Source organism: Watersipora subatra, chromosome 2, assembly GCF_963576615.1.
Source record: "Watersipora subatra chromosome 2, tzWatSuba1.1, whole genome shotgun sequence".
Lineage (NCBI taxonomy): Eukaryota > Metazoa > Bryozoa > Gymnolaemata > Cheilostomatida > Watersiporidae > Watersipora > Watersipora subatra.
Genome location: NC_088709.1, coordinates 23962779 through 24539494, shown reverse-complemented (window position 1 = coordinate 24539494; position 576716 = coordinate 23962779). Strand labels below are relative to the sequence as shown.

Genomic DNA, 576716 nt, shown 5'->3' with positions numbered 1-576716 from the left:
AACAGTATTTTAGGCTTAACATGACACACTAAATGTAAGCCATACAAAATAGAAATCAACAAGTAAAATTTAATATGTGTTTGCTGTATGACATGCTTGCTGTATGACACGCTTTTTGTTTTAGCCAGGTTTGCTGTTTTGTCTGTGTGGAGTTGCCTTCTCTGTAAAAGAAACGATTTCTAAAGCACATTTAGTTGAGCGTTTCAGTATATCTTTAAAAGATATTAACGCTGAAGCTCATCAACAAAGGATTAGAAGTGTAAGCACTTTACGTAAACTATGTAATAAATTAAGTGTTAGGGTTTTGGAGCAAAATATTCTTGCTAATCCTTCAGTGACATCTATTGAACTTTATATTGATCAAAATCCAATATCTCTGTTAATCAGAAGAGATTTTCATTATTAAGTTTCTTTGCTAATTTTGCAAAGCTTTTATTCAAACTCAATTTGGTCTCAGCTGTAAAATTTCATTTAGTTATCTACATTACTCTTTTAGCATGGTATATACTGCTGTAATGTCAAATATGCAACGTGATAATAACTTGTCATATTTCATTATACAGCCAGCCTTTGGAAACAACTTGACTATCTTCAGCTACCTTGGAAATGGTTTCTTGAATGTCAGAAATGGAAATAATGGAGTTCGTCTTTTAAGGATAAAAAGCAGACAGACCACTGCTGATAGTAAGTAAAGTTACATTACCCTTATTTGGCTAGCCTAACCATAAAATCATGATATATTCTATAAACCTTGGATTGTCCCTTTTTAGCAATTACTAAATTTAGCATAACTAAAGAAAGAGGTTTTATTGCTTGTTGATGGCTTTCTTTCCAGATCTTGTGGTTCGCACTATGTCTGAATATGACTCTCTTGTAACTTTTATTACTCGTCGTGGAATCAAAACTCCTTCTGAAGTCTGGAATCTTTTGGTAGAGACTGAAAGACTGGTTCGTGATGATGATGAACTTGTAGCAAAGGTAAGAAAACGCTGCAGCTATTTATGCCCAGCAAGTAAAATTTCCATATACCCATCGATTTTGTGTTCCTAACTTGGTGTCAATAAAAATTTTGGGTATCAAACAGAATTCTATATTTCAGGTGGTTGATGAGAAAACTGCCTCGCATTTCATGCTTAAACGTTATCCCCCATTGTGTGGAAATGTTGAGATGGCAGAGAAATCACAGTTTGTACAGATGATGCTTGTTGAGAGAAATGGAGGAAGCTACCATAAATCTCTTCTTCATGCTGTTCATAACCATAAAGGTCAAATAGAAATCAAACTTCTGAAGACGTCTTCTGAAGTTGGTGATGAGTGTAAGAACCCTGAAAGTCCATCTGTTTTACCAGGAACTCTTTTCATGCTGAGTTATAACTAACTTTCCTGTGTAATGACTCATTAGTTGACAGCTACTCTATTATATTATATTGTTTTTATGTACTCTCTGTATGAGTCATGTATGTGACTGATCACTGAGCTAATTTGTTGAAGGTTTTATTATAGAGAACTAGATACTTGTAACTTTTACAGAACTATAATCATTACTCTCCCTTTACTAAAGTGATGATTTTTTATTAATGTTTTGCTTGTTTATTTTTCTGTTTAGATAGTATTAAAAGTAAGAGCATGTATTTTGATTGCCAATAAAGAGTTATATATTTTTATAGCTATATGTCCATTGCTATTAAAACTTTACTACAAACGAGCAAGTTATTCTTTGTGATTCTCTTTTGTAGAGATTGAATCTAGTTTGTTTTGTTGAGCCTAAAATACTGTACTTTATCTACCAACTAAAATAGTCAACAGAGATTATGAATACAAAGGTTTAGGCCTACTGTGTATTAACTTATACAAAACTTAAAATAGTTGGTGCACTTTCGACTGTCAGGTTTGAACAGCAAACACCAATAGTGTAACTGCAGCAATACTTTTTCGTTAGACTTGTAAAACTTGCACCAAGGGTTTTCTACATTATCAACACAATTCAGCCATAGCAAAATATGTAGTTAGAAGGACCTCAAAAGATTTCCGAATTCTCAGGCTGGTTTCTTGTCCTTAGAAACTATTTTATGAAAAAAGAATCAACTAGTACAATTTGGTTACCTAGTTGTCCCACAATATACATAGCAGTTGTGTGAACATTCTTTTTCACACTATTAATTCATTAGTAGTACACCCGCTTTAGTGAACATGAAAAGCTGACACATGCTACAAGCATTCTAAAAAGATTTCTCACATCCATTTCACCCTCAGTTCTTGCGTCACTTTTACCAAGCTGTGGGAGTTCCGTGTAACAATAGCAAAATTTCTATATAAACTATTGCAGTCTTTATCAACAAGTTTTACAGTTTGATAAGCATATATTAAAGGCTAATATTTACCATATTCAGTATTGTGAGTGTGTATAGAAATCACACAATTATCTGATGTCACTTTGAGTGTTTACATAGCAAAGTTAGTGTATACCTTAAGATAAGTGACAAAAGAAAGGTATTGATAAGTTTATTTGAATACAGTGGTACATTTTACATTGACGCTTTAGCGCTTTCTCATTTGCTGCCTGCTAAAGGACTGAACATTTCATGAGTCATTGTAAAAAAATAAACTTGCTGTCATATTTACTTGTATTTCAAGTTTAATTAAATTTAAATGCAGCTCTGGTCAAAAAAATGGCAGATATGAGGTATTATAGTGTCACATGCAGCATTGAAAGCTTCATGATTAAAATTGGATTAAAGTGAAATGCTGTAGATTTATCTGAGCAACAGCCTCAAGTTTCCAAGGCAGTAATATTGAGTTAATCATGTTCATCTATCTCACAGCGCTCAAGTCAGAGACCTACCTACTCTATTATATTATTTTGTTTTTATGTACTCTCTGTATGAGTCATGTATGTGACTGATCACTGAGCTGATTTGTTGAATGTTTTATTATAGAGAACTAGATACTTGTAACTTTTACAGAACTATAATCATTACTCTCCCTTTACTAAAGAGATGATTTTTTATTAATGTTTTGCTTGTTTATTTTTTTGTTTAGATAGTATTAAAAGTAAGAGCATGTATTTTGATTGCCAATAAAGAGTTATATATTTTTATAGTTGTATGTCCATTGCTATTAAAACTTTATAGCAAACGAACAAGTTTTTCTTTGTGGTTCTCCTTTGTAGAGATTGAATCTAGTTTGTTTTGTTGAGCCTAAAATACTGTACTTTATCTACCAACTAAAATAGTCAACAGAGATTATGAATACAAAGGTTTAGTTAGGCCTACTGTGTACTTATAGGTCTACTTATACAAAACTTAAAAGAGAATGAATATCGAGTTTTACTTAATGATTATTTATTACTTTGACTGCTTGATTTTGGATAGGAATAAATATATATAATTCTCAGTTTTTATTAGATCAATCTGGAAAAAAATGAAAAGAGAGATTCCAATATTTTATGCTACTATACACATTGACAGGAATTATTATAACTGTAACAGGGAAAGACTCAACTGTAAATCAGAGGGACTTGATCTAATGATAAGGGGCTAATACTAGAACCCATGATGTCTAAACACAGGTATTATGCCTAACTTAGTGATAAACTGATAAACTTTAATTATGAAGAAAATGAGCACCAACATAAACCACCCAGCTTACGAATAAGATTAGTCTAGAGACATCGGTTACCTACACTATCATACATATATGTATAATAATAAAACAGTATAGACTCGTCTACCTTGAAACCCATCTCACATAACAGGGTTATATGAGACATACATGTATAACATATTGTCCATGACAGGAAGCTTTGAATACACAATCATCAAAACAGTAAGAAATCTGATGCAAAGGAAACTTTTGACATTAAGCTATCATTCATGTCTGATAAAATAAACTGCAAGTTATTTGCTAAAATGCAGTTAGTTGATTTCTTGTAATAGCAAAAAATCTAGAAGGTCATGGCCATAGTCAACCGCTTAGTCATATTTGGGAAACCAGTGACCTGGCTGCTCCTTGGCACAATCAGCAGGATCTTCTTTCTCACCACAAACTCTATTATAAGGTGAATCTGGAGAAAAATCTAGCAATGACCTCTTTTCATGTATTCGAAAAGAGAATGTAGAGACACTTGTGCCAGCAAAATACCTAAAGAAATGTCAACAAATACAAGTACAAAACTTAAAAGCAAACAAATATTAAGTTTTTCTCAATGATTTTCCTTTTGTGGAGCTTAGATTTGGTTTGTTCTTTTAAACCTAAAAATATGATTCATTTATTTTACACAGTTGACGCTTTACTCCCCTGATTTCTTAAAACAAAATGTTATCTAAAACCTTTGGCTAACTACCAAAAAGTACATAACGTGTAACATCATTGTTTATGATTATTTCAAGTAAGTTCAGCAATTAATGCTAGACTTGATAACTCAAGTAGGATGTATAGCATGCAGAAAATATTTAGGGACTAACAAGTGCTCATTGCTGCATCATTCAGAGTATCTTCTATTTTTGCTCAGTTAAGACTTGTTTCAAATTTTTAACCTTACTTTGATTACTAAAGTGTAAAGATATCAAAAATAGTTTTTGTTGTATTCCAACAGACTTTTCATTGATGAATCATTTTTATCTGTGCCTCTTGAGAAATTTGAAAGTGTTGATGCTGAATAGGTTCTGATATCACAGTTGAAATTGAGATGAGAAAGACTTAAGCTCAACTATAGACTAAAAAAATTCATTCAAAGTTTAACATAGAAGTTATATTGTAAAGGTTTAATAGAAATCAGTCAAAAGTTGTAATTTTATGATTACAAAATTTTTGCATAAATAAAAACATCGTCTTAAAATGTATTGTTTATAAAAATTTGAAAAGGCTTCCTAGTTAAGCAAAAATCCGTGCAAATAAAATTTCACTGTAAACCCTAAAGTGAAATATCAAGTTTTAAGTTTAGCTATGTACTTTTCTACAAATGATGATAAAAGTTTAGTCTAAACGAATTCCTTTAATGCGAGATGGTTTATGGATATAATTTGGCTATAAATAACGCTTTCATGGCTCATATAAAAGTGATAAAAATTGAGGTACACAAATAAATGTTGACATCCTACAATATTCGCAAGTATTAACAGTGGAATGTTAAACAATACCCACTTCATGTAAAGAACTCTCAAATCAAAGGGCCTACAAGAATTCGAAAATAAATTCCTTTAGTGCATTTAAATTACAAGTCCTAAAAATGTTTTTAGACAAATAAAACTTTTATTTGCAGCTGAAAATATAAGATTAAATAGACTGAATATTTACCATAACCTAAAATATTTCTAATATAGTTAATTTCACATATTCGCTTATAGATTCAGTTTCAACAACTCTATCTAACCAATTTTAATTCTAGATTGATCGCCATTTTCCAAGAAAAGGCTAACTTCAATTCTGTATTTTAAATAACTAGTTTGCGGCTACTCTTCACTTACAGAGATCTTTGCGGGTACTCTGTGCTGTAACTGATATCTACAGGTACTCTGTAACTTAGAAGATTTTCACAAGTACTTTTTACTTTAACATACTCTTACAGCTATTCTGCACTTCCACAGACCTCTACAGGTACTGTTTATTTTACAGATCTCAACAGTTATTCTGTACTGCAACAGATCTTTGCAGGTACTATGTACTGTAACAGACATTGACAGGTACTCTGTACTTCAACACATCTCTACAGGTACTGTGTACTTTAACAGATCTCTACAAGTACTTTGTAGTTTAACATGACTCTATATGTACTGTACTTTAACAAATTTCATTGGGTATTCTGTATTTTATTAAAGTATCTACAGGTGTTCTATGCATATATGATTTAAACAACTAGTTAGAAAACTTACTAAACAGGAATGATATTCTCCCTTAAAAATTGCCTACTGCCTTTTACAACTTTTTATCAGTCAATTTTGAGGACTTCGCTGAAAACTTTACTCTTGCAGACAAATGACCTCCTTTTAGTGTGGTAGATTATTTTTAGTGTGGTTATGTCATGTGACTAACTTATGTAAGCATTACGTAACTAAAAACCAATCATAAAAGGAAAATAATCTACCAAAGTCTCTCATGTGTACACAGTCTTTAGTATCAATGCATTCTTAACATCGGTGGATTTAGAGTAGTGCTTCTTCAATAGTGGAGCGCAACCCAACTTCCCACTGATCTGCAAGGTTTCGTTGAGAGAAGAATTTGACCAAGAGCATCATATCTTTGTTACCTTTTTTTCATGTTTCTACTGTCCTACAATAAAGTGTATATGCACCTTCCTTAAATTCCGGAGCCGGAGCATTCTCATTGTCAAAGATTGGGCAGGCAACCTTCTCTCTGGGGTGTTTGGGTTTTGCCAGCTCTAAGCGTGTGCACTGAGCAAGAGTATGATGTGTTAAATACTTTCTTTTACAGTTAATCAATTTGTTATTGTTTGCAAGTTGAACCATTTTTTCTTTTTTTTTCAGTTTAACAATCATAAGTATACAGTTTTATGCATAGATGTACTTATAACAGTTTTAGAGATAAATGATATTATTCATATTCGTGTTGGGCCTGAGATTTTATCTTTTTAGGGAGGCTGGGAGTGAGCGGAAATAATTGAAAAGCCTTGATCTAAGGTTAAACCAGGTTTTTGAAATGCTATGGCTATTAAACCCCTAACTTTGATTTAGTTGGATCAGAAGAGTACACCAATATCGACTGCTGTAGGTAGTCGTATTGTTATATACATATATATTATATATCAAATTTATTGTATATAGCAGATGTGACAGTAGGAGCTGTCTGCCAACAGTTGTTGGGAGTTTGTTTTTCCTATTGGCTATAGAATAACAAAACACCCTGTTGAAAGAATGACCAAGAGCCATGAAGAGCTTTTAGATGCTAATCAACTCAGTCTAGTACATTTAGCTGTAACTTATGACAATTTGGAGACCCAATCACGTTGATACAACTGGCGTCAATCTATTCATATATATTCCTTTGTTAATGCTGTGGTGAAATTTGAAACTCAGGAAGTTGAGCTCTACTAAAGCAAATATTTTAAAGCAAAAGTCTTAAGGCAGATTCCGTAAATGCTGCAGTCAATATACAGAGCTATATTGAAAGAAATATGAGATTCTCCTTTCGGCTAAGAATACATTCAGTCAGTTATAAATAGATGAATATAATCTGCATTATACGTAGAGGTAGTCAATTGAGGTGAGCAAAAGAATTGAATGGAAGATTTGTTGTATTCATTTTTAGTGTTACTCGACTACTATATGTAATTTGTGAGAAAAATTTATTTGGTTCAAGAACTGTTGAAAGTAAAAACATTTAAATGCTTTAAGCCTAACCTGCCAGGAGCTTTGTATGTTTTATTTATGTTAATTTATACAACTATTTGCTAAGTTTGCCAGGGAGTTGTAAACAACTAAGGTTATTAAAAAGTTATTTATTTCAACTTTTTACAACTTATTGTCCGGTGACATCTAATTTTAGTTGGTTGGAAATATTAGGACAAGAATGAGCAAGAACTATGTTATTTCTGTACAGAATCTATATTAACTAGTCTTAATCTGTCAATATATGTTATAGTGTGTCAGTGTAGATGTTTTAGAGTGGATTTGTCAGCGTGGATGCGTCAGGGTAGATGTGTCAGTGTGAATGTGTCAGCGTTAATGCGACAGTATGCATTTATGTGGGTGGCTGGTTAGGTGGGTGGCTTGGCCTGCGTGTGCGCATGTGTACTTGTGTTTTAGTACGTTTGTGTGTCTGCGTGTTTGTGCATTCATGTGTCTGCGTGCCCGCACTTCCACGTGCCTGCGTGTCTCCATGTCTGCATGTGTGCGCGTATGTTTGTCTGTTTACCGTGTTCGTGTGCACATGCGTATGCAGTTGTGTGCGTGTTTGTATCTGTTAGTCGGCGTAAAAGCTACACATTTCCTCATCTTTAGCTGAGGTCATGTAAACTTAATAAGCATATTATACTCCATGCCTTTATTCAAATCACAAACGTACTTTATTTCAAAAATCTGTCTGGCTCATGAAAACCAGATCTTTAAACACCATCCCGCAAGACTCTCTGAATAAAAAATTTAAAAAAATTCTAGGCATTCATGTGCTTACTGTTAGTCCTTAGTAAATGTATGTATAAGACAGCAATAACACTATTTGTGCCCATGCTTTCATATCTACATGTACGTGTAAATGTTTCTGACATATCATATACCGTGTGTTTGTGGCTTTTTGTTTTGACTTCATTACCATGAGGTAGCCTATATACTAAAACGAAATGTGGTTGCATTGATACCAACTTGAATAAATAAACATGAACACCAAGTAGGTTAAAATACAGTGATGAATTGCTAAATTAATATTTATAGTAATGGTTTGGTGCTAGTAGTGAAGACAAAGACAGTAACGTCAGCAGCTATATGGCTGCATGACTGCGTTCTATGTTATAATTCCAACATGCGTTTTATTCTTATTATGTCTTCATGTCATTCATTACTATAATAACAGCCTGGTTAGTTCTAAGTAAAGGTAAAAGGTAGAGGTTAAGGTTGAAACAAAGAATGACTTTTAGGTTAGTAGACCAATAATTTAATGGTTGTGTGAATCAACTACCTTCTAAGTTTCAAAATAACTTTACGGTTACCCACTAACCAAAACCTACGACATAACAGAAAAGATGATTGTGGCCATTTTACATTCACCGGGTATGTACAACAGGCTCATGTAACAGATCAACAAGGTGGTTTTTAAATCAACTTTTGTTAACTAATTAAAAAAATTTGTAAAGTTCAAGACAAATAAAAAAGGGAAAGAACTATTGTGGATAATATCTTAAATATCTTCGTAGTTGAATGTACAGCTATTACTAAACTGTGCTAGTGTTTTCAGTGGTTTTAAAATCAATCTTTTCGAAGTCATTCACAATATTTGCTTTGAAGTTTATAGACTCTGATCATACAATAATTATATTAACATTTACTGAATTTAATCAGACCTTCTCATGTCTTCTTATCTTCAAAAGCAAAAAAAGCTATTTAGTTTATGTTATGCCAAGAAGATTTATGTAGACTAATGAAATTTTTTTATACTTCTATAGCATAGGTTCCGAGTATCTTTAAATACATCTGAAAAAAATTCTATTACTCTGAACAACTCTGCTCAACAAAATGCTTTGCTTCACACAATTTAAATTCATTTTAATTGAAGGTTTATATTTTAGACAAAGCTTTAAGTCAATGAATGAATGCTTCAGATATGTTTAATAATGGAGAAACCATCTTGCATACATGAATTTATTGTACAGGAGTTATGCTACCATAGCTTACACTGTTCTACGACAAACAGTATTTAGCTAAAAGATCATAAATCCCTAACCATTATTAACTTTTACTGATTACCTAATCCTAAAATCAACTCTTAAGCTATAGATTGTATGCGGTGTTGAAAATTTCTCCCAGAAATGAAATAAATGAGCAACCGTAGTAATGACTAAATTCTTAAAATTCTCCTTGACTGTTGAATTGAACTCTCACCTGATTGGTCAGTTCAGAGACAAACTAATTCATAATGCCCTAAGAATTTCAGCAGTTTCACTTTGTGTCTTTCATTCACAAATATTTGGAACTTTGACATCAAAAAGCCCTGTTCAAGTACTTCCCTGCTCAGGATGTTTAAAAATAGACAAGTGATAAGACATACATCGCAGCTGTATATCGACTCGTAGATTATCAGAATGTTCTATTGAGAAATACTATAACAACTCTAATCCAAAAATAGTGAAACAATCTATATCAGAGGTAGTCGTCGACTTACGGCCCGTGCGACATACGTCTACCCGACGTTTTAAAATTAACATTAGATAAGACAGACATCGCAACTGTATATCAACTCTCAGATTATCAGAATGTTTTATTGAGAATTACTATAACAACTTTTTTCCAAAAAAAGAGAAGCTAACTATATTATAGTGTATAGTATAATTATAGTTTATTTGTGTTATACTCATGTTGATTATAATGACTCTATGGTATTTTTCAACAGTGTAAATTGGAGTCAGCCTACTGAAAATATTAGTGATATAAATAAATTATAATGGGTTTATACATGGCAAAATTCATTTTTTATGAAAGAACTGCCTTTAATAATATGGGTTCTTTGTTTTTTCTCAACATCACTGAACCTTCTGTGTAGAGTTGTCTTTCCATGTTTGAGACTGCACCTAGACAACCTTTATTTAGCAGTTGTGATAATTCTATAAAAGACAGCAATGATAATAAAATTAGTGAATAAATATAGTGAATTGAATAATAGCAGTGTTTATTTAGTGATATTTTATTTTTCAACTCAAGTAAATAGTTTTATCTCTTCATATTTATATGGAGTTATTATACATCTAAGGTGATAACTTGAAGCAAATTAATCCTTTTATTTTTTTATGCAATGAATAGCATTAAGTCAGGCATCACCCTTGTTGTCTTTTATTGTGTGATTATTTTATATTATTATACTATTATACTAGTAGACTGCCAGTCCCGCGCTCGATGAGAGATCATCATGTATAATAGGTATGTACACAAGTATTCCAGAAATCTCAGCATTCTTATGAAGTGCAGTTTTTTTCTAACACTCTCAGCGTAGCTTTAGACAGACACACATAGCTTTTATTATAGCAAAGAGTACAGCACTATTGGCTCTTTGTGTTTTTAATCAGATATCTTGCAGCACTTGAGTACATGTTAACCCAATTTAGTACACTGCTTTTACAATGAAATTTCACAGATGCCTTCATTGAGGGAAATGCTCTCAATGCATATCGAAGTACATTTTTGAAATTCTAATCAGATGAGTGTTTAGGAGACTGGTTTCAGAGAAACCTTTTTGAAAAGATAAGAGCATTTTCTTGGAGTTTTGGAACCTGTTAGTTTCAATGACGTGGCAGAAGGCACAGACACATAATAGGCACACACATGCATTAGCACGGACAAACTCACACTCACACATACACATTCAAACACACACACATGCACACCCACGCACGCGCATGTGCACATGCACATACACATGCACGCACTCATACACTCATACACACAAGCACACACACACACATACAGACACACGCAGTCTTGTAAACGCATGCAATTGGGGACGCGATATTTTTACCATCACTTTGAGGACAATTTTCATCTATCATTGAGAGCTTTAAAAAACAACATATTAAAACATTTTTTGTTGGGTTTACAAATGCACTGATTTTTGGAGCTGTCATCTTATCCGTTTTTCAGTTATAGCCCGTGAGAATTTAACACTAACTTTGGGGACTTCACCTCACACACATGTATGAATTTTTTATCTAATAAACGGGGACTTTTGCATAGAGAAGATAACTCTGGCTTATTTTTGTTTTTTTCAACCATTTTGGAGTTGTCGGTATGTGATATTCTTCCCACACTTTCGTAAATGTGCTTGTAAAAGTTATCCATCACTTAATTTTGTCCTCAAATATCAACTTAGAAGTTTAATAGTTCTTTATTAAACCTATTTAAAGTACTAATTCTACACATGTATGGTGCGCAAAGGTTGAATCGACCTGAGACTTTTATGTTTATTAATAAATTCAGTGTAATCAATTGCTTCTCAGAATTTATGGTGATCCGTTCAAGTTAAGGTTTTGAATTGCAAACAGCCAGGCCAAGGTTGCAGGCTGATGTCTATCTAGATTTACGACTTTTCAACATTTAACGCGAGTATGTTCAAGGTAAACATTTTAACATAGTTTTCATAGAACTCTTAAGCCCTGAGATCTGGGCAACAAATTTAATTACTATAATCGATAAAGTATTTTGCTACATCTCATTTTTATCGCTACCAAGAGCAGCCATCAGAAAATTTACATTGCGCGATCATGAGTTAACTTTTTTAAACAAAAGTAAAAATAACCAGGCCAGCAAATGTGAGTAATTTTTTTAAAATCAGGAAGCCAAATAAATTTGGATATAGTTAATTTTAGTCCTACTTTTCTGTTTGGTTGCACATGATGATTATCACTTTTAATTTAAATTTTTGCGCAATTCCTTTGTTTGTAAGCCATGCATAAAAAGCCAAGCATAGACGGAGACATATTAGAATCAAGCTTTGGAAATGAAGCATTGGTATCTCCAATATGCCTAATGTAAGCCCAAAAACCTTTACCTTATAAAAATATCTTTATGTTTAATAAATCGTGTTATCCGTACCAAAAATTTGCCTTCTATTACATTTTCCTAAAAATATATTGAATTGCCCATCTTTGCAAAAGCCATACATTTAACTGTAATCTATTCAAATGTTTAATAACAAGATTGACTCAATTTTTAGTGCAGATATGATCAAAAGTTTGCTAAATATTTTAACCATTAGCTTGGGAGTGTTAAATAAATACTATCACTGCACACACTGATTTGAGCTATCTCGGTACTATTGAAATAAACTTTGTTCAATTTGAAGGCGTGTACGTCATCCACATAACGTATGATACTACAGTCAATGTTTTTTGAAGTAATTGGCCAGTTATTGGAACTGCAAACCATCAAAAATAGTCTCAAATATGTTGTCATACAATTTTTCTGATGTATGATGTAAACATAAAACAAAAGTGTCTTTGTATTAGTATACAAGTATATTCATTATTTAGGTACAATTGACCAACTATTATAAGTGCACACGATATCATAAATTCTCTCAATGCTAGTCTAATAGGGAATCTGTACTTTTCACCCTCAACTATTTAGAGGGCAATTTGAGCACAAGGGAATGTTTGGTACTTTAATCAGCAAGTTTGTAACCATTAGTTTAACAAATTAGTAGAAATATTATTGAGAAAAGATATCCCTATATTGGTTGTAGAAAAATTATCGCAGGTGTGTATGATATTTTTACCATTGATTTGGGGACACTGACTGATTATTTTATTTCATATCACAGTCATCATCATTCCTAATACCATTGCTGCAAGATGTTCCAAATTTAATGCCAGAGTATAAACCCCAATGAATATACTTCTTATTAAGCAGTTTCCTGAGCACATTGAACAATTATAACAAAATAACTCAGTCAGTCATAGAATATGTCAACCTCATTGCAACGATATGTCCCAATTTGATGGTAAAATTATTCTCACAAGTGTGTATGATCTTTTAACGATTCATTTGGAGACATTGACTGATTATCTTATTTGATATCACAGTCATGAATATTTCTAATACCATTGCTGCAAGATGTTCCAAATTTAATGCCAAAATACCAACCTCAAAAATATGCTTCTAAAGCAGTTTCCCGAGCACATTGACCAATTATAACAAAACAACACAGTCAGTCATAGAATATGTCAACACCATTGCAACGATATGTCCCCAATTTGATGGTAAAATTATTCTCACACGTGTGTATGATATTTTAACCATTGATTTGGGGACATTGACTGATTATTTTATTTGAAATCACAGTCATCATCATTCATAATACCATTGCTGCTAGATGTTCCAATTTTAATGTCAAAATATCAACCCCAGTAAATATGCTTCTAAAGCAGTTTCCCGAGTACATTGACCAATTATAATAAAACAACACAGTCAGTCAAAGAATATGTCAACACCATTGCAACGAAATGTCCCCAATTTGATGGTAAAATTATTCTCACGCGTGTGTATGATATTTTAACCATTGATTTGGGGACATTGACTGATTATTTTATTTGAAATCACAGTCATCATCATTCATAATACCATTGCTGCTAGATGTTCCAATTTTAATGCCAAAATATCAACCCCAGTAAATATGCTTCTAAAGCAGTTTCCCGAGTACATTGACCAATTATAATAAAACAACACAGTCAGTCATAGAATATGTCAACACCATTGCAACGAAATGTCCCCAATTTGATGGTAAAATTATTCTCACACGTGTGTATGATATTTTAACCATTGATTTGGGGACATTGACTGATTATTTTATTTGAAATCACAGTCATCATCATTCATAATACCATTGCTGCAAGATGTTCCAATTTTAATGCCAAAATATCAACCCCAATAAATATGCTTTTTAAACAGTTTTCTGAGCACATTGACCAATTAGAACAAAACAACACAGTCAGTCATAGAATATGTCAACACCATTGCAACAATATGTCCCCAATTTGATGGTAAAATTATTCTCACACGTGTGTATGATATTTTAACCATTGATTTGGGGACATTGACTGGTTATCTTATTTGATATCACAGTCATCATCATTCATACTACCATTGCTGCTAGATGTTCCAATTTTAATGCCAAAATATCAACCCCAGTAAATATGCTTCTAAAGCAGTTTCCCGAGTACATTGACCAATTATAATAAAACAACACAGTCAGTCATAGAATATGTCAACACCATTGCAACGAAATGTCCCCAATTTGATGGTAAAATTATTCTCACACGTGTGTATGATATTTTAACCATTGATTTGGGGACATTGACTGGTTATCTTATTTGATATCACAGTCATCATCATTCATACTACCATTGCTGCTAGATGTTCAAATTTTAATGCCAAAATATCAACCCCAATAAATATGCTTTTTAAACAGTTTTCTGACCACATGGACCAATTATAACAAAACAACACAGTCAGTCATAGAATATGTCAACACCATTGCAACGATATGTCCCCAATTTGATGGTAAAATTATTCTCACACGTGTGTATGATATTTTAACCATAAATTTGGGGACATTGACTGGTTATCTTATTTGATATCACAGTCATGAATATTCCTAATACCAAAATGCTGCTAGATGTTCCAAATCTAATGCCAAAATATCAACCCCAGTAAATATGCTTCTAAAGCAGTTTTCCGAGTACATTGACCAATTATAATAAAACAACACAGTCAGTCATAGAATATGTCAACACCATTGCAACGAAATGTCCCCAATTTGATGGTAAAATTATTCTCACAGGTGTGTATGATATTTTAACCATTGATTTGGGGACATTGACTGATTATTTTATTTGAAATCACAGTCATCATCATTCATAATACCATTGCTGCTAGATGTTCCAATTTTAATGCCAAAATATCAACCCCAGTAAATATGCTTCTAAAGCAGTTTCCCGAGTACATTGACCAATTATAATAAAACAACACAGTCAGTCATAGAATATGTCAACACCATTGCAACGAAATGTCCCCAATTTGATGGTAAAATTATTCTCACACGTGTGTATGATATTTTAACCATTGATTTGGGGACATTGACTGATTATTTTATTTGAAATCACAGTCATCATCATTCATAATACCATTGCTGCAAGATGTTCCAATTTTAATGCCAAAATAACAACCCCAATAAATATGCTTTTTAAACAGTTTTCTGAGCACATGGACCAATTATAACAAAACAACACAGTCAGTCATAGAATATGTCAACACCATTGCAACGATATGTCCCCAATTTGATGGTAAAATTATTCTCACACGTGTGTATGATATTTTAACCATTGATTTGGGGACATTGACTGGTTATCTTATTTGATATCACAGTCATCATCATTCATAATACCATTGCTGCTAGATGTTCCAATTTTAATGCCAAAATATCAACCCCAGTAAATATGCTTCTAAAGCAGTTTCCCGAGTACATTGACCAATTATAATAAAACAACACAGTCAGTCATAGAATATGTCAACACCATTGCAACGAAATGTCCCCAATTTGATGGTAAAATTATTCTCACAGGTGTGTATGATATTTTAACCATTGATTTGGGGACGTTGACAGATTATTTTATTTGAAATCACAGTCATCATCATTATTAATACCATTGCTGCTAGATGTTCCAATTTTAATGCCAAAATATCAACCCCAATAAATATGCTTTTTTAAACAGTTTTCTGAGCACATTGACCAATTAGAACAAAAGAACACAGTCAGTCATAGACAATGTCAACACCATTGCAACAATATGTCCCCAATTTGATGGTAAAATTATTCTCACAGGTGTGTATGATATTTTAGTCATTAATTTGGTGACATGGAACAATTATTATGTGTGAACTCACAGTCATGAACAATCTAAAAACCGTTGCTGTAAGATGGCCGTTATTTGACAGCCAAATATCTCAGACATGTTTACGCTATTTTAAACATTTGTATGGTCGCATTAACCAATTCTGATAAAAGAATGTACAGTTTTAAGCCATGTAAATTCATCATGCCAAGATGTCTCAATTTGATGATAGAACTATTATCACATGTGCATATGACTTTACAATTTTTTGTAAGTTCACTTACAGTCACTAATCATTTCAAAGCATTTAGACTGTGGTAAAATCTCTCTAATTTAATGGCACAAATATCACAGCAAGTTTTTGTTATATTTGAAACATTAGCTTGAAAAAATTGATCTATAATTGTAAGTGCACACTTATTCGTTAACCATCTTAAAGCGAATGTGTGAGAAGATTTCAACAATTTTGTGGCAAAACTATTATTGCAACTGTGAATGATATTGCTTCCATTAGTTTGAAACATTGACCAATTATTACCAATCTACACGCAGTTATCAAGCATCTCATAGCTATTGTGACAATATGTCCTTAAATAGATGCTAAGATACCATCACCAGTGTTTATAATTATGTAACTATTCTGGGAAGTTGGCCAATTGATGCAACTCCGCTCACAGTCATACAAATAGGTATAAACAAATATGTAGAAGTCATATGTAATAAAATGTCCCTAATGCCTGCTCCATTATCTCCACAAAGCGTGTATGATTTTTTAACCATTTGCTCGGGGATATTGAGCAATTATTACAAAAGCAGTTTGAGTGATATAGCATATCAACGCCATTGTGATATGTTGTTGCTAATTTGAGGGTTCCAATATAACCACGAGTTTGCATAACCTTTTAACCATTGGTTTGAAATAATTGTCAAAATTTACTGGTGCATGCATAGTATTAATTCATATGAAGGATGTTATAAAAAGTTTCCTTCAGTTTGTTGTTACATTTGATGACAAAGAATAAAATATTTCTAATTTGGAAAGACGAATACCCCAACAAATACTTATTATATTACAACCATTAGTTTCGAACATTACACAATGATTATAAGAGCAGAATTAGTCGCCACCAATCTCAAAACATTTGTAATAAGATCTTCCCAAATCGATGGTAAAAATATCAGTGCATGAACATTTGCTTGTATGGCCATTGGTTTGAAAACATAAAGCAAATATCATAACTGTACATACAGTCATAAAATTTCTCAATGCTATTTCAATAACTACGAATATTATCAAAACCATTCATTAAAATACAACCATTACTTTTAGAATATTGATGAATTAATTAATTATACTTTCATCCGTAAAAAATTCATTGAACACATATCCTCATTTCGGTTTCGGAATTATTATCATGGGTGTGTATGCCATATAACCTATTAGTTTGGGATTTTTACTAAATCTTGTACGAAAATTATTGGGTGTAATAAAATATATTTATTTGTTTCAAATATTAGCATGATAGAAACTATTGAGCCTATAATTGGCACACGTAAACAAGACAACAACACTAATGCAATACAAATATAATATAATTTGTGTACAGCTAAAAGACAATATTGCAACTAAAGGTGAATTGCTGTCTACTAAGTAGATATTTGCCAGATTATTTTCAGAACCTGTGAAACAGAATACAACCTTTCAAACACATTTCACTTGCTATGCCTGTTTGGCTTTTAATTCATATTGAAGTTTTTAAAAATAAAAATAGACAGTAACTATCAAATTCTTTAAGTATTTAATAAAATTTTAAGTATAACATTTCAGTGTGAAACCTTCGGCCATGTTTTACTAAGTCAGTATTGTTTATGATGATAATCATCTATGTGAGCAACAACTAATAATATGAAATATTTTGAAAAGGTGATTCGTCGTTACCGTTAACTGTTGTTCACTTTACTTTTTCGATTCAAGACGCGTGGCATAACTCTTTGGCAATTGTGCAGTAAGTTGATGGATCGTGAAAGCTGTTTAGATTGGCAAATATGTACGCATGTCTTTAAAAAATGGGCATAGTGGAAACCATGTGATATAAAATAGAAGTGAGCATGACTATCTGATGTTGCAAATAAAGTTTAAAATCTTGCGCCTAGGTAGAATCTTGACAAATTATTTGCAGTGTATGTGAGATTTACAAGCAACCATTTTATTAACAACATGTCTTACTCACTGAATCTGCTTTGTTTCTAGCTAACCATAAATCCTTGCACAGAATAGGATATTATAGAATGGAATAGACAGAAAATATTAAATTCATTGAATATTTGAAAAGTGTATACGCTATTGAGCACAAACTTTATGAGAGTTTAGGATCTTATTTGTCTTTGATGTAGTGTACAAGCATAAAATGTTATAATCTTGTTATTGTGCATGAGCGGTACTGAATTTTACTGATTGCAGTATTGAATAAGTTTCTTTGTTCTCGGAGTTTAATTGGTGCTACTTCAATATTACATAATCATAAGCAGAACACGACATGTTCAATGTATGACAGGCAAAGTTTCAACAGTGATAAACATGTTGGCTCAGAAAAATCTCAAACAGCGCAGAAAGTTTATCAATACTGCGAGACTTTTTCAAAGCAATTATTAATAAAAAGGGGTGGCTATATACATGTATGAGCTACGCAAAGTAAAGTGAGATGAGTTTTCCAATCTTTAAAACTATATGTAAGCTTTCCAACAAAAGTAGTCAACGGCCAGCTATAGAATATTTCTAAAAAAAAAGGTTAGTTCAAATTAGCGATCCCAATAGAACAATAAGCAGGTTATTGCACTATTGCTATTGCTATCTAAAATTATTTTGTTACAATGCAATTTCTAAAAAGACTTGTGTAGTTTTTTAAACAAAATTACAAATTGACAAAACAGGAATTTTGGCTCGTGAGCTTCCTTGAGTAAAAGACCAAAAGTAATAACTTTGTCAGCAGTAATAAAAACAGTTGACAAGGATCTTCAGGCAATTTTGCAAGTGTGCTTTTGCGAATTTTCAACAAGGGATCTACCAGTTGGTAATTATTGGTGCTCAACACAAGTTTTTGTTTAATTTTGTATCTAAATTTTCCGAAATATTTTTGCAAATTGGTATCATTCCTGCAGACCTTTTATTATTGTGAATTTTATAAGCAATTATCAGCCTCTCTTGCTTCATATAAAATTAGCATTGTAATTAAAACTGTTAAATATTTTTCAGTGTAGTATGTTATGGAGAGCATATCTTAAGAGAACAAATTTCTTCTCTGGATGAGAGACTGTGTAAAAGTCGCAAACCATATAATCTTATTATTGCCTGCGAGTAACCGTATTGCATAACTTGCTTTGTTCTATTAATAGATCTTGTTGCTGTTTGATGTTGCATCATGATTACCCGGGCCCTTGCTGCTTAATTTTTAGCAGAAAATAAGTGGAAAGTAATAATATTTACTTGGTTCAGGAGATTCTCTAACAACACTGAAAGTATACCAAAACGACAGATATTAAACAAAAATTATTAGAAAAACAACGGCACTAGAAAACAACTTAGCAATAATCGCTCACTATTAGAGTTCTTGCTGTGCAAGCCGTTACATCAACCGAACTATCTAATGTGATGCAAAAGAAAAAAACTTTGTGAGTGTGATATTCCAACAATCAACCTTGAGAATCATGCATTTTGAGTTTAAAAGATTTTTCCAATTGCGATTTAAATTAAAAACTAAAGCAAATCAGTAAATACATGACTTCAAGCCTTCCATAGTTGGGGGTGATATAATTATATTGTCTATCATAATTTTCTTCTGGTATAAGTTGCTTATGGTTAAATTGCATATAAATTGTCAAAATAATAAATTTCTCTTGAGAAATTGAAAAAGGTTTCATAAGAAAGATCCTTCATATTTGTTTTAAAATATAACTGTTCAACTCTTTTTAAATTCGATAGTCTGATTAAAGAATTAATTTGTGTTCCATATTACAGGTTGTTTTTCATAATGTTATCAAATAAATCATTTGACAATATTGCCCTATGTCAGTATAGCATATGATAATAGTAGTCTATGGGAACAACATCAATTTAGATGAAACATTTTAAAAATATGATTTGTGTTGATTGTTAGCTTTTGTTCATTTTATTTTTTCTATTTAAGACGCATGTGATAACTCTTTGGAAACTATGCAGTGATTTGATGCACTGCGAAAGCTGTTTAGATAGGCAAATATGTACGCATTTCCTTAAAAAATGGGCTTAGTGAAAATCATGTGATCTGAAATGAACGTGAGCATGACTATCATTAATCCAAAACAAATGTAATATTTCCTGTTTGAGGCTAGCTAGGTGATGTTGCAAATAAAGTTTAAAACCTGGCACCTGGGTAGATTCTTAAAAACTATTTGCAGTGTCTGGAGATTTTGAAACCACCATAGCATTTACAACATGTCTCACTTGCTGAGTCTGCTTGCATTTTAGCTAACCATAAAGCTTTGCGCAGAATAAAATACTGTAGAGCAAAGTAGACAGAAAATACTAAATTCATCGAATATTTGTAAATTGTATATGCTAGCAAGAGCAAACTTTATGAGAGTAAACATTTGATTTGTCTTTGATTGGTGTATAAAGCATCGAATGTTATAATCTTGTTATTGTATATGACCAGCAGTACTGAATAAGTTTCTTTGTTCTCCAGATTTAACTCCTGCTTCTTTGATATTACATAATCATAAGCGAGACACTACAGGCTCAAGGTATGACAGGCAAAGATTGAGAAGCGATAACATGTTGGGTCAGACAAATCGCAAACAGCATCAAAATTTCACTAATGCCGTGAGACATTTTCAGAGTAATTATGGAAAAAAGAGCAACTATCAGTAACACAAAGTACAATTAGATGGGTTTTCCAAACATTGAAACTGTAGATAAAATTTACAACCCAAGTTGTCAATGACCAGTTATAAAATAATTCTCATAAAACTGATTAGTTCAAATTAGCAATCACAATAATAATAGAACAATAAGTAAATTATTGCACTATTGATATCTAAAATTAGTTTGCTACACTGCAATCTATAAAAAATTCTTGCGAATGTCAAATAGGATGTTTCCATGGGAAATATTTGACAACATTGATCTATGTCTGTATAGTTTATGACAACAGTGATCTTTGTGTGCAACATCAATTCAGATGTAATATTTTGCAAATATGATCCGGCTTGATTATTACAGGTGGTTCACTTTATTTTCTCTATTTAAAACATATAACATTACTCTTTGGCGCCTGAGCAGTAATTTGATGCATTTTGAAAGCTATTTATATTGGCAAATAAGTACGCATTTTCTTAAAAAGATTGGCATAGTAAAAACCATGTGATTTAAAGTGAACGTGAACATGAGTATCAATAATACAAAACAAATACAATTTGTTCTGTTTGAGGCTAACTGGGTGATATTGCAAAGGAAGTTCAAAATCCCGCGCCTAGGTAAATTATTGACAAATTATTTGCAGTGTCTGTGAAATTTACAAGCTACTATTTTATTAAAAACATGTCTCACTCACTGCATCTGCTTGGTTTTTGATTAACAATAAAGCCTTGTGCCAATAGAATATTATAAAATGGATTAAATGGAAAATAATAAACTCATTGAATATTTGTAAATTGTATATGCTATTGAGCACAAATTTTATGGAAGTAAACATCTTATTTGTCTTTGATTTGGTGTGTAAAGCATCCAATGTTATAATCTTGTTATTACAGATGACCAGCAGTACTGAATAAGTTTCTTTGTTCTCTATATTTAACTTGTGGTTCTGCGATGTTACATAATCATAAGCAAGACACTACAGGCTCAAGGTATGACAGGCAAAGGTTGAGAAGCGATATCACGTTGGCTCAAATAAATCTCAGATAGCACGAAAATTTTACCAATGCTGTGAGAGTTTTTTAAAGTAACTATTAAAAAAACAATCAACTGTGACCAACAAAAAGTTAAAAAGTCAGTTTTTCAAACATTAAAATGTAGGTAAGCTTTCTAACAGAAGTAGTCAATGGCCAGCTATAGAATAATTCTCATAATACTGTTTACTTCAAATTAGGAATCACAATAACAATAGCACCATAATTAAATTATTGCCCTATCGCTATTGATATTTAAAATTAGTTTGTTACAATGCAATCTATAAAAAATAATTGCAAAGTTTTAGGAACAAAATTAAAAATAGCATCTACTATAGATTTACAAATACTACAAATAGATCTACTATTTGGTATTTTCTGGTGATCAACAGAATTTTTGGTTTCATTTTGTGTTTTAATTATAAAAAATGTTTTTTTTTATATTGGTCTAACTTCTTTAGATTTTTTATTGTTGTGAATTTTTACAAATAGGTAGCAGCCTCTCTTGCTTTATATAAAACAAGCAGATTGCCCGATTTTGCATGGGTAATAAAAATGACGTTTTTAAATAAAGCTTTGTTTTATTTCTGCGTACTGCATTTATTTCTGTGTACTGTTTATATATTTGTGTAATTCATACTGTGCCTGTTTCAGTCCTACTACAGCTCTCTACTGATTGCAATATTCTTGCTTAGCATATCAATCAAGCTTATGCGAGAGTCATGTAAGTTATGCATTGTTATGTTAAAACAATGCATACTTGTTATAAATAAACATACAATAAAAGACAAAAAGACGCTGATATTTATATATAGATTTTCAGTATGCATTGCTTATTTGCTGAGACGTTAGCTAAGCGCATTTGGCTTTGTATCGTATAACAAACAAAGTTTCATGCATTCACTGAACCCTATTAGGCTCTTACATATATACATTACTGAAATCCAGCTAAAATTATATATGATGAATACTACAATAAAATTAAAAAATTTTTTATCTTTTGCATTCCCATGAACGAAGTAGTAATAAACATTAAAAAAATCATTCATGTCGACGATTTTTTGCGTTCAGTATTTCATACCCATTTAACACCCCAAAAAATCTTTTTATTGTTTGCGAGTATATAAAAAAACTTTGTATACTTAACTTTTTGCCAATTTCATGTGCTCGGTGGACAATTTCATGTGCAGTCTCATGTGCACACTTTCATAATTATGCTATTAAAAGTTATGCATGACTTCATTTCTACTTCAAACTCAGTTCAAAAGTTCCATAGTTGTCTATGAAATCTTTGTTGAGTAATAAATATACATATTATGAGACTTTTTTAATTTACTTTTAGGAACTATTAATTCTACACATGTATGATGTACAAAGGATAACTCAGCATTAGGCCATTAGCGATTGGCATAGACAGACAACAAATTTAATTACGTTACTGAATTAATTTTGTTGCCGTATCTCGTTTTATACTGCTAGCAATGCCAGTCATCAACATATTTACATTGCGTCAGCATGAGTTAACTATTATAAACAAAAGTAAAAAGAACAAGTGAGGTGATGACAAGCACTTTTTCAAAAATCCAAAAGCCAAAAATAATTAAATATATTCATTAAATGTTGGCACTGCTGCTTAGTTTTGCACATTGATAACCGCAATTGATTAAACTTGAAACTTGTATAATTCCATTGTTTTCAAGCCATACATAAAAAGCAAGCATAGGGACATAGGAGTTAAATTACAATCAAGCTTTAGATAAAAAGATTGGTATTGTCAACATACTCAATATAAACTTGATGAAATATATATATTTTCTAAAACAACTATAAGTATTTTCAATGAGGAGCGATAAATGTATGGCAGAATTTTCCATCTAGCTATTTCATTCTCAAAAGATATACTACCTTGTCAATCTTTGTAATTGACTCTGATCTTTTAGTAGCAACGAAAGTTTTTTAAGACTATGTGAAATTAACCTGAGATTTTATGCAGCTATAACTTATGTAAGAAGTGTACGTAATGAATTCAAACAAATCTTTTGAATAATAAAGCGCAATTTTTTTTAATTGCGTATAAACTACAACCATACTAAAATGAAAGCTAATAAGTGAAGAAGGATGCATATGTGAGAATATTTGAAAAAGTACAAGAGCTCTCAAGGATTATTAAAGGCCTGAACTATTGAAGGAAGCAAACGAGACCCACTTTCAAATGTCTGCTGAGCGTGTATAACTGCTGACCAAATACATTATAATGTAAAAAAAACTTTGCAAATGCTAAACTACAAAATACATTTGTAATGCAGAAGAGCAAATATAGCCTTTAGCTAAACATAAGTTCAAAAATAGTGTAAACGCTCAATTTGCTTCCGAAGCTACATTAAAAAAAACTCACAAATATTGTGACTTTTCACTCACAAATATTGTGAGTTTTCATCTCTTGTAATTTCATTCTTGTAGAAACTCGCAAATATTGTGAGTTTTTACAAGGTAGAAATTAGCTCCCCAATAAGATATAATGTCCCCAATTGTTAGGTAAAAAGTTTCTATGAGAAGAAAACTCCGAAAATATTTGCCTACTAACAAATGGAAACAAGTCAAATGTGTGTGAGAATTTAACAAACTTTATGGGGACTTACATATTTTTTCACACACCCACACTCACAGATGTTCTCGTACAAATGCAGGCAATTGGGGACAGTGCTCAGATTTTGTCGGGAGTTGGATTAAACTATATATTTTTTAGTTTTTTATAAGAAAAAAGGGTTTAAAAGATTGGGGACGTCCCCAATTTCCGAACGTCCCCAATTTGTCTGTTAAATTCCGGTGTGAGTCCCCAATTGCATGCATTTACAAGTTCACACCCACATGCACACGCATACACACATGCATGCGCTCACACATGGACACGCACACACTCAAAAATGCACACACAATGGCAAAATGAGGTTTGTTAATAGATATTACATATTTTCAAACCAAAATACTTTGTAAATAATTCTGCTGTTTTTAGCAAGCACATGTTGACACTTGCAATTACTGTCTATTAGTAACTTTACTCATCCAGAGCTCATTTAGCTGCGCTCTTCTACACACAAGTACATCTGCTCATATAATAAAACTTTTACTGGCAACAGGGCAACTTACAAATCCTTTAATAATCCTCTCATAATCCTTCAATAATCCTTAATAATTTTCCTTCAACAAATCCTTTAATAATAGGCCATGATATTGACATCTTGAGTTAAAAAGAAGAATGACAAAACATAAAAATATTATAGAACATTGCAAAACTACTAGACATCTTAACAGAACTATTAATTATAAGTGGCACAACTGTCAATCGCAATGAAATATTAACTGCGGGCTGTTTGATATTTTAACCGGCACTAGTTTCAACCATATTTCTACCTATTTCACCTATTTGTGAGGGATCAATGTATATAAAGATTGTTGAATTGTTAAAATATATACAATTTTTTCAACTTAGATTATCTCAAAATAGACACTTTGATTGATTTTTAGGTATTTTTGAATGCTCTGAGTCACTGTTCAAACAGGATGATACTGAAAGATCACAGGCTTCATTTGATTTCAAAGTATTTATAAACAACTATTTCTCTCCCCATCCACACCTGTTTAGTGTAACAAGGAAGAATCTATAGAAATGAAGGATCTAGATTTTTAAGTTTCCATTGAGTTCCTGATTACACTATGAGGCTCTGAGTCATCCTTAAATAGAGCATTGAGTCATCATCACATGCCTGGCTGATGAGTGTGAACCAATCACAACAGCTGTTGAAGGTTGACTTGCAACAAAATTCACATTACAGTTATTTGGTATCAAAAGATTCAGCATGTCTTACTCTGTTGTGTTGTAGGTGCAAAATATGTGGAAATGTGATTACAAGCTTTTAAAAGCTAGAAAACGAACAGTTAATCGCAGCCACACGAGACCGCCGTAGTTTGAATTCTCTTTCCAAAACGGCTCAAATGTGACGTAATTGTAGGAGATGGCTTCTGTTTACACTTTCAAGCAACCTCATTCGTCAAAATATTTTCACGAATATACTTTACGCATTCAATAAAACCATGTCTATTGTTCGTATCAGTCAATTTTGTTGTCGTTGTAATGATGTCACTTTCAGCACCGATATCCTATAACCTACCGTGAAAATTTGTTTAATTTTTAAACTTAGTTTGAAGGAGTACATACCTGTACGTACCATACATGTTTGATAAACATGACGAGCCTGTTGGTCACTGGTGATAATCGAAAAGTGCCGCAGAAATTATTTTCGAAGTGTTGGATCGCATGATCAGATTACGACTTGCCGATTAGATCAAGCCAAAACAAAACTGTAAAGTAGCGAGCATTTATGTTTAATACGGGGTCTTCAGCAAAACCCGAAGTGTTTGTCATAAACTAGTGCTACGAGAAGTTTTATATTAAGCCTTTTATTGGTCTTTCAATTCACATGAGAACATCACGTGACAAAACAATAATCAACTGTAATAACTACGTCAGAAAAATAAACTGATTCAGATCTACGGCGGCTTTTCGTTCTTTAGCTTTTAAGAGCTTGTAATCACATTTTTACATATTTTGGACCTATAATACATCAGAGTAAGACTTGGTGAATCTTTTGATACCAAATAACTGTAATGTGAATTTTGTTGCAAGTCAACCTTTAAGAAACTCAACTCCCCTATTGGTTTCTGTATCTTATAGGCATTTCATGTGATTATTAAGTTTTTTGAATATTATTATATATCATATTATTACGAGTTTTAAATGTGATCATCTATTTTTAAGTCAATGACTAGAGAAGCTGGTTCTATTTTGAGTAAAAATTTTAGACAGTAAAGTCATTCTTTGGTCCTGCATTACCTCATATGATTTTCTGTGAGAACCTACACATATATAACTTAATGATATAAATGGCTAGATGTAGCATACATCTGTTAATTTAGCTGTAAAACCTTTATAAAAGTTGCTGCCTCAAAGTCAGCAATACAAAAGCTAATAAAATATTTTTTGAGTAGTTAAAAGTTCCACATGACACTTTAGATTCAAAAATCTAACAAGCTTTTCACAAAGTTGTATATGCACTTTAACATTACCATATAGACTTTCATATTTTTATCATCAAAATTTATGCAAAAAACAATTGAAACATCACTGCATATTTGAAAATGTAACAAGAGAAGTTTTAGGTTAAATATTTTTTCTGTTATGTAATTTATGTTCAAAATGAAGCGGTTTACATAGCTATTTGATAAAGTGTGAAATCTTTGTCAGAGCGACAAATAAAATGAACAAGGTGAAATTTCAAGAAAAACTAAAAAAATAAAACAGTAGCTTAATGTGGTACAGTAGCTATTTACCTTATGTCTGATCATAATAAAAAAGTGTCTTCGAAGGTATAGCAACATGTTATATTGCTATACCTTTATTGGTATAAGTGTTAATTCTTTCTTATTTTTATGTTTGTGTGTCAATGTAGAAAAGAGAGCTCTTATTATTCTAAAACTTTTTTCTTGATTAAGTTAGTTTAGGTTAAATTAATTTGAAAATTTTCATTATCATAACATTTTCTCATTTCCATTCATCAAGTATGTTTAATGTACCAATGTGAACCGCTGGAGCGCTTTAGATACAGCTGTTCAAAATGTTAGTGAGCTGCTGGAAACATACTTACTCTGCAGATGTAGCCTACAATTGCTGTAGATATTACAAAGGGATATCTTTTAATATCATTAGTTACCTACAACATATATCTTCTATCACAGCATGCTTTCTTTATAATAGATATCAGATACATATTTTACTATAGCTTCTGACTACTAAGATTTCATCTCAATATTTCTAGTAGCCCTTCCGGTCTATTAACTTCTAACTATGCTTATATTCTCTTCAGGCTTTCCCTCACTATTACGGTTTAAACTCAACACGGTTACTGACTTAGTTCTTTTAACGATTTTCCCCCATTCACATCAGTGAATGGATTGATGAAGTCTTTAGTTATAAGATGGGGAAGTCCCGTTTGCAACTGAGAAATCAAACTATTCTTTCAAAGTTCACTTAAGGGTTATTGTTCAGCCTCAATAGGAATGAGTAAAGATGTTTTCATAACCACAGGATCTCTGTGTGTGAAAATGTTCTGCTTTAGAATACATAGTTTTAAGGATTGCAACAGAGCATTCCTAGCTAAGGATTATTATAAAAAAATTCATCAGAAAATTTGTGAGATATTAGTGAGCTAAAGAATTGATTCTATGCAGAATGCTAAATAAGTCTTTTATGCACATACATTATAAAAAGGGCTTGATACTTATGTTTGCATATTGTAACAAAGTATACGCAGCACTAACTGCATGCACATTATAAAAAGGCTTGATACTTATGTTTGCATATTGTAACAAAGTATACGCAGCACTAACTGCATGCACATTACAAAAAGGCTTGATACTTATGTTTGCATATCGTAACATACAATGTAGTATACGCATAACTAACTTTTCCTAATTGCTGTCGAAAAGAGCCAAGGTAGCCAAGGTTTGACACCATGTATGTTGTTCAAAAGTTTCTAGCGAGATTGCATTGAACCTTTTTCAGCTAAACATGTTCTATTGATATTTAAGAAACTATACATTTTAACCCAATACTTTTTCTGACACACATTGCTTGTAGGGATGAAGAATAACTTTGCGTGATTGTGAAGTTCAAAGTGAAAGTCAAATATATCATTTATTTCTTTATAGGTTTAACAAAGTAAAATTCCTTTTGTAAAGAACAACATGAAAGCTGCACAAAGCACAATTTTGTTAAAATATACTTTTCAATTTTAATTCTTACAGATATAAGCTACCTAGTTTTTTTCATTGTTTTTGAATCTGGAAAATCGTGGAATAAATTTCACTTTTTCCTACAGTTTTGATTTATTGTTTATTTTGTTGTTCAGATACATAAAATAGTAGCAAGAAGTTAAAAATTTACAGTATACCCCTTTAAAGTTGTAATGCTCATTGAGTTGCAGATATTATATATCATGGATCAAAGATCATTTTAATGCACTTGTATAAAGCTGACACATTTTTGACTGTTGGGTTTCAACAGCGAGCACCACAACTAACAAAATTGAATGAGATTCAAAGACCGTAGCAATAATTTTACTTTTTTGTTTGAGTTGTGGAACTTGCATCAAATGTTTTTTAGTCATGTTTAAATGTCCAACTCAACAACACCACAATATTTATTTAGAAGTACCTCAAGGAAATTCAGAAGTCATAGGCTGGTTTCCTGTCCTATTTTAGGACTAAAAATACATTAATACAATTGTGGTTACCTAGTTGTCTCCCAATTCCCTTGACATTGGTGTGTACTATTTTTTTACATAATTAAGCCACTAGTAGTCTACCAATTTTGGTGCACATAAAAAGCTGACACATGCTACAAGCATTTTTAAAAAGAATTCCCACGTTCGATTTACCCTCAGTTTTTGCGTCACTTTTACAAAGCTGTGGGAGTTCTGTGTAACAATAGAATATTTTTTATGTAAACAACTGCAGTCTTTGTCGATAAGTTTTACAGATTGAACAGCATCTATTAAAGGCTAATCTTCACCCTATTTAGTATTGTGAGTGTCTATATAAATCACATGATTATCTGATGTCACTGTGAGTATTTACATAGCAAAGTTATTGTTTATCTTAAAACAAGTGACAAAAGAAAGGTATTGATAAGTTTATTTGAATACAGTTATACATTTTACATGTACACTTTATCACTTTCTCATTTGCTGCCTGCTAATGCACTGAACATTCCATGAGTCATTGTAAAGAAATGAACTTGCTGTCATATTTACTTGTATTTCAAGTTTAATTAAATTTAAATGCAGCTCTGGCCAAAAAGCCGGCAGATTTGAGGTATTATAGTGTCACATGCAGCATTGAAAGCCTCATGATTAGAAGTGAATTAAAGTGAAATGCTGTAGATTTCTCTGAGCAACAGCCTCAAGTTTCCAAGGCAGTAATATTAAGTTAATCATGTTCATCTATCTCACAGCGCTTATGTCAGAGACGATGTAAATCTTGTATCATTGTTTACAAAATACACCAATGTTTCATTTTGCAGTTTTCATGCATAGATTCTTTATAACATATTTAGCGTACAGTGTATTGTCACACTTTCGGCAGGATATAGTGAAATTCGTATCATAAACTATTTATTTTTTATATTAACTATTATTATAGTTTGAGAAAAGTGGAAGGAATCCTTCAAGTGATGCGTTTGAAACCACTATACTGAGTTGTTTGTTTTGTTTTACTATAAACTTTCTTTTCAGTTCTCTCACTTTTTACTTGTCTATTCCCTTTTGACTCTTATCATGGTGAACATTTCTTGAATCACAAAACTAAAAGTTGTAAACAATTTTAAAACGTATTTTCTAGTCATTTGTCATTTCAGATACAAAAATTATTGATTTGCTTTTTTTCTCTCTTTCAACCTGTTTGATAGTAATAGTAATAGTAATAGTAATAGTAATAGCAATAGTAAATACTTTAATAAATATACTTAATGTTCTATTAATTATGTCGGAAACTTCTTAGGGTTTGAGTCATACTTCAGAGTGAGTGGCACAAAAGAGTCGCATGTGATGTTTAGTCACCTCATAACTAATGAGTAGAAATCATACGGAGCCATTGTTAACAAACAAAACTCCCCCTATAATGTTTGCTTTCTTTTTCTATTGTACGGTTTTGAAGAGCGCGGTTTAGTTCACAGTTAAATAGAATTTCAAAGATCTAAGAACATCTAAGAACATTGGAAATAAGAAAGTTTTTACTGTGATTTTAGGTAAATTTTAATTTTATCCTAAAAACAGAACCTACTGTATTATAAAGAATAAATTAATTGCGATTTCACTTCATGCAATAGTTGGAGTGAAATTTTTTAAACAAAGCAAGTTAGCCAACAACCAGGTTTAGCTAAAAGTTAGTGCAGCTATTTTTTTTTTTATTTAGCTAATACTTTTTTCTGGAATATTTTGGTATATAAATAAAATTCTATTCTTTTTGATTAGTTCTCTAACAAAAAGTTTTAGCTATCATTCAAAATAATATGAAATTACAATGAAAACTTTAATTTCAAAAATATGTATGCTGAATCAAATACAAGTAAAGATAAAAAACACAACAAACATCGTTTTAGGTCTAACTATAGCCTAGAAGAATAAAATCAAATTTACTATTTTAATATATTATATTAAAAATAGTAAATTTGATTTTGCAATTTTCATTGCACAGTCCTTTATCATATTGGTACCCAATATACGGGTATTCACTGTGAGCAAACTAAATACAGGCTCACCAGTGCCTCCCACACTCATGTTTACCCCCATGATTACCATAGATATATAAACCATAGATACATAAAGATTTATATATCTATGATAATTACCCACTTTCAGTTAGAAAGGATATTTTACATGACTTGTGAAAGTGTTCCTCTACCTTAACAGCGGTATGTCTCGTGTAAATACAAATACATGATATAGCATCATCAAATTTTAAAATTTAGTTTTGCAGAACTTCAAAGCATTACTTTATTAAACTCTGTTTTGTTTTTCCATTGCGCATCTATTTAGCACAATAAAAGAGTTTTTGATACTGTAGATACAATGCTCACACTTTATTTATCTGTGGCAAAATCTCTTAAGCTGTTAGTTATTCTCTAAACAGGATATTAAGTCTTCACATCAGGATTAGAACAAAACAACTCAGAGCAGATGGTGTGACCAATGATATTCATTCCACACACGGGGAGGGGGGGCTGTATATCATTGGTGTGACCTATATAGTGCAACCTATTACTAAAACGCTAGTTAGGGAATGTTTGTATCACACATGAGAAGGTTTATTCTTGATTCAACAACAAATTTAACATCGAGCTTACGAAATTGTAAAACGCTGACATTGATGTCCTCAACTTGTACAAACATACCAATCAGAAGAAAATTGATTTGAACAAGAAAAATATAAATATGCAACTTCAACAGTTGTTATAGGATGTAACGATTCAAACATTTATTTAGCTGATTAATATATACTTATGTACCTAAAATGTTTAAATGTTGATATCAAATTACCAATAATCTACAGCTCAGACTTCCTGTTTTATGGATTTTGCTTGGGTAATTCCTTAATGACATCATAGAACTTGACTTTCATCTGATTGGTCAGTCCAGGGTCAAACTGACTCATAGTTTCTTAGATGCATTATGCAGTTTCATTTCATGGGCTTTTATGAATAAATAAATTCAACAAATAAAATCCAATTCAAGAATTCTTTTGTGACAAATGTATAAAAGAAGAAGGTTTGCGAGGAAGGTATCACATCCATTTTCAAACTAGTAAACGAACATAACATTTTATTGAGACAAAAGCTAACAATCATCTCTTCAAATGGCAGATCTAAAGGTTTGTAAAAATGTTTAAGTTATTTTGTTTAAGCTATAGAAGGCAGCTCGACAGTCTTCAGCTTTGATCACTTATAGAATGTACATCAGTTGGTGTGAATATGAGACACTCTTTGGAGAATGCATCCTGTAAAAATTTACAAAGAGAATAAACTGTTTTAAACTTTATGAAGTTTGGTTTTTCTGTAGTTGGTGATGAACTAGAAAACATGCCTCACCAATTACAGCTGTATAGTATATTTTTGTTTTAGTCAGATAAATAAAAGTACAGTATTTTAGGCTTAACAGATTAAACTAAATGTAAGCCCTACAAAATGAAAATCAAACTAAAACTTAATATATGTTTGCTGTACGATATGCTTTTGTTTTAGTCAAGATTGCTGTTCCTTTTATGTGGAGTTGCCCTTTCTATAGAAGAAACAACTCCTAAAGCACATTTAGTTGAGAGTTTCGATATCTCTCTAAAAGATATCAATGCTGAAGCTTATCAACAGAGGATTAGAAGTGTAAGTACTTTGGATGATAAATTAGGTTATAGAGTTTCGAAGCAAAATACCCATGCTATTCATTCAGCTACCACTACTGAATTTTATTTTCAAATCAAGCGCTCTGTTAAGAAGAGATTTTCATTATTAATTTTCATTTCGAATTTTGGAAATTTTTTATTCAAACTCAATTTGGTCTCATGCTGTAAGAGCTCATCTAGTCAGCTACCTTAATCTTTTAGTATGGTCTATACTGCTATAACTCAAATATACGGCTTGATAATAACTTGTCATATTTCATTTTACAGCCAGCCTATGGAGACAACTTGACTATCTTCAGCTACCTTGGAAATGGTTTCTTGAATGTCAGAAATGGAAATAATGGAGTCAGTCTTCTGAGGATTAGCAGCAGACAAACCGCTTTTGATAGTAAGTAAAGTCTCTTTACCCTTACTTGACTATGCTAACCATAAACTCATGATATATTTTATTAACATTGAGTTGTTTCCTTTTAGCGACTACCAAGTTTTGCATAACTAAAGAAATAAGTTTTATTGCTTGTTGACGGTTTTCTTTTTCAGATTTTCTGATTCGCTCTATGTCTGATTATGACTCTCTTGTAACCTTTATTACTCGTCGTGGAATCAAAACTCACTTTGAAGTCTGGAATCCTTTGGTAGAGACTGAAAGACTGGTTCGTGAAGATGATGAGCTCGTGGCAAAGGTAGGAAAGCTGCAGATATTGATGGCCAGCACATCAAATTTTCACATATCCATCGATTTTGTGTTCTTAACTTGGTGTTAATAAAACTTTGGGTATCAAACATCATTCTATATTTCAGGTGGTTGATGAGAAAACTGCCTCTCATTTCATGCTTAAACGTTATCCTCCTTTGTGTGGAAACGTTGAGATGGCAGAGAAACCCCAGTTTGTACAAATGATGCTTGTTGAGAGAAATGGAGGAAGCTACCATAGATCTCTTCTTCATGCTGTTCATAACCATAAAGGTCAAATAGAGATCAAACTTCTGAAGACGTCATCTGAAGTTGGTGATGAGTGTAAGAACCCTGAAAGTCCATCTGTTTTACCAGGAACTCTCTTCATGCTGAGTTATAACTAACTTTCCTGCTTAATGGCTCATTAGTTGACAGTTATTCTATTACATTATACTGTTTTATGTACTCTCTGTATGAGTCACCTAGGTGACTAATCAGTGAGCTGATTTGTTAAATGTTTTATTATAGAGAACTAGATACTTGTAACTTTTACAGAACTATAATCATTCCTCTCCCTTTACTAAAGAGATTATTTTTATTAATGTTTTGCTTGTTTATTTTTATATTTAGATCATATTAGAAATAATAGCATGTATTTTGATTGCCAATAAAGAGTTATATATTTCTATAAATATAATTTATGTTTATTGCTATTAAAACTTTACAGCAAATGAACAAGTTATTCTTTGTGATTCTCTTTTGTAGAGCTCGAGTCTAGTTTGTTCTGTTGAGCCTAAAATACTGTATTTTTATCTACCAACTAAAATAGTCTACAGAGAGTCCACAGTTTACTGTGCATTAGCTTATACAAAACTTAAAAGCAAATGAATATCAAGTTTTACTTATTATTTTCATTAGTTTTCACTACTTGATTTTGGATAAGAATAAATATGTATAATCTTCTCAATTTTTATTAAAACAATCATCTGGAGGACATAAAAACTAAAAGAGCGATTTCAATATTGTATGCTACTAGACACATTGACAGGAATTCTTATAACTGTAACAGGGAAAGACGCAGCTGTAAATCAGAAGGACTTGGTCTAATGATAAGTGGCTAATACTAGAACCCATGATGTCTAAACACAGATATTATGTTTAACTTAGTGATAAACTGATAAACTTTAAATATGAACAAAAAGGAGCACCAACATAAACCACCCAGCTTAAGGATAAGATTAGTCTAGAGACATCGGTTACCTACACTATCATACATATAATAATAAAACATAGACTCGTCTACCTTCTATCTCACATAACAGGGTTGTATGAGACATACATGTTAAACATTGTATCGCATACAACAGTAATTGCATGAGGAAAAATTCACATCTTATAGAACATATGTCTAGACAGGAAGCTTGAATACACGAGCACCAAAACAGTAAGAAATCTAACGTAAAGGAAACTTTTGATATTAAGCTATCATTCATGTTTGATAAAATAAACTGCAAGTTATTTGCTAAAATGCAGTAAGTTGATTTCTTAGAATAGCAAAAAATCTAGAAGGTAATGGCCATAGTCAACCGCTTAGTCATATTTGGGAAACCAGCGACCTGGCTGCTCCTTAGCACAATCAGCAGGATCCTCTTTCTCACCACAGAGTCTATTATAAGTTGAATCTGGAGGAAAACCTAGCAATGATCTCTCCTCGTGTATTCGAAAAGAGAATGTAGAGACACTTGTGCCAGCAAAATACCTAAAGAAATATCAAAAAATACAAAATCGATATAACGGCCACAGAAATACTGGAGTTGAAAAAAAATACACAAAGCGATCTATCAGTAAGTTGACATGGTACAACAAGTTATTTAGTATTTAACCATGAAACCTAATTACAAGCGTTAAGTCATCAACCCATTTACAACATTGTACACTCAGCGGTTCAGTGCTATGTATTATAGGTCACAACCTCTCACCAGAATAGTGAGAGGTTGTTTGTGAAAAGGATTCTTTTAACAGAAAACTTAATTTGAAACAACAGTAATTTCCTTGTGTAAAATTTATAATAAGTCGGTACATTTGCGCATGAGCAGTAGCGCAGGTCAATGAGCAGTAGCGCGGGTCAATGAGCAGTAGCGCGGGTCAATGAGCAGTAGCGCGGGTCAATGAGCAGTAGCGCGGGTCAATGAGCAGTAGCGCGGGTCAATGAGCAGTAGCGCGGGTCAATGAGCCGTAGCGCGGGTCAATGAGCCGTAGCGCGGGTCAATGAGCAGTAGCGCGGGTCAATGAGCAGTAGCGCGGGTCAATGAGCAGTAGCGCGGGTCAATGAGCAGTAGCGCGGGTCAATGAGCAGTAGCGCGGGTCAATGAGCAGTAGCGCGGGTCAATGAGCAGTAGCGCAGGTCAATGAGCCGTAGCGCAAGTCAATGAAAATCACAAAGTCTCAACAACCTAGTTACAGTTAAGTAGCTGACTATTTACACAGATCTTTACTAAAATACGACCTGTGTATGTCTATCGCGAAGATCTTTTTAACGCTAACAGCGTTAGCAAGAAAATTTGTCTCACACGGGCATCGAAGCCGGGGTGTCAGATTCAAAAGCAAGCGGGCTACCGCCCCACACCTTTCGTTCGCCTTACCGCTTCACTGGAAAATTATGCACATACTGAGTATTCATGACGATCTCTCACAGTGCACATAACTGGCAAGCGTACTAGCGTAAATTTATGGCTAACAGAGCCAAAGCTAGCCATACTAGTAATAAAAAAATTTAATTCTCTCTTTTTGCCGACATATCATTCAGTTGTCTGAGGCTTTCCAAAAGCTTGGTTTTAAATAGTCTAATATTTGTTTCAAAAACTAATATAATTACGGGTGCGTTGAAATTACATCTTTATTTTCTAGTAAGCATTACTAAGGAATTCTATTCTATTGTATGTTACTGCCTATCTATATATGTAATATTACATCACTATTGCAACAGTCTGAGAGTCAGCGAAACTTATTATTAGTTGAATAGTTGATTCACTCTTAGTTACTTACAAGGTGAATGCCCGGCATTGCCCGGGTAATAACAAAGTCTGCACAGAGAGCTTATTTTTATTTAACATATACAACATTTACCATCATAAATTTTAAACTTCGTATCATGAGTAAAACGTTTTGTGCACTTCAAATAAATTAAAAGAAAAACTAAAACAGCTGTAAAGACTTATTTAAATGTGAAATAATTAGCAAGTAATGGCTAGACAAAGTATAACTTGTTACAATGAAAAGTGAATTGATACAATTAAAGGGAACTGAAAAAGAAGTAAAAATCCCGAATATGTTGAATTAATAATAACAAAGCGTACATAGAAGTGTGTATATAGAAAAGGTTACTATTGCTACAGAAGTTATCCATCAAAATTTGGAATACGACTATACTGGCACCTCTCGATTGTCAATACTGGCACAAATGTAAAAATGAGATATCGAAATTAAATACGTCAGTGAAGCGCAACAGGGTACTTTGTCTGACCGAGCTGAGAGAGAATCTAGAGGTGATTTCTACTCAGAAATGTCCAAGTGAAAATTTTTTAGTTTTACAATTTCTAGCGATTGCCTTTTGCAATATCCGGAAATTGAAGATTACAGCAATCGTGCCGTTACAGTTACACTGTAGTGGAACATTTGAAATGGCACAATTGAAAAATGGATTTTCAAAAAGCTTTTAAAAAAATTCAAACAAGCAAATGCAGAAGCTAATATTAATTCATAATAAAACGTACATGCTTAATTTTATAAGCGATAAGGATACCGTAGATGAGCTAAATCAGAAAAGAATGGTTTACCTTTGAGGTTAACTACGCATCTTTGCGTACATACAATTGCAATCGTCGCAAGTTCAATTCCAGTACAGTAGGATATTTCTTATTGCTAGATTTAATCGCTATAGCTAGACACAGCGACGACAAAAGACAAACATTAATATCCATATAGATTTAGGTATTACAAAAAACAGCACATATACATTCTCCCATTTATAACTGTGTTTAAATATGAAAACTGAACCACTCTTCAACATTTTGCTATGTATGTATAAATATATATAGTCAGCAATTATTATGTGGAGTTATCAGCACTTTAGCACAAAAGGACAAACTGATAAAAGCCTAGAATCAGTTTTGGCATTAATCTAAGCCTAAAAATGTTATTTCTGTATATAGCTGTTGAAATCCCTTTTCTGATGTGATTATATATTGAACGGGTAAACGCTCTTAAAGCCATTTTGCACTTTGCACAATGAATAAGCGACCCTTACCTAGCATGCGCAGCTATCCACTGATCCACAATAGCGACCCCGCCATCTCCTATCTCGTTAATCTGTTCACTGGTTGGCACATATCTGTACACCTGGTACTCGCCGAGGGATTGCGTGAGCACCTGAAACTCTGCAATAATATCTGGATACCAGAACAGCGTAGAGTGGGGAGCTAGGTTCTCAGGTTAGTTGAATTATAGGAAAACAAACAAAGATAGGTAAGCTTTCATGAATGACTGAACATTGAAAATATAAGCCATGTTGACTTTGGCGGAGATCCCGTCAAGTCTTCAAGACCAATGAAGTACGGGTGGGTCAATGAGAGAAGCTTACCACTTTCAGGAGCGTCCGTGGCTATAAACACTTTGCTCAACTTTGCTCAGGCTCTTCTCCACCAACAGCTTCTCTATTTGTTCCGCTGCAAAGCCTAATGAGGGAACCTCTTTCCTGGATCCTCGCAAGAAATATTTTCTCCTCAGGTGTATTGCCAGATACGGACCGCCTAAGGCGGAACCTAGTGCCTTCTAAATTCAAAAGCTCATGTTTAGTTTCTCAAATAGGTCTCTATAACCCATATATATTCATGCTCGCTATAGATATGGCTAAGCATTACCTGTGGCTTCGTCCAATCAGAATCCATCAGAGTCAAGTCAGCCTCATCAGTAGATTCTAGATGCTTTTCCCTAAACTCATCACCGATGTCCATCAGTTTCTTGCTAAACCTTATGCTCCACCTTCCCTATGAGTAACAATAAACCTATTCTAATGCTTTCATCTAACACACCAACTATCAACTCAATGCTCAGTCAGTGCTTAGAAGGATATTCCACTGAATAAAAGATAAGAGGCAACAAATTTTATTCCATCACTGCATGTATGTACTGCTGATGGGAATCTGGTTTCTGTTCTAATTCAAGTTTATGCATTGAGACATTCGAGTGAAAACAGATAGAAACAATGAAAAAAAGTTGATCGAGATGATGAAGTATTTTAGTACCGCGATACACCGAGGGGAAAAGGCTGTTGTATTGCTGCCTCCCCAAATTTGCAGCAGCATATTTATCTACATAGATTGAAGACAACTATTAGTAACTATTAGTAACAAACGGGTACAAAGTCAACATGTAAACATAATTGGACAGTTTGGTACTAAATAAAAATTTGATGCAAAATTGTGCATATCCCTTGTCCTATAACTTGGTGTCATAATATGACAATAGCCTACTAATCATTGGTTTAAGATATGCAGAATATGATGCGTGACATGGAACTGTTTACACATTCTACATCTACAACAATTACTACAATCGCACACTGGCTGACCTAGCAACCACAGACTAACAGAAAATACAGAGCGACTCACCAACCACCAGTCCTTACTCCACTCGGAGTACCTCCCGTGTGTGAGAGTCTCTCCTCTGTCAATTAAGATACTTTGACCTTTCACCTCGTCTCTCAAGAAGTCTGTGAAAGTTTTGATCTCATTTTGCACGGAGAGACACTCGAAGCTTTTACCTTTTATGGCTTTAGTATAGCCCAAAAAATGCCCTTCCACTTCACCATCTACCTGCAAAAGATGTCATAATCTGCATAAAATACCTGCATGATACACCGGTATATGCGTATGGAGTATTCAGAGTCAAGTCAGCGCAGCGGATCATGATTACAGAGATCTAAAGTCAGACACTTGATATCTCAGAACAATGTACAAAGCTCAGGATTGTCTGTGAGAACTTCAAGTCAACGTGTGACAAGGAGAAGGTGTACACCTGAATTCCATCTAACATTAGCGTTACGCGTCTCTATTCTGTTGGTCTCTTAGCAACTATAGATGCTATAATCGCACTTTCGTTTGATCTGAACTTTTTAACCGCAATCAAATTTGCCAATTTGAATATTGAAATGTCTTGACAGTCAGATCACCTCAAACATCAAAAACAATCGCAAATGATAATAAAATGTCGATACTTTCTGATAAAATCCACTGAAATTTTGTGTAAGTTCATCTTTAAATGGTCACATCAAATTCTAGAAGATTCTATTAGAAAGTATTGACATTTTTCTATCATTTACGATTTGGTTTGTTGTTTTAGGTGATCTGACTGCAGGGATGTTGCAGGATTAAAACCATCAAAACTTGACCTCAGTTAAACCGCTCAGAAGAAAATGATGTACGCAGACTTTCCCAACAATGACATTAATAGTAGTGATTCTTGTTTATAAGTGATAAACATACCATCTCATAAGCGTAGGGTACACATGTTTACACCGTGTCTACAGCATAGCAATGGGACAAATTCTAGCCAACCTTTCCTTAAATCACTTGAAGCATCTGCAGCAATGTATCTGAGGCTATATTTGAAGTTGTATTCCAACAATGATGAGCAAATACCAAATAAAATATAAGTCAATAGAGACGTGTGACGCTGCAACATGAACACAATAGCTGATTTTATAATGAAAAGGACAAACAGGAAGTACGACTATTGACGCAATTTTTGTGGAATGCTTTTTCTTCTGAGAGTTTTAAATGCAATCAAATTTTGATAATTTTAATCTTGAAACATCCTGGCCATCAGATCACCTAACATAACAAACAAAATATCAAATGATAAAAAATATCTATTTTTTCTGCAAATGATAAAAAATATCTATTCTTTCTGATAAAATGTACTAGATTTTGATGTGAGAGACCCTTTAACCTTTGATGATGACATAGAATGAAAAATGAAGCAACAGAAATAGAATGCTGAAAAATGACTCAGGCGAGGTATGTTATATATACATTGATGCTTAGTCAATAGAATTAAAAATAACCATCTAATAGCCTAAATAGCTTCACTTTTGTTGACAGATAATGGAATATCAAAACTGCTGCCAGTTTAGACCAGACTAACGTTTGAAGTTTGCAAAGGTCAGATCAACAGACTGATGCTTGTATCCAGCTTTTCATATGGACAAGCCTTCAACTAGGAAGGTTAAAAAAGGTCAACTGTAGAACAGACAACTCCTGTAACTGGTCTAAAACAAGGAGAATTAGGTAAGATACCTTCTTATAGTAACTCGGATCATTGCAAGGTCTGATATCTCGTCTCTCTGTCCACTGTCCATCTACCCAACCTTCGGAGTATGTCTGTAGGTAGTATATCTCATCTATGACAGCAGGCGTTCCAACCACTGCATAATGCACCAAACGAAAACAGTGTAAACTAGTTTACGCTTAGCAACTGAGGTTGATCTTGCTAACTAAAGCTAACTGACTGGGGGGTCATATTGAGGTTACAAAGGCACACTCAAATGCAGCTGTGAGCACGCAAGCTAATTTGTTTGAAGCTTGATATGCGTTCCACACATTAGGTAAAGCCAAAGACAATCTCGAGTACAAAGGGATTCTTGTAACTAAAAGCTATCGAGAATATGTCAAGGCTGCCGATCGATGTATGCAATGTTATATCACTATTGCAACAGTCTGAGAGTCAGCAAAACTTAGCATTAGTTGAATAGTTGATTCACGTTTATTTACTTACTACGTGAATGCGCGGCATTGCCCGAGTAATAAAAAAGTCTTTGCCCAAAAAAGTTACTTTTATTTAACATATAACAAAACTCACCATCATAACTTTTAAACTTCATATCATGCGTGAAGTATTTTGTGCAGTTCAAATAGATTTAAAAAAAACTAAAACAACTGAAAAGGTGTTTGAATGGGAAAAAACTAGTGAGTAATGGCTAAATAAAGTATGAATTGTTACAGTGAAAAATGAATTGATACTGATACAATTAAAACGAACTGAAAAAAATAAAAACCATGAGTATGCTGAATTAAGAATAACAAAATTTCATAGAAATATGTCTATAAAAAAGGTTATTGTTGCTGCAGAAGCTACCCATCAAAATTTTGAATGCGACTATACTGGTACCTCTTGATAGCTGATACTGACACAAACGTTCATATTGTTAGTCGCCTAATTTTTTATCAATATGTATGACAGTTTCTGACTCTCATAGCTTGTTTGTGGTGATAATATGGTACAGAGTTTAACTATATGTTAGTCTGAAGCTCATACAAGGAGAGTCTCATGCGAGTAAAAGATAATGCAACCAATTCAGTAACAGAAAATGCATCCTCGGATGAGTTGGCATTTCTATGACACCCGGCCCTAAACGGCTGCCGCAGCCGCTGTTAAACCGATCATCAATTGATAACTTATAATCGTTTAGTATAGTTACCATAGTTACTGCGCTAGCCATTTGACCAGTGAGTTTTAATACAGCAACAGGTAATACACTGGTTATTCTATCAAAAAGTTCCAGCATAGTAACTGGCACTGAACAGCACATCCAACAAGTCCAATACAGTAGCTGAGGCATACCTGCCATCCAATCGGTGAGCTCCATTACAGGAATATGACGTCTAAAACTGTCTAGATCAAAAAACCTGCTCCATGGAATCTTAGTTTGTTTTATTGGAGACTGCCAGTGGTAGATATTCCCCCATGGCCGCAGCACGAGAACCCACTGCTGTCCATCCTCCTCGTTCAAAAACTTAACCTATTAAATGATAGGGACTGCTGCAGTAATTTTAAGGATTGTTGTTTCCTGTGAACAACTGAGCAGGCTGTTACATCAACTGAACAGGCTGTTACATACAATCTAATTAATTCAACAGGTTAAAGCAAATACCGCCTATATGGACCTCACATAATTGTAATATATTATAAACAGTTACAAATTATTAACATCTAAACGTCTGTAGCAATGTTACAAATTTAAAATTATGGTGCTATCTTTGAGGTAACTAAATATATGCAGCTCACAAAGTAAAGGAAAGAGTTAAAGAAATGGATACTTTAAAACCGTAAAAATGGATTAGGATAAATGTGCCTATGAGTCCTAAATATATTTTAGACTTTAGGCAACAATTCTATGAATGCCTGACTATATTGTTCAGAATCAATTTAAACAGTCTCAAATGTAAGCATAGATACCGGGTAAGTTGATTCATTCGCATGAACTTTGCATTAGGTTTACAATAAACTTCCATTTTTAACTAGATACAATGTGTAAAAATAGTAGAGAAGTGTACAATTATTAACAATAATGTTCACATAATGCTTACAATAGTGTAATAGTGTAGACATCTAATGTAGAATTGCCAAAACGCCTAAAAAGTAAAGCCTTTTAGAAGGGCCATGTTGGATATTCCAAAAACAACTTGTATTTGTTGTCAGATACCATTCATACGCATGACCGCTGACTTGTTTAGAACCTTGTGTCATGCAGGATGGTATCCAATATTTAAACAGCATTGATAATATTTCCCACAATCCCGGTTCTTCTATTCAGAATGTAGTTAACAATATTCACTACATCTACAACCTTCTTCAGTTCAGGGTCTAATTCCCCAGTTATTGAACAAAGCATTTAGTATGATTATTAGTTTGTTCTCACCATGTTTGCCATACGGATATAAACATCCCTCCTCAGGTTGAACCCTTCACCATAGTTCACTTCAAACAAGAGATACCTGTCAGCGAGTAAGCATCAAATAACAATGAATCAACACTTAGAAATGCTTGTGGAAATAGTTGTTGGGCACGTCGCAATTGTAACTTTAAAGATAAACTTCCACAACATTTTACTAGATTTTATCCAAAAGTATTCGTAATTTCCTATCATTTCTTTCGATGTTTGAGGTGATCCGATTGCCAGAATGTTTCAAGATTAAAATCGACAAAACTTGATCACAATTAAGACGCTCAGACTGAGTGAAAGTGTGATTACGTCTATAGTTGCAAAGAAACCGACAAAATGGAGACGCGCAACTAGAACGCAACAGCCGGTGTCAACTATAGCACCGATAACAGTTAGTGACGTGCATTTCTCACATGTTTCTTCTGAGCGTTTTAACCCCGACCAAGGTTTGTCAATTTTAATCTTAAAACATCCTGGCAGTCAGATTACCTCAAACATCAAAAGTGATAGCAAATGACAGAAAATTACTGATACTTTATGATAAAATCTATGAAAATTTTGTGCAAGTATATCTTTTAATTTACTTGTATGAAAAACGAAATGCACAGACCTGACAGGCAATGCAGCTTTCATCTCATTTTGCGATGCGACAGTTTCTCCGGGGGAGGATTCATCTTCAGCCAAAGCGAGGCAAACGAGTGCAAGAATGAAGTATCTGATAATCATCTCTCGTATCCAAAGGTTTATATTTCCAGATGAAACCGATTTTAAAGCATATGGGCTGACAATTGTTACCTAAAACATAGATATGGATACGCTAAGGGAAATCTTGAACAGCAAATGTATGCTCACTTTATTTTGTGGGTTGTAGAAGCCGAGTAAGACAACCATTATGAGGTCTATGTACATGTATATAGATTTTAAAACAAACGTGAGCAGCTGGTGTCTATGCATAGGAAGTGAATGGCTTCAAAAATTACTCTTCTTGATGAACACCGGTATAATATTCATTAAAAAAAGGAAGATACTGTTGTATTTCATTTTGGGAGCAGCCGTGGTTTCATGGTTAGTATATTGGTTTACGATCAGTAGATCGATGGTTTAAATCAAACAAGGTGTGCTAAGGCTGGTTCACATCATACTGCCATAGGTCAGCATTGTCCTTTCCGCGTTCATCATCGACTACATGCACCATAAATCGATGGCATCAACGAGGCAACGCGGATACATCGAGAAAGAGTGCAGCTGTCAAACTTTCCTGATATTTTGGCGAGATTGACGAACGCCTGTACAATGTGAACCATTTCGGCAATAGTGACTCGCCGTTGCAAATAGTGTGATTTATTTATTTCCGTTTATGATGGTTGCTGCGACTAGTATTTGATTAAAGCACGCGAAAACGAAGAGGTTTCTTCACACAAAAATTAAAAAGAAAACTGAAAACATTACGCCATGGAGTATTTGCTGATGCAAAGTCACATGGGTTTGTGATAGTGTGAACATCGGTATCATCATCGGTGACCAAAGCATTGTAGCTTAGCATCAGCGCCAAGTTACCCCTATATACTGTGAACCAGCCTATAGGAAGAGCATCCCACCACAATTGCTCCTGCTCTTCAGCTAGCTATCATGTCAGTACTACTACAATATACGGCTGGCAGCAATGACCTTACAATGAGTAGGAAAAGCTAGTGAAAGTGTGTGAAGTGGTATCATACAAGTAATCTATTCATAATATCATAAAATTAAACTATCTTTTAAATTTCCTGCTTGAGCTTCACATGATCTACAAGTTTGCAAAATTTAATAATGCTACCGCAAAATTATTTTGATTTTGTGAAAAGATTTAACAGCACTGCTTTATTGACACGGTATTAACATTGTGATACGCATGTGACCTTGTTCCTGCTTAGACAGTTAAGTCCTTGCAGCTCGAACTATGTATGTTATAATGCCGTACAAAAGAATTAGAAAGACTGAGAAAAACTTTACATGCACCAGAGGTGAGGTTTTGTTATGGAAGTTCACACTATCAGCTTATATGTAAGTGTTTTAAAGTGAGCGATACGCTTATATGATCTTGTGCATTTTGCTGGTTATGCTGATTATATCTATTTTTTAACAACTTTTTTGTTCCTACCACATAAAAAAATTATAGTAAAATGCATTTAGTAGTTATTTTTACATCTTTATTTTACCTATTATTTAAAACCACAGCTTTGCCTTTTTATCAATTATATTTATATATAATACATTTATTATATGTAGTATATATAATATATATATATATAAGTCTGATTTAAAGAAAAGGTGCAATCTCTCCGGATTTTCTTTTTAAATTTGTCGGACTGCTAGGCTTTGTAGCTGGCTTTGGCCAGAATTAGCAAAAGAGAAGCAGTCCAAACTTGTTCATAGAACCTAGTCATTCAGCTTTACAGTTCACAGGCTGCCACAAAATCTCACAACCATTTCTGTCATTGAGTGGATAAACTTCATAGATGCAACAGTAATAGTCAATGTTTGCAACCTCCCTTCTGCAGCATAGTTGTCTGCAGTAGCGGTAGTAAAGGGAAAACCATAGATAATTATAGTAAACCCTAGATATGCAAATAATCAAAACAAGTGAGGCCTATAATTGGCATGATGCAACGGCATGGTGATATGTTAAGTGAATCAGCTGACCTATGAACTTCCATTGACTTAACACTAAAAAATGCTCAATTTTTCCATAGTTTGTGCATGTGAGGCTGCATATTTTATTGATAATATATAAAACTGACTTTGGATGAGAAAGGCAAAAATCTTAGACAAATGGTAATAAATAATACCAATGATTTAGAAGCTTTTATATCATTGATAATACAAAGAGTGATCAAATAGAAATTAAACTAATAACTCTCTGATGTAGAGTTTTAATTCTTCTTTTTGATATTGGAATACATGTGACAGCAGGCCGTTTAGGTCTCCCACCACATCGGCAGCTCGTTGTCGAGGCTGTAGATGTGTCCTGTTCGTCAGAAGCTGCAGGTTGCTTATCACCATGGATAGTAGTAACACCAGGTGTAGTATTTTTAGGGTCAGGGATTATGGTGCTGGCTGCTGTCTGACATGTTCTTCCACGTTTCGGCAGGCTTTCTGTTCTTATGGTTGGTGTTCATTTTTTCACAGCCTTTGGCTGAAGGTAGGTTGGATAAGCTGTAAATATTGTAGGTATTGCGCCAGATTTTAGCATTGGTTTGCTTCCAATACCTGGTGGAACATTGTAGCAGTCTTTCTGAAAATGTCCACTGCATAATACAGAGCTTGATGTTGGAGTTCAATCCTGTCTTAGTTTGTTATAGAAAATAATAGCAAAGGTAAAATAATTTTGAGTAGTTAAAAGTTCCACATGAAACTTTAGATTAAAAAATCTAACAAGCTTTCCACAAAATTTAATATGCATTTTAACATTACCATAAAGACTTTTATATTTTTTACATCATCAAAATTTATGCAAAAAACAATTAAAATATCACTGCATATTTGAAAGTGTAACAAGAAAAGTTTTAGGTTAATCCTTTTTTTCTCTTGTGTAATTTATGTTCAAAATGAAGCGGTTTACATAGCTATACATAAAATGTGAAATCTGTGTCAGAGCAACAATTGAAATGAACATGGTGAAATTTCAAAGAAAACTCAAAAATATAAAACAGCAGCTTAATGTGGTACAGCAGCTATTCACCTTATAAGTCTGATCATAATAAAAAAAGTGTTTTCAAATGTATAGCAGCATTTTACATGTATATTGCTATACCTTTATTGGTATACGCGTTAATTCTATCTTTTTTTTATGTTCGGGTGTCAACGTAGAAAAGAGCTTATTATTCTAAAACTTTTTTCTTGATAAGTTAGTTTAGATTAAATAAATTTGAAAATTTTCATTATCATAACATTTTCTTATTTCCATTTGTCAAATATGTTTAATGTACCAATGTGAACCGCTGGAGCACTGTCGATACAGTAGTTCAAAATGCTAGTGAGCTGTTGGAAACATACTTACTCCGCAGATGTAGCCTACAAATGCTGTAGATATTACTAAGGGATAGCTTTTAATATCATTTGCTACCTACAACATATATCTTCTATTATCAGACATGTTCATTTTATAGATATCAGATACATACATCACTATAGCTGCTGACAACTAAAATTTCATCTCAATATTTCTAGTAGCTCTTCCTGTCTATTAACTTCTAACTATGGTTTAAACTCATTGCAATTACTGATTTCGTTCTTGCAATGATTTTCTCCTCCCCCATTCACATCAGTGAATGGATTGATGAAGTCTTCAGCTATAAGATGGGGAAGTCCCGTTTGCAACTGAGAAATCAAACCATTCATTCAAAGTTCTCTTAAGGGGTTATTGTTCAGCTTCAATAGGAATGAGTAAAGATGTTTTCATAACCACAGGATCTCTGTGTGTGAAAATTTTCTGCTTTAGAATACATAGTTTTAAGGATTGCAACAGAGCATTCCTAGCTAAACATAATTATAAAAAAATTCATCAGGAAATTTGTGGGATATTAATGAGCTAAAGAATTGATTCTATGTAGAATGCTAAATAAGCCTATTACGCATGCACATTATAAAAAATGCTTGATACTTACGTTTGCATATCATAACATAGTATATGCACAACTAACTTTTCCTAATTGCTGTAGAACAGAAAACATAGCCAAGGTTTGACATCATGCATGTTGTTCAAAGGTTTTTGGTGAGATTGCATAGAATTTTTTTCAGCTAGACATGCTCTATTGATATTTAGGAAGCTATATATTTCAACCCATAACTTTTTCTGACACAGATTTCTTGTAGTCATAAAGAATACTTTGTGTGATTGTGAGGCTCAAAGTGAAAGTCAATCATATATTTTATTTCTTTATAGGTTTAACAAAGTAAAATTCCTTCTGTAAGGAACAACATGAAAGCTGCACAAAGCACAATTCTGCTAAAATATACCTTTCAAATCTAATACTTATAGATATAAGCTACATACTTTTCTTTCATTATACTTGAATCTAAAAAATTGTAGAATAAATTTCACTTTTTTTTCAAATTTTTATTTAGTGTTTATTTTTTTGTTCAGATGGGTAAAATAGTAGCAAGAGGGTTAAAAGTTAACAGTATTCTCTTTTAAATTTTTATTTTCCATTGAGTTGCAGATATTGCATATCACGGATCAAAGATCATTTCAATGCACTTGTATATAGCTAGCACATTTTTTACTGCTAGGTTTCAACAGCAAGCACCACGACTAACAAAAATGAATGAGATTCAAAGACGGTAGCAATAATTTTACTTTTTTGTTTGAGTTGTGGAACTTGCACCAATTGTTTCTCAGTTATGTTTGACTTCCAACAAAGTTCAACAATAGCACAATATTTATTCTGAAGTTCCTCAAGGAAATCCAAAATGCATAGACTGGTTTCCTGTCCTCAAAAACTACTTTATGACTGAAAATACAGTAGTACAATTGTGGTTACCTAGTTGTCTCCCAATTCACATGAAATTGGTGTATACTATTTTCTAAGCCGCTAGTAGTCCACCAATTTTGGTGCACATAAAAAGCTGACACATGCTACAAGCATTCTAAAAATATTTCCCACATTTGTTTCACCCTCAGTTCTTGTGTCACGCTTACAAAGCTGTGGGAGTTCCGTGTAACAATAGAATATTTTTATCTAAACAACTACAGTCTTTATCGATAGGTATTACAGATTGAACAGCATCTATTAAAGACTAATCTTTCCCACATTTAGTATTATGAGTGTGTATAGAAATCACATGATTATCTGATGTCACTGTGAGTGTTTACATAGCAAAGTTATTGTTTATCTTAAAACAAGTGACAAAAGAAAATCATCGATAAGTTTATTTCAATAAAGTTGTAAATTGCACATGTATACTTTAGCACTCTTTTATTGGCTGCCTGCTAATGTGTTGTACATTCTATAAGTCATTTCAAAGTACTGAATTTGCTGTCATATTTCCTGGTTAGTCAAGTGTAATTAACTTTAAATCCAGCTCTGATCAATGAAACTGCAGATAAGAGGCAATATAGTGTCAGGATTTACTGATGTTATCACATGCAGAATTGAAAGGTTCATTTTTAAAAATGGATTAAATTGAAATGTTGTAGATTTTTCTGAGCAAAAGTCTCAAGTTAACAAGCACAACAACAAAAAGTTGATCGTGCCCATCTATCTCGCAGCACTCAAGTCAGAGACGATGTAAACGTTGTATCAATATTTACAAAATACATCAATGTTTCATTTTCCAGTTTTCATGCATAGATTCTTTGTAACATATGTAGCGACAGTAGCGTACAGTGTATTGTCACATTTTCTGCATGAGATAATGAAATTCGTATCAAAAACTATTCCTTTTTATATTAACTATTATCTTAGTTAGAGAAAAGTTTTAGAACTCCTTCAAGTGTTGCGTTAAAAACCACTATATTGAGTTGTTTGTTTTGTTTTACTATAAACTTTCTGTTCAGTTCTCTCACTTTTTACTTGTATGTTCTTTTTTTATTCTTATCATTGTGAACATTTCATGATGCACAAAACACTAAATTGTAAAGATTTTCAACATGATGTTTTCTAGCCATTTGTCATTTCTGATACAAAAATTATTCGTTTGCTTTTTTCCTCTCTTTTAACCTGCTTACTACACGAATAATGAGTAGTTTAAAAAATATACTTAACATTTTGTTAATTATGTCAGAAACTTCTTAGGCTCTGAGTCATACTTTAAAGTTGTCTCACAATATACATAGCAGTTGTGTGAACATTCTTTTTCACACAATTAAGTCACTAGTATTACACCTGTTTTAGTGAACATGAAAAGCTGACACATGCTACAAGCATTCTAAAAAGATTTACCACATCCATTTCACCCTCAGTTTTTGCGTCACTTTTACCAACCTGTGGGAGTTCTGTGTAACAATAGCATAATTTCTATATAAACTCTTGCAGTCTTTATCAATAAGTTTTACAGTTTGATAAGTATATATTAAAGGCTAATATTTACCATATTCAGTATTGTGAGTGTATATAGAAATCACATGATTATCTGATGTCGCTGTGAGTATTTACATAGCAAAGTTAGTGTATACCTTAAGATAAGTGACAAAAGAAATGTATTGATAAGTTTATTTGAATACAGTTGTACATTTTACATTGAAACTTTAGCACTTTCTCATTTGCTGCCTGCTAAAGCGCTGAACATTCCATGAGTCATTGTAAAAAAAGGAATTCGCTGTCATATTTACTTGTATTTCAAGTTTAATTAAATCTAAATGCAGCTCTGGTGAAAAAAACGGCAAATATGAGGTATTATAGTGTCACATGCAGCATTGAAAGCCTCATGATTAGAAGTGAATTAAAGTGAAATGCTGTAGATTTATCTGAGCAACAGCCTCAAGTTTCCAAGGCAGTAATATTAAGTTAATCATGTTCATCTATCTCACAGCGCTCAAGTCAGAGGCGATGTAAATGTTGTATCATTGTTTACAAAATACACCAATGTTTCATTTCGCAGTTTTTATGCATTGATTATTTGTAACGTATGTAGCGTACAGTGTATTGTCACATTTTCTGCATGATATAATGAAATTCGTATCAAAAACTATTCCTTTTTATATTAACTATTATCTTAGTTAGAGAAAAGTTGAAGGACTCCTTCAAGTGATGCGTTAGAAACCACTATACTGAGTTGTTTGTTTTGTTTTACTATAAACTTTCTTTTTAGTTCTCTCACTTTTTACTTGTCTATTCCCTTTTGACTCTTATCATGGTGAACATTTCTTGAATCACAAAACCAAAAATTGTAAACAATTTTAAAACGTATTTTCTAGTCATTTGTCATTTCAGATACAAAAATTATTCATTTGCTTTTTTCCTCTCTTTCAACCTGTTTGATAGTAACAGCAATAGTAAATACTTTAATAAATATACTTAATGTTCTATTAATTATGTCGGAAACATCTTAGGGTTTGAGTCATACTTCAGAGTGAGTGGCACAAAAGAGTCGCATGTGATGTTTAGTCACCTCATAACTAATGAGTAGAAATCATACGGAGCCATTGTTAACAAACAAAACTCCCCCTATAATGTTTGCTTTCTTTTTGTATTGTACGGTTTTAAAGAGCGCGGTTTAGTTCACAGCTAAATAGAATTTCAAAGATCTAAGAACATCTAAGAACATTGGAAATAAGAAAGTTTTTACTGTGATTTTAGGTAAATTTTAATTTTATCCTAAAAACAGAACCTACTGTATTATAAAGAATAAATTAATTGCGATTTCACTTCATGCAAATGTCGGAGTGAAATTTTTTAAACAAAGCAAGTTAGCCAACAACCAGGTTTAGCTAAAAGCTAGTGCAGCTATTTTTTTTTTTATTTAGCTAATACTCTTTTCTGGAATATTTTGGTATATAAATAAAATTCTATCCTTTTTGATTAGTTCTCTAACAAAAAGTTTTAGCTATCCTTCAAAATAATATGAAATTACAATGAAAACTTTAGTTTCAAAAATATGTATGCTGAATCAAATACAAGTAAAGATAAAAAACACCACAAACATTGTTTTAGGTCTAACTATAGCCTAGAAGAATAAAATCAAATTTGCTATTTTAATATATTATATTAAAAATAGTAAATTTGATTTTGCAATTTTCATTGCACAGTCCTTTATCATATTGGTACCCAATATATGGGTATTTACTGTGAGCAAACTAAATACAGGCTCACCAGTGCCTCCCACACTCAGGTTTACCTCCATGATTACCATAGATATATAAACCATAGATACATAAAGATTTATATATCTATGATAATTACCCACATTCAGTTAGAAAGGATATCTTACATGACTTGTGAAAGTGTGCCTCTACCTTAACAACGGTAAGTTTCATGTAAATACAAATACATGATATAGCATCATCAAGTTGTAAAATTTAGTTTTGCAGAACTTCAAAGCATTACTTTATTAAACTCTGTTTTGTTTTTCCATTGCGCATCTATTTAGCACAATAAAAGAGTTTTTGATACTGTAGATACAATGCTCACACTTTATTTATCTGTGGCAAAATCTCTTAAGCTGTTAGTTAATCTCTAAACAGGATATTAAGTCTTCACATCAGGATTAGAACAAAACAACTCAGAGCAGATGGTGTGACCAATGATATTCATTCCACACACGGGGAGGGGGGGCTGTATATCAATGGTGTGACCTATATAGTGCAGCCTATTACTAAAAACGTTAGTTAGGGAATGTTTGTATCAAACATGAGAAGGTTTATTCTTGATTCAACAACAAATTTAACATCGAGCTTACGAAATTGTAAAACGCTGACATTGATTTGTCCTCAACTTGTACAAACGTACCAATCAGAAGAAAATTGATTTGAACAAGAAAAATATAAATATGCAACTTCAACAGTTGTTATAGGATGTAACGATTCAAACGGTTAATTAGCTGATTAATATATACTTATGTACCTAAAATGTTTAAATGTTGATATTAAATTACCAATAATCTACAGCTCAGACTTCCTGTTTTATGGATTTTGCTTGGGTAATTCCTTAATGACATCATTGAACTTGACTTTCATCTGATTGGTCAGTCCAGAGTGAGACTGACTCATAGTCTCTTAGATGCATTATGCAGTTTCATTTCATGGGCTTTTATGAATAAATAAATTCAACAAATAAAATCCAATTCAAGATTTCTTTTGTGACAAATGTATAAAAGAAGAAGGTTTGTGAGGAAGGTATCACATCCATTTTCAAACTAGTAAACGAACATAACATTTTATTGAGACAAAAGCTAACAATCATCTCTTCAAATGGCAGATCTAAAGGTTTGTAAAAATGTTTAAGTTATCATGTTTAAGCTATAGAAGGCAGCTCGACAGTCTTCAGCTTTGGTCACTCATAGAATGTACATCAGTTGGTGTGAATATGAGACACTCTTTAGGGAATGCATTCTGTAGAAATTTACAAAAATAATAAACTGTTTTAAGCTTTATGAAGTTTGGTTTTTCTGTAGTTGGTGGTGTACTGAAAAACATGTCTCACCAATTACAGCTGTATAATATCTTTTTGTTTTAGCCAGATAAATAAAAGTACAGTATTTTAGGCTTAACCGAATAAACTAAATGTGCGCCCTGCAAAATGAAAATCAAACGAAAACTTAATATATGTTTGCTGTACGATATGCTTTTGTTTTAGTCAAGATTGCTGTTTCTTCTGTGTGGAGTTGCCCTTTCTATAGAAGAAACAACTCCTAAAGCACATTTAGTTGAGAGTTTCGATATTTCTCTAAAAGATATCAATGCTGAAGCTTATCAACAGAGGATTAGAAGTGTAAGCACTTTGTGTGATAAATTAAGTTTTAGAGTTTCGAAGCAAAATACCCATGCTGTTCATTCGGTGACCACTACTGAATTTTATTTTCAAATCAAGCTCTCTGTCAATAAGAGAAGATTTTCATTATTAATTTTCATTCCGAATTTCAAAATTTTTTATTCAAACTTAATTTGGTCTCATGCTGTAAGAGCTCATCTAGTCAGCTACCTTAATCTTTTAGTATGGTCTATACTGCTATAACTCAAATATACGGCTTGATAATAACTTGTCATATTTCATTATACAGCCAGCCTATGGAGACAACTTGACTATCTTCAGCTACCTTGGAAATGGTTTCTTGAATGTCAGAAATGAAAATAATGGAGTCAGTCTTCTGAGGATTAGCAGCAGACAAACCGCTTTTGATAGTAAGTAAAGTCTCTTTACCCTTACTTGACTATGCTAACCGTAAACTCATGATATATTTTATAAACATTGAGTTGTCTCTTTTTCGCGATTACCAACTTTTGCATAACTAAAGAAATAAGTTTTATTGCTTGTTGACGGTTTTCTTTTTCAGATTTTCTGATTCGCTCTATGTCTGATTATGACTCTCTTGTAACCTTTATTACTCGTCGTGGAATCAAAACTCACTTTGAAGTCTGGAATCCTTTGGTAGAGACTGAAAGACTGGTTCGTGAAGATGATGAGCTCGTGGCAAAGGTAGGAAAGCTGCAGATATTGATGGCCAGCACATCAAATTTTCACATATCCATCGATTTTGTGTTCTTAACTTGGTGTTAATAAAACTTTGGGTATCAAACATCATTCTATATTTCAGGTGGTTGATGAGAAAACTGCCTCTCATTTCATGCTTAAACGTTATCCTCCTTTGTGTGGAAACGTTGAGATGGCAGAGAAACCCCAGTTTGTACAAATGATGCTTGTTGAGAGAAATGGAGGAAGCTACCATAGATCTCTTCTTCATGCTGTTCATAACCATAAAGGTCAAATAGAGATCAAACTTCTGAAGACGTCATCTGAAGTTGGTGATGAGTGTAAGAACCCTGAAAGTCCATCTGTTTTACCAGGAACTCTCTTCATGCTGAGTTATAACTAACTTTCCTGCTTAATGGCTCATTAGTTGACAGTTATTCTATTACATTATACTGTTTTATGTACTCTCTGTATGAGTCACCTAGGTGACTAATCAGTGAGCTGATTTGTTAAATGTTTTATTATAGAGAACTAGATACTTGTAACTTTTACAGAACTGTAATCATTCCTCTTCCTTTACTAAAGAGATTACTTTTATTAATGTTTTGCTTGTTTATTTTTCTATTTAGATCATATTAGAAATAATAGAATGTATTTTGATTGCCAATAAAGAGTTATATATTTATATAAATATAATTTATGTCTATTGCTATTAAAACTTTACTGCAAACAAACAAGTTATTCTTTGTGATTCTCTTTTGTAGAGATTGAATCTAGTTTGTTCTGTTGAGCCTAAAATACTGTACTTTTATCTACCAACTAAAATAGTCTACACAGAGTCTACAGTTTACTGTGCATTAGCTTATACAAAACTTAAAAGCAAATGAATATCAAGTTTTACTTATTATTTTCATTAGTTTTCACTACTTGATTTTGGATAAGAATAAATATGTAGAATCTCAGTTTTTATTAAAACAATAATCTGGAGAACATAAAAATGAAAAGAGAGATTCCAATATTGTATGCTACTAGACACATTGACAGGAATTCTTACAACTGTAACAGGGAAAGACGCAGCTGTAAATCAGAAGGACTTGATCTAATGATAAGTGGCTAACACTAGAACCCATGATGTCTAAACACAGATATTATGTTTAACTTAGTGATAAACTGATAAACTTTAAATATGAACAAAAAGGAGCACCAACATAAACCACCCAGCTTAAGGATAAGATTAGTCTAGAGACATCGCTTACCTACACTATCATACATATAATAATAAAACATAGACTCGTCTACCTTCTACCTCACATAACAGGGTTATATGAGACATACGTGTTGAACATTGTATCGCATACAACAATAATTGCATGAGGAAAAATTCACATCTCATAAAACATATGTCTAGACAGGAAGCTTTAATACACGAGCACCAAAACAGTAAGAAATCTGACGCAAAGGAAACTGACTTTAACCTATATTTTATGTCTGATAAAATAAACTGCAAGTTATTTATTAAGATGCAGTAAGTTGATTTCATGTGATAGAAAAAAGGCTAGAAGGTTATGGCGAGTCAACAGTTTAGTCATATTTGGGAAACCAGCGACCTGGCTGCTCCTTGGCGCAGTCAGCAGGATCCTCTTTCTCACCACAGAGTCTATTATAAGTTGAATCTGGAGGAAAACCTAGCAATGACCTCTCCTCGTGTATTCGAAATGAGAATGTAGAGACACTTGTGCCAGCAAAATACCTAAAAATATATCAAAAAGTACAAAATTGATACAGCGACCACAGAAATACTGGAGTTGAAAATAAATACACAAAGTAATCCACCAGTAAGTTGACAATGCATGGCGAGTTATTTAGCCATGAAGACTAATTACAAGCGTTAAGTCAGCAATCTATTTACAATATTGAACACTCAGAGGTTCAGTGCTATGTATCATAGGTCACAACTTCACCAGAATAGTGAGAGATTGTTTGCGAAAAGGATTTTTTAACAGAAAACTACAGTTGAAACAACAGTAATTTCCTTGTGTAAAATTTATAATAAGTCGGTACATTTGCGCATGAGCAGTAGCGCAGGTCAATGAGCAGTAGCGCAGGTCAATGACAATCACAAAGTCTCAACATCCTAGTTACAGTTAAGTAGCTGACTATCTAAACGAATCTTTACTATAATAAGACCTGTGTTTGTCTGTCGCGAAGATTCTGGCTAACAACGTTAGCAAGAAAACTTGCCTCACACGGGCATCAAACCCGGGTGTCAGATTCAAAAGCAATCGGGCAACCGCTACACCTCTCGGTCGCCTTACCGCTTCACTGGATAATCATGCACATACTGAGTATTCATGATGATCTCTCACAGTGCACGGAACTGGCAAGCGTACTAGCAATTAATAAATTAATTCTTTTTTCTCGCCAACAAATCGGTCAGCTGTCTGAGGCTTTCCAAGAGCTTGGTTTTAAATAGCCTAATATTTGTCTCAAGAACTAATATAATTATGAGTGCGTTGAAATTACATCTTTATTTTCTAGTAAGCATTACTAAGGAATTCTATTCTATTGTATGTTACTGTCTATCTATATATGTAATATTACATCACTATTGCAACAGTTTGAGAGTCAGCGAAACTTATTATTAGTTGAATAGTTGATTCACTTTTAGTTACTTACAAGGTGAATGCCCGGCATTGCCCATGTAATAAAAACGTCATTGCGCAGAACATTTATTTTTATTTACCATATACAACATTTACCATTATAACTTATAAACTTCATACCAAGAGTAAAGCGTATTGTGCAGTTCAAATAAATTAGAAAAACTAAAACAACCGTAAAAGTGTTTAAATGTGAAATAATTAGCAAGTGATGGCTAAATAAAGTATGATTTGTTACAATGATTACAATGAAAAGTGAATTAATACAATTAAAAAGAACTGAAAATGAAGTAAAAATCACGAATAAGTTGAATTAATAATAACAAAGAGTACACAGAAGCGTGTATTTAGAAAAGGTTATTGTTGCTGCAGAAGTTATCCATCAAAATTTTGAATATGACTATACTGGTACCTCTCGATAGCTGATACTGGCACAAATGTAAATATGAGATATCGAAATTAAATACGTCCGTGAAGCGCAAGTGGTTACTTTGTCTGACCGAACCGAGAGAGAAAGTACAAAAAATTCCTATCGGGAATGTCCAAGTGAACATTTTTTAGTTTTACAATTTCTAGCAATTGCCTTTTGCAATAACCGGAAATTGAAAATTGAAATCGTGCCGTTACAGTTAAACTGTAGTGGAACATTTGAAATGGCACAATTGAATAATGGATTTTAAAAAAGCTTTTCAAAAAATTCAAACAAGCAAATGCAGAAGGCAATATTAATTCATAATAAAACATACTTAATTTTATAAGCGATAAGGATACTGTAAATGAGCTAAATCAGAAAAAAAATGACTTACACTTGAGGTTAGGTGTGCATCTTTGCATACATGCAATTGCAATCGTCGCAAGTTCAACTCGAGTACGGTAGGAAATTTCATTGCTAGGATTTAATCGCTATAGCTAGACACAGCGACGACAAAAGACAAACATTAATATCCATATAGATTTAGGTACTACAAAAAACAGCACATATACATTCTCCCATTTATAACTGTGTTTAAATATGAAAACTGAACCACTCTTCAACATTTTGCTATGTATGTATGAATATATATAGTCAGCAATTATTATGTGGAGTTATCAGCACTTTAGCACAAAAGGACACAAACTCATAAAAGCCTAGAATCAGTTTTGGCATTAATCTAAGCCTAAAAATGTTATTTCTGTATATAGCTGTTGAAATCCCTTTTCTGATGTGATTATATATTGAACGGGTAAACGCTCTTAAAGCTATTTTGCACTTTGCGCAATGAATAAGCGACCCTTACCTAGCATGCGCAGCTATCCACTGATCCACAATAGCGACCCCGCCATCTCCTATCTCGTTAAGCTGTTCACTAGTTGGCACATATCTGTACACCTGGTACTCGCCGAGGGATTGCGTGAGCACCTGAAACTCTGCAATAATATCTGGATACCAGAACAGCGTAGAGTGAGAAGCCAGGTTCTCAGGCTAGTTGAATTATAGGAAAACAAACAAAGATAGGTAAGCTTTCATGAATGACTGAAAATTGAGAATATAAGCCATGTTGACTTTGGCGGAGATCCTGTCAAGTCTTCAAGACCAATGAAGTACGGGTGGGTCAATGAGAGAAGCTTACCACTTTCAGGAGCGTCTGTGGCTATAAACACTTTGCTCAGGCTCTTCTCCACCAACAGCTTCTCTATTTGTTCTGCTGCAAAGCTTAATGAGGGAACCTCCTTCCTGGATCCTCGTAAGAAATCTTTTCTCCTCAGATGTATTGCCAGATACGGACCGCCTAAGGCGGAACCTAGTGCCTTCTAAATTCAAAAGCTCATGTTTAGCTTGTCAAATAGGTTTCTATAACCTATATATATTCATGCTCGCTATGGATATGGTGAAGCATTACCTGTTGCTTCGTCCAATCAGAATCCATCAGAGTCAAGTCAGCCTCATCAGTAGATTCTAGATGCTTTTTTCTAAACTCATCACCGATGTTCATCAGTTTCTTGCTAAACCTTATGCTCCGCCTTCCCTTTGAGTAACGATAAACCAATACTAATGCTTTCATCTAACACACCAACTCTCAACTCAATGCTCAGTCAGTGCTTAGAAGGATATTTCACCGAATAGAAGACAAGAGGGAACAACTCTTAATTCATCACTGCCTGCATGTATTGCTGATGGGAATTTGGTTTCTGATCTAATTCAAATTTATGCATTGAGACATTAAAAGGAAAAGAGATAGAAACAACGAAAAAAAATGATGAAAATGAGCAAAGTATTTTAGTAGCGTGATACATGAGGGGAAAACAGCATTTGCAGCAGCATATTTATCTACATAGATTGAAGACAACTATTAGTAACTATTAGTAACAAACAGGTACATAGTCAACGTATAAACATAATCGGACCGATTGGTACTAAATAAAAATCTGAAGCAAAACTGTGCATATCCCTTGTCCTATAACTTGGTGTCATAATGTGACAATAAACTACTAATAGTTGGTTTAAGATATGCAGAACATGATGCGTGACATGGAACTGTTTACACATTCTACAACTACAACAATTACTACAACCACACACTGGCTAACCTAGCAACCACAGACTAACAGGAAATAAAGAGAGACTTACCAACCACCAGTCCTTACTCCACTCAGAGTACCTCCCGTGTGTGAGAGTTTCTCCTCTGTCAATTAAGATACTTTGACCTTTTGCCTCGTCTCTCAAGAAGTCCGTGAAAGTTTTGATCTCATTTTGCACGGAGAGACACTCGAAGCTTTTACCTTTTATGGTTTTAGTATAGCCCCAAAAATGCCCTTCCACTTCACCATCTACCTGCAAAAGATGTCATAATCTGCATAAAATACCTAACATACCTGCATGATACACCGGTATATGCGTATGGAGTATTCAGAGACAAGTCAGTGCAGTGGATCATGATTACAGAGATCTAAAGTCAGACACTTTAGATCTCAGAACAGTGTACAGAGCTCAGAACTGTCTGTGAGAACTTCAAGTCAACATGTGACAAAGAGAAGGTGTACACCTGGAGTCCATCTAACATAAGCATTACGCGTCTCTATTCTGTTGGTCTCTCAGCAACTGTAGATGTTATAATCGCACTTTCACTTGATCTGGACGTTTTAACCGCGATCAAGTTTGGCCAATTTTAATCTTGAAACATTCTGGCAATCAGATCACCTAACATAAAAAATTACCAAATGATAAAAAATATCTATTCTTTCTGATAACATTTACTAGATTTTTATGTGAGAGACCCTTTAACCTTTGATGACATAGAATGAAAAATGAAACAACAGAAATAGAATGCTGAAAATGAAACAGATGGGGTATGTTATATATATATATATATATATATATATATAACATACCCCATACTAAATATCAATGTATATATATATATATATATATATATATATATATATATATATATATATATATATATATATATATATATATATATATATATATACATATATATATATACATTGATATTTAGTCTATAGATTAAAAATAACCATATAATAGCCCAAATGGCTTCACTTTTGTTGACAGATAATGGCAGAGAAAAATGGCTGCCAGTTTAGACCAGACTAAAGTTTAAAGTTGGAAAAAGTCAGATCAACAGACTGATGCTTGTATCCAGCTTTTACTATTTATATGGACAAGCCTTCAACTAGGAAGGTTAAAAAAGGTCAACTGTAGAACAGACAACTCCTGTAACTAGTCTAAAACAAGGAGAATTGGGTAAGATACCTTCTTATAGTAACTCGGATCATTGCAAGGTCTGATATCTCGTCTCTCTGTCCACTGTTCATCTACCCAACCTTCGGAGTATGTCTGTAGGTAGTATATCTCATCTATGACAGCAGGTGTTCCAACCACTGCATAATGCACCAAACGAAAACAGTGTAAACTAGGTCTTACTAACTAAAGCTAACCAACTAGGGGTCATATTGAGGTTACAAAAGCACACACAAATGCAGCTGTGAGCAAGCAATCACGGTGCCGACTGAAGCTAATTTGTTTAAAGCTTGAGATGCGTTCCACACATCAGATAAAGCCAAATACAATCTCGAGTACAAAGAGATTCTTGTAACTAAAAGCTATCGAAAATATGTCAGGGCTGCCGATCGATGTATGCATTATTATATCATTATTGCAACAGTCTGAGAGTCAGCAAAACTTAGCATTAGTTGAATAGTTGATTCACGTTTATTTACTTACTACGTGAATGCGCGGCATTGCCCGAGTAATAAAAAAGTCTTTGCACAAAAAAGTTACTTTTATTTAACATATACAACATTTACCATCATAACTTTTAAACTTCATATCATGCGTAAAGTGTTTTGTGCAGTTCAAATAGATTAAGAAAAAACTAAAACAACTGAAAAGGTGTTTGAATGGGAACAAACTAGCGAGTAATGGCTAAATAAAGTATGATTTGTACAATGAAAAATGAATTGATACTGATACAATTAAAACAAACAGAAAAAAATAAAAACCATGATATGTTGAACTAAAATAACAAAGAATACATAGAAATGTGTCTATAAAAAAGGTTATTGTTGCTGCAGAAGCCACCCATCAAAATTTTGAATACGACTATACTGGTACCTCTTGATAGTCGATACTGACACAAACGCTCATATTGTTGGTCATCTAACTTTTTATTAATATGTATGACAGTTTCTGACTCTCATAGGTTGTTTGTGGTGATAATATGGTACAGAGTTGAACTATATGTTAGTCTGAAGCTCATACAAGCAGAATCTCACACGACTAGAAGATAATGCAACCAATTTAGTAGCAGGAAATGCATCCTTGGATGAGTTGGCATTTCTAGTACTACACCAGGCCCTAAACTGCTGCCACAGTCGCTGTTAAACCAATCATTAATAGATTACTTATTTAGTATATTTACCATAGTTACTGCGCTAGCCATTTGACCAGTGAGTTTTAATACGGCAACTGGTAATACACTGGTTATTCTAACAAAAAGTTTCAGTATAGTAACTGGCACTGAACAGCACATCCAACAAGCCTAATACAGCAACTCAGGCATACCTGCCATCCAATCTGCGAGCTCCATTACAGGAATATGACGTCTAAAACTGTCTAGATCAAAAAACCTGCTCCATGGAATCTTAGTTTGTTTTATTGGAGACTGCCAGTGGTAGATATTCCCCCATGGCGGCAGCACGAGAACCCACTGCTGTCCACCTTCGTCGTTCAAAAACTTAACCTATTAAATGATAGGGACTGCTGCAGTAATTTTAAGGATTGTTGTTTCCTGTGAACAACTGAGCAGGCTGTTACATCAACTGAACAGGCTGTTACATGCAATCTAATTAATTCAACAGGTTAAAGCAAAAACCGCCTATATGGACCTTATATGATTCTAATATATTATAAACAGTTACAAATTATTAACATCTAAACGTCTGTAGCAATGTTACAAATTTAAAATTATGGTGCTATCTTTGAGGTAACTAAATATATGCAACTCACAAAGTAAAGGAAAGAGTTAAAGAATTGAATACTTTAAAACCGTAAAAAAGGATTAGGATAAATGTGCCTATGAGTCCACAATATATTTTAGACTTTAAACAACAATTCTATGAATGCCTGACTATATTGTTCAGAATCAATTTAAACAGTCTGAAACATAAGCAGGGATACCGGGTAAGTGGATTCATTCGCATGAACTTTGCATTAGGAGGTTTATAATAAACTTTCATTTTTAACTAGACACACTGTGTACAATTGTAGAGAGGTTTACAAAAAGGATAATGTTAATGATAATACAAAAAACAATAATGTTCACATAATACTCACAATAGTGTAACCATTTAATGCAAAATTGACAAAAAATCTAAAACCTAACAAGCAAAGTTTTTTTTAGAATGGCCATGTTGGATATTCCAAAAACAACTTGTAACAGTTGTCAGATACCATTCATACGCATGACCGCTGACTTGTTTGGAACCTTGTGTCATGCAGAATGGTATCCAATATTTAAACAGCATTGATAATATTTCCCACAATCCCGGTTCTTCTATTCAGAATGTAATTAAGATTATTCACTACGTCTACAACCTTCTTCAGTTCTGGGTCTAATTCACCAGTTATTGAACAAAGCATTTAGTATGATTATTAGTTTGTTCTCACCATGTTTGCCATGCGGATATAAACATCCCTCCTCAGGTTGAACCCTTCACCATAGTTCACTTCAAACAAGAGATACCTGTCAGCGAGTAAGCACCAAATAACAACGAATCAACACTTAGAAATGCTTGTGGAAATAGTTGCTTGTGGAAATACTTGTGGAAATAACAGTGACATGCATTTCGCACATATGTTTCATCTGACCATTTTAACCCAACCAAGGTTTGTCAATTTTAATATTGAAACATCCTGGCAGTCAGATTACCTCAAACATCAAAAACGATACAAAATGACAGAAAATTACTGATACTTTATAATAAAATCTATGAAAATTTTGTGCAAGTATGTCTTTTAATTTACTTGTATGAAAAACGAAATGAACAGACCTGACAGGTAATGCAGCTTTCATCTCATTTGGCGATGTGGCAGTTTCCCCGGGAGAGAATTCGTCTTCAGCCAAAGTGAGGCAAACAAGTGCAAGAATAAAGTATCTGATAATCATCTCTCGTATCCAGAGGTTTATATTTCCAGCTGAAACCGATTTTAAAGCATATGGGCTGACAATTGTTTCCTAAAACATAGATATGGATATGCTAAGGGAAATCTTGAACAGCATATGTATGCTCAAGTCTATTTTGTGGGTTGTAGAAGCCGAGTAAGAGGACCATTATGAAGTCAATGTATATAAATTTTAAAGCAAACGTGAGCAGCTGGTGTCTATGCATAGGAGGTGAATGGCTTCAAAAATTACTCTTCTTGATGAACACCGGTATAACATTCATTGAAAAAAGGAAGATACTATTGTATTCCATTTTGGGAGCAGCTGTGGTTTCATGGTTAGTATATTGGTTTACGATCAGTAGATCGATGGTTTAAATCAAACAAGGTGTGCTAAGGCTGGTTCATACCATACTGCCATAGGTCAGCATTGTCCTTTCGGCGTTCATCATCGACTATGTGCACCATAAATCGATGACATCAACGAGGCAACGCGGATACATCGAGACAGATTGCAGCTGTCAAACTTTCCTGATATTTTGCTGAGATTGACGACAGCCTGTACAATGTAAACCATTTCGGCAATAGTGACTCGCCGTTGCAAATAGTGTGATTTATTTATTTCCGTTTATGATAGTTGCTGCGACTAGTATTTGATTCAAGCACGCGAAAACGAAGAGGTTTCTTCACACAAAAATTAAAAAGAAAGCTGAAAACATTACGCCATGGAGTATTTGCTGATGCAAAGTCACATGGGTTTGTGATAGTGTGAACATCGGTATCATCATCGGTGACCAAAGCATTGTAGCGTAGCATCAGCGCCAAGTTACCCCTATATCCTGTGAACCAGCCTATAGGAAGAGCATCCCACCACAAATGCTCCTGCTATTCAACCAGCTATCATGTCAGTACTACTACAATATACGGCTGGCAGCAATGAGCTTACAATGCGTAGGAAAAGCTAGTAAAAGTGTGTGACGTGGTAGCATGTGAGTAATCTATTCATAACGTCATAAAATGAAACTATCTTTTAAATTTCCTGCTTGAGCTTCACATGATCTACAAGTTTGCAAAATTTAATAATGCTACTGCAAAATTATTTTGATTTTGTGAAGAGATTTAACAGCACTGCCTTATTGACACGGTATTAGTATTATGATACTCATGTGACCTTGTTCCTGTTTAGACAGTTTAGTCCTTGCAGCTCGAACTATGTATGTTATAATGCCCTAGAAAAACTTTACATGCACCAGAGGTGAGGTTTTGTTATGGAAGTTCACACTATCAGCTTATATGTAAGTGTTTTAAAGTGAGCGATACGCTTATATGATCTTGTGCATTTTGCTGGTTATGCTGGTTATATCTATTTTTTAACAACTTTTTTGTTCTTACCACATAAATTTTTTTTAGTAAAGTGCATTTAGTGGTCATTTTTACATCTTTATTTCACTTCTTATTTAAAACCACAGCTTTGCCTTTTTATCAATTATATTTATATATAATACATTTATTATATGTATAATATATAATATATTGTATATATTAAAGTCTGATTTAAAGAGAAGGTGCAATCTCTCCGGATTTTCTTTTTAAACTTGTCATCGGACTGCTAGGCTTTGTAGCTGGGCTCTGGCCAGAATTAGCAAAAGAGAAGCAGTCCAAACTTGTTCATAGAACCTAGTCATTCAGCTTTACAGTTCACAGGCTGCCACAAAATCTGACAACCATTTCTGTCGTTAAGTGGATAAACTTCATAGGTGCAACAGTAATAGCCAATGTTTGCAACCTCCCTTCTGCAGCATAGTTGTCTGCAGTAGCGGTAGTAAAGGGACAACCATAGATATAGTAAACCCTATATATGCAAATAATCAAAACAAGTGAGGCCTATAATTGGCATGACGCAACGTCATGATGATATGTAAAGTGAATCAGCTGATCTATGAACTTCCATCGACTTAACACTAAAGATTGCTCAATTTTTCCATAGTTTGTGCATGTGAGGCTGCATATTTTATTGATAATATATAAAACTGACTTTGGATGAGAAAGGCAAGAATCTTAGACACATAGTAATGAATAATACCAATGATTTAGAAGCTTTTATATCATTGATAATACAAAGAATGACCAAATAGAAATTAAACTAATAACTCTCTGATGTAGAGTTTTGATTCTTCTTTTTAATATTGAGATACGTGGGACAGCAGGCCGTTTAGGTCTACCACCACATCCGCAGCTCGTTGTCGAGGCTGTAGGTGTGTCCTGTTTGTCAGAAGCTGCAGGTTGCTTATCATCATGGATAGGAGTAACACCAGGTGTAGTATTTTTAGGGTCAGGGATTATGGTGCTGGCTGCTGTCTGATATGTTGTTCCACGTTTCGGCAGGCTTTTTTTCTTATGGTTGGTGTTCGTTTTTTCACAGCTTTTGGCTGAAGGTAGGTTGGATAAGCTGTAAATATTGTAGGTATTGCGCCAGATTTTAGCATTGGTTTGCTTCCAATACCTGGTGGAACCTTGTAGCAGTCTTTCTGAAAATGTCCACTGCTTAATACAGAGCTTGTTGTCGGGGTCCAATCCTGTCTTAGTTTGTTATAGAAAATAATAGCAAAGGTAAAATAATTTTGAGTAGTTAAAAGTTCCACATGACACTTTAGATTCAAAAATCGAACAAGCTTTCCACAAAATTTAATATGCATTTTAACATTATCATATAGACTTTTATATTTTTAACATCTTCAAAATTTATGCAAAAACAATTGAAATATCACTGCATATTTGAAAATGTAACAAGAAAAGTTTTAGGTTAAACATTTTTTCTCTTGTGTAATTTATGTTCAAAATAAAGCGGTTTACATAGCTATTTGATAAAATGTGAAATCTGTGTCAGAGCGACAATTGAAATGATTATGGTGAAATTTCAAAGAAAACTAAAAAAATAAAACAGTAGCTTAGTGTGGTACAGCAGCTATTCCCTCATAAGTCTGATCATAATAAAAAAGTGTCTTCAAATGTATAGCAACATTTTATATTGCTATACCTTTAACGGTATACACGTTAATTCTATCTTATTTTTATGTTCGAGTGTCAACGTAGAAAAGAGCTTATTATTCTAAAAAAATTTTCTTGATTAGTTAGTTAAGATTAAATTAATTTGAAAATTTTCATTATCATAACATTTTCTTATTTCCATTTGTCAAATATGTTTAATGTACCAATGTGAACCGCTGGAGCACTGTCGATACAGCTGTTCAAAATGTTAGTGAGCTGCGGGAAACATACTTACTCCGCAGATGTAGCCTACAAATGCTGTAGATATTACTAAGGGATAGCTTTTAATATCATTTGCTACCTACAACATACATGTATATCTTCTATTATCAGACATGCTTTCTTTATAGATATCAGATACATACATCACTATAGCTTCAGACAACTAAAATTTCATCTCAATATTTCTAGTAGCTCTTCCTGTCTATTAACTTCTAACTATGCTTATATTCTCTTCAGGCTTTCCCTCACTATGACAGTTTAAACTCAACACGGTTGCTGATTTCGTTCTTTCAATGATTCTCTCCTTCCCCATTCGCTTCAATGAATGGATTGATGAAATCTTCAGTTATAAGATGGGGAAGTCCCGTTTGCAACTGAGAAAGCAAACTATTCATTCAAAGTTCTCTTAAGGGGTTATTGTTCAGCTTCAATAGGAATGAGTAAAGATGTTTTCATAACCTCAGGATCTCTGTGTGTGAAAATGTTCTGCTTTAGAATACATAGTTTTAATGATTGCAACCAAGGATTCCTAGCTAAACAATATTATAAAAATATTCATCAGAAAATTTGTGAGATATTAGTGAACTAAAGAATTGATTCTATGTAGAATGCTAAATAAGTCTATTACGCACGCACATTATAAAAAGGGCTTGATACTTACGTTTGCATATCATAACATAGTATATGCACAACTAACTTTTCCTAATTGCTGTGGAACAGAAAACATAGCCATGGTTTGACATCATGCATTTGGTTTAAAGGTTTTAGGTGAGATTGCATAGAAATTCTTTAGCTAAACATGTTCTATTGATATTTAGGAAGCTATATATTTCAACCCATAACTTTTTCTGACACAGATTTCTTGTAGTCATAAAGAATACTTTGTGTGATTGTGAAGCTCAAAGTGAAAGTCAATCATATATTTTATTTATTTATAGGTTTAACAAAGTAAAATTCCTTCTGTAAAGAACAACATGAAAGCTGCACAAAGCACAATTCTGCTAAAATATTCCTTTCAAATTTAATACTTATAGATATAAGCTACATACTTTTCTTTCATTATACTTGAATCTAAAAAATTGTAGAATAAATTTCACTTTTTTTTCAAATTTTTATTTAGTGTTTATTTTTTTGTTCAGATGGGTAAAATAGTAGCAAGAGGGTTAAAAGTTAACAGTATTCTCTTTTAAATTTTTATTTTCCATTGAGTTGCAGATATTGCATATCACGGATCAAAGATCATTTCAATGCACTTGTATATAGCTAGCACATTTTTTACTGCTAGGTTTCAACAGCAAGCACCACGACTAACAAAAATGAATGAGATTCAAAGACAGTAGCAATAATTTTACTTTTTTGTTTGAGTTGTGGAACTTGCACCAATTGTTTCTCAGTTATGTTTGACTTCCAACAAAGTTCAACAATAGCACAATATTTATTCTGAAGTTCCTCAAGGAAATCCAAAATGCATAGACTGGTTTCCTGTCCTCAAAAACTACTTTATGACTGAAAATACAGTAGTACAATTGTGGTTACCTAGTTGTCTCCCAATTCACATGAAATTGGTGTATACTATTTTCTAAGCCGCTAGTAGTCCACCAATTTTGGTGCACATAAAAAGCTGACACATGCTACAAGCATTCTAAAAATATTTCCCACATTTGTTTCACCCTCAGTTCTTGTGTCACGCTTACAAAGCTGTGGGAGTTCCGTGTAACAATAGAATATTTTTATGTAAACGACTGCAGTCTTTGTCGATAGGTATTACAGATTGAACAGCATCTATTAAAGACTAATCTTTCCCACATTTAGTATTATGTGTGTGTATAGAAATCACATGATTATCTGATGTCAATGTGAGTGTTTACATAGCAAAGTTATTGTTTATCTTAAAACAAGTGACAAAAGAAAATCATCGACAAGTTTATTTCAATAAAGTTGTAAATTGTACATGTATACTTTAGCACTATTTTATTGGCTGCCTGCTAATGTGTTGTACATTCTATGAGTCATTTCAATGTACTGAATTTGCTGTCATATTTCCTGGTTAGTCAAGTGTAATTAACTTTAAATCCAGCTCTGATCAATGAAACTGCAGATAAGAGGCAATATAGTGTCAGGATTTACTGATGTTATCACATGCAGAATTGAAAGGTTTAATTTTTAAAATGGATTAAATTGAAATGTAGATTTTTCTGAGCAAAAGTCTCAAGTTAACAAGCACAACAACAAAAAGTTGATCGTGCCCATCTATCTCGCAGCACTCAAGTCAGAGACGATGTAAACGTTGTATCAATATTTACAAAATACATCAATGTTTCATTTTCCAGTTTTCATGCATAGATTCTTTGTAACATATGTAGCGTACAGTGTATTGTCACATTTTCTGCATGAGATAATAAAATTCATATCAAAACTATTCCTATTTATATTAACTATTATCTTAGTTAGAGAAAAGTTTTAGAACTCCTTCAAGTGTTGCGTTAAAAACCACTATATTGAGTTGTTTGTTTTGTTTTACTATAAACTTTCTGTTCAGTTCTCTCACTTTTTACTTGTATGTTCTTTTTTGATTCCTATCATTGTGAACATTTCATGATGCACAAAACACTAAATTGTAAAGATTTTCAACATGATGTTTTCTAGCCATTTGTCATTTCTGATACAAAAATTATTCATTTGCTCTATTCCTCTCTTTTAACCTGCTCATTACACGAATAATGAGTAGTTTAAAAAATATACTTAACATTTTGTTAATTATGTCAGAAACTTCTTAGGCTCTGAGTCATACTTTAAAGTTGTCTCACAATATATATAGCAGTTGTGTGAACATTCTTTTTCACATAATTAAGTCACTAGTATTACACCTGTTTTAGTGAACATGAAAAGCTGACACATGCTACAAGCATTCTAAAAAGATTTACCACATCCATTTCACCCTCAGTTCTTGCGTCACTTTTACCAACCTGTGGGAGTTCTGTGTAACAATAGCATAATTTCTATATAAACTCTTGCAGTCTTTATCAATAAGTTTTACAGTTTGATAAGTATATATTAAAGGCTAATATTTACCATATTCAGTATTGTGAGTGTATATAGAAATCACATGATTATCTGATGTCGCTGTGAGTATTTACATAGCAAAGTTAGTGTATACCTTAAAATAAGTGACAAAAGAAAGGTATTGATAAGTTTATTTGAATACAGTTGTACATTTTACATTGACGCTTTAGCGCTTTCTCATTTGCTGCTTGCTAAAGCGCTGAACATTTCATGAGTCATTGTAAAAAAATTAACTTGCTGTCATATTTACTTGTATTTCAAGTTTAATTAAATTTAAATGCAGCTCTGGTGAAAAAAACGGCAGATATGAGGTATTATAGTGTCACATGCAGCATTGAAAGCCTCATGATTAGAAGTGGATTAAAGTGAAATGCTGTAGATTTCTCTGAGCAACAGCCTCAAGTTTCCAAGGCAGTAATATTAAGGTAATCATGTTCATCTATCTCACAGCGCTCAAGTCAGAGACGATGTAAATGTTGTATCATTGTTGACAAAATACACCAATGTTTCATTTTCCAGTTTTCATGCATAGATTCTTTATAACATATTTAGCGTACAGTGTATTGTCACATTTTCTGCATGATATAGTGAAATTCGTATCATAAACTATTTCTTTTTATATTAACTATTATCTTAGTTAGAGAAAAGTTTTAGAACTCCTTCAAGTGTTGCGTTAAAAACCACTATATTGAGTTGTTTGTTTTGTTTTACTATAAACTTTCTGTTCAGTTCTCTCACTTTTTACTTGTCTATTCCCTTTTGACTCTTATCATGGTGAACATTTCTTGAATCACAAAACCAAAAATTGTAAACAATTTTAAAACGTATTTTCTAGTCATTTGTCATTTCAGATACAAAAATTATTCATTTGCTTTTTTCCTCTCTTTCAACCTGTTTGATAGTAACAGCAATAGTAAATACTTTAATAAATATACTTAATGTTCTATTAATTATGTCGGAAACTTCTTAGGGTTTGAGACATACTTCAGAGTGAGTGACACAAAAGAGTCGCATGTGATGTTTAGTCACCTCATAACTAATGAGTAGATATCACATGGAACCATTGTTAACAAACAAAACTCCCCCTATAATGTTTGCTTTCTTTTTGTATTGTTCGGTTTTGAAGAGCGCGGTTTAGTTCACAGCTAAATAGAATTTCAAAGATCTAAGAACATCTAAGAACATTGGAAATAAGAAAGTTTTTACTGTGATTTTAGGTAAATTTCAATTTTATCCTAAAAACAGAACCTACTGTATTATAAAGAATAAATTAATTGCGATTTCACTTCATGCAAATGTTGGAGTGAAATTTTTTAAACAAAGCAAGTTAGCCAACAACCAGGTTCAGCTAAAAGTTATTGCAGCTATTTTTTTTTATTTAGCTAATACTTTTTTCTGGAATATTTTGGTATATAAATAAAATTCTATCCTTTTTATTAGTTGTCTAACAAAAAGTTTTAGCTACCATTCAAAATAATATGAAATTACAATGAAAACTTTAGTTTCAAAAATATGTATGCTGAATAAAATACCAGTAAAGATAAAAAACACAACAAACATTGTTTTAGGTCTAACTATAGCCTAGAAGAATAAAATCAAATTTACTATTTTAATATATTATATTAAAAATAGTAAATTTGATTTTGCAATTTTCATTGCACAGTCCTTTATCGTATTGGTACCCAATATATGGGTATTTACTCTGAGCAAACTAAATACAGGCTCACCAGTGCCTCCCACACTCATGTTTACCTCCACGATTACCATAGATATATAAACCATAGATACATAAAGATTTATATATCTATGATAATTACCCACATTCAGTTAGAAAGGATATTTTACATGACTTGTGAAAGTGTGCCTCTACCTTAACAACGGTATGTCTCGTGTAAATACAAATACATGATATAGCATCAAGTTGTGAAATTTAGTTTTGCAGAACTTCAAAGCATTACTTTATTAAACTCTGTTTTGTTTTTTCCTTGCGCATCTATTTAGCACAATAAAAGAACTTTTGATACTGTAGATACAATGCTCACACTTTATTTATCTGTGGCAAAATCTCTTAAGCTGTTAGTTATTCTCTAAACAGGATATTAAGTTTTCACATCATGATTAGAACAAAACAACTCAGAGCAGATGGTGTGACCAATGATATACAGCTACCACATGGGGGCTGTATATCATTGGTGTGACCTATATTGTGCAGTCTATTACCAAAAACCTAAGTTAGTGAATGTTTATATCAAACATGAGAAGGTTTAATCTTGATTCAACAACAAAATTAACATCGAGCTTCTAATATTGTAAGATGATGACATTGATTTGTCCTCAACTTGCACAAACATCCCATTCAGCAGAAAATTGATTTGAACAAGAAAAATATAAATATGCAACTTCAACAGTTGTTTTAGGATGTAACCATTCAAACATTTATTTAGCTGATTAAGATATTCTTATGTACCTAAAATGCTTAAATGTTGATATCAAATTACCAATAATCTACAGCTCAGACTTCCTGTTTCATGGAGTTTGCTTGGGTAAATCCTCAATGACATCATTGAACTTGACTTTCATCTGATTGGTCAGTCCAGAGTCAGACTGACTCATAGTCTCTTAGATGCATTATGCAGTTTCATTTCATGGGCTTTTATGTATAAATAAATTCAACAAATAAAATCCAATTCAAGATTTCTTTTGTGACAAATGTATAAAAGAAGAAGGTTTGTGAGGAAGGTATCACATCCATTTTCAAACTAGTAACAGAACATAACATTTTATTGAGGAAAAAGCTAACAATCATCTCTTCAAATGGCAGATCTACAGGTTTGTAAAAATGTTTAAGTTATCATGTTTAAGCTATAGAAGGCAGCTCGACAGTCTTCAGCTTTGGTCACTTATAGAATGTACATCAGTTGGTGTGAATATGAGACACTCTTTGGAGAATGCATCCTGTAGAAATTTACAAAGAGAATAAACTGTTTTAAACTTTATGTAGTTTGGTTTTTCTGTAGTTGGTGATGAACTAGAAAACATGCCTCACCAATTACAGCTGTATAATATCTTTTTGTTTTAGTCAGATAAATAAAAGTACAGTATTTTAGGCTTAACAGATTAAACTAAATGTAAGCCCTAAAAAATGAAAATCAAACTAAAACTTAATATATGTTTGCTGTACGATATGCTTTTGTTTTAGTCAGGATTGCTGTTCCTTCTGTGTGGAGTTGCCCTTTCTATAGAGGAAACAACTCCTAAAGCACATTTAGTTGAGAGTTTCGATATCTCTCTAAAAGATATCAATGCTGAAGCTTATCAACAGAGGATTAGAAGTGTAAGCACTTTGTGTGATAAATTTAGTTTTAGGGTTTCGAAGCAAGATACCCAGGCTATTCATTCAGTGACCACTACTGAATTTTATTTTCAAATCAAGCTCTCTGTCAATAAGAGAAGATTTTCATTATTAATCTTCATTCCGAATTTCAAAATTTTTTATTCAAAGTTAATTTGGTCTCATGCTGTACAATCTCCTCTAGTTAGCTACCTTAATCTTTTAGCATGGTGTATACTGCTATAACTCAAATATACGGCTTGATAATAACTTGTTATATTTCATTATACAGCCAGCCTATGGAGACAACTTGACTATCTTCAGCTACCTTGGAAATGGTTTCTTGAATGTCGGAAATGGAAATAATGGAGTCAGTCTTCTGAGGATTAGCAGCAGACAAACCGCTTTTGATAGTAAGTAAAGTCTCTTTACCCTTACTTGACTATGCTAACCGTAAACTCATGATATATTTTATAAACATTGAGTTGTCTCTTTTTAGCGATTACCAACTTTCGCATAACTAAAGAAATAAGTTTTATTGCTTGTTGGCGGTTTTCTTTTTCAGATTTTCTGATTCGCTCTATGTCTGATTATGACTCTCTTGTAACCTTTATTACTCGTCGTGGAATCAAAACTCACTTTGAAGTCTGGAATCCTTTGGTAGAGACTGAAAGACTGGTTCGTGAAGATGATGAGCTCGTGGCAAAGGTAGGAAAGCTGCAGATATTGATGGCCAGCACATCAAATTTTCACATATCCATCGATTTTGTGTTCTTAACTTGGTGTTAATAAAACTTTGGGTATCAAACATAATTCTATATTTCAGGTGGTTGATGAGAAAACTGCCTCGCATTTCATGCTTAAACGTTATCCTCCTTTGTGTGGAAACGTTGAGATGGTAGAGAAACCCCAGTTTGTACAAATGATGCTTGTTGAGAGAAATGGAGGAAGCTACCATAGATCTCTTCTTCATGCTGTTCATAACCATAAAGGTCAAATAGATATAAAACTTCTGAAGACGTCATCTGAAGTTGGTGATGAGTGTAAGAACCCTGAAAGTCCATCTGTTTTACCAGGAACTCTTTTCATGCTGAGTTATAACTAACTTTCCTGCTTAATGACTCATTAGTTGACAGTTATTCTATTACATTATACTGTTTTATGTACTCTCTGTATGAGTCACCTAGGTGACTAATCAGTGAGCTGATTTGTTAAATGTTTTATTATAGAGAACTAGATACTTGTAACTTTTACAGAACTATAATCATTCCTCTCCCTTTACTAAAGAGATTATTTTTATTAATGTTTTGCTTGTTTATTTCTATATTTAGATCATATTAGAAATAATAGGATGTATTTTGATTGCCAATAAAGAGTTATATATTTATATAAATATAATTTATGTCTATTGCTATTAAAACTTTACTGCAAACAAACAAGTTATTCTTTGTGATTCTCTTTTGTAGAGATTGAATCTAGTTTGTTCTGTTGAGCCTAAAATACTGTACTTTTATCTACCAACTAAAATAATCTACACAGAGTCTACAGTTTACTGTGCATTAGCTTATACAAAACTTAAAAGCAAATGAATATCAAGTTTTACTTATGATTTTCATTAGTTTTCACTACTTGATTTTGGATAAGAATAAATATGTAGAATCTCAGTTTTTATTAAAACAATAATCTGGAGAACATAAAAATGAAAAGAGAGATTCCAATATTGTATGCTACTAGACACATTGACAGGAATTCTTACAACTGTAACAGGAAAAGACTCAACTGTAAATCAGAAGAACTTGGTCTAATGATAAGTGGCTAATACTAGAACCCATGATGTCTAAACACAGGTATTATGTTTAACTTAGTGATAAACTGATAAACTTTAAATATGAACAAAAAGGAGCACCAACATAAACCACCCTGCTTAAGGATAAAATTAGTCTAGAGACATCGGTTACCTACACTATCATACATATAATAATAAAACATAGACTCATCTACCTTCTACCTCACATAACAGGGTTATATGAGACATACGTGTTGAACATTGTATCGCATACAACAATAATTGCATGAGGAACAATTCACATCTCATAAAACATATGTCTAGACAGGAAGCTTTAATACACGAGCACCAAAACAGTAAGAAATCTGACGCATAGGAAACTGACTTTAACCTATATTTTATGTCTGATAAAATAAACTGCAAGTTATTTATTATGATGCAGTAAGTTGATTTCATGTGATAGAAAAAAGGCTAGAAGGTTATGGCGAGTCAACAGGTTAGTCATATTTGGGAAACCAGCGACCTGGCTGCTCCTTGGCGCAGTCAGCAGGATCCTCTTTCTCACCACAGAGTCTATTATAAGTTGAATCTGGAGGAAAACCTAGCAATGACCTCTCCTCGTGTATTCGAAATGAGAATGTAGAGACACTTGTGCCAGCAAAATACCTAAAAATATATCAAAAAGTACAAAATTGATACAACGACCACAGAAATACTGGAGTTGAAAATAAATACACAAAGTAATCCACCAGTAAGTTGACAATGCATGGCGAGTTATTTAGCCATGAAGACTAATTACAAGCATTAAGTCAGCAATCTATTTACAATATTGAACACTCAGAGGTTCAGTGCTATGTATCATAGGTCACAACTTCACCAGAATAGTGAGAGATTGTTTGCGAAAAGGATTTTTTAACAGAAAACTACAGTTGAAACAACAGTAATTTCCTTGTGTAAAATTTATAATAAGTCGGTACATTTGCGCATGAGCAGTAGCGCAGGTCAATGAGCAGTAGCGCAGGTCAATGAGCAGTAGCGCAGGTCAATGACAATCACAAAGTCTCAACATCCTAGTTGCAGTTAAGTAGCTGACTATCTAAACAAATCTTTACTATAATAAGACCTGTGTTTGTCTGTCGCGAAGATTCTGGCTAACAACGTTAGCAAGAAAACTTGCCTCACACGGGCATCGAACCCGGGTGTCAGATTCAAAAGCAATCGGGCAACCGCTACACCTCTCGGTCGCCTTACCGCTTCACTGGATAATCATGCACATACTGAGTATTCATGATGATCTCTCACAGTGCACGGAACTGGCAAGCGTACTAGCACTTAATAAATTAATTCTCTTTTCTCTCTGACATATCGTTCAGCTGTCTGAGGCTTTCCAAGAGCTTGGTTTTAAATAGCCTAATATTTGTCTCAAGAACTAATATAATTATGAGTGCGTTGAAATTACATCTTTATTTTCTAGTAAACATTACTAAGGAATTCTATTCTATTGTATGTTACTGTCTATCTATATATGTAATATTATATCCCTATTGCAACAGTTTGAGAGTCAGCAAAACTTATTATTAGTTGAATAGTTGATTCACTTTTAGTTACTTACAAGGTGAATGCCCGGCATTGCCCGGATAATAAAAACGTCTTTGCGCAGAACATTTATTTTTATTTACCATATACAACATTTACCATTATAACTTATAAACTTCATATCAAGAGTAAAGCGTATTGTGCAGTTCAAATAAATTAGAAAAACTAAAACAACCGTAAAAGTGTTTAAATGTGAAATAATTAGCAAGTGATGGCTAAATAAAGTATGATTTGTTACAATGATTACAATGAAAAGTGAATTAATACAATTAAAAAGAACTGAAAATGAAGTAAAAATCATGAATAAGTTGAATTAATAATAACAAAGAGTACACAGAAGCGTGTATTTAGAAAAGGTTATTGTTGCTGCAGAAGTTATCCATCAAAATTTTGAATATGACTATACTGGTACCTCTCGATAGCTGATACTGGCACAAATGTAAATATGAGATATCGAAATTAAATACATCCGTGAAGCGCAAGTGGTTACTTTGTCTGACCGAACCGAGAGAGAAAGTACAAAAAATTCCTATCGGGAATGTCCAAGTGAACATTTTTTAGTTTTACAATGTCTAGCGATTGCCTTTTGCAATAACCGGAAATTGAAGATTGAAATCGTGCCGTTAGAGTTGCACTGTGGTGGAACATTTGAAATGGCACAATTGAAAAATGGATTTTAAAAAAAGCTTTTCAAACCATTCAAACAAGCAAATGCAGAAGGCAATATTAATTCATAATAAAACATACTTAATTTTATAAGCGATAAGGATACTGTAAATGAGCTAAATCAGAAAAAAATGACTTACACTTGAGGTTAGGTACGCATCTTTGCGTACATGCAATTGAAATCGTCACAAGTTCAACTCGAGTACGGTAGGAAATTTCATTACTAGGATTTAATCGCTATAGCTGGACACAACGACGACAAAAGACAAACATTAATATCCATATAGATTTAGGTATTACAAAAACAGCACATATAAATTCTCCCATTTATAACTGTGTTAAAATAAGAAAACTGAACCACTCTTCAACATTTTGCTATGTATGTATGAATATATATAGTCAGCAATTATTATGTGGAGTTATCAGCACTTTAGCACAAAAGGACACAAACTCATAAAAGCCTAGAATCAGTTTTGGCATTAATCTAAGCCTAAAAATGTTATTTCTGTAAATAGCTGTTGAAATCCCTTTTCTGATGTGATTATATATTGAACGGGTAAATGCCCTTAAAGCCATTTTGTACTTTGCACAATGAATAGGCGACCCTTACCTAGCATGCGCAGCTATCCACTGATCCACAATAGCGACCCCGCCATCTCCTATCTCATTAAGCTGTTCACTAGTTGGCACATATCTGTACACCTGGTACTCGCCGAGGGATTGCGTGAGCACCTGAAACTCTGCAATATTATCTGGATACCAGAACAGCGTAAAGTGAGAAGCCAGGTTCTCAGGCTAGTTGAATTATAGGAAAACAAACAAAGATAGGTAAGCTTTGATGAATGACTGAACATTGAGAATATAAGCCATGTTGACTTTGGCGGAGATCCTGCCAAGTCTTCAAGACCAATGAAGTACGGGTGGGTCAATGAGAGAAGCTTACCACTTTCAGGAGCGTCTGTGGCTATAAACACTTTGCTCAGGCTCTTCTCCACCAACAGCTTCTCTATTTGTTCCGCTGCAAAGCTTAATGAGGGAACCTCCTTCCTGGATCCTCGTAAGAAATCTTTTCTCCTCAGATGTATTGCCAGATACGGACCGCCTAAGGCGGAACCTAGTGCCTTCTAAATTCAAAAGCTCATGTTTAGCTTGTCAAATAGGTTTCTATAACCTATATATATTCATGCTCGCTATGGATATGGTGAAGCATTACCTGTTGCTTCGTCCAATCAGAATCCATCAGAGTCAAGTCAGCCTCATCAGTAGATTCTAGATGCTTTTTTCTAAACTCATCACCGATGTCCATCAGTTTCTTGCTAAACCTTATGCTCCGCCTTCCCTTTGAGTAACGATAAACCAATACTAATGCTTTCATCTAACACACCAACTCTCAACTCAATGCTCAGTCAGTGCTTGGAAGGATATTTTACTGAATAGAAGACAAGAGGGAACAACTCTTAATTCATCACTGCCTGCATGTACTGCTGATGGGAATTTGGTTTCTGATCTAATTCAAATTTATGCATTGAGACATTCGAGTGAAAAGAGATAGAAACAACGAAAAAAGATGATGAAAATGAGCAAAGTATTTTAGTAGCGTGATACATGAGGGGAAAACAGCATTTGCAGCAGCATATTTATCTACATAGATTAAAGACAACTATTAGTAACAAATGGGTACAAAGTCAACATGTAAACATAATTGGACCGATTGGTACTAAATAAAAATTTGATGCAAAACTGTGCATATCCCTTGTCCTATAACTTGGTGTCATAATGTGACAATAAACTACTAATAGTTGGTTTAAGATATGCAGTAGATGATGCGTGACATGGAACTGTTTACACATTCTACATCTACAACAATTACTACAATCACACACTGGCTAACCTAGCAACCACAGACTAACAGGAAATAAAGAGAGACTCACCAACCACCACTCCTTACTCCACTCGGAGTACCTCCCGTGTGTGAGAGTTTCTCCTCTGTCAATTAAGATACTTTGACCTTTCGCCTCGTCTCTCAAGAAGTCCGTGAAAGTTTTGATCTCATTTTGCACGGAGAGACACTCGAAGCTTTTACCTTTTATGGTTTTAGTATAGCCCCAAAAATGCCCTTCCACTTCACCATCTACCTGCAAAAGATGTCATAATCTGCATAAAATACCTAACATAACTGCATTATACACCGGTATATGCGTATGGAGTATTCAGAGACAAGTCAGTGAGGTGGATCATGATTACAGAGATCTAGAGTCAGACACTTGATATCTCAGAACAGTGTACAGAGCTCAGAACTGTCTGTGAGAACTTCAAGTCAACGTGTGACAAGGAGAAGGTGTACACCTGGAGTCCATCTAACATTAGCATTACGCGTCTCTATTCTGCTGGTCTCTCAGCAACTGTAGATGTTATAATCGCACTTTCACTTGATCTGGACATTTTAACCGCAATCAAGTTTGGCCAATTTTAATCTTGAAACATTTTGGCAATCAGATCACCTAACATAACAAATTACCTAATGATAAAAAATATCTATTCTTTCTGATAACATTTACTAGATTTTTATGTGAGAAACCCTTTAACCTTTGATGACATAGAATGAAAAATGAAACAACAGAAATAGAATGCTGAAAATGAAACAGATGGGGTATGTTATATATATATATATTATTATATATATATATATATATTATGTATATATATATATACATATATATACATATATATATATATACATACATATATAAAAAAAAAAAAAAATTGTTTCCTCACCCCGGATACCCCGTATGGGTGGTAAATTCTGCTCTAACTCGGGTCTCCTACCAGAGACCTGGGAGTTTGAGCACTCGTCTCAAGATCTTAGCTGTTCCCAATAGCGCACTTTTCTGCAACTCACCTGAGTTGATTGTTGTTGGTATTTGGGCAAGCCACATTTTATGCGCCGGTGTTATTGCGCCCAGTGCCCCAATCACTACTGGGATTACGGTTGTTCTTACATTCCAGCATTTTTCAATTTCTTCTCCAAGAGGGAGATATTTCTCTACCTTTTCTTTTTCTTTGCTGGCTATATTGTAGTCATTGGGTACTGCTATATCTATTATAGTAGCCCTCTTGTTCTCCTTGTCTACCACCACTATATCTGGTTGGTTTGCTAGGACATGCTTGTCAGTTTGGATGTAGAAGTCCCAGAGGATCTTAGCGCGGTCATTTTCATTGACCTTACCAGGAGCTTCCCACCAGTGTTGTGGTTTATTAAGGCCATACTCATCACATAGACTTCTATACACAATACCTGCGACATGATTATGCCGCTCAGTGTATGCGTTCCCTGCTAGCTGTCTGCATCCACTGATGATGTGTTGGATGGTCTCAGGTGCATCTTTGCACAGTCTGCATCTAGGATCGTCTCTAGTGTGATAGATTTTCGTTTGGAGTTGCCTTGTTGGGAGCACTTGCTCCTGGGCTGCCATGATTAGCGACTCTGTATTGGCCGTTAGGTTTCCTTTGTTCAGCCACATATATGTCTGGTGAAGATCGCCAACCTTAGATATTTGTTGGTGGTAAGCACCATGAAGAGGTTTCGTATGCCAGTCAATTTCCTCATCATCAGGGCATAGGTCCGTTGTGAGAGCAGCCGATTGAAATTCAGCTAGCAAATTATCTGAGATGGCCATGGAGGCTGCATATGCTTTGATGCTTCGCTCCTCCTCTTTCACTGTCTGCTGTACACTTTTGAGTCCCCTACCGCCATCTTTCCTATCAAGATACAATCTAATAGTATCAGATTTTGGGTGGAGTGCTCCATGCATGGTCAGCAGTTTACGAGTTGCTATATCTGTTTCTTTGATGGCTTCCTCAGTCCACTTTATTATGCCTGCTGGATATCTTATTACTGGCAGTGCGTAGGTATTTATTGCCATGATTTGGTTCTTGGCATTGAGCTGGCTCCGTAAGACCTGCCGAAGGCGTTTCTTGTATTCGGAAATGGCTTTGTGACGTACCTCGGCTTCGTGGTTGATGTTGCTTTGCATAATCCCCAAGTACTTGGGGATTATGCAAAATATATATATACTATATATACATATATATATATATATATACATATATATGTATATATATATATATATATATATATATATATATATATGTATATATATATATATAACATATATATATATACATTGATATTTAGTCTATAGATTAAAAATAACCATCTAATAGCCCAAATGGCTTCACTTTTGTTGACAGATAATGGCAGAGAAAAATGGCTGCCAGTTTAGACCAGACTAAAGTTTAAAGTTGGAAAAAGTCAGATCAACAGACTGATGCTTGTATCCAGCTTTTACTATTTATATGGACAAGCCTTCAACTAGGAAGGTTAAAAAAGGTCAACTGTAGAACAGACAACTCCTGTAACTAGTCTAAAACAAGGAGAATTGGGTAAGATACCTTTTTATAGTAACTCGGATCATTGCAAGGTCTGATATCTCGTCTCTCTGTCCACTGTCCATCTACCCAACCTTCGGAGTAAGTCTGTAGGTAGTATATCTCATCTATGACAGCAGGTGTTCCAACCACTGCATAATGCACCAAACGAAAACAGTGTAAACTAGGTCTTACTAACTAAAGCTAACCAACTAGGGGTCATATTGAGGTTACAAAAGCACACACAAATGCAGCTGTGAGCAAGCAATCACGGTGCCGACTGAAGCTAATTTGTTTAAAGCTCGAGATGCGTTCCACACATCAGGTAAAGCCAAAGACAATCTCGAGTACAAAGGGATTCTTGTAACTAAAAGCTATCGAAAATATGTCAAGGTTGCCGATCGAACTATGCAATATTACATCACTATTGCAACAGTTTGAGAGTCAGCGAAACTTATTATTAGTTGAATAGTTGATTCACTTTTAGTTACTTACAAGGTGAATGCCCGGCGTTGCAAAAAGTCATTGCACAAAAAAGTTACTTTTATTTAACATAAACAACATTTACCATCATAACTTTTAAACTTCATATCATGCGTAAAGTGTTTTGTGCAGTTCAAATAGATTAAGAAAAAACTAAAACAACTGAAAAGGTGTTTGAATGGGAACAAACTAGCGAGTAATGGCTAAATAAAGTATGATTTGTACAATGAAAAATTAATTGATACTGATATAATTAAAACAAACAGAAAAAAATAAAAACCATGATATGTTGAACTAAAATAACAAAGAATACATAGAAATGTGTCTATAAAAAAGGTTATTGTTGCTGCAGAAGCCACCCATCAAAATTTTGAATACAACTACATGTATACTGGTACCTCTTGATAGTCGATACTGACACAAACGCTCATATTGTTGGTCATCTAACTTTTTATTAAAATGTATGACAGCTTCTGACTCTTATAGGTTGTTTGTGGTGATAATATGGTACAGAGTTGAACTATATGTTAGTCTGAAGCTCATACAAGCAGAATCTCACACGAGTAGAAGATAATGCAACCAATTTAGTAGCAGGAAATGCATCCTTGGATGAGTTGGCATTTCTAGTACTACACCAGGCCCTAAACTGCTGCCACAGTCGCTGTTAAACCAATCATTAATAGATTACTTATTTAGTATATTTACCATAGTTACTGCGCTAGCCATTTGACCAGTGAGTTTTAATACGGCAACTGGTAATACACTGGTTATTCTAACAAAAAGTTCCAGTATAGTAACTGGCACTGAACAGCATATCCAACAAGCCTAATACAGCAACTCAGGCATACCTGCCATCCAATCTGCGAGCTCCATTACAGGAATATGACGTCTAAAACTGTCTAGATCAAAAAACCTGCTCCATGGAATCTTAGTTTGTTTTATTGGAGACTGCCAGTGGTAGATATTCCCCCATGGCGGTAGCACGAGAACCCACTGCTGTCCACCTTCCTCATTCAGAAACTTAACCTATTAAATGATAGAGACCTGCTGCAGTAATTTTAAGGATTGTTGTTTCCTGTGAACAACTGAGCAGGCTGTTACATCAACTGAACAGACTGTTACATTAACTGAACAGGCTGTTGCATACAATCTAATTAATTCAACAGGTTACAGCAAAAACCGCCTATATGGACCTCATATAATTGTAATATATTATAAACAGTTACAAATTATTAACATCTAAACATCTGTAGCAATGTTACACATGTAATATTATGCTGCTAATTTTGAGGTAACTAAATATATGCAGCTCACAAAGTAAAGGAAAGAGTTAAAGAATTGAATACTTTAAAACCGTAAAAAAGGATTAGGATAAATGTGCCTATGAGTCCAAAATATAATTTACACTTTAAGCAACAATTCTATGAATGCCTGACTCTATGGGTCAGAATCAATTTATACAGTCTCAAACATAAGCAGAGATACCGGGTAAGTGGATTCATTCGCATGCACTTTACATTAGGAGGTTTATAATAAACTTTCATTTTTAACTAGACACACTGTGTACAATTGTAAAGAGGTTTACAAAAAGGATAATGTTAATGATAATACAAAAAACAATAATGTTCACATAATACTCACAATAGTGTAACCATTTAATGCAAAATTGACGAAAAATCTAAAACCTAACAAGCAAAGTTTTTTTAGAATGGCCATGTTGGATATTCCAAAAACAACTTGTAACAGTTGTCAGATACCATTCATACGCATGACCGCTGACTTGTTTAGAACCTTGTGTCATGCAGGATGGTTTCAAATATTTAAACAGCATTGATAATATTTCCCACAATCCCGGTTCTTCTATTCAGAATGTAATTAAGATTATTCACTACGTCTACAACCTTCTTCAGTTCTGGGTCTAATTCACCAGTTATTGAACAAAGCATTTAGTATGATTATTAGTTTGTTCTCACCATGTTTGCCATGCGGATATAAACATCCCTCCTCAGGTTGAACCCTTCACCATAATTCACTTCAAACAAGAGATACCTGTCAGCGAGTAAGCACCAATTAACAACGAATCAACACTTAGAAATGCTTTTGGAAATAGTTGTTGGGCACGTCGCAATTGTCACTTTAAAGATGAACTTCCACAAATACTTTACTAGATTTTATCAGAAAGTATGCGTAATTTTCTATCATTTGCAACTATTTTTGATGTTTGAGGTAATCCGACTGCCAGAATGTTTCATGTTTAAAACCGACAAAGCTTGATCACAATTAAGACGCTCAGACCAAGTAAAAGTGTGATTACGTCTATAGTTGTAAAGAAACCGACAAAATGGAGACGCGCAACACTGCAACTTGAACGCAACAGCTGATGTCAACTATAGCACCGATAACAGTTAGTGACATGCATTTTGCACATATGTTTCTTCTGACCGTTTTAACTCGACCAAGGTTTGTCAATTTTAATATTGAAACATCCTGGCAGTCAGATTACCTCAAACATCAAAAACGATACCAAATGACAGAAAATTACTGATACTTTATAATAAAATCTATGAAAATTTTGTGCAAGTATGTCTTTTAATTTACTTGTATGAAAAACGAAATGAACAGACCTGACAGGTAATGCAGCTTTCATCTCATTTGGCGATGTGGCAGTTTCCCCGGGAGAGAATTCGTCTTCAGCCAAAGTGAGGCAAACGAGTGCAAGAATAAAGTATCTGATAATCATCTCTCGTATCCAGAGGTTTATATTTCCAGCTGAAACCGATTTTAAAGCATATGGGCTGACAATTGTTTCCTAAAACATAGATATGGATATGCTAAGGGAAATCTTGAACAGCATATGTATGCTCAAGTCTATTTTGTGGGTTGTAGAAGCCGAGTAAGAGGACCATTATGAATTCAATGTATATAAATTTTAAAGCAATTGTGAGCAGCTGGTGTCTATGCATAGGAGGTGAATGGCTTCAAAAATTACTCTTCTTGATGAACACCGGTATAGCATTCATTGAAAAAAGGAAGATACTATTGTATTCCATTTTGGGAGCAGCTGTGGTTTCGTGGTTAGTATATTGGTTTACGATCAGTAGATCGATAGTTTAAATCAAACAAGGTGTGCTAAGGCTGGTTCACACCATACTGCCATAGGTCAGCATTGTCCTTTCGGCGTTCATCATCGACTATGTGCACCATAAATCGATGACATCAACGAGGCAACGCGGATACATCGAGACAGATTGCAGCTGTCAAACTTTCCTGATATTTTGCTGAGATTGACGACAGCCTGTACAATGTAAACCATTTCGGCAATAGTGACTCGCCGTTGCAAATAGTGTGATTTATTTATTTCCGTTTATGATAGTTGCTGCGACTAGTATTTGATTCAAGCACGCGAAAACGAAGAGGTTTCTTCACACAAAAATTAAAAAGAAAGCTGAAAACATTACGCCATGGAGTATTTGCTGATGCAAAGTCACATGGGTTTGTGATAGTGTGAACATCGGTATCATCATCGGTGACCAAAGCATTGTAGCGTAGCATCAGCGCCAAGTTACCCCTATATCCTGTGAACCAGCCTATAGGAAGAGCATCCCACCACAAATGCTCCTGCTATTCAACCAGCTATCATGTCAGTACTACTACAATATACGGCTGGCAGCAATGAGCTTACAATGCGTAGGAAAAGCTAGTAAAAGTGTGTGACGTGGTAGCATGTGAGTAATCTATTCATAACGTCATAAAATGAAACTATCTTTTAAATTTCCTGCTTGAGCTTCACATGATCTACAAGTTTGCAAATTTAATAATGCTACTGCAAAATTATTTTGATTTTGTGAAGAGATTTAACAGCACTGCCTTATTGACACGGTATTAACATTGTAATACTCATGTGACCTTGTTCCTGCTTAGACAGTTTAGTCCTTGCAGCTCGAACTATGTATGTTATAATGCCCTAGAAAAACTTTACATGCACCAGAGGTGAGGTTTTGTTATGGAAGTTCACACTATCAGCTTATATGTGAGTGTTTTAAAGTGAGCGATACGCTTATATGATCTTGTGCATTTTGTTGGTTATGCTGATTATATCTATTTTTTAACAACTTTTTTGTTCTTACCACATAAAATTTTTTTAGTAAAGTGCATTTAGTAGTTATTTTTACATCTTTATTTTACCTATTATTTAAAACCACAGCTTTGCCTTTTTATCAATTATATTTATATATAATACATTTATTATATGTATTATATATAATATTTTGTATATATTAAAGTCTAATTTAAAGAAAAGGTGCAATCTCTCCGGATTTTCTTTTTAAACTTGTCATCGGACTGCTAGGCTTTGTAGCTGGGCTCTGGCCAGAATTAGCAAAAGAGAAGTAGTCCAAACTTGTTCATAGAACCTAGTCATTCAGCTTTACAGTTCACAGGCTGCCACCAAATCTCACAAGCATTTCAGTCGTTGAGTGGATAAACTTCATAGATGCAACAGTAATAGTCAATGTTTGCAACCTCCCTTCTGCAGCATAGTTGTCTGCAGTAGCGGTAGTAAAGGGACTACTCAATCATACACATGATAGCAGAACACAGTGATCAGCACTGAGTACTTATTAGACCCATAGGATGGCAAGCTGAAGTTGTATCTTCTCATGGAAGTATGAAATATTACATCAGCATTTGCTTACCCTCCTAGCCACAGAGAAGTATATTAATTGTTACCTAGTTTCAAAATATTCAAATATCAAAAGCCTGATAAATGTCATGGTGACAATCCTCTAACAAACGAAACAGAGAGCTGTGTATATCGCACATAAATTTACGATAAAACATACTTTTCAAATAAGATATAAAAATTGTTAAGTTAATTTATTTAATTTAGGTTTTCCGAATTTGGTATGGTCACAATAAACGTGAAACATATGAATGCAAATACAACACAGCACTGCGGAGCGCGCTTCATATTAAATATCTAAGATTAATCATATTGCATTGATACTTCGCAAATAAACACTGGTTATTGTATTATTACATATGTAATGTGTCACACTGGTAACGCATGCTTTACAAAATTTTTAGTTTTATAACAGATAATTCATGTGTACCCTAACTGTATGGGTGAAGAACTGATGGATGACACCGACCAATCAGATACTAAAAAATGAGATTGCTTACCGCCTGCATGCGCAGAAAATGAAAGTCTTCTGCTTGTTGTATTATGGGATTTGTGGGGCTTAGGCTATATTCCCTCTGAGCTCAAATCAGTTGCATTTGTTTGCGGCAATTACGGTGGGTGGATAGAGCTGGTGGATAAGGCTAGCGGATTAGGTAGTATTAGTCAGTATTGGGTAGCATATAAGGAAGTGTAAAAAACGATGGAATCTCCATGTTCTTTGCAACTTCCTCACGCGACTACATTTATTTATACAACACTAGCTGCATTACCCGTCTACAGGAACAGATTCACGGGCAGCATAAGGTTTATTGAGAGTTGGCTTTCATACCGTGAAACAAATATGCAGTTACATCTCCCTCTCTCCATCTCTCCCTCCCCTCTCCCTCCTCTCTCCCCTCTCTCTCCCCTCTCTCTTCTCCCTCTTTCCTCCTCGCTCTCCCTCTCCTCTCCTTCTCTCCCCTCTCCCTCTCTCCCTCTTCTCCCTCTTTCTCTCCCTCTCTCTTCCCCCCCCCTCTCCTCCTCGCTCTCCCTCTCTCTCTCCTTCTCTCCCCTCTCTCCCTCCCTCTTCCCCCTCTCTCCCCTCTCCTCCTCGCTCTCCCCCCTCTCCTCCTCGCTCTCCCCTTCTCTCCCTTTCTCTCTCCTTCTCTCCCTTTTTCCCCTCTCTTCCTCTCTCCGTCTCTCCCCTCTCTCTCCCTCCCTCTTCTCCCTCTTTCTCTCCCTCTCTCTCTCCCCCCTCTCCTCCTCGCTCTCCCTCTCTCTCTCCTTCTCTCCCTCTTTCCCCTCTCTCCCTCCCTTTTCCCCCTCTCCCTCTCTCTCTCCCCCCCTCTCCTCCTCGCTCTCTCTCTCTCTCCCCTTCTCTCTCCCCCCTCTCCTCCTCGCTCTCCCTCCCTCTCTCTCTCTCCCTTTCCCTCTCTCCCTTAGTTCAACGCAACACATGCGGATAGACAACATTTTTGGTTTTTCTGTCGGGCGTATGAAGAAACAGTTTTCGGCGTATGCCTACTTTTGAGCAGGCGACATATAGCTGGTCATGGCTGATGCAGGGTGACAGTAAGTCGATAGCAGCTGCTCTCTTTCTTTTCACAATAGCGTATTGCAACCCTCGGAGTACTCATGAAAGTTCTGTAATAGTAAGTTACAGTAGGCTTACTCGTAGCTGGAAAAAAATTAGTAACTCAGCTGCTGAAGGAAATGAACATGACCCACTATCACGAACAGCGGCAAATCCAACGTTATTAAGTAGTGGAGATGTGGCAATTCATAGACAATACAACATCGTATAAGAAACACTTACCTTTTTGATGTGGAAATTTAGTAGGTGAGAAATGCGTTTTTCCAGTGGCTCCAAGAAACAAACGTTTACGTGACCTTCTCGGTACACGTTGGCAGTAAATATTAATTGCATGTAAATAACTACTCGTTAATTTATTTCATTTAATGAATGGTACATTTGTATAGCTGTATAGACACCTTTGTATAGGCCGCAGAACTCAGGAAAGGTGTTTTTTAACACGGCAGAAAATTTGCCGTGTAAAAAGCGTGCTAACCGGGGATTTCGGTTAATGCGCTCGAGCGGTGAAAGAAAAACAACAGAATCGCCACACCTTTATATAAGCCGCTTGGCTCAAATCGTCAGAGAAAAGTAGCGGCTAATAGTCCATATTACGAAATTACGATAATTAGTACTCATATTAATTCGGTTGGCTTCTTTCGACCGAATGGAAAAAGAAAGACCGCTCTATAATTTATTTACTGTTACTACACATATTAATTCAGTTCGCTTCGTACGACCGAAATTCGTACGACGATAAAAGGAAAGACCGCTCTATAAGGCGGACAATCAATCAATCAGACAGACAACGATTGCCGTTTATATAGTAGATGGCACGGCTGACAAAGCCATAATTTCTTTTGTTAGCAAGAACTTATTGGTGGTGTAGTGAGGTTAACGACTGATGGTATCCTTTTACGGGTGTGCTGGTGAGGTGACCTGTGGTGGTGGAGTGTTGTGGAGAAGAGTTGTCATAACTGTGAAGTGTCGAAGCTGTTCAGTGTCGTGTTTAAAAATATGAGGGTGAGAAGTTTACATTTATTATTAGTAAAAGTGTGAATTAAAAATAAAAAGGAGAGGTGTAGAATGAATTGCATTGGTGAAGAATAAATTGTGTTGCGACAAGATAGAGTCCAGTTATCCAAAGCTGGTGTTCGGTGAGCATGGTGATGGTTCGTGAGATAGATTTGTAGAGATGAATTGATGTCTCCATACAGCAGTTGAGATAAGAGATTATAAAAGCAAACGTAGTAATATATAACCTTATGAGAGATAGAGCTAAGTGGATGCCACCATTGAGAGCTATAGAGCACGGTGGTAGAGAAGCATTAAAAGATGCAGGGTTAGCAGTAGATGGTGTAGATTCCACTTAGGAAGAGGCAGTGGAGATTTTGCAGGAATATGACGGTGGACAAGAGAGCATGTTTGTGAAGGGTATAAGTTTGTGATGGCTAGACAGGCACTTGGTTGCAACGAAATGAGAGCTTGAGCAGATAAGCCAAGGCAGCAAATAATGATGATAGAGTCAGGTTTGCTCTAATGGTGGCAGTTAACAGGTTGAGAGATAGAGAAGTGAGTAGAGACTTGATGAATGCCAATTTGACTTGGGAGATGTTGAATGAGGCATTGAGGGCTTGAAGATGGCAAATAATTCGAACAGGTTTTTGAGGATGGAGAGTCGAGGTAGTGACCTGCAAAGCAAGATTAAAGAAGTAGCAAAGGTATCAGATTATGACAGACAGTATCGAAGTGGTAGTGGTAGATGATACGATTCGGGGGGAGGGGGGCAGATATTCTCCTAGAAGTAGTCCTAGCAGTAGTAAAAATAGTCTTGGAGGTGATAGAGAGCATTATAGTGAAAGCAGGGATGAGCTTGATGTTAGTAGGTATGAGACAAGGAATCGAAAGAATAGCAAAGACAGGAACAGTACGAGGTATAAAGACAATAGTAGGGGGAGGTGTGTCTCGAGATATGAAGAAAAATAGTAGAGAAGGTACTAGAGATAGAGTTTGCTGTGATTGTGAGTGTAGGGACCATGGGATGTAGACTTGTCCCTCAGTTAAATGTTTTTTTTCTTGTAGGCAATGAGGTAATGTATCCCAATATTACAGGGATAAAGGTAGATAAGAGAGGTATGATAGAAAGGGAGCAGCAGTAGGTTGGGACGCAGCCGTAACTGCAGCTATGAGAGGCAAAGTAGTTGCAATAGTAGTAGGACGAGGTATAAAGACAGAGAAAGCCCTCACAAGATGAGAAATAAGTGAAGTAGATATAGGGATAACAGTATGGACAGATATGAGAAACCGTCTATATGAAAAGTGAGAGATGGATAGGCATGATGAAAGGTAGTGGCAGCAGCAGGGGTAGAAGTGTAAAATTGCCTGGCTCTAGGGATAAATAAACTAAAGAACAATGACTAGGCAAGATAATTGTACAGTTTTTGAAACTCGATAGAGTGCTTGTTGAGGTTACGTTTGACACTGAGGCTGAAGTGTCGATAGTAACCAAGGCAACAGCCTATAAGTTAAACCTACGGTTAAAGAACCCATCAACAGCTTTAGAATATGCTGATGGCAGTGAGTTCAACATGGTTGGAAGTGTAGTAGGTCATTTAAAAAGTAAACACAGGCCTATGGATGCTGAGGTTTATGTGGCAAAAGGATTGAGTACAAACCTTTTGGGCATAACTAATTCGAAGCTGCTAAAACTATTGGCTGTGTAAATGTGTTATGCGGGAGCAGGTTTTAGCCTGTTAAGGAGTGTGGAGGTATTAAACCAGTTGAGTAGTTTTTGTCGAGAGCCATTACTGCTGGATTAGGTTGGCATGTTTCGGATATCATGTTGAAAAACTTGACAAATAAGTTTGGCTGGAGAAGGATGGTTAAAAAGGCTGCACAGGTCAAGATTTGCGAAGACTTCAAGAAGTGACAAATAGTGGATGGGCACTAATAGAAAGATATAATGGAAACCAGCACAAGGACAGTGGTGGAAGGGTTAGTTGTCCAAGGGGACAACCCATGGCACCAGAGTGGTGATAGTGTTTAAAGGGCATATTAGGTAACACAGTCATGTTGAGGTGAGTGAAGGTGCTAAGGAAGTAGCTGGACCAGTATCTGCAATAGAGAAGGTGTGTTTTTTTAGTTGTGGTGTCCGGCGATGGAATGTTGGACAGAGAGGGCTATTAGAGAAAAGTAGTGGAAATTGAAAGGGACAGGAAGTACAGAGGAAGTTTTAAGAGAAAATGGCAAGGCTAAAAGCCAAGTGCAGAGCAGCAGTCGGGGAGTTGGAGAATGCTGAGGAATTCAGGGTGAAAACTGAGCAGTTAGCTGAGGTCTAGAGAATTACTGATAGTAGACCTGCACCAGTCGAGGGTCAGGCTGAGTTTGATAAGCCTGGGCCTATGACAACTTCTAGTTTTGATGTGCTATCCTTTGTGCAGTCAGTTACAAACTAGGTAGAGCCCTTCCACAGGATGCCTGTCGAGTCTGCCTCTATTAGGAGAGCGTGGTAAAGACGGAAGATGAAGTTGAGGAATCTTTACTGACCCAACCAAGTCTTCGGGCTAGTTGGGTTGGTGAAAGTAGTGTTGGAGATGTTGGTGGTCATTGTGGTAATGAATTGGTAGACATGGTGGAAGAATTGATAGTTGCGGAGGTCAGGATGATGAGAAAGTGAGTACTCACTGGCAATGGGGCTGGTAGTGAAGAGTAGAGTATCTTTGAAAGTGGTCCTGTGTCAGAAAAAGTTAAAGGCATAGCCTATAGAGACTACCTAAAGACTGCTTAACAGAGTCAGGTGACAAGCGTCACAAGTAAGGTGAGTTACTATGTGAGCTCGTTAGTAGTTATGATGTGGCTCGAAAAAAAGAAAGGTAATGTTGTATTACGAGATTGGTGGGGCTCAAGCTATATTGGTGTCTGAACTCAGAGCAGTGGTAAGTAATCGCAGAAATTACGGTGAGTGAAGAAAGCTGGTGGGTAAAGCTAGTGAATAAAGCTAGTGGATTAGGTAGTATTGGGTATGTTGTATAAATCGATGTACTCACATGTCCTGATGTGAAGATGAAGAAGAACCTCTGTCTTTCGTTATACTTCCTTATATCCTCCCCCATACTGCCTTACACTAGCTAATCTCATAGCTTTACCCACTAGCTTTATCCAGCTTTATGCACTCACCGTAATTACCAAGACCACCTGTACTGCCTTGAGCTCAGACACCAATATAGCCTGAGCCTAACAAATCCCATAATACAACAGGGTAGGATATAAGAAACTGGAAAGAACGACGGAGTTTCCTTCTGTGCAACAACCTCGTGTAAGTACAATTAGTTATACAACACTGCTAACGGTCATTAGGTGTAGTCATCTTATTGTTGTACTAGTCAGTTAAAATATAATTGTGCTGTGTTGTTTACACATGTGCGAGTAGATATAGCACTTCATCGAAATACGAAGCTGCACAGGCAACGAAGTTTGGTACGTCAAAACAGACATCCAAAAAAATAGTTATAGTAATAGCAGCACTCCAAGATATGTCATTAGGCAAATAAGAATTAATTGAATGAATGGCTATTTTCTGATACCTTTTTGAAACGCTGGACGGAAACTGGAATAGTTAAAGTTAACCTCGCTACAATTTCTCGTCGTTATCATAATTGGTTGAAATGACCAAAACGCGCCTTTTATTGGCTAAGGTTTTTTCAATGAAGTATTACTGTGCAACGTTGATACACGATCTCTTCAGTGTCGTCAGTGATAGACAATTTTAATACGGTGAGCTCTAGATATCGTTGCACCGGTACCACGTGATCACCCATTGTTGAAAAGAAAGTTTTTCAAGGTGGGATAAGTTAGCCACTGTAATAAACCTAGCAGCATATATATGATATATCTTTCAACAAAAACTTTAGTATTTGGACATAAAATTGTTTTTCTGTCATAATAATAGGTTTTGAAGGTTTTTGTGCCTTTGTGAATATTTCGTAAACGCTCGTACCGCGTGTCAGTTACTATTCATAGTAAGTCGCGCGATATCTTCGACTTGCGTTTAGCGATTTGTCTCGCGCGAAGTAGGGCATCAAATATTTACACTGCAAATAGATTATTGTACGCAATCAATTTTTTTACATTAGTAATTTGATTTAGATTGAATTATAGCCTATCAGGCCCATTGAGTGATTCAATGCTTATTAAGTCGTCGTTACGTAATGTTCTCACCAAAGCTGTACTTATGAGCTCTTTAATGCGATTAGCTAAAAGTTACTCGGCTGCCCCACTGTAAATATTGTAAGCTATTCTCACAATCACGATTTATACTTTTGAGTTTGATAGTTCTGATTGATTGCAATAAATGTGACTGGTAACTCATCCTATATTATGCAAACTGTTAAAAATATGGCGAGCGTTGTACTTTCCTGTTTGTCCAATAACAATGAACGCTGGTTGGTGTTGTACAACCAAAAAGAATACTGCATTTCAAACAATTTGAAGTTGCTCACCGTTAGCTGTATGTAGTTGTATTACTCCATAAGCTTGATTAGGCCGTTGGGAATTTTCGGGCTGTTCCAGAAGTGACTTTCTATAGGTGTACCGCGTTTTTGTCTTACAACTCACAGCTACTAATTAGTCGAAGCTGCTAGTGAAATTAAAGCAGAAGTCGACTTCAATTGCTTTGCCATCATTGAACTTATCTGTCAACTCTTAAGATTTTTTAACCAAATAATACTGGTTACGTTAATACACTGAGGTATCGGTTAAATCATTTAGCTTGTACGCGTGCCATGCAAACTTTCCATTTTTCTTCAACATTGAAAATTTGTTGTAATATTCTCATCTGATATGTAGATTTTCTTACCAGAAAATTGTGATGCTGAACATATATTTGTAGCTAGCTTTTTGGAACTTTACAATTATTTTCAAGTCGTTTAGTAGTCAAAGTTATATGTCAATTGTGCCTCCACATTCTCATAGCAAATTATAACTGAAATCATCTTCAATTTTAATTATACCTACATTTTTTAGTCTTTCAGGTCGTTTGACAATAAAAATTGTGACATAATTGTCTGCTAGTATTTTAAAAAGAGGTCTTGGTTTTATGTTGTGTTGAGTTAGCGTCTATCATTCCATACTTTATTGAAGGATTCCATCAGTGAAAGTATTAAACATGGAATGTTTATTGAAAGCGAATTTTCACCGAAATGTATCATTTTTGTGTAACCAATGATATACAGCCCCCAAGAATAGCCGACGGCTATCATAAGGACGGGGTTTAATGATGGAGCTCTGTCAGGATTGTGCTACCCTGGGTTTCGGAGCAAACACAACTCTCGTGGGGCGATCGCGTTGCCTTGTTAGGTTTTGGAAAACACGACTCGCTGTTATCGTTTCATTAGCTCATTCAGTCGGTAGACCCCGCGGTTGACAATAGCAAACCTTAACTTTCTACAATGTAGGGGTGATACCTAATCAAAATAATGGATCCATGCAAAATAAAACATTTCAAATTACCTACTTTTAGTAATTTTAAAATTGGTAAAAGTCGTAGTATATGCTTAAAGTTGAATATAATTTACCCGAAATTACCCGAACAACGGCCTTTTTCTCCTAGTTTTTGATTAATATTTTGCCACCCCTAATATAAAATGACAAAGTCTTTCATCGTTGTCACATTATTTTACCTGGCCAATAATATGGGACAGCAGGGAAAGTTGTGCAGTGTAGTTTTCATACTCAAAATCTAAATACAAAACCAAATTTGGGCTATTTTACAAATGTGACTATTAATATCACGAATGCTTGCGAATGGCAACTGACTGGTCATAATGGTGACAATATTGGGATACTATATTTATTTGACAACAAAATGAATTCAACAGCTAATTCAAATAATCACTACAGTTCATAATATTTGGAAATTTACAAGGGTCTTTATTCAGCATATTTGTTTGTTCGGGTGCCGTGTTCGGGTTCATCCCAACAGAGCTCCATCATTAAACCCCGCCCATATTAGAGCCGTCGGCTATCCTTGGGGGCTGTATATCATTGGTGTAACTAACACAAAAATTTTTTCAATTTCACCTGCATCAATTTAGCTCGTTAGAAAGAGATTTTTAACTGGATGTTGTTAGGAAATTATGGCTGACGTTGATTTTGCAAACTTCAAAAATGACGCTATTGGCTGTCTTTTAAAAAATTGGGACTGGCATCGGCTTAGCTGTACTTGATTGAAAATGTTAAGGCATTACCTCTGAAATCAACTGTAGGTGTTCAAAAAATTTTATTATTTTGATTCTTCTGACAGTAGTCAATAGAAATAAGAGATATGACTACTCTGCCCATGTCTGGCAAAACACTGTATCTCAAAAATTTTCAATTTTCACTTTTTTACATATTTCACATCTAAATAGTGTTCCCTATCTTGTCCTAAAATATTTTGGCTCAAAAATCATTCATTAGGGTAGTTTCAACCCTGGTGAAACAATGCATCACTGTTGCGTCAAGACGTTATGTCTGACAAAACAATGCATCTTAATGCATCTTAATCTTATGATTGTGTTAACTGCTTTCAGTTAGAACTATCATGTTAGGGACTGATGAGATTACCCGTGCTGGTTCTATACAAGACTCCAGACACCAATCCTAGTGATGAAGAGATTTTTAGGTGTCAATTTGAAGCTTGTTAGAAACACACAATACTAATATTTAATGTTTTCCTCTACTATGTCAGTTGGTAAATGTGACTCGAGTAGTCAACTACACAGCTTCATGAACATGGCAAATTCAAATATATCTGTAAACCACAAACGATCTTTGAGTGATACAGCCCAAAGTGGTGTCTCTTCCGCTGATGGTAAGTTTACTCAAATTACACTGCGAGGGTTTTTCTTACTATTATTTAAAGTCTACCATACGTACAATTAAGTTGAATCTTCTTTACTTCAGCTGATTATATGTTGGTTTGTGTTACAGCAGTCGATTCTCAAGATGCAAATTCAACGAAGAAAATCCGTTCCGAGCAAGACAAATATGAACGAAACATCCGAAAATACCCACTCCGACCTCCCTGTGCTTGTAAAGACAAATGTGGTGAAAAACTAAATCAGCGGCGCCGCATTGCAGTGTGGATGGAATTTTGGAAAAAATGCTACAATGACCGAAAAGGAGTGTTGTGGAGCTTGCTAGATCGTCAACCTACAAAAGGTTCAGGTACCTCCAGATCTTGGTATGTGAAGTACAACCTAATAGCCGACGATGGAAGTAAAGTCCAAGTTTGCAAAGCTTTTTTCTTAGCTACTTTCGGTTATCCTACATCCAGCTCTATCATACAAGAGCTCCTAAAATCAGATCCATACCTGTTGGCCCCAACACCCGACAAGCGAGGCAAGACCACTCCTCATCATGCTTTGACTGATAGCGATGTTGAGCGCATAAAATCGCATATACGGTCATACAATCCTTGCATATCGCACTACCGTCGATCACATGCACCAAATAGGTTGTATCTGCCTAATGAACTAACAGAGAAAGAAATGCATTCAAATTTCATTCAACGCTATCCACGCAACCAATGTTCGTACGAAACATATTGCCGACATATACGAAAGCTCAACATCTCATTTGTGAAATTAGGAGAGGAGCAATGTGAGTTGTGCCTGGAATTGGATGTTGGGATACATGACACTGACGAGAGCTCCGGTATCTGTAGAACTGACTGTAGCTTGTGCGAGAGAAAAACCAAACATAAAGCAGAATACACACTGGCCAGGAGTGAATACGAAAATGAGAGTAGTAAATTAAAGGAAGGCAAAATTGTTCGAAGCATTGACTTACAAAAGGTCATAATGCTGCCAAGATTGCCCGGTGTTAAAACGGTTTGCTTCACAAAACGCATCATTGCTTTCAATGAAACGTTTGCACCAGTAAAAGCATATTTGTCGAGAGCCAAAAACATTTGTGTTGTCTGGCATGAAGGTCTGGCTGGACGAAGATGTGAAGAGATAACATCTATGTACATGAAAGCACTGGAAGTCGATCGAGATTATGATGATATTGTTTATTTTATGGACAATTGTGCTGCGCAGAACAAAAATTGGAACTTAATAACTGCGATGGTAAGTCTCATGAATTCTGGAAAGATGCAGGCTGACACAGTCACCTTCAAGTACCTTGAGGCTGGGCACACCTTCATGTCAGCAGACACAGTGCATGCTGGTGTAGAAAGAGAAATGAAGGCAATGAAAAATTTATACGACTTTAATGACTTCATAGAGTGTGCGAGCAGGGTTTCGAAAACATCAGTGCTGGTTCCTGTCAATGAAGATTTTCGTCGCTTTGTTGGAGGACAAAGTCAAGCAAAGCTAAGTAAAGATCGCCCCCGCCTAGCTGAATGCAGAGTGATTCAGTTTCGAAAGAACAGGTCATCAGTTTGGCTCAAGAAATCGCACGATCAATCGCAGTTTCAAGAGTTGGATTTCTTGAAAAAAAAGCACAGTCTAACTGACGAACCACTAATGATGAGAGAGAGGCCAAGGGGCATTACTGCTGAGAAGAAAACTGACATTGTTGCGAAACTCTGCCCACTGATGCCAACAAATAGACATATATTTTGGTCCAACCTTAATGCTTCAGATGTACCCGATCTTATCTCACAGGATGACTAATTGCTGACACACCGTGATCTACATGCATTAGATGATTGTTGAAAACATAGTTTAAAAAAGTGCACAACGTGGCATGACAAACTGTAGATTATGTACCACATTGTATGACAAACTGCAGAACTAGAATTGCAAGTTATTTTTTGTGTTTTATTATTATTTTTATTACAAGTTATTTCATGTTACATCGCAATTGTTGAAAATAAATAGTTGTACATCAATTTGGTCTGTAGTAAGCTGTATCAAACCATTAAATGTAAATATAGAGTGTTGTGTCAGTTATGTTCATCATCTAATAAATAGCTAATTGTCTGGAGAAACACTGCATCGGAGTGATGCGTTGTTATGTCAGACAATGGGGATAAGGTACAGCAATTAGTGTTTGTCGGGCAAAACACTTTATCATAATTTTTTTGCAAAAAAAGAGTTTGAACAAAATTTTAAGAATGCTCAGTGAGTAGAGTGCACTTTTCTGGATAGAATGGTATATAACTTTACTAGGCTCGAGCAACCGTAGGCCGTGGCTGATGCTAAACACGTTTTGCTCATTTACCGAAAGTTTGCAATTTATGAGATACAGTGTTTTGTCAGACATGGGCAGTACTTGTATCAGATCTACATATTCATATATATATATGGGCTTTCTCTCCTTCAGATGTCAGTAACTGATTCTACAGAAGTTGATGTAACTGAAGATCATAGCGCAGAAATCTCAGAAGTGAAGGCTCCTCTAGCAGTAAAGCACCCTCTACAGAACACTTGGGCGCTCTGGTACTTCAAAAATGATCGAAGCAAAGATTGGAGTGAAAATTTAAAAATAGTTGCAAAGTTTCAATTCGTAGAAGACTTTTGGGCGTAAGTGAATTTTAGTTGGTGTATCTAGTTATTAGGAAAAAGATCTGACTGTTTGCTGAGCTTTAGGCTAACCTATAGAGTCAAAGCTACATTGTTAGTAATCTTTTTTGTGATAGCCGAAATAAACTGCTGAACTTAAATTTAAGGCTATGGATTTTCTGCATGAAACAGAATACGTTGATAAATAGTTGTAGTTGTTACTCAAAGATCTTTTACAACATTAATACATGGTGAGTGTTGAGATGCCAGGCAGTAGCTCATATCACTTCACTTATGTAAATTTCGGTGTATGTCTGTTTTCTGTCTGTTCAGTTATAGTGAGAAAAATTCCGGGATTCAAAGTCTGTTGCGCACTGGATTTGAACTTGGAACCTCCAGTTCAGCAGAAAGGCATTTATCTAATGCACTACACTGTCTAACTGGCTGTACCATAGAATACACTGTGCACATACTTATTACTCTTGCCAATATTACATGGGTTAACTCTTAACGCTTCAGCTAGCATTATGCTTGAAGCCATACTAGAAGGAAAATATCTGCTTATACATGAAGAAAAATGTTCAAATTCTAATAGCCAACAAGACTATTGCAATCAGCATAAAGCTATAGTAGGCAATGCAGCCAGTACGGCATGAATTACCCAGAAATAAACCCGGTACGCAGAAATAAACCTAGTATGGAGAAATAAACACTACACGGAAACAAGTACAGTACAGAGAAATAAACAAATACCTTCATTTAAAAGTTAAAATGGTGAGCGTTGTAGGTATATGATTAAAATACATTTTCTGTGCAAAACCTTAGTTTATAACCCATGCAACACCGGACATTCACCTAGATTTTTATTATAAAAGCCATTTTTATTCTCAAAAGGTTATTAATTATGAAAAATATAAAACCTTTGTGGAGGTCTTGTTGAATTTTTGTATAAAGATGAAATTCGTAATTACCTGTATTGCCACATACGTTCATAGGGTTTAAATCTTGGTTGCTGATGTTAAACCATCTGGGAGTAGGACTTGTTTGTTGTTAGAGCCAATATCTAAGGCTTGTCTTAAAGTTTCATCGAAATGCTCTCCGTGCCTTATTCTGTAAAAGACTGACTACATTACCGATATTCAATTGGATTTATGTGAAGTCTTACTTCATGCTTTTACAAGGTCCTCAAATGTTTTCAGAATACTGTTTGTTCCTGGGCTTCTTTAGGGACCTCTTTATAAACTATGGCATGCTTTAGCTTATAGATCATCTTTTGTAGGCTATATAACCACATACAGCCAGCTAGCAGGCTTGCTAATGGTTGCGATTATTCATTATTCAAAGTAAGTATCAGGGTCCTAATTACCTTCGATTCATTACATCTAACTTTCTGTATAATATTTACATCAAAACATCCTGCTACTTCTTGTTTACAATCTTATGGTGTGCTTTGTCTCGCTATCCACCTTGTTTCCTTTATCAGCTTTTGTCTCTAGCATTTCCCATTGGTTACTTCTATTGCCACTGTCTGCCAATTTCTGTTCTAACGATATTTTCTGCGTGTACTGCATGTCGTATTTTGGTCCTTCATCTTAAGCAATCCTGAATCGGCAGATGTAGAAAATGTAATTTGGTTTCACCATTGATGCACTTTGAACGAAATAAAGGTTTAGTTGAAGCATTTGCTTTGACTGATCGAATTAAAACCTGAAGAGACAAACTGTTCGTGTATGTTGAACTTATAGTCCACTGTTTTGTAAGACAGATTTGTGAGATTACACATGTATATCATTTTATTGGTTTAAATACCAGTTGGCAACGTTAATACTTCTTTGATGGTTGTCTTCTGTTATATCAACCACTGAAGGTGTAAACAGTAATAAATACTTGGTCTTGCTGAGATATAAAAAGCAAACTCAAAACCACTGCGCAGTGTGTACAGCTTTAGATATTACATGCGTATTTAGTTCTATAACTGAATTTATGTAGCTTCATGAAACTGACCCTAAGACGAGGTTTAATGTCTACTTACTGTTAGGAAAATTTTATATTCTTCAGATCGGTACTCTTGCTACATTGTATTATATAATCGTATTACCTAGTGGATCATTTTAGGATTTATATAGTCAGAAATAGTCATCTGCTTGCTCTCCCGACTATTTATTTTGTGTGGTGCCCTTCATAAAAATATTTGTGGATACAGCGAATAGCTTCAAATTTTTCTCTTGCTAATGAAATTACAATGTAGATGTAATAATTGGTCTCTTGTCATTAGATTTTCTATATGCTCTATTATTCAATTAGGATGGAATTAAACCGGAGTGGGAGGACCCGAGGAACTGTAAAGGCGGTCGATGGCTCATCAGTCTCAACAAAGGTCAGAGGGCAACCGAGCTGGACCATTCCTGGATGGAGATTGTATGTGATTTAATGGCTGTAATCCGTGTTGTCCGGCATCTTGCACCTTCTTTTTTCTTTTTTAGACGTAAAACCTAATGGTTATGAATGTATTAAGCTAATTACATCTCAGTGTATATATCATCTTACATAGCTCACGTCAATCCATAGTATCAGCCTGTGATACTTGTTGGAAATGTTGGATATGAAGTTTGTGTAGTTGTGTGTGCTTGTTATTTGGAATTAAATCTGAAGACCACAAAAAGCTCAAGGACCATAAAAGAGTTAATGAATAGCCACTCATTACTTCCCACAATGACTCTCTTTTGTCCCTCTTAGCAACCAAGATCGCTGCTTGTTTTATCCAGAGTGAATAAACCAAGTCTGCATAGAAAGTTTCAACAATACTCCCTAGATTCGCTTCCAACTTTGTGAAAGTCTCGAAAAAACAAGCCATTCATTTTTCTCTATTTTCGGCTGTTCAATTTTCTAGCTCTTTTTGGCTCTGATCTTTGCCTGGGATGATTTCAACATCTCAGTTTTCTTGGAAAGACTGAGGACAATTTTGTTTCCTTATATTAACAGCTGCTCTGTCTAATTGGAGAGGCTTTTGAAGACAACTCGGACGAGATTTGTGGTGCTACTGTTAATATTAGACCTAAGGTAGACAAGCTCTCATTATGGACAGCCAATGCGGGAAAGAAAGACGCCACTTGCGCTATAGGGTAAGGTGACAGAATACATTCGGCTGATTGTCTTTTGTGCTTGGCAGTTTTTTTACATGGTAGGGCCCTGAAATGATGATTGACTTCATTTTTTCACCTCAAAATTAATTTTTGATCGAAACTCCTACATTCCATTTTAGGCTGCAGGATGTCACACCAGGTTTGTAATTATATTAAACATTCATAATTACAGTTAAACATCAATGTATGAAGTTGGTGCATTTCACTATTTGCCTCATACATCAAGATCATGATATGTTGGAACAATTATTTTCTAAGAATACATTGAATTTCATATGTTCCACGCCCATAAAAGGGTAATGGTACTTACTTCAGGTAATTAAGTATAGCATTAAAGCCATTTTTATTGTGTAAAACTATTGCAAAACTATATTACATGCGAGAAACTAAATGCATAGTTTTAATCAAGAAAAAGAGGTGTCTATTGATCACATCTCCTTTGGATAAAAAATGAATAGTTGAGGTGTAGCCTTGGTGATAGAAGACGGATGGGTACGTAGGTAAAGGTCGTAGTCATAGGTAAAGGTCATGCTAGTGATACAGAGCTGCTCAAATTAAGACTTGGAGCTTTATAAATTAAGAAATATTAATTTGAGTTTTTTTTTATAATTAATATTCTTTTTTAATTTTATCTTTAACTGTCACAGCTAGCCTAACCACTTTTACTCGCTTCCAAATGGATTTTCTTATAACTTTCACTATTATCCTTTTGATATTACGAGACGGCTTCAAAGATGATTCCATGAACTGTTGGTAGAGTAGCTACTACCAGCTTTAACTATTACCTGTGTACAGTTGGCACTCTAAATGTCAAACAGTACCATGCTCATGCTACTTTTACATACAGTCAAGCTCGGATAACTCGCCCTCGGATAGCTCGAACACATGGTTAACTCGAACGGATTTGTTTGGTCCATTCCCACGCAATGACAAATTTGTTTTAGATAACTCGACCTCAGCATCATTAACTCGAACGGTTTTGGCCAATGGCTACCGAGACGGTTGTTATCACTTTACAATATCACTTTATTCGAAGCCATAGAGATAAACATCAACTTTTAGTAGTTCTTAGGCGTCGTTATTACCATCATCAGCCAAATATTTTCAATAATGACTTTTGTAAAAGTTTGCAAAAATAAAATTTTACCAAACATCTGCTTTGCAATGACTCTTCGAAAGCAAGGAAAAGCGAGGTAACCTTCGAATAAACTTAAACTAAAATTGGCAAAACTGATCTTGGTTAAAGACGCTCAAGAGATAAAGATGTCTTTTTTTCTGAGCGTTTTAGCTGCGATCAAGTTTTGCCCGTGTTAACCTGTAAACGTCCTGGCAGTCACATCACCTAAAGCAACAAACAAATCTCAAGTGATAGAAAAATACATTATCTTTACTTGCTGATAAAAAATTTTAAAACATTACATGAGATGCCCTTTAACTTGCAACAAGCAATCTATGCTTTTGATTATGTACATGTATCTACTGATAAGTACATGCACTTGTGACAGTGCTCTGGTAACTCGAACACTTTCACTCGGTCCCGTGAAGTTCAAGTTATCCAAGTTTCACTGTATTTAGTGTTTCATCTTACTTTACAGCTGATGTCACCATATTCTAATGCTTGTCATCATGCATGTCTTATTTGTAGGAAAAAATTAAAAGAGAGACTCGGAGTACCTAATCATATTGTGGTAGGTTATGAGGTACATGAAGATACAAAGTCTAGGAAGGGAAGTATGGCGAAAAACAGATATACTGTATGACACGGTGCAATCCTAGACCAATCATATTTAAATGTCGCCATCTGCTGTCAATCCCTTATGTAATAACCAGCATCACCTTTGCATTACGCTTATTTAAACGAATCAGGTGTTCCCCACACCAGATATATCCCCAACCATGTTTTAGCCCACTGCCGACCAAGTTTATAAACGAAGGGCTTCGAAGGGCTTCCGTCCATCCAGCCTTACAAGAAAGTCACAAGCACTTAATTATGGTGCTACAATTATCATTAGGCAAGCTCTTATGTAATATGTTTTGTTTCCTGCCCCGTAGTACTCAGGCTACATATATACATTGCTCTTATGGCTCGCTGACATGTTGCTGCAGCATGAGCCACTGCTCAGGACTTTCGTGTAAATTTGTTCTCAAGATAGACGGCTAAACGGACTTGTGTGTATCTCTACTTTCCATTAAGAACAGCGGTCAATTGGTGCTTTAGATGTGGTGTCAATTGGTGCTGCTGGCAATGTTAGATCTTATCCTGTTATTTTAGATAAATTACTCACATTTAACCTGTTAAGAATATACTCTGGTTTATTGTTGCATTATTCGATAGACAATGTTGAGTATCTATGTTTTTGGCCATATGCATCTCTCTTTGCTGTCGAGTGGTCGCAATAAAGTTTATCAGTATCATATGCTTGCTCCGCTCATAGACGGAATGTGAGAAACTAGCTATACTAGCTATGGTATCTATAAACTTGAGTTACATGGAGAATATGGCATTGCATCATCCCCTCTTCAATAGTCCAAAACTCTCCATTTCTGATACAAGGCACCTGCAAAAAACGCATGCTGAAATGAGTCACCCAAATCTTTAGGATAAATAATGAGCTGCTAGATGATAGAAATGTATAGTTATAAAGATATATCCTACTTCAGTATATTGCAATTCTTTCGCAATCTTCATACTTTCATGATGACACAAAACTACATGCTATCAAAAATCCTCAGTTTTATAGATGGCCTTGTAGTTGGGCTGTTGCTAGTTTTTAGAGTTTGACAAGTAGTGGAGTAATGTTCAGTGATGTCCGTAGGAAATACTTGACACCCGTCGCTGCAGTTTCTAATTCCTTAAACCTGACAAACCGAGTATGTATTTATTTATCCTTAATAGTGTGAAATAATATTCTGTTGATAGTTTTTTCTTTAACTTAGATTGCAATATTTTAAGGAATAAGGAAATGAGCCTGCTGTTAACCTTGGTTTTCAGGTATCATCTATAAAAATACATACCAAATTTGGCTGTCAAATGCATTTTGTGTGACTGAAAATTTTATGGGAATCTTTGCTTGAGTATTCTGAAGAGATCATAGATTTATTCTATGTGAAGATTTAACTTTTATTGAAATATTGATGAAATTTACAATAGCAATGAAAATGACTAGGCTTGATATAGTTTCTATATGCTTGATTTTGACTAAACTTGACATGAATGTCATTTGAAGCGGAGTACAATAACTCGGTGAGGAGAGGTTTTTCAGCTCCACATTGTCAGCTCATGCAACTGACAGAAACTTTCAAAAAGCGAATGCTTAGGAAGCTTTTCATAAAATAATTCAGTACATTCATATTTAATTACTTCCACGTAGGTAGGTTTCAGACATACAGTTGAGGCAAAACATTTGTTTCGAGCCCAACACTGCCTCCTACCTCCAGAAATTTGACCCTACTTCAGCAATATTATTGCAGAACAAAAGCCATGTCTGTTCACCCATATCAAGCTAAGGGTCAGGGTTGGAATAAAAGCCATGTCTGTTCAGCCATATCAAGCTAAGGTTCAGGGTTGGAATAAAAGATAGCATCATACAGAACTATAACCTATGAAATTTGGCATAGGAGCTCGTAACTCCAACACTGGCACTAATCGACCACCTTCCAGTATTTCTAAATAATTGTGCAGTTACTTATTCTCTGTGCTTTATCAGCACAGCTGGTGATATCTCACGGTACACTATACTGCCATGGTACTAGCCCTTATATAGAGCGACTTACTAGCCAAAACATAGCTGATCCTATTCCTGCATAGGAATAGAGGATCGTCTCCCCTCTGTATCAACTGGCAGCAGGTTGAGGGTTGATGTCTCTTCCAGGCTTGCGTGATTGCGTCGCTTGATGAATGAATATATAATGATCATAGCTACTATTGTGAACATCACTGAGCTTGTGGTTAAAAGACGTCTGCAGACCTTTTCCTTATCTGCCTGTGAATAGCGGAAGGACTTTCATTTAGAAAACTGATAACTAACAACTACCTGAAGAGAACAAAATTATGTAGACTTATCATGAAACATTTGAGCTTAGAAACTGCATTTACACCAGTCGCTGCCGTTCAAAGCAAATTAGACCATAAGACAAAAAATAGTAAATTATGTGTAGAGAAAGAAAAGGTTATTTTTGCACAATGGTGTACTATAGTATGGATTGGCGAGGTGTTGGTGTCCTAAATAAGGTGTGGTGGTTTTGCTGGGGAAAGTAAGAGTGTAATGAATGATTAGGCAGATTAGAGATATGATTAGAGTATTTTAAACAGCAAATATCTAAAAACACATCTAGCTCCTCAGCATTCCAAGCTCAGCATTCAAACATGAATTTTTGCAGGCAAGCAGGAGCCCACACTCAGCAATAAAACATGTATTGATGGAGATTTTATGATGATTGCACTCCCGTAATGTTGGGACTCTGCCACACTTGAACAATGTCTAAAAGTAACCTAATCATAAATGTATAAGATAACAAATAGGCCTACTAATCACCGCAAATATGACAAACCATCTATAGAAAATTTGCACAGAAAGAAACTCCCCAAGCATGTTTGCAGGGATGACTTGCGACTAGAGATAACGTCTGCCAGTAAAATCAATCCGGATATAAACTTACATGGTCGAGGTACATTTCCAAATGTTGGCTGGAGTTTGTATAGGATGTATGGAAGTTAGAAGATGGAGTCTTATCACAGGCATAGATTTTCACAATTTCACCTGATGAAGGGATGCAAAGATCTGGTAGTCTGTAATGTAGTCACATAGTGGTAATGTCCTGAACTGTGCTCAAGACTCCCTACTAACAATGCAGCATTAGGAGCTGATTGCTTCATAGATTCATTAGCTGTATTAAGGGGCTAGCTGTACTAGGTGACTAGCTGTACTAGGTGACTAGCTGTACTAGGCGACTAGCTGCACTAGGCGACTAGCTGTACTAGGCGACTAGCTGCACTAAGCGACTAGCTGTACTAGGTGACTAGCTGTACTACATGACTAGCTGTACTAGGTGACTAGCTGCATTAGGTGACTAGCTGTACTAGGTGTCTAGCTGTACTAGGTGACTAGCTGTACTGAGTGACTAAATGACTAGCTGCACTGGGTGACTAGCTGTACTGGGTGACTAGCTGTACTAGGTGACTCGCTGTACTAGGCGACTAGCTGTACTAGGTGACTAGCTGTACTAGGCGACTAGCTGTACTAGGTGACTAGCTGTACTAGGCGACTAGCTGTACTACATGACTAGCTGTATTAGGTGACTAGCTGAACTAGGTGACTAGCTGTACTAGGTGACTAGCTGTACTGAGTGACTAAATGACTAGCTGCACTGGGTGACTAGCTGTACTGGGTGACTAGCTGTACTACGTGACTCGCTGTACTGGGTGACTAGCTGTAATGGGTGACTCGCTGTCCAGCAAAACCATTAACCAGCAAAACCATTAACCAGCAAAACCATTAACCAGCAAAACATTGGAGAGAAAATCCAATGGTTCTATGTATTCCACGCAAGATAAGACATGATACATAGGATGCCAGCAATAAATTTTACATCACTTAACAATTGAATTTTTTTACACATTTACATGTACATTTAGTACCTAATATAGGATTTTAATGTCAAAAGTATTACTTGAGCCGTGGGGAGAGGAACTCCGTATCTGAAGATATGTTGAGACAGAGGGCCATCTGACCAGTATTACTTCCGGTTGCCACCACCGAACACCCTGATTGGTTGTTGGTGATACAGCTGAAGGAAACTGTTACATTATGTTTCCTTTTTTCTAGAAGCTCTAAAGTATACAAGTACTGATTATAATAAATATTATGTTATATTATAATAAATATTATGTTATATTATAATAAATATTCTGTTATATTATAATAAATATTCTGCTGATCCCTCAAATACGCTTTTATAATCTACATCAAAGCCTACTGCCAGATGAAAAGCTGGTGCTCTGAAATGAATGTGGTTAAGAACTCGAGTGATGCAGCAAATAGTTTTGAAAATTTGAACTGCAATCCAAAATACACAGTCGTTAGTTGAAACGACAACCATTTTCTTTGTACGCACATGTGCAAGTAGACCAACTTAACAGATGGGAATTATATTGAGTCGCTGTGAAGCAACATAGTGTCTGAACTTCTACCAAAAATTGAGGAGATCAAGTAAAACTTGGGTATACAAAATTGAGCAAAATCCTGATGACTTTTCAAATTGTAAAAATTACAAATTTGGCTATTCACTGCCATAATCACCACATGAACTTGGTGTGAATAAAAAATGGTTTTGGGAAACGCTTAAGTTTATACTGTTAGCTAGCATAAACACAAACAAAATTAAACTCTGGCCAAGCTACAAGAAATAAGGCTCTGAATATGATATGAAGAATATGAAAATAGAAAAAGAAGAAAAAATAAAAATGCTCACCAAATAAGTGAAAGTCAGGGTAAATGAGCACATCCTGACCAAACCAACTAAAATGAGGCGATCACACTTGAGCTTTAACATCAGTTCTCCTAAGGCTTGGAAACTTCAACATTCTTTCCCAAAAATTTCAATTGGCCAATAGTTGTCAAGTTTGGAACAAGCAGAAAGTTTTTCTAAACAACCGCAATATGATGGCGCTGAAATATATTTTTATTTAAACAATATGTAATAGTTGTTCACAACAGACACTTTAGTTCGATTGTCAAAAAACCTTTTATAGGAAAATGACGATAAAGCTAACAAATGAGCATGGAATAATAAGAAATGCAAAATGGAAAAGTTAAACTAAGAGAGTATCTGAGCACCTTTTGGCAGAATCCTTTCCTTCCAGATGGTGCTCTGATATACCACACCTGGTTTAATCTCAAACTCTGGATTATCGACGTTCACAGAAATGTAGACCCTGTGATCAGAGAGTATAGCGATAGAAATGTACACCCTGTGATAAGAGAGCATTACAATAGAAATATAGAACCTGTGATCAGAGAGCATTACGATAGAAATATAGAACCTGTGATCAGAGAGCATTATGATAGAAATGTAGACCCTGTGATCAGAAAGCATTACGATAGAATTGTAGACCCTGTAATCAGAGAGCATAACGATAGAAATGTAGACCCTGTGATCAGAGAGCATTACGATAGAAATATAGAACCTGTGATCAGAGAGCATTATGATAGAAATGTAGACCCTGTAATCGGAGAGCATTACGATAGAAATGTAGACCCTGTGATCAGAGAGCATTACGATAGAAATATAGAACCTGTGATCAGAGAGCATTACGATAGAAATATAGAACCTGTGATCAGAGAGCATTATGATAGAAATGTACACCCTGTAATCGGAGAGCATTATGATAGAAATATAGAACCTGTAATCAGAGAGCATTACGATAGAAATGTAGACCCTGTGATCAGAGAGCATTACGATAGAAATGTAGACCCTGTAATCAGAGAGCATAACGATAGAAATGTAGACCTATTTTATCTTTTTAATAGTGGTTCTCTGGCCCTGTGTCCAGATCACGACTATTAAAAAGATAATAGGAAGATTCATGTTCAACTGTTTGGTTGACAAATTGTTGAAGGTTGTGCATCTCTGTCAATGATAAGAACCAAATCTATGGTAAATTGCACCTTGCAATTTTATTTATCAACTGTGATCGTCGATAGATAAAATTGCAAGTTGCAATTTATCAAGTCTTTATCAATTTATCAAGTCAATTATTCAAGTTTTCGAATAATAACCTATTCAAAGACGAATTTCTAACAATTCCTTCTTCATCAGTCATGTAATAATTTTCAAAGGTGCAAATAATAAAATTACGATAAAATAATCGTTTGAGAAAGAAGAGCGAGGCAAAAAGAGTAGGGGCAAAGGAAGAGGAGGGAAAGGAACTGAGAAAAGGAGGGAGAGAAATTGAGAAGAGGAGAGAGAGGAACCGCAAAGAGAAGAGAGAGGAACAGAGAAAGAGAGGAACAGAAAGAGAAATGGGAAAGAAGAACGGAGAGAGGGAGAGAGGAACGGAGAGAGGGAGAGAGGAACGGAGAAAGGGAGAGAGGAACGGAGAGAGGGACAGAGAGGAACGGAGAGAGGGACGGAGAGAGAAACGGAGAGAGGGAGAGAGGAACGGAGAGAAGAACGGAGAGAGGGAGAGAAGAATGGAGAGAGGGAGAGAGGAACGGACAGAGAGGGAGAGAGAGGGAGGAAAAGAGAGAAGAGAGGAACAGAAACGAGGAGGAAGAGAAGAAAAGAGAGGTGAAAAGCAAGAAAGAGGGAAGGAATGGAGAGGTAGAGAGGAAGAGTGGAGAGAAGGAGAAAGAGTGGGGGAACAAGTGAGAAGAGAAAAGAGAGACGGGAGAGAAAGAGAGAAAAATGAGAGGAAGAGAAAGGGGGAATGACTGCAGAAAAAGGGGAAAAAAGAGGGGGAAGGGAAGGAAAAAGGATAGAGGAAAGAGAGGAACCAGTGTAAAACATGGCAATGGGCACAAAAATAGGCAAGTATGTTGCTGAGTATACTATTTATCTATGATGATCCTAGATACGCACAAGTGTACAATGAGTCACTCGTAGAAAAACTACTGACTACTTACTCATTTTTAAGATTTCTGAAGGGAGGCTCAGGAAGGCTGCTGACTTTTTTAACACATTGGCTATCTGGAGACCATGAAATAGCTGTGAGGCTGGTCAAAAACTCACCCCAATTCTGCAAACAGACAGAAGAACAGCCCATGCTAACCATATAATAAAAATCATTGTTTTAACAACTTCTTGGTAAAAAGTCATTTAATGAACAGCCTATATAAAGCATAGACAACAATAAATGTTAAGGTAGAATGAAACAAGCGATCTCCTGAATCATTTCTACCTACACAGTTTAAAGATGAATGGAAACTTTATTACAAGTATAATTAAATGAAGCAACGATTTGAGAAATACGAATAATACTCACTGTTCGAAAATTGTAGTCACGGATCAATGTGTTGTCTCGTATGAATCCATATATGCCGACAAATGAAAAAGAGAGTATAAGGAGTCCTACAGTAAATAAAATCAGAGGGGGCTTGTGCTTTAAGCAGTGTTGAAAATCCCGAAAGGCCGTTAAGCAGGATTTCAGCCGCATGTTTCAAATATTGAGACCTACAGAAGTCACAATAACACTAATAATAGTGTATTAATATCATTTATTTATTTCTAACACCAAAAAAGACAGAAATACGGAAACGATATTCTTAAACATATCTTGCACTCATATATTCACTATATAGAATAGGAATACATTCTTATCTCTAACAGAAATTGAGTCACAACTGAAAGAGAATAACTCTAAAAACTTTATTCTTACTAATTTACCATTGGATCATTTCTCAATTAGTAAGCTATGTCTATGTGATCTATGGTTCCATCTATCTATGATTATACTCCACTTACATTTTTTCAAATTCAAGCAAAATGAAAAGAAATTTTTCCTTTTGCATGAGGCATCATAAATTTAACATTATAACTAACAAAAGAATAAGCATTTCGGTTTCACCGCTTTGTTAAATGACGCAGGTAAACGATGGAGCTAACACTGTAAGATAATGCAAAAACAATGGCAATAAAATTTACACAGCTAACAAGGTATATTTGATAACGCTTTGTTATGTTATTTCTGTTTATCATTTTCAGTTAAAATTATGTCAAAGTTATGTTATTTCAGTTAAAATAACATTATTTGAAGCCACAAGAAAATTACATTTGTCTGTAAATCATGGCTTGTTTAAATTTCTAAATTATAGCATTTTATTCCTTCATTTCAGTAGTTTTATTTAATCGTTAGTATTGGTAGCGGAAGTTCAATAGGCACATTTATTTGTATTTTGCCAAATTATTAGTGCTTTGCATAACTATCAGGAAAGTCCGGCTTCTACTGTTATTGGTTATAAGAGAAAAAACTACAGTTTGTTGGAGCTAGATGTTAAACCTTTCCGACAGCTTCTGGCAAAAACAAATTTGTACCTTCCAACGAATGTTCCAGCAATGTTACAGGAAAGTTACTTTGTAATATTGTAGTGTGAGCATCCAAATAACACTGACTTGCAATGTAACTGAAAGACAATTGTGCGACATATTTTTCACTTGCTGGACATTCATTCGAAGGTAAAAACTAAGTTGTACCATAATGTTCCAGTTAAAATGCAGTGATATGAGAAAGCAATATTTTGCCTTAATAATAATTACCAATGCTAAAACTGGCTTACATGAATGCTAGAGAAACTCTACATCAATAATCTTACCCTTTTAATATAAATATTTCTTGGTTCTTTTTCTAAGTAGACACAAATATGTGGCTCGCTCTCAACATACTAACAATATTTTTTACAAACAATTTTAAAACATAGGATGGTCTCCTTACGCTGCAACGATCAAACCTGAAACATAAATATTTATTTGTTAAACAGATATAAAAATGAAAAAATTACGTAAGACAACGTAATGAAATGTACATTTCTTCCAGCAAACCAATGATAATGAGCAACTGGTATGTACACCAAGGTGCAAATTTGGCAAACGCTTGCATATTACCCAGTAGATGTTACGGATAATTTATTTTAATAATTTTATATGCATGCCAAATTAGTCGACTATGTTTGATTTGATAGCCAATTTTATACATACACAAGGTAGATCAGCTCTGTAAGTACGCTGGCACTTGCAGAGCTGCAAGTACGCTCTGTAAGTCGATACTGTAAGTGCGCTCGCACTTACAGTATCGACAATACGTCTGCCTAAATTCCACTTGATAGAAACAGTCAGTATCTGTCTAAATACAGTTGAAAGCTATATATGACAAGTTGGTAGTCATCAGAACGCCTAAAAACTGTGAATTCTTAGATGACTCTACATGGTGACCCTCTGGTCACCATGTAGTGCCAAAACAATGCCATGTTTGCATGCATTATAAAGCTTAAAGCCATTGTGTTCATATGCTATTTGGTATGATTACCTGCGCATATAGCCCCATCAATGCATCACATAAACTTTGGTTTAAATCATTTCTGGCTTAGCATAATAACACTGCTAGTGTCATTCTAGAGTTTTGTGTTATAAGCTATAACACAAAACTTACAACAGAAAATAACTTTATAACTTATTACAGTTTTCTGTTACAAATTATAACAAAAACCTATAACAAAAAATAACTCTATAACTTATAACAATTTACTGTTATAAGTTATAGAGTTATTCTGCAAATAAGTTCTCAATCCCTGAGATTACGTGTTGTGCAGGTGTCATAAGCTTTACCTTGTATGACAATATATCCTTCAAATGTTGGCAACCTATTAGTGATCTGATAGTACTATGCTTTGAGAACTCAATGTCAGGTATTATCTGACAGCCATGTAGTAGGCTAGTAAATTCTTCATTCAATTACATAACTTAAAAGAAAACACCAAAATACTTTCTTAGATTTTTTGTAGACCAGAGGTGATAAAAAGATTTAACAGATAGCATAAGACAAAGTGAGTTTTCCAATTTTAGCTATCTCAGAGAGAGATATATTTTCCCTAGAAGTAGGTAGCAATTGACTGCTGCCTTATGTGAGGTATTCAGTGCATCATGTAAACTAGAGAGTGAATGTGCTAACATGTCTTACTATGTTGTAAGCATAACCTATGGTACCACTGGTGTATGTCTTAATACAAAGTGTAATTTTGTTCATCAGGAAGCTCATCAGATATTGAAGGATGGTTTGTCGTAAACTCATAGTGTTCTAATTAATACGACCGAATTGATTGTCTGCGGGTATCTAATATCATTGTAAATTCATAGTTGTTGATATACTAAATGTATTGCAAGTCTTGCTTAGTTATCAATTCCAGGATTCATGAGAAACAAGATTGACAATAAATATGAACTAAGTTAAGAATGTAATATATTGCCTGGACACACCATGAGTTTAATCGCTTCCGTTATTACTCTGACATTTATTAGAGCATAGAATCAAACGCCGTAGATTAAAAAAGACCAATCTTATGATATGGGATATTTTATGATACGATATCTTACGATATGGCATGGACCAACTGAAAAATACGGCGACTTTACATTCGACAAACATTAATTTGTTATAATATTAATCAACCTTTGGCCATGTACAGTGGCTATATAAAAGCAGCACAATGAATTCTTCTGTTAACAGCATCATCAGTTACCGATGAAGGTGTCTCACAAAGCAGGTCCTTGTTTGCATTAAAAATATGCGTTTAGATTGGAGCTGATTGCTAACAATCTTATTTGCATCTCTGTTGCTGGCGACCTTTGTTTTCTATGTCATTGTTGTTATGTTGTTGTTATGTTTGATCAACGCGCACAAAATATTACTGAAAGCCACATAATATGGGAGTGTGATGCACTGAGGGTAATTTTCAAACATGCCTAACCCTTGAATAAGATTATACTTGAAAACTTGAATAATGAACACAACATTTCAATTAGTGGACACATTGCATTTGCAAAATCCTTGAAGTTACAATCAAGCCTAAACACATGAATTTAATCCATTTCAATCTTTGTTTTATGCATTGAAGCCATCATCTCCTGTAGCGAAGTAGTTTTAGAAAAATTCATTGTATTGTTTCAATTCATTGATATGTCTAAAAAAAACGAACAATGACGTCATCAGTACACCGTAAATATTTGTAGCAATAATATAAATGGATCGTCTAAAACTACAAAAGGAACTAAAAATAAAAAATTAAATTGGATGTAAAAACTAAATCAATAAACAGTAAAACAATTATCATTTTTCATCATAGAAAACCGTGAAAAAAATTGTAGGCATGGCCGATTCATTTTGGGGTAATTACGAGCAAACATGCCAGAAAAAATTCATTTTATCTTACACTAGATATAGTTTAAATAAACTTTATTTCTATATTTCTGTGTTTTACTTTTAATTTTGATCAGTTCTTTTACTTACAAAATTGTTAGAGATTTAATTACTTTGAGACTTCATACGTTGAAAATTACTACACATGTCACTACAAATATTTGCTTTGACTTTGCAGGTCAAAAAATTGTACATTGAGGTTATCATAAGACAAGGTTTGACTGTACCTCGAACAACTGAACAGATTTTATTCAGCTATAAAACCCTACATCTTCATGAAGCTGGGAGAACTGGACACAAACAGAAGGTGTAAAAGAGAAGGTGGAAAGCAGAGCTGTATGGAAAGCAGAGCTGCATGGAAGTCAGCAATAAAGCCTAAACCGTGAGACAGTCATTGTCAAAACGACTGACTGTAAGAGAGAGAAGATAAGATCCGGTGATATTTATGGTTTCCAAAATTTATCTTTGATAATTTATAGCTTGCAAAATTAAATACGGCAGTAACAGTTCCATCTACTGTAAATGAACAGTAAGCCTCGCAATAAACAAAGATGAGGTAAATCCAACTACATGTATTAACAAGTATCTAGTAAAAAATATGACACAGTTGGCAAGCAACAACTAGCTGTTCAGACACCTTTGGTAGCGAGGGTGCCAAAGGTGTTGGAACTATGCAGAACAATATGGCAGCCAATGACTTTGTACCGGCTCCTCATGAAGTAGCTCGCAAATTCGGTCTGCCAATCTAATGACAATTTTATGTTGAACACTTTTTACGATTAATCAACAATAAGTGCAGAAGAGAGTGCTAAAGGCAATTCAAAAGTTGATTGAAGATTCCATTCAATTATATGTTGGTAAGCAAGGTGTTCATGTTGAATCACCAAACTTTAGGTCATTTCAAGCATAAGATTCCTTGTAACTGGTCGAAACGAACATCGCCCTTGGCCATGGCTAGAAAAGCAGTTACGGCTTTGGCCAATTATTTGGTCATGTATATAAAGATTTGTAAATTGTCGTTTCGAACAGCTGACCAATAAATTAATGGTGTTCAAACCTTACATAACGACCAATAGTGCCAAAAATCATCACTGAATTTCCCGTAATTCTACTGAATAAAGCTAAAAAAATTGCCAAAGCAGACAAATGACTACCTTCACTAGCATCTCTTTTGATCATTGCTAAGAATATTCTAGCAATGTGGAAATGGATTTCGTATTTAAGGTCAAATCTTATGGTTGTTCCACTAGATTTCATAGGCACTGTATGAATGCACCACTGAAATTGAATTGCTGAATGAAATATGCACAATTATATTTCATCAGTCAACCAGTATTTGGGCAAATTGGTACTGTGAATTTCTGGTTTCGTAAACTGACGGCGTATCGGCAAACTGGAAGATTCCTTAGCTTATTTGAGCAAGTGATAAAAGGACATAAAGAGTGCCGGTAATCAAAATACATGTGAACAAATTAGTATCACCATGAAGCAAGAAAGAAATAAAAGACTAACTGCAAAACATTTGTCTAAATATTACTAATTATTGCAGGTCAAAATATATATAATTGTTTCAAACAAATGGTGTTTACGATAAACTTCTTTCATCGATTGATATGTTTACGCTTTGGGAAAGAGGTTACCCAAAAGTTCTGTCTACCAGAAGGTTTTGCCACCACTAGAGAAAAAGACACACTCACACAATCAGAAACTGTGCAAACAGTCAGCACAATAATCGGATCTCATATCTTGCCATAGACCTATTAACTATACTATCAACTATTAGTACTTATAGTCAATAGGTCTATGTATCTTGCTATGTAAAAAAAACCAATGCAACACTTTCCAACTAGAAGACTTTTCAGTTGAGACTAACTGTGAACAGTCAACACTTAGCCCTATTGGTGAGTTGACTTTCGCATCAAATGTACAGCATGAGTGGTCATTCTGTGTCATAGTCTGGATTTCTTTGTTATTGCATCGTTGTTATCATTAATCACATGCGTATTCTAAATGCTTCATAATGATATTGAATGTTTCAAGACCATGGACTGCAAATGAGATATTTTGTACAGCGAGTGATGGAATCCGTTTGAAGTATAAAAATTTTGATGCTGTCATGTAACAGACCAACTGCTTTACCAATTTATGTATTTCAAAAGCTAAAAAATGTAAATGGGCTTTACAGGTACAGCCATCCCCTCCGCAACTTCAAATTGGCCATACTTTTACAGTCGAGAAATGTTAGCTGGCCTTTAGTACCCATCTCTTGCATCCACGATGAATATCAAGTAAACCCTTAAAACAAAGAATATTTCAACTGATAATTGCCTCTAGTTTATAAACGTTCGTACTACAGTATAGACCACTAGAGTAATGAGGGTCTTCACTGTTCTTTAAACCCGTCAGTAAATGAATCTTTTGTACTGGCAGTATTATAATTTCCCACCACTGTCAAACCTGCATCTGTAAAATATCTGTTATATATCAATGACCTGCCTTCGCAAATTACCTCCGAATGTCGATTGTTTGCGGATGACGTTTTGCTGTACACTACTAGAAAAAAACTGTTAGTCTTACAAAATGAGCTCAATAAACTGCAATCTTGGGCCTGCGATTGGAAGTTGCCTTTCAATTCCTCAAATGTTCAGTGTTTTTTGTGGGTGAAACAAATTCTCAATAGGAATTTCACCTACATAATGTAAGGCTCAAAAATGTAAATTCACATCTATATCTAAGCATTGAACTTAGTTGTAACCTTAAATGGGATAGACACATGAACAACATAGTGGCCATAGCCTCTAGACTATTAGGCATGTCGCGCAGAGTGCTAAAAACTGCAGACACAAAATGTACATATTTGTGACTTTTGTTATAGAATAATCGGTAAATATACATAAATATGTGTATAAAAAATAATAATAAAAAATAAATGAACAACTAAAAGAAAAAGTTACGACATATTAATAAATGAGTTCTCACGCTTTTTGCTTCCTATTGAGGATCTTAGTGAAAAAACTTCTTTCTGATTCGGAAAAGTATTTGTGCCTAGCTAGGACTATCCGTTTATATTCTTATTTCGTATAAAACAATGTTAATTGTCTGTAATGGCCCTTCGGAAGAGACGTTTGATAGCATTAAACTTACAACGTTTACAACTTTATAAGCAACCTATTTTTAGGAAAAAATAGTAAGCATGGCAAATACAAGCAATTATTGAACAACTACGCTTTACGGCATTTTTTATGTTTGTAATCCGCTCAGGCGTCTGACAGTGCCAGCTCAAAACAGCTAATGTCCTAGCCCGCAATGGTAATCTTTTAATAATATAAGCAACGGGAAACGTGAGCACCTCCATAACAAGTTTTAAAAAATGGCTATGTCGAGGTTTACTATAAAAATAATGTCATATACTTGACTCGTCAAAGTTTACCATCGCATCGAAATGTTCAACCTTGGTTGGACCCACGGTTACGCGGGAGAAATGGCGATCGTTCACTAACTATTACGCCAGTGTGCTAATTCAAAGCATAATCTGAGTTTAGCAAGTAATAAAAATGTACGTATATACGTAACCTTTATATCTGAAATAATACAATGTAATCGTAAAGCAAGCACTTTGTAAGATCTTACCTATATCGACTGCAGTAGTTGGTATGGAGAAGTGTTTTACTTATTCGTTAAGCATTTCAGGTTGCGTGTCGGATGTTAGAGGTTCCTTGTAAGCTATGAAGCTCATAGTTGAAATTACAAGTTCACGTTGCATGAAGCTGTGAGAATGAGCTATATTGAAGCTACGGCAACGTTCTGCGTAATGTTGCAGAGGCACCTTAAAAGCACTAATTTGTTTTCCGCGTAGAAGTTTGCCGGTGTCATGGATAAATTTTGAAAAGCTATCATTGCGCGCAAGGTAAATTTTGTGATGAACAGCTCGTATAGCACTTTAATGGCATAAACTGTGTAGCTAAAGAACAATAAACTATCTAACTAAAGAACTTTCATTCCCAAACAATTTCACTCATTTCAGGTCATATCAAGATGCATATCACTTCACGTTTTAAACTTTCTGATTAGCACAAATATGCTATATTTGCTTTAATGAGATGAGGAAGAGTTCAATACGTAAACAGTAGCCTATGCCTTGAAAGTTGTCTTGTAAAAAGAACATAAACTGTTAAATGTTGTATGTAGGATGTTTAACAGTAAACAATCTCACGTAATTTTCTTAACCTATGGTTTTTAATTAATGCTGGTTAGGCACCCTGTGATTGTTATAGATCGTTTTCCCACTATTTGAGCATGGAAAACTAAGAAATGGGGGAAAAACAGGATAAGAAGGTATTCTGTATCAGAGGTTACACTCACAATGCTAAGTTGAATACCAAGGCAAGTATCAGTTTCTTTTTCCCATTCTATGCACCTGTCCCAGCCATCTTAGGTATTTTTCTATGGTTTGGCCTTAGTTGTGGTATCTTAGGTGCATCTACACTGTATTCAGAAGTAAAGGAACTGTCTGAAGGTCATCTTTGTAGTATGAGATTGCAATGAGACTCTGCTTACACTGCTAGCAGAAGCTAGCTTATCTATTTGACTATCGAATTCGCAGTTGTGCTACTAAGCTTGAAATCCAACCTCAAACCTATCTGGAACTTGAATAGTATTCCTCAAGCCTAGCTTTGATGTCTCCAGAGTTTCCTTGTCTGTCATTATTTTATCAACAAATTATTAATGGTTGTAGGTTCAGGTTGTAAGACTCGTCAATGAGTCGGAGGTAGATGCGGCGAAAGGATCTCTTGATTCAGTAACAGACTGTGTCCTCTATGGAACCTATTCAAGTCTTAACGTTATCGTAAGTGATTGTCTGCTCTTTCTCATACAGCCTCAAGTCTAGTTGGGCTTTTTTTAAGACTCCAGCTTATTATGAATCTTGCCTGGGAGTTTACAGAAAGCCTGTTGAGGAAATCCATTCTAAATGAATATATAAATGAGTTGTGGAACACATAGCATTTTGGTATCAAAATATTTTGCTTCACATATAATCTATATTTATATATAAATCTCAGTGTTTGCTGTTCCGTTGGGCTGTCGTTGGTGTGTCCAATTATAGCCATAGTTATAGGAACGAAAAATTCACTCCACACTGGAATTGAACTCGGAACCTCTAGGTTTGCAGACGGGGATGTTTAACCACGAGACCAAGTGGCTACACTGCTGTACAATGGAATAATTGTACTCATAGTTATTACATCGGTTAAAATATGCATGCTTGAAGCGCTGTTTGGGGTGGGTGAGTCGGGTGTGTGTAGTTCGGCATGTTTAGCTATAGCTATTAAAATCTGGGAATTGAAAGCTCACGTTCTGCTGCATTCGAAGATTAGTAATCCAATTGTCTAACATCGAGTCTATGAAGGCCCTTACGATTCATAGCTCTTACTATGAACTGTATACAGCCTTTTCTCGATTGCACACGCTAAATGTCATATTAATTGAAATTCTATTAACTCTATGAAATACAATGCTTTTTCGTCCTCGCCGTTCTTGGGCTAATTTGTTTTCTGCAAAACGATATCAACAATAATTTCTCTCAAAATTAAAATTTTGCGACTATATCTCAGTTCAGTGCCATCCGTTACGGTAAGAACGGGTTCACAAACATATAAATGATAAATTTTTGTTAAAATTTTACTAAAACGCATACTAAAAAACTCCCTTGAAGTATGTTTTTAATAAGCTAAATTCCTATAAGTTTGATTCTGCGTTTATGTTACACGTCTGTCTTGAAGGTAAGAACTCTGCACGTAGTACATGGTAATGTTACATTTTCTTGCAGATCATAACCACAAAATGCGCTCAAAGTTATTGTAGGTAACTATAGTTACTAAGGTTAACATACTGTTTTTTTACCAATTTTTAATGATGATTTTGATGGTTTTTACCAGGTGTTTGCATTAGATAATTACTATGGGTTTCTATATTTTTATTGGGTTCTTACGATATTTTCGCCTTATCATGCCAGCGTTGAAACAAATTAAAATCATATAACTGTATACCAGATAATTTGTCGTTGTAATTGTAGCGAAACAGACTACATTTAGCCGTCACTTGCTAATCATTTTACATTACACCTTTACAGCTTTATTTTTCCTCCTAATTTATTTCAACAAAACAACTCTTTCACATTATGAAATTTCAAAATTACAGTTTGAAAACCTTTACAGTTGTTTTCTTTTTTTCTTTCAATTCATTTGAACTGGGCAAAAAGCAATTTTCATGATAAGAAGTGTAAAAGTTAGAATGGGAAATGATGTATATGTTAAATAAAAATTAACTTTTTCTCCAAAGACTTTTTATCACCCGGGCAACGTCGGGCATTGAGCTAGTTAGATATAAAACTGATCTTGATGGAAACCATCTGAATATATAATGTGTGGTTAAAGTGCTTCATAAAAGATTGCTTTGTATGGGTCTCGGTCTTATGACATTTGGTTTGGTAGACCATCACCGCATAAAGCGCTTGTCTACCACCTTCCAAATTTTTTTAATAATCTTGGCTGTATTTAAGAACGGCGTTTCGTTATGTTGAAAAATTCTCATGTGAGGAAACAGTTAGAAGAGCAGACTACCAGAGCTCCATGCGCTACCTATTGCTACCGTGAAAAAGCAGGTCCACTGCAAGTGATGTCGGGCTCAATCGATGCCGAGCTCAACTGGCAATCTTTGAAATTTTGTTCTCTATATGAATTCGAGGCGATATATCTAAATGGAAGCTCAAGAATATGCCTTTGCTTGCAGTTAGGGCAACTGTCTTCAATGACCGTGTTCACATATTTTTGTCGTGAAAGCAAAATTGCAATTTTAATGATTTCTTTCATTAAAATGCAAAAAATCCTAAGCAGCAACAAGCTCACTACTAGTATATTATATTAGCTTGTTAAAGTAGTAATTTAATTCTCATTTTGTCATCTTAGACTTTTGAGTAATGTGTATTCTACATTTGACCAGAAAAGGTCGTAAGAATAACAGCTACAATAGCCAGCATTTTGTGACCTAGATGACTGTAGTTTGGGAACAACAGTCATCTAGGTCAGAACTCCTCATCCAACAGAACTCGTACATGCATAAAGATAAGATTTTGTTCAATTTATCTCTGAAATCAATTAATCATCTCACAAACTTCGATTTTAGCTCTGAAAAATCACAAAACATGGCCAAACTAAACATATACCGTGCATTGTAAATCTCAGCAACAACCTTCAATTAGATGTATGCACTAACTATTGCTAGTAGTTTTTAGGTATATGTGCCTAATATTATGGATCATGTTTTACACATGTAAATTTTACAAATGCTAGTGGGAAAGGCCAGGCATAGTGTCACACACATGGGCAATTTTTTTTTCACCTTTTGTCATCATAATTTTCTGTCAGTTAGTGAGTAAACATGTTCGGACATGCAGAAACATGAACATTTTTATAATGAAATCTTCTCATGATGATATAGAGCATGCAAGTAAATTTTTCTGGTACAGTGTATGGCGTGCGGGACAATAGGTCATCTCTCAAACTTTCCTATTCATTCTGAAATAAATTTTGCTTTTTCTTGTATAATCAATACAAGAGTAGATTTTTTAGCCCCGGTGTTTTTTCCTAACAAATGCAATTTTTTCTTACCATGCAGACGAGCAAAACAATAGTTTGTCCAGCGCCTCACAATTTTAGTGCATTTAGTTGCAGCCTGTTCTTCCTAAGCTATATGAGGTAAAAACCTTTTATCTATAATTCGATTTTGGGCTGCTATGCCTCAGTCAAACTCGCCAATTCGCTGAAAATATGGCGAGCTTCTGTTTTATAGGCTAGCGGAAGTATTTGTGACGCGCCGGACATTTTCAATAGTATGATGTCTGCCTTTGTTTGAGATTTAATTTTGATACCCTGGCATGTGAAAGCAATGCTGAATATTCTAAACTCAAAAATCTAGTTTCTTTGAGAGAATTTCAAAATGAGAGTTAATTTGCAATGTTTTTTAATTCAGAACATGTCGTTTGTCAAGATTATCCTACTGATACACACACTTGGCATGATGCCGTCAATTCATGAGATAATCTTTGGACCAAATGTGTATTTTTAAAGTATGATTACAAAATGTAGCCAAACCTCAATGACAAAAGAACCACCCAGAGGAACTTTCCTTTTAAACTATCTCCAGTTATTGCCCCAGCGAGAGCTATCAGGTCACTGAGATACTTTTTACTAGAAAATGAGGAAATAATGGCAGAATATGACGATTTTAAGAAAAAATAGTTTACTGTATAAAAGTCTGATAATCTTTGAATTGTATGTGTTTTATGTTTCGTGTTTAAATAAAATCGGTATATTATACCATAAAACCTCTAATTGAACACCATGGCCCTCTATTTCTCAACCTTTCATCTATCGTGGTTGTCAATTGGAGGCGGCGTTCAAATAGAGGCTGGCAGTCTATTTTTTAAATGGCTTGTCAGAATTTTTTGAAGATAAATATAGCTCCGATATGGGTGAAGCGAATGTCGCCTATATTTGCTCTCTTTTCTCGGTGGAGCGATATTAAACCATTACTGACACGAACAGCTTTCATCGTTTGTTCTAGGTAAATCAGATATTTTACAGATAAAACCACAATCATGCTAAAGTATGAATGGAACCCAGTTCCTCTCCATGAATGCACAGGGTTTGTCTACCACCCAGTTTTAAATATATTGGCTCACTATGCCTGGTAGCAGTTCTCAACATGGCTTACAGAATCGATCAAAGCGATCACTATTTTTTAAATGTATCAAAACTGGATGAGGAGGTATTGAACAGACACCAACATAGCTAAACCTTGCGTTATGTGAGAAAGTTGTTACATGTTTCCTTGTAAAAGTATAATCTCATTACCGGTTGACATGAGTTAGCCATTATAACTGAGTTATAATGGCCACTAATGATTGGTCCACTAATTTTCAAAGTCACGAAGGCTTTTTCACAGCGTTTCAATGTCGGCCTCGCAAATGACACAATCAACACAACAAGCTTCGCTCATAAATATGTGACGTATACTAGCTTTTTGGGAACGGAAGTTGAAGATGTTTAGTCCGATCTAAAATTATAGGAATGAGTGTATTAAAGCTCATTATTATCTAAATTCAGCCTTCAAAATAATCTCAGTTTTTTATGAAAGGTAGATAAGCTATTTAACATTGCTCGTAGCTTGGTACATAATGTTTAATAGGCTGAACATTGAGAAAAATGAGCTCAAACAAGCGCGATTTTATCACAAGCTAGCGTTGTTATCAAATGGCGTCACAATCAGACCAAAAATAGCCTTGCCCTAGTAGCAAATGTCATAGATGTCAAATATCATTGACGAATAACATTTAAGGTTTTTTATCGCATCTTTGAATTCTTTGATCTTGATAGAAAAATTTTATCACATGTATATGTGTCATTATGGTGGCTTCCTTTTATGTTTGCTCTTATCATAGATGTTTACACACCTGTGTTTGCAATATTTTACAAGCAAATTCATCCTATATTTAGATCATTTGATATTGCTTATTCACTGGTCATTGTCTTTCAAAAGATGAACCAAGTGTAAGAAGTGCTGAACCAGTCTCGTTTGCTATACATTCCTTTTCACAGATGAATATTTGGTATTAATGGAAATTGGAACCAAATGATTTTGAAATACTGGTCGATTTTGCATTGAAATGTGTCAAACAATAATTATTGTCTCAGTTGGCTGTAAACATGTGACTAAATCTTATCGTACTATGCTGTAGTTTGCAATACAATAGAGTCTTGGGATATGGCATTTATCCCTTCCAGGGTTGGGATCACACGGCGAAATCACCTTTTAACATTTGTGCTTTTCAGCGTTGCTCTATTGGAGAAATAACTTTTACAGAGAACCCCGTTTCCTGAGACTTCTCAAAATGTTTCTGAAATGACTCATGCGTCTGTCATTAACCCAGTCCATAAGACGACTTAAGATAATTTTTTCTGTGTGTTTTGTGCAATAAATCTGGTAAGGTTTTCAATCCAGCCAATAGCTTCCCATAATTCTGCCAGTTAAGTTTGTTGTTTCCCCATTTTTCAAATTTCTTTTTTAGTTCCAGCTTCTTTTCCATAGTAACCTTCTTGCATTCCCCTTTATCACACTTAACATCTTTGGGACCCATGGCTAACGGATTAAAGTTTGATATAAGCACTAAAAAGCACAATGTAAATTATACGATTTATCGTGATCACTTACAAGAGATAAACATGATGCAACCCTCCCCTAATTTTTCATTTAGCTAGCATTAAACAACAGATAGTCTCAAATTTCTCTCTCAAGCATTGTGGGATAATTTTGACCAATGGCATATCGTCATCTTAGTATTTTTGGCCACACCGAAAGGTGGGGTAACATCGTATTCCTCATCATAACCTAAAGAACCGTATCATAGTTCACTGTATCCTAGGCTGTTACTGTATAACGATATACTTTCAGTCTAGCTATCGATTTTGCCTATTTTCTTTCATGGAATATATGCACCAACCTTGATTTTATTTTGAATGTCTAGTCTCCCCTGAGTTCAATGTACAGCCATCACTCACTAATTTGTGGTTCACGTTTAGCGGCTTCAGTACATCGTGGGGTGACAAAATATTCATTAGGAACTTGAAAAAAAGTACAGCAAATGAATAAAAATAAAATACTCAAATCTCTCTCATACTCTTGTCCTACATCCCCCCCCCCCCCCCCCCCCCCCCGATATCCCACGAACATTATATTGTGATCGTAGTCATCATGGTTAAGTTATCATCTTAAGTTTTGTGAAGTGTAACAATGCAAAGCGCCTTGTGACATCTTTCCCTATGTTTCTTAAACGCCCTCTATTCTCAAATTCGTCTTATTATTAATTATTGAACTTAAGAAAAAGAGGAAAATGCTTACGATTGATAAAACAGAGTTTATTAGAGATGAGTTTGTTAGTTTGTATTTTGTTTATCGCAGGAGGTGCCAGTTCGATTGCTTGCGAAAAATGAGGTATTGCTATATATTCGATCTCAGATGTAATGGGAAACATTCACACTGCAATTTACTCTACTGTTTCATCATTACCCGCGACACTTATTGAGAACGTAATTTACATTTTATTCAATCAAATATGTATAATAATATATGTATTATACATATTTGATTAAATATTATTATTAAATACACATTATTTTACATTAATCAATTAAAATCTCATATCATATTATTATGTACAATATGAGATTATTATATACATATATTATTCAAAATAATATATTATTATAATCTTTATTACACATAGATTCAATCAAAATCTCAGATGTTATGAGAAACATTTACACCGCAATTTACTCTACTGTTTCATCATTACCTATGACACTTGTTGAGAATCAATACCCTGTCACTGATTCTATACCAAGTTACTTAAAGGCCTATTGATAGTTAAGGTTCTTAGTTACAGGCCTCTATATACAGGCTAGCATTGCTGTATCGACTCTACATTTTAGAACACAGCCCGATTAAGACCGGATATGCTGACTGTAGCAGCGCGCAACAAAACCATCACACTTCCTGCAAAGTATCAACCAGATGGCAACTGTAAGCCTCGTGATACACCTGTAGTCCACAGTTCTGCTGGTACAACCTCCGGTTCCAGTACACAATCGACGGTAATCGCTGTAATATAACACTATTTGTTATCGTAGTCGCTGTAGGTATATATGAGCATAGATCAGGTTACAAGCGACTCTCCATTAGATAAACTTGATTAACAACAAGTCTATAGATTAGAAGATCGATAAAAGGTGTAACTATTAACCGACTGGGTGATAGCATTAGATTGACAAGTTAATCTATAAAATTTTTATTATCAATCTGGCTAAGAGAACATCATTCGTGGAGGGGTATTTATTAGCTAAAAAATCAACCTAACTGCCAGGGACAGACTAAGTGTAACAAAAAGAATTTAAAAATAAATAGTAAATTAACTAAATTAGTTTGAAGTTTCTTTCATATATGCTATATGCTCCATTTTTACCTTGGAACCTATAACTGAGTCTACACTCGTTGCTTCATGTCTCACATCTGGCTTTGATCTTTTGTCTGCAAGTTTGACTGTATCGCGATGACGTCATTAATTTGTTTCAACCTGCAACTCTTGCAATTTCCTTTCCAATCTTTTGTTATAGAATACAAAATGGCTGAACTGTTAAATTACAGCAAAATTCTGTAAAGCTTACAACTACTAGTGGATTATTAATAGTATAAATAGATGTTTTTAAGGGTCTACGTGACAGACATATGGTTGTATGTCAAGCAGCTATGCAGAAGCTATAGCCATTTTTTTCTCTAGCTATGAATGGAACGTTATATCTTGTTAACACCCAATGTATTTCACTCTTATTGCCATTCTAAGACCTTCCAATTGCTAAGGCAGTTCATTAAGGTGATAGCAGTGCTGAAAATGGCTGTGACCGTTGTTTTAAAATTTTAGTTTGTTATGGTGAAATGTGACTTTCTGATTTCTATCATTTCTGTATGGATATGTATACCTTGCAGGGGGAGATGATTCTTTTGTTCATCCCAATTAGTGTCCTAGTTTGGATGCTGCGGTCGCTCATTCATATTCTTGTTTAATCATGCCTAGGATTTACTAAAATATTTTACATTAACTCGTAGTAGCTCTATATGTAGATTAACTCTATTAGTACTAGTAGTAGCTCTATGTGTAAGTTAATTCAATTAGTACTAGTAGTAGCTTTATGTGTAGGTTAGCTCTATTAGTGCTGGTAGTAGCTCTATCTGTAGATTAACTCTATTAGTACTAGTAGTAGCTCTATGTGTAGGTTAACTCTATTAGTACTGGTAGTAGCTCTATCTGTAGATTAACTCTATTAGTGCTAGTAGTAACTTTATGTGTAAGTTAATTCAATTAGTACTAGTAGTAGCTCTATGTGTAAGTTAATTCAATTAGTACTAGTAGTAGCTTTATGTGTAGGTTAGCTCTATTAGTGCTGGTAGTAGCTCTATCTGTAGATTAACTCTATTAGTACTAGTAGTAGCTCTATGTGTAAGTTAATTCAATTAGTACTAGTAGTAGCTCTATGTGTAGATTAACTCTATTAGTACTGGTAGTAGCTCTATCTGTAGATTAACTCTATTAGTACTAGTAGTAGCTCTATGTGTAGGTTAACTCTATTAGTACTGGTAGTAGCTCTATCTGTAGATTAACTCTATTAGTACTAGTAGTAACTTTATGTGTAATTTAATTCAATTAGTACTAGTAGTAGCTTTATGTGTAGGTTAGCTCTATTAGTGCTGGTAGTAGCTCTATCTGTAGATTAACTCTATTAGTACTGGTAGTAGCTCTATCTGTAGATTAACTCTATTAGTACTAGTAGTAGCTCTATGTGTAGGTTAACTCTATTAGTACTGGTAGTAGCTCTATCTGTAGATTAACTCTATTAGTACTAGTAGTAACTTTGTGTAAGTTAATTCAATTAGTACTAGTAGTAGCTCTATGTGTAAGTTAATTCAATTAGTACTAGTAGTAGCTCTATGTGTAAGTTAATTCAATTAGTACTAGTAGTAGCTCTATATGTAGATTAACTCTATTAGTAGTAGCAGTAGCTCTATGTGTAAGTTAATTCAATTAGTACTAGTAGTAACTTTATGTGCAGATTAACTCTATTAGTTCTAGTAGTAACTTTATGTGTAGATAAACTCTATTAGTAATACTAGTAGTAGCTCTATGTGTAGATTAACTCTGTTAGCACTAGTAGTAACTCTATCTGTAAGTTAACTCTATTAGAATTCCTAGTAACCCTACCTTGCCTATATAATGTGTTGCAGGTTGCGGCTCCCAGCACAAGTACCAGCCATATATCTCATGCGCAGACTAAAAAACCCTCTAGCAACAGTTTGCATAGCAAGAAATCTAACTCGAAATCTCAGGTTTGTTTGTTCAAACTGATATGCAAGTGAATTATGTTTACATAATTGCATCGCTTTATGTCACTCTATTTACCACTCGTTTATGTGTCACTCTATTTTGCGAACTACCACTTTCAAGGGTTTAATGCTAACCAAGGATGTTCAAACATGCAACTGCAAAGGTAGTACTGCCTGTGTAACCAAGGAAACCTGCTGAACTAGGCTCTAGTGATGTCATCACTACACCTCTCTAGCCTGTTTATAGTTCCCTCTATCGCATGCTACTTGTTAACTACTGGTACATGTATGTTTGTTAGAGGAAAATAGAAAATGCTCCAAGTTTGATCGGCGTCCAAATTCTATCGTGCTTTCACATTTCGCTTCTCCATGTTTCATTCATCCGTTTTTGTTTTGTGGCGGGGTTTCGGTTTTTACAAGCTATTCACCTCGCCACGTATACACAACATTTCTGTATGGCACACCAATGAGCAGGTGTTTGGCCGAGACAGTAATTAGAAAAATCTTACAAAGTGTGAACCAATCATTTCTGTTGAGCCGTGTCAAGGACAATTTTACTCTTTAATTCTCTTTTTTTTGTGTCCCTCCTTTTTCTTACATTGAGCAGAGCATCCACTAGAGATGTGTGTGGGCATGTCAGGTGGTGGCTCACTGCAATAACGCTTCTAAAAAAACTCGTTTCACATGACACACTCAGTGTCTCAGGCCAACCTACATGTATCTCACCAAAAGCAGGTCGTGTAACATTCAGAATAGAAGAATCATGTCTAGTAAGAGTATATTTTTGGTTTTTCAGCCCAAGCTATTCTTTTCACAAGCGACTACCTCATCAAAGAAATCTGCTGAAACTACATCATCTGCTAACTCTAAATCCTCAGTAGAGTCGAACAGTAGAGATGTTGGTGTTGACTCGAAACAAGCCTCCGAAGGTGAATTGAGCCCCAATAAGTCATCGGACAAGGAGAATAAATCCAAGTGAGTTCTTGCTGTGGTATGTCAGTGTTGGCCAAAATAGCATCACAATGGAACAAACTTGCTTGATAGACAACTAGTAGTATCGCATGGCCCACAATGCCAACGTCGGTGAAAATAGATTAGAAGCTTTCTTAAGAAATGTTCAAGTAGTGAAAATTCGGCTCCATAACAAAGCACCTGCTGCTTGATGACAACAAAAAGCTATTTGTTGCTATTCATCAACCTTTCATGATTACAATGCATGTGAAGAAGATATTATTTCCTAGTGAAAGGCATGCTGGGAATGAAATTGAATACAGTAATACTTCAACTTACGAGTGCTCCAACGCATGAGAAACTTGAGATACGAGCCAGCTTTTAAGCACATTTTAGCACTAACATACGAGCCATGTTTGAGATACGAGCACGTGAGTCAGTTGCCAAGTATGCCGGAGGTGTTTTATGAGAACAGCATCACTCTGTATTTTTCAACTGCTCAGGTTATACTTTTGTACTGTGTTTTTTTGTGTGCGATTTTCAGTGCAGAATTATGTGAATTAAAAGTACTCTGCGTTGACCGAAAGTTTGCCAGTAAAATGAAAGATAATGCAAAGAAAATGCGAATGATAACAGTTGATATTAAACGGAAAATTATTGAAAAATATGCAGAATGTGTATGCGTGATTGAGCTAGCTCAGCAATATGACAGAAATACATTCACAATTATCAAACAGAAGGATTATATTCAGGGCATTTAGTTCGCAAAAGGACTGGCCATAGTTTCTAAACGGCGCAGCGATCTTCACGACCGCTGATGGAGAGACTGCTCAGGCATTGGATAAACAATTGGCCGGTGACAGCGTAACTGAAACGATGCTATATGAAAAGGCCGGTACTATCTAGCAAAACTATAAAAATAGACATTCGGACAAGTTGGCTAGTGGTCGTGCATTAACCTTTTGTGACAACACCTGCGTTCATCCTAATCGCAACATGTTGAAAGCGCGACAAAGGCAAATGTCTTTAGATAGGATTATCTTAAAACGGCCGGCTAGTCGTGAAAGCGAAACAAAGGAAAAATTAGCTAACCAGCGAGAAACTTCAAACTACGGACGCCGAAGAAATTTTAATTACGTTAAGTTAAAAATGAAAGTTTGCTTTTAGGTTTGCTTCTACGTTTGTCTTTAGAGACATTGATAAAATCCAAATTTATCAAAGTCAACTGTTGTAATGAAGGATAGCTTATATCTCCCTCTCTGGCAAATGCTAGCGTTAGCTGCTATTGTATGTATTTAATTTTACATTTTAATTAATCACATTTCCTTGCATTATTTTTTAATTGTTGCTTTTTGAAAGCATTTGGTAAATTAGGACAATAACCAACATGTTCTTTCTGTTACAATATCTTGTTTTGAGTGTTTTATTTGCATTTTTTAGAGAATGGAAACCAATCAATATATATTTAATGGTTCTATATATAAATAAATTACACCAACATGTGAGTAAATTAACATACGAGCTCAGTCTCGGAACGCATTAAGCTCGTAAGTCGAAGTATGACTGTATAATGTTGCCTCATTTTATCATTATGGTTTTAGTTTGATCAAAGACTTCTTGCATCAATAATCATAACCAGTAGTCCCTAAATATTTAGTTTATGGGGCTGGATTAGTTCTTTGGCTAGTATTCCTTCTTGAACGTTCATCTTTGATTGCTTAGTAGAATTAATTCAAAGCACAATGCTTCAATGTAAGTAATTGTTGATATCGGAGTGACCTAGTTTTCATTAATGGCATGAAATGGGACTTCTTCTATTTTGTGTTTTAATTTTTTGTGGTCAGTGGAGAGCAAGTTGAACTTTTTTATGGTTACAAAAGAGTAAATTGAATCATTTTCTTTGTAAAACTTTAAATTCATTACCTTGCAGTTGTTCTGGTTTTGTCTAAAGATTGTCTTATATAGATTAAGACAATCTTTAGACAAAACATTAAGACTACAAGATTAAGATGTCTTGTTCTTGTAGAAATGACTCTCGACTTAAAAGAAACCGAGTTCGAATGTTCAGCTCTTCTGAATCTGATTCAGAGCCTGACCTTCTTGATGACAGGAAGCTGTCTAAGGCTGAGAAACATAATCAAAACACAAAGGCGGAAGGTCAGAATCCTTGTGTCTATTTTTGCATACATATCTCCCCTTTTATTATCTGACCTTGACTTGGCACGACCTCTGACCTTCTCTTATTGTTTCATTAGAATCCTCGTCAACTCTTCAAACCTCTAATGGACGGTCAGCGACAGCAGTAGCCTGTAGAATAGGCTCAGTCTTAGATCCTGAAGATCTGCAGAATGAAAGTGATGAAGACATTGGAGAATCTCTATCTAATAATGAGGTGTGCCATTCTAGTTTTTATCAGTTATATCTTGCCTGGTTGCTTATCAGATGGAAGCAGGGAATATCTTAAGTTAGGTACTTTGGTTGGTTTGGCACGATCAAACGATACAGTCATACCTTGACACACGAGTGTCCCAACATATGAGACATTTGAGATATGAGAAAAATTCCAAGGAAATTTTTGTTTGCCCTGTGAGGCTGCTCACAAGAACATCTTCGCTCTATTTTATTCGTCAGATCAGCTTGAGCCAAGCCGAAAAAAGAGGAAAATAGAAAAAATTAAAACAAAATTAGAATTGAGTTTGGTATAATGTAAGATTAAAATTTTTTTCATGTGTTTGTATAAAGTAAGCTAAGTTCATTTAAATTTATGGTGATTTCACCCTTCTCCGAACGCAGTGCCTTTAGACGCTACTGTCTGTCTTGAAAGTGAAAGCTCCATTTAGTACATTTGTTATTTTGTGAGCATAAATGGTGAATTGAAGCAATTAAAACGTTTTTTAATTTGGATTAATAATGGATTTGGATTCTAATGGACTAATTTGTATTTAGTTTTCTTATGTGGGAAAGATTGCTTTGAGTGAGTTAAAGCAGATTAACCCATTAAGCTTGTATTTCAAGGTATCTCTGTATTAAGGTATTTTTAAATGCAGGCATAGGGGAAGTCTAAAAGTTTAAAATTTGTTATGAAATGAAAAATTGTTCACATAACAATTTGCCGTTGTAGCATCAGAGTTCTCTGTTGCTTTCTTCACCAAATTTGTCTCCATCTATTCTAAGCAATCCCTTTTTCAATGGCTTCTCATAATTAGTTTAGCCTCCTTTAAATGACTAACTATTCTATCGTATCTATAAATCTCAAAGACTTGTAGTTTGTAGTGTGTCGGTGTATATCCAGCTATAGCGAATAAAATCTAGCAACAAAAAATCCGCATTGCACTGGATTAGAACTTGGAACTACAGATCAGAAGGTGGCAGTCTAACCCATTAAGCCACGCGAGATACATTGAATATATTGGGCAGGTAGTCATTACACAAGTTAAAATGCGCGTATCCATTTTGGTAACTTCAATTGAAATTTGATTTTAGTCAGCTCTAGTTTTACTATTGAGCACTTTTTCAAACAATACGATAATCTTTCGTATACATGTATATATATAATATTGTACTGACTCTGCAGAAATCAGAAGTTATCGATAGCAAGAAATCCAGGAAGAAGAGAAGGAAAAAGGAACCGGATGCTGAGAGTGAAGATAGCCATAAATCTAAAAAATCTAAAGAAATTAGTGAGTCATTGGGGGCATCAGTATGCCGTCCCATCGTTTAAGCTAAGCTGTCAGTTACATGTCATGGTTTCCATTTTACAAAGATGCCCTGTTACATCAGAGGTGTATTGCTATCTGTTTATATCTGGCTCGTAGTCTTGTTTACCTTGTTTCCTGTCAGTCTTGCATTGTATTCAGTATTGAGACACTGTAACGAATCCCTCATCTACCCAGTCACTTCCTGTTTAGCTATAAAATATAAGAGTTGCCTTTTTAGTGCTGCTTGGAAAACCCAAGTAGATACTTGTAATGTTAATATGACTGCTGATTTTAATTATTTGTGTGTCACTGATAGCCTCTGGTTATCTGAATATGGCAGATTGTTGATCATCTATGTGTCACTGTTAGTCTCTGATTATCTGAATATGGCAGGTTGTTGATCATCTTTGTGTCACTGGTAGCCTCTGGTTATCTGAATATGGCAGATTGTTGATCATCTGTGTGTCACTGTTAGCCTCTGATCATCTGAATATGGCAGGTTGTTGATCATCTATGTGTCACTGTTAGCCTCTGATCATCTGAATTTGGCAGGTTGTTGATCATCTATGTGTCACTGTTAGCCTCTGATCATCTGAATATGGCAGGTTTTTGATCATCTATGTGTCACTGTTAGCCTCTGATCATCCGAATATGGCATTCCATGATCACCTATGTGTCGTGCTAGCTTTTGGTCACCTGAATACCTGTCTTACAAGGTCACAAGCACTTGCATGTGCGCTTCAGTCTCTTTTCTCATTTACAGGTTTTGGATCTGTGAAAGTTGGTGAGGCCTGCTCATCCATGAAGTACGTAGACAAGACATACCTAGACGATGAAGGTTTTCTTGGTAAATATTTCACTTTTATCAAATTCGTACCTGCATATCAGTCTTTTTCTTATTTTGTGTGCTGTATTTTGATGTGGTTATGTTCCATTTAATGGTATTGCAATACCATTTTTGTTGACAATACAATCAAATTTCGGCCGCATCTGACTCCTGAATATGACCTAATTTTTAGAGCACTTAATAAATTTCATTTTCACATTCAGGGCAAAACGTAATAGTATGAATAAATTTGAACAAGTTAGGGGCTGGGCAGTATTTAGTTGAAAGCTCCTGACCCACAACTACATCATTTATGGTGTGAAGTTTTATTTTTAGTTGTATAGACAACTCCTGTCATTCATGTGGAAGTAATATTTTACAAGTTTCTGGCTTGCCCAAGTTCTGATGTAATGTACTCCTCTGAGTTATCCATATAACAAACATACATGAAAGTGATTTTCTTTTGTCATGGTAATCACGGCGGTGAGTCTTTTTTTCTTAGCCTTAAAGCAAGCCGTAATTTTAGCTACAACTTTCGTCTTCGATGCAAGTTGGTCAAATTCTTTGTCAAAAAGAAATTGAAACACAGCCAAAATTTCTTCCAGGTGATTTGAAAATATCTTGTTCACTTGGTATGAAGAATTTGTTGCTATGCCGATCAGCTCAAGTGTTAGGCGCTCTCGGAGCTAGGAACAATTGGGATTCATGCACACCTGGTTTCAGTTAGTTTATATAGTGATACAATGGATGAACCATGGCTTGTCGATGCTTACTTCCAGTGGTTCCATTTACAGTTACTGAGAAAGTTCTGGAAGAGGTTCCAGTTACAGATACAGAAAAGGTAGAGAAGAAGACCGCTGCCAAAAAGAAGGTAAAATTTTAGCTTTAAGCTCAATTATTGCTTCCATTTTTCTCCTTTTTCTTTTATCTTCTTGGAAACGACAAGCTGAGCCTTATAAAAGGTTTGAGAAGTGCTACTTAAGTTCTTTGAATCATCAAAAACTCTCCTATTCCCCCAACTTCTCTTGTTCTTCGCTCTTACAGCTCTCTTCTGTTTTAATATTTCTTTTAACTTCGAATCATTCTTCTTTGCCTATTTTAGCTGCTTGGTCAGTGTTAATGCTGCTACAGTAAGCACACATCAATGAGCTTTCCTCAGTGTAGTTGAAGGCGTTCTTTTTGTGGTATGAACTTCATGAAGGAGTTGTGTTCTGTTGTGCAGTGATGCTTGCGGTGCATAGTTGTTAGGGCCTGGCTACCCAAACTAACAGAATGCATAGCTGATGCGTAGTGCACTTATTTACTGTAGCTACACACTCTGATTACTGTGACTACACACCCTGATTACTGTGACTACACACTGATTACTGTAACTACACACTCTGATTACTGTGACTGCACACTCTGATTACTGTGACTGCACACTCTGATTACTGTGACTACACACTCTGATTACTGTGACTACACACCCTGATTACTGTGACTGCACACTCTGATTACTGTGACTACACACTCTGATTACTGTGACTACACACTCTGATTACTGTAACTACACACTCTGATTACTGTGACTGCACACTCTGATTACTGTGACTGCACACTCTGATTACTGTGACTGCACACTTTGATTACTGTGACTACACACTCTGATTACTGTGACTACACACTCTGATTACTGTGACTGCACACTCTGATTACTGTGACTACATACTCTGATTACTGTGACTACACACTCTGATTACTGTGACTACACACTCTGATTACTGTGACTACACACTCTGATTACTGTGACTACACACTCTGATTACTGTGACTGCACACTCTAATTACTGTGACTACACACTCTGATTACTGTGACTGCATACTCTGATTACTGTGACTACACACTCTGATTACTGTGACTGCATACTCTGATTACTGTGACTACACACTCTGATTACTGTAACTACACACTCTGATTACTGTGACTACACACTCTGATTACAGTAACTGCATATTCTGACGCAAATAAACGAAACATGATGTTGACAAATAGATTGACCAATGAAAATCGGCCTCAGGTCATGACATCCTTGCTGGTTCTTTTATTACCAAGAGTTGAAGTACTATCAGCACTTTGTCTATCGTCAATAATCTTTGGCAGTAATAGAGTGTGTGACAGCAATATGTGAGTTTGCTATTTCCAATATTTGCTCAAGAAAAGATTGCTAGACGCTAATGATGAAAATCAGTGAGCACAAAATAATTCTGGTTCATGCGGCAAATCAAACTAAAAAAGTTAGTTTCAGCCGATTTAAATACCTTGAGAGTTATCTGATTGGTTGCTTGGACAGCCCTAATTTACACTAGTGGCCTTGAGATATCTTTTACAAGTGGGGACGTCTTTGGCTATATATAAATGATTGCTTGTGCGAAGCCCTACCACCATCATTTGGAAGTGAATCCAGCTTCTGCTGCAATTTAATGAAGTGTTATTGAGATTATGTTTAATGGAGTCAACTATCAATGTAAACCAGCATCTCAACACACTTTTTACACAATGCCTTGACGACACATTGGCTACTCAAATGATGCATTTCTCGTGGTGTGTTTATCCACTTCTTTACCCTGATTTAATTTCATTTCGTCTCTGTGCATTCTTAAACTTGACCAAAGCACTTTATAACACTACACATAGGTAATATATTTTTGGGAACTCTGGGATCAGTCTGCACTCCACTGCTTTGGAGTTGCATTTTCTTTGTAATTATCAGATTTTTCCAAAACGGCAGTTATTGTTTAAGGAAAGCCTAGTTTTGTATTTCATTTTGTATTTACAGTTTCACAATGACCGATCGAGAAGGTCTACAAAGGTTGCCACCAATGTTTTTATTTTGTTCCTGCTTTGGAACAACACATAAAAAAGTCATATCGTTACAACATTATATAAGTGACCTTATGTTGGTAACGAAAGTAGACATCATGATGGACTGAAACTCCAAATTTTCATCGTCTCAGTCACCTAGCAAACAGGAATCATAGTTTGTTGTGCCAAGATCTCTCTCTTGCAGTCAGTCGTTTCAACAATGACTATCTTACGGTTTAGGCGTATCTCTGACTTCCAAGCAGCTCTGTTTTCCACCTTCTCTTGTTTATGTTAGTGCTGCACTGTAAAACGATATCATTCGATGTGACGATATATTTCAGTGGATGATTTTAAATTGGGTCAGTTTTCAAATTGATATGAATATTGAAGCCGATATTTTATCGAAATATCAGCTTATTTAATTTTGCAAAATTGGAGTTGTCTATTATTTTTAACGTAAAAAGGGGACAACTCCTGTTTTTCAACCAATATTGACTAATATCCTCTCATATCGTTCATGTTAAAGCCTAACACTATATATTGAAAGGAGACAACTCCAATGTTCGATATTTTTTGATATCCGATATATTTAGAGACCAAATAATCAAATGTACATGCAAAGATATCGTGCAGCACTAGTTTATGGGCAGTTTCCTCAACTTTATTTTACACCTATCTACATGTTTGCGTCTCAGCCTGGGTCTGCCATCTTTCCTTTTTCCTTTGTAGAGTTGTGAATATAATAGTTGTCAAGATCTGTAAGATAGCCAATGCTCTTTGTGTTGCCCTTCATGAACGTCTTCAGTGTGCAGCAACTCTGTTTCACTCGGCTCTTACAAACTTCACTGTATGACCCTTTTAGGAACCAAGTGCTGCCAAGCCCTCCAAACCTATTCCAAAGCAGCAGAGCTCTCTTTTCTCTTATTTCAAGAAAAAATGAGTGTAAAATATTTGCAAGCTGTCTGGAGAAAAGTTACAACGATCAAAGTTGAAGGAGACTTCAGCGGAGAGATCAATGGAGTGTGCACACTTTTTCTGTTCGATCAAAGCTTATTTCTCTATGTGTTTATCACAGTATATATTATACTGTACTTTTGTAGCGATTACTTCTCGGTATAGAACTGGACCTTTAATTGGCTAGTTTAGTTTTTCCGACACTCTAGTCCAGCCATATTGTCATTTCATTGTTGTTTGCATCCATATTCTTTGCCAGCTGAAGATTGTCTCACTTTATGTTCAAGGATAGCATACATTGTGAACCCACAAATTCAGATATCTTTAAAGAAACGGTGGAATTATGTGCATTTTATTTTCTATATTAACTAGTGTTGTTATAATTTTTTAAACAAAATTTTGTAAACATGAGCTTTTGTGCTATCAATTTTATCATTCAATAAGACAAATTTCAACTAAAATGGATGTTCTATAAATATACAGCTTCATTTCATGGTTTCAATGTTTCTATAGCTACCTACATGCATGCAAACCAAGTTCTTCAGGCGAGAAATCCAGATTAAAAATTACAAAGATTGTAAATGCAGTCATCCACACCGTCTCAGGGATTTATTCACATAAGTAAGATGTCTAAACAGGAGATAAATACGATCTCTAATATTCAGATAATTGCGGTTTTAATATTCTGATAACTCAAATAATCGGGTAACACTAGCTCAGGAAAACTCAATAAATAACCCTGATCGCTCATCGATCTTAATATCGCTGAAGTAAAAACTATTCAGGTTCTCTTAGAATTTCAATCAGCTGTCGATAGCAACTGATAAGTTTGCCATGAAGGTTACTGATAGTTTTCTTCACATAATAACTACATGTCATGGGTCATAAATAAATGTGATATACCTCATGTGAAGTACCAGATGCCATTCAAATTATGGTTTTCATTAAAATTATGTAATAGCTTTAGCTACGTTTCCGTACTGTCTGATAAGCTTTTATGTACTTGATGCTTCAGCGGATAGAAATTTGACTTTTGTTACATTGACATTTACAAAAATTGGTACATATTAGTGAAATATACTTCATGATGGTCTCTTTATTTTCTATAATTTTGTTAGTAAATATTTCCCTGCTATTATGATTCCGTATATAAGCATGGTGCTTCATCAAGCAACACAAACAATTCAGTCTAGTCAGAAGTGCCTGCGTGAGTAACAGGCAAAAGTAAATGATGTGAATATCTGCTTGATCGACAAAAGTTTTTCATTATTTTTTAAGAAACAAAACCTTTTTCAATCTTATAAAAATAGAACAGTGTAAACCACTTGCTTTAAACAAAAAAAATATTAATGCATTGATTGCGGCCAATAACAACGCTAATTATAACCTTTTAAAGTGAAAATATCGTTGAGAAAGTACATGCGAAACACTTCTGTCAAGACCTTGAAAATTTGCTCAGCTTCTTGTGGAGTTATCCTCTCTCTCATGGCTCTAGATCTCACACTGATCTATCAACTCTGGCCAAGGAAAATATGGATGTCTGAAGCTGCAATGAAATAAACCATTGAGGCAAGATAGGTTAGCAAAGGTGTGAGTAACTTTTAAAGCATTATTACTAAATTATTCCAAATTTGAATAAGCAAATGTAACTAAATATCTGGCACCACTACAACTAAAATTTTATTCAACCATGCTCACTACAATAAGGCCTTTGTTCATCCGTCTGATGCCATGATTAGAGGTTAAACAAACTGCTGCATCATACAGGGCCGTATTCTCTGGGGCGGCTGGCCGGCTGAGCCGCTCCAACTTTTTAGGAACTTTCCGCAGCTAAGTACAGTCAAACTCGGATAACTCGCCCTCGGATAAAATGTAACATTTCATCTCAAACACAAGGTTAACTTGAATGGATTTGTTTAGTTCGTTCCCACGCAATGATAAATTGCTTCAGATAACTCGACCTCAACAGCATTTATTCAAAAAGTTACTTGCCCAACGGCTATGGAGACGGTTTTTATCGCTGTAGAATATCACTTTATTCGAAGCCATAGAGGCAAACATCAACTTTTAGTAGTTCTTAGGCATCATTATTATCATCATCAGTGGCAAAATATTCTTGTTAACGACCTTTATAAAGGTTTGCAAAATATCAAGTTTTACCAAACATCCGCTTGGCCATGTCCCTTCGAAAGCGTGGAAACCTCCGTATGAACTTAAAATAAAATCAGCAAAATTAATTTAAAAACGTCTCGTCAGTCACATTACCTAAAACAAAACAAATCTCAAAAAATAGAAAAATGTCAATACTTTCCGATAAAAAATTTGTAAAACTTCACACGAGAGGCCCGGCTGAGGCCCTACATAAGAAAAATCTGTTGGGGGCTTACACCACCCCTCTCAACACCCCCAGGTGTTCATAACTAGTCGCCTAACATTAGCCGCCCCAACTTGCAACCAGTGAATACAGGCCTGGTGTCAAATGGAATTTCAACCCACATCATTCAGGTTTGCTGCGCTGCCCGCTACAACCTGTGCCAATTATTCACCTTCTGTTTTCTAGAATTATTGTGCAAATAGGTATTCACTGTGCTTTTTACTGGCACAGCTGATGATCTCCCATAGTTTAATCAATAAAATGTACTACTAGGAAGGGTTAAACTTGGGTATTTCTTGATGAACAGTAGAAGTACTTCATACATGTATCGAACTATGACAAAAAGAGTAAACAAGATAAGAGAATGTAGACATGAATAAGTAATATTCAGCAGAATTCGTGTTGACTTAATATTATATTCTGTCAATTTCCATTAGGTTTATTATATGATCACATGCGAGTTAGCACTAGTAGAATATCACAGTTCAGTGAGATATTGTTACATTAATAAGGGAATCATAAAATTACAGCAACTAAACTGCTGTTAGTGGAAAGTTTTGTGAGAATCGTCAGTATGTATTCAATATCGTCCAACTGTGTAGCTTATCTTTGTAGTCTATGCTACACGAAGTTGAATTGCTTTCGGAGTACACCGCTAATAATTTATATGAAAACTTTTGGATTTCCACTGCATACCTGTAGGTTCGTTGGACATACTGAACCTCACCAGTTTCATAGGCGCTTTCACCAAATCCTTTATTGAAAATTAAATATGATTTTTTATTTATTTAAGACATAGCTACATGTACATTGTTTTCTGGTACGCAAAATGAACTGTGCGTTAACATTACTGTGTTCAGAGAAAAAATCAATAGGCCTACAATACATGAACTCACTAAAATTGCAAATCTGTCCATAAAGACACGACCTTGCAAATCAGTGTGATTTCTGCTATTGCGTTTGAGAGACCACTGAACACCTAGGGTTTAGTTGAGCCTAGGTTAAGAACCACTGCCCTAAAAGTTGAAGGGCAAGATGGAGGGTGTAGGTGATGAGCTACCATTGCGGTCAATACGAAGCATGAAGATTAAATATAGAGTTATCTTTTTAATGCCGCTATTAGCGATGAGCTACTGATACAGCAATATAGCAACGCAGCAATGTAGCTTCACTAACAAATTAATCTGATAGCAACAGTTTTACTATTTACCACACACTTGCTATACAGTAAATGGTTGGGTTTCACAGCCTACAAACATTAAATATTAACATAGCTCTAGGGCTACAGTTTTCAGTTACGCGTAATGTTACTAATCAATATTATGCCTCATAACATTAGTCAAATATATTCATGTCAATGAGATTTATACAATCAGTTCTCATTTACCGTCGCATACTGCAGTTCTCACAACAATTATCGTAATGCTGCAAATGTGAGGGCTACATGAGTTAAACCTGAATGCCTTGCACATACTTCTCTCACACACCCACATGGTCTGGTTACACACCAACAAAATGCATGTAGATTTTTGTTGCGGCTGTACATTACCATATAGTGGGTCGTGTTGATGAATACATTGATTAATAAGATTTAGCCTCATTCATGAGAAGCGCATCGCGCTTTTGCTGAATTTTCTTGTCAATTGCCAATAGGTTTATTATATGATCACACACAAGTAGAATATCACAGTTCAGTGAGATATTATTAAGGGAATCATAAAGTTACAGCTACTAAACTGCTGTTAGTAGAGAGTTTTGCGAGACTCGTCAGCATCTACCCAATATCGTCCAACACTGAGGCTTATCTTCCTAGTCCGTGTTACAGGTAATGGACTGCGCAGCTAACAAGTTGCATGGGAACTTTTTACTTTTTCTGAATGTTCCAAAACACTCGAATCATCAAGGTAATTATTCACTACTACGGATCATCAAGATGTGTGATATTAATAACGCTTGCGCATCTATTTGTATTGCTCTATTAGTATTTTGTTCAAAGGAAAAAATTCTATAATGTTGACTACCATTTTGAAGTTTAACCTTGTACACATAAGTAGGTCCCCTGGCCCAAGACAATATTTGCAACATTTCATTGACTATAAATACAATTGGAGCAGCGAAATTCCTTTTGAACTAAATATCGTTTTGAAGCTTGTAGAATTCTACGGGGAAAAAAATTAAATAGAGTAAATAGTCTATTTTTCAAAGTCTTTCAAGGAAGTGGTGTTTTAGAGGTAACTGAGGAACCATAATGATTACAGTACACTGAGTCTGATAGAGAGTGTATATTTGTTATGAATAGAAAAACAATTAGTTTCAGTGTAAAACTTTTGTTTTTGAGAAGTTTTCAAGCTTTGTCCATATTTGAGTTTCCACTACCAAGATTTCCAATTCGGATGTCAGTAGAAGTTATTGTTCTGTCAATAGCCATTTTTTGTGTCTCATTTGGTTAGACGTACCTTCAGTATTATGACAATATCTTACAAAACTAATAATTCAATCAACTTTAAATTCTGGAATTCTGCTGAAGACATATTATGCAAAATTTGATAAAAATTTTGGAACTCTACATAATCTGAGAGTATGAAAAAAGAACTACACAGCCAAGTTTAATCGGGCAAACGATCAGGTGGGAAAACAATTCTCCAAACTATCTCAGCTCCAGGCTTCGACAAGTTAACAACAAAAATGTCTAAGTACAAAGATACTAAAGTTCATGACATGCATTAAACTCAAAAAAGGTTCTTGACACATTTATTGTTAAAAGGACTATATGAATTGTTTCATGAAATATTCTAATTTGTGATAAAAAACTGTTATTACAAATGAAAATCTTACGGCTGTTATACAGCTGTTTGTTGAACTATTTTGAATGTAACAGCTGTATAACCGCTGTTTGTTAAACATAGTTCAGCCTTCATCTTTATAAATCTCAGGGTCTGTCTGTCATCTGTCACTCATCTGCCTAATTATAGCAATAAAGTCTTCGTAAGGAAAAATCCATCTCGCTGCGAATCTGAGCTCGCGACATTCAAATTTCAAGTCAACAAAAAAGCGCCATAACCACTAGGCTTTGCCTTTCTTAGCATTCTCAACTCTTTACCTATCCTTATTGCAATTGCACAAGCTAAACATGCACTTTTTATTATTAATTAATATAACTTTTTGCATTTATTTTTCTTTAGAAAACTGTTTTGGAAAGCTATTTTTACCATTACTCATTACCTGTTTTTTTAATTTGTAGTTTTTAAATGTGCCATTTCAATTTCAAATGTGCTGTTACATTCCTATTTCCAGTTTTTCCTAAGGCTTGATCACTAAATCTAAGGTTAAATACTCTTTACTTAGATAGTTGTATTATTTCGAGTGGGAATTGCCTCTGCATTTTCTCTCCGTTCGGTCAGACAAAACATCAGACAAAGACAGTTCTACATCTCATTTTACGTTTGTACCAGTATTAAGAGGTGCCAGTATCATCGTACTCAAAGTTTTGTTAGGTAGCTTCTGCTGAAACAGTAACCTTTTTATACACACTTCTTTGCAAGAATTGTTATTATTAATTCAGCATAGTCATGATTTTTATTTTGTTTTTCAGTTCGTATTAATTGTATCATTACCAAATCATTTTTCATTGTAATCGTAGCAAAACAGACTTATGTTGCCAATACTTGCTAATTATTTCACATTTAAAATTCATAAATACATGTACCTTTATAGTTGTTTTATTTTTTCTCTTGATTAATTTGAACTGCACAAAACACATTTCTTATGGTATAAAGTTGGAAAGTTAGAGTGGTAATTGTTGTTACATGTTAAATAAATAAAAAAAATTTTGCAAAGGCCTTTTCATTACCTGGGCAATGTTGGGCATTCAGCTTAAAAGATTAAAACACCCATAACAACATTGCGTCACGCGTAATGATTATCAGCTGGCCTCACTGCTTTACTAGGTGAATACCCGGGTTGCATGGTTATTAAACTTAGCTGATAAACAGTTGCAGGTAATGTAGTAGGTAAGGTACTGTTTATAAGCTGTTTTATTACCCGTGCATCACAGGACATTCAGCTAGTCTGTCAATAATCTAAAAGTTTACTAAGACTTACTTTTGCTTTCCAAACATTTTGAACACAAATATCCTCAGTTCCTTATTCAGTCCTTTAATCTCCAACATTTCATCTTCAGTCAGCTGAAAGTCAAAGACCTGCAAGTGAACCACAACAGACTATAACAATTAGCAATGATTCAAGTGAACGACAAAGGAATATCTTTTATTCTGTTTTAACAATTGGTTGCTATGGTTGGCTTCTCCCCACTAAGTGGGTTATTAGGCATTAGGTAATTATAAATTTTGCATAGCTTTTTGGATACAGAAGTTGATCAAATATTTCTTCATATTGAGCAATTAAAGCAGGTGTGATAGTGAAAGCTAATCATCTAATGGAAATGATTGCAGGCCAGTCAACTTATTTGACTCAGGAGTAGTTTGCCCCGAGAGACAGCTCACAATCATTAAACACTCTTGGACTTGAGCAGTAATGTATGACGACGATAAATAAAAAATATCATCACATTGGTTATGTAGCCAACAAAGTATTTCTCCAATTAAAAAGTTATTTTGTTGAACTTTATGTAATGCTGTATGTATAAATAGGTCAAGGTCATAAATACTGCGTCTCCATGCGGCGGATAATTCACAAGTATGAGTCATCTACAACTCATCCACAAATGGAAACAGCAAAAATTTCACATGTCAAGCAAGTTTTGTTACTCGCAAACTTTTATTAAATTTTTCGTGTTTGCAAATGATGGAAACGGCACTTGCGAATGATGGGCATGAAAATTTCACCCAAGCTAATTCATTTGAAATATTTTTCACACTTCGAATCATTCCGAATATATCACTATGCATATTTTATGTCATGCTATGACGTCTGGCGTGGGAACCGTTAACTTTTTTAACAAAGTGCCCTCATTAATCTGCATCATGGGCCTGACCACTGAAACACTTATCAGGCAAGAACTCAACGTGCACACAACTCCAAATCTGCATCATCCGTGCTATAATAGGAACATAGTGCATTTGTTATTAGCTTTCATCAATTTTAGTAGCAGACTTTACTTAATCTTTACTATAATAAGAATTGTGTCCATTCGTTTGTCTGAAGCCACTATTGGAGGTTGAAAAAAAGATTACATCCTACAGGGTTTGAACTCATTGATATTATGCGCACCGATACGTTTGCCATTTTTCGTGCATATCAATGCATGTTAACTTGCATTTGTGAGCAGAAATAAAGCTGCCCTAGTTTTGCTTTGACTGGTTGTCTTTACTGAGCAACTGTCTGCCAATTGCATGAATTCAACTGCAGATTAGCTGAATTTTTAGCATTTTTAGTCAAACAAAATTACACATTTTTGAGACTTAGCAGTCAATAATATTTTAGCGATATTTGCTCTAAACTTTAATAGAACTTTTGTGTAAAATAGGCTTAATATTCAGTAGACAAAAAATCTTACAACTAATATAATTATGGGTGTGTTCTTGTTACCTTTAAATTTACACATTTATGCTGCTGTCGATCATATAGACTTAGCTCTATATACTGTCTAATTAGCACTATACACTGTCAGTACTAAAGATTGCTTTTTATGGGACTCATACCATTCGGTGTCTAATAGACTAACACTCTAACACCTGCTCCAATCGACCACCTTCTACCGTAATTTTGAAATGTTCTCTGTGTTTTATCGACACAGCTGTCGATGTCTCACGGCACATTAGACTGCTGGGTACTAGTATATACAATGTATAATAAAGATAACTCTATACACCCTTTTCTCTCTCAAGTGCAAATAGGGTGCGGCTAAAAATGATATTTTCAAGGATAATCCAAATTGATTTTGAGAACTTACAGCCATTTGACGCATTATATTATGTGGAATTTTTTACATTATACAAAGCAAAACTTTACATACATGTAGATTCTTTACGTTAGATGGAATTTACGTTATAGCAGCGTCTACTGTATACTATATTTGTTAGATGATTTTAGCGTATAAAATTTTGTATTTGATCTGCCACAAAAACTTCGGTAAAAATTGTTAAAGTCGTGATAAATAGAAAACCTTTTGCTACAAAAATATGATCACTACTTTTTGAAAAAGTTATTAACCTTTTATATAGCTTATTATAGAGACCTTATTTAGCTTGATTGGTAGAAATGGATACGAACTTGTAAATTTTGCATCATTTCCTCTTCGGCAACACACTTTGGTATAACTGCTATACCCCGTTGTATGAGGTTGCGCAGTAAAACCTGGCTAGGTGTCTTCTTGTGCCTCCCAGCTATTTCCTTTAGCAAAGGTTCATTCAGCAAGGGAGGGACGGGCGGTCCCATTTTTATGCAACTGTGCAAAGAAAAGAAGATTGCAATAACAGTATAACAGTTTCTATGGTTTTTAGTTGAACTTATTATTTAAAACTGTTAATAATTCTTAATACTAAGAAATGATCATGTGACATGGACGATGTCCTAAAATTGATATTTAACTAACAAGGTAAAACTGTAAATACGAAAACTGACTTGCTTGTAGAACTACACCTTTTCTGAAGGCGGTGTTTACTGTAGGTTCTACAGAATAAAGACACATGTGTTAGATATCACTTACTATCTTTACCCATTTTTTCACAAACAATATACGCTTAGCTTTTGCTTTTATCAAAACTGAAAGTATTTGAGTCTATTTTGAGCATTGCTTCATACCTTTAAACAAGTATGATTGTACTTGAAATAAAACACATCACACTGACAGCATAGCATGATATGATTATTATGGTATGCACACCATTATTTATAATAGCCAATTAGAAGTTCAGAATGGGATCCTGGTATAAATCTGAGCCTAATAGTGTTACATAGTGCAAAAAATTAAGGAGAAGAGGTTGCTCATATAAGACAGAAGAGACAAATAGTGAACAAGGCTTTTTGGCTACTAGTTTTTTTCATAGATGCATGATGACATCACTATGCAGATCACAAACTGACAGTTACCAAACGATAGCCTCGCTAGTTTGAAGGTAGTCGTTACTATAATTAGAGTTGTGTCCTTTTGTCTGTCCAAAGCCATGGTTGAAGGTTGAAAAGAGATTACATCCTACAGGGTTTTAACTCGTTGATATTATGCGCTCCAATGCATTTGCCATTCTTGGTGGATATCAGTTTATGTTAGCTTGCATTTGTGGGCAGAGATAGAGCTGCAATAGTTCTGCTTTGATTGGTTGTTTTTACTGAGCAACGGTCCGCCAATTGCACAAATTCAACTGCAGTTTAGCTGAATCTTTAGCATTTTTAGTTAAACAAAAATACACATTTTTGAGACTGAGCAGTCAATGAGAATTTTAGTGACATTTGTTCTAAACATTAATAAAACTTCTGTGTGAAATATTTCTAATATTCAGAGGACAACAAATTTTACAACTAATATAATTATGGGTAGGAATTGTAGAATTTTAGAATTTTATGCATATATACATATATATATTAAATGAATGTCCAGCGTTGCCCGGGTAATAATAGTCTTTGCAGAGAAATTATATTTGTATGTAACATATAACAACAGTTACCATTCTAACTTTCAAACTACATTTCATGAAAAAAATGTTTTGTGCAGTTTAAATGAATTAGGAGATAAAATAAAACAGCTGTAAAAGTGTTTAAAATTTAAATTTGAAATAACTAATAAGTAATGGCTACATAAAGTCTGTTTTTCCACGATTACAATAAAAATGATTTGGTTATGATGCAAATAATACGAACTAAAAAACAAAATAAAAATCATGAATATGTTGAATTAATAATAACAATGTTTGCATAGAAGTGTGTATAAAAAAGGTTACTGTTGCAGCAGAAGCTATCCGTCAAAACTCTGAATACGATGATAATGGTACTTCTCGATACTGGTACAAACATAAAAATGAGATATCGGACTGTCTATGTCTGATACTTTGACTGACCAAACGGAGAGAGTGTACAGACAATTAATACTCAAGATAAGACATTTGTCTACATGAAAAGTATTTAGCCTTTACAGGTGTAGCGATCAAACCTTAGGACAAACCGGAAGTAGGAGTGTAACTGCACATTTAAAATTGAAATGGCACATCTGATAATTACAGATATAAAAATAGGTGATGAGTAATAGTACAAATGGCTTTAAAAAGATTTTCTAAAGAAAAAAACCTAAAAGGTAATATTAATTAACAATATAACTTACATGTTTGTATACATTATTTGCATAAAATATATATTATATATTGTGTATATTTATATAATATATATAATATATGCATATTACATATATACTAGTGCGCTTGACAATCTTGTGCACTGTGACAGATCGTAATGAAGAATCAGTATATGCGTATTTAATTCAATAATTGTAAATCGAAGTACCTGAGTTCAATTCCCATGTGAGGTAAAAATCTTTTTTACGTATCAGCATGATTTTGGACAAACGGAAGGATGGGCACTGCTCTTATTATAGTAAAAATTATATATATTATATAGTATATTATATATATCATATATAATATAACATAATATGTTATATTGTAATATATATAATATATTATATATATGCAATTACATATTTTGGAAAAATTTTAATACTGTTAATGTATAGATACGAATCTTACTCTGGTATGTCAGGTGAACCAGTCGGACCATATGCAGTGACACTTATCCCTCTTTTCAAGCAGAACTCAACTAAATCGTACTGTGGAAACCAGGCATGGATCTCAATCTAAAACATCGTGTGTAGCATTACATTTGCCGAAACATGAATAAAGAGTTGTCATCTTTCTGCTATTACCAAGTAGCAACAGCTATAGAGAGAGGTTTAGCATGTACAAGCTCAGGGACAGGTATGATGGTGTAATACCACTGACTGACACGGAACCACACTGCAGCTGACTCTCGGGGAAGACTTGCAAGATAATTACAGCACATTTAAATGACTTGTCTAAAAGTTTCTTTAAGGCTATTGCTAGACCTCGTCTAATGCATTTGTGAAGAACTTCTCTAAGACTATTGATAGACCCCAAACTAAGGCACTTGTCTAAGAGCTTCTCTAAGGCTACTGATAGACCTTGTCAAAGGCACTTGTCTGTGAACCTCTTCATGCTTTTCTTTGTGTAACATATATGTAGCTAATACGAGGGATGTGAGGCATGGCAACTTGGACATACCAACATAGCAGCAATGCTTACCCTCTTGCACGGTCAACATAAAAGAGTTTGTTATTAATTTCAGCATAATAACAATACAACTTTACAGAGTTCAGAGATCATTTCAATTACAGTTTCAAAGCACAAGTCTCATGATATAAGTAGTTTAAAGGCTCCTAATAGTACCAGTAAAGCTATAGCCTGATCGGCTCGATTGCTAGACCACTCTGGTGCTATAGTACCAGTAAGGCTATAGTTTGGTTGGCTCAATCATAGATCATTCTTGAAAGGTTAGAGAAAGAACAGATATTCAGCTATTTAGTAGGGTTCTACTTAAAAAGCTGTACACTCTTGATTTGTAAGTCTATAAAAAGCATTGTCAGCATCCAGTAGACTACCTACAAGTACAAGTGTTTAATTAAGGTAACATATGAGCTGCCGGTAGAACATACGCTCGATTAAACTTCTATCCTTGTGATGATCTCAATAGTTTAAATAATACAAATACTTACATGTTAATTTAACACAAAGCCTTATAATGCAATATTCTAAGTTCAGATTGTCTTAATTTGTTTACAATCATTTTGTGAGAAAACAGGGAATTAATAAGAACTTTTTGACACACATTTAAATTAATTTGCACTCTCTTCCAGCAAATATGCCGATCATTTGTTTGATCAGCATTATTATTTCTCTGTGAATGAAACACAAACTCATAAAACAAAAAAAAAGATTCAGTTGTTTTTTAGGTTTGAAAACTGGTATTTTTTTATAAAAAAAGGGCAGTAAAACATCATCTGCAATAGAAACAGTTGTTTCCCAAATTAATTGATGGTTAATGGCAGTTATGAACCTTACCTGCACATTCGCTGGTTTGATCCTAGCCTCAGTATATATCCTTTGAGTTTGCTTCATGGTAAAGTTGGTTAATCCTATCGCTTTAACAAGCCCATCATCCACAAGTTTCTCCATTTCCTGTCAACAACAGTCAAATCTTTTACTCTAACTGTTGGAACCAAATTGGCTGATCTATGACAAAATACTCCAAAACACTATCACTCGACAAACACTCGAGTTAGGCTTCCTTCAATAAAATAAGTCAAGCGTTTCAACCAATTGAAGTTGTAACATTGGGTATCTATTTGACAACTTCTGTAAGTACTGATGTTTATATTACAGCAGCAAATGCTTTGAAAAATCCTTCATGTACATTTCACCCATCATAGCCTAGTTCTCGAACACTCGAGTTAGGCTGTGTTCTAATTTTTAAAGTTCTAATAAGCTTTCAACCGCCAAAAATCTTTATTATAATAAAAGCCGTGTTTGTCCATTTGTCTGTTGAAAGCCACAATAACAGCGTTAGCAAAAGAATTGCCTTGTACAGGATTTGAACTCCAAGATTTCATCTTACAGACCTGCAAGCTAACCGCTACACTACTCAGCCGCCTTACCTCTTCATGGAATAATTATTTACGTACTTATTACTTATGGTGATCTTTCTTGGTGCGTGAGACTGTCAAGTGCACCAGTGTAAATAATATATTTGCTAATGAATTTTTTAAATATATTTAAAGATACACTTTATTTAAAATATACCCTAAATAATAAAACTTTCTAGTTCTAATCTGGCTGTGATCATGAAATTACCTTTATACTAAGTTTTGTTCCATGCAGCCAAAGAGCAGCGTATAGTGAAAAAATTGCACGTAGTTTTCATAGGTGCATGCTTATGAGTAACAGCTATAACTACTTAATAACATATAATATAATGTTATACTTGTACATGAAAGACTTAAATGTGTAAAGTTAATGAGTAAACAGTCAGGCTGTGTGTTTGCTTTCTCATAATACCTTTGAAAGAATTGTGTGAAGCAAAGAAAAACAAATAAATTATTTTGTAAACTCCATTATATTCTGCTTTATTTAGTTAATTTAATCAATGCACTCCAAACTAGTTCGTTTTGCCAAAACTGTCTCTTTTTTACGGAAGCATTTTTTATAAGAATATGTTTATTTTCATTAATTCATTGCACAAGTTATAAACTTAACAATACATACTTCTAGTAATTATATATAGCATTAAAATGAACGCTACATATAAAATTATGTAGGAGAAATAATTTCTAAAAAACAATATTATACATCAAGGTAATAAATAAATTCAAGTATTAGTCAATTTGTAACATATAACATAATAAAAGCGAACGTATCGTACTAAAAATTAAATGAAGAAAATTATATGATGTAAAATTCAGAGGTGCTTACTGAGCATACCTTCCAAGTAAGCATGTGGTCTACAAATGTTGTTTTTAATGTTCCATTTTCATAGGTTGGAAATCTGGTTGGTGGATCATTGTCTATACCTTCATCCTGTAATAAAACATAAAGGACAGCGAGCAAGCTGATAGCTAATAAGTCAGTAATTTCATTGAAATCTTAACAAAAAATTAAGCAACCTCTAGCAATTATTTTAAATATATTATCACTGGCTCCTTGTACAATGTTTTACCTAGTATTTGTTCTCTTTACATAGAAAAGTATTTTAAATGTTTCATGTCAAACTGTTTATTTAATTTTATTGGCCAACTGTTACTCTTTTTTATGTTTATTTGTTTACAGTTCGCGTAAGGTGTAATTTAGAGGAAGTTTCTGTTTGCAATGATTTTATTGTCAATGAAGTAATAAAATAAAAATGATGAGAAGTAAATCACTTTATACTCTTTTACATTTTCTAAGAGTGCACTGTTTGTTTTTCAGTTTACTTTTTTTAAGCTTACGGCTTTTTGCTTCATTTCCTTTCTAGTTTCATAGGCCTATTTTAAGGCCAATTCTAATGAGAGAGGAAATTCTAGGATCAATTGAGTCTTTTTGCGCCAACACCAAAGCAGAGGCAAGTATTTGAAGATGACTGAACATGAATAACAAGATGATTGTATCAACATTATTTCTGCTTTCATATCCCCTCATCAATCAACAATCAATCAATCCCTGATCAATCAATCAATGATCAATCAATTGATAATCAATCGATGGTTAATCAATGATCAACCAATTAATGACCAGCCAATGATCAATCAATCAATGATCAATCAGTTGATGATCAATCAATGATCAATCAATCACCTCCTTGCATCAACGATAAAAACAATTTTAATTATAAACAAATGCAATAATACTAATAAATACACCTTAGCAATAATACATACAAATAACTAATACAAATAAAATGCCAAACATAGTCTGACTATGCAAGACTCTGATGGTGTTTAAAAGTTTAAAAGCCAGCGTGATGTTACTATTCAATGGCTAAAACTATGATAGAGTCATTCATCTGCAATAGCGAAGTACTGGGAGATTATTTTAAGGGAAAGTGTGACTAGCAGTTCTCAGGTAGGTCATTAGGGTCAAGATGACCCTCTGCTGGGTTAGTCGTTGTTACACTAGTTAGAGTTACCCGCTCTTGCAACTGAGGTAAAAGTTTAACTCTCATGCTTGCTGTTGCTACTATTAGCAGGTAGGCTAAAGGCGAATGGTACACATGGTATTGCAGTATATCAGTGTAGTCTTCTTGGCAATTATTTTTAGATGATGTGTACCGTAGACTGATAGCACTGCCGATGCAACACAAATATGTTGAGAAACATTGCAGCTGTCAAACTTGACAGTCCACGACAGTCTGTGCAATGTGCACCACTTCAGTGATGGGGATTGGCTATCGCAGGTTGCTTGATCTATTATCTCCTTTATGATAGTTTATGTGAGACTAGTATCTCTTTGTTTCAACAACCACATGATATAATGGGAACACGATGTCACAGACGAATTTCTGAAGGAACCGCGGATGGGTTTGTGACAGTGTGAGCAATGTTTTCACAGTCATCGATGTTGTGCGAAATTATTGATGATATACTGTGGTATAGTGTGAAACAGACTTCAATTGCTCTAGCTGCTATGGTTGTACAATATGTGTTGTGAAGTTTACACTGCAGACCACAGCTAGACTAAAAACTTCAGCTAGGCAAATATTGCCAAAAATATAGTCTAAACATTGGATTTACATTCTCCTGACAAGCTGCACACATTGAACAGTTTTACCATAAAATGTCCATATTACTATTATCCAGTTTTCACCAAGTGTGTCTGTCAAATTACAGCCGGAATACAATAATAGTTTTATCTATTCTACTAACCGAAAGTGAAACTGGGAAGTGCATGAGGTAGAGGTCAATATAGTCTGTTCTCAGCCTTTTTAGTGATTTCTCTGTTTCTCTCCGCACATGCTCAGGAGCATAGGCTATAGGACTGAGCTGCAATATCAAAGACTATCATAAGAATTGAAATGAACTTTTTATTTCTTTGTTTTTGTTCAAGGATCGATACTCCTTATGCACACAGAGTAAGAACATCTGTGACAGGCTGAGACAGGTGAGTTGAATATGAAGTCAGATGACACAAAATTTATTCCAGAGAATGTAACTGAATATATGCCAGCTGAGTGAGTGTAATGAGTCTTACTGGTGTGAATAGTGAGTAGCAAGTGACTAGCCTTTTTACAGTTTAAACTTAACTGAAACCTTCATACATGCGATACAATAGAAAAATTATAGAATTATAAGACCTCAAAAGCAGACAACTTCAAATTATAATTTATCAACTTCATTATTCAATGGTTGTCATCAATTGTCTTAAATCCTTTTGAAAAGCAATTGTTTGCTATAAAAATATGAAATGACTAGTCAATAATATAATTTATCAACTAAATGAATAAACAACAATGGTATGTATTTAGTTATACTTGTACTATATTTCAGCATGAAACACTGCAGTTTATGTGCTAAATGTGTACATCTTTAAATTTTACTAAAATGTTTACATTAAGAACCGATTTATGTAATTCCAGCCTCTTATATAAAGCTTGGCATAAATGACAGTTTTATAAGTTTGTCAAAGTCCTTTTTTGACGCATGATGAATCTACGTATCTTTTTACATTAAGATTTATGGAGCAGAAAATTGTACCTTTAATTGAGTTAAAACATGACCTTGGTAGATATCAACCTGCGGAGTTTCATAACAAGTGAAGTTTTTATTTCGTTTTAAATCATTATTTAGTATAAATTGTCAAGTTTTGAGGTTTCATGAGTTATTTATTATTTATTTATGTTTATAATATTTTATTACAAATTATTATGTGTTCAAAACTTTCTCTAGAGGCAGGAAGCAGTCGTAGCCTAGTATTATAGAACTGCCAACTTGTAAACAACGAGGGAATGTTCTTTACACCAGAAAAAGCTACAGGAACTGACAAAAAGGGCATTACACTTTATCTTAATTTCTCTGTCAAATCAACAATGTAGATAGATCAGCTTGCATAACTACTTAGATGCATGGCTAATGCTGTCTAGATGAAAAAGCTCTTGAAAGAGGTCGAAGGTTGAAACCTTGTTGAGCCCTTAAATAAATAAATTTCTTTAGCTTGTTCAAGTTAGCTTCATATCTAGACATACACCAGCTATAATTTTTGTAAACTGGAAGAAAGGAACTATAAAATCATATTGCCACTAATAAGCCACTTGGGTGACAACTCTTTAAAGCTTATGAAAGAATGGCATACACAACTAATCAAACAACAATATACAGCTTATAATTCGATGTGTATTATTAGGATATATATTATTAGGATATATATTATTGAGATATATATCATTAGAATATATATTATTAGGATACATACTATTAAGATGTATACTATTGGAATATGCATTATTAAAATATATATTATTAGGATATATATTATTAGGATATGTATTATAAAAATACATATAATTAAGGTATATATTATAGGATTATTAGGATACCCTACACAGCTTTTAAGATTTGCAAAAATCGTGCATTGCAACTGGCGTACACCATAAAATAATAAAAGTTGCAATTAAATACACCCTCCAACTTAATTTTTAATGCTGCAAAACAAATTATACACTGTATGATTTTGTTTAGTTAGTTGGGTAAACTATTCTTCTGCAAACTAAAAATAAGAAACTGCTGCTTGCGTCAGCCATGCTTGCAGGTCTTTAAGCCTGGTTATTATATCCTAATTATACTGTAATATGTATCCTAATAATATAAATCCAATAATATATTCAATAACATATAATATCCTAATATACATGTATTTTAACTAGTTTATAAAAGCTCTCAGAAAACAATCTCTTATAAAGTGAGCCCAATAATCAATGGCTAGTAACGCTCCTCCCTACAATGTTTATCAAGCCATTAGGGCATGGCACAAGGTCCTGTAAGTAGTTAGTTTTATTTTCATTCATTAAATATCTGGAATGATAAAATCTCTTATTCAACCACAGAACGTGTTATCAGAGATAAGTAGGAAGGAAGTAATACTGCCAATATCATAACTGCAGTAATTTTAGCAACTTCATAATTCACTCAAAAAGCATCAAAGTTAATATTCATAAGTATTTATAGAGAGCGTTCATTTCATGAGGCTGCTAATCTCTGAATGTGACATGATTCATTTTGCACCAATCAAGCACCACTTTAGGTTTGTGCACAAGTTTTGGTTCACTCAGGTTACGATATCAAATATAAAATATCATCTTAATCAAACCATGATATTTGGTACTTTGTAAGCATCTTTCTACCTATAATTATCCTGTTTTATCAAAAATGGAATATCATAAATTAAATTTTTTTTTCAATTTCTCTACTAAAAAGTTTAATTTTATTTGCAGCAACTTATTCATCGATTTACATATTTCAGTACAACTTGACAAAAATTGAGATCCTGAAGTTTTAATGATATTTAGGTTTTTGATATTTTATAGCCTTTGCTCCAAGCAGAATCTTAGAAGCCAATGAGCTAAACATAAACAATAATTGTTTATGTTTAGCTCATTGGCTGTTCATTGGCCCGCTGGTTCTAATCAATAATTATTATTGATTAGAACCAGTTGAAACTTCAGCATAGTCATATAAATTCTATGTGGGCTGTAAACAATAACTCTTGGTTGTCTTCCAGCCTAGTAAAAGGGATAACAGAAGATATACAGACACAATCTTAGGCTGGGCACTTCACGTGTTCTTTGTAACATCATAGAAAACTTTCCATTTTTGACGAACTTGTTACCAGGAATGGTTGAGCAAAACTCATCTATCTAGTGACAGATATAATTTGCTCATAAATTAGTAGTCAAGCATAGACCATATGATGTTTATAAAATCTGTGAGGAAAAGAAATATAACTGCAAGCATTAGAAGCAAGTGAAATATGCTAGATGTTTTACCTTGGTGGTGATGAACACATCTTTTCTGCTGAGTTTGCCAGCTTCTATCTGCTCTTCTAGTACCTGCCCCAACTTGTCTTCATTGTCATAATTTTGTGCTATGTCAATGTGTCTGTATCCGATATCTATAGCTGTCCTCATTGTTTCTGCTGTTAACTAGACAGAAAATAAAAACAAATTTAGCTTTTGAAATTCATTGACCATTTTTGCCACAAGTTGGTGATTTACTTGTTACTTTGGCCTCTAGGACTTCCTTGTTATGGCCAAGGTTGAGTATCTACATCAAGAGCAGCCATGACCTAGTTGTCTAGAACGCCTGACCTACATTATAAACCAGCCACAGAACTTTATAGAAAGAGAATGTCTGGTTGGAATTCAATTCCCAAAAAAGACAACTGATGGTGACAGGAACGAAATTAAATCTTAAATGTTTTGCTGCAACTGGCATGTCTCCAGGCGTTTAGGTTCCTTGTCACTGGACATATTCAACCAAGATCACAGAGCCTATGCTTGCGCAATAATGCTTTTAAAAAACAGAAATGGCCTCTGTGTGCAGTAAGCAAAGCAGAAATGCTCAATCTTGAAGGAATTACTCACACACACAGTATGTAAGCCCTACATGTGTTGTACATACTGTGTGTACATGTACATGTACATACTGTGTATACACGTACATGGACATACAGTATGTACATACTGTATGTCCATGTACGTGTACATACAGTATGTACACGTACATACATTGTGTACATGTAAATACAGTATGTACATGTACATACAGTGTGTACATGTACATACAGTATGTACATGTACACACAGTATGTACATGCCAAAATTGAAAAAGTAGATCACTGAGAAAAAAACCCTCATGAAGCTGAGTACAAGTATTTCATTGGAGATGCACAGAGATGCATGGATGACCTGGCAGCTGGAACAAACATTGGTAGAATAGATAATTAATAAACCAGATATTAATAAACCTTAGTATAGGCTGTGAGTTTTCTGAGGACACACAGACAGTAACAGTGTTCTTGAACCAACTGCATAACTTTGTAAGAATAATTAGAAAAAAGAAAAAAGTTGACAAGTTGAAGCATTGATTCCAAAAAGGAAGTTGTTATCTCTCATTTATAGAAATAAGATCTTTTCATTTTTAGATGTAAATATTCTTTAAGAGTATAATATCAAAATTCAGCTAGTAAATGTATAACGTAGAGCCTAAACATTTATATAGCTAAAAGAGATCTTAACGAGCGGTAAAGCCAACCTAATGAATTCACTTGCTAAAGAACTTACCAGCCATGCCCTCATTGCAACAGTCGGCATCTGCTGTCCCGTGCAAAGTCTAATATTCCCTGAACTCGCCATGTTGGTCTAGCTACTTACCAGCAACTAACTAGTGATTGAATGGCAAGTGAGTAAAGCAGATGAGTGAAGTGTAGATGTTGACCTATTGACACGTGTGGCTTTCCAATGAATTCATAGATGATTAAACACGAGAATGTATCTGTAGTGTTTAAACAGGCTGGTTCTGCATATGACAATACGTTTGAGCTCTGCTGCAACAGCTTCTAACGCAACAATCGTGTCAATATGTTGTGTTCTCTAACCCTATTAGACACATGAAACCTTTTTACCAATCTCTCACTCTTCCTCTCCTTTCCTTTTTCTCATCTCTTCCCCTTTTTCTCTTCTCTCTCCCTTTTTATTGCTCTCTCTTTCCTCTTCCTCCTTTTTACTCATTTTCTTTCTCATTGATGTTTCTCTTTCTTTCCATTTTGTCTCTCATCTTTTTGTATTTTTATTTCTTCCTCACCCTCTCTCTCTTCTTTTATTTCTTCTCTCTTTCTCTTTTTCTCCTCTCTCTCGCAATCTCTTTTGTTCTCTCAACCTTTTCTCTTTCTCTATCTCCCTTAATTTATTCTCTGCTTCATTTTCCCTTTTTACCTCTTCTTCATTTTTCATTTTTGACCACTTCTTTTTTTTCTGTCTTTCCCTTTCCTCATTTCCTTCCTCCTTCTTGTTTTTTTCACCATAATTATCTCTCTTCTTACCCTTTCCTATTTCTCTCTTTCCTTCTCACCCTCTGTGTACAACTTATTGAGTTACAGTTTGACTGTATGAAAAAGCAAGCTTAAAACAGATGGTTCAAAATATGATAAGTAATAGTGTTAACATCTGCAAAAATTGTTGTAGCAGTTAAAAATAATTTGATCCTAAAGTTTTGTGTATTGCAAAAGGTCTTCGATATAGAATAGTAACATAAACATAAAACAATCCTCAATTGTTGCCAACTAAGTAAGGAGCTGTTTAGTCTGTCGCTATTAACTTTTTTGCATGTTTAAACTCTGCTCATTCACCGTAATATTGAAACAAATGCTAAGTGTTTAAATTGGATGTCTGCCTCATGATAGCGAGCTCCTCAAGCTTTATCGCCTCACGGCTGTCTACCCAACAGTATTAATTGACATTTACAAGCGAGACTCTTTTCTTCTCTCAATAAGACAGCACATTAAAGTCTTTCAGCAGTTCCATCCTAATTGCCTTTAATTTGGTCATCAATCTTGCAAAATCTATTTAGGCTTAAATTAATTTAATTGATGCTTTAAATTTATTATTACAGCATTTATTATTAGGGAAGCACTCTGTGTGTAAAGCAGTTTTACTACAATTTTTGACTTTTCTATAACTTTTTCGCCATTCTGTTCACTGCAGAAACACTGCAAAATTAGTTCTTTAGGATTAAAGAACTTCAGGTTTTTGACTAAATATATATTTTTGAATCTTTGCACCAGTTCAACAGGCAAGTGATATAATTACTCAGTTAGTACTCTCTATTGTCTCTTCTTGACTAATGCAGATGACACTTTATACGTAACATGTGGGATGGTTTACTCCCACTTATGATTTAATCCACTACAAATCAAGCGAATGTTATATGTTTAACTACGCTCCTGTTTTAATATACCACTAACAGTCATATCTTCCTGCTTTTTTCTATTCTTTTTGTGTGTAAGACAGTAGCGTACCTATTATTTTTAACAATTGTGTGTTATACTTACCGCAATTAACCATTATATCCTTTGCTGTAGATTCATATAAAAAGGCCAAGTTGGCAGTAATGAAGCAGATATCACTAGTATATCAACTGGTAATATCTCACTTTGCATGTGAGGGCAAGGCATTGGAAAAGATACAAGTCAGTATAAATAACTCATATTGCATGCTGGAGGACGCATCCAGGGCATTAGCCTATCATACAATCAGGCTATTGAAGACCTGGGCTTTTGCATTGAAACCTCAGGAATGAGCAAGCATTAAGGTAAGTTTACACTATATTGCCGTATCTCGGCATTGATGCCACAATACTTCGGTGATCTTCGATGATAATGATGTGATGTTCACACTATCACAAACCTATCCTGTTTTTCTCAGGAAATACTCCGTGACATAGTGTTCCTTTTCTCCTTTTAAATCTTTGACAAAAAACCTCTTTGTTTTCGTGGGCTGGAATTAAATACTAGTCTCGCAGCGAAAATCATAAATGGATATGAATAAATCACGCTATATGCGACTGCGAGGTACCATCACCGAAATGGTTTACATTTTAAAGGCGGTCGTCGATCCTCAGCAAAATATCGAGAAAATGAGACAGCTGCAAACTTTCCCGACGTGTCTGCATTACTTCATCGATGCCATCGGTTTATGGTTTACATAATCGACGATGAATGCTGAGAGGAAAACGCTGACCTACGGTGATATAGTGTGAATCAGGCTTAAGCTAGATCTATGTTGGCTTCCTTTGTTGTTATACATTGATTCCTATGAGTTGTAATATATCCACATTACCGGGTGCTAAACCCGTCAACAACGCATGACTGTGTATTATTTACACCTTCACATGTGCTATGCCAGAGCACTGCTTTACATTTCCATCTTGTTTCGCAACTGCACTTGAAAGTCAACTCGTGCACGACTCTAAGTGCGCATCATGCGCGTGATGAGAACATAGTCAATGCAGTAGCAGATGTTTTTGGTGGCTCACAACATTCCTTTCTGGTGATTTTTAACCAAACTGGTCTTGTTTGTTATTTAAATAAAGTTTTTGAGACAATACTATTATTAAATTAAAGCCTGGTATTAAATTTGTATCATTTTACAATGTGAACTGCTTTTTGTGTTTTCGGACCGCTTTTTTCTTTTGACTATTTTATGTTGATCTGAATACATGTTCGCAGTTGTTGGTCTAGGCGATATTTAAAATGAGGTTTGCCATAAACATTCACTATATCGATATATTCAGGATACAGTGCACTTACGGGTGATGACCTCCCTGTTTTACAGTTTTTTCGACTTATAGTGGGGAACTCAATGTTTCTATGCGGCATTTTTTTCCTCATGTCACATCAACAAAAATAACTATCTGCTCTCATCAGGTGATAACTTAAAGAAATATAGAATTCCATTTCTCTTAAATTATCACTTTATAAAAGCAGACCTACATCTGCTTGAAATGTACTTATAACTATATGCTTTTACATACAACCGCGCTTTTCAGGTGACATGTAGCAAATGATTCAATATTCTTTCTTGTCATAATTGTGTGAAATGCACTCAAGGATAGATTTGTATTTGTATGTGCAAAAAAATACCTTAACTTTTCAAGAGTGTGCACCAAAAATTTTTTTTTGATTATGTATGCTTGTGGCATTTTATTCTTGATATATCAGCAAAATGTACATACAACTTTACATAATACCAGAACTCCGGTGTCCTAGATTTATCAAACAGTATCCTTTTACCACAAACTAGCTTTTTCAGATTACCTGGTGCTTAATTAATATATTCAACATATGACAATTTACTAGTAGTTAGTAAGCTAATAGTTTATAGCTCAGCTCAGGCTATAAAACTACAACTGTCTGTGATGACTATCAGTTACTGGTATCTTCTCGTCCGCTGTATTTGATTGGTTCATTTGGTGTTGGATTGACCTTGCATTGATCTGCCAACTCAGGCCATGGAAAGAAGGGGTGACTAAAACTGCAATAGATATTCACATAAGAGTCGGCTCAGATTATCACTAATTAAATTTACTTAAACTGATAGGAGTTAGTTTAGCTTTATTGTGTTGAAATCTTTTAAGGCTATCACTGTGATCCTTCATTATTCACGGTTAATCAGGACCGGCACCCCACAAAAAGTGAAAATCCTCAAAAATAGCAACTAACAAACTCATATAGAATAAAACCACACTTTCATCAACCATAAGCATTCCTCTGTTCTTTAAGTTTGTTAAAGTTATGAAGGTCAAAGGTATTTGGGAGGCATGATGAAGGCATGACACAAGCACTTTGCCCTTTTACACTTCGCAAATCGTAGCAGGAATAGCAGTGAACAGCAACAACCGCTATCACAATGATGCTCTCTAAAAGAGGATCTTAGCTAGAGTATGAGAAAGATTTATGTATTTTAGTTTTTCTCTTTATTTATTTTGTTTGATTCGAATTTTAATGAATATTCTTTTTCCCTGCAAAGTACTGAAACCACATAAGGTGAACCTCACACTGGAGACAGATTACTGTATTTTTTATGCTTAGCTGTCTTTTAAAGGCTGAAGCACAATGGGAAAGTATCGAATGAATTTATGGGCATTAACACAGCAGCTGGCAGGAGAGTTGAACGCTAAAAATATGCATGTGTAAGAAGTGCTTGATATCACTGCCCACCACTTGGTCATATTTAGCTTGTTGACCCTTAGACAATACGCTTTAAACAAAGTACCGAATGCACCAAAAGAACGCAGCTTGATTCGCCCTGAAACTTGGTCACTCTAAAATGAAATATTGTATTCAATTACACCATTATGAATTAAAAATGTGTTGTAAATAAAACTATTAAAAATAGATGCAAAAAAATGTACAATTCATATTACAAAGCTAGTAATAAATTTGGTTTCTATAAATTTTTAAGGTAAACAATTTAGCATATGTTTTACACCTTTAGTGGGTTTTGCAATATATAATTTATTTAAAAATTTTTAAAAAGGATTGCAAGAAAATTTCAAACTTATATTACAAAGGTAGTAATAAAAATTTGTTTGTATAAATGTCTAAGGTAAAAGATTTAGCTTACGTTTTACGCCTTTAGTGTGTTTCAACATATAAAATTATATTTTAAATAAAATTCCTAAAAATAAATGCAAGGAAAAGTCCAATTTATATTACAAAAGTATTAATAAAAATTAGTTTCTATAAATGTCTAAGGTAAAAGACTTAGCTTGTGTTCTGCAATATGATCATCTCAAGGTTGACATTAGTGTTAGTGTTTAACAAGGTCTCTTTTTCGCTTCCAACATCTTGCAGCTTTAAAATTTGTGAGCTCAGGCATTTTCTGTGTACAATTGTGCTGGCTTATGAGTCATTTATAAGTTGATTTTTAGAAGATCAAATATTTGACCTATTGGCATTATGCGCATTTATTATGGATTGAGATTTCAAGGTCTGATGATGAAGTATGAAGCAATGTTGTACTGGTTTGAAATATAGCAAATTCAAATATAAACCTTTCAAAACTACGGATTGTCACAGATTAAAAATGGTTATAGATTTTATATTGCAACAGAATTAATTATTACAATGGTCTCAAAATTACCTCAACGTTACTAACCATTTTTCATGTATTCATATAAGTAATTTGTGTGCAGAGGAAAGTTTATACGATTTTTCGGTATTATGCTAGATGTCGGCCAACTTGACCCAAGAGATCCTCACTTAGCCCGGCATCTGAAGTACTAGCCAGCCACTAACTAGGTCACTAACTCGGTTTTTGAATCGGGGCGAGTGAGAACCCCAGACATAGCCACAGGCCAGAAGCCGGCCAGAAGTTAAAAGGACCTGCTGGCTCCCAGACCGGAGGGGCCCAAAGAGCCCGAACAATAAAAGTGCCTAAAGAAGCTCCCTCAGCGCACTAGACTCATGCTGAATGATGTTGTGTCTACATATTTGCTGTACTTGCATGCTTTTACTGTAAATATTTATTATGGAGAAATATATTATTACGCTCAAACCATGTCTGTTGCTAATAAGGGTGGAAACAAAAGCGTAACAAAATCGTTTACCGTATAACATACCTATGCGACTTCCACTTCTTTTTTACATTCCTGTTGTAACCTATTGACATGTTCCAATATTTTAATTCTTGTTGTCACTCTTCACGCTACCTGTATAACTTCAAGGCACAAAAGTTGGATTCTTACTTGTGTTTTCCGAGCATCCAGAATGCAAACAGTCTTAACTCTTTGTTTAAGCTTTTGATTTCTTCCATCTCTTCCTGGTTCAGTTCAAAGTCCCAAACCTGCAAACACGCTGTGTTCATTTAAATATGAGCTAAAAACTTATAGCTTTCTCATATTCTATGTCTATTTTAACAACAGTTTTAGATTTGTTTTTTTTTTCTGGTCGGTGTGATGGGATTAAAATAGTATTGCCTGCTCTATCATCATACACTCAAAGGGAGTTAACTTTATCGGTGACTGTTGACTTGCATATTTTAAAACTGTATTTGCATCTTAAAGACCTATTCACATGAATTGACACAGACTGTATAATGGAAGCCAGCCGCCCTAGAGCCAGGACCTGTGGGTCAGTTCCTGAGACAGACTAACGGAGGACCAACCCAGCACTCAGTTAAAAGTATTGGAGCCTACTCTGCCAGCTACCTATAAATATATATAAATATAGGAGCCGCACAGCGAAAAAGAGCAAAGCACCTTTACGCCTTCTCTTGATATATTTGATTGGGAACTTCATTCCCGCAAATATATACTTATTAACTTCAACTTGAAGTATACCGAGACAAATTCTGAGATTAGTCTAGTGAAGTGAAGGAGTCGATCAAGTTCCTTTAAAATTATTCAGCAAGCCAAATTGTAGCGAGCAATATATTAGTAACAAGTGGTAAATCAATTCTACCAATTACGCTGATGTAAGGAATAGTGATAAGAAATAGGTAACAATAGAAATGACCCTTTTAACGAAATGTTTTTAAAAAATAAGGGTGTGAGGGCATTGACTATTGAATTATTTTGTATACTGAATTCTAAACAACATACTGTAACAGCTCACCTTTAAGTTTTCCCTCAATCTTTCTGGAGTGACACTTTTAGGTACAACTATCAGGCCTCTCTGTATGAGATTACGGAGAACAACCTGAGCAGGTGTCTTGTCATGCCTATCAGCTATTTCCTTCAGCAAAGGCTCATCTAGCAAGGCTGGAGTTACAGGGCCCATATTTATAAACCTGCCAGGAGAGGAAACAGGGCTATGTTGTAGGATTTAGTAGGGTACTATAGTCATCCGCAGAATTTCGTTGAGGCTCACTACCAGATTTCTTATATCACATATGATTACTCATATTAATCTATATTATATTATACAGTAATACTAATTTTCTATACTACAACATGTTTGGAAGTTATTAAGTACTGAAGAAAATACTAATTTTAGTTTTTTTTATAGGCATTGAAATCAGCAATATTTGCTTAAAAATTTAGTTTAGGAAGCAAATATTCATATTGTATTAACCAAAATCCTAGACCACAATCAATATTTCTAAGTAATATTAGTTTATCCGTCATATTTTTTGCTATGATGAAACGCTGTTCTATAAATATACAAGTTGTTTTCAAACTAGCCAATCTATGAGAATCTATTAGATTCAACTCTTTTGAATCTTGATAGCAGTATCTCTAGAAATGGTTTGCCCTCTCATTTAGCAGATCAGCTAATAGTTTCGTCATAAAACACATGTTACTACCATGATTTAGTTTTAGCCTTTGCCTCAGTAGGCTGTTTTATCACGCGGCAAGTCTAGAAGAGTTCCTGTATACAGATTACTTGAGATTGTATTTATTGATAAGGACTAATTAGTTGCTGGGCTGTGCAGTAAGTGTGAATGGTTTCATAGTGTAGTGGTTATCACGTCTGCTTCACACGCAGAAGGTCCTGGGTTTGAACCCCAGTGAAACCATAGATTTTAATAAAATTATTTGTAAGAAGATTTAATCTTGCACTATTGTTTGAAGGAGTTCTACAAAAGGAGAGAAATTAAAAACTGCAAAACAAATTCACTTTCAAAACTGCTGACATGTTTAAGGAGATTGATGTGAATAAAGTGGCATTTTATATCAATTTCTCAGTTCTGTGAGCCTTTATGCTAAGATTTGCCTGTTATATAGCATTACGTGTTCATATAATCAGTGCTCGGTGATAAAAAGATAGCAAAGGAATTAGACATACACGGCTTATTTGTAGCAACATTTTTAAAGTTACAGATCTTTTTCGGGTTATTGCGGTTTTATGCATTAATATCCATTTTTTCTGTCACGCCACTACTACTCCATGCCATTAGCCTTTGATATACGGTAGCAATTATACCAGAATCTATTTGTGCATTGGTTACAAGTAGTATAGCTCTTGGGAATACTGGCTATCCATAATAATATTACACCTAGTAGTGTCTGGGCATTTAGTTGGCCAAATTATGCTACTTCAGTTGTCTTTCATTCACCTTTAATCATCGTATGTTATCGTATTTATGTTATAGTATGATCTTCTTCTCATCTTGATCTTATCGATGACCTTGTCTTTCATACATTGTTAGTACTAGAGTCTATTTTGTTAATAATAAAAAGAGCAGTGAGAACTGTTTTTAATTTCATTGTACAAACTTATCAATTCAATGAAGGATCCGAACGGGCTAAATATTTTTATACAGTTTCGAGTATTTTCCAGCTAAAGTCAGCAGTGGGATAAGTTTGTTAATTATATTACTTCTGAACAAATGCTATATATGCTATCATCTTCTGGTATGGCAAGATTGTCCTAATCTATATATATAAATCTCAAAGTTTGTCATCTGTTCGGATGTCTGTCTGTTCAGCTACAGTTATTAAAATTTTAAAATCATCAATCCGTATCACAGAAGATTTGATCACGGAACCTCCCATTCACCAGAAACTATGCTAAACCATTGAGCTACGCGAGATTGATGGATTCATCCGGCGATATATGTCGCTATGCGGGCGAAAATATGCATACCGCTTGGAGTGAGGGCGCAACATCATTTTATGCTTGCTCTCATGACTCTTATTAGTACGTTTAGCAATACTAGTTTACTCAAATTAGCCATTGGCAATGCACCAGGCTAATGGCAAGTAGGAGGCAACTACATTACCTGTCACTGTTTATAAGTTGATTTTTAATACTCGTGCAACGCCGGGCATTAACCTAGTACATTATATTCTCAACTAGAATAACTTAACCTATATTAATTCCTAAACACCCTTTAGTAACATTATTGAAATACAAATTTTATCGTTCAGTTCAAAACAAGTGACTTCTATAGTTTTTGGCTAGTTGATCAGCTGCCTTAAATTGGTAATGTTTTTCCAAGTTTGTCAAGTTTGTCTTTTGGATATTGATCACAGTATTTCTATAAATGACTTAGCCAATCAGCTAACAGTTTCATCATAAGATACACGTTAATACCATGACTATGTTAGGTTTGACAATTCTAGATGGTCTAAGAGCATCATGGAGGACTCTAGAACATTCTCATCCTTGCCAAAATCAGAGCTAAATCTTAAAATCATCTGATATAAATTAATTCCTAAATACCTTTACTAACATTATTGTCATATAAATTTTATTGTGGAGTTAAGAGTAAGCAACTCCTACAGTGTTTGGCTAGTTAAACAACTGTCTTAAATTGATAAACTTACGCTGGTCTTCCAGGTGAGCCAAGAGGAGAATACGCTGTTACAGATATTCCTCTTTTTAAACAGAATTCCACCAAATCGTACTGCGGCAGCCAAACATGTATTTCTATCTAAAATATAAATAGCTCAAAAACATTATTGAAACCTTATTGTTTATTTTTTGCTGAAAACAATAGCAACTATTTTTCTTCTGGAACAATAACATATTTCAGCAGAAAATCAGCATAAAACGTTTCCAATTAATTTTCAGACTGACAAGTCAGCCTAATGTAAGTTTTTCAGGAGAAAAAACTTTTTTCATATTCAACAGACTAAGGAGAAAGCTTAAGGGTCCTGTATGAAAAGGGGGCTCAGGCAGTGATGGACTAGTGCGCCATGAACTAAAAAGGATGGAAATCAACAATATGCTGTGACAACCTTTAATATGAAAGGTGCCTAAAGAAGAAGAAATATTCTCAACTTTTAGCGAGATTGCAAAGTAAGATCTCCAGTGACTTAGTCACAGCGCAACCAAACTTTTGTTATAAAGAAAGTAATGTCTTCAAGTTAAAGCTGTAGTTTTAGCTCCAAAACAGTGTCGCTTTTAGGGGAACTTCTAAGTATTAACACAACCTACCTGTACATTTGCAGGCTTGATTCTAGCTTCATTGTATATTCTGAGGGTCTGCTCTTCAGTGAAGTTGGATAGCCCAAGTGCTTTAACGAGCCCATCATCCACAAGTTTCTCCATTTCCTGTTGGCATAGTTTAAACGTTATCCTGCTAGTGTGTGATAACAACACTAGTGTTGAAAAAATGGTGTAAAAGAGGAAGTGGCCAATTCGTTAGAAAACTAAAAATCTTTTATTTCTTGAGGAATTTTTACAACGAGTGAATGTGTATTTTAAGGTTGATCTGTTTATGTAAACTGATTTTTTCTGATTGTATCCTTTGGCATTATCTAAATTATCCGTAGGTCATTGCATGGTTGCCTGACTCTTCATTGGTTCAATGGCAAAATATTATTGAGCTTAATAAGCTAATATGTATATTTATCGTTTTTATCTACAGATATAAATGCATATATATACTATACTAGCTATAACTACTAACTATACTAGCTAAAAGATATATATTTATATATAAATATATATATATACATATATATATATATATATTTATATATTTATATATATATATATATATATATGTATATATATATACATATATATATTTAATTATATGTATAATTAAATATATATATATTTAATTATATGTATAATTAAATATATATATATTTAATTGTATATATATGTATATACATATATATATTTATATATTTATATATATATCTATATATATATATATATATATATATATATATATATATATATATATATATATATATATATATATATATATATATATATATATATATATATATATATATATATATATATATATACTCATGTTACAGATTACAGGCTGTACTAAATAGTATGTGTATATATACTATACAGTATAAAAGCCTAAAAACTATACAATTTATATATGTATTGATATTAAGGTTTTGGTGGTTTACATTTTGTGGTCGTTGTGCCTTCCATTTTTCATTTTTCATTCAATTTCGGTAGTTGCAGTTAGTGTGAAGGCCATTACTCAGTCTAGTGGAACGTTCATGTTAGCGCCTTTTTTGATGTTCAATCATGAATTCATATCTTTCTAATGTTTTTATTACTGAGTCACCTAAAGAGGCTGTTCACAACACTATTTCATAGCACCAAGTTTTTTTTGTTCAGAGTGATGGCTATTCATCCTTCTAATCAAAATTTTATAAATATAAGCCTAGTTTCTCAAACTGACCCTTATTTTTGTGTTAGCCATATAGTCGATATCATAAAACTTTTTTTATAAAACTGCAAAAAAGATTCATGCAAACACACTTGAAATGCAAGTAATTTTATTTAGAACTGGTACATGATGCTTTGATCAGCATTTGACCCATCAAAGGAATATAGTTGTATTGCCTACCCTCCAAGGAATATAGTTGTATTGTCTACCCTCCAAGGAATATAGTTGTATTGTCTACCCTCCAAGGAATATAGTTGTATTGTCTACCCTCTAAGGAATATAGTTGTATTGCCTACCCTCCAAGAGAATATAAGGACCCATTAAAGGAATATAGTTGTATTGCCTACCCTCCAAGAGAATATAAGGACCCATTAAAGGAATATAGTTGTATTGCCTACCCGCCAAGTAGCCATGTGATCAATAAAAGTGGCTTTTAGGGTTCCATCTCTGTATGCTGGCCATCTCAGGGGTGGATCTGCCTCTAAACCCTCATTCTTAAAAACAAACACAACTAAAAAAACAGTTGTTAGTGACAGTTAAAAGCACATATCCATTTGACATTCATTTGACCTTCACCTATAATTTAAGCAAATTAAACTACTTAGACTTCTATGGGTCTTTAAAAACCTGCTGAGCTTAGAATGAGTCTCATACAATTTTAGAGGTTTATCTTGATAAAGTTACTATATTTATCCTGATAAAGTTATTGTATTTATTCTGATAAAGTTATTATATTCGTCCTGATAAAGTTACTATAATTATAACAACTATCTACTTTTAATGCCCGTCAATAAAGAAGATCGTATACACAAAATTGAAAGTGGAACAAGTAGTTTTCGTTTCCCTTAATGTGACAAAAACATCCTAAACAGCTTCAGTTACCAACAAAATCAACCTGATAACCATTTTTATGTTTTCAGATCATCTTTTTCAAGACCACAATTGTTGTATTATGCAGCTATCTAATTGTATCAAGGAACTAGCTGTACTACCCGGCATTGTCCAGGTAATAAAAAAAGTATTTGGTCAGTAAATTGATTTGTATTTAACATATAACAAATTTTCCATTCTAACTTTCAAACTACATATCATGAGAAAAGTGTTAGTTGAAATAATATAATAAAAAATAAAAACATCTGTAAAGGTTTTTAAACTTTGTCAAACAACTTTTAAATTTATATTTCCCCATATCATGAAGAAAATGTTTTGTGCAGGTCAAATAAATTGCAAAAATAAAACGAATATAAAAAGGTTTAGATGTAAATGGGAAATAATTAGCAAGTAATAGCTAAATTAAGTCGGTTTTCTACAATTAAAATAAAATATGATTCGGCAATTTGGTAATGATACAATTAATACGAACTGAGAAAACAAAATAAAAATCCTGAACATGTAGAATTGTTAATAACAATTCTTGCATAGAAGTGTGTGTATAAAAAGGTTACCGTGCCACCAGAAGCTATCCATCAAAACTTTGAATACGGGCACACTCCTAATCTACGGAGACTATTTCCGCAGAGACAATGTAATTGTCCGCGCAAGAAGAATTGGCCTTGACCCTGGATATAGTAATTGAACCTTACCAAAAATATTTCTTAACAGGGGCGTCGTAACGCGTGGCCGCATTGGTAAAATAAACAGCGAGCGCTATGGCTATATCTATAGCCGGAATGCAGACAGATGACATACAACATACATACTTTGAGAAATATATAGATGTTGCTAGCAACTAACAACTTTAGATGGCATAATGACTTACAGACAGTGAAACAGGGAAGTGCATTAGAAAGAGGTCAATGTAGACTGTTCTCAGCCTTTTTAAAGATTTTTCGGTTTCCTTTCGAACGTCTTCAGGAGCAAAGGCGACAGGGCTGAGCTGTAAAACAGAAGTATAAGCAAAAATGTTCGGCTGCTATACAACATTATTGCATAGAAGCCTTTAAAGACTTCAATTCTATAGGCAAGATGAACTCACAAAGAGCTGCCGGCTCTTTGTGAGTTCATTTTGGACAGTTTGGTATTGAATAAAAATTTGATGCAAAATTGTGCATATTCCTTTTACTATAACTTGGTGTCATAATTTGACAATAGCCTACTAATAGTTTAGCCTTTTATTGGCCTTTCAATTCACGTGAGAACATCACGTGACAAAACAATAACTAAATGTAACGACTACGTCAGAGAAATAAATTGATTCCAATCTACGGCAGCATTTTGTTTTTGATCTTTCAAGAGCTTGTAATCACATTTCCACATATTTTGCACCTACAACACAACAGAGTAAGACATCGTGAATCTTTTGATACCAAATAACTGTAATGTGAATTTTGTTGCAAGTCAACCTTTAAGCTGGCCCAAAACACAAGTATTACCTTAGTAGATTTTAGTAAAGGTCTAGATTTTCAGGTGAGTTACTCAAATTCATTAAGTAATTACTCTATTACACCCGCAATGCCGAACATTTGGCTGGTGCATTTGTAAAGCCCAAAAATGGTTCGAATTCAAAATACTAAAAAAATTCATAGCTGCAAAAAACTGCTACACAAATTGTAAGATTTTCATAAGTCGACCGCAAGCAAAAAATATCTTCTTGTAAAAAAATTTATCATTTTCCCAATGCATATTTATTTGGGAATCTACCACAACTGAAAGATAGTCATAGCAGGTTTTTTGCAGTTATATCTTACACTGAATTTCCTACTAATTGGCTCTGTACCCTGAACACCTCAGGAACACCTCGGTAGGCAAGGGGCTAAATGGCATTTGCAAATATGTAGCAGTCTTGCACAGCTTGTCAAATGAAGCTTACAGGTATAACCATTGTGCAATAGGTGAGAATTCTTACAGCTCAATAGGTTTCCTTCTATTGGTCTAATGTATTGTTCCATTCCTCCTATTGGTCTACTGTATTGTTCCATTCCTCCTATTGGTCTACTGTATTGTTCCATGAACCAGCTACAACTAGTTTAGATATTTTCAAACCAAAACAAAAAATTCAAACATCCAACATGTTCAAAATGTAGTAATAGAGAGTTGGAATTACTTATTAGCTCCAAAGGCAATTACTATAGAAAGAGACGCTGTCGGGGTCATTTTATACTCAATGCCACAGGTTTGTGTGTAACGCAATCATTGGATACACATGTTAACAGTCGAGAAGGATAAAATCGTCTTTTTAATCGTAATATACTGTTATATGGCTGAGAATGGAAACCTTTTTGTCACTTGAAGTGTTCAAGTATAGACCTAAAGAAATACTAAAAGAGTTTATTACAGTTGTTGGGAATTATGTGGCCTGAGACTCCAGATTTGTAGACATTAGTAGCAGTTGATTAGACATCAGAGCAGCAATTCCACGCCTCATAAGCTACAATCATTTGTTATCAATATTCTATTAACACAGCACTTACAGTGATACATACTTCCCCTAACTATTGCCTCTGTTAGCTGCTAAAGGGTCACTCATATCAAAATTTAAAATATTCACTCAAAAATTATAAATATATTTCTAGAATTTAAGATTTTCTTTGCTGTGTTAGGTGATCTGACTGCCAGAATGTTCCAGAACTTGATCGCGGTCACATCGCTCACAAGAAAAGAGTGCTTCAAAACTATTGCAAGATAAGGGAATAGTTTTTTAGAAGTCACTGTAGATTGATGTTAGGTTTTTCTTTCTCACTCATTTCTCGAATTACTGCTCAACTATCTTCCTTCACAGCATCATCACTAACCTGGCACACAAGTACTGTACATGCTTATTTACTTGCCCAGCAGATGCATGATCCTTCGATTTTGTTTACATGCTACTGAGCCCATGTGGTATACTTGAAGTGCCTGGACAGGATCAAGAAGTAAGGCCAATGACAAACGCTTGGTGACATAGCAACTAAAACATGACCAGTGTCTGTTGCTTAACACATGAAGTAGTGAGAATGAAAAAACCTTTCTTTTTAGAAAATTAATTTTTACAATTTCATGCTTTTGTATTCCATTACATATGTGTATTTGCATGGCTTTGCTAGCTAGATGTTGTCTTCAATGAAACTATGTTTTACCGTTAGAGTTTCATAACAACTCAACCATAATAAAGATTACTGCAAGAAATGAATGCAAAGTTATATTGGCGGGCAGCTACAATGAGGGTGTGCAACATCTTTAGTCAAAGCAAAAAATATTATGGATATAAAGTGAAGGCAGTCAATGCAATAGCAAATGTTTTTTTGACCCACAACCATTTCTTTCTGGTAATTTTAACTAAACTAGTCTTGTTTGTTAGTTAAATTACATATTTGGACAATACTATTAATACCTGACACTAAACCTGTTTCATTTTCAATGTGAATTTCGAGAGAAATTATTTGAATAAGTTCTCGGTGTTATTACTCAATATCTATCCATGTTATTACGTGCTCCTTTCAGCAACTCTTTACAATTAGGTGCTCCTGTCTGATGCTTCTTTACAACTAGATTCTTCTTTCAGAGGCCCCTTTACAATTAGGCACTCCTCTCAGAGTCCCATCACATTAGGGGTTCTTTTCAGAGGACCCTCTACGATTAAGTACTCCTTTCAGAGGCCTGTTTACAATAATAACTGAGCTTCTATTAGGTATCATAAAGCCTGGTTCCCATATATGTTGTAAAGCACCGGCGACAGCACCGCAGGCTATTGTGGTGAAATTTGAACCTACACGCCGGGTACCGCCGAGTACCACCGGTAGTTGCCGGCGGTCAATGCAAGAGTTTAGCGCTGTTCAAATTTTGCATAAAGCCGCAGGCAAAACCTTCCCGAAATGCACTGTACAGGTGAAGGTCAACGTTATCAAAACGGCGAGTAAACATTTTCAGGCGGTTATTAGCAATAAAGTTTAATGTTAACAGAAGTCGTCGAGCCTATAGCGTCGCAAACGTTTTGCTGCGCCAGATTACCGCCAGGGTCTCGCAATCAATATGGGAACCACGCTTAATATATGAAGAAACTGAGGTTTCTACAATGTACTAAGTAAACCTCCATGTCTGTGATTTGATACTTGCAGCTAATACTATGACAGGAAGCTCTATCCGTCTAGTTTTACTACTATGAGATTTAAAAAAAAACATGCATTGATAGCTTTTGATCAATTTCAGCATAATCTTTTCATAAGCTTTAAGAAATCTAATACCTTAGATGTAATGAACATTTCTTCTCTGGTGATTTTTCCTTCACTAATCTCCTGTTCGAGTACTTCTCCTAGCTCATCTTCATTTTCATAGTTCTGAGCGCAGTCTATATGTCTGTATCCAATATCTATGCCAGCCTTCATGGCTGCTCCGTTTGACTGCAAACAGACAGAACAAGACTATATGTCTGTAGCCCATATCTATCCCAGCCTTCATGGCTGCTCCGTTTGACTGCAAACAGACAGAACAAGACTATATGTCTGTAGCCCATATCTATCCCAGCCTTCATGGCTGCTCAGTTTGACTGCAAACAGACAGAACAAGACTATATGTCTGTAGCCCATATCTATCCCAGCCTTCATGGCTGCTCAGTTTGACTGCAAACAGACAGAATAAGTTCTTGTTGTCGTCTATTGTACAATGCACCTTCGAGTTACGTTGTCCCTGATTTACGTTTTTTGCCTTACGATATGGAGCACAATGTTTTTTTGTCTCCCTCCATATTGCATTTGTTCCGCAATACGACATCAACAAAAATGTTTTTAAAAATTAAAATTTGGCAGTCGGTGTGCCGAATATGTCGGAATAACAAAAATTCCCATAAGCTATTTGCCGAATTCTTTCCCACAACACTTGAAAAAGGTATGATGATCGCTCTCTCCCCTCTCTGCCCCTCTTCCCATCCTCTCCCTCCTCACTCCCTCACCCCCTCACCCGTTCACCCCCTCCTCCTACTTCCCCTCACCCCCTTTCCCCTCTCCCTCCCCACCAACTTCCCCTTCCCCCTCCCTTCCCCCTCTCCTCTCCCCCTCCCTCTCTCCCCCTCCCCCTCTCCCCCTCCCCCTCTCCCCCTCTCCCTCCCCCTCTCTCCCTCCCTCTACCACTTTACCCCTTCATCCCTCCTCTCCATCCCTCCCCCTCTACCTCTTCTTTTCCCTTTTCCTTTCCCTCTCCCCCTCCCCCTCCCCCTCCCCCTCTCCCTAGTAACATAGTAATGTTACACTTTATTGCAGATCATAACTAAAAAATGCACTAAAGTTACGGTAAATAACTATAGTTACTAAGGTTAATATCCTATGTTGTTAATAATTTTTAATATTTACAGCGAGTAAATGAAATTTTGACGTTTTCATCAAAAGGTGTTTGCAGTAGATGATTTCTATGAGTTTCTATACACCTCTATACAACATTCACGCCTTGCGATGGCTGACACCGGTAACAAATTAATGCCATATGGTGATGGTTCAATGTATATGGTTCATTTACCTGTAAGGATATGTTTACTGTTTTAGCAAAACATATCCTTACTTAAACATCGTAAAACATCTTAAACTTAAACATCCAAATAAATAACTCGGAATGACCCAAATTAGAATATAATGATTTTTAAGAGTAACAAAGTAAAATTAGAAGACAAACAGACAGAAGCTAGTCGTTTCCATAGCTACCAAAATCTATTTTACAAGCTTTGATCACTGTAAAATTATGTTTTTACGCTAACGCTTCCAAAATTGTTATGTATCTACCAAGTTTATAACGCTGTGTAATGCTTTGTCTATTTTTAACCATCTTTAATATCTTTAACTCTATAAATATCCTGTCTGTGACTTAAAAAATCATTTGTTAAAAACTAGCAGAAGCTTGCAATTTATTTTTATGTAAATGGTTTTGTAGAAATAAAACTGTAATGATTTAATGAAGTTCACGATGCAATTATAGTATTAATTTTTTTTCTTGTAATGATCTTACAAAGAATAGTTTTTTGGCTCTAGGTAATCAATAATAGGTAATCAATGATAGATAATCAATGATAGGTAATCAAATGACAGAAAATCAATGGTAGGTAATAATTTATAGGTAATCAACAATAAGTAATCAATGATAGGTAATCAATGATAAGTAATCAACTATACATAATCAATAATAGATACTCAAAGATAGGTAATCAATGATAAGTGAAAGATTCACATACAGCTGCAATCATCACGGGTACTATGTGCTACCTCATTTCGTAACAACAAAATTAATACAAATCCATGATTGCCATTGGTACTACATGCGTTGCGAAATGGCAATCGTGGATTTGTATTAACTTTGTCATGCTTGAGCATGAAGGCTTTCATATATTAAAGCCAACTAAACAAAAGAGAAGCTTTGAATACCTAACATTTTAATGATTTTTATAGCTAAATCTAACACATTTGTTAAAATTATTAGTAAACTTCAAAAATTCTTTAGAATTAAAAATATTTTTGAACTACCACACCCACCAACAGCCATATTGGCCATGCTGCCTAATTTTAGGCAAAATATTTTGACATGAGTTCACAATAATTGTAAGTACAGGCTGTATATGATGACATGAGTTCACTATAATTGTAAGTACAGGCTATATATGATGAGATGAGTTCACTATAATTGTAAGTACAGGCTATATATGATGAGATGAGTTCACTATAATTGTAAGTACAGGCTATATATGATGAGTTGAGTTCACTATAATTGTAAGTACAGGCTGTATATGATGACATGAGTTCACTATAATTGTAAGTACAGGCTGTATATGATGACATGAGTTCACTATAATTGTAAGTACAGGCTATATATGATGAGATGAGTTCACTATAATTGTAAGTACAGGCTATATATGATGAGATGAGTTCACTATAATTGTAAGTACAGGCTATATATGATGAGATGAGTTCACTATAATTGTAAGTACAGGCTATATATGATGAGATGGGTTCACTATAGTTGTAAGTACAGGCTATATATGATGAGATGAGTTCACTATAATTGTAAGTACAGGCTATATATGATGAGATGAGTTCACTATAATTGTAAGTACAGGCTATATATGATGACTTGAATTCACTTAAGCGCCATATACAGGCTAAATATAATGAGATGAGATCACTATAGCACCCAAGTACAGGCTATATGTGCTGACTTGAGTCAACTAAGTGCCCAAGTGAAGAATCTATACACTCATTTGACCAAGACTACGCCGCTGCCAACCTAAAGACTAGCACCTAAAAACAATTTTAAAACTTTTAGCGAAGTGACTTTATTAGTCTCACTGGGATATCTGATGGTTACAATACACGCAGTAATCTTACCAGCCATGTCCCAAGTCCAACTGTCGGCATACGCTGCCCTGTATGAAGTCTGACACTTCCTGCTGCTGCCATCTTCTCACAAAGACACACTGTTCACATCTGCCGTGTGTATTAGCTTTGTACAACTGACTGGTAGAGGATGTTCAAGGACATGACAGCACTCAGCACATGGCCGCTATCTGAACTGAAGCATGACGAATTGCTACTGTCGTATCTGATAGTTTGCTAATAATCATTCAATGCCAGGAAAATTCCAATCTTTGCTATACTAAGAGCCATATCCATCCATTTTTCCCAAGCCATGCTAAGGACTGGTGTCACAATACTTCGGTGATCATCGATGATAACCTGTGGACCTCGCATATCTGAGTTTTGCAGCTAAGTGCATCTGCCAACTGGGTCAACGGACCACTTTGCAGCACCATGGAATACTTGTGCACGTAATGATTACACATGGTAATGATCTCTCATTGCTCATTGTACTGATAGCGCATAATTTATTACAACAAAAAGGTACTTTGTTGGGCTGTAGATTGAGAGATCTGATCAGAGTAGGCTTACATGAGATATTCTTTATACATACTGAAAAAACAAGTGTAAACCCTCGTAATCGTATTGGGTATGGGTACTAACAACCAGTCAATGGAGCAACATAAGCTATCCAAAATGGATGGTGATTTGAGCTACTCTAGAACAACAGAGTTTCATAACTTACATTCATATAAAGACCAGTTTTAGCAAAGGAAAGGTGGATGAGAGCTGGTCTTGTCGCGGCATCTGTGGATAGAGTCCAGAAAACGATTGGTTGTCTCTGATTCACAGCAGCCTGCATGTACTTTGATTTATGAAAAAATAATTACAGAATTACAGTAATTACAGTATTACATATCTTCCATTTCTAATGCTGATATCATATTTTATTTGTTTTTTACTTTATTTTACTGAACAATGCCCACAGATTTGACTCAGGCAGCGGAAAAAAATGAAATAAGTAAAATTATAACATGGAAATTTAAGAATAATAATAAATTTAATTAAATTGAAATTTAATAATACCGTAAAACCTCTATTTGAATGCTACCTCTAATAGAACGCCACTATAAAAGAAAGGTTGAAAATAGAGTGCGTTCAAATAGAAGTTTGACTGTGTTTAAAAAATAATTTCTCATAATATAAGAATGTTCAACTAATATAGGACAGGCAAGTTGTTTATGTCTGTTGTGCTCAGTTGAGCTATGTTTTGCTTGTAGAGTGTAGCTATGAAGCGGGTGATTAGATATACAGGATAGTCTGTTAGAGGACTTTAGCCAGAAGAATTTCAGAAAAAAACACAAGTTTATTGAGCCCCAGAGCTTCCGATTGTTGGTCATAATTCTCTTTTTGAGGCATTTCCAGTAAGGTCTTGATAAGTCTTATCATAAGTATATCTATTCATTGTTGTAGATTGTCTCATACATTTCTCAATATTGTTATCGAAATTAATATTGTAGTTTATATGCCTGATGATGTTCAAACTGATAGTTACAATTATGAGTCTTTGGGGTAGTGAGACAGTAAATGTAGTAGACCAATACCAATATTCAAAATAAGGGTAATCTTTTCTCGAATATCTAGCCTCAGATTTCGTTAATACCGATGAAATCTTTACTAATACTAAAACAGCTTGCTCATAGTTAAAATTGGTGAGGAATTACCACGCGGTACCTCAGGCTGTAAAATTATATTAGATATATTGCTAGGCAGCCCAAAGATATAGTCAAAATTAATAGTTAGAGCATTCCTGATATCGTTTGTTAATAGTGACTCATCCTTGTATTGTAGTTTCTATTGCAGTTGATTTAGGCTACTGTTACATTTTAAGTCAAAAAGGAAAAGCTGTTAATCTTTGTAAGGTGACAGATTTCGAGTGTCAACAAAAACACCTTTTTTTCAAAGATTCAAACTTTTGAGCAAAAATTGCAGCTGCATTTTGGTCATATCTTATCAATCAACTTGATATTGTCTCCTAAAAGATGAACTTATACAGAATGTTAGTAGATTTTATCAAAAAGTATCGGTATTTTTTTATCATTTGCGATTGTTTTTGATGTTTGAGGTGATCGGACTGCCAGGATGTTTCAAGATTAAAATCGACAAAACTTGATGACAGTTAGAATCTTGGAGTTATGTTATCGCGAATCAAGTACTTTTACCTGTATTTTTTATTCATGTGTGTATGGTTAACCTGGAAACGGCCATTCTATTTTGCGTTTATAAAAAATATGTTAGCTATCAATATATATATAAATCTAAGTTTTTGTTTGTTGGTCTGTCGGCCTATCGTATGTTCTGTTATAGCGATTAAGATACGCCAGCTTGCACTATGACTAAGGAAAAAACTGCTTTCCACTAGAATTGAACTCAGTAACACCAGTTTGCAGAGAGGTGCTATGAGTAATTATGCTTTGGGTAATTATACACCCACTTATTACACCTGGCAATTTTAATGGTGCATGAGTCTTTTAGTGTACTAGAAGAAAAATATGTGTCAAGACTTTCCCAAAATGCTATTGATACGCAGCAAGAAGAAGCTCAACAAGTTACGCAAAATCAACACCAAGCTAGATGAGAACAGGACCAACCTAGACAAGAGCAAAAGCAAGCTAGATCAGAACAGGAGCAACCTAAACAAGAGCAAAACCAAGCTAGACAAGAACAAAAGCAAGTGTATATGTATATATAGACATATAGCATACACTTAATTAAACTTATGAAGCCCGCAGAAATAAATAAACATCTTCATTTAAAAGTTAAAAATTTTTAATGTCAAATGTTGTATATGCTGATTAAAATTAAATTTTCTGTGCAAAAACTTTTTTATTACCCGTGCAATGCCAGGCACTTAACTAGTACCTGTGTACAACTTTAGGTGTTCTTCAAAAAACTGGATCAATACACAAAGGTCTAAATAAGTAAGTATTTATAATTGAAATGTGATTTAATACATACTAAATAAAAATAAGTTATACATATTGCGTAATTGCTCAATCAGATAGCAGTACCACTTTTTGCAATTGTTATTCTTTCTAATATTGTTTGTTTTGTGATTGGTTCTTATCACCTGTTGCGGAGAGGTCATCTAAACTACCTGACAGATGGCTTGCTATGTCACCAGTGAACCTGCCTGATATTTGAGCCAAGAACCAGCTGCTAGTTTCTTACTGTTTTGGATTGATTAGTGAAATCAAACGTAGTGATTACTGGCAAAAAAATAAATTAATGGATACGCAGACTAGGTATGATATTATCTGCACCTCTAGCTTTCATAAACATTCCTTACTTCACAGCTGAAATAAAAGTAAACCTTTTTTAATGTTTTAGTACACATCATATGAGTTGTCTTCTCTTTTTGTCATATTTTTCTCGCAGGCATTTTGAGAGTACATATGTTTGTAACAAATATTGTACACGCTTGCATAGAGTAGCAGTTGGGAAGTCGCATATATAGTTAAAATAGCTCACTTCACTCTTCAGTTAGCACACTTGAAGATTATGATCCTTTTTTCTAACTCTGGCTATAGGTTACAATAATGGCTTTGATTGTAGTAAAAATTTAAACTAGCTTAAATTACTCAAATTCACTGGGTAAAAAACTTCGCCAATGAAAAATAACTTTTCTGTGTAAAATTTTTTTATTATTTGTGCAACGCTAAGCATACTATCAATCAAGTCAAAAATATTATCAATATCTGTTTGTGTAATTATATTTATGCTCGCTGAAACGTTAGTCAAGTTTTTTTTTAGTTTTTTATCTCTCTTTCGCAGTTTTGATAATAACTGCTTTAGGGTTTACGCTTTATCAAGGACCTTCATGCGGCACTGCTTTTCACCTTCTCTTGTCATCTGTTATGTCCAGCTCCCTCAACTTCATGTTACACTTAGCAACAGGTTTGTGTCTCAGTATATGTCTACCTTGATTCCTCTTTCCATCGTATAGTTGTGAAGTTGATAGTTCTTTTGGCAATCACTCATGACCCATCCTGTGAACATGTGCCAGCCATCATAGGTTTTGTTTCAAGATATTCGCTAAGGAGGGCAGCCTGTTTGAGGAGTATGGTGTACTAATCTCATCTTTCCAGGTGAGATTCATGATGCTGCGTAGCTGTCCAACCATGACTGCAGGCAGCCTCTTTACTTGCGTTTAGTATTTTTTTTATCTATTATAGAGAACTATTTGTGCTATAAAGCAGGGTTAGCCTTTATATTAGTGTTTGTCTAATTATGTAATAGGTATAGTAATAGGTGTAACAGGTAGGATTATGTAATAGGTATAATAATAGGTGTAACAGGTAGGGTTATGTAATAGGTATAGTAATAGGTATAACAGGTAAGATTATGTAATATGTATAGTTATAGGCGTAACAGGCAGGATTATATAATAGGTATAGTGGTAAGTGTAACAGGTAGGATTTTGTAATAGGTATAGTAATAGGTATAACAGGTAAGGTTATGTAATATGTATAGTTATAGGCGTAACAGGCAGGATTATATAATAGGTATAGTGGTAAGTGTAACAGGTAGGATTTTGTAATAGGTATAATAATAGGTGTAACAGGTAGGATTATGTAATAGGCATAATAGGTATAACATGTAGGATTATGTAATATGTACAGTAATAGGTGTAACACGTAGGATTATGTAATAAATATATTAATAGGTATAACAGGTAAGATTATGTAATATGTATAGTAATAGGTGTAACAGGTAGAATTATGTAATAGGTTTAATAATATGTGTGACAGGTAGGATTATGTATTAGGTATAGTAACAGGTGTAACAGGTAGAGTTATGTAATAGGTATAGTAATAGGTGTAACAAGTAAAATTATGTAATAGGTATAGTAATAGGTGTAACACGTAGGATTATGTAATAGGTATAGTAATAGGTGTAATAGGTAAGATTATGTAATATTTATAGTAATAGGTGTAACAGGTAGAATTATGTACTAGGTATAGTAATAGGTGCAACAGATAGGATTATGTAATAGGTATAATAATAGGTGTAACAGGTAGGATTATGTAATAGGTATAGTAACAGGTGTAACAGGTAGGATTATGTAATAGGTATAGTAATAAGTGTAACATGTAGGATTATGTAATCGGTATAGTAATGGGCGTAACAGGTAGGATCGTGTAATAAGTGTAGTAATAGGTGTAACAGGCAGGGTTATGTAATAGGTATAGTAATAGGTGTAACAGGCAGGGTTATGTAATAGGTATAGTAATAGGTGTAACAGGCAGGGTTATGTAATAGGTATAGTAATAAGTGTAACATGTAGGAGTATGTAATAGGTATAATAATAGGTGTAACAGGTAGGATTATGTAATAGGTATAGTATCAGGTGTAACAGGTAGGATTATGTAATAGGTATAGTAATAAGTGTAACATGTAGGATTATGTAATCGGTATAGTAATGGGCGTAACAGGTAGGATCGTGTAATAAGTGTAGTAATAGGTGTAACAGGCAGGGTTATGTAATAGGTATAGTAACAGGTGTAGTAGGTAGTATTATGTAAGAGGTGAGCTACTAGCTTGAAAACACTATGTTTTCATGATGCACCAATTTGAGCCAACCTGCAAGTTAAATGCATCATAGAAAAGGCATAAATTCGCACGCTGAGCAAGTTTTGGGATTCACAAAACTATTGAATCCATCATGCTTGTGAACAATGGAAACAGCACTTGCGAATGATGCACATTAAAATACCATGCCAGCTATTCAATTTTTAACATTTTCAATACTTCCGTTCGTCCTTGATTGGTCGAGTTTACGTGTTTGCGTCGCTAACACGTGCGTTGTTAACTGCGTTCCTAATTATTAACTTATAGCATACAATTCCTTACCTTTTTTCAACAGGCGCTGGAGTCAATCCGCATCATGCGAATATCCATATAAACACTTAATTCACATGGTAACGCAACTCCAAATCGGCATGATGCGAGTCGTAAGCGTCATGGAAACATAGTGTATGTAAGAAGTGAGCTTCTAGCTTGCACTATTTGTTCTGTCTTTGTTATATAATTCTCTTGTTGATCGTTTCAACCAATACATGTCGGAGCGATACAGATTACCAGCTATTATTAGGGTGAATATAGTATGGTATAGTATAGTATGTTTCTAAATGCATCGAGTCAATTAGTTAGACACAACTTAGCTCTAAGCGTTTATTCTGGACAAATAATAAAATTAGTTTTATTATTTATGAGTGCAACTATCAGCACTCAAATAACAAACCAAGCTGTCATGAACCAACTCATCATTCATAGCTTTTCATGTTCAAGATGAAAACACTACACTCAGGGAATGCTAGAGTTTTTCTGATTGGATTTTTGCCTGAATAGTTGTTTTGAAATTTGAGTATGAACAAATTAAACTTAAGGTTTTTATTGGCTTGGTAATTGACTAATAATCAACGCAATTTTTCAATGAGCAGCTGAACAAGTTTTTATTACAACTCTCTCACCATTGGCTAGCAGTTTCATTGATGAATATGACTACACTCCGGTCATCGTAGAATCTAAAGATTGACTGATGAAATGTTTTGTATGACCTGCATGTTTGTTAACACAGGACTGAATTATTAGTCTTCGCTAACAAAAAAGCTAAACTATTGGTTTAAATCAACCAATTAGATCTAGGAATAACATTTTCAACTTCTGCTTATGATTGTAGAGAAAGAGGAAGTTGTAATAGACGGACTGTGTAAATCAGGTAGAACAATTGTATTCAAAACATGTCAAAGACTTTTAACATTCTGTATTGACATATCAGCTCACATTAACAAAAGCTTTACTCAAGCCATCACTTTAGCATCTTCCTTTAATAACAACTATACGCTCAAAAGAATTTCAGCTTGTTTTGAAATGTTAGTGAAGACTCTTCAATTAGTTGTCTCTCTATCACGCGCTACATACACAGAAGGTAAGGGAAAACAGTCTCTGTGTCTGTCTATGTCACAGTATATTATTTTATAGAAGTATTTCACTGTATGCAAGGTCACAAGTTTGATAGATAAACCATTGTGTCTGCTATTGATAAAGACGTTCTCTCAAATGTAAACTTACTCAAAATTTTAGTAGATTTTATCGAAGAGTATTGGTTATTCTTCTATCATTTACGATTGTTTTTTATTTTTGAGGTGATCTGACTGCCAGGATGTTTCAAGATTAAAATTGACAAGGTTTGATCATGGTTATAATCCTCAGATTAAGCTAAAAAGAGATTATGGTGTCTATAGTTGTAAGGAGATCAATAGAATAAAAACGCGTATTATATAATGCTGCAATTTAAATGCAAAGCTGATATCAACTATAGCAACTAGCGACGTAATTTCACACGTATTTTTCTTCTAAGCCTTTTAACAGCGATCAAGTTTTGTCTATTTTAATCGTGAAACATCCTGGCAGTCAGATGACCTCAAGCCTCAAAAACAATCGCAAATGATAGAGAAACACCGATACTTTCTGATAAAATCTACTCAAATTTTGTGTAAGTTTATTTTTAAACAGAAGGAAATTTCTCGGAAGCACTTGAAAAGTCATTGCATGATGCATATAAAAGTTTTTTTTTATAATAAGTGTAAGGAAATTATTTGTTATTGTTATCATAGTCTCTACAGTTGACAGCAATGACAAGTATTTAGCATTTACCTGATTTCTAAAAGCCAGCTATTTTAGGATATCTAATATCTCATTGACCTTTGCATTAACCCACCTGCTGGTTTGGAGGAGCGGCTGTTTCTAGACAACTATTTGTAACACGATCGATCGATCGAAGACTAACTTTATTTGCCATACTAGTCACTTTGAACATATGCACTCTATCAAGCAGCAAACTTGGAGATTATGAAAATCATTTTACTTTTACATAAAAAATCGTTGATTCAGATACAGTAGTCGGTTATCATAAAAGAAAGAATCCACGAGCCGACTTTTATATTCAGCGTGTCATAACCAATCTATAGACTTATCTGAAGTATATAATCAGTAGTCATAACCAATCTATAGACTTATCTGAAGTATATAATCAGTAGTCATAACCAATTCATAGACTTATCTTAAGTATATAATCAGTAGTCATAACCAATCCATAGACTGATCTGAAGTATATAATCAGTAGTCATAACCAATTCATAGACTTATCTGCAGTATATAATCAGTTGTCATAACCAATCCATAGACTTATCTGCAGTTTATAATAAAGTAAATACGATGCAACTAACTTGATTGCGGTAAAAATGGCAACTATTTTTACACCGCAACTTTTGCTGCTAAAAAGAAATTGTTAGTATTAAAAAAGAAACGATTTGTAACCATGCTGCCCACACGATGAAAAACCAACAGTATATCAAGTCAGTTGCATCGTATTTACTGTGACAAATTGCGTTAATATTTTTTTTGCGTGTCGATTATGTGTTTTGGACTATATGAATTGGGAAAGCTGCTAGAGTAGTGCTCGCTAATAATTGGTTTAGCCAATTAAAAGCGTTTCGTCGACGATTTCGGTGTGCATGCACAGCTCTGACAATTCTGTCAATTTTGGCAGAATAATTCTGTGTTTTTCATTCATTTCGTGATTTCGGTAAGAACCAACGATAAAATCATTATGTGTGGCCGTACCTTAATGCACACAGGATTCAGTTGAGTCATCATGCGATTTCATAGCTATCGTGGTTCAAATCAATCGCACACCTGCATAAGCTTGCATAGCAGGGCATAGCATCCCTCACAATATTGATCTGAGACACACATTAAAGATAAGGCCTCAGTTGATGGTATACAACAATCGCTTGCATTAAATTCTATTGACTAATTGAAAATAGCTCTCTCATTACTTACTAACAGAAACTTTCTATCCCCGATTTAGTTTCCTCGCTCTTGCCTCCTCAATCGGGTCAGTCAAGATGAAGACCTGCTTCGAGGTTTACTCTTGCTGCATATTTCTTGCTTTCTACCTGCAGTACCTGAGTAAGTTTCACATTATACATTAATTTATTTTTGTTGTTAGTAATCTACTACAATGATATTTTTAGTTTCATTATTGTTGTATGGCATAATTTGAAAAAAATTTCTAACTGAAATGAAATTGATTCCAATAGAATAATATAAATACATATATATGTATATATATACATTACATGTATATATAATATTATAAATTATATATTATATATTTTATAATATATTATATTATAATATATATTATATAATATATTATACAATATATATTATATAATATATTTTTAATGTTGTATAATTCTATGTTCGATTTTTATTAAGTAAATTTTATGTTTTTTCTGTTTTAATTTAGCTCTGGCAAGAATTAATAAAATTAATTATAATTAATCCCAAACTAGCAAAACCGTCAGCTGTCTTTCTGAAAAACAGCAATCTTTACTATAATAAGGGCAGTGAATTATTGACTTAGACACTTAGTAAATTAAGGAAAAAAGATTGCATTGCAGAGGAATCAAACTCAGATGCTCGGCTTACTACCTATGTGCACTACCATGTGCACCAATGGACCACTTTGTCAACTTTCCAAATACTTGTGAAGTTTCTTATTACATGTGATAATGTCTCAAGGCGCACTGGACCAGCTATATGTACTAATATGCATAAGTTACTATAAAGTCAGATGTCTTCTGGGTCCCATCAACGGCTTTTTCTGGAAGTTGAGCTTCTACCTGCTGATCAGGTGCTCTTGATCAGAAAGCCACAGTTGGCTGCACTATCGACTATTGTTAAACAAAATTGCAGTAGTATTTTATGACTAGTTGAAGCAGTTTTATAAACTATAATATAGTTTGGAATTCAGTGTGTTACTGTAAATTCCAATATATTTTTGAGCAAGTTTTTTTGAGTTTCACTAAACTTTGAAGTAACAATAACTGTATTGCAAGATAAACATACCATTTACTTAAGGATGAACTTCCACAAAATTTTAGCAGATTTTTTACAAAGTATCGACATATTTTTATCCTTTGAACTTGTTTTTGATGCTTGAGATTATCTGAATGTTAAGATGTTTCAAGATTAAAATTAGTAAAACTTCATCGCGAATAAACAATCAGAAAAAATACGTGTGAATTGACGCCACTAGTTGACATTGTTGCGATTGCTGATATTGGCTATTGCGTTCAAGTTGCAGTGTGAAGCGCCTCTATTCTGAGCATCTCTGCGCTTAATCTGAGCGTTTTAACCACGACCAAGTCTTATCAATTTTAATCTTGAAACATCCTGGCAGTCAGACAACCTTGAACATCAAAAGCTATTGCAAAAGATAGAAAAATACCGATACTTTTGAATAAAATTTACTCAAATGTTGTGCAGTTCATCTTTAATACAAAGTGTGAAAACCCACGTTGAGATTTTTTTGTAGACGCGGAAAGTATATGTCCAACCAGAACTGTATCTACGTCAACTCAAGAAGGTGTAGTAGTCAGCCCTTTGTACCCCAAGAAATACTATCGCGACTACAGATGCTACTTGACTTTTCTGGTTCCTGCTAAGTCTCAAATAACATTTACCACTGGTGAATATGATGTGTTGTCACTCTTTAATGATGGTCACCATTGCTACAATGCAGATTATTTGAAAATCACTTCTCCTATTAGTATAGAAGATTGTTGTGGTAAAAGACGCCAAAATACCTTACTTACCAGCTACAAGACTGACGATCTACCTGCATCTGTATCCATTAACTTCAGGTCTGATCGAGGACTTCATCCTTTTAGAGCGTTGGGAAGCATCTTCCAAATTTACTATAATGGTAAGAAATAGTAAGATTAGAATTAGCCTACTAGGACAAAATAATTTTAAAAAGTTTAACATTTTAAAAAAGGGGAGAAAAGGGAAAGCAAAGAGAAGGAACATGAAAAGAGAGCTAGAGGGAAAGAGGTAGAAAGAAAGAGAAGACAGAGTGAGAAAGAGGAAAAGTGTTGGAAAAGAGAGGGAGATGGTGATGGAGAAAGTGGCAAGGGGAAAAGAGAGAGGGTAAGACAAAAAGGTAAAAAGGAGAGAGAGTGAAAAAGGAAAGGGGAGAGAAGAAGAAGGTGAAAGAGAGCAATGAAATGATAATGAGAGAAAGGAGAATAAAGGAAAGAGAGGGTAGAGAAAAGGAGAGGAGAAAGAAAGTGAAAAAGAGAAAACAAGAATGAAAGGTAGGGAGCGGAAGAGATATTGAGAGAAGGAGAAAGAGAGTAAAAGGGAGAAAACAAGAATGAGAGGTAGGGAGCGGAAGAGATATTGAGAGAAGGAGAAAGAGAGTAAAAGGGAGAAAACGAGAATGAGAGGTAGGGAGTGGAAGAGAGATTGAGAGAAGGAGAAAGAGAGTAAAAAAGAGAAAACAAGAATGAAAGGTAGGGAGCGGAAGAGATATTGAGAGAAGAAGAAAGAGAGTGAAAAAGAGAAAACAAGAATGAAAGGTAGGGAGCGGAAGAGAGATTGAGAGAAGGAGAAAGAGAGTAAAAGAGAGAAAACAAGAATGAGAGGTAGGGAGTAGAAGAGATATTGAGAGAAGAAGAAAGAGAGTAAAAGAGAGAAAACAAGAATGAGAGGTAGGGAGCGGAAGAGAGATTGAGAGAAAGAGAAAGAGAGTAAAAGAGAGAAAACAAGAATGAGAGGTAGGGAGTAGAAGAGATATTGAGAGAAGGAGAAAGAGAGTAAAAGAGAGAAAACAAGAATGAGAGGTAGGGAGTGAAAAAGAGATAGATGGAGAAGGAAAAAGAGAGAAATGAAAGAACAGGATAGAGATGAGAAAAAAGAGGATGAGAGAGAGAGAGAGTGAGGAAAAAGGTGAGAATAAAAGGCGGAGAAGGGAAAAGAGTGAGAGAGAGAAGGGAAGGGGAGAAAAGGAAGGAAAGAAAAGGGAGTGGGAGAAAGTGGAAAAGGTAGAAAATTAGAGTACAAAAGAGAGAGAGAGAAAGTGGAAAAGGTAAACAAGTAGGGGACAAGAGAGAGAGGGAGAGAGGGAGAGAGAGAGAGAGGGAGAGAGGGAGAGAGGGAGAGAGGGAGAGAGGGAGAGAGGGAGAGAGGGAGAGAGGGAGAGAGGGAGAGAGAGAGGGAGAGAGGGAGAGAGGGAGAGAGGGAGAGAGAGGGAGAGAGGGAGAGAGAGGGAGAGGGAGGGAGGGAGGGGGAGGGGAGGGAGGGGGAGGAAGGGGGAAGGGGAGGGAGGGGGAGGGGGAGAGAGGGGGAGGAAGGGGGAAGGGGAAGGGGAGGGGGAGGGGGAGGGGGAGGGGGAGGGGGAGGGGGAGGGGGAGGGAGAGGGAGAGGGGGAGAGGGAGAGGGAGAGAGAGAGCGAAAAGAGCGAAAAGCGACAGAAAAAGGATAGGAGGAAAAGAGGTATATAGAGGAAAAAGCAAAAGCAAATCAGGGAGAGATAGAGGGAGAAATCTTTGGTGCAAAAATAAATACCAAACTGCGTCAATGCTAAGGTTACATCGTTTCTGTACTTATCACCATTGTACTTGAAAACTATAGACTGTGCTAGTAGTACGTTTCATATATTTTTCTACCTTCAGTAACGTCCTTTGGCTTGACAAACACAACATCAACTACAACACCAACTACAACACCAACTGCAAGACCAACATGGAGTACAACTCCCACTTCCACAAACTCTTTTTTAGGTGATGAAGCTGCTACATCAAACACGGTTAGTCAATAGGAAACTACAAGTCTCTTGTCCTCATTCATTGTTTAACAAAAGTCTTTTCTTTTTAATAGTTGTGTATGTTTATATATCTAGTTGTATAAACATACAAACATGTTTATATATCAAGATATTTATATATATAAAACTGTTTCCTCACCTCGGTTAACCCATATGGGTGGTAGTTTCTGCTCTAACTCGGGCCTCCTACTAGAGACCTTGGAGTTTGAGCACTCGCACAAACTCCCAGGTCTCTGGGAGTTTGTGCGAGTATATATATATATATATATATATATATACATATATATATATATATATATATATATATATGAAGTTTATTAAAAACTACAGGTTAAAATTATTACTACTATTAGTTTCATGCAATCGTGTTGCAATCTTCAGGTAGAATCTAATTGACTCGATTATTGAGCACTTTACTTTACAGTGTAAACCACATATACTATATATATATATATATATATATATATATATATATATATATATATATATATATATATATAAACTATATTAGGAACTGAAAACTTTTAAAATATTTTGCAACTTAAAGTTTCATGGTTGTTACCATTCATCAGGTAAAATTAAAATGAACTGAAGCTCATATGACTGTACGTAAAAGCACATCGAGTAGCTTAACGATAAAGGCCAGCTACATATACGGTAATGCAACAATTTAATTGGTTCATGTCACAGCATTGCAAATTAAGTGCTTATTTGAATGTCGGCACTTTGACACAAGCTCGTTTCTTGAGTTTAAGCTTGCAAGCTCAGGTTTGTATAGAATGAAGTATTTCTCCCAAATACACAAATTACAGCGTTTACTGGTCTTATTGTAACTACTCGCTTTTTTCAATACTCTCCACTTGATGTCGTACTGGATAGATCGATCTTTAAGCTGCCATATATAATTACTTAGTTCTGTTGAAGTTCGTTTTGATGGATTGTTGAAGCTGCTACGATGGTTGTAATATCTTTTCTTGAATGAGCCCTCTGTCAAGCCAACATATGTCTGTTTGGTAGCATTAGGTTCGTTGGTCATAACTGTAGCCTGATAGATGACAGAATTGGACAAACATGCATTTGGCAGTGGACATGTACTTTTATCTCGACAGTTGCATGTTGCTGATGGCTTTTCGTTTGATAGCTGCGCTTTGTTGTTATTTGTATTAATCTGTCCAATATTCTTCATGCAGCTATAGCTAAGTTTTAAATTGTTTCTATTAAATATCGAATAAAGTTTGTGATCTTTGGGAAATTCTTTACTCAGAGCTCTAAAGAAAAGCTTTCCTATATTGGTGGCAACATTTTTAGAGAAAGGGGGGTTATACCAAAATGTATTTCTCCTGCGTTTCTTTCTGGTGTTATGCGATGTTGTATTCTCACTAAATGTCAGTTTATGATGGTATCCACTTCTATTAAGGGCTTCTTGGTGCTCTTTTGTATTTTGTCTAAATATATGTTGATTTGATGATATTGCGGAGAGGCGCAGGTTGACTGATGCTGGAATGTTTTTGATGATGGAAGGTGGATGGTTAGATCTTGTGTGCACGTATCTAGGCATATTATTGGGTTTGCTGAAGGGTCTATATAATTCATTCTGTAGATCTAACGATATATCCAAAAAGTCAATGGTGCTTTTATTTGCATCTACAGATATTTTCAGCCCATATCGATGGAATGTGCACAGATTTTTCTTGAGCTTCTCAGTTTGTTTAAGAGTTGCTCTCACTACGCCATGTGTACACTCACTACACATATGTATGTTACACATATTTATGTGTAACATAAATATGTGTAACATACATATGTAGATTACATACATATCATTACATATTTATGTGTAACATGTATAGTGCATGCCTATGACACAGACTAACATACATATATATGTATGTATATGTCAGTGTCATATGCATGCGCTATACATGTTACACATAGGTCTGCGTCAGATGCGTACACTATATATTACACATAAATTAGTGTCACTGTGTGAACCATATATATTACAGAAAAAGGCATTTTTAACAGGAAGAACCGCAATCTTATCTATTTCTGGAGTGGCCATAATAGTCATTGCAACTTTTATAGTTGCACTAGCCATAGTGATGAAAATCCGCAGGTAATACTTGTGCAGGTTCAATGTGTAGCTATAATTGAGTCTTAAATTTTTTTGAATGTATAGCTGTATGCTTACAGTAAATTGCTTTAAAAGTAAATTGTAATATAGAAGTTATGTTGATTTTTGTCTACTTTTTATGATTTACAAACAACCCGTTTGGTACTTTAGGTGTCCAGATTTAGTTGTCTCATTGTTCTGCTAGACAATTTAGTGACACATATAACATTTTCTGCCCACTGCCGTAGGTTCTGATTATTCCGCTAAACAATTTAGGGTTACATATAGAATTGCTTTCTACTACCATAAGTTTTAGTTGCGGAGCTCGGATCATTCTATGAAGCAGATTCTAGTTGCTATGAATCATATCATACTCATACCATTGCTATGAATCATATCATACTCATGGCATTGCTATGACTCATATCATACTCATACCATTGCTATGACTCATATCATACTCATACCATTGCTATGACTCATATCATACTCATACCATTGCTATGACTCATATTATACGCATACCATTGCTATGACTCATATCTTACTCATACCATTGCTATGACTCATATCATACTCAGACCATTGCTATGAATCATATTATACTCATACCATTGCTATGAATCATATCATACTCATACCATTGCTATGACTCATATCATACTCATACCATTGCTATGACTCATATTATACGCATACCATTGCTATGACTCATATCTTACTCATACCATTGCTATGACTCATATCATACTCAGACCATTGCTATGAATCATATTATACTCATACCATTGCTATGAATCATATCATACTCATACCATTGCTATGACTCATATCATACTCAGACCATTGCTATGAATCATATTATACTCATACCATTGCTATGAATCATATCATACTCATACCATTGCTATGAATCATATCATACTCTTACCAATGCTATGAATCATATCTTACTCATACCATTGCTATGACTCATATCATACTCATACCATTGCTATGAATCATATTATACTCAGACCATTGCTATGAATCATATTATACTCATACCATTGCTATGAATCATATCATACTCATACCATTGCTATGAATCGTATCATACTCTTACCAATGCTATGAATCATATCTTACTCATACCATTGCTATGACTCATATCATACTCATACCATTGCTATGACTCATATTATACTCATACCATTGCTATGACTCTTATCTTACTCATACCATTGCTATGACTCATATCATACTCATACCATTGCTATGAATCATATTATACTCATACCATTGCTATGAATCATATCATACTCATACCATTGCTATGAATCGTATCATACTCTTACCAATGCTATGAATCATATCTTACTCATACCATTGCTATGACTCATATCATACTCATACCATTGCTATGAATCATATTATACTCATACCATTGCTATGAATCATATCATACTCATACCATTGCTATGAATCGTATCATACTCTTACCAATGCTATGAATCATATCTTACTCATACCATTGCTATGAATCGTATCATACTCATACCATTGCTATGAATCATATCTTACTCATACCATTGCTATGACTCATATCATACTCAGACCATTGCTATGAATCATATTATACTCATACCATTGCTATGAATCATATCATACTCATACCATTGCTATGACTCATATCATACTCAGACCATTGCTATGAATCATATTATACTCATACCATTGCTATGAATCATATCATACTCATACCATTGCTATGAATCATATCATACTCTTACCAATGCTATGAATCATATCTTACTCATACCATTGCTATGACTCATATCATACTCATACCATTGCTATGAATCATATTATACTCAGACCATTGCTATGAATCATATTATACTCATACCATTGCTATGAATCATATCATACTCATACCATTGCTATGAATCGTATCATACTCTTACCAATGCTATGAATCATATCTTACTCATACCATTGCTATGACTCATATCATACTCATACCATTGCTATGACTCATATTATACTCATACCATTGCTATGACTCATATCTTACTCATACCATTGCTATGACTCATATCATACTCATACCATTGCTATGAATCATATTATACTCATACCATTGCTATGAATCATATCATACTCATACCATTGCTATGAATCGTATCATACTCTTACCAATGCTATGAATCATATCTTACTCATACCATTGCTATGACTCATATCATACTCATACCATTGCTATGAATCATATCTTACTCATACCATTGCTATGACTCATATCATACTCATACCATTGCTATGACTCATATTATACTCATACCATTGCTATGAATCATATCATACTCATACCATTGCTATGAATCGTATCATACTCTTACCAATGCTATGAATCATATCTTACTCATACCATTGCTATGACTCATATCATACTCATGCCATTGCTATCACTCATATCTTACTCATACCATTGCTATGACTCATATCATACTCATACCATTGCTATGAATCATATCTTACTCATACCATTGCTATGACTCATATCATACTCATACCATTGCTATGAATCATATCATACTCATACCATTGCTATGAATCGTATCATACTCTTACCAATGCTATGAATCATATCTTACTCATACCATTGCTATGACTCATATCATACTCATACCATTGCTATGACTCATATTATACTCATACCATTGCTATGACTCATATTATACTCATACCATTGCTATGACTCATATCTTACTCATACCATTGCTATGACTCATATCATACTCATACCATTGCTATGAATCATATTATACTCATACCATTGCTATGAATCATATCATACTCATACCATTGCTATGAATCGTATCATACTCTTACCAATGCTATGAATCATATCTTACTCATACCATTGCTATGACTCATATCATACTCATACCATTGCTATGAATCATATCTTACTCATACCATTGCTATGACTCATATCATACTCATACCATTGCTATGACTCATATTATACTCATACCATTGCTATGACTCATATCTTACTCATACCATCGCTATGACTCATATCATAGTTTAAACTTAACTCTTGTTTGTTATGTCACTCCAGCTTCTCTTTTTCCTTTCTTTTATCTATTTTTCTTTCTGTTTTTAATTTTGTATTTTCTACTTCTTCTCTTTCATACACTGTTCCACTATTTCTCTATAAGCTCTACTGTATATCTTTTACTTGTTTCTTTTTTTTCTTTTTCTATTTCCTCTTTTTTTTCTCCTACATATTTCCTGTTTCTTTCCATTTTTTTTCCTTCTTTTTCTCTCTTCTTCCTTCTTTTTTCTTCTCTCATTCACACGCTCTTTATACTTCTCTCCCTCTCTCTCTCCCTCCCTCTCTACCTCTCTCTTGCGGCCTCTCTATCTCAAGCTCTCTCTCGCACTCTCTCGCTTCTCGCTCTCTTCCTCTCTCGCTCTCCCTCTCTCAATGTTTTCTTTCTCACTCACTTTCACTCTCTTTTCTCTCTTTGCTTATCTTATTCATTTTCTATTCTCCTCTTTTCTCTTTCTCCTTATCATTTTCTTCTCACTTTCTCTTTCCTTTTACTGTTCCTATTTTTGATATGAGGCAGCTTGTTATTGCAATATATTCTTTACTCACAATTTCTCACCACAGTATAACTCTTAAGATCTCAGAGGGCACAACTATCTATAGTGTACTAGACTATCTCTAGCGTACTCGACTATCTATAATGTACTGGACTGTTTATAGTGTACTGGACTATCTATAGTGCAGTGGATTGTACTGGGCTAAATATAGTGTACTGGACTATCTATAGTGTCCTGGACTAGCTATAGTGTATCGTACTATTTATAGTGTAATGCATTATTTATAGTGTACTGGACTAGCTATAGCGTATTGTACTATCTATAGTGTACTGGAATAGCGATGTGGTAAAAAGACTGTAGACTAGCTATATACTCTTCCAGCCAAAGCTAACAAGTTATATTGTGAATTTTCTCATGATATTGATTTATATAACAAATACAAATATTCACTCAATCCTATGATTTCTTTTTAGGAACCGAGTCAACCATTGTTCGGGAGACAGAACCCAGCTTCTAGGATGCTGTCAAAGTTTAGATTCAAGCTGTAAGTAATACACTTTATAGAAATAAGCACTGTTACACATGCTGATCGAATGTGCGTTGAATTCTGATTTATTGTGGCTCTCCGTCACAATTAGCTATTTACTAGTGAACTTAATATTTCTTTCGTTTGTGTATAATAAAATTTTTATCAAAAACCAAAATGTTTGCAAAACCAGGAATGACTCTCATCATTAAGCCAATAAAAACTGCAAAAGTTCTCACAAAGTTTTTTATGACTATAGCTTGTTTTGCCAGAAATTCACCTAAAATTTATTAACCCATTTCACACAAATTTTTATTTGTGCTGTTTTTATTTTGTGCTATTGCGCTCAGCTAATACGACAGAGTTCTTTAAAAGTGATAAAAATTATTTATGATATTTATTGCAATATAATTACATGTAATTTTGTAATTATGTAAAAAGCATGTGTGAATTGGGATTATATTACTATAATGGTTAATAGAAAAATAAGCTTATGTGGTTCAGTCTTAATGTTTAGTTGACTGCGTGTTATAATTGTTAGTTTTTTCTATGACTTGCACAGAACTACATGTAACTGACATTTCTACATACACCTCATTTTTCCAAAGTATGGAAAGTTAAAAGCAGTCCCTCTCACAGTTTGTATCTATCACAGTTTGTATCTATCACTAGTGACTTGAAATTTCAAGTTAATGCTTATTGCTGAATGGCGCTTTAATTCTATGCTCCATAGAGTTGACCTTTGCAGTTAGGTATTTATGACCTTTTAGGGACCTCTCATGACCTTCTATTTCTCTTTACGTTAGAGTATGGAGTGTCATTTGTAAAATTTTGTGAAACATGTTAACTGACGTACTAAACATGTTTTTTATAGTGTGGATATCATAAAATTTTACAAATGGCACTCCATATTAGAGGTACTTGATTGGGTAAAACGTAGCGCTCATACTCCAGTCTTGTATCCTTCACAATTGTAAGAGAATTATAATAGTTTTTGCTTTGTTTAGGGTACACACCACTGTAGACTAGGATCTTTATAATTACTACTAGTATGCTGGAAGTCCCGTGTGTCATAAGAGATCATGTGTGTAATAAGTATGTGTATAGTTATTCTTAAATGTAAAACGGTGGTCGAGTGGTGTAGATGGCTGCCAACTTGAATTCAATTCCCGAGCAGCGTAATTTTTTTTAACGCTGCTAGCGTGGCTTCAGATGGATGGACAAGCAAACGAATGATCAAACAAATAAACCCAGCTATTATGATAGTGAAGACTTAAATGTTGTCAGGCTGATTAATACGTACTTGCCATATAACAATTACGTTCAGTGTATACTCAACATGTTTTACTAAAACCCTGGTAATCTAATGTGCTGTGAGAGATCATCAGGTGCAATAGCTATGCATACAATTATTCTAAAGTGCTGGAAGGTGGTCAATTGGTAGAGCATTGGTCTACCATGTTCAAAATCGGAGATCCAAAACCTGTATGAAGTAACCTTTTCCCCTAACCTTTAAACGTGACTTCTAGCAGACGGATGTATGTACACGCTTCTCATCATAGTAAAGATTGGACCTGTCACAAGTCATTGATACAGTAGTCACTGCGTTAGTCGAGTATCTCTGAAAGAGGCATATAGAAGATAACTAAGTTTGCAGCTGCACATTGATGTATACGTATGCTTATGACATACATGCACTACATTCCATGATCGATATTTTTATGATATTGCAAAGCTAGAGTCAATGTTATACCGCAACCGGCAAGTGAGTCTGACTCAAACAATGATGAGGAGGAACTTTGGTACTACACCGCTAAATCCTGTTGAAAAAGTCTGAAAAATTTTAATTTTTTATCGTTCTAAAACCATTAAAAATAAAAAATAAGACCAGCACAATATATAGATTTTTTGGAATGAAAAAAGCTCTATCCAGTAAAACAGCTTTTTCTCACTTTGCTTTGGTCTATACATTGACTGTCATGGTAGCCAAGCCCTAAAACAAGCCTGCTCTATAGACAATCCAAACACATGCAGAATTTGTTACACTTTAGTGAAATATAAACAGCAAAAAGTTGATTTGAGTGCATTCTACTAGGTTAGGTTCTACTAGATTCTACTAGGAAGTCTACCACTTTTATTGGTTACTAGCCATCATGTGTTGTTTTAACTTTTTGTATTCACTACTTGCTCAATTTCGTACTCCTATGTAGTTCTATTTATGACTGGATAACTTCATGAATGAAATGATTAAGTCCATTAAGCGAGCAAGCTATTCAAGTTTAATTCAAAAGAATGGAATGTTGGGCTCTAGTTTTTTTACATCCTTTAATACAAATACAAGGAAGTATTCATAGCGCTGACTAATGTGAACTCGTGGCGATCATATACTGCAAACATGAGTAAAGAATTTAAGGTATATACTGAGAATTCATAGTATACTATATCCTGAGTGGAATGATTAAGTCTGTCACAAAAGATTGGGAAAAAATTATTCCCCTTTTAGTGGAAACCAGCAGACCACAGACTAGTATGTTAAATAGGTTTTTAGCGAGCAGTATTATCTTGAAACACGGCACACTTATTTCATAAAGGATAAAGTACTTTCATGTATTTTAATTCTCAACCTAGGTGATGGGTTCTATTCAATATTGGTGATTTAAAGGGACCCTGTTTACTTGAAGTCCTAGGTTGTGAGGAATTCTAACAAAAGCTTCGATTCTTCATATACATATGAAGAATCGAAGCTTTTGTGATATACATACGTGTATATCATGATTCTCTACACAACCTTTAGTGTTAGACAGATAACTCCATAAATGTTCATATTTCACTATTTGACAGCCAACTCCTTAAATGTTGTTCCCATTTTACTAGTAGACAGACGACTTTACAAGTACTGTTCCAATTCACTATTAAACAGATGACTTCATCAATATTATTCATATTTCACTATTAGTCAGACAACTCCCTAAATGGTGTTCTCGTTTTACTTTTAGACAGACAACTCCATAAGTATTGTTTCATTTCACTATTAAACAGATGACTTCATCAATATTATTCATATTTCACTATTAGTCAGACAACTCCCTAAATGGTGTTCTCGTTTTACTTTTAGACAGACAACTCCATAAGTATTGTTTCATTTCACTATTAAACATACTCTTTTCTTAATTTTGTTCAATAAGAGATTATTCCAAATTGAGTAAGTTAATAAAATGAAGTGCCATTTTATTCATGGATTAAACACACTTCATTTATAAAAGAAAAACACAGTTCAGTTTGATATAAAGTTGTAAAGCCGGGTTAATTATAGTTTGAATGAATCATTGCTTCGCCAGTATTTATTTGCTTGCACTTAAATATTGTATACTAGTTGACTAGAGACGCTGAAATCTACCTATCCAAGTATGGTGTGTTTGTACTGGCAATATTTGTACGGCTAAAACAGATTGAATCTTCAATCATACCATATTAGGTATATTTGAGTATTCTGAAACATTATCTTCCTTTCACACCGTAACCTGTTCATGTTATTCACAGGCAACATCCCTGATGATGGCTCGGCTCATCCCTACACACTGCACCGCTGGTAATGTTTTACTTTACCTTTATTTGGTCTTCTCTGCTAGCGCAATTAAGAATAGACAAATCTATAAAATTAAACATCCTTTAAACCGGTGAGAGATTTACGAAAAATTAAGATATTAAAATAGCTCTATTTACTTGTGCCAAAGCACACAGGACCAAGTTTGGTGTGTGAGTCGTAGCGGATATCTGATCATTGACCAAAGATGAGGTTCTAAAAATTTTTCTTTATCGTTAATTTTTCTGGTTTTTTCCTTTACATATTAAAATATATCTTGTATAAGAAGTTGATTAAAACTCTTTACTCGCTAGTGAGCAATGATGTATTAAACAAACTGAAAAAAACTTAATAAAAATTTTATCACCAAATTTTTATTCAAGTCTGATTATGACCCTTGTTTAGAATGATATTTTCTATCTTTTCAGTGGGTCTCACATTGAACTGCTGTCAGTAGCTAACAGTCAAGTATCTGACGACAACTGGTCAGCAGCAGCAAGTGAACATATATATGATGGTAATTTTCAAATTTGTTCTTTTTTGTGTGTATCAAAGCTATATGTAATCTTAAATATTATTAGCAATAATATGCAGACAGTACAGCGCCATGGTAAATCGTAATGTGTAATAATTATGTGTATAGTTAATCTTAGATGTGGTCATGTGGTTCAGTCACACAGATGGTAGCTAGCTTAGTGGGAATCCGACTATAGCGGGTTTGGTACCCGTGAGATGCCATCTGTTTCCCTAAAGCATACGAGTTGTTTTAAACAGAAGGATGGCCAGACACGGGACTTCCTATAGAAAATACTAAATAAATGTCCAACAATGCCTATGTAATAAAAAAGTATTTCCACGGAAAAATTATTTTTATTTAACATATACCATAGTTATCATTCTAACTTGTGAGCTTTATACTATGAAAAAAGTGTTTTGTGCAGTTCAAATAAATTAAGAGAAAAAATAAACGATGAACACATGGAAGTCTGCGTATAAAAAAGTTGCTGTTGCAGCAGAAGCTGTATGTATTCAAAGTTTTGATGGACGCTACTGGTTCCTCTCAATATCGGTACAAGAATAACGTGAAATGGACTGTTTTTGTCTGACCAAACGAAGAGAGAATGTGAAGGCAACTTCTAATAATACATTGGTCCCCATGACAAAGTATCTCGAACAGAATTACCAAAACCAGAACCAAGAGTTCAATGATACATTTGAAATTAAAGTGGCACATTTAAAAATTACAAATTAAAAAAATAGGTAATGGGTAATAGTGAAATAAACTTTAAAACTCTTTTTTTAAATAACAAATGCAAAAGGTAATATTAATTAATAATAAAAAAGTATAATTATATTTAGCATGTTAAATTGCGATAATGATATATATGGTAAGAGCGCAGGAATGATAAGAATGGAAACTCCTTGAAAGCCAAAAAACAAACCTTTTTATTGTAATTTGTATGTCAATAGATATCTAAATATAAATACATACCGCTTGTGTACGTTTATGTATAAGTCTCCAGTGTGTATAGAAAAGTGTACGTACATCACTTATTTATACGCAAATATATATATATGCAATGTTCATACGCATATTGAATAATTTACATATATAAATATATACATATATATATATATATAAGTAAATACATATACATATATATATATATATATATATATATATATATATATATATATATATATATATATATATATATACATGTATATATACATAATATATAAACATATTTATGTACATATATTATGTACATGTATTATGTATATAAATTTACATATATATATTTATATTGGTTTATTTATTCATTTATTACGCTGTTTATTTGTTTATATAGACAAACTAATAAGTTGACTTTAGATTTAAATAGCAATTTTTTATTATGTTACAGAAATTCAGGAAACTTGCACTGAAGGAGAATTATATGGTCTGAGGACAGTTAGTGTCTAACTTTTGGCTGCCACATAAAACTACTAAAACCTAAAGTTTAATTCAAACTGATCCTCACGAAAACTCATATTGTACAAAAAATCTTTTTTGGGTTACAATGATCTCTTTGCGTTTTTATCTTGGTTGACACTTTTTCATTTATGTTTTTTCCTAAGATTTTTAAAGTATCGATTACTTGTGCTTGATTATTATATCAATTATTTTTATTGAAGTCCACATTCATTTCTAAGAAATTAAATGTGTTTATTTCCATACAGTTTGCTTTGTTCTGTTTTATTATTTGCAATTTTTGTATTACCTGAACATTTTTGGAAAAAAATCAAATTTTTTGAAGTCCGAATAATTTCCTTGAGAACTTAAAAATAAACCTTTAAGCGCAAACATGCTTTGAATACTGCATGTTAATTTTTGAGTCTTGAAGTATATTAGCATACATGTCTCAAAAGCACTACAGTAGTGCTTTTGAGGCATGTATGCTTTTTATTGTATTTATTCTTGCTAGACTTGTGTTGAAAAAAGAAATTTTAAACGACGATCTTCTGAAACATCTCTGGAAAGTATGTGCAATATTCCTTCAACTAGATATAATTCTAAAAAAACAGCTACGTATAAGTCTATCAAGACATACCAACTTTCAGAGATGGCTTGGCAGACTTAACTCAACTTTCAGCTCTGCTTAAATAAAATCTTTCTAAACCAACTTTTTGCACTATTTTAAAAACCAGTCCCTATGTATTTAGGCTTATAAGTAATCTTTTTACTCGTAAAATCACCAAAGTTCAGAAAAGACATTTAAAAAAAGGTTGAGAAAGATTGAGAGCTACGGCTTTTCAGCTTATATTTAGCAGCCATACTGTAAAATGTAAAACATAAACTCTTAAAGTGATTAATATCAGGTTAAATAATAAAAAGGAGAAGAAGTGTAACATTAACCATCTCAACAGTGCCGCCATAAGCTGCTCCGTAGCAGCTTTGGCAGGCATAGACCGAGATAAAAAAGGTCTTCCAAATTAATTAATTTTTTGCTTAGAAATTTGTATATATATTAGACGGATATCGAGCTCAAACCATTTAGAAATATAAATATTAAAAACTGACCAACTAATTTTTCATTTCTTCATTTTCGTCTGCCAGAATTTAGCGTGTTATTATCTCTCACAATTTTTTTGACAGGGTGCTGCATCTCACATATTTATTATAACTGTTACTATGCCTAATTGTTTTAATTGCAATCAGATTTTCTGAAACGTTAGATGTTTGTTCCAAAAACGCTCTAGATCATGAAAGAAAAAATAATAACTGCGAACAACTTACATTGTATGATCAGTGTGAATATGTACGTAATGGTTAGTGTCCAGTCTAACTAAATAATCATGGGAATACTGAGCAACTACTGACATCTTACAGTAGTGAAGATTAACAGTGGCTGCCAAGTGACAGTAGTGACATCTAGCAGTGGCTGTCAAATGACAGTAGTGACATTGAGGAAGGACTGTCAAATGAGAGTAGCGGTAGCTAGCAGTGGCTGTCAAGTGACAGTAGTGACATCTAGCAGTGGCTGACAAGTGACAGAAGTGTCAATCGATGGAAACTGTCAAATGAGGACTCTCATTTGACAGTCCTCCCTTGATGTCACTTCTGTCACTTGACAGCCACTGCTGGATATCACTACTGTCATTTGACAGCCACTGTAAATCTTAACTACTGTAAAATGTCAGTAGTTGCTCAGTATTCCCGTGATTATTTAGTTAATCAAAGCTGCTTCAAAGAAACTTTTTGAAGTAGCTTTGATTACCTGTAGGTCTGAGCATTTGTAGATAATACTCGGTGGTATATAATTTGTCCCAATCCCAAAAACTTTACTTAAACTTTCTTTGAGACTTTTTGCACTGAACTACTAGCTTAATTGGAAAAATTAAGCTAATAATAATATTTCCAAGAGAAGTCGTTGACTTTTGTCAATTTACCAAGTGCCTCAATAGTGCAGTAGGTAGTGCGTCAGTCTCATAGTCTGAAGGTCCTGAGTTCAATGCTCGCTTAGGGCAGTGGGTTCATTACATTCTGATTAGATGAAAAACTGATTATTGGTCTTTTCAATAGATTTTGAGGTACAACCATATAATGTTTCACTAGTATGTCGAGAACTACAGGTTTATAACAGAAACAAACTGTTTGAAGCAGCTTTGAATACCTGTAAGTCTGAGCATTTGTAGTGCATACTCTGTGGTATATAAAATGCCCGATTTCTAAAAGCTTTTCTTATATTTGCGTTGAAACTTTTTGCACTGAATTACTAGCTTAATTGGGGTAATTAATTTAATAAATCCTATTTCCCAGAGAATTCGTTGACTTTAATTATCTTACCAAGTGCCTCAATAGTGCAGTAGGTAGCGCGTCAGTCTCATAATCTGAAGGTCGTGAGTTCAATCCTCACTTGGGGCAGTGGTTTTATTTCGTATTTCATCAACTGAAAAAACTGGTTATTGGTCTTTTCATAGAATATGAGGTACAACCATATCACCTTTCCCTAAAATGTCGAGAACTACAGGTTTATAACAGGAACAAACAGTATGAAGCGCCTTTGAATACCTGTAAGTCTGAGCATCTGTGGTGCACACTCTGTGGTATATAAGTTGCCCCCGACTTCAAAAACTTTACTTAAATTTGCTTTGAGATTTTTTGCGCTGAATTACTAGCTTAATTGGGGAAATTAATCTAATAAATCCTATTTCCCAAAGATTTTGTTGACTTTTATTAACTTACCAAGTGCCTCAATAGCGCAGTAGGTAGCGCGTCAGTCTCATAATCTGCAGGTCGTGAGTTCAATCTTCACTTGGGGCAGTAGTTTTATTTCTTTTACATCAGATGAAAAACTGATTATTGGTTTTTGCAATAGAATTTGAGGTACAACCATATAATGTTTCACTAGTATGTCGAGAACTACAGGTTTATAAAAGAAACAAACTGTTTGAAGCGCCTTTGAATACCTGTAAGTCTGAGCATGTGTAGTGCACACTCAGTGGTATACAAGTTGCCCCGACTTCAAAAGTTTTACTTAAATTTGCTTTGAGACTTTTTGCACTGAATTACTAGCTTAATTGGTTAAATTAATCTAATAAATCCTATTTCCCAGAGATTGTGTTGACTTTTATTAACTTACCAAGTGCCTCAATAGCGCAGTAGGTAGCGCGTCAGTCTCATAATCTGAAGGTCGTGAGTTCAATCCTCACTTGGGGCAGTAGTTTTATTTCTGTTACATCAGATGAAAAACTGATTATTGGTCTTTTTCATAGAATATGAGGTACAACCATATATAAAGTTTCACTAGTATGTCGAGAACTACAGGTTTATAACAGAAACAAACTGTTTGAAGCAGCTTTGAATACCTGTAAGTCTGAGCATCTGTGGTGCACACTCGGTGGTATACAAATTGCCCCGACTTCAAAAAATTTACTTAAATTTGCTTTGACACTTTTTACACTGAAATACTAGCCTAATTGGGGAAATTAATCTAGTAAATCCTATTTCCAAAAGAATTCGTTGACTTGTATTAATTTACCAAGTGCCTCAATAGTGCAGTAGGATGCGCGTCAGTCTCATAATCTGAAGGTCGTGAGTTCAATCCTCACTTGGGGTAGTAGTTTTATTTCTTTTTTTTTGGATTAAAAACTGATTATTGGTCTTTTTCATAGAATACGAGGTACAACCATAAAATGTTTCACTAGTATGTCGAGAACTACAGGTGTATAACAGAAACAAACAGTTTGAAGCGCCTTTGAATACCTGTAAGTCTGAGCATCTGTAGTGCACACTCTGTCGTATACAAGTTGCCGCGACATCAAAAACTTTACCTAAATTTGCTTTGAGACTTTTTGCACTGAATTACTAGCATAATTGGTTAAATTAATCTAATAAATCCTATTTCCCAGAGATTTTGTTGACTTTTATTAACTTACCAAGTGCCTCAATAGTGCAGTAGGTAGTGTATCAGTCTCATAATCTGAAGGTCGTGAATTCAATACTCACTTGGGGCAGTAGTTTTATTTCTGTTACATCAGATGAAAAACTGATTACTGGTTTTTGCAATAGAATTTGAGGTACAACCATATAATGTTTCACTAGTATGTCGAGAACTACAGCTTTGTTGCAGGAACAAACTGTTTGAAGCAGCTTTGAATACCTGTAAGTCTGAGCGTCTGTGGTGCACACTCCGTGGGACACAAGTTGCCCCGACTTCAAAAACTTTACCTAAATTTGCTTTGAGACTTTTTGCACTGAATTACTAGCATAATTGGTTAAATTAATCTAATAAATCCTGTTTCCCAGAGATTTTGTTGACTTTTATTAAGTTACCAAGTGCCTCAATAGTGCAATAGGTAGTGCATCAGTCTCATAATCTGAAGGTCGTGAGTTCAATCCTCACTTGGGGCAGTAGTTTTATTTCTGTTACATCAGATGAAAAACTGATTACTGGTTTTTGCAATAGAATTTGAGGTACAACCATAAAATGTTTCACTAGTATGTCGAGAACTACAGGTTTATAACAGAAACAAACTGTTTGAAGCGCCTTTGAATACCTGTAAGTCTGAGCATGTGTAGTGCACACTCAGTGGTATACAAGTTGCCCGATTTCGAAGGTTTTACTTAAATTTGCTTTGAGACTTTTTGCACTGAATTACTAGCATAATTGGTTAAATTAATCTAATAAATCATATTTCCCAGAGATTGTGTTGACTTTTATTAACTTACCAAGTGCCTCAATAGTGCAGTAGGTAGTGCGTCAGTCTCATAATCTGAAGGTCGTGAATTCAATACTCACTTGGGGCAGTAGTTTTATTTCTGTTACATCAGATGAAAAACTGATTACTGGTTTTTGCAATAGAATTTGAGGTACAACCATATAATGTTGCACTAGTATGTCGAGAAATACAGGTTTATAACAGAAACAAACTGTTTGAAGCGCCTTTGAATACCTGTAAGTCTGAGCATGTGTAGTGCACACTCAGTGGTATACAAAATGCCCGATTTCAAAAGTTTTACTTAAATTTGCTTTGAGACTTTTTGCACTGAATTTCTAACATAATTGGTTAAAATAATCTAATAAATCCTATTTCCAAGAGAATTTGTTGACTTTTATTAAACTACCAAGTGCCTCAATAGCGCAGTAGGTAGTGCGTCAGTCTCATGATCTGAAGGTCGTGAGTTCAATCCTCACTTGGGCAGTAGTTTTATTTCTGATATATCAGATGAAAATCTGATCGTTGGTTTTTGCAATAGAATTTGAGGTACAACCATAAAATGTTTCACTAGTATGTCGAGAACTACAGGTTTATAACAGAAACAAACTGTTTGAAGCGCTTTTGAATACCTGTAAGTCTGAGCATGTGTAGTGCACACTCAGTGGTATACAAAATGCCCGATTTCGAAAGTTTTACTTAAATTTGCCTTGAGACTTTTTGCACTGAACTACTAGCTTGATTGGTTAAATTAATCTAATAAATCCTATTTCCCAGAGAATTTGTTGACTTTTATTAACCTACCAAGTGCCTCAATAGTGCAGTAGGTAGTGCGTCAGTCTCATAATCTGAAGGTCGTGAGTTCAATCCTCACTTGGGGTAGTAGTTTTATTTCTGTTACATCAGAAGAAAAACTGATTATTGGTTTTAGCAATAGAATTTGAGGTACAACCATATAATGTTTCACTAGTATGTCGAGAAATACAGCTTTGTTGCAGGAACAAACTGTTTGAAGCAGCTTTGAATACCTGTAAGTCTGAGCGTCTGTGGTGCACACTCTGTGGGACACAAGTTGCCCCGACTTCAAAAACTTTACCTAAATTTGCTTTGAGACATTTTGCACTGAACTACTAGCTTGATTGGTTAAATTAATCTAATAAATCATATTTCCCAGAGATTGTGTTGACTTTTATTAACTTACCAAGTGCCTCAATAGCGCAGTAGGTAGTGTATCAGTCTCATAATCTGAAGGTCGTGAGTTCAATCCTCACTTGGGGCAGTAGTTTTATTTCTGTTACATCAGATGAAAAACTGATTATTGGTTTTAGCAATAGAACTTGAGGTACAACCATATAATGTTGCACTAGTATGTCGAGAAATACAGGTTTATAACAGAAACAAACTGTTTGAAGCAGCTTTGAATACCTGTAAGTCTGAGCATGTGTAGTGCACACTCAGTGGTATACAAAATGCCCGATTTCAAAAGTTTTACTTAAATTTGCTTTGAGACTTTTTGCACTGAATTACTAGCATAATTGGTTAAAATAATCTAATAAATCCTATTTCCAAGAGAATTTGTTGACTTTTATTAACTTACCAAGTGCCTCAATAGCGCAGTAGGTAGTGCGTCAGTCTCATAATCTGAAGGTTGTGAGTTCAATCCTCACTTGGGGCAGTAGTTTTATTTCTGTTATAACAGATGAAAAACTGATTATTGGTTTTAGCAATAGAATTTGAGGTACAACCATATAATGTTTCACTAGTATGTCGAGAAATACAGCTTTGTTGCAGGAACAAACTGTTTGAAGCAGCTTTGAATACCTGTAAGTCTGAGCGTCTGTGGTGCACACTCTGTGGGACACAAGTTGCCCCGACTTCAAAAACTTTACCTAAATTTGCTTTGAGACTTTTTGCACTGAATTACTAGCCTAATTGGTTAAATTAATCTAATAAATCCTATTTCCCAGAGATTTTGTTGACTTTTATTAACTTACCAAGTGCCTCAATAGCGCAGTAGGTAGTGCGTCAGTCTCATAATCTGAAGGTTGTGAGTTCAATCCTCACTTGGGGCAGTAGTTTTATTTCTGATATATCAGATGAAAATCTGATTGTTGGTTTTTGCAATAGAATTTGAGGTACAACCATATAAAGTTTCACTAGTATGTCGAGAACTACAGGTTTATAAAAGAAACAAACTGTTTGAAGCGCTTTTGAATACCTGTAAGTCTGAGCATGGGTAGTGCACACTCAGTGGTATACAAAATGCCCGATTTCGAAAGTTTTACTTATATTTGCGTTGAGACTTTTTGCACTGAATTACTAGCATAATTGGGGAAATTAATCTAATAAATCTTATTTCCAAAAGATTTTGTTGACTTTTATTAACTTACCAAGTGCCTCAATAGCGCAGTAGGTAGTGTATCAGTCTCATAATCTGAAGGTCGTGAGTTCAATCCTCACTTGGGGCAGTAGTTTTATTTCTGTTACATCAGATGAAAAACTGATTATTGGTCTTTTTCATAGAATACGAGGTACAACCATAAAATGTTTCACTAGTATGTCGAGAACTACAGGTGTATAACAGAAACAAACTGTTTGAAGCGCCTTTGAATACCTGTAAGTCTGAGCATCTGTAGTGCACACTCTGTCGTATACAAGTTGCCCCGACTTCAAAAACTTTACCTAAATTTGCTTTGAGACATTTTGCACTGAACTACTAGCTTGATTGGTTAAATTAATCTAGTAAATCATAATTCCCAGAGATTGTGTTGACTTTTATTAACTTACCAAGTGCCTCAATAGTGCAGTAGGTAGCGTATCAGTCTCATAATCTGAAGGTCGTGAATTCAATCCTCACTTGGGGCAGTAGTTTTATTTCTGTTACATCAGATGAAAAACTGATTATTGGTCTTTTTCATAGAATATGAGGTACAACCATGTATAAAGTTTCACTAGTATGTCGAGAACTACAGGTTTATAACAGAAACAAACTGTTTGAAGCAGCTTTGAATACCTGTAAGTCTGAGCATCTGTACCGCACACTCTGCGGTATATAAAATGCCCGAATTGTTCAATCTTTTCTTATATTTGCTTTGAGACTTTTTGCACTGAATTACTAGCTTAATTGGTTAAATTAATCTAATAAATCATTTTTCCCAGAGATTTTGTTGACTTTTATTAACTTACCAAGTGCCTCAATAGTGCAGTAGGTAGCGCGTCAGTCTCATAATCTGAAGGTCGTGAGTTCAATCCTCACTTGGGTTAGTAGTTTTATTTCTTTTTTTTTGGATTAAAAACTGATTATTGGTCTTTTTCATAGAATACGAGGTACAACCATGAAATGTTTCACTAGTATGTCGAGAACTACAGGTGTATAACAGAAACAAACAGTTTGAAGCGCCTTTGAATACCTGTAAGTCTGAGCATCTGTAGTGCACACTCTGTCGTATACAAGTTGCCGCGACATCAAAAACTTTACCTAAATTTGCTTTGAGACTTTTTGCACTGAATTACTAGCATAAATGGTTAAATTAATCTAATAAATCCTGTTTCCCAGAGATTTTGTTGACTTTTATTAACTTACCAAGTGCCTCAATAGTGCAGTAGGTAGCGCGTCAGTCTCATAATCTGAAGGTCGTGAATTCAATACTCACTTGGGGTAGTAGTTTTATTTCTGTTACATCAGATGAAAAACTGATTATTGGTTTTAGCAATAGAATTTAAGGTACAACCATATAATGTTTCACTAGTATGTCGAGAACTACAGCTTTGTTGCAGGAACAAACTGTTTGAAGCAGCTTTGAATACCTGTAAGTCTGAGCGTCTGTGGTGCACACTCCGTGGGACATAAGTTGCCCCGACTTCAAAAACTTTACCTAAATTTGCTTTGAGACATTTTGCACTGAACTACTAGCTTGATTGGTTAAATTAATCTAATAAATCATATTTCCAAAAGATTTTGTTGACTTTTATTAACTTACCAAGTGCCTCAATAGCGCAGTAGGTAGTGCGTCAGTCTCATAATCTGAAGGTCGTGAGTTCAATCCTCACTTGGGGCAGTAGTTTTATTTCTGTTACATCAGATGAAAAACTGATTATTGGTTTTAGCAATAGAATTTAAGGTACAACCATATAATGTTTCACTAGTATGTCGAGAACTACAGCTTTGTTGCAGGAACAAACTGTTTGAAGCAGCTTTGAATACCTGTAAGTCTGAGCGTCTGTGGTGCACACTCCGTGGGACATAAGTTGCCCCGACTTCAAAAACTTTACCTAAATTTGCTTTGAGACATTTTGCACTGAATTACTAGCATAATTGGTTAAATTAATCTAATAAATCATATTTCCCAGAGATTTTGTTGACTTTTATTAACTTACCAAGTGCCTCAATAGCGCAGTAGGTAGTGCGTCAGTCTCATAATCTGAAGGTCGTGAGTTCAATCCTCACTTGAGGTAGTAGTTTTATTTCTTTTTTTTGGATTAAAAACTGATTATTGGTCTTTTTCATAGAATACGAGGTACAACCATAAAATGTTTCACTAGTATGTCGAGAACTACAGGTGTATAACAGAAACAAACAGTTTGAAGCGCCTTTGAATACCTGTAAGTCTGAGCATCTGTAGTGCACACTCTGTCGTATACAAGTTGCCGCGACATCAAAAACTTTACCTAAATTTGCTTTGAGACTTTTTGCACTGAATTACTAGCATAATTGGTTAAATTAATCTAATAAATCCTATTTCCCAGAGATTTTGTTGACTTTTATTAACTTACCAAGTGCCTCAATAGCGCAGTAGGTAGTGTATCAGTCTCATAATCTGAAGGTCGTGAATTCAATACTCACTTGGGGCAGTAGTTTTATTTCTGTTACATCAGATGAAAAACTGATTACTGGTTTTTGCAATAGAATTTGAGGTACAACCATATAATGTTTCACTAGTATGTCGAGAACTACAGCTTTGTTGCAGGAACAAACTGTTTGAAGCAGCTTTGAATACCTGTAAGTCTGAGCGTCTGTGGTGCACACTCCGTGGGACACAAGTTGCCCCGACTTCAAAAACTTTACCTAAATTTGCTTTGAGACTTTTTGCACTGAATTACTAGCATAATTGGTTAAATTAATCTAATAAATCATATTTCCCAGAGATTTTGTTGACTTTTATTAAGTTACCAAGTGCCTCAATAGTGCAATAGGTAGTGCATCAGTCTCATAATCTGAAGGTCGTGAGTTCAATCCTCACTTGGGGCAGTAGTTTTATTTCTGTTACATCAGATGAAAAACTGATTATTGGTTTTAGCAATAGAATTTGAGGTACAACCATATAATGTTTCACTAGTATGTCGAGAAATACAGGTTTATAACAGAAACAAACTGTTTGAAGCGCCTTTGAATACCTGTAAGTCTGAGCGTCTGTGGTGCACACTCTGTGGGACACAAGTTGCCCCGACTTCAAAAACTTTACCTAAATTTGCCTTGAGACTTTTTGCACTGAATTACTAGCATAATTGGTTAACTTAATCTAATAAATCATATTTCCCAGAGATTTTGTTGACTTTTATTAACTTACCAAGTGCCTCAATAGCGCAATAGGTAGCGCGTCAGTCTCATGATCTGAAGGTCGTGAGTTCAATCCTCACTTGGGGTAGTAGTTTTATTTCTGTTATAACAGATGAAAAACTGATTATTGGTTTTAGCAATAGAATTTGAGGTACAACCATATAATGTTTCACTAGTATGTCGAGAAATACAGCTTTGTTGCAGGAACAAACTGTTTGAAGCAGCTTTGAATACCTGTAAGTCTGAGCGTCTGTGGTGCACACTCTGTGGGACACAAGTTGCCCCGACTTCAAAAACTTTACCTAAATTTGCTTTGAGACATTTTGCACTGAACTACTAGCTTGATAGGTTAAATTAATCTAATGAATCCTATTTCCAAGAGAATTTGTTGACTTTTATTAACTTACCAAGTGCCTCAGTAGCGCAGTAGGTAGTGTATCAGTCTCATAATCTGAAGGTCGTGAATTCAATCCTCACTTGGGCAGTAGTTTTATTTCTGTTACATCAGATGAAAAACTGATTACTGGTTTTTGCAATAGAATTTGAGGTACAACCATATAAAGTTTCACTAGTATGTCGAGAACTACAGGTTTATAAAAGAAACAAACTGTTTGAAGCGCTTTTGAATACCTGTAAGTCTGAGCATGTGTAGTGCACACTCAGTGGTATACAAAATGCCCGATTTCGAAAGTTTTACTTAAATTTGCTTTGAGACTTTTTGCACTGAATTACTAGCATAATTGGTTAAATTAATCTAATAAATCCTATTTCCAAGAAAATTTGTTGACTTTTATTAACTTACCAAGTGCCTCAATAGCGCAGTAGGTAGCGCGTCAGTCTCATAATCTGAAGGTCGTGAGTTCAATCCTCACTTGGGGCAGTAGTTTTATTTCTGTTATAACAGATGAAAAACTGATTATTGGTTTTAGCAATAGAATTTGAGGTACAACCATATAATGTTTCACTAGTATGTCGAGAAATACAGCTTTGTTGCAGGAACAAACTGTTTGAAGCAGCTTTGAATACCTGTAAGTCTGAGCGTCTGTGGTGCACACTCTGTGGGACACGAGTTGCCCCGACTTCAAAAACTTTACCTTAATTTGCTTTGAGACATTTTGCACTGAACTACTAGCTTGATTGGTTAAATTAATCTAATAAATCCTATTTCCCAGAGATTTTGTTGACTTTTATTAACTTACCAAGTGCCTCAATAGCGCAGTAGGTAGCGCGTCAGTCTCATAATCTGAAGGTCGTGAGTTCAATCCTCACTTGGGGCAGTAGTTTTATTTCTTTTTTTTGGATTAAAAACTGATTATTGGTCTTTTTCTTAGAATACGAGGTACAACCATAAAATGTTTCACTAGTATGTCGAGAACTACAGGTTTATAACAGAAACAAACAGTTTGAAGCGCCTTTGAATACCTGTAAGTCTGAGCATCTGTAGTGCACACTCTGTCGTATACAAGTTGCCGCGACATCAAAAACTTTACCTAAATTTGCTTTGAGACTTTTTGCACTGAATTACTAGCATAATTGGTTAAATTAATCTAATAAATCATATTTCCCAGAGATTTTGTTGACTTTTATTAACTTACCAAGTGCCTCAATAGTGCAGTAGGTAGCGCGTCAGTCTCATAATCTGAAGGTCGTGAGTTCAATCCTCACTTGGGGCAGTAGTTTTATTTCTTTTTTTTGGATTAAAAACTGATTATTGGTCTTTTTCATAGAATACGAGGTACAACCATAAAATGTTTCACTAGTATGTCGAGAACTACAGGTGTATAACAGAAACAAACAGTTTGAAGCGCCTTTGAATACCTGTAAGTCTGAGCATCTGTAGTGCACACTCAGTGGTATACAAGTTGCCCCGACTTCAAAAGTTTTACTTAAATTTGCTTTGAGACTTTTTGCACTGAATTACTAGCTTAATTGGTTAAATTAATCTAATAAATCCTATTTCCCAGAGATTGTGTTGACTTTTATTAACTTACCAAGTGCCTCAATAGCGCAGTAGGTAGCGCGTCAGTCTCATAATCTGAAGGTTGTGAGTTCAATCCTCACTTGGGGCAGTAGTTTTATTTCTGTTACATCAGATGAAAAACTGATTATTGGTCTTTTTCATAGAATATGAGGTACAACCATATATAAAGTTTCACTAGTATGTCGAGAACTACAGGTTTATAACAGAAACAAACTGTTTGAAGCAGCTTTGAATACCTGTAAGTCTGAGCATCTGTGGTGCACACTCGGTGGTATACAAATTGCCCCGACTTCAAAAAATTTACTTAAATTTGCTTTGACACTTTTTACACTGAAATACTAGCCTAATTGGGGAAATTAATCTAGTAAATCCTATTTCCAAAAGAATTCGTTGACTTGTATTAATTTACCAAGTGCCTCAATAGTGCAGTAGGATGCGCGTCAGTCTCATAATCTGAAGGTCGTGAGTTCAATCCTCACTTGGGGTAGTAGTTTTATTTCTTTTTTTTTGGATTAAAAACTGATTATTGGTCTTTTTCATAGAATACGAGGTACAACCATAAAATGTTTCACTAGTATGTCGAGAACTACAGGTGTATAACAGAAACAAACAGTTTGAAGCGCCTTTGAATACCTGTAAGTCTGAGCATCTGTAGTGCACACTCTGTCGTATACAAGTTGCCGCGACATCAAAAACTTTACCTAAATTTGCTTTGAGACTTTTTGCACTGAATTACTAGCATAATTGGTTAAATTAATCTAATAAATCCTATTTCCCAGAGAATTTGTTGACTTTTATTAACTTACCAAGTGCCTCAATAGTGCAGTAGGTAGTGCGTCAGTCTCATAATCTGAAGGTCGTGAATTCAATACTCACTTGGGGCAGTAGTTTTATTTCTGTTACATCAGATGAAAAACTGATTACTGGTTTTTGCAATAGAATTTGAGGTACAACCATATAATGTTTCACTAGTATGTCGAGAACTACAGCTTTGTTGCAGGAACAAACTGTTTGAAGCAGCTTTGAATACCTGTAAGTCTGAGCGTCTGTGGTGCACACTCCGTGGGACACAAGTTGCCGCGACATCAAAAACTTTACCTAAATTTGCTTTGAGACTTTTTGCACTGAATTACTAGCATAATTGGTTAAATTAATCTAATAAATCCTGTTTCCCAGAGATTTTGTTGACTTTTATTAAGTTACCAAGTGCCTCAATAGCGCAGTAGGTAGTGTATCAGTCTCATAATCTGAAGGTTGTGAGTTCAATCCTCACTTGGGGCAGTAGTTTTATTTCTGTTACATCAGATGAAAAACTGATTACTGGTTTTTGCAATAGAATTTGAGGTACAACCATAAAATGTTTCACTAGTATGTCGAGAACTACAGGTTTATAACAGAAACAAACTGTTTGAAGCGCCTTTGAATACCTGTAAGTCTGAGCATGTGTAGTGCACACTCAGTGGTATACAAGTTGCCCGATTTCGAAGGTTTTACTTAAATTTGCTTTGAGACTTTTTGCACTGAATTACTAGCATAATTGGTTAAATTAATCTAATAAATCATATTTCCCAGAGATTGTGTTGACTTTTATTAACTTACCAAGTGCCTCAATAGTGCAGTAGGTAGTGCGTCAGTCTCATAATCTGAAGGTCGTGAATTCAATACTCACTTGGGGCAGTAGTTTTATTTCTGTTACATCAGATGAAAAACTGATTACTGGTTTTTGCAATAGAATTTGAGGTACAACCATATAATGTTGCACTAGTATGTCGAGAAATACAGGTTTATAACAGAAACAAACTGTTTGAAGCGCCTTTGAATACCTGTAAGTCTGAGCATGTGTAGTGCACACTCAGTGGTATACAAGTTGCCCGATTTCGAAGGTTTTACTTAAATTTGCTTTGAGACTTTTTGCACTGAATTACTAGCATAATTGGTTAAATTAATCTAATAAATCATATTTCCCAGAGATTGTGTTGACTTTTATTAACTTACCAAGTGCCTCAATAGTGCAGTAGGTAGTGCGTCAGTCTCATAATCTGAAGGTCGTGAATTCAATCCTCACTTGGGGCAGTAGTTTTATTTCTGTTACATCAGATGAAAAACTGATTACTGGTTTTTGCAATAGAATTTGAGGTACAACCATATAATGTTGCACTAGTATGTCGAGAAATACAGGTTTATAACAGAAACAAACTGTTTGAAGCAGCTTTGAATACCTGTAAGTCTGAGCATGTGTAGTGCACACTCAGTGGTATACAAAATGCCCGATTTCAAAAGTTTTACTTAAATTTGCTTTGAGACTTTTTGCACTGAATTACTAACATAATTGGTTAAAATAATCTAATAAATCCTATTTCCAAGAGAATTTGTTGACTTTTATTAAACTACCAAGTGCCTCAATAGCGCAGTAGGTAGTGCGTCAGTCTCATGATCTGAAGGTCGTGAGTTCAATCCTCACTTGGGCAGTAGTTTTATTTCTGATATATCAGATGAAAATCTGATCGTTGGTTTTTGCAATAGAATTTGAGGTACAACCATAAAATGTTTCACTAGTATGTCGAGAACTACAGGTTTATAACAGAAACAAACTGTTTGAAGCGCTTTTGAATACCTGTAAGTCTGAGCATGTGTAGTGCACACTCAGTGGTATACAAAATGCCCGATTTCGAAAGTTTTACTTAAATTTGCCTTGAGACTTTTTGCACTGAACTACTAGCTTGATTGGTTAAATTAATCTAATAAATCCTATTTCCCAGAGAATTTGTTGACTTTTATTAACCTACCAAGTGCCTCAATAGTGCAGTAGGTAGTGCGTCAGTCTCATAATCTGAAGGTCGTGAGTTCAATCCTCACTTGGGGTAGTAGTTTTATTTCTGTTACATCAGAAGAAAAACTGATTATTGGTTTTAGCAATAGAATTTGAGGTACAACCATATAATGTTTCACTAGTATGTCGAGAAATACAGCTTTGTTGCAGGAACAAACTGTTTGAAGCAGCTTTGAATACCTGTAAGTCTGAGCGTCTGTGGTGCACACTCTGTGGGACACAAGTTGCCCCGACTTCAAAAACTTTACCTAAATTTGCTTTGAGACATTTTGCACTGAACTACTAGCTTGATTGGTTAAATTAATCTAATAAATCATATTTCCCAGAGATTGTGTTGACTTTTATTAACTTACCAAGTGCCTCAATAGCGCAGTAGGTAGTGTATCAGTCTCATAATCTGAAGGTCGTGAGTTCAATCCTCACTTGGGGCAGTAGTTTTATTTCTGTTACATCAGATGAAAAACTGATTATTGGTTTTAGCAATAGAACTTGAGGTACAACCATATAATGTTGCACTAGTATGTCGAGAAATACAGGTTTATAACAGAAACAAACTGTTTGAAGCAGCTTTGAATACCTGTAAGTCTGAGCATGTGTAGTGCACACTCAGTGGTATACAAAATGCCCGATTTCAAAAGTTTTACTTAAATTTGCTTTGAGACTTTTTGCACTGAATTACTAGCATAATTGGTTAAAATAATCTAATAAATCCTATTTCCAAGAGAATTTGTTGACTTTTATTAACTTACCAAGTGCCTCAATAGCGCAGTAGGTAGTGCGTCAGTCTCATAATCTGAAGGTTTGTGAGTTCAATCCTCACTTGGGGCAGTAGTTTTATTTCTGTTATAACAGATGAAAAACTGATTATTGGTTTTAGCAATAGAATTTGAGGTACAACCATATAATGTTTCACTAGTATGTCGAGAAATACAGCTTTGTTGCAGGAACAAACTGTTTGAAGCAGCTTTGAATACCTGTAAGTCTGAGCGTCTGTGGTGCACACTCTGTGGGACACAAGTTGCCCCGACTTCAAAAACTTTACCTAAATTTGCTTTGAGACTTTTTGCACTGAATTACTAGCCTAATTGGTTAAATTAATCTAATAAATCCTATTTCCCAGAGATTTTGTTGACTTTTATTAACTTACCAAGTGCCTCAATAGCGCAGTAGGTAGTGCGTCAGTCTCATAATCTGAAGGTTGTGAGTTCAATCCTCACTTGGGGCAGTAGTTTTATTTCTGACATATCAGATGAAAATCTGAGTGTTGGTTTTTGCAATAGAATTTGAGGTACAACCATATAAAGTTTCACTAGTATGTCGAGAACTACAGGTTTATAAAAGAAACAAACTGTTTGAAGCGCTTTTGAATACCTGTAAGTCTGAGCATGGGTAGTGCACACTCAGTGGTATACAAAATGCCCGATTTCGAAAGTTTTACTTATATTTGCGTTGAGACTTTTTGCACTGAATTACTAGCATAATTGGGGACATTAATCTAATAAATCCTATTTCCAAAAGATTTTGTTGACTTTTATTAACTTACCAAGTGCCTCAATAGCGCAGTAGGTAGTGTATCAGTCTCATAATCTGAAGGTCGTGAGTTCAATCCTCACTTGGGGCAGTAGTTTTATTTCTGTTACATCAGATGAAAAACTGATTATTGGTCTTTTTCATAGAATACGAGGTACAACCATAAAATGTTTCACTAGTATGTCGAGAACTACAGGTGTATAACAGAAACAAACAGTTTGAAGCGCCTTTGAATACCTGTAAGTCTGAGCATCTGTAGTGCACACTCTGTCGTATACAAGTTGCCCCGACTTCAAAAACTTTACCTAAATTTGCTTTGAGACATTTTGCACTGAACTACTAGCTTGATTGGTTAAATTAATCTAGTAAATCATAATTCCCAGAGATTGTGTTGACTTTTATTAAGTTACCAAGTGCCTCAATAGCGCAGTAGGTAGTGTATCAGTCTCATAATCTGAAGGTTGTGAGTTCAATCCTCACTTGGGGCAGTAGTTTTATTTCTGATATATCAGATGAAAATCTGATTGTTGGTTTTTGCAATAGAATTTGAGGTACAACCATATAAAGTTTCACTAGTATGTCGAGAACTACAGGTTTATAAAAGAAACAAACTGTTTGAAGCGCTTTTGAATACCTGTAAGTCTGAGCATGGGTAGTGCACACTCAGTGGTATACAAAATGCCCGATTTCGAAAGTTTTACTTATATTTGCGTTGAAACTTTTTGCACTGAATTACTAGCATAATTGGTTAAATTAATCTAATAAATCCTATTTCCAAAAGATTTTGTTGACTTTTATTAACTTACCAAGTGCCTCAATAGCGCAGTAGGTAGTGTATCAGTCTCATAATCTGAAGGTCGTGAGTTCAATCCTCACTTGGGGCAGTAGTTTTATTTCTGTTACATCAGATGAAAAACTGATTATTGGTCTTTTTCATAGAATACGAGGTACAACCATAAAATGTTTCACTAGTATGTCGAGAACTACAGGTTTATAACAGAAACAAACTGTTTGAAGCAGCTTTGAATACCTGTAAGTCTGAGCATCTGTACCGCACACTCTGCGGTATATAAAATGCCCGAATTGTTCAATCTTTTCTTATATTTGCTTTGAGACTTTTTGCACTGAATTACTAGCTTAATTGGGGAAATTAATCTAATAAATCATAATTCCCAGAGATTGTGTTGACTTTTATTAACTTACCAAGTGCCTCAATAGTGCAGTAGGTAGCGTATCAGTCTCATAATCTGAAGGTCGTGAATTCAATCCTCACTTGGGGCAGTAGTTTTATTTCTGTTACATCAGATGAAAAACTGATTATTGGTCTTTTTCATAGAATATGAGGTACAACCATGTATAAAGTTTCACTAGTATGTCGAGAACTACAGGTTTATAACAGAAACAAACTGTTTGAAGCAGCTTTGAATACCTGTAAGTCTGAGCATCTGTACCGCACACTCTGCGGTATATAAAATGCCCGAATTGTTCAATCTATTCTTATATTTGCTTTGAGACTTTTTGCACTGAATTACTAGCATAATTGGTTAACTTAATCTAATGAATCATATTTCCCAGAGATTTTGTTGACTTTTATTAACTTACCAAGTGCCTCAATAGTGCAGTAGGTAGTGCGTCAGTCTCATAATCTGAAGGTCGTGAGTTCAATCCTCACTTGGGGCAGTAGTTTTATTTCTTTTTTTTTGGATTAAAAACTGATTATTGGTCTTTTTCATAGAATACGAGGTACAACCATGAAATGTTTCACTAGTATGTCGAGAACTACAGGTGTATAACAGAAACAAACAGTTTGAAGCGCCTTTGAATACCTGTAAGTCTGAGCATCTGTAGTGCACACTCTGTCGTATACAAGTTGCCGCGACATCAAAAACTTTACCTAAATTTGCTTTGAGACTTTTTGCACTGAATTACTAGCATAAATGGTTAAATTAATCTAATAAATCATATTTCCAAAAGATTTTGTTGACTTTTATTAACTTACCAAGTGCCTCAATAGCGCAGTAGGTAGTGCGTCAGTCTCATAATCTGAAGGTCGTGAGTTCAATCCTCACTTGGGGCAGTAGTTTTATTTCTGTTACATCAGATGAAAAACTGATTATTGGTTTTAGCAATAGAATTTAAGGTACAACCATATAATGTTTCACTAGTATGTCGAGAACTACAGCTTTGTTGCAGGAACAAACTGTTTGAAGCAGCTTTGAATACCTGTAAGTCTGAGCGTCTGTGGTGCACACTCCGTGGGACATAAGTTGCCCCGACTTCAAAAACTTTACCTAAATTTGCTTTGAGACATTTTGCACTGAACTACTAGCTTGATTGGTTAAATTAATCTAATAAATCATATTTCCAAAAGATTTTGTTGACTTTTATTAACTTACCAAGTGCCTCAATAGCGCAGTAGGTAGTGCGTCAGTCTCATAATCTGAAGGTCGTGAGTTCAATCCTCACTTGGGGCAGTAGTTTTATTTCTGTTACATCAGATGAAAAACTGATTATTGGTTTTAGCAATAGAATTTAAGGTACAACCATATAATGTTTCACTAGTATGTCGAGAACTACAGCTTTGTTGCAGGAACAAACTGTTTGAAGCAGCTTTGAATACCTGTAAGTCTGAGCGTCTGTGGTGCACACTCCGTGGGACATAAGTTGCCCCGACTTCAAAAACTTTACCTAAATTTGCTTTGAGACATTTTGCACTGAACTACTAGCTTGATTGGTTAAATTAATCTAATAAATCATATTTCCCAGAGATTTTGTTGACTTTTATTAACTTACCAAGTGCCTCAATAGCGCAGTAGGTAGTGCGTCAGTCTCATAATCTGAAGGTCGTGAGTTCAATCCTCACTTGGGGTAGTAGTTTTATTTCTTTTTTTTGGATTAAAAACTGATTATTGGTCTTTTTCATAGAATACGAGGTACAACCATAAAATGTTTCACTAGTATGTCGAGAACTACAGGTGTATAACAGAAACAAACAGTTTGAAGCGCCTTTGAATACCTGTAAGTCTGAGCATCTGTAGTGCACACTCTGTCGTATACAAGTTGCCGCGACATCAAAAACTTTACCTAAATTTGCGTTGAGACGTTTTGCACTGAATTACTAGCTTAATTGGTTAAATTAATCTAATAAATCATAGTTCCCAGAGATTTTGTTGACTTTTATTAACCTACCAAGTGCCTCAATAGTGCAGTAGGTAGCGCGTCAGTCTCATAATCTGAAGGTCGTGAGTTCAATCCTCACTTGGGGCAGCAGTTTTATTTCTGTTATAACAGAAGAAAAACTGATTATTGGTTTTAGCAATAGAATTTGAGGTACAACCACATAATGTTGCACTAGTATGTCGAGAAATACAGGTTTATAACAGAAACAAACTGTTTGAAGCAGCTTTGAATACCTGGAAGTCTGAGCATGTGTAGTGCACACTCAGTGGTATACAAAATGCCCGAATTCAAAAGTTTTACTTAAATTTGCTTTGAGACATTTTGCACTGAATTACTAGCATAATTGGTTAAATTAATCTAATGAATCCTATTTCCAAGAGAATTTGTTGACTTTTATTAACTTACCAAGTGCCTCAATGGTGCAATAGGTAGTGCGTCAGTCTCATGATCTGAAGGTCGTGAGTTCAATCCTCACTTGGGGCAGTAATTTTATTTCTGTTATAACAGATGAAAAACTGATTATTGGTTTTAGCAATAGAATTTGAGGTACAACCATATAATGTTTCACTAGTATGTCGAGAAATACAGCTTTGTTGCAGGAACAAACTGTTTGAAGCAGCTTTGAATACCTGTAAGTCTGAGCGTCTGTGGTGCACACTCTGTGGGACACAAGTTGCCCCGACTTCAAAAACTTTACCTAAATTTGCCTTGAGACTTTTTGCACTGAATTACTAGCTTAATTGGGGAAATTAATCTAATAAATCATATTTCCCAGAGATTTTGTTGACTTTATTAACTTACCAAGTGCCTCAATAGCGCAATAGGTAGCGCGTCAGTCTCATGATCTGAAGGTCGTGAGTTCAATCCTCACTTGGGGTAGTAGTTTTATTTCTGTTATAACAGATGAAAAACTGATTATTGGTTTTAGCAATAGAATTTGAGGTACAACCATATAATGTTTCACTAGTATGTCGAGAAATACAGCTTTGTTGCAGGAACAAACTGTTTGAAGCAGCTTTGAATACCTGTAAGTCTGAGCGTCTGTGGTGCACACTCTGTGGGACACAAGTTGCCCCGACTTCAAAAACTTTACCTAAATTTGCTTTGAGACATTTTGCACTGAACTACTAGCTTGATAGGTTAAATTAATCTAATGAATCCTATTTCCAAGAGAATTTGTTGACTTTTATTAACTTACCAAGTGCCTCAATAGCGCAGTAGGTAGTGTATCAGTCTCATAATCTGAAGGTCGTGAATTCAATCCTCACTTGGGCAGTAGTTTTATTTCTGTTACATCAGATGAAAAACTGATTACTGGTTTTTGCAATAGAATTTGAGGTACAACCATATAAAGTTTCACTAGTATGTCGAGAACTACAGGTTTATAAAAGAAACAAACTGTTTGAAGCGCTTTTGAATACCTGTAAGTCTGAGCATGTGTAGTGCACACTCAGTGGTATACAAAATGCCCGATTTCGAAAGTTTTACTTAAATTTGCTTTGAGACTTTTTGCACTGAATTACTAGCATAATTGGTTAAATTAATCTAATAAATCCTATTTCCAAGAGAATTTGTTGACTTTTATTAACTTACCAAGTGCCTCAATAGCGCAGTAGGTAGTGCGTCAGTCTCATAATCTGAAGGTCGTGAGTTCAATCCTCACTTGGGGCAGTAGTTTTATTTCTGTTATAACAGATGAAAAACTGATTATTGGTTTTAGCAATAGAATTTGAGGTACAACCATATAATGTTTCACTAGTATGTCGAGAAATACAGCTTTGTTGCAGGAACAAACTGTTTGAAGCAGCTTTGAATACCTGTAAGTCTGAGCGTCTGTGGTGCACACTCTGTGGGACACGAGTTGCCCCGACTTCAAAAACTTTACCTTAATTTGCTTTGAGACATTTTGCACTGAACTACTAGCTTGATTGGTTAAATTAATCTAATAAATCCTATTTCCCAGAGATTTTGTTGACTTTTATTAACTTACCAAGTGCCTCAATAGCGCAGTAGGTAGCGCGTCAGTCTCATAATCTGAAGGTCGTGAGTTCAATCCTCACTTGGGGCAGTAGTTTTATTTCTTTTTTTTGGATTAAAAACTGATTATTGGTCTTTTTCATAGAATACGAGGTACAACCATAAAATGTTTCACTAGTATGTCGAGAACTACAGGTGTATAACAGAAACAAACAGTTTGAAGCGCCTTTGAATACCTGTAAGTCTGAGCATCTGTAGTGCACACTCTGTCGTATACAAGTTGCCGCGACATCAAAAACTTTACCTAAATTTGCTTTGAGACTTTTTGCACTGAATTACTAGCATAATTGGTTAAATTAATCTAATAAATCATATTTCCCAGAGATTTTGTTGACTTTTATTAACTTACCAAGTGCCTCAATAGTGCAGTAGGTAGTGTATCAGTCTCATAATCTGAAGGTCGTGAGTTCAATCCTCACTTGGGGCAGTAGTTTTATTTCTGTTACATCAGATGAAAAACTGATTATTGGTTTTTGCAATAGAATTTGAGGTACAACCATATAAAGTTTCACTAGTATGTCGAGAACTACAGGTTTATAAAAGAAACAAACTGTTTGAAGCGCTTTTGAATACCTGTAAGTCTGAGCATGTGTAGTGCACACTCAGTGGTATACAAAATGCCCGATTTCGAAAGTTTTACTTAAATTTGCTTTGAGACTTTTTGCACTGAATTACTAGCATAATTGGTTAAATTAATCTAATAAATCCTATTTCCAAGAGAATTTGTTGACTTTTATTAACTTACCAAGTGCCTCAATAGTGCAGTAGGTAGCGCGTCAGTCTCATAATCTGAAGGTCGTGAGTTCAATCCTCACTTGGGGCAGCAGTTTTATTTCTGTTATAACAGATGAAAAACTGATTATTGGTTTTAGCAATAGAATTTGAGGTACAACCATATAATGTTTCACTAGTATGTCGAGAAATACAGCTTTGTTGCAGAAACAAACTGTTTGAAGCAGCTTTGAATACCTGTAAGTCTGAGCGTCTGTGGTGCACACTCTGTGGGACACAAGTTGCCCCGACTTCAAAAACTTTACCTAAATTTGCTTTGAGACATTTTGCACTGAACTACTAGCTTGATAGGTTAAATTAATCTAATAAATCCTATTTCCAAGAGAATTTGTTGACTTTTATTAACTTACCAAGTGCCTCAATAGCGCAGTAGGTAGTGCATCAGTCTCATAATCTGAAGGTCGTGAGTTCAATCCTCACTTGGGGCAGTAGTTTTATTTCTGTTACATCAGATGAAAAACTGATTATTGGTCTTTTTCATAGAATATGAGGTACAACCATATATAAAGTTTCACTAGTATGTCGAGAAATACATGTTTATAACAGAAACAAACTGTTTGAAGCAGCTTTGAATACCTGTAAGTCTGAGCATCTGTACCGCATACTCTGTGGTATATAAAATGCCCGAATTGTACAATCTTTTCTTATATTTGCGTTTAGACTTTTTGCACTGATTTACTAGCTTGATTGGTTAAATTAATCTAATAAATCATATTTCCCAGAGATTTTGTTGACTTTTATTAACTTACCAAGTGCCTCAATAGCGCAGTAGGTAGCGCGTCAGTCTCATAATCTGAAGGTCGTGAATTCAATCCTCACTTGGGACAGAAGTTTTATTTCTGTTACATCAGAAGAAAAACTGATTATTGGTTTTAGCAATAGAATTTGAGGTACAACCACATAATGTTGCACTAGTATGTCGAGAACTACAGGTGTATAACAGAAACAAACAGTTTGAAGCGCCTTTGAATACCTGTAAGTCTGAGCATCTGTAGTGCACACTCTGTCGTATACAAGTTGCCGCGACATCAAAAACTTTACCTAAATTTGCTTTGAGACTTTTTGCACTGAATTACTAGCATAATTGGTTAAATTAATCTAATAAATCCTATTTCCCAGAGATTTAGTTGACTTTTATTAGCTTACCAAGTGCCTCAATAGCGCAGTAGGTAGTGCATCAGTCTCATGATCTGAAGGTCGTGAGTTCAATCCTCACTTGGGGCAGTAGTTTTATTTCTGTTATAACAGATGAAAAACTGATTATTGGTTTTAGCAATAGAATTTGAGGTACAACCATATAATGTTGCACTAGTATGTCGAGAAATACAGGTTTATAACAGAAACAAACTGTTTGAAGCAGCTTTGAATACCTGGAAGTCTGAGCATGTGTAGTGCACACTCAGTGGTATACAAAATGCCCGATTTCAAAAGTTTTACTTAAATTTGCTTTGAGACATTTTGCACTGAATTACTAGCATAATTGGTTAAATTAATCTAATGAATCCTATTTCCAAGAGAATTTGTTGACTTTTATTAACTTACCAAGTGCCTCAATGGTGCAATAGGTAGTGCGTCAGTCTCATGATCTGAAGGTCGTGAGTTCAATCCTCACTTGGGGCAGTAATTTTATTTCTGTTATAACAGATGAAAAACTGATTATTGGTTTTAGCAATAGAATTTGAGGTACAACCATATAATGTTTCACTAGTATGTCGAGAAATACAGCTTTGTTGCAGGAACAAACTGTTTGAAGCAGCTTTGAATACCTGTAAGTCTGAGCGTCTGTGGTGCACACTCTGTGGGACACAAGTTGCCCCGACTTCAAAAACTTTACCTAAATTTGCCTTGAGACTTTTTGCACTGAATTACTAGCTTAATTGGTTAAATTAATCTAATAAATCATATTTCCAAGAGAATTTGTTGACTTTTATTAACTTACCAAGTGCCTCAATAGCGCAGTAGGTAGCGCGTCAGTCTCATGATCTGAAGGTCGTGAGTTCAATCCTCACTTGGGGCAGCAGTTTTATTTCTGTTATAACAGAAGAAAAACTGATTATTGGTTTTAGCAATAGAATTTGAGGTACAACCATCTAATGTTTCACTAGTATGTCGAGAAATACAGCTTTGTTGCAGGAACAAACTGTTTGAAGCAGCTTTGAACACCTGTAAGTCTGAGCGTCTGTGGTGCACACTCTGTGGGACACAAGTTGCCCCGACTTCAAAAACTTTACCTAAATTTGCTTTGAGACATTTTGCACTGAACTACTAGCTTGATTGGTTAAATTAATCTAATAAATCATATTTCCCAGAGATTTTGTTGACTTTAGTTAACTTACCAAGTGCCTCAATAGCGCAGTAGGTAGCGCGTCAGTCTCATAATCTGAAGGTCGTGAGTTCAATCCTCACTTGGGGCAGTAGTTTTGTTTCTGATATATCAGATGAAAATCTGATTGTTGGTTTTTGCAATAGAATTTGAGGTACAACCATAAAATGTTTCACTAGTATGTCGAGAACTACAGGTTTATAACAGAAACAAACTGTTTGAAGCGCCTTTGAATACCTGTAAGTCTGAGCATCTGTAGTGCACACTCTGTGGGACACAAGTTGCCCCGACTTCAAAAACTTTACCTAAATTTGCTTTGAGACATTTTGCACTGAACTACTAGCTTGATTGGTTAAATTAATCTAATAAATCCTATTTCCCAGAGATTGTGTTGACTTTTATTAACTTACCAAGTGCCTCAATAGTGCAGTAGGTAGAGCGTCAGTCTCATAATCTGAAGGTCGTGAGTTCAATCCTCACTTGGGGCAGTAGTTTTATTTCTGTTACATCAGAAGAAAAACTGATTATTGGTTTTAGCAATAGAATTTGAGGTACAACCATATAATGTTGCACTAGTATGTCGAGAAATACAGGTTTATAACAGAAACAAACTAGTAGTATATAGAGAGCAGATCTACACACAAAAGTGACGGATCCAGCGGGGGGATAGAAAAAGGGGGTTGTGAATTAAATTGGCTAGGGGTGTAGATTGAATCGTGTGGAGTTGAATGAGATGTTGGGGTTTGGGGGGAAATTGTGGTGTAGAGTAGGGGGTTGAATTCGAGGGGTTACGGATCCGCTCCTGGCGTAATCGGCGGATTATCTGTGGATGAGTCATCGGATTCGCGGGGGATGAGTCATCCGATTGAACGCGGATTATCGCGGGATTAGTCGGGGGAATCGTCGCGGATTAGTCGGGCGAATCGTCGCCGATTATCGGTGGAATAGTGGGGGTGAATATCTGGGACATCGAGGGCTGGATGGTTTTCCGGAGTGGATCTCGCGGATTATCGAGGAGAGCGAGAGATTACCTAGCGGATGAGTGAGGGGGTTAATATCTGGGACACCGAGGGGTTGATTTTCCGGAGATTGTTATATATTTGAAACATGGAATATATATGAGAAAGTGTTTATGTGCAAAGTGGAGAATGTTATATATTTGAGAACGTTGAATATATATGAGAAAGTGTTTATGTACAAAGTTTTTTTTTTTTTTGAAGATTTGATGTTTTTGTAATGTTGAAGCTCTTGAATGGTTAAGAATTTTAAGGATTTTTATTTTCGGTTTTTTATATATGTTGAATGAAAGATCAGTTTTATTACAAAATTATTCACTTTAAAAGATATATTTATATGTATTATTCATTATTTCCATCATCATTTCGTTTCAATAAAAATAAAATAGTTTATGTTTAACTTGAAATATATGAAATGTACAAGTAGATAAGTCACAATAAAGATAATATAGTATAAATGAAACATTGAATATATATAAGAAAATGTTCATGTACATTCTTTAAAACGAAGTGTACAAGTAGATAAGTCAGAATAAAGATAATATAGTATAAATGAAACATTGAATATATATAAGAAAATGTTCATGTACATTCTTTAAAACGAAGTTTGTATCGAGTTGTTCATCAATCATTCATCGTCATCGGAAATAAGTGAGATAGAAGGATCCTTTTTGCATTGTACCGAACTCTCGTAAAATCTGCTTGCTTCTTCATGTCCCATGACTACTACATCGTAGTATTCGCGAGTATTGTGAGATGTTACTAGCCCCTTGTATATAATGATACCCAGACAATTTTCTTTCAACGAAAGGGCACATCTCGAAGGCATCGTTAAAGTTCCTTGAACTTCCTCTCCATCAACTTTGGTTGAAAATGCTACAGTTGGTACCACATCCACATTGCCTTCACCATCTTTGTATTCACTTGCTCCAACATTGTGATAGTGGAAAATAGATGGTGCTTTGAACTCCTTGAGATGACGAATCTCGAAATGTTGTATAAGTTTTTCAAGTTTCTTCGATCTCAGATTGGCTAGAGTACGTTTCATGTCTGAGGGAGTTGAGGTTCCTTCTGTTACTCTTCTTAAGTCATGGTAACTTCCCTGTCCATTAGCCTTAGGTTTTAATCCAAGATATACCATAATACTTGGATAAGACAGCGATCCATCCAGAAATCGTTTTGGAGCAAATACAGCAGTAGATTTACTAATCCCATTTTCCACATAGTTGAAGTGAATGATACAGCACGCTCCATGGATCGAATGAGCTTCTTCCGTTTTTGTCACCTCCATAATCAATCCTATTGAAAGATCTGACATTCTCTGCAGTGATTTTGCTTCCATTAAAGTAGCCTTACTTAATGTTCTTAACTTGTCTGCCACATCTTTTACCCTTTGCTCCAAATTCGTTTCGATTTGGTTGGATTTCTTCTTCTTCGTTGAAGGAGTCGTGTTAGAAAGATTTATAGGTGAAATTCTCTTTTTCGTCATCTTCACTGAACTATTCGATCCAGGTTTTATCACTCCAGATTGAGTATTATCCTCCATAGTTGTGTAGTGTGTTAATTCTCTGAGTTTGAATGAAGAACTGATATCGTTTTAGTAAAATTCTGCTGGTTATATACAATTCTCCTCATCAAATGATTAATGAGTTTTGATAAATTTAGTTGCATCATCCATAATATCAGAAGACTTTTCGCGAAATTGAAAATCGCGAGATTCAATTTCGCGAAAGTTGACTATATAATATATATAATGTGTAATTTCGCGAAATCCGATTTCGCGAAATTCAATTTTGCGATAATATCGCGATAATATATCGCAATAATATCGCGATATATCGCGATAATTATTTCGCGAAATAATTATCGCGATATATCGCGATATTATTGCGATATATTATCGCGATATATATCGCGATATCGCGATATTATCGCGAAATTCAATTTCGCGAAAGTTGACTATATAATATATAATGTGTAATTTCGCGAAATCCAATTTCGCGAAATTCACTTTCGCGAAATCCAATTTCGCGAAAGTTGAGTGAGACAAGTTGGATTAGAAGTGATTTATAGCTTTTGTGCAGGTTCCACCTCCTTGAACTTGACTAGTATAAATACAGCCAAGTTTGATGGACTCACCATTATCGAGAGTTTTTTTCGAACTATTTCTATACCTAACTGGATTATATATCTCACAAAAGTTTGGATTAATTCTACAATTTGGATATCTACGTATAATTTTCTCTCAGAACTTTGGATTATATTTCTCCGAACTAACTGGAGTATATATCTCACAAAAGTTTGGATTAATTCTACAATTTGGATATCTACGTATAATCTTCTCTCAGAACTTTGGATTATATTTCTCCGAACTAACTGGATTATATATCGCACAAAAGTTTGGATTAATTCTACAATTTGGATATCTATGTATAATCTTCTCTCAGAATTTTGGATTATCTCTGTTTCACTGGATTATATTTCTCCGAACTAACTGGATTATATATCTCACAAAAGTTTGGATTAATTCTACAATTTGGATATCTATGTATAATCTTCTCTCAGAACTTTGGATTATCTCTGTTTCACTGGATTATATATCTCCGAAATTTGAATACATCAAGGAAATGTATCCGGCATCTTCCCATTCAGAAGGAGACTGGAGCAAATCTGATGAGGTGAGTTGATTTACAATAATTGGTGGAAAAAATTTGTAATGAATGAATAAATGTAGAGAGAATAGTAAAATGAGATTTTTAATTCTTGGCAGCTGGAAATCTTCCTCAAAGATGTTCAAGCTTTCACGAGAGCATAATTTAATTTCATCGGAAAATTCTGCTCCTTCCACTTCAATTGATAATAGAGAAAGAAGCAGAAGTAGGGAAAGAAGTGTATCATCCGTTTCAGCTAATAAATATATCTGCTTAGAATGTTCGACTTCATTTAACAAAAAATCAATCCTCAAAAGACATGTTAAACACATTCATCTCCAATCGAATGAAAGTTCAGAATCGTTTACAACATCAACTAATGATTCTTCGGAACAATATCACGAATATGATGATGATGATGATGCCTCGATTATTATACAAGTTTCCAATCCCCCTTTCATTTTCGAAAAAGTAAAGATTGTTTCTCATCATTCTTCATTTCGTTCTGCTTCAACTCAAATTGGAAGAGGAGATCTTAGTCGATCTAAGATAACAGTAACTCCTATTACTCGAAATCTTGCTGATGATGAATCCGATGAATCAGATGTATCAGAAGAAGAAAATACAAATGAAATCGAAGAAAATAGATATTTATCTGATCAACCTACAAATCAAATCGAAAGAAACGAAAATGAAGTGGACGCTGATGATGACAATTTAGTTGGTATTAATGATAGAGTCGAGCCCATCGTTCCTATCGAAAATGAAAGAGAACAAGATAATCAGGATATCATTCCTGTTAATGATGATGAGGAATGGGATGAGTTAATAAGAAGATATTGGAATGCTATGAAAACAAAAAGACGACGAGGAAGAGTTGTTGAAACGTTAAACGTAAATTTATGGAATGGAAATATTCCTCAAGCAGAACTTCCAACTCCAAACCATTCGGAAAGAATATGGAACGAGATGTTGACAACTTGGAATGGGTTACAAACAAGAGCTAAGTTAAATTGTAGTGTGGGATGCATTCTTGAACATAAAACTTCAGGAGAATTAAGATATTTTCATGCTTCATCGAATAATGCTACAATTTTCAAAAAAGCAAAACTGATTACAACAAGACAGGAACTACAGAATTTCTTTGAAGAATTGACAAGACAAGATCTTGCTGCTATAGCGATTCGAGAACGCCCGAATACAGCTTGGAAATTGAATGTAATTACCAATATTTCATTCTATTTCTATAAATTGATTGGAATGGGGCAAATAGGAATGGCTTCAGATCTTCCGACTCACATTCTTAACAATCGACATGTAATCACTATGCATAACATTCCTCGTAGCTGCACTCCTTACACAGACAATCTCTGTTTCTTCAGATGTTTAGCATTGAAGGTAATGTGTAAGTGTTCAAACCGATGTAGTTGCACCAGACAAAGACCAAAACAGCAACTTGTGAAGGTGCTATTTCAAAAGTACTCGAATCACATTTCTTCTTCCTCATCCAACAAAGTTCTGATGAATAATTTTCCTGGAATTGAGTTAGGAGACTTAATTTCTCTTGAGAAATGTTTTGACCTCCGTATAACCGTATTTTCTCTGAATGCTGATGAAACCTCAACAGTCATCTGGACATCGTCCCAAAAAGAGGGAAAGGAACTCTTCCTCGATTTGCAGAACTCTCATTTCAGTTTCATCAAGGATGTTAATGCTTATACTAAAGGGTTTAGTTGTCCTTCCTGTGAAGTGAGCTTTACAAAAAGAGGAAATTTCAATAGACATAAATGTAGTCAAGAAGTAGTAACAAACTTCATCTTCGAAGGAGGAAAGTTTAAGGCAACACCTACAATTTTCGAACAACTGAAACGAGAGATAGGAATATCCGTGGCTGAGGAAGATACTTATTATCCCTTTTTAATCACCTATGATATCGAGTGTTATCTTCCAAAATCCGACCTTCCACCAAATTCCAATTCGGTTACATTCACATCGAGACACGAATTGATGAGTATATCAGTTTGTTCAAATGTACCCGGATTTAAGGATCCAAAGTGTTTTGTAAGTGAGGGAGATACTGATTCTTGTATATCTTCTTTTGTTCAGTATATTTCCCAAATTGCTGATGAAGCCCGGGATATCCTTGAAAAAAAACTTTACTACATTAGACAGTTGATGAAGGCAAAAGCTGAAAAGCAAGGAAAAGTTGAAGAAAGATTTAAATCCTGCAAATTTTCCAATCCTCGAGTATACCATTCAAGAGAGGAATTTTGTCATTTATTTAATCGTTTCGACAAATTCATCTCATGTATTCCGATTCTAGGATTTAATTCACAAAACTACGACCTGAATGTGATGAAAGGACCTCTACTTCGATGTCTTCAAGACACAGAAGACGAAGATTTTGATTTTGTAGTGAAAAGAACAAACAAGATGAGCTGTATTCAATCAAGAAGATTCAAATTCTTGGATATTTCCAACTTCATTGCTCCAGGATTTTCCTATGCAAAGTATCTCAAAGCTTTCAAATGCTCTCAACAAAAAGGATTCTATCCTTATGAATATATGGATGATCTTGAGAAGTTGAAACAACCGTTTCTACCAGCTAAAGAATGCTTTTACAGTTCTTTGAGAGATGAACATATTTCGGATGCTGATTATGAAATCTGTTTAAACATTTGGAAACAAGAGAAGATGAAAACGTTAAAAGATTTTCTAGTATGGTACAACAATCTCGATGTAGTACCATTTGTTGAAGCTGTAGAAAAACAAAAAGAAGTTTACAGAACCATGGGAATCGATATGTTGAAAGATGCCATTTCACTTCCTGGATTGGCAGTAAAATGGATGTTGAAACTTTCAGATTCGCCTCCTCATCCTATGAGTTCTCATCATCAGACAATCTCATCACATCATTTCAAAGCTTGTCAACCTGTCTGTCTGATCAAGGAAAGTGATAAAGATATTTACTTTACTATCAAGGACAATATCGTAGGTGGACCTAGCATTGTTTTTCACAGACTTCATGAGTCGAAGAAAACACTGATTCGAGAAAGAAAGTTTGGAAAGGAATCCAAACTTTGTGAACTTATTCTAGGAGTTGATGCAAATGCATTATATTTGTGGAGTATGATGCAAGAAATGCCTACTGGAAACCCTAGAATAAGACGATTCGAAAATGGATTTGCATACACTCATTCTCGAAAAAATAGCATGGCTGCTCATGGATGGTTACAATTTTTGACTTGGAAGGACAATATTCAAATCTTACATGAAAACAATGATAAAGAATTTAGAATTGGACAACATAATCTTCCTGTTGATGGATATTGTGAAGAATCGAATACAGTGTTTCAATTTCATGGATGTTTCTGGCATGGACATAACTGTAACAAGACCAAAGGAATAAGTATACATCCATATAAGAATCGACCCATGAGTGAAGTTCTGGAGGAAACGATAAAGAAGGAAGAATATGTTAAAGAACTTGGATATCGTTTAGTAAGAATCTGGGAGTGTGAATGGAACAAGATGATTGAGGATAACACCGAGATTAAGAACTTTATTAGTATCTTCAACGAAGAGTTTTATCCTTCCAATTCCTTTGCCACCGAGGATGAGATTATTCAGCAGATTATAAAAGGGGAGATATATGGATTCATTGAATGCGATATATCTGTTCCTGAAAACTTATACGAAAAGTTTTCAGAAATGAGCCCCGTTTTCAAGAATACATCTTTGAATAGAAATCATCTTAGTGAAAGTATGAAAGAATTTGCTGAAAAGGAAGGAATGCTACCTCAAGAACAACGAACTTTGGTGGGGAGTATGTTTGGAGAAAAAATTTTACTACTCACCACTTTAGCAAAATGGTATCTTAATCATGGATTGATTATAACCAAAATATATCAAGTCATAGAATACACCCCTAGAAGAGTTTTCCAGTCATTTGGAGAATCTGTCTCAAATGCTAGAAGAGCTGGTGACAAAGATCCTGACCAAGAGTTGATAGCCACAACCAATAAACTCATTGGAAATTCATCGTACGGGAAAACAATCACTGAGAAATTAAAACATCGAAATGTCAAGTATATTCAAGGAGATTATGAAGCATCCTTGAGAATACGATCACACAGATTTGAATCTTTGGAGGAAATCGTTGATAGCTTCTATGAGTTGACTCAACACAAGCCTTCGGTTAGTAGTATATATTTATTATCTTATTGATATAATTGAATCATAATGAAAAATTTACTTGAGCTAATATATGTAAAGGAATCTAATAGGACTGTATATATTTATTCAGATGAAAATGGATATACCTGTACATATCGGATTCTCCATATTACAACTGGCTAAACTTCGGATGTTGGAGTTCTACTATGACTTCATGGATAGGTAAGTAATCTCATTTGTATCTTTTAGAAAAAATATGTATAATGGTAAACATTTGAATGATAATTTTTGAAATGGGAGTATTATAATACTAAGATAACAAGAATTAAGGATTGAAATTTTTTATTTTAGATACTTCGACAGAAAGGACTTCCAGTATGTGGCGATGGATACAGATAGTGCCTACATGGCTCTTTCAGCACCTATGGATAATATCGTTAGAAAAGAGATCGCTGATATATACTACAAAGAATATGGAAAATGGTTTCCTAGGATGTATTGCGATCGACACGCGGATGATTTCCAACTCTGTAAATCTGTTCCTACAAAGTTGTGGGAATTACAAAATTGTTGCAAAGAAGTATATCAATATGATATAAGGACTCCTGGTTTATTCAAAGTAGAATTTTCAGGACATGGAATAGTAGCCTTAAATTCTAAGACTTACTTTTGCTGGAATGATGAAACTCATTCTACAAAGCATAGCAGTAAAGGATTAAGTAAAACTACGAATAGTTTTACAAAAGACACTTTTTTAAAAGTATTACATTCAAGATCTCCTAAGGGAGGGGTAAACAAAGGTTTTGTAAAAAAAGACAATAGAGTGTTCTCATACACTCAACTTAGAACTGGATTAACATATTTTTATTCAAAAAGAAGAGTATGTAACGATGGAGTGAGCACAGAATATATTTTAGCATAATTTTTAGAAGTGAATTTGTTGTTAAGTATATATGATAGTAGAGTTTTGCTCCTCGATGTATTATTACTATAAAATTTTATTTTCTTCATTGGCTCTTCTTTTCGTATATACAATATCAATAATATATAACTAAGCTCATATAAATTCAATATACTATCCAATGTAAAATCATTTCGAATGTAGACTTTCTCATAGTAACATGACTCAAAACATTCTGATTAAAGATTTTGTTCCATTCGAGGTTGCAGAAATAATCCCAGATAACATCTTGGTTCATCTTGACAAAAATGAACAAATTCGTACTCATCTTACCGAGGAATGTTTATACTACATTCTAGGAACAGCTGCTTTTAGAAAAGTTGTGTCATTGAAAAGATTAAAGTCCAACTGTGTCTGCAGTGCGTTGGAATGCAGGGAATGTTTGGAATCAACATTATGTGTAAAAGAAATATCGATAAGACCCTCAGATTTGAAGATGACCTTTGAATGGGTTGATCTTGAAGCTACCATTCGAGAAGGTAAAATTGGAAAAGAGGTTGATTTAGAATGGATTAACAGATTTATCGCGACCGATTTTAAAACGATGGAAGAAACGATTTTTGAAACCGTGTTTTGGAATAGAATTCGGCACTACATGACTCATCCTACTCAACGTGATGAAACGAAACAACTGCTCTTCAGAAGACTCATTCATATAGCACAATTTCCATTAATCGGAGAAAGCGTGGAAGAGGAAATCGAGCATGAAATTGATGATGTAATTATAGATGAAAAATCTGTTGGATGAAAATAAAAAAAAAGATTCGGAATGATATTAAGTCTACTCCTCTAGATTTCTCCACCATTCTTCAATTTAGCTCTGTTGGTGAAGGAACCAAAAAAAAAAAAAAACGAAGAAAACAGAAACAATGTCGGTTATATTTCTAGAGGAGTTTATTCCAGCTCATCTTAAGGATGGACAATTATCAAGAGTGGTTGTAAAGAAAAACACAAAAAAATTCATCAGAAGAGTTACTGAAGAAACTTTTTACTATGTTATCGGATTCTATATCTATAAACGTTTCGTAACATATTTAGAAAGTCGGTGTGGATGCTTCGAGGGAGCTCGAGGATGTCAATATTGTATTAGAATAATGCAAATACGATATGGAAATGAAGGATTGACTCGACAAGAACTTCATGAGACTTTTGCCGAACTCGATATTGGAACGTGTTTGGAATCTGCTCAAATCGGACCAAGGAGTGACAAAGTCCAACTATCATTATTATCCTCACTTGATTGGAACACACCTTCAAACATAATATTAACCGAAACAAGACTTTATCCATATTTGAGAGGAGAAGCCAATGATCAACATGCTACAAATCGTTACTTCAGTGAACTCCTACATATCAATGGGAAGAATTGATAATCATCACAGTTAGACTTTGCATAATTCTTTATATTTAATCACTTTATATCCAAGAAGGATTGACTCATCAAATAGAATTGAATAACTTTTTTTTTGTATAGTATTTCAAGATAATTTTGAAGAATGAACTATATATATTATATTGACATACTTTTTTATGCATTTTCTTTGCCTACTTCAGTCAAGAGAGTAGTATTTTAAAAAGACACTATGACTATAATGAATTTGCACATTATAATATTTCTCATTTTACGCTTTACGGGAATAATAAATGGAAATCAAAGAATTCAATATGTTACCGATGCGAATAACTGCTTAAGCAGAACACTCAATGAATTTGAAGTTTCATTACTACTTCCATTCGAAGAAACTACTTTATATCACAAGAATAATGAAACATGCGGAAGAATATTTCCATTGGACTACATTCATTGTGGTTATCCATTACCAGGCAATCACAGATTTGCGTGTAAAGAACTACTAAATGAAGATGAAGCAGATGGAAAAAACCTATACCTTAATCCTATAGTGTCAGCTTCATCGGAGCAAGTTCTAACATATTCTGAATGTGAATATTCAGTTCAAAATTCCACAATCGATATTCTAATTGATTTCAAATTATTCTACAGAGGAGAATTATGTGGATATAACTCTACTCTTTCAATGTTGCAATGTCCTCCAGGATCGAATTTTCAAGATATTGACTTTATCTGTAATCTTCAACCTATTTCAAATTCTACTACACCTAAAGATACCTTCATATATGATAATATTGGAAATAATGAAGGATTAGATTTGTTACTTCCTGTTCAGTTTCTCAATTCTTTGGGAAAATCAACTCTTATTTTAGTTCTTCGATGTGACACAGAAATTGATGAAAGATGTATTCCAAAACTTTCCTTTTTAAAACGAATGACAGAATGATTTTGAATTTTTTGTAACATTTAGTTTATATTTTATAATAAAAACTTATCTCTCATTCAACCAAATATATAACAATCTCCGGAAAATCAACCCCTCGGTGTCCCAGATATTAACCCCCTCACTCATCCGCTAGGTAATCTCTCGCTCTCCTCGATAATCCGCGAGATCCACTCCGGAAAACCATCCAGCCCTCGATGTCCCAGATATTCACCCCCACTATTCCACCGATAATCGGCGACGATTCGCCCGACTAATCCGCGACGATTCCCCCGACTAATCCCGCGATAATCCGCGTTCAATCGGATGACTCATCCCCCGCTAATCCGATGACTCATCCACAGATAATCCGCCGATTACGCCAGGAGCGGATCCGTAACCCCTCGAATTCAACCCCCTACTCTACACCACAATTTCCCCCCAAACCCCAACATCTCATTCAACTCCACACGATTCAATCTACACCCCTAGCCAATTTAATTCACAACCCCCTTTTTCTATCCCCCCGCTGGATCCGTCACTTTTGTGTGTAGATCTGCTCTCTATATACTACTCAAACTGTTTGAAGCAGCTTTGAATACCTGGAAGTCTGAGCATGTGTAGTGCACACTCAGTGGTATACAAAATGCCCGATTTCGAAAGTTTTACTTAAATTTGCTTTGAGACATTTTGCACTGAATTACTAGCATAATTGGTTAAATTAATCTAATGAATCCTATTTCCAAGAGAATTTGTTGACTTTTATTAACTTACCAAGTGCCTCAATGGTGCAATAGGTAGTGCGTCAGTCTCATGATCTGAAGGTCGTGAGTTCAATCCTCACTTGGGGCAGTAATTTTATTTCTGTTATAACAGATGAAAAACTGATTATTGGTTTTAGCAATAGAATTTGAGGTACAACCATAAAATGTTTCACTAGTATGTCGAGAACTACAGGTGTATAACAGAAACAAACAGTTTGAAGCGCCTTTGAATACCTGTAAGTCTGAGCATCTGTAGTGCACACTCTGTCGTATACAAGTTGCCGCGACATCAAAAACTTTACCTAAATTTGCGTTGAGACGTTTTGCACTGAATTACTAGCATAATTGGTTAAACTAATCTAATAAATCCTATTTCCAAGAGATTTTGTTGACTTTTATTAACTTACCAAGTGCCTCAATAGCGCAGTAGGTAGTGTATCAGTCTCATGATCTGAAGGTCGTGAGTTCAATCCTCACTTGGGGCAGTAGTTTTATTTCTTTTACATTAGATAAAAAACTGATTATTGGTTTTAGCAATAGAATTTGAGGTACAACCATAAAATGTTTCACTAGTATGTCGAGAACTACAGGTTTATAAAAGAAACAAACTGTTTGAAGCGCTTTTGAATAGCTGTAAGTCTGAGCATGTGTAGTGCACACTCAGTGGTATACAAAATGCCCGATTTCGAAAGTTTTACTTAAATTTGCTTTGAGACTTTTTGCACTGAATTACTAGCATAATTGGTTAAATTAATCTAATAAATCCTATTTCCCAGAGATTTTGTTGACTTTTATTAACTTACCAAGTGCCTCAATAGCGCAGTAGGTAGCGCGTCAGTCTCATGATCTGAAGGTCGTGAGTTCAATCCTCACTTGGGGCAGTAGTTTTATTTCTGTTACATCAGATGAAAATCTGATTATTGGTTTTAGCAATAGAATTTGAGGTACAACCATAAAATGTTTCACTAGTATGTCGAGAACTACAGGTTTATAAAAGAAACAAACTGTTTGAAGCGCTTTTGAATAGCTGTAAGTCTGAGCATGTGTAGTGCACACTCAGTGGTATACAAAATGCCCGATTTCGAAAGTTTTACTTAAATTTGCTTTGAGACTTTTTGCACTGAATTACTAGCATAATTGGTTAAATTAATCTAATAAATCCTTTTTCCCAGAGATTTTGTTGACTTTTATTAACTTACCAAGTGCCTCAATAGCGCAGTAGGTAGCGCGTCAGTCTCATAATCTGAAGGTCGTGAGTTCAATCCTCACTTGGGGCAGTAGTTTTATTTCTGTTATGACAGATGAAAAACTGATTATCGGTCTTTTTCATAGAATATGAAGTACAACCATATAATGTTGCACTAGTATGTCGAGAACTACAGGTTTATAACAGAAACAAACTGTTTGAAGCGCCTTTGAATACCTGTAAGTCTGAGCATGTGTAGTGCACACTCAGTGGTATACAAAATGCCCGATTTAAAAAGTTTTACTTAAAGTTGCTTTGAGACTTTTTGCACTGAATTACTAGCTTAATTGGTTAAATTAATCTAATAAATCATATTTCCCAGAGATTTTGTTGACTTTAATTAACTTACCAAGTGCCTCAATAGTGCAGTAGGTAGCGCGTCAGTCTCATGATCTGAAGGTCGTGAGTTCAATCCTCACTTGGGGCAGTAGTTTTGTTTCTGATATATCAGATGAAAATCTGATTGTTGGTTTTTGCAATAGAATTTGAGGTACAACCATATAAAGTTTCACTAGTATGTCGAGAACTACAGGTTTATAACAGAAACAAACTGTTTGAAGCGCCTTTAAATACCTGTAAGTCTGAGCATCTGTGGTGCACACTCTGTGGGACACAAGTTGCCCCGACTTCAAAAACTTTACTTAAATTTGTTTTGAGACTTTTTGCACAGAACTACTAGCTTAATTGGTTAAATAAATCTAATAAATCTTATCTCCCAGAGACTTTGTTGACTTTTATTAACTTACCAAGTGCCTCAATAGCGCAGTAGGTAGTGCATCAGTCTCATAATCTGAAGGTCGTGAGTTCAATCCTCACTTGGTGTAGTAGTTTTATTTCTTTTTTTTTGGATCAAAAACTGATTATTGGTCTTTTTCATAGAATACCAGGTACAACCATAAAATGTTTCACTAGTATGTCGAGAACTACAGGTGTATAACAGAAACAAACAGTTTGAAGCGCTTTTGAATACCTGTAAGTCTGAGCATCTGTAGTGCACACTCTGTCATATACAAGTTGCCGCGACATCAAAAACTTTACCTAAATTTGCGTTGAGACGTTTTGCACTGAAGTACTAGCTTAATTGGTTAAATTAATCTAATAAATCATATTTCCCAGAGATTTTGTTGACTTTAATTAACTTACCAAGTGCCTCAATAGCGCAGTAGGTAGCGCGTCAGTCTCATGATCTGAAGGTCGTGAGTTCAATCCTCACTTGGGGCAGTAGTTTTGTTTCTGATATATCAGATGAAAATCTGATTGTTGGTTTTTGCAATAGAATTTGAGGTACAACCATATAAAGTTTCACTAGTATGTCGAGAACTACAGGTTTATAACAGAAACAAACTGTTTGAAGCGCCTTTAAATACCTGTAAGTCTGAGCATCTGTGGTGCACACTCTGTGGGACACAAGTTGCCCCGACTTCAAAAACTTTACTTAAATTTGTTTTGAGACTTTTTGCACAGAACTACTAGCTTAATTGGTTAAATAAATCTAATAAATCTTATCTCCCAGAGACTTTGTTGACTTTTATTAACTTACCAAGTGCCTCAATAGCGCAGTAGGTAGTGCATCAGTCTCATAATCTGAAGGTCGTGAGTTCAATCCTCACTTGGTGTAGTAGTTTTATTTCTTTTTTTTTGGATTAAAAACTGATTATTGGTCTTTTTCATAGAATACCAGGTACAACCATAAAATGTTTCACTAGTATGTCGAGAACTACAGGTGTATAACAGAAACAAACAGTTTGAAGCGCCTTTGAATACCTGTAAGTCTGAGCATCTGTAGTGCACACTCTGTCATATACAAGTTGCCGCGACATCAAAAACTTTACCTAAATTTGCGTTGAGACGTTTTGCACTGAAGTACTAGCTTAATTGGTTAAATTAATCTAATAAATCCTATTTCCCAGAGATTTTGTTGACTTTAATTAACTTACCAAGTGCCTCAATAGCGCAGTAGGTAGCGCGTCAGTCTCATGATCTGAAGGTCGTGAGTTCAATCCTCACTTGGGGCAGCAGTTTTATTTCTGTTATAACAGAAGAAAAACTGATTATTGGTTTTAGCAATAGAATTTGAGGTACAACCATATAATGTTGTACTAGTATGTCGAGAAATACAGGTTTATAACAGAAACAAACTGTTTGAAGCAGCTTTGAATACCTGGAAGTCTGAGCATGTGTAGTGCACACTCAGTGGTATACAAAATGCCCGATTTAAAAAGTTTTACTTAAATTTGCTTTGAGACATTTTGCACTGAATTACTAGCTTAATTGGTTAAATTAATCTAATAAATCCTATTTCCAAGAGAATTTGTTGACTTTTATTAACTTACCAAGTGCCTCAATAGTGCAGTAGGTAGTGCGTCAGTCTCATAATCTGAAGGTCGTGAGTTCAATCCTCACTTGGGGCAGTAGTTTTGTTTCTGATATATCAGATGAAAATCTGATTGTTGGTTTTTGCAATAGAATTTGAGGTACAACCATAAAATGTTTCACTAGTATGTCGAGAACTACAGGTTTATAACAGAAACAAACTGTTTGATGCAGCTTTGAATACCTGTAAGTCTGAGCATCTGTAGTGCACACTCAGTGGTATACAAGTTGCCCCGACTTCAAAAACTTTACTTAAATTTGTTTTGAGACTTTTTGCACTGAATTACTAGCATAAATGGTTAAATTAATCTAATAAATCATAATTCCCAGAGATTTTGTTGACTTTTATTAACTTACCAAGTGCCTCAATAGTGCAGTAGGTAGCGCGTCAATCTCATAATCTGAAGGTCGTGAGTTCAATCCTCACTTGGGGCAGTAGTTTTGTTTCTGATATATCAGATGAAAATCTGATTGTTGGTTTTTGCAATAGAATTTGAGGTACAACCACAAAATGTTTCACTAGTATGTCGAGAACTACAGGTTTATAAAAGAAACAAACTGTTTGAAGCAGCTTTGAATACCTGTAAGTCTGAGCATCTGTAGTGCACACTCAGTGGTATACAAGTTGCCCCGACTTCAAAAACTTTACTTAAATTTGTTTTGAGACTTTTTGCACTGAATTACTAGCATAAATGGTTAAATTAATCTAATAAATCCTATTTCCCAGAGATTTTGTTGACTTTTATTAACTTACCAAGTGCCTCAATAGCGCAGTAGGTAGTGCATCAGTCTCATAATCTGAAGGTCGTGAGTTCAATCCTCACTTGGGGCAGTAGTTTTATTTCTGTTATAACAGATGAAAAACTGATTATTGGTTTTAGCAATAGAACTTGAGGTACAACCATATAATGTTGCACTAGTATGTCGAGAAATACAGGTTTATAACAGAAACAAACTGTTTGAAGCAGCTTTGAATACCTGTAAGTCTGAGCATCTGTGGTGCACACTCTGTGGTATACAAGTTGCCCCGACATCAAAAACTTTACGTAAATTTGCTTTGAGACTTTTTGCACTGAATTACTAGCTTTATTGGGGTAATTAATCTAATAAATCATATTTCCCAGAGATTTTGTTGACTTTTATTAACTTACCAAGTGCCTCAATAGTGCAGTAGGTAGTGTATCAGTCTCATAATCTGAAGGTCGTGAGTTCAATCCTCACTTGGGGTAGTAATTTTATTTCTTTTTTTTTGGATTAAAAACTGATTATTGGTCTTTTTCATAGAATACGAGGTACAACCATAAAATGTTTCACTAGTATGTCGAGAACTACAGGTTTATAACAGAAACAAACTGTTTGATGCAGCTTTGAATACCTGTAAGTCTGAGCATCTGTGGTGCACACTCAGTGGTATACAAGTTGCCGCGACATCAAAAACTTTACCTAAATTTGCGTTGAGACGTTTTGCACTGAATTACTAGCTTAATTGGTTAAATTAATCTAATAAATCCTATTTCCAAGAGAATTTGTTGACTTTTATTAACTTACCAAGTGCCTCAATAGCGCAGTAGGTAGTGCATCAGTCTCATAATCTGAAGGTCGTGAGTTCAATCCTCACTTGGGGTAGTAGTTTTATTTCTTTTTTTTTGGATTAAAAACTGATTATTGGTCTTTTTCATAGAATACGAGGTACAACCATAAAATGTTTCACTAGTATGTCGAGAACTACAGGTTTATAACAGAAACAAACTGTTTGATGCAGCTTTGAATACCTGTAAGTCTGAGCATCTGTGGTGCACACTCAGTGGTATACAAGTTGCCGCGACATCAAAAACTTTACCTAAATTTGCGTTGAGACGTTTTGCACTGAATTACTAGCATAATTGGTTAAATTAATCTAATAAATCCTATTTCCCAGAGAATTTGTTGACTTTTATTAACTTACCAAGTGCCTCAATAGTGCAGTAGGTAGCGCGTCAGTCTCATGATCTGAAGGTCGTGAGTTCAATCCTCACTTGGGGCAGTGGTTTTATTTCTGTTATAACAGAAGAAAAACTGATTATTGGTTTTAGCAATAGAATTTGAGGTACAACCATATAATGTTTCACTAGTATGTCGAGAAATACAGCTTTGTTGCAGGAACAAACTGTTTGAAGCAGCTTTGAATACCTGTAAGTCTGAGCGTCTGTGGTGCACACTCTGTGGGACACAAGTTGCCCCGACTTCAAAAACTTTACCTAAATTTGCTTTGAGACATTTTGCACTGATCTACTAGCTTGATTGGTTAAATTAATCTAATAAATCCTATTTCCCAGAGAATTTGTTGACTTTTATTAACTTACCAAGTGCCTCAATAGCGCAGTAGGTAGTGTATCAGTCTCATAATCTGAAGGTCGTGAGTTCAATCCTCACTTGGGGTGGTAGTTTTATTTCTGTTACATCAGATGAAAAACTGATTATTGGTCTTTTTCATAGAATATGAGGTACAACCATATAATGTTTCACTAGTATGTCGAGAACTACAGGTTTATAACAGAAACAAACTGTTTGAAGCAGCTTTGAATACCTGTAAGTCTGAGCATCTGTACCGCATACTCTGTGGTATATAAAATGCCCGAATTGTACATGCTTTTCTTATATTTGCGTTGAGACTCTTTGCACTGAATTACTAGTCTAATTGGGGAAATTAATCTAATAAATCCTATTTCCCAGAGATTTTGTTGACTTTTATTAACTTACCAAGTGCCTCAATAGTGCAGTAGGTAGCGCGTCAGTCTCATGATCTGAAGGTCGTGAGTTCAATCCTCACTTGGGGCAGTAGTTTTATTTCTGTTACATCAGATGAAAATCTGATTATTGGTTTTAGCAATAGAATTTGAGGTACAACCATAAAATGTTTCACTAGTATGTCGAGAACTACAGGTTTATAAAAGAAACAAACTGTTTGAAGCGCTTTTGAATAGCTGTAAGTCTGAGCATGTGTAGTGCACACTCAGTGGTATACAAAATGCCCGATTTCAAAAGTTTTACTTAAATTTGCTTTGAGACTTTTTGCACTGAATTACTAGCTTAATTGGTTAAATTAATCTAATAAATCATATTTCCCAGAGATTTTGTTGACTTTAATTAACTTACCAAGTGCCTCAATAGCGCAGTAGGTAGCGCGTCAGTCTCATGATCTGAAGGTCGTGAGTTCAATCCTCACTTGGGGCAGTAGTTTTGTTTCTGATATATCAGATGAAAATCTGATTGTTGGTTTTTGCAATAGAATTTGAGGTACAACCATATAAAGTTTCACTAGTATGTCGGGAACTACAGGTTTATAACAGAAACAAACTGTTTGAAGCGCCTTTAAATACCTGTAAGTCTGAGCATCTGTGGTGCACACTCTGTGGGACACAAGTTGCCCCGACTTCAAAAACTTTACTTAAATTTGTTGTGAGACTTTTTGCACAGAACTACTAGCTTAATTGGTTAAATAAATCTAATAAATCTTATCTCCCAGAGACTTTGTTGACTTTTATTAACTTACCAAGTGCCTCAATAGCGCAGTAGGTAGTGCATCAGTCTCATAATCTGAAGGTCGTGAGTTCAATCCTCACTTGGCGTAGTAGTTTTATTTCTTTTTTTTTGGATTAAAAACTGATTATTGGTCTTTTTCATAGAATACCAGGTACAACCATAAAATGTTTCACTAGTATGTCGAGAACTACAGGTGTATAACAGAAACAAACAGTTTGAAGCGCCTTTGAATACCTGTAAGTCTGAGCATCTGTAGTGCACACTCTGTCATATACAAGTTGCCGCGACATCAAAAACTTTACCTAAATTTGCGTTGAGACGTTTTGCACTGAAGTACTAGCTTAATTGGTTAAATTAATCTAATAAATCCTATTTCCCAGAGATTTTGTTGACTTTAATTAACTTACCAAGTGCCTCAATAGCGCAGTAGGTAGCGCGTCAGTCTCATGATCTGAAGGTCGTGAGTTCAATCCTCACTTGGGGCAGCAGTTTTATTTCTGTTATAACAGAAGAAAAACTGATTATTGGTTTTAGCAATAGAATTTGAGGTACAACCATATAATGTTGCACTAGTATGTCGAGAAATACAGGTTTATAACAGAAACAAACTGTTTGAAGCAGCTTTGAATACCTGGAAGTCTGAGCATGTGTAGTGCACACTCAGTGGTATACAAAATGCCCGATTTAAAAAGTTTTACTTAAATTTGCTTTGAGACATTTTGCACTGAATTACTAGCTTGATTGGTTAAATTAATCTAATGAATCCTATTTCCAAGAGAATTTGTTGACTTTTATTAACTTACCAAGTGCCTCAATAGTGCAGTAGGTAGTGCGTCAGTCTCATAATCTGAAGGTCGTGAGTTCAATCCTCACTTGGGGCAGTAGTTTTGTTTCTGATATATCAGATGAAAATCTGATTGTTGGTTTTTGCAATAGAATTTGAGGTACAACCATAAAATGTTTCACTAGTATGTCGAGAACTACAGGTTTATAACAGAAACAAACTGTTTGATGCAGCTTTGAATACCTGTAAGTCTGAGCGTCTGTGGTGCACACTCTGTGGGACACAAGTTGCCCCGACTTCAAAAACTTTACCTAAATTTGCTTTGAGACTTTTTGCACTGAATTACTAGCTTGATTGGTTAAATGAATCTAATAAATCATATTTCCCAGAGATTTTGTTGACTTTTATTAACTTACCAAGTGCCTCAATAGCGCAGTAGGTAGCGCGTCAATCTCATAATCTGAAGGTCGTGAGTTCAATCCTCACTTGGGGCAGTAGTTTTGTTTCTGATATATCAGATGAAAATCTGATTGTTGGTTTTTGCAATAGAATTTGAGGTACAACCACAAAATGTTTCACTAGTATGTCGAGAACTACAGGTTTATAAAAGAAACAAACTGTTTGAAGCAGCTTTGAATACCTGTGAGTCTGAGCATCTGTGGTGCACACTCAGTGGTATACAAGTTGCCCCGACTTCAAAAACTTTACTTAAATTTGTTTTGAGACTTTTTGCACTGAATTACTAGCTTAATTGGGGTAATTAATCTAATAAATCCTATTTCCAGAGATTTTGTTGACTTTTATTAACCTACCAAGTGCCTCAATAGTGCAGTAGGTAGTGTATCAGTCTCATAATCTGAAGGTCGTGAGTTCAATCCTCACTTGGGGTAGTAGTTTTATTTCTTTTTTTTTGGATTAAAAACTGATTATTGGTCTTTTTCATAGAATACGAGGTACAACCATAAAATGTTTCACTAGTATGTCGAGAACTACAGGTTTATAACAGAAACAAACTGTTTGATGCAGCTTTGAATACCTGTAAGTCTGAGCATCTGTGGTGCACACTCAGTGGTATACAAGTTGCCGCGACATCAAAAACTTTTCCTAAATTTGCGTTGAGACGTTTTGCACTGAATTACTAGCTTAATTGGTTAAATTAATCTAATAAATCCTATTTCCAAGAGAATTTGTTGACTTTTATTAACTTACCAAGTGCCTCAATAGCGCAGTAGGTAGTGCATCAGTCTCATAATCTGAAGGTCGTGAGTTCAATCCTCACTTGGGGTAGTAGTTTTATTTCTTTTTTTTTGGATTAAAAACTGATTATTGGTCTTTTTCATAGAATACGAGGTACAACCATAAAATGTTTCACTAGTATGTCGAGAACTACAGGTTTATAACAGAAACAAACTGTTTGATGCAGCTTTGAATACCTGTAAGTCTGAGCATCTGTGGTGCACACTCAGTGGTATACAAGTTGCCGCGACATCAAAAACTTTACCTAAATTTGCGTTGAGACGTTTTGCACTGAATTACTAGCATAATTGGTTAAATTAATCTAATAAATCCTATTTCCCAGAGAATTTGTTGACTTTTATTAACTTACCAAGTGCCTCAATAGTGCAGTAGGTAGCGCGTCAGTCTCATGATCTGAAGGTCGTGAGTTCAATCCTCACTTGGGGCAGTGGTTTTATTTCTGTTATAACAGAAGAAAAACTGATTATTGGTTTTAGCAATAGAATTTGAGGTACAACCATATAATGTTTCACTAGTATGTCGAGAAATACAGCTTTGTTGCAGGAACAAACTGTTTGAAGCAGCTTTGAATACCTGTAAGTCTGAGCGTCTGTGGTGCACACTCTGTGGGACACAAGTTGCCCCGACTTCAAAAACTTTACCTAAATTTGCTTTGAGACATTTTGCACTGATCTACTAGCTTGATTGGTTAAATTAATCTAATAAATCCTATTTCCCAGAGAATTTGTTGACTTTTATTAACTTACCAAGTGCCTCAATAGCGCAGTAGGTAGTGTATCAGTCTCATAATCTGAAGGTCGTGAGTTCAATCCTCACTTGGGGTGGTAGTTTTATTTCTGTTACATCAGATGAAAAACTGATTATTGGTCTTTTTCATAGAATATGAGGTACAACCATATAATGTTTCACTAGTATGTCGAGAACTACAGGTTTATAACAGAAACAAACTGTTTGAAGCAGCTTTGAATACCTGTAAGTCTGAGCATCTGTACCGCATACTCTGTGGTATATAAAATGCCCGAATTGTACATGCTTTTCTTATATTTGCGTTGAGACTCTTTGCACTGAATTACTAGTCTAATTGGGGAAATTAATCTAATAAATCCTATTTCCCAGAGATTTTGTTGACTTTTATTAACTTACCAAGTGCCTCAATAGTGCAGTAGGTAGCGCGTCAGTCTCATGATCTGAAGGTCGTGAGTTCAATCCTCACTTGGGGCAGTAGTTTTATTTCTGTTATAACAGATGAAAAACTGATTATTGGTTTTTGCAATAGAATTTGAGGTACAACCATAAAATGTTTCACTAGTATGTCGAGAACTACAGGTTTATAACAGAAACAAACTGTTTGAAGCGCCTCTGAATACCTGTAAGTCTGAGCATGTGTAGTGCACACTCATTTGTATACAAAATGCCCGATTTCAAAAGTTTTACTTAAATTTGCCTTGAGACTTTTTGCACTGAATTACTAGCATAATTGGTTAAATTAATCTAATAAATCATATTTCCCAGAGATTTTGTTGACTTTTATTAACTTACCAAGTGCCTCAATAGCGCAGTAGGTAGTGCGTCAGTCTCATGATCTGAAGGTCGTGAGTTCAATCCTCACTTGGAGTAGTAGTTTTATTTCTGTTATAACAGATGAAAAACTGATTATTGGTTTTAGCAATAGAATTTGAGGTACAACCATATAATGTTGCACTAGTATGTCGAGATATACAGGTTTATAACAGAAACAAACTGTTTGAAGCGCCTTTAAATACCTGTAAGTCTGAGCATCTGTGGTGCACACTCTGTGGGACACAAGTTGCCCCGACTTCAAAAACTTTACTTAAATTTGTTTTGAGACTTTTTGCACAGAACTACTTGCTTAGTTGGTTAAATTAATCTAATAAATCATATTTCCTAGAGATTTTGTTGACTTTTATTAACTTACCAAGTGCCTCAATAGCGCAGTAGGTAGTGTATCAGTCTCATAATCTGAAGGTCGTGAGTTCAATCCTCACTTGGGGTAGTAGTTTTATTTCTTTTTTTTGGATTAAAAACTGATTATTGGTCTTTTTCATAGAATACGAGGTACAACCATAAAATGTTTCACTAGTATGTCGAGAACTACAGGTGTATAACAGAAACAAACAGTTTGAAGCGCCTTTGAATACCTGTAAGTCTGAGCATCTGTAGTGCACACTCTGTCGTATACAAGTTGCCGCAACATCAAAAACTTTACCTAAATTTGCGTTGAGACGTTTTGCACTGAATTACTAGCATAATTGGTTAAATTAATCTAATAAATCCTATTTCCCAGAGATTTTGTTGACTTTAGTTAACTTACCAAGTGCCTCAATAGCGCAGTAGGTAGCGCGTCAGTCTCATAATCTGAAGGTCGTGAGTTCAATCCTCACTTGGGGCAGTAGTTTTATTTCTGTTACATCAGATGAAAAACTGATTATTGGTTTTTTCAATACACTTTGAAGTAGAACCATATAATTTTTCACTACTATGTCGAGAAATACAGGTTTATGACCGAAACAAACTGTTTGAAGCGCCTTTGAATACCTGTAAGTCTGAGCATCTGTGGTGCACACTCCGTGGGACACAAGTTGCCCCGACTTCAAAAACTTTACCTAAATTTGCTTTGAGACATTTTGCACTGAACTACTAGCTTGATTGGTTAAATTAATCTAGTAAATCATATTTCCAAGAGAATTTGTTGACTTTTATTAACTTACCAAGTGCCTCAATAGCGCAGTAGGTAGCGCGTCAGTCTCATAATCTGAAGGTCGTGAGTTCAATCCTCACTTGGGGCAGTAGTTTTATTTCTGTTATAACAGATGAAAAACTGATTATTGGTTTTAGCAATAGAATTTGAGGTACAACCATATAATGTTTCACTAGTATGTCGAGAAATACAGCTTTGTTGCAGGAACAAACTGTTTGAAGCAGCTTTGAATACCTGTAAGTCTGAGCGTCTGTGGTGCACACTCCGTGGGACACAAGTTGCCCCGACTTCAAAAACTTTACCTAAATTTGCTTTGAGACATTTTGCACTGAACTACTAGCTTGATTGGTTAAATTAATCTAGTAAATCATATTTCCCAGAGATTGTGTTGACTTTTATTAACTTACCAAGTGCCTCAATAGTGCAGTAGGTAGTGCGTCAGTCTCATAATCTGAAGGTCGTGAATTCAATCCTCACTTGGGGCAGTAGTTTTATTTCTGTTATAACAGATGAAAAACTGATTATTGGTTTTTGCAATAGAATTTGAGGTACAACCATAAAATGTTTCACTAGTATGTCGAGAACTACAGGTTTATAACAGAAACAAACTGTTTGAAGCGCCTCTGAATACCTGTAAGTCTGAGCATGTGTAGTGCACACTCAGTGGTATGTAAAATGCCCGATTTCGAAAGTTTTACTTAAATTTGCTTTGAGACTTTTGGCACTGAATTACTAGCCTAATTGGGGAAATTAATCTAATAAATCCTTTTTCCCAGAGATTTTGTTGACTTTTATTAACTTACCAAGTGCCTCAATGGTGCAGTAGGTAGCGCGTCAGTCTCATGATCTGAAGGTCGTGAGTTCAATCCTCACTTGGGGCAGTAGTTTTATTTCTGTTATAACAGATGAAAAACTGATTATTGGTTTTAGCAATAGAATTTGAGGTACAACCATATAATGTTGCACTAGTATGTCGAGAAATACAGGTTTATAACAGAAACAAACTGTTTGATGCAGCTTTGAATACCTGTAAGTCTGAGCATGTGTAGTGCACACTCAGTGGTATACAAAATGCCCGATTTCAAAAGTTTTACTTAAATTTGCCTTGAGACTTTTTGCACTGAATTACTAGCTTAATTGGTTAAACTAATCTAATGAATCCTATTTCCAAGAGATTTTGTTGACTTTTATTAACTTACCAAGTGCCTCAATAGCGCAGTAGGTAGTGCGTCAGTCTCATGATCTGAAGGTCGTGAGTTCAATCCTCACTTGGGGTAGTAGTTTTATTTCTGTTATAACAGATGAAAAACTGATTATTGGTTTTAGCAATAGAATTTGAGGTACAACCATATAATGTTGCACTAGTATGTCGAGAAATACAGGTTTATAACAGAAACAAACTGTTTGAAGCGCCTTTAAATCTGTAAGTCTGAGCATCTGTAGTGCACACTCTGTCGTATACAAGTTGCCGCGACATCAAAAACTTTACCTAAATTTGCGTTGAGACGTTTTGCACTGAATTACTAGCATAATTGGTTAAATTAATCTAATAAATCCTATTTCCCAGAGATTTTGTTGACTTTAGTTAACTTACCAAGTGCCTCAATAGCGCAGTAGGTAGCGCGTCAGTCTCATAATCTGAAGGTCGTGAGTTCAATCCTCACTTGGGGCAGTAGTTTTATTTCTGTTACATCAGATGAAAAACTGATTATTGGTTTTTTCAATACACTTTGAAGTAGAACCATATACTTTTTCACTACTATGTCGAGAAATACAGGTTTATGACCGAAACAAACTGTTTGAAGCGCCTTTGAATACCTGTAAGTCTGAGCATCTGTGGTGCACACTCCGTGGGACACAAGTTGCCCCGACTTCAAAAACTTTACCTAAATTTGCTTTGAGACATTTTGCACTGAACTACTAGCTGGATTGGTTAAATTAATCTAGTAAATCATATTTCCAAGAGAATTTGTTGACTTTTATTAACTTACCAAGTGCCTCAATAGCGCAGTAGGTAGCGCGTCAGTCTCATAATCTGAAGGTCGTGAGTTCAATCCTCACTTGGGGCAGTAGTTTTATTTCTGTTATAACAGATGAAAAACTGATTATTGGTTTTAGCAATAGAATTTGAGGTACAACCATATAATGATTCACTAGTATGTCGAGAAATACAGCTTTGTTGCAGGAACAAACTGTTTGAAGCAGCTTTGAATACCTGTAAGTCTGAGCGTCTGTGGTGCACACTCCGTGGGACACAAGTTGCCCCGACTTCAAAAACTTTACCTAAATTTGCTTTGAGACTTTTTGCACTGAACTACTAGCTTGATTGGTTAAATTAATCTAGTAAATCATATTTCCCAGAGATTTTGTTGACTTTTATTAACTTACCAAGTGCCTCAATAGCGCAGTAGGTAGCGCGTCAGTCTCATAATCTGAAGGTCGTGAGTTCAATCCTCACTTGGGGCAGTAGTTTTGTTTCTGATATATCAGATGAAAATCTGATTGTTGGTTTTTGCAATAGAATTTGAGGTACAACCATAAAATGTTTCACTAGTATGTCGAGAACTACAGGTTTATAACAGAAACAAACTGTTTGAAGCGCCTTTGAATACCTGTAAGTCTGAGCATCTGTAGTGCACACTCAGTGGTATACAAGTTGCCCGATTTCGAAGGTTTTACTTAAATTTGCTTTGAGACTTTTTGCACTGAATTACTAGCATAATTGGTTAAACTAATCTAATAAATCCTGTTTCCCAGAGATTTTGTTGACTTTTATTAACTTACCAAGTGCCTCAATAGCGCAGTAGGTAGCGCGTCAGTCTCATAATCTGAAGGTCGTGAGTTCAATCCTCACTTGGGGCAGTAGTTTTATTTTTTTAACATCAGATGAAAAACTGATTATTGGTTTTTTTCATAGAATATGAGGTACAATCATATCACGTTTCCCTAGAATGTCGAGAACTACAGGTTTGTAACAGAAACAAACTGTTTGAAGCGCCTTTGAATACCTGTAAGTCTGAGCATCTGTAGTGCACACTCAGTGGTATACAAGTTGCCCGATTTCGAAGGTTTTACTTAAATTTGCTTTGAGACTTTTTGCACTGAATTACTAGCATAATTGGTTAAACTAATCTAATAAATCCTATTTCCAAGAGAATTTGTTGACTTTTATTAACTTACCAAGTGCCTCAATAGCGCAGTAGGTAGTGTATCAGTCTCATGATCTGAAGGTCGTGAGTTCAATCCTCACTTGGGGTAGTAGTTTTATTTCTGTTATAACAGATGAAAAACTGATTACTGGTTTTAGCAATAGAATTTGAGGTACAACCATGAAATGTTTCACTAGTATGTCGAGAACTACAGGTGTATAACAGAAACAAACTGTTTGAAGCGCCTTTGAATACCTGTAAGTCTGAGCATCTGTAGTGCACACTCAGTGGTATACAAGTTGCCCGATTTCGAAGGTTTTACTTAAATTTGCTTTGAGACTTTTTGCACTGAATTACTAGCATAATTGGTTAAATTAATCTAATAAATCATAATTCCCAGAGATTTTGTTGACTTTTATTAACTTACCAAGTGCCTCAATAGCGCAGTAGGTAGCGCGTCAGTCTCATAATCTGAAGGTCGTGAGTTCAATCCTCACTTGGGGTAGTAGTTTTATTTCTGTTATAACAGATGAAAAACTGATTATTGGTTTTAGCAATAGAATTTGAGGTACAACCATATATAAAGTTTCACTAGTATGTCGAGAAATACAGGTTTATAACAGAAACAAACTGTTTGAAGCAGCTTTGAATACCTGTAAGTCTGAGCATCTGTACCGCATACTCTGTGGTATATAAAATGCCCGAATTGTACAATCTTTTCTTATATTTGCGTTTAGACTTTTTGCACTGATTTACTAGCTTAATTGGGGAAATTAATCTAATAAATCATAATTCCCAGAGATTTTGTTGACTTTTAGTAACTTACCAAGTGCCTCAATAGCGCAGTAGGTAGTGCGTCAGTCTCATAATCTGAAGGTCGTGAGTTCAATCCTCACTTGGGGTAGTAGTTTTATTTCTGTTATAACAGATGAAAAACTGATTATTGGTTTTAGCAATAGAATTTGAGGTACAACCATATATAAAGTTTCACTAGTATGTCGAGAAATACAGGTTTATAACAGAAACAAACTGTTTGAAGCAGCTTTGAATACCTGTAAGTCTGAGCATCTGTACCGCATACTCTGTGGTATATAAAATGCCCGAATTGTACAATCTTTTCTTATATTTGCGTTTAGACTTTTTGCACTGAATTACTAGCTTAATTGGGGAAATTAATCTAATAAATCATAATTCCCAGAGATTGTGTTGACTTTTATTAACTTACCAAGTGCCTCAATAGCGCAGTAGGTAGCGTATCAGTCTCATAATCTGAAGGTCGTGAGTTCAATCCTCACTTGGGGCAGTAGTTTTATTTCTGTTACATCAGATGAAAAACTGATTATTGGTCTTTTTCATAGAATATGAGGTACAACCATATATAAAGTTTCACTAGTATGTCGATAAATACATGTTTATAACAGAAACAAACTGTTTGAAGCAGCTTTGAATACCTGTAAGTCTGAGCATCTGTACCGCATACTCTGTGGTATATAAAATGCCCGAATTGTACAATCTTTTCTTATATTTGCGTTTAGACTTTTTGCACTGATTTACTAGCTCGATTGGTTAAATTAATCTAATAAATCCTATTTCCCAGAGATTTTGTTGACTTTTATTAACTTACCAAGTGCCTCAATAGTGCAGTAGGTAGCGCGTCAGTCTCATGATCTGAAGGTCGTGAGTTCAATCCTCACTTGGGGCAGCAGTTTTATTTCTGTTATAACAGAAGAAAAACTGATTATTGGTTTTAGCAATAGAATTTGAGGTACAACCATAAAATGTTGCACTAGTATGTCGAGAAATACAGGTTTATAACAGAAACAAACTGTTTGAAGCAGCTTTGAATACCTGGAAGTCTGAGCATGTGTAGTGCACACTCAGTGGTATACAAAATGCCCGATTTCAAAAGTTTTACTTAAATTTGCTTTGAGACATTTTGCACTGAATTACTAGCATAATTGGTTAAATTAATCTAATGAATCCTATTTCCAAGAGAATTTGTTGACTTTTATTAACTTACCAAGTGCCTCAATGGTGCAATAGGTAGTGCGTCAGTCTCATGATCTGAAGGTCGTGAGTTCAATCCTCACTTGGGGCAGTAATTTTATTTCTGTTATAACAGATGAAAAACTGATTATTGGTTTTAGCAATAGAATTTGAGGTACAACCATATAATGTTTCACTAGTATGTCGAGAAATACAGCTTTGTTGCAGGAACAAACTGTTTGAAGCAGCTTTGAATACCTGTAAGTCTGAGCGTCTGTGGTGCACACTCTGTGGGACACAAGTTGCCCCGACTTCAAAAACTTTACCTAAATTTGCCTTGAGACTTTTTGCACTGAACTACTTGCTTAGTTGGTTAAATTAATCTAATGAATCCTATTTCCAAGAGAATTTGTTGACTTTTATTAACTTACCAAGTGCCTCAATAGTGCAGTAGGTAGTGCGTCAGTCTCGTAATGTGAAGGTCGTGAGTTCAATCCTCACTTGGGGTAGTAGGTTTACTTCGTTTTTATTGGATGAAAAACTGATTATTGGTCTTTTTCATAGAATATGAGGTACAACCATATAATGTTTCACTAGTATGTCGAGAACTACAGGTTTATAAAAGAAACAAACTGTTTGAAGCAGCTTTGAATACCTGTAAGTCTGAGCATGTGTAGTGCACACTCAGTGGTATACAAAATGCCCGATTTCAAAAGTTTTACTTAAATTTGCTTTGAGACTTTTTGCACTGAATTACTAGCATAATTGGTTAAATTAATCTAATAAATCCTATTTCCAAGAGATTTTGTTGACTTTTATTAACTTACCAAGTGCCTCAATAGCGCAGTAGGTAGCGCGTCAGTCTCATAATCTGAAGGTCGTGAGTTCAATCCTCACTTGGGGCAGTAGTTTTATGTCTGTTATAACAGATGAAAAACTGATTACTGGTTTTAGCAATAGAATTTGAGGTACAACCATATAATGTTTCACTAGTATGTCGAGAAATACAGCTTTGTTGCAGGAACAAACTGTTTGAAGCAGCTTTGAATACCTGTAAGTCTGAGCGTCTGTGGTGCACACTCTGTGGGACACAAGTTGCCCCGACTTCAAAAACTTTACCTAAATTTGCTTTGAGACTTTTTGCACTGAATTACTAGCTTAATTGGGGAAATTAATCTAATAAATCATATTTCCCAGAGATTGTGTTGACTTTTATTAGCTTACCAAGTGCCTCAATAGCGCAGTAGGTAGTGTATCAGTCTCATAATCTGAAGGTCGTGAATTCAATCCTCACTTGGGCAGTAGTTTTATTTCTGTTACATCAGATGAAAAACTGATTTCTGGTTTTTGCAATAGAATTTGAGGTACAACCATATAAAGTTTCACTAGTATGTCGAGAACTACAGGTTTATAAAAGAAACAAACTGTTTGAAGCGCTTTTGAATACCTGTAAGTCTGAGCATGTGTAGTGCACACTCAGTGGTATACAAGTTGCCCCGACTTCAAAAGTTTTACTTAAATTTGCTTTGAGACTTTTTGCACTGAACTACTAGCATAATTGGTTAAAATAATCTAATAAATCATATTTCCCAGAGAATTTGTTGACTTTTATTAACTTACCAAGTGCCTCAATAGTGCAGTAGGTAGTGTATCAGTCTCATAATCTGAAGGTCGTGAGTTCAATCCTCACTTGGGGCAGTAGTTTTGTTTCTGATATATCAGATGAAAATCTGATTATTGGTTTTAGCAATAGAATTTGAGGTACAACCATATAATGTTTCACTAGTATGTCGAGAAATACAGCTTTGTTGCAGGAACAAACTGTTTGAAGCAGCTTTGAATACCTGTAAGTCTGAGCGTCTGTGGTGCACACTCTGTGAGACACAAGTTGCCCCGACTTCAAAAACTTTACCTAAATTTGCTTTGAGACATTTTGCACTGATCTACTAGCTTGATTGGTTAAATTAATCTAATAAATCCTATTTCCAGAGATTTTGTTGACTTTAGTTAACTTACCAAGTGCCTCAATAGCGCAGTAGGTAGTGCATCAGTCTCATAATCTGAAGGTCGTGAGTTCAATCCTCACTTGGGGCAGTAGTTTTATTTCTGTTACATCAGATGAAAAACTGATTATTGGTTTTAGCAATAGAACTTGAGGTACAACCATATAATGTTGCACTAGTATGTCGAGAAATACAGGTTTATAACAGAAACAAACTGTTTGAAGCAGCTTTGAATACCTGTAAGTCTGAGCGTCTGTGGTGCACAATCAGTGGTATACAAAATGCCCGATTTCGAAAGTTTTACTTAAATTTGCTTTGAGACTTTTTGCACTGAATTACTAGCATAATTGGGGAAATTAATCTAATAAATCCTGTTTCCCAGAGAATTTGTTGACTTTTATTAACTTACCAAGTGCCTCAATAGCGCAGTAGGTAGTGTATCACTCTCATAATCTGAAGATCGTGAATTCAATCCTCACTGGTGCAGTAGGTAGCGCGTCAGTCTCATAATCTGAAGGTCGTGAGTTCAATCCTCACTTGGGGCAGTAGTTTTGTTTCTGATATATCAGATGAAAATCTGATTGTTGGTTTTTGCAATAGAATTTGAGGTACAACCATAAAATGTTTCACTAGTATGTCGAGAACTACAGGTTTATAACAGAAACAAACTGTTTGAAGCGCCTTTGAATACCTGTAAGTCTGAGCATCTGTAGTGCACACTCAGTGGTATACAAAATGCCCGATTTCGAAAGTTTTACTTAAATTTGCTTTGAGACTTTTTGCACTGAATTACTAGCATAATTGGTTAAATTAATCTAATAAATCATATTTCCCAGAGAATTTGTTGACTTTTATTAACTTACCAAGTGCCTCAATAGCGCAGTAGGTAGCGCGTCAGTCTCATAATCTGAAGGTCGTGAATTCAATCCTTACTTGGGCAGTAGTTTTATTTCTGTTATAACAGATGAAAAACTGATTATTGGTTTTAGCAATAGAACTTGAGGTACAACCATATAATGTTGCACTAGTATGTCGAGAACTACAGGTGTATAACAGAAACAAACTGTTTGAAGCAGCTTTGAATACCTGTAAGTCTGAGCGTCTGTGGTGCACACTCCGTGGGACACAAGTTGCCCCGACTTCAAAAACTTTACCTAAATTTGCTTTGAGACTTTTTGCACTGAATTACTAGCTTAATTGGGGAAATTAATCTAATAAATCATAATTCCCAGAGATTTTGTTGACTTTTATTAACTTACCAAGTGCCTCAATAGCGCAGTAGGTAGCGCGTCAGTCTCATAATCTGAAGGTCGTGAGTTCAATCCTCACTTGGGGCAGTAGTTTTATTTCTGTTACAACAGAAGAAAAACTGATTATTGGTCTTTTTCATAGAATATGAGGTACAACCATATAATGTTTTACTAGTATGTCGAGAACTACAGGTTTATAACAGAAACAAACTGTTTGAAGCGCCTTTGAATACCTGTAAGTCTGAGCATCTGTAGTGCACACTCAGTGGTATACAAGTTGCCCGATTTCGAAGGTTTTACTTAAATTTGCTTTGAGACTTTTTGCACTGAATTACTAGCATAATTGGTTAAATTAATCTAATAAATCCTATTTCCCAGAGATTGTGTTGACTTTTATTAACTTACCAAGTGCCTCAATAGTGCAGTAGGTAGTGCGTCAGTCTCATAATCTGAAGGTCGTAAGTTCAATCCTCACTTGGGGCAGTAGTTTTGTTTCTGATATATCAGATGAAAAACTGATTACTGGTTTTTGCAATAGAATTTGAGGTACAACCATATAATGTTGCACTAGTATGTCGAGAACTACAGGTTTATAACAGAAACAAACTGTTTGAAGCGCCTTTGAATACCTGTAAGTCTGAGCATCTGTAGTGCACACTCAGTGGTATACAAGTTGCCCGATTTCGAAGGTTTTACTTAAATTTGCTTTGAGACTTTTTGCACTGAATTACTAGCATAATTGGTTAAATTAATCTAATAAATCCTATTTCCCAGAGATTGTGTTGACTTTTATTAACTTACCAAGTGCCTCAATAGTGCAGTAGGTAGCGCGTCAGTCTCATAATCTGAAGGTCGTGAATTCAATCCTTACTTGGGCAGTAGTTTTATTTCTGTTATAACAGATGAAAAACTGATTATTGGTTTTAGCAATAGAACTTGAGGTACAACCATATAATGTTGCACTAGTATGTCGAGAACTACAGGTGTATAACAGAAACAAACTGTTTGAAGCAGCTTTGAATACCTGTAAGTCTGAGCGTCTGTGGTGCACACTCCGTAGGACACAAGTTGCCCCGACTTCAAAAACTTTACCTAAATTTGCTTTGAGACATTTTGCACTGAATTACTAGCTTGATTGGTTAAATTAATGTAATAAATCATAATTCCCAGAGAATTTGTTGACTTTTATTATCTTACCAAGTGCCTCAGTAGTGCAGTAGGTAGTGCGTCAGTCTCGTAATGTGAAGGTCGTGAGTTCAATCCTCACTTGGGGTAGTAGGTTTACTTCGTTTTTATTGGATGAAAAACTGATTATTGGTCTTTTTCATAGAATATGAGGTACAACCATATAATGTTTCACTAGTATGTCGAGAAATACAGCTTTGTTGCAGGAACAAACTGTTTGAAGCAGCTTTGAATACCTGTAAGTCTGAGCGTCTGTGGTGCACACTCTGTGGGACACAAGTTGCCCCGACTTCAAAAACTTTACCTAAATTTGCTTTGAGACATTTTGCACTGAATTACTAGCATAATTGGGGAAATTAATCTAATAAATCATATTTCCCAGAGATTGTGTTGACTTTTATTAGCTTACCAAGTGCCTCAATAGCGCAGTAGGTAGTGTATCAGTCTCATAATCTGAAGGTCGTGAATTCAATCCTCACTTGGGCAGTAGTTTTATTTCTGTTACATCACATGAAAAACTGATTACTGGTTTTTGCAATAGAATTTGAGGTACAACCATATAAAGTTTCACTAGTATGTCGAGAACTACAGGTTTATAAAAGAAACAAACTGTTTGAAGCGCTTTTGAATACCTGTAAGTCTGAGCATCTGTAGTGCACACTCAGTGGTATACAAGTTGCCCCGACTTCAAAAGTTTTACTTAAATTTGCTTTGAGACTTTTTGCACTGAACTACTAGCATAATTGGTTAAATTAATCTAATAAATCATATTTCCCAGAGAATTTGTTGACTTTTATTAACTTACCAAGTGCCTCAATAGTGCAGTAGGTAGTGTATCAGTCTCATAATCTGAAGGTCGTGAGTTCAATCCTCACTTGGGGTAGTAGTTTTATTTCTGTTATAACAGAAGAAAAACTGATTATTAGTTTTAGCAATAGAATTTGAGGTACAACCATATAATGTTGCACTAGTATGTCGAGAAATACAGGTTTATAACAGAAACAAACTGTTTGAAGCAGCTTTGAATACCTGTAAGTCTGAGCATCTGTGGTGCACACTCTGTGGTATACAAGTTGCCCCGACATCGAAAACTTTACGTAAATTTGCTTTGAGACTTTTTGCACTTAATTACTAGCATAATTGGTTAAATTAATCTAATAAATCATATTTCCCAGAGAATTTGTTGACTTTTATTAACTTACCAAGTGCCTCAATAGTGCAATAGGTAGTGCGTCAGTCTCGTAATCTGAAGGTCGTGAGTTCAATCCTCACTTGGGGCAGTAGTTTTATTTCTGTTACATCAGATGAAAAACTGATTATTGGTTTTAGCAATAGAACTTGAGGTACAACCATATAATGTTGCACTAGTATGTCGAGAAATACAGGTTTATAACAGAAACAAACTGTTTGAAGCAGCTTTGAATACCTGTAAGTCTGAGCGTCTGTGGTGCACACTCAGTGGTATACAAAATGCCCGATTTCGAAAGTTTTACTTAAATTTGCTTTGAGACTTTTTGCACTGAATTACTAGCATAATTGGGGAAATTAATCTAATAAATCCTGTTTCCCAGAGAATTTGTTGACTTTTATTAACTTACCAAGTGCCTCAATAGCGCAGTAGGTAGTGCATCAGTCTCATAATCTGAAGGTCGTGAGTTCAATCCTCACTTGGGGCAGTAGTTTTATTTCTGTTATAACAGATGAAAAACTGATTATTGGTTTTAGCAATAGAACTTGAGGTACAACCATATAATGTTGCACTAGTATGTCGAGAAATACAGGTTTATAACAGAAACAAACTGTTTGAAGCAGCTTTGAATACCTGTAAGTCTGAGCATCTGTAGTGCACACTCTGTGGTATACAAGTTGCCCCGACATCGAAAACTTTACGTAAATTTGCTTTGAGACTTTTTGCACTTAATTACTAGCATAATTGGTTAAATTAATCTAATGAATCCTATTTCCCAGAGATTTCTTTGACTTTTATTAACTTACCAAGTGCCTCAATAGCGCAGTAGGTAGTGTATCAGTCTCATAATCTGAAGGTCGTGAATTCAATCCTCACTGGTGCAGTAGGTAGCGCGTCAGTCTCATAATCTGAAGGTCATGAGTTCAATCCTCACTTGGGGCAGTAGTTTTGTTTCTGATATATCAGATGAAAATCTGATTGTTGGTTTTTGCAATAGAATTTGAGGTACAACCATAAAATGTTTCACTAGTATGTCGAGAACTACAGGTTTATAACAGAAACAAACTGTTTGAAGCGCCTTTGAATACCTGTAAGTCTGAGCATCTGTAGTGCACACTCAGTGGTATACAAGTTGCCCGATTTCGAAGGTTTTACTTAAATTTGCTTTGAGACTTTTTGCACTGAATTACTAGCATAATTGGTTAAATTAATCTAATAAATCATATTTCCCAGAGAATTTGTTGACTTTTATTAACTTACCAAGTGCCTCAATAGCGCAGTAGGTAGCGCGTCAGTCTCATAATCTGAAGGTCGTGAATTCAATCCTTACTTGGGCAGTAGTTTTATTTCTGTTATAACAGATGAAAAACTGATTATTGGTCTTTTTCATAGAATATGAGTTACAACCATATAATGTTTCACTAGTATGTCGAGAACTACAGGTTTATAACAGAAACAAACTGTTTGAAGCAGCTTTGAATACCTGTAAGTCTGAGCATCTGTAGTGCATACTCTGTGGTATATAAAATGCCCGAATTCTAAAATCTTTTCTTATATTTGCGTTGAGACGTTTTGGACTGAATTACTAGCTTAATTGGTTAAATTAATCTAATAAATCCTATTTCCCAGAGATTTTGTTGACTTTTATTAACTTACCAAGTGCCTCAATAGCGCAGTAGGTAGTGTATCAGTCTCATGATCTGAAGGTCGTGAGTTCAATCCTCACTTGGGGCAGTAGTTTTATTTCTGATATATCAGATGAAAAGCTGATTATTGGTTTTAGCAATAGAATTTGAGGTACAACCATATAATGTTGCACTAGTATGTCGAGAAATACAGGTTTATAACAGAAACAAACTGTTTGAAGCAGCTTTGAATACCTGTAAGTCTGAGCATGTGTAGTGCACACTCAGTGGTATACAAAATGCCCGATTTCAAAAGTTTTACTTAAATTTGCTTTGAGACTTTTTGCACTGAATTACTAGCATAATTGGTTAAATTAATCTAATAAATCCTATTTCCCAGAGATTGTGTTGACTTTTATTAACTTACCAAGTGCCTCAATAGTGCAGTAGGTAGTGCGTCAGTCTCATAATCTGAAGGTCGTAAGTTCAATCCTCACTTGGGGCAGTAGTTTTGTTTCTGATATATCAGATGAAAAACTGATTACTGGTTTTTGCAATAGAATTTGAGGTACAACCATATAATGTTGCACTAGTATGTCGAGAAATACAGGTTTATAACAGAAACAAACTGTTTGAAGCAGCTTTGAATACCTGTAAGTCTGAGCATGTGTAGTGCACACTCAGTGGTATACAAAATGCCCGATTTCAAAAGTTTTACTTAAATTTGCTTTGAGACTTTTTGCACTGAATTACTAGCATAATTGGTTAAATTAATCTAATAAATCATATTTCCAAGAGAATTTGTTGACTTTTATTAACTTACCAAGTGCCTCAATGGTGCAATAGGTAGTGTATCAGTCTCATAATCTGAAGGTCGTGAATTCAATCCTCACTCGGGGCAGTAGCTTTATTTCTGTTATAACAGATGAAAAACTGATTATTGGTTTTGGCAATAGAATTTGAGGTACAACCATATAATGTTTCACTAGTATGTCGAGAAATACAGCTTTGTTGCAGGAACAAACTGTTTGAAGCAGCTTTGAATACCCGTAAGTCTGAGCATCTGTGGTGCACACTCAGTGGTATACAAGTTGCCCGATTTCAAAAGTTTTACTTAAATTTGCTTTGAGACTTTTTGCACTGAATTACTAGCATAATTGGTTAAATTAATCTAATGAATCCTATTTCCAAGAGATTTTGTTGACTTTTATTAACTTACCAAGTGCCTCAATAGCGCAGTAGGTAGTGTATCAGTCTCATGATCTGAAGGTCGTGAGTTCAATCCTCACTTGGGGCAGTAGTTTTATTTCTGATATATCAGATGAAAAACTGGTTATTGGTTTTAGCAATAGAATTTGAGGTACAACCAATTAATGTTGCACTAGTATGTCGAGAAATACAGGTTTATACCAGAAACAAACTGTTTGAAGCAGCTTTGAATACCTGTAAGTCTGAGCATGTGTAGTGCACACTCAGTGGTATACAAAATGCCTGATTTCAAAAGTTTTACTTAAATTTGCTTTGAGACTTTTTGCACTTAATTACTAGCATAATTGGGGTAATTAATCTAATAAATCCTATTTCCCAGAGATTTCTTTGACTTTTATTAACTTACCAAGTGCCTCAATGGTGCAATAGGTAGTGCGTCAGTCTCATAATCTGAAGGTCGTGAGTTCAATCCTCACTTGGGGCAGTAGTTTTATTTCTGTTATAACAGATGAAAAACTGATTATTGGTTTTAGCAATAGAACTTGAGGTACAACCATATAATGTTGCACTAGTATGTCGAGAACTACAGGTTTATAAAAGAAACAAACTGTTTGAAGCGCCTTTGAATACCTGTAAGTCTGAGCATGTGTAGTGCACACTCAGTGGTATACAAGTTGCCCCGACTTCAAAAGTTTTACTTAAATTTGCTTTGAGACTTTTTGCACTTAATTACTAGCATAATTGGGGTAATTAATCTAATAAATCCTATTTCCCAGAGATTTCTTTGACTTTTATTAACTTACCAAGTGCCTCAATGGTGCAATAGGTAGTGCGTCAGTCTCATAATCTGAAGGTCGTGAGTTCAATCCTCACTTGGGGCAGTAGTTTTATTTCTGTTATAACAGATGAAAAACTGATTATTGGTTTTAGCAATAGAACTTGAGGTACAACCATATAATGTTGCACTAGTATGTCGAGAAATACAGGTTTATAACAGAAACAAACTGTTTGAAGCAGCTTTGAATACCTGTAAGTCTGAGCATGTGTAGTGCACACTCAGTGGTATACAAGTTGCCCCGACTTCAAAAGTTTTACTTAAATTTGCTTTGAGACTTTTTGCACTGAATTACTAGCATAATTGGTTAAATTAATCTAATAAATCATATTTCCCAGAGAATTTGTTGACTTTTATTAACTTACCAAGTGCCTCAATAGTGCAGTAGGTAGTGCGTCAGTCTCATAATCTGAAGGTCGTGAGTTCAATCCTCACTTGGGGTAGTAGTTTTATTTCTGTTACATCAGATGAAAAACTGATTATTGGTTTTAGCAATAGAACTTGAGGTACAACCATATAATGTTGCACTAGTATGTCGAGAAATACAGGTTTATAACAGAAACAAACTGTTTGAAGCAGCTTTGAATACCTGTAAGTCTGAGCATCTGTGGTGCACACTCTGTGGTATACAAGTTGCCCCGACATCAAAAACTTTACTTAAATTTGCGTTGAGACGTTTTGCACTGAATTACTAGCTTAATTGGGGTAATTAATCTAATAAATCCTATTTCCCAGAGATTTCTTTGACTTTTATTAACTTACCAAGTGCCTCAATGGTGCAATAGGTAGTGCGTCAGTCTCATAATCTGAAGGTCGTGAGTTCAATCCTCACTTGAGGTAGTAGTTTTATTTCTTTGTCATCAGATAAAAAACGGATTATTAGTTTTAGCAATAGAATTTGAGGTACAACCTTATAATGTTTGACTAGAATGTAGAAAACCACAGGTTAGTAACAGGCACAAACTGTTTGAAGCAGCTTTGAATACCTGTAAGTCTGAGCGTCTGTGGTGCACACTCTGTGGTATACAAGTTGCCCCGACTTCAAAAACTTTACTTAAATTTGCTTTGAGACTTTTTGCACTGACTTATTAGCTTATTTAGTTAAATTAATCTAATAAATGTTATTTCCCAAAGATTTCGTTGACTTTTATTAAGTTACCAAGTGCCTCAATAGCGCAGTAGGTAGCGCGTCAGTCTCATAATCTGAAGGTCGTGAGTTCAATCTTCGCTTGGGGTAGTAGCTTTATTTCTTTTTTTTTGGATGAAAAACTGATTATTGATCTTTTTCATAGAATATGAGGTACAACCATATATAAAGTTTCACTAGTATGTCGAGAACTACAGGTTTATAACAGAAACAAACTGTTTGAAGCAGCTTTGAATACCTGTAAGTCTGAGCATCTGTAGCGCATACTCTGTGGTATATAAAATGCCCGATATCTAAAATCTTTTCTTATATTTGCGTTGAGACTTTTTGCACTGAATTACTAGCTTAATTGGGGAAATTAATCTAATAAATCCTATTTCCCAGAGATTTTGTTGATTTTTATTAACTTACCAAGTGCCTCAATGGTGCAATAGGTAGTGCGTCAGTCTCATAATCTGAAGGTCGTGAGTTCAATCCTCACTTGGGGCAGTAGTTTTATTTCTGTTACATCAGATGAGAAACTGATTGTTGGTTTTTGCAATAGAATTTGAGGTACAACCATATTATGTTTCACTAGTATGTCGAGAAATACAGGTTTATAACAGAAACAAACTGTTTGAAGCAGCTTTGAATACCTGTAAGTCTGAGCTTCTGTGGTGCACACTCTGTGGTATACAAATTGCCCTGACTTCAAAAACTTTACTTAAATATGCTTTGAGACTTTTTGCACTGACTTATTAGCTTAATTAGTTAAATTAATCTAATAAATCTTATTTCCCAAAGATTTCGTTGACTTTTATTAAGTTACCAAGTGCCTCAATGGTACAATAGGTAGTGCGTCAGTGTCATAATCTGAAGGTCGTGAGTTCAATCCTAACTTGGGGTAGTAGTTTTATTTCGTTTTTATTGGATGAAAAACTGATTATCGGTCTTTTTCATAGAATATGAGGTACAACCATATAATGTTTCACTAGTATGTCGAGAAATACAGGGTTATAACAGAAACAAACTGTTTGAAGCAGCTTTGAATACCTGTAAGTCTGAGCATCTGTGGTGCACACTCAGTGGTATACAAGTTGCCCCGACATCAAAAACTTTACGCAAATTTGTTTTTAGACTTTTTGCACTGACTTATTAGCTTAATTAGTTAAATTAATCTAATAAATCTTATTTCCAAAAGATTTCGTTGACTTTTATTAAGTTACCAAGTGCCTCAATGGTGCAATAGGTAGTGCGTCAGTCTCATAATCTGAAGGTCGTGAGTTCAATCCTCACTTGGGGTAGTAGTTTAATTTCGTTTTTATCGGATGAAAAACTGATTATCGGTCTGTTTCATAGAATATGAGGTACAACCATATAATGTTTCACTAGTATGTCGAGAAATACAGGGTTATAACAGAAACAAACTGTTTGAAGCAGCTTTGAATACCTGTAAGTCTGAGCATCTGTGGTGCACACTCTGTGGTATACAAGTTGCCCCGACATCAAAAACTTTACGTAAATTTGCTTTGAGACTTTTTGCACTGAATTACTAGCTTAATTGGGGTAATTAATTTAATAAATCCTATTTCCCAGAGAATTCGTTGACTTTGATCAACTTACCAAGTGCTTCAATGGTGCAATAGGTAGTGCGTCAGTCTCATAATCTGAAGGTCATGAGTTCAATCCTCGCTTGAGGTAGTAGTTTTATTTCTTTGTCATCAGATAAAAAACGGATTATTAGTTTTAGCAATAGAATTTGAGGTACAACCTTATAATCTTTGACTAGAATGTCGAAAACCACAGGTTAGTAACAGGCACAAACTGTTTGAAGCAGCTTTGAATACCTGTAAGTCTGAGCGTCTGTGGTGCACACTCTGTGGAACACAAGTTGCCCCGACTTCAAAAACTTTACCTAAATTTGCTTTGAGACTTTTTGCACTGACTTATTAGCTTAATTAGTTAAATTAATCTAATAAATGTTATTTCCCAAAGATTTCGTTGACTTTTATTACGTTATCAAGTGCCTCAATGGTGCAATAGGTAGCGCGTCAGTCTCATAATCTGAAGGTCGTGAGTTCAATCCTCGCTTGGGGTAGTAGTTTTATTTCTTTTTTATTGGATGAAAAGCTGATTATTGGTCTTTTTCATAGAATATGAGGTACAACCATATATAAAGTTTCACTAGTATGTCGAGAACTACAGATTTATAACAGAAACAAACTGTTTGAAGCAGCTTTGAATACCTGTAAGTCTGAGCATCTGTAGCGCATACTCTGTGGTATATAAAATGCCCGAATTCTAAAATCTTTCTTATATTTGCGTTGAGACGTTATGCACTGAATTACTAGCCTAATTGGGGAAATAATTCTAATAAGTCATATTTCCCAGAGATTTTGTTGACTTTAATTAACTTACCTAGCGCTTCAATGGTGCAGTAGGTAGCGCGTCAGTCTCATAATCTGAAGGTCGTGAGTTCAATCCTCACTTGGGGCAGTTGTTTTATATCTTTTACATCAGATGAAAAACTGGTTATTGGTTTTTGCAATAGAATTTGAGGTACAACCATATAAAGTTTCACTAGTATGTCGAGAAATACAGGTTTATAACAGAAACAAACTGTTTGAAGCAGCTTTGAATACCTGTAAGTCTGAGCATCTGTACCGCATACTCTGTGGTATATAAAATGCCCGAATTGTACATGCTTTTCTTATATTTGCGTTGAGACTCTTTGCACTGAATCACTAGCCTAATTGGGGAAATTAATCTAATAAATCCTATTTCCCAGAGATTTTGTTGACTTTAATTAACTTACCTAGCGCTTCAATGGTGCAGTAGGTAGCGCGTCAGTCTCATAATCTGAAGGTCGTGAGTTCAATCCTCACTTGGGGCAGTTGTTTTATATCTTTTACATCAGATGAAAAACTGATTATTGGTTTTAGCAATAGATTTTGAGGTACAACCATATAATGTTGCACTAGTATGTCGAGAACTACAGGTTTATAACAGAAACAAACTGTTTGAAGCGCCTTTGAATAAATGTAAGTCTGTGCATCTGTGGTGCATACTCTGTGGTATACAAATTGCCCCGACTTCAAAAGTTTTATTTAACTTTGCCTTGAGACTTTTTGCACTGAATTACTAGCATAAATGGTTAAATTAATCTAATAAATCATATTTCCCAGAGATTTTGTTGACTTTTATTAACTTACCAAGTGCCTCAATAGCGCAGTAGGTAGTGTATCAGTCTCGTAATGTGAAGGTCGTGAGTTCAATCCTCACTTGGGGCAGTAGTTTTACTTCTGTTATAACAGATGAGAAACCGAGTATTGGTTTTTGCAATAGAATTTGAGGTACAACCATATAATGTTTCACTAGTATGTCGAGAACTACAGGTTTATAACAGAAACAAACTGTTTGAAGCAGCTTTGAATACCTGTAAGTCTGAGCATCTGTGGTGCATACTCTGTGGTATATAAAATGCCCGAATTCTAAAATCTTTTCTTATATTTGCTTTGAGACATTTTGCACTGAATTACTAGCTTAATTGGGGAAATTAATCTAATAAATCATAATTCCCAGAGATTTTGTTGACTTTTATTAACTTACCAAGTGCCTCAATAGCGCAGTAGGTAGTGTATCAGTCTCATAATCTGAAGGTCGTGAGTTCAATCCTCACTTGGGGCAGTAGTTTTACTACTGTTATAACAGATGAAAAACTGATTATTTGTTTTTGCAATAGAATTTGAGGTACAACCATATAATTTTTCACTAGTATGTCGAGAACTACAGGCTTATAACAGAAACAAACTGTTTGAAGCGCCTTTGAATACCTGTAAGTCTGAGCATCTGTAGTGTACACTCAGTGGTATACAAGTTGCCCCGATTTCAAAACTTTTACTTAAATTTGCTTTGAGACGTTTTGCACTGAAATACTAGCTTAATTGGGGAAATTAATTTAATAAGTCCTATTTCACAAAGATTTCGTTGACCTTTATTAACCTACCAAGTGCCTCAATGGTGCAATAGGTAGTGTATCAGTTTCATAATCTGCAGGTCGTGAGTTCAATCCTCACTTGGGGTAGTAGTTTTATTTCTTTGTCATCAGATAAAAAACGATATATTAGTTTTAGCTATAGAACTTGAGGTACAACCTTTTAATGTTTCACTAGAATGTCGAAAACCACAGGTTAGTAACAGGCACAAACTGTTTGAAGCAGCTTTGAATACCTGTAAGTCTGAGCGTCTGTGGTGCACACTCTGTGGGACACAAGTTGCCCCGACATCAAAAACTTTACCTAAATTTGCTTTGAGACTTTTTGCACTGAATTACTAGCATAATTGGTTAAATTAATCTAATAAATCATATTTCCCAGAGATTTTGTTGACTTTTATTAACTTACCAAGTGCCTCAATAGCGCAGTAGGTAGTGCGTCAGTCTCATAATCTGAAGGTCGTGAATTCAATCCTCACTTGGGGTAGTAGTTTTATTTCTGATATAACAGATGAAAAACTGATTATTGGTTTTAGCAGTAGAATTTGAGGTACAACCATATAATGTTGCACTAGTATGTCGAGAAATACAGCTTTGTTGCAGGAACAAACTGTTTGAAGCAGCTTTGAATACCTGTAAGTCTGAGCATCTGTGGTGCACACTCTGTGGTATACAAGTTGCCCCGACATCAAAAACTTTACGTAAATTTGCTTTGAGACTTTTTGCACTGAATTACTAGCTTAATTCGGGTAATTAATCTAATAAATCATATTTCCCAGAGATTTCGTTGACTTTTATTAAGTTACCAAGTGCCTCAATGGTGCAATAGGTAGTGCGTCAGTCTCATAATCTGCAGGTCGTGAGTTCAATCCTCACTTGGGGTAGTAGTTTTATTTCTTTGTCATCAGATAAAAAACGAATTATTAGTTTTAGCTATAGAATTTGAGGTACAACCTTATAATGTTGCACTAGTATGTCGAGAACTACAGGTTTATAACAGAAACAAACTGTTTGAAGCGCCTTTGAATACCTGTAAGTCTGAGCATGTGTAGTGCACACTCAGTGGTATACAAAATGCCCGATTTCAAAAGTTTTACTTAAATTTGCTTTGAGACTTTTTGCACTGAATTACTAGCCTAATTGGTTAAATTAATCTAATACATCATTTTTCCCAGAGATTTTGTTGACTTTTATTAACTTACCAAGTGCCTCAATAGCGCAGTAGGTAGCGCGTCAGTCTCATAATCTGAAGGTCGTGAGTTCAATCCTCACTCGGGGCAGTAGTTTTGTTTCTGATATATCAGATGAAAAACTGATTATTGGTCTTTTTCATAGAATATGAGTTACAACCATATAATGTTTCACTAGTATGTCGAGAAATACAGGTTTATAACAGAAACAAACTGTTTGAAGCAGCTTTGAATACCTGTAAGTCTGAGCATGTGTAGTGCACACTCAGTGGTATACAAAATGCCCGATTTCAAAAGTTTTACTTAAATTTGCTTTGAGACTTTTTGCACTGAATTACTAGCATAATTGGTTAAAATAATCTAATAAATCCTATTTCCAAGAGAATTTGTTGACTTTTATTAACTTACCAAGTGCCTCAATAGCGCAGTAGGTAGTGCGTCAGTCTCATAATCTGAAGGTCGTGAGTTCAATCCTCACTTGGGGCAGTAGTTTTATTTCTGTTATAACAGATGAAAAACTGATTATTGGTTTTAGCAATAGAATTTGAGGTACAACCATATAATGTTTCACTAGTATGTCGAGAAATACAGCTTTGTTGCAGGAACAAACTGTTTGAAGCAGCTTTGAATACCTGTAAGTCTGAGCGTCTGTGGTGCACACTCTGTGGGACACAAGTTGCCCCGACTTCAAAAACTTTACCTAAATTTGCTTTGAGACTTTTTGCACTGAATTACTAGCCTAATTGGTTAAATTAATCTAATAAATCCTATTTCCCAGAGAATTCGTTGACTTTTATTAACTTACCAAGTGCCTCAATGGTGCAATAGGTAGTGCGTCAGTCTCATAATCTGAAGGTCGTGAGTTCAATCCTCACTTGGGGCAGTAGTTTTATTTCTGATATATCAAATGAAAATCTGATTGTTGGTTTTTGCAATAGAATTTGAGGTACAACCATATAAAGTTTCACTAGTATGTCGAGAACTACAGGTTTATAAAAGAAACAAACTGTTTGAAGCGCTTTTGAATACCTGTAAGTCTGAGCATGGGTAGTGCACACTCAGTGGTATACAAAATGCCCGATTTCGAAAGTTTTACTTATATTTGCGTTGAGACTTTTTGCACTGAATTACTAGCATAATTGGGGAAATTAATCTAATAAATCCTATTTCCAAAAGATTTCGTTGACTTTTATTAAGTTACCAAGTGCCTCAATAGCGCAGTAGGTAGTGCGTCAGTCTCATAATCTGAAGGTCGTGAGTTCAATCCTCACTTGGGGCAGTAGTTTTATTTCTGTTATAACAGATGAAAAACTGATTATTGGTTTTAGCAATAGAATTTGAGGTACAACCATATAATGTTTCACTAGTATGTCGAGAAATACAGCTTTGTTGCAGGAACAAACTGTTTGAAGCAGCTTTGAATACCTGTAAGTCTGAGCGTCTGTGGTGCACACTCTGTGGGACACAAGTTGCCCCGACTTCAAAAACTTTACCTAAATTTGCTTTGAGACTTTTTGCACTGAATTACTAGCCTAATTGGTTAAATTAATCTAATAAATCCTATTTCCCAGAGAATTCGTTGACTTTTATTAACTTACCAAGTGCCTCAATGGTGCAATAGGTAGTGCGTCAGTCTCATAATCTGAAGGTCGTGAGTTCAATCCTCACTTGGGGCAGTAGTTTTGTTTCTGTTACATCAGATGAAAAACTGATTATTGGTCTTTTTCATAGAATATGAGGTACAACCATATAATGTTTCACTAGTATGTCGAGAACAACAGGTTTATAACAGAAACAAACTGTTTGAAGCGCCTTTGAATACCTGTAAGTCTGAGCATGTGTAGTGCACACTCAGTGGTATACAAAATGCCCGATTTCAAAAGTTTTACTTAAAGTTGCTTTGAGACATTTTGCACTGAATTACTAGCTTAATAGGTTAAATTAATCTAATAAATCCTATTTCCCAGAGACTTTGTTGACTTTTATTAACTTACCAAGTGCCTCAATAGCGCAGTAGGTAGTGCGTCAGTCTCATAATCTGAAGGTCGTGAGTTCAATCCTCACTTGGGGCAGTAGTTTTGTTTCTGTTACATCAGATGAAAAACTGATTATTGGTCTTTTTCATAGAATATGAGGTACAACCATATATAAAGTTTCACTAGTATGTCGAGAACTACAGGTTTATAACAGAAACAAACTGTTTGAAGCAGCTTTGAATACCTGTAAGTCTGAGCATCTGTACCGCATACTCTGTGGTATATAAAATGCCCGAATTGTACATGCTTTTCTTATATTTGCGTTGAGACTTTTTGCACTGAACTACTAGCTTGATTGGTTAAATTAATCTAATAAATCCTGTTTCCCAGAGATTTTGTTGACTTTTATTAACTTACCAAGTGCCTCAATAGCGCAGTAGGTAGTGCGTCAGTCTCATAATCTGAAGGTCGTGAGTTCAATCCTCACTTGGGGTAGTAGTTTTATTTCGTTTTTATTGGATGAAAAACTGATTATCGATCTTTTTCATAGAATATGAGTTACAACCATATAATGTTTCACTAGTATGTCGAGAACAACAGGTTTATAACAGAAACAAACTGTTTGAAGCGCCTTTGAATAAATGTAAGTCTGAGCATCTGTGGTGCATACTCTGTGGTATACAAATTGCCCCGACTTCAAAAGTTTTATTTAACTTTGCCTTGAGACTTTTTGCACTGAACTACTAGCTTAATTGGGGAAATTAATCTAATAAATCATATTTCCAAGAGAATTTGTTGACTTTTATTAACTTACCAAGTGCCTCAATAGTGCAATAGGTAGTGTATCAGTCTCATAATCTGAAGGTCGTGAGTTCAATCCTCACTTGGGCAGTAGTTTTATTTCTGTTATAACAGATGAGAAACCGAGTATTGGTTTTTGCAATAGAAATTGAGGTACAACCATATAATGTTGCACTAGTATGTCGAGAACTACATGTTTATAAAAGAAACAAACTGTTTGATGCAGCTTTGAATACCTGTAAGTCTGAGCATGTGTAGTGCACACTCAGTGGTATACAAAATGCCCCGACTTCAAAAGTTTTATTTAACTTTGCCTTGAGACTTTTTGCACTGAACTACTAGCTTAATTGGGGAAATTAATCTAATAAATCCTATTTCCCAGAGAATTTGTTGACTTTTATTAACTTACCAAGTGCCTCAATAGCGCAGTAGGTAGTGCGTCAGTCTCATAATCTGAAGGTCGTGAGTTCAATCCTCACTTGGGGCAGTAGTTTTATTTCTGTTACATCAGATGAAAAACTGATAATTGGTTTTTGCAATAGAGTTTGAGGTACAACCATATAATGTTTCACTAGTATGTCGAGAACTACAGGTTTATAACAGAAAAAAACTGTTTGAAGCAGCTTTGAATACCTGTAAGTCTGAGCGTCTGTGGTGCACACTCCGTAGGACACAAGTTGCCCCGACTTCAAAAACTTTACCTAAATTTGCTTTGAGACATTTTGCACTGAATTACTAGCTTGATTGGTTAAATTAATGTAATAAATCATAATTCCCAGAGAATTTGTTGACTTTTAATATCTTACCAAGTGCCTCAATAGTGCAGTAGGTAGTGCGTCAGTCTCGTAATGTGAAGGTCGTGAGTTCAATCCTCACTTGGGGTAGTAGGTTTACTTCGTTTTTATTGGATGAAAAACTGATTATTGGTCTTTTTCATAGAATATGAGGTACAACCATATAATGTTTCACTAGTATGTCGAGAACTACAGGTTTATAAAAGAAACAAACTGTTTGAAGCAGCTTTGAATACCTGTAAGTCTGAGCATGTGTAGTGCACACTCAGTGGTATACAAAATGCCCGATTTCAAAAGTTTTACTTAAATTTGCTTTGAGACTTTTTGCACTGAATTACTAGCCTAATTGGTTAAAATAATCTAATAAATCCTATTTTCCAGAGATTTTGTTGACTTTTATTAACTTACCAAGTGCCTCAATAGCGCAGTAGGTAGCGCGTCAGTCTCATAATCTGAAGGTCGTGAGTTCAATCCTCACTTGGGGCAGTAGTTTTATTTCTGTTATAACAGATGAAAAACTGATTACTGGTTTTAGCAATAGAATTTGAGGTACAACCATATAATGTTTCACTAGTATGTCGAGAAATACAGCTTTGTTGCAGGAACAAACTGTTTGAAGCAGCTTTGAATACCTGTAAGTCTGAGCGTCTGTGGTGCACACTCTGTGGGACACAAGTTGCCCCGACTTCAAAAACTTTACCTAAATTTGCTTTGAGACATTTTGCACTGAATTACTAGCATAATTGGGGAAATTAATCTAATAAATCATATTTCCCAGAGATTGTGTTGACTTTTATTAGCTTACCAAGTGCCTCAATAGCGCAGTAGGTAGTGTATCAGTCTCATAATCTGAAGGTCGTGAATTCAATCCTCACTTGGGCAGTAGTTTTATTTCTGTTACATCAGATGAAAAACTGATTACTGGTTTTTGCAATAGAATTTGAGGTACAACCATATAAAGTTTCACTAGTATGTCGAGAACTACAGGTTTATAAAAGAAACAAACTGTTTGAAGCGCTTTTGAATACCTGTAAGTCTGAGCATGTGTAGTGCACACTCAGTGGTATACAAGTTGCCCCGACTTCAAAAGTTTTACTTAAATTTGCTTTGAGACTTTTTGCACTGAACTACTAGCATAATTGGTTAAATTAATCTAATAAATCATATTTCCCAGAGAATTTGTTGACTTTTATTAACTTACCAAGTGCCTCAATAGTGCAGTAGGTAGTGTATCAGTCTCATAATCTGAAGGTCGTGAGTTCAATCCTCACTTGGGGTAGTAGTTTTATTTCTGTTATAACAGAAGAAAAACTGATTATTGGTTTTAGCAATAGAATTTGAGGTACAACCATATAATGTTGCACTAGTATGTCGAAAAATACAGGTTTATAACAGAAACAAACTGTTTGAAGCAGCTTTGAATACCTGTAAGTCTGAGCATCTGTGGTGCACACTCTGTGGTATACAAGTTGCCCCGACATCGAAAACTTTACGTAAATTTGCTTTGAGACTTTTTGCACTTAATTACTAGCATAATTGGTTAAATTAATCTAATAAATCATATTTCCCAGAGAATTTGTTGACTTTTATTAACTTACCAAGTGCCTCAATAGTGCAATAGGTAGTGCGTCAGTCTCGTAATCTGAAGGTCGTGAGTTCAATCCTCACTTGGGGCAGTAGTTTTATTTCTGTTACATCAGATGAAAAACTGATTATTGGTTTTAGCAATAGAACTTGAGGTACAACCATATAATGTTGCACTAGTATGTCGAGAAATACAGGTTTATAACAGAAACAAACTGTTTGAAGCAGCTTTGAATACCTGTAAGTCTGAGCGTCTGTGGTGCACACTCAGTGGTATACAAAATGCCCGATTTCGAAAGTTTTACTTAAATTTGCTTTGAGACTTTTTGAACTGAATTACTAGCATAATTGGGGAAATTAATCTAATAAATCCTGTTTCCCAGAGAATTTGTTGACTTTTATTAACTTACCAAGTGCCTCAATAGCGCAGTAGGTAGTGCATAAGTCTCATAATCTGAAGGTCGTGAGTTCAATCCTCACTTGGGGCAGTAGTTTTATTTCTGTTATAACAGATGAAAAACTGATTATTGGTTTTAGCAATAGAATTTGAGGTACAACCATATAATGTTTCACTAGTATGTCGAGAAATACAGCTTTGTTGCAGGAACAAACTGTTTGAAGCAGCTTTGAATACCTGTAAGTCTGAGCGTCTGTGGTGCACACTCTGTGGGACACAAGTTGCCCCGACTTCAAAAACTTTACCTAAATTTGCTTTGAGACTTTTTGCACTGAATTACTAGCCTAATTGGTTAAATTAATCTAATAAATCCTATTTCCCAGAGAATTCGTTGACTTTTATTAACTTACCAAGTGCCTCAATGGTGCAATAGGTAGTGCGTCAGTCTCATAATCTGAAGGTCGTGAGTTCAATCCTCACTTGGGGCAGTAGTTTTGTTTCTGTTACATCAGATGAAAAACTGATTATTGGTCTTTTTCATAGAATATGAGGTACAACCATATAATGTTTCACTAGTATGTCGAGAACAACAGGTTTATAACAGAAACAAACTGTTTGAAGCGCCTTTGAATACCTGTAAGTCTGAGCATGTGTAGTGCACACTCAGTGGTATACAAAATGCCCGATTTCAAAAGTTTTACTTAAAGTTGCTTTGAGACATTTTGCACTGAATTACTAGCTTAATAGGTTAAATTAATCTAATAAATCCTATTTCCCAGAGACTTTGTTGACTTTTATTAACTTACCAAGTGCCTCAATAGCGCAGTAGGTAGTGCGTCAGTCTCATAATCTGAAGGTCGTGAGTTCAATCCTCACTTGGGGCAGTAGTTTTGTTTCTGTTACATCAGATGAAAAACTGATTATTGGTCTTTTTCATAGAATATGAGGTACAACCATATATAAAGTTTCACTAGTATGTCGAGAACTACAGGTTTATAACAGAAACAAACTGTTTGAAGCAGCTTTGAATACCTGTAAGTCTGAGCATCTGTACCGCATACTCTGTGGTATATAAAATGCCCGAATTGTACATGCTTTTCTTATATTTGCGTTGAGACTTTTTGCACTGAACTACTAGCTTGATTGGTTAAATTAATCTAATAAATCCTGTTTCCCAGAGATTTTGTTGACTTTTATTAACTTACCAAGTGCCTCAATAGCGCAGTAGGTAGTGCGTCAGTCTCATAATCTGAAGGTCGTGAGTTCAATCCTCACTTGGGGTAGTAGTTTTATTTCGTTTTTATTGGATGAAAAACTGATTATCGATCTTTTTCATAGAATATGAGTTACAACCATATAATGTTTCACTAGTATGTCGAGAACAACAGGTTTATAACAGAAACAAACTGTTTGAAGCGCCTTTGAATAAATGTAAGTCTGAGCATCTGTGGTGCATACTCTGTGGTATACAAATTGCCCCGACTTCAAAAGTTTTATTTAACTTTGCCTTGAGACTTTTTGCACTGAACTACTAGCTTAATTGGGGAAATTAATCTAATAAATCATATTTCCAAGAGAATTTGTTGACTTTTATTAACTTACCAAGTGCCTCAATAGTGCAATAGGTAGTGTATCAGTCTCATAATCTGAAGGTCGTGAGTTCAATCCTCACTTGGGCAGTAGTTTTATTTCTGTTATAACAGATGAGAAACCGAGTATTGGTTTTTGCAATAGAAATTGAGGTACAACCATATAATGTTGCACTAGTATGTCGAGAACTACATGTTTATAAAAGAAACAAACTGTTTGATGCAGCTTTGAATACCTGTAAGTCTGAGCATGTGTAGTGCACACTCAGTGGTATACAAAATGCCCCGACTTCAAAAGTTTTATTTAACTTTGCCTTGAGACTTTTTGCACTGAACTACTAGCTTAATTGGGGAAATTAATCTAATAAATCCTATTTCCCAGAGAATTTGTTGACTTTTATTAACTTACCAAGTGCCTCAATAGCGCAGTAGGTAGTGCGTCAGTCTCATAATCTGAAGGTCGTGAGTTCAATCCTCACTTGGGGCAGTAGTTTTATTTCTGTTACATCAGATGAAAAACTGATAATTGGTTTTTGCAATAGAGTTTGAGGTACAACCATATAATGTTTCACTAGTATGTCGAGAACTACAGGTTTATAACAGAAAAAAACTGTTTGAAGCAGCTTTGAATACCTGTAAGTCTGAGCGTCTGTGGTGCACACTCCGTAGGACACAAGTTGCCCCGACTTCAAAAACTTTACCTAAATTTGCTTTGAGACATTTTGCACTGAATTACTAGCTTGATTGGTTAAATTAATGTAATAAATCATAATTCCCAGAGAATTTGTTGACTTTTAATATCTTACCAAGTGCCTCAATAGTGCAGTAGGTAGTGCGTCAGTCTCGTAATGTGAAGGTCGTGAGTTCAATCCTCACTTGGGGTAGTAGGTTTACTTCGTTTTTATTGGATGAAAAACTGATTATTGGTCTTTTTCATAGAATATGAGGTACAACCATATAATGTTTCACTAGTATGTCGAGAACTTCAGGTTTATAAAAGAAACAAACTGTTTGAAACAGCTTTGAATACCTGTAAGTCTGAGCATGTGTAGTGCACACTCAGTGGTATACAAAATGCCCGATTTCAAAAGTTTTACTTAAATTTGCTTTGAGACTTTTTGCACTGAATTACTAGCCTAATTGGTTAAAATAATCTAATAAATCCTATTTTCCAGAGATTTTGTTGACTTTTATTAACTTACCAAGTGCCTCAATAGCGCAGTAGGTAGCGCGTCAGTCTCATAATCTGAAGGTCGTGAGTTCAATCCTCACTTGGGGCAGTAGTTTTATTTCTGTTATAACAGATGAAAAACTGATTACTGGTTTTAGCAATAGAATTTGAGGTACAACCATATAATGTTTCACTAGTATGTCGAGAAATACAGCTTTGTTGCAGGAACAAACTGTTTGAAGCAGCTTTGAATACCTGTAAGTCTGAGCGTCTGTGGTGCACACTCTGTGGGACACAAGTTGCCCCGACTTCAAAAACTTTACCTAAATTTGCTTTGAGACATTTTGCACTGAATTACTAGCATAATTGGGGAAATTAATCTAATAAATCATATTTCCCAGAGATTGTGTTGACTTTTATTAGCTTACCAAGTGCCTCAATAGCGCAGTAGGTAGTGTATCAGTCTCATAATCTGAAGGTCGTGAATTCAATCCTCACTTGGGCAGTAGTTTTATTTCTGTTACATCAGATGAAAAACTGATTACTGGTTTTTGCAATAGAATTTGAGGTACAACCATATAAAGTTTCACTAGTATGTCGAGAACTACAGGTTTATAAAAGAAACAAACTGTTTGAAGCGCTTTTGAATACCTGTAAGTCTGAGCATGTGTAGTGCACACTCAGTGGTATACAAGTTGCCCCGACTTCAAAAGTTTTACTTAAATTTGCTTTGAGACTTTTTGCACTGAACTACTAGCATAATTGGTTAAATTAATCTAATAAATCATATTTCCCAGAGAATTTGTTGACTTTTATTAACTTACCAAGTGCCTCAATAGTGCAGTAGGTAGTGTATCAGTCTCATAATCTGAAGGTCGTGAGTTCAATCCTCACTTGGGGTAGTAGTTTTATTTCTGTTATAACAGAAGAAAAACTGATTATTGGTTTTAGCAATAGAATTTGAGGTACAACCATATAATGTTGCACTAGTATGTCGAGAAATACAGGTTTATAACAGAAACAAACTGTTTGAAGCAGCTTTGAATACCTGTAAGTCTGAGCATCTGTGGTGCACACTCTGTGGTATACAAGTTGCCCCGACATCGAAAACTTTACGTAAATTTGCTTTGAGACTTTTTGCACTTAATTACTAGCATAATTGGTTAAATTAATCTAATAAATCATATTTCCCAGAGAATTTGTTGACTTTTATTAACTTACCAAGTGCCTCAATAGTGCAATAGGTAGTGCGTCAGTCTCGTAATCTGAAGGTCGTGAGTTCAATCCTCACTTGGGGCAGTAGTTTTATTTCTGTTACATCAGATGAAAAACTGATTATTGGTTTTAGCAATAGAACTTGAGGTACAACCATATAATGTTGCACTAGTATGTCGAGAAATACAGGTTTATAACAGAAACAAACTGTTTGAAGCAGCTTTGAATACCTGTAAGTCTGAGCGTCTGTGGTGCACACTCAGTGGTATACAAAATGCCCGATTTCGAAAGTTTTACTTAAATTTGCTTTGAGACTTTTTGCACTGAATTACTAGCATAATTGGGGAAATTAATCTAATAAATCCTGTTTCCCAGAGAATTTGTTGACTTTTATTAACTTACCAAGTGCCTCAATAGCGCAGTAGGTAGTGCATCAGTCTCATAATCTGAAGGTCGTGAGTTCAATCCTCACTTGGGGCAGTAGTTTTATTTCTGTTATAACAGATGAAAAACTGATTATTGGTTTTAGCAATAGAACTTGAGGTACAACCATATAATGTTGCACTAGTATGTCGAGAAATACAGGTTTATAACAGAAACAAACTGTTTGAAGCAGCTTTGAATACCTGTAAGTCTGAGCATCTGTGGTGCACACTCTGTGGTATACAAGTTGCCCCGACATCAAAAACTTTACGTAAATTTGCTTTGAGACTTTTTGCACTGAATTACTAGCTTTATTGGGGTAATTAATCTAATAAATCCTATTTCCCAGAGATTTTGTTGACTTTTATTAACTTACCAAGTGCCTCAATAGCGCAGTAGGTAGTGTATCAGTCTCATAATCTGAAGGTCGTGAATTCAATCCTCACTGGTGCAGTAGGTAGCGCGTCAGTCTCATAATCTGAAGGTCGTGAGTTCAATCCTCACTTGGGGCAGTAGTTTTGTTTCTGATATATCAGATGAAAATCTGATTGTTGGTTTTTGCAATAGAATTTGAGGTACAACCATAAAATCTTTCACTAGTATGTCGAGAACTACAGGTTTATAACAGAAACAAACTGTTTGAAGCGCCTTTGAATACCTGTAAGTCTGAGCATCTGTAGTGCACACTCAGTGGTATACAAGTTGCCTGATTTCGAAGGTTTTACTTAAATTTGCTTTGAGACTTTTTGCACTGAATTACTAGCATAATTGGTTAAATTAATCTAATAAATCATATTTCCCAGAGAATTTGTTGACTTTTATTAACTTACCAAGTGCCTCAATAGCGCAGTAGGTAGCGCGTCAGTCTCATAATCTGAAGGTCGTGAATTCAATCCTTACTTGGGCAGTAGTTTTATTTCTGTTATAACAGATGAAAAACTGATTATTGGTCTTTTTCATAGAATATGAGTTACAACCATATAATGTTTCACTAGTATGTCGAGAACTACAGGTTTAAAACAGAAACAAACTGTTTGAAGCAGCTTTGAATACCTGTAAGTCTGAGCATCTGTAGTGCATACTCTGTGGTATATAAAATGCCCGAATTCTAAAATCTTTTCTTATATTTGCGTTGAGACTTTTTGCACTGAATTACTAGCATAATTGGTTAAATTAATCTAATAAATCCTATTTCCCAGAGACTTTGTTGACTTTTATTAACTTACCAAGTGCCTCAATAGCGCAGTAGGTAGCGCGTCAGTCTCATAATCTGAAGGTCGTGAGTTCAATCCTCACTTGGGGTGGTAGTTTTGTTTCTGTTACATCAGATGAAAAACTGATTACTGGTTTTTGCAATAGAATTTGAGGTACAACCATAAAATGTTTCACTAGTATGTCGAGAACTACAGGTTTATAACAGAAACAAACTGTTTGAAGCGCCTTTGAATACCTGTAAGTCTGAGCATCTGTAGTGCACACTCAGTGGTATACAAGTTGCCCGATTTCGAAGGTTTTACTTAAATTTGCTTTGAGACTTTTTGCACTGAATTACTAGCATAATTGGTTAAATTAATCTAATAAATCCTATTTCCCAGAGATTGTGTTGACTTTTATTAACTTACCAAGTGCCTCAATAGTGCAGTAGGTAGTGCGTCAGTCTCATAATCTGAAGGTCGTAAGTTCAATCCTCACTTGGGGCAGTAGTTTTGTTTCTGATATATCAGATGAAAAACTGATTACTGGTTTTTGCAATAGAATTTGAGGTACAACCATATAATGTTGCACTAGTATGTCGAGAAATACAGGTTTATAACAGAAACAAACTGTTTGAAGCAGCTTTGAATACCTGTAAGTCTGAGCATGTGTAGTGCACACTCAGTGGTATACAAAATGCCCGATTTCAAAAGTTTTACTTAAATTTGCTTTGAGACTTTTTGCACTGAATTACTAGCATAATTGGTTAAATTAATCTAATAAATCATATTTCCAAGAGAATTTGTTGACTTTTATTAACTTACCAAGTGCCTCAATGGTGCAATAGGTAGTGTATCAGTCTCATAATCTGAAGGTCGTGAATTCAATCCTCACTCGGGGCAGTAGCTTTATTTCTGTTATAACAGATGAAAAACTGATTATTGGTTTTGGCAATAGAATTTGAGGTACAACCATATAATGTTTCACTAGTATGTCGAGAAATACAGCTTTGTTGCAGGAACAAACTGTTTGAAGCAGCTTTGAATACCCGTAAGTCTGAGCATCTGTGGTGCACACTCAGTGGTATACAAGTTGCCCGATTTCAAAAGTTTTACTTAAATTTGCTTTGAGACTTTTTGCACTGAATTACTAGCATAATTGGGGAAATTAATCTAATAAATCCTATTTCCCAGAGATTGTGTTGACTTTTATTAACTTACCAAGTGCCTCAATAGCGCAGTAGGTAGTGCGTCAGTCTCATGATCTGAAGGTCGTGAGTTCAATCCTCACTTGGGGCAGTAGTTTTATTTCTGTTATAACAGATGAAAAACTGATTATTGGTTTTAGCAATAGAACTTGAGGTACAACCATATAATGTTGCACTAGTATGTCGAGAAATACAGGTTTATAACAGAAACAAACTGTTTGAAGCAGCTTTGAATACCTGTAAGTCTGAGCATCTGTGGTGCACACTCTGTGGTATATAAGTTGCCCCGACATCAAAAACTTTACGTAAATTTGCTTTGAGACTTTTTGCACTTAATTACTAGCATAATTGGGGTAATTAATTTAATAAATCCTATTTCCCAGAGATTTCTTTGACTTTTATTAACTTACCAAGTGCCTCAATGGTGCAATAGGTAGTGCGTCAGTCTCATAATCTGAAGGTCGTGAGTTCAATCCTCACTTGAGGTAGTAGTTTTATTTCTTTGTCATCAGATAAAAAACGGATTATTAGTTTTAGCAATAGAATTTGAGGTACAACCTTATAATGTTTGACTAGAATGTAGAAAACCACAGGTTAGTAACAGGCACAAACTGTTTGAAGCAGCTTTGAATACCTGTAAGTCTGAGCATCTGTGGTGCACACTCTGTGGTATATAAGTTGCCCCGACATCAAAAACTTTACGTAAATTTGCTTTGAGACTTTTTGCACTGAACTACTAGCTTAATTCGGGTAATTAATTTAATAAATCCTATTTCCCAGAGGTTTCTTTGACTTTTATTAACTTACCAAGTGCCTCAATGGTGCAATAGGTAGTGCGTCAGTCTCATAATCTGAAGGTCGTGAGTTCAATCCTCACTTGGGGCAGTAGTTTTATTTCTGTTATAACAGATGAAAAACTGATTATTGGTTTTAGCAATAGAACTTGAGGTACAACCATATAATGTTGCACTAGTATGTCGAGAAATACAGGTTTATAACAGAAACAAACTGTTTGAAGCAGCTTTGAATACCTGTAAGTCTGAGCATCTGTGGTGCACACTCTGTGGTATATAAGTTGCCCCGACATCAAAAACTTTACGTAAATTTGCTTTGAGACTTTTTGCACTTAATTACTAGCATAATTGGGGTAATTAATTTAATAAATCCTATTTCCCAGAGATTTCTTTGACTTTTATTAACTTACCAAGTGCCTCAATGGTGCAATAGGTAGTGCGTCAGTCTCATAATCTGAAGGTCGTGAGTTCAATCCTCACTTGAGGTAGTAGTTTTATTTCTTTGTCATCAGATAAAAAACGGATTATTAGTTTTAGCAATAGAATTTGAGGTACAACCTTATAATGTTTGACTAGAATGTAGAAAACCACAGGTTAGTAACAGGCACAAACTGTTTGAAGCAGCTTTGAATACCTGTAAGTCTGAGCGTCTGTGGTGCACACTCTGTGGTATACAAGTTGCCCCGACTTCAAAAACTTTACTTAAATTTGCTTTGAGACTTTTTGCACTGACTTATTAGCTTATTTAGTTAAATTAATCTAATAAATGTTATTTCCCAAAAATTTCGTTGACTTTTATTAAGTTACCAAGTGCCTCAATGGTGCAATAGGTAGCGCGTCAGTCTCATAATCTGAAGGTCGTGAGTTCAATCTTCGCTTGGGGTAGTAGCTTTATTTCTTTTTTTTTGGATGAAAAACTGATTATTGATCTTTTTCATAGAATATGAGGTACAACCATATATAAAGTTTCACTAGTATGTCGAGAACTACAGGTTTATAACAGAAACAAACTGTTTGAAGCGCCTTTGAATACCTGTAAGTCTGAGCATCTGTAGCGCATACTCTGTGGTATATAAAATGCCCGATATCTAAAATCTTTTCTTATATTTGCGTTGAGACTTTTTGCACTGAATTACTAGCTTAATTGGGGAAATTAATCTAATAAATCCTATTTCCCAGAGATTTTGTTGATTTTTATTAACTTACCAAGTGCCTCAATGGTGCAATAGGTAGTGCGTCAGTCTCATAATCTGAAGGTCGTGAGTTCAATCCTCACTTGGGGCAGTAGTTTTATTTCTGTTACATCAGATGAGAAACTGATTGTTGGTTTTTGCAATAGAATTTGAGGTACAACCATATTATGTTTCACTAGTATGTCGAGAAATACAGGTTTATAACAGAAACAAACTGTTTGAAGCAGCTTTGAATACCTGTAAGTCTGAGCTTCTGTGGTGCACACTCTGTGGTATACAAATTGCCCTGACTTCAAAAACTTTACTTAAATATGCTTTGAGACTTTTTGCACTGACTTATTAGCTTAATTAGTTAAATTAATCTAATAAATCTTATTTCCCAAAGATTTCGTTGACTTTTATTAAGTTACCAAGTGCCTCAATGGTACAATAGGTAGTGCGTCAGTGTCATAATCTGAAGGTCGTGAGTTCAATCCTAACTTGGGGTAGTAGTTTTATTTCGTTTTTATTGGATGAAAAACTGATTATCGGTCTTTTTCATAGAATATGAGGTACAACCATATAATGTTTCACTAGTATGTCGAGAAATACAGGGTTATAACAGAAACAAACTGTTTGAAGCAGCTTTGAATACCTGTAAGTCTGAGCATCTGTGGTGCACACTCAGTGGTATACAAGTTGCCCCGACATCAAAAACTTTACGCAAATTTGTTTTTAGACTTTTTGCACTGACTTATTAGCTTAATTAGTTAAATTAATCTAATAAATCTTATTTCCAAAAGATTTCGTTGACTTTTATTAAGTTACCAAGTGCCTCAATGGTGCAATAGGTAGTGCGTCAGTCTCATAATCTGAAGGTCGTGAGTTCAATCCTCACTTGGGGTAGTAGTTTAATTTCGTTTTTATCGGATGAAAAACTGATTATCGGTCTTTTTCATAGAATATGAGGTACAACCATATAATGTTTCACTAGTATGTCGAGAAATACAGGGTTATAACAGAAACAAACTGTTTGAAGCAGCTTTGAATACCTGTAAGTCTGAGCATCTGTGGTGCACACTCAGTGGTATACAAGTTGCCCCGACATCAAAAACTTTACGTAAATTTGCTTTGAGACTTTTTGCACTTAATTACTAGCTTAATTGGGGTAATTAATTTAATAAATCCTATTTCCCAAAGATTTCGTTGACTTTGATCAACTTACCAAGTGCTTCAATGGTGCAATAGGTAGTGCGTCAGTCTCATAATCTGAAGGTCATGAGTTCAATCCTCGCTTGAGGTAGTAGTTTTATTTCTTTGTCATCAGATAAAAAACGGATTATTAGTTTTAGCAATAGAATTTGAGGTACAACCTTATAATCTTTGACTAGAATGTCGAAAACCACAGGTTAGTAACAGGCACAAACTGTTTGAAGCAGCTTTGAATACCTGTAAGTCTGAGCGTCTGTGGTGCACACTCTGTGGAACACAAGTTGCCCCGACTTCAAAAACTTTACCTAAATTTGCTTTGAGACTTTTTGCACTGAACTACTAGCATAATAGGTTAAATTAATCTAATAAATCCTATTTCCCAGAGATTTTGTTGACTTTTATTAACTTACCAAGTGCCTCAATAGTGCAGTAGGGAGTGCGTCAGTCTCATAATCTGAAGGTCGTGAGTTCAATCCTCACTTGGGGCAGTAGTTTTATTTCTTTTTTTTGGATGAAAAACTGATTATTGGTCTTTTTCATAGAATATGAGGTACAACCATATAATGTTTCACTAGTATGTCGAGAAATACAGGGTTATAACAGAAACAAACTGTTTGAAGCAGCTTTGAATACCTGTAAGTCTGAGCATCTGTGGTGCATACTCTGTGGTATACAAGTTGCCCCGACTTCAAAAACTTTACTTAATTTTGCTTTGAGACTTTTTGCACTGACTTATTAGCTTAATTAGTTAAATTAATCTAATAAATGTTATTTCCCAAAGATTTCGTTGACTTTTATTACGTTATCAAGTGCCTCAATGGTGCAATAGGTAGTGCGTCAGTCTCATAATCTGAAGGTCGTGAGTTCAATCCTCGCTTGGGGTAGTAGTTTTATTTCTTTTTTTTGGATGAAAAACTGATTATTGGTCTTTCTCATAGAATATGAGGTACAACCATATATAAAGTTTCACTAGTACGTCGAGAACTACAGGTTTATAACAGAAACAAACTTTTTGAAGCGCCTTTGAATACCTGTAAGTCTGAGCATCTGTAGCGCATACTCTGTGGTATATAAAATGCCCGATATCTAAAATCTTTTCTTATATTTGCGTTGAGACTTTTTGCACTGAATTACTAGCTTAATTGGGGAAATTAATCTAATAAATCATATTTCCCAGAGATTTTGTTGACTTTTATTAACTTACCAAGTGCCTCAATAGCGCAGTAGGTAGCGCGTCAGTCTCATGATCTGAAGGTCGTGAGTTCAATCCTCACTTGGGGCAGTAGTTTTATTTCTTTTACATCAGATGAAAAACTGATTGTTGGTTTTTGCAATAGAATTTGAGGTACAACCATATTATGTTTCACTAGTATGTCGAGAAATACAGCTTTGTTGCAGGAACAAACTGTTTGAAGCAGCTTTGAATACCTGTAAGTCTGAGCGTCTGTGGTGCATACTCTGTGGTATACAAATTGCCCCGACTGCAAAAATTTTAGTTAACTTTGCTTTGAGACTTTTTGCACTGAACTACTAGCTTGATTGGTTAAATTAATCTAATAAATCCTATTTCCCAGAGATTTTGTTGACTTTTATTAACTTACCAAGTGCCTCAATAGTGCAGTAGGTAGTGCGTCAGTCTCATAATCTGAAGGTCGTGAGTTCAATCCTCACTTGGGGTAGTAGTTTTATTTCTTTGTCATCAGATAAAAAACGAATTATTAGTTTTAGCTATAGAATTTGAGGTACAACCTTATAATGTTTCACTAGAATGTCGAAAACCACAGGTTAGTAACAGGCACAAACTGTTTGAAGCAGCTTTGATAACCTGTAAGTCTGAGCGTCTGTGGTGCACACTCTGTGGGACACAAGTTGCCCGAACTTCAAAAGTTTTACTTAAGTTTGCTTTGAGACTTTTTGCACTGAATTACTAGCTCAATTGGTTAAATTAATCTAATAAATCCTATTTCCCAGAGATTGTGTTGACTTTTATTAACTTACCAAGTGCCTCAATAGTGCAGCAGGTAGCGCGTCAGTCTCATGATCTGAAGGTCGTGAGTTCAATCCTCACTTGAGGTAGTAGTTTTATTTCTTTTTTATTGGATGAAAAGCTGATTATTGGTCTTTTTCATAGAATATGAGGTACAACCATATATAAAGTTTCACTAGTATGTCGAGAACTACAGATTTATAACAGAAACAAACTGTTTGAAGCAGCTTTGAATACCTGTAAGTCTGAGCATCTGTAGCGCATACTCTGTGGTATATAAAATGCCCGAATTCTAAAATCTTTCTTATATTTGCGTTGAGACGTTATGCACTGAATTACTAGCCTAATTGGGGAAATTAATCTAATAAGTCATATTTCCCAGAGATTTTGTTGACTTTAATTAACTTACCTAGCGCTTCAATGGTGCAGTAGGTAGCGCGTCAGTCTCATAATCTGAAGGTCGTGAGTTCAATCCTCACTTGGGGCAGTTGTTTTATATCTTTTACATCAGATGAAAAACTGATTATTGGTTTTTGCAATAGAATTTGAGGTACAACCATATAAAGTTTCACTAGTATGTCGAGAAATACAGGTTTATAACAGAAACAAACTGTTTGAAGCAGCTTTGAATACCTGTAAGTCTGAGCATCTGTACCGCATACTCTGTGGTATATAAAATGCCCGAATTGTACATGCTTTTCTTATATTTGCGTTGAGACTCTTTGCACTGAATTACTAGCCTAATTGGGGAAATTAATCTAATAAATCCTATTTCCCAGAGATTTTGTTGACTTTAATTAACTTACCTAGCGCTTCAATGGTGCAGTAGGTAGCGCGTCAGTCTCATAATCTGAAGGTCGTGAGTTCAATCCTCACTTGGGGCAGTTGTTTTATATCTTTTACATCAGATGAAAAACTGATTATTGGTTTTAGCAATAGAATTTGAGGTACAACCATATAATGTTGCACTAGTATGTCGAGAACTACAGGTTTATAACAGAAACAAACTGTTTGAAGCGCCTTTGAATAAATGTAAGTCTGTGCATCTGTGGTGCATACTCTGTGGTATACAAATTGCCCCGACTTCAAAAGTTTTATTTAACTTTGCCTTGAGACTTTTTGCACTGAATTACTAGCTTAATTGGTTAAATTAATCTAATAAATCATATTTCCCAGAGATTTTGTTGACTTTTATTAACTTACCAAGTGCCTCAATAGCGCAGTAGGTAGTGTATCAGTCTCGTAATGTGAAGGTCGTGAGTTCAATCCTCACTTGGGGCAGTAGTTTTACTTCTGTTATAACAGATGAGAAACCGAGTATTGGTTTTTGCAATAGAATTTGAGGTACAACCATATAATGTTTCACTAGTATGTCGAGAACTACAGGTTTATAACAGAAACAAACTGTTTGAAGCAGCTTTGAATACCTGTAAGTCTGAGCATCTGTGGTGCATACTCTGTGGTATATAAAATGCCCGAATTCTAAAATCTTTTCTTATATTTGCTTTGAGACATTTTGCACTGAATTACTAGCATAATTGGGGAAATTAATCTAATAAATCATATTTCCCAGAGATTTTGTTGACTTTTATTAACTTACCAAGTGCCTCAATAGCGCAGTAGGTAGTGTATCAGTCTCATGATCTGAAGGTCGTGAGTTCAATCCTCACTTGGGGCAGTAGTTTTATTTCTGTTATAACAGATGAAAAACTGATTATTTGTTTTTGCAATAGAATTTGAGGTACAACCATATAATTTTTCACTAGTATGTCGAGAACTACAGGCTTATAACAGAAACAAACTGTTTGAAGCGCCTTTGAATACCTGTAAGTCTGAGCATCTGTAGTGTACACTCAGTGGTATACAAGTTGCCCCGATTTCAAAACTTTTACTTAAATTTGCTTTGAGACTTTTTGCACTGAATTACTAGCTTAATTCGGGTAATTAATCTAATAAGTCCTATTTCCCAGAGATTTCGTTGACTTTTATTAAGTTACCAAGTGCCTCAATAGTGCAATAGGTAGTGCGTCAGTCTCATAATCTGCAGGTCGTGAGTGCAATCCTCACTTGGGGTAGTAGTTTTATTTCTTTGTCATCAGATAAAAAACGATATATTAGTTTTAGCTATAGAATTTGAGGTACAACCTTTTAATGTTTCACTAGAATGTCGAAAACCACAGGTTAGTAACAGGCACAAACTGTTTGAAGCAGCTTTGAATACCTGTAAGTCTGAGCGTCTGTGGTGCACACTCTGTGGGACACAAGTTGCCCCGACATCAAAAACTTTACCTAAATTTGCTTTGAGACGTTTTGCACTGAATTACTAGCTTGATTGGTTAAATTAATGTAATAAATCATATTTCCCAGAGATTTTGTTGACTTTTATTAACTTACCAAGTGCCTCAATAGCGCAGTAGGTAGCGCGTCAGTCTCATGATCTGAAGGTCGTGAGTTCAATCCTCACTTGGGGCAGTTGTTTTATATCTGTTATAACAGATGAAAAACTGATTATTGGTCTTTTTCATAGAATATGAGTTACAACCATATAATGTTTCACTAGTATGTCGAGAACTACAGGTTTATAACAGAAACAAACTGTTTGAAGCAGCTTTGAATACCTGTAAGTCTGAGCATCTGTAGTGCATACTCTGTGGTATATAAAATGCCCGAATTCTAAAATCTTTTCTTATATTTGCGTTGAGACGTTTTGGACTGAATTACTAGCTTAATTGGTTAAATTAATCTGATAAATCCTATTTCCCAGAGATTTTGTTGACTTTTATTAACTTACCAAGTGCCTCAATAGCGCAGTAGGTAGCGCGTCAGTCTCATAATCTGCAGGTCGTGAGTTCAATCCTCACTTGGGGTAGTAGTTTTATTTCTGATATAACAGATGAAAAACTGATCATTGGTTTTAGCAATAGAATTTGAGGTACAACCATATAATGTTGCACTAGTATGTCGAGAAATACAGCTTTGTTGCAGGAACAAACTGTTTGAAGCAGCTTTGAATACCTGTAAGTCTGAGCATCTGTGGTGCACACTCTGTGGTATACAAGTTGCCCCGACATCAAAAACTTTACGTAAATTTGCTTTGAGACTTTTTGCACTGAATTACTAGCTTAATTCGGGTAATTAATCTAATAAATCATATTTCCCAGAGATTTCGTTGACTTTTATTAAGTTACCAAGTGCCTCAATGGTGCAATAGGTAGTGCGTCAGTCTCATAATCTGCAGGTCGTGAGTGCAATCCTCACTTGGGGTAGTAGTTTTATTTCTTTGTCATCAGATAAAAAACGAATTATTAGTTTTAGCTATAGAATTTGAGGTACAACCTTATAATGTTGCACTAGTATGTCGAGAACTACAGGTTTATAACAGAAACAAACTGTTTGAAGCGCCTTTGAATACCTGTAAGTCTGAGCATGTGTAGTGCACACTCAGTGGTATACAAAATGCCCGATTTCAAAAGTTTTACTTAAATTTGCTTTGAGACTTTTTGCACTGAATTACTAGCCTAATTGGTTAAATTAATCTAATAAATCATATTTCCCAGAGATTTTGTTGACTTTTATTAACTTACCAAGTGCCTCAATAGCGCAGTAGGTAGCGCGTCAGTCTCATAATCTGAAGGTCGTGAGTTCAATCCTCACTCGGGGCAGTAGTTTGGTTTCTGATATATCAGATGAAAAACTGATTATTGGTCTTTTTCATAGAATATGAGTTACAACCATATAATGTTTCACTAGTATGTCGAGAAATACAGGTTTATAACAGAAACAAACTGTTTGAAGCAGCTTTGAATACCTGTAAGTCTGAGCATGTGTAGTGCACACTCAGTGGTATACAAAATGCCCGATTTCAAAAGTTTTACTTAAATTTGCTTTGAGACTTTTTGCACTGAATTACTAGCATAATTGGTTAAAATAATCTAATAAATCCTATTTCCAAGAGAATTTGTTGACTTTTATTAACTTACCAAGTGCCTCAATAGCGCAGTAGGTAGTGCGTCAGTCTCATAATCTGAAGGTCGTGAGTTCAATCCTCACTTGGGGCAGTAGTTTTATTTCTGTTATAACAGATGAAAAACTGATTATTGGTTTTAGCAATAGAATTTGAGGTACAACCATATAATGTTTCACTAGTATGTCGAGAAATACAGCTTTGTTGCAGGAACAAACTGTTTGAAGCAGCTTTGAATACCTGTAAGTCTGAGCGTCTGTGGTGCACACTCTGTGGGACACAAGTTGCCCCGACTTCAAAAACTTTACCTAAATTTGCTTTGAGACTTTTTGCACTGAATTACTAGCCTAATTGGTTAAATTAATCTAATAAATCCTATTTCCCAGAGATTTTGTTGACTTTTATTAACTTACCAAGTGCCTCAATAGCGCAGTAGGTAGTGCGTCAGTCTCATAATCTGAAGGTTGTGAGTTCAATCCTCACTTGGGGCAGTAGTTTTATTTCTGATATATCAGATGAAAATCTGATTGTTGGTTTTTGCAATAGAATTTGAGGTACAACCATATAAAGTTTCACTAGTATGTCGAGAACTACAGGTTTATAAAAGAAACAAACTGTTTGAAGCGCTTTTGAATACCTGTAAGTCTGAGCATGGGTAGTGCACACTCAGTGGTATACAAAATGCCCGATTTCGAAAGTTTTACTTATATTTGCGTTGAGACTTTTTGCACTGAATTACTAGCATAATTGGGGAAATTAATCTAATAAATCCTATTTCCAAAAGATTTCGTTGACTTTTATTAAGTTACCAAGTGCCTCAATAGCGCAGTAGGTAGTGCGTCAGTCTCATAATCTGAAGGTCGTGAGTTCAATCCTCACTTGGGGCAGTAGTTTTATTTCTGTTATAACAGATGAAAAACTGATTATTGGTTTTAGCAATAGAATTTGAGGTACAACCATATAATGTTTCACTAGTATGTCGAGAAATACAGCTTTGTTGCAGGAACAAACTGTTTGAAGCAGCTTTGAATACCTGTAAGTCTGAGCGTCTGTGGTGCACACTCTGTGGGACACAAGTTGCCCCGACTTCAAAAACTTTACCTAAATTTGCTTTGAGACTTTTTGCACTGAATTACTAGCCTAATTGGTTAAATTAATCTAATAAATCCTATTTCCCAGAGAATTCGTTGACTTTTATTAACTTACCAAGTGCCTCAATGGTGCAATAGGTAGTGCGTCAGTCTCATAATCTGAAGGTCGTGAGTTCAATCCTCACTTGGGGCAGTAGTTTTGTTTCTGTTACATCAGATGAAAAACTGATTATTGGTCTTTTTCATAGAATATGAGGTACAACCATATAATGTTTCACTAGTATGTCGAGAACAACAGGTTTATAACAGAAACAAACTGTTTGAAGCGCCTTTGAATACCTGTAAGTCTGAGCATGTGTAGTGCACACTCAGTGGTATACAAAATGCCCGATTTCAAAAGTTTTACTTAAAGTTGCTTTGAGACTTTTTGCACTGAATTACTAGCCTAATTGGTTAAAATAATCTAATAAATCCTATTTCCAAGAGAATTCGTTGACTTTTATTAACTTACCAAGTGCCTCAATGGTGCAATAGGTAGTGCGTCAGTCTCATAATCTGAAGGTCGTGAGTTCAATCCTCACTTGGGGTAGTAGTTTTATTTCGTTTTTATTGGATGAAAAACTGATTATCGATCTTTTTCATAGAATATGAGTTACAACCATATAATGTTTCACTAGTATGTCGAGAACAACAGGTTTATAACAGAAACAAACTGTTTGAAGCGCCTTTGAATAAATGTAAGTCTGAGCATCTGTGGTGCATACTCTGTGGTATACAAGTTGCCCCGACTTCAAAAGTTTTATTTAACTTTGCCTTGAGACTTTTTGCACTGAACTACTAGCTTAATTGGGGAAATTAATCTAATAAATCCTATTTCCCAGAGAATTTGTTGACTTTTATTAACTTACCAAGTGCCTCAATAGCGCAGTAGGTAGCGCGTCAGTCTCATAATCTGAAGGTCGTGAGTTCAATCCTCACTTGGGGCAGTAGTTTTATTTCTGTTACATCAGATGAGAAACCGAGTATTGGTTTTTGCAATAGAAATTGAGGTACAACCATATAATGTTGCACTAGTATGTCGAGAACTACATGTTTATAAAAGAAACAAACTGTTTGATGCAGCTTTGAATACCTGTAAGTCTGAGCATGTGTAGTGCACACTCAGTGGTATACAAAATGCCCCGACTTCAAAAGTTTTATTTAACTTTGCCTTGAGACTTTTTGCACTGAACTACTAGCTTAATTGGGGAAATTAATCTAATAAATCCTATTTCCCAGAGAATTTGTTGACTTTTATTAACTTACCAAGTGCCTCAATAGTGCAATAGGTAGTGTATCAGTCTCATAATCTGAAGGTCGTGAGTTCAATCCTCACTTGGGCAGTAGTTTTATTTCTGTTATAACAGATGAGAAACCGAGTATTGGTTTTTGCAATAGAAATTGAGGTACAACCATATAAAGTTTCACTAGTATGTCGAGAACTACAGGTTTATAAAAGAAACAAACTGTTTGAAGCGCCTTTGAATACCTGTAAGTCTGAGCATGTGTAGTGCACACTCAGTGGTATACAAGTTGCCCCGACTTCAAAAGTTTTACTTAAATTTGCTTTGAGACTTTTTGCACTGAATTACTAGCATAATTGGTTAAATTAATCTAATAAATCATATTTCCCAGAGAATTTGTTGACTTTTATTAACTTACCAAGTGCCTCAATAGTGCAGTAGGTAGCGTGTCAGTCTCATAATCTGAAGGTCGTGAGTTCAATCCTCACTTGGGCAGTAGTTTTATTTCTGTTACATCAGATGAAAAACTGATAATTGGTTTTTGCAATAGAGTTTGAGGTACAACCATATAATGTTTCACTAGTATGTCGAGAACTACAGGTTTATAACAGAAACAAACTGTTTGAAGCAGCTTTGAATACCTGTAAGTCTGAGCATCTGTAGTGCATACTCTGTGGTATATAAAATGCCCGAATTCTAAAATCTTTTCTTATATTTGCGTTGAGACGTTTTGCACTGAATTACTAGCTTAATAGGTTAAATTAATCTAATAAATCCTATTTCCCAGAGACTTTGTTGACTTTTATTAACTTACCAAGTGCCTCAATAGTGCAGTAGGTAGCGTGTCAGTCTCATAATCTGAAGGTCGTGAGTTCAATCCTCACTTGGGCAGTAGTTTTGTTTCTGATATATCAGATGAAAAACTGATTATTGGTTTTAGCGATAGAATTTGAGGTACAACCATATAATGTTTCACTAGTATGTCGAAAAATACAGCTTTGTTGCAGGAACAAACTGTTTGAAGCAGCTTTGAATACCTGTAAGTCTGAGCGTCTGTGGTGCACACTCTGTGGGACACAAGTTGCCCCGACTTCAAAAACTTTACCTAAATTTGCTTTGAGACATTTTGCACTGAATTACTAGCTTGATTGGTTAAATTAATCTAATAAATCCTATTTCCAAGAGATTTTGTTGACTTTTATTAACCTATCAAGTGCCTCAATAGCGCAGTAGGTAGCGCGTCAGTCTCATAATCTGAAGGTCGTGAGTTCAATCCTCACTTGGGGCAGTAGTTTTATTTCTGTTACATCAGATGAAAAACTGATTACTGGTTTTTGCAATAGAATTTGAGGTACAACCATATAAAGTTTCACTAGTATGTCGAGAACTACAGGTTTATAAAAGAAACAAACTGTTTGAAGCGCCTTTGAATACCTGTAAGTCTGAGCATGTGTAGTGCACACTCAGTGGTATACAAGTTGCCCCGACTTCAAAAGTTTTACTTAAATTTGCTTTGAGACTTTTTGCACTGAATTACTAGCATAATTGGTTAAATTAATCTAATAAATCATATTTCCCAGAGAATTTGTTGACTTTTATTAACTTACCAAGTGCCTCAATAGTGCAGTAGGTAGTGCGTCAGTCTCATAATCTGAAGGTCGTGAGTTCAATCCTCACTTGGGGTAGTAGTTTTATTTCTGTTACATCAGATGAAAAACTGATTATTGGTCTTTTTCATAGAATATGAGGTACAACCATATATAAAGTTTCACTAGTATGTCGAGAACTACAGGTTTATAACAGAAACAAACTGTTTGAAGCAGCTTTGAATACCTGTAAGTCTGAGCATCTGTACCGCATACTCTGTGGTATATAAAATGCCCGAATTGTACATGCTTTTCTTATATTTGCGTTGAGACTTTTTGCACTGAATTACTAGCCTAATTGGTTAAATTAATCTGATAAATCCTATTTCCCAGAGATTTTGTTGACTTTTATTAACTTACCTAGTGCCTCAATAGCGCAGTAGGTAGCGTGTCAGTCTCATAATCTGAAGGTCGTCAGTTCAATCTTCACTTGGGGTAGTAGTTTTATTTCTTTTTTTTTGGATTAAAAACTGATTATTGGTCTTTTTCATAGAATACGAGGTACAACCATGAAATGTTTCACTAGTATGTCGAGAACAACAGGTTTATAACAGAAACAAACTGTTTGAAGCGCCTTTGAATAAATGTAAGTCTGAGCATCTGTGGTGCATACTCTGTGGTATACAAATTGCCCCGACTTCAAAAGTTTTATTTAACTTTGCCTTGAGACTTTTTGCACTGAATTACTAGCTTGATTGGTTAAATTAATCTAATGAATCCTATTTCCCAGAGATTTTGTTGACTTTTATTAACTTACCAAGTGCCTCAATAGCGCAGTAGGTAGTGTATCAGTCTCATAATCTGAAGGTCGTGAGTTCAATCCTCACTTGGGGCAGTAGTTTTATTTCTGTTACATCAGATGAAAAACTGATAATTGGTTTTTGCAATACACTTTTAGGTACAACCATATAATGTTTCACTAGTATGTCGAGAACTACAGGTTTATAACAGAAACAAACTGTTTGAAGCAGCTTTGAATACCTGTAAGTCTGAGCATCTGTAGTGCATACTCTGTGGTATATAAAATGCCCGAATTCTAAAATCTTTTCTTATATTTGCGTTGAGACGTTTTGCACTGAATTACTAGCTTAATAGGTTAAATTAATCTAATAAATCCTATTTCCCAGAGACTTTGTTGACTTTTATTAACTTACCAAGTGCCTCAATAGTGCAGTAGGTAGCGTGTCAGTCTCATAATCTGAAGGTCGTGAGTTCAATCCTCACTTGGGGCAGTAGTTTTATTTCTGTTATAACAGATGAGAAACCGAGTATTGGTTTTTGCAATAGAAATTGAGGTACAACCATATAATGTTTCACTAGTATGTCGAGAACTACAGGTTTATAGCAGAAACAAACTGTTTGAAGCAGCTTTGAATACCTGTAAGTCTGAGCATCTGTGGTGCATACTCTGTGGTATATAAAATGCCCGAATTCTAAAATCTTTTCTTATATTTGCGTTGAGACTTTTGGCACTGAATTACTAGCTTAATAGGTTAAATTAATCTAATAAATCCTGTTTCCCAGAGACTTTGTTGACTTTAATTAACTTACCAAGTGCCTCAATAGTGCAGTAGGTAGCGCGTCAATCTCATAATCTGAAGGTCGTGAGTTCAATCCTCACTTGGGGCAGTAGTTTTATTTCTGTTACATCAGATGAAAAACCGATTACTGGTTTTTGCAATAGAATTTGAGGTACAACCATATAAAGTTTCACTAGTATGTCGAGAACTACAGGTTTATAAAAGAAACAAACTGTTTGAAGCAGCTTTGAATACCCGTAAGTCTGAGCATGTGCAGTGCACACTCAGTGGTATACAAAATGCCCGATTTCGAAATTTTTACTTAAATTTGCTTTGAGACTTTTTGCACTGAATTACTAGCATAATTGGTTAAAATAATCTAATAAATCCTATTTCCAAGAGAATTTGTTGACTTTTATTAACTTACCAAGTGCCTCAATAGTGCAGTAGGTAGTGCGTCAGTCTCATAATCTGAAGGTCGTCAGTTCAATCCTCACTTGGGGCAGCAGTTTTATTTCTGTTATAACAGATGAAAAACTGATTATTGGTTTTAGCAATAGAATTTGAGGTACAACCATATAATGTTGCACTAGTATGTCGAGAAATACAGGTTTATAACAGAAACAAACTGTTTGAAGCAGCTTTGAATACCTGTAAGTCTGAGCATCTGTGGTGCACACTCTGTGGTATACAAGTTGCCCCGACATCAAAAACTTTACGTAAATTTTCTTTGAGACTTTTTGCACTGAATTACTAGCATAATTGGTTAAATTAATGTAATAAATCCTATTTCCAAGAGGTTGTGTTGACTTTTATTAACTTACCAAGTGCCTCAATGGTGCAGTAGGTAGTGCGTCAGTCTCATAATCTGAAGGTCGTGAGTTCAATCCTCACTTGGGGTAGTAGTTTTGTTTCTGATATATCAGATGAAAATCTGATTGTTGGTTTTTGCAATAGAGTTTGAGGTACAACCATATAATGTTTCACTAGTATGTCGAGAACTACAGGTTTATAACAGAAACAAACTGTTTGAAGCGCCTTTGAATACCTGTAAGTCTGAGCATCTGTAGTGCACACTCAGTGGTATACAAGTTGCCCGATTTCAAAGGTTTTACTTAAATTTGCTTTGAGACTTTTTGCACTGAATTACTAGCATAATTGGTTAAATTAATGTAATAAATCCTATTTCCAAGAGATTGTGTTGACTTTTATTAACTTACCAAGTGCCTCAATAGCGCAGTAGGTAGTGTATCAGTCTCATAATCTGAAGGTCGTGAATTCAATCCTCACTCGGGGCAGTAGTTTTATTTCTGTTACATCAGATGAAAAACCGATTACTGGTTTTTGCAATAGAATTTGAGGTACAACCATATAAAGTTTCACTAGTATGTCGAGAACTACAGGTTTATAAAAGAAACAAACTGTTTGAAGCAGCTTTGAATACCCGTAAGTCTGAGCATGTGCAGTGCACACTCAGTGGTATACAAAATGCCTGATTTCGAAAGTTTTACTTAAATTTGCTTTGAGACTTTTTGCACTGAATTACTAGCATAATTGGTTAAATTAATGTAATAAATCCTATTTCCAAGAGATTTTGTTGACTTTTATTAACCTACCAAGTGCCTCAATAGCGCAGTAGGTAGCGCGTCAGTCTCATAATCTGAAGGTCGTGAGTTCAATCCTCACTTGGGGCAGTAGTTTTATTTCTGGTATAACAAATGAAAAACTGATTATTGATTTTAGCAATAGAATTTGAGGTACAACCATATAATGTTTCACTAGTATGTCGAGAAATACAGGTTTATAACAGAAACAAACTGTTTGAAGCAGCTTTGAATACCTGTAAGTCTGAGCATCTGTAGTGCACACTCAGTGGTATACAAAATGCCCGATTTCGAAAGTTTTACTTAAATTTGCTTTGAGACTTTTTGCACTGAATTACTAGCATAATTGGTTAAATTAATGTAATAAATCCTATTCTCAAGAGAATTTGTTGACTTTTATTAACCTACCAAGTGCCTCAATAGTGCAGTAGGTAGCGCGTCAATCTCATAATCTGAAGGTCGTGAGTTCAATCCTCACTTGGGGTAGTAGTTTTATTTCTGTTACATCAGATGAAAAACTGATTATTGGTCTTTTTCATAGAATATGAGGTACAACCATATATAAAGTTTCACTAGTATGTCGAGAACTACAGGTTTATAACAGAAACAAACTGTTTGAAGCAGCTTTGAATACCTGTAAGTCTGAGCATCTGTACCGCATACTCTGTGGTATATAAAATGCCCGAATTGTACATGCTTTTCTTATATTTGCGTTGAGACTCTTTGCACTGAATTACTAGCTTAATAGGTTAAATTAATCTAATAAATCCTATTTCCCAGAGATTTTGTTGACTTTTATTAACTTACCTAGTGCCTCAATAGTGCAGTAGGTAGTGCGTCAGTCTCATAATCTGAAGGTCGTCAGTTCAATCTTCACTTGGGGTAGTAGTTTTATTTCTTTTTTTTTGGATTAAAAACTGATTATTGGTCTTTTTCATAGAATACGAGGTACAACCATGAAATGTTTCACTAGTATGTCGAGAACTACAGGTGTATAACAGAAACAAACTGTTTGAAGCGCCTTTGAATAAATGTAAGTCTGAGCATCTGTGGTGCATACTCTGTGGTATACAAATTGCCCCGACTTCAAAAGTTTTATTTAACTTTGCCTTGAGACTTTTTGCACTGAATTACTAGCTTGATTGGTTAAATTAATCTAATGAATCCTATTTCCCAGAGATTTTGTTGACTTTTATTAACTTACCAAGTGCCTCAATAGCGCAGTAGGTAGTGTATCAGTCTCATAATCTGAAGGTCGTGAGTTCAATCCTCACTTGGGGCAGTAGTTTTATTTCTGTTACATCAGATGAAAAACTGATAATTGGTTTTTGCAATACACTTTTAGGTACAACCATATAATGTTTCACTAGTATGTCGAGAACTACAGGTTTATAACAGAAACAAACTGTTTGAAGCAGCTTTAAATACCTGTAAGTCTGAGCATCTGTAGCGCATACTCTGTGGTATATAAAATGCCCGAATTCTAAAATCTTTTCTTATATTTGCGTTGAGACGTTTTGCACTGAATTACTAGCTTAATAGGTTAAATTAATCTAATAAATCCTATTTCCCAGAGACTTTGTTGACTTTTATTAACTTACCAAGTGCCTCAATAGTGCAGTAGGTAGCGTGTCAGTCTCATAATCTGAAGGTCGTGAGTTCAATCCTCACTTGGGGCAGTAGTTTTATTTCTGTTATAACAGATGAGAAACCGAGTATTGGTTTTTGCAATAGAAATTGAGGTACAACCATATAATGTTTCACTAGTATGTCGAGAACTACAGGTTTATAACAGAAACAAACTGTTTGAAGCAGCTTTGAATACCTGTAAGTCTGAGCATCTGTGGTGCATACTCTGTGGTATATAAAATGCCCGAATTCTAAAATCTTTTCTTATATTTGCGTTGAGACTTTTGGCACTGAATTACTAGCTTAATAGGTTAAATTAATCTAATAAATCCTGTTTCACAAAGATTTCGTTGACCTTTATTAACCTACCAAGTGCCTCAATGGTGCAATAGGTAGTGTATCAGTTTCATAATCTGCAGGTCGTGAGTTCAATCCTCACTTGGGGTAGTAGTGTTATTTCTTTGTCATGAGATAAAAAACGATATATTAGTTTTAGCTATAGAATTTGAGGTACAACCTTTTAATGTTTCACTAGAATGTCGAAAACCACAGGTTAGTAACAGGCACAAACTGTTTGAAGCAGCTTTGAATACCTGTAAGTCTGAGCATCTGTGGTGCATACTCTGTGGTATATAAAATGCCCGAATTCTAAAATCTTTTCTTATATTTGCGTTGAGACTTTTGGCACTGAATTACTAGCTTAATAGGTTAAATTAATCTAATAAATCCTGTTTCCCAGAGACTTTGTTGACTTTAATTAACTTACCAAGTGCCTCAATAGTGCAGTAGGTAGCGCGTCAATCTCATAATCTGAAGGTCGTGAGTTCAATCCTCACTTGGGGCAGTAGTTTTATTTCTGTTACATCAGATGAAAAACCGATTACTGGTTTTTGCAATAGAATTTGAGGTACAACCATATAAAGTTTCACTAGTATGTCGAGAACTACAGGTTTATAAAAGAAACAAACTGTTTGAAGCAGCTTTGAATACCCGTAAGTCTGAGCATGTGCAGTGCACACTCAGTGGTATACAAAATGCCCGATTTCGAAATTTTTACTTAAATTTGCTTTGAGACTTTTTGCACTGAATTACTAGCATAATTGGTTAAAATAATCTAATAAATCCTATTTCCAAGAGAATTTGTTGACTTTTATTAACTTACCAAGTGCCTCAATAGTGCAGTAGGTAGTGCGTCAGTCTCATAATCTGAAGGTCGTCAGTTCAATCCTCACTTGGGGCAGCAGTTTTATTTCTGTTATAACAGATGAAAAACTGATTATTGGTTTTAGCAATAGAATTTGAGGTACAACCATATAATGTTGCACTAGTATGTCGAGAAATACAGGTTTATAACAGAAACAAACTGTTTGAAGCAGCTTTGAATACCTGTAAGTCTGAGCATCTGTGGTGCACACTCTGTGGTATACAAGTTGCCCCGACATCAAAAACTTTACGTAAATTTTCTTTGAGACTTTTTGCACTGAATTACTAGCATAATTGGTTAAATTAATGTAATAAATCCTATTTCCAAGAGGTTGTGTTGACTTTTATTAACTTACCAAGTGCCTCAATGGTGCAGTAGGTAGTGCGTCAGTCTCATAATCTGAAGGTCGTGAGTTCAATCCTCACTTGGGGTAGTAGTTTTGTTTCTGATATATCAGATGAAAATCTGATTGTTGGTTTTTGCAATAGAGTTTGAGGTACAACCATATAATGTTTCACTAGTATGTCGAGAACTACAGGTTTATAACAGAAACAAACTGTTTGAAGCGCCTTTGAATACCTGTAAGTCTGAGCATCTGTAGTGCACACTCAGTGGTATACAAGTTGCCCGATTTCAAAGGTTTTACTTAAATTTGCTTTGAGACTTTTTGCACTGAATTACTAGCATCATTGGTTAAATTAATGTAATAAATCCTATTTCCAAGAGATTGTGTTGACTTTTATTAACTTACCAAGTGCCTCAATAGCGCAGTAGGTAGTGTATCAGTCTCATAATCTGAAGGTCGTGAATTCAATCCTCACTCGGGGCAGTAGTTTTATTTCTGTTACATCAGATGAAAAACCGATTACTGGTTTTTGCAATAGAATTTGAGGTACAACCATATAAAGTTTCACTAGTATGTCGAGAACTACAGGTTTATAAAAGAAACAAACTGTTTGAAGCAGCTTTGAATACCCGTAAGTCTGAGCATGTGCAGTGCACACTCAGTGGTATACAAAATGCCTGATTTCGAAAGTTTTACTTAAATTTGCTTTGAGACTTTTTGCACTGAATTACTAGCATAATTGGTTAAATTAATGTAATAAATCCTATTTCCAAGAGATTTTGTTGACTTTTATTAACCTACCAAGTGCCTCAATAGCGCAGTAGGTAGCGCGTCAGTCTCATAATCTGAAGGTCGTGAGTTCAATCCTCACTTGGGGCAGTAGTTTTATTTCTGGTATAACAAATGAAAAACTGATTATTGATTTTAGCAATAGAATTTGAGGTACAACCATATAATGTTTCACTAGTATGTCGAGAAATACAGGTTTATAGCAGAAACAAACTGTTTGAAGCAGCTTTGAATACCTGTAAGTCTGAGCATCTGTGGTGCATACTCTGTGGTATATAAAATGCCCGAATTCTAAAATCTTTTCTTATATTTGCGTTGAGACTTTTGGCACTGAATTACTAGCTTAATAGGTTAAATTAATCTAATAAATCCTGTTTCCCAGAGACTTTGTTGACTTTAATTAACTTACCAAGTGCCTCAATAGTGCAGTAGGTAGCGCGTCAATCTCATAATCTGAAGGTCGTGAGTTCAATCCTCACTTGGGGCAGTAGTTTTATTTCTGTTACATCAGATGAAAAACCGATTACTGGTTTTTGCAATAGAATTTGAGGTACAACCATATAAAGTTTCACTAGTATGTCGAGAACTACAGGTTTATAAAAGAAACAAACTGTTTGAAGCAGCTTTGAATACCCGTAAGTCTGAGCATGTGCAGTGCACACTCAGTGGTATACAAAATGCCCGATTTCGAAAGTTTTACTTATATTTGCGTTGAGACTTTTTGCACTGAATTACTAGCATAATTGGGGAAATTAATCTAATAAATCCTATTTCCAAAAGATTTCGTTGACTTTTATTAAGTTACCAAGTGCCTCAATAGCGCAGTAGGTAGTGCGTCAGTCTCATAATCTGAAGGTCGTGAGTTCAATCCTCACTTGGGGCAGTAGTTTTATTTCTGTTATAACAGATGAAAAACTGATTATTGGTTTTAGCAATAGAATTTGAGGTACAACCATATAATGTTTCACTAGTATGTCGAGAAATACAGCTTTGTTGCAGGAACAAACTGTTTGAAGCAGCTTTGAATACCTGTAAGTCTGAGCGTCTGTGGTGCACACTCTGTGGGACACAAGTTGCCCCGACTTCAAAAACTTTACCTAAATTTGCTTTGAGACTTTTTGCACTGAATTACTAGCCTAATTGGTTAAATTAATCTAATAAATCCTATTTCCCAGAGAATTCGTTGACTTTTATTAACTTACCAAGCGCCTCAATGGTGCAATAGGTAGTGCGTCAGTCTCATAATCTGAAGGTCGTGAGTTCAATCCTCACTTGGGGCAGTAGTTTTGTTTCTGTTACATCAGATGAAAAACTGATTATTGGTCTTTTTCATAGAATATGAGGTACAACCATATAATGTTTCACTAGTATGTCGAGAACAACAGGTTTATAACAGAAACAAACTGTTTGAAGCGCCTTTGAATACCTGTAAGTCTGAGCATGTGTAGTGCACACTCAGTGGTATACAAAATGCCCGATTTCAAAAGTTTTACTTAAAGTTGCTTTGAGACTTTTTGCACTGAATTACTAGCCTAATTGGTTAAAATAATCTAATAAATCCTATTTCCAAGAGAATTCGTTGACTTTTATTAACTTACCAAGTGCCTCAATGGTGCAATAGGTAGTGCGTCAGTCTCATAATCTGAAGGTCGTGAGTTCAATCCTCACTTGGGGTAGTAGTTTTATTTCGTTTTTATTGGATGAAAAACTGATTATCGATCTTTTTCATAGAATATGAGTTACAACCATATAATGTTTCACTAGTATGTCGAGAACAACAGGTTTATAACAGAAACAAACTGTTTGAAGCGCCTTTGAATAAATGTAAGTCTGAGCATCTGTGGTGCATACTCTGTGGTATACAAGTTGCCCCGACTTCAAAAGTTTTATTTAACTTTGCCTTGAGACTTTTTGCACTGAACTACTAGCTTAATTGGGGAAATTAATCTAATAAATCCTATTTCCCAGAGAATTTGTTGACTTTTATTAACTTACCAAGTGCCTCAATAGCGCAGTAGGTAGCGCGTCAGTCTCATAATCTGAAGGTCGTGAGTTCAATCCTCACTTGGGGCAGTAGTTTTATTTCTGTTACATCAGATGAGAAACCGAGTATTGGTTTTTGCAATAGAAATTGAGGTACAACCATATAATGTTGCACTAGTATGTCGAGAACTACATGTTTATAAAAGAAACAAACTGTTTGATGCAGCTTTGAATACCTGTAAGTCTGAGCATGTGTAGTGCACACTCAGTGGTATACAAAATGCCCCGACTTCAAAAGTTTTACTTAAATTTGCTTTGAGACTTTTTGCACTGAATTACTAGCATAATTGGTTAAATTAATCTAATAAATCATATTTCCCAGAGAATTTGTTGACTTTTATTAACTTACCAAGTGCCTCAATAGTGCAGTAGGTAGCGTGTCAGTCTCATAATCTGAAGGTCGTGAGTTCAATCCTCACTTGGGCAGTAGTTTTATTTCTGTTACATCAGATGAAAAACTGATAATTGGTTTTTGCAATAGAGTTTGAGGTACAACCATATAATGTTTCACTAGTATGTCGAGAACTACAGGTTTATAACAGAAACAAACTGTTTGAAGCAGCTTTGAATACCTGTAAGTCTGAGCATCTGTAGTGCATACTCTGTGGTATATAAAATGCCCGAATTCTAAAATCTTTTCTTATATTTGCGTTGAGACGTTTTGCACTGAATTACTAGCTTAATAGGTTAAATTAATCTAATAAATCCTATTTCCCAGAGACTTTGTTGACTTTTATTAACTTACCAAGTGCCTCAATAGTGCAGTAGGTAGCGTGTCAGTCTCATAATCTGAAGGTCGTGAGTTCAATCCTCACTTGGGCAGTAGTTTTGTTTCTGATATATCAGATGAAAAACTGATTATTGGTTTTAGCGATAGAATTTGAGGTACAACCATATAATGTTTCACTAGTATGTCGAAAAATACAGCTTTGTTGCAGGAACAAACTGTTTGAAGCAGCTTTGAATACCTGTAAGTCTGAGCGTCTGTGGTGCACACTCTGTGGGACACAAGTTGCCCCGACTTCAAAAACTTTACCTAAATTTGCTTTGAGACATTTTGCACTGAATTACTAGCTTGATTGGTTAAATTAATCTAATAAATCCTATTTCCAAGAGATTTTGTTGACTTTTATTAACCTACCAAGTGCCTCAATAGCGCAGTAGGTAGCGCGTCAGTCTCATAATCTGAAGGTCGTGAGTTCAATCCTCACTTGGGGCAGTAGTTTTATTTCTGTTACATCAGATGAAAAACTGATTACTGGTTTTTGCAATAGAATTTGAGGTACAACCATATAAAGTTTCACTAGTATGTCGAGAACTACAGGTTTATAAAAGAAACAAACTGTTTGAAGCGCCTTTGAATACCTGTAAGTCTGAGCATGTGTAGTGCACACTCAGTGGTATACAAGTTGCCCCGACTTCAAAAGTTTTACTTAAATTTGCTTTGAGACTTTTTGCACTGAATTACTAGCATAATTGGTTAAATTAATCTAATAAATCATATTTCCCAGAGAATTTGTTGACTTTTATTAACTTACCAAGTGCCTCAATAGTGCAGTAGGTAGTGCGTCAGTCTCATAATCTGAAGGTCGTGAGTTCAATCCTCACTTGGGGTAGTAGTTTTATTTCTGTTACATCAGATGAAAAACTGATTATTGGTCTTTTTCATAGAATATGAGGTACAACCATATATAAAGTTTCACTAGTATGTCGAGAACTACAGGTTTATAACAGAAACAAACTGTTTGAAGCAGCTTTGAATACCTGTAAGTCTGAGCATCTGTACCGCATACTCTGTGGTATATAAAATGCCCGAATTGTACATGCTTTTCTTATATTTGCGTTGAGACTTTTTGCACTGAATTACTAGCCTAATTGGTTAAATTAATCTGATAAATCCTATTTCCCAGAGATTTTGTTGACTTTTATTAACTTACCTAGTGCCTCAATAGCGCAGTAGGTAGCGTGTCAGTCTCATAATCTGAAGGTCGTCAGTTCAATCTTCACTTGGGGTAGTAGTTTTATTTCTTTTTTTTTGGATTAAAAACTGATTATTGGTCTTTTTCATAGAATACGAGGTACAACCATGAAATGTTTCACTAGTATGTCGAGAACAACAGGTTTATAACAGAAACAAACTGTTTGAAGCGCCTTTGAATAAATGTAAGTCTGAGCATCTGTGGTGCATACTCTGTGGTATACAAATTGCCCCGACTTCAAAAGTTTTATTTAACTTTGCCTTGAGACTTTTTGCACTGAATTACTAGCTTGATTGGTTAAATTAATCTAATGAATCCTATTTCCCAGAGATTTTGTTGACTTTTATTAACTTACCAAGTGCCTCAATAGCGCAGTAGGTAGTGTATCAGTCTCATAATCTGAAGGTCGTGAGTTCAATCCTCACTTGGGGCAGTAGTTTTATTTCTGTTACATCAGATGAAAAACTGATAATTGGTTTTTGCAATACACTTTTAGGTACAACCATATAATGTTTCACTAGTATGTCGAGAACTACAGGTTTATAACAGAAACAAACTGTTTGAAGCAGCTTTGAATACCTGTAAGTCTGAGCATCTGTAGTGCATACTCTGTGGTATATAAAATGCCCGAATTCTAAAATCTTTTCTTATATTTGCGTTGAGACGTTTTGCACTGAATTACTAGCTTAATAGGTTAAATTAATCTAATAAATCCTATTTCCCAGAGACTTTGTTGACTTTTATTAACTTACCAAGTGCCTCAATAGTGCAGTAGGTAGCGTGTCAGTCTCATAATCTGAAGGTCGTGAGTTCAATCCTCACTTGGGGCAGTAGTTTTATTTCTGTTATAACAGATGAGAAACCGAGTATTGGTTTTTGCAATAGAAATTGAGGTACAACCATATAATGTTTCACTAGTATGTCGAGAACTACAGGTTTATAACAGAAACAAACTGTTTGAAGCAGCTTTGAATACCTGTAAGTCTGAGCATCTGTGGTGCATACTCTGTGGTATATAAAATGCCCGAATTCTAAAATCTTTTCTTATATTTGCGTTGAGACTTTTGGCACTGAATTACTAGCTTAATAGGTTAAATTAATCTAATAAATCCTGTTTCCCAGAGACTTTGTTGACTTTAATTAACTTACCAAGTGCCTCAATAGTGCAGTAGGTAGCGCGTCAATCTCATAATCTGAAGGTCGTGAGTTCAATCCTCACTTGGGGCAGTAGTTTTATTTCTGTTACATCAGATGAAAAACCGATTACTGGTTTTTGCAATAGAATTTGAGGTACAACCATATAAAGTTTCACTAGTATGTCGAGAACTACAGGTTTATAAAAGAAACAAACTGTTTGAAGCAGCTTTGAATACCCGTAAGTCTGAGCATGTGCAGTGCACACTCAGTGGTATACAAAATGCCCGATTTCGAAATTTTTACTTAAATTTGCTTTGAGACTTTTTGCACTGAATTACTAGCATAATTGGTTAAAATAATCTAATAAATCCTATTTCCAAGAGAATTTGTTGACTTTTATTAACTTACCAAGTGCCTCAATAGTGCAGTAGGTAGTGCGTCAGTCTCATAATCTGAAGGTCGTCAGTTCAATCCTCACTTGGGGCAGCAGTTTTATTTCTGTTATAACAGATGAAAAACTGATTATTGGTTTTAGCAATAGAATTTGAGGTACAACCATATAATGTTGCACTAGTATGTCGAGAAATACAGGTTTATAACAGAAACAAACTGTTTGAAGCAGCTTTGAATACCTGTAAGTCTGAGCATCTGTGGTGCACACTCTGTGGTATACAAGTTGCCCCGACATCAAAAACTTTACGTAAATTTTCTTTGAGACTTTTTGCACTGAATTACTAGCATAATTGGTTAAATTAATGTAATAAATCCTATTTCCAAGAGGTTGTGTTGACTTTTATTAACTTACCAAGTGCCTCAATGGTGCAGTAGGTAGTGCGTCAGTCTCATAATCTGAAGGTCGTGAGTTCAATCCTCACTTGGGGTAGTAGTTTTGTTTCTGATATATCAGATGAAAATCTGATTGTTGGTTTTTGCAATAGAGTTTGAGGTACAACCATATAATGTTTCACTAGTATGTCGAGAACTACAGGTTTATAACAGAAACAAACTGTTTGAAGCGCCTTTGAATACCTGTAAGTCTGAGCATCTGTAGTGCACACTCAGTGGTATACAAGTTGCCCGATTTCAAAGGTTTTACTTAAATTTGCTTTGAGACTTTTTGCACTGAATTACTAGCATAATTGGTTAAATTAATGTAATAAATCCTATTTCCAAGAGATTGTGTTGACTTTTATTAACTTACCAAGTGCCTCAATAGCGCAGTAGGTAGTGTATCAGTCTCATAATCTGAAGGTCGTGAATTCAATCCTCACTCGGGGCAGTAGTTTTATTTCTGTTACATCAGATGAAAAACCGATTACTGGTTTTTGCAATAGAATTTGAGGTACAACCATATAAAGTTTCACTAGTATGTCGAGAACTACAGGTTTATAAAAGAAACAAACTGTTTGAAGCAGCTTTGAATACCCGTAAGTCTGAGCATGTGCAGTGCACACTCAGTGGTATACAAAATGCCTGATTTCGAAAGTTTTACTTAAATTTGCTTTGAGACTTTTTGCACTGAATTACTAGCATAATTGGTTAAATTAATGTAATAAATCATATTTCCAAAAGATTTTGTTGACTTTTATTAACCTACCAAGTGCCTCAATAGCGCAGTAGGTAGCGCGTCAGTCTCATAATCTGAAGGTCGTGAGTTCAATCCTCACTTGGGGCAGTAGTTTTATTTCTGGTATAACAAATGAAAAACTGATTATTGATTTTAGCAATAGAATTTGAGGTACAACCATATAATGTTTCACTAGTATGTCGAGAAATACAGGTTTATAACAGAAACAAACTGTTTGAAGCAGCTTTGAATACCTGTAAGTCTGAGCATCTGTAGTGCACACTCAGTGGTATACAAAATGCCCGATTTCGAAAGTTTTACTTAAATTTGCTTTGAGACTTTTTGCACTGAATTACTAGCATAATTGGTTAAATTAATGTAATAAATCCTATTTTCAAGAGAATTTGTTGACTTTTATTAACCTACCAAGTGCCTCAATAGTGCAGTAGGTAGCGCGTCAATCTCATAATCTGAAGGTCGTGAATTCAATCCTCACTTGGGCAGTAGTTTTATTTCTGTTACATCAGATGAAAAACTGATTACTGGTTTTTGCAATAGAATTTGAGGTACAACCATATAAAGTTTCACTAGTATGTCGAGAACTACAGGTTTATAAAAGAAACAAACTGTTTGAAGCGCCTTTGAATACCTGTAAGTCTGAGCATGTGTAGTGCACACTCAGTGGTATACAAGTTGCCCCGACTTCAAAAGTTTTACTTAAATTTGCTTTGAGACTTTTTGCACTGAATTACTAGCATAATTGGTTAAATTAATCTAATAAATCATATTTCCCAGAGAATTTGTTGACTTTTATTAACTTACCAAGTGCCTCAATAGTGCAGTAGGTAGTGCGTCAGTCTCATAATCTGAAGGTCGTGAGTTCAATCCTCACTTGGGGTAGTAGTTTTATTTCTGTTACATCAGATGAAAAACTGATTATTGGTCTTTTTCATAGAATATGAGGTACAACCATATATAAAGTTTCACTAGTATGTCGAGAACTACAGGTTTATAACAGAAACAAACTGTTTGAAGCAGCTTTGAATACCTGTAAGTCTGCGCATCTGTACCGCATACTCTGTGGTATATAAAATGCCCGAATTGTACATGCTTTTCTTATATTTGCGTTGAGACTTTTTGCACTGAATTACTAGCTTAATAGGTTAAATTAATCTAATAAATCCTATTTCCCAGAGATTTTGTTGACTTTTATTAACTTACCTAGTGCCTCAATAGTGCAGTAGGTAGTGCGTCAGTCTCATAATCTGAAGGTCGTCAGTTCAATCTTCACTTGGGGTAGTAGTTTTATTTCTTTTTTTTTGGATTAAAAACTGATTATTGGTCTTTTTCATAGAATACGAGGTACAACCATGAAATGTTTCACTAGTATGTCGAGAACTACAGGTGTATAACAGAAACAAACTGTTTGAAGCGCCTTTGAATAAATGTAAGTCTGAGCATCTGTGGTGCATACTCTGTGGTATACAAATTGCCCCGACTTCAAAAGTTTTATTTAACTTTGCCTTGAGACTTTTTGCACTGAATTACTAGCTTGATTGGTTAAATTAATCTAATGAATCCTATTTCCCAGAGATTTTGTTGACTTTTATTAACTTACCAAGTGCCTCAATAGCGCAGTAGGTAGTGTATCAGTCTCATAATCTGAAGGTCGTGAGTTCAATCCTCACTTGGGGCAGTAGTTTTATTTCTGTTACATCAGATGAAAAACTGATAATTGGTTTTTGCAATACACTTTTAGGTACAACCATATAATGTTTCACTAGTATGTCGAGAACTACAGGTTTATAACAGAAACAAACTGTTTGAAGCAGCTTTAAATACCTGTAAGTCTGAGCATCTGTAGCGCATACTCTGTGGTATATAAAATGCCCGAATTCTAAAATCTTTTCTTATATTTGCGTTGAGACGTTTTGCACTGAATTACTAGCTTAATAGGTTAAATTAATCTAATAAATCCTATTTCCCAGAGACTTTGTTGACTTTTATTAACTTACCAAGTGCCTCAATAGTGCAGTAGGTAGCGTGTCAGTCTCATAATCTGAAGGTCGTGAGTTCAATCCTCACTTGGGGCAGTAGTTTTATTTCTGTTATAACAGATGAGAAACCGAGTATTGGTTTTTGCAATAGAAATTGAGGTACAACCATATAATGTTTCACTAGTATGTCGAGAACTACAGGTTTATAACAGAAACAAACTGTTTGAAGCAGCTTTGAATACCTGTAAGTCTGAGCATCTGTGGTGCATACTCTGTGGTATATAAAATGCCCGAATTCTAAAATCTTTTCTTATATTTGCGTTGAGACTTTTGGCACTGAATTACTAGCTTAATAGGTTAAATTAATCTAATAAATCCTGTTTCACAAAGATTTCGTTGACCTTTATTAACCTACCAAGTGCCTCAATGGTGCAATAGGTAGTGTATCAGTTTCATAATCTGCAGGTCGTGAGTTCAATCCTCACTTGGGGTAGTAGTGTTATTTCTTTGTCATGAGATAAAAAACGATATATTAGTTTTAGCTATAGAATTTGAGGTACAACCTTTTAATGTTTCACTAGAATGTCGAAAACCACAGGTTAGTAACAGGCACAAACTGTTTGAAGCAGCTTTGAATACCTGTAAGTCTGAGCGTCTGTGGTGCACACTCTGTGGGACACAAGTTGCCCCGACATCAAAAACTTTACCTAAATTTGCTTTGAGACGTTTTGCACTGAATTACTAGCTTGATTGGTTAAATTAATCTAATAAATCCTGTTTCCCAGAGATTGTGTTGACTTTTATTAACTTACCAAGTGCCTCAATAGCGCAGTAGGTAGTGTATCAGTCTCATAATCTGAAGGTCGTCAGTTCAATCTTCACTTGGGGCAGTAGTTTTATTTCTGTTATAACAGATGAAAAACTGATTATTGGTCTTTTTCATAGAATATGAGTTACAACCATATAATGTTTCACTAGTATGTCGAGAACTACAGGTTTATAACAGAAACAAACTGTTTGAAGCAGCTTTGAATACCTGTAAGTCTGAGCATCTGTAGTGCATACTCTGTGGTATATAAAATGCCCGAATTCTAAAATCTTTTCTTATATTTGCGTTGAGACGTTTTGGACTGAATTACTAGCTTAATTGGTTAAATTAATCTAATAAATCCTATTTCCCAGAGATTTTGTTGACTTTTATTAACCTACCAAGTGCCTCAATAGCGCAGTAGGTAGCGCGTCAGTCTCATAATCTGCAGGTCGTGAGTTCAATCCTCACTTGGGGTAGTAGTTTTATTTCTGATATAACAGATGAAAAACTGATTATTGGTTTTAGCAATAGAATTTGAGGTACAACCATATAATGTTGCACTAGTATGTCGAGAAATACAGCTTTGTTGCAGGAACAAACTGTTTGAAGCAGCTTTGAATACCTGTAAGTCTGAGCATCTGTGGTGCACACTCTGTGGTATACAAGTTGCCCCGACATCAAAAACTTTACGTAAATTTGCTTTGAGACTTTTTGCACTGAATTACTAGCTTAATTCGGGTAATTAATCTAATAAATCATATTTCCCAGAGATTTCGTTGACTTTTATTAAGTTACCAAGTGCCTCAATGGTGCAATAGGTAGTGCGTCAGTCTCATAATCTGCAGGTCGTGAGTTCAATCCTCACTTGGGGTAGTAGTTTTATTTCTTTGTCATCAGATAAAAAACGAATTATTAGTTTTAGCTATAGAATTTGAGGTACAACCTTATAATGTTGCACTAGTATGTCGAGAACTACAGGTTTATAACAGAAACAAACTGTTTGAAGCGCCTTTGAATACCTGTAAGTCTGAGCATGTGTAGTGCACACTCAGTGGTATACAAAATGCCCGATTTCAAAAGTTTTACTTAAATTTGCTTTGAGACTTTTTGCACTGAATTACTAGCCTAATTGGTTAAATTAATCTAATAAATCATATTTCCCAGAGATTTTGTTGACTTTTATTAACTTACCAAGTGCCTCAATAGCGCAGTAGGTAGCGCGTCAGTCTCATAATCTGAAGGTCGTGAGTTCAATCCTCACTCGGGGCAGTAGTTTTGTTTCTGATATATCAGATGAAAAACTGATTATTGGTCTTTTTCATAGAATATGAGTTACAACCATATAATGTTTCACTAGTATGTCGAGAAATACAGGTTTATAACAGAAACAAACTGTTTGAAGCAGCTTTGAATACCTGTAAGTCTGAGCATGTGTAGTGCACACTCAGTGGTATACAAAATGCCCGATTTCAAAAGTTTTACTTAAATTTGCTTTGAGACTTTTTGCACTGAATTACTAGCATAATTGGTTAAAATAATCTAATAAATCCTATTTCCAAGAGAATTTGTTGACTTTTATTAACTTACCAAGTGCCTCAATAGCGCAGTAGGTAGTGCGTCAGTCTCATAATCTGAAGGTCGTGAGTTCAATCCTCACTTGGGGCAGTAGTTTTATTTCTGTTATAACAGATGAAAAACTGATTATTGGTTTTAGCAATAGAATTTGAGGTACAACCATATAATGTTTCACTAGTATGTCGAGAAATACAGCTTTGTTGCAGGAACAAACTGTTTGAAGCAGCTTTGAATACCTGTAAGTCTGAGCGTCTGTGGTGCACACTCTGTGGGACACAAGTTGCCCCGACTTCAAAAACTTTACCTAAATTTGCTTTGAGACTTTTTGCACTGAATTACTAGCCTAATTGGTTAAATTAATCTAATAAATCATATTTCCCAGAGATTTTGTTGACTTTTATTAACTTACCAAGTGCCTCAATAGCGCAGTAGGTAGTGCGTCAGTCTCATAATCTGAAGGTTGTGAGTTCAATCCTCACTTGGGGCAGTAGTTTTATTTCTGATATATCAGATGAAAATCTGATTGTTGGTTTTTGCAATAGAATTTGAGGTACAACCATATAAAGTTTCACTAGTATGTCGAGAACTACAGGTTTATAAAAGAAACAAACTGTTTGAAGCGCTTTTGAATACCTGTAAGTCTGAGCATGGGTAGTGCACACTCAGTGGTATACAAAATGCCCGATTTCGAAAGTTTTACTTATATTTGCGTTGAGACTTTTTGCACTGAATTACTAGCATAATTGGGGAAATTAATCTAATAAATCCTATTTCCAAAAGATTTCGTTGACTTTTATTAAGTTACCAAGTGCCTCAATAGCGCAGTAGGTAGTGCGTCAGTCTCATAATCTGAAGGTCGTGAGTTCAATCCTCACTTGGGGCAGTAGTTTTATTTCTGTTATAACAGATGAAAAACTGATTATTGGTTTTAGCAATAGAATTTGAGGTACAACCATATAATGTTTCACTAGTATGTCGAGAAATACAGCTTTGTTGCAGGAACAAACTGTTTGAAGCAGCTTTGAATACCTGTAAGTCTGAGCGTCTGTGGTGCACACTCTGTGGGACACAAGTTGCCCCGACTTCAAAAACTTTACCTAAATTTGCTTTGAGACTTTTTGCACTGAATTACTAGCCTAATTGGTTAAATTAATCTAATAAATCCTATTTCCCAGAGAATTCGTTGACTTTTATTAACTTACCAAGTGCCTCAATGGTGCAATAGGTAGTGCGTCAGTCTCATAATCTGAAGGTCGTGAGTTCAATCCTCACTTGGGGCAGTAGTTTTGTTTCTGTTACATCAGATGAAAAACTGATTATTGGTCTTTTTCATAGAATATGAGGTACAACCATATAATGTTTCACTAGTATGTCGAGAACAACAGGTTTATAACAGAAACAAACTGTTTGAAGCGCCTTTGAATACCTGTAAGTCTGAGCATGTGTAGTGCACACTCAGTGGTATACAAAATGCCCGATTTCAAAAGTTTTACTTAAAGTTGCTTTGAGACTTTTTGCACTGAATTACTAGCCTAATTGGTTAAAATAATCTAATAAATCCTATTTCCAAGAGAATTCGTTGACTTTTATTAACTTACCAAGTGCCTCAATGGTGCAATAGGTAGTGCGTCAGTCTCATAATCTGAAGGTCGTGAGTTCAATCCTCACTTGGGGTAGTAGTTTTATTTCGTTTTTATTGGATGAAAAACTGATTATCGATCTTTTTCATAGAATATGAGTTACAACCATATAATGTTTCACTAGTATGTCGAGAACAACAGGTTTATAACAGAAACAAACTGTTTGAAGCGCCTTTGAATAAATGTAAGTCTGAGCATCTGTGGTGCATACTCTGTGGTATACAAATTGCCCCGACTTCAAAAGTTTTATTTAACTTTGCCTTGAGACTTTTTGCACTGAATTACTAGCATAATTGGGGAAATTAATCTAATAAATCCTATTTCCCAGAGAATTTGTTGACTTTTATTAACTTACCAAGTGCCTCAATAGTGCAATAGGTAGTGTATCAGTCTCATAATCTGAAGGTCGTGAGTTCAATCCTCACTTGGGCAGTAGTTTTATTTCTGTTATAACAGATGAGAAACCGAGTATTGGTTTTTGCAATAGAAATTGAGGTACAACCATATAATGTTTCACTAGTATGTCGAGAACAACAGGTTTATAACAGAAACAAACTGTTTGATGCAGCTTTGAATACATGTAAGTCTGAGCATCTGTGGTGCACACTCAGTGGTATACAAGTTGCCGCGACATCAAAAACTTTACCTAAATTTGCGTTGAGACTTTTTGCACTGAACTACTAGCTTAATTGGGGAAATTAATCTAATAAATCCTATTTCCCAGAGAATTTGTTGACTTTTATTAACTTACCAAGTGCCTCAATAGTGCAATAGGTAGTGTATCAGTCTCATAATCTGAAGGTCGTGAGTTCAATCCTCACTTGGGCAGTAGTTTTATTTCTGTTATAACAGATGAGAAACCGAGTATTGGTTTTTGCAATAGAAATTGAGGTACAACCATATAATGTTGCACTAGTATGTCGAGAACTACATGTTTATAAAAGAAACAAACTGTTTGATGCAGCTTTGAATACCTGTAAGTCTGAGCATGTGTAGTGCACACTCAGTGGTATACAAAATGCCCCGACTTCAAAAGTTTTATTTAACTTTGCCTTGAGACTTTTTGCACTGAACTACTAGCTTAATTGGGGAAATTAATCTAATAAATCCTATTTCCCAGAGAATTTGTTGACTTTTATTAACTTACCAAGTGCCTCAATAGCGCAGTAGGTAGCGCGTCAGTCTCATAATCTGAAGGTCGTGAGTTCAATCCTCACTTGGGGCAGTAGTTTTATTTCTGTTACATCAGATGAAAAACTGATAATTGGTTTTTGCAATAGAGTTTGAGGTACAACCATATAATGTTTCACTAGTATGTCGAGAACTACAGGTTTATAACAGAAACAAACTGTTTGAAGCAGCTTTGAATACCTGTAAGTCTGAGCATCTGTAGTGCATACTCTGTGGTATATAAAATGCCCGAATTCTAAAATCTTTTCTTATATTTGCGTTGAGACGTTTTGCACTGAACTACTAGCTTAATTGGGGAAATTAATCTAATAAATCCTATTTCCCAGAGAATTTGTTGACTTTTATTAACTTACCAAGTGCCTCAATAGCGCAGTAGGTAGCGTGTCAGTCTCATAATCTGAAGGTCGTGAGTTCAATCCTCACTTGGGCAGTAGTTTTGTTTCTGATATATCAGATGAAAAACTGATTATTGGTTTTAGCGATAGAATTTGAGGTACAACCATATAATGTTTCACTAGTATGTCGAAAAATACAGCTTTGTTGCAGGAACAAACTGTTTGAAGCAGCTTTGAATACCTGTAAGTCTGAGCGTCTGTGGTGCACACTCTGTGGGACACAAGTTGCCCCGACTTCAAAAACTTTACCTAAATTTGCTTTGAGACATTTTGCACTGAATTACTAGCTTGATTGGTTAAATTAATCTAATAAATCTTATTTCCCAGAGATTTTGTTGACTTTTATTAACCTACCAAGTGCCTCAATAGCGCAGTAGGTAGCGCGTCAGTCTCATAATCTGAAGGTCGTGAGTTCAATCCTCACTTGGGGCAGTAGTTTTATTTCTGTTACATCAGATGAAAAACTGATTACTGGTTTTTGCAATAGAATTTGAGGTACAACCATATAAAGTTTCACTAGTATGTCGAGAACTACAGGTTTATAAAAGAAACAAACTGTTTGAAGCGCCTTTGAATACCTGTAAGTCTGAGCATGTGTAGTGCACACTCAGTGGTATACAAGTTGCCCCGACTTCAAAAGTTTTACTTAAATTTGCTTTGAGACTTTTTGCACTGAATTACTAGCATAATTGGTTAAATTAATCTAATAAATCATATTTCCCAGAGAATTTGTTGACTTTTATTAACTTACCAAGTGCCTCAATAGTGCAGTAGGTAGTGCGTCAGTCTCATAATCTGAAGGTCGTGAGTTCAATCCTCACTTGGGGTAGTAGTTTTATTTCTGTTACATCAGATGAAAAACTGATTATTGGTCTTTTTCATAGAATATGAGGTACAACCATATATAAAGTTTCACTAGTATGTCGAGAACTACAGGTTTATAACAGAAACAAACTGTTTGAAGCAGCTTTGAATACCTGTAAGTCTGAGCATCTGTACCGCATACTCTGTGGTATATAAAATGCCCGAATTGTACATGCTTTTCTTATATTTGCGTTGAGACTTTTTGCACTGAATTACTAGCCTAATTGGTTAAATTAATCTGATAAATCCTATTTCCCAGAGATTTGGTTGACTTTTATTAACTTACCTAGTGCCTCAATAGCGCAGTAGGTAGCGTGTCAGTCTCATAATCTGAAGGTCGTCAGTTCAATCTTCACTTGGGGTAGTAGTTTTATTTCTTTTTTTTTGGATTAAAAACTGATTATTGGTCTTTTTCATAGAATACGAGGTACAACCATGAAATGTTTCACTAGTATGTCGAGAACAACAGGTTTATAACAGAAACAAACTGTTTGAAGCGCCTTTGAATAAATGTAAGTCTGAGCATCTGTGGTGCATACTCTGTGGTATACAAATTGCCCCGACTTCAAAAGTTTTATTTAACTTTGCCTTGAGACTTTTTGCACTGAATTACTAGCTTGATTGGTTAAATTAATCTAATGAATCCTATTTCCCAGAGATTTTGTTGACTTTTATTAACTTACCAAGTGCCTCAATAGCGCAGTAGGTAGTGTATCAGTCTCATAATCTGAAGGTCGTGAGTTCAATCCTCACTTGGGGCAGTAGTTTTATTTCTGTTACATCAGATGAAAAACTGATAATTGGTTTTTGCAATACACTTTTAGGTACAACCATATAATGTTTCACTAGTATGTCGAGAACTACAGGTTTATAACAGAAACAAACTGTTTGAAGCAGCTTTGAATACCTGTAAGTCTGAGCATCTGTAGTGCATACTCTGCGGTATATAAAATGCCCGAATTCTAAAATCTTTTCTTATATTTGCGTTGAGACGTTTTGCACTGAATTACTAGCTTAATAGGTTAAATTAATCTAATAAATCCTATTTCCCAGAGACTTTGTTGACTTTTATTAACTTACCAAGTGCCTCAATAGTGCAGTAGGTAGCGTGTCAGTCTCATAATCTGAAGGTCGTGAGTTCAATCCTCACTTGGGGCAGTAGTTTTATTTCTGTTATAACAGATGAGAAACCGAGTATTGGTTTTTGCAATAGAAATTGAGGTACAACCATATAATGTTTCACTAGTATGTCGAGAACTACAGGTTTATAACAGAAACAAACTGTTTGAAGCAGCTTTGAATACCTGTAAGTCTGAGCATCTGTGGTGCATACTCTGTGGTATATAAAATGCCCGAATTCTAAAATCTTTTCTTATATTTGCGTTGAGACTTTTGGCACTGAATTACTAGCTTAATAGGTTAAATTAATCTAATAAATCCTGTTTCCCAGAGACTTTGTTGACTTTAATTAACTTACCAAGTGCCTCAATAGTGCAGTAGGTAGCGCGTCAATCTCATAATCTGAAGGTCGTGAGTTCAATCCTCACTTGGGGCAGTAGTTTTATTTCTGTTACATCAGATGAAAAACCGATTACTGGTTTTTGCAATAGAATTTGAGGTACAACCATATAAAGTTTCACTAGTATGTCGAGAACTACAGGTTTATAAAAGAAACAAACTGTTTGAAGCAGCTTTGAATACCCGTAAGTCTGAGCATGTGCAGTGCACACTCAGTGGTATACAAAATGCCCGATTTCGAAAGTTTTACTTAAATTTGCTTTGAGACTTTTTGCACTGAATTACTAGCATAATTGGTTAAAATAATCTAATAAATCCTATTTCCAAGAGAATTTGTTGACTTTTATTAACTTACCAAGTGCCTCAATAGTGCAGTAGGTAGTGCGTCAGTCTCATAATCTGAAGGTCGTCAGTTCAATCCTCACTTGGGGCAGCAGTTTTATTTCTGTTATAACAGATGAAAAACTGATTATTGGTTTTAGCAATAGAATTTGAGGTACAACCATATAATGTTGCACTAGTATGTCGAGAAATACAGGTTTATAACAGAAACAAACTGTTTGAAGCAGCTTTGAATACCTGTAAGTCTGAGCATCTGTGGTGCACACTCTGTGGTATACAAGTTGCCCCGACATCAAAAACTTTACGTAAATTTTCTTTGAGACTTTTTGCACTGAATTACTAGCATAATTGGTTAAATTAATGTAATAAATCCTATTTCCAAGAGGTTGTGTTGACTTTTATTAACTTACCAAGTGCCTCAATGGTGCAGTAGGTAGTGCGTCAGTCTCATAATCTGAAGGTCGTGAGTTCAATCCTCACTTGGGGTAGTAGTTTTGTTTCTGATATATCAGATGAAAATCTGATTGTTGGTTTTTGCAATAGAGTTTGAGGTACAACCATATAATGTTTCACTAGTATGTCGAGAACTACAGGTTTATAACAGAAACAAACTGTTTGAAGCGCCTTTGAATACCTGTAAGTCTGAGCATCTGTAGTGCACACTCAGTGGTATACAAGTTGCCCGATTTCAAAGGTTTTACTTAAATTTGCTTTGAGACTTTTTGCACTGAATTACTAGCATAATTGGTTAAATTAATGTAATAAATCCTATTTCCAAGAGATTGTGTTGACTTTTATTAACTTACCAAGTGCCTCAATAGCGCAGTAGGTAGTGTATCAGTCTCATAATCTGAAGGTCGTGAATTCAATCCTCACTCGGGGCAGTAGTTTTATTTCTGTTACATCAGATGAAAAACCGATTACTGGTTTTTGCAATAGAATTTGAGGTACAACCATATAAAGTTTCACTAGTATGTCGAGAACTACAGGTTTATAAAAGAAACAAACTGTTTGAAGCAGCTTTGAATACCCGTAAGTCTGAGCATGTGCAGTGCACACTCAGTGGTATACAAAATGCCCGATTTCGAAAGTTTTACTTAAATTTGCTTTGAGACTTTTTGCACTGAATTACTAGCATAATTGGTTAAATTAATGTAATAAATCCTATTTCCAAGAGATTTTGTTGACTTTTATTAACCTACCAAGTGCCTCAATAGCGCAGTAGGTAGCGCGTCAGTCTCATAATCTGAAGGTCGTGAGTTCAATCCTCACTTGGGGCAGTAGTTTTATTTCTGGTATAACAAATGAAAAACTGATTATTGATTTTAGCAATAGAATTTGAGGTACAACCATATAATGTTTCACTAGTATGTCGAGAAATACAGGTTTATAACAGAAACAAACTGTTTGAAGCAGCTTTGAATACCTGTAAGTCTGAGCATCTGTAGTGCACACTCAGTGGTATACAAAATGCCCGATTTCGAAAGTTTTATTTAAATTTGCTTTGAGACTTTTTGCACTGAATTACTAGCATAATTGGTTAAATTAATGTAATAAATCCTATTTCCAAGAGAATTTGTTGACTTTTATTAACCTACCAAGTGCCTCAATAGTGCAGTAGGTAGCGCGTCAATCTCATAATCTGAAGGTCGTGAATTCAATCCTCACTTGGGCAGTAGTTTTATTTCTGTTACATCAGATGAAAAACTGATTACTGGTTTTTGCAATAGAATTTGAGGTACAACCATATAAAGTTTCACTAGTATGTCGAGAACTACAGGTTTATAAAAGAAACAAACTGTTTGAAGCGCCTTTGAATACCTGTAAGTCTGAGCATGTGTAGTGCACACTCAGTGGTATACAAGTTGCCCCGACTTCAAAAGTTTTACTTAAATTTGCTTTGAGACTTTTTGCACTGAATTACTAGCATAATTGGTTAAATTAATCTAATAAATCATATTTCCCAGAGAATTTGTTGACTTTTATTAACTTACCAAGTGCCTCAATAGTGCAGTAGGTAGTGCGTCAGTCTCATAATCTGAAGGTCGTGAGTTCAATCCTCACTTGGGGTAGTAGTTTTATTTCTGTTACATCAGATGAAAAACTGATTATTGGTCTTTTTCATAGAATATGAGGTACAACCATATATAAAGTTTCACTAGTATGTCGAGAACTACAGGTTTATAACAGAAACAAACTGTTTGAAGCAGCTTTGAATACCTGTAAGTCTGAGCATCTGTACCGCATACTCTGTGGTATATAAAATGCCCGAATTGTACATGCTTTTCTTATATTTGCGTTGAGACTTTTTGCACTGAATTACTAGCATAATTGGTTAAATTAATCTAATAAATCCTATTTCCCAGAGATTTTGTTGACTTTTATTAACTTACCAAGTGCCTCAATAGCGCAGTAGGTAGCGCGTCAGTCTCATAATCTGAAGGTCGTGAGTTCAATCCTCACTTGGGGTAGTAGTTTTATTTCTTTTTTTTTGGATTAAAAACTGATTATTGGTCTTTTTCATAGAATACGAGGTACAACCATGAAATGTTTCACTAGTATGTCGAGAACAACAGGTTTATAACAGAAACAAACTGTTTGAAGCGCCTTTGAATAAATGTAAGTCTGAGCATCTGTGGTGCATACTCTGTGGTATACAAATTGCCCCGACTTCAAAAGTTTTATTTAACTTTGCCTTGAGACTTTTTGCACTGAATTACTAGCTTGATTGGTTAAATTAATCTAATGAATCCTATTTCCCAGAGATTTTGTTGACTTTTATTAACTTACCAAGTGCCTCAATAGCGCAGTAGGTAGTGTATCAGTCTCATAATCTGAAGGTCGTGAGTTCAATCCTCACTTGGGGCAGTAGTTTTATTTCTGTTACATCAGATGAAAAACTGATAATTGGTTTTTGCAATACACTTTTAGGTACAACCATATAATGTTTCACTAGTATGTCGAGAACTACAGGTTTATAACAGGAACAAACTGTTTGAAGCAGCTTTAAATACCTGTAAGTCTGAGCATCTGTAGTGCATACTCTGTGGTATATAAAATGCCCGAATTCTGAAATCTTTTCTTATATTTGCGTTGAGACGTTTTGCACTGAATTACTAGCTTAATAGGTTAAATTAATCTAATAAATCCTATTTCCCAGAGACTTTGTTGACTTTTATTAACTTACCAAGTGCCTCAATAGTGCAGTAGGTAGCGTGTCAGTCTCATAATCTGAAGGTCGTGAGTTCAATCCTCACGTGGGGCAGTAGTTTTATTTCTGTTATAACAGATGAGAAACCGAGTATTGGTTTTTGCAATAGAAATTGAGGTACAACCATATAATGTTTCACTAGTATGTCGAGAACTACAGGTTTATAACAGAAACAAACTGTTTGAAGCAGCTTTGAATACCTGTAAGTCTGAGCATCTGTGGTGCATACTCTGTGGTATATAAAATGCCCGAATTCTAAAATCTTTTCTTATATTTGCGTTGAGACTTTTGGCACTGAATTACTAGCTTAATAGGTTAAATTAATCTAATAAATCCTGTTTCCCAGAGACTTTGTTGACTTTAATTAACTTACCAAGTGCCTCAATAGTGCAGTAGGTAGCGCGTCAATCTCATAATCTGAAGGTCGTGAGTTCAATCCTCACTTGGGGCAGTAGTTTTATTTCTGTTACATCAGATGAAAAACCGATTACTGGTTTTTGCAATAGAATTTGAGGTACAACCATATAAAGTTTCACTAGTATGTCGAGAACTACAGGTTTATAACAGAAACAAACTGTTTGAAGCGCCTTTGAATACCTGTAAGTCTGAGCATCTGTAGTGCACACTCAGTGGTATACAAGTTGCCCGATTTCAAAGGTTTTACTTAAATTTGCTTTGAGACTTTTTGCACTGAATTACTAGCATAATTGGTTAAATTAATGTAATAAATCCTATTTCCAAGAGGTTGTGTTGACTTTTATTAACTTACCAAGTGCCTCAATGGTGCAGTAGGTAGTGCGTCAGTCTCATAATCTGAAGGTCGTGAGTTCAATCCTCACTTGGGGTAGTAGTTTTGTTTCTGATATATCAGATGAAAATCTGATTGTTGGTTTTTGCAATAGAGTTTGAGGTACAACCATATAATGTTTCACTAGTATGTCGAGAACTACAGTTTTATAACAGAAACAAACTGTTTGAAGCGCCTTTGAATACCTGTAAGTCTGAGCATCTGTAGTGCACACTCAGTGGTATACAAGTTGCCCGATTTCAAAGGTTTTACTTAAATTTGCTTTGAGACTTTTTGCACTGAATTACTAGCATAATTGGTTAAATTAATGTAATAAATCCTATTTCCAAGAGATTGTGTTGACTTTTATTAACTTACCAAGTGCCTCAATAGCGCAGTAGGTAGTGTATCAGTCTCATAATCTGAAGGTCGTGAATTCAATCCTCACTCGGGGCAGTAGTTTTATTTCTGTTACATCAGATGAAAAACCGATTACTGGTTTTTGCAATAGAATTTGAGGTACAACCATATAAAGTTTCACTAGTATGTCGAGAACTACAGGTTTATAAAAGAAACAAACTGTTTGAAGCAGCTTTGAATACCCGTAAGTCTGAGCATGTGCAGTGCACACTCAGTGGTATACAAAATGCCCGATTTCGAAAGTTTTACTTAAATTTGCTTTGAGACTTTTTGCACTGAATTACTAGCATAATTGGTTAAAATAATCTAATAAATCCTATTTCCAAGAGAATTTGTTGACTTTTATTAACTTACCAAGTGCCTCAATAGCGCAGTAGGTAGTGCGTCAGTCTCATAATCTGAAGGTCGTCAGTTCAATCCTCACTTGGGGCAGCAGTTTTATTTCTGTTATAATAGATGAAAAACTGATTATTGGTTTTAGCAATAGAATTTGAGGTACAACCATATAATGTTGCACTAGTATGTCGAGAAATACAGGTTTATAACAGAAACAAACTGTTTGAAGCAGCTTTGAATACCTGTAAGTCTGAGCATCTGTGGTGCACACTCTGTGGTATACAAGTTGCCCCGACATCAAAAACTTTACGTAAATTTTCTTTGAGACTTTTTGCACTGAATTACTAGCATAATTGGTTAAATTAATGTAATAAATCCTATTTCCAAGAGATTGTGTTGACTTTTATTAACTTACCAAGTGCCTCAATGGTGCAGTAGGTAGTGCGTCAGTCTCATAATCTGAAGGTCGTGAGTTCAATCCTCACTTGGGGTAGTAGTTTTATTTCGTTTTTATTGGATGGAAAACTGATTATTGGTCTTTTTCATAGAATATGAGTTACAACCATATAATGTTTCACTAGTATGTCGAGAACTACAGGTTTATAACAGAAACAAACTGTTTGAAGCAGCTTTGAATACCTGTAAGTCTGAGCATCTGTAGTGCATACTCTGTGGTATATAAAATGCCCGAATTCTAAAATCTTTTCTTATATTTGCGTTGAGACGTTTTGGACTGAATTACTAGCTTAATTGGTTAAATTAATCTAATAAATCATAATTCCCAGAGATTTTGTTGACTTTTATTAACTTACCAAGTGCCTCAATGGTGCAGTAGGTAGTGCGTCAGTCTCATAATCTGAAGGTCGTGAGTTCAATCCTCACTTGGGGCAGTAGTTTTGTTTCTGATATATCAGATGAGAAACCGAGTATTGGTTTTAGCAATAGAATTTGAGGTACAACCATATAATGTTGCACTAGTATGTCGAGAACTACATGTTTATAAAAGAAACAAACTGTTTGATGCAGCTTTGAATGCCTGTAAGTCTGAGCATGTGTAGTGCACACTCAGTGGTATACAAAATGCCCGATTTCAAAAGTTTTACTTAAATTTGCCTTGAGACGTTTTGCACTGAATTACTAGCTTAATAGGTTAAATTAATCTAATAAATCCTATTTCCCAGAGACTTTGTTGACTTTTATTAACTTACCAAGTGCCTCAATAGTGCAGTAGGTAGCGTGTCAGTCTCATAATCTGAAGGTCGTGAGTTCAATCCTCACTTGGGGCAGTAGTTTTATTTCTGTTATAACAAATGAAAAACTGATTATTGGTTTTAGCAATAGAATTTGAGGTACAACCATATAATGTTGCACTGGTATGTCGAGAACTACAGGTTTATAACAGAAACAAACTGTTTGAAGCAGCTTTGAATACCTGTAAGTCTGAGCATCTGTGGTGCACACTCTGTGGTATACAAGTTGCCCCGACATCAAAAACTTTACGTAAATTTGTTTTGAGACTTTTTGCACTGAATTACTAGCATAATTGGTTAAATTAATCTAATAAATCATATTTCCCAGAGATTGTGTTGACTTTTATTAACTTACCAAGTGCCTCAATAGCGCAGTAGGTAGTGCGTCAGTTTCATAATCTGAAGGTCGTGAGTTCAATCCTCACTTGGGGCAGTAGTTTTATTTCTATTACATCAGATGAAAAACTGATTATTGGTTTTTCCAATAGAATTTGAGGTACAACCATATAATGTTTCACTAGTATGTCGAGAACTACAGGTTTATAAAAGAAACAAACTGTTTGAAGCGCCTTTGAATACCTGTAAGTCTGAGCATGTGTAGTGCACACTCAGTGGTATACAAGTTGCCCCGACTTCAAAAGTTTTACTTAAATTTGCTTTGAGACTTTTTGCACTGAATTACTAGCATAATTGGGGAAATTAATCTAGTAAATCCTATTTCCCAGAGATTTTGTTGACTTTTATTAACTTACCAAGTGCCTCAATAGCGCAGTAGGTAGCGCGTCAGTCTCATAATCTGAAGGTCGTGAGTTCAATCCTCACTTGGGGCAGTAGTTTTGTTTCTGATATATCAGATGAAAAACTGATTATTGGTCTTTTTCATAGAATATGAGTTACAACCATATAATGTTTCACTAGTATGTCGAGAACTACAGGTTTATAAAAGAAACAAACTGTTTGAAGCGCTTTTGAATACCCGTAAGTCTGAGCATGTGTAGTGCACACTCAGTGGTATACAAAATGCCCGATTTCGAAAGTTTTACTTAAATTTGCTTTGAGACTTTTGGCACTGAATTACTAGCATAATTGGGGAAATTAATCTAGTAAATCATATTTCCCAGAGATTGTGTTGACTTTTATTAACTTACCAAGTGCCTCAATAGCGCAGTAGGTAGTGCGTCAGTCTCATAATCTGAAGGTCGTGAGTTCAATCCTCACTTGGGGCAGTAGTTTTATTTCTGTTACATCAGATGAAAATCTGATAATTGGTTTTTGCAATACACTTTTAGGTACAACCATATAATGTTTCACTAGTATGTCGAGAACTACAGGTTTATAACAGAAACAAACTGTTTGAAGCAGCTTTGAATACCTGTAAGTCTGAGCATCTGTACCGCATACTCTGTGGTATATAAAATGCCCGAATTGTACATGCTTTTCTTATATTTGCGTTGAGACTTTTTGCACTGAATTACTAGCTTAATTGTGGAAATTAATCTAATAAATCCTATTTCCCAGAGAATTTGTTGACTTTTATTAACTTACCAAGTGCCTCAAAAGCGCAGTAGGTAGTGCGTCAGTCTCATAATCTGAAGGTCGTGAGTTCAATCCTCACTTGGGGTAGTAGTTTTATTTCGTTTTTATTGGATGAAAAACTGATTATCGATCTTTTTCATAGAATATGAGTTACAACCATATAATGTTTCACTAGTATGTCGAGAACAACAGGTTTATAACAGAAACAAACTGTTTGAAGCGCCTTTGAATAAATGTAAGTCTGAGCATCTGTAGTGCATACTCTGTGGTATATAAAATCCCCGAATTCTAAAATCTTTTCTTATATTTGCGTTGAGACGTTTTGCACTGAATTACTAGCTTAATAGGTTAAATTATTCTAATAAATCCTATTTCCCAGAGACTTTGTTGACTTTTATTAACTTACCAAGTGCCTCAATAGTGCAGTAGGTAGCGTGTCAGTCTCATAATCTGAAGGTCGTGAGTTCAATCCTCACTTGGGGCAGTAGTTTTATTTCTGTTATATCAGATGAAAAACTGATTATTGGTTTTAGCAATAGAATTTGAGGTACAACCATATAATGTTTCACTAGTATGTCGAGAAATACAGCTTTGTTGCAGGAACAAACTGTTTGAAGCAGCTTTGAATACCTGTAAGTCTGAGCGTCTGTGGTGCACACTCTGTGGGACACAAGTTGCCCCGACTTCAAAAACTTTACCTAAATTTGCTTTGAGACTTTTTGCACTGAATTACTAGCATAATTGGTTAAAATAATCTAATAAATCCTATTTCCAAGAGAATTTGTTGACTTTTATTAACTTACCAAGTGCCTCAATAGCGCAGTAGGTAGTGCGTCAGTCTCATAATCTGAAGGTCGTGAGTTCAATCCCCACTTGGGGCAGTAGTTTTATTTCTGTTATAACAGATGAAAAACTGATTATTGGTTTTAGCAATAGAATTTGAGGTACAACCATATAATGTTTCACTAGTATGTCGAGAAATACAGCTTTGTTGCAGGAACAAACTGTTTGAAGCAGCTTTGAATACCTGTAAGTCTGAGCGTCTGTGGTGCACACTCTGTGGGACACAAGTTGCCCCGACTTCAAAAACTTTACCTAAATTTGCTTTGAGACATTTTGCACTGAACTACTAGCTTGATTGGTTAAATTAATCTAATAAATCATATTTCCCAGAGATTTTGTTGACTTTTATTAACTTACCAAGTGCCTCAATAGCGCAGTAGGTAGTGCGTCAGTCTCATAATCTGAAGGTCGTGAGTTCAATCCTCACTTGGGGCAGTAGTTTTATTTCTGTTATAACAGATGAAAAACTGAGTATCGGTCTTTTTCATAGAATATGAAGTACAACCATGTAATTTTTCACTAGTATGTCGAGAACTACATGTTTATAAAAGAAACAAACTGTTTGATGCAGCTTTGAATACCGGTAAGTCTGAGCATCTGTGGTGCATACTCTGTGGTATATAAAATGCCCGAATTCTAAAATCTTTTCTTATATTTGCGTTGAGACTTTTGGCACTGAATTACTAGGTTAATTGGGGAAATTAATCTAATAAATCCTGTTTCCCAGAGATTGTGTTGACTTTTATTAACTTACCAAGTGCCTCAATAGTGCAGTAGGTAGTGTATCAGTCTCATAATCTGAAGGTCGTGAATTCAATCCTCACTTGGGCAGTAGTTTTATTTCTTTTACATCAGATGAAAATCTGATTGTTGGTTTTTGCAATAGAGTTTGAGGTACAACCATATAATGTTTCACTAGTATGTCGAGAACTACAGGTTTATAACAGAAACAAACTGTTTGAAGCGCCTTTGAATACCTGTAAGTCTGAGCATCTGTAGTGCACACTCAGTGGTATACAAGTTGCCCGATTTCAAAGGTTTTACTTAAATTTTCTTTGAGACTTTTTGCACTGAATTACTAGCATAATTGGTTAAATTAATGTAATAAATCCTATTTCCAAGAGATTGTGTTGACTTTTATTAACTTACCAAGTGCCTCAATAGCGCAGTAGGTAGTGTATCAGTCTCATAATCTGAAGGTCATGAATTCAATCCTCACTCGGGGCAGTAGTTTTATTTCTGTTACATCAGATGAAAAACCGATTACTGGTTTTTGCAATAGAATTTGAGGTACAACCATATAAAGTTTCACTAGTATGTCGAGAACTACAGGTTTATAAAAGAAACAAACTGTTTGAAACGCTTTTGAATACCTGTAAGTATGAGCATGTGCAGTGCACACTCAGTGGTATACAAAATGCCCGATTTCGAAAGTTTTACTTAAATTTGCTTTGAGACTTTTTGCACTGAATTACTAACATAATTGGTTAAATTAATCTAATAAATCATATTTCCAAGAGAATTTGTTGACTTTTATTAACTTACCAAGTGCCTCAATAGCGCAGTAGGTAGTGTATCAGTCTCATAATCTGAAGGTCGTGAATTCAATCCTCACTTGGGGCAGTAGTTTTATTTCTGTTACATCAGATGAAAAACTGATTACTGGTTTTTGCAATAGAATTTGAGGTACAACCATATAAAGTTTCACTAGTATGTCGAGAACTACAGGTTTATAAAAGAAACAAACTGTTTGAAACGCTTTTGAATACCTGTAAGTATGAGCATGTGCAGTGCACACTCAGTGGTATACAAAATGCCCGATTTCGAAAGTTTTACTTAAATTTGCTTTGAGACTTTTTGCACTGAATTACTAGCATAATTGGGGAAATTAATTTAGTAAATCCTATTTCCAAGAGATTTCTTTGACTTTTATTAACTTACCAAGTGCCTCAATGGTGCAATAGGTAGTGCGTCAGTCTCATAATCTGAAGGTCGTGAGTTCAATCCTCACTTGGGGCAGTAGTTTTATTTCTGTTACATCAGATGAAAATCTGATAATTGGTTTTTGCAATACACTTTTAGGTACAACCATATAATGTTTCACTAGTATGTCGAGAACTACAGGTTTATAACAGAAACAAACTGTTTGAAGCAGCTTTGAATACCTGTAAGTCTGAGCATCTGTACCGCATACTCTGTGGTATATAAAATGCCCGAATTGTACATGCTTTTCTTATATTTGCGTTGAGACTTTTTGCACTGAATTACTAGCTTAATTGGGGAAATTAATCTAATAAATCCTATTTCCCAGAGAATTTGTTGACTTTTATTAACTTACCAAGTGCCTCAAAAGCGCAGTAGGTAGTGCGTCAGTCTCATAATCTGAAGGTCGTGAGTTCAATCCTCACTTGGGGTAGTAGTTTTATTTCGTTTTTATTGGATGAAAAACTGATTATCGATCTTTTTCATAGAATATGAGTTACAACCATATAATGTTTCACTAGTATGTCGAGAACAACAGGTTTATAACAGAAACAAACTGTTTGAAGCGCCTTTGAATAAATGTAAGTCTGAGCATCTGTAGTGCATACTCTGTGGTATATAAAATGCCCGAATTCTAAAATCTTTTCTTATATTTGCGTTGAGGCGTTTTGCACTGAATTACTAGCTTAATAGGTTAAATTAATCTAATAAATCCTATTTCCCAGAGACTTTGTTGACTTTTATTAACTTACCAAGTGCCTCAATAGTGCAGTAGGTAGTGTGTCAGTCTCATAATCTGAAGGTCGTGAGTTCAATCCTCACTTGGGGCAGTAGTTTTATTTCTGTTATATCAGATGAAAAACTGATTATTGGTTTTAGCAATAGAATTTGAGGTACAACCATATAATGTTTCACTAGTATGTCGAGAAATACAGCTTTGTTGCAGGAACAAACTGTTTGAAGCAGCTTTGAATACCTGTAAGTCTGAGCGTCTGTGGTGCACACTCTGTGGGACACAAGTTGCCCCGACTTCAAAAACTTTACCTAAATTTGCTTTGAGACTTTTTGCACTGAATTACTAGCATAATTGGTTAAAATAATCTAATAAATCCTATTTCCAAGAGAATTTGTTGACTTTTATTAACTTACCAAGTGCCTCAATAGCGCAGTAGGTAGTGTATCAGTCTCATAATCTGAAGGTCGTAAGTTCAATCCTCACTTGGGGCAGTAGTTTTATTTCTTTTACATCAGATGAAAATCTGATTGTTGGTTTTTGCAATAGAGTTTGAGGTACAACCATATAATGTTTCACTAGTATGTCGAGAACTACAGGTTTATAACAGAAACAAACTGTTTGAAGCGCCTTTGAATACCTGTAAGTCTGAGCATCTGTAGTGCACACTCAGTGGTATACAAGTTGCCCGATTTCAAAGGTTTTACTTAAATTTTCTTTGAGACTTTTTGCACTGAATTACTAGCATAATTGGTTAAATTAATGTAATAAATCCTATTTCCAAGAGATTGTGTTGACTTTTATTAACTTACCAAGTGCCTCAATAGCGCAGTAGGTAGTGTATCAGTCTCATAATCTGAAGGTCGTGAATTCAATCCTCACTCGGGGCAGTAGTTTTATTTCTGTTACATCAGATGAAAAACCGATTACTGGTTTTTGCAATAGAATTTGAGGTACAACCATATAAAGTTTCACTAGTATGTCGAGAACTACAGGTTTATAAAAGAAACAAACTGTTTGAAACGCTTTTGAATACCTGTAAGTATGAGCATGTGCAGTGCACACTCAGTGGTATACAAAATGCCCGATTTCGAAAGTTTTACTTAAATTTGCTTTGAGACTTTTTGCACTGAATTACTAACATAATTGGTTAAATTAATCTAATAAATCATATTTCCAAGAGAATTTGTTGACTTTTATTAACTTACCAAGTGCCTCAATAGCGCAGTAGGTAGTGTATCAGTCTCATAATCTGAAGGTCGTGAATTCAATCCTCACTTGGGGCAGTAGTTTTATTTCTGTTACATCAGATGAAAAACTGATTACTGGTTTTTGCAATAGAATTTGAGGTACAACCATATAAAGTTTCACTAGTATGTCGAGAACTACAGGTTTATAAAAGAAACAAACTGTTTGAAACGCTTTTGAATACCTGTAAGTATGAGCATGTGCAGTGCACACTCAGTGGTATACAAAATGCCCGATTTCGAAAGTTTTACTTAAATTTGCTTTGAGACTTTTTGCACTGAATTACTAGCATAATTGGGGAAATTAATCTAATAAATCCTGTTTTCCAGAGATTTTGTTGACTTTTATTAACTTACCAAGTGCCTCAATAGCGCAGTAGGTAGCGCGTCGGTCTCATAATCTGAAGGTCGTGAGTTCAATCCTCACTTGGGGCAGTAGTTTTATTTCTGATATAACAGATGAAAAACTGATTATTGGTTTTAGCAATAGAATTTGAGGTACAACCATATAATGTTGCACTAGTATGTCGAGAAATACAGGTTTATAACAGAAACAAACTGTTTGAAGCAGCTTTGAATACCTGTAAGTCTGAGCATCTGTGGTGCACACTCTGTGGTATACAAGTTGCTCCGACATCAAAAACTTTACGTAAATTTGCTTTGAGACTTTTTGCACTGAATTACTAGCTTAATTGGGGAAATTAATCTAATAAATCCTATTTCCCAGAGAATTTGTTGACTTTTATTAACTTACCAAGTGCCTCAAAAGCGCAGTAGGTAGTGCGTCAGTCTCATAATCTGAAGGTCGTGAGTTCAATCCTCACTTGGGGTAGTAGTTTTATTTCGTTTTTATTGGATGAAAAACTGATTATTGGTCTTTTTCATAGAATATGAGTTACAACCATATAATGTTTCACTAGTATGTCGAGAACTACAGGTTTATAAAAGAAACAAACTGTTTGAAGCGCTTTTGAATACCTGTAAGTCTGAGCATGTGTAGTGCACACTCAGTGGTATACAAAATGCCCGATTTCGAAAGTTTTACTTAAATTTGCTTTGAGACTTTTTGCACTTAATTACTAGCATAATTGGTTAAATTAATCTAATGAATCCTATTTCCCAGAGATTTTGTTGACTTTTATTAACTTACCAAGTGCCTCAATAGCGCAGTAGGTAGCGCGTCAGTCTCATAATCTGAAGGTCGTGAGTTCAATCCTCACTTGGGGCAGTAGTTTTATTTCTGTTACATCAGATGAAAAACTGATTATTGGTTTTTCCAATAGAATTTGAGGTACAACCATATAATGTTTCACTAGTATGTCGAGAACTACAGGTTTATAAAAGAAACAAACTGTTTGAAGCGCCTTTGAATACCTGTAAGTCTGAGCATGTGTAGTGCACACTCAGTGGTATACAAAATGCCCGATTTCAAAAGTTTTACTTAAATTTGCTTTGAGACTTTTTGCACTGATCTACTAGCTTGATTGGTTAAATTAATCTAATAAATCCTATTTCCAGAGATTTTGTTGACTTTTATTAACTTACCAAGTGCCTCAATAGCGCAGTAGGTAGTGCGTCAGTCTCATGATCTGAAGGTCGTGAGTTCAATCCTCACTTGGGGTAGTAGTTTTATTTCTATTACATCAGATGAAAAACTGATTATTGGTTTTTCCAATAGAATTTGAGGTACAACCATATAATGTTTCACTAGTATGTCGAGAACTACAGGTTTATAAAAGAAACAAACTGTTTGAAGCGCCTTTGAATACCTGTAAGTCTGAGCATGTGTAGTGCACACTCAGTGGTATACAAGTTGCCCCGACTTCAAAAGTTTTACTTAAATTTGCTTTGAGACTTTTTGCACTGATCTACTAGCTTGATTGGTTAAATTAATCTAATAAATCCTATTTCCAGAGATTTTGTTGACTTTTATTAACTTACCAAGTGCCTCAATAGCGCAGTAGGTAGCGCGTCAGTCTCATAATCTGAAGGTCGTGAGTTCAATCCTCACTTGGGGCAGTAGTTTTATTTCTGTTACATCAGATGAAAATCTGATAATTGGTTTTTGCAATACACTTTTAGGTACAACCATATAATGTTTCACTAGTATGTCGAGAACTACAGGTTTATAACAGAAACAAACTGTTTGAAGCAGCTTTGAATACCTGTAAGTCTGAGCATCTGTAGTGCATACTCTGTGGTATATAAAATGCCCGAATTCTAAAATCTTTTCTTATATTTGCGTTGAGACGTTTTGCACTGAATTACTAGCTTAATAGGTTAAATTAATCTAATAAATCCTATTTCCCAGAGACTTTGTTGACTTTTATTAACTTACTAAGTGCCTCAATAGTGCAGTAGGTAGTGTGTCAGTCTCATAATCTGAAGGTCGTGAGTTCAATCCTCACTTGGGGCAGTAGTTTTATTTCTGTTATAACAGATGAGAAACCGAGTATTGGTTTTTGCAATAGAAATTGAGGTACAACCATATAATGTTTCACTAGTATGTCGAGAACTACAGGTTTATAACAGAAACAAACTGTTTGAAGCAGCTTTGAATACCTGTAAGTCTGAGCATCTGTGGTGCATACTCTGTGGTATATAAAATGCCCGAATTCTAAAATCTTTTCTTATATTTGCATTGAGACGTTTTGCACTGAATTACTAGCTTAATAGGTTAAATTAATCTAATAAATCCTATTTCCCAGAGACTTTGTTGACTTTTATTAACTTACCAAGTGCCTCAATAGTGCAGTAGGTAGCGCGTCAGTCTCATAATCTGAAGGTCGTGAGTTCAATCCTCACTTGGGGCAGTAGTTTTATTTCTGTTATAACAGATGAAAAACTGAGTATCGGTCTTTTTCATAGAATATGAAGTACAACCATGTAATTTTTCACTAGTATGTCGAGAACTACATGTTTATAAAAGAAACAAACTGTTTGATGCAGCTTTGAATACCTGTAAGTCTGAGCATCTGTACCGCATACTCTGTGGTATATAAAATGCCCGAATTCTAAAATCTTTTCTTATATTTGCGTTGAGACTTTTGGCACTGAATTACTAGGTTAATTGGTTAAATTAATCTAATAAATCCTATTTCCCAGAGATTGTGTTGACTTTTATTAACTTACCAAGTGCCTCAATAGCGCAGTAGGTAGCGCGTCAGTCTCATAATCTGAAGGTCGTGAGTTCAATCCTCACTTGGGGCAGTAGTTTTGTTTCTGATATATCAGATGAAAATCTGATTGTTGGTTTTTGCAATAGAGTTTGAGGTACAACCATATAATGTTTCACTAGTATGTCGAGAACTACAGGTTTATAACAGAAACAAACTCTTTGAAGCGCCTTTGAATACCTGTAAGTCTGAGCATCTGTAGTGCACACTCAGTGGTATACAAGTTGCCCGATTTCAAAGGTTTAACTTAAATTTTCTTTGAGACTTTTTGCACTGAATTACTAGCATAATTGGTTAAATTAATCTAATAAATCCTATTTCCAAGAGATTGTGTTGACTTTTATTAACTTACCAAGTGCCTCAATAGCGCAGTAGGTAGTGTATCAGTCTCATAATCTGAAGGTCGTGAATTCAATCCTCACTTGGGGCAGTAGTTTTATTTCTGTTACATCAGATGAAAAACTGATTACTGGTTTTTGCAATAGAATTTGAGGTACAACCATATAAAGTTTCACTAGTATGTCGAGAACTACAGGTTTATAAAAGAAACAAACTGTTTGAAACGCTTTTGAATACCTGTAAGTATGAGCATGTGCAGTGCACACTCAGTGGTATACAAAATGCCCGATTTCGAAAGTTTTACTTAACTTTGCCTTGAGACTTTTTGCACTGAATTACTAGCATAATTGGTTAAATTAATCTAATAAATCCTATTTCCAAGAGATTTTGTTGACTTTTATTAACTTACCAAGTGCCTCAATAGCGCAGTAGGTAGTGTATCAGTCTCATAATCTGAAGGTCGTGAGTTCAATCCTCACTTGGGGCAGTAGTTTTATTTCTGATATATCAGATGAAAAACTGATTATTGGTTTTAGCAATAGAATTTGAGGTACAACCATATAATGTTGCACTAGTATGTCGAGAAATACAGGTTTATAACAGAAACAAACTGTTTGAAGCGCTTTTGAATACCTGTAAGTCTGAGCAGGTGTAGTGCACACTCAGTGGTATACAAAATGCCTGATTTCGAAAGTTTTACTTAAATTTGCTTTGAGACTTTTTGCACTGAATTACTAGCATAATTGGGGAAATTAATCTAATAAATCCTTTTTCCCAGAGATTTTGTTGACTTTTATTAACCTACCAAGTGCCTCAATAGCGCAGTAGGTAGTGCGTCAGTCTCATAATCTGAAGGTCGTGAGTTCAATCCTCACTTGGGGCAGTAGTTTTATTTCTGTTATAACAAATGAAAAACTGATTATTGGTTTTAGCAATAGAATTTGAGGTACAACCATATAATGTTGCACTAGTATGTCGAGAAATACAGGTTTATAACAGAAACAAACTGTTTGAAGCGCTTTTGAATACCTGTAAGTCTGAGCAGGTGTAGTGCACACTCAGTGGTATACAAAATGCCTGATTTCGAAAGTTTTACTTAAATTTGCTTTGAGACTTTTTGCACTGAATTACTAGCATAATTGGTTAAATTAATCTAATAAATCCTAATTCCCAGAGATTTTGTTGACTTTTATTAACTTACCAAGTGCCTCAATAGCGCAGTAGGTAGTGCGTCAGTCTCATGATCTGAAGGTCGTGAGTTCAATCCTCACTTGGGGCAGTAGTTTTATTTCTGTTACACCAGATGAAAAACTGATTACTGGTTTTTGCAATAGAATTTGAGGTACAACCATATAAAGTTGCACTAGTATGTCGAGAAATACAGGTTTATAACAGAAACAAACTGTTTGAAGCGCTTTTGAATACCTGTAAGTCTGAGCAGGTGTAGTGCACACTCAGTGGTATACAAAATGCCTGATTTCGAAAGTTTTACTTAAATTTGCTTTGAGACTTTTTGCACTGAATTACTAGCATAATTGGGGAAATTAATCTAATAAATCATATTTCCCAGAGAATTCGTTGACTTTTATTAACTTACCAAGTGCCTCAATAGCGCAGTAGGTAGTGTATCAGTCTCATAATCTGAAGGTCGTGAGTTCAATCCTCACTTGGGGCAGTAGTTTTATTTCTGTTATAACAAATGAAAAACTGATTATTGGTTTTAGCAATAGAATTTGAGGTACAACCATATAATGTTGCACTAGTATGTCGAGAAATACAGGTTTATAACAGGAACAAACTGTTTGAAGCAGCTTTGAATACCTGTAAGTCTGAGCATCTGTGGTGCACACTCTGTGGTATACAAGTTGCCCCGACATCAAAAACTTTACGTAAATTTGCTTTGAGACTTTTTGCACTGAATTACTAGCATAATTGGTTAAATTAATCTAATGAATCCTATTTCCCAGAGATTTTGTTGATTTTTATTAACTTACCAAGTGCCTCAATAGCGCAGTAGGTAGCGCGTCAGTCTCATAATCTGAAGGTCGTGAGTTCAATCCTCACTTGGGGTAATAGTTTTATTTCTGTTACATCAGATGAAAATCTGATTATTGGTCTTTTTCATAGAATATGAGGTACAACCATATATAAAGTTTCACTAGTATGTCGAGAACTACAGGTTTATAACAGAAACAAACTGTTTGAAGCAGCTTTGAATACCTGTAAGTCTGAGCATCTGTACCGCATACTCTGTGGTATATAAAATGCCCGAATTGTACAATCTTTTCTTATATTTGCGTTTAGACTTTTTGCACTGATTTACTAGCTTAATTGGGGAAATTAATCTAATAAATCCTTTTTCCCAGAGATTTTGTTGACTTTTATTAACTTACCAAGTGCCTCAATAGTGCAGTAGGTAGTGCGTCAGTCTCATAATCTGAAGGTCGTGAGTTCAATCCTCACTTGGGGCAGTAGTTTTATTTCTGTTATAACAAATGAAAAACTGATTATTGGTTTTAGCAATAGAATTTGAGGTACAACCATATAATGTTGCACTAGTATGTCGAGAAATACAGGTTTATAACAGAAACAAACTGTTTGAAGCAGCTTTGAATACCCGTAAGTCTGAGCATGTGTAGTGCACACTCAGTGGTATACAAAATGCCCGATTTCAAAAGTTTTACTTAAATTTGCCTTGAGACTTTTTGCACTGAATTACTAGCTTGATTGGTTAAATTAATCTAATAAATCCTATTTCCCAGAGAATTTGTTGACTTTTATTAACTTACCAAGTGCCTCAATAGTGCAGTAGGTAGTGTATCAGTCTCATAATCTGCAGGTCGTGAGTTCAATCCTCACTTGGGGCAGTAGTTTTATTTCTGTTACATCAGATGAAAAACTGAATATTGGTCTTTTTCAATACACTTTGAGGTACCACCATGTAATTTTTCACTAGTATGTCGAGAACTACAGGTTTATAACCGAAACAAACTGTTTGAAGCGCCTTTGAATACCTGTAAGTCTGAGAATCTGTAGTGCATACACTGTGGTATATAAAATGCCCGATTTCTAAAATCTTATTTAAATTTGCTTTGAGACTTTTTGCACTGAATTACTAGCATAATTGGTTAAATTAATCTAATGAATCCTATTTCCCAGAGATTTTGTTGACTTTTATTAACTTACCAAGTGCCTCAATAGTGCAGTAGGTAGCGCGTCAGTCTCATAATCTGAAGGTCGTGAATTCAATCCTCACTCGGGGCAGTAGTTTTATTTCTGTTACATCAGATGAAAAACTGATTATTGGTTTTTTCAATACACTTTGAAGTAGAACCATATAATTTTTCACTACTATGTCGAGAAATACAGGTTTATGACCGAAACAAACTGTTTGAAGCGCCTTTGAATACCTGTAAGTCTGAGCATCTGTGGTGCACACTCTGTGGGACACAAATTGCCCCGACATCAAAAACTTCACTTAAACTTGCTTTGAGACTTTTTGCACTGAATTACTAGCTCAATTGGTTAAATTAATCTAGTAAATCATATTTCCCAGAGAACTTGTTGACTTTAATTAACTTACCAAGTGCCTCAATAGTGCAGTAGGTAGCGCGTCAGTCTCATAATCCGAAGGTCGTGAGTTCAATCCTCACTTGGGGCAGTAGTTTTATTTCTGTTACATCAGATGAAATTCTGATTATTGGTTTTTGCAATAGAATTTGAGGTACAACCTTATAATGTTTCACTAGTATGTTGAGAACTACAGCTTTATAACAGAAACAAACTGTTTGAAGCGCCTTTGAACACCTGTAAGTCTGAGCATCTGTAGTGCACACTTTGTGGTATACAAATTGCCCCGTCTTTATAAATTTTATTTAAATTTGCTTTCAGACGTTTTGCACTGAATTACTAACGTAATTGGGGAAATTAATCTAATAAATCATATTTCTCAGAGATTTTGTTGACTTTTATTAACTTACCAAGAGCCTCAATAGCGCAGTAGGTAGCGCGCCAGTCTCATAATCTGAAGGTCGTGAGTTCAATCCTCACTTGGGGCAGTAGTTTTATTTCTGTTATATCAGATGAAAAACTGATTATTGGTTTTTGCAATAGAATATGAGGTACAACCATATAATGTTTCACTAGTATTTCGAGAACTACAGGTTTATAACAGAAACAAACTGTTTGAAGCGCCTTTGAATACATGTAAGTCTGAGCATCTGTAGTGCACACTCAGTGGTATACAAGTTGCCCCGAATTCAAAAGTTTTACTTAAATTTGCTTTGAGACTTTTTGCACTGAATTACTAGCATAATCGGGGAAATTAATCTAATAAATCCTATTTCCCAGAGAATTCGTTGACTTCAATTATCTTACCAAGTGCCTCAATAGTGCAATAGGTAGTGCGTCAGTCTCATAATCTGAAGGTTGTGAGTTCAATCCTCACTTGAGGCAGTAGTTTTATTTCTGTTACATCAGATGACAAACTGATTATTGGTTTTTTCAATACACTTTGAGGTACAACCATATAATTTTTCACTACTATGTCGAGAACTACAGGTATATAACAGGAACAACCTGTTTGAAGCCCCTTTGAATACCTGTAAGTCTGAGCATCTGTAGTGCACACTCTGTGGTATACAAGTTGCCCCGACTTCAAAAACTTTACTTAAGTTTGCTTTGAGACTTTGCATTGAACTACTAGCATAATTGGTTAAATTAATCTAATAAATCCTGTTTCCCAGAGAATTCGTTGACTTCAATTATCTTACCAAGTGCCTCAATAGTGCAGTAGGTAGCGCGTCAGTCTCATAATCTGAAGGTTGTGAGTTCAATCCTCACTTGGGACAGAAGTTTTATTGGTTTTTCATCAGATGAAAAACGGATTATTAGTCTTTTCAATAGATTTTCAAGTACAACCATATAATGTTTCACTAGTATGTCGAGAACTTCTGGTATGGAACAGCAAAAAACGGTTTGAAGCAGCTTTGAATACCTGTAAGTTGAGCATCTGTGGTGCACACTCTGTGGTATACAAATTGCCCCGACTTCAAAAAATTTACTTAAAGTTGCTTTGAGACTTTTTGCACTTAATTACAAGCTTGATTGGTTAAATTAATCTAATAAATCATATTTCCCAGAGATTTTGTTGACTTTTATTAACTTACCAAGTGCCTCAATAGCGCAGTAGGTAGTGTATCAGTCTCATAATCTGAAGGTCGTGAGTTCAATCCTCACTTGGGGTAGTAGTTTTATTTCAATGCTCATCAGGTGAAAAACTGATTATTGGTCTTTTCAATAGCATCTTATTCATTGCATTACCATGTTTTACTTCTATGTTGAGCAATACAGGTTTGAAACAGGAGCAAACTGTTAGCAAAAGATTTTATTCCCATGAAGTCTGAGCATCAGTAAAACACACTTTGTTGTATATAAGTTGTCTTCTCTCTAAAAACTTCACACAAGTTTCCATGAGAGTTTTTGCACTGATTTACTAGCCTAATTTCGCTAATTAATCTAATACGAGGAGCGATCGTAAAGTTCCAGGTATTGTCTCAGTACACAAAAACCGTTAATCGTAATTACCTAATTTAAACTGTCCCCTTCAAAGTAGTCACCTGAGCTTGCTATGCACTTGTTCCATTTGTGTTTCCACTGATCCATGCAATGCTAGAAATCACTTTCCGTGAGGCATCGGAGTTGTCTCGTCACATTTTCTTGAATAGGTGGTATGTCGTCAAATCTTTCACCTTTCATTGTCAATTTGATTTTGGGGAATAGGTAGAAGTCACATGGCGCTAAATCAGGTGAATAAGAGGGATGGTTAAGCACAGACACCTCATTTTTTGCCAAATACTGACGTACCATCAATGAGGTGTGAGCCGGAGCATTGTCATGGTGTAGGTACCAGTCACCTGAGAGCCACAAATCTCGACGTTTCCTTCTTATACTGTCTCTAAGTTTTATCAGAATGATTTTGTACACATGGTGATTCACAGTTTGACTATGTGGAAGAAATTCAGAGTGTACCACACCTCTGATGTCGAAAAACGTTAACAGCAGCGTTTTTACATTTGAGTGAGACATTCTAGCCTTTTTAGGCCTGGAAGAGCCAGGGGATTTCCATTGAGAACTTTGTGATTTGGTCTCTGGGTCATATCCGTAGACCCATCTTTCATCCCCAGTCAAAACTTTTGAAAGAAAGTCAGGATCTTGTGCTAAAGCATCTTTTAGTTCAATACAACAGCCAACTCTTTTTTCTTTTTGGTCGTCAGTGAGCAGTTTGGGTACCATCTTTGCAGAGATCCTTCTCATGTCTAAATCTTTAGTGAGAATAATATGACATGTACCATAAGAAAGCCCACTTTCTGCTGATTTTTCATGTATAGTCAATCGCCTATCTCCTATCACCTGCTGCCTCACAAGGTCTGTGGCAGTTGTGGTCCTTGAAGTTGCCGGTCTGCCCATGCGGTTATCATCTTTAATACTTGTTCTTCCCTCTCTAAATCTTTTGTGCCATTCATAACAGGCTGTTTTCTTAAGGGCAGAGTCTCCATAAGCTGTCCATAAGATTTGGAGTGTCTCAGCACTGGATGTTCTAAGTTTAACATAAAACTTTACACGAACGCGTTGCTCTTCTACATCATTCATTTTGGAAAAATCCGACGAACGATAAAAATGACCTTGACATTGCCTACTATAACTTCACTGCGCGCGCTCTTACAGGCGTAAAACTTTGGCTATGGGAAAAATCCATGCTGCCTAGAAGCATGGTACAATCAAAACAACTGCCCATGGTCTTATATTTGACTACAAAAACGATTCCGGGAACTTTATGATCACCCCTCGTAGTAGGGTGTTTCGAAGATTTCGTTTACTTTGGTCGACTGACCAACATACTAAGTCGACCAAAGTAAACAAAGTTTGGTAATACCAAGTGCGTCAATAGCGCAGTAGGTAGCGCATCTTCGGTTTAAATTTGGCCAATCAATAGCAAATAAGAGTTAGGGCAGACCACATCATCCTTAGCCCTCGTCTGGGCAAGTGATGCAAGTTCAAGCATTTGTTGCATGTTGTTCACATATTACTAATTCATGTGATTCCTATTAACACGACCTTTGACCTCATAATTTGCCGCCATTTTAATTATCTTGACCCAAATACTACGTTCTGACTGCTGAGCAAAATATAGCATTATGTTGCCAGGATCTACCATTGGAATGGGACACGTTGTATCAATACTTGAACGTTGTTCAATTATGTAATATTTATAATTTGTTAAGCGAAAGAGGAATGATAAGAATAGTAAAATGATGAAACAATACAAAATTTTAAGAAAAAATACAGGAAAATTTTAAATAGATAAATTATTCTGATACCAAAGAGTTAAGAGTTAAGGACTGATACAAAAATAAATTTAATAGAGAATATAATCTTGTGTCGAATAATTTTTCTCTATATATATAATACTGCTGACCTTAAATTATATTACACTAATCCTTGGAGCTTTGTGTTAGTAAATTATGAATCATTGTTTGTTTATATACGTTTCACAGGTTTCGTTCACTTTCCTGTTCGGCTTGTTTATAATCTTACCGGTTCACAATTTTTTTAATCTTATAACCATAGTTGGTTAAGCTACATGTAGATGATTGCTGCTTGAGTTGTATTAGTCTTGATGACTCAGTGGATAGACACTTTTGTGCTGAAAGTACATAGACCAGCGGCAGCGTGCATGTGTAGATGAGGTGTCAAATCTGTTGCACATTTTCTTCATCAGTGCTTTGGATTCTTGAGTCAAAATCTTTGCCCGAGTTCACAGATGATGTTTATGAGAGGAAGTATTGAATAATGTAGCTCTCTGAATGGAGTTGACACTTCCAGGTTTATAGAACTGCGCGCACAGGCACGCACGCACGCACGTATGCATGCACGCACACATACGTGAACCGCGTGATTCACATATACAGCATTTGTAATGAGATAAACTAATTGTCTTCATCTAAACAACATAGGAATGGTATTTGGAGTATAACGATATAATAAGTTACAGTCACAAAAAAATTAATTATGAAGGTTTTAAAAATAATTGCAAAGCCAACCTCAAATAGGATAAAACATGTTGGAGAGCAACACAGGAAGTGCATATCCTAAAGGTAGGAAGTCAGCTTTTAAAGAACAAGAAGAAAAAATATAAGAATTAGTGAAGCTCTCAGCAGGTTACCACGGGTGATGAAATTGTCAGACAGATTTTGAATATACCAGGTGTACCATGCTTATCTTAAGTTGGGTTAGACATTAAGTTTACTGTTCAATACCTATGCTAATAATGACCTCTTCATGGTATATATGAATAGATCCCTGCATAATAATAAGAGTACAATTAGGTTGGTGGCACGGGGTCTAAAGAAGCTATATGTGTCTGTGATATTCCTGGTATGTTTGTAAATTGCTGATTATTTAAAACGCAAACACAACGAGAGAAGGAAATTTATGACATCCATTGACATCCTTCTATTAGTAGACATACCTCTATTAGTAGGCATACTTTTATTAGTTAACATACTTCTATTAGTTGACATACTTCTATTAGTTGACATACTTCTATTAGTTGACATACTTCTATTAGTTGACATACTTCTATTAATTTGCATACTTCTATTAGTTGACATATTTTTATTAGTTGACATACTTCTATTAGTTGACATACTTCTATTAATTTACATACTTCTATTAGTTGACATACTTCTATAAGTTGACATACCTCTATTAATTTACATACTTCTATTAATTGACATACTTCTATTAATTTACATACTTCTATTAGTTGACATACTTCTACTAGTTGACATACTTTTCTGAAAAAAGAAATATTAAAATGGTCAAATTATTCAGATAATGTCTTAGCTTCTGTGGTTGCATCCTGGCAGGTACCCACAATATTACCTTATCATACACTAAAGATAAAAAGTATGATAGTGTGGTGGGAATTTAGGGAATCAAGTAATGATTTTTCTGTATGTACTAATCTAATAATAACAGTGATCTAACTTATGGATAAAAAATAAAACCTTCCAGTTCCATTAATTAAAAACAAATTTAGCAAAGCCTTCATTAAAAATGCATTTTGGTATCATTTTCTTTTTTATTATTTTCACTCTTTTTTGTAAATTTATTTCTTTTTTGTTCGAAAATTACTTTAAAAAAAGAAGCCTCAACATAGTTGTTGATTTCAAAAAAAATTAATGTAACACCAGTGCAATACCTGCCTAAGGATTGCACTGGTGGTCAAATAACAATGAAGCAGTTACTGTTGCTGATCCAAAGCTACTGTAGAGATAGACTAATGCTATTTTCAATTAATGCTATAATTGCTAATTAATGCCAATTGTAGAGCTTGACTCATAATGGTTGTTTAACACAACTGAATACGATTAAAAGTAATACAGCTCAGTGTATGAGGGATACCAGCTTGATACAGTTCTATAGCTGAATATAACTTAGATTAATGTTTTTATATTTGTAATTTGGCAAAGATTTCATTGCATTACTGCATCTTGCACAGAATGTCCTATAGTCACTTTAAAAAGTAACATGACAGGATAACACAGCATACCAAGATACTGTGACGCTACAGACTCATACAATGTAACCTGTTAAAATACACTAGTATCATCATGTTCACATATATCTTTTTAGCTATTCATAAAGATTAGATTCACATTACACAAACATTAACCACTAGATCTATGTTAGGAGTTGTTGTACCCTACATTATTATTATTAATGTTGAATAGAGGAATCAAATGCTAAACCAAAAGGAAGTTGATAATGCCTAAAAGAAATTTGAAGTTGGTGATGCAGGATTTATTCATAAGAAGTGTGTTCACCACCACATTCTACGCAGCCTTGAGATTGCCTGATAAGATTAAACATTGTAAACCAGTCTACACCTCCAACTAACATTCCATCAGCCAAACTAACAATCACTGTCGTAACCAGAATTTACCATCTATGACATGTCAGCTATTAGGTGTGGCAGCAGTTACAGCTCACAGTTATAACATGCAGTATAGGTATCAGTTAACATAAACTGAGTATACCTTAATTGGCGGCTTCACCATTCTCAATTGATAAAGAGATGTTTTGCAGACTCTTATGAGAACTGCTTTCTTTTATAAAAAGTAAACTGACACGCCTTCTCCATCCTTGTGTCTCATAACCAACAGCTAGCAAAGTCTCATCAACATGATTATGAAGAGAAATTGTAAACAAATAAACAGATTTCATAATCCTGTATAATTTTACTGATTTAAAAAAAAAACATTTGCCACCACATATACATTGAAATTATCAAATCAGATTAAATCATGTAGTAATGTTACTTTTGACCTGTGAGAGAACCGAATATAACATCATATAAAATAAACAGTAAACAAATTAAGCTTTTATCTTTTAAATATCACTTATCAGTTATCATAACTAAGCAAATATACCATCTTTTTACAGAGATTTTAATGAGATAAAACTTTTGACAAGCTCGGTTAATTATCCATTGCACCTCATAAATTTCTATCAATCAAAGTAAGCAAGGATATAGACACAATGCCTTTGAATAGAAAAGAACTTTGACAAGAAATGTATTGGCCAAGTTATAGCTCCTGTATCAATGGCAGTAGATATGGCTGCAAGGCGCTTATTTGGAGCTATAATAACAGCAACCATGACCACCGCTGGAATATGGATCTTTAGAAAAAGAAAGGGAGGGTAAGTGTATATGGGAATTTAGCAGTCAGCAAAACTTGCACATGTCAGTAGATATCAGTTCTAATCTGAGTATAACCTAGTCCAGTTTATCTCTAATAGCAATTTGTTCATCAAGTTTGGTAATGCTCTACACTTCAGGATATTTTCATAGAGCTTCTCTCTGTTGTAAAAATTATGTTGATGCAGCCTGCATGACTGATGACGGGGAAAAGTTGCCCAATTCACGCAAACTTCTCAAAGAATCTTTGCCTCTATAAGTGTACAGACAGATACCAATGTTACCTCTATTGCTGCTCAGATGAGGACAATGCCGACAGACGAGAAAGGCTTTTATAATTTGGTTTTCCATGAAAATCTGGCTCTCACAAGAGAAAACATTTACCACTGCCTACGCGTTGCAATCTGAACCTTGCAAAATTATTATTGTTTGCTTTTAAATTGTATGGAAATTCCCGATTAACCCAGGAAAGGAGCTGATATTATAAAAAATATTACCTATAATTTGTTGGTAGTTTATGTATCTCTGTGTCAGATGGGGCATTCTGGGATGCTGCCTTTGACACAGAGAGTGACATATCAGCTGCCATAATAGGAGATGAGGAGTTGATGTGCTCTATGGACTGCATTAAGGCAGCCATGAAGTAAGCGAATTATTTACAAAGTTGACTCGAAACAGAGTCTTTGGGAACTAGAGCTAAATTTTATACAGTTGCTGGCCATTAGCAAGACAAACTGATGAAGACATTACGGCTACACGTTTGAACTATTGAAACTCATGATAGATTCCTGTGACACATGGAGACACGCTTTGGTTTTGTTGCAAACTCAGTTGGCATTCTCTGAGAGAGGAAATCTCTAAAGTTTTTTCAAACCGTGCCCGTAGCTGTGTTATGATTAGATTAAATTATAGCTTAACTTAGCTATTGACTTTGTATAGCCTTTGTTCTACTCAAATGTGAAACATCTAGTCAGATGTAATCTCTAGTATATTAGATATATAGTAGATCAATAATTTTGTTGGTTGAAAGAAAAATGTCTTGAAATGCATTGTCTTTTTACATGTATACCACAGAACCTTTTACAGAATATAAATATAACATCTCAATATACACAACTTCGTAAAATGCAGAGACGTTCCAGATTGCAAGGCTAAGGAAGTTGCGGATAAAACCTGATGAATAAAACCTGATGGATTCTACATAAAGCTAGATGGCCAATCCAGAGAGTTGCTGCATTATTCTACTTTCTGATAGGCTGAGAGAAATGTCTTCACTCGTAATTCTACTTGCCTATTTACACTGTTATTGACTCTACTTCCCTTTCTGTTTAGGTATCTATGAATTGTTTAAATGGAAAATATATTTTGCCATGTCTAGTGTTCTAAAAATGGCGTAGTTATGATGGTTCATCTTGCTTATTTAAAATAATATTGTAAAAATTAAGTTTCCTGTGACTAAAGTTGAATTATAATTTATCACTGCAGCATCACATAGTAGTTAAAATATCCTATTACCAGTTATTGGTGGTATCAGAATTTACTCTGAGTTGGTATGCCGGCAGATTGCATGTTTATGAACTCTCATTGATTTGGGGGAAAAACAAGAGCAATGGGCACAAAATACTTTAATCAGAAATAGTTTTTCTGGTTTGTCACATTCCAACTCAATAGAAACTGCATGCTATATAATTAAAATTGTTGCTAGTATCAGCTTTGTCTCAATATTCACTCACAGGACCTTACATTTTGTATTGTCTTATTAAAATATAACTTTTGTTTCATTATGGTTATGTTGCTGTTTAGTTGAAATTATGACCTAACATTTTGCATCCTATTATTGAAATAGAATTTGTTATTTCATTATAGTGAAATAACAAACAAACAAACAACATGCTGTTCAGCTGAAATTAAAACTGACACAACAGAAAACTTGTGCTACAACAGATGTTGTCTACAAAAACCAACCAGTATGTTACATTCTTAACAATAAATCATTTGATGCTATCCAATATCATCAATTATCAGTAGTAATCAATGCTTGTATATCACAGAAAGACTACAGTGGTAGTCAAAATGTGAGTTCAAAGTCAGCATCTTTAGAAACGTATAATTTAGATGGATCCATCTTTTAGTTTGCATGTGGCCCCTCAGTGAAATGATTTAAATAAACATTGTTAAAGTACCTCTCTTGTTGACCATAAGCCAGCCATGTCTAAGCAGCGATAAACAAGTTATTTACAAGTCAAAGGTCAAAAGGTCGATCTTAAAATTGACTTTTGCTTCACTGCTACATCAAATAAAGAGCAGTGTCGGCCGAAACAATTTTAACTTCAGTCATAACCGTATAAGGCTTGAGAACCTGATATAACATTATATAAAATAAATAGTAAACTAATTTGGTTTATACTCCTTTAAATATGATTATAAATTATATTAACTCAGTTAATTAAATACACTATATTTTTAAATAGATTTTATTTTGATGGAAACTTTTGCTAAGCTCGAGTCACTTTTCATTGCAGTTCATAAATTTTCTCCGAGCCAATCAAGTTATAAGCTCGACACAAGCATGCGATTGAACAACAAAGACTTGTCACAAAAATGTATTGCTAAAGTTATAGTCACTATATCAATGATTGTAGATATGGCTGCAAAATGTTTATTTGGAACAATAATAGCGACAACGATGGCCTCCGCAGGAATATGGCTCTTTAGAAAAAGAATGGGAGAGTAAGTTTATATGTGAGAAGAGCAGTCAGTAAAATTTGCACATCTCTGTAGTATATCATATCAGTTCTAAATTTGAGTATAACCTAGTCCAGTTTATCTCTAATAGCAATTTGTTAATCAAGTTTGGTGTTGCTCTACACTTTATAATGTTTTCCAAGAGCTTTTCACTGTTATAGAAATTATGTTGATGCAACCTGTATGACTGATGACGGGGAAAAAAGATGAAGCCAAAAATTTGGCGCAAACCTTTTGCAATGGTTTCACCTCTATAGTTATACAGACGGACACAAACATTACCTCTGTTTCTGTCCATAAGAAGGACATTGACGATAGCTAAGAATCGATATATTCTTCTAATGCTTTTTACAACTTGAATTAAAGAAAAAAGAAATTGAAGAAAACATAAACCTCTACATACATGTTGTAATTTGAACCTTGCAAAAACTTCACTTTTATAGCTATACAAACAGAGGATACCAACAAGAGGCAACAATCGCTATATTTCTATAATGTTTTTTATATTTTGGTTTTCATAAAACTTTAGCTCATGATAGAGAAAACATTCACCACTACAAACACATGCAATCATAACTTTGCAAGATTACTATAACTTGTTTTAATTGTATGGGAATTCATTATAAAGCCATGAAAGGAGCTGATATTGCAAAAATAGAAAGCGTATATTGGTGGTAGCCAGTTAGTTTTGATGAAAAAGCGTGTACTGACAAATCACCCACACACCGAGAAACACTGGCTGCTGCTTGGTTGCCATTTCTACCTGAGTTGCTGAAAAGCTTGCGTACCACTTGTTAGTAGTGGACTCAGTCTGTCACATTACAGCTGCTGTGATGGGGTTGAGAGCAATGCAAACTATTTAAAAATGATTTGACTCAATCTAAATTACCGTAAAACCTCTAAATGAGTGATGGGATTGACATTTCAAACTCTACTTAGCTACTAGGCTTCTATCTTTGTTTCAGTTCCATCAATGAGTATGAGGAAGAGGTGTCACTCTGTGTCTGGTGCGGCATTCTGGGATGCTGCTTTTGACACAGAAAGTGGCATTTCGGTAGCAGCAATGGCAGATGGCAAGCTTATGCGGTTCGTGGAGTGTTCCAAAATGACTTTGATGTAAGCAGATGATTTACGAGATTCATGTAAAACAATGTTTTTGTAAACTAGAATTACGTTTCCTGCAATGAATGGTCATTAACATGCTTAAATGATCATAACATTATTATGAGTTTGAATAACTCTACTGATTCTACAGTTTTACTGTAAAATCAGTAAAAGATTTTACAGTTTTACTGTAAAATCAACTGGAATTCTTTAAAAGAGAGAAGTTCTAAATTCACTATGACTTGTAAAAAAGAATATGATTCTCCATGCTTCAGATGCGTAACTTCCAGTCACAAAAATCCTTAATATATGATTTTAAACAAGAACTACATTAATATTTGTTTAGTCGAAAGTTGTCATGGAGACAGTCAAAAGTGGATTTTAATCAAAAGATTAGCTCATGATATTCACACAGTATAAATATAGATTGAACCTTTTTTGTCATTTGTTATCATTATTATTGTTATGAATTGTTATGAACTAATTAGAATGCACAAATTACATTACAATTGCTAGCATAAATTGTAACAGCAACCATATAAAACACAACAAAACTTTGGTGATTAAATGAAGTTATATTTCTACGAAGTTTCAAGTAAACTCAACTTGGAATGCTGAGTATATGATCAGAAGTTGCTGGATAACTGAAGAACTTATTATATTCAAAGCAATTGAAGCTGTTTCTCTGACAACATAATGTAGCAATATGACATTGTATGCTTCTTTATTCAGAAAATAAAATTGTGCAAAACACAGCCATGCAGAGAGACATCTGTGATAACACGCAAGTATCGCTATGGTTATGTAAAGAGTTTTTGTATTTTTTAAAGAAAACATCACCAACTACTGAGGGATTATTTGATATGTACATAATTTGGGTGAAACAGAGGAACACTAAAGTAGCAAAAATGCAATTTATGTCACAAAATGATGGTGCGCTCATACTTTCAGCCACAACTGTATATATACTTATATGCTGCCACTGATATCAACAACATTGGCTATGAAAATCCCTTATTAACCAACCCGTAAAGAAAGTTAATACCACAACAATGAAAGTAAAAGTTTTCAGATTGCATTTACTTTTAGTAGATACTCCAGCAGCACATCTTAGTCAAAATTTCAGTTTTGCAACTGCCAGGAAGGATTGAACACTGAAAATTGACATGTCTCAAACACTGTCTAGCTAGAAAAGTAACCGATCTGCTGTTTCACAGAACTTTAACACTGTGGCTCTTATAATCACAGGTAGGTATGTCAGGGGCCAAATGTTGATGCAATTGTAGTTTGCTGAAACACCATATATAAAAATATAAATGTTGTGTAGGTGTCATCGAGAAATGATCATACATAGATGTATCAGTATGTGCTGTATCCTAATTAAGTTGACCATAGCATGGAGATGTTGAACGGAAACATTTAGTTTTAAAGTCATACACATGCAAATATATTTTTAGTAATACTGTCAACAATAGCAACTAACCTCAAAACTATCAACACATGCTGTCATGCCTCAACATACAAGTGTCCTAACATACAAAAAATTTGAGATACGAGGAAAATTCTGAGCAGATTTTTGCCTTCAGATACGAGACAAATTTGAGATACAAGACTGTTCTCGGTGTGGTCGTTACGTGACCTCGTATGCGAGAGGCCGCTTACGGGAGCAGCTTTGCTTGGTCAGTTTTATCGAATCAACTTGAAAAAGGTTTTAAAAAGGTCAGCTACAAGTGAAGGTGAAAGTGAGGCAAAAAAGCTAAGCAATAAAAAGAAGAAACGTAAAAACTGAAAATGAAAACAAAATTAGAGTCAAGTTCAGTATAACATAAAACCAACACCTATTCTTACTTGTGCATGTATAGTAAGCTAAACTCATATAAATTAAACTTATTTATAAAGTTTATGTGATGTTACGTAGTACCATAAAAGTGTAGCATAAGGAATGAGTTGCTGCCATGTGTCTCTCACACCGCTGTTAACAGTTACTGTCTGTCTTGAAGGTACGAGCTCCATACAGTACTGTACATAACAGTGTTACATGCTATTGTTGCAGATCATAACCATGGGATAGGTATTTGTTACTTTGCGAGTGTAGGTGGTAAATTAAAAACAGGTTTTCCCATTGTCATATCCTGCTTTTTGGTGATGTTTTCAAAAGGTGGAACAGATTAATTTGTATTTAATTATTTTATATAAGGAAAATCTATTCAAGATACAAGAGAATTGACATACGAGCATGGCTTCAGAATGCATTCAACTCATATTTCAAGGTATTTCTGTACATGTATTTGATCAAACTAATTAAAGGCATTTAATAAACTTTTAAATCCAAGCACTGACATTACAATCTATTCGAATGATATGGAATTCTCTGTTACTAACAAAAGCGGAAACTACCTAAATCCAACTGCTGCATCTGCACACAAGTAAGACTCCAGGTGTGATGCTGAGAAGGTAAACCTGCACCTTATTTGTTATTTATTACCCTCCAAGAGTGAACTAAACAGTCCTTCTAGGAAACATTGCTATTTTTATCGACTCCTCTGCTAGCACTGGTAAACTTCAACACATCAGAAATAAAAAGTAAACGAATAAAGTGCAAACTTGTTCACAAAGAAAGCATAGTTTTTATGATGTAATTTAAAACCTTTGAATGCTGGGTCACTTCAATTTTAATATTTTAATGTATATCATTTATAACATAATCAAATATTTTAGAATAAAGTCGACAATATAGATGATGAACATGATGATGCATGACGTTAGAGTCTAAATAGTGGCGGAGCAGAGAGATGTAAAACTCCACAGTCATCCCAAACCAACTAATCAAATAGTAGGCCTAGTGGTAAGTGAGCAATACACACCGATGCAAATACAAGTTCTCTGTCAAGCAATATATTGATATGCCTGACATTATACAACTTTATATCAAGTAAACAAAAAAAAATTCACTTTTACTTATTTAAATATGACTTATTCATTATCTTAGTTAATAAATATAACTTATTTCTAAAGAGATTTTATTGAGATAAAAACTTTTGGTAAGCTTGATGCACTTAAATTCTAAATGTTCATGCATAAATTGCTTCTGATATAACACAAGAGTGAGCTGGACACAAGTATGCAGCTGAATTGGAAAAAGTTTTCACAAAAAATGTATTGATAAGGTTATAACCACTTTATCAATAATTGTATATATGACTACAAAAAATTTGTTGTGAGCTGTAATAATTAATGAATCAATATATTGATTCATTTATTGATGCCTGTGAAAGAATATTATTGGGTTTAAAGTTAGAATTAAGACTTTAAGATAAAAGCAATCACTCTGGTCGTTTAATAAAGACAGACCGAGCTTTTGCTCTTAAAAACAAAACAAACAAACGGTGAGGGTGGAGAGTCCAGCGTGGCAAACTGAGCTAATGCACAAAAGATGGCAACACTTTCAGAGGTAATTACAGCCATTGGCCTAACTTGAAAAACCTCCTGAAGGACTGGATTTACCCGCAAACAGTAGGTGATTGCAATGTTTCTGCTGTTTAAATCCCAATCCAGACAAGAACGATTGTGACCAAAATTAAAATAAAGGATTTCAGATGTGGGACATAGTCGTGTTTCAAATTATCAAAAAAGGCTTGTCAGATGTAAAGCAAAAAAACATTTCCAGCATAAAAAATAATTTGAACAATTAAGAGTGGACAAATTGTCAACCTAATATCAGCAGAGAAAAAATACCATAATAAACAAATAATGAAAAGTAAGCTTTGAGAGTTCGGTGCAGGCAGTTAGGTGATTATTATAATTTTAAATAGCTTTCTAAAAAATTCAAATAAAAAGACTGTCATACCAAAAAAGGATTTCATCATTTTTTTGGGTCAGCTAGCTCATCAGCTGTGACCAAATTCTTAGATAGTTGTCAGGAGATAGCAAATCACAACAAATTGCATGAATAAAACAGAGAAAAGCCTAAAATTCAAATTTGCCATATAAGGAGATGGAGCAGAGGAAAGACTCGGTGGAAGGTTACAAGGACAAGGGGATGCAATTCCAAAAAGAAATATGAGGATAAGAAACCAAAGTTCTTCTTTAAAAATGGTAGTCATGCCAACTTTTAAAGAAGATACCCTATATTCAGGAGAAGGCATCTACGCTCTCACAAGTCAACTTAAAAAAGTTATAAGAAATGCACACTTATCGAGCAACCAAGAGAGAGAAAAGATAGCAATTGAAAAGTTTTTGAGTTGTGGCCGCTAAACCATCTAATCAGATAAGCAATGACCTTAAAATCAGCCAAAATATTCCAAAAAATTCAGAACAAGTTAAAGTATTTTGACAACAGCGTCTCTAGCATACTCCGTATAGCAAGGGAATGAGACTCTAATAAACAGGAGAGGATAAAAACAACACATAAAGGCATGTACAGCATACTGAGACAAACTCAATTTAAAACTCATAAAATCTTGAAATAAGTTGTGTCATTAGTTAACCAGGTCACCCAGAAACCAGTTAGAACGGAGTAAATTCCATGATGTGAGGAGAGACAAGAAGCCAGACGGTGTTAGCGGTGCAAAAAAGAAAGGCAGACTAAACAAGTGTAGGTTTCCACTGACACAGAGGTTTGTAAAACAATACAGGTATCCCAGGAAATTTACACATGGGTATTAATCAGACGTCCAGTACAGAATTCACTACTTAATATGTTCAGGAGCAAGCAAGATTGTTGAAGACAGCATTCTTACAAAACAGCGGGTGTTAGAAGTCCATTGTACCAACAAGCATTTTAGCCAAACCAATGGGTAACACGTAAGCCCAGCTAAACCAATACCATTAGAGGAATTACCATCTGTCACCATCTGATTCGGCAAGTAATCATTCGAGCATCAGTTTCTTGTGGTAAACTTGAATGAAAATTTATATTCTTATTGGGTTAGACTTTTTCCCAGAGGAGTGTAGAGTAGATTTTTAAAAAGGCACAGCATTACTCTAGCAGAGAAGTAATCCAACACTATGACCAGTACAAAGGACTCATACAGGTTGGTGTTCAAACCTTATAAACTGTCAAAATATCACTTTGTCTGAACTGTTGGCACTGGGATAGCTAAACTAAAGAAGGAATGGACAACTCGCTCTCATTAAAAAGAGAAATCGAATTTTGCAACCCACCACAGAGATGAGTAGCCTCGTCTTTACACAACGCAAAACAAAAAGCTTTGTATGAGGATATTCAATTTGACGGCCAACACTATCAAGAATACAGCTCGCTAAAATTTAACACTGCGGAAATTTACCTGATGCCCTAGAAAAATTATTCAAAAAAAGTGGAGTAGAAGTACAAGATTGACAGAAAGCTAGACACATGTTAACCAAGCTTCAAAATATGTTTAGTATTACCAAGTTTGATTTGAAACGAACCAGCGTTACTCACCATTTAATATGCCTGGTTTAATACAGTCGATTTATTGAAGAATACTCAAAAGTAGCTACCCACTCACCCAAATCTGATCCAAGAGTATGACCCTCAGTTGAGCTGAGGAATGTCAGTAAGCATTTGATAGGCTACGCTATGGCAATGCATTGTGACATCACTCATACTTGCCTACCTAGTTTACAGCCATCTTTTTATTCTTGACACTGACACTAGTGCCTTAGCCTTGAAAGCAAAGTTATCACAGATCCAAGACAAGCAAGAGAGGGTTATCGCATATTATTCTATATAATAAAGTAATATTATCCTATATAATACTATTACATTATTTCATATAATACAAGCGATATTAAGGAGACACCTATGAACAGCTACACTATTTACTTGCGTCTTGAACCAACTGAGAAGTCATCCTTGGCACTGCGGCATCAAACCAATGTATTGCATAAGTTATAGTCACTGTATCAATAATTGTAGATATGGCTACCAAATATTTAATTGGAGCAAAAATAACAGCAACCATGGCCACCGCTGGAATATGGCTCTTTAGAAAAAGAAAAGGAGAGTGAGTGTATATGTGAAAATAGCAGTCAGTAAAATTAGCACAGGTCAGTAGGTATCAGTTCTAAATCTGAGTATAATCTAGTCCAGTTAATCTCTAATAGCAAATTGTCAATTAAATTTGGTACTGCTTTACACTTTATGATACTTTCATAGATTTTTCTCTGCTATAGAAATTATGTTGATGCAGTCTGCATGACTGATAACGGGGAAAAGGTCGACCAATCCTCGCAAACTTCTCAAAAAATCTTCACCTCTATAGGTATGCAGACAGATACTAATATTACTTCTGTTGCTGCTCAGACGGAAGACATTGCCGACAGGTAAGAATTGCTACATCTCTGTATTGCTTTTATAATTTGGTTGTCCTTGAAACTTTAGATCACAATAGAGAGAAAATTCACCACTGCCTACACGTTGCAATTTGAACCTTGCAAAATTATTATGGTTAGCTTGCAAATTATATAGAAATTCATGATTAAACCATGAAAGGAGCTGGTATTACAAAAAATATAAACTATAACTTGTTGGTTGTGAGTTAATTATAATGAAAAAGCGTGTACTCACAAATCACCAACACACTGAGACATCAACTTGCTGTTTTGCAGCCATTTTTAACTTGAGATGTTGAAGAGCTTGTGCACCAGTTGTTAATACTAGACTCACTTTGATACATTACAGCTGCTGTTATGGGGTTAAAAACAATTCAAATTATTTAGAAAATGGTTTTAATTGAACAAAAAATTTTCTGCTTTTTTGCGTAATTTTTGTGTGCGTATATGAAGGCCTAAAGAAAATATGAACGTCGATTCAAAAGTTCCAGGACAAGTTTTATATTTTGAAAAATATTTCACTCATCCCGATTTAGCGGTGAGCGAAAAACGTGGCAGTGTGCGCTGATACGTAGTCATATATGCTACTGATGCTCCTTAATGTCTCTAGTATTGTTTTAGTACCACTACCATGTCAGAGGAAGAGTTGTCCCTCTCTGTGTCTGATACGGCATTCTGGAATGCCGCCTTTGATACAAAAAGTGAGATATCGGCTGCCATAGCTGAAGGCGAAGAGCTAATTCACTCCATGGATTGTCTCAAGGCAACCGTAATGTAAGCAGATTATTTTCAAAATTGATTTGGAATAGTGTCTTTGTAAACAAAAATTAAATTAGTACAGTTTTTGGCCTTTAGCTTAACAAATTGGTGAAGACATTATGGTTACTATATTTTGAAGCTGATAATAAAGTGATATCGCACACAGGGGCACAGTTGGCGTTTTGTTACCAAAATCTGAGAGAGGAAAACTCCGAGATTCTTTCAATTTGCGCATGTAGCTGTTATGATTGATTAAATTATAGCTTTAACTAAATATTGAACTTGTATAGCCATTTTCTCACTATATAGTACTAATATAAAACATCTAGTCAGATGTAATCTTTACATTATTCACCCTACATCAATAATTTTGTTAGTTGGAAGGAAAATATCTAATAAAACACAATGTATTTTTACATGTATATTACAGATCTTCTGACCTTTGAAGCCGGTATAAAATTTTAACGAAATCTAAAACAAGTTGAAGGCTTTTGACAATAGCAGCTCTGACATACTTCATACTTATATTGCGAGAGAAGAAGACTCCAAAGAACGGGAGATAAGGGCAGCGCATGAAGCCCTCTATAAGGGCTGATACAAACTCAACTGCAAACTCAGTAAATCATAAAGTCTTCTCATTGGTGAACTAGATTACCTAGAGACTAGGGAAACCAGAAAAACCCAAGGAGAGAAGAGACAAAAAAACACAGTACAACAGAGAAGGGCTTCTGGCTAGACAGTCTAGGCTTCCACCGACAGAGAGATTTGTGAAACGTCCCAAGAATTTGGCAAAAGATTACATGCAGTGTTAGTGAACTCAGGAAAACTCTGAAAAGAAAAATTTAGCTTTGAATATGAATCAGGCATCCTATACAGACTTCACCACCGCTCAATATGTTCAGAAGCAAATAGTATCAATGGAGGCAACATTCCCACTAGACGGCAGCTGTTAGAAGTCCATCAAGCAAGCATTTATTGTTAAATCAAAAGCATACACACAAGCCCAGCCAAACCCTGTTTGCTGGCAAAAATCAATCTTATATTGCAAGCTAAAAACGTCGTGGATGAACACTGATGAAGTAAACAAAACTCCAGCTATTGCACTGGAGTTATCAGCACCTGAGCTGGATCCACGCAAAGCTAGATTTCCAATCTAGAGAGTCGCTGGTTTAGTTCACCTGATAGGCTAAGATCGTTGCAAAAACTGGCATCATTATTGACACTACATCATCTCATTTTTTGTTTGTTTCTGAATTTCGAAATATATGTTCTCATGTTTAGTGTTTTAAAAATAGTGTTGTTGTGATGGTTCACACTGCTTATTTGAAATCCTCTTGTAAAAATGGTGTATTCCCATGACTAAGGTTTTTTTTGCAGTCTACTACAATATATAGCCTTGGTTAATCTGCTGTCATTTTAAAACCAATTACTTGTTTTAAAGTAACAACAATTGTTGTTTTCAAGCTTGTAGTTTGTACATTTCATCATCGTAGTAGTTAAAACATCCTTTTACCAGCTATTGGTGACAGCACAATTCACTCTGAGTTGGCACAATGACAGACTGCATGTTTATGAACTCTCACTGATTTAGAGATTAATTAAAAAAATGGGTGTAAAATACTTCAATCAGAAATAGTTTTTCTGTTTTGTCACATTCCAACTCGATAGAAACTGCACGATGTATAGTAAACTTGCTGCTAGTATCAGCTCTCTTGCAGGAGTCACTCACGAGACCTTCCATTTTGTATTGCATTATTAAAATATAACTTTTGTTTCATTATGGTTATGTTGATGTTTAGTTAAAATTAGATTTTAAAGCTTGTTAAATTAAGATGATAAAGAGCTTGTTCTACAACAAATGTTTATCACAAAATCAACCACTATGTTGCATTCTTCTCCAATAAATCATTTGATGCCATACAATTCTTTTAACAATAAGTAATAATCAATACTTGTATATCATAGGATGGCTAGCATGGTAGAAATCAAGATATCAGTATCATTATGATGTACATAGATCCTTGTTTCAGTCTGCTTGCAGCTGTTCAACTAAACAATTTCAATTTCAGTTAAAGTGCCTCTCTTCTTGACCATAAACCACGGCTAAAATCAGTTCACTTGTACAGGCACCACTATAGGTGATCTCTCAAAGGCCCTTGTTGACTTGGTGCTGTTGTATGCTGTCAGTGATAGTGGTAGACTGATAACACTCTGCCAAGAAGCATGTTTCAGAAGCAATAGTCTACTTGGATTCAACTAGGTTTGGTTGTGAAACATTGAATTTCAAAGACATTTGTTACTTGGTACTACAGAAAGCATGTTTTTAATGATTATTCTTTATCTATGATCAGGTGAGATTGAATTTTTAAAGGTTTTTTCAGGTTTTCCATGTGCATCTTAAAAATATTGTACTTCATAATAATGGAAACAGGAAAATGGAAAATTCTGGAGTAAAGTAAGCGGTAAGCATTTTAGTCTCACACATATTTATAAACTGGGAGTTATCTTCCCCACTAGCTGTGATGTGTGATAGACGTGGTAAGTACTCTATTGAAAATCTTCAAATGAATTCAATAAAAGATTTTTAATGTAGCTTGAATGTGTTTTTTATAGGCATGGTTTTGATTAACATAACCTAAGAATAAAAAATACCCAACTGTGTTATCAAAAATCACTATTTAATTCAATCAATCCAAAACCTACCATAATTCTCTTTAAATTGTGAAAGGGAAATGATTGGAATTTGACTTCCTGATATCTAAGCAATTGCTCACCCTAACTCGTAGGAGTCCAAAGCATACTAAAATGTTATGTCTCTCACAATGAGATATGCAATAATCTAGATCATTTGAACCAATGCAGGTTAAGGAAGCTAATGCTATACATTTGTAGTTGCTGTACAAGGATAGCCACATTAGATGTCAGTACAACTTGTCAATATTAAATCATTCAGTGGATTTTTGCTGTTCAATACAAGCAGTGATGAAGCATTGCGATTTCCAGAGAGATTTATGTTTCAGGCTAGTGAAATGAGCTACCGTGTAAAACATATTTATTAGGCATTCAAACAAAGAAACAAAAAAAGAAAAGGAAAATTTTTAAAGGATGATTATAAAACTCATAGTGGATTTCTAGCTCAATAATGGTAAGTAAAAGGTTATTTTCTAGCCTAAAACAAAGTTGTCTTGAAATTTACAGTTTTTGATTGATATTAGTAATTTTAGCTTGATTAGAAAGAGCAAAACGTAAAGAGTTTACTAGATACATGTATATAGTTTACTAGATACATGTATATAGTTTACTAGATACATGTATATAGTTTACTAGATACATGTATATAGTTTCATGCACCAAACCTAATTGCTAACAGCCAAAAGCCTTGGAAAGACAGAAAAGGTTGATCTTCTGTTCAATCATGAATAAGCAAGCTAGTATAACAGAGTGGTTCATAGAAGTTTAGGCTGATACCATATGGGTTATCAAACATTGCTCATAGTGGGTCCTTAGGTTAATTAATATAAACAAAATGTGCATTCAATCTGGTGGAACTAGTTAAATCTGACTTTGGTTACTATTGCTTTGCGCTGACTATTCTTTATGTTTAGAGAACTTCGTATATGGACAAGCACCACATTACCCAAGCAAACATTGTACAGCTATAATCGTTTTATTCTAAAATCAAAGATGAGTCTGTAAGCTGAAAATACCATTTCTAATGATATTTAGTTTGCCAGAATACATTGGAAAGACAACTCCGCTCATCTCAAACTAGGAATGTTGCGTATAATTTGATCATTCTGCTCTGTGTGGCTTATGATTGGCCAGCGGTAATCATCAAACATTTAGAGGTCTTTGTTGACATCTTGAAAATCACATGAATCCTTTATCTCTGGGAAAGGGAAGAAAGGATGATGGAAACTGCAATAAAGAAAACAAACGTGCTAAACCCATAAAATATCTCTATGGATTATTTAGCCCTAAGCAATGTTGTTGTCTTGGCTTTTGTATTTTAAAGAAGCAATATTTAGAGAGGCTGTTCACAACATTAATAACAAAGATTAAACAAAGAACACAAAGGCGTAAATTGCACGGATAGAAATATCTGCCTGCTTGAAAAAATTTAAAACTTTGAAATTATTTAAATTTCTGATATTTCTGATTTCTGATAATCAATTATAATATGTTCTTAACTAAAACTTCACTCAGTATAGAAGCTTCATGTTTAAAGGATAAAGTGAGGAACTACATAATACTTTGGAGTTGCTTTCTCTAGAGCAAAAACTTGACATTTCTAGTTGCTTAGCGTCTAACAATATTTTCCCGGCTCTGATTATAGTTTGGCACCTACTTCTTAATAATCTCATCAATGGTGTGCTTCTTTGGTCTAAAATTTAAAGGGCTGCCACTTTTTGTACCATTCAGTCAAAAGGTGTGTTTATCTTAACATTGTCCCAGAACTTTTTGTATAAAACAGGACAACTTTCGTCATAAAACAACAAAATTTGATACAACCTTATGCCGCATGAGGCAACAAGATCTATAAAATATATAAAGTACACAGGCACCAAGCATTACTTATTTTGTTAATTTTAAACAACTCTAATTAATATTGTTACTAGCAGCCTGGCAGCTTAGTGTGCCATGAGAGATCATCAGGTGTGCTGATAAAGCATAGATAATAACTATTTGCACAACCATTCGTAAATAGCTTATCAGTTCATACACAGTTATTGGAGTGATGGTCTCTCATGCTGAAAGTTGTGAGTTCAAACCCTGTACAATGCAACTTTTTTTTGCCAATATCTAACCATCACCAGACAAACAGACAGAAGCAGCTTCAAGCGCCATGAGAGATCATCAGATGTAATAACTAAGTGTAAAATTGTTCTATATTTTGGCCACATGGTCGAGTGGAGCAGTTGGTAATGCCTGACTAATAAAGCGCCTGGCTGCTAAATGGAACACGCGAGTTTGATTCTTGTGCAAGGCAATCTTTTTCCTTAACATTTTCAGTGTGGTTTTAAGCAGACAGAAGGACAAACACAGCTCTCATTATAGTAAAGGTTTTTTTTCACAAATGTGCTGATTTTAAACTGATGCAGTTGATTGCTTAGAAACTTTATAGATAACAGTTTTATTAATAACCCTCTTTTGCAGTCAGACCTTTTGTACAGTCAAACCTTTTGGACCGTCAAACCTTTTGTATAGTCAGACCTTTTGTATAGTCAGACCTTTTGTATAGTCAGACCTTTTGTATAGTCAGACCTTTTGTATAGTCAGACCTTCTGTATAGTCAGACCTTTTGTATAGTCAGACCTTTTGTATAGTCAGACCTTTTGTATAGTCAGACCTTTTGTATAGTCAGACCTTCTGTATAGTCAGACCTTTTGTATAGTCAGACCTTTTGTATAGTCAGACCTTTTGTATAGTCAGACCTTTTGTATAGTCAGACCTTCTGTATAGTCAGACCTTTTGTATAGTCAGACCTTTTGTATAGTCAGACCTTTTGTATAGTCAGACCTTCTGTATAGTCAGACCTTTTGTATAGTCAGACCTTTTGTATAATCAGACCTTTTGTATAGTCAGACCTTTTGTATAGTCAGACCTTCTGTATAGTCAGACCTTTTGTATAGTCAGACCTTTTGTATAGTCAGACCTTCTGTATAGTCAGACCTTTTGTATAGTCAGACTTTTTGTATAGTCAGACCTTTTGTATAGTCAGACCTTCTGTATAATCAGACCTTTTGTATAGTCAGACCTTTTGTATAGTCAGACCTTTTGGGCCGTCAAACCTTTTGTATAGTCAGACCTTTTGTATAGTCAGACCTTTTGTATAGTCAGACCTTTTGTATAGTCAGACCTTTTGTATAGTCAGACCTTTTGTATAGTCAGACCTTTTGTATAGCCAGACCTTTTGTATAGTCAGACCTTTTGTATAGTCAGACCTTTTGTATAGTCAGACCTTTTGTATAGTCAGACCTTTTGTATAGTCAGACCTTCTGTATAGTCAGACCTTTTGTATAGTCAGACTTTCTGTATAGTCAGACCTTTTGTATAGTCAGACCTTTTGTATAGTCAGACCTTCTGTATAGTCAGACCTTTTGGACCGTCAAACCTTTTGTATAGTCAGACCTTCTGTATAGTCAGACCTTCTGTATAGTCAGACCTTTTGTATAATCAGACCTTCTGTATAGTCAGACTTTCTGTATAGTCAGACCTTTTGGACCGTCAAACCTTTTGTATAGTCAGACCTTTTGTATAGTCAGACCTTTTGTATAGTCAGACCTTTTGTATAGTCAGACCTTTTGTATAGTCGGACCTTTTGGGCCGTCAAACCTTTTGTATAGTCAGACCTTTTGTATAGTCAGACCTTCTGTATAGTCAGACCTTCTGTGTAGTCAGACCTTTTGTATAGTCAGACCTTTTGTATAGTCAGACCTTTTGTATAGTCAGACCTTTTGTATAGTCAGACCTTTTGTATAGTCAGACCTTTTGGGCCGTCAAACCTTTTGTATAGTCAGACCTTTTGTATAGTCAGACCTTCTGTATAGTCAGACCTTCTGTGTAGTCAGACCTTTTGTATAGTCAGACCTTTTGTATAGTTAGACCTTTTGTATAGTCAGACCTTTTGTATAGTCAGACCTTTTGTATAGTCAGACCTTTTGTATAGTCAGACCTTTTGTATAGTCAGACCTTTTGTATAGTCAGACCTTTTGTATAGTCAGACCTTTTGTATAGTCAGACCTTTTGTATAGTCAGACCTTTTGTATAGTCAAACTTTTGTATAGTCAGACCTTTTGTATAGTCAGACCTTTTGTATAGTCAGACCTTTTGGGCCGACAAACCTTTTGTATAGTCAGACCTTTTGTATAGTCAGACCTTTTGTATAGTCAAACTTTTGTATAGTCAGACCTTTTGTATAGTCAGACCTTTTGTATAGTCAGACCTTTTGTATAGTCAGACCTTTTGGGCCGTCAAACCTTTTGTATAGTCAGACCTTTTGTATAGTCAGACCTTTTGTATAGTCAAACTTTTGTATAGTCAGACCTTTTGTATAGTCAGACCTTTTGTATAGTCAAACCTTTGTATAGTCAGACCTTTTGTATAGTCAGACCTTTTGGGCCGTCAAACCTTTTGTATAGTCAAACTTTTTATACAGTCAAACTTTTTATACAGTCAAACCTCTGATGTGAAAATTGAGCAAATATTTAATTTTTTACTTTAACATCCAAAACACATTGTTTAAAGATTTTACTATTTTTGTAGTTTGTAAAGTGATTGTTAAAAGAATATAAATAGAGATTAAAATTAAAGTGCAACAATTTTTACATTAAATAATACTGCAAAATTATGTTCGCCGTACCAAGGTAGTTTAAACTTCATCTAGTCCAGTGGTTTCCAACTACCTTGGAGCCGTGGACCCCCTGAGATCTTTATCTCAAAGTCAGGGACCCCTTTATAAACACCATAATATGTTGTTTATAACAATGCATTTTAAATTGGCGTACATTATAAATTAGAATAATATACATGTAAGAGTCAATAGATTTGACATTTTTCTCTTTATTCACTTACATAAAGCAATGCTATACCAAATTGCTTTGACTGTTAATTTTCAGTTTGTTAGTGATATAGACGAAAATACTTCTTGTTTTTCACCAAATTCTCAATCTTTGGGGAAATGGTTGACAAAGTCCCAGTCGGTTTCATTGTTTCGATTTGAGAACAGCCATGAAGGAGAAAGCGGACTCGCATAATTATGTAGACACAAATGGTAGCAGAGTTCGAAGGGCGTGTTTGGCTGTCTGAGGATATGGATGAATCATGGAAGGCCAAAATTCTTCAATGGTTTTATCTTCATTAACATTTTTGGTTATTTTACCGATCTGCTGGTTTCATTTTGTTGTCAAATAAATATAGTTGCTAAATATTGTCACAATTATGATCAGTCAGCTGCCATTAACAAGCATTCATCCCACGACCAAACGAGCGGAGCGAATGTTTGAGTTTTATGATAAATGCATGTGCACACAACTCACGAAAATTATTCATCAGCAACGTCGCAAACCATTGTACCGAAATCTCATCAACAAATTTAACCATTTTTCTGTGGAGTCGTTTAAGTATAATAACGACACAAAACACATATAAACCTGTTTAAATATATTACCAAGTCTTTGAAAAGTGTCGACAGTATCTTAAAACTCGTCCATCTGAATGGATTATACACAAATAGACAGATTAATTTGGCCGAAAATCGTTATTAAAACTTGCCAAGCTTTACTTTTATCAAAATTAAGACCGGCAATTGAAACGCCGAGCGACAGAGAATAGAACCATTAAGTCGTGCGCATTTCACAAAAAAATAACGAGCACATTTCACCAGTCTATAGCATTGTCGAATTGCCGAAGGTTTCTGTAATTAACGTAGAAGTACTGAAATATAATCGTTTCTTTCTTGCCGATTTCAAAGTAACTGACATTTTAGACGCTTTTGAGTACTTTGGTATTTTAACTGATGTCCAACACAGTCAAAGTAGAGGAAATGACAATGATATTTTTTTCTAACGATTCTTATGAGATTATTACAATATTTAATTATAAGTTTGGATGACTATTGAAGTGTTATAGTCACACTAACAACATCGATGATGGGCAATATGCTACTGTTATTGTTTTTTCTAAATAGCTTTGTTAAATCGATTTTCTAAAAATCTATATAAATATCACAACTTCTTGATATTGTTAGCTATTACGTTTTGAAATGTAAACAAAATTGTGCATTGGTTTTCTATTATTACCGAATTACTATATTAATAATATTGGTTATTCTAATAATATCAGTGCATTTTAGTTCTAATATTGCATTTCTCCTATTGCAGGGGAGAGATAAAAACATATAATTCTTTCCTTTCATTATTGATATTTGTTGTACATAATAACACCCACACCCAGGACGTTACAGCTACCATTGCAGTTATCCTATTGCACTGCAGTGCCATTTGACTGCGAATATTGTGTTTCTCAAACGTCAGTACCCTTTCTTTTTTCCAATATCACTTTGATCGTGGGCTGTATGACAGGGGAATTTCTAGTGATATCAATAGTCGCCATTTTAAAATGACCCAAATTTGATTTTACATTTAGATTTTGAGTATGAAAACTAAACTGCACAGCTTTGCTGCTGTTCCATCTTATTGGCCAGGTCAAACAATTTGACAACGACAAAAAACTTTGCCATTTTATATTATATGTAGAAAAAATATTAATCAAAAACTACAGAAAAAAGGCCGTTGTTTGGACAATTTCGGGTAAATTATATTTAAATTTGAGCATGTACTAAGACTCCTACCAATCTGAAAATTGGTAAAAATAAGTAAGTTGAAATGTTTTATTTTCCATGGATCTTAGTATATCGCTGAAATTGAAGAGGGAAAGAGAGAATTATGTGTTTGCTGGTTACAGGTTGTGTTGTTTTGTACTACTAACCAGACATCAGGTACTATCCAGCGATTGACACACATAGGTGATAAAAGTTTAGACCCAAAAACCTAACAAGACAACGCGACCACCTCACGGGAATTGCATTAGCCCGCAAACCCAGGCTAGCACAATCCCAACAGTCTTCGATCATTAAACCCCGCCCATATGATAGCCGTCGTCTATCCTTTTAGGGTTTTATATCATTGATCCAACCACTATGACAGAAATAGCTGTAAATATCTAGCTAGAAAAACCATTACTGGCTCCAGCCTGTGGACCCCCTCAAAACCTCCTGTGGACCCCTAGGTGTCCATGGACCACCAGTTGAGAACCACTGATCTAGTCTCAATCATACTACATACAGTATCTCTATATCTGCATCTCTTCTCATTAATCTATGAGTCACTCACCCTGCATTTTTGTAAAATACGATGACACCAAAAACTTGTTTTTCTTGATTTTTGTTGATTTATGTAAACGCTAAATTTCCTTATAACATGCCTTGTTTATTAGTCTTCGTAATTATTCACAGTACTTAATAACCAGAATTTGGAATGAAGTTCTTTCATTTATACAAATTTGACTGTGTTATTCCCAGCAGTAAAGGTTTTTTGATCAGAGAAGTAAAGAATTGTGTGGACCAGGTTTTTCTCTAATAAATAGGTATTCATACTTGCGCTCTCCGACAGCACCGAATGTAAATAGTCTTTTCTCCTTGTTCAATCCTTTGATGACATCCATGTCTTCATCTGTCAGCTCAAAGTCAAAGACCTAAAAGAGAGATTGTTCAACGTCTCTGTTTTGAAATTGTACTTTTATCGATGACCTGTACAAGCAGGTCATTGGACAAAAATAGGGTAAGTCCACAATTCCTGTTTAAAAAAGGGAGGCTGGTATGGAGGCCGGTATTGCGTTATGGTATACATCTGATGGCGCTTTTGTGACAGCACCATAAGATCTACTGGTTGCTGAGAATAACACCAAAAATCATCTGTGAACTGTACTAACCAATAGGAAAGAAAACTAATAGGAGCGGCTTAAATTTTACTTTCCTCCTTCAACTATCAACAGTTATATAAATGGATTAACTTTTAACACCATCAATTTCAACTACTGTTGTAGAAGCTTCTTTGTTCAGTAACTAGTCAAATGCAAGGCGTTGCACGGGTATTAAAAACAGCTTATAAACAATGGCAGGTAATGTAGTTGCCATTGGTTAATTTGAGTAAACTAGTGTATGTATTGCTAAACTTACTAATAAGAACCGTGAGAACAAGCTTAAGTAGCGTTGCGTGTAACACAGAGTCGCCATGCATATTTTAACCCGGATAATGAATATCTGCCCAATCAATCCATTGTATCCCATGTACATGTAGCTTAATGTGTTAGCTGGTGGGAGGTTCCGAGATCAAGTTCTCTGTGGTATGGATTTTTTGTTGCTAGATTTTGATCGTTATAAATGGACATGAGGTGTACAAAAAACAAACACTAGGATTTATATATATAGAGAGGGCATGCATGAGAAGTTTCAGGAACCGAATCAATATACACTAAACATGTTGTTTCTAACGATACCAACTACTTGACTTGAATAGAAGTAGAGATTCTACACATCTGAGCCACACACATTCCCGTAGGTATTCTAAAGCGTGTGACTTTAAAAAACCTTAATTTATTTTTTGTAAGCTGTAAAAATCTTAATTTAGAATGTTTGTAAACCCCTGATTCTCTTAGTTGCTTAATCATTGTCTATTGATTCAACTCCTAAGTGGAGCTTGAACTATGCTATAAGAATTTTGAGCAGAAGTTATTTAAAATTATATAAGGAGGTAAGTTAACTTTGTTATATCTTTAAGAAAAGTCTACAAACATGCCACAGTTAAAATTAGTGCCGAAGTATTTCTCACTATTAAATACTATCTATGCCCTTCGAACAAATTTACCCTTGAGTTATAACCTTTAATATTAGCTAGCATCTTTATTACATCTACATTAATAAGATAACACAAAAGGTCTATACATGAACTTATTATATCTGCTTAATCATTATCTGGAAGGGTGATCTAATGATATGGCGTGGAGATAAAGTCCACTAAAACATTCGTAACAAAACCTTTCCCTGTAAATACATATCTTGGTTTCATACAATCAGCATTATTAATATAAAATGTTTGGGTATTATGATCTTGATTCCAGTGTTTTTTGTGAACAATAAATTACTTTTGTCAAGTAACCTAGATACATATTTATAATTAAGCGCAGCTAAGCTTTTGAATAATTGTTTAGTCTGCATTGTTTTTTATAACTTTTTACTACTTTTTAACTATAATTTTATTGTAAACAAAAATGCTTTTCAAATTATGCCATGCAATAATCATAAAAAGGGCAACAGTTAGACAATTAAATTAAATAAATAGTGTGATATAGCGTTTAAAATAAGTTTCTCTGTTAAGAGATCAGATTCTCGGTAGAACCTCAGCTATAAATATTTTCAAAATAGTTGTTAGTGATTGTATGCAACTTGTTTATATCATAAGTTGAAACGAGTTGAAAATCTGTATTTGTCATGTCAAAAATACAACCACAAACCATGAATGATCTTAAAAACCTATGATCGATGTGGAATAAACATTTGCATGTAGCATGAGTAGAGATGCAAAGAATTATTTGAATAATTTAGTATTATTTGGATATTGTAGCATGATTTCAATATTAATGTTTTATGTAAGTACTGTACATGTACTACAGACAAACATCTGCTTTTGATTACTTTTATTTAAGAATTCTTTGATTTATGATACAAAGTTATAGCAATAATTTGTTTCAATAATTTGCAAAATCTTTTGCTTAAAACTTTTCAAAACTTGAAAATTTTGTAGTTAAAAGTAAAATAGCTGATGAAAACTAAAAATAAAATACAAAAGCACTCAAACACATAAAATTTATTTAAACTACGTATAGTCTAATTTCGAGCAAATTATGCAACGTGTATTTTTAGACCTGACTTTACAACTGAACCTAAAAACTGCCTCCACATTTCTGTTCAGGTGTTTCCAAACTTTTAAAGTGAAGGAACAATAAAAGCCCTATTTGATTTATTATTGCTTTATTAAATTGCTTCTATATATAATTGGGAGTGTCTCTCGAATTATAGCAATCAAGTTGTAGTAAAAAAAAATTCGCTTCGCAGAGGATTCAATCTCAGAACCTCCAGTTTTAAAAGCCTCATCCTTATCCGCTGAACTACACCATTTGACTAAGCATGGTCTACAATAATTGTAAAAATATTCATTACATTGGTTAAAATACGCATAAAAATGTTGCCGTCACATGTAATGATTACTAGCTGGCCTCACTAAGGGAATGTCCAGCGTTGCACGAGTAATAAAAGCAGCTTATAAACAGCTGCAGGTAATGTAGTGTAAAGGTAATGTAGTAGGTAATGTAATGTTTATAAACTGTTTTTATTACCTGTGCAATGAAGGGCATTCATCTAGTTTTACATATAACATAAATTGTTACAGTTTTTTCACACATTTTTTATAGTGCATTTATAATTCACTATTTGAATACTGTATTTAAAATATTTATAGTTGTGCTCTGAATCAAACTAATAATGTATCTTTATAAAATCATTTATCACAACAAACAATGAATCTGAATTAACAAACCAAAGAAATAGTTACTACCGTAATTGAATGTAACTGTCTCAACAGTCTCGATGAACAATAAATCTCCCTAAAAATGTATAATAATTAAATTTGAATTGCTCATATCTAAACTAATTGTGCAGTTTACAAGTGTTTTTTGTTTTACAAAAAGTTGCTATTACTTGCTAAATAGTTTTTGATAAAATCATGACTAATTAGGTGTTTTCTATCCTACTGCCTATGCAACAGTAGATAATTAACCTAAAATATGTAATTCATGTTATGAGTGAATCTGTAGTTGTATTTTTTTAAACTAAGGTAAGAATATGGCTACCATGGTGTCTCTTTTTTATACTTTAGTATTCTTAATGACCTTTGCCGTCATCACCTACTGGTTAAAACATTGCATGAGTTTTTTTTAAATGATTGTTGCGAGTGGGTCAATGGCATTTCAGAAGATCAATCCATTTTAATATGTTTCATAACATCTCATTGATGAATGCAAATGTTCTAACCACCAGTGGTTGGGTTGTAACATCAACTATGAAATTTTAAAATTTGAGCTCTATGTATAGATTTTAGTTTTGACAAAAACATTCTGTTATTTAAAAGTAGTAACTCTTATATATATTGTTTCATAACAAAAATGTTCATTACTTAGTTAATCTTCAGATCGATATTTGGGCAAATTTAACCTTTTTCAACAGAAATTTTTTTCTTAATAGACTTGTAAAATGGTATCACAAAAACTCAGTTAATAATTGATTGATTGTTGACAATTGTTAACAATTGTAAATAGTTAACAATTGTTTATCAATATTTGTAGAGATCATGACTATATGTTTTCATAATTTTTTTGTCTTCTATCATATTGAGGCTCTTGTCACCGTGGCTCTCAGTGAACTTTAACTTGTATTTCAACTTTTTTGAGGAATGACAGTGACAAAGTTCACACTTTGCAGAACTTTTTTTAATCAGGAGTTACTTCCTCATGAAATAATTATTAATCAATCAGTAATGCAACTAATAGGGAACACAAATTATAGCTATGTAGATGACTATTCATTCAGCTAGCTTTAGAACTACGTAAATGCTTTGAGCAACACGTTATTACTGCGTAACTTTCCTTTGCATGAGACATTTGTAGAACATCATTTAAGATGGCCTATTATTCACAGTGACCACAAATCTTACTATCGATGAATAGTGCTGTCAGAATATTTGTGCGGTCAAATATTTCTGGACCATCTCACATTTTAACAGGCCTTTGCTAGTAGTAATGATTTACTGCCTTAATTTGCTAGAAACCACCACAAAGCATATAATATATGGATTTAACGTTAACATTTAATGATATTATCATTAAATGTAGAATGTTCTGAAGATTAACATGAAACTGGTAAATTTTCAATAAGCAGCAATTGGCAATTATTTTTTTCAGTAAAAACGCTCATGTAACTGACCTTAGGAAAATTAATAGATTGTCTAGTTATTTGCTTATTTCATTTTCAACTAATTAGTTTTGTGATACTATTGCGACATAATTTGAATATCTTATGTAATAAATTCTGGACCTGAAAAGGGCTATTGGGAGTCTGTCAAGTGGCTGGTTTACTAATGATACTTGATAACGTGATTACACTAATTCTATCACTTCTGCTATAAAATGAGACTGAATGGCTTTTGATATTTGGCTAAAATAAGGAGAAATCTCTTCATCTATTGATGTGTGGTATATATATAAGGTATTTAAATAGAGTGACGTGTCTCCAGTAAGGGTGTCAAGATGAACAAAGGCATGAACTATTGGATGGTCTCATAATTTCTCAGAGCACTGTAAATACAGTTACACTGTTCTAGCATCTAATTTTAAAGGTATGTAGGCTACCGCTAAAGGCTGGTTTACGCTATATCGTCGTTTGTCGGCGTCCCGTCTTGATTTATTTATTTCCGAATATGATAGTTGCTGCAGACCTAGTATTTAATTTGAGCACGCAAAAATGAAAAGGTTTCTCTGTGAAAAATTAAAAAGAAAAATTAGAACACTATGTCACAGATTATTTTCTGATACAGACAAGGATGAATTTGTGATAGTGTGAACACCATTATCATCATCGACGATCACCGAAGCATTTTGGCATCAAGGCCGAAATACGGTGATATAGTGTGAATCAGCCTTTAGGAATCCAAGTCTGCTGCATGCTGCTGTGTATAAATATAACCAATATTATATTATTATATTATATTACTATTTCAAAGAGTGAAGGTCAGCAAAATCTATTGTTACTTAAATTTCTATTTTTAAGGTTATATACATATAAGTATTAAAAAACAACATATACAGAATCTTCATCTTTTTAGTTTTAGCAAAATATGAGAAGATCCTTTTGTCCAATTTTTGTCAGAGTTTTTATAGGCAATTTTAAAAATGTACAGCTGGCAGCCTTTGAATGAATAAATACAGGTTGAGGCAAACCAATCTTAAATTTGTGTTAATAAATGATAATATATATAAAAAAGTTTTTAGTGTATAAAGTTTGTAAAATGCTCCCGTTCTATCCATGGCCTAGTAACTAATGTTCGCAAAACTTGATTTATTTTATCAGTTGGTTCTTGTAATACTAATACAATAAACCAGTATATTAATTATATTCCATTATATAACTTGCTGGTAGTGTTTATGTGATGAACTAGAACAAAACGCATTCTTGGCACTTTTTGAGCCACTAGAAAAAATAGAAACTCTTTGGTTTGAGATGACGATATTTTCATATCAAAAGTTATCAACAGTACGTACCTCAAAATTGAGTCGTATCCTTTCTGGGTTTGAGCTTTTTGGAATAACAATTATGCCTCTTTGAATAAGGTTCCGGAGAAGGACATGAGCGGGTGTTTTACCATGTTTACTTGCAACCTCTTTAAGGGCAGGTTCTTCTAATAAGGCTTTGCCAGACGGACCCAAGCCAGGCATTCTGAAAAATTTACCACAAATAAGCACAACTCGGGAAAGAAATTTCCACTTTTATTGGGTGAAAGCAATCGGAGCCGTTGACATCTGAAGATGTTATTTTCACAAAAAATAAATTGCATATAACAGAAAAGAGCCTGAAAGATTTTTAAAATTTCTACACAACATTTGTGCTACTACTGCCTACACACACACTTGTCTTATGTAAGTTTTTCATATTAGTACTATGATAGAGCTATGTCTGCCTTATATTCTAGCAATGGTAGATTAGATGAGGTGGTACAGATGAGATTGAGAGGTACCCGATTATTAGTTCAATGTGGCGCTGTCTTTAGGTTTCAACAGTTTGTTTACAAATATAATCAGTTCTTAGTTTTCAACTACAGTTCTTTCCAGAAAGCTGTTAAAAATGATTTGATTGAATTTAAAACAATCTTTTTGATTAATAATAGTATAAGCTAAACAATGAAAGTAGTTTTAATTCCAGTGAAGCAGTTAATATCTAAAGCAACCTAAACTCTTCATAAGTACTATTATAACAGAGTAGCTAAACTGAGGAATGTAATGCAACATCTGTGGCAACTTCAACTTCTGCTTCACTGTTTATTACTTTCTGTAATATAAAAAGGTATAAAGATATAGATTGCATGTTGCTTACTAAAACTAAAATGAAAACAGTATAGTAACATTGTAATACACCCCATAAAACAGTATAGTAACATTGTAATACACCACATAAAACAGTATAGTAACATTGTAATACACCACATAAAACAGTATAGTAACATTGTAATACACCACATACAATACATAATGTAGCCAGTAAACAGTATAGTAACATTGTAATACACCACATACAATACATAATGTAGCCAGTAAACAGTATAGTAACATTGTAATACACCACATACAATACATAATGTAGCCAGTAAACAGTATAGTAACATTGTAATACACCACATACAATACATAATGTAGTCAGTAAACAGTATAGTAACATTGTAATACACCACATACAATACATAATGTAGCCAGTAAACAGTATAGTAACATTGTAATACACCACATACAATACATAATGTAGTCAGAATTTTGTAAGCAATAATAAACCCATCTGCATGCCAAGGCTGAACAACAAAAACAAAGATAGAGAAAGCAGCAGTTGGCAACATCGATGTGTCATTGAATTTCTTTTACTAAATTAGGAGGAGGATTTTTAACTCCCAATTTTTTTTTAGTTTCCAAAACAAAGAGCTTCAACTTTTAGTTGAAACTCTGAGTTGTTCAAAACCTGTGACATTCAGAAACAGAAGTTGTATTGCACTGTATACCACACACTAAATATACATGAACTCAAAGCAGGCTCACTCTGTTACTTCCGATATACATGTATATATGTTATATATATTATATTTATTATATGTATATTATATATATATATAATAATGTGGAACTATTTATTACTAGAAGCACCAAAATTCACTGCTCATTGCTATGATTTTGATAAGAAAGTCTGAATGTTTGATAATCAGGTAGAAAAACTATACACTCAGGAGTATTGGTAAATCTAAAACTGTCTATGTAAACACTTTATAAATTTACACCGTATCAGCTCATTTAGGAGGTAGAACTTTCAGATAAAGTGTTGTTTTAAGATGTAAACTATACATATTATAATCTATAGTGTTTTGTGACTGATGCAAAGAAATTTACAAGTCCAATTATGCATATTATTTGTGTGCTGGTAATCACATGAAATGGCTTAAAGATAATAATCTGCTTTAACAACAGAGCTTGAAGTAAGAGCTACGTAGATCCGTTGGCATAACTAAATGCAGACAGGCAGACAAAATGTGTGAAGAAGCTGAAGACATCGTCAGAGACAACTGATTTAGCCATCATCTGAATCTACTATATAAACGGCAATCGTTGTCTGTTTGTGTGTGTGTAATTGTGTAAATAATGCAGATGATTTAGCAATCATCTGAATTATTTATATAGAAGTCATATTTTCAAGGTAGTGCACAGTTCATAGTTGTCTGTAAATAGCTGGATGAAAGTTACTGCTTCCATAACTTACTGTACATATGTAAGTATTAATTGTACATATTATTAATTGTAAGTATATCACTGTTTTTTCATGTTTACTCATGTTTTTTTGTTGTTTTTCCCGTTTCACATTCGTTGTATTGTATCTCTAATTGCTTTCAAAAACTTTCTTAAAAAAACATTGCGCAAAAACTGTTGGCAAAAAAGCAATTCCCTTCCAGCACAAGTGTGTTGCTATGAGTCGCATCGTGTTCGTTACTAGCATTGATCAAAAGATATTGAAATTGCTTTATTTTGCATTTTAAAAAGTTGCAGTGCTCTATCTCTCTTAGTAGGTAGTCAGCATATACATTAATGAAAGGGAGGGTAACTCACTGATAAGTTAAGAACTCAGCGTGTAGCTAAGTCCTATACAATAATACCCGTACATCAAGCAGTGCAGTGGTTGTCTTTCCATGTTTGTCCAATGAACTTTTAAACGGTTAAGCTAATAACTGAAGTTTGAAAATACACGTGGGTGTTCTATTTATAACTAGACATCTGAGATGACACACTAGTAATAAGAATGTAAATTAAAGGTTAAATATTCATCTTCATGACTTTGTTTCGCCTTCTGTTTTATAGCTTGAGTGCTTTAGTATAGTGCGAGACAGCTCTATTAAATGCTTCAGAGTTTTTTTGAAACCAAGGCTAAGGTAGTCTCACCTGTCATTCCGTGCTCCACTGATAAATGCAAATAAGGACAAAATGGTTGGGTGCCTGGAGTTTAGTGTATTTGTGGCTGTGCCAGCTGTTTTGCTAACAGCTTGCGTGATCAATATTTTGTTAGTACTATTTCTGTCTCCCTTCATTTTGCTTGAGCACGATACTAGGTTTCAGTAATGCCAATTAGCAGCGTTTCTGCTAGAATGATTTATTATCTGATCACGGGTTAAATCATTTTAATGTGAGCTATAAAGTAGCAGAAGTGTTTTAATTAAATTCTATATACAGTATATATGCATGTAAATATAATTATTTGTTTGTTTGTCTGTCCAGTTATAGCGATAAAATATGCACGGAAAAATCACCTACCACTGGAATTGAACTCTGAAACACTGGTTTTTCAAACAGACATGCTAACCACTATGCCAGGCAACCACCTTGCCATGCTATGAACTAATTGTAGGCATACTTATAACACATGCCAATCTTTAATGGTCATTGGCTAAAATACCTACGCATCATGCTTCACTGAACGCACTTGAACTACTAGAAGAAAAATACTTGCCCTAACTTTCTCAAAATGCTATAAATATTAATTATATAGCATAAACTTAATTAACCTTATAGCATTCACAAAAATAAACAAACACTTTCATTTAAAAGTTAGGATTGTGAATGTTGTATATGTTGATTAAAAATAAATGGTCTGTGTAAAAACTTTTTCTATTACCCATGCAACGCCGGGCATTCAGTAGCGCTCTACTCAACTCATACAAAAGTTGAGTAGTAAAGAACCAAAGCAACAAAATGTATTTATAGATACTTTTATGTTGCTGGACATTCTCTTAACCTGATTTTTGACAAACCGCAGTTTAATAGAAGCATATTTAAGTTTGATATGTGTCTGTACATACTCAGGTTTTCCAGGAGAGCCGATAGGAGCATAGGCTGTGATGCTTATTCCTCTTTTTGTACAGAAGTCAACAAAATCATACTGAGGGAACCAGGCATGGATCTCCATCTAAAACAGATTTACAGCACAAATATGACAAGACAATAAGTCAAGTCCTCTTAATATTAATTAGTGGCAGGCAGCAACGGATGAAGTTATACATATTTAGCAGATATCGCCTGCTTACTTGCTACTCAGCTTGTCACACATAGATTCCTTCTCGTAGTCATTTATTTCAATGTAATTTCAATGTAATATACATGTATATAGAACTGTTTCTGCATATTGAGCCACTTTTTTATTCAATTTTTTCAATTTATCAAAGATAATGCTTCCATTAACCATATTATTTAGTTAATATATTTTATTTAACAAAAATAAAACATAGTTGTTTGAAATGACCTTTACCATGTAAGTTTGCAAGTGGCACTCATGATGTTTGAAAACTGACACATGATACAGAGATCGTGGTTCAGTGTACCATTGATTCAAGCATTGCTATGATAAAACAACTCCTTTTAACAGAAGGGAGCTGCTTTGTAATACATGTACATGTACATTGTATATCGCTACAATCTCATGTTATACATACCTGGAGGTTGGCTGGTTTAATTCTAGCCAGTGAATAAATTCTTTCCACCTGTTTTAGACTGAAGTTGGAGAGTCCAATGGCTTTCACAAGTCCGTCATCAACAAGCTTCTCCATTTCCTGTGTCAAGGATGACAAGAGTCTTGGATACAGTAATAATGTGTGTAAAACGCACAAAGCTCACTACGCTTACCGAGATGTTATCAAAAAATGCTGGCAGCTGTCAGTGACATGAACATGATAATAAGGGATGCTGCTTGATGTTCATGAAGATACAGTAGACCAACTGGCCAACCATTTTGTCAGTGCTGCTGTAGTAGTCAAGGCAGTATTGGCTAGTTGTAACCTCAGTGTTAGATTTAACACTCGCTTTAATAAAAACGCAGCACAACTCTATTACCATTATTATATTACATAAGAATTCTAACAGCTTACTCTACAGTATTTTTAAATTTATGTAAAAACTGATAATTGGTTTTAGTCACCAAGGAACCAAAACCTATAATTGTCCATCTTGGTGTAATCTTTGTTTTTGTAAAGAATTGACTAACGTCAGCATTTCAACAGTCCATTACAAAATGGGCAAAAAATTAAAAAAACTTGTGCAGTTCTCATATTGGCAGTACAACAAAAGTTGGGAGATTTTGCATGCCCTTTGTTTGTAATATTATAAATTTCTCAAACAATCGCTCCACTCGTGTTTGGTCGTGGAAAAACAAGGTTTATAAAAAGAAAAATCTTTCTATTACAATTAAACTTTTTAACCTTTCAGTTTATTGCAACAATAGATTATTGTTCATTTAGACAGGGGATGACACACAACAGACTTAAATCTTTCAGCAATACAAAGAAATAACAATACACCCACCACTTTATTAATGATTCGAGTTGTTTTCGCTTGCAAATATTATGCCATTGTACACTAATTTTTTGAAAGGTATTCTACAACAACAAAAAACTTGATAATTGACAGCTCGATAACAACTGATAATTTACCAAGTCAGCTACAAAACAAAGATTCTTAGTGGTTCTCATTCAAGGTTGCTGCAGTTTATGCACAAGGTTAATAGCAATAGTCATTGAGCTATTTTCATGGTAGCATGACAGTAAACTAAAATTTATGAAATTGTTGGCTGGTGATCCTTTCTGATCATGTAGAAAGCTAAACTCATAAATATTTCTTTGGAGGAACCATGACTCCTACCAAGAATATTTCTGAGGTATGGAAACCGAGTACATGGATTGTAGACACTGGGCATAGAACTAAAGCTAAACTAATAAATTATTATATTTTAAGGCTATGAGTGCTAGTATGTTGTACAGTCATTTGATGAATAGAAAAGGTAAACCTAGAAACAAAAGGCGTAACCGGCATTGCAAAAGAACGGTTGCCAAGTTTGATGTTATAACGCAGGAAACAATGTAATTGGAGGTTGAAATGTTCTGTCATTTCTTTAATGTATTGATGTTTGGGTTTAAAATTGTATATTCGAGCTCATGTCTGGAAGAAAGGAATAGGTGTCTAAAAAGAATTTTTTCAAAAATTCCATAGGATTTAGTTAGAAAAGTTCATGCTTATAAAAATCTAGCCATTTCATGCTTGGCGCAAAAATACAGTGATGTACATTTGCAAACATTTGAAAAGCACCATAATGGTACAGAAACCGCTATGTAATTCTCAGATCGCAAAGTAAGAATATTACTAAAGAATCGGTCATCTCACCTGAAACAGTGAGCTGTCATTTGCAAGGCCAGCCTTTATAAAGTAGGCAATTTATTAACTAGTCTCTTTTCTTTTACTTCTAAGTGTACATATACAATAAGTACCAAAATTATCACATATAGCTGAAATGTTTTATCCAGTTAATAGTTTCAAAAGTTTCTGCTGTTTTTCGGCTAGAAATGGCTCAGAATTCTGGTGGAGTATGAATAATAGTTTGTGTATTACTCATTGTTACCCAAGTGATGTTGTTACTCACCCTCCATGTATCCAGGGGGTCTATAAAGACAGTCTTTGGTGTTCCATCTTTGTAGAGTGGAGTTGCAACTCCTTTCTCCAGCAGCTCATCCTGAGATGGCAAAAGTGTATAGCAGCAAAATGTTGATGACAAGCCAAGCTAAATTTATATACAATATACACAATGTATTGTGTATCTTGTATGTAAAGAATTGACTGATATGTGATGCCCATATATACAAGTAGTAGTTTGCTACAATTGGAGTTATCTTCTCCATTTAATTTACATTAATATACAGTTGACATGATATTTACACTTATACAGATGATTCAGCTTACAGGTATGTAATATGACAAACACTCAGATATCATAGCTTACAATTACTACCTGCTTATAAAGTCCTTGGGCCATGATTTTAATGATTCATCACAATGCTCATGCTTACTCATCCAACAAGGGCTTTGCACCTTGATGTCATCCAACCTTGATGTCCCCTCACTTTGATGTCACCCCACCTTGATGTCACCTCACCTTGATGTCACCCTACTTTGATGTCACCCCACCTTGATGTCACCCCACCTTGATGTCACCCTACTTTGATGTAACCTCACCTTGATGTAACTCCACATTCATGTCACCCTACCTTGATGTGACCTCACCTTGATGTCACCCTACTTTGATGTCACCCCACCTTGATGTCATTCAACCTTGATGTCCCCTCACTTTGATGTCACCCCACCTTGGTGTCACCTCACCTTGATGTCACCCTACTTTGATGTCACCCCACCTTGACGTCACCCCACCTTGAGGTAACCTCACCTTGATGTCACCCCACCTTGATGTCCCCCACCTTGATGTCACCCCATCTTTTTGTCACTAGTTGTGGAAGACTTATGAACATTTATTGTCACATGACTTCAATGTCACCTTACTTTGATGTCACCCGACTTCGATGTTATCCCACATTCATGTCACCCCACCTTGATGTCCCCTCACCTTGATTTCACATCACCTTGATGTCATCCCACCTTGATATCACTAGTTGTAGGAGAATTATGACTAATAACCTGGCCATCCCGTGCTCTATGAGAGAGCATAACTCCGTGCTCTATGAGAGAGCATAACTCCGTGCTCTATGAGAGAGCATAACTCCGTGCTCTATGAGAGAGCATCATGTGTAATAAGTATGTGCACAAGCTGCCCAATTATATAGCAATTCAACAAAGTGGTGAAGTGATGCACTTGTTATTGTGTCTGGCTACTAAGTTGAACACAGGATTTAGATTCCTGTGTGATGCACCTTTTGCTAAATTAACATATAGATTAGGGTACGCAATTAAAGAGGAAATCAAATTTTTCTTATGCATTTGTATACTCATATTATTGTAATTCTCCGGCAGTTAGGAATGGTACAAGATTAGAATTTGAAGGTCAGTAAACTTCATACGCACATACGTGCAACAATTTGAAAACACCTATGAAAAATTTCACACAAAAGATAGGCTGAAATAAGCTTTGAATGGAATAAACACATTCTAATCCCATTGACACTCGTTGCAGGTATAGTAATTCCACGACCAAACGAGCGGAGCGAAGTTTGAGAGTTTTTATGACTAGAAATTCCACTGTCATACAGCCCACGACCAAAGTGATATTGGAAAAAAGAAAGGGTACTGATGGTTGAGAAATGCAATATTAGCAGTCAAATGGCACTGCAGTGCAATAGGATAACTGCAATGATAGCTGTAATTTACTGGGTGTGGGTGTTATTATATACAACAAACAGCAATAATGGAAGGAAAAAATTATATGTTTATATCTCTCCCCCTGCAATAAGAAAAATGCAATATTGGCCAATATCAGAAGTAAAATGCACTGATATTATTAGAATAACCAATATTATGAATACAGTAATACAGTAATAATAGAAAACCAATGCACAATTTTGTTTACATTTCAAAACGTCATAGCTAACAATATCAAGAAGTATCAGGAAGAATATCCAAGCTTATAATTAAATATTGTAATAATCTCATAAGAGTCGTTAGAAAAAAATATCATCGTCATTTCCTTTACTTTCACCGCTTTGGACATCAGTCAGAATACCAAAGTACTCAAAAGTTTCCAAAATGTCAGCTATCATAAAAACTCTCAAAATTTGTGGTCGTGAGATAAATGCATGTGCACACAACTTACGAAAATTATTCATCAACAACATCGCAAACCCTTGTTTCGAGATCTCATCAACAATTTTAACCAGCGTTTTGTAGAGTCGTTAAAGTATAATAATGATACAAAACACATATAAGCCTATTTAAATATGTTACCAAGTCTTTGTAAACCGCCGACATTATTTTAAAACTTACCCATCTGATCTGATTATACACAAATAGACAGATTTATTTGGCCGAAAATCGTTATTAAAACTGGCCAAGCCTTGCTTTTATCAAAATTAAGACCGGCAAATGAGACGCCGAGCGACAGAAAAGAGAACAATTAAGTCGTGCGCATTTCACGAAAAAATAACGTGCGCATTTCACCAGTCTATAGCATTGTTGAATTGCCGACGGTTTCTGTAATTAATGTAGGAGTACAGAAATCGTTTCCCTTTTGCCGATTTCAAAGTAACTGACATTTTGGAAACTTTTGAGTACTTTGGTATTTTCACTGGTGTCCAAAGCAGTGAAAGTAAAGGAAATGACGATGATATTTTTTTTTAACGATTCTTATGAGATTATTACAATATTTAATTATAAGTTTGGATATTCTTCTTGATACTTATTGATATTGTTAGCTATGACATTTTGAAATGTAAACAAAATTGTGCATTGGTTTTCTATTATTACTGTATTACTATATTAATAATATTGGGTATTCTAATAATATCAGTGCATTTTACTTCTAATATTGCATTTCTCCTATTGCAGGGGGAGAGATATAAACATAATCTTTTCCTTTCATTATTGCTGTTTGTCATGACCAAACACTTTTCTAAATAAGTTTTCTAAAAATCTATATAAATATCACAACTTCTTGGTACTGTTAGCTATGATGTTTTGAAATGTAAACAAAATTGTGCATTGGTTTTATATTATTACTGTATTAATAATATTGGTTATTCTAATAATATCAGTGCATTTTACTTCTAATATTGGCCAATATTGCATTTCTCCTATTGCAGGGGCGAGATATAAACATATAATCTTTTCCTTTCATTATTGCTGTTTGTTGTATATAATAACACCCACACCCAGTACATTACAGCTACCATTGCAGTTATCCTATTGCACTGCAGTGCCATTTGACTGCTAATATTGCATTTCTCAACCACCAGTACCCTTTCTTTTTTTCATTATCACTTTGGTCGTGGGCTGTATGACAGTGGAATTTTTAGTACATAACAAATTTAACATTTAGTATTTATACATATATTAGCATATTAACAATATATACGCATATGTACATATATATTAATTGAAGTGCTTGTTTGTCTGTTATCTGACTGTCGCCTGTTGAGTGTCTAGCTATAGCAATTAAAATTTAAGAGCAAAAACTACTTAACGCTGGATTTGATCTTGGGACCTTCAAATCAGAAGGCAGACATTCTATTTACTAGACCAAGCAGCTACATTGCTGTACCGTAAAATAATTGTAGCCCAATTGTGGAATTAGTCATTACACCGGTTAAAATACTCATGCTTGAAATCCTTGTGAAATACTGTTAGTTATTACTAGCACAATTGAAGATCATGAGTGCGTGAAAGATCATGACACATAGCGATTATTAAGCTAGTTTCAGACAAGGTTCTTATAATAGTAAATAGTTAGCTGAATGCTTGGGTAATAAAATAACTACCCAATAAATTTGTGTAACTTAAGCTAGTAACTTAAGCTAATAACTTACTATAAGAAAGGCCAGGTCTTCTGTCTAAAGCCAGCTTGTTACGTGTAAAGATCTTTTACGCAATCATGATCTTCAAGCATGCTAATAATAACCAATAGTATTTTCATAAGTGCTGCATAGGTATGTGCACAATCACTCTATTGTAGAGCAATGCATTCGCTTGGCCTAGTGGATAGACTCGCCTGTCTGCGAACCTCGACGTTCCGAGTTCAAATTCAAGGCCAAGTAGATTTATATACAGTCAAACATGGATAACTCGTCCACGGATAGCTCGAACACATGGTTAATTCGAACATTTCCTTTGGTCCGTTCCCACGTAATGATAAATTGCTATAGATAACTCGAACTCAACACTGTTAATTCGAACTGTTTTTTTGCCCAACAGCTACCGAAACGGTTGTTATCGCTTTAGAAAATCACTTTATTCAAAGCCATAGAGGTAAACTTCATCTTTTCGTAATTCATAAGCGTCGTTATTACCACCATCGGCAAAATATTTTTGTCAACGACTTTTCTAAAAGTTTGGTGAAATTTGATTTATACTGCGATACGATGAATAGCACGGGCTAGCCGGGTCACGCGCGCAAGGATTTTCGCCACGCACATACAAAACAAAAATCGCATGTTGTTTTGTATGTGCGTGGCGAAAATCCTTGAGTGCGTGACTCGGCTAGCCCGTGATGAATAGTTTTCCAACGTTGATTCCGTGTTGAATCAACGTCGGAATGTTGAATGTTTAAAACGTCTTAAAATTGTTGTAATACGTTGTCTGAGCTACAAAAAACTATTCATCGTTTGACCTAAACACAGAATACGTGTGTACATTCAATAAGTATCTATTAAAAAAGCGTGAGTGATATAGAATGTACCGTGAAACCTCGTAAAACTTCTAATTGAACTGCCTCGGAGTGTTGCTCTTAACGAATCCCAGGTAAAGTAAGGTAATCTGCATAAACTTCAAGAAAAAACGGCAAAATTGATCGTGGGTAAAACCCCAAAAGAAAAAAATGTCTTTTTTTTGAGCATTTCAACAACGATCAAGTTTTGCCAATGTCAATCTGAAAAACGTCCTGGCAATAACATCACCTCAAACAACAAACCAATCTCAAGTGATAGAAAAATCTCTATACTTTTTCCTGAAAACGTTTTAAACTTTACATTAGAAGCATTTAATTTGAAACAAGCCATTTGTGCTTTTGATTTATATTATAGTTTGTATATGTACATGTATCTACTAATAAATAAGTAAATATATGGACTTGTGACAGTACTCTGATAACTTGAACACTCTGATAATTCGAACACTTTTGCTCGGTCCCTTGAAGTTCGAGTTACCCATGTTTGACTGTATATAATATATTATATAATATATAATATATATTATAATAATTACATATATTATAATATATATAATATATATTATATATGTATTATATATATAATATATATAATATATATATATATTATAGTAACCCCCTTGTTTGCCTTGTCCACCGCCACTATATCTGGTTGGTTTGCTAAGACATGCTTGTCAGTTCGGATGTAGAAGTCCCAGAGGATCTTAGCACGGTCATTCTCATTGATACATATGATATATATATATATATATATATATATATATATATATATACCGTAAAACCTCTATTTGAACACCGCCTCCAATTGACCGCCACCATTGAAGAAGAGTTGGAAAATGGAGCGCCATGGCATTCAATTAGAGGTTTTACGGTACATGTATTTATATATATATAGTTGATGTATATGATATTATACATGTATATATACATGTATAATATCATATACATCAACTATACATCATATATATATACATATATGTATATACATATGATATAATATATGATATGTATACACATATGATATATATATAAAATTTATTCATGTAAAACCTTAGATAAAAAACAACTTCATTACTATTAGTTTCATGTCTGTTACGCAGACAATCATCAGATAAAATTGTTTTGGTCCAACTGAGTTATATATGTAAGAGAGGTGTAATTACTATAATGACTGATAGCTATGTAATTGCATTTCGTAGTGTGTATTTAGTAGAATGTCGGCATGTGGAAGCTAGCTCGTTACGCTTGTTGAGTGAGCTCATTTCTGGTTTTGTGAGGATGATGTACTTTTCTGATATGCACAGGTTACAACGCTTGGTGGCTGGGTCGTATGGCCTTGCGTGTTGAACGATTTTCCATTTAATTGTATACGGTGTGTTCAGGCCTTTTAGCTGCCAGATGTAGTTACTAAGCTCTGTGGCAGATTGCTTGTCCTGGTGCCTGAAAGATGATATGTGGCCGCTGAGTCGTGTCTTAAAGGTATTTTCTGTGAGGCCAATATAACTTTCTGTAGGTTTGCTACCCTCGTCTGCGGTGACTACAGCTTGGTAAATGAGCGACTTGCTAAGACAGTTTCCTTCGAGAGGGCATTCATTTGGTGCGCGACAGTTGCATGTTTTGTTGTTTGCTGGGTGCGTCGAGGCGTTGTTCAAGAGCTTCTTATTGTGATTGTTGATGGTTTGTTTGATGTTAGGCATGCAGCTGTAGCCAATCTTTGTGTTGTTTCTATTAAATAGCTTTCTTAGAGGGTGATTGCTCGGAAAAGATTTATTTAATATTTTGATGAATGTCTGGCCGATGTTATTTGCCACGTTTCTGCTATATGGTGGGTTGAACCATGTGATTTTTCTTCGTCGCCTGTGTTGTTTAGTTGGTGTAGTGGTCTCATGGGGTGCGAATTTCAGCTGGTGTGTATATCCGCTTGCTGTCAATGCCTGCTGGTACGGTGGTGCTGCTCGGTTGAACTCATTAGCATCGGATGAGATTGCTGATAGTCGGTGGTTGATTGCTTGAGGTAGCTGCTTTATAATGCAGGGTGGGTGGTTGGATTGAGTGTGGATGTATGACGGGATGTTATTGGGTTTGTTGTACGGTGAGTATTTCCCAGTTGTTAGGTCGAAGGTGACGTCTAGGAAGTGTGTCACTTTTTTGTTGGTTTCGGCTGTGATGTTTAGTCCGTGCTTCTTGAATATAAGGCAGAGGTCTTTTTTTATTTTTTCGGCTTGGCGGGGTGTAGATCCTGTTACTGCTAAACTGTCATCTCTATACAGTCCTAGGTTGATGCTGTGCTTCTTACTGATCTCGTGTAGTAAGAATGAGCCAATTAATTCGCACGTTTCTGCTCCGTCGTAACTCCCCATTGTCACGTCAAAATGGGAGTTTTCTCCCCTTTTGCCCCACGTTGTATTTCCGTTGAATAATACTGATTGTTTGGTGTGCATGATGATGTCTGTGTCCTCAGGTGTAATGTTATCGTAGTTTGATGCAAATTTTAATGCTGATTGGAGGAGTTCGGCTGAGATAGAGGGGTAGAAATTGACTACGTCAAACTATCTTTATAGAGTTTGACGTAGTCAATTTCTACCCCTCTATCTCAGCCGAACTCCTCCAATCAGCATTAAAATTTGCATCAAAAAGTTGCAGAAAAGTGCGCTATTGGAAACAGCTAAGATCTTAAGGCGAGTGATCAAACTCCCAGGCCTGCAGTAGTAGGAGGCCCGAAATAGAGCTGAGATTATCACCAACCTTTTGTTAACCGGGGTGAAGAAACAATATTTTATATAATCTGGTCTAAATCTATATATGTTTATAAATAGATTTAGACCAGCTTAAGTTACTAGTGTAAGTTACTCAAATTCATTAGGGAATTATTTTATTACCCATGCAACTTCGAGCATTTATCTAGTTCACTGACATTATCACTCATTCTAGTCATATTATCCCGCATTCCAGATGTATTAACACTCATTTCTGATAACACTAATGCTATATTTGGGCACATTTGGCATTTAATCCTTATGCAAGCCCACCTCAAAAATAATTTTACTAACTAAATGTAATTACCAGCTGATAGTAGCGAAAGGCAGTTCTTTTGTTTTGGCCTTCGTTGCTATCCGCTAAACTATTGTGAGCCCAGGTATACAAATCAGAGAAGGTAAATCTACATATCTCTATACTACCTTGCTAGAGACCTACCGAATGCGCAACAGGAAAATGGATGAGATAGAGGTCAATGTATGATGTCTTCAATCTCTTTAATGACTTCTCAGTTTCTTTTCGGACATGTTCTGGAGCCATGCCCATAGGTGTGAGCTGCAATATGTAATAATCATAACAGATATAAGGTGCTGTGCTATAGATCGATGTAAGGGTTGAGGGTTATGCGTGAGAAAATTTTGAAATGTATCTATCGTGATAAGCGTCAGGTTAGTTCTACTTATATCCATAAATTTGGAGTTATCTTCTACATACCGCTTTCAGCGATTTGTGATAGACAAGGTATTTACTCTATCGAAGAGTGATGAATAAATTTAATAAAATACTTTAATCAATCCTCAAATCTGAAGGTTATAATGTGAGTCTTCAGTTTTTGTAGTCTATAAGCTTTAAATTATTTACAAAGATCTCGGGTTACGGCTTTTACCGATGGTTCCCTCTGCATGCGATTGTCTGCTGCCAACAAATCCTACATGGCTTGGTTATCATGTTACATTATGTACCCCAATGAAGGCAAAATCTACTATATTTCTTTTAAATCTTTGATTAGTTTGTCATTAAATTTCGAACACCTCCCATGCACTAAATTGTGTACTCTTTACACGTAAGGTGAGTGTTTATAGTAAACATGTGCTCACTTTGTGTAATCTAATGCATAGGGAATCTGAAGGTATCATTTGTTTACATAGTTCAAACAGAAACTATGCATATAACGTGACTTTATATGATCAAACCTGTTTCTTGTCTTTTGAAAAATAATATTATTTAATAGGTAATTTAATTAATATAATTTAATAGTTCCAGTCATTTGCTAGTTCAACTTTTACTGAACTGCTGTTCCTACAGACACTCTTGTCAAATCTTTCCCTGATAAGTATTGACACAATTTAGACCCTGGCTGTTACAACTAAACTCTGCCAAGTTATTTTTAACTTTTTAGACTACACTTGCCAAGCTAGAGGATTGCGCAATGAAGCATGCTAAGTGTTGCTAAGTGTTTCCTGGAAAGCAGACAGAAAAATACACCAACATCTACTCATGGTAGCAGCTAGCTATAAACATCAGATTCTAGTCCAATAGATTTGTCCAGTTGCACAGATCACCATTTTGTTTTCTTAAAGGCATTACCTAAACATCAAAAAGTTTTTTACAAAAGAATTACACACTCTTGACAACTTTGAAGCTTTCAAATAATCAAGTACTTATGGTCACTCACAGGGGGTTAATATATGTGCTACATGTAACTATGGCTAATAAAATGTTGTTTCTGAGGCTATTTAACAATAGACCTTTCAAAATGTTTGGTTATTCCTACCACCAATTCTTAATAGCTGCTGTGTACTTAAGTCTTGCAGTGGTTTGTCAGAATTTTTACTGTAAAATATTTTGAAGTCATTTACAGCAGAATTGGTTAGTAAAGTAACTTTCACTCAATAATTTGAGTCCTTTTGAAGGCTAAAAAATTACATGTTTTCCTATTTATTGTAGAAAAGTCACTTACTCAAGCATTACATAGTCTTCTTGCATTATACCAAATAGATAAAAAAGTGGCCTTTTCTTTGGAGCTATTTGCAGTAATCTTATCATTTTGTTTTCTTTTTTAGCACCTAATTGTCTCACTATTCAACATATGACACAAAATACATGGATATCTCTTTCAATTCTTAATGATTACGTTGTTTCAATGTTTCTTTACAGCCATGCAGGCTAGAGGTTGCAACATTCCATCTAATTAACTACATGTTTGTGTGGCAAATATACTGAGACCAAAATGTCCTCTTTTTGCATTTTGTTAAGCAAATTAGTTTCATTTTCAGTCATCAAAAAATATATTGTTGAGAAATGACTAATTTACATAGCACAAAAATTTTATTTTTGCAATAAATCATGGAATTTTGATTTTTGTCTTAATTTTTTTTGACAAACATTACTTTTTTGGAAAATACAGGGTCATTGCCGGAAAACCAGCTATTGCGTATGAGTCAGCTTTACAGTATGATAACGAGGTTGCTGCCAATTTTTCAAAATGGGCCTACTGAAATAAAATACAAAAGTTTATAAAAATAGTTTTTCAGAAATATAAAAGCGTCTTGGTTAAGCTAGTTGAGTTAAATAAAATGATAAGCCAAGCCCATTAGTTTAGTAATGCATCATACATCACTTGTTTATGTTATACCAGTGATGAGCCAGCTGCAACGAGTTTCAAAGTCCAGCTAAATGCTATGATAGGGCCAACATTTAGCCGAGCAGTTGGCACTTACTACTATGATAAGGGGCTAGTCACAAAGTCAACAACACGGCAGATTAAGTCCTTGATGGACAACCAAAGAACTATTGAAATATAGCCATGGACATGATACGGTACCTTTGTAGTTATGAACATTTCCTCTCTCATTATTTTACCATCTTTGATTTGCTGCTCGAGTACTTCTCCTATCCGATCTTCATTTTGATAGTATTGAGCTGTATCTATATGTCTGTATCCAACGTCGATAGCTGCCTTCAAGGCTTCTCCATCCGTCTGCAAAATTAAATGTTAGGTCATTTCCATATTTCTATAGAGATTTAACAAAGGTCAACATAATTGGTAAAAAAGAGCCAATTATATGCTAAGTTCATAAGACATTATCCATTAAATTAAATTTTAGGTTTGCCATTTCAGATGAAACTGTCAGAAAGTGCTGGTACTTTCTAGAGAAGAAATGTGTTTGTAATTCACCCTTTCACTTGTACTCCTACAGTTGTGGTTGTGTGAAATATTTTCAAAAATACTGTGAAAAACATGCGCAGCTGATGAAGTACAAAAAATCAAAGGGAAAAATAATTTCTATTTCCTATCTTCAGTATAAAATTGCTGCATTTTTTAAATTTGGCAAATTCAACTGGATTCAAATATAGAAAAATATTTGATTAACTATCAGTCCAAAATAATGCTTAAAGAGTACAGCTGGTTTACTATTAGTCCCGCATTGAGACTTACCTACGTAATCTAGACCTCACCTAAAATTTTCAATAAAACTTGCTTATTGAACTGAACCTAGCTTATTCAACATAATCAATAGAACTATCCAAAACTAAGACCAGAAATTGACAAACATGATCAATCAAACCTGGTGAATATATTGAACAAAAATTCAATAACATATCCAGCAGTACATTGTGAGTGTTTCAACACAACTTGCCCAAAGAAATCAAGGGGTCCTTTTTATCAGAACTTGTTTAACACGGTAAAAGGAGCTTGTTCAACCTAACCAGCAGAAGTTGAATTACGCAATCGCAGAATCTGTCATTGTATTGGTACAAATTCTCTGATTCGCTTTTTCCCTCTCTTTTTCTCTACCTCTCTCTCACTCACTCTATCTCTCTCAATCTCTCGCTTTCTCTCTTCCTCCCTTCCTCTCTTTCTCCTCTCTCCCCTTCTCGCACCCTCTCCCCTTCTCTCTCCCTCTCTTTCTCTCTCACTCTCTCTCTTTCTTTCTCCCGATCTCTCTTACCCTCTCCCCTTCTCTCTCTCTTTCTCTCTCTCTCTCTCTCACCCTCTCTCTCTCTTCTCTCTTCCTCTCTCTCTCTCTCTCTCTCTCTCTCTCTCTCTCTCCCTCCCTCTCTCTCTCTCTCCCTCTCTCTCTCTCTTCTCTCTTCCTCTCTCTCTCTCTCTCTCTTTTTTTTTCTTTCTTCTTCGCTATCTCCCTCTCTATTTCCCTCTTTTTTTCTCTTTTTCTCCTCACTCCCCTTCTCTCACCCTCTCTCCTTCTCTCTCTGCCTCTCTCTTCCTCTCTCCTTTATTCTCCCTCTCTCTCCATCTCCCTCTCTTTTCTCTCTTCCCTCTCTCCCTCTCTCTCCATCTCTCTCCTTCTTTCTTACTCTCTCTTTCTCTCCTCTTTCTCTCCATCTCTCTTCTTTTCTTTCCCCTCTCTCCTCTCTCTCTCTCTCCCTCTCTCTCTTCCCCTCTCTCTTTCCCCTCTCTCTTTCCCCCCTCTCTTTCCCCCCTCTCTTTCTCCTCTCTCCTCTCTCTTTTCCCTCTCTTCTCTCTTTTTTCTCTCTCCTCTCTCTCTCCTCTCTCTCTCCTCTCTCTCTCTTCTCTCTCTTTTACTTTGCTCTCTTTTTCTCCTTCTATCTCCTTATATCAAGTACAAAAAGTGAACACTTGTTCACAAACGGGGACTTTTTTTTACTACCACTAAACAGACATTTATCAAACACACTCATCAAGCCCACTTCCCACTGTTTCATTATGTATATCTACTATACATTTATGTCTTCTAGAATATCTTAGGTCAATCGTACCAACATCCAAGTACCAAGTCCAACTGTAGGCATACGCTGTCCTGTATGCAGCCTCACACTTCCTGTTGTCGCCATTTCAACTCAACTATTTTACAACTGCGTTTTAGCTCTCCGCCAACAACTGTGTTTGGCACTTATCAGCAAAATTATGACAAACAAGATTAAACGGTAGGCGTGTTTTAGATTTGCTGCTCTGCATTGCAAGCTTTGAGACAGCTTGGAGGTCCTGCTCATAATTACACATGAGCTTGAGAGATATATGAATGAAGTAGTGTGATGTAAAACAGCAGGTAGTATACCATTGTCTATATATATATATTAGTCTCAGTGTCTGTCTTTTGTCATCCGTATGTCCAGTTATATCGATAGTTTTAAGAACAAAAAATTGCTTTGCACTGGAATTGCACATACTTATTACACCTGCTGATATTTAATGGTGGTTGGTTAAAATACTCGCACTTCTTGCTTCAGTTAGCATGGTTGAACTACTAGAAGAAAAATATGTGCTCAGACTTCCCCAAAATGTGATAAATATATGAATGTATAGCATGAACTTAATCAAACTTACAGCACACAGAAATAAACAAACACCTTTATTTAAAAGTTAGAGTGATATATGTTGTATATGTTGATTAAAAATCTATTTTCTGTTCCAAAACATTTATTTCTAGTGCACCGTCGGGCATTCACCTAGTATTGTATAACTTAGAAATTAAAAACCTACGACAAGAGAATGAGCAAATAATGTAATTATATGTTCCTTTCTGCTGACATGTAATTATCAATTGCATCTCAGCGGGAAGGGCTTTTTAAAATTACCTGCTGTTTGATTTCATCAGTAATTTATAATTAACTTTTATCAAACCCGTTATTAATTCTTGAGCAATTATATTATAAAAACAGCAAGTTGCAACTCTTTCTACTACAATAACATCTCTCTATACTAGTGTCTTCTTGTAATGTGACTAATGCAGCTAAAAACTTCAAGTTACGATGACTTTATTGGAACATTTTATAAGTTACAAGGTAAAGTTTGAGCATTTATTTGTCACAGTTTTCAAAGCAATTTCTATAATACAACATACAAAGTTCCACAAAATATTTTGTACAGGCCGCATATGTATGCGGTTCTCTTTTATTTTGTTTAAGTCTATCATGTGGGAACCTTCCTTTTGCAGCTATAAAATTATGGATCCAAAGAAGCGTAGAGCAAATAGTACTGATACTAAAATTAAAATAAAATATTTGTGTAAAATTCTAACAACAAATAATGTAAATGAAAAGCAAACTATTAAAAATATTTCCTAAGAAATCAAAAAAACATGTATTTATAGTCATAAGGAAACTTAAAAGCGATGCAAAGAATGGAAAGCTTGACACTAGCAAAAGCGAAGAGACTGATTATGATAGTTGGAAATAACAAAAACAAATTCAACATACAACAAAAAACGCATATATACATTTTATTTTAATATAAAGTTTTGAAGTTTTGGTTAAAATACCAATTCCTCTACCCAAGAATCATTCATTTTCTGCATCTCCCAGGTTATTCATCAATTTGCCTGTTATTAATGTAAAAGCTAAGAAACAATAAGATTCTTGTCTATATATTATTACTTTAATTAATGATTTGTTCTACATATAATTCATCTTTTACTTTCAATTTGTAATATAGTTTATTATGTAATATTTTTAATGCTCTGTGTCATTACTTGAAGTATTTATTGTTAGCTGTTTGAGCTGTAGACTGATTTAGACAAAATGCATTGTATGCCGATCTGGTGATCTTTGCTTTTACTACAACAGTTTTGGGGCCCATAGCAGGTTTGGGAACATATTAAGTTCACATGTAAGATTTCACACTATTAGTCAGAGGTCACTTGACACACCAGAGTCCTATCAGTATGAACTTATTACTTTGTATAAAATAGTGTAGATGGAAAAGCAGTAAACTATATGAATGTTGATGCTGCCTGTGGTTTTGTGATTAGACAGATATAATGATCTAATTTAAGTCCAGCTTATTCAACATTCAACAGCAGCATGAAACTCTATGATATAGAATTATTAAACTACTCATCAATTGTCTTCTTTTCTTCCCTCTAACATGGTATTGTTATAATATATACATCTATGATTGCAGACAGATGTTTATGCGAGGTATCTATAGTTTTTTCTAGTCATAGATGTAGTTTAATAGATACAATTTATTACAGATACTGAATTACTCAATCAACTGTCTTCTTTGCTTCCAAAAGTTGCTAGATAACCAGAGCGTCTGATACGATAAACGTGATCAATGTAAATAGCTCACTCAATGTTCTCTCTAACATAAGATATACAAGGTAAATAACAAGGTAGTCATTTGAGTAAGTACATGTAGTAATCTATGAACATAAGTATAGTAGAAAACTTACTCAATTACTTCCTATTATCCTTCTCACCGACAAGTTCGACTCGCAACTAAATCATCTGTCAATTTTTTTCCCATTTTCTTATACTTCATGCAAGTAAACTTTATTTTCACCCTTGATTAGTTTACAAAGAAATATTACTTCTCCTGTAAAAAAAACTTTAAAGCCTTATTGATATTACTTTTGAAAATTTCATCACCTTTAAATAAGGTTATGTAATACTATACCAGTCGCAGTATTTGCAGATACTGGTACCCTGCCTGTCTAGTGTACTGTAAAAGATTGTCTAATGGCAATCAACTACAGGGAATAAATATGTACACAACTATTCTAAAAACTTGTGAGCTGGATGATTAGCCCAAATGTTAGTGTTGGGCTGCCGACTGAAAAATTATAAGTTCTTAGCACCCTGAGTATCCAGAGATTTTCAAAAAAAATTTGTCAAGTGTGCCAATAAATCACAGAGAGCAATTAGTGCACAAATATTCTGAATACAAAAATAATATTGAATGGCATACGTGTTAAACCTGGTTCCTAAATACGCCACAAACACTGGTGGCAGGATCGCAAAGCTATCGGCGGTGAAATAGAAACCTACCCACCGAGTATCGCCGATAGTTGCCGGCGGTCATTGCAAGTGTTTAGAGCCGTTCAACTTTCGGAAGAAGCCGCTAGCAAAACCTTCCTGAAATTCACTGTACAGGTGAAGGTCAGCGCTTTTGAAATGGCATGGTGAGCAGCTATGTTTATTCGAAAAGCAGCGACGCAGTTTTATGTGAACAAAAACTGCTGAGCTTAGAGCCCCATGTGTTTTGCTGCGCGAGATTACCTCCAGAGTCTCACATCTGATATGGGAACAACATTTTAGAGCATCAGTCTAACAAGTTGGGTTTCTGAGGTCCCTGGAAAGCAATTTTTTATTTTGACTTTTAACCTTGGCTTCCGACAGACAAACGTACATACATGTTTACTACACTTTTAGAGAGTATTGTAAATCTCATAATTTCCTGTTCACACTGCATGCTGCTCAAACATGAAGTTTTTTGAGTATGACCATAGGTATAATAACCAAACCCGACATACACTGCCAAAGAAAATGTTTCTGGTGCTTACTCTATTTTTCTACTTTTGACCAAATCTGAATAGTATTAAGTGCTTCATTCAGCAGAGTTACATCATGTTTTTTCAATTGGTATCAGTTAAACATTATCATTCATTTTAAATAGATTTATTAACAGTAACCAATATTTCAGTTTTGTAACATGTTTAGATTTAATTGTCAGTAATAAATTTAATAGGTTAATTATACTAAATTTTGGAATGGGATTGACTAGAATGAATAAGATCAGAAATGAGTACACCAGGGGAAGTGCAGGTGGGGAGAGGATTGGGAAGAAATTGAGGGAGTAAAAGCTAAGGTGGTAAGGTGATGAAGAGGGATGAAGATTATGTAGGGAAATGGTTGCTGAGCATAAAATCGCCAGGAATTAGAAGACAGGGAAGAGCCAGGAATAAGGAGACAGGGAAGAGCCAGCAATAAGGAGACGGGGAAGAGCCGTAAAGAAGGAGACAGGAAAGAGCCAGGAATAAGGAGACAGGGAAGAGCCAGGGAGGAGACAGGGAAAATCCAGGGATTAGGAGGCAGGAAAGAGCCAGGGATAAGGAGGCAGGAAAGAGCCAGGGATTAGGAGACAGGGAAAAGCCAGGAATAAGGAGACAGGGAAGAGCCAGCAATAAGAAGACGGGGAAGAGCCGTAAAGAAGGAGACAGGGAAGAGCCAGAAAAAAAGGAGACAGGGAAGAGCCAGGGAGGAGACAGGGAAAATCCAGGGATTAGGAGGCAGGGAAGAGCCAGGGATATAAGGAGGCAGGAAAGAGCCAGGGATTAGGAGACAGGGAAAAGCCAGGAATAAGGAGACAGGGAAGAGCCAGCAATAAGAAGACGGGGAAGAGCCGTAAAGAAGGAGACAGGGAAGAGCCAGGAAAAAGGAGACAGGGAAGAGCCAGGGAGGAGACAGGGAAAATCCAGGGATTAGGAGGCAGGGAAGAGCCAGGGATATAAGGAGGCAGGAAAGAGCCAGAGATTAGGAGACAGGGAAAAGCCAGGAATAAGAAGACAGGGAAGAGCCAGCAATAAGAAGACGGGGAAGAGCCGTAAAGAAGGAGACAGGGAAGAGCCAGGAAAAAGGAGACAGGGAAGAGCCAGGGAGGAGACAGGGAAAATCCAGGGATTAGGAGGCAGGGAAGAGCCAGGGATATAAGGAGGCAGGAAAGAGCCAGGGATTAGGAGACAGGGAAAAGCCAGGAATAAGAAGACAGGGAAGAGCCAGGGAGGAGACAGGGAAGAGCCGGGAATAAGAAGACAGGGAAGAGCCAGGAATAAGGAGACGGGGAAGAGCCAGGAATAAGAAGACGGGGATGAGCCAGGAATAAAGAGACAGGGAAGAGCCGGGAATAAGGAGACAGGGAAGAGCCAGGAATAAGGAGACGGGGAAGAGCCAGAAATAAGAAGACGGGGAAGAGCCAGGAATAAAGAGACAGGGAATAGCCAGGAATAAGGAGGCAGGGAAGAGCCAGAAATAAAGAGACAGGGAATAGCCAGGAATAAGGAGGCAGGGAAGAGCCAGAAATAAAGAGACAGGAAAGAGCCAGGAATAAGGAGACAGGGAAGAGCCGGGAATAAGGAAATGGAGAAGAGCCGTAAAGAAGGAGCCAGGGAAGAGCCAGGGATAAGGAGGCAGGGAAGAGCCAGAAATAAGGAGACAGGGAAGAGCCAGCAATAAAGAGACAGGGAAGAGCCAGGAAGGAGACAGGGAAGAGCCAGGAATAAGGAGACAGGGAAGAGCCGGGAATAACGAGACGGAGAAGAGCCGTAAAGAAGGAGACAGGGAAGAGCCAGGAATAAAGAGACAGGGAAGAGCCAGGAAGGAGACAGGGAAGAGCCGTAAAGAAGGAGACAGGGAAGAGCCAGGAATAAGGAGACAGGGAAGAGCCAGGAAAAAGGAGACAGGGAAGAGCCGGGAATAAGGAGACGGAGAAGAGCCGTAAAGAAGGAGACAGGGAAGAGCCAGGAATAAAGAGACAGGGAAGAGCCAGGAAGGAGACAGGGAAGAGCCGTAAAGAAGGAGACAGGGAAGAGCCAAGAATAAGGAAACAGGAAAGAGCCAGGAATAAGGAGACAGGGAAGAGCTGGAAATAAGGAAATGGAGAAGAGCCGTAAAGAAGGAGCCAGGGAAGAGCCAGGGATAAGGAGGCAGGGAAGAGCCAGAAATAAGGAGACAGGGAAGAGCCAGAAATAAAGAGACAGGGAAGAGCCAGGAAGGAGACAGGGAAGAGCCAGGAATAAGGAGACAGGGAAGAGCCAGGAATAAGGAGACGGAGAAGAGCCGTAAAGAAGGAGACAGGGAAGAGCCAGGAATAAAGAGACAGGGAAGAGCCAGGAAGGAGACAGGGAAGAGCCGTAAAGAAGGAGACAGGGAAGAGCCAGGAATAAGGAGACAGGGAAGAGCCAGGAATAAGGAGGCAGGGAAGAGCCGGGAATAAGGAGACGGAGAAGAGCCGTAAAGAAGGAGACAGGGAAGAGCCAGAAATAAGAAGGGAGTAAAAAGTCAAGAGATGGCTTATGGAAGTAGTGAAGAAGGATATGAGAGGACTGACTGTGACAGATAAAGATGCGAACAATAGAAGCATCTTTATCAAATAGAACAATAGAAGCAAAAACATATTATTTGCAGTGACGATGCCTAACAGACAAAGTCGAAAGAGGAAGAAAAAGAAATTTAATAATCTTTCAAACTTCAACAGATTATTAAAAAGGTTTAAAGAAATAATATTGTCAGTAAAACATTTGCATCTAAAAAGTTGATATTAATGTAGATGTCACAAATACATCTGAAAAGCGTCTCCCAGTCATTAAATTACATGTATATGAAAATCGTTTATAGTTATAACTTCAAAGTTTTTTTTTATTAAGCAGGTCGCATATACAGTGAGTTTAAAATATCTACAGCTACTGTACTAAAATGGATCTATTTGCATCTTTCAGTCGTTAAATACTGTAGCTGGGATATTATAGCTGGTATATTGGATGATTCTGTCCTAGTAACTATCTATTTGCTATTAAAGGCAGTCTACTATCCACATCATGTAAATATAAGTTTTGGTTTCTGACAAAAAGGAATAGTCCTAAAAAGAACGAGACATTGTGACCTTCACCTACACAAATTCTGTACTGAGGCTGATTTCATAGGCAGACATACATGATTCTTTGATACATGGATATAAAGGTAACTTTTTGGCGTAAAGCTGGCAATAAAATAAAAATGAAGCTTGAGAAATGGCTAGCTTTAACCTTACATAGTTTTTCAACTTTTCGAGAAGTACCTTGGAGTTGTATGCTTTTGTTACTATGCAATTCAGGTAGGACATAATTACATGTGGTGTATATATAATATTCAGCTAGGCAGAATAGTTATGCCAAAGCATAGAGTAAGGTGAGGTGGAATAAAATTTAGACAATAAAAAAGTTAATATGGAAGTAAGTTCTGTACACCTAGAATCTACATCAAGCGCTCAAAATATAAGTAGGTAATAATTTCTCTATGATGAGCATTGCAAAATACCATTTATATCTTATCAAAGAATGTAGCCCGTGTTCATTTTAATAGATATGTTTTGTTTTGTTTTATTCTGATTTATTTTCATCAACAATAGTAATTAAACAAAAGAAAAAAGCTGGAAGAGTGATGAAGCCCATAATACACATTAGCATAGCTAGTCAGGGCGTTGGGCTTGTCGTCATCCCGTAATTAAGATCAATTTTTATGAGTAATTAGGTTTTATTCACTTGTTAAAAGATGTAATTTAAGTTTTTTCTTGAAACCGGCCCTCTTTCTATGTTCTTTATAGTATTAGGTAGTTGGTTCAAAATGTGGCCTATTGGTAATCCACCCTGCGATGGCCTGCACGGAAAGAAGATTGCTGGAGATTTAGACAGAAATTTGAGAATCGAGTTTGATATAGTGTGCGAGGGAGGTAATTGCAATAAAATCCATGATGGACTAAAAGTATAATGCAGTATGAATATAGTGAACTGATAGGTAGTATGGATGATGATTTAAAAAGAGGTTTGGTGTGAGGGGGTTTTTGTGAATGGTTCTTATCATGCGCTTTTGAAGTGTTATCAAACTCGTAAGATGGATGTGAGGTGCGTTGCTCTATGCCTCAATGCAATATGAAAGTTTGGAATTAACCATAGAATTGTATAAAATAAGCAAAGGTTTGTGGGGTAAATATTCAGATATGTGGTAAAGTAAGCCTCATAAGGATTTCAGTTGTTTTAGTAAATATTCAATGTGTTTTTTCCAAGTGAGATTAAAATCAATAAAAATACCTAAGAGTTTCGTGTGATCTGTCTGACAAATTGGTTTGTTGAAAATGAAAAAGAGATGAGTGTCAGCTAAATGAAATTTATTTTGCAGGTTTCTTTAGTAACATGAAATTAGTCTTATCACCATTTAGGGTGAGTTTAATTGTTAGAAGAGCAGCAGTTTTGAATAGCAAGAAGTTCGTTATTTAAACAATCTATGCGCTCGTTTATGTTAGGGGTTTCGAAAAAGAGATTAGTGTCATCTGCACGAAGCAAAGGTGTGAAAAGGTTGGTGACATGTTTTAAATAGTTTATCTAAATTAAAAAAATAGTTGGACCAAGGATGGAACTATGAGGTATACCACATGTTAAATCTAGTATGAAAGATAAAGTGTTACCAATAATAGTGCGTTGTTTACGTTCAGTTAGATAGCTTTTGATCCAGCTAATTGTGGTAATGTCAAAATTAAGTTTGTGGAGTTTTGTGTACAATATGTTATAATCTATTGTGTCAAGGCTTTACTAAAATCTAGAAAGATGCCAAGAACACATTTGCCATCCTTTAAAGCACATAAATTACATAATTTTTTTATTGTATATTTCAATACATCTGAGTCTTGGCTTTCAAATGAGCTATTGTTTGCCATGGTGAGACAAACATTGGTTGGTGTTTATAGGATTTCCCCAGAGCTCTACCCCGAAAAAGTTTACTGGCATAGTCTCGAAAATTGTGACGTCACAATTCTCATATTCGTTGTTGTGTGCTCTTACCGCTTATTTATCAACTACGAAAGTGACGATGATGACGCTAGTGGCAGGCGAAGGTAGGACAACTCCAGAGAACCAATGAAGATGGCAAAGGAATCAGTGTCATTAGTTTTCCATGTACATATTATTTCAATGATAAGTACCTCAGACTCCAAGAACCATACTATATTTTCCTGATGATATTATGCAATAGCTGTTTACTTTTAATGTGATGTTGAGGGTGACGGACTGAGACTAATTAATTTCAAGCATTGCATGATCTTGCAAAAGTGCGATTGACATTCAGTCCTAGGGCCACGTAACCGCAGGTCATAATTTAATCGATGTGATTTCATTATCTTTATCAATGACAGTACATGTATTGAAGCATAATTAATTAACCCAGAACATGTGTTTGTATTGGTCGGGCGTTAGCACGATCGCGGGCATTGTTGATTATCTAGAATCTTAATTTATTATTAGCCCTCTCCAGGTTTAACAGCACCGATTGTCACAGAAAAACCAGCCTCAATGGCAGCGAAAGGGATCAACGACCTAAGGCTAAATGAGAATTATGACGACACATTTTGAGTACCTGAACCAAGTGTTTTTTTTTGCACGACGTACTTTTGACACCCTGTTTTTCATAGTTCTAATATTCTTTGTGTATTGAATATAGGCTCATTCGAAAGCCAAGACTCTGATGTATTGAAATATATAATAAAAAAATTATGTAATTTATGTGCTTTAAGGATTTTAAAACATTGTTAGTCAATTTAATTAGTGCGTTCTTGGTGCTGGGATTTCTCGTAAAATCATATTGTCTCTCGTTAAGCAGTAAAGTACTTTCAAGGTATTCCATAATCAGTTTAGTTACAACTTTTTCAATTATCTTACATAGCCTTGATAGCAAACTAATGTGTCTGTAATTAAAGAAATTTTTATTTGAGTGGTTTTTAAACCACGGTTTTACTTTAGCTGTTTCCATTTTACTTGGTACTAGAGAAGTTGTTAAAGGTTGACTTGCAACAAAATTCACATTACAGTTATTTGGTATCATAAGATTCACCATGTCTTACTCTGTGGTATTGTAGGTGCAAATTGACGATTAGTCCAAGCCAAAACAAAACTGTAAAGTAGTGAGCATCTATATTTGATACGGGGTCTTTGGTAAAACCCGAAGTGTTTGCCATGAATTAGTGCTACGATAGGTTTTATATTGAACTTTTTATTTGCCTTTCAATTCACGTGAGAACATCATGTGACAAGACGATAATCAAACTGCATGTAATGAATACGTCAGATAAATAAAGAGATTCCAATCTACGACGGCTTTTCGTTTTTGAGCATTTAAGAGCTTGTAATCACATTTCCACGAGAATTTGGCACCTACAACACAACAGAGTAAGACATGGTGAAACTTTTGATACCAAATAACTGTAATGTGAATTTTGTTGCAAGTCAACCTTTAAGCTGGAGTTTAAAATGTCAGGTATTAGCTGATAATAGCAGCAATAGCTTCTGCCACATCATGAGCTAATTTTGATGGAATGTTGTCAAATCCGGTTGCTTTGGCTGGGTTAACCTTTTTCAGAAGCTTGGTTACATCATTGATGCCGACTTGTGATAATTTGAAAGTTAAACTTTTAGTTGATATCTTTTGTGTTAGCTTTACTGGATTCTGATTAAACTTTTCAAAAATTTTTTTCCAGGGATGGACCAATAGAAGTAAAATAGTTATTAAAGGTGTTGGCTATATCAAAATCTGTAGTCAGTTCTTTTTCATGATGCATTATAGATTTTGAGGCTGATGCTGATGATTTAGTTTTGCCAATCCTATTATTTAAGATTTGCCAGAAGTGTTTAGGCTCAGAAGCACTTTTTATTAGGGATTCAAAATAGTTCGATTTGGCATTGCGGAGCTCCATGGTTATTTAATTCCTTAATTTTTATATCAAGTTTTTAACTTTGTGTTAAGTGGTGAGTTGAATGTTTGAGAGAAGTAGTTTCGCTTTAAAATAAGCTTATATATACGAGCTGAAATTCAAGGTTTTCTGTTAGTTGTGTGAATGGGTGATGAAGGGTATTAATCAAAGGAGCATGCTTGTTGCAAGTTGTTTTGAAAATGTCTAAGAAAGTGTTATACTTTGTTTCAGTAGAGTTTGTTTCCTATATTCAGTGCCAGTCGATGTTAAAAAGATCAGAAGCGAAAGCTTGTCTGTCATAGGTCTTGAAAGAGTGATGACACGAATGATTGCCTGAGGAATGTGGTCTGAGGTCGGTGGGGTGCAGAGCAATAAAAGTTGGCAAATGGTCCTTTATGTCAGTCTGAATGATACCACTCCGTAGGGAAAATTTGTCAAAATTTATTATTATGTGGTCAAAACATGCTTTGATGCGAGTAGGAATAGTGACAGTATGGAGATAGTTGGAATGCACTAAAATGTTATTATACAACCTACTCACCTGGGTACATTTTAAAATGTAAATTTTGATATCTCCTAGTACGATCTGTTTTATACCACCTTTATTTTCAAGAAATTTATTCAGCTCATCTACGAATTCTACTTTGTTTGAGGATGCATGGTTGTCGATAGAGGATTAAGAGAGTGGGGCCAGTTTCAAGTTGGGCAAACTTGCCGCCATTGAAAGTTATCTGTAAGGCTTCCGAGCTTTTAAATTTTATTTCACGGCTTTCAATGTTGTCAGCTATGCCACTGCGTATGTAGGCTTCAACTCCTCCAGCTCGGTCTGGTCTCTGAATACCTGTAAAAGACTATTTAGGTAGGTGAAAGTAAAGTGTTTTGTTGTCATAAATAAAAGTTTTAGGTAAACATAAAACATCAAAGGGTTTGGGGAGTAAAGAACTCATAGTGTCTAATTTCTGAAATTTATACCGTTGACTTTGTACATTTGCAATAAGGAGGCAAATTGAGTCCGACGTAATAGGGTCCAATTGATCAATCATGTAGTTTGCACATGTGATACTCCGATTCATAATATCCACAGAGTTATCTAATCGATGATTTTCAAAGCATGGTTTATTCTAGATGCTTAAGATCGTCTTCACATTTGATGTGAATCAAGGGGAAATCACTAGTCTTTCTTAGCTATGTATTTTGGTTGACGGTCCAGGCAAACTTGTAGTTATGTTCTTTCTTGAATTTTCTGGTTTTGTAGATTAACTCGGCTTGAACAATGGTGATGTGATCAGAGTTTGTTATCCTAAAGACATTACCAATATTGGTTGGTACAATAGCATGCAAGATCTTTTGGCCAATGGTATCCAGAGCTGCCATGATATTTTCATTCGGTATATGTGGTATGCCATATACTATCACGGTTTTGGCTCTTTTCTGGTGTTCCAGTTTGGTTACAGTTTCTGTTTCATTATCATTGTTTTTTGTTGCAGTAGATTTGATGTGGTCCTTCAGTTTGTCATCAATGAACTCCAATGCTTTCTCAAAATCTGATTGCTTTTGGGTTACTGTATGAAGTCCATTTTCAAGTTTGCCTAAGCGCTTGTCAAATATCTCCATTCAGTCTAATATTTTGTCCAGCTTTTCATGGATAGAGGCCATATCTTCATCCTTCATTGGTTGAGTTCTACTCCTAGTTTTAGACATTCTTATAAGACTTACCAATTTTAAGGGAAGCTCATATAGATTGCACTGCCTCTGTCTGGTAGAAGAAGCTCTGCAGATCCTTCAGAGTATCTGGATCTCCTTGTCTGATTAAAAAATTGCCTAGCACTTTACATAGACTTGGGCATACCCCCTGGTCGCGCACAATAATTCTATCTGCCATACTGGTATGGGCAATTATAAGATCAAATTGTACAATTGTGAGAGAGCTCAAAAGCATGCCTTCTCACGTTGAAAGCTAAAGACTATTAAGCCATGCCAAGTTATTGGAAAACTTATTTGTAATTTTCTGTCACAAAGTTGCACACAACTCACTCATAAGTCATATCTGCATGCGTCTCACTTTTCAACTCTGACCACCCCTGGGTGCCAGATTAAATCTTAACTGCCGAAAAATTTGCAAGGAAGGCCAGACAGGTTGGAACTAAACCATGAAAATGCACATCACTTCTGCTACTTCTTATTTCAAGGTCACATGAATTATGTGTACATTCTAGATGACTATCTAGTTGATCGTGCCTAAAAAATAAAGTACATGTAAATACTATATTCGCTAGTAATCTGTGGTCCAATCACACACAAGATCTTGTTGCACCTAGCCAGCTGATTGCAAACTTCTCTACTTTGGTTTCTTCTGCAACTTCTCCCAATCAGCCTTAGCATTATAATTATAGCATTTTCAGGTTAGCAATAATGTGGCCACCCTTGAAGATTATAATGTGGCCGCCACCTTTAAGAATCATAATGTGGCCACATTTAAAGATGCTAGTGCGGTCACCTTCAAGGATTATAATAAATCAAAGAGTGTCCATTGACCTAATTGCTCTATGTTTTACGCGGTATTGAATTTCAGAGCATTCAATTCATCTTGGGAGGCCAAACTATTATCTATTTCTGTCACGCTTCAACTATTTTCTTCTTTGGATTTGCGTTGAGTAGGTAGAGCTCACTCGCTCACCGCTCCACAACTAGCAAACATCTATACAGCAGCTTCTTCAGAGATGGCAGCAACCGGCAGCATTCGACTTTCTACAGGGCAGCGTATGCCTACAGTTGGACTTGGGACCTGGCTAGTGAGTTTTGTAGAATTGCCATCTTTGCTTATTTTGTATTTAAAATGCTACAGCAGCATGTTCTAGCGTTGTACCTTTACAGAACATCTCAATTAGTTTTAAATACCTACGCTGTATATGTACACATATAAATGTAGGTTTGTTTATGTTCTGATTTGCATGATAGCTTTAGATCAGACAGGTAGCTGCAATTTGTCGCTCCACCATTTTTTGGTGCTGAAGAGAGTTCTGGTAGAGGTGCTGCAGTAGATCGGTTGATCAAAGCAGAAAGTTTTAAAGACTCTCGCTGTCAAACTTTCTCAAAGTTCTCACACAAGATGGCGATAAGTAACTAGAATACTCATCACAAACTAGTACCCTAGCAGTTTGGTGTGCTGTGAGAAGTCGGCAGGAGTACTAATTACATGTTCGATTAGTATTCTGAAGCATGGGAAGGCATTGACTGGTGCAAGTATTACAGTGTTTGTCTGGTTAGCTGAATGTTGAGAGTTCAAATCCAGTACAGTGTAATCTTTTTCCTAACATCTAACCATGGCTTTAAAAAGGAGTGACACAGCTTTTACTATAGTATACTAGTACCCTCAACAGTCTCGTACACTGTGAAAGATCTTCAGGTGTAATAACCGGCTGCACAGCAATTCTTAGGTTATCGGCGCCGGCGGTAGAGTATTTGCATACTAAGCCAAAAGTTGTTAGTTCAATCTCTGTTGAGAGCAATATATATATTTTTTCAAGTGTTTCTTTTTACAAATGGTTGAACAGACCCGCTTTTCATTATAGTAAAAACTACTGAATGCCCAGCATTGTGCCGGTAATAAAAAAGGTTTTGGCATGGAAAATTTATATTTAATTGGTTAAGTTTCTTTACCAAATGAAGCTCTTATGTAAGCTCTTAAAATTTGTTATTATAACTTAGGGGAGCGGTATTAAAAATATTGCATCATGCTCTTTAGCTGTGCTAGCTGAAGCCTGAGTATTTTAACCAATCATCATTAGAGATATGCAGGTGTAATGAGTATGATATACTAGTTCATTGTATAACAATGTGACAGTGTGGCCTACTAGTGTAACATGCCTGTCTGCAGACCTTAGGTTCTGAGTTCAAATCCTGTGTGAAGTCTATGTTTCTTTTTAAAAATTTATCGCTATAACTCGACACACAACAGACCAACAAACAAATGACCAACGCTGGGATTTTTATATATATTGATAGATATTGAATGACGCTCCCCCACAACAGATATTTTGAAAAGCCACCAACGCTGCAACGACAGCTGTTTTAACTAAAGCTTGCTGCACTATAATTGTGCTTTATTACTTTGATAAGGTTTATAACTACTCAATAAAATTTTCTGTACGGTATTCTTTCTAAAAGACAATATTGTTATGTTTTCATTTCTATGTACAAAAAGGCTTTGTCTTTTGATCATTTCATTAACAAGAAAAAGATTAGCAATGCATGTTGTGCAAGGCTGCAGTATTTTGATAAATGCGTATGTAATATAGGTCAACTTTATAGGTCAACTTTCTGAATTTACTGTTTTCACTGTTGCCTGTTGGTTGAGCTCATTATGATAGACACTATACTATAATACCATTAAAGATGAACTTTCACATAATTTTAGTAGACTTTGTCAAAAACTATCAGTTTTTTATCATTTGCAATCATTTTTTCATTTGCTATCTGACCGCGAGGATGTTTCAAAATTAAATCGACGGAACTCAATTTGGATCAAAACGCTCAGAAGAAACTTACATGCTGAAATAACGTTACCAGTTGGGCGACTGCCTGTTTCTCTCGTTATTGATATTGTGATCAAGTTGCAGCGTTACTCGTCTCTATTCTGTCAGTTTCTTTGCTGAAGTGCAACTATAAACGTCATAGTCATACATTCGCTTTAATCTGATTTTAATCGATCAAGTTCTGTCGATCTTAATCTTGAAGCATTTTGGCTATCCGATAGCAAACATAAAAAAACGATCGCAAATGATACAAAAATACCGATACTTTCTGATAAAATGTATGAAAGTTTTTTAAGCTACTCTAAAGCTAACTATAACACTCCAAAGTGATCACAACCAAACAGTGATGTGGAAGACATCGAATAGTTGGTTGAAGCGTAACAGCTAAAAAGCACACTTTTTTGCAGTCCAATGGAGAAGCGATGAAGGCAGCAATTGATATTGGATACAGACATATAGATTCAGCTCAATTCTATCAAAATGAAGACCAGTTAGGAGAAGTACTGGAGCAGCAAATCAAAGATGGTAAAATAACGAGAGAGGAAATTTTTATAACTACAAAGGTATAATGTCCACGCTTATATTCCAAATAGTTTGATGTTCGTAACTAACAAAGGTCTAATTTATCTGGTCATGTACATGTATCGTTTCAATTATATACAATCACTAGCTAGTAGCCTTGGCTTTTTCTTGTTTAAAATTTACTAATTGTCTCTCAATCTGAAAGGTGTCTAAAATCATCACTGTTAGTCAGCAGTTATAGAGCATCGTATTAGAAACATTGTTTTAAATAATTAAAGATTAATGTATTATATGGGCTATTAGACTTAATAGATTTAGTGATAATAATTTTTGATAGTTTATAATAATAATAATATAATTGAATTTAGCCAAAATTGCTTTCTTTTATTATTTAGTCCATTAAAGACCTGCAGGTCGCATCGTTATGTAATGCGTGAAAAACCGAAAACTGTTGTTTTTTATTCTCCGAGTTTGATAGTTGCTAAATGTCACAACTCTCCAAGCATAGCTTCAACAAATATCATAAACTATATAAATTTATTGTTTACCGTCGTGTTAACCTTTTTTCATGATTTCTATCGAAGTACAATTTTTCAGGCTCTGAAAGACAATTAGATGATTTTGGGGAAAGGAGAATCTAGCAAAAAAGTTGTTTGCTGCACTTTTCAAAGAAATCGGCGGTGTTGTTATTGTTATTGCTGAAGCTGTTTTTATTTGTGTAAAAAAAATCATCAAAAACTAAATAATTCCTCAGCGCCTTTTCTTAGAGCAGAGCACCATCAGCTTTGATAAAAAAGTAAAACATTTTAGTGGCAAGCTGAAAGAGCTAGTCATACTAAAGATATTGTACAAATAATATTGTGTTTGAGTTTGGATGCTGTAGCTCATCTTTATGGCCATGGCTCCTGAGGATGTTCGCAGAGAAACTGAGAAAAGTTTGAAGAGGCTGAGAACAAGCTACATTGACCTCTACCTCATTCATTTTCCTGTGTCATTCTCGGTTAGTAATTGAAGAATAGAAATATAACAATTTAAGTGAAGTTCTACCCGGTTGGTGGTAATAAATATGCTAAAGATTGTGGCTGTACAACATCTACTCATTAATCTTAGTTGAGCTGGCAAATTTAGAGTATTATCACCTAGGTAACAATTTCGTGACGTAAAGTAAACCTCACAAGTAGTTGAATTGATTGATTCTTGTTGGAATCTTGGCAAGTGAAGCGAAGAAAGTAGGAGAACTCGTTTGTTATTCTTGAATAGAATGAACAAAATGTAGTTTAAGATATTGTTACAGTGTTAGTGAGTGAGAGATACAAGATGATTGAGGGTGCGGTGAAAGATAAGCTGGTAAACTAAAAATAGGTAAAAAAGAGAACTGGTCATTAGACTAAAATATAAACATAGAGACATAAAACAAGTTATAGAGTGGCTAAAATTTATTGTACTACAACATTGTTTCATATGGTTTACATTAAAATTAGAAGCACAGCTTTAAATCTGAGCAAACCATACTCAACAGGTGCTAAAACCATCTTACCACCTCAGATGGTTTCAGCACCTAATGAGTGGTTAGCTCAAATCTAAAGCTGTGCTTTTAATTTTAATGTAAACCATGCGAAACAATTTTGTAGTACAATAAATTTTAGTCACTCTATACCTTGTTTTATCTCAGCACCTTGTTAAGTTGAGCACTTTATACGTGAAGTCACCACAAGTAAACTAGCTTAGACTGAGAGACATAGATAGATGAAATACCTAATAAGCTAAGCAACAGATTGGTGGATGCAGTAAACGAAAAACTAACGGATAGTCTAAGAATGGAGAATTAGCATAAGACATAGATTGATTGATTGATAATAATACAATACATGCTCCTAAAACGTAAATAATCCATTCCGAGAATGTTTACTTTATAAGGATTTTATGTTATATGAACAGCAAAATACATGTAAATTACCAATTTGCATACATTTAGCTGTACATTTTCAGCAAATGTACATTTACATACATTCTCTGTAAATTTATGTAAAAAAGGTTTATGTTACCCTACAGGATGAATTTATTCGCAGAGTAAAATTTCGAGAAAATTGCCATTTCATGCATATTCGCGGATTAATTTATTCGCGGCTAAAAACTGCCACTCTCTATGAAGAGTTAACTCTATGCGTCTAGCAATAGAGTTAACCCTACGCATGCACACATTGCGTGTTTCGGTTTCTATTTAGCGTACAATTACGGTTCGATCGTGCTAAGCTGTAAATTTTTTGCTGCGTTCAGAGGTTTTCCCGAATATTCATAAATTTAGAGGCTTTTGATGAACCAACACTTTGTGGTAAGTAATAAGTTTTTTCAAAACCATTTACTAAATTAGTTTAATTTTCCTTTAGTTTTTCGGTCAAAAGCAATCTTTATTTTTTCCATCCCTACCGCTTCGTTATTTGTTATAGTGGGAGAGAGAAATTTTTCATCATACATGGAGGCATAATGACTGCAAGGGTGATAGATGTCATTTTTAGAAGGTCACCAATCATTCAGGGAGGTCTTGAAATTGAGGTAGAAGTGACTGTAGCTGCTAACGAGAAGAATATATCTGTTTTAAAAAAGGAACAAAAGCGCCTTTAGGAGCACAAATTTTTGGCCAACCAGCAGAACTTTGCAATAGTAAGCCATGAGGTGAGTTCTGATGATAACTTCCTTTCCAGCCATGTAGTAGCGAGAGAATCGCCTTTAACATCTACACAAGACAGTGACAGCGATATAGAGCTGCTATTACCAAAATAACTAGTCAGAGAGCACCATTACACACTAGTATTCACTTATCAAGAGTACCAGTTTAATTTTATTGCTAAACAACTGCCATATGGACTAAACTGTTTATATTTACTCCATTCATCGTTTGTAAAATTCTATTTGTATTTGAAATAATTTATTTGTACACTCAAATTTGCACTAAATTATAATACATCTATACATGAAATAAAATATATAATTTAATCATGTTTGCTGCAGCAGTATCAAGGAGTTGTTGTCGATGAAGGGGTCTAGATTGACTGATTGCTTCTCTGTCAATATTCCTGCCTTGATGAATATTGCTACTTGCCTCTAGTTTTCATAACCAGAGTAGGTTGTTTCATTCTCAATCTGCAGTAAACACAAAAAAGAAAAAATATTAACACGTGTAAAGGAAGTACAAAAACAATAGCTGAAGTATTTAATGAAAACGATCCGTTTTTAAACAAAAGAATTAACTAATGCAGTTAATTATGGAAAAACGTATCTGCACTGCAAATCAAATACATACCATAATGTCCAGATCAGAATCATGATCGTCCCCAACTTCGGTATTAGAGATTGATGGAGTTGATTTCATTGTAAAAAGACTAGGAGAGTTTTTTTGCGATGAAGAACCCATGCCGAATAACTTGTGAAAACCTTGAATAATTTTGTAAATTTTGATGCAATGGCAATAAAACTCGAAGCCCGGCGATGATTTTACAGAAGTTTTGGAACTCAGCTACGTTTAGTACTTCTGCCTAGCGGCTATTTTTGCGATGACGCCATTCTGCATATTTTGTGACAACCTTGAATAATTTTGCAAAGAAATGTGATGCATTGGCAATGGTGTTAGCTCAAAGCCCAGGCAATGATTTTAAAAATGTTTTGGGAACTCAACTACGTTTAGTATTTATATTAAAAACTAGCCTAGCGGCTAGTTTTTAATTTGATGCAGTAGTTATTCTCCCTTGGGATTAAAAATAGAACTAATTATCACGGAATTTAATAATTCGCAGAATTGACTGTTCGCGAAATCGCGAATTTTTATAACCAATGAATATTTTCATCCTGTAGGGTATAGAAGCGACTACTGTAGTGTCACATACACATGAATAACAAGTTGTTATCAGGTCCAAAACTGCTTTTGTTTTCTACAGAATGAGGATTTGAAGCAAGGATATAATATGCCGACATACAGTGATGGTACAATAAAGACAACATTTATTGATCCACTAAGAACTTGGAGGGTAAGTTACCATCCACTTATGTAGTATAGCCTTTTCTCATGAACTTGCTTCAATTCCAGCTCAAAACTGTATCTGGTTCCCCTCATATTTCATAGAACCAATTTTGGGCCTTGAAATGCATTTCCAACCCCTAAAAGGATTCAAATTAATCCTAAATAACTATAAAGTACATTTCTGGATTACTAAAAATCTATTCCAAAGGTAATTAATTAACTAATTAATTAACAATCGCTTTAATATAATAAACAAGATATCATCAATTAAATAATCTGCATTGTATTTAAGGATTTACCACTGTGAAAATGTTACTGTTTTTGTCTCACACAAACTTCAAGCAAACCTTTCAAGCCAAGTTTGTAAGTGTTTGCAATCAAGGCTTATCTAGAATATATATTACAGCTATACTATAATATATTATATTATTATTATCTGTAGATATAATGAAATAGATTAAATATATGATGTTGATCATTTCTGGAAATGTTTCCTCATTTGGCTCAAAATGAAAACAAAATATGTCTACTCAACAGGAAATGGAAAAGCTCGTGGATGATGGCCTTGTAAAAGCTATCGGAGTCTCAAACTTTAATAAAGAACAGCTTGAAAGGTTTTACACTGAGGCGAGAATAAAGCCAGCAAATCTACAGGTTTGCCTATATAGCTATTATAAGAGACTCGCTATATATAGTTTATATATAGATGAATGCCCGGTGTTCAGCTATATAACTATAATAGCTGTACCACTCGACGTCGCCCGGGTAATAAAAAAGTCTTTGGACAGAAAATTGATTTGTATTTAAGATATAACAACCTTTCCCATTCTTACTTTCAAACTACATATCATGAGAGAAGCGTTTTGGGTAGTTGAAATAAATTGAGAGAAAAATAAATACAGCTGTAAAGGTTTTAAAACTTTGTCAAACAACTGTAACTTTCAAGCTATTAGCCTGGCACATTACCAATGGAAAATTCCATTAAGCTAGTTAATAAGGCTAGGCTTCTAATGACTGTACTCCATGATGTTATGTCAGCATTGTCCAGCTCGGCTGTTCTAATAATAGCTATAGCCGGAATGCAGACAAATATACAGACATACAGACATACTTTGAGAAATATATATACAGATAGATATAGTTTATATAGATCTTATAAAAGATGCTGGTTTCCAACAAACAGATGTTCATTGCTCATTTTATGCCTCATGAATTACAGAAAAGTAGGTTTTAGTAAAAATCATAACTTGTTTAGAAATAGTTAGTACTTCTAACTTGACGAACTTTGACCTCTGTCTTTTTGAAGGCTTACACATTATTGATTAACAAACTCGAATGCCTGTCAGGGAGGTGACTAACCCTCTCGTATAGCTACATGATTTTAGAGTTGAGGCTTATTTTATGTAAGCCATCCTTTTAAATAAAGATTAATCTATTTCATTTCATCATTCATTTTGTTGGCCTTGACTCGGCATTTATTGTCAAAGACAAATTTAAAACTGATAATGTTTATGGGTTTGATTGAAAGAAAATAATTTTGCGTGCCAAGATAGCTCGCCCCTGTCTTTATGAACTATTTAGTGTAAAAGGATTCACCAGAAACAAAATTGTAAATTTATGTTCAATGCTGGTTTCCAGCTGACTTTAAGAATATCTGGTCCTGGTTATACTTCCTATTATGCCCTAACCCAACTTTTGGATGGTTTAATTTTTTCAGATAGTATGGAAAATATGTGCACTGACCAAACAAAATGCGAACTCTACAAGTACTGTAAGCCAAAGCACAATAAACAACTATTTCAATGTGTATTTTTATGGTCAACAATGTTTATACTTGCCGCTTTGCCATGATTGAATTATTGATTGCTACCACGGTTTGTTCCCGTTATAAAATGAACAATATTCGGTGACACAATTGTTGTTTGCTATATTATATCATTTTTATGTTAGAGTTCAGTAATGATACAATTTCACTTCAACTAGATAGTTTGTATGTACAGAACTACAAAAAGGATTATTATGCTTTCCATGTTTTAGCATAAGTGGGCAGAATTGAGCTCTATTTGCTATATATCACACCAATCAAGTCTGACCTGTTGTAGATTGAGCTTCACGCATGGTTGCCTCAGTATGACTTGGTCGAGTTCTGCCAAACCAGAGGAATCGTGGTAACTGCATACGCACCAATTGGTTCTCCTGGAAAACCTGAGTGAGTAGAGTTTAGTAATTAGGTTTTTGCCTACGAGAGAAGTTGTCCTTTTCACCATCGGGATGAGAGATACTATGAATGCATATGTTTGTAAAAGTTGGTTTTGAATAGAGTTACACCCAGCATGAATAAAAAAGTAGTGATGATGGCATACTGGTTATCTATGTTAATTTGATAAAGCATTGTGTGAATGTTGCTAATGGAGAAGTTGTCCTACTTCTACGTCTAGATGGGAGATACTAAACGTTCATGTGTTTTAACAATTGGCTTTTAATAGAGGTACACCATACAAGTAAAACAGAGTAGTGGTGATGCCATTGTCCTCATCTGCAAGTTTGATCTATCATTGTGTGATTGTGCTTTCTTGAGAAGTTGTCCTACTTCACCATATTAATATTGATAAAGAGATATTTTAAGTATACGTGTTTTTAATAGTTAAATTCTAATAGAAGTAAGCCATATATGTATAAAAGAGTAATTAAGAAACTCCTATAATTTAATATAGCATTGCGTGAATGTTGCTAATTGGGAAGTTGTCCTATTTCAACATCTTGATGGAGGGTACCAGCAGTGCATGCGCTCTTAACAGTGAGCTGTTGACAGATTCATCCTATATGTCAAAATTTTGGTGTTTATTGATCTTTTTAAGCTTTGCATTGATGAAGGGTCTAACCGCAGTAAACGATAGACTTGTATGCCATACTTCTGGTTTTACTGTTTTGCATTTTATAGAGCTAATACTCTGGCAGTCTAGTGCCCCGTAAGCGATCATCAGGTGTAATAACAATACACACAATTATTCTGTAATGTCATGAGGTGCTTTATTGGCATAGTTGTTACAATGTTTATCTGCCAGGCCAAAAGTTGCAAGTTTGAATCTTATATGGTGCAATCTTTTTTCCAACTTTTAATTATGGCTTCTTACCACTTATTATGGCAAAGATTCTAGCGATTCTAGTTTTCCGTTTGCTAAGTTAAAAAAAGGCAGACTAGCTTTCTGAATCACTTGTCTACAGCTGATTTACTGTTCTTACCGTAACCTATGCTGATAGAAATCCTGTTGAAGTTTTTACATTTCTAGGGAGGTAAACGTTGGTCCAATCGTCGAACCTTTACTTGATGAGCCCCTGCTTAAAGAAATAGCGGACAAACATGGCAAAACACCTTCACAAGTTCTCCTTCGCAACCTTGTGCAGCGAGATCTTATTGTTGTACCCAAGAGTGTCACTCCCAGTCGAATGAAGCAAAACCTAGAGGTGAATATCGAAACATAATTTATGGCTTGAATTTTTTTAACTTTGTTCATTATTAAAGACTATCATGCTGGCAGCCCAGAGATAAACAAGTGCATAACTATGCCTTTACACAGGCAAGGAGGCTGATGGTGCAGTGGTTATTGTCAGGCCTGTATTCTCTGGTTGCAAGTTGAGGCTGCAAATGTGAGGTGACTAGTTATGAACACTTGGCGGTTTGGGGGACGGTGTAAGCCCCCAACGGGTTTCAGGGCAGCACTCCGAAGCTCTGGACCTTTTAAGCATCAACAACCCTCAAAGTATGCATAGATTCAATCAATTGTAAGCATCAAAATCTACATAAATATATTGCTTATGGTTCATGGTAGGCAAAACTTTTTCTTTATTCAATGAACGATATGAAACTCATGACACTACAGTTTTCTGTGAGGGACATCGACAGAACAAGATCTATTACTTTTTTATTGCAATAGCTCTTGTTCTGTCAATGTGTCCATGGCAGAAAACTTTCGCAACTGATTCTGTATCTATTTCAACATCTTTATATATGTGTAATAATAAAAGATTATTCAGACGAGCCTGCCCCATAGTGCTCCTCATCGATGTTTCAATTGGCTTCAATGCAGAGAAGAATCTTTCACTCCCTGTATTAGTGGCAGGCAAAACCAATACTAGATTAGTGAGCCTCTCCACTTCATCAAGAAATATCCTACTGCTTACCCGGAGAAAAATGCAGTTCTTTTGTTTATTCATTGTAGTGTAGTCAATGTTCATCTAAACAGCTAAAAACTCTCCATCTCTCAACAAAAGGGCTTTTTGAAGCAAGTTTGCATTGGCACAAGTTTTATATGATAACAAAAATGCAGGTTTGGGGGTTTTCTTCACACCCACTATAAGCAATAAAGTTAGATTTCTAAGTCTTAACAAAGTCTCACAAGATCACTCATTTGGCGTGATTATCACGGAGACAATATAGAACGCTAGCTGCTAGTAAATTAGTTTTTGGAACCGAGTGAATGAGCTTAGACTGCAATTCTTAGTACTTGGCCGCCAACAGTCACTAAAATGTTGGGGTGGCTCAGCTGCCCAGCTGCTCAAGGGAATATAGGTCTGGTTATTGTGTCGGTGTTCGAAGCTGAATATCCAAGTTCAATTACTGTCTCACACATTTTTTAATGGCTGTGAACAGAAATGGCTTTTATTTTATTAAATATATTAGAAAGAAATCTCTCAGTTACAAATTACTAACTTTGTGCCTGCAAACAACTTGTAAGTCGCAAGATGTAACTGCTATTCTGCTATAACTGCAACTCTAACTTTTCTCTATTTAAGATATGGCATCAATCCTTACTTTAAGACATCTTAAGTTTTCTCATGTAACATATTTGATAAAAGAAAAGCATTTAAGAATGCAACAACTTGATTAGGAGAGCTTTCCCACCACTGTCAGTAAATTTTGGCTTATGTTGTCCTAGCAAGGATTCTCCTAGACAGGCTAATTGCCTCCTTTTTCTAATTATAGATTTTTGACTTCGAGCTGACTGATGAGGAAATGGGGATGATCAAAGGCTTGAATCGGGAGCTAAGGCTATTCACCTTTAATTTCGTTGGAAAGCCAAAGTAAGGGTTTGTCTATTAACTGATTTTAAGAGACAATCAATGACAAACTCCAAAGATTTTTTGAAGTTGCTTTTCTTTTATTAGCATATGACTATGTGTAGTTGTCTCCTCTAAATCAGTGCAAACTTTAACAGCTGCCATCTTCAAAGGCCTTGGTTTCAGTTTTGAAACATGAGCAAAGTTGGTTTATTCACAGAGCTGGTTTTTCTATGGTAATTAAAAAGGTTGGAGTTTTTTGCTCAGCCATGGTTCACTAATACAAAAACAAAACTTTTCACTCATGAAAAACGGCTTTGCAGATTTTAGCTAAAACATAATTCATTGAAAACTGTAAGAATAAGAAAGCTAAACAAGCTTGAATCACAGTAATATTCAGAATAATTTTAATACTTTTTTAATATTGTTAAATATATTTTTTTAAATAGTTTTTTTAATTTTTTGCAGTAATACAAACATCATTATTATAATAGCCTTTGTGATTTATTTATCTACTAGCTATGCTACCCGGCATTGCGCGGGTGTTAGAAATCAGCTTATAAACAATAAGAGGTAATTAGAGTTGCCTGCCACTTGCTATTAGCCTGGCACATTGCCAATGCATAATTTGAGTAAGTGCGTTAATAAGAGTTACCCTCTCGGTGACGATAGGGAATCACCCTGCGTAGTACGCAAAGCCGCCGCCTATTTGCTCCCATATAGCGACATATATCACTGAGAAGTGATCAAGTTCATGTGGCTGAGTTGTTACGGTGTCTGATGGGTGAACCGAAGGGTCCGAGTTCAAATCTTCTGCGATATGGCCTCGTTTTTCCAAGATATCAATAACTATTGCTGGACAATTACAATGATGAATACACAAACTGTAAAAATATATAGATTTATCCATGTGTTAATACTCCAGTTTAATGGTGATAGTGCCACTGAGTTAGCTGCTTGTGTAAAGGTTAACAATGTTTTAAATTCATTTGTTGTTATTCATGTTATCTTTTGATTTTAGCATGAGTCATCCATACTTTCCATGGCCAGAACTAAAAAATTAGTTGGATGTAACTCAAGTCTGGCCATCCGAGTGTCTGCCAACACTCCATGCCTTCAGAGTCAGCACCTTTGAAACTGCATAACTATCATTTACTTACTAATTGACTAGACTGAAACAGCTATGTTCTGTTTTTACCTATTATTATGTTAACAGATATCTACATTTATAGACATTCCATAACTAACACTAAGTCAATGAAAATTGTATAGCTTGTGGCTCCATGACATTTGGCTGTAAATATGCATATTTAGTACAGTATAAAGTCAGGATCACAAGCTAGCATATTCATGCTTTCTGGCTAAACTATCAGTATACTAGTTGAATGCCCAGCATTGCATGGGTAATAAAATAATTACCTGGTAAGCTAGTAGTCTAATTTATTATTATAATAATAGCCGGGAAGCCAGCTTGACACGCGTAATGAAGTTTCGCGTAACGTCAAGCTGACCAACAGAATTTTTGCAAGTGAGACATATTTATGTGCTTTATTATGCTATAATATGGCAAGGGCAATGTAGCGGATTGGTTTGCTGATGTGCTGACCCAGAGGTTCCTAGCTCAAATCCTCTGTGAGACGGATTTTTCGTATCTAAAACTTTATCATAAAAACGGGACGAATGACAGGCAGATAAACACTAAAATTTATATATACATATATTACTCTGGAACTTCAACCCTGAAATACCAACATACTTACTTTACCAAATGAAGCTGTAACATATTTAGGAGTTGTCTTCTCATTTTTGCTCTTGGTTTACACAAGCTATAAAAATCAGTCTGTAAAGAACAAGGATTTTAAAATGAAACAACCAGCAAGCTATTAGGCTCGGCGTCGTCAAATCAAAACATAAATTGAATTGTTGCATATATACAGATATATTGACTAGCATATCAATCAGAAACCACCAGTAATAAATAAAGTAATAAATAATAATAATATAGTCCTTTTGATAAATAGTTATTTTAATATAATATAAATCTAGGAGAGTTGATAAAATAAGAATGTTCTACGAGACGGGTGCGTACGTCTTGACCCTCTCTAACAAAGCATCGGAGTAGCCTGGGGAGTAGTATTTAACAATCTCCTCTAGATACCAGTTGTTGATGGTATTGATATACTCAGCGAGAACGGAACCTGGCTGTGGTTTTATTTCCTGTATCTTCTTGAGTCCTTCCAAGGTGACAAAGAGTCGTCTAGCTTTTGGATCATGCGGATGGACCTGGTAGAAGATTATCTGAGCGTTATACGCGCGTAGAACAGATACCATAGACTCAAGGCATACAATATTTTATCACCGAGTACATGGAGCTTGATGTATATTCACCTAATATTCACTAAATATTGTGAAATTAGGTATATGAGCAAAAGGTTGAAATCCTCGGGCACTATGTATTCATTCAATCTCCAAAATTTAGCAGCATTTGCTCTTTCCAGTACTGGAAGTATCTCAAACCAAACAACCAAGTTCTTCATAAATTCTAGTTAAGATAGCACGGAAAGTGATTGTCAGGAATCTAACCTAAGAATATATATAATATACACTATTATATGATCAACTACATATGTATATTTTAATGAGACCCAATTAAAATGCAACAATTAAAATTTGGTTTCAACTTTTCTGGCACTGCAAGTGTTACACTCTTGCATACACTAATCTTTGATACATGGATATAAAGGTAATTTTTTGTAGTAAAGCTGGCAACAAAATATGAATGAAGCTTGAGAAACGGCTAACTTTAACCCTACATAATGTAGTCTTGCAACTTTTTGAAAAGTCGCTTAGAGTTGTATGCTCTTGTCACTATGTAATATATCTAGAACATAATTACATTTGGTGTGTATATATAAATTATATATTCAGCTAGGCAGAATAGTTATGCCAAAGCATAGAGTAAGGTGAGGTGGAATAAAAATTAGACAATAAAAAGGTAAATATGCAGGTAAGTTATGTATACCTAGAATGTACTTGAAGCACTCAAAATACAATTAGGTAATAGTTTCTCTACGATGAGCATTGCAAATACCATCTATATTTTAGCAAAGAACGTAGCCCATGTTCATTTTACTAGGTAATGCCAAGTTATTGGAAAACTTATTTGCACTTTTTTGTAATGAAGTTCCACACAACTCACTCATAAGTCATATCTGCATGCATCTCACTTTTCAACTCTGACCACCTGTGGGTGCAAGATTAAATCTTAACAGCCAAGATGTCTGCAAAGAAGGCCAGGCAGGTTGGAGATAAACCCTGAAAATGCACATCACTTCTGCTATTTACTGTCTTAAGGTCACATGACTTTGTTCTGGATGACTACTGAGTCGATCGGGTTTAAAAAATAAAGTAAATACTATACTCGCTAGTAATCTGTTGTCCAATAACACAGGAGATCTGGTTGCACCTAGCCAGTTGGTTGCAAACTTCTCTACTTTGGTCTTTTCTGCAACTTCTTCCAATCAGCATTAGAATTTTCACCTGCAAGGGTTACAATATACCAAAAAATGTCCATTTACCTAATTGCTATAAGTTTTTTGGAATAGGTCAATCATGTCATTCACATCATCTTAGGATGCCAAACTATTATCTATTCTGTCATGCTTCAACTATTAATTTTGGTTCCCTGGATTTTAATTGATTGCATGGAGCTCACTAGCTTACATTTCCACAACTAGCAAACATCTATACAGCAGCTTCTGCAAAGATGGCAGCAACGGGCAGCATTCGACTTCCTACAGGGCAGCGTATGCCTACAGTTGGACTTGGGACCTGGCTAGTGAGTTTTGTGGAATTGTCATATTTGCTTATAATGTATTTAAAATGCTGCAGCAGCATGTTCTAGCGTTTTACCTTTACAGAATACCTCAGTTAGTTTTAAATACCTATATGTATAAATATAAATGCAGGTTTGTTTATGTTCTGATTTGCATGATAGCTTTAGATCAGACAGGTAGCTGTAATTTGTCGTTCCCCCATTTCGTGGTGCTGAGGAGAGTTTTGGTAGAGGTACTGCAGTAGATCGGTTGATCAAAGCGGACATTTTTAAAGATTCTCTCGCTGTCAAACTTTCTGAAAGTTTTCACACAAGATGGCGATAAGCGATTAGGATACTCATCACCAACCCATACCCCGACAGTCTAGTGCGCAATGAGAAGTCGTCAGGAGTACTAATTATATGTACGATTATTCCGAAGCATGACTAGGTGTTGACTGGTGCATGCGTTACAGTGTTGGTCGAGTGAGCTAAATGTTGACAGTTCTAATCCAGTACAATGTACTTCTTTTTTCCTAACCTCCAACCGTTTTTTCAGACCATTGGAAGGAGATAACTGTTACTATAGTAAGAACTAGTATCCCAGCCGTCTGGTACACTGTCAAAGATCTTCAGGTGTAATAACTAACTGCACAGCTATTCTAAGGTTATCGGCGCTTGTTGTAGAGTATTGGTCTACCAACCCGAAAGCCATGAGTTCAACACCTATTAAAAGCTTTATTTAAACCCTTCAGACTGTCTTTAGACAAATAAGCTGCAGTCCCGCTCGGTATTATGGTGAAGGCTAGATGAATGCCCGGCATTGTACGGGTAATCAAAAAAGTTTTGGCATAGAAAATTTATATTTAATTGGTTAAGTTTCTTTACCCAACGAAATTGAGTAACAAGCTCTTATGTAAGCTCTTAAAATTTGTTATCATAACTTAGGCGAGCAGTATTAAAAATATTGCATCATGCTCTTTAGCTGTGCTAAAGGAAGCTTGAGTATTTTAACCAATCATCATTAGAGATATGCAGATGTAATGAGTATGATATACTAGTTCATTGTAAAACAATGTGATGGTGTGGCTTACTAGTGTAACATGCCTGTCTGTAGACCTTAGGTTCTGAGTTCAAATCCTGTGTGAAGTCTATTTTTCTTTCTAAAAATTTATCACTATGCGTAACTCAACACACGATAGACCAACAGACAAATGACCAACGCTGGAATTTTTATATATACTAATAGATATTGAAAGACGCTCCACCACCACACATACTTTGAAAAGTTACCAACACTGCAACAGCAGCGGTTTTAACTAAAGCTTGCTGCACTATTGTGCTTCATTGCTTTGATAAGGTTTATAACTGCTCAATAGAGTTTTCTGTAGGAAATTCTTGCCAAAAAAGAATATTTATAAGTTTTCATTTCTACATACAAAATGGCTTTGCCTTTTGACCATTTCTTTAACAAGAAAAAAATAAGCAATGCATGTTATGTGTGGTAGCAGTATTTTGCTACATGCTTGTGTAATATAATTCAACTTTCTGATTCCACTGTTTTCACTGTTGCCAGTTTGTTGAGCTAGTTATGATAGACATTACCATTAAAGATGAACTTACAAAACTTTTAGTAAAATTCATCATAAAGTATCAGTTTTTTATCATTTGTGGTCATTTTGGCGTTTGCTATCTGACCGCGAAGTTGTTTAAAAATTAAATCAAAAAGAATGATCAGGGTCAAAACGCTCGGAAGAAAAATACATACCGAAATAATGTTACCAGTTGTGTGGCTGCCTGCCTCTCTTGTTACTGATATCTGCTATTGTGATCAAGTTGCAGCGTTACTCGTCTCTATTTTGTCATTCTCTTTGCTGAAGTGCAACTATAAATGTCATAATCATACTTTCGCTTGAATCTGAGCGTTTTAATAGCAATCAAGTTTTGTTGATTTTAATCTTGAAACATACTGGCTACCCGATAGCAAACATCCAGAATGATTGCAAAGAACACAAAAATACCAATACTTTCTAAGAAAATCTATTACAATTTTTTTTGAGCTAATATTTTACTATAACGCTCCAAATCGATTACAACAAAACAGTGATGATGGCAGACATCGAATAGTTGGTCGAAATGTAACAGCTAAAAAGTAAAAACCCCTCTGTGTTTGCAGTCCAATGGAGAAGCGATGAAGGCAGCTATTGATATTGGATACAGACATATAGATACAGCTCAGAGCTATCAAAATGAGGACCAGTTAGGAGAAGTAATGGAGCAGCAAATCAAAGATGGTAAAATAACGAGAGAGGAAATGTTTATAACTACAAAGGTATAATATCCATGCTTATATTCCAGATAGTTTTGTGTTCGTAACTAACAAAGGTCTAATTTACCTGGTCATGTACATGTATTGTCTCAACTAAATGCAATTGCTAGCTAGTAGCCTTGGCTTTTTCCTGTTTAAAATCTACTAATTGTCTCTCAATCTGAAAGGTGTCTAAAATCATCACTGTTAGTCAGCAGTTATAGAGCATCGTATTAGAAACATTGTTTTATATGATTAAAGATTAATGTATTATATAGGCTCTTAGACTTAATAGATTTAGTGATAATAATTTTTGGTAGTTTATAATAATAATATAATTGAATTTAGCCAAGAGTGCTTTGTTTTTATTATTTAGTTCAATAAAGACCTGAAGGTTGCATTGTTACGTAATGCATAAAAACAGGAAGCTATTGTTTTTATTCCTCAAGTTTGATAATTACTAAATAGCACAGCTCTTAACGCATGGCTTCAACCTATACCACAAGCTATATAAATTCATTGTTTACCATAGTGTTAACTTTTTTCCACACTTTCGATAGAAGTAAAATTTTTCAGGCTCTGAAAGACAATTTAGATGATTTTGGGGAAAGGAGAACCTAGCAAAAAATTACTTGAAGCACTTTTTAAAGTGGACGGTACTGTTATTGCTGAAGCTGTATTTATGTGTGTTAAGAAAAAATATTCACCAAAAATTAAATGAGAATCTCAGCAATGTTTCCTAGAGCAGCGCATCATCACCACGCTGTCAGTGTAAGAGCTGAATGCAGACCTCAAAAATTCTACTGCAGTATTAGTACACTAAGGAACCCACATGTTTGGTAGCATTAGAATTAATAGAGTGTCTTTATCAGTGAGATTGATAACACTAGAACAGAATGGTTGTTTTAGAGACTTGCTTCTGTATGGATAATTGAATACAGTTATACTTCAACTTACGAGTGCTCTAACGTACGAGAAACTTGAGATACAAGCCAGATTTTAAGCAAGTTTTAGCACTAACATACGAGCCATGTTTGAGATACGAGCACGTGAGTCGATTGCAAAGTATGCTGGAGGTGTTTTATGAGAACAGCATCACTCTGAATTTTTTAAAGAGTTCATCATCATCATAACTGCTTAGGTTATACTATTGTACCGTGTTTTTTGCGAGCGATTTTCAGTGCAGAATTGTGTGAATTAAAAGTATTGTGCGTAGACCGAAAGTTTGCCAGTAAAATAAAAGAAAATGCAAAGAAAAAGTGAATGTTAACAATTGATATCAAACAGAAAATTATTGAAAAATACGCAAAATGTGTATGCGTGATTGAGCTAGCTCAACAATATGACAGAAATACATCCACAATTATCAAACAGAAGGATTATATTCAGGACATTTAGTTCGCAAAAGGCCTAACCATAGTTTCTAAGCGGCGCAGCGATCTTCACGACCGCTGATGTAGAGACTGCTCAGGTATTGGATAAAAGATAAACAATTGGCCGGGAACAACGTAGCTGAAACGATGCTATGTGAAAAGACCGGTGCTATTGATCAAAACTATAAAAAAAGACATTCGGACAAGTTGGCTAGTGGTCGTGCATTAACCCTTTGTGACGACACCTGTGTTCGTCCTAATCACAACATGTTGAAAAGGCGACAAAGGCAAACGTCCTTAGATAGGTTTATTTTAAAACGGCCGGCTAGTCATGAAAGCGAAACAAAGGAAAAATTAGCTAACCAGCGAGGAACTTCAAACTATGAACGCCGAAGAAATTTTAATTACGTTAAGTTAAAAATGAATGTTTGCTTTTAGGTTTGCTTCTAAGTTTGTCTTTTAAGACTTTGATAAAATACAAATTTATCAAAGACAACCGTTGTAATGAAAGATAACTTTTATCTCCCTCTCTGGCAAATGCTAGCGTTAACTGCTATTCTATGTACATGTATTTAATTTTACATTTTAATTAATCACATTTCCTTGCATTATTTTTTATTTGTCGCTTTTTGAAAGCATGTGGTAAGTTAGGATAATAAATAACATGTTTTTTTCTGTTACAATATTTTGTTTTAAGTGTTTTATTTGCATTTTTAGAGTATGGAAACCAATCAATATATATTAAATTGTTCTATATATAAATAAATTGCACCAACATGCAAGTAAATTGACATACGAGCTCAGTCTCGAAACGCATTAAGCTCGTAAGTCGAAGTATGACTGTACATGCCTTTGTTGCTTCTCTGGATCACATGGTCATTAGTCTATAGAAATAACACGTGTCTGTTTGTAGTTTATGGAGGTGTTTTTATATTTAACTATTGTATTACTGTTGACTTAACAAGACAAAAAACTAGGTTTATTTTTCTTCTTACAATTTGCTCTGCTAAATTTTAACTTACTACGTTACTATAGCTACAGTTGCTAGTTAGTCTGTCACTATACCTACAGTTGTTAGTTAGTCTGTCACTATACCTACAGTTGCTGGTTAGTCTGTCGCTATACTTACAGTTGCTAGTTAGTCTGTCACTATACCTACAGTTGTTAGTTAGTCTGTCACTATACCTATAGTTGTTAGTTAGTCTGTCACTATACCTACAGTTGCTAGTTAGTCTGTCACTATACCTACAGTTGTTGGTTAGTCTGTCACTATACCTACAGTTGCTGATTAGTCTGTCGCTATACTTACAGTTGAGCATTGGGCCTTGGACCTTAGTCTTTGGCCCCAAAGCCGATGCGCAAGCTGCTCATTAAATTATTCATTAAATGTCTAGTAATAGTAGGTAGGCCATCTATTACTAGCTGCATAATACATAATCAGATATTTTCTCCTTTTTAATTTCACACGCCGTTAAAGAGCAAGAACTTCTAGCCAACCATAGTTCATCATACTTGGTTAAACCTTGGTCTGGACCATTATTTAAATGCTAGTCAAAGTTCTTGATATAATTTGTCCTTTCTTCTAGAACTTTCTTCTTTCAATTAGTCTGAGCTTTTTAATGATAGATAGCAAGTCGCTCATCTTGCTTGCAATTTTTCCAGTTTAGGAAACTCAATAGCATCTTTGGATGATAACATAAATTCGGTGGAGCATTTATGTGATAGCAGAAGAAGTGTTGCATGATGTCAATGTAGCGTTTGACAAACCTGCCCTTAACATTAGAGAGAGTTTTTAAAATAGGCCAAGACATGTGCAGCGATCAAGCTTTTTTATTTCAGTATATGAAAGAGCAGGTTTGATAAAAAGGTAAACAATTTAAGTTGCAAGCTGAAAGAGCTAGTCATACCAAAGATATTGTACAAATAATATTGTGTTTGAATTTGGATGCTATAGCTCATCTTTATGGCCATGGCTCCTGAGGATGTTCGCAGAGAAACTGAGAAAAGTTTGAAGAGGCTGAGAACAAGCTACATTGACCTCTACCTCATTCATTTTCCTGTTTCATTCTCGGTTAGTATTTGAAGGGTAGAAATATAACAATTTAAGTGAAATTCTACCCGGTTGGTGGTAATAAATATGCTAAAGATTGTAGCTGTACAACATCTACTCATTAATCTTAGTTGAGCTGGCAAATTTAGAGTAATATCCACCTAGGTAACAACTTCGTGATGTAAACTAAAGCTCACAAGTAGTTGAATCGTTGGATCATTGTTGTAACCTTGACAAGTGAAATGAAGAAAGGAAAATAATTTGTTTGTCATTCTTGGATAAACAGCTGAGATAAAACTGGACTGCTGTCTGAAGCCTTTTGAATAGCTATTAGTCATGATTGGTTGATAAAGATAGGGGTAAATGATAAAACAGATGCTTTGCCAAAACTTGCTTACTGCCAAACTAGAACTATTGCCTCGAATACAGATGGTTTTGAGAAAAAGAGTGACAGGGTAAGTCAAACACAAATTAGACAAAAGCTATCGATGCACTGAGACGCATGTATGTTTGAGAACTTGAGCAGACTGCAGCTTGAGATATAGAGTGTTAGTGAGTGAGAGATACAAAATGACTGAGTGGTGCGGTGAAAGATAGGCTGGCTGGTAAAATGATAATAGGCAAAAAGGAAAACTGGTCATTAGACTAAAATATAAACTTAGGGACATAAAACAAGTTATAGAGGGCTAAAATTTATTGTACTACAACATTGTTTCATATGGTTTACATTAAAATTAAAAGCACAGCTTTAAATCTGATCAAACCACACTCAAAAGGTGCTAAAACCATCTTAGCACTTTAGCATCAAACCTTCTTAGCACCTTAGATGGTTTGCCAAGATTTAAAGCTGTGCCTTTATTTTTGTTGTAAACCACACAGAATAATGTTGTAGTGCAATTAAATTTTAATCCCTTTATACCTTATTTTATTCTAGCACTCTAATAAATTGAGCACTTTATATGTGAAGTCACCACAAGTAAACTAGTTTAGACTGAGCGACATAGATAGACAAAATACCTGATAGGCTGAGTAACAGATTGGTGGATGATGTAAACGAAAAACTAACGGACAGTCTTAGAATGGAGAATTAGCCTAAGAGATAGATTGATAGATTGATGATAATACAGTACACGCTTCTAAAACCTAAACGGTCCGTTCCAAGTTCATTTACTTTATAAGGGTTTTATGATATACAAACAGCAAAATACACGTAAATTGCCTAATATACATACATACCCTTTTTACGTAGTTATGTAAAAAGAGGTTTATGTTATAGAAGCCACTACTGTAGTGTCACATACACATGGATAATGGAGTTGTTATCAGGTCCAAACTTGTGTTTTTTATATTCTGCAGAATGAGGATTTGGATCAAGGGTATAAAGCGCCAAAATACAGTGATGGCACAATAAAGACAACATTTATTGATCCACTAGACACTTGGAGGGTAAGTTACAGTCCACTTATGCGGTTTAAGCTTTTCTCATGCATTTAATTCAATCTCAGGTCCAAACTGTATTTAGGTTCTCTCATATTTCATAGAACCAACTTTGGGCCTTGAAATGCATTTCTATCCCCTAGAATCTTTCAAATTAATTCTAAATAATTATAAAACACACTTTTTGATTGCTAACAATTTATTCCAAAGGTAATTGATTATAACAAATGTTTTAATACAATAAACAAGATATCTTTAATTAAATAATCTGCATTGTATATAAGTATTTACCATTGTGAAAATGTTACTGTTTTTGTTTTGCACAAACTGTAAGCAGACCACTCAAGCCAAGTTTGTGTTTTCGATCAAGGCTTATCTGTAATATATATCACAGCTATATTATAATATATTATATTATTATCTGTAGATTGTATGAAATAGATTAAATATATGATGTTGATCGTTTCTGGAAATACTTCCTCATTTTGCTCAAAATGAAAACAAAACATGTCTGCTCAACAGGAAATGGAAAAGCTCGTGGATGATGGCCTTGTAAAAGCTATCGGAGTCTCAAACTTTAACAAAGAACAGCTTGAAAGGTTTTGTACTGAGGCGAGAATAAAGCCAGCGAATCATCAGGTTTGTCTATATAGCTTTTATAAGAGACTATGTAGCTATATATGGTTTATATAGCTCTTATAAAAGATGTTGATTTCACACAAACATATATCCATTGCTCATTTTATATCTCATGGATTACAGAAAAGTGGATTTTAGTAAGAATTATCACTTATAATTTGTATATACAAAACTATAAAAAGGGTGATTATGCTTTCCATGTTCCAGCATAAGTGGTCAGAATTGAGCTTTATTTGATATCTATCACACCAATCAACTCTGATCTATTCTAGATTGAGGTTCACGCATGGCTGCCTCAGTATGACTTGGTCGAGTTCTGCCAAACCAGAGGAATCACGGTAACTGCATACTCACCGATTGGTTCTCCTGGAAAACCTAAGTGAGTAGAGTTTAGTAATTAGGTCGTTACCTAATTGAGAAGTTGTCCTGCTTCACCATCTTGATAAAGGGATACCCCAAGTCTATGTGTTTTTAACAGCTAGATTCTAATAGAAGTACACCATAATTATATATATCACAGGGTAATGATGAAACTCTTGTAATTCAATATAGCATTGTGTGAGTGTTGCTAATTGAGAAGTTGTCCTACTTAAACATCTAGATAGAGGGCACCAGCAGTACGTGTGCTCTTAACATTGAGCTGTTGACATCCATCATATATGAAAAATTTTGATGATTATTGATTTTTGTAAGCTTTACATTGACTTTAGAGTCCAAATGCAGTAAGCCTTGTATGCCATACCTCTGTTTCTACCATTTTGCATTTTATAGAAGCTAATACACTGACAGTCTAGTGTGCCGTAAAAGATCAGCAGGTGTAATAACTATGCACACAATGATTCTGTAATTTCAGAAGGCGGTTTCTTGGCGTAGTTGTTACAATGTTGATCTGCCAGGCCAAAAGTTGCAAGTTTGACTCTTATATGATGCAATCTTTTTTATTATGGCAAAGGTTCAAGTGGTTCTAGTTTTTCGTTTGTTAAGTTAATAAAAAGGCAGACCAGCTTTTTTAATTACTTGTCTATAGCTGATTGGCTGTTCCTATTATAACCTATGCTGATAGAAATCCTGTTGAAGTTCTCACGTTTCTAGAAAGGTAAACTTTGGTCCAATCGTCGAACCTTTACTCGATGAGCCTCTGCTCAAAGAAATAGCGGATAAACGTGGCAAAACACCTTCACAGATTCTCCTTCGCAACCTTGTGCAGAGGAATCTTATTGTTGTACCCAAGAGTGTCACTCCCAGCCGAATGAAGCAAAACCTAGAGGTGAATATCGAAACATAATTTATGACTTGAATTTTTTAACTTTATTAATTATTAAAGACTATCATGCTGGCAGCCCAGAGAGAGATCAACATGTGTAATAAGTATGTGCGTAATTATGTGCCTTACATGACTAGGTAGCTGATTGGTGTGGTGGTTATTGTGTCGGAGTGCAGAGCTGAATATTTAAGTTCAATTACTGTGTGATACATTTTTTTAATGCTCGAAGCGGAACGTACTCATGGATGCTCATGGACGGAAATGGCTTTTATTTTAGTAAATATATTAGAAAGTTATAATCTCTCAGTTAAAGATTACCAACTTTGTATCTGCAAACAACTGGTAAGTCACAAGATTTAACTGCTACAATCAAATGCTTTTATTATTAGAAACGACAAGGAGCAAGGAGCAAGACAGAATTTCCTTTTTTTAAATTATGTAGGTGGTATTCGAGTAGCCATTTGCCCACTTTTCCTCTATTTAAGATGTGGCATAAATGCTTATCTTAAGACATCTTAAGCTTTCATCTGTAATGTGTTGATAAAAAAAAAGCATTTAGGAATGAAGCAACTTGATTAGGAGAGCTTTTCCACCACTGTCAGTAAATTTTGGTTTAGGTTGTACTAGTAAGGATTCGTCTAGACAGGCTAATTTCCTTCTTTTTTCATTTATAGATTTTTGACTTTGAGCTGAGTGATGAGGAAATGGATATGATCAAAGGCTTGAATCGAGAGCTAAGGCTATTCACCTTTAGTTTCGTTGGAAAGCCCAAGTAAGGGTTTGGTTATGAAACAGATTGTAAGCAACATATTATCAGTGACAAACTCCAAAGAGTTTTTGAAGTTGCTTTTCCTTTGACAGCATATGACTACATATAGTCGTCTCATTTTAACCAGTATTAATTATAACAGCTGCCATCTTCATAGGCCTTTCTTTCAGTCTTGAAACATGAGCAAAGTTGGTTTATTCACAGACCTGGTTTTCATATGATAATTGAGAAGGTTAGAGTTTTCTGCTAAGCCAAAGTTCACTCATACAAATACATGTAGTGAAAAACAGCAGATTTTAGCTAAAACGCAACTCGTTGGAAACTGTAAGGCTGAGAAAACTAAACAGACTTGAATCACAATAATACTTTAAACAGTTTTGATACTTTTTTAATATTTTTAAAAGTTTTAAAATAGCTTTTAAAATGCAATTTTTCATAGTTTTATAAACAGTATCATCAGCCTTTATAATTTATTTATCTGAACTTATCCATTTGTCAATACTCGAGTTTAGCAGTGACAGTGCCACTGAATTAGCTGCTTGTGTAAAGGTTAACAATGTTTTAAATTCATTTGTTGTTATTCTTGCTCTCTTATGATTTTAGCATGAGTCATCCATACTTTCCATGGCCAGAACTAAAAGATTAGTTAGATGTAACTCAAGTCTGGCCATCTGAATGTCTGCCAACACTCCATGCCTACAGAGTCAGCACCTTTGAAACTGGATAACTATCATTTACTTATTAATTGACTAGACTGAAACAGCTATATTCTGTTTTTACCTATTATTATTTTAACAGATATCTACATTTTTAGACATTCCATAACTAACACTAAGTCAATGAAAATTGTATAGCTTGTGGCTCCATGACATTTGGCTGTAAATATGCATACTTAGTACAGTATAAAGTTAGGATCACAAGCTAGCATATTCATGCTTCCAGTCAAAACTATCAGTATACCACTGAATGCCCAGCATTGCATGGGTAATAAAATAATTACCTGGTAAGCTAGTAGTCTAAATCATTATTATAATAATAGCCGGGAAGCCAACTTGACACACGTAATGACCTTTGCATGCGATGCATATCTATGTACTCTATAATGTCATAGTATGGCAAGGACAACATAGTGGATTAGCTCCCTGGTCTGCTGACCCAGAGGTTCCGAGTTCAAACCCTCTGCGAGGCGAATTTTTTGTATCTAAAACTTTATCATAAAAACTGAATTAATGACAGGCAGACAAACACAGAAATTTATATATATAGATTACCCTGGAACTTCAACCCTGGAATGTCAACACGCTTACTTTACCAACTAGAGCTGTAATATATTTAGGAGTTGTCCTCTCATTTTTGTACCTGGTCAACACAAGCTATGAAAATCCCTCTGTAGAGAACAAGGATCTTAAAATGAAGAAACTAACAAGCCATTAGGTTCGGCATCGGCAGATCAAAACATAAATTGAATTGTTGCATATATACAGATATATTGAGTAGCATGCCAATTAGAAACCACCTGTAATGGAGTCATCACTTTAATAAATAGTCATTTTGATATAAAATAAATGTAGGAGAGTTGATGAAATAAGAATGTTTTACGAGACGGGTGCGTACGTCTCGACCCTCTCTAACAAAGCATCAGAGTAGCCTGGGGAGTAGTATTTAACAATCTCCTCTGGATAGCAGTTGTTGATAGTATTGATATACTCAGCGAGAGCGGAACCTGGTTCAGGTTTTATTTCTTGTATCTTCTTGAGTCCTCCCGAGGTGACAGAGAGTCGTCGAGCTTTTGGATCATGCAGAAGGACCTGGTAGAAGATTATCTGAGTTTTAAAAGTAGAACAGATACCATAGACTCAAGGCATACAATATTTTATCACCGAGTACATGGAGCATGATGAGTATTTACTCAATACTGTGAAATTAGGTATATGAGCAAAATGTTGAACTCCTTGGGCACTATGTATTCAGTCAATCTCCAAAGTTTAGTAGCATTTGCTCTTTTCAGTACTGGAAGTATCTTAAACCAAACGCCAAAGTTCTTCATAAATTCTAGTTAAGATAGCGCAGAAAGTGATTGTCAGGAATCTAACCTAAGAATATATATATAGGCTACTAGGCTATACATTATTATATGATCAACTGCATGACTGGCACTGCAAGAGTGTTACACTCTTGCATACACAATCTTTGATACATGGATATAAAGGTAGTTTCTGATAGCAAAGCTGGCAACAAAATATGAATGAAGCATGAGGAATGGCTAGCTTTAGCCCTACATAATCACGGCATAATCAAGGACATAGGTCAATCATGCCATTCACATTGTCTTAGGATGCCAAACTCTTATCTATTCTGTCATGCTTCAACTATTAATTTTGGTTCCCTGGATTTGAATTGATTCCATGGAGCTCACTCGCTTACAGTTTCACAACGAGCAAGCATCTATACAGCAGCTTCTTCAGAGATGGCAGCAACGGGCAGCATTAGACTTCCTACAGGGCAGCGTATGCCTACAGTTGGACTTGGGACCTGGCTAGTGAGTTTTGTAGAATTGTCATCTTTGCTTATGTATCTAAAATGCTACAGCAGCATGTTCTAGCGTTTTACCTTTACAGAACATCTTGATTAGTTTTAAATACCTACACTGTATATGTACACATATAAATGCAGGTTTATTTATGTTCTGATTTGCATGATAGCTTTAGATCAGACAGGTAGCTGCAATTCGTCGCTCCACCATTTTGTGGTGCTGAAGAGGTACTGCAGTAGATCGGTTGATCAAAGCAGAATGTTTTAAAGATTCTTTCATTGTCAAACATTCTCAAAGTTCTCACAGAAGATGGCGATAAGTAATTAGGATACTCATCACTAACCCGTACCTTGGCAGTCTGGTGTGCTGTGAGAGGTCGGCAGGGATATTAATTACATGTACGATTATTCTGCAAGCATGAGAAGGCGTTGGCTGGTGAAAGTGTTACACCTACAGTCTGGTGAGCTGAATGTTTAGAGTTCAAATCCGGTAAAATGCGATATTTTTCCAAACCTCCAACCATGGCTTCAGACCGAAAGAAGGTATAACTCAGGCTATAGTAAGAACCACTACCCGAGCAGTCTGATACACTGTGGAAGATCGTCAAGTGATCAAGTGTAATAACTAACTGCTGAACTATTCTAAGGTTATTGGGGCAGGCGATAGAGTATCTATCGTTTTATTTTATGTCATCACCCTGTTTGCACATGCACTCGTCCACGAAAAAACCTCCGTCTTTGTAGAAAGCGATCATCATTCTTTTGATTAATAGTATTTTTCGGTGTTGTTTTAATACTAAAATAAACAATTGGCAAACAAAAGCATTGTTTGCAATAATTAATTGCAGAAGCTGCGAGTTTCTAACGATAAAATGTGTCCATAAAGATGGCGGACAACGATAGAATGATGTCACAGAAAAACGAAGGACTGGCCTACCAAGCCGAAAGCCCTGAGTTCAACCCCTATTGAAAGCAATTTTTTTTCTTAAACCTTCAGAGCGTCCTTGGACAAATAGGCGGACAGTCTCGCCTTGTATTATAGTAAAGACTAGCTAATTACCTGGCATTGCATGGATAATCAAAAAGGTTTTAGCATAGAAACTTAGTATTTAATTGGTTAAGTTTCTTTAGCCAATGAAATTGAGTAAGAAGCTCCTAGGTAAGCTCTTAATGTTTGCTATCATAACTTAAGAGAGCAGTATTAAAAATATTGCATCATGCTCTTTAGCTGTGCTAGATAAAGCGAGACTATTTTAACCAATCATCTTTAAAGATATGCAGGTGTAATGAGTATGATAAGCCTGGTCATTGTATAACAATGTGATAGCATGGCCTCCCAGTGTAGCACGCCTGTCTGCAAACCTGGAGGTTCCGAGTTCAAATCCTGAACAAAACGTATTTTTCTCTCCTAAAACTTTATCACTGTAACTCGACACACCACAGATCAACAAAAAAATGAGTCATGACCAACACTGGAAATCCTCCCATGACCAAACACGAGCGAAGCGATTGGTTTGGGAGATATATAATAAATGCACATGTGCACACAACTCCCGAAAAATTATCCGTTAACGGCCGTCACCAAGCCCTTGTTACGAAATCTTATCAACAAATTTAACTATTTTTCAGTAAAGTTCTTTAAGTATAATAATGATACAAAACGCATATAAACCTATTTAAATATGTTACCAAGCCTTTGAAAGGTTACCACAAATTCCTAAAACTAACCCATGTGATCGGATTATACATAAATAGACAGATTTATTTGGCCGAAAATTGTTATTAAAACTTGCTAATCTTCACTTTTATCAAAATTAAGACCGAAAATTAAAAGGCCGAGCGGCAGAGAATAGAACGATTAAGTCGTGCGCATTTCACGAAAGAAATAACGTGCACATCTCACCAGTCTATAGCATTGCCGAAGGTTTCTGTAATTAATGAAGGAGTACTGAAATCATTTCATTTTTGCCGATTTCAAAGTAACTGACATTTTGGAAACTTTTGAGTACTTTGGAATTCTAACTGATGTCCAACGCGGTGTAAGTAAAAGAAATGACGATGATATTTTTAACGGTTCTTATGAGATTATTACAATAATTAATTATAAGTTTGGATGACTACAGAATGATGACTACGTAGTACAGATTTTATAAAAATCTATATAAATATCACAACTTCGTGATATTGTTAGCTATGACGTTTTGAAATGTAAACAAAATTGTGCATTAGTTTTATATTATTACTATATCAATAATATTGGTTATTCTAATGTCAGTGCATTTTACCTGTAATACTGGCCAATATTGCATTTCTCCTATTGCAGGGGGAGAAATAAAAACATATAATATTTTCCTTTCATTATTGCTATTTGTTGTATATAATAACACCCACACCCAGTACATTACAGCTACCATTGCGGTTATCCTATTGCACTGCAGTGCCATTTGACTGCTAATATTGATTTCTCAACCGTCAGTACCCTTTCTTTTTTTCCAATATCACTTTGGTCGTGGGCTGTATGACAGTGGAATTTCTAGTTATTTATATTGATAGATATTGATAGATATTGAAAGGCGCTTCACCACCACACATACATGTATGTTGGAAGGTTACCAACACTGCAACGGCAACAGTTTAAGCTAAAGCTTGCTGCACTATTGTGCTTCATCACTTTGATAAGGTTTATAACTACCCAATAGTGTTTTCTGTAAGGAGTTCTTTCCAAAAGACAATATTGTTAAGTTTTCATTTCTATGTACAAAAAGGCTTTTGCAAAAATGGCGCTTGATAATTTTTTTATCAAAAAAAGATAAGCACTACATGTTATGCTTGACCGCAGTATTTTGCTAAATGCTTATGTAATATAGGTCAACTTTATAGGTCAACTTTCTGAATTTACTGTTTTCACTGTTGCCAGTTTGTTGAGCTCGTTATGATAGACATTACCATTAAAGATGAACTTACAAAACTTTTAGTAGAATTCATCATAAAGTATCAGTTTTTTATCATTTGTGGTCATTTTGACATTTGCTATCTGACTGCAAGGTTTTTTCAAAATTAAATTGACGGAACTCGATCGGGGTCAAAATGATCGGAAGATAAATACGTGCCAAAATAATGTTACTAGCTAGGCGACTGCCTGTCTCTCTCGTTACTGATATCAGCTATTGTAAACAAGTTGCAGCGTTACTCATCGCGATTCTGTCAGTTTCTTTGCTGAAGTGCAACTATAAATGTCATATTAATACTTTCACTTAAATCTGAGCGTTTTAATTTCGATCTAGTTTTGTCGATTTTAATCTTGAAACATCCTGGCTATCCGATAGCAAACCTAAAAAACGATCGCAAATGATTAAAAAATATCGATAGTTTCGAATAAAGTCTATTAAATTTTGTAAAGCTAATATTTTACTATAACTCTCCAAATCGATTACAACAAAACAGTGATGGTAGCGGACATCGAATAGTTGGTCGAAATGTAACAGCTAAAAACCACTCTGTGTTTGCAGTCCAACGGAGAAGCGATGAAGGCAGCTATTGATACCGGATACAGACATATAGATACAGCTCAGAACTATCAAAATGAAGACCAGTTAGGAGAAGTACTGGAGCAGCAAATCAAAGATGGTAAAATAACGAGAGAGGAAATGTTTATAACTACGAAGGTATAATGTCCACGCATATATTTCAGATAGTTTGATGTTCATAACTACAAAGGTCTAATTTATCTAGCTATGTACAAGTATTGTTTCAATTATATGCAATCACTAGCTAGTAGCTTTTGCATTTTCTTGTTTCAAATTTACTAATTGTCCCCCAATCTAAAAAAGGTGTCCGAAATCCTAACTGTTAGTGAACAGTTATTGGGCATCATATTATAGAAGCGTTGTTTTATATGATTAAAGATTAATGTATTATGTAGGCTATTAGATTTAATAGATTTAGTGATAATAAATTTTGGTGGCTTAGAATAATAATAATAATAATATGATTGTATTTAGCCAAAAGTGCTTTGTTTTTAAAATTTAGTTCAATAAAGACCTGCAGGTCGCATTGTTACGTAATGCATAAAAACCAGAAAGCTGTAGCTTTTCATTCAGTGTTTGATAATTACTAAATGTCCTAACTCCTCAAGCATAGCTTTAACCTGTATCACAAGCTATATAAATTCACCGTTTACCGCTGTCTTAACTTTTTATCAGAATTTCTATGGAAGTCAAATTTTTAAGACTCTGAAAGACAATTTAGATGTTTTTGGGAAAGGGAAAATCTAGCAAAAAATTACTTGAAGCACTTTTTAAAATGAACAGTACTGTTATTGCTGAAGCTGTATTTATTTGTGTTAAGAAAAAATATTCATAAAAATCTAAATGAGAATCTAGGCAATCTTGCCCAGAGCAGCGCATCATCACCACGCTGTCAGTGTGAAAGCTGAATGCAAACCTCAAGGAGTTTACTGCAGTATTAGTATGCTAAGGAGCCCATTCGCTTGGTTGCATTAGAATTTGTAGAGTGTCCTTAACAGTGAGATTGATAACACTAGAACAGAATTGTTGTTTTTGAGATTTGCTGTAGAGATATTGAATACATCCCTTTGTTGCTTCTCTGGATCGCATGGTCATTGGTCACTTGAACTAACGTGTCTGTTTGTAGTTTATGGAGAATTTTTATATTTATCCCATGACCAAACACCAACGAAGCAACTGTTTGGGAGATTTATGATAAATGCATATGAGCGCACAACTCACGAAAATTATTCATCTACGCACGTCGCAAACCCTTGTATCGAAATCTCATCACCGAATTTAACCATTTTTCAATGGAGTTGTTTAAGTATAATAACGATACAAAACACATATAAACCTATTTAAATATGTTACCAAGTCTTTATTATTTGTAGAAAGCTTCCTAAACCTTACCCATCTGATCGGATTATACATAAATAGACAGATTAATTCAGCCTGAAATCATTATTAAAACTTGGCAAGCCTTATTTTTATCAAAATTAAGATCGGCAAACGAAACGCCGAGCGACAGAGAATAGAACCATTAAGTCGTGCGACTGTCACGGAAAAAAACGTGCACATTTCACCAGTCTATAGCATTGTCGAATTGCCAAAGGTTTCTGTAATTAACGTAGAAGTACTGAAAAGTTATCGTTTCTTTTTTGCTGATTTCAAAGTAACTGACATTTTGGACACTTAGGAGTACTTTGGTATTCCAACTGATGTCTAAAGTAGTTTTTTATTATTAAATTATTAAATTACAATATTTAATTATAAGAATAATTATTTGAGTTTATAAGATTTAATTATGAGAACAAGCATTCGAATTTACAAGATTAGCGTATATAGTGACTGTATTGTGCAGTATGTTACTGTTACTATTTTTTCTAAATAGTTTTGTTAAATAAATTTTCTAAAAATCTACGAAAATATCACAACTTCTTAATATTGTTAACTATGATGTTTTGAAATGTAAACAAAATCTTGCATTGGTTTTATATTATTACTGTATTACTATATTAATGATATTGGTTATCCTAATAATATCAGTGCACTTTACTTCTAATATTGCATTTCTCCTATTGCAGGGGAGAGATATAAACATATAACCTTTCATTATTGCTGTTTGTGGTACATAGTAACACCCAGTACATTACAGCTACCATTGGAGTTATCCTATTACACTGCAGTGCCATTTGACTGCTAATATTGCATTTCTCAACCATCAGTAACCCTTTTTTTCCAATATCACTTTGGCCGTAAACTGTATGACAGGGAAATTTCTAGTTTATTGTATTATTGCTTACTTAGCCAGACAAAAACTAGGTTTATACTTTCTTCTTTCGGTTTCCTCTGCTAAGCTTTAACTTACTACCTTACTACGCTTACAGTTGCTAGTTAGTCTGTAGCTATACCTATAGTTGCTAGTTAGTCTGTCACTATACATACAGTTGCTAATTAGTCTGTCACTATACCTACAGCTGTTAGTTAGTCTGTCACTATACCTACAGTTGCTAGTTAGTCTTTCACTATACCTATAGTCGCTAATTATTCTGTCACTATACCTACAGTTGCTAGTTAGTCTGTCACTATAACTATTGTTGTTAGTTAGTCTGTAGCTATACCTACAGTTGCTAGTTAGTCTGTCACTATACATACAGTTGCTAATTAGTCTGTCACTATACCTACACTTGCTAGTTAGTCTGTTATCATACCTTCAGTTGGGCGTTGGGCTTTGGACCTTAGTCTCTGGCCAAAAGCCAATGCCAAAACTGCTCATTAAATTATTCGTTAGATGTTTAGTAATTTTAGTAAGACCATCTATTACTAGCTGCATAATATAAAATTGGAAATCATATCCTTTTTAATTTCACACGCCAATAAAGAGTAAGAATTCCTAGCCAGCCATAGTTCATCATACTTAATTAAACCTCTGTCTAGACTAGTATTCTAATGCTAGTCAAAGTTCTGGACTATTTGCCCTTTCTAGAACATTTTTCTCCCAACTAGTCCAATCTTTATAATTATAGTTAGAAAGTTGCTCAGCTTGCTTGCAATTTTTCCGTTGTAGAAAACTCAATAGCATTTTTGGGTGACAACATAAATGCAGTAGAGCATTCATGAAATAACAGAAGAAGCTTTGCATCACACTTCTTATGGCGTCAATGTAGTATTTGGAAAACCTGCCCTTAACATTAGAGAGAATTTTTAAAATAGGCCAAGGCTGTGCAGCGGTAAAGTACTTTAATTTTAGTATATGAAAGAACAGGTTTGATACAAAGGTAAACAATTTAAGTTGCAAGCTGAAAGAGCTAGTCATACTAAAGATATTTTACACATAGTATTGTGTTTGAGTTTGGATGTTTTAGCTCATCCCAATGGCCATGGCTCCGCAGGATGTTTGCAGAGAAACTGAGAAAAGTTTGAAGAGGCTGAGAACAAGCTACATTGACCTCTACCTCATTCATTTTCCTGTGTCATTCTCGGTTAGTATTTGAAGAATAGAAATATAACAATTTAAATGAAGTTATACCCGGTTAGTGGCAATAAATATGCTAAAGATTGTGGCTGTACAACATCTAATCATTAATTTTATTTGAACTGGCAAGTTTAGAGTAATATCACCTAGGTAACAACTTCGTGACGTAAACTAAAGCTCAAAAGTAGTTGAATCGTTGGATCATTGTTGTAACCTTGACAAGTGAATTGAAGAAAGGAAAAGAATTTGTCTGTGATTCTTGGCTAAACAGCTGAGATAAAACTGGACTGCTGCCTGAAGCCTTTTGAATAGCTATTAGTCATGATTGATTGATAAAGATAGGGGTAAATAATAAAACAGATGCTTTGCCAAAACTTGCTTACTGCCAAACTAGAACTATTGCCTCATAGTATGAATATGGTTTTGAGGAAATGAGTGACAGAGTAAAGCCTGGTTCCTATATATGTCGCAAAGCACCGGCGACAGCACCGCAGGCTATTAGCGGTGAAATGGGAACATACATGCCGCGTACCGACGAGGACTGCTGGTAGTTGCCGACGGCAATGTAAGAGTTTAGCGCTGTTCAAATTTCGTGAAGAGCCGCAGGCAAAACCTTCCCAAAATTCACTGTACAGGTGTAAGTCAGCATTATCAAATCGGTATGGCGAGCGAACTTTTTATGTGATTATGCGATTATGTTTAGTGATGCAGCTTATATGTGAACAGAAGTTGCCGAGCCTAGCGTCGCGAGCCTAGCATCTCGAGCGTTTTGCTGCGCAAGTTACTGCCACAGTCTCGCAATCGATATGGGAACCAAGCTTTGGTCAAACACAAATTAAGACAAAAGCTGTCAATGCACTGAGACGCATGTATGTACGAGAATATGAGCAGAATGCAGCTTGAATATTGAGATATTGAGATATTGTTACAGTGTGAGCAAGTGAGAGATACAAAATGACTGAGTGGTACAGTGAAAGATAGGCTGGCTGGTAAACTGAAAGTATAGGTAAAAATAAAAGCTGGTCATTAAGCTGAAATATAAACTTAGGGACATAAAACAAGTTATAGAGTGACTGAAATTTATTGTACTACAACATTGTTTCATATAAATTACATTAAAATTAAAAGCACAGCTTTAAATCTGAGTAAACCACACTCGACAGGTGCTAAAACCGTCTTAGCAACATAGCATCAAACGTTCTTAGCACTTTAGATGGTTTGTCAAGATTTAAAGCTGTGCCTTTAAATTTGTTGTAAACCGTACAGAACAACGTTGTAGTGTATTTAAATTTTAGTCACTTTGTACCTTGTTTTGTCCTAGTTCCATTTTAAGTTGAGCACTTAATACGTGAAGTCACCTCAAGTAAACTAGTTTTAGACTGAGAAACATGTATAGACAAAACCCCTGATAAGCTCAACAACAGATTGGCGGTTGCAGTAAACGAAAAACTAACTGATATTTAAGAACGGATAATGAGCCTAAGAGATAGATCGATGGATTGATGATAATACAATACACGCTTCTAAAACCTAAACGGACCGTTCCAAGTTCGTTTACTTTATAAGGATTTTATGTTATACAAACAGCAAAATACATATAAATTGCCTAATATACATACATACCCTATTTACGTAGTTATGTGAAAAGAGGTTTATGTTATAGAAGCCACTACTGTAGTGTCACATACACATAGATAACGGAGTTGTTATCAGGTCCAAACTTGTGTTTTTCATTTTCTGCAGAATGAGGAGTTGGATCAAGGGTATAAAATGCCAAAATACAGTGATGGCACAATAAAGACAACATTTATTGATCCATTAGACACTTGGAGGGTAAGTTACCATCCACTTATGTAGTATAGCCTTTTCTCATGAACTTAATTCAATCCCTGGTTAAAACTGTATTTAGGTCCTCTCATATTTCATAGAGCCAACTTTGGGCCTTGAAATGCATTTCCATCTTAGATATATATAAACCTAGATTGGCCAATAATAGCTATTCCCATCGGTTTCCTTGTCAGACTTAAATAGCATGACGTAACGTCATTGTATTGTACCTCATGCTTGACTGCATTGTTGTTAACAATGGAGCTAATTAGGAGAAGCTGACAAAGTTACAATTATTTTCACATAAAAACCATCTTGGATACATAATCCAGTAAACTGAAGGAATTCTGTGATAGTATCTGATAACCACCATAGATTAAAACTATAAACGCTATGAATTGTTGCACACAAGTCATGAGCCATCAGGGCTTTATTTGCCACCCTCTCCTATCCCCATTCTTTCTTCTCCCTTTCCCCAAAGAAGAAGTGAGAAGGGGAAAAGAGAGAAGGGGAAAAGGACAGGGAGGGCAAATAGCCCACCCACTCAAAGAGCCAGACCCTGGCTAGGTAAATAGACTAAGATATTGCTGAACTAAACATGAATAAATATGATGAGTATGCAAGTATGTCTTAAGTCAAAAATGAGACAGAATTATTATTTTACAGCTGGCTATGTAGCTGGCTAGGTCACCAAAGCCGAAGTGTAATGATTGTATCACTTGCATCGTGGATGTTACCAACTATGATGTAAACCAAGCAAGGAATTCCCTAATCACAATTAAGAATCGTGGTGGCTTGACTTTGTCTTCGCCTGTGGTGATTGAGGTTTGCAACCACAGTGAGAAAGCGAGAGTGTTGCTTAGTAGTGCTGGATTGGTGAAAAACTTTCCCAGGCTGGCACTAATTGCCACCATGGAGAAGTTGCTGAGGTTCAACATCATGCTATTGTTCAAGTGTAATCATCAAGCTAGTAGACTAGCTCGTGAGATAGCAAAGAGATATATTTCGATTAGGGCGCATTGTGAAGCTAAGAATAGAGCTGGCATGGGTAGCTTGTTTGGTCTTGACCTACCGGGTCAGAGGTGCCCAGGTCAGGCTACCCGACCCTCGGGTCTTCCTATACAAAGACACGGGTAGGTTTATGGCTAAACAACAGCGGTTGTATATCGCTTTTTAAGTGCGATTGAAATGGAGTCGCATATAGTCCTAGCACGGAAGGACCAGGTGAAATAAAACAAGGTGAGTCAAGATTATATTTTTACATCTGCGACAATAGTCTTTGGACTATAGGTTTCATAACGCTTTTCGGCAACAAATAATCAACATGTCGGTGGTCTGGGAGTTCATGAAGAAGCCAGTCACCAAAGGAAAATACCAAGTTATATTTATACAATATGCAAAAGCAAGTTATAGGTTGACTTGCAACAGAATTCACATTACAGTTATTTGGTATCATAAGATTCACCATGTCTTACTCTGTTGTGTTGAAGGTGTGAAATATATGGGAATGTGATTACAAGCTTTTAAAAGCTAAAAAAGATCAGGAAAATCGCAGCCACACAAGATCACCGTAGTTTGTATTCGCTTTCCAAAACGGTTCTAATAGGACGTAGTTGTTACAGGATGGTTTCTGTTTACACTTTCATGCAACCTCATTCGTCGAAATATTTTCACAAATATACTTCACGCATTCAACAAAACTATGTCTGTTGTTCTTAAGCATCTGTTTTATCGTCATTGTAATGCTGTCACTTTTAGCACTGATATCTTATAACTTACCGTAAAAAATCGTTAAACCTTTTAACCTTAGCTCGAAGGAGTACATATCATTGTCTAATAATCATGACGAGCCTGTTGGTCACCTGTGATAATCGAAAAATGCTGCAAAAATTATTTGCGAAGTATTGGGTCACGTGATCAGATTACGACTTGACGATTGAATAATGCCGAAACAAAACTGTAAAGTAGCGAGCATCTATATTTGATACGGGGTATTCAGTAAAACTCGAAGTGTTTGTCATGAACTAATGCTACGATAAGTTTTATATTGACCTTTTTATTGGCTTTTCAATTCACGTGAGAACATCACGTGACAAGACAATAACCAAACTGTAATGACTACGTCAGAGAAATAAAGAGATTCCAATCTACGGCGGCTTTTCATTTTTGAGCTTTTTAAGAGCTTGTAATCACATTTCTACGTATTTGGCACTTACAACACAACAGAGTAAGACTTGGTGAATTTTTTGATACCAAATAGCTGTAATGTGAATTCTGTTGCAAGTCAACCTTTAAGCTACAAAGCAAGGTCCACCTCAATACTATTGAGGCATTTACAACAAGTGCTTCCTGAGGAACTTAATAGCTCGTCTAAGAACCTTCAATCCAGCAAATTTATTTATTTTTAGCTTCTTTCACTAATACCAGAAGTTTAGGGAAGTGATGGATTTTTGCTTTCCACTATGCTGAGTTATCTATTTCTATCTCTGTCAAGTATTTCTTAACTAATCTTTTCTTGTTGATTATATTAGCAGTTGAAATAAAATCTGTAATAAAAACAGTAGCTAAATCATGCCATTAATCTATCACCCATTGAATAGCATTGATCTACCAATGTCTAGCCATAAATTATAAATTGCATCTATAAACCAAGCCACAAAATATAATGATCGGTGTGATAATGATTTCTTTTATCTTAGTTTATTGATGTCACAACATTAGGCTGTAATAGAACTATCTCTTAACCTTGAATGAATAAAAAATCGCGCTTGCTGGCCCGGTCCGACCCGATCTTGGCCTTCATTGCTGACCCTGAGTCTGATCCGACCCTGCATTCCTTGGTCTCGTTCCAGCTCTAGCTAAGAAAGCCTTTGATTCCATTTCCCTGATCAGATCAAAACTTCACAGGCTCATCATATTTAGTCATGTTTAGTTCAACATTATATTAGTCTTTCACCTAGCCAGGGTCTGGCTCTTCGGGTGGGCTATTTGCCCCCTTCTCCTTTCCCCCTTCTCTCTTTTTCCCTTGTCCCTTCCTCTTTGGAGAAGGGGAAAAGAGAGAATGGGGAAAGGAGAAGGGGGCAACTAAAGCCCTGATGGCTCATGATTTGTGTGTAACATTTCATAGCTTTTATACGTTTAATCTATGGTGGTTATCAGATATTATCATAGAATTGCTTTAGTTTACTGGATTATGTATACAAGAAGGTTTTCATGTGAAAATAAATGTGATTTTGTCAGCTTCTCCTGATTTGCTCCATTGTTAACAACAGTGCAGTCAAACATGAAGTACAATACAATGATGTTACGTCATGCTATTTAAGTCTGACAGGCTTTTTTCCTGTTGGCCAATCTAGGTTTATATATCTATGATTTCCATCCCCTAGAATCTTTCAAATACCCTAGAATCAATCAAAAACACATATTTTGGTTGCTACTAATTTATTCCAAAGGTAATTGATTATAACAAATGATTTAATATAATAAACAAGAAATCATTAATTAAATATTCAGCATTGTATATAAGTATTTATCATTGTGAAAGTTTTAGGCCCTACTGTTTTTGTTTTGCACAAACTGTAAGCAGACCACTCAAGCCAAGTTTGTGTTTTCGATGAAGGCTTATCTGTAATATATATTACAGCTATATTATAATATATTATATTATTATCTGTAGATTGTATGAAATAGATTAAATATATGATGTTGATCGTTTCTGGAAATACTTCCTCATTTTGCTCAAAATGAAAACAAAACATGTCTGCTCAACAGGAAATGGAAAAGCTCGTGGATGATGGCCTTGTAAAAGCTATCGGAGTTTCAAACTTTAACAAAGAACAGCTTTTAAGGTTTTACACTGAGGCGAGAATAAAGCCAGCGAATCATCAGGTTTGTCTATACAGCTTTCATAAGAGACTAGCTATATATAGTTTATATAGCTCTTATAAAAGATGCTGATTTCACACAAACATATATCCATTGCTCATTTTATGTCCCATGGATTACAGAAAAGTGGATTTTAGTAAGAATTATCACTTATAATTTGTATGTACAAAACTATAAAAAGGGTGATTATGCTTTCCATGTTCCAGCATAAGTGGTCAGAATTGAGCTTTATTTGATATCTATCACACCAATCAACTCTGACCTATTCTAGATTGAGGTTCACGCATGGCTGCCTCAGTATGACTTGGTCGAGTTTTGCCAAACCAGAGGAATCACGGTAACTGCATACGCACCGATTGGTTCTCCTGGAAAACCTGAGTGAGTAGAGTTTAGTAATTAGGTCGTTACCTACTTGAGAAGTTGTCCTACTTCACCATCTTGATAAAGAGATACTCTAAGTCTATGTGTTTTAACAGTTAGATTCTAATAGAAGTACACCATAATCTACTATATAAACGGCAATCGTTGTCTGTCTATCTATCTGTGTATCTGTCTGTCCGCTTTATAGAGTACCGTACTTTTCGGACTATTAGCCGCTACTAAGTATCTAGGGCGCATTAACGAGAATCTCCGGTTATTGCGCCTCATAACCTATTTATCGTTTGCCGTTTTCACCCCAAAATGACGTAATAATTACAACTCTACGGCTTTCTTTTAGCTACATGACACGCGATGCTTTTTTGTCCTCGACGTATTAGGGCTAATTTGTTTTCGGCAAAACGATATCGACAATAGACTCTCTCGATATTAGAATTTGGCGACTAAATTTTATTAATTCTATGAAACACGATGCCATTTTTGTGAACCTCTATTTCTGGCTTTTCTTAAGGTTCAATTGCTAAATTGCTGTTAAGGTCACTACTTTTCCCGCGGACAATTGTATTATCTCGAGTAGGAGTAACATCTATATTCTCTCACCTTCGATCAGACAAAGACATTACAATAATTTACTTTTACATAACATATCGTTGTAGCAGTATCGTCGTATTCAGAGTTTTGGTGGATAGCTGTTGGTGGAACAGTAACTTTTTTATACACACACTTTTATGCAAGAATTGTTATTATTAATTCAACATATTCACGAATGTTATTTTGTTTTCTCAGTTTGTATTAATTGTATCATTACCGAATCATCTCATATTGTAATCGTAGCAAAACAGACTCGATTTAGCTATTACTTGCTAATTATTTCACTGTTACATCTAAACCCTTTATAGTTGTTTTATTTTTAAAGATTATTTGACCTGCACGAAACCTTTTTTTGTCATGATATGAAGTTTAAAAGTAGTTTGACAAAGTAAATTTGAAACCCTTCACAGTTGTTTTAGGTAAAATGGCAAATGTTGTTATATGTTAAATACAAATCAATTTTCTGTTCAGTGTTTTTTTTATTACCCGGGCAATGCTGGGTTGTACAGCTAGATGTATTAGCTTACACACCTTTCCTGTTAAATCTAACCAGTTAGTTTTTCGTAATTATTTTCAGATTTTACAACAAACATTTGTAAGATTGCTGTAAGATTTATCGTGTAAGATTGCAAGTATCAGTTATTCTCCACTATCTTATATTTACATACATTTACATATAGTAGATATTTAAATTCTCTTATTACATTTATAAACTTCTTATGACTTTTGAAGTTTATAATATAAGTTTTTTAAAGTTTGTTTCATCGTTGTTATTATTTCAACTTGCATTTTTTTAAACATAAATTGAGTATCGTGTTTGAAGTTTAAACATTATTCATTTTCCTATCACTGTTATTATTACTTGATTAGTTTCCAATTCATTATTAATATTATTCTTTTATTCAACCATTTTTGGCAGACATTGTTTTAATAAAATTTCAACTACAAAATACTATGATATTCTGTCATATTTTTTAGTATCGTCGTATTCAAAGAATTGATGGATAGTTTCTGAAGGGACAGTAACCTTTTTATACCCACACACTTTTATGCAAGAATTGCTACTATTAATTCAACATATTCATGATTTTTATTTTGTTTTCTCAGTTTGTATTAATCGTATCATTACCGTATTATTTTTTATTGTAATTGTTGCAAAACCAACTTAATTTAGCTATTTAACTTGCTAATTATTTTAAATTTACATCTAATCCCTTTACAATTGTTTCATTTTTTTAATTTATTAGACTTGCAGAAAACCTTTTCCTCATGATATGGAGTTTGAAAGTTACAGTTGTTTGACAAAGTTTGATAAAACTTTACGGTTGTTTTTATTTTCTCAAATTATTTCAACTACACAAAACACTTTTCTCATGATAGGTTAGTTACCTATCATGTTTTCTCATGTTACCTATGTAGTTTGAATGTTAGAATGGCAAATGTTGTTATATATGTTAAAAATACAAATAGATTTTCTGTGCAAAGACTTTTTTATTACCCGGGTACAAGTACAGCTTATGGTGTAAAATGTTGAAAAAATACTTTACCGAGGTTGTTTTCTCGCCTTGAAGCGAATTAAAATTTACATTATTTTATTTTAATGGGAAAAATTGTTTCAGATCTCGAAGTTCTAGAACTGATTATGTTCGAGAACTGAGGTTCCACTATACGTTATCAAAAGATATAGGTCGCTGAAAGTTATGAAATTTTAAATTTACATTGGTTTGAAAACCTTTAGTTGTTTTATTTATTTTTAAATCAGTTGTCCTGCACAAAACCTTTTCCTCATGATATGAAGTTTGAAAGTTGTAGTTGTGTGAAAAAGTTTAAAAACCTTTACAGTTGTTTTATTTTCTCTCTTAATTTATTTCAACTACACAAAACTCTTCTTTCATGATATGTAGTTTGAAAGTTAGAATGGCAAATGTTGTTATAAAAAATTATGTTAAATACAAATCAATTTTTTGTGCAAAGACTTTTTTTACTACCCGGGCAACGCCGGGTAGCACAGCTAGGCTTGGGACCGTGGCGTCACTCGGGGATGCGCGGGTTACCTTTTTCGCCTCGACTGCAGCAAGAGTCTACAGGCGCGGCTTTCCGGATGAATAAGTTGGTGAATGCGAGGCGATTGAGTGCTAGGCGATTGATTACGAGACAGTTGGTTGCGAGTGCAAGGTGATTAATTGCAAGGCGAGTGCAAGGTGATTGATTGCAAGTGCGAGGTGATTGATTGCAAGGCGATTGATTGCGAGGCGAGGTGATTGCAAGGCGAGTGCAAGGCGATTGATTGCGAGGCGGGCCGATTGATTGCAAGGCGATTGATTGTGAGTGCGAAGCGATTGATTGCGAGGTGAGTGCAAGAACGCAATTGTCTACTGCGAGGTGTGTGAAGACTGGTCAGCCGAGGCGGGGCTCAGCGGCAAAAGTGCGCGATCGTCAACTGCAAATATAGACGGGTATGAACGGATGCATGAATCTAGACACATGAATCTAGAATATTTACTAGATTTTACACGCATCTAGCTGTAAGACAAATTGCAGATTTCCATTGTTCTCCCCAACATTGACATGTATATGTGCATGCATTCTTTGATCAGGACAATTTCGGTAGACTGTATATTTGGAGTTGTTTTACAGTATGAAAGACAACTACCAATAAAACTTGCTTTACGTAAATCTGTTCCCGAACACGGGTAATGCAGCTAGTTATATATATATCACAGGGTAATGATAAAACTCCTGGAATTCGATATAGCATTGTGTGAGTGTTGCTAATTGGGGAGTTGTCCTACTTAAACATCTAGATAGTGGGCACCAGCAGTGCGTGTGCTCTTAACATTGAGCTGTCGACAGATTCATCCTATATGAAAAAGTTTTGATGTTTATTGATCTTTTTAAGCTTTGAATTGATGAAGAGTCTAACCGCAGTAAACGATAGACTTGTATGCCATACTTCTGTTTTTACTGTTTTGCATTTTATAGAGCTAATACTCTGGCAGTCTAGTGCCCCGTAAGCGATCATCAGGTGTAATAACTATACACACAATTATTCTGTAATTTTAGAAGGTGGTTTCTTGGCATAGTTGTTACAACGTTTATCTGCCAGGCCAAAAGTTTCAAGTTTGAATCTTATATGGTGCAATCTTTTTTCCAACTTTTAATCGTGGCTTCATACCTCTTATTATGGCAAAGATTCTAGCGATTCTAGTTTTCCATTTGCTAAGTTAAAAAAAGGCAGACTAGCTTTTTTAATCACTTGTCTACAGCTGATTGGCTGTTCCTACCATAACCTATGCTGATAGAAATCCTGTTGAAGTTCTCACGTTTCTAGGGAGGTAAACTTTGGTCCAATCGTTGAACCTTTACTCGATGAGCCTCTGCTTAAAGAAATAGCGGACAAACATGGCAAAACACCTTCACAGATTCTCCTTCGCAACCTTGTGCAGAGGAATCTTGTTGTTGTACCCAAGAGTGTCACTCCCAGTCGAATGAAGCAAAACCTAGAGGTGAATATCGAAACATAATTTATGGCTTGAACTTTTTAACTTTATTAACTATTAAAGACTGTCATGCTGGCGGCCTAGAGAGATCATCATGTGTAATAAGTATGTGCGTAATTATGCGCCTTACATGACAAGGTAGCTGATTGGTGTGGTGGTTATTGTGTCGGAGTTCAGAGCTGAATATCTGAGTTTAATTACTGTGTGACACATTTTTAATGCTCGAAGCGGAACGCACTCATGGATGCTCATGGACGGAAATGGCTTTTATTTTATTAAATATATTAAAAAGTTATAACCTCTCAGTTACAGATAACCAACTTTGTATCTGCAAACAATTGTAAGTCACAAGATGTAACTGCTACAGTCAAATTGTTTTATTATTAGAAACGACCAGAAGCAAGGAGCAAAACAGAATTTCCTTTATTTAAATTATGTAGGTGGTATTCGAGTAACCATTTGACCACTTTTCCTCTATTTAAGATATGGCATCAATCCTTATTTTAAGACATCTTAATCGTTCATCTGTAATGTATTGATAAAAGAAAAACATTTAGGAATGAAGCAACTTGATTAGGAGAGCTTTTCTGCTACTGTCAGTAAATTTTGGTTTATGTTATATGAGCAAGGATTTTTCTAGACAGACTAATTGCCTACTTTTTTCAATTATAGATTTTTGACTTTGAGCTGAGTGATGAGGAAATGGAGATGATCAAAGGCTTGAATCGAGAGCTAAGGCTATTCACCTTTAATTTCGTTGGAAAGCCCAAGTAAGGGTTTGGTTATAAAACAGATTGTAAGCAACATATTATCAGTGACAAACTCCAAAGAGTTTTTGAAGTTGCTTTTCCTTTGACAGCATATGACTACATATAGTCGTCTCATTTTAACCAGTATTACTTATAACAGCTGCCATCTTCATAGGCATTTCTTTCAGTCTTGAAACATGAGCAAAGTTGGTTTATTCACAGACCTGGTTTTCATATGATAATTGAGAAGGTTAGAGTTTTCTGCTAAGCCAAAGTTCACTCATACAAATACTTGTAGTGAAAAACAGCAGATTTTAGCTAAAACGCAACTCGTTGGAAACTGTAAGGCTGAGAAAACTAAACAGACTTGAATCACAATAATACTTTAAACAGTTTTGATACTTTTTTAATATTTTTAAATGTTTTAAAATAGCTTTTAAAATGCAATTTTTCATAGTTTTATAAACAGTATCATCAGCCTTTATAATTTATTTATCTATATATCCATATGTCAACACTCGAGTTTAACGGCAATAGTGCTACTGAATTAGCTGCTTGTGTAAAGGTTAACAATGTTTTAAATTCATTTGTTGTTATTCTTGCTCTCTTATGATTTTAGCATGAGTCATCCATACTTTCCATGGCCAGAACTAAAAGATTAGTTGGATGTAACTCAAGTCTGGCCATCTGAATGTCTGCTAACACTCCATGCCTACAGAGTCACCACCTTTGAAACTGGATAACTATCATTTACTTATTAATTGACTAGACTGAAACAGCTATATTCTGTTTTTACCTATTATTATGTTAACAGATATCTACATTTATAGGCATTCCATAACATAACACAAGTCATTGAAAATTGTATAGCTTGTGGTTACATGACATTTGGCTGCAAGTATGCATACTTAATATATTATAAATTCAGGGTCACAGGCTAGCTTATTCATGCTTCCAAACAAAACTACCAGTGTACTAGCTGAATGCTCAGCATTGCACAGATGATAAAATAATTACCTAGTAAGCTAGTAGTCTAAATCATTATTATAATATTAGCCGGGAAGCCACCTTGACAAACGTAATGACATTTGCAAGCGATGCATACCTATGTACTCTATAATGTCATAGTATGGCAAAAACGACGTAGTGGATTAGCTCCCTGGTCTGCTGACCTGGAGGTTCCGAGTTCAAATCCTCTGTGAGGTGAATTTTTAGTATTTAAAACTTTATCATAAAAACTGAATTAACGACAGGCAGACAAACACAGAAATATATATATATAGATTACCTTGGAACTTCAACCCTGGAATGTCAACACGCTTACTTTACCAACTAAAGCTGTAATATATTTAGGAGTTGTCCTCTCATTTTTGTACTTGGTCCACACATGCTATGAAAATCACTCTGTAAAGAACAAGGATCTTAAAATGAAGCAACTAACAAGCCCTTAGGTTTGGCATCGACAGATCAAATCATAAATTGAATTGTTGCATATATACAGATATATTGAGTAGCATATCAATCAGAAACCACCAGTAATGGAGTCACTATTTTAATAAAGTCATTTTGTTATAAAATAAATGTAGTAGAGTTGATGAAATAAGAATTTTTTACGAGACGGGTGCGTACGTCTCGACCCTCTCTAACAAAGCATCGGAGTAGCCTGGGGAGTAGTATTTAACAATCTCCTCTGGATAGCAGTTGTTGATAGTATTGATATACTCAGCGAGAGCGGAACCTGGCTGCGGTTTTATTTCTTGTATGTTTTTGAGTCCTTCTGGGTTGACAAAGATTTGTCGAGCTTTCGGATCATTTGGAAGGACCTGGTAGAAGATTATTTGAGCGTTATAAGCGCGTAGAACAGATAGCATAGACTCAAGACAAACAATATGTGTTCACCGAGTATATGGAGCACGATGAAATATTCACTGAATACTGTAAAATTAGGTATATGAGCAAAATGTTGAAATCCTCGGACACTATGTATTCATTCAATCTCCAAAGTTTAGTAGCATTTGCTTTTTCCAGTACTGGAAGTATCTCAAACCAAACACCCAAGTTCTTCATAAATTCTAGTTAAGACAGCACAGAAAGTGATTGTCAGGAATCTAATCTGAGAATATATATAATATACATTATTATATGATCAACTGCATATGCATATTTTAATGAGACCCAATTAAAATATAACAATTAAAATTTGAGTTCAACTTTTCTGGCACTGCAAGGGTGTTACACTCTTGCATACACGAATCTTTTATGCATGGATATAAAGGTAATTTTTTGTAGTAAAGCTGGCAACAAAATATGAATGAAGTTTGAGAAATGGCTAACTTTAACCCTACATAATGTAGTTTTGCAACTTTTTGAAAAGTAACTTAGAGTTGTATGCTCTTGCGACTGTGTAATATATCTAGAACATACATGTAATTACATTTGGTGAGTATATATAAATTAGATATTCAGCTAGGCAGAATAGTTATGCCAAAGCATAGAGTAAGGTGAGGTGGAATAAAAATTAGACAATAGAAAGGTAAATATGCAGGTAAGTTATGTATACCTAGAATGTACTTGAAGCACTCAAAATACAAGTAGGTAATAGTTTCTCTACGATAAGCATTGCAAATACCATCTATATTTTAGCAAGGAATGTAGCACAATTTTATTCTACTAGGTCATGCCAAGTTATTGGAAAGCTTATTTGCACTTTTTTGTAATGAAGTTCCACACAACTCACTCATAAGTCATATCTGCATGCATCTCACTTTTCAACTCTGACCACCTGTGGGTGCAAGATTAAATCTTAACAGCCAAGATGTCTGCAAGGAAGGCCAGACAGGTTGGAAATAAACCCTGAAAATGCACATCACTTCTGCTATTTACTGTCTTAAGGTCACATGACTTTGTTTTGGATGAGTACTGAGTCGATCGGGTTTAAAAAATAAAGTAAATACTATACTCGCTAGTAATCTGTGGTCCAATAACACAGGAGATCTGGTTGCACCTAGCCAGTTGGTTGCAAACTTCTCTACTTTGGTCTCTTCTGTAACTTCTAACCAGCATTGGAATTTTCAGGTGGCAATAATGTGGCCACCTGCAAGGGTTACAATATACCAAAAAATGTTCATTTACCTAATTGCTATAAGTTTTTTGGAGTAGGTCAATCATGTCATTCACATCATCTTAGGATGCCAAACTACATGTATTATCTATTCTGTCATGCTTCAACTATTAATTTTGGTTCCCTGGATTTTAATTGATTGCATGGAGCTCACTAGCTTACATTTTCACAACTAGCAAACATCTATACAGCAGCTTCTGCAAAGATGGCAGCAACGGGCAGCATTCGACTTCCTACAGGGCAGCGTATGCCTACAGTTGGACTTGGGACCTGGCTAGTGAGTTTTGTGGAATCGTCATATTTGCTTATAATGTATTTAAAATGCTGCAGCAGCATGTTCTAGCGTTTTACCTTTACAGGATACCTCAATTAGTTTTAAATACGTATATGTACAAATATAAATGCAGGTTTGTTTATGTTCTGATTTGCTTGATAGCTTTAGATCAGACAGGTAGCTGTAATTTGTCGTTCCCCCATTTCGTGGGGCTGAGGAGAGTTTTGGTAGAGGTGCTGCAGTAGATCGGTTGATCAAAGCGGACATTTTTAAAGATTCTCTCACTGTCAAACTTTCTGGAAGTTCTCACACAAGATGGCGATAAGCGATTAGGATACTCATCACCAACCCATACCCCGACAGTCTAGTGCGCAATGAGAAGTCGTCAGGAGTACTAATTATATGTACGATTATTCCAAAGCGTGACTAGGTGTTGACTGGTGCATACGTTACAGTGTTGGTCGAGTGAGCTAAATGTTGACAGTTCTAATCCAGTACAATGTACTTCTTTTTTCCTAACCTCCAACCGTTTTTTTAGACCATTTGAAGGAGATAACTGTTACTATAGTAAGAACTAGTATCCCAGCCGTCTGGTACACTGTCAAGGATCTTCAGGTGTAATAACTAACTGCACAGCTATTCTAAGGTTATCGGCGCTTGTTGTAGAGTATTGGTCTACCAACCCGAAAGCCATGAGTTCAACACCTATTAAAAGCTTTATTTAAACCCTTCAGACTGTCTTTAGACAAATAAGCTGTCAGTCCCGCTCGGTATTATGGTAAAGGCTGGACGAATGCCCGGCATTGTACGAGTAATCAAAAAAGTTTTGGCATAGAAAATTTATATTTAATTAAGTTTCTTTACCCAATGAAATTGAGTAACAAGCTCTTATGTAAGTTTTTAAAATTTGTTATCATAACTTAGGCGAGCAGTATTAAAAATATTGCATCATGCTCTTTAGCCCTGCTAAAGGAAGCTTGAGTATTTTAACCAATCATCATTAGAGATATGCAGATGTAATGAGTATGATATACTAGTTCATTGTAAAACAATGTGATGGTGTGGCTTACTAGTGTAACATGCCTGTCTGCAGACCTTAGATTCTGAGTTCAAATCCTGTGTGAAGTCTATTTTTCTTTCTAAAAATTTATCGCTATGCGTAACTCAACACACGATAGACCAACAGACAAATGACCAACGCTGGAACTTTTATATATACTAATAGATATTGAAAGACGCTCCACCACCACACATACTCTGAAAAGTTACCAACACTGCAACGGCAGCGGTTTTAACTAAAGCTTGCTGCACTATTGTGCTTCATTACTTTGATAAGGTTTATAACTGCTCAATAGAGTTTTCTGTAGAAAATTCTTGCCAAAAAAGAATATTTATAAGTTTTCATTTCTATTTACAAAATGGCTTTGCCTTTTGACCATTTCTTTAACAAGAAAAAAATAAGCAATGCATGTTATGTGTGGTAGCAGTATTTTGCTACATGCTTGTGTAATATAAGTCAACTTTCTGATTCCACTGTTTTCACTGTTGCCAGTTTGTTGAGCTAGTTAGGATAGACATTACCATTAAAGATGAACTTACAAAACTTTTAGTAGAATTCATCATAAAGTATCAGTTTTTTATCATTTGTGGTCATTTTTGCATTTGCTATCTGACTGCGAGGTTGTTTAAAAATTAAATCAAAAAGATTGATCAGGGTCAAAACGCTCGGAAGAAAAATACATACCGAAATAATGTTACCAGTTGTGTGGCTGCCTGCCTCTCTTGTTACTGATATCGACTATTGTGATCAAGTTGCAGCATTACTCGTCTCGATTCTGTCATTCTCTTTGCTGAAGTGCAACTATAAACGTCATAGTCATACTTTTGCTTGAATATGAGCGTTTTAATAGCAATCAAGTTTTGTCGATTTTAATCTTGAAACATCCTGGCTACCCGATAGCAAACATCCAGAATCATTGCAAAGAACAAAAAATTCCAATACTTTCTAAAAAAATCTATTACAATTTTTTTCGAGCTAATATTTTACTATAACGCTCCAAATCGATTACAACAAAACAGTGATGATGGCAGACATCGAATAGTTGGTCGAAATGTAACAGCTAAAGACCACTCTGTGTTTGCAGTCCAATGGAGAAGCGATGAAGGCAGCTATTGATATCGGATACAGACATATAGATACAGCTCAGAACTATCAAAATGAGGACCAGTTAGGAGAAGTAATGGAGCAGCAAATCAAAGATGGTAAAATAACGAGAGAAGAAATGTTTATAACTACAAAGGTATAATATCCGTGCTTATATTCTAGATAGTTTGATGGTCATAACTACAAAGGTCAAATTTATCTAGCCATGTACATGTATTGTTTCAATTATATACAATCGCTAGCTAGTAGCCTTGGCTTTTTCCTGTTTAAAATTTACTAATTGTCTCCCAATCTGCAAGGTGTCTAAAACATCACTGTTAGTCAGCAGTTATAGAGCATCACTGTTAGTCAGCAGTTATAGAGCATCACTGTTAGTCAGCAGTTATAGAGCATCATATTAGAAACATTGTTTTAAATAATTAAAGATTAATGTATTATATAGGCTCTTAGATTTAATAGATTTAGTGATCATAAATTTTGATAGTTTATAATAATAATATAATTGAATTGCTTTGTTTTATTATTTAGTCCATTAAAGACCTGTAGGTCGCATCGTTACGTAATGCGTGCAAAACCGAAAGCCGTTGTTTTTATTTCTCGAGTTTGATAATTACTAAATAGCACAGCTCTTAACGCATATCTTCAACCTATATCACAAGCTATATAAATTCATTGTTTACTATAGTGTTAATTTTTATTCTACACTTTCGATGGAAGTAAAATTTTTCAGGCTCTGACAGACAATTTAGATGATTTTGGGGAAAGGAAAATTTAGCAAAAATATTATTTGAAGCACTTTTTGAATGGACGGTACTGTTATTGCTGAAGCTGAATTTATGTGCGTTAAAAAAAATATTCATCAAAAACTAATGAGAATCTCAGCAATGTTTCCTAGAGCAGCGCATCATCACCACGCTGTCAGTGTAAGAGCTGAATGCAGACCTCAAAGATTCTACTGCAGTGTTAGTATGTCAAGGAACCCACATGTTTGGTAGCATTAGAATTTGTAGAGTGTCCTTATCAGTGAGATTGATAACATTAGAACAGCACTGTTGTTTTGGAGATTTGCTTCTGTATGGATAATTGAATACATGCCTTTGTTGCTTCTCTGGATCACATGGTCATTAGCCATTGGAAATAACATGTGTCTGTTTGTAGTTTATGGAGGTGTTTTTATATTTAATTATTGTATTATTGTTTACTTAACAAGACAAAAAACTAAGTTTATTTTTCTTATTTCAGTTTGCTCCGCTAAATTTTAACTTACCACCTTACTATAGCTACAGTTGCTAGTTAGTCTGTCACTATACCTACAGTTGCTTGTTAGTCTGTCACTATACCTACAGTTGCTTGTTAATCTGTCATTATAGCTACAGTTGCTAGTTAGTCTGTCACTATACCTACAGTTGCTAGTTAGTGTTTCACTATACCTATAGTTGCTAGTTAGTCTGTCACTATACCTACAGTTGCTAGTTAGTTTGTCATTATACCTACAGTTACTAGTTAGTTTGTCACTATACCTACAGTTGGTAGTTAGTGTTTCACAATACCTATAGTTGCTAGTTAGTCTGTCACTATACCTACAGTTGCTAGTTAGTCTGTCACTATACCTATAGTTGTTAGTTAGTCTGTCACTATACCTACACTTGCTAGTTAGTTTGTTACCATACCTACAGTTGGGCATTGGGCTTTGGACTTTACTCTTTGGCCAAAAGCCAATGCCCAAACGGTTTATTAAATTATTCATTAGATGTTTAGTTGTTTTAGTGAGGCCATCCATTACTAGCTGCATGATATAAGTTTAGAAATCGTCTCCTTTTAATTTCACAAGCCAATAAAGAGCAAGAATTCCTAGCCAGCCATAGTTCATCATACTTGGTTAAACCTTTGTCTAGACTAGTATTCTAATGCTAGTCAAAGTTCTTGGCTATTTGCCCTTTCTTCTAGAACATTCTTCTTTCAACTAGTCTGAGCTTTTTAATGATAGATAGAAAGTTGCTCATCTCGCTTGAAATTTTTCCGGTTTAGAAAACTCAATAGCATTTTTGGGTGACAACATAAATGCAGTAGAGCATTTATGAAATAACAGAAGAAGCTTTGCATCACACTTCTTATGGCGTCAATGTAGTATTTGGAAAACCTGCCCTTAACATTAGAGAGAATTTTTAAAATAGGCCAAGACTGTGCAGCGGTCAAGTATTTTAATTTCAGTATATGAAAGAGCAAGTTTAGTAGAAGATAAACAATTTTCGTTGCAAGCTGAAAGAGCAAGTCATACTAAAGATATTGTGAACCTAATATTGTGTTTGAGTTTGGATGTTTTAGCTCATCCCAATGGCCATGGCTCCTGAGAATGTTCGCAGAGAAACTGAGAAAAGTTTGAAGAGGCTGAGAACAAGCTACATTGACCTCTACCTCATTCATTTTCCTGTGTCATTCTCGGTTAGTATTTGAAGGGTAGAAATATAACAGTTTAAGTGAAGTTATGCTGGTTGATGGTAATAAATATGCTAAATATTGTAGCTGTACAACATCTAGTCATTAGTCTTATTTGAGCTGGCAAATTTAGAGTAGTATCACCTAGATCACAACTTTATGACATAAACTAAACCTCACAAGTAGTTTATTTTATTGGTTATTGTTGGAACCTTGACAAGTGAAGTGAAGGAAGGAAAAGAATTTGTTTGTCATTCTTGGATAAACAGCTGGGATAAAACTGGACTGCTGCCTGAAGCCTTTTGAATAGCTATTAGTCATGATTGGTTGATAAAGATGGGGGTAAATGATAAAACAGATGCTTTGCCAAAACTTGTTTACTGTGAAACTAGAACTATTGCCTCATAGTATGAATATGGTTTTGAGGAAGACAGTGACAGAGTAAAGCCTGGTTTCTATATACGTCGCAAAGCACTGGCGACAGCAACGCAGGCTATTAGCGGTGAAATGGGAACATATGCGCTGGGTAACGCCGAGGACCGCTGGTTGTTGCTAGCAGCAACGCAAGAGTTTAGCGCTATTCAAAATTCGCGAAGAGCCGCAGGCTAAACCTTCCCAAAATGCACTGTACAGGTGAAGGTCAACATTATCAAACCGGTATGGCGAGCGAACATTTTATGTGATTATGCGATTATGTTTAGCGATGCTGCTTATATGTGAACAGAAGTTGCTGAGCCTAGTGTCGCGAGCGTTTTGCTGCGCAAGTTACCGCCAGAGTCTCGCAATCGATATGGGAACCAGGCTTTAGTCAAACACAAATTAAGACAAAAGCTGTCGATGTACTGAGACGCATGTATGTACAAAAACTTGAGCAGAATGCAGCTTGAGATATACAGTGTGAGCGAGTGAGAGATACAAAATGACTGACTGGTGCAGTGAAAGATAGGCTGGCTGGTAAACTGATGATAGGTAAAAATGAAAGCCGGTCATTAGGCTAAAATATAAACATAGAGACATAAAAAAAGTTATAGAGTGACTGAAATTTATTGTACTGCAACATTGTTTCATATATTTTACCTTAAAATTAAAATCACTGCTTTAAATCTGAGCAAGCCACACTCATCAGGTGCTAAAACCGTCTTAGCACCATAGCATCAAACCTTCTTAGCACCTCAGATGGTTTGCCAAGATTTAAAGCTGTGCCTTTATTTTTGTTGTAAACCGTACAGAACAATGTTGTAGCGTAATTAAATATTAGTCACTCTTATTTTATTCTAGCACCTTGTTAAATTGAGCACTTTATACGTGAAGTCACCAAAAGTATACTAGTTTAGACTGAGAGACATAGATAGACAAAATACCTGATAAACTAAGCAGCAGATTGGTGGATGAAGTAAACGAAAAACTAACGGACAGTCTAAGAATGAAGAATTAGCCTAAGAGATAGATTGATAATATACATACATACCCTTTGTACGTAGTTATGTAAAAGGAGGTTTATGTTATAGAAGCCACTACTGTAGTGTCACATACACATGGATAATGGAGTTGTTATCAGGTCCAAACTTGTGTTTTTTATATTCTGCAGAATGAGGATTTGGATCAAGGGTATAAAGCGCCAAAATACAGTGATGGCACAATAAAGACAACATTTATTGATCCGCTAGACACTTGGAGGGTAAGTTACGGTCCACTTATGCGGTTTAAGCTTTTCTCATGAATTTAATTCAATCTCAGGTCAAAACTGTATTTAGGTCCTCTCATATTTCATAGAACCAACTTTGGGCCATGTCATGCATTTCAATCTCTTAGAATCTTTCAAATTAATCTTAAATAACTACAAAACACATTTTTTGGTTGCGACTAATTTATTCCAAAGGTAACTAACTGATTATAACAAATGCTTTAATATAAAAAACAAGATATCATCAATTAAAAAGTCTGCTTTGTTTATAAGTGTTTACCTTGGTGAAAATGTTACTGGTTTTGTTTTGCACAAACTGTAAGCAAATCACTCAAGCCAAGTTTGTGTTTGCGATCGAGAATATATTTTTTATGTTCTCTGTAATATATAATACAATTACAGATAAGTCGGTAATATATATTACAGGCTTATCTGTAATATACATTACAGCTATGTTATAATACATAATATATTATGTTATCATCTGTAGATATAATGAAATAGTTTAAATACATGTACGTATATGATGTTGATCATTTCTAGAAATGTTGCCTCATTTTGCTCAAGATGAAAAAAAAATATGTCTGGTCAACAGGAAATGGAAAAGCTCGTGGATGATGGCCTCGTGAAAGCTATCGGAGTCTCAAACTTTAACAAAGAGCAGCTTGAAAGATTTCACACTGAGGCGAGAATAAAGCCAGTGAATCATCAGGTTTGTCTATATAGCTCTTATAAGAGACTAGTTGAATGCCCGACATTAGCTATATAGCTAACTATCGATATAAACTATATAGCTATATATAGTTTATATCGATCTTATAAAAGAAGCTGGTTTCCAACAAACAGATGTTCATTGCTCATTTTATGCCTCATGAATTACAGAAAAGTAGGTTTTAGTAAAAATCATAACTTGTTTAGAAATAGTTAGCACTTCTAGCTTGACGAACTTTGACCTCTGTTTTTCTGAAGGATTACAAGTTAATGGTTGACAAACTCGAACACCTGCCAGGGAAGTGACTAACCCTCCCTCCCGTATAGCTACATGATTTTAAAGCCGAGGCTTTTTCTCTTTCTTCATTTCATCATTTATTTTGTTGGCCTTGACTCGGCACTTTATGGTCAAAGACAAATTTAAAACTGATAATGTTTACGGATTTGATTGAAAAAAATAATTGTGCGTGCCAAGATGGCTCACCCCTGTCTTTATGAACTATTTAGTGTAAAAGGATTTACCAAAAACCAAACTATAAATTTTTGTTCAATGTTGGTTTCCGACTGACTTTAGTTATATCTGGACCTGGTTATACTGCCTATTATACCCTAACCCAATTTTTGGATGGTTTAAATTTTTTCAGATAGTTTGGAAAATATGTGCACCGACCAAACAAAATGTGAACTCCACAGTTACTGCAGGTTAAAACAAAATAAACAACTGTTACAGTATGTATTTTAATGATCAACAATGCTTATACTTGCTACTTTGCCATGATTGACTTAGTGATTGCTACCACGGTTTGTTCCCCTTTTTAAAATGAACAAGAATCAGTCACACATTTGTTGTTTGCTATATGATATCATTGTTATGTTGGTGCTTAGTAATGATACAATTTCACTTCAACTAAATAGTTTATTATGTACAGAACTACAAAAAGGGTGATTATGCTTTCCATGTTCTAGCATAAGTGGTCAAAATTGAGCTCTATTTACTACCTACCACACGAATCAACTCTGACTTATTCTAGATTGAGGTTCACGCATGGCTGCCTCAGTATGACTTGGTCGAGTTTTGCCAAACTAGAGGAATCACAGTAACTGCATACGCACCGATTGGCTCCCCTGGAAAACCTGCGTGAGTAGAGTTTAGTATTAAGGTCTGTGCTGCTTGAGAAGTTGTCCTACTTCACCATCGTGATGAGAGATATTATGAATGCATATGTTTGTAAAAGTTGGCTTTTGGTAGAGCTTCACGCAGCATGTATTACAGAGTAGTGGTGATGGCATTCCCATTATCAATGCTAATTTGATATGGCATTCTGTGAATGTTGCTAATTGGGAAGTTGTCCTACTTCTATACATCTAGATGGGAAATACTAAACGTCCATTTGTGTTTAACAGTTGGTTTTTAATAGAGGTACACCATACAAGTAAAACAGAGTAGTGGTGATGCCATTGACCTTATCTGTTAGGTTGATCCAGCATTGTAATGATTGTGCTTTCTTGAGAAGTTGTCCTCTTTTACTATCTTGATAAAGGGATACTCGAAGTTTATGTGTTTTTAACAGCTAGATTCTAATAGAAGTACACCATATATGTATCACAGAGTACTGATGACACTCATATAATTCGATATAACATTGTGTGAATGTTGCTAATTGGGAAGTCGTTTTACTTCAACATCGTGATGGAGGGTACCAGCAGTGCATGTGCTCTTAACAGTGAGCTGTCGACAGATCCATCTTATATGAAAATTTTTTTATGATTATTGATCTTTGTAAACTTTGCATTGACAAAGGGTTCAGCCACAGTAAACCTTGTATGCCATACCTCTGTTTCTACTGTTTTGCATTTTATACAGTAGAAGCTAGTAAGTACTCTGGCAATCCCATGGGCCGTTAGTGATCATCAGATGTAATAACTATACACACAACAATTCTGTAATGTCACAAGGTGGTTTATTGGCGTAGTTGTTACATTGATGATCTATCAGGCCAAACGTTGCAAATTAGAGTCTCAAATGGTGCAATCTTTTGTCCAACTTCCAATCGTAGCTTCATACCTCATATTATGGCAAAGATTCGACCGATTCTAGTTTTCCTTTCGCTAGGTTAAAGAAAGGCAGACTAGCTTTTGACTACAGCTGATTGGCTGTTCTTGCCATAACCTATGCTGATAGAAATCCTGTTGAAATTCTCACTTTTCTAGGGAGGTAAACTTTGGTCCAGTCGTCGAACCTTTGCTCGATGAGCCCCTGCTTAAAGAAATAGCGGATAAACATGGCAAAACACCTTCACAGATTCTCCTTCGCAACCTTGTGCAGAGAGATCTTGTTGTTGTACCCAAGAGTGTCACTCCCAGTCGAATGAAGCAAAACCTAGAGGTGAATATCAAAACATAATGTATGGTTTGAACTTTTTTAACTTTATTAATTATTAAAGACTATCATGCTGGCAGCCCAGAAAGAGATCATCATGTGTAATAAGTATGTGCATAATTATGCGCATTACATGACTAGGTGGCTGATTTGTGCGGTGGTTATTGCGTCAGTGTGTGGAGCTGAATATCTGAGTTCAATTACTGTGTGATACATTTTTTTAATGCTCGAAGCGTGGCTATGGACGGAAATGGCTTTTATTTTAGTACATATATTAAAAGTTATAATCTCTCAGTGACAAATTACTTAATTTGTACCTGCAAACAACTTGTAAGTCGCAAGATGTAACTGCTACAATCGAGTTGGTTTATTACCAGAAACTTAAGTTTGATGTATTAACACGCATAGCATTTCAAGGAACGAAACAGAATTTCCTTTCTTAAAAGCTATGTAGGTGGTATTTGAGTAGTCAATTGACAAATTTTCCTCTGTCTAAAATATGGCATCAATCCTTATTTTAAGACATCTTAAGCTTTCATCTGTAATGTATTGATAATAGAAAAGGATTTAGGAATGAAGCAACTTGATTAAGAGAGCTTTGCCACCACTGTCAGTAAATTTTAGTTGATGTTATACTAGCAAGGATTTTTCTAGACAGGCTAATTGCATCATTTTTCTAATTATAGATTTTTGACTTTGAGTTGACTGACGAGGAAATGGAGATGATCAAAGGATTGAATCGGGAGCTAAGGCTATTCACCTTTAGTTTCGTTGGAAAGCCTAAGTAAGGGTTTGATTATGAAACTGATTGTAAGCAACAGAATATCAGTGACAAGCTCCAAAGAGTTTTTGAAGTTGCTTTTCCTTTGACAGCATATGACTGTGTGTAGTTGTCTCCTCTAAATCAGTGTTAATTATAACAGCTGTCATCTTCAAAGGCATTTGTTTTAGTATGTTCTTGAAACATGAGCTAAATTAGTTTATTCAACAGAGCTGGTTTTTATATGGTAATTGAAAAGGTTGGAGTTTTCTGCTCAGCCAAGGTTCACGCATACAAATAGTGAAAAACAGCTAGGCAGATTTTAGCTAAAACATAACTCATTGAAAACTGTAAGACTGCGAAAGCTAAACAAACTTGAATCACAATAATATTCAAAATAGTTTTAATACCTTTTTAATATTTTTAAATGTTTTAAAATGGTTTTTCAATTTTTCATAGTTTTACAAACAGTATTATCTTTGTGATTTATTGATCTATTTGTCCATTGGTCAATACTCGAGTTTAACAACGACAGTGCCACTGAATTAGCTGATTAAGTAAAGATTAACAAAGTTTTAAATTCATTTGTAGTTATTCTTATTATCTTATGATTTCAGCATGAGTCATCCATACTTTCCATGGCCAGAACTGAAAGATTAGTTGGATGTAACTCAAGTCTGGCCATCTTAATGTCTGCCAACACTCCATGCCTTCAGAGTCAGCACCTTTGAAACTGCATAACTACCATTTACTTATTAATTGACTAGACTGAAACATCTATGTTCTGCTTTTACCAGAGCCGCTTTCAAATGACTTTTTTATGACTCAAATCAAATCGAGTTATATCCGGCAAACTACAAATCAAATAAAATCCCTACCCTTGTCAGCAGATTCGAAGAAAAGCAAATCAAATCGAATCAGCCCAATAATGAATTCAAATCCTGAATCATTTGAGAATGATTTGAAATACTCTTTCAAATTGTTCGCTCAATTATTGCATAGTATGATCAATCTACAGTGTAGCTGTAGCGGCGTAGCCTGTACTCCTATCCATAGGACCTGAACCAGGAGGAAAGGATAGGGGGTTTGCCCCCTGTCTGTTTTGGGTTCTATGGATAGGAATAGTATAGCTGTATCTCTGTACCATTATATGTATTATGTGTTGGACAGGAAGTAATTCAATGGACATTAACTGACTCATAGATGAGGTCAATGTTTACATGAGCCACAAGTCATCAATGTGGTTTCTTGACCTTACTTGAACCCAGGTTAATCTGTTATTGTCAAACTATTGTTTTTACATCCTATGTGTATATATATTCTGGTAGAATTGCAAATAAATCAGTTAGTCAGCATATACCTGAGAAGATATTTCCAACAGGTTATGGGCCCAGTCATAGTGGCTTATTAAATTTACTACTTTACTATTTATTACTGAACTGCATCAAGCATGGCGACTGGTGAAGAAAAGTTAAGTTTGGACAAGCTGACAAGGAACAATTACAGCACATGGAAGTTTAAACTAAGACACCTGCTGATAGCTAAGGAGCTATGGGAATTAGTGGATGGGTCTGCTGAAGAACCGACAGAAGCAACAGCCAAAGCAACCTTTGTGAAAAAGACTAATCAGGCTATGTCGCTGATGGTGCTCTCGGTAAGCGATGATCTGCTATACTTAATCACTACCTGTAATAAGCCAAAAGAAGTGTGGGACACCCTACAAAAACATTTTGTGCGGGATACTTTAGCAAACAAGCTATTCCTCAAAAAACAATACTTTCGAGCGTTAATGAAAGAGCGCTCCTCTGTGGAGCAGCATTTAAAGTTTATGAAAGAATTAACTGATAAGCTTGCAGCAGTAAATGCTGTAATATCTAAAGAAGATCAGATCGTGACTCTACTGGGAAGTCTTCCAGAAAACTTTTCCACACTAGTGACAGCACTGGAGGCTAGAGTGGATACTGGCCTTTCAATGGGGCATGTACAACAGGCAATACTAAATGAAGCATAACGTCAGGACGAAAAATCATTTGGAAACTCAAGGTTGTCATTACCAGACTCTGCCAATCTTGCCAACAAGGGAAGGCAACTCAAAAACAAACGGCAGAACCACGACAGGAAGTGCTACAGATGTGGGAGTTTATATCATCTGAGATCGGACTGCCCAGAACTGAAATTGAACGTTGGTGGTTACGCTCATCGACAAAAACACGTTGCAAAGCACGCTGCAGGTGATCGAGCTGAAAGCAGCTCTGACTTAGCATTCACCATACAAAACACTAACGCTACTGACAATAAGACATGCAAATGGCTCATCGACTCTGGAGCCACGAGTCACATGACATTTAACAGGAGTATATTCAAAGAGTTTACCGAGTTCGGAAAGCCTCGGAAGGTAAGCCTTAGAGACGGCCATCAGCTGGATGCAGTCGGCATTGGTAAGGTGGAGGTTTACACCGCGGTAAGTCGTACTAAGTCTAAACCAAATACTATGCATGATGTACTCCTTATCCCTGCAATGAAAGTGAGCCTGTTCTCCGTGCATTCAGCAGCATCTCATGGTGTTATCGTGCAATTCGGCCACTCTCGCTGTTGGCTGAAGAACAAGAGTGGCAAGGTCAGAGCCACCAGAACTTTGATTGACAAACTCTATTATTTAGACACATGTTTAAATAAAGAACATGCTTCTGTAGTTTCAGAGTTATGGCATCAACGCTTAGGGCATGCAAGTGCATCTGTCATGGCAAATGCTAGGGACTTAGTGACAGGAGCTGATTTGTCTACTGTCAAAATTGATGTGTGTGAACCCAGTATTTTGGGAAAAATGTCTAGGAAATCTTTTCCTAAAGATGGTGTTGTTAAGTCTAGTAGGTGACTAGAAATAGTACATACTGATGTGTGTAGCCCGATGAAAACAAAATCCATCGGTGGTAGCCAGTATTTTGTTTCTTTTATTGACGATTATACTAGACATGCTTTCCTCTATTTCATGCGTGAAAAATCTGAGGTACTTTCTAAGTTCAAGATTTTCAGGCTTTTGCTAGCAATCAGGCTGGCCAGAGTATCAAGATTTTACGTAGTGATAATGGTGGTGAATATATTGGAAAAGACTTTGAAAACTATCTCTCGTCTTGTGGCATTCTGCATCAGCTTACTGTGCGGTACTCGGCTGAGCAAAATGGGGTAGCGGAGCGCTATAACCGAACTGTGTGTGAATCTGCTAGGGCTATGGTAGCGCAAGCGAGACTGCCGAAGCGTTTCTGGGCAGAGGCCATCGCTAATGCTGCTTATATTAAAAATAGATTACCCACTAAGGCTACTAGTAAAACTCCTTATGAGCTGTGGTGCAAGCGCAGGCCTGACATTAGTCATCTTAGGGTGTTTGGATGTGCCGCGTTTGCCCATATTCCAAATCAGCTAAGAAGCAAACTTGATGTCAAAGCTGAGCACATGATCTGTATTGGATATAGTGTCAGAAGCAAGGGGTATAGGCTGTACAACCCCACAACTGACACAGTAGTGGTGCGTCGCGACATTGTGTTTGACGAGTCAAAGTTAGGGTTGCCCAGGCAAACTGATCTATCTGATCAACCACAGTCATGTGATGTCGATGCAAGCCCAGACCCAATTGAAAATTGCACTGAAAATCCAACGAGCAATCCGCGTCGTTCTACTCGTGTTCACAAGCCACCTGTGAGATTTGGTATTGATGAGTACACAAGTGCTTGTGCTGATTATGTAGCTCTGAAAGCATGTGACATAACTGAACCCCACAGTTATTCCGAAGCTATCTCAGGTTCTCAGTCTAAGGAATGGCAGGCAGCTGCTGATGCTGAGTATAAGTCATTAATTCAAAATGAAACCTGGGATTTGGTGGAGCTACCAAAAGGGCGTAAAGTGATAGACTGTAAATGGGTTTTTAAGATAAAATATGATAGTGAAGGCAGGGTAGACAGGTTTAAGGGTAGAGTAGTGGCTAAGGGTTTTGAGCAAAAGTATGGCATCGACTATGAGGAAACTTTTGCCCCGGTGGTCAATTTTCCTTCTCTACGAGCACTGATTTCACATGCTGCCTCCCACAACATGCTCATACACCAAATGGATGTTGTTACCGCTTTCCTTAATGGCAGACTTGAGGAAGAAATATACATGAAGCAACCGGAAGGGTTTGGTCAAAAGGGCTCTGAAAAATTGGTATGTAAGTTACGGAAAAGCATATACGGGTTGAAACAAGCACCTAGGTGCTGGAATGCAGTTTTAGATGAGTTTTCAAAACAGCAGGGCTTTTGTCAGTCAGGTGGAGATCAGTGTGTATACATCAGAGCGCATGATGTTGAGAAAACTATAATTGCCGTGTATGTCGATGACTTGGTTATTGCAAGCAGTTCTGAATCCGAAATGTGTGCAGTCAAAGAGTCCCTGGCTGCTAGATTTAAAATGAAAGACATGGGAAGTCTGCAGTATGTACTAGGTATCAATGTTGTGCAAAATCAAAATGCTGTATGCCTGAATCAAGTAACATACATTGAGCAAATCTTGAAGAGATTTGGGATGGAAGCTTGTAAACCGGTAGCTACACCAGCAGCAGTAGATGTTAGGCTAGTTAAGGACGATGGAAGCAAGCCAGTCGATCAAACTCTATATCAATCCATGATAGGCAGTTTGTTGTACTTAGCTGTCGCATCCCGGCCTGACATATCATATTCAGTGGGAGCACTTTCAAAGTACAATAGCTGCCCAACAGAGACACACCTCACAGCTACTAAACGTGTATTTCGCTATTTGAAGGGTACAAGCAACTTCACGCTTAGGTATTCCAGACTGAGGCCTGAGGTAGTAGGATATTGTGATGCTAGTTGGGGGGACAATGAAGATAGACATTCAACCAGTGGAGTTGTGTTTACCTGCGCAGATAGCCCCATAGTTTGGCTAAGCAAGCGTCAGTCGACTGTTGCGCTATCGACTGCGGAATCAGAATATATTGCGTTGTTTTCAGCGACAAAAGAAGCTGTGTGGCTTAGACAACTGTTTTCTGATTTTGGGATGAAGCAATCAAATCCCACTACAATCAATATTGATAATGTTGGGGCAGCAGCAATCGCGAAAAACGGTAAAAGCAGTAAAAACATCAAGCACATGGAAATTAAGTACCATTACGTTCGAGAGATGGTAGCAAAGAAAGTTGTTGCAACAGCCTATTGCCCAACAGAGGTTATGTTGGCTGACCTACTAACAAAGCCATTGCCACGGCAACGATTTGAAGCTCTGCGCTCTAAGCTTGGTATCGTGTGCGGTACATCAGCTGTGTAGGATGCCACAAGTTAGGAATTAATAAAAGAGTAATTACTTTTTGTATGCATAAACACTTGATACTTCGACAACAGATTTAATGTAATAAAAGGTGTGAGGAGGAAAATCATGCTAGAAGTAGGGAAAGCATGTACTTAGGTCAAATTTCTGTTTATGTATCATTATATACTTGTATTACTCATGGAAATCTTTTTCTTTTTGTGTGATGATTATGTACAGAATATTGTATTAAAATTTGTGCTTGTTTTATCTTTATGACCATATGAATTAAGTGGGAGTGTTGGACAGGAAGTAATTCAATGGACATTAACTGACTCATAGATGAGGTCAATGTTTACATGAGCCACAAGTCATCAATGTGGTTTCTTGACCTTACTTGAACCCAGGTTAATCTGTTATTGTCAAACTATTGTTTTTACATCCTATGTGTATATATATTCTGGTAGAATTGCAAATAAATCAGTTAGTCAGCATATACCTGAAAAGATATTTCCAACATTATGTGTGCTAAAATCCTCACTAGATATGGTTTTGTTCTTTGTTCTACGAAGTATATTAAAACATTATTGCAGAGCACATCATATCATTGGCTGGATACATCAATGAATGAGTGGAGGGTTATGGAACAGTCTATGGTCATGGCTGTGACTGCTTTTATTGAAGCTTTTAAGCAAGAATGTACAAATGTAAAAAAAAAACTTTAGATACTTGTTTAAAGTTACAAAATATAAGATACAAATATAAGATAAAACTTGAAAATATTGGCAAGTGAAACACAGTTACTGAGGCTTGAACTTGAAGGAAACGAAACTAAGCATTGAGCCTATAGTCAGCAGTTACATAATATTAACACATTTACTTAAATACACTTGTTGAATTTTAGAAAAACTAGCTTGCGCAAGTTTTCAGATGTCAAGGAGCTCCTGTGTGGCCTCATGATGAAGCCACTTTTACTAAAAACCAGTTCTATGGGAGCTGATGAAGCTGGTACTGAAAGGACCTTCAGCGCCAGCTTTCTAAGCCTCAGTAACTGTGTCTCACCTTGCCAATAGCTTAGAGTGTTACAAGAAGATCTGCTTTTTGCCATATACTTTTCAATCACTTGATTTACTGAATCCAGGTTACTTGTACTAGCTAAAGGTGCTCTATTCAAAAAATCAGCAAACATATCTTCATTAACACATGTTTGTATTTGCTGAGTGCATGTGACTTCCTCTTTCTGTACATCGTCCTTTTTAATCGAAATCCCGTTTTAAGTATTATACTTCACTTAGTAAGTAAGTGACTGTGTATAAAATATTATTAATCATATTATTATACATATAATATAATTAATTATATAATAAAGTATAGATAAATGGTAATGTTAAAACTATGTATAATATATAAATATTACATTTATTATACTTACTTAGATAGAATATTATTGTTATGCTATTCGTTTATAATTTAAAATAATAAATTAAATCAAAATGTTATTTAATATTATTCTAATAAATTTGATATAACAAATAAAATTTTAATTTATTTTATTAATTAAATCCCACCCAATTATAATATAATGCATATTTATATTCATGAACATTGTCATTACTGTGAATATTGAATGTGTCAGCGGCATGGAATACTATTGTATAGAATATTATGTATTATAATACTATATTCATTCATTCATGCCATAGGCACAGCACAAGTAATTTTTACTTTGACTAGTGATTGTGAGGTTAGAGTGGGATAGTCACAATCAATTACTAGCAATCAAATAATTGACATCAAAGTATTCAATGCCAGCACCACAACTACAAACATGCCTTTTCCACAACTTACCAGAGCTGCTCATGTTGATTTCTTTTACACACACGACACGCGGTCCGTTTCTTTTTTCTGTAGAGGGACACACACGCGTGGTTGCTTAGCCTCGGTACCGATGGTGCCCATTTCTTGCCAAAGTTTGGGCTAACTTCGCAAATGTCGTAAAAATGTTTCGATCGGTTACAGAAGACAAGGCTATCAATAGCGATGTGATTTTAATTATTTTTCAAATCAAGTCTTCAAATCAGTCCGAAACTTCAAATCAAGTCAAGTTACTTCCAAAACTTTTCAAATCAAATCAAATCATCATTTGTGTCAAATCAGTACAAAATGATTTGCTTCAAATATTCAAATATGCAAATCACCATGATTTGAGAGCAGCTCTGGCTTTTACCTATTACTTTGTTAACAAATATCTGCATTTTTAGTCATTCCATAACTAACACTAAGTCATATTAAAAACTAAATAGCTTGTGGTTCCGTGACATTTGGATGCAAGTATGCAAACTTAATATATTATAAATTCAGGGCCACAGGTTAGCATGTTCATGCTTCCAAACTAAACTATCAGAATTATACTAGCTGAATGCTCAGCATTGCACAGATGATAAAATAATTACCCGGTAAGCTAGTAGTCTAAATCATTATTATAATATTAGCCGAGGAAACCAGCTTGACACGTGTAATGACGCTCCGCGTAACCTCAAGCTAACCAATAGCATTTTTGCAAGCGTTGCATGCAATAACTATACACACATGCATGTAATAACTACTACTAGTAACTACATGTAATAACTACTACTAATAACTACTATGCATGTAATAACTATACACACAATTATTCTGTAATGTCACGAGGTGGTTTATTGGCATGGTTGTTACAATGTTGATCTACCAGGCCAAAGGTTGCAAGTGTGAATCTCATATGGTGCAATCTTTTTTCCAACTTTCAATCGTGGCTTCAGACCTCTTATTATGGCAAAGATTCGAGCGATTCTAGTTTTCAGTTAAAAAAAGGCAGACTAGCTTTTTTGAATCACTTGTCTGCAGCTGATTGGCTGTTTTTACCATAACCTATGCTGATAGAAATCCTGCTGAAGTTCTCACGTTTCTAGGGAGGTAAACGTTGGTCCAATCGTCGAACCTTTACTCGATGAGCCCTTGCTTAAAGAAATAGCGGACAAACATGGCAAAACACCCTCACAAGTTCTCCTTCGCAACCTTGTGCAGAGGGATCTTCTTGTTGTACCCAAGAGTGTCACTCCCCGTCGAATGAAGCAAAACCTAGAGGTGAATATCAAAAAATCTATGTACCCTAGGACAAGGACAACGAATAAGGCACAACGGACAGGGACAATGGAAAAGGACAACGGACAGGGACAACGGACAGGGACAACGGACAGGGACAACGGACAAAGACAACGGACAAAGACAACGGACAAAGACAACGAACAGGGACAACGGACAAGGACAACGGACAAGGACAATGGACAGGGACAACGGACAAAGACAACGGACAAAGACAACGGACAGGGACAACAGACAAGGACAACGGACAAGGACAATGGACAGGGACAACGGACAGGAACAACGGACAGGGACAACGGACAAGGACAACGGACAAGGACAATGGACAGGGACAACGGACAGGGACAACAGACAGGGACAACGGACAGGGACAACGGACAAGGACAATGGACAGGGACAACGGACAGGGACAACGGACAAGGACAACGGACAGGGACAACGGACAAGGGCAATGGACAGGGACAACGGACATGGACAATGGACAGGGACAACGGACAGGGACAACGGACAAGGACAACGGACAAGGACAACGGACAAGGACAACGGACAAGGACAATGGACAGAGACAACAGACAGGGACAACGGACAAGGACAACGGACAGGGACAACGGACAAGGACAATGGACAGGGACAACGGACAGGGACAACGGACAGGGACAACGGACAGGGACAACGGACAGGGACAACGGACAGGGACAACGGACAAGGACAATGGACAGGGACAACGGACAGGGACAACGGACAGGGACAACGAACAAGGGCAATGGACAGGGACAACGGACATGGACAATGGACAGGGACAACGGACAGGGACAACGGACAAGGACAACGGACAAGGACAACGGACAAGGACAATGGACAGGGACAACAGACAGGGACAACGGACAAGGACAACGGACAGGGACAACGGACAGGGACAACGGACAAGGACAATGGACAGGGACAACGGACAGGGACAACGGACAGGGACAACGGACAAGGGCAATGGACAGGGACAACGGACATGGACAATGGACAGGGACAACGGACAGGGACAACGGACAAGGACAACGGACAAGGACAACGGACAAGGACAATGGACAGGGACAACAGACAGGGACAACGGACAAGGACAACGGACAGGGACAACGGACAAGGACAATGGACAGGGACAACGGACAGGGACAACGGACAAGGACAATGGACAGGGACAACGGACATGGACAATGGACAGGGACAATGGACAGGGACAACGGACAAGGACAACGGACAAGGACAACGGACAAGGACAATGGACAGGGACAACAGACAGGGACAACGGACAAGGACAACGGACAGGGACAACGGACAAGGACAATGGACAGGGACAACGGACAGGGACAACGGACAGGGACAACGGACAGGGACAACGGACAAGGACAATGGACAGGGACAACGGACAGGGACAACGGACAGGGACAACGGACAAGGGCAATGGACAGGGACAACGGACATGGACAATGGACAGGGACAACGGACAGGGACAACGGACAAGGACAACGGACAAGGACAACGGACAAGGACAACGGACAAGGACAACGGACAAGGACAATGGACAGGGACAACAGACAGGGACAACGGACAAGGACAACGGACAGGGACAACGGACAAGGACAATGGACAGGGACAACGGACAGGGACAACGGACAAGGACAATGGACAGGGACAACGGACATGGACAATGGACAGGGACAATGGACAGGGACAACGGACAAGGACAACGGACAAGGACAACGGACAAGGACAATGGACAGGGACAACAGACAGGGACAACGGACAAGGACAACGGACAGGGACAACGGACAAGGACAATGGACAGGGACAACGGACAGGGACAACGGACAGGGACAACGGACAGGGACAACGGACAAGGACAATGGACAGGGACAACGGACAGGGACAACGGACAGGGACAACGGACAAGGGCAATGGACAGGGACAACGGACATGGACAATGGACAGGGACAACGGACAGGGACAACGGACAAGGACAACGGACAAGGACAACGGACAAGGACAATGGACAGGGACAACAGACAGGGACAACGGACAAGGACAACGGACAGGGACAACGGACAAGGACAATGGACAGGGACAACGGACAGGGACAACGGACAGGGACAACGGACAGGGACAACGGACAAGGACAATGGACAGGGACAACGGACAGGGACAACGGACAGGGACAACGGACAAGGGCAATGGACAGGGACAACGGACATGGACAATGGACAGGGACAACGGACAGGGACAACGGACAAGGACAACGGACAAGGACAACGGACAAGGACAATGGACAGGGACAACAGACAGGGACAACGGACAAGGACAACGGACAGGGACAACGGACAAGGACAATGGACAGGGACAACGGACAGGGACAACGGACAGGGACAACGGACAGGGACAACGGACAAGGACAATGGACAGGGACAACGGACAGGGACAACGGACAGGGACAACGGACAGGGACAACCCACATGGCCCTAAGACATGGCAAGGACAACGTAGCGGATTAGCTCACTGGTCCGCTGATCCAGAGGTTCTGAGTTCAAAACCTCTGTGAGGCGGATTTTTCATACCTAAAACTTTATCATAAAAACTGGACAAATGACTGGCAGACAAACACAGAAATTTACATACATTATATATAGATTTATTAATTTAATTTAAATTTTATTTAATTTTATTAATTTAATCAAAAATTTATATATAGATAACCCTAGAATTTCAACCCTGGAATGCTATAACATGCTTACTTTACCAACTGAAGTTCTAATATACTCAGGAGTTATCGTTTCATTTTTGCACTCCGCTAACTCAAGCTATGAAAATCACTCTGTAGAGAACAAGGATCTTAAAATGAAGCAACTAGCAAGCCATTAAGTTCGGCATCGACAGATCAAATTATAAATTGAATTGTTGCATATAATATACAGATATATTGAGTAGCATATCAATCAGAAACCACCAGTAATGGAGTCACTACTTTAATAAATAGTCATTTTGATATAAAATAAATGTAGTAGAGCTGATGAAACAAGAATGTTTTACGAGACGGGTGTGTATCTCTCGACCCTCTCTAACAAAGCATCAGAGTAGCCTGGGGAATAGTACTTAACAATCTCCTCTGGATAGCAGTTGTTGATGGTATTGATATACTCAGCGAGAGCGGAACCCGGTTCAGGTTTTATTTCTTGTATCTTCTTGAGTTCTCCCGGGGTGACAAAGAGTCGTCAAGCTTTTGGATCATGTGGAAGGACCTGGTAGAAGATTGTCTGGGTGTTATATGTAAAACAGATACCATAGACTCAAGACAAACAGTATATGATCACTGAGCACATTGAGCATGATAGAATATTCACTAAATACTGTGAAATTAGGTATATGAGCAAAAGGTTAATATTTTGGCCACGATGTATTCATTCAATCTACCAAATTTTGTATCATTTACTTTGCAATTTGTTTCCAGTACTGGAAGTGTCTCAAACCAAATGACCAAGCTCTTGATAAATTCTATGTAAGATAGCACCATTGGCAATGTGCCAGGCTAATAGCAAGTAGCAGGCAACTCTCATTACCTCTCATTGTTTGTAAGCTGATATGGGTAGCACAGCTGGTCCATGTAGATAGATTATGGTAGGATCAACTGCATATGTATATTGTATATAAAGCCCAATTGCAATGTACCAATTAAAATTGTAGTTAAAATTTTCTGGTACTGCAAGGGTGTTACACGCTTATCGGAAATATGGTAAAATCAGGAATGGATGAAAAACTGCTTAACAAGCAGAACAAATCTCTGGTAAGTTCTTGCTAATGTTGACTAACTTCTACACATTCTGGTTTGTAACCGCGTACCAACAATCCTGACTATATTAACAATCATGTCCGTCTGTCCACCCATCTAAAGCCGTGAGTGCACGTTGAGAAAATAGATTACATTGCACAGGATTCGAATTCAAGCACTCAGAGTAGCAGCAATCACACTACCATCTGCACCACTCCATTGCCATGCTGCATATATACATATAAATGTAAAAGTTTGTCGTATCTGTATTCGTGTATTCGTCGTTTTGATTGTCCAGCTATAGCTATTAATGTAGCAATGCGCTCACACGTTACGATGCCCCTGTTAAAAAAAATTTTCCCTAAGGTTTAATTACTATGTATGGGGTCAAGGCCAGTTCTTCTCACATGGACATTTATGGGAAGAGCTTTGACATTCTCTCTCCGTTCAGTCAGACAGACAGTACAATATTTCATTTTTACATTTGCACCAGTATCGATTGTATAGTTGTTTTGTAGTGTTTTGTGTAGTTGAAATAGATTAGGAGAAAAAATAAAAGCAACTGTGAAGGTTTTCAAACTTTGTCAAACAACTGTAACTTTCAAACTTCATATCATGAGGAAAATTTTTTATGCAGGTCAAATAAATTAAAAAAAATAAAACAATTATCAAAGAGTTTAGATGTAAATGTGAAATAATTAGCAAGTAATAGCTAAATTAAGTCTGTTTTGTTACGATCACAATAAAATATGATTTGGTAATGATACAATTAATATGAACTGAGAAAACAAAATAAAAATTCTGAGTATGTTGAATTAATAATAACAATTCTTGCATAGAAGTGTGTATAAAAAAAGTCACTGTTCCATCAGAAGCTATCCATCAAAACTTTGAATACGACGATACTGGTAATAAAAAAGTCTTTGCACAGAAAATTGATTTGTATTTAACATATAACAACATTTGCCATTCTAACTTACAAACTACATATTGGGAGAAAAGTGTTTTGTGTATTTTGAATAATCTAAAAAAAAAACAACTATAAAGGTTTTTAAACTTTGTCAAACAACTGTAACTTCAAACTTAATATCATGAGGAAAATGTTTTGAGCAGGCCAAATAAATTTTAAAAAATAAAACAACTACAAAAGGGTTGAGATATAAATGGGAAATAATTAGCAAGTAATAGCTAAATTATGTCGGTTCTGCTACGATTATAATAAAAAATCATGCGGTAATTCGGTTATGATACAATTAATATAAACTAAGAAAACAACATAAAAATCCTGAATATGTTGAATTAATAATAATAATTCTTGTATAGAAGTGTGTGTGTTTGAAAAAGGTTACTGTTATACTTTTTAAATATAGTATACTATATTATAGTATACTAAATAAGTATATGAGCCTCGTATATATACCTATATACGAGCTTCGTATATATACCTATATACGCTGCAAGGGTGAAATGGGAACCTACCCACTGATTACCGCTAGTAGTTGCCGGCGGTCATGGCAAGTGTTTAGCGCTGTTCAACTTTCAGAAAGAGCTGCATGCAAAACTCTCTTAAAATGCATCGTACAGGTGAAGGTCAGCACTTTCGAAACAGAATGGCGAGCACCCATTTTTATTCGTTAAACAGCAACGCAGTTTTATGTGAACATAAACTGCCGAGCTTAGAGCCCCAATTGTTTTGCTGCGTGAGATAACTACCGGCGTCTCGCAGCCAATTTGGGAACAACGCTTTAGTGTGTCGGTCTAACAAGCTGGGTGTCCGAGTTCCGTGGAAAGCACTTTTTTATTTTGACCTTTAACCCTGCCCTCAGACAGACAAACAGACAGACATACATGATTACTACACGTTTAGAGACTCTGGTAAATCTCATAACTCTCTGTTCACACTGCATGCTGCTCAAACATTGTCATGACGAGATTTAAGTGTGACCATAGGTATAATAGACACAGAGCTGTCATATACTGTCAATGAAACCATTTATTGAGTTTTCCCTCTTTTTCTACTCTTGATCAAATCTGAATGGTATCAGGTGTCTCATTCAGCACTGTTTCATCTTTTTTTTTTAAGTGAAATCAGTGTTAAACATTATAATTCATTTAAAACAAATTGATTAGCAGTAACCAATATTTCAGCTGTTTAATGTGCTTAGATTTAATTGTCAGTTATAAATTTAATTAGTTAACTATGCTGAAATTTGGAATGGGAGTGACTAGAATGAATGAGGTCAGAAATGAGTGCACTAGGGGAAGTGCAGGTGTTGAGAGGAGTTTGAGGCTAATTGAGGGAGCAGAGGCTAAGGTGGTGTTAAGAAAGACTAAAGAGTATGTAGGAAAACAGGTGCTGAGCATAGAATCGCCAGGGATAAAGAGACAGGGAAGAGCCAAGAGAAGACTTATAGAAGTAGTGAAGGAGGATATGAGAGATCTGAGAGTGACAGATAAAAATACAAAAAATAGAAGCAAATGGAAAAAGATTATTTGTAGTGATGATGCAAAACAGAAAAAAGCCAAAAGGAGAAAAAAAAGAGAATTAATAATCTTCCAAACTTCAATAGATTATTAAAAAGGTTTAAAGGTAGAATATCCTCAGTAAAATATTGCATCTAAAAAGTTAATATTAATGTAGATGTCACAAATCTATCTGAAAAATCTCTCAGCTATTAAGTTATAGAAAAACATTTAGAGTTATAATTTCACAGTTTGTTTCTATCAAGTAGGTCGTATATGCAGTGAATCTAAATTTTTTACAACTACTGTACTAAAATGGCACTATTTGCATCTTTCAGTCATTAAATATTATAACTGATATATTATAGCTGGTATATTGTAGCTGGTATATTATAGCTGGTATATTATAGCTGGTGTATTATAGCTGGTATATTATAGCTGGTATGCTATAGCTGGTATATTATAGCTGGTATATTATAGCTGGTATATTATAGCTGGTATATTATAGCTGGTGTATTATAGCTGGTATATTATAGCTGGTATATTATAGCCGGTATATTATAGCTGGTATATTATAGCTGGTATATTATAGCTGGTATATTATAGCTGGTATATTATAGCTGGTATATTATAGCTGGTGTATTATAGCTAGTATATTATAGCCGGTATATTATAGCTGGTATATTATAGCTGGTATATTATAGCTGGTATATTATAGCTGGTATATTATAGCTGGTATATTATAGCCGGTATATTGAATGATTATGTTCTAGCAACTATCTATTTCCTATTAAAGGCAGTCTACTATCCACATCATTTAAATATAAGTTTTGGTTTCTGACAAAAATGAATAATCCTAAAAACGAGACATTGTGACCTTCACCTATACAAATTCTGTACTGGGGCTGATGTTATAGACAGTCATACATGAATCTTTGATACATGGGTATAAAGGTAATTTTTGGTAGTAAAGCTGGCAACAAAATATGAATGAAGCTTGAGGAACGACTAGCTTTAACCCTACATAGTTTCGCAACTTTTAGTTTTGCAACTACAACAAGTAGCTTGGAGTTTTATGCTCTTGGTAATATGTAATTTATGTAGGACATAATTACATTTGGTGTAGGTATAATATTCATCTGGGCAGAATAGTTTTGCCAAAGCATAGAGTAAGGTGAGGTGGAATAAAAATTAGACAATAAAAAGGTAAATATGCAAGTAAGTTCTGTATACCTAGAATGTACTTGAAGCACTCAAAATACAATAAACTTCTATATGTTGACCATTGCAAAATACCATATATATTTTAGCAAGGAATGTAGCACAATTTTATTTTACTAGGTCATGCTAAGTTATTGGAAAACTTATTTGCACTTTTTTGTAATGAAGTTTCACACAACTCGTTCATAAGTCATATCTGCATGCATCTCACTTTTCAACTTTGACCACCTGTGGGTGCAAGATTAAATCTTAACAGCCGAGAAGTTTGCAAGGAAGGCCAGACAGGTTGGAGCTAAACCCTGAAAATTTACATTGCTTCTGTTATTTCCTATTTTATGGTCACATGACTTTGTTCTGGATGACTACTGAGTTGGTCATGTCTAAAAAATGAAGTAAATGTTGTACTCGCTAGTAATAATATGTTGTCCAATCACAGACGAGATTTGGTTGCATCTAGTCAGTTGGTTGCAAACTTCTCTACTTTGGTTTCTCCTGCAACTTCTCCCAATCAGCATTATAGCATTTTCAGGTTAGCAATAATGTGGCTACCTTTAAAGGTTGACTTGCAACAAAATTCACATTACAGTTATTTGGTATCAAAAGATTTACTACATGTATGTCTTACTTTGCTGTGTTGTAGGTGCAAAATATGTGGAAATGTGATTACAAGCTTTTAAAAGCTAAAAAACGAAAGGTTGATCGCAGCCACACGAGACCGCCGTAGTTTGGAATCTCTTTCCAAAACGGCTCAAATGGGACGTAGTTGTACAAGATGGGTTCTGTTTACATTTTCACGCAACCTCATTCATCAAAATATTTTCAAAAACGTACTTCACGCATTCAATAACACCATGTCTATTGTTCTTACGCATCTATTTTATTGTCATCGTAATGCTGTCACTTTCAGCACTAATATCTCAAAACCTACCGTAAAAATTTGTTTAAATTTTCAACCTTGGCTCGAAGGAGTACATATCATTGTCTGATAAACATGACGAGCATGTTGGTCACCTGTGATAATCGAAAAATGCTGCAAAAATTATTCGTGAAGTATGGGGCCACATGATCAAATTACGACTAGACGATTAGACCAAGCCGAAACAAAACTGTAAAGTAGCGAGCGTCTATATTTGATACGGGCTCTTCAGCAAAAACCGAAGTGTTGGTCATAAACTAGTGCTATGAGAATTTTAATATTGAGCCTTTTATTAGCCTTTCAATTCACGTGAGAACATCACGTGACAAAACAATAACCAAATGTAATGACTACGTGAGAGAAATAAACTGATTCCAATCGCTTTTCATTTTTGAGCTTTTAAAAGCTTGTAATCACATTTCCACATATTTTGAACCTACAACACAGCCGAGTAAGACATGGTGAATCTTTTGATACTAAATAACTGTAATTTGAATTTTGCTGCGAGTTAACCTTTAAGGATTATAATGCAGTCACCTTTAAGGGTTATAATAAACCAAAGAGTGTCCATTGACCTAATTGCGTTATGGAGCATTAAATTTCAGAGCATTCAATTCATCTTAAGAGGCTAAACTATTATTTATTCTGTCACGCTTCAACTATTTTCCTCTTTGGATTTGCATTTGAGTGAGCTCTATGCATTGAATGCATAGAGCTCACTCGCTCACAGTTCCACAACTAGCAAGCATCTATATAGCAGTTTCTTCAAAGATGGCAGCAACCGGCAGCATTAGACTTCCTACAGGGCAGCGTATGCCTACAGTTGGACTTGGGACCTTTCTAGTGAGTTTTGTAGAATTGCCATCTTTGCTTATGTATCTAAAATGCTACAGCAGCATGTTCTCAATTAGTTTTAAATACGTATATGTACACATATAAATGCAGGTTTGTTTATGTTCTGATTTGCATGATAGCTTCAGATCAGACAGGTAACTGCAATTTGTCGCTCCACCATTTTGTGGTGCTGAAGAGAGTTTTGGTAGCTTTGGTACTGCAGTAGATCAGTTAATTAATGCAGAAAGTTTTAAACATGGGCTAACCTAGTCACGCACTCAAGGATTTCTGCTACACACACAAAACACAAACAACAGGGTAGACCCACTAATCGCGGTCTTCCGCACAAATATTCAAAATTACCAATAGATGTCAATTCTATCGGCCAAACACAACCTAATAATTGATGAGCAACCTATTAATGTATCCGAATACCTCATATAAATTACGCCAACCAAGTTACATAATGGTTAATACCCATTTTTTCTCTGGAAATATACCTGCCCGCGATTATTGGTCAAGAATAACCAGGGTTCATCATACAACAAAATGTCTCTTACGGGTTCCGGAGGTAGTCCGTTATCTGACATTATCGGGTGGGTCCATTGCTCCCATACCAAAACTTAAACTCTTTTTAAGCTAATCAAATTCCAACATGAGGATATATATATATACATATATATATATATATATATATATATATATATATATATATATGTATATATGTATATATATATATATATAGGTTGATTGATTGATTGATTGATAGTTTGATTGATAGTTTGATAGATTGCTATTGGTAGATATTGAAAGACGCTCCTCCACCACACATATTTTAAAAAGTTACCAACACTGCAACGGCAGCAGTTTTAACTAAAGCTCACTGTACTATTGTGCTTCATTACTTTGATAAGGCTCATAACTACTTGGGGGAGTTTTCTGTAAGGAATTCTTTCCAAAAGACAATATTTCCAAGTCTTCATTTCTATTTACACAAAAATTGCCTTTTGACCATTTCTTTAACAACAAAAAATAAGCAATGCATGTTATGCATGGCTGCAGTATTTTGCTAAATGCTTATGTAATATATAGGTCAACTTTATAGGTCAACTTTCTGATTTTACTGTTTTCGCCGTTGCCAGTTCGTTGAGCTCATCATGATAGACACTACCATTAAAAAAGAAATCACACAAAATTTTAGTAGACTTGGTCAAAAAGTATCAGTCTGTTATCATTTGCGCTCATTTTTTCATTTGCTATCTGACCGCGAGGATGTTTCAAAATTAAATTGACCGAACTCGATCAGGGTCAAAACGCTCAGAAGAAAAATACGTGCCGAAATAACGTTACCAGTTGTGCGACTGCCTGTTTCTTTCATTACTGATATCAGCTATTGTGATCAAGTCGCAGCGTTACGCATCTCGATTCTGTCAGTTTCTTTGCTGAAGTGCAACTATAAATGTCATAATCATACTTTCACTTGAATCTAAGTGTTTTAATTGCGATCTAGTTTTGTCGATTTTAATCTTGAAACATCCTGGCTATTCAATAGCAAACATAAAAAACGATCGCAAATGATTAAAAAATATCAATAGTTTCGAATAAAGTCTATTAAATTTTTTAAAGCTAATCTTTAGCTATAACTCTCTAAGGTGATCACAACAAAACAGAGATGGTGGCGGACATCGAATAATTGGTCGAAATGTAACAGCTAAAAACCACTCTGTGTTTGTAGTCCAATGCAGAAGCAATGAAGGCAGCTATTGATATCGGATACAGACATATAGATACAGCTCAATTCTATCAAAATGAGGATCAGCTAGGGGAAGTACTCGAGCAGCAAATCAAAGATAGTAAAATAACGAGAGAGGAAATGTTTATAACTACAAAGGTCTAATTTATCTGGTCATGTACAGGTATTGTTTTAATTATACGCAATTACTAGCTAGTAGTCTTGGCTTTTTCTTGTATAAAATCTGCTAATTGTCTCCCAATCTGAAAAAAGTGTCTAAAATCATTACTGTTAGTCAGCAGTTATAGAGCATCGTATTAGAAACATTGTTTTAAATGATTAATTATTAATGTTTTATATAGGCTATTAAACTTAATAGATTTAGTGATCATGAATTTTAATAGTTTATAATAATATGATTGGATTTAGCCAAAAGTGCTTTGTTTTTGTTATTTAGTCAAATATAGACCTGCAGGTCACATTGTTATGTAGTACGTAAAAAACAGGAAGCGGTTGTTTTTTATTCCTCGAGGTTGATAATTGCTAAATGTCACAACTCTTTACGCATAGCTTCAACCTATATCACAAGCTATATAAATTCATTGTTTACAATTGTCTTAACTTTTTTTCCATGATTTCTATCGAAGTACAATTTTTCAGGCTCTGAAAGACATATTAGATGATTTTGGGGAAAGGAGAATCTAGCAAAAAAGTTGTTTGTTGCACTTTTCAAATTAGGCGGTATTGTTATTGTTATTGCTGAAGCTGTTTTTATTTGTGTAAAAAAATTCATCAAAAACTAAAAAAAGATCTCAGCGATTTTTCTTAGAGCAGAGCACCATCAGCTTTGATAAAAAAGTAAAACATTTTAGTGGCAAGCTGAAAGAGCTAGTCATACTAAATATATTGTACACACAATATTGTGTTTGAGTTTGGATGCTGTAGCTCATCTTTATGGCTATGGCTCCTGAGGATGTCCGCAGAGAAACTGAGAAAAGTTTGAAGAGGCTGAGAACAAGCTACATTGACCTCTACCTCATTCATTTTCCTGTTTCATTCTCGGTTAGTATTTGAAAAGTAGAGATACAACAATTTAAATAAAGTTATGCTGGTTGGTGGTAATAAATATGCTAAAGATTGTAGCTGTACAACATCTAGTCATTAATCTTATTTGAGCTGGCAAATTTAGAGCATTATCACCTACATAATGACTTGATGACATAAACTAAAGCTCACAATTATTTGAATTGGTTGATTATTGTTGGAATCTTGGCAAGTGAAGTGAAGAAAGTAAGAGAACTTGTTTGTCATTCTTGGATAGAATGAGCCGAATATAGTTTGAGATATTGTTACAGTGTTAGAGATACAAGATGACTGAGTGGTGCAATGAAAGATAGGCTGGTAAACTAGAAATAGATAGAAAGAAAACTGGTCATTTGGCTAAAATATAAACATAGAGACATAAAACTAGTTATAGAGTGACTAAAATTTATGGTACTATAATATTGTTTCATATGGTTTACATTAAAATTCAATTTAAAATTCAATTTAAAGTACAGCTTTAAACCTGAGCAAACCACACTCAACAAGTGCTAAAACCATCCTCGCACCTTAACATCAAACCATGTTAGCACCTCAGATGGTTTTAGCACCTAATGTGTGTGGTTTGATCAAATCTAAAGTTGTGGTTTTAATTTTAATGTAAACCACACAAAACAATGTTGTAGTACAATGAATTTTAGTCACTCTATACTTTGTTTTTATTCCAGCATTGCTAAGTTGAGTGCTTTATACCTGAAGTCACCACAAGTAAACTAGTTTAGACTGAGAGACATAGATAGACAAAATACTTGATAGGCTGAGTAACAGATTGGTAGATGAAGTAAACGAAAAGCTAACGGATGGTTAACAATGGAGAATTAGCCTAAGAGATTGATGGATTGATAATAATAATAATAATAATAATAATAATACAATACAATACACGCCTCTTAGACGTAAATAATCCGTTCCGAAAATGTTTACGATATGTGGATTTTATGTTATACGAACAGCAAAATACATGTAAATTGCCTAAGTTGTATGTATTTTGCTGTACATTTGCAGCAAATGCACAGTTATGGCGATGTTTATATTTACATACATTATTTGTAAATTTATGTAAAAGAAGGTTTATGTTATAGAAGCGACTACTGTAGTGTCACATACACATGAATAACGAGTTGTTATCAGGTCCAAAACTGCTTCTTGTTTTCTACAGAATGAGGATTTGAAGCAAGGGTATAATATGCCGACATACAGTGATGGTACAATAAAGACAACATTTATTGATCCACTAAACACTTGGAGGGTAAGTTACAGTCCACCTATGTAGTATAACCTTTGCACATGAACTTGATTCAATTCCAGGTCAGAACTGTATCTGGTTCCTCTCATATGTCATAGAACCAACTTTGGGCCTTGAAATGCATTTCTATCCCCTAGAATCTTTCAAATTAATCCTAAATAACTACAAAACAGATTTCTTGATTGCTACTAATTTATTCCAAAGATAATTGATTGTAACAAGTGCTTTAATATAATAAACAAGATATCATTAATTGAACAATCTGCATTGTATATAAGTGTTTACCAATGTGAAATTGTTACTGTTTTTGGCTCACATAAACTTCAAGCAAACCTTTCAAGCCAAGTTTGTGTTTTCGATCAAGGCTTATCTATAATAGATATTACAGCTATATTATAATATATTACATTATTACATGTATCTGTAGACAGAATGAAGTAGTTTAAATATATGATGTTGATCATTTCTGGAAATATTTCCTCTTTTTGCTCAAAATGAAAACAAAACATCTCTGTCAACAGGAAATGGAAAAGCTCGTGGATGAAGGCCTCGTAAAAGCTATCGGAGTTTCAAACTTTAACAAAGAACAGCTTGAAAGGTTTTGCACTGAGGCAAGAATAAAGCCGGCGAACCATCAGGTTTGTCTATATAGCTTTTATAAGAGACCATGTACATGTAGCTATATATGGTTTATATAGCTCTTATGAGCGATGTTGATTTCACACAAACATATGTCCATTGCTCATTTCATATCTCATGGATTACAGAAAACTGGATTTTAGTAAAAATCATAACTTGTTTAGAATTAGGTAGCACTTCAAGCTTGAGGAACCTTGACCTCTGTCTTTTTGAAGGGTTACACATTATTGGTTAACAAATTCGAATGCCTATCAGGGAGGTGACTAACCCTCTCATATAGCTACATGATTTTAGAGTTGAGGCTTATTTTATGTAAGCCATCCTTTTAACTAAAGATTAATCTATTTCATTTCATCATTCATTTTGTTGGCCTTGACCTTGCATTTTATGGTCAAGGACAAAGTTAAAACTGATAATGTTGATTGAAAGAAAATAATTTTGCGTGCCAAGATAGCTCGCCCCTGTCTTTATGAACTATTTAGTGTAAAAGGATTTACCAAAAACAAAACTATAAATTTCTGTTCAATGTTGGTTTCCAGCTGACTTTAGGAATATCTGGACCTGGTTATACTTCCTATTATGCCCTAACCCAACTTTTGGATGGTTTAATTTTTTCAGATAGTTTGGAAAATACGTGCACCGACCTAACAAAACGTGAACTCCGCAGTTACTGTAGGCCAAAGCACAATAAACAACTATTTCAATGTGTATTTTAATAATCAAAAATGTTTATACTTGCCGCTTTGCCATGATTGACTTATTGATTGCTACCACGGTTTGTTCCCTTTTCTAAAATGAACAATATTCGGTCACACAATTGTCGTTTGCTATATTATATCATTGTTATGTTGAAGTTCAGTAATGATACAATTTCGCTTCAGCTAAATAGTTTGTACATGTATGTACAGAACTACAAAAAGGATGATTATGCTTTTCATGTTCTAGTATAAGCGGTCAGAATTGAGCTCTATTTGCTATATATCACACCAATCAACTCTGACCTATTCTAGATTGAGGTTCATGCATGGCTGCCTCAGTATGACTTGGTCGAGTTCTGCCAAGCCAAAGGAATCGCAGTGACTGCATACGCGCCGATTGGCTCCCCTGGAAAACCTGAGTGAGTAGAGTTTAGTAATTAGGTCGTTGCCTACTTGAGAAGTTATCCTACTTCACCATCGTGATGAGCGATACTATGAATGCATCTGTTTGTAAAATTTGACTTCTGATAGAGTTACACCCAGCGTGATTAAAAGAGTATTGGTGATGGCAATCCCGTTACCTATGCTAGTATGATATAGCATTGTATGAATGTTGCTAATAGAGAAGTTGTCCTACTTCTACATCTAGATGAGAGATACTAAAAGTCCATGTGTTTTTAACAGTTGGCTTTTAATAGAGGTACACCATACAAGTAAAACAGAGTAGTGGTGATGCCATTGTCCTTATCTGCAAGTTTGATCTAGCATTGTAATGGTTGTGCTTTCTTGAGAAGTTGTCTTCTTTAACTACCTTGATAAAGGGATACTCTAAGTCTGTGTTTTTAACAGTGGAATTCTAATAGAAGTAAACCATATATGTATAACAGAGTAATGATAACACTCCTGTAATTTGATATAGCATTGTGTGAATGTTGCTAATTGGGAAGTTGTCCTACATAAACATTTTAATGGAGGGCCCTAGCAGTGCACGCGCTCTTAACAGTGATCTGTCAACAGATCCATCCTATATGACAAAATTTTGATGATTATTGATGTTTGTTAGCTTTGCATTGACAAAGAGTCTAACCGCAGTTAACGATAGCCTTGTATGCCATACCTCTGTTTCTACTGTTTTTCATTTTATACAGTAGAAGCTAGCAAGTGCTCTGGCAATCCCATGGGCCGTTAGTGATCATCAGGTGTAATAACTATGCACACAATTATTCTGTAATGTCATGAGGTGGTTTATTGGTGCAGTTGTTACAGCGTCGATCTGCCAGGCCAAACGTTGCAAGTTTGAGTTTCATACGGTGCAATCTTTTTTCCAACTTCCAATCGCGGCTTCAGACCTTTTATTATGGCAAAGATTCGAGCGATTCTAGTTTTCCATTTGCTAAGTTAAAAAAAGGCAGACTAGCTTTTTTTAATTACTTGTCTACAGCTGGTTTACTGTTCCAACCATAACCCATGTAGATAGAAATCTTTTGAAGCTCTCACGTTTCTAGGGAGGCAAATGTTGGTCCAATCGTCGAATCTTTGCTCGATGAGCCCCTGCTTAAAGAAATAGCGGATAAACATGGCAAAACACCTTCACAGATTCTCCTTCGCAACCTTGTGCAGCGAGATCTTATTGTTGTACCCAAGAGTGTCACTCCCAGTCGAATGAAGCAAAACCTAGAGGTGAATATCGAAACATAATTTATGGCTTGTACTTTTTTAACTTTGTTCATTATTAAAGACTATCTTGCTGGCAGCCCAGAGATAAACACAGCCCAGCAAAACACCTTCACAGATTCTCCTTCGCAACCTTGTGCAGCGAGATCTTATTGTTGTACCCAAGAGTGTCACTCCCAGTCGAATGAAGCAAAACCTAGAGGTGAATATCGAAACATAATTTATGGCTTGTACTTTTTTAACTTTGTTCATTATTAAAGACTATCTTGCTGGCAGCCCAGAGATAAGCATGTGCATAACCATGCCCTTACACGGCAAGGAGGCTGATTGGTGCAGTGGTTATTGTCAGGCCTGTATTCCCTGGTTGCAAGTTGGGGCTGCAAATGTTAGGCGACTAGTTATGAACACCTGGGGGTTTGGGGGGTGGTGTAAGCCCCAACGGGGCTCGAGACAGCGCCCCAAAGCTCTGGACCTTTTAAGCATCAACAACCCTCCAAGTATGTATAAATTCAATCAATTTTAAGCACCAAAATTTACATAAATATATTGTTTATGGTTCATGGTAGGCAAATCTTTTTCTTTATTCAACGGACTATATAAAACTCATGACACTACAGATTTCTGTAAGGAACATTGACAGATCAAGAGCTATTACTTCTTTATTGCTATAGCTCTTGTTCTGTTAATGCGTACATGACAGAAATCTTTCACAACTGATTCTGTATCTATTTCAACATCTTTATATATGTGTAATATTAAAAGATTATTTAGATGAGCCTGCCCCATAGCGCTCCTCATCGATGTTTCAATTCGCTTCAATGCAGAAAAGGATCTCTCACTCACTGCATTAGTGGCAGGCAAAACCAATACTAGATTAGTAAGCCTCTCCACTTCATCAAGAAACATGCTACTGCTTACCTGGAGAGGAATAGAGACAATTTCTTTTGTTCATTCATTGTAGTGTAGTCAATGCTCATCTAAATAGCTAAAAGCTATTTATCTCTCAACAAAAGGGCTTTTTGAAGCAAGTTTGCAATGACACAAGGTTTATACGATAAGAAAAATGCAAGTTTGGGGTTTTCTTTCCACCTCACTATTAGCAATAAAGCTGAGTTTCCAAGTCTTAACAAAGTCTCACAAGATCGCTCATTTGGCGACATCACCGTGGAGACAGTATAGAACGCTAGTTGCTAGTAAATTAGTTGTTGAAAAATCCCACTGAGTTTAGACTCCAATTCTTAGTACTTAGCCGCCGAAAATCACTAAAAAATTGGGGCGGCTCAGCCGCCCAGCCGCCCAAGGTAATACAGGCCTGGTTATTGTGTCGGTGTACAAAGTTGAATATCCAGGTTCAATTACCGTGTCACACAATTTTCAATGGCTATGAACAGAAATGGCTTTTATTTTAGTAAATATATTTGAAAGTTATAATCTTTCAGTTGCAAATTACTAACTTTGTACCTGCAAACAACTTGTAAGTTGCAAAATGTAACTGCTACAATTGAATTGTTTTATTACTAGAAACTTAAGTTTGATGTATTAATACGCATAGCATTTCAAGAAGCAAAACAGAATATCCTTTTTTAAAAAGCTATGTAGGTGATATTCAAGTAGCCATTTGACAAATTTTCTTCTATTTAAGATATGGCATCAATCCATACTTTAAGACATCTCAAGCTTTCATCTGTAACATATTTGATAAAAGAAAAGGATTTAGGAATGAAGCAACTTGATTAGGAGAACTTATCCACCATGGTCAGTAAATTTTGGTTGGTTATGTTAGCATGAATTCTTCAAGACCGGCTACTTGCCTTTTTTTTCCAATTATAGATTTTTGATTTTGAGCTGACTGATGAAGAAATGGAGATGATCAAAGGAATGAATCGAGAGCTAAGGCTATTCAACTTTAATTTCATTGGAAAGCATAAGTAAGGGTTTGGTTATGAAACTGATTGTAAGCAACAGAATATCAGTGACAAACTCCAATGAGTTTTTGAAGTTGCTTTTTCTTTGACAGCATATAACTATGTGTAGTTGTCTCCTCTAAATCAGTGTTAATTATAACAGCTGCCATCTTCATAGGCATTTGTTTCAGTATGTTCTTGAAACATGAGCAAAGGTGGTTTATTCACAAAGCTGGTTTTTATATGGTAATTGCAAAGGTTGAAGTTTTCTGCTCAGCCAAAGTTCACTCAAACAAACAGTAAAAAACAGCTTTGCAGATTTTAGTTAAAGTGTAACTCATTGAAAGCTGTAAGACTGAAAAAACTAAACAGGCTCGAATCACAATAATATTTTAAACAGTTTTAATACTTTTTTAATATTGCTCAATATGTTTTAAAGCAGCTTTGCATTTTTTCATAGTTTTATAAACAGTGTCATCAACCTTTGTAATTTTTCTATCTATTTGTCTGTTATCTATTTGTCAATACTCCAGTTTCACAGCGACAGTGCCACTGAATTAGCTGCTTATGTAAAAGTAAACATTGTTTAAATTCATTTGTTGTTATTCTTGTTATCTTATGATTTTAGCATGAGTCATCCATACTTTCCGTGGCCAGAACAAAAAGATTAGGTGGACGTAACTCAAGTCTGGCCATCTGAATGTCTGCCAACACTCCATGCCTTCAGAGTCAGCACCTTTGAAACAGTATAACTATAGTTTACTTACAAAGTTACTAGACTGAAACAGCTATGTTCTGTTTTTACCTATTATTACGTTAACAGATATCTGCATTTTTATTTATTTCATAACTAACACTAAGTTATATTCAAAATTGTATAGCTTTTGGTTCTATGGCATTTGGCTGCAAATATGCTTCCTAATAGAGTGTAAAGTCAGGATCACAGTCTAGCATATTCATGCTTCCAGGCAAAACTATCAGTATACTACATGTAGGTGAATGCCTAGCATTGCACAGGTAATAAAATAATTACCTGATAAGCTAGTAGTTTAAATCTATTATTATAATAATAAATTTATTACTAATAAATCCCAACTATTATTATAATAATAGCCGGGAAGCCAGCTTGACATCACACGTAATGACGTTTCGCGTAACATCAAGCTGACCAATAGCATTTTTGCAAGCGATGCATATTTATGTGTCTTATTATGCTATAGTATGGCAAGGACAATGTAGCGGATTAGCTCGCTGGTCTACTGACCTGAAGGTTCCAAGTTCAAATCCTCTGTGAGGCGGATTTTTCGTACCTAAAACTTTATCATAAAAACTGGACGAATGACAGACAGACAAACACGCAAATTTATATATATAGATTACCCTGGAATTTAAACCCTGGAATGCTAATACGCTCACTTTACCAACTAAAGGCTGTAATATATTTAGGAGTTGCCCTCTCATTTCTGCACTCAAGTTAACATGAGCTATGAAAATCGCTCTGTAGAGAACAAGGGTCTTATAATGAAGCAACTAGCAAGCCATTAGGCTCGACATCGTCAAATCAAAACATAAATTGAATTGTTGCATATATACAGATATATTGAGTAGCATATCAATCAGAAACCACCAGTAATGGAGTCATCACTTTAATAAATAGTCATTTTGATATAAAATAAATGTAGTAGAGTTGATGAAATAAGAATGTTTTACGAGACGGGTGCGTACGTCTCGACCCTCTCTAACAAAGCATCAGAGTAGCCTGGGGAGTAGTATTTAACAATCTCCTCTGGATAACAGTTGTTGATGGTATTGATATACTCAGCGAGAGCGGAACCCGGTTCAGGTTTTATTTCTTGTATCTTCTTGAGTCCTCCCGAGGTGACAAAGAGTCGTCGAGCTTTTGGATCATGCGGAAGGACCTGGTGAAAGATTGTCTGAGTGTTAAATGTAGAACAGATAGCATAGACTCAAGACAAACAATAATTGTTCACCGAGTATATGGAGCGTGATGAAATATTCACTCAATACTGTGAAATTAGGTATATGAGCAAAAGGTTGAAATTCCTGAGCATGATGTATTCAGTCAATCTACATAATTTAATATCATTTGCTTTACAATTTGTTTCCAGTACTCGAAGTATCTCAAATCAAACGACCAAGTTTTTCATAAAATCTGTTTAAGATGGCACAAAAAGTGATTGTCAGGAATCTAATCTGAGTATTTATATAATATACATTATGATATGATCAACTGCATCTGCATATGCATACTTTAATAAAACCGAATTAAATTATAACAATTAAAATTTTAGTTAAACTTTTCTGGTACTGCAAGGGTGTTGCACTCTTATCACAAAATGGTAAAATCAGGAATGGATGAAGAACTGCTTAACAAGCAGAACAAATCTCCGATAAGTTCTTGCTAACGTTGACAAACTTCTACTCATTCTGGTTTGTAGCCGCGTACCAACAATCTTGACTATAGTAAGAATCATGTACGTCTGTGAGTCTAAAGCCGTGGGTGCATGTTGAGAAAAAAGATTGTGTCCCACAGGAATCAAACTCAAGCACCCAGACTAGCAGCCAATCATGCCATCATCTGCACCACTCAATTGCCATGCTGCATCTATAGATATAAATCTCAAAGTTTGTCATCGTTATTGTTCGGATGTCTGCCTGTTCAGTTATACATGTAGCTATTAAAATCTTGGAATAAAAAGCTCACAGTGTGGTGGATGTGAACTCACGGTGAGTGCAGCCACAAGTTTCAATACCACAAAGTTAACCACTGAGCTAAACAGTCCTTATCATAAACCGTATACCCTTTTTCTCGATTGCACACGCTGAATGATGTATCAATTGAAACTCTATTAGCTCTATAAAACACGATGCTTTTTCGTGTTTCCGTGCACTTCTAATTTCTGGTTTTTCGTAAGATTCAATTGCTAAATCGCGGTAAAGGCTAATACTTTTCAAGCAGACAATTGTATTATCTCAAGTAGGAATAACCTCTACATTCTTTCTCCGTTCAGTCAGACAAAGTACCAGACAAAGACAGTGCGATATCTCATTTTTACATTTGTACTACATGTAGTATCGAGAGGTACCAGTATCGGTCGTATTCAAAGTTTTGATGGATAGTTTATGCTGGAACAGTAACCTTTTTTATACACACCCACACTTTTATGCACGAATTGTTATTATGGATTCAACATATTCAGGACTTTTATTTTGTTTTCGCAGTTCGTGTTAATCGTATCATTACCAAATCATCTTTTATTGTAATTGTAGCAAAACAGACTTGATCTAGCTGTTACTTGCTAAATATTTCACACTTACATTTAAACAATTTTATAGTTGTTTTATTTTGTTTCTTAATTTATTTGACCTGCAAAAACATTTTCTTTATAATATGAAGTTTGAAAGTTACAGTTGTCTGACGAAGTTTGAAAACCTTTAGAGTTGTTTTATTTTTTCTCCAAATTTATTTAAACTGCACAAAACACTTTTTTCACGATATGAAGTTTGAAAGTTAGAATGGTAACTGTTGTTATATGTTAAGCAAAAATAAACTTTCTGGGCAAAGACTATTATTACTCAGGCAATGCCGGGCATTCAGCTAGGTTATGAATAATTGTGAAGATAGTTATTATGTGACTCTCACGGGGCACCAGACTGCCAGGGTATTCATCCATTATAAAAAGCGCAGAATCCAGGCTAGAAACCATTCAATTTTCATCACTAATAGCCACAATTCTTCAGGAAACAAGTCTAAAAGAAGGAAACCATGTTTTGCCTCACCTTGCTGAACTGGCCGACAACGTGTTTAAGAATGTTAGGTGGTGCATCCTGCAGTAGAGGCTGCAGTGCTGGAAGGTGGACACATTTTTGTAGAATATTTTTGAGTGCTTTTTTGGCTTTTGTCTGAAGATCTTCTGTGGCATCAGTTCGCAGGTAGCATTCCAGTAGTCTGGGTAAAACATTCGCAACCGCCACAGCCTTAGCATGCTCTGGTGTGTGCCTACCTATCTGCCCTAGCGCCCAAGCTATAGCTGCTTGTATATAGCCTTCAGGCTCCTCAGACAGAGCTATGGACAATTGTACAACGCCCTGCAATAGTTATGAATAAATACTAACACTACTACAGCAAATGAACACAGTTATTCGATTTCACATGTTATAGAATTACTATAGAAGAGCTACCAAAATGTTCAATTTTGGAACAGCAACTTTTCACGCAACCACAAACATCCCTAGACTGGTGCTATCCAGAGAATGAACAGTTTCATTTTGTGCAAACCAATAATGTTGTAACAGCCCCACTTACAAAAGAACTCTCTTACTTACATGAAAATGCAATGTTTTAGGTTTTTGTTACCTTGGAAACAATGACAGCCATTGCAAGGTTCTCCGAGTGTGCAGCCACATAGCCTAACATCATTATGCCAGGAAGTCGGACATTGCCTCTGCAGTCCCCAATGTAGTCAACAACCGCGGCTACACCTCCTGCGTTGACTATCAGCTGAGCAAGCTAAAGAGCAAATGAATATATAGTTATATATGTAGTTAATACATAGTTATATATATAGTTAGCATATAGTTTTATATATAGTTAACAATTGTTAACCTGTTAGCAAATCTCTTAACATACAACGCTAGTAGTTTGATTTGGCAAGGAGAGAAAATCAACTTTGAGATAAATGCATTAGGGTAATTGATAGATTTTAAATTGACTTCCCTTCGATCTGCAAGGCTAGTTTAATGAGTACTGAAACAGTATTTTAAGATGGTTGGCAGCTGGATTTTCACAGATTAACCTGTTAGTTATATAGCCATACCAGTGTTTAAAATAATATCAGATATCTCATTTTGTATGCCCCATACGATGACAACAGTAAGAAAAAGATTGATTTTCAATTTTCACAGTTCATGTGTGTCAAATAATACCAGTTGCTAATACAAAAAAATAATGTACCAATAGTTTTTAGACATTTCTAAGATAATAGTTTGCGTGTTATCAAGGACCAACAGCTGAAAATTATTATAACATAAATATAAACATGACATCAACACAAATATGAAGGACGGTTTGAATACTTTACAGCATCTACCATATATTCTGCTTGACAGAACACACCCATCACAGACCTAGAACAATCCTATTACAGACATAGAGCACACCTATCACGGACATAAAACAAGCCTATCACAGATATAGAACAAACCTCTCACAAACATAGAACACACCTATCACAAACATAGAACAAGCCTATCACAGACATAGAGCACATCTATCACAGACGTAGAGCACACCTATCACAAATATAGAACACACCTATCACAGACATAGAATACTCTTATTACAGACATGAAACTTCGTACCTCTGGAGTATGTTTAGCTATCTCTCTAATGAGTGTTGCGCAATTCTTCTTAACATACTCATCCTGGTCAGTGAGACACGTGAGCACTGCTGGGAAGATTTCCGCTTCAACGACCATCTCGGCAAGGTCAACCGAGTGTTTGGAAATCTGGCTAAGAGCCGAAAAAACCTGTCGCTAAAATCAGAGAGAGACAATTCAGGAGACTGAGCATTTCCTAAGCACTGCTTGTTTATTTGTTTCATCCAGTAAGATAATTTGTGATTGTGGAAAGATAAACACTCTCATTCCAAAAAACAACAAAACATGCAAAAAACAAAAGATCATTTATCAAAAACAATCAAAAGAATGCTGGCAGTGCAATTTTCACACCAATAACAACAGCGATGACGTCAGAGCAACATTTTCAATAGTTGAAATTGAGAAAAATGACAGAAAGCTTTTTCAAGTTCAAACTTTTTGTTTCTCCGTAGTAGTCTCACACGGATTCATACATATAATCTGTATCAAAAGTAGTGCAGTATAACTATACTATACAGTCAATGTAAGGTCAAGGCTAACAAAAATTTGAGCATGCTCGATGTATTGAGAGCAATAAAACTGAGGAGTTGTCTCCTTTGTATGATAAACTGACAATAGGGTTGGGAAGTTAAGAGTTTTGTCTGAATAAACCTGCTAGACAAACAGCAGATTTTGTTTCCCTTGTATATCCTGCTACTGATTTAACAATAATTTGCAGCATATTAAAGTTATATTACAAGTACACTTTAAACCACGTAAGGAATAACAGTGAGTTCATAAAAAACAACAACATGTCAAAAGAAGCGCTGAAGGGATAATCCAAGCTGTCAACGGCTTGAAAGAGAAACCAAGCAGTCTAGTCTTAAAAACAGTAAGTGACATTACCACAATAAACTATGTCATTGCATTTACGCGTTCATAAATATAAATAAAACAAATAATTTATAATAGGTTTACTCACGTATCCAATTGCAGTGACCATTGACTCTTAATAATGTAAATCTGCTCCAAAATATATACTATTTATATATTTATAATAGGAACACATATGTTCTTTGATCAGGCAAAAATAAACACTCTCGTAAGTTATATTTTATGGCATGAAACTCGTTAGCTATCACCATCGACGCATTAACATTTCAAGTAATAAAAACCACCGCACACAGACACTTTTCGTGTGAATCATGATGTCCCCATGAATCCACCTTACTGAAGCTATTCAGTAAGTATTTCAACGTATTATGACAAACTTTTTTCTTGAGTGTAATGTAATCCGTCAAGATAACTCGTCAAGAAATATGTTTTATTCCAAAAATTGTCCAGCGTCCCAAAATTAATTTAGTTAGTCTTATAAAAATCAATTAATGACCAGCCAAAAGCAAAAATTACAATCTTTGGCTGTCATCTTAGTTTTTCACACATAAACACGCACCTTGAGTTTGGCGTCAGGGTTGAGAATCATTTGAGCAAGGTGGGCAATAGCTCCTGCATCCACGACTGTTTGGGCGAGTTCGGGGGAGTGCTTGCAAATGTCACTAAGAGCTGAGGCTGAGATACGCTTTAGTGAAAGCTCAGGCTCTTGCACGCATAGCACCAGAAGTGGCACTGCTCCTGCATCTACCACCTGACAACAGGAAGTAATCTCAACACTTTGCAATACTGCTAATCCTAGCATTCATTCATTGCAGAAATATTCACAGTGACACTCTTCAATTTGCAAGTGTCATACACAAATCAGAAAACTACCGCAGAAACTAACCATACATATTGTTTAATCAGCCTTCAAATATAAAATAACTATTAGCTAGAGATGCCAGTTAAAACATTGGTAAAAAAAGTTGACAAGAAAAAAGGGTTAACACAAGGTTTACCAGTTGTTCAAAACAGCCTCTTATAAACTGGAGACATGAACATAAATGCGCTTACAGCTTGAGCCAGTTCTGCATTGTGTCTTGCGATGTAGCCTAAAGCCCATGCTGCGGCCTCTTTCACCCCAGGGTCAAACTCTTCTAAGCAGATAACTAGTGCATCTAAGGCTCCACAGTCGACCACTGACTGGGCGAGTTGGGGAGAATGCTTAGCAACAGCTCGTAGGACAAAAGCAGCAGCTTTTTTGTAGAATCGCTACAAAAATTGATCAACATTTCATATATGGTAGTAAAGCAAGAAAACATCTAATATTAAAACACACTGCTACTATTTAAAAGGTAGTTTGAGGAACGAAAAACTTTAACTTACATTTTGCTCTGCCAAGGAATATACAAGTTGAGGTAGAATGTCTCCTTTTACGACAGCTTCTGCCAGATCATCATTATAATTAGCAAGTCGACCAAGAGCTAAGGCTGCTGTTTGTTGAATAGTGGGAACTACATCGAGCAGCAAAGGTCGCAGAAGAGACATGACACCAGCATTCTGGAGAGTTTCAATGTTCTGCGGGCGGGAAGCTAGTTCTGCGACACTTTGAACAAACTGTGTTCGAGCTTTCTGATACTGCTCAAATACTGTAAGATACACAATACACATACTACAGCACAATCGTATGCTTTTATTTAGTCAACAGTATACTGTTTTAGAGGTTAGTAGTAGTTAATTAGCCATTTTTCATAACCAGAGAAATATTTTTCTCAAAAATAAATGACATGTAGGCAATGTCTTTTAATTATTTACAGCAAGAAAAGTCAAGTGTAGGATAGACCAATACTTAATGACAGTTGTAAAGAAAAATATGTCAACGCTGCGATAGCAACGGATAATGTAACCAAGGAGACAGACCTTGGCGATACGAGTCCAAATTGAGCTACACTAACACATAAACTAAATATTTAACAAACAAAACTTAGTCACTATTTACTTACTGCCGCACTAATCCGTCAACAAAATCACGTTTTGAGTCACAACCTCGAAACAGTTAATCTATAGAATGTTTGCTATGAAAACGCTGAGCATTATAAGGACATATAGGGCCCTAAAATAACGCCGAATGAATAAACATAATGCTTTTTCTACTTTGACGTAAATAATTACCTATTCCAAAATTCGAAAATATACTTACTTTGCAGTACTTGTCTTTGCGACATTTTCTCTGTTTTTTAAAACTATATCGAATCGGTCTTTCTTCAAGCGGGGACTACAAGCGAATGATTCAGTTGCCTGGCAAACATAGCAACACGTGTGCCGCCGCAAAGACTAGCGAGCAACTATCAACAATTGATTGGCCGCTTTCAATTTTCTGCGGGATGCATTCAAACATGGCGTGCAAAGCGCTTCTTTCATTGCCGAAATATAGCCCGCCTGCCCAAATATTTTATTTACGAAAATTGGCCGCGTGCCAGCATGTAAGTGATGTATGGTTATGTTTTCGAAAAATTCTATTGTTAAATTGCTGTGCCAATCTTTTACAGTGTAACAGCTAATTCCTTGTTTCTTGATATCAGGCTATTCAGGTAAAGCTTTTTTGGAACTATTTTGCAGTTTGTCGTCAATGAGCTGTAGCCTAGCGTTGCACTGTTTGTAAGTCGTAGAATTTTATTTTAGAAGTTTCAAACTAGGAATAAATACACACCGCCATATTTTAAATATGATATTGGTCGAAGAAGCTATGCTGATATTGATGTCAGTACCTGGGACGGTGAACAGTTTGTTGAAGAAGTAAAACACCCAGAAGCATCTCGAGAATATCCTGGGTTATATAGTGGTGCTCCACCGCCAATTGGAAAAGTCTATCATACAAGACCCTTTAAGATGGAGGTGCAAGAAGGAAAGCGTTATTATTGGTGCTCGTGTGGACTGAGTAAAACACAGGTATCGGCCTATTGTATTCATTTATGTGAAGCTAAACACATGATTTATTCTCATTTGTTAGCATATATATGCGTAGTGACAAATCTGTACTACCGCATGTGTTACGAATTTTAGTTGGCCATTTATAGTAAAGCGAACGTCTTACATGCAATACACTATGCCATCTCCTAAATGATTTTATGTTTCTTTGTTAGCCTTTTTGTGACAAGACTCACATGTATGAAGAAGGAAACTCTCGTATCAAGAAAGGTCCCCGATTTCGCCCCACCCAATATTTAGCAAGAGAATCCAAGACTGTTTACTTTTGTAACTGTAAACAGACCAAAACGAGACCTTTTTGTGACAACACACATAAGGAGGCAGCAGTTCGTGAAGCACCAACAACTATACGGGACTAAAACTTCATTTATTTATTTTAATTACAATTATATTACATTTGGTCATGCAATAATACACTCATAGAATCCTAACATACGATACAGTCTTTATTTTAAGTATTCTCATCTGTTTAAAGTCAGCATGTCGAATCTAGTGACATCAACCAATGACTAAACCTTGAGTTATCTCATGAAAATGTCATGACTTGTAGGCAAATATATTGAGAGAATTGTCAGCTCCACCACTGATAATATGGGAAGGACGACTCCAGTCAACTGCAAGCACCTTGTCATTGTGGCCAGTCAGATCAAATAGAGGTGTCTTGGGACTGCAAAGAATACAGACAACCAGTGATTATTGTTACCTAGCCGATGTTGATCACCTTCTAACTGCAATAAATACGATGATAGAAATAATTACCAATAGTAAGAATAATATATCATGCGCAAGTAAAAATAGTTCAACTATGATCATTTGAGTAAAAACTAGTCATAATGAACACCTGTGATAGTCTCGTTAAACCAATTGAGGAAGTAGCATATGCCAACATATGTGTTGAGTCTTTATTTTCTTGTAGTAACCAAAGAGCTAGCTAAGAACTAGTGATACATACAGTCATTCTCTACAGACATAAAAATGCAGTGAGACTGATCAGACTGAAGTTCTATATTACAACGCTAGGGCTGGTATGGAGACCAATTTGGATAGTATATTGGTAAACTATTTACCAACACAAATATCCTTGGTAAAATATTACTGCCAATAAATCTGACAAAGCGATATATGCTACGAAACTAAATACATCTAATTATAAAAGCAAAAATTTTTTACAAATGCTAATTTTTTTCATAATGTCATAGTATTGTATTTTGAGTTGATTCAAATTGTGTTGGTTGATGAAAACCAACTGACCATAACATCACAATTATCCCACAGTTAAAACATGTGTAGTGGCAATGCTGGAGACCTCAACACTAGTACGCTGGCAGTCCTGCACTCCGAGAGAGATCGCCAAGTGTAATCATATGTGCATAATTATACTTAGAAGTGGACAGGTGGTTGAGTGGTGCACTGGTAGTATGCTTGGCTTCGCATCTGAATATCCAAGTTGGATTTCTGTGTGATGCGATCGTTTTTTTCCCAACTCTCTTAGCCAGACAGACACGGCTCATATTATAGTAAATATCATTCTTTCTGATTTTTACTCATAAACTAGCCGAATGTCCGGCGTTGCACGGGTATTAACCCTTTCATTGCCGTCCATGTACGAATTTAGCTAACGATCAACTGCCAGCCATTTTACCGAAAATTGCCAATATTGCTTCATTATATGTATACAATATTTTTTCAATTTCAAACTCTATCTAGAAAGTTTTTTTTATATATTTTATTTTGCTAACATGTTAACACACACTGCTATGCAAAAAAATCAATGTATCTATTCTTTGTGTATTGATAATGAAATGAGGCTACGATCGCTAAGAAGTTAAAACGATCCTCCAAAATGTTCCTTATTCTTACAAAACTATTACTTTCACCACCATCAGAGTCAGTGCTGCTATTTTAACTATCTGTGTAATCACAAAAATTTAAATCTGAATCAGCTATAATGTCATCAACATAAGTAATTATTTGTTTTCTAAATCGGGCGGTACTTAGAAAACTTACACACAAAATTGCTCGTTTTCGAGTTGGAAATTTCCAAACAAAAATTTAAAACTGCTTCACTATTTTATACTAGTTTTATAGATAAATATTCGGACAACACTGTCAATATCATAAAAGTCTTAAAGATCGTTGGTTATGTTGTCAACGAATAATAAAATTAAGTTACTACGCAATTGCTGGGAAAGTCGCAAAATTGCGTCCACCGCAGTCGACCATAGAAAACGCATAAATGCGTCTATGGCAGTGAAAGGGTTAAAAAACAGCTTATAAACAGTGGCAGGTAATGTAATTGCCATTGGCTAATTTGAGTAAGCTGTATCCGTATTGCTAAACTTACTAATAAGAGCCGTGAGAGCAAGCTTGAGTGACATTGCGCGTAACGCAGAGTCGCTATGCCTATTTTAACCCAGATAATGACTCATATCGTCCAATGAACCCAATTGCATCTCGTGTAGCTCAATGAGTTAGCTTGTCGAATTGGAAAACGGGAGGTTCTGCAGTCTAATCTTTTGCGATACAGATTTTTCAATGCTAGATTTTCACCGCTATAGCTGTACAGACGACAAACTTTGAGATTTATGTATATAAATGTGCTGGAATCCGGGAACATGGTTTTTAAAGCCATTTATTGAGTCTTTGGTAAAAAAGATGCTATGGTGAGCCACTTGCTGATGGAATGGCTACAGTATCAACACCTAAACTGGTTTTAGGACTTCAGCGGATGGAGCATTAACAAGATAAAATAAATACGAACCAAACATTCTAAAGGTAGCATTCTTAGTTCAAATGCCTAGCTATAATGTCACGATTGGAAATAGTAGTAGTTATTGTCATACCGCTCTAGTGATGAAAGGAATAAGATGGCTTTACTAAAACATTAATTTACCTTCGAATATCCCATAGTTTAGTTAGGTTATCATATGAACCAGACACGAATAAATTCTCATCCCTCTCAGACCACTTCACACTTGACACCCAGCCAGTGTGTGAAGAGAAATTGCCTATTACCATTGATGCATCTACAACAAAGACAGATCTCTATGCTTATTTAACAAGCAACATCTATGATTGCCATCTAGGATCTGTGATTGTCATCTAACGATAATAATCTATAGCAAACTTGTCACCTAGAACAATACATCTAAGCATATCACCTATGATAATACATCTATGCTTATCGCCTATCAGGGTACATCTATGCATGTTACCTGTCACAGTAAGTCTGTGCTTAGCACCTATCACAGTACATCTATGCTCGTCACTTATCAGAGTACATCTATGCTTAATACATATCAGAGTATATCTATGCTTGACACTTATCAGAATGCATCTATGCTTAACACCTAATTAGAGTACATCTATGCTTATTACCTAACAAAATGTGTCAATGCTTGTCACCCATCAAACTAGATCCATGCTTGTCACCTATTGCAATATGTCTAGAGTTGTCACCTATTACAATACTGTATGTTTATGCGTCTATATAAGGATGCAATGCCAAAGGATGGAATATTCTTACATACCACTGACTTTGCTATCCCAGAGCCTAACATGCCGATCTGAAGAGCCAGTTACAAATTTACCAGAGATTGGAGAGCAGTCTATTGCTAGCAATGCCTTAGAGCTTGTCTGTAATAAATATAAAATATAGCGCTTAATCTCAGTCCGGCAAATAAGAACTCAAACAGGAGACGTGTGAGAAGCAGATAGCTACCATGTCAGTGAACTGAGTCTAATTTATGTAACGTATTACAATCCTGCTAGTCAATGATGTTGGTATGTCTGCTAACAAACAAAGTTAACCTGGCTGCTAGTTAATGATGTTGGTAGGTCTGATAACAAAGTTAATCTAGCTGCTAGTTAATGATGTTGGTAGGTCTGATAACAAAGTTAATCTAGCTGCTAGTTAATGATGTTGGTAGGTCTGATAACAAAGTTAATCTAGCTGCTAGTTAATGATGTTGGTAGGTCTGATAACAAAGTTAATCTAGCTGCTAGTTAATGATGTTGGTAGGTCTGATAACAAAGTTAATCTAGCTGCTAGTTAATTATGTTGGTAGGTCTGATAACAAAGTTAATCTAGCTGCTAGTTAATGATGTTGGTAGGTCTGATAACAAAGTTAATCTAGCTGCTAGTTAATGATGTTGGTAGGTCTGATAACAAAGTTAATCTAGCTGCTAGTTAATGATGTTGGTAGGTCTGATAACAAAGTTAATCTAGCTGCTAGTTAATTATGTTGGTAGGTCTGATAACAAAGTTAACCTAGCTGCTAGTTAATGATGTTGGTAGGTCTGATAACAAAGTTAATCTAACTGCGAGTTAATTATGTTGGTAGGTCTGATAACAAAGTTAACCTGGATGCGAGTTAATGATGTTGGTAGGTCTGATAACAAAGTTAACCTGGATGCGAGTTAATGATGTTGGTAGGTCTGCTAATCAGCACGGATCTCCTGACCGATTTGTAGGTCTAAAGAAAAAGCCAAAAACGGATCATTTACCCGTCATTACATATATACCATGTTGCTTATCAAAAACCAATCATTTACCTGTCATTACATATATACCATGTTGCTTATCAAAAATCAAAAACCGAATGATCAAGAAATGCCTCCTTTCATTTTTTCTCTTTCAAATACCTGGAAACCGTCTACTCTCTATGCCAAATTATGACCCTCAACTTTCACAAACCTACTTAATTGCATTTCAGTGTGGCTTGCAGGAGAAAACCACTCCTTAAAGTTCATGGTCGGCGCAAGCCATCTAATTATTAGAATGAGTGATGCATGCTTTTATTTAACCAGCTGCTGTTAGAATGGTGTTTATGATAATTGTAACTTCTAAAGAGTAGAATAGTTTAAAGTTTCTGTAGAAATTAAGAAGTCTCTAGTTGTAAGTTAGGTTTTGAGCTTGGTTTATGAAGATTTTTAGGGATCCCTACAGTGTAACAAATGCTACATGTATGTCAAACAACAAGCACTTCACAACTGCAGTAGTTGCCACGTCCAAATTGTTAATGCTACCATTTCATGTTTATAAAACACCTACAACGTGATGTAGGCGTTATATAAGCATAAAAAACCCATTCGGCTACACCTACCTACATGTTTGGCATGACCACTAAACCCTAGGAAAGTTCCTTGAAGATAAAAAGCTTGCGATCTTATTCTCACTTGTAAAACATCGAGACAGCATGGCTTCCCTATCTCATCCAATTAATTTTAGCAACGAGTATAATCACACTGGAAACCTACTATTGTCTGAGTGTTGCTCTGCATTTCGAGATTCCAAAGTCGAATCGTGTGATCAAGTCCAACTGTTACGAGGTCAGAGGGTTCCCTCCAGCACACACCAACCACGCCCTCATGGTGTCCAGCCAAGGTGACTATTGGAACCTTCAGGTAAAAATGATAAAACATCGTGCAGTTACATTAAAGAATATCAAAGAAATATCTATTGCGGAATAGGGTACGCGATAAGAATTCATTTAGTCATATATGTACCAATAAATTTGGAGTTATCCTCTATACGATGTTCTCAATTATATGTGATGGACATGGTAATTACTCCATCAATAACTCACAAAGACATTGAATGAAATATTCTTAGCCTACATCAAACGCGTTGGTTATAGGGCAAGTATCCAGTTATCCTAGTTTGACAACATTTAAATATTTATCAAGATCGCCATGGATTATAGTTGATAACTGAGGTATGGCTGTATTTATCTTGTGTACATAGGGCTAGTTACCATATTCTACATGAATGATTATGTATTACATAGTCAACCATAAAGCTATCTGAACATAATATATAGCCAATCATAGAGCTATCAGAACCTAACATAGAGCCAATCATACAGCTATCAGGATGAGATAAATAGTCATAGAGGAATCAGAACTTAATATACAGCCTATTATAGAGCTACCATTAAGAATCAGCCACGGAGTTATTCGGTATGGCATCTAATCAGGCATAGCCATCTGAATATAATAAACAAAGTATCTTAAGGCTGTGAAGTATCACATATGAATAAATAAGAAAAGCCAGTATCATACTCACCTTTGTCTGAACTTCGTGTGTTTTTCTTTTTTTAGCTGGTGCCTCCTCCGTGTTGAGGCTGACACCCCTCTCATCTGTAGACCATATCTTCAGTGTCATATCTCTTGATACACTTGCAAACTATAATAATAGAAATATAATTGATGATTAAACAAATTACTCAAATAGTCAGAAAAGGCTTTGAGACTCGATAGCAGAGACCATTGACAATAAGAAGCAGGTGATTCTTTAGGACGGACATGCAAGATTTCAAGGAAACGATAGCTCCAGATTAGACAAGCTAATTGTGAGAAAATGTGTGAAAGTAAATTTTATCATTTGCACTCAATTTCTAGCAAAACTGCTCTTTGAGAAGTTATTCTCTCAGTAAACACTAATTAGATCAAGAGGAGGCAACAAGTAAAAGGTAAAGGCCGTTCATTATTCTACATGCACATGCATCAAAACTGAATATTTTAAGGAAAAGTGAATGTCATTTTTTTATTCCACAATCTGGATAAATTCCTATACATTCATATAATATTAACAATAATGGTGACATGTAGAAAACATTAAAAAATTTTTTTATTTAATCGAGACCCCCAGAGCTATGTTAACCTACCTGAAGCCTGTCAGGGGAAGCTGTGACATCCTCAACACTAAAGGCATGCCCTGCACATTTGTACAGGCATCTAATAGAGTTACTACTCGTCTCCCAACGCCAGACATGTAGGAGCTGGTCATGTGATCCAGTGACGAATGTCTGTACATCATCTCCTAGAAGAATGATAAGGAATTATAAAGTCACAGATGGGAGTAAACCAAAACATTATCTAGTGCATTTATCGAAACTGGCCATTATAAGATGGTCATACGCGTCTTTACAGAACTCAGCCTTTACCAAAACAAACGCACCAATAGGAATAGTGAATAGGTAACCAGCGGTTACCAATTCATTTTTACCCCCTTCAACTAACGAGGACAATCTCGCACCTACTTCTTTTGAATCAAACAAAAGGTTTAAAACATAATGGAAAAAAGACACACACAGCATATATGAAAACAATATGCTATTATTGGAAGGTCATTTTAAAGAAAGTCCAATGTTTTCACACAGCATCCCTCTAAAAATGACAAAAGACTAGCAGTACACTTGTGTTATATGAGTGATACTGAGATTTGCTAGGGTCTACAGAAGAAGCAATATGGTTTCAGCAACAACAAGATAGCCTAAATTCATGATGAAACTTTCATGTCCATTTCCAGATCGCTTACAGTGCAAAGATATGAAGCTAGGTGTTCAGTGAACGTGTTTTGTTATATCTGTTGCTACAAAATGCGAGTTTAAAAATAATTTAACAGAGTTTTGAGGCACAACGAGTTGGGTGTATGTAAGAAATATTATATATATTATAATATATTAACATTATATAACATATAGATGAACATTTTATATGTTAACATTAACATATAAAATTAACATGTATACATGTATGTTAATGTGTGCATATTAACATTTTGGTCAGCAAAGATCTGCTATAACTTTGTCAAGTGTCAATACCACCACCGTGGTTTGTCTGATATCATTGGCAGCACTTAGTGTTGTACCACTGGTACCATGGATCTATTTAAGGACATGGAAGCGCATAGAACAGACATACAAAACTCAGTTATCTTGGTGAGTCATAAAAACTCCCTAATGGAAAGATGCATAGAACTATTGCACCAATCGGAGAGCACAGAAATCTCTGACTAAATACCCCCTAATACCGGCAATGACAAGTGGTGAGACGCCAATCTCATCTATTGATGTCAGACTGGGGCAGCACCCGGACCTTTAGGCCACAGCTGTCTCTTCAGTCAGCAATCACAGTGTTTTACACAAATAAGACTGAGAAACCAAGAATTAGACAGGAGACTATACTTGTTAGTCGATAGCGAGCTGATTACCACCCCTGCCCCCTAATTATGAAGAGTGAACACTCAGAGGTTCGCTCACATACGCAAACCCTCCGAGGGAAAACAGACCTGTTGACAACCAGCTAAGGCATCTGACTGGAGCGGAGTGGGCTGGCAGCGTCAGCAGCTCTTTACCGTCCAGTGTGTGTATCTTAACAGTGTTATCATAACAGCCAGATAATACGCTGTAACATAGAGATATGTAATGCAATAGAATATATTTACAATTAAATAGTGAACAATGTAATTTGCATTGGTTTCTAAAAAAAAACAATTTAGAAGTTGGGCTCTAAGCGGGCCAAAACATCGACACAAACAAGACTTCAGAAACAAAAGAGTTAAAGAGGCAAGCTGCTGTTTAGTAGGATATCAGAGCAATACTTGTTACAGAGAAATTATATGGCCTCACATGTGATAAGATTCAAACACCAGAGCATTTTTTAAATGCAATTAACTGCTACATTATTCGTTTTAACTTAGTTTATGAATTGTAAAATATCTTTTTAAAAATTTCCGGTTTGTAATTTTATATGTAGATCAACCGAAAGTAAGCGTTGCTCCGGTTCATCTTTGTTCTTAGCTAACTGCTTCCAGATAAACATTCCTTTTACTTAACAGCAATTCATGGAGCGGCACAAAAGCTGGACCGACAGAAATAACAGATATACTATATCTAAAAACAATTACTCAATAACTTTCTGAGTTTTGATTCATTGATTAAATGTTTATTCATATTGAAGTAAACAAAATTTAAAAGTGTTTTACGTTCCATTTGTCAATGATTTAGTATTGATATCTATAATCTTCAAGAAAGGAAGAATTTCATACTTCTACCATGCTAGCTGTCGGCCTTAAAAGAATAAATTATATGTCATTGTTATATGTCCTTAATGTTGAAAATTAGCGTAATCAGAGAGTTGCATGCTGTAGTTAAGATACATTTCTATTCAGCCATTCCATTACATACTGATGGTGAGATCATCTAAATGCAGCCGACCAACAGCATGGCTTTCCATGCAGGCCTTCCATACAGACAGACACAAGAGACAAACATTTCATATACCCTAGGACACTTATATTTCGCTAGTATTTAGTTTCGTGAGTAGCATACAGAGTAAAATTTCGCAGCGACTTGATTTCGCAGCTCTGATGAGTGCGAAAATATAGTGATGTGAAAATAAATGCAGTGGAACAAACATAATTAGATTCCTCAGGTTCAGTTCACCGATAAAAAAATTTCAATTCGCGACTAGTTTGTAATTGTGAAACGCAGGTAGAATGGTGTGGGCAAGGTCGATAATGCAATTTGATCGCTTGCTGCCATTTGTTTCTTGGACTATCAACAGGCCCGTATTCCCTGGGGCGGCTGGCCAGCTGAGCCGCCCCAACTTTTTGGGAATTTTTCACGGCTAAGTACAGTCAAACTCGGATAACTCGCCCTCGGATAAAATGTAACATTTCATCTCAAACACAAGGTTAACTCGAACGGATTTGTTTGGTCAGTTCCAACGCAATGATAAATTGCTTCAGATAACTCGACCTCAACATCATTTATTCGAAAAGTTATTTGCCCAACGGCCATGGACACGGTTTTTATCGCTGTAGAATATCACTTCATTCAAAGCCATAGAGACAAACATCAACTTTTAGTAGTTCTTAGGCGTCATTATTATCATCATTAGCGGCAAAATATTCATGTAAACGACTTTTATAAAGGTTTACAAAAGATCAAGTTTTACCAAACACCCGCTTGGCCATGTCCCATCAAAAGCATAAAACCTCCGAATGAACTTAAAATAAAATCCGCAAAATTGATCTTTGTTAAAACGTTCAAAAGAAAAAGATGTCTTTTTTCTGAGCGTTTTAACTGCGGTCAAGTTTTGTCTATTTTAATTTAAAAACGTCTCATCAGTCACATCACCTAAAACAAAACAAATCTCAAAAATAGAAAAATGTTGATACTTTCCGATAAAAATTTTTAAAACTTCACACGAGAGGCCAGGCTGAGACCCTACATGAGAGAAACCTGTTAAGGGCTTACACTGCCCCCCTCCACACTCTAGGTGTCCATAACTAGTTGCCTAACATTAGCCGCCCCAACTTGCAACCAGTGAATACTGGCCTGACTATCAATGAACAAAGCTATTTAATTTCCCGTTTTCGCTTGTTCGTTATGATAGTTTAGTTTCGCACATGAAATTTTCGTGAAAGGATGACTCCGCGAAAACGCGAAAGTTAGATGAGGCGAATTCATAAGTGTCCTAGGGTAGCTAGAGCCCGTCCAGGCCAGTCAGTTCATATAGCCTGGGCCCCTAAGAGTTTCACACAAAAATCCATAATAATGAATGCTCACTATTGTCCGTTGGCCTGAACACAGCTAACCCAATCATTGTGCAGAAGGGACTGTTCTGGTGTAGGAGAAGGCAACTTCAGTATAAACTCAATATTTACAACAGTCTCCTATAAAGGGAATAATAAAACATGGTAAGTTAGTGTAAAGAAGGCTTGAGCAAGCCATGACTAAACAAACTGTCATATGTACATGCCTTGTGTTGATAATAACATTGTGGATGTTCTGCTGAAGTTTGCAAAGGAAATACAGCTATTAGGGATGGCAGTTATTAATACAAATGTAAAAACTAGCTCGAGTAACTCAATGATAAACATAGCACAGGGCTAACAGTAGTTAGCCAGAGATGTAGCGATGTGAAGGAACTTGTAACTTCTAAGGAGGATGAAGCGAGTGCTACCCACAGTTGATATCTGCTTGTTCTCCATGTACTGTATAATACTGCTTCTGAGTAACTCTCCTTCAATAAGGAAGTCAAATTCCAACATCTCCCCATCTTTGAGCAATTCTGTAATTGATGTTATGATAATAAAAGCTATTGTATTAGGTGGTGTAAAAAGCTGGTTACAACACTGAGTTCTCGGACTAAGGTTCAGCCCCCATACACCCAGTTACAAGTACCATGTCATATGGGCGAGCCATATGACATTAATTCGTTCCGGTGTTGGCATCAGTAAGCGAAAATTTCATATAGAGGGGTATAAAAACCCATAATAATTATCTAATGCAAATGCCCCTGGTAAAAATTTTTTTATATACATACCGTACATATTAAAAATTAGTAAGAAAATAATATGTTAACCTTAGTAACTATATTTACCTACAGTAACTTTATTGTATTTATTGGTTATAATCTACAATAAAATGTGACATTACAATGTACTATGTGCAGTATGTATCGTTGGGAGTTCTTACCTTTGAGACAGATGTATAACATAAATTTATGTTGAATGTAACTTAAATGAATTTAGCTTACTAAACACCTACTTAAAGGAAGTTTTAGTATGTTTGTTAGTTACTAAACTTCAAACTTTTATTGTATAGCTAAAAAATTTCGTATTGCAAGGGTGAAAAAATATCGTGTTCCACATCAAAAGTTGAAAAAATCGTATAAAAAGGTCATAATAACCTGAGGACACACTGTATTTTATTGTTAAATGCCCTTTAGTGGCAGCAAGTCATGTCTTAGTGGCAGCAAGTCATGTCTTAGTGGCAGCTAGTCATATGTTTTAGTGGCAGCAAGTCACACGTCTTAATGGCAGCTAGTTGTGGGGAGTAGCGCCAGTGAACCATGTGTTATTCAATGATTATAACTTGTAACTCAACAAAGAAGAATGATCAGCACAAGAGAATGCTAGTTAGAGATAAATAACTAAAACATAATGGCATGTTGATTTGAAATTGCCTGCATTGTTAGACGGACAACTATCTCAGAAAGGGAGACCCAGATTGAAAGTCTCCATGAAGCCCACCAAACGAGCCGAAAGGTTTTTTTCTAAAGCAAGCCACCAGCTGCATCACCAAGTGAAAGGGTTCCTCTATGTGAAAAAAGAAATGCGTAATGCTGCTCTTTAGTGTAAATGGCTGCACTGCACAGCTGAAGGTCTCCTCTTTGAAATGGACTATTCGATTGGGTTTCAAATGCCACAGGTTTCGAATTATTAGCAAAGCCATACACTTCACTTCGGTAAAAATTCACTATAAACAGTCATTGCGTTTACCATATTTTCATCAATTGTTGGATAGGAAATAAGTAATTCTGCGCAAACCTACCAATATAACTTTAAAAAATTGTATTCCTTGTTAGACTACATAGACGGCACTTCACATAATTTCACTGTTAATTCTGCATAAAACCTTAGCACTTTTCAACAGGTTGGGGCCAAAGTGAATAAATCCACACGTAACAATAAAATAATTAGAATTCAACAAACATTCAATATCTCACGATAAACTCAAAAATACACAATCAATATTAGATATAATTTTTACTGTCAAGCAGCACAAAATGTTAATAACCTCAGAGCCAAGTACATAAATTGCGTACAGCACAAAAGTGTGCCAAAAGTTTGAATAATAATGGTATAACTCAACACAAACGTACATATATAGCCTAACAAAAACAATGTTCCTTCTTTTGAGTACTCAACCGACATTATGATATAAATTTTCCATTCAGACTTGGCATCAAGCTTGAACACTTTTAATCAGCTGAGAGAGTTCATGGTTGCTCAGAGAGTGAAAAACTAAAAATAGCAACTTCTATTTGTGTAAAGAAATTAGTCTGGAGCATTCCAACCTACAGCCTTTATGGCATGAATAGTTTTATAAATAGCTGTAGGGGCGGGGCATCCTATATAAGATTTTGTTATATATGCGTGCGTCTGTTGCGTGCTCGATTGTGTTGCAGGAACTTGGGTTAAGAATGCCAGGTCGGTATTAGGAGGTCACACCTGAAGTATGTGGGCCTATAGAAACCCGGCGTCTGCACGGGTTTGAACACGCCAAACAAATATATACAACAGCGTAATGATGAGCTTTTTTCTTATATCTAGCGGAGACCATGGTAAGTGCTTATATAATAGATTTTACTAATTTTATGGATCGGCTGAGATCTGAGTTCACGTAAAAACTGAACATTATTAACTGTTATATAATAGCATAATGGCTGAGGTGCACTTAGTATACCGCTAACATACCCTCTCCATCGTGTTATTATACTTTTTTTTAAATTATTTGCTCATTGCCTCATCCCATTCACCGTAGCAACCCTAGTGCAACTTATTCATCTCACACAAAATAGAACTGTCACTTCACCTTGATTCTGTAAACTAGCATGTAAGAGTTCTGATAATTCCACACATCCTGACTCCGCAGGCAGAGAAAATGTGGCTGCTGCTGGGCTGAACCTAAAAAAGGTTATTTGAATAAATTATTACTGAAGTTAGGAAGTCACATTTGCGATAATGAGCAAAAATAGTGTGGTCCTACAAAGTTTGTGAGACAAGTTTCAGCAACAATTGCATTCTACATAAAAAGTAGAGTTATCATATAAATTCAGTTACAATATGCAAACTCCAGCTGAATGGCAATCGATCAGCTTGGTGCAGCCATGATATCATGACAATGAAACAGCGCAGAGTGATCAGCAGTGTAATATTAAACACTCGTGACTGTAGCCTACAGTCTAAAAAATTTTGGTTGTTCTCAATTGTCTAGTGCAAGCAAAAAGAACAAGTATCTATTTGCACCTATCTATCACTTCACGCTAACTTTAGATGAACTTAAGAGAGAGTGACAAACGAGCCATTTTGGGATCAATAAAAAATTCTCAAATGCCTAGATAATCCTAAGGCTTGCAGAGTAGCAGGGTTTTCACGCTCATTGTTTCAATTGAGAGACTCCCAAAGATAAAATTAAATCTGATATGGAGAAGCAAAGATTAATGAAAGCACGCAAACAAGGTTATGCTCTGGTCTTCCTCAAGGTACCATTGATGAATATAATGTTGTTTGCATTCAAGCTATAGATAGAAAATGTTAAAAAATGAATTTGTCAAAATGTTTGGATTCTAGTAATTGAGTATACACACGATCTGTTTTGATATCAAGTGATATAATTTTATTTTTTCGATTCTTTTAGGGTTTGATCTTATTTTATATACATATTAAAAAATACCTCTCAAGTTTGGTTAAAAGCATTATTTGTGCATGCTGAGGTTCTCCTATCGTCTGCTCATTCATTTTTATTAATGGGCCGACAAATTTCTTCACTAGAAGAGCATTAAATTTTTACCACGAGGTCGCAAAGTGGTTTGTTATTATCACTAGGTAGAAGGATTTAATTCAAATTCCTGCTAGTAAACATGTTGTGGCGCTATTTAGGGCTAAATCTTTTTAGCGTCGAACTTAGTTACTTTCATTACAAAAGAACTAATTTATTGTAAATCTCATACGAGATAGTTTTCGTACGTTCGATGTCTGTGGAAATACCGAGCCTTCACCTACATGTAATGGTACGATGTTGTTGTATTGATTGTCTCCCTTGAATTTGCACTGTGTGTAGACACAACTCTGCAAATGGAATTATTAAATACGCTTGTGAAAGGATTAATGAAATACCTTTTCAGTTTTTGGCAAAGCTTGGGTGAAACATGAGTTTCATTTTTACAGGCCACGCAGACAATCCAAATTTGACAGCAAAATAGCATTCATTATATATTTATGCATCCACCACATTCGCTATTTGCCATAGAGACTTGCGATAGATTACCTTGTTCATACCTTTAACATACATTTGTGAATTTAAAGCTAGTATGATGTGCAGGGCTTATGTTTTTTGATGTACCCACTAAAACACTCGTTGACAAGGTTCAATAAATTGTCAGGTTCAAGCAAAAATGCTTGGAGAAAAAAATGCAAAAATGGGAGTATAGTATTTACTAATATTTCAATACAAAATGTTAAACTCTCTTGTTAACTTAATTGTTTTTAAACCGCACCATGCATGTGCAATAGTTAATTGTGAAACTAGTCTACTGCATGGCACATCTTTTTGTATATCTTATTTATTTTATACCTAAGTTTAGCAGTTTCAAGTCTTACTTGTATAAATGTTTGTCTCTGTGTCTCTACAACATGGCAATACTTTTGTATTCATCCATTTTTTGTGACAAATGTAAAAAAAATTTCTGTTAAAATGATTATGAACTGCGCCATAAAAGTCCATTATATATATATATATATATATATATTAACTAAAAGCAAGTGCAAAAGCATATAAAAAGAGAACTCTACACTAAAAACCTAAAAGATTATTAGTGGAGTATGAAATATTTGAAAAATTATTGCGAAAAAAGTAAACTTTTAGTATTTGCGTTACAAATTTGTTTCGTGCGGAGCACTCATCAGACGCGATTGTACTAAAATATATATATATATATATGTATATATATTTAAATGAATTTTTAAATGAATAAAAGTGTAAAATCTGAGCAGAGTGCTCAAGGATAAAATCAGAGCAAGTTAAAATCAATAAAACAGACTATAACTTCAGATAAAACACTTGATTACTAATAGTTTCACACTTGCTGAGAGCAACCTTCAGATAAAATGTTTGTATAAGTTTTGGTTACTTTATAAAAAATAGCTAAAACTATTAAAACTACTAAAAGTTTGTAGCTAGATGATTATGGTCGTTAAAGGCTTCATAGAAACATCAGGTTTTAAAGTTTGACTGTCTTACTGCCAAATTGGCAAAGATGGCAGTATATTACAAGTCATTAATGAAGCTTGATGTCATAACCGCTAAATCTTAAAACAATTTTAATAAATTCACCAAAACATGTGCTGCCGACAAACCTGAATGTACAACAATGTTCTGCTAGCTATAGTTAAACCTGTACATTGAGTAAGTTTCATCTTTAGCAATATAAACATAAACTTCCACTTTTTTTAGTTACTTAATGTTTAAATTCTTGTTGGAAGTCACTATATAGGCTAAAACTTATAACAACACCGAGTGATGAAACGCTATTCTGCAGAGTAAATTGTTTATACGTAAGACGACTAGCTATAAGTGAGTTATGGTTTGTGCCTATGCATTAAATTTGACATTAAATTCGCTATCAAATACCCATGTGATGATGATATTACAAGTTGTCTTCACTTGTATGTTTAACCTGACATGGTCATAACTCTCAGTGTGGGTGTATTCTTTTTACTGTAAATTATTTGTTCTACAATTTGAGAAAATTTTAACTTTCTCTCAGATAAGCTATCTATTGCATAAATTGTAAATTAAATTTAAAATGTTTTATAAACCAATGGTTTCATTCTATTTAACAGCTGTTTATCATGATGACTTCTGTTCATTTATAAATGTTAAATAATGAAATCACTGTGCGAGTTCCTTTATTACTTTTCAATATTAATAATAATGGTTTATTATGAAGGTTTAACTGGTCCAACTGTGTTAGCCCAACTGTCAACAGTTAGCCGTGTCAACTGCTGGTGGCAGCAATAAAAGCCATTAATTCATAATCTATTCTAGCATCCTGCTCGTAATCATGGCTCTTTGTGCATACTCAAAGGACTAAAAGGCAGTTTAGTTGTGTTAATCTCACTCACCTAGCAACGGCTATACTGCTCCATTGTGCCCAGCCGTGGCTAATACAACTGCCTACACTAATATCAAACATCTGTATTGACGCCGTCTTCAGCACTGAAACATTATTTTGATAAACTCAAGTAGCTCTGCGGGTGATAAGGTAAGTTGAGCTGTCATATACGAGCGCTGCCAGTGCTGGCTGACTCAGCTTATCAGTCTAATGTTCTCTACTGCTAAAGACCGTCTTCAGGTCTCTTCTGTGTTTAGAGCGAGTGTGGTTGGCATCGCTGACCCTAGGCAGCAATTGTGAGTACAGAGAATTGTAAAAAGAGCCTTGCGCAACTTATTAAATCTATTCTTGCTCAAGTAATAGTCGCTTTAAATGATGAAATGAGATGAGTTTTACAAAAGTAAAGTAACAGTAAAATTATTTTCTTGAAGTTTGGCATTTAATGAATACTGATTATCGCTAAAAAATGGAGTTATCAACCCTCTTTAAAAAAGTATTTTATTCTCTTGTATACAACTTGAGCTGTATAAACTAACATATGAAGTTTCTTGATACAAACTAACATATGCCTTAATTGTTGAGAGATTTGACAAAAAGATTTGAATGAAATATTAGACATTGTTAGTTAGCAATGTGAAAGCTTGCTAACCTACTAATGAGTATGAACGACCAGTAAAGTTCTCTTAGAAAATCGCTAAAACCTCCTTCACTATTATAAAATCAAATGTTGTAAAATCACAAAAACCCGCTCGCTACAAAGACCAAACTCGTGAGTTTGTTAATAAGTATGATCAGTCACTAAAATACTTGGGGATCACTTTGATTTTGGTTCGTCCTCAACTGCCTTGTAGTCCTATATTATATTTCTGTTAACACTATTCTGTAACATAATTACTTTGCGCTATTATTGTAGAAAGATGGCCGGGCAACCGTTTCATAGGATGGCTCCTGTGCCGCCACACCTCACCTACAAGCCTGAGGTCAGCACCTACATGGATCACTTCCGAAAGCCACAGCCTACCCTTAGACGCCGCCCTGTAGCGCCGCCAGAGGTTGGTGCACGCTGCTCACCATATATATAGATGTGTATTTCAAAAGACAGCAAGTGGTCACAAACAGGTCTTTCTAACTTGGGGCCAAAATTACTGCATGTTCTTACTCTTTTTTATCAGTTCCATAGTCATCGTCTCTCAATAAACTGGTTATGATTATATAAATTGATTGTAGTAATTGTCTTCTTTCAATTTTTATTACGACTGCTTTAAGTGTGTGACAAGGGTGAGTTAACCATCAGACACAACGCCTTTGATTGAAGTAATAAACTTATAAAATTTTGTGTAGAAATACAGAAATTTATAAGAAAAGTAAAGGACACTGAGTACCTGTGTTTTTACGATGCTGCTGTGCATAACTAGTCTTTTTTTAAGAACCACAATCATATGAAAGTTAGGACATTGCTATGTTTTGGCTCAACTTAACAAGTTAATAATGTTTAAATTCATTTCGACATTAAGAAGTTATAAAATAAACCCTAAAAAGAAAACAATAAGTAAGCTATATTTTTCTTGCAAAACTTATCATAGTGTAGTAAAATTGCATTGAGTAGATCTATGGTCTTTCATCTATATGCGTGGTGTCAGGAGAGTAGGGGCAGGGCAGGGAAAAAATACATGGCAGAATATGGATGCAATACATTTTAACTACTTTATTAACCAAGCTAGAGGAAAAAATGCACTAGAAAAGCCAGACAGAAGCTGTTGTAGGTGGCTGTCTAACGGAGTCAGTGGCACATGCCAAAGCAGTTGTTGTTGCTACCAGAGCACTAGCTGACTGTTACTACTTATTATGCATAAAGAAGAAATTAGAGGTCCTAGGAAGCTCTTGTCTTCTTGCTTGTTGTTGTTTATAATAATATCCACACCTACATTTCATGTCACCTTCATTTCATGTCCCCTTCATCTCATTCCATCTTCATCTCATTCACATTCATCTCATATCACCTTCATTTCATGTCACCATCATCTCATGTCACCTTCATCTCATGTCACCTTCATTTCATGTCACCTGCATCTCATGTCACCTTCATCTCATGTCACCTTCATTTCGTGTCACCTTCATTTTATGTCACCTTCATCTCATGTCAACTTCATGTCATGTCACCATCATCTCATGTCACCTTCATCTCATTTTGTTTTCATCTCATGTCGCCTTTATTGAAAGACGTGGAACCTTCCAAAATGTTTATGATATACATTCATAGGAGCAAATCATTAATATGAAACGTGTTGAGCACTACAGTATGTAGATATTACCTTGCGCGTGATAGATACTGTACAAACATTTTGTAGAGGACATAATGTAAAAACAATATAGGCCTACGTTGAAAATTTCTACAAATAGAAATTATGAAAAATAAGTTTGTAGATTAAATACAATGAGCAGTAACAATGCTATGAATTAATACAATGATGTTAAAGGGCAGCCAGTATATACAGCAAGTCTTTGTTCATTTGAATCAGTTAAAGGTACACACATGCATAGGTCACAGGAAACTGCGTGCATAAAAACAATAAGGCAATTTCTTATGTAAGGTCAAAAGTTTGCTAACCATGTTAGTGTGATCCTGTGTTGGTAAGTTTTATAAAAATGAAGTATAGGCTATGTGTGCCTGTTTCGACCTTGCTTTAGCTTGAGTGATCATTGGTGGATCAGTCATATGTATATGAGAGATTTTGAGAACTAAGGCTATGCGACCAATTCAGGCCGTGAGTATATAATGGTGGACATGGCCTGCGCGAATAAAAGACTGCAACCAACTTCCATACAATTTCTGATTGAATGTGAGTGCAAAAAGGTAGCAAATACTGTCTGGTTTAATTACAGGCTAATTTAAGAACTGATTGATTAAATTTACGGTCAATGAAACGCAAGAAGTCAGGCTATGTGAATAGCTGATAATATTGGCATGTCCTTAGTCTAATGGCTGCGGTATCAATTAATATTGAACATGTTATCAGTAATATGAGTACAGCTATTGATATTGGGTGTCAGGGTGGCCCAGTGGTAGTGCCTTTGACTGTCAATCATGGAGTTGGTAGCTTGAGTACTGCTTAATGCCGAGCTGACAAAAGCTCTCAGCAAGTTTTCAACCCTAAATTGCTGGGTCTTTCGGATCTAGACCATAATTTGGAACCCCCGTGTACCACACTGACAATGTGGGCACGTTAAAGATTCGCCTCTGTCCCTCGCACATTAGGCAAGGGAAATGGCTAACTGGCTGGAGGTTGCAAAGGTTAATCTGGGTTTAAGTTAATCTAACAGTTTTGGAAGTGGTTAGATACTGAGAACTGGGTAACTTCTTCTCTACCATACTGCTCGACTCATGCATGCATCGCCAAGATACAAGTCATTGTTGAATTCCGACAGACAGCAAGCCAATACTGATATTGTCACTATGACACCACACCTTCATCTCATGTAACCTTTATCTCATGTCACTTTCATCTCATGTGACCTTCATCTCATGTCGCTTTCATCTCATGTCACTTTCATCTCATGTAACCTTGATCTCATGTCACTTTCATCTCATGTAACCTTGATCTCATGTCACTTTCATCTCATGTAATCTTCATGTAACCTTCATCTCATGTCACTTTCATCTCATGACACCTTCATATTATGTCACCTTCATACCATGTCACCTTGTCAGCTCTACTGTCTTAGTGGGCTAGATAGAATACAAAGTTATAATATTTGTAAGTTTTGTTTATTCTTTTAGTCAACTGAACTCCATAATCCTCTAGCTATAAGACTTCGTAGTTTGTGTACCAAGGTTGAAAAATACTGTATATGGTATACAAATCATACTACATAGTACTGTATTGTCTTGTAGCATATTGCATTGTATTGTTGTGTTGTACCTTTTTAAACCCACTCTTAAACTGTTACACATGTATTATTAAATTTGTTATTTTAATATTTACTTACTAATTACATATAGATGTATTGCCAACCAAACTTCAGCATTTGTAATGATCGAGTTTTGTTGTTTTGAAAAGTCTGTTGTCAGATCGAACACTGAATCATAAACAATTTTAGCAACATTGTATAGCCTATTACTTGTTATTCTTGTAGTTGATGGGCCTTCGACGATCGTCTCCTTTCAAAAGCGGCTCAGCTAAAGGAAGAAGTCTACCAGTTCCAGCTGTGCCAAAACCCAAAGTGAAGGTTGGTTGCGCTCTTAAAGATAGTATTTGTTTTCCGTTGCTTAGTTACGACAACCAATGCTGACTCAGGTTTGCTTGTTTAATATACGGATTAATGAGCTCTGCATCCTCTCCTCAAGTTCGTATAGAGAGTGGCTGGAGTATCTTATACATGTCACCACTGTTTGTAAGATATGTTAGCAACAGCGCACTAGTAATAGCTTCAACTTATGATTTATTGCTACTTAATTAAGATAAATTTATCCAGGTAGATAGACATAAACTTTATTATCTCCAGTCAAGGTCGTACAAAGTAAATCAGACCATAAAACAATAAATAAAGAACAGTAAAGTAAATTATGAGTACTGGGAGAAAAAGTTCTTTCGCATAACACTGCTCAATAATGTGGATTGACAAGGTGTTGGTACCTGGTATAAGATGTGTTTGGTTTCCTGGTGAAGTAGGAATGTATTGAACAGTCAGGCAGATTGGATAAGTGATTTGAGCATTTTAGTCAGCAAACATTTGATAACCCGGTTAGCTCACCAGTATTAAGGGCATTTAGATACTGATCCTAATTGTTCGTATCAGGTAGTATAACTCTAAAACATAATTTTTATAACATTTTTCCTTATCAGTCTTCAATACACAGGGAATACCGGCTTTGGTTTTATACTTATCTTTCTGATCTGAACTAGAGCATGAGTTGATAGTCTAGTTTTTTATATAACAAAATTGACATATCATAAAAACCGTAAATGATTATCTATTTATATGCCCAGAAGCTTGACACTGTCAGTATTTTTTATGTTCAGGCTGTTTATTTATAGCCAAATATGTGCTTAAAGCCTTTAAGATAAGAAACATTATTTTCTATGAGTTTTTATCTTGCTTCTCAGACTACAGTGAAGGACTACATGGACTCAATGCTCCAAATGACTGATAAGGCATTTCCTCCCTTTAACGCTAGAGTGGATGTACCATTCAAAACAGGTATGCAGACCTTTGAATAAGTGTATTGACTTCCACAGCGGTTCAAAGTAGTATCTTCATAAAGGCTAGAGGCAGACAGCTGCAATGGCTAGAATTTCAAATTAAAGTTGTTTGGTTTGCATTCAACAGTGAAGTGGATTTTAAGGGTGGCAGCAAACAGAGACATAAACTAACAACACTTCTAGATAAGCAGCTATTAGCTGAGACAGCCTTGAACTTACTGGAGTGTTTTCTCATAGTTTTAGTATTCAATAGCAAAAGCTATTACTATTATAATGGTACATGTAGGAGTAGCAGTAATCATGTTTTCTATAAAAATAATTATGGGGTGCACTATTAAAGTAGCATATATATATATATATATATATATATATATATATATATATATATATATATATACTGTATATGCTACTTTTATTGGGCAATTTGCAACTTTTATTGGGCAATTTGCTACTTTTATTGCTATATACAGTATAGATATATATATATATATATATATAGCGCAGCTAGTATATATATATATATATATACTAGCTGCGCTACCCGGCATTACTCGGGTAATAAAAATCAGTTTATAAACAATGAGAGGTAATGAGAGTTGCCTGCCACTTGCTATTAGCCTGGCACACTGCCAATGGATAATTCGAGTAAGCTTACTAATAAGAGGTACCGCTTCACAAGGCGTTACGCCATCACTTTGTGTTGTGACGAGTAGCGGTAGTGTCCATGCTCCCTTATAGAGACATATATCGCCAAGTGAATCCATTGGGCTCATGTGGCTGAATTGGTAAGGCATTGGACTGGTGAAGCGGAGAGTCCGAGATCAAATAATCTGCGATACGGATTCTATAAGCCAAGATTTTAACAGCTATAGCTAGAATGAACATAATTTTATGTATATTAAAATTGTAACTATGTTTGTTAGTAACAAAAACTTCTGTAGGTTATCATAAAACATATACATGTCTGCTGTTGCTATGGATGCGATGGATGCAAATGTCTTCAGATAATAACACCGCACAGGAAAAAGTAGCTCAGTTCAACTGATTGGTACAAGAAAACCAGTGCTGATTATTAAAATGTTAATAGTATCAAATATAATTCATTTCTGTATAACTATTAGTGTAATCTAATAACTTGTCCAATTCTTACGGTAGTAATGCTATAAAGGATGTTTGATATTAAGGCAACAATTTCATCAATCGCAGTAGAAAAAACTTTACTTTTTAGACAGGATGTGAAATATAAACATGTATGGAGACAGTTTTATCTGCCAACCTTAATGGATGTGAGCATGTGTAGGGGCAGAGGATGACTGTTATTTTTGAGTTAGAATTGGGTGGCCGAGATATGTTACAGATTTTACAGGATGTGCACAGGAGTGTAATCTTTTTCTTCACTCACTGGCTGCTGTGAAATACTCACGACCAATGGTGAAAATAGATGGGGGCAGTTTAATTGCTGCTTTTTAAAGCTGAAGATATTCCAAACAGATTCAATCCGAACTAAGGTCTTTGCTTTTATATGGATTGCACGCTGGCAATACAATGCGCTATGAGAAATTGTCATGTGCAATTAGTATCCATAGAACACGTCTTCATTTTAGCAGGGTGGCCGGGGGGTGTAGGTGGTAACATGCCAGGCTGTAAATTAAAGCGAGTTCGATTCCAATGCGAGGTAACCTTTTTTCCAACACTCTTAGCATGGCTTCAGACAGATGAACTGGCACAGCTCTTATTATAGTAAAGATTATCCATTATGGATTGAGGAATTTTATTTGAAACTTTTAATATGTCATTATATGTACACAAGTGCAGCTGACCATATCATGTTGCATGTCATTCCTGACAGTCATGAAAACTTTATCCGTTTTCTATCCACATGGTACAATTGTCAAGTTACAGACACCGGAGATGGAAAAAATTGCTAATTAAACCTGTCATCACTACTTGGCTTATTCAAACCATTATTACTATAGTATCATATTTAAAAGAAACAGCTCTTGTCTTGGAACCAAGGCTATGTCAAACTACTAATAGTTTATTATTTCGTATACACTTACCAAGCTATGTTTACATTTAATTATAGGTTTCGTGTCAGCGTGTTCAATTGTAAGATTTTGCTTTATGTTTAAAGTATTATTTTTATTTCAATGATTTTTCGATCATTTCAATTTTTGTCTTTGTCACAGATAGATCTTAACATTATTTACACCAGTTGATGTTGTTTAAAGCAAACAAGACCGTGAGACTAAAAAACACAACAAAAAGTAGTAACCTGAAGTAAATTAGCCTAGTCGTACTTACAGAAAAAGCTGTTTTTGCATAGCGCCGTTCTATAATGTGGATTGGAAAGGTGTTGGTGTTTGGTATAAAGTCTAGTGGTTTTTTTAGGAACTAGGAATGTAATGGATAGTCAGGTAAATTGGAGATACGATTTGAGTATTCTAGACAGCAAATATCTGATAACACATCTAGCTCATCAGAATTAAGGGCATTTAGTTGCTGATCGTAATTGTTCATATCGGGTAGTGTAACCCTTGAGCATGATTTTTGAAAGAATTATAATGTTTCTTTATCAGTGGTCCGTACAAAGGAATACCTACCTGCTTAGAGCAGTGTAATAAAAAATGGACAGTATACGATTCTTGTAAAATAGGGGTCTCATTTTTATATCATTTCTTGGTAAGTTAACATTTTCGTTGTAAAACCATCATCAGCTCAGCAATTGGCAGAAAATTAATTATCTTTGCTCCGCAATAAAAAGAAATATGGAAAATCATCAATGAAACTCAAACCGATGCAAAAAGGCCGGTAGATAAAAGTCAACAGCGAGTTGAACCCTATGACCTTTTCTTTTTGTAACTAATCAATTTTTCCAGCAAATTTTGTGTAAATATTTTAGCCTTCAAATGGCTGGAATTATAAATATTTCATAACTTCCGCCGCTAGTATCCAGGTTCAAAATCGGATTGCAAATTAAACTATTTACCCTAGTTTTAATAATAAGTGGACGGGTCAAGGTTATACTTCTACACTTTATGACATATTTCTATAAGCTGCACATACATTAGCCGTGTCATCAAATCTTGAGTTGCTATGGCCATATGCTCACCAGAGCTCAGCAGTAAGTTCACTTCAAAGCACGCATATCAATCATACATAAAAGTCTATAAGGTTTTAGTAAATTTATGTCAGGGAATAAACACCAACAATGCTTTCCTGTCAGTCATCCTGGTGTGACTTGCAAAGGAGGCATATACCATTATTAGTTGCAGAAGTTTTTTAGCTACATTTAAATTTAGCGGTTTTTAATATGTCCTCTAATGCTTAAACTATTAAAATATTATGTAAAAAATTTGAACTTGCTTGTCCAAGTTCTGAGACAAATGGGCAAACAAAACGATGTGGTACTTTAAAGTAAAAAGATTGCAATTGGAGCAGCTACTTTTTACAGCCAGATATGTTCTTACAAAATAGTTTTTGTCCATTTCATAATTGATTTTGTTACAATGAAATCTAGTCATGTACAACCTGTGTTTCTATTAACTAAGCTGACAATATTCCAAAGTCCAACCGCTCTCCTGACAACCTTGATAGCAGCTCGATAAGTCCTTATGTATTGATTACCAGAATGTGCTTCATTGTAGCTCAACCTAACTATCGTCAAAGAGACGATCTGAAAAAGATTTCAAGATCTGGTTACGGAATCAGTGATACTGAAGCTAGGGCCATTGTACGCAACGATAGTAAGTATATAGAAGCTTTTTTCATTTTATTCTTGGTTAGAAAGTCTTCCATACACAATTGTGAATTAGTAATATCTCAGCTGGCTGGCAGCAATTGAAATTGACCACTGAGTTTATGTCATATTTTCAAGACATTGCACCTATTTCTCTCCTTAGTGGCCGGTTTTTATTCTTGTTTTTTTTGTATTATTGCTCTATATTATACTTTGAAAATATCTGGACAACGCTAATTTTTGTGATATGGGAGTAGAATTTCATTGCCAACTTGGAAGCATTGAGAAACTTGTTGCATTGCGTTAAAACTCCTTTAAAAAGTTCAACAGAATCTGTGGTAAACATTTTTTTCATCAAAACTCATTTTTACCACAGATTCTATTGAACTTCCTGGCAGAATTTAACTCAATGCTTAAGGTTTTGCAATACTTCCAAGTTGGCACTTAGCAAAGTTTAAAAAAGAAAAGAAATAATAAAAATAATGTAATAAAGATTAAGAAGCGCAAAGTAAAACTAGTAGTAGATACTTAGCCTTAGAATCACTTAGCCTGTAGTTCTTCACTGTAGTAGTGAGTGACACTAAGCCTGCCTCACCCACTACACTATGCACCTGCAACTAAAGCACTGATTGCTGTTTGTTCGTCTGTCTCTCGTGCACCTTCTAACTGCACCTTCCGTATGTTTTATAGGTTCTGTAAATTTCTATAACCAGCACAAACTTGCCGCTAACAACCCGATTACAACAACTAGATTGAAATCTGCACCAGTTACCAAGATGAGTCAAAGTAAGCAAATCATACCATGCACGCCTCATTGGATGACATGGAATTCTGGGACACCTGAGCCTCCGGGCCTTCAGAAGCGGCTGCACAGGCCATGGCCTACTCCAGAGCCACCTATGATAATAGATGCTGAGCGTTGTTTTAGCCGTAGTTCTAGGTGTGATAGTGCTGTACCTCGACCAGCAACTGGCACCCTTCATGTCACTAAACCTTGTAGCCCCGTACCTGATATGATTGGGTCTGAGGGTGTGAATCCACATCTCACTAAAGATAGGGAGCAGGTGTTCACACCTCAGCCAAAATCTATTGCACCCGTAAGTCTCCCATCTAGTGGCAATGCACCCCACCCGCTAGCTTATTTCATGTAGACCAACCCTCAGGCTCCTCTCTCTCTAGTGCCCAACTAACTATGCACGCACGATCCGGTTCCCTTAACAATGTCTCATCCCAGTTTAGGTACCAACTCCTCTATCTCTGCTTGTAAAATTCAATCGTTTCTATAGCTGTTGGTCTCTGTTTTGCAGCTCCGTACCAATTTCAGCATAGGCTGGGTAAGGTGTATCATTACAACAGTGGTGACTGAGACAGTGTTGTTTTGTTTCGAACTTTGGCTTTCGACATTTTATCTAAACATACTATCCATGGTAGCTAGCAGAAGTAGAGAGCTGGACTGGTGGGTGTGGTGATGTAACACTGTTATTTAACATTTGATGTGGCATGGTAACACCATTCAAATATACCCGTGTTTTATTTCATAGCATTGTTATTATTATCTATATTTAGTTTACGAACTTATTTCCCATAATTCCTATTTGTAGAAATTGTTAATAGATCTTGTTTTTACAATACTTCCTTAACAATATGTTTGTGCAGTATTTATTCCATGAGAAGCAACATCAACTTCTTTTAGCGCTCAATACTTTCCATATTACTAATTTGCTCAAACGCATATTATAAATTTTCTTCCATTATTGTTTTGTGCATTCTTCTCATGAATACAATGAATTTTTTCACTAATGTGCAAACAGCATTTTACTCATTCCATTAGGTAAGAACAAAAATCAAACGTTTCCTTTGTTTGCATGAGCTAACAGAATGCTGAGTGCTTCAAATCAACCTTTGAATTCGCCTACTTACTCTTCTCCTGTACGTTTCCAGTTACCAGAATATGTCTCGCCTCAATTTGAACCAAACTTTAGGCAGCTCCATGTAAGTTGCAGGGGAGACAACGGTGAGTTGTAAATCAAAATCTCTTACTCAGTAACCAAGAATCTGCGCATTTCAGTTTTTGCTGTTTCAGGCAAAACTGTTTGTTAGAACATTGTTATAAGGCTTCGTAAGAAAAACGTTTTATTAAAAAGTCTTTTGATCTTATCGATTCAAATTTTTTCATTTCATGTGGCAACAGCAAAAAGTCTACATGCTTAAACAAAACTACATTAAATTTTGGTGCAGTTTCAAACAAATTCTAACACATTGATTTAACACTTTAATTTATGAAAAACAGATTTAATATCCTAATCATATGTTGATAATAGCATTTGTCTAATCAATATCCATGTTCTACTGATATTGTGATTCTTGATACTGTAAACCATGTTTTTCAAATTTCAATTTGATATTTTTGGGGTACGTAAATGGGTCAGTTACTATTTTATCAACACCTTTAGTGGTGTCTCACCTGCTGCGCCCTCACTTAGCCTTGTTTTCACACTTCCATATTAGCATAACTTTATATAAAGTAATACTGTCACTCTTATTTTTATTTATTCATTGTTATGAGAAAGCAAAATGTCAGTTCATATCAGCTTAGAAAAAGCAGCATTACGTGTTTTGTTCTACAAGAAACCTCAAACACCTACTGATTTTTGATTGGTTAATTACATTATAGATTTTCATTAATAAATTCTCATATTTTACTAGATTTGTTAATTGCATTAGTAGACTTTAACATTACTGAAAAAAAGTTGCAAACTTTCGAGAAATTTTATATGAAAACATTTCTCATAAGCCTGATCACAAATTAAAATAATTGCCTTCAACTTTCAAATGGTTACATAGTGATGAACTATTGAATTATGTGTTGGCATTCACAATTTGGTGTTTATTTTTTCATGTTAGCTATGCCAAGCACAAATATTTTTGTGGAAGCAGAACAAAACTGTGGTGAAATTAGAGAGCCAGAATATGACTTTAGAAATGTTAAAAACACTATGAATGACAGTTGCTGCCAACACGAAGGAGATGATAGAGGTCCTTTGACAGAGATTGATAGAGCAACTCCAAATTGCACTTCTAGAAGTGGTAGAATTCTCACAAAGGATAAATGCATTGAAATTGATAGAGAGAAAGGAGTGCCAGCGTGGCAAGCCCGCTGTTACAACAAACCATATTGTCTTGGGAGTCGTTACCCCTTTGATATGACAACACCCGAGTACTATCCTTGTTACGCAGACCGTAAAACTTACAAGCAATGTACACCAAAACCTGCTGAAGTTTTACAGGCAAATAATAGAATGAACGCGGCACAACAAGACAAGAAAAGATGCCAATCAAGTATGTCTAGGAACAGCCCAATGAATCTTGAGCAACCGGCATCATGGGTAGATAACAGATACAAGACAGCGAGCAATTGCATACCAACATCTCAGGGAATTGAAAATGGTCTCCGCAAATAAATCAGTGTTTTTATATAAAGTTACCAACTATTGAAAAAAAAAATTGATTGATTATAGTTTTGCAATTAATTTTACAAACTGTATGTACAGCATCATTGGTTGCAGGTGGTATCACGCTGCAGTATCAACAGTAGATGCATATAAGAAGGATTGTCACAAAAATTTATATAGAACTAGCTCAACGCTTTCATGGCACAAATTCAATTACTACAAGTATATGCAATGAGCAAATGTAATTATTTTAGTTGTGAAACATGATTAGTAGGCTTAGTTACACGAAAACAATCTGCAATCAAACCGAGAAAGACGTTTGTATTTGCATTTATATGCTCAAAACAGAATTAGAAAGGTTTACGTAGAAACAATATCTGGGCATTAACTAACATAAGATATGTAAGGATAAGTAATCACCAGATATGATAAAGTTCATTCAAGTAGCATAATTGGCAACACATGGAGACAGTCTGCGAATAGACAGGGAAAATCCAAAACTGTAATTTGCTTCTGATCTATGGGCTCCATTCATACGCCCCCTCCTCACACATGTAATAAATGCTACCTTACACATAGCTCGGTCTCTTCTGATCTATAGGCTCTATACATACGCCCCCTCCTCACACATGTAATAGTTGCTACCTTACACATAGCTCAGTCTTTTATGATCTATGGGCTCTATACATTCACACCTCTTTGTTTTTATATGATTGCTACTTTACAGATTCATGTAACTTACTCTTTTTTTATTATGGGCTTCAAACATATGCCCCTCTCCGCTTTTGTAATAATTGCTATATTTCACTCAGTTTAGAGACTCTCTAGATTATATTGATACCCGACATGTATTGACTCTTCATTGAGACAAGTTGGAACTAAATCACATTACTGGCTCTAAAATTGGGCTATCCGTTCACCATGACCTTTCACCATGACCTTTCGCCATTTCCATCATGGCCTTTCATCATGACCTTTCAGTATGACCTTTCCCCATGACCTTTTACAATGGCCTCTCATCACGACATTTTACCCTGACCTATGATTATGACCTACCACCTTAACCTTTCACGACGATCTTTCAATCTAGCTTCTCATTATGACCTTTCACCTTGACCTTTCGCCATTTCCATCATGGCCTTTCACCATGACCTTTCACTATGACCTTTCACCATGACCTTTCACCATGACCTTTTACAACGGCCTCTCATCATGACATTTCAACCTGACCTATGATTATGACCTTTCACCTTAACCTTTCACGACAATCTTTCACTCTAGCTTCTCATTACGACCATTCACCTTGAACTTTCACCATGACCTTTCGCCAAGTGGCTGCGCCAAACTTTCATTAAAAAAATAAAATTATAGCTATTAACTAATCATTACAGATGACTTCCTACCAAACTTCATGCAGACCAAAGTTTATTCCAGACCAATAAAGAATCGTGGGTAATTTATGCTCAAGTTATTAGTTGCTCTTATTGGTTGATTTTAAGCTAATGTTTGGTAGGACTAGGTATTTGATGTTTGTCATACTGTTTTATCTGATCTCATCACAAACACGACTGGTGCCATTGAAAGCATTGTTTAGATACCAGCTAAAGGCACTTGGGATGAAGCTCACTTTCAGACTACCTATGCATTCCCTATAGACGACAAAATATTAACAAAATTTATCATGGCATAAATAGTATTTGTTTAGGCTTAACCATTCTATAAACTTAGAGTTATCTCATTCATGTCACTTTTAACAGTGTATGGTTGACATGATAAATGCTTTTTCGATGACCTATGAACACTCATTATAAAAAGGCAAACGCAACCCAAAAGCTTAAAGATATTTTTTAAACAGTCGCAAGCCACAACCTTTGCTGATGCATATCTATGCATGTGCTCATCCAATACTAATTTATTCTCCTGACTTTGTTATCATGTACTAAGGTCACAGCCAAATTTATCACATTTCTCTTAATATTTTGAGGTCCACATAATTAGTATCTCAGGCAGTATATCCCTAGGCATAAAGAATATGACAGCGCTGTCAACTTATAGGTAAGCCTTAGAGCCCATACGAGGAAGGGGGGCATTACAAGCTATCCAATGTCGCATCATGAATTTTCCTCAAAGCCGTGTGAACTAGTTGAAGGTTTTTCTGCATTAGTATGTCTTTAGCATGCTGATAGCACTAGTGTAAGCAGTGGTTTCAAGCGCTGAGAAAGTGATTTTATGACAAATGCTGTAGATATTTGTTATGACTACATATAGCAATGCTGCTCAATTACACGTGACTTCTACAAATGCATTGACCAATAAAAACCAGCTTTTTGTGGTTGAGAAAGTCATGACATTTATAACAGTTTTTTTAAATTACATGTTATTACTTCAATGATTTATCTTACCGATAAGTGGTTAAAATTGCATTTGTACAAACAGGCTTCTATAATTTTACTAGAACAGTTAAAAAGCTGCTGACGACTGAGTTTATTATTACTAACAAGTGAATAAAAATGTTCTGATGTAAAAATAAATAAATTGAAATCCGAATATTATCTAATCAGATTAACTTTTTTGACTAACCACAGACGAGTCGGATACCAAGACCATCGGGTTTGTTGAAATGCTCCGTGACTGTTTAATAGCACTAGTGATGCATTTTCAATCTGTAGTTTAGACTAACCAATAGGAAAAGAGTTACTTGGCTCGCTGCACATGTCATGTAAAGTGGCTGTTTGGAGTCAAACATGGTTTAAAAACCTTCCACTTCTGTATCAAATCTCCTTATATTATCACTTTCAGCTCTATTAAATTCAAACTTCAGATGTAAAACAAATACAAGTGACGTCAACACCAGGCAAACAACTAATAAAATCTACCATGTTTCTTTGCAGCCAAATATTAGCAACCAAACTCATTAACACTTTTAACAGAATCACTTTATCAGAACAGATTTATGCTCACATGCTTAGAATTCCTGTGAAGCAGTCTGAAAGAGCAGCAAAATACACCAAGCTCACTAACTAGGTCAGCAAATCATCCTTAGCAGTCACAGGTTAAAATACTCATTTATAAATGTAGTTGGTATGGTTACAAGTGAGACACTCAAATCATAAAGTGGTGCTGTGTTGAAATCAGCTAATGAGCAGTTATCTATGGCGCCTTACAGTGCCTCGCGTTGCGTGTTTGGAGCTCGAGTTGTACAACTCGAGTTGCCGAGTTGTACAACTCGGCCTGGGTTTCGGATGAACTCGAGTTGTGCTACGCAAAACTAACACGGGTTTGTAAAAAAAGCAAAGTGAGTAATTGGGGTGTCTCATTTACAGAACATTTACAGAAATTTAATAATAATAATTTAAATATATATACACATTTAAATTATATATATTGGCGATATTTGAGCATATTTATTTCTATAAATATAACGAGACAAAAACAACTGTAGAATGTAAGAAGCAAACTAAAAAACAATCTATGTGGGAGCTGGGCCACTTCTTTTTCAAATGAAAAAGAGTTATCTCTCTAGAACCTGACAAGAAACTGAATGAACACCGAAAATGAACATAGAAATTATTTCAACGGCGTTTAATGATGCACCAAAATAAATTCCATATATAGATAATATAGCTAGAGAAAATGAAAAGGTGAGATGTTCTCAAGCCGAGTTGTTGAACTCGAGTTGCTGTTAAAAGAACTCGGCCTAGATTTTTGATGAACTCGAGTTGTGTAACTCGAGTTGTACAACTCGAGTTATATTTACAAACTCGAGTTGGTAAATATAACTCGAGTTGTACAACTCGAGTTGCAAACTCGGCCCACTATAATTCGCCATTAGCTCTAGTTTTACAGTACATACATACATAGTTTAATTTCTATTAGCTAACGGGTGGCTATTGATGTACCATTGTTAATATAACCAGATCTATGGTTATGCTATCGTAATACCAATATATTGCACCTTACTTTTACAAAGTCGCGTTGCGTGTTCACAACTCGAGTTGTGCAATTCGAGTTGTACAACTCGAGTTGTGAACGCGCAACGCGAGGCACTGTAAGGCGCCATACATTGGTTCTATTTTGGTGTTTTCCATGATTGCTTGTAGCATAAGTTGACGGCATTGCTACTAACCAAAAATGCTCTCTCATGTGAGCAGTCTTTTAGCAACATTACATGCTATTCAGAAAATCTTAGGAGTTGCTTTATTTAAGATAGAGAGAGGACAACTATTAGCAATATTTTGAACATTGCTATTATAAGCTGGTTAGGACCTTAAATCAGTGAGATTAAATGATAAAAACAATAAAGTAAAAGTTTATTGCTCATTCATGTGTGATTAGTTAACATTAGCGAAAAAAGATCTGTGGATTTAACGCAAGTGTAACGCAGACGTCTTTTATATGTGCTATTCTCCATCTTGTTAAATAAGCATTTATCTAAACCTTAGAGTTGTCAAAAAGCTTTTTATTTCAGTGTGTTTATGTTCTTTTATTACATATCATTTTTATTTTTGCAACAGTAATCAATTTGAAAACTAAATGTGTCAAACTTATATCTGTGACACCAAAGTCCATTCCACGCAGTTATTTGACTTTGTATTCGAATAGTAGCCTAATTTGGTTTTTTTTTAATCATATTTACTATTATTATTTTTTATATTTATTATTATACTTGTAAGTGGTTGTCTTGATTATTTTGTTATTATTTTAATATTATCAAAATTTTACTGCCAGATGCTATCCATCTGCCAGAGCATCGCTACTATCAAGGAAGCAAAGAAGAAGGAATTGAAATACATCGCAATGTTTCAGCAAAAGGATATGAACATCCAACAAGATTTGAAGAAAGGGTTCTTAAGGAAACCATAAAAAACCTTTTCAGGTTATATTAATTTATATTTGCATTTAGTAAATTTGCTGACTTGAGATGAGAGGTTAAGACTTCATGAACTACTAGGGCAAGCACTGAGTGCACCTAGTAACACTATTACCACCTGTTGCTAATCGTCAGCTACATACATGCACAGTCATTGACAGCTACTGCAGGTGCTTCTACTGCAGCTGATGTGGCTACAGAAAATGAAGCCGCTATAATTTGTGTCCGATCATATAGCCGCTTAAAGTAGCCTGCTCAATCTGTTTACTACATTTAGCAACTTTTACAGTGTTTCGTTTGCAAATTTATATTATCGAAAATTCCGGTTCAGAATAGAACGCATACATATACGTCAGGTATGTCTTTGTGTTCAGCGGTTATATGAAACCAGGTTAAATACTGGGTGTAGTTTAGGAACAAGTTCTACAAAAAAGCTGATCAAACTCTTCAAGTCACTAAAATTAGCTTTTTCATTTCTCTGTAAGTTTATGCTATTAAATACACTTCTGTCACCTTTTTCTTTGCAGCTCCGTTAGGCAAGTGCATGGTCCTAATTTTCCGCAGCACTATCCCATGAGACAGTACAAAACAGAGTTTGGAAGAAAACATACTGGAATACAAGAGCGGGTTGATTGCTTATTTTTGGTGAGTTGTTTCCATAATGTTTAATATAATTACATAATATTGTATATTATATTAGTATATAATATTTTAATAATTGAGCAATAGTGACCAACCAAAATCATTATTTGTAACCAAAGAACATTTTTAAAAAATACAGAAACGATAATTTGAAGAACCTTAGAAAAACATTCATGTATGATTTATTTTTAAAATTAGCCTGTTTTTAATCTGTGACTGCTTTTTGAACTAGCCTTTGTTATAAAGTTCATTGCGGTAAACTATGCTCTAATCTCAACTTTGTCAGTGAAAAAGTAAGCAATCTATTTTAACCGGTCAGTGAGATACCTTGTGGTTCAGTGTAATACTGGCCCCTGGCAAGTTGTATTTTGACTTGGGCTCTAACCTAGAACAAAATGCTAAAGTAAATTTTGGTTTCTGAGGCAGCAGGTAGCGACGAATAACGACGGTGTTTGTTGCTTTATTGAGGCAGTCTGTAATAGCGCCGCCATACATCAAATTCATTGTATGTAGAGAATTCTCAGGGCATCAATAGCTTATTGATATCATTAGTTCCAAATCAAAATCCTTTGTTATGGACAAAACCTTCAAGGACATCATCAATGCTAAACATCTTTACATATCAGTGTGTAACAATTGTCAGAGCTGTGAGACACTGGAGAGCTCCAGCGGTGAAGTTCTATCTTTGTAAGCTATGCTTCAGGAAAAAATCTTTTGGTTAAAACAACACAAACACCTACCCATAGTTCCACTTTGTTGCTCCTAATATACATGCGTTTTACCTCATGTTTGGCCAGTAATCAATCGAAGTTGCCCTTGAATAAACTACAATATATATGTGCATACCTGTATATCAATTCTTTGTTGATAAATTGCTGAGTTATTTCAAAATTTCAGTTCTAACCAGCATTTGCAATCTTATACCAGTAATCTACATGTATGTTGTGCCTCTGTGGTTGGGGGCATTCTACAGTACTCCCTCAATAAATTGTGGTGCAGCTTTCGCATTTTCCGTAATTCACGAGGTAAAAGTATTCATTAAAACAAAAAGCAAAGACTATTTTTCATACTCTGGCCCAATGTGATCCCTTCGCTAGCATCATTGTAACAGTAGTAGTTGCGGTTTCGTGTTATCTTGTTACACTTGGTGAAGTGTTAATGTGCAAAGTACTTGTGACCCTTTCATCATTGTTTCTTAAATGCCCTCAACCCTCAAAATCGTCTAATGAATCTAAAAACCAAGGAAAATGCTAACGAATCATACATATGAGTTAATTCATTTGTGGTTTGTGCTTTCTGTGATGGAGAGGAGGGCTAGGCGCCAGCTCAGATTAACCACATCAATGCCAAATTATTGTACATACCATAAAACAATAGTGACTTCTTGCTATTTTTCTTGAAGCTCGCAAATGGAAAGAGAATGTCCAGCTCTGCAATTAACCCTGAACAAAGCACACAGTTAGCAAAAAAGTTTAACTCGAGGTACTTAAGACACCTTCAGGAAACAAAGGATGGACTCGAGTATGGCACCCCAGCACCAAGAAGAAATGAGTCCGAAAGAGACGCCTGGTTATATAGAGCCAAACCTTACTACAGATCAGAGTGAAGGCATCCCACGCTCATGTATAGTGGAAAGTGAACTTTATTGTGTATAGCTATTTCATTCAAGGTTACGCTGTCATTGTAAATTCTTAATGTACAAATAAAACAACAGCTCTCCAATGTTGATCAAAATGATTTACTGTAGATAGAATTGATGATTAAAAATTTCAGCTTTTATAAAACTACCTCTTTTTCATAAGTTTCGGAGCTCCAAAATCACAAAAGAATTGGCCATTTCAAGCAGACAAATATGTAGAAAATACTTCATATCAACAAACAGCTGTTACGAGAAACAAAAATTAAACTATGGATGTCATGCAGTACAATTCACGACGTAATCTCCGAATGTAAGAAAAATTCACTAGAGCATGTAAACTTTATGGCCCACAAACAGATTTATTCTGAGCTAGCTACCGGGAACTCTAGGAAATAATTTCTTCACAAAGTTCGCACAATTAGGTAGGTCCATGTGTAATTATATAGATTTCCTTAGAGATGATTAGGAACAAGGATTGCCAATGTTTTGAGTGGATCGCCGCTATGAGCTTGTCTGGTTGTGATTGATGTTTCTCAGCACTTTTAGCTCATAGTGTTTCTCTTGTTTCTCAGTCATGGCTTCTTCTATCTTATCTGGTAGGTTCACATCATTGAAATATGCTAAAAAAGTTGTGTCAGAACGGCTACATTACAAAATTTGATTAGTTAATCCAAATATTATACAGCACATAACTATTTTACTTAAAGGTTGACTTGCAACCAAATTCACATTACAGTTATTTGATATGAAAAGATTCACCATGTCTTACTCTGTTGTGTTGTCAGTGCAAAATATGTGGGAATGTGATTACAAGCTCTTAAAAGCTCAAAAACGAACTGTTAATCGCAGCCACACGAGACCGCCGTAGTTTGGATTCTCTTTCCAAAACGGCTCAAATGTGACGTAGCTGTGTTAGACGGTTTCTGTTTACACTTTCATGCAACCTTATTTGTCGAACAATTTCACAAATATACTTTACGCATTCAATAAAACCATGTCTAATGTTCTTACGCGTCTGTTTTATCGTTATCGTAATGCTGTCACTTTTAGCAGGGATATCTTTAACTTACCGTAAAAATTCGTTTAATTTTTTAGCCTTAGCTTGAAGGAGTACATATCATTGTCTGATAATCATGACGAGCCTGTTGGTCATTTGTGATAATTGAAAAGTGCTGCAGAAATTATTTGCGAAGTACTGGGTCACATGATCAGATTACGACTTGCCGATTAGACCAAACCGAAACAAAACTGTATAGTAGCAAGCATCTATATTTGATACGGGGTCTTCGGTAAAACCCGAAGTGTTTGTCATAAACTAGTGCTACGATAAGTTTTATATTGAGCTTTTTAATGGCTTTTCAATTCACGGAGAACATCACGTGACAAAACGATAACCAAATTTCATGGCTACGTCAGAGAAATAAAGAGATTCAAATCTACAGCGGCTTTTCGTTTTTGAGCTTTTAAGAGCTTGTAATCACCTTCCAACATATTTGGCACCTACTACACAACAGAGTAAGACGTGGTGAATCTTTTGATACCAAATAACTGTAATGTGAATTTTGTTGCATGTCAACCTTTAATAATCTACATATATCTCAATGCTTGTCTTTTGTCTTTTGTTGTTGATGTGTCCAGCTATAGCGATTAAAAATTTGCGATGAAAATTCCCTACCGTACTGGAATTGAACTCGCAACAATTGCAAGTAAGCATACACGCGCACCCAACCACAAGGGTGAGCCATTCTTTTTTAATTTAGTTCATCTACAGTATCCTTATCATGATTAAAGTTAAATATGTACATTTTACTAATAATTAATTAATGATATCTTGTGCAATTGTTCTTCTTTCAAAATTTTTTTAAAAGCTATTTCAAAATCCATTATTAATTTTTCTCTATTTGTATTTTTTAATTGTGCCATTTCAATTTCAAGTGTTCCGTTATAGCGCAACTGTAACAGCTTGACTTCAATTTTCAATTTCCGGTTATTGTAAAAGGCAATCGTTAGAAATTGTAAACCTACAAATGTTCACACGGTCATTCTTGAGTAGGAATAGCCTGTACTTTCTCCCTCGGTTCGGTCAGACAAAGTACCCTGGTGTGCTTTTTGCTATATTAAAAGAATTGGTGGATAGCTTCTGCGTTAACAGTAGCCTTTTTATAGACACACTTCTATGTACTCTTTGTTACTAATTCAACATGTTCTTGATTATGATTTTGTTTTTTTTCTCAGTTTGTTTTAATTATATCAGTATCAATTCACTTTTCATTGTAACAAACCATACTTTATTTAGTGATTACTTGCTAATTATTTCACATTTAAACACTTTTACAATTGTTTTAGGTTCTTCCTTCATTTAATTGAACTGTACAAAACACTTTACTTATGATATGAAGTTTAAAAATCACGATGGTAAATGTTGTCTATGTTAAATAAAACAAATTCTCTGCGCAAAGGCTTTTTTATTAACCGAGGAATGTCAGGCATTCACATAGTATATGTATATAACACAGGAGTTCACAATCTATGAGATGTACAGGTCAGTAAACACGTGTCTATGCTTTCCAGTTAGATTATTGTCTAACAATAAACAGTTCTAATATCCAGTTAGATATTAGAACTGAACTAGATAATTTATAAGAAAACCGTAATTTGGCCAACAAATCACAAAGAAAAATTTACAAAATTGCACTTACTAGCTGCAAACTCTCGAATATCTTCAGGTCTTTGCAGATAAACATCTCTACAACAGTCTAAGAAGCATCAGCTTATGACACGTGGCATCAAAACATGGGAGTTTACATTGCATATTTCAACTTGTGAAATTTAATCTTCACACAAACTTGCTATGCTATACTGATGCTACAACAAATGCTTTGTTTAAACCATTTTTGCTTAAAAAGATAAAACTACTTGGATACTAAAGCATTTTACGAACAACTTCCGCCTTTCAGAAGTCAAGGTATAAAATCTTAACTGAAGAGTTGGTGTTTAGACTAGTTTGTGCCTATTTGCTAAAGATGTTAACAAGCCAATAATGTGTTTAGTTTTCAGAAAAAGTATATGGAGAATATTTAGAAGGATTAACACTATACCTCAAAAAGCTTGAAAGAAGACAATCGACCTCTGGGTGTTCCCTCAGGTACTTTTCATTTGCCATTCTTGTTTGAATCTGGGTACAAAAAAGCATGTGCTAAAACAGCTGACTGATGAGATATTGTATATCGCATACTATGAGCAATTTCAAAGCAAATATAGTAAACTTGTTATGAATGGCTAGCAGTGTGACAAAGTTATTCTGAGAAGTTACCATGCATGACATTGTACAATTGAACAAACAACGCAAAAATTTGTGAATTAAATAGGCGTTAAAGAATTTTCCGAGTTATGTATTTGTCATATACACAAAATTATAAGGCTAGTAAAAAATTCAAATACTTCGACCATATCATTTACAAACACTAGCGGATATTCACTAGACAAAGCGTAATAAAAGCACGTCGATACTTAAATTTTTAGCCTCATACCTTGTGGCGATTAAGTTTTTCCTGTTGTGTTTTGCTCAGAGCACCCAAATCGTTCGGCCCTCCCAAATCATATCTTTCCAAGCCATGAGGTGGATCTGCTTTAGGTTGATCAGCCATCTTGAATTGTTACCAGAGTGATGGGCATCCGCAAAAAGTTCTAAAAATAAATTTTATTTTGAACAAATTATTTTTTAAAATAAATTGCATAAAAATAAATATTGTTAATTACATAGATTGAGTAAATGTATTACTTATAAGTTTTGCATGCACACGCGTTGTTGAGTCGTGAGAGTATAAAACTAACCGTGTTTCTCAAAATGAGTAGTTAACGGGGCCGTTAGTGACGCAACACAGACCCGACTCATGATGGTGTTGCAGGAATTGTGGTCTCTAAATTATCACATGCTGTAGCAACTTTTGCATAAATTTAGAATTTTATTTTTTTGAACACACTTTGCGGCTCCAACTCTTGTTGTCAAGACTAGGACAGCTTCATAATGACAAATACAAGTGCAAAGTTCCCTATCGATATACAAGTTGTAAGGTAAGTTGTTTGACGTATCATTTTGTAATGTGTATAGCAAAGTAAGAACTTTATGCAATAATCTAGTAGATTAGCACAATGTGAGCCGTTACTGGCAACTGGTTCAAGCCATATTATACAATACACTAACAAACCGAAAAGAAACAAACCTAAAATAATTTTCTATTTTCTTTATTAAAATGCTCAGGATTGGCATGAAAGAAATCGAAAGATTTAAAGCGTTGTTTGGGGAGTGGGGTAAACACGATATTTTGTTTTTTATTGAGTTTGCTGCAAAAATCATTGTTTTCGATAAGCAATGTTGTTTTGATGTACGTGTAAAAAATCTGTAAACACTCCTCTTTCATGAGTTAGCAAGTGTGATGGATATAATTTATAACTAATAATTGCTTAGTGCAAGGCTACAATAGGACTTTTGAAGTTAGCACCTATGAGATCATTTAGTAAAGATACAACAGATACATCTGTGATATGGAAGCAGTTTCAAAGTAAAATTACAAGATGTGCTTAATACTGCCGAGTTAAAATAGTTAGACAAGCGGGCAGATGTCGATCTAACACAAGATCATTACCTAGCTTATCTGCTCATGTAAAAGTTTTGTGGAAATGTGCTGAAGGCTGATGAAGGCACATTTACACGCATGTGCAACCAATAAAGTTAAAAATTCTTACTGCTCTTGATGAAGTATCAGGAGAAAAAGACTCCTTTTATGCCAAATTGCTTTACTGATGTAGTAGTTAATGGGGTACAACCCATCACATGGTGGGGTAGAAAATTGTCACTGGTATTGACAATGATACAATGGCACACTCAAAAAATGTTTACTGCAATCAGCTTTTGTGTGAGTATCAGGATAGTAATCTTCACTTTTGGTTGCTTTCAATCAAAAATAAATAAAAACCGGCTAGATACTGAAAAAGCTGACAAGCTGGTACATGTATTTATATTTCGCATGATAAACAGCATTGATCGCAACCATGAAAAATGTACTTAAATTTTTTATAGAGCTTTTTGTTGGCTCTCTCTTGTACCTTGTGTAAAACTGCTGGTAGCTCTGCTCCAGTAACCTATAAACTTTTTAGTTTGCATATTATAATTTTATATGGCTGTTGAGTGCAAGAAACATAAGATCTTGTCAAATTAAAGCATGCAAGTCATCAATACTGAAAAGCAGGTTGACCAGCATTCTAATGTGCAATGCAACTCATGGACCATTTACATACATTTACATCCATATTTAAAAATGTGATATTTTTTTAAACAATCGTGATTGTTTCCAACTTTGAAAAAGCTATTTAACAGTAAAGGGTACCCACGTTTAAAAAACCCTTACCTCTTTGACCACTCACTTAATGCTTAGAACTTCTATAGACTAAGTGGGTCTTTGACCACTTAGTCAAAGACCTACTTAGTCATTGACCCACTTAGTCTTTTGGCCCAGCAATGCTTGACTAGCAATGCTTGACTAGCACCTTGACTAGCAATGCTACTGGGCAGTTTGGGCCTCATCATTATTTCTTTTGTTGTTTTTCTGTTTTCATATCTTTTGATGAAATAAAACAAAACAAAGAGGTCAAAGTAAGTAGTTAAAAGAGTTTAAAAGTAGTTTGACTCAGAAGAACTGAGTCAAAGCAATTCAGGTGCCGTGAAATAAAGGCTACGCCAAGGCCTTTTATTTATGTAACAACATTCTATGTGTCATTTTATGTTATTAATTTACTAAAAATGACTGTTTAAAAATAGTTATTTGAGCTACTGTCACTTTAATACAAACGAGTATCGCAAAATATGGCGGTTGAATCTACCTCGAATAAAACAGATGCTTTGGATAGTCAATATGGCCATAGCAAATGGCAATTGACTTGCCATTTCTAAAAAGCCTTGGTTTTCGATACAAGCTCAAGATCAAAGTTGACATCTTTTTAATCTTTGTTTTGGAAATTTTTCAGCACTTTAGCCTCGTTTATGGTGATACGTTGCTTTAATGCTTAATTTGCTCCAATGCTTTAATTTCACATACCATTTTTTTACCTTGTTTAAGAGCTGTATTCTATACACATCCCCTTACAAGCTAAAATATGTAGCAATGAATTAAAAAAAAATGAAGGTGTAGAACTACAGTTATAACAGAAAGCACGAAAGGCACGAAAAAATACATGCACTAGTGCACCAATATAACGATCTGTATTACACTGGTGTAGAAGCTGGTTGTACTACAAAGTGCCTTTGTCAATGCATGAATGTATTTTGAAATATTTGTTGCTGATATTCATGTTATGGCCAAGTTTGTTGGCATTGCTTTTTTCTTTGGTGGTCACAAGATGGTATGAACACTGGCCAGATATAGTTCTAATGACACCGCGACTTTGTTTCTTGTAGATAAATTAATTAATCAATAACTAATTATTCTCAATAGCTAGAGAGTGGCAATGATTTGGTTCTGATGACAGGCAGGTAGGGTGCTACACATTGAAACAAAACTACACAATATACATTTATGAGGTAATTGCTACAGATAGGTTACAAGAGATGAGCACTTTCACTAAATCAGTTGCATCACCCTCCGTCCTCAACTAGCCCAGCAAACATCTGCAACTTCTGTATTAAATCTGAATCAAAAATTAACATTTTTGGTAGTTAATGTTTAAATTCATTCTTATCTAAATATGTTTGAACCCAAACATCAAATAATATTTTTAATCCCTAACATTAGTATAAGCGATGCTGCCTGTTGGGGTGTATAGAGCACCAGAGTACTTCTGATTGATATTGTATCTACAAGCCTCTCATAACAGATGATCCATCTGATTCAAGTCTACCGTGATTCGGAAGTGGTAGGTATATGTATATGCACACTGAATTGCTTCTCAAAAAATTGCTAGTTTCATGTGTTCAAACTTGTGTTACTAGCTGAACAATGATGGAGTTCAAACTGCGGCTCTCAATCTGCATTATGACAGCGTCCCGTGTTCTTAGGTCTGTGGGCATGGGCACATCAAGACTCAGTAGTCTTGACGGAACAATCTATTCATGATTAGCATTTGAATTTTTTCGCACTGCATTACAATTTGCTATATATCACAAGAGCATGGGCAAATGAAGTAGTTCAATGATTTTTTTCAAATGAACTGTAAATAAGATTATTTACTAAATTTTTCCTACACAAAATGGTTTTAAATGTAATTTCATTCATTATGGTTTATGGAACTTTATTGCTGGTAGCGTAGAAGTAGCAGGATATACAATAAACAAGTATCTTGAGATATTGGTTTGGCAGTTTTTATTGGCTCTTAAATGTCATGTAACAACCAGGTCACAGATTATTTGCAACCATGTAGTTTAGTGTGACGTATTCCCTGTAGATACGGCTCATTGCAACCTGTACTCAGATGTGAAAGCATAACTAACTGGCATGACCAGCTTATTTTCCAATAATTTAAAACTTTTTTTGCAGTTTTGTTTCCTTTTGTAGAACCTTTGTTAAATGCTTAAAAACATAGTACAAAGTTTTCTGCTCATCTTGTGCTACACATTTTCAAGTAACACATTCATTCGCTTAGTCTGAAGGTTTTACTGCTACTCTTCCTCTTTATTTAGCCAAATGTGTGTTGACCTGTTGACCTTTGTCATCTGCGGAAACATGTTAATGGTGCTGTCTGTTTACTAAAGGGACTTGAGTTAAAGCAAATGTCATGTTGAAGAATCTCCGAGTCATCGTGATGCAAGATATTTGGGCTTGAGTTTTGGCAGCTGGATGTCTGATGAATTAGTAGATTAACGCAAAGAGCTATTATTAATAGGCTTTCTAGATGAGAATGGATGATAGTTTATTTGTTCAGAGCCTAGCCTTCTCAGTTAATGGTCATCACAACTGTAGTATTGTTAGAGGCAGTCAATTTTAGATGTTCAAGTTTATACGCAGATTGTAGATTCTCTTTAGCACTGCTAGGGAGCGCTCGTTTGACGTAGTCAAGTTTTAACAACCTAATTGTGATGGCTCTCATTCTGGTCCCACTCATTCTGAACCTCTCTCCCATCCTAAACACCCCGCTCACCTTGAACCCCTCTCTCACCCTAAACCCCTCTCTCCCATCCTAAATACCCCTCTCTCACCTTAAACCTCTCTCTCACAGTAAACCCCTCTTTCACCCCAAACTGTTCATCCATCCCAAACCTCTCCATCCTAAACTCCTGTCCTAAACTCCTTCCCTACTTATCGTAACCTCCTATCCATCTCTCCACTCATCTTAAGGCTGGTTCACGCTATACCCTCGCTATATCTATATGACGGTTGATCGTCGGTTATATGAACCGTGAACCGATGCCATCGACGAGGATACGTTGAGAAAGTTTGTAGCTTTCAAACTTTCCCGATATTTTGCCGAGCATCGACGACTATACCTCTCTAATGTAAATCATTTTGGCGATAGTAATTCGCAGTCGTGGATAGCACGTTGTATTTATTTCCGTTTATGGTAGTTGCTGCGAGATTTGTATTTGATTCAAGCACGCGAAAGCAAAGAGGTTTCTCTGCGAAAATTTAAAAATGATAATGTGAACATTATGTCACGAAGTATTTGCTGATGCAAACGCGGATAGGTTCGTGATAGTGTGAACATTGTTATCATCGACGATCACCGAAGTATAATACTTCAGTAATAATTGTGGCATCAGCGCCGAGATATGGCTATATAGTGTGAACCAGCCTTTAGCTACCCATCTCTCTTCTAGCTACCTATGCGAATGATAATTTTCATGTATGTGTGCAAATGATTTATTATCTTCAAATATAGAGCATAATATTACTCTGACCCTGACACTGGTAAAAGCAGATGATACATGCAAATGAAAGCATTTTAAACTTTTTCTGTGAAACCAAATTCACCTCAAACTAGGTTTGGCATCAGCAATCACTATACATTTTGCAGAAGGGATCTCACATATACACAGATACATAATTTAATTGTAATCCTGAGTATTTAAATTAAATGAATCAGCCATAGGGCTATTAACTATACTTAATATATAGTTAATATGTCTATGTATAGTTAATAAGTCTATGGAATCAACAACGAGGATTGTTACATAGCTTTGTGTTAACCCTGCTAGCTGAGACACTATAATTATTACCTCATTGTTTCTTAAATATACTGGGTTTTTATGGCATTATATAATGCAATTTCCATCATTGAATTAGTGATGCCTTCTTTGTTTTTTAATTTAGTTATTTTCACGCCTAGCTGCTTTGCTAAACAGTTCAAATTTCAGAAGATTTAAACATCCCAAAGTCTGTGTACAACGCAATCAAATTTGTCAACAAATTTTCGTATTGTCATGTTCTCCTCCGTGTAAAGATGTACTACGGTAAACTTATTATCTTGAAGAGTAGACATTATGAATGAGTGGCATTCTCTCAACAGCTTACAGCCAATCTATACAAAACTGACCAACTTGAGTATTCAAGTTATGCAAGAATCACGGACAACATGCTTTCAGCAAAAACCAAACATTTTTTGAAGTTAATTTAGAACTTCAAAGTGAGTCTGAGAGATGAACTAATCCTCCAGTGAGTCAGTTTGAGTAAACCTCTTAAAATTTGACTCGCAATGAAAATTTGTGAATGGAGAGAGAATTAGAATATTCATTTGAAACAAGATTATTTGGGTTCCTTAGAGTGTAAGGATTCCATTGATATATAAATATGCATAGTTACTGGATGCTAAACTACCAAAACTCTGAGAAAGCAAATTAAGTAAAAATTTGGCGTTGTTGAACAATTGCGTCCCAACTATGTTGTCCCCAACTATGTTGTCCCCAACTATGTTGTCCCCAACTATGTTGTCCCCAACTATGTTGTCCCCAACTATGTTGTACCCAACTGTGTTGTCCGGCACTGTATTCAAGAGACTTCGTGTGACCCTACTGTTATATCACATATGTTCTAGTGACTTCATGTGACCTTACTGTTACGTCGGCAAGAAGAAGCTGGACACTGCGATGCAGCAGACGGCTCACTTGTACGACTTTAGAGTGACTTATGAGCCATTTCTTCTTCGACCAGGACTTCCTCCTGAAGGAATGGAGAAGCCAGAAAAGCTCAAAACTATCAGGTTGGTAAGGCAGGCAGATATCTTTTGCTTGCTATGTTTAACAGAGTATAATTTCTCTAGAACCAGCAAGAGGCTACGCGCTACTTGTCAAGATTGCCTGAGAAATCACTTCAATTGCTTAGAGTTACTTTCTTTAGAACAATATAGACTCTCCTTACACATATTTCTGTTATTTCCCCCTCTTAGTTTTGCTTCCCTACTGTTTAGATGCCTTGTGTAGTCATTCTCATGCCATGACTTTAAAACAATATTCTGAAATGTTGTGCAAGTCTTCTGACTATTTTTGAAGTTGGCTTTTAAACTTTGGAGTCATTTTCTCTCAGTCTTGTATTGCAATGAAATTATTCAGGACAAGTTTTTGCGACCTGAATACTGATTGCGTTTAATCAAATTACACCGCTGACAGCAATTATTTTCAGCATAATCTATAAATATTTAATAAGAACACGTAGCACATTTACGTAACATTTTATTGACCGGGTCATATTGGGTGACCTAAGGATGAAAAAATTGATAGCAGAATTTTTGGAAGCAATTTAAATCAAATCATGCTTCAGTCAACCTCGACATACAAGCTTGATGCATTCTAAGATCTTCCAAGGTATCAATTGTTGGAGCAGATACTCTTATTAGTTTAATTCGTTTTAGAGCTCAAAAACTGTACAATAAGTATTTGAGGTTAACCTCACACTAAATGCATTACATAGCACTATTTAAAAAAAATTTATACATGAAAATTAGAGATTTCAAGTAATAATAGTAAATTGTCTCTTTCACCTCTGTGTTACAATAGGTGGAAGGAAGTGTAGCCTTGGTGACACAGGACATGAACAGTGCGTAGGTAGAGCTAGGGATAGAGTCTTAGTCTAACTCAGACTATGAGAACTTTAGATTACCATAAGACCTCTATTTGAACGCCATGGCGCACTATTTTTCAACCCCTTCTTTAGTGGCTGTCAAATAGAGGCTGGCGTTGTCTTTTTCGAATGGCTCATCCGAATTTTGGAAACATAAATATAGCCCTTTTACAGGCGCAGCGAATGTTGCCTGTTTTTTGCCCTCCTTCTGGTGGAGCTACCCTAATCTTTTTGGGTGAAATAAAGTTGCTAACTTACCTCCAACTTGTCGTAGTTCTCATAATGAATATGCATTGATAAACAAAGAAATATCTCTACCAGTTGATATCGATTTCTTGCAATTAACCTGCAATGATAATATAGCCTGTGTCCAGCTTTGCAATTTGTTGGAACTTTCAATTTTTATTTCATTTTAAATTTGAAGACATTTTTATTTTGTATCTGTATTTAACAATGCTGCACAAAAGCTATTGCACTCATTGACATGTGTGCTACAATTTACAGTAAAAATTAGCTTTTTATGTGCAATTAAAGAGGAGTTACGAGCGTCGATCCATTGTATGATCAGATTACGGCTATGATGCTATCAAATATTATGCTATAAATCTGCAAATTTTTTTAGTTATATGACAATAATCTATCAAATGCTACAAATATACATGTATATTCATGAACAAGTCACATAAACAAACCATAGTCACCACAAACAAACCACATAAACAAACCTACTTATACATGCATAAACAAAAATTAACATTTTTGAAATGAAAATGTTTGCATGATTTGCTCGGCTAGTTGCGTTCTGATTGTCGCTTTCGATGGAACAAACATCTTCTGGCTGTTCAATATGCTTTACAATGTCTTCTGACCTCAACTCTTTGTCTGCACTGCTGAACTAGTCGATATTAGTGTCCAAACAATTTTTTCAGCTGAGCAAAACTTTTACGCATTGCGTTTCACACAAATACGTGTAATGATAAACTTTTAGCCGCATGCGCGTAAAGCACAACTTCCAGCCTAAAACTAATCATTTTAGGTTGGAAGTTGTTATACCACCGTACTTTATATTTAAACCGTTTTTATACTTGGAAGCACTAAGACCGCATTAAACAAAAAACTACTATTAGCCTAATTTATTATTTCTATGATGTTGCTTTCAAAGTTTTAACGAAAACAACGAAGAGCCTTAGAGTTGGACAACGAGATAATTGATTGTTATTGATGTCAATAATTCATTATTGATACGATTTTGTGAACATTTTTCTACTGATCCCTTGCTATTATGGGTTCGTAAAAATCAAAAAATGTCAAAGTGGTGGTTCAATAAAGGTGGTGATCAATTAAAAGGTGGTGCTCAATTTTTCAACCCTCCTTCCATAGTGCTGGTCAAACAGATGTGGTGTTCAAATAGAGGTGGCGTTCAATTAGAGGTTTTACGGTAGCATAATATGCTACAATTGTTTGTTTTTATATTACATATTCTATATCTTGTTTTAATTATCTGTTCTAGCCTCTTCACTCATCTTTGTTTTATGATTTCTTCTTTTCACACTGGCTTTGCTTTCTTCCGTTTGATAAATAGTAGACAGCTTCAGAAATTTGTTAAAGAAGTTATTTTAAGGTGTTTGCTCATGTTTTTTGTAGTATTTCTTGTTTTAGTTCTACAAAAATTATTGCCTTCTTTTATTTTATGCTGCTACTACCACTAGGGCTAGTCTTAATTTGTTTAATATTATTTGAAAATGGTAGATCCAAACTATGTGAAGGAGAACTACATACATATATACTGATTAATAAAACTTCCATGTTTATAGAGGAATTTTGGATTTTGTTTGAAGTTACTTTGTATGTTAAGCCAAGTATTTACTCATCTTTGTCTAACGTTACAAAAACTTTGTATGTCAAGAGATTATACTGTAAGTTGAAGCATTGCTATATAGTCAAATGGCTTCACATTTTTCATTGGCCTACTTTAGTGAATGCGCGTGAGCATGACAAACATATGTAAATTGTTTCACAAGGAACCTACTCGTGAGCAAATTAAGATTGTGTTTCTCGTAACCATTTTTGCAAGATGTACAAGTATATATCTTACCACTCTCGCATTTCTTTTAATTGCGCTGAAAGAGAATTTATCATCTGAGCTGATGGGAATATAAAGTGTGAATTCTTTTAGCAAGACAGGCCAGTTATACAAGCTGGGAGAGTCGGTTGGTATAGACTTTACCGGCAAAGCTCAGCGGTTTCCTAACACCTTAATTGGCCATCAGATGATGGAATACTGCAAGTCCCTCGACCCAACCCGAAAGTTGCAAAGTCAGGTTGTCGAGAGAGTTTTTAAGGTGAGCTAAGGTCATATTGTTGACATCACTTGAAAGCATGGGTTGTTTTCATTTCATTGAATGTCGCTAAACATTGTATAATCCCACGACCAAACGAGCGGATGCGAAGTTGGGGAGTTTTTATGATAAATGCATGTGCACACAACTTACGAAAATTATTCATCAACAATGAGACAAACCCTTGTTTGAAAATTTTATCAACAATTTTAACTATCGTTTTGCAGATTAGTTAAAGTATAATAACGATACAAAACACATATAGGCCTATTTAAATATGTTACCAAGTCTTTGTAAATTATCGAAATTCTATAAAAACTTACCCATCTGATCGGATTATACACAGATAGACAGATGTATTAGGACGAAAATCGTCACAAAACGCTTGAAAAGCTTGGTTTAATAAAAGTTAAGATCGGAAATTGAAACGGCGGTCGACAGATAATAGAACGATCAAGTCGTGCGCATTTCGCGAAAAAATAACGTGCACTTTTCACCAGTCTATAGCATTGTCGAATTGCCGAAGGTTTCGCCAATTAACATAGGAGTACAGAAATCGTTTCATTTTTGCCGATTTCAATTTTTACATTTTCTTATGAGATTATTACAATAATTAATTATAAGTTTGGATGACTACAGAACAATGACTACGTAGTACAGATTTTCTAAAAATCTATATAAATATCACAACTTCGTGATATTGATAGCTATGACGTTTTGAAATGTAAACGAAATTGTGAATTGGTTTTATATTATTACTGTATTAATAATATTGGTTATTCTAATAATATCAATGCATTTTATTTCTAATATTGGCCAATATTGCATTTCTCTTTTTGCAGGAGGAGAGATATAAACATATAATCTTTTCCTTTCATTATTGCTATTTGTTGTATATAATAACACCCACACCCAGTACATTACAGCTACCATTGCAATTATCCGATTTGACTGCTAATATTGCATTTCTCAACTATCAGTACCCTTTCTTTTTTCCAATATCACTTTGGTCGTGGGCTGTATGACAGTGGAATTTCTAGTGTATGTTATTTTTATTATAGATATCTAGAATAACCTCTATAATTTCATTGTATTAAATGTTTTTAAACATTGTGTAACAATCATGTGTTTTTCTTACTATAGATATAGATCTAAAGTAACCTATATAATTTCTAAGGTTATTTAGATATCTATATCTAAGTAACCTTACCTTTCTATATCTAGGTTTATTCTATGATTATCAAGAGTTGGATGTTGATTTATAATAGTAGCATGCTAGAATGTTACCTATACATCTATTTGTAGCGCCCAAATTATCAGTAGTACTATTACTGTTGTTCATATAGTTAGTCTTTAGTCTAACACAAACCAATCATCTTATTATGTTGTGATCACCAGCTACAACTATATGTATCTCGGATAAATACTTGGGGTACATACTTTATGGGGCACAGTTTGTGTTATGTACATACTTTATGGGGCATATTTTATGTTATGTACATACTTTATGGGGCACAGTTTGTGTTATGTACATACTTTATGGGGCATAGTTTGTGTTATGTACATACTTTATGGGGCACAGTTTGTGTTATGTACATACTTTATGGGCCATATTTTGTGTTATGTACATACTTTATGGGGCATAGTTTATGTTATGTACATACTTTATGGGGCATAGTTTATGTTATGTACATACTTTATGGGGCATAGTTTGTGTTATGTACATACTTTATGGGGCACAGTTTGTGTTATGTACATACTTTATGGGCCATATTTTGTGTTATGTACATACTTTATGGGGCATAGTTTGTGTTATGTACATACTTTATGGGGCATAGTTTATGTTATGTACATACTTTATGGGGCATAGTTTGTGTTATGTACATACTTTATGGGGCATAGTTTATGTTATGTACATACTTTATGGGGCACAGTTTGTGTTATGTACATACTTTATGGGCCATATTTTGTGTTATGTACATACTTTATGGGGCATAGTTTATGTTATGTACATACTTTATGGGGCATAGTTTATGTTATGTACATACTTTATGGGGCATAGTTTGTGTTATGTACATACTTTATGGGGCATAGTTTATGTTATGTACATACTTTATGGGGCATAGTTTATGTTATGTACATACTTTATGGGGCATAGTTTATATTATTTACATACTTTATGGGGCATAGTTTGTATTATGTACATACTTTATGGGGCATAGTTTATATTATTTACATACTTTATGGGGCGTAGTTTGTATTATGTACATACTTAATGGGACCACTTACTGAGGCTATCAAGCCAACTGTAAGGTTTTTCACTGTCTGTCTGTAGGCTTATTTCACCGATGGCTTATTGCCAAACAGATCCCTCCTGGACGGCTTCGCTTCTAGTCTTGGCTTTAACACTTCTGCATATACCGGCTACATGGACTCTATAGACAACCTGAAAAAAACGGAGAATACCGCTAGGTCATGGATGTCAAAGGTCACCACAGGTAGTCTTGTTAACAGGGTCCAATAGGAAGCTTTTTAAATTCCATTACAAAAATTTTGATGTTTGAAACATCAATATAGTAGAAAGTTGATGAAATAATAGTTTTAGCTTAGGTAATTCTTGGTTTTTTTTTTAGATATACACAGTTTAGCTAGGGTGTTTTGTCTAGAATGGCTAGTAACTATTATATTTGCGCATGCTGCAATTGTTCGCTATATTACAGTTATAGACGGCGGTTACGAACCCATTAGAAAAGCATTGGATTATTGCAATTCGTAATGCGTAACTACAGTGAAACATGGATAACTCGCCCTCGGATATAGTGAACACATGGTTTACTCGAATGGATTTGCTTGGTCCATTCCCACGCAATGATAAATGGCTCTATATAACTCGAACTCAACACTGTTACTTCGAACTGTTTTTTGCCCAACGGCTACCGAAACGGTTGCTATCGCTTTAGAAAATCACTTTATTCCAAGCCATAGAGGTAAACCACAACTTTTCGTAATTCATAAGCGTCGTTATTACCTCCATCGGCAAAATATTTTTGTCAACGACTTTTCTAAAGGTTTGGTGAAATTTGATTTATACTGCTATACGATGAATAGCACGGGCTAGCCGGGTCACGCGCGCAAGGATTTTCGCCACGCACATACAAAACAAAAACAACATGTTGTTTTTGTTTTGTATTTGCGTGGCGAAAATCCTTGAGTGCGTGATTCGGCTAGCCCGTGATGAATAGTTTTCCGACGTTGATTCCGTGTTGAATCAACGTCGGAATGTTGAATGTTTAAAACGTCTTAAAAATTGTTGTAATTAAACGTATACGTTGTCTTAGCTAAAAAAACTATTCATCGTTTGACCTAAACACAGAATACGTGTGTACATTCAATAAGTATCCATTCAAAAAGCGTGAGTGATATACAATGTATCGTAAAACTTCGTAAAACTTTTAATTGAACTGCCTCGGAGTGTTGCTCTTAACGAATCCCAGGTAAAGTAAGGTAGTCCTTGCAAAAACTTCAAGAAAAATCCGCAAAATTGATCGTGGGTAAAACGCTCAAAAGAAAAAGATGTCTTTTCTTTTGAGCATTTCAGTAACGATCAAGTTTTGCCAAAGTCAATCTAAAAAATGTCCTGGCAATAACATCACCTCAAACAACAAACCAATCTCAAGTGATAGAAAAATCTCTACACTTTTTGATAAAAACGTTTTGAACTTTACATTAGAAGCATTTAATTTGAAACAAGCCATTTGTGCTTTTAATTTATATTATAGTTTGTATAAGTACATGTATCTACTAATAAATAAGTAAATACATGGACTTGTGACAGTGCTCTGATAACTTGAACGCTCTGATAATTCGAACACTTTTGCTCGGTCCCGTGAAGTTCGAGTTATCCGTGTTTCACTGTATATATATATATAAACATATAGGAAAGAAAGCTAGCCTATTTAGCGAATAACTTTTTCTGGCTGAGCATTAGTCGATGTTTATAAGAACTGAATTATGCAAAGCCGTGATTTATGATTTACTCAGTAATCCACAGTTTTAGGTTTTTAATTGGAATTTTATTATGAAGCCATGTTGGAAGCATACAAAAGTACTTCCCATAGAAAGTGTGAATTATTCAAGTAGCCATATTATCCTAACAGCAAATAAATTTACAGACATTTTTTTGTGATGTTTAAGGTTTAATGTAGTACTACAAACGACAAATCTAGATTGGATTACAACCTTAGTGGTTAGTTTTTTTATGATTTTAACTCGCTGCCAACACGTAATACTTTTGAAGTCACAAACGCAGTGTCCTTTTTAATTCGCTGTTTTCTGTAAATATACTTGTTTGTTGTGTTACTTTCTGTAAGACTTGATTCTGAATCACTCATCCTATCTTGTCATTGGTTCTTCACCTGTCATATGTTGTCATTGCAGGAGTGCCATTCTATATAATCAATGGGGAGCCTCAGTTCTCCGGTATCCAAGAGCCTGACACATTCGTCAAGGTGTTTGCCAAGTTTGCCGCTAGAAAATAGTGACCACTATCTAATGACACAATAGTTCATGATTATTATGGTTGTATTGTATGCATATGTACACGTCAGTCTTTGAGTTTTTCTTTTCCAGCAAGTGTTGACATATTTTTCTGCTATGTTGTATATCCTTTTATTTTCTGCATGTTCAGAATGACCATATTCAATTCATGAAGTTGTAATTCACAAGCTTTGAACGACTTACGATGGATGTACATTTGAATGTGTCATTATTTGTGCTGCAGAAAATATAATGATATTTGCATGAGTGGTTCCAATCCTTAAATGTATATCAAAGATGTTAAATACCCAGAATGCATATACATAAACTGTACCCATCTATAAATATATATCAGTGATGTTAAATACCCAGAATTCATATACATGTATATGAACTTTACCCATCTATAAATATATTTCAGTGGTCTTAAATACCCAGAATGCATATACATGAACTGTACCCATCTGTAAATATATTTCAGTAATGTTAAATACCCAGAATGCATATACATATACATAAACTGTACATATCTATAAATATATTTCAGTAATGTTAAATACCCAGAATGCATATACATATACATAAACTGTACCTATCTATAAATATATTTCAGTAATGTTAAACACCCAGAATGCATATACATATACATAAACTGTACCTATCTATAAATATATATCAGTGATGTTAAATACCCAGAATTCATATACATGTATATGAACTGTACCCATCTGTAAATATATTTCAGTAATGTTAAATACCCAGAATGCATATACATATACATAAACTGTACCTATCTATAAATATATTTCAGTAATGTTAAATACCCAAAATGCATATACATATACATAAACTGTACCTATCTATAAATATATTTCAGTAATGTTAAATACCCAAAATGCATATACATAAACTGTACCCATCTATAAATAGATATCAGTGATCTTAAATACCCAGAATACCTATACATAGATTGTACCCATTCATACATATATATATCAGTGATCTTAAATACCCAGAATGCATATATAGCAGCACGACTGAAGCAGTACACTAAAGAGCAGGATAACAAGAGAGAAGATAAACTGTTCACACATAATCTAAGAGTGTATTCCCAGTTCAAAGGTGAACTGACTGGGTCAATTCCTGATCCTCTTAAATCCAGCACCTCAAAATTTCAAAAGGTCATCTAGGCAGTAGAGGTTACTCATGACACCGCTGCAGATTGGCAAAAGTGGCTCAAAAAAAGCCACCGACAAATTGTGGTCCATCAAGGACTCACCATCAACGAACCAGACATCAAATGTGGACTGCAGCGTATGAAGGCTGGACAGCACCTAGACCTGACTTGACTCAAGCCTCCTGGTTTAAGAGATTGACATCTCTGTATGGTAGAATGGCAAAGCAAATGGAATGCCTGATAGAGAAGGTGAGTATCCAGAGCGGCCGACCAATTATAGACGAACTGGCCGATGACTCTCACCGGCCTGCTGGAAACCAGCAGGCCGGTGAGAGTCATCGGCACCTGATGAAAGAGTCAAAGCAGCCAATTCCCAAGAACTACCGGCGAGTAATATGTCTGCCCAACACCTGAAAACTGCAATCAGGAATATTTGCAGACAAACTGGAAGAGCACATGAGTCTGCATATGACCAGTGCTCAGAAAGGAATTGGACAACACCCAAAAAGTGAAACATCATTTTCTGGTGGATTGGACAGTCTGTCAAAAAAGTAGGAGAAGGCATCCAATCTTGCTATGAGTTGGATTGATTACAAAAAGGCCTATGGCTCAATTTCCCTTGAATAGATCCTTGAGTGCCAAAGGTCGGACAATTTCCACCTTGTCCTTGTGGCATTCATCAAGAGGTCGATAACCCAGTGGGAAGCGAAACCTGGAGACTAATGTCAAAAAGCTGGTGAGTGTTAAAATCAAGAGTGTCATCTATCAAGGTGACTCGTTATCACCGCTGCTTTTTTGATAAAATCTTATGCTGCCTCTATGGCCACCATAGATAAGTTGCTAGATAAATTTCACTCAAGTGCTGTGACAGTAGAGCCACACACTGATAATGAGGAACCTGACTGACATACTAAACCTCTCCATGGTGTCTACCAACATCTGGTAACTGAGGTTGGTCACCTCCACCAGACATATATATATCGATGAAATACATGACTTAACGCCCAATACTGAACCGCTAATCATGGCAACGCAGTAGCAAGTGCTTGAATTGTGCAAGTCAATTTAAATTTGTTCTTATAGTTGATATGATACATGCTATTGTATATTTAATATGTTGTCCTAACGTAAATTTATTCCACTTGCAATATTCACCAGCACTGACCAATTGTTCTGTTAATTTTAATAGGTGTGCCTACCTTTCTCGGTGATTTGGTACCATCAGTGTCCATACTTCCAACAGATATCATATTTGAAAAGTTTTTAATAAAATTGTGGTATCACCCTATGAAGGGTTCCTCTTTTTGTTAAGTTAAAGTTGTAATAATATTCAAGTTTACAAGTTATAACCTTTGACCTGTAGTACCACGGCTCTGAAAGCAGATTAGGCAATTTCCATGGCAAATGCTCAAGTGTCATTATTAACTAATATTAACTATTATCATTAACTATAATATTGCTAATAATAATAATAATATAGCAATATAAAAGGATAAACATGAAATAATAAGAGATAATAGCAATACTCTGTTGAATATTGCTATTATCTCTTAGGTTATTCTACTACTATAGGCCTACACTATGCTATACTACACTATACACTATATTATGCACTATACCAGGATGGCCAAATGGTTTCGGCCATGATCCGTTACAGCCAAATTTGGCGCATTAAAGATCGACAACGAGCTGAAGATGTGCATTTTATTTTTTACCATACATAAACATGCAATTATTTGCTCACATCTTAAAACAAGGCCTCAAATACGATTTGAAAATTTTTTGTTTGTATAAATAATTTGACTATAATAAATCAGGGAATGAATGTGCTGTAATAAATATGTCTGATATCAGTGATAAAAATGATGAGTGGGCTTTGACTTCACAATACTATCAAAATGCAGTTTTTTGCTACTTCTAACGACTCATAAAGTTCATGAAGAGTATTTGTGAGTCGTGTCCTGTGATTGCTTTTTACAAAATTCATTGCTGAAAACAATGAATTTACAAAAATTCCAAGAAAAGTTTACAAAAATATTTTTTCAACCAAATTAAAAGAAAATACTTTAAAAAATCTTTTTGACAGGCAACTTGAAATATCCACAATAAAACTACAAAGATCCGGATCCGGTTCTAGATCCGCCATTTGGCCATACCTGCACTATACTATGCACTATACTATACTGTGTCTTGTCATCAGTGGTTACAACATGATGATTTGCACACTGTGCTGCGCAACGTCATTACATTCTACAGGTAATAAATGACATACAATGACAGGTCAAAAACAGACCTGGGTATAAATACTCCTTCATTTGTCTACAACTACATGCCAAGGCAGTGCATCATTGCAGGGCTTACAAGTTGAGTGAACCGCTGCATATTCATTTCTGTTTAGAATGGCAGATGAGACCAGTAAGAAGGTTCCTATCAACATACAGATTGTTGCGTAAGTACATTCTATATGACAACCTTTGTTCTAAACTAGCTGAATGCCTGGCATTGCACGGGTGATAAAAAGTTTCTACACAGAAAATTAATTTTTTTCTCAACATATACAAAATTTACCATTCTAACTTTGAAACGAAGGTACATGTATTTTGTTTATTTCTGTGTACCGTGTTTATTTTTGTGTAATTCATAATATACTGGCTGCAGTGCCAACTAAAGATTTATACTTATTGCAATAGTCTTGTTGGCTATGTGAGTTTAGGCATTTTTCTTCTGGTATTGCTTCATACATAAACGCTAGCTTCAGTGTTAAGGAGAAGCCACGAAAGATTGGCATTTGTAATAAGTATGTGCCCAATTTATTCCGCTATATAGCCAATTGGACAGCATAGTGTGTTGAATAGATGACTGTCTGCATAACTGAATGTTTTCCAAGTTCAAATCCGGTGTGCAGCTGGTGTTTCATTCCGAAAACTTTGTCGTTATAACTGGACATGCAGACAAACATACATACAAACATTGAGATTTATATATACATGTATATAGATGCTTGAGAATGTTCATTTGTCTCCAAGCCTAGGAATACCTTTCATTCATGATATAATTACTAGAAGTCTCGAGTAGAGTTACGATTACTACCAAAGTATTTGAAAATCCTGACTGTAGATCCTTGTCTTTAGCCTTGAACTTTGTTTATTCTTAGATAGCTAAATTATTGAAAACATTTTAAAGCTTTTCAAAAGGAAAGAGGATAGCATGGCAGCGAAAAACTGGCACATGCCAACAGTTGTTATTCATCAAAGTCTTTTAATAGAGGTCACATGATCAGTTGGTGGCTTACATAGAGGAAAAATTATAAAAACAGACCATAATATACAAACCCGAAGTGTTCCATTCTATGAAAGCAAGAGTTATTACAGATTAGTGAGGGCATTGCATAGCCTTGTCTTTTGGGTTACTAACGACTACCATATACAAATCACTCCAGAATAGTCTAAATCGTAGTGATGCATAAGCTGTTTTGATTGATATTCGTGGTTAGTTTTGAAAGGAAAACATTTTCCTGATTGACCATGCTTGCGTCAGTGATAACTTCACAAGCATTGAGAGAGGGAGGTCAATTTATTAGCAAGTGTTTGTTGAACGCTGTGAGTCAGCATGATGTGGCATATTCTGCTTGAAGTGTTGATGACACTATCAGCCAGGAGCACATTTATTTGGCTTAAATCCAAGACCTATTCCTGCCACAGACTAATTAAAGATACCTATGCTTTTCACAGCTAGACTTCAGTCATTAAAGTTTTTGCAAACACTGGATAGAAATGACGCACTAAAGCAAGTATTGATTAGCAATAACATGTAACTAGAGGCACTAGACTTAAGTGATATATAGAAGCCAGTGCTAGATAAAACTAATGTACAGAAATAAGTACTAATTGGGAGTGACTTATGAGAATATGTACTGGATAGAAATGACAAGTAAGAACATGTACTGGATAGAAATGACAAGTAAGAACATGTACTGGATAGAAATGACAAGTAAGAATATGTACTGGATAGAAATGACAAGTAAGAACATGTACTGGATAAAAATGACAAGTAAGAACATGTACTGGATAGAAATGACAAGTAAAAACATGTACTGGATAGAAATGACAAGTAAGAACATGTACTGGATAGAAATGACAAGTAAGAACATGTACTGGATAAAAATTACAAGTAAGAATATGTACTGGATAGAAATGACAAGTAAGAACATGTACTCGATAAAAATGACATGTTAGAACATGTACTGGATAGAAATGAAATGTTCGAACAGGTGCTAGATAGAGATGAAATGTTCGAACAGGTGCTAGATAGAAATGACACACTAGAATTATACCATATTGGAATGAATGTGGCTATATCAAACTGTTAGCTATTCCACAAAGAGCTAAATTGCCATTTCGAAGTTCTTATAAAGGGTTTTACTAAACTTTGTAGTAATAGGTAGGCCTATACATTTCATCAGCCCAAGGGTGCCCTTTACCCATAAACAGACTAGTTCAACAATGATAGTCTATTCTTTACAGGTGAATAACAAACAGGCAATTGAAGAGCCAGGTGCACAAAGTGATACAGTCACATTTTAAAAAGTTGAGTTGTAAAACTTTAAACACCAATTCAAACATACCGAGAGTGATTTTATGCACAAAACTTTTATGTTAGAAGTGTAAAAGTCCTTGAAGCATTTCTAACAGGAAGAAAACTGCGCAAAGTGTAAACTTTACACAGTTTCTTCCTGTATAAGCGTTGAGAAGCTGTTTCAATTTTGTAACTGAACTTTTTTTGACTGTGATTTGACCAATTTTATCACTGACTATCCTATGGTAATATTCAGCCTGATTAGTAAGAGGCTCATTAAAAATCGGTTTTAAGAAAATCAGGTAAAAATATTCTAAGTGCATGAGGCAAGTTATTGATATATATTTGGGTTGAAATAGTGGTTATATAGTGGTTATATAGTGGTTGAAATAGATGAAAACTACAAAAATAAACAAATATTGAGACACACTAAGATGATTTGCTGTCACTAAAGTCTAACAACCAGAACCAGCAAGCCCAATATAGTCAATCACAAAAATAAGATCTGACTTTTTCCACAACTTTTCTTCATTTGGAACCTCTGTGTATTTATTGTAGTTGTTGTAGTTGTACCTAAAAAGGAACCACCAAGCATACTGGTTGTTCTGACCCTATCACCTTCACCAGACAAACTACTAGAGAGATTGTTACTTGCAGGGATTTTATGTGACTATCGTGCTGGATCGGCAAGCGAAAGCTGGAGGCTGCCATGCAGCAGACGGCTGACTTGTACGATTTCAATGTTTCTTGGGAGCCATTTTTCCTCTTTCCTGGTCTTACAGATGAAGGAGTTGAGAAACTTCCCAGAATGAAAAATCCCAGGTTAGTAGATGCGAGGTCAAGGTTGGGATAAACATTTTAATCAAATAGAAAAATGAAAGCAGCACATACAGAGTTATAATATATGGTAATATATATATATATTATCATATATATTATGTATCATATATATTATATAATATATGATAATGTATAATATCCAAATATATCAGTAGTTTGTAGGGTCACTGTGATTAGGAGGTAAATTAACTGTTATAGCATATGCATGTTATCCAAACAAAAGCTTTCAATGTCATAGATCAAATGTTGTCCAGCACCAAAGTTTTTCTCAATATATTAGTAGACATGCTCTTTTTAATCTAAACTTACTAACAACCATACATGGAAAGCGAGTAATTCACATTATTCGCAATCAATTTGAGTAAGGTTTTTGCGGTTCGCGACATTTTGTGGGTTAGTGGAAGCTATAAATTAAAAAAGCAATTAGCATTTCGGATAAGCAAACTCCAAACGAGCTGTAGATTCCTAAACAACAACACAGCATCAAATGGCCAACTCTATTGTCCTCGTATGATCATGGAGTACTTTCGCCAGTTGTCTTAGTACCACATGCTTTTACTAGCATTTCTAGTAGAACATGTAATGAGTGATTATATAATTAATTTTCAATAATTAATGTGTTAATTAACATTGATACGGCCTGTTCGATTGAATATCAATATGGCCTGTTCGATCGAATATTAATATGGCCTGTTCGATTGAATATCAATATGGCCTGTTCGATCGAATATTAGTATGGACTGTTTGATTGAATATTAATATGGCCTGTTCAATCGAATATTAATATGGACTGTTTGATTGAATATTAATATGGCCTGTTTGATCAAATATTAATATGGCCTGTTCAATCTAATATTAATATGGCCTGTTAGATCGAATATTAATATGGCCTGTTCGATTCAATACATTGTTTTCCCAAGGATTAATCATGATAACCTCAGTGGCTCAGTTTTGCTATACCGAGTAGACACATGTAATGCTTGTTTAAAATATACTTTTAATATTTACTGTACTTATAGACTTGCCTTTGATTGAAATCACTTAACAGTATATTAGAAAGATTGTGCAGCCATCTACGCTTGAAAATTAGTCTAGATGACATTTCTTTGTAGCATTCTTGAACAAATGCGACAGCGGGCAGCTTCTGTAGGAATCAAATTTAGTGGACGGTCTAAACGACTACCTAACACGTTTCCTGGCCACCAAATGCTGGAGTATTGTAAAACATTGGATAATTCGACGAATGTGCAGAGCAACGTAGCTGAACGAATATTCAAGGTAACTCAAGCCAATATTACATATCATATTATCATGGTGAAAGAAAAATTTTGTTGATTTTAAACCACTAAACGAATGCTCATTTTATAATGTAATACCTTGTTTGTGAAAGTCCTAGTATACATTTGATAGTTGTGAAAAGACAACTCCTTTACAAGAAATACAGCCTGTGATCCCATTGATGTCTCACCAGATACAGTAATTCCAATGCTATAGAAGAGAAGCCTTTCAATTTTCTTTCAGCCTTTTTTTAGCATTTCCCATTTAGGGGTCCTCACTGCAAATAGTATTTCCTGGTATAGAGCAACCATTTTCCACATGAGATTTGGCTGGATGCCCTTCCTAATACCATCAACAGTTCTTCTGCGATTCGAACTTCTGACTTATCGATTGTAGGTTAGCACACTAACCACTGATCCACGGCTGCTCCTTTTCTGTGGTCAATTTGACCGATAAGACATTCTACTAACACTAGTACTATAAACTAATAGATCAGCCACTCTAGAGTTGCGTTACCTTGGCATTGCAGGTGGTCTTTCAAGGTACAAAAACAATTTTATATTCAAAGTTTATCAACTAACTTATATGTGTTAAAATTATTATTCAGAATTACCTCTGTGAAGATCAGTTGCTTAACAGAGGAGTCTTAAACAAAATAGCAGAAGAGCTATGTTTTGATATGGCTGCCTATGAGGGTTACATGGACTGTGCAGACAACTCCAAGAAAGTAGAAGAGACTGCTCTTTCTTGGAAATCAAAACCTATCCCGAGTATGTAAACCTTTTTTACAGCGTATGAAATAGTTCTTGTCTAGTAGTCACACTTTATAGTTAAGATATTTCCTGCAGTAGAAACAATTGAGTTCAAAGGCTGAGTGTAGTATTCAGAGCTCAGCTTCTCAATACGAAATTCTCTCCACGTATGCAGCAAACACACGGAGCTACTAAGCTTCTAAACTATTTTCATCAAGAGAAAATTCTTTAGTTTTTTTCACTAACAAGCCAACTTTCACCAGCTCTTATGCTACGGGCTAATTGTTTGCAGAGTAAAACTACATTAAAGCAGCAAGTTTTGAGGTTGGGTGACGAAAAACACTACATTCAAGTGTTTTGAGAGGCGCTTTGAGAGCTATTAGTAGTTTCATAAAATGCTATTGCAGTTACTATTAAACAATATTGCAATAAAACAATAAAATGATACAATCAGCTAGTCATTTATATTCCTAAATGCTTTGCATATAATAACTCATCATCCCGACTAGTTGATTTGTTCAATCGAATACCAAAAAATCTATAAACAATTTAAAAATATCACGTTTGTTTTGGGTAAAAGATGATGTCCTACAACCACAGTAGTATTATTGGTTATTGGTCAGCTTATACTTCAGCATATTTTGTGTTTCAGGTGTACCACATTTTATTATTAATGGAGAGACACATATCTCAGGTTCACTGGAGCCCGACGCATTTGCAAAGACATTTGCTTTTATAGCAGACAATCAGAAATAAACTATTAAAGGAATTAACCTACGTCTCTTAGTTTTTACATCTAAAATGACAGCAGTATGTTTGTTATCAGCTTTTTGCTTCTTGTGTTACCATTTAAAAGGTATATATTGCTAGCATATGAAACTAGCAGTCAATATTTTTTACTCACATGGAAAGCACTATATTCAATTTTATGATATTGTCATTTTTAAGCTTTGAATGAATCACAATGGATGTCAGTTTGAATATCTTGTTATCCATGATCAGAAAATATACAGAACACTAGAAGAATTACAATTAATGTCTATTTAGGTATATATAAAAGCGAAATTTCCATCACATTCAAATGAAAATGTTATTTAACCTCTAAATGTAACAATCGCACCATATAATATATTCTACATAGGTAGTTTTGATGGAACTAAAATACCAACAATTAAAAAGGTTAGCACCATTTAGAAAATAGAAGCTTTTGACTCAATTTAATACAACATAAAATTTGAAGAAGAAAATGTCTTCTAGCAGATGAACCTAATTCGCCTGTTAAACATGATGAATGAAAACAAAAAGAGGTTCGTAAAATATATGGCTTGAAATGATAAATCACAACAAAATATTACATCATTTCTTCTCACATTTTAAATACAAAAAATACAAAACAAATTACTTCTACAAGTTTTCCATGAAGCATTTTCATGTTGATGAAATCATCATGCAATAGTGAGTCGAATTTTCATGTTCCTGGGTTAGTCGACATGTGGTCGAAGCATCATCACCAACCGTTGGCACAATGGCTTGAATGTAGAGTACACGTCACAGAATCCAGCTTAATGCAATTGAGAAATGTTTTACATAACGTCAGTAGGGTTTGCCGATATATTTTGGCAACATAAGAGAAGTGACGATATAACGATGAGCAGAAAATCTTTAAAGCACCTTGAATCGTAAGTACGACAGTAAATCATTCCTCTATGCACTGACAGATCTCTGAGTGTTGATGAACTGAAACTTTACCATCGCCTCATGAAAACTTTGTAATCAAAACAGTCATATGGTGAATTATGTTATACAGCTAACATATTTTCATGGTATGGTGGAAGACTCCCATCCGGGTTGAGAAACTTACAAATGCGCAACCAGAGGTAGCGTCTAAATACCAAAAGCAGTAACATTACTAGTGAGAGAGTGACAACTAAAACCAACCAGACACGCTTGTCATATGTAACATTCAATCCGTTGAATTCTGTGGAAAGAACGCTGACCCTCTTTTTAATACAAGTATGATCCAATAGAACAAAATGATTTAGCTTGTGCACATCAAAGCATAACGAATCAGAATGTTCTATATGAAGATTCAACAATGTAATGAGGGCTGGAAGATGCTCTTTAAAGACTTTGGGTGATGTTGGCGGGCTGTGCATAGACACACCCTCAGTTTGAAGACCCACAATGAATGAACTGAGGCCACCTCCACTCCCAAGTTGAGAATCTGTAGCAACAAGTCGTGATATATGGTAACCATTCTGGCCGCCCACAATAAACAGATCAACTTTGAACTCTACTAAAAGATCTGTGAATGCCCGACAACCAGGGGTCTTACCCCAAGGCGTATCATCAGATGCGCATACTGGGAGATGATCAGACATCAGCACTAACCAAGGACATTCTGCCCTGCAATTATTTACTCACATCTTAAAACAAGGCCTCAAATACAAATTGAATTTTTTTTGTTTGTATATATAATTTGAACTATAAATCAGTGAATGAATGTGCTGCACTAAATGTGTTTGATATCAGTGATAAAAATGATGAGTGGTCTTTGACTTCACAATACTATCAAAACACAGTTTTTTGCTACTTTTACCGACTCATAAAGTTCATGAAGAGTATTTGTGAGTCGTGTCCTGTGATTGGTTTTTACAAAATTTATTGCTGGAAACAATGAATTTACAAAAATTCCAAGAAAAGATTACAAAAATATTCTTTCAACAAAATAAAAAAAAAATACAGTCAAACATGGATAACTCGAACTTCAAGGGACCGAGCAAAAGTGTTCGAATTATCAGAGCATTCAAGTTATCAGAGCACTGTCACAAGTCCATATATTTACTTATTTATTAGTAGATACATGTACATATACAAACTATAATATAAATCAAAAGCACAAATGGCTTGTTTCAAATTAAATGCTTCTAATGTAAAGTTTAAAACGTTTTCATGAAAAAGTATAGAGATTTTTCTATCACTTGAGATTGGTTTGTTGTTTGAGGTAATGTTATTGCCAGGACGTTTTTCAGATTGACATTGGCAAAACTTGATCGTTGTTGAAATGCTCAAAAGAAAAGACATTTTTTTCTTTTGGGGTTTTACCCACCATCAATTTTGCCGTTTTTTCTTGAAGTTTATGCAGATTACTTTACTTTACCTGGGATTCGTTAAGAGCAACACTCCGAGGCAGTTCAATTAGAAGTTTTACGAGGTTTTACGGTACATTCTATATCACTCACGCTTTTTTAATAGATACTTATTGAATGTACACACGTATTCTGTGTTTAGGTCAAACGATGAATAGTTTTTTGTAGCTCAGACAACGTATACGTTTAATTACAACATTTTTTAAGACGTTTTAAACATTCAACATTCCGACGTTGATTCAACACGGAATCAACGTCGGAAAACTATTCATCACGGGTTAGCCGAGTCACGCACTCAAGGATTTTCGCCACGCACATACAAAACAACATGCGATTTTTGTTTTGTATGTGCGTGGCGAAAATTCTTGCGCGCGTGACCCGGCTAGCCCGTGCTATTCATCGTATCGCTGTATAAATCAAATTTCACAAAACTTTTAGAAAAGTCGTTGACAAAAATATTTTGCCGATGGTGGTAATAACGACGCTTATGAATTACGAAAAGATGAAGTTTACCTCTATGGCTTTGAATAAAGTGATTTTCTAAAGCGAAAACAACCGTTTCGGTAGCTGTTGGGCAAAAAAACAGTTCTAATTAACAGTGTTGAATTCGAGTTATCTATAGCAATTTATCATTACGTGGGAACGGACCAAAGGAAATGTTCGAATTAACCATTTTTTCGAGCTATCCGTGGACGAGTTATCCATGTTTGACTGTACTTTAAAAAATCTTTTTGACAGGCAACTTGAAATATCCACAATAAAACTACAAAGATGCGGATCTAGATCCGCCATTTGGCCATAGCTGCACTATACTATGCACTATACTCATAGATATATAAACCTAGATTGGCCAATAGGGAAAAAGCCTGTCAGACGTAAATAGCATGACGTAACGTCATTGTATTGTACCTCACGCTTGACTGCACTATCGTTAACAATGGAGCTCATGAGGAGAATTTGACAAAATCATATTTATTTTTGCATAAAAACCTTCTTGTATACATAATCAAGAAAAGCAATTATGTAATAATATCTGATAACCACAATAGAGTAAAAGTATAAAAGCTATGAAATGTTGCACACAAATCATGAGCTATCAGGGCTTTATTTGCCACCCTCTCCTATCCCCATTCTCTCTTTTCCCCTTCTCCAAAGAAGAAGTGAGAAGGGGAAAAGAGAGAAGGGCAAAAGGAGGGGGCAAATAGCCCACCCACCCGAAGAGCCAGACCTTGGCTAGGTAAAAGACTAATATCATGCTGAACTAAACATGACTAAATATGATGAGCCTGTGAAGTTTTTGATCTGATCAGGGAAATGGAATCAATGGCTTTCTTAGCTAGAGCTGGAATGAGACCAAGGAATGCAGAGTCGGACCAGACTCAGGGTCAGCAATGAGAGCCAATATCGGGTCGGACCGGGTCAGCACGCGCGATTTTTTTATTCATTTAAGTTTACGAGATAGTTCTATTACAGCCTAATTTTGTGACATCATTAAACTAAGATAAAAGAAACCATTATCACACCAATCATTATATTCTGTAGCTTGGTTTATAGATGCAATCTACAATTTATGGTTAGACATTGGTGGATCAATGCTATTCAATGGGTGATAGATTAATGGCATGATTGGGCTAGTGTTTTTATTACAGATTTTATTTTCAACTGCTATTATAATCAACAAGAGGCTAGTTAAGAAATACTTTACAAATATAGAAATACATAACCCAGCATAGTGGAAAACAAAAATCCATCACTTTCCTAAAACCTCTGGTATTAGTGAAAGAAACTAAAAATAAAATATATTTGCTGGATTGAAGATTCTTAGATGCGCTTTTAAGTTCCTCAGGATGCCCTCGTTGTAAATGCCTCAATAGTATTGAGGTGGACCCTTTTGTAACTTAAAAGGATGACTTGCAACAAAATTCACATTACAGTTATCTGGTATCAAAAGATTCACCATGTCTTACTCTGTTGTGTTGTAGGTGCCAATACGTGGAACTGTGATTACAAGCTCTTAAAAGCTCAAAAACGTAAATCCGCCGTAGATTGGAATTTCTTTATTTCTCTGACGTAGTCATTACAGTTTGGTTATCGTCTTGTCACGTGATGTTCTCGCGTGAATTGAAAAGTCATTAAAAAGCTTAATATAAAACTTGTCGTAGCACTAGTTTATGACAAACACTTCGGGTTTTACCGAAGACCCCGTATCAAATATAGATGCTCGCTAGTTTACAGTTTTGTTTCGGCATTATTCAATCATCAAGTCGTAATCTGATCACGTGACCCAATACTTCGAAAATAATTTCTGCAGCACTTTTCAATTATCACAGGTGACCAACAGGCTCGTCATGGTTATCAGACAATGATATGTACTCCTTTGAGCTAAGGTTAAAAAGTTTAATGATGTTTTACGGTAAGTTATAAGATATCAGTGCTAAAAGTGACAGCATTACAATGATGATAAAACAGACGCGTAAGAACAATAGACATGGTTTTATTGAATGCATGAAGTATATTTGTGAAAATATTTCGACGAATGAGGTTGCATGAAAGTGTAAACAGAAACCATCCTGTAACAACTACGTCCCATTAGAGCCGTTTTGGAAAGCGAATCCAAACTACGGCGGCCTCGTGTGGCTGCGATTAACTGCTTGTTTTTTAAGCTTTTAAGAGCTTGTAATCACATTCCCATATATTTCACACCTGATTTCACAACACAACAGAGTAAGACAAAGTGAATCTTATGATACTAAATAACTGTAATGTGAATTCTGTTGCAAGTCAATCTTTAACTTGCTTTTGTATATTGTACAAATAACTTGGTATTTTTCTTTCGTGACTGGCTTCTTCATGAAATCCCAGACTACCGACATCTTGATTATTTTTTGCCGAAAAACCTTGTGAAACCTATAATCCAAAGACTATTGTCGCAGATGGAAAAATATAGTCTTGACTCACCTTGTTTTATTTCGCCTGGTCCTTCCGTGCTAGGACTATATGCGACTCCATTTCAATCGCACTTAAAAAGCGATATACAACCACTGTTGTTTAGCCATAAACCAACTGTGTCTTTGTATAGGAAGACCCGAGGGTCGGGTTGCCCGACTCGGGCACCTCTGACCCGGTGGGTCAAGACCAGACGAGCTACCCATGCCAGCTCTATTCTTAGCTTCATAATGCGCCATAATCGAAATATATCTCTCTGCTATCTCATGAGCTAGTCTACTAGCTTGATGATTACACTTAAACAATAGCATGATGTTGAACCTCAGCAACTTCTCCATGGTGGCAATTAGTGCCAGTCTGGGAAAGTTTTTCACCAATCCAGCACTACTACGCAACACTCTCGTCGCTTTTTCACTATTGGTTGCAAACCTCAATCACCACAGGCGAAGACAAAGTATAGCCATTACATCACGATTCTTAATTTTGATTAGGGAATTCGTTGCTTGGTTTTCATTAAAGTTGGTAACATCCACGATGCTATTGATACAATCATTACACTTCAGTTCTGGTGACCTAGCCAGCTACATAGCCAGCTGTAAAAAATCATTCTGTCTCATTTTTGACTTAAGACATACTTGCATACTCATCATATTTAGTCATGTTTAGTTCAGCATGATATTAGTCTAATCACCTAGCCAGGGTCTGGCTCTTTGAATGGGTGGGCTATTTGCTCCCCCTCTCCTTACTCCCTTCTCTCTTTTCCCCTTCTAACTTCTTCTTTGGAAAAGGGGAAAAGAGAGCATGGGGATAGGAGAGGGTTGCAAATAAAGCCCTGATGGCTCATGATTTGTGTACAACAATTCATAGCTTTTATAGTATTAATCTATAGTGGTTATCAGATATTATCACAGAATTGCTTTAGTTTACTGGATTATGTATCCAAGAAAGTTTTTATGTGAAAATAAATGTAGTTTTGTCACCTTCTTCTCATTAGCTCAATTGTAAACAATAGTGCAGTCAAGCGTGAGGTACAATACAATGACGTTATGTCGTGCTATTTAAGTCTGACAAGGCAACCGATGGGAATACTGTAGCTATTATTGGCCAATCTAGGTTTATATATCTATCTATTTATATATCCGGGAGCTGTGCCACCCGGCGCTGCCCATGTAATAGAAGAGTCTTTGGACAGAAAATTGATTTGTATTTAACACATAACAAAATTTGCCACTATAAATTTCAAAGTGCATATCATGAGAGAAGTGTGTCGTGTAGTTGAACCAGAGCTGTGCTCAAGTACTTTTTTTCAGTTCAAGTAGAGTAAGCGAGTACTCAAAACAAAATCGAGTACAAGTACAAGTAATCACATGTTTCTGCCTTCCGAGTGCAAGTAGAGTATCACAACTTGATTCCGAGTACAAGTAGAGTATCACAACTTGGTTCCGAGTACAAGTAGAGTTATCTCTCAAATTTCAAGATCAAGTAGAGTTTTCCTTCTGCATTTCAAGTACAAGTATAGTGTACATTAATCAAATATCAAGTACTTTTTATTAAATTAAAGTAAAACGAACAAACAAGTAAAACAGCCAAATTAACCAGTACAGGTAGGCCTATATATATAATATGATAATGATTAGGATATGATAATAATATGATAAAATAATATGATAATATAAAAGTATAATGTCCAACTATCCCCGGGTTCTAGTTTTCTTTATTTATACTAGGCCCTGCAGCCTGTTGCATTTGCAGAAAATGAGGTTCTCCAGAACGGCATCGCTCATTGAGGCGCGATGTGGCCTCATCAAGATGCCACCGTGAGAGAATATCCTCTCGACGGCAGCAGAACTTGCCGGCACACTCAACACTTTTTGGGCAAGAGGGTACAGCTTGAAGAGTATTTCTCGCTTTCGGTGCCAGAACACCAATGGATCGCGTGCTGCCATGGGTGTTGATCTGGCGAGTTCCAGATACATAGTAAACTGGCCGCTGATGGTAAGAACTGTATTTGGATTGCCGGTAGTGACAGGGATATTCTCCTCCTGCTGATAGTCAAATAGCCGAGGCAGTTTGAATACAGGTTCTCCGGCGGCGTCCTCTACATCGGCGGCAACAGGTACATTAACTTCATTGGTAACATAAGCAGCAGTTTCCAGTGGTTCCTTGTATTCTATTCACCAAAAAACACACATTGTTTGTATAGCAAGTCAAAGCATGATGATAATTATCTCCTCATCAGATTCAGCACGAGCAGAGCTATTGCACAAATAATCTTGAAAAACAAACACAGTATAATAATAATAATAATCATAAACACAACAACCCGTAGCCTTACCTCTCTCAGCTGCATCGATCACCTGCCTACAAATCTTCAGCTCTAGCTCTTCGTCATCCTCCGGAAGCCATTGAGTTAGATGTCTAGGATCCAGCACTGCAGCTATCATGTATAGCTCATGACCGAAAGGCTTGTTGGTGACAGCGATGTCTTCCGTATGCAGTTCCATATGCATATAGTCAAATATGCCTGCGTAAAAGCCATGAAGTTAGTCTTGGGTTAACGGAGATCAGGTAAAATTAGATACATCGCAACAATCGCCACTCAATTAATCAATAATATATAGCAAGTGTGAATGTGCCATCAGTCTGCTGCTGCTCGGTCTGTTGAATTATCAAGTCTGTTTTTGTAAAACAAGAACAGAAACTCATAGCTGTGGTAGAGAAAAGGGCTACTAAGCCACACATAATGAAGGAAAAAGCGAATGTAACAACTAACCTTATAGTCAGTATATCCAAATTGTATTATTGTAGGGGAAGACTTGGTATTCCTATCTGTTACTGGCTCTATTACTGTCACTGGTCCTACCTCTGCCATTGTTAAAATAAATCTCTCCTCACATTATAATTTTCTGAATTCTCACAGACACTTAACTATCATACCATGTTACTTGCACAAGTAGTCTATGTGACCTTGGATTGACATTTCAATAAGAAAAAGCCCTTGTTCCAACATACAATACACACGTACAGAGTACAAACAGAGAAATTGTGGTGCTGAACAAAGCTGGTAGTACACAATACAAATTGGATCACAGTCTAGGTAAAGTAAAGAGAAATATTATGTGTCAACAGGGAGTTGACAACTCCCTGGTGCAAGTAAGAGTAGAGTAGGCTATATTTGATGTAGAGTAAAGTAGAGTAGAGTATTTTGATGTAGAGTAAAGTAGAGTAGAGTATATTTATTGTAGAGTAAAGTAGAGTAGAGTATTTAAATTTGCAAGTAGATTCCGAGTACTTTCTTCCCAAGGGAGTACAAGTAGAGTATATTTATCCCATATTATGGCCCCTTCGAGTAGAGTAGAGAGTAGTTGAAATCGGTACTCGAGTAGTACTTGTACTCGAATTCGTACTCGAGTAGCACAGCTCTGAGTTGAACTAAATTAAGAGGAAAATAAAAACAATTGTAAAGGTTTTAAAACTTTGTCAAACAACTGTACCTTTTAGTAGCCTGGCATATTGCCAATGGAAAACTCCACTAAGCTAGTTAATAAGGTTAGGCTTCCAACATAGATATAGTAAACCCTATAGTTATAGACATAGTAAACTATATCTATGGCTTCCAATGACAGTAAGCCATGACTTTGAGTATTTATTGTTGTCCAGCTCAGCTGTTCTAATAATGGCTATAACCGGATTTCCAACAGACGGAATTCCAACACACGGACTTTGAGAAATATATATATAGATGACTATACTATACTGCGTCATGTCATCAGTGGTTACAACATGATGATTTGCACACTGTGCTGCGCAACGTCATTACATTCTACAGGTAATAAATGGCATACAATGACAGGTCAAAAACAGACCTGGGTATAAATACTCCTTCATTTGTCTACAACTACATGCCAAGGCCGTGCATCATTGCAGAGCTTACAAGTTGAGTGAAACCCTGCATCTTCATTTCTGTTAAGAATGGCAGATGAGACCAGTAAGAAGGTTCCTATCAACATACAGATTGTTGCGTAAGTACATTCTATATGACAACCTTTGTTCTATACTAAATGAATGCCTGGCATTACACGGGTGATAAAAAGTTTCTGCACAGAAAATTAATTTTTTTCTCAACATATACAAAATTTACCATTCTAACTTTTAAACGAAAGTGTTTTGTTTATTTCTGTGTACCGTGTTTATTTTTGTGTGATTCATACTATACTGGCTGCAGTGCCGACTACAGATTTATATTTATTGCAATTATCTCGTTGGCTATGTGAGTTCAGGCCTTTTTCTTCAAGTATAGGCAGGCATTTTTCTTCTGGTATGGCTTCATTCATAGTGCTAGCTGCAGTGTTAAGAGTGAAGCCATAAAAGATTGGCATTTGTAATAAGTATGTGCCCAATTTATTCTGTCATATAGCCAATTGAACAGCATATTGTATTGAATAGATGACTGTCTGCATAACTGAATGTTCTCCAAGTTCAAATCCGGTGTGCAGCTGGTGTTTCATTCTGAAAACTTTATCGCTATAACTGGACATGCAGACAAACATACATACAAACATTGAGATTTATATATACATGTATATAGATGCTTGAGAATGTTCATTTGTCTCCAAGCCTAGGAATACCTTTCATTCATGATATAATTACTAGAAGTCTCGAGTAGAGTTACGATTACTACCAAAGTATTTGAAAATCCTGACTGTAGATCCTTGTCTTTAGCCTTGAACTTTGTTTATTCTTAGATAGCTAAATTATTGAAAACATTTTAAAGCTTTTCAAAAGGAAAGAGGATAGCATGGCAGCGACAAACTGGCACATGCCAACAGTTGTTATTCATCAAAGTCTTTTAATAGAGGTCACATGATCAGTTGGTGGCTTACATAGAGGAAAAATTATAAAAACAGACCATAATATACAAACCCGAAGTGTTCCATTCTATGAAAGCAAGAGTTATTACAGATTAGTGAGGGCATTGCATAGCCTTGTCTTTTGGGTTACTAACGACTACCATATACAAATCACTCCAGAATAGTCTAAATCGTAGTGATGCATGAGCTGTTTTGATTGATATTCGTGGTTAGTTTTGAAAGGAAAACATTTTACTGATTGGCCATGCTTGCGTCAGTGATAACTTTTCCAGCATTGAGAGAGAGAGCATGATGTGACATATTCTGCTTGAAGTGTTGATGACACTATCAGCCAGGAGCACATTTAATTGGCTTAAATCCAAGACCTATTCCTGCCACAGACTAATTAAAGATACCTATGCTTTTCACAGCTAGACTTCAGTCATTAAAGTTTTTGCAAACACTGGATAGATATGACACACTAAAGCAAGTATTGATTAGCAATAACATGTAACTAGAGGCACTAGACTTAAGTGATATATAGAAGCCAGTGCTAGATAAAACTAATGTACAGAAATAAGTACTAATTGGGAGTGACATATGAGAATATGTACTGGATAGAAATGACAAGTAAGAACATGTACTGGATAGAAATGACAAGTAAGAACATGTACTGGATAGAAATGACAAGTAAGAACATGTACTGGATAGAAATGACAAGTAAGAACATGTACTGGATAGAAATGACAAGTAAGAACATGTACTGGATAGAAATGACAAGTAAGAACATGTACTGGATAGAAATGACAAGTAAGAATATGTACTGGATAGAAATGACAAGTAAGAACATGTACTCGATAAAAATGACATGTTAGAACATGTACTGGATAGAAATGAAATGTTCGAACAGGTGCTAGATAGAAATGACACACTAGAATTATACCATTTTGGAATGAATGTGGCTATATCAAACTGTTAGCTATTCCACAAAGAGCTAAATTGCCATTTCGAAGTTCTTATAA

At 35.2% G+C, this 576716-nt stretch overlaps 24 protein-coding genes and 162 non-coding genes across 192 annotated transcripts in view; 175 read left to right on the top strand and 11 right to left on the bottom strand.

Annotated features, from left to right (window-relative positions):
* Positions 1-34663: 34663 nt before the first annotated feature.
* Positions 34664-44225, bottom strand: LOC137388082 (GDP-fucose protein O-fucosyltransferase 2-like). Its single transcript, XM_068074596.1, is given in 10 exon segments — positions 34664-35412; positions 37960-38089; positions 38293-38341; positions 38343-38483; positions 38573-38698; positions 39323-39526; positions 41009-41136; positions 42333-42510; positions 43411-43486; positions 44045-44225. Coding segments are annotated over 10 exon segments (1317 nt in total). The 5' UTR covers positions 44161-44225; the 3' UTR covers positions 34664-35243.
* An 11269-nt stretch (positions 44226-55494) lies between these two features.
* LOC137387583 (GDP-fucose protein O-fucosyltransferase 2-like) lies at positions 55495-63935 on the bottom strand. Its single transcript, XM_068074048.1, has 9 exons — positions 63755-63935; positions 63372-63447; positions 62268-62445; positions 60957-61084; positions 59811-60014; positions 59083-59208; positions 58813-58993; positions 58480-58609; positions 55495-56292 (listed from the first exon to the last, which is right to left on the bottom strand). Exons 1-9 carry the CDS (start codon positions 63868-63870, stop codon positions 56124-56126), a joined length of 1308 nt encoding a protein of 435 aa, XP_067930149.1. The 5' UTR covers positions 63871-63935; the 3' UTR covers positions 55495-56123.
* An 11370-nt stretch (positions 63936-75305) lies between these two features.
* LOC137387582 (GDP-fucose protein O-fucosyltransferase 2-like) lies at positions 75306-93349 on the bottom strand. Its single transcript, XM_068074047.1, has 10 exons — positions 93306-93349; positions 85114-85298; positions 84463-84538; positions 83338-83515; positions 82031-82158; positions 79510-79713; positions 78792-78917; positions 78522-78702; positions 78189-78318; positions 75306-75982 (listed from the first exon to the last, which is right to left on the bottom strand). Exons 2-10 carry the CDS (start codon positions 85227-85229, stop codon positions 75814-75816), a joined length of 1308 nt encoding a protein of 435 aa, XP_067930148.1. The 5' UTR covers positions 85230-85298; positions 93306-93349; the 3' UTR covers positions 75306-75813.
* LOC137387585 (eukaryotic translation initiation factor 4E-like) lies at positions 93034-104772 on the top strand. Of its 3 annotated transcripts, none has more exons than XM_068074053.1 (6): positions 93034-93037; positions 99034-99233; positions 100492-100555; positions 101517-101630; positions 102195-102334; positions 104001-104772. In XM_068074053.1, the coding sequence occupies exons 2-6, from the start codon at positions 99034-99036 to the stop codon at positions 104113-104115; spliced, it is 633 nt and encodes a 210-aa protein (XP_067930154.1). In that variant the 5' UTR covers positions 93034-93037; the 3' UTR covers positions 104116-104772. The 3 variants fall into 3 exon arrangements, with proteins under 3 accessions (XP_067930154.1, XP_067930152.1, XP_067930153.1); XM_068074051.1 differs by lacking the exon at positions 93034-93037 and adding an exon at positions 93525-93562; XM_068074052.1 differs by lacking the exon at positions 93034-93037 and adding an exon at positions 93821-94008.
* Positions 104773-104778: 6 nt separating this feature from the next.
* Positions 104779-112769, bottom strand: LOC137387584 (uncharacterized). Its single transcript, XM_068074049.1, has 8 exons — positions 112666-112769; positions 111339-111526; positions 110980-111092; positions 109192-109289; positions 108026-108185; positions 107015-107144; positions 106130-106338; positions 104779-104913 (listed from the first exon to the last, which is right to left on the bottom strand). Exons 2-7 carry the CDS (start codon positions 111507-111509, stop codon positions 106150-106152), a joined length of 861 nt encoding a protein of 286 aa, XP_067930150.1. The 5' UTR covers positions 111510-111526; positions 112666-112769; the 3' UTR covers positions 104779-104913; positions 106130-106149.
* A 5982-nt stretch (positions 112770-118751) lies between these two features.
* LOC137387456 (uncharacterized) lies at positions 118752-139027 on the top strand. Its single transcript, XM_068073885.1, has 12 exons — positions 118752-118818; positions 119537-119645; positions 119998-120108; positions 126809-126970; positions 129153-129254; positions 130048-130226; positions 132229-132359; positions 132458-132594; positions 133777-133882; positions 134664-134747; positions 135521-135597; positions 138434-139027. The coding sequence occupies exons 2-12, from the start codon at positions 119574-119576 to the stop codon at positions 138509-138511; spliced, it is 1239 nt and encodes a 412-aa protein (XP_067929986.1). The 5' UTR covers positions 118752-118818; positions 119537-119573; the 3' UTR covers positions 138512-139027.
* Positions 139028-139117: 90 nt separating this feature from the next.
* On the bottom strand, positions 139118-158834 carry LOC137387271 (aldo-keto reductase family 1 member A1-like). 2 transcript variants are annotated; one of them, XM_068073620.1, is made up of 9 exons: positions 158723-158834; positions 157427-157582; positions 154314-154430; positions 152398-152493; positions 150982-151098; positions 149593-149699; positions 147131-147305; positions 145001-145098; positions 139118-140071 (listed from the first exon to the last, which is right to left on the bottom strand). In XM_068073620.1, the coding sequence occupies exons 1-9, from the start codon at positions 158792-158794 to the stop codon at positions 140017-140019; spliced, it is 993 nt and encodes a 330-aa protein (XP_067929721.1). In that variant the 5' UTR covers positions 158795-158834; the 3' UTR covers positions 139118-140016. The 2 variants fall into 2 exon arrangements, with proteins under 2 accessions (XP_067929721.1, XP_067929722.1); XM_068073621.1 differs by having other exon boundaries at positions 157427-157575; positions 158723-158799.
* Positions 158835-162066: 3232 nt separating this feature from the next.
* On the bottom strand, positions 162067-178438 carry LOC137387301 (aldose reductase-related protein 2-like). 2 transcript variants are annotated; one of them, XM_068073675.1, is made up of 9 exons: positions 178312-178426; positions 175195-175350; positions 171795-171911; positions 170434-170529; positions 168823-168939; positions 168210-168316; positions 165553-165727; positions 164685-164782; positions 162068-162469 (listed from the first exon to the last, which is right to left on the bottom strand). In XM_068073675.1, the coding sequence occupies exons 1-9, from the start codon at positions 178381-178383 to the stop codon at positions 162361-162363; spliced, it is 1047 nt and encodes a 348-aa protein (XP_067929776.1). In that variant the 5' UTR covers positions 178384-178426; the 3' UTR covers positions 162068-162360. The 2 variants fall into 2 exon arrangements, with proteins under 2 accessions (XP_067929777.1, XP_067929776.1); XM_068073676.1 differs by lacking the exon at positions 175195-175350 and having other exon boundaries at positions 162067-162469; positions 178312-178438.
* Trnav-cac (transfer RNA valine (anticodon CAC)) lies at positions 166384-166456 on the top strand. Its single transcript has one exon. It is a non-coding gene; the product is annotated as a tRNA-Val (tRNA).
* Positions 178439-205177: 26739 nt separating the features above from the next.
* Positions 205178-205250, top strand: Trnam-cau (transfer RNA methionine (anticodon CAU)). The gene has a single exon. It is a non-coding gene; the product is annotated as a tRNA-Met (tRNA).
* Positions 205251-205973: 723 nt separating this feature from the next.
* Positions 205974-206046, top strand: Trnam-cau (transfer RNA methionine (anticodon CAU)). Its single transcript has one exon. It is a non-coding gene; the product is annotated as a tRNA-Met (tRNA).
* A 2704-nt stretch (positions 206047-208750) lies between these two features.
* Trnam-cau (transfer RNA methionine (anticodon CAU)) lies at positions 208751-208823 on the top strand. Its single transcript has one exon. It is a non-coding gene; the product is annotated as a tRNA-Met (tRNA).
* A 323-nt stretch (positions 208824-209146) lies between these two features.
* On the top strand, positions 209147-209219 carry Trnam-cau (transfer RNA methionine (anticodon CAU)). The gene has a single exon. It is a non-coding gene; the product is annotated as a tRNA-Met (tRNA).
* Positions 209220-209543: 324 nt separating this feature from the next.
* Positions 209544-209616, top strand: Trnam-cau (transfer RNA methionine (anticodon CAU)). The gene has a single exon. It is a non-coding gene; the product is annotated as a tRNA-Met (tRNA).
* A 323-nt stretch (positions 209617-209939) lies between these two features.
* Positions 209940-210012, top strand: Trnam-cau (transfer RNA methionine (anticodon CAU)). The gene has a single exon. It is a non-coding gene; the product is annotated as a tRNA-Met (tRNA).
* A 1517-nt stretch (positions 210013-211529) lies between these two features.
* On the top strand, positions 211530-211602 carry Trnam-cau (transfer RNA methionine (anticodon CAU)). The gene has a single exon. It is a non-coding gene; the product is annotated as a tRNA-Met (tRNA).
* A 324-nt stretch (positions 211603-211926) lies between these two features.
* On the top strand, positions 211927-211999 carry Trnam-cau (transfer RNA methionine (anticodon CAU)). Its single transcript has one exon. It is a non-coding gene; the product is annotated as a tRNA-Met (tRNA).
* Positions 212000-213116: 1117 nt separating this feature from the next.
* On the top strand, positions 213117-213189 carry Trnam-cau (transfer RNA methionine (anticodon CAU)). Its single transcript has one exon. It is a non-coding gene; the product is annotated as a tRNA-Met (tRNA).
* Positions 213190-213908: 719 nt separating this feature from the next.
* Trnam-cau (transfer RNA methionine (anticodon CAU)) lies at positions 213909-213981 on the top strand. Its single transcript has one exon. It is a non-coding gene; the product is annotated as a tRNA-Met (tRNA).
* Positions 213982-214305: 324 nt separating this feature from the next.
* Positions 214306-214378, top strand: Trnam-cau (transfer RNA methionine (anticodon CAU)). Its single transcript has one exon. It is a non-coding gene; the product is annotated as a tRNA-Met (tRNA).
* Positions 214379-214701: 323 nt separating this feature from the next.
* Positions 214702-214774, top strand: Trnam-cau (transfer RNA methionine (anticodon CAU)). The gene has a single exon. It is a non-coding gene; the product is annotated as a tRNA-Met (tRNA).
* Positions 214775-215097: 323 nt separating this feature from the next.
* Trnam-cau (transfer RNA methionine (anticodon CAU)) lies at positions 215098-215170 on the top strand. The gene has a single exon. It is a non-coding gene; the product is annotated as a tRNA-Met (tRNA).
* Positions 215171-216290: 1120 nt separating this feature from the next.
* Trnam-cau (transfer RNA methionine (anticodon CAU)) lies at positions 216291-216363 on the top strand. Its single transcript has one exon. It is a non-coding gene; the product is annotated as a tRNA-Met (tRNA).
* A 1907-nt stretch (positions 216364-218270) lies between these two features.
* On the top strand, positions 218271-218343 carry Trnam-cau (transfer RNA methionine (anticodon CAU)). Its single transcript has one exon. It is a non-coding gene; the product is annotated as a tRNA-Met (tRNA).
* A 721-nt stretch (positions 218344-219064) lies between these two features.
* On the top strand, positions 219065-219137 carry Trnam-cau (transfer RNA methionine (anticodon CAU)). The gene has a single exon. It is a non-coding gene; the product is annotated as a tRNA-Met (tRNA).
* A 323-nt stretch (positions 219138-219460) lies between these two features.
* On the top strand, positions 219461-219533 carry Trnam-cau (transfer RNA methionine (anticodon CAU)). Its single transcript has one exon. It is a non-coding gene; the product is annotated as a tRNA-Met (tRNA).
* A 324-nt stretch (positions 219534-219857) lies between these two features.
* Positions 219858-219930, top strand: Trnam-cau (transfer RNA methionine (anticodon CAU)). Its single transcript has one exon. It is a non-coding gene; the product is annotated as a tRNA-Met (tRNA).
* A 323-nt stretch (positions 219931-220253) lies between these two features.
* Trnam-cau (transfer RNA methionine (anticodon CAU)) lies at positions 220254-220326 on the top strand. The gene has a single exon. It is a non-coding gene; the product is annotated as a tRNA-Met (tRNA).
* A 723-nt stretch (positions 220327-221049) lies between these two features.
* On the top strand, positions 221050-221122 carry Trnam-cau (transfer RNA methionine (anticodon CAU)). Its single transcript has one exon. It is a non-coding gene; the product is annotated as a tRNA-Met (tRNA).
* A 324-nt stretch (positions 221123-221446) lies between these two features.
* Trnam-cau (transfer RNA methionine (anticodon CAU)) lies at positions 221447-221519 on the top strand. Its single transcript has one exon. It is a non-coding gene; the product is annotated as a tRNA-Met (tRNA).
* A 324-nt stretch (positions 221520-221843) lies between these two features.
* Trnam-cau (transfer RNA methionine (anticodon CAU)) lies at positions 221844-221916 on the top strand. The gene has a single exon. It is a non-coding gene; the product is annotated as a tRNA-Met (tRNA).
* Positions 221917-222240: 324 nt separating this feature from the next.
* Positions 222241-222313, top strand: Trnam-cau (transfer RNA methionine (anticodon CAU)). Its single transcript has one exon. It is a non-coding gene; the product is annotated as a tRNA-Met (tRNA).
* Positions 222314-222636: 323 nt separating this feature from the next.
* Trnam-cau (transfer RNA methionine (anticodon CAU)) lies at positions 222637-222709 on the top strand. The gene has a single exon. It is a non-coding gene; the product is annotated as a tRNA-Met (tRNA).
* A 719-nt stretch (positions 222710-223428) lies between these two features.
* On the top strand, positions 223429-223501 carry Trnam-cau (transfer RNA methionine (anticodon CAU)). The gene has a single exon. It is a non-coding gene; the product is annotated as a tRNA-Met (tRNA).
* A 719-nt stretch (positions 223502-224220) lies between these two features.
* Trnam-cau (transfer RNA methionine (anticodon CAU)) lies at positions 224221-224293 on the top strand. The gene has a single exon. It is a non-coding gene; the product is annotated as a tRNA-Met (tRNA).
* Positions 224294-224617: 324 nt separating this feature from the next.
* Positions 224618-224690, top strand: Trnam-cau (transfer RNA methionine (anticodon CAU)). The gene has a single exon. It is a non-coding gene; the product is annotated as a tRNA-Met (tRNA).
* A 719-nt stretch (positions 224691-225409) lies between these two features.
* Trnam-cau (transfer RNA methionine (anticodon CAU)) lies at positions 225410-225482 on the top strand. Its single transcript has one exon. It is a non-coding gene; the product is annotated as a tRNA-Met (tRNA).
* A 324-nt stretch (positions 225483-225806) lies between these two features.
* Trnam-cau (transfer RNA methionine (anticodon CAU)) lies at positions 225807-225879 on the top strand. The gene has a single exon. It is a non-coding gene; the product is annotated as a tRNA-Met (tRNA).
* Positions 225880-226602: 723 nt separating this feature from the next.
* On the top strand, positions 226603-226675 carry Trnam-cau (transfer RNA methionine (anticodon CAU)). The gene has a single exon. It is a non-coding gene; the product is annotated as a tRNA-Met (tRNA).
* A 720-nt stretch (positions 226676-227395) lies between these two features.
* Positions 227396-227468, top strand: Trnam-cau (transfer RNA methionine (anticodon CAU)). The gene has a single exon. It is a non-coding gene; the product is annotated as a tRNA-Met (tRNA).
* Positions 227469-227792: 324 nt separating this feature from the next.
* Positions 227793-227865, top strand: Trnam-cau (transfer RNA methionine (anticodon CAU)). The gene has a single exon. It is a non-coding gene; the product is annotated as a tRNA-Met (tRNA).
* A 7482-nt stretch (positions 227866-235347) lies between these two features.
* LOC137388081 (uncharacterized) lies at positions 235348-340640 on the top strand. Its single transcript, XM_068074595.1, has 4 exons — positions 235348-235638; positions 235748-235839; positions 235969-236336; positions 340609-340640. Exons 2-4 carry the CDS (start codon positions 235748-235750, stop codon positions 340638-340640), a joined length of 492 nt encoding a protein of 163 aa, XP_067930696.1. The 5' UTR covers positions 235348-235638.
* On the top strand, positions 240028-240100 carry Trnam-cau (transfer RNA methionine (anticodon CAU)). The gene has a single exon. It is a non-coding gene; the product is annotated as a tRNA-Met (tRNA).
* Positions 240424-240496, top strand: Trnam-cau (transfer RNA methionine (anticodon CAU)). The gene has a single exon. It is a non-coding gene; the product is annotated as a tRNA-Met (tRNA).
* Positions 240820-240892, top strand: Trnam-cau (transfer RNA methionine (anticodon CAU)). Its single transcript has one exon. It is a non-coding gene; the product is annotated as a tRNA-Met (tRNA).
* Positions 241216-241288, top strand: Trnam-cau (transfer RNA methionine (anticodon CAU)). The gene has a single exon. It is a non-coding gene; the product is annotated as a tRNA-Met (tRNA).
* Trnam-cau (transfer RNA methionine (anticodon CAU)) lies at positions 242010-242082 on the top strand. The gene has a single exon. It is a non-coding gene; the product is annotated as a tRNA-Met (tRNA).
* Trnam-cau (transfer RNA methionine (anticodon CAU)) lies at positions 242804-242876 on the top strand. The gene has a single exon. It is a non-coding gene; the product is annotated as a tRNA-Met (tRNA).
* Positions 243200-243272, top strand: Trnam-cau (transfer RNA methionine (anticodon CAU)). Its single transcript has one exon. It is a non-coding gene; the product is annotated as a tRNA-Met (tRNA).
* Trnam-cau (transfer RNA methionine (anticodon CAU)) lies at positions 243597-243669 on the top strand. Its single transcript has one exon. It is a non-coding gene; the product is annotated as a tRNA-Met (tRNA).
* Positions 243994-244066, top strand: Trnam-cau (transfer RNA methionine (anticodon CAU)). Its single transcript has one exon. It is a non-coding gene; the product is annotated as a tRNA-Met (tRNA).
* Positions 244788-244860, top strand: Trnam-cau (transfer RNA methionine (anticodon CAU)). Its single transcript has one exon. It is a non-coding gene; the product is annotated as a tRNA-Met (tRNA).
* Positions 245185-245257, top strand: Trnam-cau (transfer RNA methionine (anticodon CAU)). Its single transcript has one exon. It is a non-coding gene; the product is annotated as a tRNA-Met (tRNA).
* On the top strand, positions 245979-246051 carry Trnam-cau (transfer RNA methionine (anticodon CAU)). Its single transcript has one exon. It is a non-coding gene; the product is annotated as a tRNA-Met (tRNA).
* Trnam-cau (transfer RNA methionine (anticodon CAU)) lies at positions 246375-246447 on the top strand. Its single transcript has one exon. It is a non-coding gene; the product is annotated as a tRNA-Met (tRNA).
* On the top strand, positions 247169-247241 carry Trnam-cau (transfer RNA methionine (anticodon CAU)). The gene has a single exon. It is a non-coding gene; the product is annotated as a tRNA-Met (tRNA).
* On the top strand, positions 247565-247637 carry Trnam-cau (transfer RNA methionine (anticodon CAU)). The gene has a single exon. It is a non-coding gene; the product is annotated as a tRNA-Met (tRNA).
* Trnam-cau (transfer RNA methionine (anticodon CAU)) lies at positions 247962-248034 on the top strand. The gene has a single exon. It is a non-coding gene; the product is annotated as a tRNA-Met (tRNA).
* Trnam-cau (transfer RNA methionine (anticodon CAU)) lies at positions 248755-248827 on the top strand. Its single transcript has one exon. It is a non-coding gene; the product is annotated as a tRNA-Met (tRNA).
* Trnam-cau (transfer RNA methionine (anticodon CAU)) lies at positions 249152-249224 on the top strand. The gene has a single exon. It is a non-coding gene; the product is annotated as a tRNA-Met (tRNA).
* On the top strand, positions 249946-250018 carry Trnam-cau (transfer RNA methionine (anticodon CAU)). Its single transcript has one exon. It is a non-coding gene; the product is annotated as a tRNA-Met (tRNA).
* Trnam-cau (transfer RNA methionine (anticodon CAU)) lies at positions 251135-251207 on the top strand. The gene has a single exon. It is a non-coding gene; the product is annotated as a tRNA-Met (tRNA).
* On the top strand, positions 251532-251604 carry Trnam-cau (transfer RNA methionine (anticodon CAU)). Its single transcript has one exon. It is a non-coding gene; the product is annotated as a tRNA-Met (tRNA).
* Positions 252325-252397, top strand: Trnam-cau (transfer RNA methionine (anticodon CAU)). Its single transcript has one exon. It is a non-coding gene; the product is annotated as a tRNA-Met (tRNA).
* Trnam-cau (transfer RNA methionine (anticodon CAU)) lies at positions 252721-252793 on the top strand. Its single transcript has one exon. It is a non-coding gene; the product is annotated as a tRNA-Met (tRNA).
* Trnam-cau (transfer RNA methionine (anticodon CAU)) lies at positions 253116-253188 on the top strand. Its single transcript has one exon. It is a non-coding gene; the product is annotated as a tRNA-Met (tRNA).
* On the top strand, positions 253513-253585 carry Trnam-cau (transfer RNA methionine (anticodon CAU)). The gene has a single exon. It is a non-coding gene; the product is annotated as a tRNA-Met (tRNA).
* On the top strand, positions 253910-253982 carry Trnam-cau (transfer RNA methionine (anticodon CAU)). The gene has a single exon. It is a non-coding gene; the product is annotated as a tRNA-Met (tRNA).
* On the top strand, positions 254306-254378 carry Trnam-cau (transfer RNA methionine (anticodon CAU)). Its single transcript has one exon. It is a non-coding gene; the product is annotated as a tRNA-Met (tRNA).
* Positions 255098-255170, top strand: Trnam-cau (transfer RNA methionine (anticodon CAU)). Its single transcript has one exon. It is a non-coding gene; the product is annotated as a tRNA-Met (tRNA).
* Trnam-cau (transfer RNA methionine (anticodon CAU)) lies at positions 255497-255569 on the top strand. Its single transcript has one exon. It is a non-coding gene; the product is annotated as a tRNA-Met (tRNA).
* Trnam-cau (transfer RNA methionine (anticodon CAU)) lies at positions 255896-255968 on the top strand. Its single transcript has one exon. It is a non-coding gene; the product is annotated as a tRNA-Met (tRNA).
* On the top strand, positions 256295-256367 carry Trnam-cau (transfer RNA methionine (anticodon CAU)). The gene has a single exon. It is a non-coding gene; the product is annotated as a tRNA-Met (tRNA).
* Positions 257088-257160, top strand: Trnat-cgu (transfer RNA threonine (anticodon CGU)). Its single transcript has one exon. It is a non-coding gene; the product is annotated as a tRNA-Thr (tRNA).
* On the top strand, positions 257484-257556 carry Trnam-cau (transfer RNA methionine (anticodon CAU)). The gene has a single exon. It is a non-coding gene; the product is annotated as a tRNA-Met (tRNA).
* On the top strand, positions 258673-258745 carry Trnam-cau (transfer RNA methionine (anticodon CAU)). The gene has a single exon. It is a non-coding gene; the product is annotated as a tRNA-Met (tRNA).
* Positions 259919-259991, top strand: Trnam-cau (transfer RNA methionine (anticodon CAU)). Its single transcript has one exon. It is a non-coding gene; the product is annotated as a tRNA-Met (tRNA).
* Trnat-cgu (transfer RNA threonine (anticodon CGU)) lies at positions 262297-262369 on the top strand. Its single transcript has one exon. It is a non-coding gene; the product is annotated as a tRNA-Thr (tRNA).
* Trnam-cau (transfer RNA methionine (anticodon CAU)) lies at positions 262693-262765 on the top strand. The gene has a single exon. It is a non-coding gene; the product is annotated as a tRNA-Met (tRNA).
* On the top strand, positions 263940-264012 carry Trnam-cau (transfer RNA methionine (anticodon CAU)). Its single transcript has one exon. It is a non-coding gene; the product is annotated as a tRNA-Met (tRNA).
* Trnam-cau (transfer RNA methionine (anticodon CAU)) lies at positions 265128-265200 on the top strand. Its single transcript has one exon. It is a non-coding gene; the product is annotated as a tRNA-Met (tRNA).
* Trnam-cau (transfer RNA methionine (anticodon CAU)) lies at positions 269497-269569 on the top strand. The gene has a single exon. It is a non-coding gene; the product is annotated as a tRNA-Met (tRNA).
* On the top strand, positions 269894-269966 carry Trnam-cau (transfer RNA methionine (anticodon CAU)). The gene has a single exon. It is a non-coding gene; the product is annotated as a tRNA-Met (tRNA).
* On the top strand, positions 270291-270363 carry Trnat-cgu (transfer RNA threonine (anticodon CGU)). The gene has a single exon. It is a non-coding gene; the product is annotated as a tRNA-Thr (tRNA).
* On the top strand, positions 270688-270760 carry Trnam-cau (transfer RNA methionine (anticodon CAU)). The gene has a single exon. It is a non-coding gene; the product is annotated as a tRNA-Met (tRNA).
* Trnam-cau (transfer RNA methionine (anticodon CAU)) lies at positions 272275-272347 on the top strand. The gene has a single exon. It is a non-coding gene; the product is annotated as a tRNA-Met (tRNA).
* Positions 272671-272743, top strand: Trnam-cau (transfer RNA methionine (anticodon CAU)). Its single transcript has one exon. It is a non-coding gene; the product is annotated as a tRNA-Met (tRNA).
* On the top strand, positions 273464-273536 carry Trnam-cau (transfer RNA methionine (anticodon CAU)). The gene has a single exon. It is a non-coding gene; the product is annotated as a tRNA-Met (tRNA).
* Positions 274257-274329, top strand: Trnam-cau (transfer RNA methionine (anticodon CAU)). Its single transcript has one exon. It is a non-coding gene; the product is annotated as a tRNA-Met (tRNA).
* Positions 274656-274728, top strand: Trnam-cau (transfer RNA methionine (anticodon CAU)). The gene has a single exon. It is a non-coding gene; the product is annotated as a tRNA-Met (tRNA).
* On the top strand, positions 275449-275521 carry Trnam-cau (transfer RNA methionine (anticodon CAU)). Its single transcript has one exon. It is a non-coding gene; the product is annotated as a tRNA-Met (tRNA).
* On the top strand, positions 275846-275918 carry Trnat-cgu (transfer RNA threonine (anticodon CGU)). Its single transcript has one exon. It is a non-coding gene; the product is annotated as a tRNA-Thr (tRNA).
* Positions 276242-276314, top strand: Trnam-cau (transfer RNA methionine (anticodon CAU)). Its single transcript has one exon. It is a non-coding gene; the product is annotated as a tRNA-Met (tRNA).
* Trnat-cgu (transfer RNA threonine (anticodon CGU)) lies at positions 277432-277504 on the top strand. The gene has a single exon. It is a non-coding gene; the product is annotated as a tRNA-Thr (tRNA).
* Positions 278621-278693, top strand: Trnam-cau (transfer RNA methionine (anticodon CAU)). The gene has a single exon. It is a non-coding gene; the product is annotated as a tRNA-Met (tRNA).
* Trnam-cau (transfer RNA methionine (anticodon CAU)) lies at positions 279020-279092 on the top strand. Its single transcript has one exon. It is a non-coding gene; the product is annotated as a tRNA-Met (tRNA).
* Trnam-cau (transfer RNA methionine (anticodon CAU)) lies at positions 279813-279885 on the top strand. The gene has a single exon. It is a non-coding gene; the product is annotated as a tRNA-Met (tRNA).
* On the top strand, positions 280210-280282 carry Trnat-cgu (transfer RNA threonine (anticodon CGU)). The gene has a single exon. It is a non-coding gene; the product is annotated as a tRNA-Thr (tRNA).
* On the top strand, positions 280606-280678 carry Trnam-cau (transfer RNA methionine (anticodon CAU)). The gene has a single exon. It is a non-coding gene; the product is annotated as a tRNA-Met (tRNA).
* On the top strand, positions 281796-281868 carry Trnat-cgu (transfer RNA threonine (anticodon CGU)). Its single transcript has one exon. It is a non-coding gene; the product is annotated as a tRNA-Thr (tRNA).
* On the top strand, positions 282192-282264 carry Trnam-cau (transfer RNA methionine (anticodon CAU)). The gene has a single exon. It is a non-coding gene; the product is annotated as a tRNA-Met (tRNA).
* Trnam-cau (transfer RNA methionine (anticodon CAU)) lies at positions 283439-283511 on the top strand. The gene has a single exon. It is a non-coding gene; the product is annotated as a tRNA-Met (tRNA).
* Positions 284627-284699, top strand: Trnam-cau (transfer RNA methionine (anticodon CAU)). The gene has a single exon. It is a non-coding gene; the product is annotated as a tRNA-Met (tRNA).
* Trnam-cau (transfer RNA methionine (anticodon CAU)) lies at positions 288996-289068 on the top strand. The gene has a single exon. It is a non-coding gene; the product is annotated as a tRNA-Met (tRNA).
* Positions 289790-289862, top strand: Trnam-cau (transfer RNA methionine (anticodon CAU)). The gene has a single exon. It is a non-coding gene; the product is annotated as a tRNA-Met (tRNA).
* On the top strand, positions 290188-290260 carry Trnam-cau (transfer RNA methionine (anticodon CAU)). The gene has a single exon. It is a non-coding gene; the product is annotated as a tRNA-Met (tRNA).
* On the top strand, positions 290585-290657 carry Trnam-cau (transfer RNA methionine (anticodon CAU)). Its single transcript has one exon. It is a non-coding gene; the product is annotated as a tRNA-Met (tRNA).
* Positions 290982-291054, top strand: Trnat-cgu (transfer RNA threonine (anticodon CGU)). The gene has a single exon. It is a non-coding gene; the product is annotated as a tRNA-Thr (tRNA).
* Trnam-cau (transfer RNA methionine (anticodon CAU)) lies at positions 291379-291451 on the top strand. The gene has a single exon. It is a non-coding gene; the product is annotated as a tRNA-Met (tRNA).
* On the top strand, positions 292173-292245 carry Trnam-cau (transfer RNA methionine (anticodon CAU)). The gene has a single exon. It is a non-coding gene; the product is annotated as a tRNA-Met (tRNA).
* Trnam-cau (transfer RNA methionine (anticodon CAU)) lies at positions 293363-293435 on the top strand. Its single transcript has one exon. It is a non-coding gene; the product is annotated as a tRNA-Met (tRNA).
* Trnam-cau (transfer RNA methionine (anticodon CAU)) lies at positions 293759-293831 on the top strand. The gene has a single exon. It is a non-coding gene; the product is annotated as a tRNA-Met (tRNA).
* On the top strand, positions 294156-294228 carry Trnam-cau (transfer RNA methionine (anticodon CAU)). The gene has a single exon. It is a non-coding gene; the product is annotated as a tRNA-Met (tRNA).
* Trnam-cau (transfer RNA methionine (anticodon CAU)) lies at positions 294552-294624 on the top strand. The gene has a single exon. It is a non-coding gene; the product is annotated as a tRNA-Met (tRNA).
* On the top strand, positions 295742-295814 carry Trnam-cau (transfer RNA methionine (anticodon CAU)). Its single transcript has one exon. It is a non-coding gene; the product is annotated as a tRNA-Met (tRNA).
* Positions 297327-297399, top strand: Trnam-cau (transfer RNA methionine (anticodon CAU)). Its single transcript has one exon. It is a non-coding gene; the product is annotated as a tRNA-Met (tRNA).
* Positions 298520-298592, top strand: Trnam-cau (transfer RNA methionine (anticodon CAU)). The gene has a single exon. It is a non-coding gene; the product is annotated as a tRNA-Met (tRNA).
* On the top strand, positions 298917-298989 carry Trnam-cau (transfer RNA methionine (anticodon CAU)). Its single transcript has one exon. It is a non-coding gene; the product is annotated as a tRNA-Met (tRNA).
* Positions 299314-299386, top strand: Trnam-cau (transfer RNA methionine (anticodon CAU)). Its single transcript has one exon. It is a non-coding gene; the product is annotated as a tRNA-Met (tRNA).
* Trnam-cau (transfer RNA methionine (anticodon CAU)) lies at positions 300899-300971 on the top strand. The gene has a single exon. It is a non-coding gene; the product is annotated as a tRNA-Met (tRNA).
* On the top strand, positions 302091-302163 carry Trnam-cau (transfer RNA methionine (anticodon CAU)). The gene has a single exon. It is a non-coding gene; the product is annotated as a tRNA-Met (tRNA).
* Positions 302488-302560, top strand: Trnam-cau (transfer RNA methionine (anticodon CAU)). The gene has a single exon. It is a non-coding gene; the product is annotated as a tRNA-Met (tRNA).
* Positions 303282-303354, top strand: Trnam-cau (transfer RNA methionine (anticodon CAU)). Its single transcript has one exon. It is a non-coding gene; the product is annotated as a tRNA-Met (tRNA).
* On the top strand, positions 304867-304939 carry Trnam-cau (transfer RNA methionine (anticodon CAU)). The gene has a single exon. It is a non-coding gene; the product is annotated as a tRNA-Met (tRNA).
* Trnam-cau (transfer RNA methionine (anticodon CAU)) lies at positions 305264-305336 on the top strand. The gene has a single exon. It is a non-coding gene; the product is annotated as a tRNA-Met (tRNA).
* Trnam-cau (transfer RNA methionine (anticodon CAU)) lies at positions 305660-305732 on the top strand. The gene has a single exon. It is a non-coding gene; the product is annotated as a tRNA-Met (tRNA).
* On the top strand, positions 306850-306922 carry Trnam-cau (transfer RNA methionine (anticodon CAU)). The gene has a single exon. It is a non-coding gene; the product is annotated as a tRNA-Met (tRNA).
* Positions 308039-308111, top strand: Trnam-cau (transfer RNA methionine (anticodon CAU)). Its single transcript has one exon. It is a non-coding gene; the product is annotated as a tRNA-Met (tRNA).
* Positions 309232-309304, top strand: Trnam-cau (transfer RNA methionine (anticodon CAU)). The gene has a single exon. It is a non-coding gene; the product is annotated as a tRNA-Met (tRNA).
* Positions 309629-309701, top strand: Trnam-cau (transfer RNA methionine (anticodon CAU)). The gene has a single exon. It is a non-coding gene; the product is annotated as a tRNA-Met (tRNA).
* On the top strand, positions 310026-310098 carry Trnam-cau (transfer RNA methionine (anticodon CAU)). Its single transcript has one exon. It is a non-coding gene; the product is annotated as a tRNA-Met (tRNA).
* Positions 311611-311683, top strand: Trnam-cau (transfer RNA methionine (anticodon CAU)). Its single transcript has one exon. It is a non-coding gene; the product is annotated as a tRNA-Met (tRNA).
* Positions 313199-313271, top strand: Trnam-cau (transfer RNA methionine (anticodon CAU)). The gene has a single exon. It is a non-coding gene; the product is annotated as a tRNA-Met (tRNA).
* On the top strand, positions 313596-313668 carry Trnam-cau (transfer RNA methionine (anticodon CAU)). The gene has a single exon. It is a non-coding gene; the product is annotated as a tRNA-Met (tRNA).
* On the top strand, positions 315580-315652 carry Trnam-cau (transfer RNA methionine (anticodon CAU)). Its single transcript has one exon. It is a non-coding gene; the product is annotated as a tRNA-Met (tRNA).
* Trnam-cau (transfer RNA methionine (anticodon CAU)) lies at positions 315976-316048 on the top strand. Its single transcript has one exon. It is a non-coding gene; the product is annotated as a tRNA-Met (tRNA).
* Trnam-cau (transfer RNA methionine (anticodon CAU)) lies at positions 316373-316445 on the top strand. The gene has a single exon. It is a non-coding gene; the product is annotated as a tRNA-Met (tRNA).
* On the top strand, positions 316769-316841 carry Trnam-cau (transfer RNA methionine (anticodon CAU)). The gene has a single exon. It is a non-coding gene; the product is annotated as a tRNA-Met (tRNA).
* Positions 318751-318823, top strand: Trnam-cau (transfer RNA methionine (anticodon CAU)). Its single transcript has one exon. It is a non-coding gene; the product is annotated as a tRNA-Met (tRNA).
* Positions 319147-319220, top strand: Trnam-cau (transfer RNA methionine (anticodon CAU)). Its single transcript has one exon. It is a non-coding gene; the product is annotated as a tRNA-Met (tRNA).
* Trnam-cau (transfer RNA methionine (anticodon CAU)) lies at positions 319544-319616 on the top strand. The gene has a single exon. It is a non-coding gene; the product is annotated as a tRNA-Met (tRNA).
* Trnam-cau (transfer RNA methionine (anticodon CAU)) lies at positions 320737-320809 on the top strand. Its single transcript has one exon. It is a non-coding gene; the product is annotated as a tRNA-Met (tRNA).
* Trnam-cau (transfer RNA methionine (anticodon CAU)) lies at positions 321134-321206 on the top strand. The gene has a single exon. It is a non-coding gene; the product is annotated as a tRNA-Met (tRNA).
* Positions 321531-321603, top strand: Trnam-cau (transfer RNA methionine (anticodon CAU)). The gene has a single exon. It is a non-coding gene; the product is annotated as a tRNA-Met (tRNA).
* Trnam-cau (transfer RNA methionine (anticodon CAU)) lies at positions 323116-323188 on the top strand. The gene has a single exon. It is a non-coding gene; the product is annotated as a tRNA-Met (tRNA).
* Trnam-cau (transfer RNA methionine (anticodon CAU)) lies at positions 324307-324379 on the top strand. Its single transcript has one exon. It is a non-coding gene; the product is annotated as a tRNA-Met (tRNA).
* Trnam-cau (transfer RNA methionine (anticodon CAU)) lies at positions 324704-324776 on the top strand. Its single transcript has one exon. It is a non-coding gene; the product is annotated as a tRNA-Met (tRNA).
* Positions 325498-325570, top strand: Trnam-cau (transfer RNA methionine (anticodon CAU)). The gene has a single exon. It is a non-coding gene; the product is annotated as a tRNA-Met (tRNA).
* Positions 327480-327552, top strand: Trnam-cau (transfer RNA methionine (anticodon CAU)). The gene has a single exon. It is a non-coding gene; the product is annotated as a tRNA-Met (tRNA).
* On the top strand, positions 327876-327948 carry Trnam-cau (transfer RNA methionine (anticodon CAU)). The gene has a single exon. It is a non-coding gene; the product is annotated as a tRNA-Met (tRNA).
* Positions 328273-328345, top strand: Trnam-cau (transfer RNA methionine (anticodon CAU)). The gene has a single exon. It is a non-coding gene; the product is annotated as a tRNA-Met (tRNA).
* On the top strand, positions 328670-328742 carry Trnam-cau (transfer RNA methionine (anticodon CAU)). The gene has a single exon. It is a non-coding gene; the product is annotated as a tRNA-Met (tRNA).
* On the top strand, positions 329066-329138 carry Trnam-cau (transfer RNA methionine (anticodon CAU)). Its single transcript has one exon. It is a non-coding gene; the product is annotated as a tRNA-Met (tRNA).
* Positions 329860-329932, top strand: Trnam-cau (transfer RNA methionine (anticodon CAU)). The gene has a single exon. It is a non-coding gene; the product is annotated as a tRNA-Met (tRNA).
* Positions 330257-330329, top strand: Trnam-cau (transfer RNA methionine (anticodon CAU)). Its single transcript has one exon. It is a non-coding gene; the product is annotated as a tRNA-Met (tRNA).
* On the top strand, positions 330654-330726 carry Trnam-cau (transfer RNA methionine (anticodon CAU)). The gene has a single exon. It is a non-coding gene; the product is annotated as a tRNA-Met (tRNA).
* On the top strand, positions 334617-334689 carry Trnam-cau (transfer RNA methionine (anticodon CAU)). The gene has a single exon. It is a non-coding gene; the product is annotated as a tRNA-Met (tRNA).
* Positions 335410-335482, top strand: Trnam-cau (transfer RNA methionine (anticodon CAU)). The gene has a single exon. It is a non-coding gene; the product is annotated as a tRNA-Met (tRNA).
* On the top strand, positions 335805-335877 carry Trnam-cau (transfer RNA methionine (anticodon CAU)). Its single transcript has one exon. It is a non-coding gene; the product is annotated as a tRNA-Met (tRNA).
* On the top strand, positions 336201-336273 carry Trnam-cau (transfer RNA methionine (anticodon CAU)). The gene has a single exon. It is a non-coding gene; the product is annotated as a tRNA-Met (tRNA).
* Trnam-cau (transfer RNA methionine (anticodon CAU)) lies at positions 336995-337067 on the top strand. Its single transcript has one exon. It is a non-coding gene; the product is annotated as a tRNA-Met (tRNA).
* Trnam-cau (transfer RNA methionine (anticodon CAU)) lies at positions 337392-337464 on the top strand. Its single transcript has one exon. It is a non-coding gene; the product is annotated as a tRNA-Met (tRNA).
* On the top strand, positions 338184-338256 carry Trnam-cau (transfer RNA methionine (anticodon CAU)). Its single transcript has one exon. It is a non-coding gene; the product is annotated as a tRNA-Met (tRNA).
* Trnam-cau (transfer RNA methionine (anticodon CAU)) lies at positions 338580-338652 on the top strand. Its single transcript has one exon. It is a non-coding gene; the product is annotated as a tRNA-Met (tRNA).
* On the top strand, positions 338976-339048 carry Trnam-cau (transfer RNA methionine (anticodon CAU)). The gene has a single exon. It is a non-coding gene; the product is annotated as a tRNA-Met (tRNA).
* Positions 339372-339444, top strand: Trnam-cau (transfer RNA methionine (anticodon CAU)). Its single transcript has one exon. It is a non-coding gene; the product is annotated as a tRNA-Met (tRNA).
* Positions 339769-339841, top strand: Trnam-cau (transfer RNA methionine (anticodon CAU)). The gene has a single exon. It is a non-coding gene; the product is annotated as a tRNA-Met (tRNA).
* On the top strand, positions 340168-340240 carry Trnam-cau (transfer RNA methionine (anticodon CAU)). Its single transcript has one exon. It is a non-coding gene; the product is annotated as a tRNA-Met (tRNA).
* A 717-nt stretch (positions 340641-341357) lies between the features above and the next one.
* On the top strand, positions 341358-341430 carry Trnam-cau (transfer RNA methionine (anticodon CAU)). The gene has a single exon. It is a non-coding gene; the product is annotated as a tRNA-Met (tRNA).
* A 324-nt stretch (positions 341431-341754) lies between these two features.
* On the top strand, positions 341755-341827 carry Trnam-cau (transfer RNA methionine (anticodon CAU)). The gene has a single exon. It is a non-coding gene; the product is annotated as a tRNA-Met (tRNA).
* A 719-nt stretch (positions 341828-342546) lies between these two features.
* Positions 342547-342619, top strand: Trnam-cau (transfer RNA methionine (anticodon CAU)). The gene has a single exon. It is a non-coding gene; the product is annotated as a tRNA-Met (tRNA).
* Positions 342620-343439: 820 nt separating this feature from the next.
* On the bottom strand, positions 343440-344420 carry LOC137388080 (protein GVQW3-like). Its single transcript, XM_068074594.1, has one exon. The coding sequence runs from the start codon at positions 344418-344420 to the stop codon at positions 343440-343442; it is 981 nt and encodes a 326-aa protein (XP_067930695.1).
* Positions 344421-363302: 18882 nt separating this feature from the next.
* On the bottom strand, positions 363303-394155 carry LOC137388079 (aldo-keto reductase family 1 member A1-A-like). The gene is made up of 9 exons (XM_068074593.1): positions 394076-394155; positions 392157-392312; positions 389771-389887; positions 381836-381925; positions 379860-379976; positions 379230-379336; positions 375391-375565; positions 369617-369714; positions 363303-363378 (listed from the first exon to the last, which is right to left on the bottom strand). The coding sequence occupies exons 1-9, from the start codon at positions 394148-394150 to the stop codon at positions 363303-363305; spliced, it is 1011 nt and encodes a 336-aa protein (XP_067930694.1). The 5' UTR covers positions 394151-394155.
* A 3058-nt stretch (positions 394156-397213) lies between these two features.
* On the top strand, positions 397214-398377 carry LOC137388078 (uncharacterized). Its single transcript, XM_068074591.1, has 2 exons — positions 397214-397221; positions 398056-398377. The coding sequence occupies exons 1-2, from the start codon at positions 397214-397216 to the stop codon at positions 398375-398377; spliced, it is 330 nt and encodes a 109-aa protein (XP_067930692.1).
* An 8811-nt stretch (positions 398378-407188) lies between these two features.
* LOC137387314 (aldo-keto reductase family 1 member A1-A-like) lies at positions 407189-420003 on the top strand. 2 transcript variants are annotated; one of them, XR_010977890.1, is made up of 9 exons: positions 407189-407320; positions 409471-409626; positions 410469-410585; positions 413518-413607; positions 414138-414254; positions 415703-415809; positions 416891-417065; positions 417179-417361; positions 418585-418663. XR_010977890.1 is itself a non-coding variant. In XM_068073693.1 (9 exons), exons 1-9 carry the CDS (start codon positions 407249-407251, stop codon positions 419720-419722), a joined length of 975 nt encoding a protein of 324 aa, XP_067929794.1. In that variant the 5' UTR covers positions 407189-407248; the 3' UTR covers positions 419723-420003. The 2 variants fall into 2 exon arrangements, 1 of the variants encoding a protein (XP_067929794.1); XM_068073693.1 differs by lacking the exon at positions 417179-417361 and adding an exon at positions 419680-420003 and having other exon boundaries at positions 418585-418682.
* Positions 420004-422397: 2394 nt separating this feature from the next.
* Positions 422398-433280, top strand: LOC137387316 (aldo-keto reductase family 1 member A1-A-like). The gene is made up of 9 exons (XM_068073696.1): positions 422398-422496; positions 424649-424804; positions 428108-428224; positions 429560-429649; positions 430163-430279; positions 430552-430658; positions 431372-431546; positions 432218-432315; positions 432916-433280. The coding sequence occupies exons 1-9, from the start codon at positions 422425-422427 to the stop codon at positions 432956-432958; spliced, it is 975 nt and encodes a 324-aa protein (XP_067929797.1). The 5' UTR covers positions 422398-422424; the 3' UTR covers positions 432959-433280.
* Positions 433281-434718: 1438 nt separating this feature from the next.
* On the top strand, positions 434719-467635 carry LOC137387315 (aldo-keto reductase family 1 member A1-A-like). Of its 2 annotated transcripts, none has more exons than XM_068073694.1 (9): positions 434719-434851; positions 438354-438509; positions 441719-441835; positions 443572-443661; positions 447427-447543; positions 447812-447918; positions 451841-452015; positions 452682-452779; positions 453378-453685. In XM_068073694.1, exons 1-9 carry the CDS (start codon positions 434780-434782, stop codon positions 453418-453420), a joined length of 975 nt encoding a protein of 324 aa, XP_067929795.1. In that variant the 5' UTR covers positions 434719-434779; the 3' UTR covers positions 453421-453685. The 2 variants fall into 2 exon arrangements, with proteins under 2 accessions (XP_067929795.1, XP_067929796.1); XM_068073695.1 differs by lacking the exons at positions 434719-434851; positions 438354-438509; positions 441719-441835; ... (4 more) ...; positions 452682-452779; positions 453378-453685 and adding exons at positions 456058-456156; positions 458298-458453; positions 460643-460759; ... (4 more) ...; positions 466215-466312; positions 466906-467635.
* A 16234-nt stretch (positions 467636-483869) lies between these two features.
* Positions 483870-493946, top strand: LOC137387317 (aldo-keto reductase family 1 member A1-A-like). Its single transcript, XM_068073697.1, has 9 exons — positions 483870-483969; positions 485696-485851; positions 486638-486754; positions 487953-488042; positions 488561-488677; positions 489689-489795; positions 490882-491056; positions 492881-492978; positions 493583-493946. The coding sequence occupies exons 1-9, from the start codon at positions 483898-483900 to the stop codon at positions 493623-493625; spliced, it is 975 nt and encodes a 324-aa protein (XP_067929798.1). The 5' UTR covers positions 483870-483897; the 3' UTR covers positions 493626-493946.
* Positions 493947-494527: 581 nt separating this feature from the next.
* Positions 494528-501469, bottom strand: LOC137387313 (sperm-associated antigen 6-like). The gene is made up of 8 exons (XM_068073692.1): positions 501407-501469; positions 500593-500855; positions 500281-500478; positions 499787-499978; positions 498337-498510; positions 497333-497485; positions 496756-497064; positions 494528-494873 (listed from the first exon to the last, which is right to left on the bottom strand). Exons 1-8 carry the CDS (start codon positions 501429-501431, stop codon positions 494661-494663), a joined length of 1527 nt encoding a protein of 508 aa, XP_067929793.1. The 5' UTR covers positions 501432-501469; the 3' UTR covers positions 494528-494660.
* A 128-nt stretch (positions 501470-501597) lies between these two features.
* On the top strand, positions 501598-502553 carry LOC137387181 (uncharacterized). The gene is made up of 3 exons (XM_068073506.1): positions 501598-501689; positions 501889-502155; positions 502350-502553. Exons 1-3 carry the CDS (start codon positions 501603-501605, stop codon positions 502551-502553), a joined length of 558 nt encoding a protein of 185 aa, XP_067929607.1. The 5' UTR covers positions 501598-501602.
* Positions 502554-502717: 164 nt separating this feature from the next.
* On the bottom strand, positions 502718-516353 carry LOC137387180 (ribosome biogenesis protein WDR12 homolog). Its single transcript, XM_068073505.1, has 11 exons — positions 516228-516353; positions 515367-515458; positions 512954-513057; positions 512553-512659; positions 510269-510384; positions 508863-509017; positions 508262-508381; positions 507454-507594; positions 505725-505830; positions 505088-505220; positions 502718-502861 (listed from the first exon to the last, which is right to left on the bottom strand). Exons 1-11 carry the CDS (start codon positions 516290-516292, stop codon positions 502732-502734), a joined length of 1269 nt encoding a protein of 422 aa, XP_067929606.1. The 5' UTR covers positions 516293-516353; the 3' UTR covers positions 502718-502731.
* A 2524-nt stretch (positions 516354-518877) lies between these two features.
* LOC137387660 (uncharacterized) lies at positions 518878-529366 on the top strand. Its single transcript, XM_068074143.1, has 6 exons — positions 518878-518963; positions 519581-519719; positions 522802-522894; positions 523773-523866; positions 527516-527614; positions 528298-529366. The coding sequence occupies exons 1-6, from the start codon at positions 518878-518880 to the stop codon at positions 528756-528758; spliced, it is 972 nt and encodes a 323-aa protein (XP_067930244.1). The 3' UTR covers positions 528759-529366.
* An 8839-nt stretch (positions 529367-538205) lies between these two features.
* On the bottom strand, positions 538206-541858 carry LOC137387745 (RIIa domain-containing protein 1-like). Its single transcript, XM_068074247.1, has 4 exons — positions 541741-541858; positions 541309-541385; positions 540910-540956; positions 538206-538830 (listed from the first exon to the last, which is right to left on the bottom strand). Exons 1-4 carry the CDS (start codon positions 541855-541857, stop codon positions 538712-538714), a joined length of 360 nt encoding a protein of 119 aa, XP_067930348.1. The 5' UTR covers position 541858; the 3' UTR covers positions 538206-538711.
* A 266-nt stretch (positions 541859-542124) lies between these two features.
* LOC137387534 (uncharacterized) lies at positions 542125-556400 on the top strand. Its single transcript, XM_068073986.1, has 5 exons — positions 542125-542284; positions 548231-548395; positions 551429-551594; positions 553927-554089; positions 556029-556400. Exons 2-5 carry the CDS (start codon positions 548283-548285, stop codon positions 556127-556129), a joined length of 543 nt encoding a protein of 180 aa, XP_067930087.1. The 5' UTR covers positions 542125-542284; positions 548231-548282; the 3' UTR covers positions 556130-556400.
* Positions 556401-559644: 3244 nt separating this feature from the next.
* On the top strand, positions 559645-565514 carry LOC137388769 (uncharacterized). Its single transcript, XM_068075219.1, has 5 exons — positions 559645-559753; positions 562537-562701; positions 563832-563997; positions 564605-564767; positions 565402-565514. The coding sequence occupies exons 2-5, from the start codon at positions 562589-562591 to the stop codon at positions 565503-565505; spliced, it is 546 nt and encodes a 181-aa protein (XP_067931320.1). The 5' UTR covers positions 559645-559753; positions 562537-562588; the 3' UTR covers positions 565506-565514.
* A 9302-nt stretch (positions 565515-574816) lies between these two features.
* Positions 574817-576716, top strand: part of LOC137388077 (uncharacterized) — a 4625-nt gene continuing 2725 nt past the window's right edge. The window contains exon 1 of the mRNA XM_068074590.1: positions 574817-574866. Coding sequence (XP_067930691.1) covers positions 574817-574866 — 50 coding nt within the window. The remainder of the gene's footprint in view (positions 574867-576716) is intronic.

What these genes read in the sequence shown, in the direction of transcription:
- LOC137388080 (XM_068074594.1), bottom strand. Translation starts at nt 344,420, where the DNA reads ATGAATGATGTAGAAGAGCAACGCGTTCGTGTAAAGTTTTATGTTAAA.
- LOC137388079 (XM_068074593.1), bottom strand. Translation starts at nt 394,150, where the DNA reads ATGGCGACAACAGGAAGTGTGAGGCTGCATACAGGACAGCGTATGCCT. An exon ending in GACTTGGTACTTGGATGTTG is followed by an intron (nt 392,313 to 394,075) that starts GTACGATTGACC and finishes TTAATTTTGCAG; the next exon opens with ACGGATGGAGAAGCCTTGAA. An exon ending in TTAAACCAGCCAACCTCCAG is followed by an intron (nt 379,337 to 379,859) that starts GTATGTATAACA and finishes AATCTGTTTTAG; the next exon opens with ATGGAGATCCATGCCTGGTT.
- LOC137387660 (XM_068074143.1), top strand. Translation starts at nt 518,878, where the DNA reads ATGTTCTCTACTGCTAAAGACCGTCTTCAGGTCTCTTCTGTGTTTAGA. An exon ending in TGCCAAAACCCAAAGTGAAG is followed by an intron (nt 522,895 to 523,772) that starts GTTGGTTGCGCT and finishes CTTGCTTCTCAG; the next exon opens with ACTACAGTGAAGGACTACAT. An exon ending in GGCCATTGTACGCAACGATA is followed by an intron (nt 527,615 to 528,297) that starts GTAAGTATATAG and finishes TATGTTTTATAG; the next exon opens with GTTCTGTAAATTTCTATAAC.
- LOC137387582 (XM_068074047.1), bottom strand. Translation starts at nt 85,229, where the DNA reads ATGATTATCAGATACTTTATTCTTGCACTCGTTTGCCTCACTTTGGCT. An exon ending in ATCCGAGTTACTATAAAAAG is followed by an intron (nt 79,714 to 82,030) that starts GTATCTTACCCA and finishes CATCTTTTGCAG; the next exon opens with GTAGATGGTGAAGTGGAAGG. An exon ending in CACAGACGCTCCTGAAAGTG is followed by an intron (nt 78,319 to 78,521) that starts GTAAGCTTCTCT and finishes ATAATATTGCAG; the next exon opens with AGTTTCAGGTGCTCACGCAA.
- LOC137388769 (XM_068075219.1), top strand. Translation starts at nt 562,589, where the DNA reads ATGCAGCAGACGGCTGACTTGTACGATTTCAATGTTTCTTGGGAGCCA. An exon ending in CCCAGAATGAAAAATCCCAG is followed by an intron (nt 562,702 to 563,831) that starts GTTAGTAGATGC and finishes ATTTCTTTGTAG; the next exon opens with CATTCTTGAACAAATGCGAC. An exon ending in GAAATCAAAACCTATCCCGA is followed by an intron (nt 564,768 to 565,401) that starts GTATGTAAACCT and finishes TTTGTGTTTCAG; the next exon opens with GTGTACCACATTTTATTATT.
- LOC137387534 (XM_068073986.1), top strand. Translation starts at nt 548,283, where the DNA reads ATGCAGCAGACGGCTCACTTGTACGACTTTAGAGTGACTTATGAGCCA. An exon ending in GAAAAGCTCAAAACTATCAG is followed by an intron (nt 548,396 to 551,428) that starts GTTGGTAAGGCA and finishes GAATTCTTTTAG; the next exon opens with CAAGACAGGCCAGTTATACA. An exon ending in TTGTCGAGAGAGTTTTTAAG is followed by an intron (nt 551,595 to 553,926) that starts GTGAGCTAAGGT and finishes GTCTGTCTGTAG; the next exon opens with GCTTATTTCACCGATGGCTT.
- LOC137387456 (XM_068073885.1), top strand. Translation starts at nt 119,574, where the DNA reads ATGGGGGAAAAACAGGATAAGAAGGTATTCTGTATCAGAGGTTACACT. An exon ending in ATTCAAGTCTTAACGTTATC is followed by an intron (nt 120,109 to 126,808) that starts GTAAGTGATTGT and finishes TCTACATTTTAG; the next exon opens with AACACAGCCCGATTAAGACC. An exon ending in AATCTCTATCTAATAATGAG is followed by an intron (nt 132,595 to 133,776) that starts GTGTGCCATTCT and finishes CTGACTCTGCAG; the next exon opens with AAATCAGAAGTTATCGATAG.
- LOC137387315 (XM_068073695.1), top strand. Translation starts at nt 456,085, where the DNA reads ATGGCAGCAACGGGCAGCATTCGACTTCCTACAGGGCAGCGTATGCCT. An exon ending in TTGGACTTGGGACCTGGCTA is followed by an intron (nt 456,157 to 458,297) that starts GTGAGTTTTGTG and finishes CTGTGTTTGCAG; the next exon opens with TCCAATGGAGAAGCGATGAA. An exon ending in AAATGTTTATAACTACAAAG is followed by an intron (nt 458,454 to 460,642) that starts GTATAATATCCG and finishes TGGATGTTTTAG; the next exon opens with CTCATCCCAATGGCCATGGC.
- LOC137387313 (XM_068073692.1), bottom strand. Translation starts at nt 501,431, where the DNA reads ATGTCGCAAAGACAAGTACTGCAAA. An exon ending in GCAAAGACAAGTACTGCAAA is followed by an intron (nt 500,856 to 501,406) that starts GTAAGTATATTT and finishes TGTATCTTACAG; the next exon opens with TATTTGAGCAGTATCAGAAA. An exon ending in ACCCTGACGCCAAACTCAAG is followed by an intron (nt 498,511 to 499,786) that starts GTGCGTGTTTAT and finishes CTCTGATTTTAG; the next exon opens with CGACAGGTTTTTTCGGCTCT.
- LOC137387271 (XM_068073620.1), bottom strand. Translation starts at nt 158,794, where the DNA reads ATGGCGAGTTCAGGGAATATTAGACTTTGCACGGGACAGCAGATGCCG. An exon ending in TTGCAATGAGGGCATGGCTG is followed by an intron (nt 157,583 to 158,722) that starts GTAAGTTCTTTA and finishes TTTTCTGTCTAG; the next exon opens with TTAACAGCAGAAACAATGAG. An exon ending in ATGTGTTCATCACCACCAAG is followed by an intron (nt 154,431 to 157,426) that starts GTAAAACATCTA and finishes TTGATATTGCAG; the next exon opens with CTCAGTCCTATAGCCTATGC.
- LOC137388081 (XM_068074595.1), top strand. Translation starts at nt 235,748, where the DNA reads ATGAAAATGGATATACCTGTACATATCGGATTCTCCATATTACAACTG. An exon ending in TACTATGACTTCATGGATAG is followed by an intron (nt 235,840 to 235,968) that starts GTAAGTAATCTC and finishes TTTTTATTTTAG; the next exon opens with ATACTTCGACAGAAAGGACT. An exon ending in GCATAGCAGTAAAGGATTAA is followed by an intron (nt 236,337 to 340,608) that starts GTAAAACTACGA and finishes CATAATCTGCAG; the next exon opens with GTCGTGAGTTCAATCCTCAC.
- LOC137387316 (XM_068073696.1), top strand. Translation starts at nt 422,425, where the DNA reads ATGGCAGCAACGGGCAGCATTCGACTTCCTACAGGGCAGCGTATGCCT. An exon ending in TTGGACTTGGGACCTGGCTA is followed by an intron (nt 422,497 to 424,648) that starts GTGAGTTTTGTG and finishes CTGTGTTTGCAG; the next exon opens with TCCAATGGAGAAGCGATGAA. An exon ending in TAAAGCCAGCGAATCATCAG is followed by an intron (nt 430,280 to 430,551) that starts GTTTGTCTATAT and finishes GATCTATTCTAG; the next exon opens with ATTGAGGTTCACGCATGGCT.
- LOC137387301 (XM_068073675.1), bottom strand. Translation starts at nt 178,383, where the DNA reads ATGGCAGCAGCAGGAAGTGTCAGACTTCATACAGGGCAGCGTATGCCG. An exon ending in ACTTCCCTGTTTCACTGTCT is followed by an intron (nt 170,530 to 171,794) that starts GTAAGTCATTAT and finishes TTTGTTTTTAAG; the next exon opens with AATGAGGGTTTAGAGGCAGA. An exon ending in GGCTCACCTGGAAGACCAGC is followed by an intron (nt 165,728 to 168,209) that starts GTAAGTTTATCA and finishes CTCTCCTGGCAG; the next exon opens with GTTTATAAATATGGGCCCTG.
- LOC137387745 (XM_068074247.1), bottom strand. Translation starts at nt 541,857, where the DNA reads ATGGCTGATCAACCTAAAGCAGATCCACCTCATGGCTTGGAAAGATAT. An exon ending in AAAAACTTAATCGCCACAAG is followed by an intron (nt 541,386 to 541,740) that starts GTATGAGGCTAA and finishes TTTTGTACCCAG; the next exon opens with ATTCAAACAAGAATGGCAAA. An exon ending in TATTCGAGAGTTTGCAGCTA is followed by an intron (nt 538,831 to 540,909) that starts GTAAGTGCAATT and finishes CAACTTTTTTAG; the next exon opens with CATATTTCAATGATGTGAAC.
- LOC137387584 (XM_068074049.1), bottom strand. Translation starts at nt 111,509, where the DNA reads ATGCGGCTGAAATCCTGCTTAACGGCCTTTCGGGATTTTCAACACTGC. An exon ending in TTCAGAAATCTTAAAAATGA is followed by an intron (nt 109,290 to 110,979) that starts GTAAGTAGTCAG and finishes CTCTGATCACAG; the next exon opens with GGTCTACATTTCTGTGAACG. An exon ending in TTCCTCTCCCCACGGCTCAA is followed by an intron (nt 107,145 to 108,025) that starts GTAATACTTTTG and finishes ACTACATTACAG; the next exon opens with ACTACCAGATCTTTGCATCC.
- LOC137387317 (XM_068073697.1), top strand. Translation starts at nt 483,898, where the DNA reads ATGGCAGCAACCGGCAGCATTAGACTTCCTACAGGGCAGCGTATGCCT. An exon ending in TTGGACTTGGGACCTTTCTA is followed by an intron (nt 483,970 to 485,695) that starts GTGAGTTTTGTA and finishes CTGTGTTTGTAG; the next exon opens with TCCAATGCAGAAGCAATGAA. An exon ending in TAAAGCCGGCGAACCATCAG is followed by an intron (nt 488,678 to 489,688) that starts GTTTGTCTATAT and finishes GACCTATTCTAG; the next exon opens with ATTGAGGTTCATGCATGGCT.
- LOC137387180 (XM_068073505.1), bottom strand. Translation starts at nt 516,292, where the DNA reads ATGAATGAGCAGACGATAGGAGAACCTCAGCATGCACAAATAATGCTT. An exon ending in TGCTAGTTTACAGAATCAAG is followed by an intron (nt 513,058 to 515,366) that starts GTGAAGTGACAG and finishes CATCAATTACAG; the next exon opens with AATTGCTCAAAGATGGGGAG. An exon ending in AAACTATGGGATATTCGAAG is followed by an intron (nt 502,862 to 505,087) that starts GTAAATTAATGT and finishes TATTCTTTGCAG; the next exon opens with TCCCAAGACACCTCTATTTG.
- LOC137387585 (XM_068074053.1), top strand. Translation starts at nt 99,034, where the DNA reads ATGTCAGTAACTGATTCTACAGAAGTTGATGTAACTGAAGATCATAGC. An exon ending in TTCGTAGAAGACTTTTGGGC is followed by an intron (nt 99,234 to 100,491) that starts GTAAGTGAATTT and finishes CATCTTTTGTAG; the next exon opens with GCTATATAACCACATACAGC. An exon ending in GACGCCACTTGCGCTATAGG is followed by an intron (nt 102,335 to 104,000) that starts GTAAGGTGACAG and finishes TCTTATTTGTAG; the next exon opens with GAAAAAATTAAAAGAGAGAC.
- LOC137387583 (XM_068074048.1), bottom strand. Translation starts at nt 63,870, where the DNA reads ATGATTATCAGATACTTTATTCTTGCACTTGTTTGCCTCACTTTGGCT. An exon ending in ATCCGAGTTACTATAAGAAG is followed by an intron (nt 60,015 to 60,956) that starts GTATCTTACCCA and finishes CATCTTTTGCAG; the next exon opens with GTAGATGGTGAAGTGGAAGG. An exon ending in CACAGACGCTCCTGAAAGTG is followed by an intron (nt 58,610 to 58,812) that starts GTAAGCTTCTCT and finishes ATATTATTGCAG; the next exon opens with AGTTTCAGGTGCTCACGCAA.
- LOC137387314 (XM_068073693.1), top strand. Translation starts at nt 407,249, where the DNA reads ATGGCAGCAACCGGCAGCATTCGACTTTCTACAGGGCAGCGTATGCCT. An exon ending in AAATTTTTATAACTACAAAG is followed by an intron (nt 409,627 to 410,468) that starts GTATAATGTCCA and finishes TGGATGCTGTAG; the next exon opens with CTCATCTTTATGGCCATGGC. An exon ending in ATTTTCCTGTGTCATTCTCG is followed by an intron (nt 410,586 to 413,517) that starts GTTAGTAATTGA and finishes TGTTTTCTACAG; the next exon opens with AATGAGGATTTGAAGCAAGG.
- LOC137387181 (XM_068073506.1), top strand. Translation starts at nt 501,603, where the DNA reads ATGGCGTGCAAAGCGCTTCTTTCATTGCCGAAATATAGCCCGCCTGCC. An exon ending in AATTGGCCGCGTGCCAGCAT is followed by an intron (nt 501,690 to 501,888) that starts GTAAGTGATGTA and finishes ATTTTATTTTAG; the next exon opens with AAGTTTCAAACTAGGAATAA. An exon ending in GTGGACTGAGTAAAACACAG is followed by an intron (nt 502,156 to 502,349) that starts GTATCGGCCTAT and finishes TTTCTTTGTTAG; the next exon opens with CCTTTTTGTGACAAGACTCA.